Source organism: Vanacampus margaritifer, chromosome 11 (assembly GCF_051991255.1).
Source record: "Vanacampus margaritifer isolate UIUO_Vmar chromosome 11, RoL_Vmar_1.0, whole genome shotgun sequence".
Lineage (NCBI taxonomy): Eukaryota > Metazoa > Chordata > Actinopteri > Syngnathiformes > Syngnathidae > Vanacampus > Vanacampus margaritifer.
This window is the reverse complement of record NC_135442.1, coordinates 18,488,745-18,914,183: the sequence shown is the minus strand read 5'-3', so window position 1 is coordinate 18,914,183 and position 425,439 is coordinate 18,488,745. Positions and strand designations below refer to the sequence as shown.

The following is a 425,439-nucleotide window of genomic DNA, read 5'->3' as shown; positions in this document are numbered from 1 at the left end:
CAACTGTCTTTTATTAATCTATCTTTAAACATCAGCCCTTCTGTTGCTTGTACCTGCTTTTCAAAATTCCCCTCCACTTCCCTTACTTCAGAGTTCAGACCTGATTTTTATCTTCTTACCGACTGCCTTCCTTTGTTTCGTATCTTACCAATACTGCTTTATACTCAACTTTCTTTATTAACTTTATGAACAATGGTACCTATCAACAAAATAAATTAACATGCCTTATAATATATTGCCTGGTGGTGCTTCTTCATCTGTAAGCAAGACATTTCATAATTTGAGCAGTATTGGGGGAAGTTGTGAGCCATCCACAACTGATGTCAGAGGCAATCGGAAAATAAAATTGGTCATAACACTGAACAATTTGGTACACCACAGGCAAGAATAGAAATTGCTTAGCAGTAGTTGCCTATGGTGACTGCAGATGTTCACTCTAAAAAGATAAGAGTAACTTATCTCTGATTCCCACAGTGTTTAAGCCGAGCAATTAAAATGGTGAGTTCAATTGTATCGAAGGCAGCATTGAGAGCCAACAAAATGTGTACTGAGCCCTCCCCTTTATCAGCTGTTAAAAGCAGGTCATTTTATTTGTTGGAGACCCAAGGAGGGCTATCTCAGTGCCATGACTAGCTCTAAAGCCAGATTGTAATTTCTCAAAGAGGTTGTTAAAAGACATACAATTCAAAAGCTGGGTAGAAAGTCGCCTTTTCCTAAAACTTTGGATAAAAATAGAAGTTTTGAAATTGGTCCATAATTATTTAAATCAGAAGCATCAGGCATAGATTTCTTTAAAAGCGGTTGGATTACAGCGTGTTCAAAAGCAGAGGTGACTACATGCACTCTGAATTGGTGAGCTGTTAATAATAGATAAAATGGTGGCACCCATTAAAAACCTCTTTAAGAAAATTTGTGGGGATAGATTCTAGGCAGCATAAAGTTGGCTTCATATGAAGCAATGACTGATAAGAACCACATTGGGACACACTCAAAACTGTTAAAATGACTCTGGATATCCATACCGGCGAAAAGACAACAAAAAACTACTGCTACTACTACTACTACTAATACAATTTATTTATTTATTTATAGGAGGATGAGTGTAGGCCTGCGTCATGTACGTTAGCTGTCAAATTTCCTAGTTTGAAGAAGTTAGAAACTTGATTCCTAAAACGTTTTTGTCTTCATTTTATAGCCCAATTAAGTCTACAGGAGAAAAAAAAATTGTTTGAAAATCCGTCGAATGCAACACGGACATAGCAGGTAAGCTAGCTTGGGTGCCATAAATGTGGCTCAATAGCCATAAGTAAAAAAAAATAAAAAAAATATTCAGTGATAAACATTTATTTTCTTCATATAATAAACCTTTTTTCGAGGCTCTCAGCAATGGATTCATATAAACTTCAGACTCATTTAGAGATCGTGTTTGCATGAATAACTTTCACTTGATTGTATGCTGTAGTTTACACAATAGAATACTACGTTGATATCTTAACCGAAATTTTCTAAAACATTTAAACTGAAAGCAATCCAATACATCTGACCCACATATACTCGTAATACATAATAATACGCAAGTATTTAATCATTTGGATCTGTTTCCCCCCTTCAATTTTAGAGTAGCTCTCAGAGGTATACCCTCAGTCATACCAGCAGGGGGAGCCAAACATTAACAAGTGAGTTGCAGATAGGCGGTCAAATACCCGTACATCCAATCTTGTCAATCTAGCCATATAATGTGCATAAAAGGTAACTTTGCCCATTTAATAACGACTTTATTTTATCACATAATTTATGTTTCCTTATAATTTAATGTCAATAGAATTTTATAGAATAGTTTTAAACAGTAGGGCGGTGCTTGGCACGTCTGCTTCAGTTTTGAGGATCAGGGTTTGAATTTGGAGCACTTTGCATCCTCCGGGTAATACATGCTTATTTGGCTAGTAAAAAAGAAGAAGGTTAAATTGCTTTCAGTTGTGAATGACTGTTTTTCTATATTATGTGCCCTGTGATTGGCTGCCGTCTGGTCCCCAGTCCAGGGTATATCCCACCTCTTGCCTAAATCCACCTGGCAGAGGTTCCAAGTCACCTTTGACACGTAAACGACAAGTAATATAGAAAACACTGTATGTAGATCAGTTGTACTGCAATAAAGATTAATGTGCATTTTAAACAAATTAGTTGCTTCATCCTCTGGATGTTGACTTTTTGCTTTAATGTGATAAGTACTTTAATAGCGTCTGTGTTGCATTATAGAACACATGTAGGGAACATCTGTCAATAATGTATGTGAACACTTAACTTATATGGTGCAGTCGTCATACCATTAAATGAGAGCTTTCCCAGCACATATGTGTTAATGTGCTGAAGTATTGTCTCTTATGTGGTTGACGGGCGGTCAGATCCCCCCCAGGAGGTGTTGGGCAGCAGATGGGAAGTGATGGAACTGTGTGGTTAGCGTAGGTGTTGACATGACAGCCTGTCGGGTCCTAATGCAGGCGAACATCTGGAGGGGCCCGGGCCACGTTGCTTCCGGGTCCTGCGGCAGCGTCCTCTCGCCCCGGGCCAGATGCCACCACGAGTGAGGTACATCCACAGTTGAACTCAGCCCCTCGAGAAAGGATGCGGTAGCTGATCACTTCAGTGAAAGTTGAAGTCAAAACTTGTGTTGCTAGCCATATGACATGCATAGCAAAGAACTCATTAGTTTGCATTAATAAAGCTCGCTAGCTAGCTAGATAGATAGATAGATAGCCTTTAAAACGGAGCTAAATCCATGATGTTAAAACTTTATATACTATTTTTAATTGTGCATATCTTATTTATCTGCTGGTGTTAACTTAAATCTACAAAGCATTTATTCTAAAAACAACAACAACACATTAGCAGCATATCACACAGAGGTTTAACCAACCAGATCTAGATTTTAATGAAACATGCTGTACTTGTTGATAGTGATGGCGCAAAACTAAATCTAAAATTTTAGGTCAATCGGAGCAGTGGTTTGGGAGCTACAGCCCGCATAAATGTGAAATTTTCTGTAAAAAAGGGCGTGACCACCTTCCTTTCAATCCAGGAACTGCTGGGTAAATCTTGACAAAACAGGTATTTTTGGTAAGGGAATTCAACAAGGATTCCAAATCTGCAATCATTTAGAAAATTGGTGCATATTTTAGTAACCTTTTGTTTTAATTGACCTTGGAATTTATCTTGTGCATCACGTGACTAAACAATGTCTGTAAAACATATACAAATTTCAAAGAAGTAAATGTCCAAAGTTCAGCAGTCCTATCATTAGAGGCAAATGAATAAATAAATAAATAAACAAGAATTGTTTAGCAGCAAACAGGAGTAAAAGTTTTAGTAATTAGTCAGTTCAAGGGTCTATCCTGCTTTTCGCTCTACGAAAGCCAGTTTCAATGTTTCCTCACAAGTTTCTTACTGTTTAGGCCGGTCGTCTACATGATGGCACGGTTTCGGACATTGAAACCGATCACTTTTGAAACCGGGCTCCAGAGTAGAAAGATTTCAACACACGCCTCGTACGCTACGCATCCGTCTGGACACCATATGCAGGATACTCCTCCAGTAATGACGTAATGGTCACAGCTCAATGACGACGCATTGTCGCAGATTGATGACGTATGCGCCAATTCTCGCGTGACTGCACGCAAACCGTCAGTCTGTCAACAACAATTGCGAATAGCCGTGTCGTAGTCATTTTGCGCAGCCTCCTTAGCTTGCTTATGCTTTTGCAGCAAAATATTTGGCTTCATTCCCTCGTTCAACAAGCTGTATTGTGATACATGCAAACCCATGTTTGTTCTGTAGATTGCAATAAAGTTAGAAAAAAAAGTGTTTATCTTCTTCGTTGATTCTTCTTCTACGCTTTCCGTTAACTCCCTGTGGCTGCGCTACAGCGCCACTCCAGACTTGGCATATACATTACAGCCGTTAAACGTCCTCAGCGTCTTCTTTTGTAACGCTTCCGTGTGTACGAGATTTGTTTGGGGAACAAAGCCGGCTTTGCTTCCGTCTGGACGGGGCCGAAGTCAGATGGGATCGGCGCCGGCACACCTGCAACCTTGGTGAGGATAAGAGGGACAGAGAAATGGATGAATAGATGTTTAGCTCCACTTTTACTATAAAGGCAGCAAACGTCATAGAAGTTTAAAAAATAAGCATTTCAGACAGTCTAGGTAACATAAAAACAAGAGAAAAAAATCCCCTCACATCTCTGATGAAAGCGTAATGTGAAGTTGAGTAAGGGATTCATTTTCGTACAATACATTCAAAAAGAAAGTTAACTACTGTACTGCAAAACAAGGGAACAGTAAAGTTGAATAAGTGATGATGTGTGAAGTCTTATTGCTTACTGCCGGGATTTGGGGCCCAATAAAGATAATATTACTTTTGAACCCCCAATCTCAATACCGCAAATTGACAAATGTCATCTTCTTGTTCAGAGTCATCATGACTTTTCGACCCCATTCGGCACCCTTGTTTACACCTGAAGCCAATAAAAAGCAAAACCTGTTGATGCTCACTGAGCTTAATTCTCGACAGATATTTTGTGGTCATAATCATAACTGAAGTGAGGTGGTGAAGTTTTTGCCACTTTTAAAGCACGTTTTCCCGGAAATGTCGGTTCAATTGTATGATGTCAGAGGCATTTGACTTAAATTAGCTTGCACTGTATATGGATTAGATGTCATTTTTGTTAAATGCCCGTTTTAGTAGTAATGAAGTATAGGCCCTCTGGTTTGTTTCAATGTACCTGCTTGGGAAAAACACGCACGCACGCGCGCACACACGCACGCACGCACGCACGCAACCACCCACCCACCCACACACACACACACACACACACACACAAACACACACACACGCACACACACACGCACACACACACACACACACACACACACATGCAGCTCTATCAGGGCTCTTCACATTGTCCAGACGGCCCAATGTCAGGCAGCTAAATGAATGGCTGTTTATATTAGCAGGCTGCTTTAATGAATTAGAGCCAAGGCTCAGCTGTGTCACAACAGGCAGGCTCACACACCACAGACCCGCTCCACTTCTCACCAAGGTAAGAGGCGCGGCGGGGAGGGAGCTCGGGGGTCCTGATTGCGTCCGTCGGGACCAGGTGAGCCAGGCGGCCCGACGGCGCCCCTCCAAGGGCTCTCTGCTTATTTATAAAGGGCCTCTGGCGAAAAGGGCGCGCATAAACTCACCGCTCGTGTTGCCATCTCGGTGGTTGCGACGGGCGACGGCCTACTACCTGTTTGTATACACGTGTGGGAGGGCGGGCAGGATTACGGAAGCAACGCACACACAATTGAACAAATATGTATACAAGTTGAGGTTTGCCACCCAGCCGCACTCATACAAAGGCGACAGGCCTCCGGTGAGATGGCCTCTGGTTCTGCTCACTCTGGGCCGCATATGTCAAACTCAAGCCCCCCCCTGGGCCAAATCATAAAATTCTTTCAAAATACATATTTATGCGGCTGTAAAGAAAACAAAGGCTGTAAACTAGAATTCTCACAATGGATCTAGGTTTGATATCCAACTCTGAGTCACTTGCACTTTTTTACACTATCCATGAAAGCTACCATTTGCTTGTGTGTAAGGTACCGATGTGAATTGTGGCAGTTGAAGCCAACCCAGTCAATTTACTAAAGTCCGATTTTGGAAACAGCCACATCCAGCACAAATATTAACACCCAAGACTAACTGCCCATGGAGCAATTGTCAATGTGTACTGTGAAGCCCTGAATATTTGCAGTTCGGCATTTAATTGACATAAACGGCAAATTTTAGGAATAATCTGTCCTCTATTGAAAAGCTCTGCTCACTGTTTTTTGCTCAGATTGGAATCTAATCTGCGCACCCCCCTCCTGCCCAGTATCTGTGTGGCCAAATACAGTCAAACCAATCCTGTACATAGTACCGGTCCACAAGTTTAGGGTTGTTTTCTGGTTAGGGTTTTTGTGTGTTCTTGTTTACTTTTGGCTCCATTGTGGTCTGTTTTGTTGTGTTTTCCTTGTGTCTCGCTTTATCTTGTTATGTGTGATCTTGTCCACCTGTGCCTGTCTGCCCTCCCTCTTGTGTCAGCCAATCAATGCCCCCTGCCATGAGTGTCTTGCCCAGGTGTCTCTTGTTGTGTAATTAGTTAATGGGTAAAAGTCTTTTGTCCAGTCCTCGTCGGTCCATTGTGTGTGTCGATGTCATGCCTTGCTATATTCGGATTTGGAACTTGTTTTTGTTTTTACAGATGGTGCCTTGTTCACCACCTCCTTTTTGTTCAATAAAAATAGATTATTGGCCTTCACTTCTGCCTCCTCGCTTTACTTTCCTGCACTTGGGTCCTCAACCACACCAACGCATGACTGTTAGGGATGGCAGAAATGGAACATTGAAATGATCTAATCATTTGGAACAATTGAGTCAGAAAAATTATCGATCTTTTGTAGTGTTCGAAACATCTCTCCACAGCGACATCTAGTGCCCAATTCTAAAATATCACATTTAAACAGTAGATTAAAAAAGTATAACTATTGGCTGTCTGTCATCACCTAATTTACACAAATGGCAATCAGCATATCATGTAATTGTAATGTATGCAATAAGAGAGAGAAATAATATCATAGGAAAGAAAAACCTGAATAACCCCCAGCCCCTCAAAATTTGTATAAAACTACAAATGAGCTTTTTGCTGCTGATTCTTGGTTTGTTTTTTAATTTTGCCTTTGAAATAGTTCAACATTTCTCAACATAACTTAATGACTTAAATGCTTTGATGAGACCCCATTACTATCACATTTAATCAAAAACTTGTAGATACATTTCAAAGGCTGTTTTTGTTGTTGTTTCCGACAGGGCATCTTTTTTTTTTTTTTTTTTCTTTTTTTTCTTGGGAGATCTCAGTATTGATCATTTGACATGTCATCATCATTGTTCTCCCTTTTTTTTTTTTTTTGTATGTGTGTATGCGTGCGTGTGTGTATGCGTGCGTGTGTGTGTGTGTGTGCGTGCGTGCGTGCGTGCATGCGTGAGAAAGAAAAAAAAAAAAAAGAATTCCCATACCGTTCACCTAAACCGAACACTTCAAAATCCAGCCAGAGTCGTGGGGCCGCCAGGAGACCCGAAGGGGGACCAAAGAAAAGAAAGAAAAGCGAAGCCCAGCACCGACCAGACACCACCCACCGGGCCACTAACCTTCACCAACCCCAGAGACATCTAAACTCCAACAAATCAGGGAAACCTCAAGGGCCCAAAGGAGAAACTGAGGAAAGGTAGAAAGGACAGACGAAGCAGAGTGAGATCCACAGACACCAGCCTCCACCGAATCAATGACCTGAGGGAGAAACAAATTGTGTCTGAGTCTCGATAGATGCTGGTGTGGTGGATCTAGCATGCATGAAAATCTCCACCAAAGAGGGGAGCCGTCGACCCCCGCCAGGACAGAGCAAGCGCAACACCTCAGGGCCCCCCAGGCCGCGGCCGCGCCAAAGGACGACCCCCGGGCCCCGCAGGGGCCACCGGCCGGAGAGCAAACCCCGGAGCAGGAGCGCCCCCCACCCCAACGCGGCCCGCGCCCCCAACCCAACGCAGCAGGACGGGGCACTGCAGGCCCACCAGGCACCCCACCGGCCCACAACCCCCGCTCCCCTCACGACCCCCACGACCCCCCGCCCCCCACCACCGCCACCCACCCCAACCCAGCCCCAACCGCCCCCAGGTCCCCAAGGGAGGGGGGGTGCACACGGACAGGCGACCGCAGCACTGCTCCATACTGCGGTCTGCCCCAACCGATGCCCCCCCCCCCCCCCCAGTTGTGTTGTGCATTAAAATTTGGAGGGGAGCTGCAGGGCGGAGACGGTGTCTCCACCCCACCCCACTCCCCCCCAAAGTGTGTTATGTGCCCTAAAATGTATTGTGCAAAACTAGTGCAGTGAGTTAAGAGGAGCAACCAGCTGGGCCCCCCCCAACCGGGCGGTGGGGGGGAGGCGCACCCGCCCACCAAACCCCCACCCACCCCACCGAGACCCCGGCGGGGCTCGCCCCCCGGATACCGGGGCCCGCCCGAAGTGCCCGGAGCCCCACCGGAGCGGGGCGGGCACAACACCAATCCCGCCCACTCCCCCGGCCCCCGGAGCGCTGAGACCCGGGCCACGGATGTATATTTGTTCTAATACAATAAACAAAAAATCTAGGTTTTCATACTCTTGTTAACAAAAGTGGAAAAAAATGTTGAACTAATAGAAATAGTTAAAATGAATTTTTGACGTCTATAGCCGTCAATGGCAGTGAATGAGTTAATGGTCTCAACTCAGTACATAGCGCAGGTACGATACCACTGAACTAACCACAGCACACAAAAGACTTTTGATAGGCTATTTTATTATTTAGGGTGATGAATTAGCAGCCAGGGCAAATTTTAAGTATACTTAGGTTGGATATATTTTAGATTTAAGACATTTTCATATGGTGCAATGGTAGGATTTTATTTTATTTTAGAAAAAGGATAACATGTTTATTTGCTGAAACAATGGAAACATTTGGGGGTGTAATGGAACGCGATAGGCAACAGACATTTGACATTGTGATTCTGAGACAGATTTAGGAACGCAATTCGAATCACAAGTTCCGCCTGTGTTTTGGCAGCTTCGATTTTGCCATCACTACTGACTTTCCCTGTGTCCAAATTCACAAGGCTGGGTCCTCCGGAGGCCGAATTTGTCGGCTGTATGTAATGGGTAAGCGGTCAATGCGCTACAAGCAGCATTGACAATCCATTCATATGTAAGTCCGTCCGTGCTGTCGCGTCGCGTCGTGAGTGACGTCATACAGCCCACAAATTCGGCCTTCGGAAGACCAAGCCTTGTGAATTTGGACACAGGTCAGGAATATGTGCAGCAGTAAGAGTAAGTACATGATTGCTGGCATGATTGTTTGAACCTGATCATGTTAGAATTTTTTTTCTAGCATTTTATGACAAAACTTAAATACATAAAAACTACCCAATATTTTATTTATACATACTGTATACATAATGGCATAAACATGAATGATGCCTAAACATAGGATATGATCATTGGTAGTACTTAAAGACATTGTAAATGTTTATTCCCACAGGTGTTTTGAGCCGATCTCCTGCCACAGTGTTTTGCCAGTGACCTAAACAGGAAGTACCTGTAAGTGTTTCATCCTTTTTAGCCGAATGTGAATGTTTGTTGCACATTACTCCTATAACTAGTCTCTCAAAGCACTGACCCCCCCCCCCCCAATTTATATAAATAAATAAATAAATAATAAAAATACATTCCTAGAGGTGGCACATATATGAAATGGGTGGACCAACCAAAGGACCACCCATGCCTGTGCAAATGTTTAATTCCAACATTGAAGACATTGTAGCATTAACCACCCGGTTGAGATGAAAGCAAAGCTGAATCTGGTGTTGCACTTGCTCCATTTGCCTTGAAATACATGATCACTGCCTGACACATATAGTTTTTATAGCATGTAAATGTGTTTACATCAGTCCATTACCATTTTTTAATAATTGTGTACCAGTTGTACAATGCTTTATCTGCTACACATACTGTATTTTCCCTTAATTTTAATTTAGAATATTAATCTAGTAGTGTATTAATGTGTAGCTCATGTTACTAATATTTCTTATATACTGCATTAGCTATATTTATCTAATAATGAGTAAACATTTAAAGGGTTATATTTTCATTGACAGGTGCATGTGTGCTAGGTGTAAAAACTGGTGCATCTTCATTTTGGTGCCAGGGCAGCTCTAGATTACCATGTTTGAAAATTTGGCTGGTTGCCATGCTGGGCATTCTGGCGGGCCGAGGGTTTTTTCTTTTACATGCCCCCGGGCACCTGACAATTTGGTGACAGTAAGTAGATGCTAAGATAACAGCATGTCTAATTTGTGGCGCAGATGGGATGAACATAGTTTTAGTGGATTTGATTGAGGTGCAGGCAGACAGATTCTGCGCTCTGCTGATATGTGTGGTGGATATCATCGGTTTTCAACCATACATTTTAGAAATAACTTTGTTGAACACACTAAAATTATTATCACCTTTATTAGAATTTTTAAAACACCCAATGGGCCACAGCACAGCTATTGGTGCCCACTTCATAGCACAAATTTTTGCGACGCTCTGACCAACAGTTCTTTATAAGCATACTTTGCATGCTTTGATCCTCTGCATGGACTCCAGCGAGTGTATTTCTGCTTCTACAATGTCAAAGACCGTGTGCCTCTCCAATGCTGAATTTAAAGGGAATGAGTGGAGCCACTTTCATTGGTCAGAAAAATAAGTTGTCAGTGTTCACTCCCACAGCTGCGCAAACGTCCCTTTCTACCTGCGCTCGTCTACGAAAGTACCAAAAGAAAAAACTACCCATGTGAACACTTTGCGCTAGACTTGCGTCAGTCACGAAAATAGGGCACATAGTCTAAACACACTAAGATGAAACTGACTGACTCCTCTGTGCTTGTGTGTAGAAAATGGTTGTCAGTTCATGTCATGATCACATCAGTTTGCTGCTCTGAGCCTCAGGATGCAAAAGAAAGAACAGATGGAGGCAAGGAGTGGGAAAAAGAGGGACAACAAGTTAATTCTCTTCTCTTGAGGAGTGTGAAACTCACTCAGAGAAGTTGCTAGTTTTAAAGCTTCTCTTGCATATATTTGAGTAAACATGGTCATGATTCCTCTTCTCCTTCTTCGTCATCTTCTTCACTTTATAGGTCGGCAATTATTTCCTGTGCTCATCTCCCCTCATTTTGTGTCGGTGCCTCCCTCTCTTTTGCACTGCGAAATTAGCCAGCATCTTGCAGCACGCGGTAGCTCCTCAAATTGCTTTTGTCCTTTTAGCGCTGCGTGGCTGGCAAGGATGCACGTGGCGTGTATTCACAGCGGCTAACAGCAGGGTGGAGGGTTAAGATTGCTGTAATCATGGAGGGCTACCTGTTCATTAAAAGGCCTGGTGGGAATTGGGGGAGGCGGGGTGCTATTTACAGCATTTAAGAACCAATTAAAGTGGCACAAGCTATTAACATGCACAACATTAGCCGGGAGATAGAAAAGAGCGAGACAAAACAATTCACGGTTGAGCTTTTTTTTTTTGGGGTGAGCAGCCGCTTCACTACTGAAAGTGACTAAAGTTTTGACTTGGAGCAGACTAACTGTTGGATAGAAAAACTGAAAAAAATAATTTGAACTTGTGAATGGCTGTAATTATCGTATAATGTGTCTGAAGATGGCGTGTGATTGCTCAGGTAGGGGGTCGGGACGCAAAGAGTTTGGCGAGGTGAAGCAGACACTCTCGTTAGTGTAATTGCCAGAACACGCCACTATTCACAATAGGCTGTGATTTGATGCACATAAGATGAACAAGATTCCTTTTATATATATATATATATATAAAGATGAGATTGTGATGTGACTTGATTTGTTTTTAGTTTTTTTCTGAACTTGTTTGAATGGACATTCACATTTCGTCATCCCCATAATATTACTGGACAATAAAAAAACTTTTGTCAACTGACAACTTTTTGCATGGCTAGCACATTTTTAAAATTGACAAATTATGGACAATGACTGGGCCTAAAATGCTTTCCTGAGGAACTCCTCTCAATTTTTAATGTTGTAGACTAAGAAGAGGAGACTGTAACTGTAATTGAATATGTCGAAGTCAGCCACTAGGTGGCAGCGATGTTTTTTCACCTATTAAGACAATTAGAGCAGAAGTGTGCATGTATCGAGTGGAGTTTGGATTGATGGAGGGATTCTCAACCAGTGTGCCATCTCAATGCCTCTGAATCATTGTACAACTCAATTCATTGAACGAGTCATCATTATCATAAAAATATTTTAATAATGCCCCTCTGATTGCGGCGTAAATATGAGTGGTGGGGCTTGTCAAACACAGACACATCACCCACAAGTGCCAAGTTCTTGCATCAATGTGCCATGTTGACCTCACGGCTCTCTCTGCCCTGAATTTAAAGGGGATGAGGGGAGCTGCTTCAACTGGCCGGTAGTCGGCTGCATTCCCTCTCACAATGGCACAAACGGCCACTTTTATCTGTGCTGCGCTATGCTACAGGACTTGCATGAAAAAGCAACGAGCAGAATAGTGCGTCCTTCAAGTAGCGTTAACGTTCTGTTTCATGCAAGTAACTCCAAGAGTGTGAGTTGGAAGTCATCCCTCTTTAACATTTGCAATGGATCCGGTTGTCATTAAAGGCTATAAGACAAAAGACCAATTTGCATCAAACAGGTAAATTGCTAGATGTAAAAACAAAAAAAGATCAAACTTTTCCATCAAGGCATCATCCTGCCATCAGCTAGATGTCTCATCTAAGAGAAGAGCAGATGATTCATCGAGCATAGAAAACATGTGGCGCCATTGTGCCACAATCTTTTGTTAGTTATTTAAAAGGGTGGTAAGGAAGATGGAATTCAGACTCTTTTAAAAAGGCATCTGTAATGGCGGTGAAATTACTTCTGGGTGAGGGCTGTCATTAAAACAGGACAGGCGCTGGCTTTTTGGACGCTGAATGGTTAATGGAGGCACAGAGGCTCCACGCCGATAACGGTTTGAACCAACCCCGCTGAGCGACCTTGTCTAAATGTGGACTGTGTGTGTCCAATTAGGCTTGGACAAAGATGGAACTTTGATAAATACACTGAGGAAGACTATTTGTTGTGCGGATACTTCAAACTGTCTCTTTGCTTTTTCTTGGTCTTATTTTGTGGCACTTATTTCAAAAGAACGAACATCATGACCTATTTGTTGTTGTAAGTGAGGGTAGTTTTATTACATTTACATTGTACAGTGTTTAACTGCTTTTTTCACACGTATGAATGAGGTTTTATGCTGATGACAGTTCTGCTCTGGAGCTGATTATTTCTATCCATTATTTCCGAAAATAAACTTGTTTTGTTGATTAGTGTTCCAGAACGGCTTTTGTTGGACAGTGGAGTGTTGTGAGACAGCAATGTTTAGACCAGAAGACAAAATAAAAAAATGCGTTGAACTGCCACGCTTTTGATTTGTTGCCGTCTTGCATAAAGTGATATGACTGCATATATGTGTCTTTTTAAAAAACAAATCTGCAGCCGACAAGTGGAAGCTTGTTTCCAAGTTTGCCATTTTTTGCTCATAACAGTCTCACCGCAGAGCAGACCAAGATCAAAACAGAGCTAGACTGTTATTGTGCGTCCACAGGGGATCACATTGGGGAAAGCAAAATGAAGACTGATGGCGAACACAAAAGTGCTGTCTGCAAATTCAGATTTAAGACTTAATTTCATCACAGTAGACAGACGAATGATATAATAAAATAGCACAGTAAATTCAAAATGTAACTTGTTGACAAACAGTAAAGATAGCATCACATCGCAGATGGATGTTAAAACTATCCTTTTTGTGTACATAAAAACAACAAGGAGGTGCCAAGATTAAAGTTTTATTTCTCACCACAGTTCCATCCACAAAAAAGCACACTTACAAATCCGAATGGGTGAAGACCCCCGCCAGTGCAAACACTCAGCTCCATTTCTTCCTTTGTGATTTTACCTCTAAACTGTCTCTCTTTGTTAAAAGACAAGCCAACACTTGAAAAGATCCACATTATGCAGCCATTGATCAATGGTACATTATTACATTATTAGTTTTCCGTGTAAAATGAAATCTTGAAAATTTCTGAACACATTATACATATTAGAAGGTTACTGAAAAACGTGCCGAGAGCTGTGGAATACCAAATTGTGGAGCAACAGTATTAAATAGTTTTTTGCACCTTTATTTTTTTCCCTGGTGGGCTGAAAAGTTCAAAGGCTGATTAAGAAGGAGTTACGCTACATTAATAAAACATGGCGTTCATGAAGTTCAACATTTACTCATGCTAAGTGCATGTTTTCCTTCCGGATAAACCCACATAGAGGATACAGTAATGAGGTCTCGGAAATTTGTCACAAGAGACATTTTGTGAAAATGAATCAAATTAGCCACAGTGGTATTATCAGTTACAGAATGCCTTATTGCATTTGCATGTTGAAGTTCATATTCTTCATATTGTACAATACAACCCAAGCTGGGCATTTCCAACACTTATCGTAGATGAGAAGAAGGGGAAGACTACGGTACTCAGTTTGGGTCCTGAATACATTAAGGAAATGCTGATAGGGCCCTGAATTTAAACCAGTGCTCAAAGTAAACATGGTGAAGCTGTATTCAGCTGTTATGCTGCCTATAATGTTATAATCTGCCAATGGAAGTGAAATCAGCCTCGAGTGTAAATGCTATTAAAACCTGGTTAAAAACTTTGTTTTCCCCCCTATACCTTTGATTAACGGTATTCTAAAAAAAATTCAATTCGATTTTTTCTTGTAATAATTTTTTGAAAACGACCCTTGTGCGGAATAAGCGTTTAAGAAAATGGATGGATGGATGGAGTCTTATTTCTTTCCTTTATTCTTAAAGGGAAACTTGACCCATTTAGCTATTTTCAGTTAGAGGATAACATCGTGCGTGCTTAGGAAAACGGTAACGATCAATCATGGCTGAGTTTACTAAAATACGTTTTCAAAGGTATTCATTGTACATGAAAAATAATAAAGTTATCACATTAATGATAGACAAAATATTATCTTATTTTTGCTGAAAATAATTAAATTAGTCAAGTATCCCTTTAAATGTATATATTTTTTTAAAAACGTTTTCTGTTAATAAGATTTAACGTTGTTGATGTATGTTTTTTGTTGTTGTAATTTTTAAAAGTTACTTTCGTTTTCTCTGCTTTGCTAACTGTTGTGTTTGTTGATGCTTGTAGGTGTTTGCCTTTGCTTGTGTATGAAACTGCCCTGTAAACCCCCCCCCTCTAAAAAAAAGGAAAATAGAATAAAAAAAAAAAAGAATAACAAAAATGACTAGAAGCCACTGCGATTGGCTGGCAACCAGTTCAGAGTGTACCCCGCCTAATGCCCGAAGCCAGCTGGGTTAGGCTCCAGCGCCCCCGTGACCCTTGTGAAAACAAGCGGTTAAGAAAATGGATGGATGGATGGACTCGAAGCCATTGGCAACTGACCAGCAGGTTGATGCACTCGCTGACTCTCGATGTGGAATGTTGGCTATCATTGGATTGCAACTGCACACACAAGCGGGCACTAATGCACGCACGCAAGCACGCACACACGCACACACATGCACACACACACAGAGCAAGGAATCTGTGACCACTAATTGTGTCTGGCCTGTGCCGTCGCTCGCAGGCCGGGTCATGGGAGTGCTGCGGTGCAGGACAGGGTAGCCATTGTGGTAGCCTCAAACATAGCTTAGGCTCAAGCCTGTTATTACCCTGAGAAACTATCATCGCTTCTTTCTTTCTTTCTTTTTTTCCCTTTTTTTTTAATATTACTCCACCCTCGTCCTACCCAGTGTATTTAATAAGGCTGTGAAAAAAAATCAGCTTGTTGCATTATTCTGTTGGGAGAACTGCAGCAGTTTTTCTAATGATCATTTTTATTATTATATTTTATTATTATCCTGCAACAAAGTATCTTAACCACATGTTCATCAAACCTTTTGTATTTACGTTTCCTTCTAGAGTGGAAAGGTCCACTCTAGAATATAAACGGCACCTCATCACCTCATAATCATTATTCATAGGGTTCTGACATCATTCAAATGTAGTAGAATGTAGCTTGCTAACTTAAATGGAGAATTCTTCACACGAAGAAGAAGAAGAATCATCTTAATTGTCATGACATTCAAGCACATATTGTACATAGATACAGATTTACAAACGGTGTCCTCTCTTAATGCCCTCAATATCGTCCATTTTTCACTGACCAACTCATTTCATGTATTTTTTGAACAGGAAAATGAAACTGGAATCGACATCAGTCTTTTTTGGAGCAATTTGTAAATAATGAATTGCCCCTGGAACCATTCATCGACAAAATTGATACGCCTAATCAACATTGCTTATAATGTCCAAAATCAATCTTCACCAACATTTATCTGAACATCTATATTTATGCCCACTTGAACCTCTGAAAATAAAATACAATGACGTTCTCCGTAGGCACTCATTATAAGATGATGAAGAAATGAGTGCCGATACCTGCCTCATTTTAAGTTACTCAGGTCACAGGTGTGCTGGAGCCTATCCCAGTTGCCATTGGGCAAGAAGCAGGTTACACCCTGAACTGGTCGACAGCCAATCGCAAGGCTAATTACTCTTCTATATAAGAAAAACAAAACAAGGCTTTCTGTTATAATGGGGTGTTTCACGCAAAACCAATGCAACAGTGGTATATTATCTGAGTTTATTGACCACTTAGCATAGCAGCTAAGATAGCTAGATAGTTTTGCTAAAATGAAATTAGTATTCAATTAAAATGTAACTTTCTTTTGTCATGATTTGAATTTGTATTGATTGGTTTTAGTTGTATCATGTTTTCCCTGTGTCCATTCTCATGTCAAATCAGTCTCATTAGGTTTTTGTGTCTACCTGTTCTCATTAGCCCGCTTGCGTTGATCAATCAGCTCACTCAGCTCACTCAGCCACTTGTGTCTTTTACAGTTTTGCTTCCTATTGTTTCTTTCTTACTTTTGGTTTTGATTTTTATTATGTTGATTTTGTATTTCAGTTTTACCCCAGGACCCTAGCTATTGTTTTTGGTAATGAATAATTTTATCTAGTCCACCCTGCACTCCTGCCTTGCTTCACCTGTTTCTCTGCATTTGGATCCTCAACCAAAGCCTATCCACGGCATCTTTATTAATATCTCAAAATAGATTAATTCAGCAATATTTTGGAAGTACCTCAGAAAACTTGGTGGACTCGGGAAAATATTAGGGTGTGGACAACTAACGACATGTCGACTTGACAGGGGTGGTTAGAGCGAACACGCAACTTTGAGGCAGGGAGTGTGTTGCTTAGCCTGGTGGGGGCCTAGAAAAGCCTGCCAGCCTGCCAGGCCAATAAAGCACTGGGGGAAACCCTGGTTACCTTTACTGTATACCAGAGGAGTAAATATCAATGGTGCACCGGGACAATGACGGGACTGCGGGCCCATGAAGGAAGTGGAACAAAAACAGAAATGTTCCGAAATGTTGGTGCCCAAATAAACGCTATAGAAAATGGACGAATGGATTATTTGTATACATTTGTGAATTATATATTAGACCACTAGATTCTCTTGTCCGGTTGTCCTGTTGGACTCAATTTCCTGTCTCACTTTCAGGTACGGTACCAATAGTTTAGAAAATGTAGACAGCCTAGCTTTTAACTTCTTTTTTCAAGGACTCTCCTTCAACTGTTGACTTGAATTAGCCTCTCGCCGCCTTTATTAGCAGCAGCGGTGGAATCAGAGAAGGCCGTCTACTTGGAGGAAGGAAGGGGAGGGAGGCAGCGAGGGGATGTCAGGGGGGTGGGGGGGTTGTCTCGACCGCTAAGTGCTTCACTTGTGATCTCTGATGGCGGTCACGGGGTCGCCGCTCAGCCTCAGCCTGATGACTTGTGACACGGCGTGAGCAACCGAAACCACTTGTGAGAGCGCGCTTGCTCTTCACATTGAGCCACATCCTTGACGTTATTAAGTAGAACGCCAACACTCGTGCACATGTGCCGCATAAACATCTTCAAGATGCGACCCTTGTGTCCTTAATTCGTCTTCTGATGCTCTCATGGTCAGCTTGGTGCCAGAATATGAAGTGATAAGCTATTTTGGACCAGCATGCAATTAATGGGTCAGAATCAGTCCTCGGGTTTGTGTTTACGGGACGCCCGCTCTCTAATCATATCACCAAATTAGATGTAATTTGAGGTTTTAAAGGGGACTGTTCTCCTTTTACCCACCAGTTTAGTCTAAATGTACCGGCGTCAGACATGCTGTAATTAAAAATGAAATGTAATCATGTACAACACATACTTGAACCATGACGGCAGACTTTGGGAAACGTGTGAGGCTCGCTGGGAAAATGTATGGCAAATGCGCCAGCTGCAGTGGGCCAGTGCCAAAATGCATAGACTGCTCATCCCTGTGAAAAAGTTGAACTCTGTTTTAGAGCCTGCCCGATCATAAAGTATAGTGCTGCATACATTTACAGTGGTACCTCGGAGTTTGAACACAATTCGTTCCTGAGAAGTGTTCAAAGTCCGAATTGTTCAACCTCCCAAATTTTTCCCCCGTAAGAAATAATCTAAATAAAAAAACAAACAAACATTTTATTCTTTAAAAAGGAGAAATGATGATTACATGTCAAATCGGTAAAATTACCGAATGAACAATACTGAGCTCTCAAGAAAAATAAAAAAATAAAAATATTATAATAAAAAAAAGAGGAAATAATGTTTTAGTTCAGTGCTGAGTTAGTGTATTTTACATTGGGCATATTGTTAGACTACCAAGGGGTCCTTGTGCGCTGTTTAGCATCAGGCCGTTGTTGAACAGCTAAGGGGGGGTCCTTGTGCCAGTATTTACAGAAGTAGTTACAACGGCGAGATAATCTCCTTCCTAAATCCACTATGGTTCACTGCACTGTACGTTTTTCTTTTCTGCCAATGCCACTGGCACTGCTGTCTTCTCTTTGGGCCCATGTCAAAGAAAATTTCCCCTAGAACCATTCATTGACAAAATTGATATGCCTCATCAACATTGCTTATAATGTCCGAAATCAATCTTCACCAACATTTATCTATATTTATGCCCACTTGAACCTCTGATAATAAAATACAATAACACTCTCCGTAGGCACTCATTATAAGATGATGAAGAAACAAGTGGCTTACCTTCATTTTGTTTCACGCTAGCTCAGTTTACTGTAATGATCATAGGGATATCATGTATTGGTATCGGTGCCGATACCTGCCTCATTTTACGATACTCAGGTTACGGGTGTGCTGGAGCCTATCCCAGCTGCCACTGGGCAAGAAGCAGGTTACACATGAGTCGTGATTGGTCGTTACCTGAACCCTGAGCAACTATGATGTCATTTTTAGTGGTAAAAATGGCCACCACCTGAGAAGGATAAAAACAGGCGGATTTTGCTGCTTAATTTATATTCTACTAACAGAATATTAATCAAAATACCTTGTTTAAGCTAGTGGGGCACATACAACATATTATTGTCAAGAACATTTTTGGATTGACTATCCCCTTAAAGCAGGCATGGCAAACTGCGGTCCTCGAGGGCCGGAGTCCTGCAGGTTTTAGAGGTTTCCTTACTCGAACTGCAGCTGATTCCAATTAACAGGATCGTTATCACGCTTATGCAGAGCTTGCTGATGAGCTGATCATGAATCAGCTGTGTTGAAAAAGGGAAATATCCAAGACCTGCAGGACTCCGGCCATCGAGGACTGGATCGCGCCAGCCCTGCCTCAAAGCAACTTTTTGCTTTCTGCTTTAATTGACAGAAATTGGAAGAAGTTTGCAATCAATTATTAAAAAATATATATATATTAAAACAATATGACATTTTGTTTGTTGTGCTGCTAATATTATGACATGACAACACAAGGATTGCCAAGGTGTGTTTTGCATAAATTTAGCATTGATGATTAAAACAGTTCTGTTCACCTCTTATTAATCCACTTTAAGTATTCCCATCTTTGCATCTCACTCCTACGTGGAACAAAGTATAGGATCAGATCAAATCTCTTCTCTCTTTTCCCACCTCTCGCTGGCCCGCTCCATCCCTCCCCCTCCTCCTCCTCCACCTCCATCCTCAAGCGCCCAGACTGTCTCCTGTGTGTTTATCTTCTCATCAGGCCTCTTTATTGGTAAATAAGGCTAGCCTGCGCCCCCTTCCTCCTCTCTTTTTTCACTCCTTACGCTCATATCCATCCCAGTCTCAGTGCTACTTTGTGTGTAACTAGAGGGCAGTGTTTAGGCTATTAGAGCCGTCTATTTGCAATCTGGAGTTTCCTATTGATTATGTCTGCATTCTCTGTGTGTTTACATGGGAAAATAAATAACATATGTGGCCAGCTCACTCTGACTCAACATGGTCTTTCCATTTATTTTCTTGTTCTTTGATTAGAATGCGCTCATGCCTTTGTCTCGAAACTATGGTGGCAGGAAACTCAAATACATACGTACGTAGAGACGCAAAGGAGCTAAATGAGTAAAAAATCTCCAGAAGCTACATGATGATCAAAAATGGTGACTGAAAATTTGATGACGGTTTATGTTCCTTTCATCATGTACTACACTTCAATTTTTGTGTTTCCAACGTGACAATTTAAGCCACAAACTCATGTGCCTATATTACTTTTTGGCATTATTCCCTTGGGGTACCAAGTACAGTGGTAGGTTACTTAAAGGGGGCGGTATTAGACATGGTTGACTGGTTGACACAAAACCCTCACTTGCAGAAAAGGAAAGACAAGAAAATCTGACACTTGTATGAAACTTGTGAAACTTGTAAGTCGAGGCACTCGTAAGTCAGGTAAACCCCTGCATGACAATACCACAAAGGTTCTTTAGGTGTCAGTCATCATTATTGCAAGTTGTTTACCAACTACAAGTCATCATTTTAACTAAATTCATCACCTTAATTCTGCTGTAAAGTGTACACGTTTGTTTTTTTAGGTTTATTTATTTATTTATTTTTACATAACAGTGACTTTGGACTATGGACTGAGTTAAAATTGATTGGCTAGGACTTCCTTTCAGCAATGGACGTAGAATATATTTCATACAACTATTATACAATACTGTTCTCAAATTATTTACATGTAACTTTTTTTTAATAATGCAACATTTAGGTAAATTATCTTTTTGTGTTTTATGGAAAATCAAAATGTCAGATTTATTGTTTCGATATGTTATTAATATATTTTTTTGGGTAATAATATGACATTTAGGAAAGTTAGCTTTTTTGTGTTTTGTGGTAAATCAAAATGTCTGATTTATGTGTTTCAATATGTTATTAGTATCAATCTTTTTTAATAATATGAAATTTATGAAAGTTATTTTTTTTGTGTTTTGTGGTAAATTAAAATATCTGATTTGTTTGCTTCTATCAACATTTTTTTTTCAATAATATGAAATTTAGATAAATTATCTTTTTTTGTGTTTTGTGGAAAATCAAAATGTCAGAGTCATTTGCTTCTATATGTTATTAATATCTGACTGGGAGTATGTGGTTTGGTAAAAGTGGGTAGTGTTTAAAAAAAATGATACCCTACAGAGCATAATTGTGCCTGAGAACTTAACTTGTGTTACTTGGGCATTTTTTTTGTGCTGTCTGTCTTGTGCACTTCACCATTACCACAGTCTGAAATGAGGAGATGAATGCAAAGTCAGCTGCATGTTTGCTTGAAAATTGTGGCGGGGAGCAACCAAGTTAGATGGCGTTTAATTTGGAATCCTACACTGAAAAAAAAAACTGAACAAAAACAAAAGAGCCTTCCAGACCGTAGGAATATAACTGTAAGATGGGATGTTTTCTCTGTGACCATCAGAGGGCAGTAGAGTTTTGATTAAACCAATGGGCCTTTCTCATCTTTAGTCCTTGACTTAGTACAGAGGTGGGCATTCTCGGTCTTCGAGGGCCGGAGTCCCGCAGGTTATGGAGGTTTCTCACTTCCAACACAAGCTGATTCCAATCAACAGGATCGTTGTCAGGCTTATGCAGAGCTTGCTGATGAGTTGATCATATATCAGCAGTGTTGGATAAGGACTTCGGCCCTCGATGCCCACCTCTGACTTAGTTCCTATTGGTCACTAGGTCTGCCCATGTAAGAAGGCGCCAATCAGGAAGAGTCATTTGCCATTAACATCCTTCAGTTTTGTGTGATTTTTCTGCTTTTTCCTCCTTGCTGTTGTTGTTTTGCTGCGTTGCTCTGTGGCCTTGTGGCAGCTGCAGACATGCCTCCAGATGACAGTCTAATCAGAATGCATGTCCAAGTGAAACGCCACCAGTCATTACTTTACTAAATATAGGACAGCCGCTGCCCTCCGCCAAATGTTTTATGATAGCCACGCTGTGTTCAAATATGTGAGAACTTCTCTGCAGAGAGTTGAGCGTGAGGAGATGTCATGGTGGCTTGGCACGCAGGCCTTTCAAGAAAAGAAAATTGCCATCATTCCAACATCATAGCCTACTACTGTAGAGTGGCACTATGCTGAGCTTCTCTAAGGCTGAAAATAATGGCTAATGCATGCTAGATAGATTCCTCCCTCCTAGCTTTAGTAGCTAGCAAGAGGAGAAGATGGCCAAGCAAAAAAATCGACCAGGAGAATTGTAAAACTTGTAAGTTGAGGCACTCAAAAGTCGCGGTTATACCACTGCATGAGAATACAACAAAGACTCCATAGGTGTCACTAATCATTATTATGTTTGCCAACTACACACACACAGGTGGACAATTACGCTATAGTCATATGAAATATCGCTATTTAAAAAATGATGACAGGTAATGGGGATCCAAATAAATAAACTATAAACAATTTGGATATGTCACATCGTTAGACCTGCCTCTCAAAGTGAACATTGTCAGAAATCAAACGTGTTGCTTTCTTACCACAATACAAATGACCATGAAACTGACAGAGAGCTAGCTAGCTAGCTAGCTTCGAGGCCTTGTAGAGTAGGCCTATCTTCTATATTGATATTTGTGAACTCATGTACAAATAATTTGCAGTAAATAGCACCTGTAAGACTAACCTTAGGCATTTTTAATAGTCAGACAGGTTTGAGATGGTTCTGTTTTCAAGTGCCTACAGGAGTGGTGTTGAAACTTTTTCATCTGAGGTCCGCATATGGAAAAATGGAAGGATGCAAGGGCCACTTCTTTTTCTTTAGTTTATTAAACACACTAAAATCAAGCAAGCAAACAATTAAGTACAGTTTATATTTTGTAATTATATTCTAAAACTGCTACAGAACAGCATTCTGTTTAAGGTGCTAAGGCAAATAGTTTTTGGGGGTGGCCGATGGCCCTGTATACATACTAGACTAGATCCACCCCTGCACTGAACAGCCACCAAATCCCATCTCCACATTCACAACCAAAACAAGAGCAAACTTGTGAGTTTGACTTTTTTTTTTTTAAACTCAACTCGAGGATCATTAATGTTCAGAAATTGGACCTTGACACAAAAGTGGAAAAATTTCCCCCCTCTTTTTATTACCAAATCATTTAAGTCATATATGGTTTATTTGTATCTGTACATATTTGAACTTTATTTCAAACATGCAGTCATAAAAAAACTAACAGGAAAAAACACAAAATAAAAATCCATATAAATATTCCAAGTGAAAACATGAACTGCTTGTCTGAAAAGGAGTAGGAAGAAGTCAGACTTATCAGAACCATATCTAGAAACACTCTACGGCATATAAACCAATTTATAGTAGTGGCATCTTTGTTTTCAACACCCTCCCTTCTCACTCTGGCCACCACCACCCTTGTTTTTTGTTGTTTTAAAGCTTTTTAAGCCTTGAGGGTCATGTCAAATGTCATTTTTAGTGTATACTGTGAGTCACTGAAAAATGGATCGCCTTAGAGCCGTACTTTGGACACCCCTGCTCTACTGTATTCACTCATATTCATTTTGGAGCATCACAGTTGTGGTTTAGTTCACTTTTTTGAAGCTTTATTGTTCCACACTGTTTTCACTCAATCAAAAGTCATCCCACTCCAGTCATGACTTGTGTCAATCCAGCAGGTTTTTATTACACAAAGTCGCACCATGTCCTGCGGCTAAGGCCATGCTGGAATGGGTACAGCTTTGAGGCTTTTGGTCAGGAACCCGAGCTGACCCACAGAGGCGCCTTCACTCGTGCCAACAGAGGACTTTTTCTTTGGTGTTGACGAAATGCTAAATGCTGCTGGGATTCTGCTCAAAGCTCACTCAGACGCACATAAACTGATAGAAAGTAGCAACCAAATCATGCTATGACTGTTAAGACCCAAAAAAGAATTAGAAACATTTTTGTAGCAATTGAACTTTTGGTGCAGTTTGCTGCATCTACTGTACTTTATCCTGGTTGTTAGTAATCCACTTGAGTCCGTTCATGTCTTTAAGATTGATTTAATTACTAAAAAAACTAACTGACAACAAACATACAATGAGAAACGGTAAGAAAACCGTGTGTCTGTGGTTGAAATCAATGTGTTAGTATGATGTTTTTAAAGTATCTCATGTCCGGTGAACTCCGGGTGGGCTGTTTTGCTGGGGGCATTGTGGTACCGCCCTTCAAGATAGTATAGGAATGTTGTAAGTCCTCTGAAATCTTCACACTAGTGAGAGGCTCCAGCCATTGTCTGGATCTCATTTGTATCCGGAATATTCTATAGAAATAAAAGCTTCGAAGTAACTGTTCATCGATCTCCAGCCTGCATTCGGATAACCAACATTCTCACTACCCGAATGAAAACGAACATGCGGAAGAAAAAGATTATTTTCTTCAACAATTTCCAGAAAAGATCTGCCATGTATTGAACCTGCTTCAATCTTCTCTGAGCATAGAGATCATCGATGCTGAAAAGCCCCACAAGTAGAGATGGCTTTGTTTTCAGCAGCAGAAGCAGGTGATTCGGAGTGAGTGCCTCAAGATCGTTTGGATCTTTGGAATAGCCTCGCATATAAAGGTTTGAAGACCTTCTTCATCCAGACGTTGTGTATGCAAAGTAGCATTAATGACTTTCCTGATGGATCAAATCTGCAAAGCTGGAGTGTTAAACACCCACTTAAGCGCCTTCGATCTTGGCCATGTTTCATTCTTGCATAGCTTTCTTGAGTTTTCGCTCTGCTCCAACAAAGTTTGTCCCATTGTCTGAACGTAGCTGCTCGACCTGGCCTCTCCTCGTGATGAATCGATGCAAGGCATTGATAAAATAATCCGTGTCCAAAGAAGCTGCCACTTCCAAATGTACAGCACGAATGGCCAAGCAAGTGAAGATGATGTTGTTGATGTTTTATCAAGAACTGCATAATATCAGTTATTTTGTCGCTTGACTCTTTCCCTGTTACTGCTGTCCTACACTTCTTCACAGGCGTCAAAACGTGCAGTAGACTTGCTTGGATCACCCTTGACACTTGCCTGGTCATATTGTGGCATAATTGAAACTCTGTACTTTTCATGATCTAATTTACTGTCCTGGGTTTTTAAGCTTCTCCATTGCTACCTTTTTGGCAATCTTATTTTCCCATTCCATTGCTGTTGCTTTAGGTGGCTGTGCTCTGTTCTCCCATTTCTCCATTATTTTAAGCTTCCTGTTCCATTGCTGCAATCTGAGACAAAGATTCTAGTGCTACAGTTTTGGTGTCTTGTTCAATTGCTGCAATTTTAGCCTTCATTAATCTAAATTATTAGTTACCTTTGAGCTTTTATGTGAAGAACGATGATAACTTTTCATAGACCCTTTACGACTTCTAGACGATGTCATTGATACAATGTCACAAGGATTAACAGTTTCATTGACTTCTTTGGATTCCATCATACGTTTTTGTGCACGTTCTATCCAACTATTCACATGAACAATATAGCGTTTGAACGTAACCATCTTTGTATTGAATACTCTTGATCATCCTCTGTCTTTGTCTGACTTGACTTCTTTCAACAAGTCTTTAACAGATGTATTCAGCTCACGAAATTGTCGTATGTGCGCTGCAAATTCACCCAACTTTCTTTCAACCAAATTCACATTATAGTCTTTATCCATCCAAACGGTCATTTCGTTTATCAATTCATACAGCCTGTCTGACTTAACCTCCCTCTGTTGCATCTTCTTTTCTAGGAAGACTTCGTCCAGTTGAAGTTCATTTAATTCTATTACGTTAGAAGGTTGTGCCTTTGGAGGTTTCATTACAGATGTATCCATGGTATCCTCTTTAGGTTCCACTTGTTGTCACCACCGACCTGAAAAAAACAAAAAAAACAACTCTCTCTCTCTCTCTCTCTCTCTCTCTCTCTCTCTCTCTCTCTATATATATATATATATATATATACAGTATATATATAAATAAAAAGATGACCTCTCATAAAATGTCCATAAAATATCTCATGTCTATCATTACCCATTGCTCGAAAACAATAATGCTTGTAAAACACTTTTTATTTTTAGTGTAGTTGTAAAAAACTACCTGCTCAACATGTATTTCATTTTAATGGAGATGCTGCTTTTATGGTGGCCGGTCATATGAGCGCTATCAATAAGGACGAGGCGAGAGTTCACTTAATGCATGTGCAAACAGACGCAATACGGCTCAACAGGTCCGCTTTGCCTTGTGTGGCTACTTAACCTGCAGCAATTAGCATACAGGAAAGGGTCTGCTTACTGGAAATGCAATCAGGGAATTAGCCGCGCGCTAACCTGGCACACGTCTATTAAGTCCACGTTATGGACGTAGCATTTGTTCACATGAGAGCCCAAGATGGCAGATAATTGGGCGACGCTAATCTGGTAATGCTTACAAATGGTCAATTTACAACCAGCAGTGCTGATTAAGGCGCCAGGTCGGACATTATGGCGATCCACGTGGCTCGTATGCTAGCACAAGTTAGCGCCTGTGTGATTCCATCAAGGGTCAGTGTGTATGTTGGGTCGCTCGTAAAAAACAGCGCTGCCATTAAGTACGGCGTCGTTAACTAGCACATCACACACAGCTGCCATAAAAAAATATGCCATGGCTGCTTATTATGCACTTTACACCTTGACCCTCCTATAAACAGATGAAATTACTAAACAATGATTCGGCAAATAGTTTATGAGGAATTTTTCGTGCAATGTTCACTAATAAAATAGATAAGCTGTCCTCCTGTGCGAACCTGCTTCAAATATGACAATTATATTGTCTATATTGTTGCATACACATCCTTTGTCAGACTGCATACACATGGATTTGATAAAAAGATGAAAAGGCTTAATCAAAATGTTCACTGCAGCACAGCAATCTAATCAAACATACCGTTTAATTTACGAGCAACTATGAAATGTTGCATGCACATGACCTCATGGCTACCTATTTAACCTAATAGAACCAATATGAGCCCCATATATCACTTATTACTGATATGGAATCGATATGAACTCAATTAGCTAATGATACCGTGTGGGACTTCCTGGATTCATTCAGACAACAGAGCTTTTATTGGGGGAAGCACCTTTGGATTTGAATGCATTTATTTTAATAGATTAGATTTGTTTGCCTTTATTTTAGTCTTCCCTTACATGGTTGACTCTCTTGGCTCTTCATAAACACTTTACCTGAAAGAAGGACGTCATTGCGAGTAAAGTCCATTTCATTATTCCTCAACCAAAAAAAGGATACTTCTGGTCGGGAATTGGGAAAGTTAAAACGTCCATCTTCCACTCCTTTTGGGTGGCCTGTAAATCAATATTAGTGCACATGCCATGAAATGAGACCAAATCTTGCTTGGAAGTCCTCCCAACCACCCACTCAGCACATTTAGTGCACCAGCAACAAAAAAGGCTTGATTGGGTTTTGTCAGGCGCACTCAGCAGTAAAAGGGCATCTTCCCCAAACTTGATTTTTGACCTGCCTGCTTAGCAGCTTTTGTTCATCTGCTACAAAATAATAACATGACTAAGCCCTTTTCACACGATCAATTAATTTTGGGGGATTGGTGATTGGCCAATCCCTTAAAACAAACCGATCTTTTCCACCAATCTCATCTCCCTCCTCAGAGGTCTGAAAAAGTCATCCACTGTCTCATTCTCCGTTTCATTTTTAGTTCAGAGAACTTCAATTGAACAAAAAGAATATTTTTCAATGTTTCACAATAAAACAATATTGGAACAGAAACATCAGGTCAGACTTGTTAAAACACCGGGGATCGGTGATTGACCGGAAATTTTATTAATTCATTTGTAAACTGGACTACTTTTTTGGGGGGATTGTGCAATTCCAGTCAAACGTTTGTTTGTCTTTGTCTACATACCAATCCAATCCTACCATACAAAATATTATACCAAAGACACAGACAGACACAAAGTAGTACACAGACTTTGCTTGACTTTTACTTTTCAACACGCAAAATACAGTAGAACCTGGAAAATGGACCACAATCCCTTACGGGAAGTTAGTTGACCTTCAGTTTGTCCAGTTTTTCTCATAGGAAACAAGGACAGTAGAAATAATCAATTCCACAGCCAAACTAGTGTTTCACCATACTTAACTGTTATATGGCATAAAAATAAGCTTACAGTAGTTGATAGTGATTTAAAAATGAAATGTGTATGTACCGTTTAACACCGCAAGGACATGCCAGTGGGCACAGCATTGTTCCAACGTCATGATTATAGTGAACTTTAACTATTTCAACTACTTTTACTACTTAAGCAGCCAAGGTAGAGAACCCATAAAGTCACCAGAATTATAAATCTTCATTTTCAGTTTTATTCAAAGTCTTTATCAAATATAATAAATAAATATAGAACAAAACACATCTTTGGAAATAATCTTAGACACTCACAAATGTTTCATCACGAGAGATTAGCTAATGTGTGATATCATGAACATCAGATGAACAAAGCTTCCATCCTTGACTATTATCAATACATTTTGAAGGGTATCATTGTAAGAACAATACTGTATTTCAAACATGTTACACTATACTTGTGTTTCATAGCCCAAGATATTGTTCTTTGAAAAAATTATATCTTTATATGTCATTAAAGTGTTTAATTTTGGTGACCATTACATTATAGAGGCGGTTTAGCAGACGTAGCTTCACACGAGGTCACAACAGGTCCACTTGGCCTTTTGTACTGTTCAGGCATGAGCCTTACAGGCGGCCGCTGGAAGGTTTTCATTTGATTTTGGCCAAAAGTCTGGATATGATCAGGTGGCCTACGTGCTCTGTAAACAGAGTGGGCATTCAATAAATTAGTGGTTGCATCGATTTTGAACCTTTCCTTTTCGTAAACCATGTTGCTAACTTCCGCTCTCCTCATTTTTTTGTTTACTCCCAATGTCAATCATTTTTTTCTTTTTTTCAGTCCTGTATGTGCTAAACATACACGTAGTTTAAAAGACACGGCATGGGCATTAATGTTTTTCTCCGACATTAACATAACCATTCATCAAATTTGCACACAACAAATAATGCAAGTGTGCTTGAATTCTTCAACTAAATAACTACACTTTATGCAACTACACTTTATTGGGACATCTCTCGCTAGTCATTCCACCAAAAAGATGTGAAAAGTGAAGAAAATGTGTCATTGTTGCCATCAGCTTTTTTTTTACAAGAGTTTGAAATGTGTCTGTGGGAACTTTTGTCCATTCATCCAGAAGAATATTTTTTTAGGTCACTGACATTGATGCCGGACTCATCTGTTTGCTTGGTATAAGGAGACGGAGGAGGCTTTAACCTTAAAGAAAATAAATGGCCTGCAAACATTTCCCTGAGGAATTCCACTCATGTTCAAGCCTGTTATTTCAGATGGATGTTGGTGAGTCTCATTGTGCAACACCCTGAACAGGTATCTGACATACTGTACATAAATTCTCTGTTAAAGGTCAACTTAAAGTCCACCCCCCCCCCCCCCCCCCCCGCTATTGCTGTTCAAAAGTATGGTTGCCACTAAATAGTTTTCCAAAATAAAGACCTTGTGTATCAAAATGTCATGTAACACTTAAATCTGCAGTTATAATATCAGAATATGCCATGTAATTAATTGTCCAATTGCATCAAAGTAAAATAAATATGTTCATGTTTTTATTTTTATTGTAGATGAACTTGACATGCCGTATTGTGTGCATTTGTTTTTGTGTTTGGTTTATTGACCAAAACCCCCTCCCAGCTCCACCCGACTTTACCTTTTGGAAAGAGCCATGTAAATTCAAACAAAGACCATGACAGACTGCATGTGTGTTTATTTATTCATGTATTACTTTCAAGGCGTGTATATTTATTGTTTGTGTGTGCCATTTATCTGCACGTGAGGCACCTTTCAGCTTATGTGACAATTTAAGTGCCCACATCCTCATGCACTCGCCAATAGACGTTTGTGTGCACGGGCAGCGGTTTCGGGGAAGGGGGGCAGGGAGGGTCCGGTGGTTGTCCTGTCGCCTTGGCTCTGGTCTGATCAGTACCAGCAGACCCTGTGAGCGCTAAGCTGAGAGTGCAAAAGCATGTCAAGCAGTACACAGCTGTTTACACACCAGGCCACAAACACCCCGCATCGACACGCCTCGCCTCCTGATAAATAATACACACACGCACCCGACAGACGGCCATATTGCTGCCTGCATCAATGTGTGTTCGTCATGGCAGCCTCGACAGCAAATAGGAACTACTAGACGTCATGCCTTATTTATCACTTGGTCTATTTATCATCTATTTGTGGAAATGTGTAATTTTGTGTATGGAATTTGATGTTATTTAAAGGTATTGAGATTCAGCAGAGTAGAATAAAAATACTGTGTAATGTTTTTTTTTAAGCCATCAAAACATCACATTTCCAGCAAACACTGTCAGTGTTAAGGGTATTTTTCCCGGCCGGGAAAAATGGGCCAGTACTAGTTTGAACCAGATGAATTAATCAGAACTGGACCACTTGGTTGAAAAGTGTTTTTCACAAAAGGGATTGTTCATAACAAGTCATGGTTGATAGAATAAGTTAATCAAAATATCCTCCAAAATATAATGCAATATTCAGAATAAAAATAGATCTGCACCTTCCATCCAAAACATTTAATAAAATATTCTTTCTCTATTTACTATGGTACCTTTTACTTACGAGTGCCACAAGTTACGAGTTTTTTTTAGTTACAAGCCATTGCTTGGTTGAATTATTGCTGTGTGTGGTGAGACAAATTTCAAGTTGTGGACCATCTTAAAGGGGAAGTCAACCCCTCCCAAAATTCTTGAAAATAATATGTTCTATGCAGCCCCACTAGTCTAAATACGGTATTCTGGTTAATATTGTGTTAGTGGAATATGAGTTACAAGGTAAAATCCAGCCGTTTTTATCAATATCTCAAGGTGGCCATTTTGCTACTTGCAGTCGAGTGAAAATAACTTCACAGTTGCTCAGGTCTCAGGTAACAACCAGACGCAGCTCAGCTTCAGAAAACAGGTGAGCTGTAATTGGTCATTACCTGAGCCCTGAGCAACTGTGATGTCATCTTCAGTCGACAGCAAGTGGCAAAATGGCCGCCTCCTGAGATGGATAAAAACGGCTTGATTTTGCTGCATAACTCATATTCCACAAATGTAATATTAATTACCGTTAGAATGTCATGTTAAGACTAGTGAGGCCACATATATTATTGTCAAGAAATGTTTAAGATTGACTTGTCCTTTAAGATACCTCGCTGCTGCTGTTAGTGAAAAAGAAAGAGCCAAAGTCACCGCACTTTAAAGTCCACTGCACAAAGATGAATTGGACAAGAGCAAACAGGGACCGTGTGGCAGGTTTTGCAGCTCCACACACAGTGTTTTGTACTGTAAATGACTTTTACTAAACCATACAAACATAGGGCGATGGTTTTATGTTGCCACCAAAAGAGGAAGTGGGTGAGAATAAAGGAGAGGGAGTGGGCATTTTCACGTTTTTCTCAGTTACTTTGGTACACTTCTCAGATCAAAACTATTTTCAGGATGGATGGATAGATAAATAGTCTTGGTTTATGAATTTAAGCATGTCACTGTTAGTGAGTGATGTAGGTTAGAATAGAGAGAGAGAGAGAGAGAGAGAGAGAGAGAGAGAGAGAGAGAGAGAGAGAGAGAGAGAGAGACAGAGAAAGAGAGATCCCGACCGTGAGCGCGACTGCATTATGGGGTGTAATTCCCATGACAACGATACACGTGCAGCAATTAGGTCTCTACAGCAGGAGAGTTGCTGGCACTTGACAAAAAATGGCAAATCAGAGAAAGATGGACACTGACAATCGGCAATTTAATGACGAATGTACCGAGAAATATGTTTATCTTACCTTCTTCAAGCATAACGCCAATGTGTCTTTTGTACGAAAAAGCACGGTGGCTCTGATAAAAAAAAGTGAAGACAAAAAGCCCAAATGAGAAGCGCCACCACGAGATAGACCCCCTTCCCAAATCAGAGCTACGGACAGATAACATAAAAAAAGATTAAAAAGTCATATGAGGCTTCTCGCACGAAAATGACCTCGTGAATGAAAGCAAAACTACTCAAAGTGGTCTGAAACATTGGTAAGCGCAAGAAACATTTCCATAATGCATGATAATTTTGGTAAAAGGGAAACTACACTTTGTTTGACTCTTGAGACGTATGTGAAGATTTGAACTCCCATGACACTTGATTCACCTTTAGTGAAAGTTGATTATTTTTTATTTTATTGGGTAATAAATACTAAGCAAGAGAGAGTCAATGTGATACTGAAAATAAATATTTTTGTGCCTTCCAGTAACTCCTGATTATTAAGTACACCCAGCCCCAAACTACATAAAAACAGTATAGGGGGGGAAAGGCCAACATTTTTCACTAGACACGCAATGTGGACCTATGACTTGCTAAAAAAACAAAAAAAAAACAACAACAAAAAAACTTCAAATTGAGATCCCCTGCAATACACAGTATTAAAAACAAACAATGTTTTCCTCAATCATACTCCACTTGTAATGAAGGCTCATGAGTCGGGTGGCCACCCAGACAAGGAAGGGCTTAAATACACAGAAGGGAAAAGAAGAGGGAGGGGAAAGGGGGAAACATCTCTGATCTCCTTTATTGAGTTTAATTAAATTTTCAGTTCTAATTGCAATTAAGGCACTTAGTATGTATAATAATGTTTGCATCACAGAGCAGCACAGATGCAGTCCATCAAAGCAATTAAATATTAAAATGGTTGGTGCTTGTATTAATAGCAATGCAGCTTGCCCATCAGTGTGTGTGTGCGTGTGTATGTGTGTGTAAACACAAGCATCCACTGCAGAGAGTGGGGTCTCCCTTGGTACTGGTGCCATTGCCAGGAGACTTTACAACGCTATCCTTCGCGCCCAGTGCTGATATGACCTATTTTCACCGCAGCACTTAAACACACCAAGGTAGAGAGAAGATGGGGGGAAAAAATCCCCACGAGTGTTTGAATATCCTTCTTGCGCCTACCGAATCACTGTACTGTAAGTCTAATGCAGAATTAGTGTTTTGCTGCAAAATAATTCATGAGTGCACATAATGAGTGCATTTTTAAGTCAAAATGATGATTTGCTTGATTCACCTCTGCTCTCGCGCCTCCCTTCGAGACGTCTTTCCCTTTTCATGTGATACCTTCCATTTGCCACACATATTTGCAAATGTGGGAATGCACAGACACAGGCCTAGAACGTAATGTACACTTGAACATCAAAGATCTAAAACCAAATTTCTGTCTTTACAAAGATATTGTATTTATGAATACACAGTTTTGATTGACATTGTTAGACCTAAATCTTAATTTTCTTGCTGACTTATTACTACTAGTCCTACTACTTCTACTACTACTACTGTTAAAACTACAATACAGAATAGTATACGCAAAAATATGAAATTACAGTAGTTGGGTTTCCATCCAGCAATTTGTATTCATATTTTGAAGAAATGTGAAAATAAAACTGAATGGAAACGCCAGAAATTTAAAAAAGGGCCCAAAATTCGCTGGATTTTGAGGCGTTCCGAAAAAAGGAAAATGCAAATTTTGGCTATGGAAACACTACCGAAACATGTTATGCAAATAACCGCTGGCAAGACCGGATACACGTTGCACGTTTTGACTGGACATTAAGTCTCACGAACGTTTGTAGTCCCAAAGCAATGGCGGATGATAAAGTAAGGTTTGTATGGGGGGACGACGAAACAGAAATCTTTTTGGAATTAATTAAAGAAGCGAATATTAATGCAAATTTTAGATGGAAAACAGCAAAGAAACGCTACGGTTTATCAAGAATTACGAAAGCAAACTCATACGACGTCATCGCACGGCACAGTCACTTCCTGGTCTTCTTCTTCTTCTTTTAAATTACTGGTGGATTACATCTCTTTATGATCTACAGAGGCAGAGTCCCCTCTCAATATTTGCAAAAGAAGAACAGATGGACACGTGCATAAATTGCATGTCCGTTTTGCGCATTTTCTGTAAATTTGCTTAAAACATTTGAATCTCAATTGTTATCGTTGTCTTTGTTGCTGACTTCCTCAGTTTGATCATTTGCCTCCTCAATTTTAGTTGTAAAACATATTCTTAGCACCACGCAGTCGGCACAATTTCTGCTTTATACTCCCCAATTTTTTTGGGGCGATTCACTTGTTTTGTTTTTTTGTCGCCTTGCACAGTTGAGTAATGTGGCAGCATTTTGGCATATTTGCAGTCAAACCTACTTTTATAATTCCTAAAAGCAAGCAGCATAACTTGTACTCATCATCAAGTGTAGTACTGCAAACGTCCTTTCATCTTGGTTGCCAGGATTTAGATTTAGGATTTAGAAACTGTCTATCATCTTCTTTCACTGTTACATTTGCTGCTTGCTGCCTTTTGACCATATAATGCCATGTTTGTTGGCACTTTCTGGGTAAAATAAACACAAAGGGCTCTATTTTCGTCGACAGGCACTCATGCACTCAGGGCAAGTCTAGTTTAGCGTGTGTAGAAATTTGGTAGAGCGCACTATGCCTTGATAGGCTTTCCGGCACATTTGGTGATTTGGTGTCGATTTTAGACTACCGGTAACTAAAACCAGGTCTAACTTGTGGTGCAGGTGGTGCAACACAATTATGGTGCAATAAACAAGGTGCAGGCAGACAGAATCTCCATTAAGCATTTGACCTTGACCTGAGCTTTTGCACATCTCTGTTGTGCCTGTATTACTATATTCATCACCATTCACAGTAGTAGGGTGCATACTATGTACTGATTGTTACTATTTTAGTTTAACACTGCATACTTTCATCTTCTTTCACTTTTGTTGTGATTGTCAGAGCCTACCAGTTCGATTACTTAGCATCAAGTTAGCGAGTTGTTCTCAGTTTTTGGCATGTTTTGGGTTCAAATCAATCCTGATTAAAGAAAAAAAACCAAGCCTGAGACAAAAAGGATTTTTGGCCGTGTCAAATTATAGAAGCCTCAATTTAAATTGTCATACTTAACAGTTTTAAAAGTGATGTACAATACTAGGGCCGTTTTAACCAAATAATTGCTTGACTTATACAAAATTGTGCAAATAGAATGAAGTCTGCTAATGTGAGGACATTAGCGTTGTTCGTCAAGATGGCTGGAATGTGTGGCAGGGGGAAAACATCAGCAGTAAAGTTAAGCGACGTCCGGCCTCGGCGAGGCATGCGCGGTCAAATATAGCCGCCGCTGAGACTGTCTAAGTACAAGGCTCCACGGAGCTCTAATGGATGGGTGTCGCTAACCTGTGGTGCAATCGCACCAGATTCCACAACGACATTTCTGCACAGTGGCAAACAAACAAAGCAAAAAAAACAAAAGCGCGGCGAGGGCCACGCTAATCACGAGGCACGGCAGGGCGTCTGTGGCCTCGCTGGCGGACATGTTGTGTGTGCCTGTGTATGCGCCGCAGCGCGCCAGTGATTGTGAGAACCACTGCTTTTGACCGTGGGACCTTTTCAACAATAGAACATAAAAGCAGTCCGCCAGTCAGTATGATTACTTGGCTGGAACTCGACTTTTCAACAGATCATACCAATTCAAATCACTCTAAGAAAGTACAGCTAAGAAACCCGGGATAAGTGGAACGCACCAATAGTGTTCAGACTAACTTTTTGAACTTGGGAGTTATGGGATCAAACCATCTTCAGGCATGACGTCATCAACTGTTGTGAGATTTCACTCAGTCACCATCGGCTTGGTCAATTCATTTTCCAATGGGGCCACGTGAGAAACTGGAAGGGATGTTGAGGACCACGGCAACATGCTAACCTCACTTGTGTTTTCTACACAAAGCAGTACATTATATTGTATTAACATTATTTTTATACCCATACAGTTTGACATATCACTATTTAATCAACATTAACAGAACCATGCCAACAGTGTGCATCATTTTATTATACAGTGGTGCCTTGAGATACAACTTTAATTCATACTGTGATTACACTCGTAACTCAAATTACTCTTATCTCAACTCATATTTTGTCACAATGTGGTCACGGAGCGGCGTGCGGCGTGATGTTTGTCGGCGTGTGAGGTGGAGGACCCAAAATGCAGGGAGGCAGGAGAACCACAGCAGGAGTGCAGGCGAGACTGGCGATGTTCTGGCGGCGCTCGTGTAGCGCCCGTTGCCAGTGTTTCCGGCGGCGCTGATGGCAACGCCCGTTGCCGATGTTCTGGCGGCGCTCGCTTAGCGCACGTTGCCAGTGTTTCCGGCGGCGCTAGTTGAGCGCCCGTTGCCAGTTCTGGCGGCCCCAGTACAGCGCCCGCTTCCAGTTCCGGCGGCGCACGTCCTGCGGCAGCAGCCCCTGGCATCATCGCCTGTGCCGCTGCAGCCCCTGGCATCATCGCCGGAGCCTTCATCCGGGTCCCGCTAACGACGTTGACTGTTGTTTGGGACGTCTGGGATCCGTCCCTTAAGGGGGGGGGGGGGTTACTGTCATGTCTGGGAAGATCTGGCTTTGGTTGAGGGCCCTGAGTGGGTTCCCGCCCTTCCGCGGGTTGACCAATCCGGGCCCTCAGCCACTTGTGCCTGGCCCCAGGTGTGGCTAGTTACCCAATTAGTGTGGGTGTATTTAGTTCCCGGGTGGTGATCAGTCCGTGTGGGATCATTGCCGCTTGTCACGGTCACCCCCGGAGTCCTGGCTGTCATTTTGATTTTGTACCTTTTCAGTTCCTTGTTTATTTTATGCTAACCAGTTCCTCGGTTAGTGTTTTCTGTAAAATAAAGCACGCCAGTCTCGCCTGCACTCCTGCTGTGGTTCTCCTGCCTCCCTGCATTTTGGGTCCTCCACCTCACACGCCGACAGACGTCACGCCGCTCCGTGTCCACACCGTGACATATTTCCCTATAAGATGAATTGAAATGCCATTTATCCATTCAATTCTCCCCCAAAACAACAAAACATTAATTCTATAATATTTGACTTTATAAAAATATAGTAATGACATAATTAAATGGAGTTTTGTCAAACTTTGCACAAATTGAATGGCCATATGTATGTTATATTGTATTACTATTATTATTGTATAATTATTATTATTTGGAATCCATTTTGTCCCTGAAAGTGTTGGAAGTGAATTTCAAAGTGGCCATGTGCCAAGTAATTATTACTATCAGAAGCAGCCTGTCAGCGTTTGCGTAGGATGTTTTGTTTTAAGCCACAAGGGATTGTATTATACAGCCTCTTGTTGTTTCATATATCGTCACACTCTTAAAATAATTGGCTAAGTCATTTTTTTGCAAAAAAATATTTGTTTTGCCTAAATCATCTCCTCGTGATTCAAATGGTTCAATTTTTTGTTTTCTAAAAAATATGAAAAAATGGCTTTTAAGAAAGTGTTGATATCCAATGGCGTAGATTTAAATTAAATCTGGATCAACTCATTAGCAAGTTCCCCATTTAAATTATCAGAATTAAAATTAGATAACACAGGCCAACATTTTTTATTCATTTTCTATTTCATGAGTATTTTTTAACTTATTAATTGCTATTTTGGGTTGCTGATTTCAAATCCACAATGACCCATTAAGTGCCCAATTCTGATGTTTTTGTCAATTTTTAAAAAATGAAATAACCTATTATTACTTAGAGCGCCATCTCAACATTGGCTAAATTATGGTGTGTGTGTGTGTGTGTGTGTGTGTGTGTGTGTGTGTGTGTGTGTGTGTGTGTGTGTGTGTGTGTGTGTGCGCGCGTGCGTGTAGTTCATGGATACATTACGATTTATGAGCCAGGATTGTTGTGAGGACACTTGGCGAGTCCAAAGGTGGCTTGTCTTTTTCTACTGCTGCCCATCATTAACCAGCATTTAACTGCAGCCTTGTGAGTACAATTTAACAACCCCTGTATAGAAGTGACACAGCGCACACACACACACGGACACTCACACAGACACAACCCACCTCGTACTGTCATCTCCCTCCAATATCCGGACTGTTACAGCTCTATTTATTAACCAATGAAATGGTCCTGTGATACTTGAAGTGCACTTGGTCACCTTTGTCCAAGTGTCCTTTCAATCTGTACACATCTGCAAACACATAAACTGGTACACACCAACTCCAATATAAAGCTCAAAAGATTTGGAGTACAACCAATATCTATCTATCTATCTATCTATCTATCTATCTATCTATCTATCTATCTATCTATCTATCTATCTATCTATCTATCTATCTATCTATCTATCTATCTATCTATCTATCGCCAGCACAATGAGAAACTTCATGACTGTTTATATTTCCTTTCATGAGGAACGGTGCCCATAAAATGCCCCATTAAAAGTCAAAAGTCCATTTCTCACTTTATCTCTCTATATATCTCTGTATCTATCTTTTGATCTGTTTGTCCCTCCCATTGCCATGCCTATCACAGTTTTTCTCCATAGTTTTGGCACATTTCTTGAAACTGAGATGACATTTTCAAACCTGCAAGCTCATTTGGCCAAACAGACTTACATTTGTGCACAACCATCCAGTTCATTGGCAAAATCACATATCTATTATATGCTTCACTCCAAGTTCATTTTCCAACTGCAAAGATCCTTCTCAATTGCTTTTGCTCACCTGCATTCACTTAGTTATTTTGCCAAAAAGAACTTGGATTATTTTGCACAACTCTTTGGATCATCTGCAAAAGCTCATAACTCTCCCAAAACAACTTACTTATGTTTCAAAATCAAATTTCTGTGTCATACAAGTAGTCAGTGCCCCCAAAATGGCGTTCTGTGAGCACCCCAAGTCAAAATCTTTAAATGTTTTCTCACAACAGCTAACAAAATACAATTATATATAAAACTGAGAAGGGGGATTTTACAAGAGCAGTTTTCAAATTTTGCGGTTTGACATACTCCACTCACAGTCAAGGAAATTGCAACACTTTTTATTGACATAAAGTTACTGACACATTAGAGTGCAACAAAAGAAAGTGTAAGCCGAAATCTGTATATTCATGAAAAACTAATAACTAAAATTATACCTAGAGCACAGCGTCAATAAAGAACCAACTACTGTAACACTTTCACTACACAGTAAATTTTGTCGAGTAAATTTGAACCTATTTAGAGTGGGACCAAATGGGCTCAGTTTTAGAGTAATATTTACACTTGGAAGAGTGTAAAATATAGAAGTGAAAAATAAATAAGTAAAAGTCACTGGAGGGTTGAGGAACGAACTCAGGACCTTCAGCTTGGGAGACAACCAATCGACGCCCTGAGCAACAGAGCTCCTGCTGTGTTTGACTGTAGTAAGTATATCGCTCGTGTCAGCGGGAATCTTCATAACTCCGAGACCAAAAACATCTTGGAGCTAAGCAAACAGTACAAGTGGCGTAGCTCAGGTGGTACTGCGGTCATCACCCAACCTGAAGGTTCCTCAACCCTTCAGTGACTTTTATTTTGTCAATTCTTTTTTTTACTCCCGTCCAAGTGTAATATTACTCTAAAATTATGTCTATTTGGTCCCACTCAAAATAGAGTCAAATTGACTACATAATTTACTGTGTAGTCACTATCGTCACCTTCCCCTTCTTGGCCATCCATACGCTGCTCTTTGGTTGGCCAAAGGTCTTCATCCCCGTCGCAGCCGATATTTTCCCTTGCAATGCTGCGAGGAAAAAAAACGGTGTGAATGTCTCAATCATCCTCTACTCTGATCCCCTGTGATATGCTTGACTAATTGTGACAATTGAACAGATGATTTTGCATATTATGACACACTGAAATCCTGCTCATATGTTTTGGAGAGGATAGCCATTAGACTGAAAAACAACTAATCCAGTTCGACCAGCAAGATCTGTCCATTTGGAAAATGTGCTAAATGTGGGCACATTGTGCTAACTGTAGGATGAATGTACACAACCATTTGCACAGATCCACTGAGGGAATTGAGACATGTACTAAGACATTGGCAATTTGATGAAAGCAATGAGAAATGCCATTCAGTTGGCACCAATTGTAAGGTCGTTTTGGGATTTGTCCAGTTTCAAGAAATGTGCCAAACCTATAAAGAAAAACTGTATTATATCCATTCATCACTCCATTTCATACATGTTTGTGTTTTATGACATTCATTTTTTTTTTTTTTTGTTTTGTCAGTCATTTGGAATCATTTCAGCTTTTCAACTTCAGACTGTGAGCAACAAACAGTCCACTGGAAGGTATGTTTAGAGGATGTTGAAAACAAATTAAGTCAGTGAGGTGAAAAAGGGGAAACAATTATTTTTAAAAAGGTAGAAAGCTGAATGCTTCCCATTTGACTACCACTTGTGCAACAGTTTTGCATGTGCAGACTTAAATGACGCAAATATTTTTGGGGGCGAGATGAACAAACAATTTGGAGAAATAGACTGGCTTATGCAGGGGATCCATAATGTTTTGCTATGTGTATGAATTGTTTTGAGAAATGCACCTTCTGTTTTGCAAAATTCAAGGATGACTGAAAAAAACTGTAATACAGAGCATCGGTTCATTAGTGTGTGTCTGACCCAACAGCCTCTTGTCATTTTTCTTCATTACAACAAATGACAAACTCATTGAAAACGCGACTTAACCCGGTAAATAGACTAATTCTATAATAATGTGTCTGTTATAACCCCCCCCTCTCCTTTTTTTTTTATAGCACTTGTTCAGGTCACGGGTGAGCTGGAGCATATCCCAGTTGACTTTGGTCGTTTACGCTTACATTCATACCAATGAAAAGCTTAAGTCTTCAACAATCCTAACACGCATGCACATTTGTAATCCAAGCAATGCCTCTGGATTTCAATTTTCATTTGTTTCATTTTGCTTTGTTATGCAACGAATGAATGCACATATGTTAAAACATTGCCGGCACACTTAATAATGGGTTTTACTACGGTGATCGTTTGACCCTCCATTTTACAGAATTGTTTTCTGTTGTTTTTTTGTTCCACTTTGAAGACTTCACTGTACTGTAGTTTTCCTGGTATGCAGCCTGCTTTTAAGTGGTTGGTGTGCCACCAATTAAAATAAAATAAAAAAAAAAGGCCTCTGACTTGAATTTGTCACGACAGGTTTAATTTCACTTGAACAAAGCAGAGGTCACTGGCAGGACACGCGAAGGCCACACAAGCTGACTCCTGCGTGGTAGAAAAACAAAGAAGGGACAATGTCAGTAACAATAAGTTTGAGAAAACAAGTATGCTTTTCATAAGAGACGCGCGACTTAAAGTTGGAATGCGGCCACGGGTGCATATGATGGCTAAAAAGAAGAAAACCCAAATGACTTAAGCACGTTTGGCGCACTGCTAACATTTCTTGGGAGGAGGCCTTTTCCCACAGTGGACATTTTTGTCACAGCTGCAAAACCACAGGTGTAAGCCATAAAGTGGACAGTGGCTGCATTCCATTTTGCTTTATTCTCTTTCAGGGTGCCGCTCGCGCCTTCTCTCTGTCCCGGCATGAACCGCGGCGGGCTAACAAGGACGCGACTAGAATGGCTGTGCGGTGTCAAATTAGTCACATAGAAAGAATCCAACTTTAATATCGACTTTTGCAACACATAATTTCTGTATAAATATAGAGAAGACTCCCTGTTTACACCATTCAATCAAGACATTGAAAACCACTGGCCATTTTCACAGTTCTATATTAGAAGCACCACCATTTTTTTCCAACAACAATACCATACACAAAATACAGTGGAACCTCAAAACTTGGTTGCCTCTGTGGGCGTACAATTTGCTGCGATTTTGGGGAAACATTAAAACTGGAATGGTGACCTTTGAAGAGGAAATGCAACTCATTGCGACTTAGCTTTAGCATAGCGACAAAAGTGGGACAGGTGTCACTTTTCTGGCTGTTCAGTGACAATAAGTTAGCATATAGCAAATTCAGCTGTGTTCATTCTCTGTCAATCGATTAGCATCCTGGAACAAAGTTTTAGGGTTACACCTTAACAGCAACGCCAAGTACTGTTTAGCACAAAAAACTTAAAAAGAGCAAATTGCCATTGTTCTACATTATGCTGTTGATTCTCAGATGACAGATGATCATTTCTGCACACCTCACTGACCTTTAAACTCTATAACTCCTTCAGCAATAAAGGCCTCGTAAAAGCTAAGTGATAAATGTAAATATACAGGAATATACACCCCACTCATTTAATGATATCAGCTTGTCTTTCTTCCTTCATCACCTTTGGCTTTTAAAGTGGAAGTCAACACTCTAAAAACAGTTGGGTCAAAAAATAACCCAACTATGGGTCAAAAATGGTCTGATCCTCTACTTGGTTCAGTTTGACACAACTGTGAGTCAAGAAATGGGTCTTCTAGTGTAAAACAATTCATAAATATTGGTCAGATCCTTTACTTGGGTCAAAAAATTGGCTCATTTTGTATAAATTAACCCAGAAAGTTGGGTCGAATTGACCCATAAAGCTGATCGGTCCATTTTTGATCCATAATTGGGTTACTTTTGACCCAACTGTTTTTAGAGTGAACCATAATTATTTCTTGACAATATTGTCTTTTAAGTGACCTCACTAGTCTAAACATGAAATTCTGAGTAATATTAAATTTCTTGTATATGAGTTATGCAGCAAAATCTAGCCATTTTTATCCATCTCAAAGGGCGGCCATTTTGCCACTTGCCGTCGCCTGAAGATGACATCAATGTTACTCAGGTCTCACGTAACAACCAATCACAGCTCAGCTTCAGAAAACTGGTGAGCTGTGAATGGCCGTTGCCTGAGTTCTGAGCAACTGTGATGTCATCTTCAGGCGACAGAAATCAGCAAAATGGCCGCCCCCTGAGACACAATATCAACCAGAACAGCATATTTAGACTAGTGGGGCTGCATAGACAATATTTTTGCCTTTTTTTTTTTAGAGGGCGGGTGTGACTTCCCCTTTGAAGGACTTTCCCCCTTTTCAAGTACAAGTACAAGTACTTCCCCTAATGGAATTCGTTCCTCTTATTGGTTTGGTTTATGGTTTTATTGAACATATAAACATAAAGAAAACACAAAACACATTACAAGTATAAAATATCAGTTTAAGTAAAATAAAAATGGGATTTGTTCCTCTTTTTCTCTTGGTTTATGTCCTTCACTTCTGCCTAATCTATCTCGCCACCCTTCGCGTCTATTCCCTCGTTTCTTGATGATGAGAGAGGACCAGATGCCAGGCCAAGGGAGCCAAAAATTCCCCCATGCCGCACACAGACGGTAACATGTTGGTTCATAATTAATGACATTAGCTGCCTTAGGAGTCTGTCTGTGGCTGAGTGTCAAGCGACGCATAGGTGGCATGAGCAAAAAGGAGGCCAGAAATTTCTGGGAGGACACAAGTGATTAAGAGGAGTGGCAGGAACGAGCAGGGGGAGTTGACAATAAACGTGTGTATCAGTATCACCTTTGTAAAGAAAATTGTTTTTATGAGCCATAAATCAGAAAATAGGACAGTGTAGCCTTTAGCACCTTTACATTTTCCTTTTTTTTACAGCACTGACACAAAATAAGGTGACAAAGTCAGCTCTGCAATTTTCTACATTTGAAGGTACTATCAGGTGTGCTGTACAACTAGGAATAGGGGTATTGAAGTCCTTTTACTAATGCTCCAAGTAAGAGAAAGAAGTTTCTACTATTTGCAACATTGGTACTTCTGAGAATGTCTTCCAAATAAAAGTAAAATTGGTACTGCATGAAATCCTTAACTGAAAATCAATGTGAATCGAATCCAATCGAGCCCTTCTGAGTCGAATCAAATTTTGGAAATCTGAACCGATACCCAGCCCTACGTTTGACCGCAGCTGTCTACGAATATAGAGCCCTGCCTGTCAAAGCTGGCATTTCCCATGCAGTTCTCCTGTTTAAGGCAACCCTGTAATTTCCCAGCTTCTGAGGCAGTATCAGAGCCCGTGTGTAAACTAATTGCATAATGTCGACACACCAGTGTGAATGCTTGCATTAAGATCCTGCTTTTCACTTTCCTTTCTTTTCTTTGGTCCTTCCTCGGTTCTCCTGACGGCCTCACGACTCTGGCTGGAAGTGTTCGGTTTAGGTGAACGGTATGGGATTTTTTAATAGGTTTTAGGTGAACTAATGAATACACACCCACACGCACGCACACACGCACACGCACATGCACATGCACATTCTCACCCACATACAAAAAAAAATAAAAAAATAAAAAATAAAATAAAAAGAGAGAGCAATGATGATGACATGTAAAATCGGTAAAATTACGGAATGAACAATACTGAGCTCTCCAGAATTTAAAAAAAAAAAAAAGGGGATCCTGCTTTGCTGGCTCCTGTACATAAAGTCTTGCGTTATGGCAATGATGCTGTAATATTACGGGATGTCTGTTGTGGTGTCAGCTTTTTTTTTACAGAGCCCTTCAAAGTATACTTTGTATAAGTATAAGTATACTTATACTTTTAATTAGTTTGTTCCCTGTGTTGCTCTTCTGTGTGAAAGGTACTGAGAGGGAATGGGTGTTGGCACAAAGGCAAGTTTTCTGCATTTGGAATCTGAATCACGTTTTACGCTGGCCATCAAAGCAGCCTTTTCCCTCTGCTTGTTCTGTGAGGAAAGTATTAACATGGAATCAATGGTGAAGGCATTGTCAATTTCCTATTATTAGAGGCGGAACAGAGGCGGGCCGACGCCTGAGTTGATGGTGGGATGCTGTGTTGGCTTTGTAAAATCACATGCAGGGGCAGCTTTTGTTAAATTCTGTGTAAAAAACACATTTTGCTGGATTTCGGAGGCTCAGTTTTTTTCCTGCTTATTTCATTATTATTATTGTCCCTCTTCTATGTGAATGTATTCTACACGGCACTGACAGTGTTGTACCTGAACAAGTTCAATGAACGAATTGAACTGGTTCCTATATCGGGAGAACATGAACGGAATGCAGTGTATTTCTGCCAGATGAACATTTTTGAGAACACGCTCACTGTGATGTCCGAGTGCGATTTCGGAATGAGAGATCATTTATGTTCAAGAATGTCAGGTTTTGTTATGCTTCCAGGAGAAAACCCAGTTAAACACACAGTAAACAAGCCACATGTAGGTGGATAAAGACCTTATTTGGCAACGCAAACCCGAGACTCACGGACACATTTTTTTCTTCTAAAAACTGGTAGCCCTATACTGTAAAATCTCGTGAGTAATACGCTTTTTATAATTCACAAATATATGATCCCAAATCGAGGGGAGTGTTATACACGGGAGTTCATTTGAAATGAAATGTTTTCACTTTGTAACTTTAGACCAGGGGTCCTCGAGAGCCCCTATCCAGCCTGTTTTTCATGTTTCTCTCCACTAACACACCTGATTCATGATCAGGATTGTTATCAGGCTTCTGCAAAGCTTTCTGATTAGCTGATCATTAGATTCAGCTGTGCTGCAGGAGGGAAACATGGAAAACAGGCTGGATAGGGGCTCTCGAGGACCGAACTTTAGCACCCCTGCTTTAGACATTTACCAGTGCCTGGGCAGGATCTAGGGGTTGGCAAAAAAAAAAGGTGTATTTTCATTCCAACATGTTATTTAATGTCTGTGTTACAAATTTACATACAATGCAATACTGCATACTGCAATACTAATGGAGCTATGTTTTTACTAGGCCAAAAAAGATGATTCTGATTCTAATAAGATTATTCTCGCTACTCACCGTAAATCAAAGAGCATCCTGTATTAACACGTTACTCTATTGTAGCGATGTCCTTAAAAAGATCACTGGGATGAATCGGGCGAATTCCATTTATTAACAATTAGGGAAACAAAATACAACCGTAATTTATTTCTCTAGAGCTTGCTTTGCCTTGACACGAAAGATGTTCTTCTTCTGCCGCTATAGCAGTAACAAGTACAAAATAGGAGGCCCATAAGTTGAAACTATGGGCGTGTTTGCGTCAGTTAATTACAAGCACTGAAAATTCCCAATCATTGACAAGCAATTGTCCGTGGTCTCAGGAGCTATTAGAGAAAGCAGGGTTGCCAGATATTGGATTAACCCTCCATTAGAGTGGACACTACTTGCCCCCAGAGGAGCCTTTGTTATGACAGTTGATGCTTGACCATCCCAAATTGGAACTCAGCCAAAGTCTTCCAGTTAGCTTGATATTTACTTTTCAGAACTTTTTGTAAACGAGGAAGCCGATTAGATCTTTAATTGTCAGTAGGTGGCATTAATTCTCTTTTTAAACGGATGTATATTTACGTCAACTACTGTGGTAGCGCTCCTCTGGGACTCTTTGGTTAGCCTGCATGCTTCCTGTCCCACCCTGCCGGCCATCAGAACACATTTCAAATGTAGTTTATACATGCTGAGTAAACCCTATTCATTCTTGAGGTATTTATCAACCACAGCTTCCGTAATGGAACTGATTAATGACCGTTAATTTAGTACAGCCGCGGGGGCTTGCCGTTATTTTAGCGTGCCGTAGTCGATATATAATTGCCTATTTTAGAAGAGCCTGTGATTATGCGCCATTAGGCGGCACGCAAAGTCGGGCTACGGACGACTTCAATGGCGTCAAACATAAACGCAAGCATGTCCCCAGAGTTCCCCCTCCCACATCACTCAGCCTGACTCGTCTGTCCGAAGGCCTGCTGGTAAACTACAAGGATGAGGATTCTCAAGGGAGCAAGATTTATCTGAGTTTTGTAAAAAAAAAACAAAAAAAAAAAACTATCATCCTATCTTGTCAGGATGGGAAGTCCGCTGGGAAAGCAGGCTGCCACTAATGTGAATTAATGTGCGCTTGTGTGCAGTATGTCCATATGTACATGTTGATGTGAGGGAACTGCAACACCAGACCCTAGACAGTGCCTGCAATTAACAGCTAACATGCTAATCTCCAAAGTGCTAATGCCTTATACTTAGCTATCATGGTTAGTTGAAGTAGAAACAGGCTAGGTAACAAAGAAAAATTGTACCCATTGTAAAATTCTTAATTGAAATAATGGCTAAAAAACAAATCACACATAATGACACTTATATTTGTCTGCAATGCCAATGCCAATCACCGTAAAAACCTTTTGACATTTGTGTATGAAGAATCATTTATGAACAACAAATTTACGTAAATACAAATGACTATGTAAAATGTGCATGAAATTTACATATTAAATAACACAATTAGGATTTTCCTGTAGTGCAAGTAGCATAAAATATGTTTTTCTTTACATTTAGCTTGACTCAGGCAAGAGCAAATGCCTTTTATTGTTTTTCTGCAGATGTAGATGTTAATATTTCATTATTGGGACTGTACCCAACAATTAACTGTCACATCACAGCAAGCTACTATTGTTTGTTTTTGATAAAACACTTTGTTGTTTTTTCTTTTCTTTTTTTTTTTTGGTTCTTCATTGTCAACCTGATTTCTGGACACACTGCTACCTGTTTCTTATTAGGACCTTACTCTGACTGCAAACCCCCCAAAATGAGCTGTTGGTTAAAAATAAAAACAAAGATCATGTAGCAATTTCCTCAAATATTTTGAAGTATATTTCAATTCAGCTGCCTATCATTGAGTATATGCTCCAAGTTGGAGTTTTCAGGAAGAGTTATCTAAAATTCTGAGCGAGAGTTACAAATTCTGACATTCTGTGTACCATAAATGCATCAGTAGTTAGAGCGGAAGCTGTACTACAAAATCACCATGCCAGTCCCAAAGGAAGCGGAACGTTAGTTTTACCGGAGATTTTTGCCACAGCAAAAGTAGATGGGAAGGATCGTGGTCTTTATGAAACTGAGGGGGACGTCTTCCCTACGTCCTCAAAGCCAACTGCGCCCAAATGTCAGACTTCATCGTAGTTGCGAGGCTGATCACAACTTGTGTCACAACATTTCAATTGAACCTAGGCTAGCACGTAGCATGCTCTGTGATCATGGCTACAAAATCTCTTAGATATTTTTTTTTAATAAAATAAATAAATAATTAAATAAATGGACAAAGGAGCACTTTGGGCATCAGTGCCAAAAGGGTCTGTGCCCCGGCACCCATAGCCCCCACCCCCATCCCTGCACGTGCCTGTAGTCACACATATTCATTAAATATTAGGGGTGTGCCAAAAAAACGATTCTCATAAGAATCGCGATTCTCATTTAGTACGATTCAGAATCGATTTTAAATGTCCCAAAACCGATTTTATTTAAATAATTTTATACTGTCTCACCTTTGTTTGTGTGTGCCTTTGTTGGAAGCGCTGTTTATGTTGTACACGATTTGGCCACTTAGGGGCAGTGTGGTTCCACGCGGTCTGATACACTGTTAAGTTGTAGCCTCATTAGAGAGTAGAAGGAAAAAGTCACGATCAAGTTATTCAATTAAAAGTTATTTTTCTTGCAGCATGGAGCCGTTCTTTTCAGTGATAAAAGTGCCGCAAGTAGAGCACTAATTAGCATTCAGACTGGAGTAGATCATTACGGTCCCTTGAACATTTATAAATTGAAGCAAAAATCATTGTTGATCAAATCATTTTGAATCAAAAAGCATTCTCAATTGAAAATCGATTCTGAATCGAATCACACACCCGAAAATCGGAATCTAATCGAATCGTGAGACATTCAAAGATTCCCACCCCTATTAAATATCATCGCTGTCCTGTGAAAAACACTTACATACATTTGTTGTCATTTTTTTACTTTTATGGGATGAAACTGAATGCAGATATCACAAAGACGTAAAAGAAAAGAAAAGAAAGAAAAAAGGACATATGCCCAAGTGTTTTTCACAGGACAGCGACAATATATTAGACAGACTCTTGAATGTCAGCATGTGTATAGGACATATGTGATAAAACACATATGTTGGCGTTATAAAGACAAACAGCAATGTGTGAGGCCTGTGTCGGCAATTGTAGTGTGCATAGCCGCTAAAGGCACTAAAAGTACAATGTATCTATTTCCTTCTCGGAACAGGGAATAGCTTACACAATTTCTGTATAGTATAGTAATTTTAATGATGAAATCATTGACATTATTGGATTGAAAAAGAAACAATGTAAAGCACTTCCCAGATAACTTCTTTTTTTTTTTTTTTAACTGTTAACCTGCAGGAGAGGGGACAGGGAGGCACTGTGTCACCTGCCTACCCAGACCGCATGTCACTGCTTGAATGAATCCCAAAACTCTATATTGATTTCAAAACTTATAATGGTAGCGTCCTAATCCGACTGGTGTCATTTGAGAAAGCGAGGCCTTAGAATGCAACTCTGCCGGAAATTTAGTGAGAATGCATTCTTCCACTGTTTGCCTCACAGTGCATTTGTCTTCCTGACCAGGAAGACTCTTCATCCTCTGTGTTTGCACTGCCCATAATCTCCCTCCCTCCTATGCTATCCCGCCCTCCATCTCTCTTCAGGCCCTGATGTCCTCGGCGGCTCCTCTGGGGACGGCAGTAATAATTATTATGTAAATAAATACGCCTGCTGTAATCACATTCGTGCCACTGATCCAATTAGAAAGCTGATAGCAGCCGGCTGATTGCGCGGCCTGGCGGCTGGTGGTCAGGGCCCGTGTGTTGAGTGTGTGCGTGCGTGATCATGTGTGTGTGTTGTGTGACTGGCCGGCCCAGCTCAGCCACATTAGCGGGCTGCTGTAATGAGAGCCGTTTGGTGCCACGCTGCATGCAGTCATGCACTGGAAATAATGCTCTTTGACCGGGATCCTGCATGTCTGCCAGCCCTTGTGGTCTGTCTCTCTGGCTGGTCTGTCACTCAAGCGCACACTGAGCAAGTGTATGTGTTGCTGTATGCGTGTGTTTGTGCTATCATGATCCCTGGCTCTGGATCACTTTCACCGTGCGTTGTCTTATCGCCAATTACGGCCTTGTTGTGATTCCCATCAGCTTTAATGATGCTCCACTGAGGCCATCAGCGTCAGGAGTCCCTCTTCCATCCACGCTGACCTCATTCTGCTCTTCTCTTTAGTTCTTCTTTCAGTACATGTGTTTAACCATCTTTTCTTAACTTGCTTTGCTTTATTATGCTGGTAGTGTTTGTTAGGGTTTGCTTTTAAAAGCAGTTGCGTCCGCTTTAGTGTCTTTATTCTTTGCAGGTTGCATTTGAAGGCAGATTTGGTCAACCTTTTTTCCCTGTGGTACATCACTACCCTCCTTCATGACTAAACATACTTGCATGTGCACTGAAATAAATTGAAATTGTCATTTATCCACCAAAATACCACCATTTTATGACAATATGTTTTTAACTCATTCACTGCCATTGATGGCTATAGACGGCAAAAATTCATTTAAACTACTTCTATTAGTTTAACATTTTTTTCCACTTTTGCTAACAAGAGGATGAAAACCTAGAAAAAAAATATTGTAAATTTAGAACAGATATAAAATTTGTGATTAATCGTTAGTCATGTGATTAATTACAATTAAAAAAAATTATCGCCTGACGGGCCTAAAAAATTAATAAAAATAAGGGCCGTTCAATCATAATTAATCGCATAATAATTTTATATCTGTTGTAAATATACAATAAAAAAAATTATAGGTTTTCCTAAAAAAATTAATGAAATGAAAAAAATGTTAAACCAATAGAAATAGTTCACATGAATATTTTACGTCTATAGTCGTCAATGGCAGTGAATGAGTTAATAAAACCAAACTGTAATGCGAAATATGTAAAAACGCAATGACGAGGATGTAAAGAAAAAAACTGTTTTTATGAAATATAATTAATGTGAGAGTCACATACACGAATAGTAATATGTTCGCGTTTAATCTTGAGGGAGGGGCCGTGGCTTTGTGACTGCTATCAGGATTCAACCTGGATTCAGTCCTGTTGGCGAATACCTTGCGCTTTAGTCTTGATGTCTTCTCTACAACAAAGTGACCACAGAGCTCACCCTTAGACAAATTTGGCAAAAGTGCAAGAAATGATCTAGAGATCATTAAAAAAATAACAATAGGCAGGGGTTTAAAGCTGCCTTATAGAGGAATTTGCCCCAAATATATTTACATTAGACTTTTTATTTGACCATTTATGACTCAAACATCTTTTAATTAGCAGATTCACACCTCAGCTGTTCACAATGTGTACTCCTGCAGCCACCTGGCCAATAGTTTTTAGACAGGATTTGGGTTTGAATTTTCCATCCTTTGTCTCTAGATGTGACATCATGTTTGCATTGTGTTCGTGAGGAGGGAGTTCAAAAGGGAATAGGCCCTATCTAGTCCTAGCTCTTGTTCCTTGCATATTTTAGTTTATTTCCTATTAATACAATTAGTTATTCATATAGTTTGTCGCAACAACGACAAACTCAACATATAAACTTACACAGATATAGAACTGCACTTACACATGTGTGTACATGCATATGCCAAAAGCATATGTACATGCACTTACACACTGTATGCACACCCCCAAGCAGATGTTTGACTTGTCTTCACATTTATATATGATTTATTATTATTATAGAGTTTTCGTATACCTCATGTGCCACAAAAATTAATTGATGACAGGCAGCAAATGGCTGCCGGGCTATAAATTTTGACCTTTGCAGCCAAAAATAACGTTCTTTTTGGTTTTGTTTTGTTATTGTTGCACTGTTTTTAGATTTTCTTTACATTCTTAGAGAATAATGCACAAATAATCAAGCACAAGGATGAGGTGTTTCAGGAGGTTCACAATTGGTGCTGGTCCAAATTAGGATTGTTTGGCTTTGGCAAAGACCCCCCACTGCCGTTGATGTTCCAATATGTTTTGCATTTGTGTGTTTTGGCAAAAGGTGCTAATAGAAAACGAAATATTATTTTTCTTGCTGTTTCGTCCTTTGGTGGGGGCGATTCACTTGTAACCTCAACGTTTGTCCGCGGGGGCCGCTCTCTCCAAATGCCATGTGTCGCCTGAGCAGACGCCTCTTAATGTTGGGAAGTAATGTATGGGTCCCAGCGCTAAGTCCCTGCCTTTTACATCTCAATCAGGTCACTCTAGTTTATTTATATATTGTCAGGAGGACGTGGGTGGAGGTGTGGGAGGGGGGAAGGTGGGGGGGTCCAAGAGATGAATGTGGCAGCCCCCCCCCCCCCCACCCCTCTCTATTTAGTTAGCAAAAAGCTTTTATAATGAATTTGAAAGGCGGCGCAGATCCAAGCTTTTGAAATTCCCAGAGCACCGCTAAGTGAAATGAGGAGGGAGGGAGGGAGGGAGTAAGCGGGGGGAAGTAGAGTCCAAAAACTGAAAGCATTAACTAACAAAATGTGGGCTGGATATAAAAAAAAAAAAATCAAAATGATTTTTTCCATGATTTCAAAAAGCTAGCCTTTCTGATTGTGTCCTGCTTTACATGTCGCCGTGTGCCACACGCTGGCATGCCATATTATACAAGCGCTCCTAATATTTTGAGCTGGCTGGCAGTTTGAATTTCATCTCGCCGACGCATCTTGTTTCTCTCAAGCTCTGACTGTTTTGACATGCGGCCGATTAAATTATAAACAAGCAGGCCTCCTGATGGTGATGCTGGAGCCACTAATTTCCCTAATTGTTTGCAGTTGTCTGGGAGGCCCGGGCCTGAGACCCCCCGCCCTCCCCCTGACTGGCACGGCCTTCATTGAAGGAAAGAGGCGGGGGGGGGGGGGGGGGGAGCGGGCAGTTGCAGCGGATGTATGAAGCCTTGCCGAGAAACAGCAGGTAAAGTCAAATTTTTGTGTGGATATTTTCATTATTTTAAATAATAACAATTGTACAATTTGAATCACCCCCAAAGTCCGAAAATATGAGTTTTTTTTTTTTACTGTGGCTGAAAAAGTCACACACAAACAGTGTTGGGAAAGTAAATTAAGTATCTAGTAACTAAAAGTAATAATATTACTACCCCCTCCCCAGTAATAAGTAGTGTAATGAGTTACTTTCAAATTTAGAGTAATAATATTACATTTACTTTTTTTCCCCAAAAGTAATTGTTACTATTTTCATTCTGACCAGATACAGAAACCATTAATTTTTATCAGTTTATTTTTCCCCCCGGAACAGATTCATACTTGTATGTTTTTTTTTAAGGTAGATGGCGTAAACTCTATCCATTTCGTTAAGTCTGAATGAATTTGACACTTTACCGGAAGTTGAACGTCCCAGCGGTTACGTATTTCTGGAACTGCGCACAGTAAATTGTCATGATCAGTTTGAGCCCAGATGTGGTTCCTTTTAATCAGCAATTTATGAATTCATACAAAGTAAAAGTCGTAGTGTTCATTTAACTCCAATGAGGCTACAAGTTGACTCAGATGGACTCATTATGTCACGTGTACAGGTACACTTTTTTGAGTTAAATCGACAATGAGAATGACAATTTGCAATGTAGGCAGTAGAAAAGAGGAGGAAAAAAACAACTGCTTATGTTGGACATGCAAAATAAGACTTATGGGGAAAAAGGATGCAATTATTTAGGGCGAAAAGAAAAAAAGTAGCTTAAAGTAATAAGTAACTAGTTACTTTTGGCAGGGAGTAATGAGTAAAACGTAAAAGTAATCCCCTAAAACGATCAGTATCAGTAAGGATTTGGGCCTTGGAACCAGAGTGTCACAGGTCAAGTCCTGAAAAAATAAAAAGGGAAGTAGTTGTTGGAGAGATGTTGTTCTGCTTTCTGAGTTTTGTTGAGGTGCCTTTGAGCAAGGCACAGATGCACTCGGCCCCCAGGCCCCAACTCAAGAGGTACAGCATTGTTTGTGCACTCATTTAATTTGAAATCTCTCTTGCATGCCTGCATGTGTGTGTTCTGTTCCTCTGTGTGTTGTGCAGCACAAACTATACATAATTTAGTGATGAACGAATTAAAAAAAAATCTAATTTCGACTTTCCCCCCCAATATTGTGATTGTGATTTCATATGTGATTTTTTTTTTTCAAGGTCCTCAGCAATTCACTTTTGGACATTTACTGAACAGCACAAACAGTCAAACTATATAAAATGAAAACCCTCACATTGAACTAACCACATGCAAAAAAAACTTGATTGACTGCACCTATCTTGGTGAATTTGTGATACATTAATTGCATGCATAAAAATGTATATATGTCATTTATGTCTTAATAGGGAAGTCAGCCCCCCATCCCCCCAAAAACAAAAAAATCTTGACAATAATATGTTCTATGCAGCCCCACTAGTTTAAATACGGTATTGTGGTTGATATTGCGTTAGTGGAATATGAGTTAAGCAGCAAAATCCAGCCGTTTTGATCCATCTCGGGGCGGCCATTTTGCTACTTGCTGTCAAGTGAAAATGACATCACAGTTGATTGCACGAACAATCACAGCTCACCTGTTTTCTAAAGCTGAGCTGTGATTGGTTGTTAGCTGAAACCTGAACAACTGTGATGCCATTTTCACTCGACAGCAAGTGGCAAAATGGCCGCCTCGAGATGGATGAAAACGGCTGGATTTTGCTTCTTAACTCAGTGAGGTCACATATAACATATTATTGTCAAGAAATGTTTAAGGTTGACTTCCTCTTTTTTACCTTTAAATATTAGCATTTTTTATTTTGTAATTGTATTTTCTAACTATGTGAAGCACATTGCGTTACCTTGTGTAAAAAATGTGCTATATAAATAACTTGAAAAAATTAAGAATTCAACTTGCAAATCATGGTACCACTGTATTTGACATTTTCTCTATATTTCCCATCACTATAATCCCTGCAATTTGCTCCTATGTCGATCATTCCAGCAAAATGACATGAAAGTTGGAAGAGGTTTTGTGTTGTATGAACGTGTTTGCATCCTGCCAGTGTAGTGCGAAGGGAGTGGTTAAAAATGGAGCTGTGAATGTTATCCGCGGTGGCATCAACAGACAGACGGGCGCAGTCGTATCGCCGTTGTTATCGCTTCTAGCGTCTCTGTGTGCACGTCGTGTGTGTTTTTGTACGTGTGCGTGCTCATTGAAGGCTAATTTAGCGTGACACTGCAGATTGTAGGGGAGCAGGTGAGCTAATACACCTTTCTTAGGCCGATTCCAGACCTGACCTGCAACACGTATACCCAAGTCTTACACATAACAATGAAGCAACAAGCATACTGATTATGTGCAGAATATACGTACTGAGGCCATCATTATATTCATATTTTGCATTACGTGAGACAATAAAAGGTTCCTTTTTTTTTTTTTCAATAAAAGTTTCCTGATTGCCTTCCTCAAATAGTGGCTATCTCATCCAAATAGTATTAGTTACTTTGCAATATGTGGAGATGGCATCTTAGTGATGATTGCAGTGACATTTCCTCACTCCACAATGTTGTGTCAGGCCAAGTACTGTATTTACTAGTTTGGCCCAATCCAATAGTTCTTTTTTATTTTGTTTGTGTCCGTTATGTATGGTTAATATTGTTTGTATTTTTTGTTCAAATAAAGGCCTTCCTCTCTTACATGTTAGGCCACTGCAAAAAGGATAGTAGAAAGTTTAAGAAAAAAATATATAGTAAAATAAGAAAATTATTACTTCAAATAAGAAAATTATCTGCCAACAAAACAAGAAAATTTTACTTAGATTTACCTGTAAGATTTTTAAAAAATAAGAACATAATAATAGGTCCATAACAACCACAGCAGTCTTAAAAATAGTATTTTTTAGACTAAAAACAAGTAGTATTGACTTTTTTTCAAGCTGTAATAAATAGAACTATTTTCTTAAGTATTTATTAACACTTGACCAATTTAGCCTGAATGTCTATGGTGTGACCCAGCCAGGGATTGAACCCACAACCTTCCAGCCTCCCAGTCTGAGAGTAGACATTCTACCACTAGACCCACTGAGCTGGTAATGGAAAGAGGAAAAATTTGTTCAGTAAATATAACGAAATTAACCACTTGAAGGGCTATATTGCACTTCGGCCTGATTGTTTTCATACTTAAATATTTTTTTCCCCCATTTAGATTATGCAAACCCCAATTCAGGGCCTTTGATGTTGGTTAGTAGTCATCTTAAAATGTTGAAAATGTTTGTTTTAAGGCTCACAGTAACAGTAAAACTAGCTGTTAACACTCAATGCCAAGACTCCATGATCAAATAAGATAATTAAGTAATAAGTATCTTAAAATAAATAGAATGATCTTGTCTGGCAATTTCATTTTAAGTAGAAATAACTTTTAAATTTAGGTTAAATTTAAGAAATTATATCTTACTTAAGATTTCTGATACTGTATCAGTGGTGAATGGTCAAGACCAACAGAGAAGGTCTTGTCATCAGAAGCCCTGACGTACATTTACAACATACAGTACATTGGAATATTTTGGTTTCATTTTATTTTATTACCACTCTTCATTGCATCGCGTTTCTCTTGGCTTCAGTACTTCGGGTACATGTGGATGCTAGAGTTTTTTTTTTTTTTTTTTGGTTTGTCTAATCACGTTAATTTCGTCAACAAAAACTATCCATCCGTCCATCCATTTTCTTAACCGCTTGTCCTCACAAGGGTCGTGCGGGGCACTGGAGCCTATCCCAGCTGGCTTCGGGCAGTAGGCGGGGTACTGGTTGCCAGCCAATCGCAGGGCACACAGAGACTAATAACCCTCCACACTCACAATCACACCTATGAACAATTTGGAGTGTTCAATTAACCTGCCATGCATATCTTTGGAATGTGGGAGGAAACCGGAGTACCCGGAGAAAACCCACGCAAGCACGGGGACAACATGCAAACTCCACCTGGACTCGATCTTCAACAAAAACTAAACAAAGATATTTTTTTCAATGCACATTTTTCACCGATGTAAGACTAGACTAGAGTAAAACCCTCATTAATAAAAAATAACTGGGACTGAATCAGTATTTATTTTTGTCGACTAATGAAGACAAGACGAAAATGTACTTCACTTAATAAAAACTGTACTACAACCTATGGACATTTTTGTTAATAAACAAAAACAAGATGAAAATTATATGATTTTGTAAAATCTTATTTTTGATAATCTGTCACTGTGACACTGTCATATAACACACAGTGACACACAGTGACACACCCCTTTCAAATCTGCAGCTAGCGAGTGCAACATGCACAAACACATGGGACAGACAGGAGGTGGATTACGGTGAACGGTTAAAAAAAAGAAGTAAATTATGGATATAACGTAACATTAATCCAATGGTTATAACGTTCCAACAATAATGTTAATCCAACCGCTAACTAATGCTGGGTAATTTATTAGCTCATAGCATGGAGCCATAGAAGCCACTTGTTGATATATTGTAATTGTGTGTCAAGTTGTTTTTCATCAAAAAAATTTGATGTGAAATAGTTTTAGATTCGAAATGTTCAACAAAATCTGCTGACCAAAAAAATATACAGGGGTAAAATGATTGTCCTGACTAAAACTAAACTAAAACGACAGTTTTTGTTGACTAAAAATAGAATTATGTTTTCTTGGACTAAAATAAAGACTAAAATTGACTACCGTACATAAAAACGGGATGAGGTAGACTGACTATGAAACTGGACTAAAACTGAGACAAAAAAAAATAAAAAATGGCTGATAAAATAACACATAGGTGTAAAGTGGCTGTTCTGATTAATGTAGTGGTGCTTGTAAATGGCAAATTGAAATAGATTATGTCACATGTAAACAGCATTCTCATTCCTTTGTTAATCCGGTTTCATTCTAATCAGAATACAAGGCTCCATATTGTAAACCATGACCAATATGAAGATTCAGTATGAGCATGATCTCCTGTATTCCAGAAATGACGGTAGATTTGGTTGTAATGGAGCCAAAGAGGATAACATAAGCTTATAAAGGCAACATTTACAGTTAGCAGTAGTAGGCTAACACCCCTCCTAATCCCCGTCATACTCACATACTTGCACACACACTGTAATTATGATACCATAATGATGACAGTATGTGACGTCAACCGCGAAAAAAGGAGGTGACAAGTTTAGACGTTTTTTATTGTTAATATGTTATTTAAATAGTAAATCTGTGGGTGATTTATGACGGGACGTTTACGTTAGTTAGCGGTACAGTGGGCTCCAAGATAGCTCCACCCTACCGGTCCAGATGACTCTGATAGATCAAGCTAACTCTTTGCAAATGTTATTTAAGATAAGATACATCAGTCCTTCAGTGAGTATGTACGTTCCAAAAGGTGAATAATTGGAGGGCACAATATGTAATGGAATACAGTTAAATCCTGATTACGTAACGGCATTACATGTATTGTTACTCCCCAAGCCTGGGCCTCTCTATTGATTCAATCAAATGTCGTCTGGAAGTTAGCAAAATTAATTGTAAACTTTTTTAAAAATAATTTCCCCTATGATGCGGTGATCGTTTTTGAGAAATTGTTGATCGACCATTTCTGCAGCCATTTTGGTTGTTGTGCCACTGGCTGGCTCTAGAAGGATCTTGTTTTACATGTTTTAGCACAAATTGGCCTAAGAGAGATGCCTTGATTATGTGTAATGTCTTCTTACCTGTATCTTCTCTTTTTTTTTTTTTTTTTAAATGTTTATGTCATTTTTCACTGTTGCGATGAGCGTGCGTGTGTGTGCGTGTCACTTGTGCACTGTCAGCTCTTTAACTATTTCAGCAGAGGGAGCCCATTATGTGACAGCTTGTGCTGATGAATATTGAATACACTGCGCGCCAATGTTAATGTGCGCGTACGTGTGCTGGATCTGCACAACATGCGATAATGTCTGAATAATGACAATTTCCTCTCGGTGAGAAATGCATGCGATGTAGCTTCATCTCGGTTTTAGTTGATTAACGCACGCACACACACAAATGATGGAGGACTTATGTCGACATGGGACACAGTGGCCCGCACTCATGACTTATTTTCATGGTAGTAAATATTTGAATCAGTCTTGTTTGTCTTTGCCCTGAATGAGTGGCTTAGGAAACGGAGGCAGCGCAAGGCTGATGTCCTGCCGAACTGCGGAATGATCGTTTGGATGTATTAAGATAAACACATGCAGGACAATAAGTGACCGGTGGCCATTCAAGCGGCACACCCGACTCAATAGGCTCCTGATGTGGTTAATGCCTGATGAGAGTTCATCGCAAACGTTCGTAAATGCTAGTTACTCATCCACCGCTTGTCTTGTTTTGAGGCTTTTAATATAAGGTCATAGGCAGCACTGTGAAGTAGTGGATAGTACGACTTGCTCACGTCCGAGACGGGTCACGGGTTATAGCTTGTAGGACTGGGTTTTAAAAAATCCAATGATCAATTACAAATCAAATTTCCCTTTTGAGCCTAATATAGATTAATAAGAACAAGAATCGATTTTAATATCTCTTTTCCCCATAAATTAAAAAAATATATATAGAATTTTAAAGGCCACATTTTTTTGTATCTTACTGTTGTCTTGAAATTGAATATTCACACGATTTTCTTACATTTATGAAGGACCTGACTTATTGCATTTTAAAATAATTCTGAATCTTTTTAATTTATATTTACAATTATTGAATTCGAGTTATGAAAATATTTTAATCTCATCCTTTCTGATGTCGGTGTTTGTGTAACACTTAAACCCGTGGGCAGTATTTTATTTTGAAATGGCTTGGTCAGAACCAACAAAAAGCCCAAAAATGGTCACAATAACGCCTAGGGGTTAGTGATTATAACACGTGTTACTTTCATTCATAAAGTAAATCATTTTAGCAGTTACTGCCGCCACAAAATTTTATTTGGAATTTAATATTTGTGGAGTTTTTGTCATGTCCTTGACATTTAAGAAAAATGCATGTTCCATAATTAATCAATATTGGATTGAATTGAAGTGAATCAGATCGGGGGAATCTAACTGATTTCTTGTGAATCGAAATCGAATCGATCGAGGAAATTAGAATCGATACCCAACCCTTATATCTCGGCTTAGACCCACCTGTGAAGAGTTTGCTAATATTACTCACAAAACCTCCATTATCAGTTCAATGGTTGACATCACATTTTCTCTTTGTCAGCTGTCACTCGTACCCCTTTTTGGTGGAGGGATCACAAAACATTCCAATGATCTATTTTCTCCCAAAAGAGTTTGGTCCATGCTTGACTTCAAGGGTGATTTCACTGCTTTAGTTGTTCTAGTTGTACTGTCGCCCTGTCCTGGCCGTGTTATCCAAGCAGCTTGTCTGTCACGAAGCATCAGCGCTGAGTTAGGTGGAGGCTGTCACCGAGGGACGGCCCCAGGCGGCAGCGGCCTGCGCACACCTGCCGCCTGCTCGCCTGAGGGAAACGTGCCCGAGCCTCCGGCAACCTGAGCTTAAGATGCTATCAGTCTATTAAATCAACAGCTTTTACTGCTAATATTTTATATGTTGAGAAATGTATGTGAACAAGAAAAGCCACATCCATCAATGCATCGTCATAATTGGCTGTGGCTTTGGATTGAGTAATGGGACCAATGAATTATGTAAACACGTATACTGTTACAAACGTATGTGTTCATCAATTATCTCATATTTGACTATTGTTGACTTTGTTACTATATAACACTAAAGGCTTGTTTATGCTCTCAATGCATATGAATGAATGAATGAATGATGATGGTGTTAATAATGTTCTTCTGAGGAAGGCTGAGGTTCTTATAAACATCAGTGCATGTGCATGGTGATTTTTCTTTGCTATGCATCACTCTGGAATAATTCACATCCAATCTCCACACCTCAAGCTTCAAGTAACTGGACAGAAATATGCTTAAATGATGGAAATGATGGGCTGCCAGTGAAATGAATCAGCCAGTGTGATTTAGCTAGCATCAAATGTAACTTGTGATTTGTTTAAAGAAGCGCATTCATGCCAGTTATGACCCAGGTGAATGTTTAAACTGATTTGATCTCCATTGTTTTCTCATTGTTTGCACAGTGCAGCCTTCTTGGTTGAATCTTTTGATAGGGGCAATCATTACATTTTCCCTCATGCATCTTTCATGTCCCAGTCCAGATTAGTTATTCCAGGGTTTAGAGAAATGCTGAGTGTGATTTATTTTTAATCACAGCAGCTGTTTGCCTTCTCATATTGAAGATCTAGGTTGACAAAGAGCGAGATTGGAGGAGACGCATGTGACCTGCTGCAACACGGGACATTGTTTATTCACACCGCATTCAACTTTTTACATGTAAAATTGTTGGTTTTCTTTCTTGGCTGTTTGTAATGACCCTCAGTAGAGGGCAGAACTTTTATCTAAATGAATCGGTTCTTTCATACCCAATCCAAAGCAAAGGACTAGTGTTTTCACATGCATGTTTGCATCACATTTCTTAAGGTGGGGGTTTAAATCAAGTATTTTATTGACGCAATGTCGTCAATAAAATACTTGTTGCCGTCTGGGAAGACACTTACAGAAAGAAAACATCGGGTAGGACATTTATTTGATGCACAGTGTTGTCATATTTATAAATGAATGAAATGAGATGTCATGTACCACAGACAGAGCTCAGAAGAAGTGAAGAACGCGGATAAACAGTACTGATGGATAGCCTGGACCATTTTTTCCCCCGCTCATTTTGCGCATCGTCACCCTGCTGTACCCTCCGCATTTGAACGTACAATGTCTGTCTGGATAGAAGATTGGGAGATGACTTTGTCTCTTTGCTTCTTGGGAAGACATCGTGAGAAAAAAAAGTAACCGGTATGCATTATTTACGTATTTAAATCCCGTCCCCGTAGAGAGGTTTACGGTTGCCTTTAGGAATAACGGCTACTGCCGCTGATGGTATGGAGGGGCATTACTTCTCACGCATGTGCTGAAGGTACGTAATAGTCGAGGTTGGTGCAGTGTGTATTTAAGTCATTTTTCTGCGCGACGTGCCGACGTCTGGGCTGACGCTACAGGGTGTGGGCGTTGGTCACATTTGGCCGACGTCGGATTGGTGTATCTAGGCTTTAAGGCGCCACAAGACTGCTAAAGTGCCTCCCTGTAGTTCAAATAGTGCCAGCAGGTATCGATTGTTTAAGGCTGATGAGGGAGGAAATGATGTGCCAATTTGAGGGAGGCATTTATTTATGGGTTATTTATGGGTCCACATTACTGAAATGCTCTCATTCACACTACTGAAACATCCTCAGACACTATGAGAAATAATAATAAAATAATAATATAAATAATAAAAATAAATTAATAATAAAAATAATGCTCTCATAAACACTACTGAAACACTTATTTCAGTATATTTCAGTTTGATATGTAAGAGGATTTCAGTGTCACTGTTTCATTTGTGAGTGTGAGAGAAAAAAATCCAATAATGCATGTGAGAGCATTTGAGTAGTGTGTGATAACATTTCAGTCGTGTATATGATGGCCTTTATCTGTATTTGTGTAACTAAGCTTTACCTTAATGAAGCAGAAGTGCTCACTTGCGTCTCCCGTGGCCACAGCAGGAGGCCACAGGTGTGTGAGCACCGTCCGTATCGGGCCTCCCCTCTGGTGCTGCATTGTGGGTAATAATAGCAACAGCAGATGTGCCTCCTCCCTCCCCCTCTTATTCACCCCTAATGTTCTCTAATCATCCCGCTTTCAAGTCTAATAGTCCACAGTGGTGCCCTCACAGCTGCCTTGGGAGCCCTGGGTATCCGCACACCTGTCAATCTCGCGCACACAAAAAAGACGCACAAACGAGCTAATTGGAAGCGACTTTGAACATCAGTGTCACTTGTCCTTTGTGTTGATCCAACCTGGTGGTAGCAGCCATTGCCACATTGCTCATGCTTATATATATATATATATATATATATATATTTTATTTTATTTTATATTTATTATTATTATTATTATTTTTTTTTTTTTTGCAAAGACAAATATGTTTAGGTCACAAATATTCCTTCAGGTACTCTACCACTGTGCTTGGTGCCTCAACGGAAGCAAACCAAAAAGTGTTACAGATCATTTAATTTGGGACCATTCATAAGCTTTGCCAGTAGAAATCCAAATAATTGTGTAAGTGCTTGTGTAAACAGATCTGAAGTGTCATATCTGGTTTGTTTTGAATTTGCCTTTGATCTGCTGACCTCCGTCATCACAACCGGGAAGCGCATAGAGGATGTGATCACTTGAGCCTTAAAGCTTAATGTGCCTCCTCTCAACGCGAGGTCAAATTCATTCCCCTTGGAGACTTCCCAGAAGGCTCCGGCAGGGCAGATGCTGCACACACATCAGCACGCTGACGACCGCAACAGCCTCTGGGTGGTCTTGTGGTGTGACAGTACTGTCTGTCTTTCTATCTGTCGAAGCCCACTCCCATCAAACCTGCTGTTTAACACTGAGAGCCTGATATGTGTTTAACTGCTGCGACACCCTGCTGCTGCGCACCCACTTATTCACAGTGTGTGTGTGTGTGCGTCTGTGTGTGCGCGCAGGCGGTCACAGATTCAGTCTGCTAATGACTACCAGCTTGTACAGGACCTGAGGCAAGAGAAGGAGGGGTTTGAAGCCCACCAATTGAGCGAATAATAACTTGAATCGGGAGATTTAGGGATGAGGTGTAAGTAGGAGGAGAAGAAGGGTTGCTTTGGAGCGGAATGAAAACCAGAGGTGCTGGTTGTCACCGCCGCAGTGGGCCCGGGGATTCAAGTCTAATGACGGAGGCTGCGGCGTGAACACAGCGCAAAACATGCCGATTTCCCGGAATGTTCTTACAAGCACATTTCCAATACTGTTGTTTTGAAGATCCCACAGCAGTCATTTTGACAGACAGTAAATACAACTCTACTTCCTGTGGAATACTGTAAAGATTAAGTCTTGTTTGCAGAAATATTTGGTAGGATATAGGATATTTAAAAAGCAAAACACCATGCAGTAATTAGCAATATTGATCTATTTGTGCTGTGTTTGAAAAAACTTTGGTCCTCTCTTTGACCTGAATTGCCATGATTTCTATACTGCATATAGTTTTTAAAAATACCAAATGTCATCAAGTGTAAAGTCGATGCCACAGCTGCCTTTCATGAACAGCATTTGTGATGACCCAAATCATTTGTTTCTGTAATGTGCTAAAATATCATTACTGTTATTATCCTCAAATTTCCAAATGTATTGTATTGTATTACGATTATATTATAATTGTTTACTTGTATTCCTGAACAGAAATATATATTTCATTGGTTGAATGTTTTGCTTTTATTTTTCTATCTGACTACAGTGTACCCCGTCATTCGCATCACCACTATATTGTGGATTTAATGCAATTACAGGAAATTGTGAGTCTCCAGTGTAGTGGAATGTAAGATGACTGTTAATATCTGTAAGACTGTCTATCGCATTTCACATATGTTAACATAAGCTTAGCACATTTTCATTTGATGAAATTGTATGGTTTAGTTGAACATTTTGATGTTGAGATATGAAATCTTTAATTGTCTTTTTTTTTTTTTACTTCAACTTTCAACTGGTAGTGACAAACACGTTCACGCTTATTTTGAGAACAGTGCTAGCTATACTGAGAACCAAGATTAGTCATTGAAACAAACAAAATAATTACAACTAGGAAAAACATTTAATTAAAAACGAATGAAAACGAGAGTATGACCGTAACTAACTACATTTTGCATTTACAAAACTATCTAAAACTAACTATAATTATAGTGAAAATGTCCTTTGTTTCCGTCTCCGTCAATTAAATTTGTAAATGAGCGTTTGGGGTTGGTTTCAAATTAATTATAATTTTACATACATTTACATCAGGCAACACTCTAATTTGGTTCATGAATAAACCATTTTTATCTATCTATCTATCTATCTATCTATCTATCTATCTATCTATCTATCTATCTATCTATCTATCTATCTATCTATCTATCTATCTATCTATCTATCTATCTATCTATCTATCTATCTATCTATCTATCTATCCATCCAGCTATCCAGCGAGCTCGCTAGCTAGCTAGCAAACTTAACATAAAATCAAAGTGTCTTATGAATGATTTTACTGTATGTTGTGATACATCTAATCTAACGTTCGAGCCAGTATTATCTATTACACTTACTGCACTTTAAAGTCTGCAGTCTGTACATTAGTACCTGTATTTGACTTGTCGATGGTTGTTCATCTGCTTGTTTTTATTACCCTATGCTTACTGTGATCTTGTTCAATTTTCGTAAACAGGAGACATATAAAGTGAAGCTAACAAAATATATATATATATTATATATAAGTTTTTTATAAAAACTTATATATAAAAAAAAACTACTACTACACTTGCTCTAAAAACTAATTACAGTGTAACTAAATTTGAAAAACAAAAGTCAAACCATAATAAAAAATAACCATGGTGAAAATGTATTGTATCATTATGACCCTAGCAAGAGCAGGCACCCTCGCCATTTGCTTTAGTTCTTGTTCTACAGGTTTTGGGTTAGCTGGAGCCTGTTCCAGCTGACCTGAAGCGAGAGGGGGGGTTACACCCTGGACCGGTCACCAGTCAAATACAGGCCACATATAGACAAACAATTGTTCACACTCAAATGTTCACAATTTAGCCTTCAATGAACTTAACATGCATTTTTTGGGTAATGTGGGGGGAAAGTACTTGGCTCATCTTACAGAAAGGCAGAACCAAGATTGGATCCACAAAGAAACACTAACCACTACTCCACTATTCTGCCCAAATTTATTTTAGTGAATAAGATGGTTTGCATTGGAGCGGCTGTGCATTCATTACAGTCATGAGAAGCACCCTAGACAATAGTGACATTTCCATTTCATCGCTTTTCATGCTATTTTACATAATATTTATGACTGGTTGACGTTTTATGCTGTATGCTGATGGGAAAATAAGGAGTGTGACTGTTTTGATGAAGTTTGTTATTTAATTTCCTGAAGCATTGACAGAGAGGCCATGTGGTAATTCGCTTTTGTTTTTCAGAACAAAAGAGATCGTGCAAATCATTTGCAGTTATATTGGGGTTTTGGCCACTTATTAGCCTCTTCTTGCATAATGTTGTCCCTTTCAAGTGGATTAGTTTCGGTATTTCAAATAACTGGAAAGCATTGTTGTTTTATGCTGGCTAGATTGTACCTTTGCAGTTATGTTCTGGAACATCTATTGAGTTAAGACACATGCTTTTTTTAGTGTATAAACACAAGAAGCTGCATTGTCATCTACGATTTCCAGTAAATTTAGCCCCAAAAAACATCTCGGGTGTATTTTTCATTTCTGGTTTGCTCTGATTGCATGCATGTACAAATGAAGCAACATTTGGTTCCTGCGGCCGCGGCGTTGTCTCCCTTGCTCGTTTTCCTCGCTCGTCTCCAGTTTGCTCTACCGCTTTTTACACAATGCACATTATTGTTCACGACACAAAACGGATAAACATGCTCTGTTAAATATATGAAAAAAAATTATGACTGGTTTGCCAAGCTAATAAAAATACCAACGGCACTAGTGAAAATATAAAGTTGTTATCGTGTCATCCTCTGGAAGTACTTTAGAAAATCAAGTTTCCACAAAAAAATTCCCTACTCGACAAATTTGGGGAAAGGTAGTCAATAGACAAAAATCTTTCACCTCGTTACAATTATTTCTTTATTACTTACAGACAGCCATACAAATCACACAAATGCAAAATGTTAATTCAGCAATACTTCATTGTGAACTTCTGTTTTGATTTTTTAAAAAGATTAAATGAAACCTCAGTTCAGTGAGCATCAAGGTGCTGTGCATTTTGCTTTTTCTTTGACTTTTCTGCATTACAAAAGATAAAGGGTGGCAGTGTCTCATTCGTAAGGAATTGGACTCGGGAACTGCAGAATTTGAATTTGAGTCCACTGCGGACAAATGTTAAATGTTAAAATGGCGACTTCCTGTTGGAGAGATGCTAGTTTTTCCACAAATGACTCAAAAAATAAACAGTAAAATACAAACACAAGGAACAATCACGAATATTTATTTGTGTGTTTTGTTGAACTATTTTAGGAGCAGCAACATAATTGATTGTGTATGACTTGAGCGGTTGCACACTGTACATTATTTTTTATTTCTTTTAATGACCACTTCCTGTAAGAATAATCCTTTTGTCGATTGAATTCTTGTAATCTCACTGGAGTGGGAAAAGGTGCTGTAATTTTATCGAAGCTATGCAGGGGGTCCGTCGAGACAGGCCAATTTCTTGGGAAGTACGGGGCTATGCAGTGATTTAAGGCACTTCTCTGCGGGTTTAAATCATCCCATTGTGTCAAAATCGCAGCATGGGCTGATTGTCGTACCTCTTGATGTTTACAGATCATCAGCAACACTTAGGGGCTATTGTTTGTATCTTCAAAGATTTCCTTTCCCCGCCGCGCTGAAACTCATCTGAGGAGGCATTTAGATGATTTCTCACAATAAAAGTCAACTTTTTATGCCTGCCAAATGGCCCTTGATTGACACATCCAACTGGGATACACTCTGCCTGTCCTACAGTGTGAACCACAAGCCATCTTGAGTCAGTTTAGCTAAGGTAGTTTCGCCCAATTCAGAGAAACCTCCGTGACCCATCAATTTTCAACCACAAAACCACAGACTCCGCTCGGAGCCAAATTGACTCTGTCTTGACGACGCGAGCGAGGCAATAACTAAGTTGGAAAGTTCAAATGATGCCTGTTTAGCCTCGATATTATTCGCTAAACTGTCGCTGTTAAGGCTGTGCTGTTAAATAAGGAACATGTCGAAAAGTACGAGCCAGCAGGAGTTACCTATCTTTTCTGTGTCTTTCTTTTTTCACGGATCATCATTCATTCCATTCACTTATCCCGCTAATGTAAAAACTGCAGGGTGTCCCCCCCGGGCAGGCCAAACAAACCTCTCAACATGGAGGCTCCCATGAGGAGTCAAACTTAAAAAGACTACAGGGCAATAAACCAGGATTTATTTGTGCTGGCGTTTAACACGAGCTGGCCTGGACACTTGCATTTTATTGCTTTCAAGGTCTATTTTTTTTGGTACTATTTCTGTTTTAATTTCTAGTTTTTAATAGTCTTTTTTTTTTTACTGCATTTTAAATGTATGCTAGCTGAGCATGGATATATCTTTTTTATTGTTTTAATTTGTATTATTTCTTCCCTATTGTTTTGATTCATAGTGTTTTTAATATGTGCAGCACTTTGGGCAGTGTTATAGTATTATAAATGTGCTATATAAATAAACCTTGACCTTGATAAAAACTGAAGGAAAGTAGTCTATACAATAAAATTGTGCAAAAATAAATAAATAAATAAATAAATAGGCCTACATGAATATTAGTAGGTAAATTAATGTCTAAATAATAATGAAATCATTTAAAAGCTAAATAAATAAACACAACAGGTGAGTCTTGAGCCTCCGTTAAAAGCATCAACAGTCTTGCATTCCTGATTCCCTCTGGCTGGTTGTTCCTGAAATAGTGGCTGAAGGCAGCCTCTCTGTATGTTTTTGTTGCATGTCTAGGAACAATTCAAGTGCAAGTTCCAGAGGACCTCGGGACCCACGAGGGTTGATATGACAAAAGCATATCATAGACATAATGTCCGGTCTTCGTTAGTATATGAGGAGCTGATCTTTACACATTGTGGGAGTTTAAAATGTTGTAGTTTTGGAAACTGTTTCTCTCTCTTGCCTTCCTAACCAATAACTAAAACTTCTGTGTTATCCAGATTGAGCTGTAGGGGATTTACTGTCATCCACAACTTCATATCTAAAATACAGATAAGAAGTGAATCAATTGGGCCCTGTGCCATCAGGAGACTGTGGAAGCTGATGTCATGTCTGCTGATGATGTCCCAGACGGAAATAGAAAGCATGTCAAATTAAAAAAGATTTGGACCTAAAATTGACCCTTGGGGCACCCCATACTCATTTTCATGTGTTCCGGAGGAACATATTTTCATACATAAAAATAATCTTAGATATGTGAGATAAGAGTGAACCAGTACCAGAGATGCCAACCAAGTTTTGTAGTCTGTTTAATAAAATGTGGTGATCTACTATATCAAAGGTGGTGGTGCTGAGATCTAGTAGAACCAAGACAGTGAGTGATTGTGAATCTGTATACCTGATATCATTTTAAATCTTTCAAACGGCTGTCTCGGAACTGTGGCTCAACTCTAATCCAGATTGATAAACTATTTAAAAAAGTAATTTTCTCCATCTAATAAGCAATTTAAAAAACAAAACAGTTTTTTTCTATATCTTACTTGCAGTGGGTTGGATGTAGGTCTGTAACTATTTAAAATGTTGGGTCTAGCTAACTTTTGATTAAATTTGATGTAACCAAGAAGATAATGAACTGCCCACAGCAAACATCCACTTTCACACCTGAGTGAAAATTTGCTCATCAGAGCCCTAACAGGAGACCCACCATTTAACTGCCTTTTATACTAAAGCAGGCAAAATGTTATTGCTGCAACTCAAAGCGCCTTCAACTGACATGGCAATCCCGCAATCAGAAAATTTGATGCAGGACAGGCGTTGACATGTAAAATACTTGGACATCAACACAACAGGGCAGATGAAGTGAGTGTTAAACTTCACAGCTTGGATCTGGCATTGTAGAGCTCCCTTGCACGTCTTTTTAATGGCAATGATTCTACTTCCCGTCGCAAAAAACTGCAAGGTCAACTTCATCGCACATGTTCTGTGTCGATGCTGTGAAACAGGAATTGTGAACTTGCATGTGGAAATTGCTTCATATTTTGTTCACAACATTGTCCACATTGGCTCTTTTTTTTCACTTAGTCTTTGTGACATATGGTACTCTGGTATTCAAACCAATTTCCGTGTGTGGATTTATGTATGTTTTGAGACTATGAGTATTTTGTTTCAACAATAAAAGCAGCAGCTCAGACTTTTTGTCTGCTCTTGAAATCCCACTATTTCAATTATAAAATTCCCTTTGAGATTACTCAATTTGGTTGTGTTTGGTTAGGCTGTTTAGAGGTTTAAAAAAGAAGAAGAATGTGCTGCCAAGTGAAACTGACTAATATTCAGTACCATGAATATGTTTAGACAAACACACGCTAACAAAATTGAGTGTTTTCAGTGTTTATTTTTTATTTTTTTCCTTGTCTTTTCAGTGTTTAGAAAGCAATCATAACACAATCGTTGGTTTATGTTTCTTTTATGCTTATTCATTTGAACAGTTTTGTCCCGTTTCAGTTATAGTTTTAGGACCTTCATTGAAAATGATAAATTTTGCAGTCTTCTATTCATTCTTTTGGTTTACCCAAACCACAACGTTTCACTATCAAATGAAATTGGAATAAATAAGGATTCCGACAGAAAAGACACTTCTTTTAAATTCACACATTTTATTCACTTCAACACTGAATGAACATTTTGAAATGATCTCATCGGAACTGTTTTTAACCCTGATTCCTGTCTTACAGAAAAGCACAACAATATCTGATCCGTTGTGACGTGATAATTAGAAGGCAGGTTGTACGGTCATGAGAGAAACGATTCATCCTCATAATGTTTTCAACATATGTGTACACCACTGCACCAGACGTTAAACACTAAACACTTTTCACGTCTTCTTAAATACTCTTTAAAAAAAAAAAAAAACAAGATCGGATTTGGCTGGCACAATGCAACAAACTGATTTCACTGAGTTGACACAAAAAAAATGAGAAATACTCTCCCCTGCCGCTCCATACTGGCTCAAACACTTAAAAGTTGCTCTGAAAAATGAAAAACAGACATACACTGATAACAATTTATCCCACTTTGGGCATTTACAGACATTACAGAATAGAAATAGATTTGCCACATTTCTGTCGTGGTTTAAAAAAAGTAGATTGTCATCAACTGCAGCAAAGTAATTCACAATTTCCCCTTTTTTTAATTTAAGTTTCTCTTCTGAACATTGTCGCTACAACAAACAAAATAACACCACGACAGATTTATTTTCCAGCAAATATCACTCAGTAACTGCTTCTTTTTAAAAACCCTCCCTCCATTTTCCATCCTTCGTGCGTCTTGTTATCAAAATAACTGCCCTTATTTTAAAGCCAGAGACATAAAAAATTAGAAATAGCACTTAGCAATAATAACCATGATAACAACAATAATAACAATAATGATAATAATAATCATAGATAAAGATAGCAATAAATAGGGTTGGTGAGGATTAAGTGCGGGAAGGTGTGGTTAGACACAAGACCGTGGGCATCAATTAGAGGGGGGGGGGGGGGGTCAGTGGATGTGATGGAAGGGATAGACTACCGCTCGTAAAGTGACTGATTGCTTGGCTGTTGAATCTTCGCACGAGTACCAGAGTTTTTTGTTGTTGTTTTTGGCTTATTCTTGCCACACGTGAATGGCGCCGGGAAAGGTTCAAGGCATGAAGCTGAGAGTCTCTTTGCGCCACATCCTCCTTGGCTTTGGTGCCCTTGCAAAACAGTCCATCTTGTGGTTTCTTTATTAAGCTCACAGTTTGGTGAGATTTGACAGCATATGGTAAAGTGGGTTAGAGGGTGAGGCTAGGCAAGGGTACATCACATCCACAAAATACTCATAAGTGCTAGATAGGACTAGTAGTGATTTTCAAGGGCTATGTGGAATGATTGGTTGGTCTTCTCAGGCAAGGAACAGCAATAAACACAAGTGTGCGTCCTGAGGTTTGACGAGAGGTCTCAAGGCCCAAGTCTGTGAGAGTCGCGCCTCGACTCCGAGGGTCCAGCTTGACTGTGCTGCTCAGACTCAAGAGATGAATGTCTTTGGCTCGAGCTGATCCTACCGTGCCAACCCATTTCCAGGAGCTCTTGACTTTCATTTTTCTGACCACATGAGCAGCTTTACTTGAGCTATTGAGATGTTCACATTTACACGGGGCCCACTAATCGTTTCTCAGGGCCAAAGTAAAAAGCTAGTCCAAGATTGTCATCATGAAATGTTTCTGGCCAGTGGTTTATGATTCCTGTGCCTACTTAAGCTGTACATTTATATCATATTCCATTGATCAATACATTAATCAGTTTCATTGTCCTACTTTTGTCCCCTCGCTGTTTCTTTGTTGTGTTCGCCCATCTCTACCTCTGATAGTCGGGCTGCTCTCTGGGACTAGATGAGGAGCTTCCAGGAGCCAGGTGACCACCTGGTCGAGGGTGACTCTTGTCCTTGCCCTCCTCCTGGGCCAAGCTGTTCCCGGAGGACCCATGACTAGAGTTGGAGGAAGCTTGAGGCTGGTTCAGTCCTCCTGTGCTTCCAGCAGCACTCCCCTCAGACTGGTAGATTTCCTCCGCCCCGTCCTCACTGGACTCGGGATCCTCTGAGCCTGAGAGCAATTCCTCCTCTCGATATTCGCTGACATCCACGCCTCCGCTGGCGGTAGCCCCCTCGCTAAGTTCCTTGAGGCGGCCGTGATGCTTGACGTGATAGCGCTGGTTCTGGAAAAACTTGATGATGGTGTGCTTGGGCAGGTCCAGCTGTGCCGACAAGGTGTGGATGGCCTCTTGGTCTGGATACAGGCCGACGTCCTGGATGAAGCTCTGCAGGATGCCCAATGCCTCCAAAGAGATCTATAATGCGTGGATTGGGAGAGAATGTTTAGTCCAGCCGCAGTAGCAATAACTTTTTAGCGCAACAAGGTTTTTCCATGCCAAATCACCCAGTGAGTTTAACCCAGCAGATTTTGATTTGAATGAAACTTGGTGTGTTGGTTGATAGTGATTTGACAAGATTATATCGCAAATTTTAGGTCAATCAGAGCAGGCGTTTGCGAGCTACTGCCTGCCAAATCTTGACATTGTCAGTAAAAAGGGGCAAGGCTGCCTTCCTTTGAACCCTTAAATCTCAGAAACTGGGTCAAACTTCACAAAATTGGTTTGTTTTTGAAAAGGAATTCATCAAGAATTCCAAATCTGCAACCATTTTAGAAGATTGGTGCATATTTTAATTACCTTTTGTTTTACTTGAAACTTACTTTGTTGATTACGTGACTTTAACAATATTATATTATATTATATTATATTATATTATGTTATATTATATTATATTATATTATATTATATTATATTATATTATATTATATTATATTATATTATTAAGTGTTATCTAAAACAAAAAGTTTCAGAGAGGTCAAATGTTTTGTTTATCAACAATAAGGAGTCAAAGATTCCAAACTCTTAGATACTCATTGAAAGTACAACTTTTAAGTACTTGACCAAGTTTGCATGAACATGTTTCTTGTTTTAGGCGTACGGAGTCGAGAGTGGGGTGCGCCAACACACCTGCCTTCAGGAAGTTGGCAGAGTATGTGGCTTGGCAAGACTATACCTTAGCACTCACGGCTTAGGTGTGTTGGTCAGAGCGGATGTACCAAATCAATCAGGATGCAGAAATGGGTGTAGTTGAGAAAGGACTGAACTAGACCGCAGATTTCCTAACAGAGTTGCAAAAGTGCCCTTCGGGGGTGCGCAGGATCCGAAGTGTAAAAACAATGACCCTTTGACCTTGCTTTTCCCTATCGAGTTTTTTAAGGTACCTTTGTGCGCAATCTTGGCTTCTTGCTGCTGCCAGAGCTGCTAGTGGTGTTTTGTGCACATCCTGGGGTCGTTACCACAGTCTGTGTGCCCTCCTCGTTAACAGGGGCCGATAACAGCTCCTCTCGCATAGGAGACAAGCGGTGCTCCTTCATCTGTGTCGGGGGTGGTCTGTGGAGCGCCTGCCGAGAAAAGCAAAAGAGCTAATTAATGGGGCGCAATGACCCCTGATCAAGACTACAGCTTGGAGAAAATCGCAGAAATGAGACCCATAAGAACGTTTTTTTTTTTTAACACCAGACTGTATTGTTAACATGTTGTTTGAGCACACAGTAGCTCTCAAGTTGAACGAGGGCGTTCACAGTCCGCAGCATGTCACGCACTATTAACCAGCTAGACGAATGGACAGTCTAACTACCATGTATCCATTATACCTTTGACCTAATGTGATGAAGGGCGGCAGTTCTAGTGAAACACCAACTTGACACGTCTCTCAGTTATTAATTTTTTTTCAACTCGTTCAAAGTGACATGGTGTATCTTCCACTCAGGATTACATGACATCCATAAAAAAAGCATTGCATCTGAGAGATGAATTGGATGGATTTGTTGGTAATTTGGTACATTTTAAATTATTAAGAGAGGATAGTGTTCTGAAATTTTTTTCCACATGGATACACAGCCACTTTGTTTTTGTTATTGGAACAAATTTGTCATAGCTACTAAAGGATGCCCGGCGGGATGTTCTGTGGTCATGTAAAACTTTTAATTACTAATTATATTCATTTTTAGTACATCAAGTGAGTAGTGTTCCTCATGTTCTTTTTTTTCCCAAGGGTACTTTGCAGGATGGCTATTTGACAGAAGAAGTCAAAGGCTCGATCCTTGAGGTACTCCACTTTTCAGTTTTGATAACAAGAGGACTCCACAAAATAGAAACTATCATTGAGGAATGTATCTCCAAAAATGAGAATTAAAAAGTACAAAGTTGAAGGGGAAAAAAAAGAAAAAAATGAGTTGCATGTCATTGTTCTCAGGATGATCAAAATGGATTAATAACCATTTGCAAAATAGCTCTTCAGTTGTATCATCCAATTTTGACGTTATGTGAAATGCTCCTCTCCAACCATAATAATCATGACATTGCCAACTATCCGTCCAGGGTGAGGTACTAACATAAAGTCCTATCACATGGTCCTATATTTTACCATAAGTTCATCCAGTGAGGTCCGAGGTTCGCGGGGAAAAAATGAGCACCAAGCAACAACCTCTGGTTGTCTCGTTCTTTGGACTATGAAATGTAAAGATTCCAAAACCAAAGATGGCATTCTTACCACCCCACCACAAAAATAGGCCAAATATTTTCTGTATTGTGAATGTAATATACTTTAAACAGCTTTGAAGAATTTGTTTTCAGCTTATGATAATTGCATGTAAAGAAAATTGTTCTAAGGAGACGAGTGGCATTGTGAATATGTTTGCCGCCGACAGCTCCGTGATCAAGTGTTGCGAGACTTGGCTTGTTTGTCAGAAGGTGGCGGCGTGTTGTGGCCATGTCACTTTAAGAGCAGGGCGGGGCCCTTCACCACTGGAATGTCCAGCTATAAATCTGCGGCACATTAAAATTAAAGGAGTCACGCAAAGATAATAGTCATTCTCTCTTAAATAATGACAGGGTATTACTTCAATAATGGCAAGGGCAGGCTCCAGTTTCAATCGGGGGGTGCATGAATGGTCAGCCTACAGGAATTTGGTATGTTTATATTTTCCCTCCCTGGCCCATGCTCGCCTTCTTTAACGGAAAGTGACATATTTAGAAGTTGAGAAATTCCTTGAAAAACTTTCCCCCGTCCCTCCTCCATCACAGTTCACATCTAATGCATCATGAATGATTAGTTGAAGAAGGTCTCTGTCAAGCTCAGCCAACTCAAGCTGGATGATGCCAGGAACTCTGCATTACCGCCTCCGCCTATTTTACTCCCACTTTTAACACCTCTAGTTCCAAAAATAAGAACAAAATCTATTAATTTGGAAAAACAAAATCCATGAATCAGTTTGTCAGAAGTAAAGTTCTTACATGCATGTTTTTTTTATATTTAAACATTACAAAATACAAGGTAAAATACTGATTATAATGATTGACAATAACATGTTCTATGCAGTCCCACTAGTCTAAATACAGTATTTTGGTTAATATTGTCTTAGTGGAATATGAGTTTAAGCAGCAAAATCCAGCCATTTTTAACAATATCAGTCGACAGCAAGCGGCCATTTTGCCACTTGCTGCCGAGTGAAAATGTCATCACAGTGTCTAAGGTCTCAGGTAACAACCAATCACAGCTCAGCTTCAGAAAACAGGTGAGCTGTGATTGGTCAATCCCCATTTTCAGTTGACAGCAATGGGCAAAATGGCCGCCCCTTAGATGAATAAAAACGGCTGGATTTTGCTTCATAACTCATATTCCACAAATGTAATATTAAACATATTTTTGTCACGAAATGTTTATGGTTGACTTCCTCTTTAATGGACATGAAATCAATTTGAAATGTTTGTAGAAATGCCATGTCGGGTGAAACAATTCAATGAGACATCTTTAAACGGAGACTTTAAAAGATTTCATAACTTTTAAGGATAATGGCAATTAAACAAACAGAAACCACCAGGTGCACTCCTAAATGCCACACCTGTCACTATGGATGGGCTTTTTTTCTTGTGATAGAAATCCATAGCAACTCTTCTCATAGCGTGATACTCTCAAAGTATTTCTTTCCTGAACATCAAACTATTTTCCCGCTCTACTGTGCCTGCTTTTCTCTTTTAATGCACAGCTTTAAAAATCAAGTTTCCTGTAAATTGAGGCAAATTACAGCGCAGAAGAATAAAAGAATTATAAAACATCAAATATTCATCCTCTCCTTAATGAGCCCTCGCCTTGTGAGGGGGGCTGGGAGGTGCACACGTGCGATCACCAGAGACGCCATTAACACAGCGATAAATTTGTAATGAAGAAGAGAAAAAAAAGTTTTCTGTTAGTTTTGTGCTTGACTTAAGACATCCTGTTATCAGTGAGCGTGTTTTTTTGTTTGCTTACTTTTGTGTGTTTTTGTGTGTGCGTGTCTGCGAGGAATGGATGAGTCTCAGCACTTTCGTCTGTTATTGTGAAATGATTCTTTAGACGAAAAGTGCACACAAGCTGGTGTTGGCGCTGAGTGCATGTGCTCCCTCTCTTTTGCTTTAATTCAAAGCATTTGTGTGTGCGTGCGTGTGGTATTCATTCGATTTATCTGCAATTAAATGGTTGCGTTAATTGTGGCTTGCCCCAAAAAAAAAGGAGGTTCCGCCCTGCTGTAGGCACCAAGAGGCCACCAGAAAGTTGTGATCAACTTGTTTAACGTTCGTATAAGGCTTTGAACTTTGTGGGAAAAGAGTTCATATTGTTGTCATTGTCCATTAAATCACAACACAACTGTAATATGTTAGTGATGCACTGCATTTAATGTCCAGGGTTTAAATTTGGAATCATCACATTTGTTCATTTTATTTGATCATATATTGCGTATCTAAAGCTAGCTTCTTTCTAATCTCCAGAGATAACTCTCACCTTTGCCTCTTACCTGTGATCCATGTTTAGTGTGTTTTACATCATGCCACCAAACATGTGCGCAGTGGCTACTTGTCACCCTTTAAATGGGCTGACTGACTGCTTACTATTTTGAAGACACATGTGACGCCAATTAGAGGACACTCTTTGGTTGAGCATGTCCCAATAGTCAAATAGTTTTCAATCTTTTCACGGGATACCATCATTTTTGTGCAGACCTGTTTGTTTCATAATAAAAAATAAATAAATTCTGTTGAATCGCAAATCAAAAGCAAAGTCGGATTTTGTTGTTGTTGTTATTATTCTTATTATTATTATTATTTCATCAGCAGAAGGGTACCAACAATTTTGTCCATGTGTGTAATCCACCTTTCAAGATGATGATATAAATTCTTAAGTACAGAATTCATCATATTGTACAAAAACGCAATAGTGAGCAATTGTGCCACGTTCATCATCTGGAGCAGAATCAGTATTTATCTAATAACATGCAAACAAACAAAAAGAGGGACGGAAGAGCGAGATAGAGAGAGAGAGAGAGAGAGAGAGAGAGAGAGAGAGAGAGAGAGACAGAGAGAGAGAGAGAGAGGCCAATTTGCCATTTTTTCTGTTAAACTCAGACATACAGAGGGGACCATGTGCCCGGGAATTGTCTCTTCTTGTTCTAGTCTTAGACTCCTGGGGTCCGAGCTGCCTCTACACACACGCAATCACGCACACACACACACAGGCGTGCAGCAGAAATCAATTTAGCAAAAACAATAAAGAAATTATTTATAAGGGCAAGCTGTGCCAAATTAGCTGTGGGACGCACTTAACTGCAAACACCATATGAATAAAAGCTGTACAGCGAGCACGGGGCTGTGTCACTCATGAAGAAATGTGAGGCTGCTGGGGTGGGGGGGGCACTTACAAACACACACAGACACCACAAACACCTATACACAAACTCACCTGCCCACCTAATAGACACTCAATCCCAAAGCCCCTCAGACATGAAGCAAAAAGCTAAAGTAACAACATGTATGTATGTGCATCTCCACTGTACATCCATTTTTAATTTTGCATTGTTTGCTCACCACCCCCATTGTCCGAAGACAAAAGGAGCACACACAACTATCTGTGTGTGCGACACATGGGACACACGTGTAGTGTGTTTGTGGTCACCTCCCATGAAGACATACTTACATGTCCTATATATATTTAGATGTATTAAATATACACTGGCACACACCTCATTTGCCATTAATAAGTCGCCAGCCCTTCACCACATGTGGCCACGGGTGGTGAGAATTAGGGGTCTCTAAAAGGGCCAACAGTATTTTAAGAGTGCGAGAGAAGCGGAGGAATGTCATCATGGTGCCACCGCAGCTTCCTTCCTGTCCCACCATTAGTCTTTAATAGAAAGCTCGCCATTTGCACGCTGAGTCATGACATGTGGTGTACTGTGAGGGCCAAACAATTTTATTCAGGCAACATGACGGCAACCACTATCAGCCTTTTTGGAGGGTTAACATCAATGGGAGAATAACAAAGTACAAATACTTTGTTACTGTTAAATGCTAATCTCACAATTTATTACTTTTGCTTCCTACGTTTTAAACAAACAACCTATAGTTTCTACTTCTTACATTCTCAAAATAGGCTTATGTTTTTCTTACTCAGTTCATAACGTTTGCAAAGTTGTTCTGAAAGCATAAGGGTTGAGCTAGCTAGCTCTTAACACTAGCTATCTCTTTAACAATGCTAGCTAGCTCTTAAATAACAGAACGCAACAACATTTTTTTTCTCATTATGAGCACTGTGTCGAAAACACAAAAAGGTTATCCATTTGGTCATCATTAGGCTTGCGGGTGAGCTGGAGCCTATCATGGCTGACTTTGGAAGAGAGGCAGGGTTCACCCAGGTCGCCAGTCAAAAAATTATTCGCACTCATATTCACACCTATCGACAATATAGAGTCTTCAATGAACCTAACATGCATGTGTTGGGAATGTTAGTGAAAGCCTGAGTATCCGGCACAGGTAGACCATGCTAACTACAGGAGACCATGCTGCCCCATACAACTTCACTAAAGGTTTACTGTTTTATCTTAAAAGTTACAGTGGAGCCTCCAAGTTAAATTCCCAGACATTAGTTTTATTATGATTCTATTATTCAGGGTCAAGTTGTCTCTTCAAGCAATGTTTTGAGTAACATTTAACAGCATTCAAGTTAACAGCTGTTAATATTAAAACAAACAACAAAAGTCTTATCTTTGCCCCTTCACCATTTATGTAGTGAGTTGCCTCAAGCATCTCACTTGTTTTCAATATCCAACAGTCACCTACAGTAAGTACAAAAGTAAATTAAACATTGCTAAGTGTTAAAAAAAAACATTGAAAATGTTGATAACATAACGTGACACTTGTGGTGATGTTAATCTTACTGCTGTAAATTCCTGTCTGTCTTCTTCGCTTAACCGCTTGAATGAAGCTTCAGCATCTTTTGGAATAAGCGTCACAAAAAGCAAAATGCAAAGAAGTTAATCCTTTGCAGCTCTGTGAACTGAGTGGTCAAATTCCAAATTTTACTACCTGAAGGGTGTTTGACTTAAAAGCTTCCACCGTAATTTATTTCTTAAACGAGGGAAAGCCACTTTAATCTTCTATGTAATTAACTGCTTGCTTTCTTATTGTTTGGTTTTCCCATTTTTTTAGTGTGCATTGATTTATTCATTGACATTCTTCTATTTGGCAGAACATATTTATTAATTTAAAAAAACAACAACAACAACAACACAATTCATCCATAAAGCTAATTGTCTTGCCTTGAGTTTAATTTCCCTAAAAAGCATTTTTAGAGAAGTTAGAGCCAAGGGTCACAATTAAATTAGTTAAGAGGTTCTAAAAAGCTCTCCATATCTTTAACTTGCAACTAACTAATCTTGGTGTTTGAAGTCACAACTCAAGAGTAAACACGTACACATTCTCTCCCTCTTTAAGCCAGCCTCCTCAAAATCTAATGTGGCATTTCCTGTTGTGCCACCCAACAACCATGTTTACGCTTCACTCTGCTGGGACAAAAACTAATGAGAAAGTAACAATAGCCACATTTCCACCCAAAGTTATATTTCGTGATTTCGCAGAAACTGCTGGAACTACAAGATTCCAATCATGTCCAACACGACCCCCAAAGGATTCTGTACCTCTCGAAAGTTTTATCCCCTGATATTGTAAGTTACTCCCAAGTTTTGAGGACACATTTGAAGGCACTGTGTGTTTTTGTACATGAGTATCCCTTGTCCATGTTAAGTGCTGGGACAAAAGATAATGAGCATGAAAGAAAATCTTGCAGGTGTTCCATAATGTTGAATTGCACCAAACTCACATGGCGACACATTTTAAAGGAAGCTTTTGTACATGAGTGTTTTGAGCAATGTTTACTGCTCTGACAAAAGACAATGGCAACACACAAAAAATAACTCAACTATGGGTCAAAAATGGACTGATCTACTTGAATCAATTTGACCCAACTTTGAGTCAAGAAATGTCTTTGGTGTAAAACAATAGATACATATTAGTCAGATCCTTTACCTGGTTCAAAAAATTGGGTCATTTTGTATAAGAAAACCCAGAAAGTTGGGTCAAATTAACCCAGAAAGTGGATCGGTCCATTTTTGATCCATAATTGGGTTACTTTCGACCCAACTTTTTTTAGAGTGTAAATTGAAAGGTTTTGGGATGAATAAGTTCACAATTTTGCAAAACAAAATGATAACAAATTTGTTGATAGCATCTGGCTTTGTACTTTGTACTGGGATAAGGTTTATTGTAATGTGTAAATAAGAAAGAGTGAAAAGTCTCAAAGATGGACTTGTTGAATAATTGCACGCTCTAAAACCAGTGGGGTCAAAAATAATCCAACTATGGGTCAAAAATGGACCAATCCTCTATTTGGGTCGATTTGACCCAACTATGAGTCAAGAAATGGGTCTTTCAGCGTAAAACAACTCATAAATATCGGTCAGATCCTTTACTAGGGTCAAAAAATTGGGTCATTTTGTATGAATCAACCCAGAAAATTGGGTCTAATTGACCCATAAAGTGGATCGGTCTATTTTTGATCCATAATTGGATTGACCCAACTATTTCTAAAGTGCACAGATTTCAAATGAACATGAAATTTGAAAGCAGTGTTTACTGCTGGAATACAAACAAATGAGCAATTAACTCTGATTAAGAAGTCTCAAAGAAGCATTTCGTAAGGACTTATTGAAGTCATTGCGCCGCAGGCAAATTAAATTTTTTTGAAGATAGTTTTTGTACCTGTGTGTCCTGCGGCAGGTGGAGGACAGTGTGTAGCCTCTCGTTGTGATGGTGCCGCGACTCCTCCTCGTACGCCAAATCCCTGTCGCTCTGCGGAAGCGCAAGGAACCTCCGGATAGTGCACAGGTTCTCCCACAGGGTACGATTCTCTGGGCTGGGGTTTTCCTTCCAGCGGAGCAGCTCGCACAGCCAACCCTGTGATGACCGACACAGGCGGACCAAATGTAATGTTAGTTTCAAACATCATGCCAAATAATAAACAACAACAAAAAAAAAAAATCTCAGAACAAAAATGGCCAACGTGAGAGCAGCTCTTGAGGACATATATAGCTTTAGGCTAGCAGATCTATTTCATTTTCAAGCTTTTCAAATGTAGGGAGTAAAACTAAAAAGTCATCAGAAACATGATGAATGCTCAAATGGAATACAGAAAAATCTACTTACTGTAATATAGAAGAAAATTTGAACTGCAATGAGGGTAAATTGGCTTAAAAAGTGTGCAAGGTGTGTAAGCTAGGTATACATCCAGAAGTGGAGATGGAGAAGATTCAATTATGTCTGCTAGACTGGCTCTGTTTGTGACACCAGCTGTTGTGTTCAAGCCGCCACCTCAGGCAGCGTGCGACGCTAATAGCCTGATCATCTCTTGCTGCTGCTCGCGCTGTCCTGGTGGCCAGCTGCAGCAGATGGGTGCACTGAACTGTGACCCCCTCAACCCCCACGCCCACCAACTCCCACCCCGACCCGGGGGACCTTGCTAACCATGCACGCAAACACACACACAAGCACAAGTGTGCAAGTACTGTATAGAAAGTGCGTCTCAGACCTTCACGGTCTGATAGCGGCTACACGCTACTGTCCTACTGGTTGAATAGCTGAATTCCTTACTGAATTCCTAAAAATGTTGAGTCAGGTCAGGTCTCTCATATACATTTTGGGCACAGGACAATTTATATTCATATTCAGTGAAAGTATGACTGAGTGTGAATGTTCAGTGACTTGCTAGCGACCAGTCCAGGGTGAAGCCAGCTCGCTAGCCCTACTTTTGGCTAGCAGCCATATACTTGTCACATGTACTTAAACAGCAGTGTTTTACATGTGTGTGTTATGTTTATAAAACTCACCCAAATGTGTAAATTTCCTTCATATCACTAAATATGGCGCCTCTTTTTTCTTTTTTTTGCGGTGGTGGTGTTCTGTGTTCCCTCACCTGACTCTTGTTGGCAGCCACCTTGGCAAAGAGCGCTTGGGACACCTTGGCTCGCTTCATCTCCTGCTGGATTTCCTCATAGATTCCCGACGTGATGTTGACTAGCGATTCCAGCTTGATTGGTAGGTCAGGCACCGGACCTGTTGGCTTTGGCTGGACAGGGGACATATGACGGTAAAACAGTGAGTGTGGTTTGAAGGACATTTGAATTGCTAATACAGGATAGCGTAGCCTAATTGCAGTTGCTGTATCCCACTTGAAATGTGTAGTAGCACAAAACATACAGTAGGTCACAGTTTGTTTTTTGTTCAACCTAGGCAAAAAGTGGTAGCCTACACAGTCAATTTCATAGAGTAAATTTTACTCTAAAAAAAAGTCTATGCTCAGTCCCAGTTCAAACAGAGTAAACTTTAAACTTGGAAGAGAGTAAAATTTTTTTAAAAAATCACTCAAAGGTTGAGGAACAATCGTAAAACTTTCAGATTGGAAAACAGCCAATCTACCTACCTACCCTACTGTGTGTCAGTATATCGCTTGTGTCAGGTAAAATACTCATACCGCCATTATTGGTCTCCTTTTGGACACGCCAGCAATATGTTAACAAACAGAAGGCATGGCAGAGCCCAAGTGGTAGAGTGGCCACCTCTATGCTGAACGATGTGGGATTGTTCCCCAACCTCTCAGTGTTTTTGTTTTTTTTTATATAATATTTTACTCTTCCAGGTGTAAAGTTTACTCAGTTTGGACTGTGACTGAATATAGTCTTTTTTTAGAGTAAAATTTACTGTACGAAATTTACTACGTCAATTTTAACAAATTACGACACGTTTTCTCAGAGATTCATTAATTTGCTTGTTTTGTTGAGCAACTTTATGTGCCAAATGCTTTTTAACATTAGAGGATATAATAATGTATAACCTTCACCAATGTTATATTTTTTCATTATTTGTGTTACTCCTTATGCTAACTATGTTAAATTTATTTTCTTTCACATTACACCCTCTAAAAAAATAAAATACAATAAAATAAACTGGAATATTCCACAAGTCACACATAGTCCACCGGATGTTGCATCATTTAGATCTGTGCAAGACTGGTTGAAGGCCAAAAGGAGATCTTGAATCCAAATCTTGTACAGTATAGAGATTATTGTAGGTAGGGAGAAAACCTTTTCCGTAGAAGGTCAAAATGCTGTTTCGGAATGTTGTTTCAATGTAAGTGCTATGCTAACTGTACATGAGACAGTATCTCTTTCTTCAATTATGAAGAAGCTATGAGTGTTTTCCCTTTTATATTCAGTGTCTAAAGAGCAGGTAGATTGTTTTATTCAATGACTGTTTTTAAACAACTTTTAAATACACATACCATATTACCCCTGGGCGTTATTTTATTTTGAAATGGCTTGGTCAGAACCAACAAAAAGCCCAAAAATGGTCAAATAGCGCCCAGGGGTTAAACATCCCAGCATGTCAACAGTTTACATACTGCATCAAACTCATTTAGCTTTTGCTCTTGTGTTATGCCGTTTGCTTGTTTCCGAGTGCATCGAGCTCTCAGACCACTCGCCTTGTTTTGAAGTCATCTACAAAGACGTGCACAGACGAGGCGATCTTACATTCCAGATACTGAGATAATTTGGCATAGACATAATAAATAATAGCCCACACGGCATCAGAGTTAAAAGGTTTTATCGCTGAAAATGTTCTATTACATCCTTTATGTTTACAATAAGCTCCTATCTTTGAAGTTGTTGTTCCATTATACGTGGAATTTGTTTTAAAGGAGATATTATTCACATTATTTACATGATATGCAAGATTACAGAGAACTCACAGAGTTGGTTATCTTATTCTTGTTCTTCCAAATGGAGGCCCAGGTATCAGGCGTTATCTGCTCATCCAGGCTCCTCTCCCACACTTTCTAAACACACGCACACACACAGGACACACAACATGTAAAGATGGAGTGTGTACGACGCCATCAAATCCTCATTCAATTTATGCGTCTATGCGTCTTGTACCTGCGAGAGGCGTGGAGTGCCGGGGTTGGACGAGTTGGAGGGAGGAAGGCCTACGGTGGGGTTCATGGTGCGCTCCCGCTCCTCCTGGTAGATGCGGTCGCGCTCGCCCTCGGGCAGGTTGAGGAAGTTCTGCATGGCCTTCAGGTTGACCAGCAGCGACTGTGAGGCCGTGCGAGGGTCCTCCTCTTTTCTCAGGATCTCTGACAGCAAACCCTGAGTTGAAAAGTGTGATTTGTTACTTTGGTGCAGCTGTTATGTATACTGACCGGTGCTAACAGCTTGGCTTGCAGTTCCCACTCATTAATGGTGCGATTTGTTGGAATGTATTTTTGGAATAAAAGCAAAAAGTCATCATTAAATAAATACGCGAGTAACATGTGGACACCTGAAAAATCGAAACACAGTATTTATATGCCAGTACATGGGCTTGTGGGGAAAAAAAACTTGGGTAAGTGGATCACAAAAATTGGTTGACATAAAAATGTCTACCTTGGAACTATAATTCATCATCAGCAGTACACGAAGATGCCCAAGATGCCCAAGGACAAAAACAAAGTTTATGTACTGTATGCACAGCGGAGTTGGGGTCGCATGGACATGAGAACACTGGAACATTCACACATTTTTGTTTTTTACTTTACCGATTACCAGAGTAATCAATGGAATCATCATGGAATCATAATCAATGAAATAATGGATAGGATAATCAATTCTAAAGAGATTTGTTAGTGACAGCCGTATAGTCTTTCCTTCCCACCAATGTTCCACTGTACTTAGCCTGTGTTTGGCTAGAGACCAGTTCATGGGCAGATTTGTTGTACTTAAGTATAACAAATAAGAAAATATCAGAAAGATTAGTAAAATAAGAAAATTACTACTCCAAATAAGCAAAATTATCTGGCAACAGAACAAGAAAAAATTTACTTAAATTTACCTGCAAGATTTGGAAAAATATATATAATAATACTAGGCCCATATTATACCACAGCATTCTTGAAAATAATATTTATTATATTGACTTTTTTCAAGCTGTAATATATAGAACTATTTTCTTAAAATTCATACATAACAATATATGTTTGGCCAACAGACAGAGTGTCAAGCAAGGAGATAACAGGTGCCATTTTGATTGGATTTGGTATGAGTCAGCCAGGGATTGAACCCACAACCTCCCAGTCTGAGGTTAGACACTCTGCCACTAGACCACTGAACTGGTACTACATTCACTGGAAAGAAGAAAAATTAGCTTAGTAAATATGATGAAAACAAAAATAAATGCTTACAATTGTTTGATTGTTTTCACAGTATTTTTTTCTATTGATCTTATTACAAGATTATGCAAAATCTTAACATAAGAAAATTCTACTTTTGAAACCCCTGTTCAGGCCTTTAATGTTGGTTAGTCATCTTAAAATGTGGAAAATGTTTATTTTAAGCCTCCCAGTTGGAACATGCTCCTTAGCTTCCTCGGGCCCATGTTTGGTATGGTACACAGCAGGTCACCAAACAGCACAGTGACCGCTTGTCACCCTTTAAATCAGCCAAGTGACTGATTAAAAGTTTGAAGGCACCTGTGATGCCAATTAAAGGACACACCTTGGTCGTACATGTCACTTTTCTAGGAAAAACAATCATTTTGGTCCAGCCCTGGTTCATTAGTTTGTTTATTTAATTAATTCTCATGAACTACAATTCAAAAGCAATATCTGCTTTTCATCAGTTCATTTTCACTTATTTTTTTTATTTTTTATAATTCACTTCAATCAAGTTATTTGTGTGACCACTGGGTTTTTCTTTTATTAACAGAGGTGTACCAACAATTTTGTCAGTGTGTATGCTCTTCATTGTTTACACGTTCAGTTTGTTTCTTCAAATTGTCAACATTAGATGCAATTGATTGTGCCTTGAAAGTACCGTTCACACCTTTTCTTGAGTAAATGATATGAGCCATCATTACATTGATCTAGTGGGGCGTATTGTAAACGGTTTAGCGTCGCCTTGGATGCATCAGGTGCTTGTGCCCCTGTGGTGGAAGAAAAGAGGGCTAATGAGCCGGCAAGCTACCCCGCCATGCTTCTGCTTTTACTGCTGAAAATACCTCCAAAGTGGGTGTCCGCAAATGAGGCCAACACTGCGTGAAGAATTAGAGTGGATCTTGATCATGTATATATTTCTCTCTTCTCACTGTGATCTTTGGTCTGATTGGAATCAATGACAAAATTCACTTTCCCGCCCTTCTAACTTGCCGTCCCGCTTCCTGTTCCCTTACCTGTGTGCGGTTGAAGGCCACCCGGGCGAACACAGCCTGGGAGACGCTTGCTCTTTTCAACTCGTCTCGAACCTGCTGGTAGATTTCAGAAGAAACCTCAGAGGCCGAGGGGTTGTTCCCCGGATGGTCACCGCCAATTTTGGAGGAGCCTCGCGGGATGGGCGGATGGTTGAGGAACTGTTGGTTGATGGCCTGCGGGTGCTGGTGGGCCAACAGCCGACTGACGGCGATCTGCTGGTTGATGAGGTGGGCCATGGCGAGTTGCTGGCGCACCAGCTGTGGGGAGAGTTGAGGCGAGAGCAGCCCACCTGGGCCCAGCAGTGGCTGGAGGGCGCCGGGCGGATGGGGTGGCGGCGGTGCGGGCACCTGTCCCGTGTGGAGAGGGGGGCTGTGGTGCAGGGGGCCGTGCGGCGAGGGCTGTTGCTGCGGGAGGGGAGGCTGCTGGGGAGGCTGCGAATCTCCGGATCCCGCCTTGAGGTGGGGGCCGCCGGCCAGGTGACCAAGCTGCGCCAAGCCAGCCAAGTGAGGAGGGGGTCTCTGGCCCAGCATGCAGAAGTCGGCCATGTTGTCTCGCTCGACTGTTGAGCAGACCAAACTGTCAGTTGTTTACTCAAACATTTTTTTGGATGTCAAAAAGAAGATTGCTTACTTTTGATGTCAGCAGGATCTCGCCCTGACCACATCTTCTCCAAATAATCCACTGCTCAAAGCAAACGTAAAGAAGAAATATAAAGCTTCATTTCATGGTAAAGTAACCAATCTGCAGCCATATCTGCTACATTGTATTATATTCAATAATAGACCTAAAATATTATGGAAAATATCTAAAACTCTAGTCTCTCTCTAATTCTGTATGCATTGTTTTTGTATTTTATGTGACTTTAAGGTATGCAGTTAGTTTTATTGTAAAGTATTAATGATTACTCTAAGGAAGCCACGTTGACACTTTAATAAAATCTAGGCTTTGCTTGGCCTATTAGTTAAGAAAAGCTGATCTGTCCAAATAACTTGAAAGGAACCCCGACTGTCATGACAAGTTTGCTCTAAAATATTTATTTGGTTGTTATTAGCATAGGCCTAACTGTGAGATTCATTCAATACATTTTGTAGAAACTTTATTTGGACATTGTTATTTACGTCGCAACTCATTCAGTGCGTAGTGTCATAAAATGGCGGCAGGCACTCTGCAGAGCAATGTGAAACGCCTATAAAGAAAGCCTAGTAGCGTTCCTAAAGGGACGATCAAAACTCTTGAATGCGTCTTGTGAATGACGAGAGCACGGCGTGGGGGAGGGTGACTCTGCCGATCGCGTGTTGTTTCTTTAGGAACGCTACGAGGCTTAGTTTGCTTTCTTTATAGACATTTCACATTGCTCTGCAGAGAGCCAGCCGCCATTCTACGTCACTACGCATGGAATGCGTTGCGACGTAAAGAACAATGGCGGCGTAGGCCTACGTCCAAATCAAGTTTCTACAAAATGTAATTAAACTGGAAATGCTTTTTTTGGCATATTAAGGCTTTATTAAGTGCTTATAAGATGAATTGTAATCTATTTGTGAACCCATATCAATGAGGCCAACGTTGTAAAGTGATAAGTTATTTTGTGACATTTGACGGTGTCTATATATAATACCGTATTGATACAGTGCTGTGTAATGCACACTTTAAAGTACCACTTCTTTTTGCACTTAGATGACAATCAATTCTCTATTTTAAAAAAAACTGCCAGTAGAATGAATTGATTTTATTTACATTAATTCTTAAAGAAATTTAAACTGAGCAAAATTGAAGGTCAAACTGATTATGTTGGAGTCGTGAGGTTCCACTGACTTCATTGCCAGTCAAATTCACATTGCGGCTCTTGAGCGTACCTTTGATTTTCTTGTACTTCTTGTACCAGCGACCAAACTCTTGGCATTTAGCAGTGGAGACGTTGGCATAGTAGGAGCTGTTCACGATGGACGAGATCATACTCTGAAAGCCCGAAAAGACACGGACAGAGATAATTAATAGCCGGCGTGATACCAAATGTTTACAGTCACGCAAAAAAGGCCATGAGACACACACACAATTGAAACAGACAGTCAGTAATCATGACTGGAAGCCACCCGTGGAAACTTGAACTAGTAGAGAGCAGTGAGAGAATCTCTAATGCGCGCACACACACACACACTCACACACACACACACACACACACACACACACACACACACATATGCTTGCAATTGATCTGCTCGCTGCCATCAACACACACCCACCAGAGCTCCATTTAAGCCTGTAAATCTCCCGCAGCAGCCATTATGATGCGGCGAGAGCGCTCAACATGCAGCTGGGGAATTAAAACACGCCAGAGTTTGATTAAAATGTAGCAATAGTTATTAATCATTTTTATTTTCTAGCTTTCTAATTGTGTGTGACGTTAAGACAGACAACTTGCACCAGCATCTACTGAAACTCAAACAGAATTTGCTTCTCCCATTTGTCACTGAATCAGTGGAGGCTGGTGTTTGTGGATTTTACTCTGCTTCATCTATCCTTCCTTCCTTTAGTCTTTCCTCTGGTCTCTTGAGGTCTCCCTAACCGGTTGGAATTTAGATTTTTCTGGGTTATTGTAAGATTCTGGTTTTGTAACTCTGTGGGTGGTAGGTGGTGTCTGGTTAGTGCTGGATTTCACTTGTTTTCATCTTTATTTACTTTTATCCTTCCTCTGGTCTCCTGACAACTTCACGACTCTGACGGGACTCTAAAGTATACGGTTAAGGGTCTGGGACTTATAACAGGTTTCAGGTGAATTAAAGAGCACAAACTCACACACACGCACACTCACACACGCAAAATAAAATACAATAAAAGAGAGCGATGATGATGATATGTTGACTCGCGAAGGCTACCAAATGAATAAAACTGATCTCTCAAAAAAAAAAAAATAACACAGACAACTTGTCACGACTGACAGGGTGATATTTTCTTGCTTCTTTTCTAACCTGCGACAGAGGACACTCTTTGGCCAGAGTGCTTTGATTCATTTCCTTGAGGAGCTCCTTGAGAGCGTTTCGGACGGTCGCGTGGTTCCATTGCTCACAGGGAAGGTCCTCAAGCTTGGAAAAACTACAACAAAGAAATAGTCAAGTCACGGACAGATGCCTGAAAAGTTTCAGCAAATAATATACTTTGACAGCGACTACTGCTTTCAACACACAAGAGCGGCAGGAGAGAGTGTCAGGTGTTACTCCTAAAGGATTGTAGCACTTTGCAGCAATTTCATGATGTAATTACACCTGAAAATATAATAAAATCTGCATTTGATCAAACCCACTGATGTCATAATTTCACAAATAATGTAATAAAACATCCTGACTTATACACTCTAAAAACAGTTGGGTCAAAAATAATCCATCTATGGTTCAAAAATGGACTAATCCCATTTTTGACTGAATAAATGGGTCTTTTAATGTAAAACAACTGATTAATATTGGTCAGATTATTTTACTTGGGTCAAAAAAATTGCATTATTTGGTATAAAACAACCCAGAAATTTGGGTTGAATTAACCCACATGTGAATCAGTCCATTTTTTGACCCATAACTGGGTTAGTTTTGACCCAACTGTTTTTAAAGTGTATAAGTGTAATGATATTTTTACCGATAATCACCTTTACATTACATTATTATCATGCATATTATTCATATTATATCATATCCCAGAAATATTTGGGACAGTTTTAATCAAGCGGGTGGATTTAACTCTCTGCAGAGTTGGTTTAGCACTAAATAAATCAACTCTTTAAAATAACTCCAACACTGACCATCATTTAAATCAGACAGTGTTAATAATACACTTTGGTGGTTGAAATCATCTCATCATCATTTAACACTCCATTTTTTTTGCTGTGAGTGTTTGTAACAGTCTTTGATTCTCAAAACACAAAATGTAGAACTTATGCTACATTATCTGTCAAGTTTTACATTATCAGTTTTGAGGGGTGAAAAGGTTTATTGTAATAAATTCCCAGTATTGTAATAAAGTATTTTTTTTTAATCACATTGTTAGTGAAATTATTACAATATTGGTTTTTATTACATTTTTGATTGAGCTAAGTGCAAATTTTATTACAGTTTCAGGCATTTTTAACTTGTCAGGAAATTATTACATTATTGACCGGCTTCTGTCATGTGATTCTCCTTCTGATTACACCATTTAATAAATCATTAAAAAATAAGACTTTTTTTTTCTTACGCTTTTTATGACAGTTAAACCATTTCCTGTACAGTTAAAGATATTCACCTCGGACTCAACGCTTCATCTTTGTTGCCTTCCCAGCCATACTTTTACTTCAAATAAATAAACCCAGCGTCATGCGCGTTACGGAAACGCGCATCAACATGTCAACAAATCCCGGCTGGTATGTGCCAAGACAATACCAACAAAAATGCCTCTCATCTGTACTTTATCGAGTTTTATCTGTCCATCAGGGCAATGGCTCCACTCTTTTCCCAGGAGTCTAATGATAGATCATTGTTGATTAGCTTTGCTAATCAATTCTCGATGTGCAATCAGCTGTGGTGACATCAACGCTGGAGTGTGACCATAAAAGCTAAACGTAATTAAATTAAACAAACAACAAAAAAATTCTGACCTTTGTAGTTGGATACGTAGAGTGACCATGTGGTAAACCTCCATGAGCATGTCGGCCACAGTCGCCTCTGGAGCATCTGTCAGGAAGTGGATGGGCAGAGGGTTCCACCTCCCCACCTTGATTATACCTGGACCAACCAAAGCAGATTTTGATTTAATATGAATAGACTTTAATTGCTCAACTCCAAATGCTATTTGGCCTTTTTTTTTTTTTTTGCATTGTTCATTATATTAAACAATATTACTGGTATATTACAATATACTGTATGTTGTATGAGTGAAAGTGATGTTTATAACAAACTACACAAAGTGCAATTTCGGCATTTCCTGATAGTCAGTTGGTATCGAACCATCGAATTTACTAAAATGTGGTCCAAGCGGGGTTTGAACCCAGGTTCTCCATGATAGGAGGAAATTGCTCTAAGCATTGAGTTAACTTGACTTGTTGAAATTCATGGCAAATGGCGTTTTTATTTTTGAAAAGTGTCATCTGATGCTGAAAGCTAACATGCATTTAATCATTTCAGTGAAATTATAATAAATTTCCTGATTTCATAGTCAGTTGGTATACATGTATATCCCTTAGCAGAACAGGATATATTTGCCATGTACAGTCGGAGGTGTGATTCAAACCTGTGACCTCCTGCTTACCGGACAATGCACTTTAGCAACTGCGCTAGTGAGCAGTATCACACCGGCGGAAATTATGATAAGTTGTATGTATGGAAGTGGGCATGGAAAGTGGCACTTAGAAAAAGTGCAGCGTCAATCCCATTTAAAATGAATGGGGAAAAGTTTATATTTAACGTTAAATTGTGCCAATACTGTAAGTAATGTGAAATCAGACGATATATACCCCGGGAGGCGTGAATTTTGTAAGCAAGTTGAAGTTTGAATGTTGTAAATCGGAACTAATATGTGGGAATTGTTACAGGGCAAAAATGTGTGGAGAATAAAAATCACAATAACAAGCATTCCCACAAATAAAAATATTATCATGGAGAACTATTGAGAAACAGCAGAACTGCAAGCATGGTGAAGCAATCACTGTATTTAATATTCTGCGTTAACTTATTTACAACATGCAAGAAGCTGCTTCCATGTGTCAGTCAGTTGATGCTGCTTATTTGGCTAGCAACAGAATTCTAATGAGCTGAGCAGCTTCACACAATATCCATGCGTTACTGAACAAAGACCCTATCACTTCTTTTCTGCATTTCCTGACAAAAACGTATCGTCCCACCTCTGCTACTACCTCCAAAAGTGGAAAATGTCCACTTCAAATTTCGTCCTATGTAAAAAAAATAAAAAAGGCAATCCAACATTAACTTAATTTTTTATGGCTGGATCTTCATCAGTTAGACTGCGGTCGGGTTTGAGTTTTGGATGAATGAGTTGTTTCTTGTCTCTGGGGTTGTGACATGATGTCAATATGAACCTCTTGATTCAAACAACATGCTCAACATCTGAATTAGGATGATAAAAATAATGCGCGTACATGAGAGAATACATACAAATGAATATATAGACACGTGCGTACACACACACTAAGTCAGTCACGCACGCTGGCTGGAGCTGTAAAAACTAAACAAAGCTAATCACATTAGTGTCCTCTAAATGAGATCCAGACCAGTCTGAGAAAAATGTCTTTCTCTTCCCCAACCCCCTTTGCATGCCCCTCTACTTCGCATTTCTTCGGATTTGTTTCTTCCCGTTAATCCCTCAGTGGTCCTTTCACTGTGTTATGGTCAAAACATTAGGCACTGTTTGCACAAATATTACATCGACCGGTTAAGCGGTATAAAAGATAAATGGATGGACATGGCTCCCAGGTGTGCCACCAGGAATTTGTGAAAAAAAATAACTTTCACTTATTTTCACTTACTTTCACCTCTATTATCTATTTTCTGAAACCCATGTCAGTCGCTTATGGTGCCCCTGCACGAGACCACCAAGACAGCATCCATGTGGAACACTTAACTTAATTATGAAGATGTAAATTGTAGATTATCAAGCCAACATAAATGTTGATTTATGCACTTTATATATTATATATATATTTTAATTAACTGTGGCTGGAAAATGCCAAACATCTACTACACATTTTTTGTGGATTTTTGTTTCATCTACAACCATAGTTTTTGTTTGTTTGTTTGTTTGTTTGTTTGTTTTAAACAGTAAGTCATTATTGATTATTGTAGTTGTAGTTGGTTCAGCCACCAACATTTGGAAATATTTTAATATTGTCGTTGAGCACTCTAAACTGTCCATGGGTGTTGTGAGTGTGAATAGTGAGGATAAGTGGGAGGAAGGAAGGATGGAGGAAGGAAGAAAGGAAGGAAGGAAGGAAGTCAGGAAGGAAATAAATTTAAAAAACTTTAACTTAAAATGTTGAGTTTTTAAAATGTATTATTTGTTAATATAGCTATAAATGTATATGTTTTTAATGGACCACAATATTATTCATAATATTTGTCAGACAGCAGCACGGTGGCTGACTGGTTAGCACGTCCGCCTCCCAGTGCAGAGGACGTGAGATCGAGTCCGGGCTTCGGCCTTCCTGGGTGGAGTTTGCATGTTCTCCCCGTGCTTGCGTGGGTTTTCACCGGGTACTCCGGTTTCCTCCCACATTCCAAAAACATGCATGGCAGGTTAATTGAACACTCCAAATTGTCCCTAGGTGTGAATGTGAGTGTGGTTGTTCGTCTCTGTGTGCCCTGCGATTGGCTGGCAACCAGTTCAGGGTGTACCCCGCCTACTGCCCGAAGCCAGCTGGGATAGGCTCCAGCACCCCCGCGACCCTAGTGAGGAAAAGCGGCCAAGAAAATGGATGGATGGATTTGTCAGACATGAAACATAAAAAAAAAACATGTAAGCAATTAAATGTAAACAATTCAAACACAAAATACAGAATTGGATCCTCAATGGGGAAACAAGTCATTTTACCCACCAAGCCAATAATGCAAAATATAATATATACTCATATGTTATGACATTTCTGTGGAAAGCAAGTTGTATGTAAATGTAAATTTCTCATCTCTGAATCCATCTGTCTGTATCACTTTGTGTGGTTGTTGTCGTCTGCGCTCAGCACGCCTGATAATCGGCCGTCTGAATCAAATGCACGAATAAGCAGACAAACACAAAAACTCACTGTGGACGTGTCCATGCAGCTTCTGGCATGCAACTATGCACGCACACACACACGAAACACACATGCATACTGCCAGTGTGATGGCAAGTACGTTAATAATTGATTCATCATTTCTGGTCAGCATGGAGGCTCTCCGCTTGTTGTCCACATTTCAAAGCTGAAATTCTTGTTTCCCGCATTAAACATTCCAAGTGCCATCTGTGCTCCAGCATGGATGCCCACGCGCACGCTCCCAATCCTGGTGTACTCATGTCACAAGTCATGCGTGCAGTCACTCTCTTCAGTCTTAAGGGGAAAGTCAAGCCCCCCAAAAATTATTGACAACAATAATTTATATGCAGCCCCACTAGTCTAAATACAATATTCTGGTTAAAATTGCGTTTGTAGTAGCAGCAAAATCAGCAGGCGGCCATTTTGCCACTTGCAGTCAACTGAAGACGACATCACAATTGCTCAGGTCTAAGCTAACAACCAATCACGGCTCAACTTCAGAAATCAGGTGAGCTGTGATTGGTTGTTGCCTAAGCCCCGAGCAACTGTGATGTCATCTTCAGGCGACAGCAAGTGGCAAAACGTCTGCCCCATGAGGTGGATATAAACGGCTGGATTTTGCTACTTAAATCATATTCCACAAATGTAATATTAGTCAGAATGTCATGTTTAGACTAGTGAGGTTACTTATAACATATTATTGTCAAGAAATGTTTAAGGTTGACTTCCCCTTTAATGCAATTATATAATACACTGTGTTGCATATTGTTGCAGTGTGCCATCTTCTCACTGTAACAATACTGTGCAGTATATTAAACCATCTAAAAATGCAGTGTCAGAAGTGTTCAGGAGTGTGTGCTTGTCTGATTTCCAATACGCCACATGCAATGTAACTGAGTTCACAAATGGTTGATACACTTGGTTAAAATATGAATGAGTAATAACTAGTTACACAGTAAAGTGTGTCTTGATAATCTATAATAAAGTAGTAGCCAAAAGAGTAAACAGTTCAACTAAAATATATATATTTTTAAATATCCCAAAGAGTGGAATGTCCAGTGTGTTGGTGCCGCACGGACCCGTCAGACGTGGCACTGCAACAATGCTGACCACTGTTCACTGTTCACCGACGTCAAGCCCTAAAGTACACGTCTGCGCCCATCCGTGCTATAAAAGCCTTCAGCCCCTTATAATTGAAATAAACAATATCTCCGCTTAATTACCGGCCTGGGCTAATTAAAGAATGGCCGTGGTCCTCGGCCGGGCCTTTAAATACACCAGTGGGACGCAAGAATGCAAGACACAATTCAAACAGGCAGAAAATAGCCGGGACTCTGTGTAATTTTGGTCGTGGACCGCAGAGGGAAAAATGTATAATTTAAGCCAGAAATTATTCAGTTAACATAAATGGTTGTTTTAAAAAACAAAAAGTATTCATTAGAGAGAAGCCGGAGGGAGGCGCGTCTATTTTGTCTGTGAGGCTGCATGACTACACACTCTTGCATTTACTGTGTATGCGTGTTTTTGATTTTGCCTAGGTTAAATCAAGTTGATGTCTGTGTGTGTGTGGGGGGGGGGGGGGGGGGTGCATGTGTGTGTGTTGATACACACTGGCCGTAAGTGACTCTTGCTGCACTCACATTGTTTTTGCATTCTGTCTGTGGCGTGTGGAACAGTACACCTTCATATCCAGTAGGTGTCATTTTGATTTGGAAAAAAAAACAACACACAAACCCTGCCATGACAGTCTTTAAAAGTTGGGAGTCAATTTAAAAAATAATGTTGATTAATATTCTTGTTTCATCGTTATAATAATATTTTGAAGTCATTTACAATGCCTTCTGACTTTGATAGTGTTCCTTAATATCTCTCTCTGTCCTTTCGCCTGCTTTTATACACTAGAACCCCATTTGCCTAGCAACCAAAACTAGATAGTAAAGTGGTAGGTTTACTCCGTCGCATTTTCTTTAAAACTTTGCGAATGAATTGTACTTGTCAGATTGAATTGAATGCAACACTTTTAACTTTTACATTACATTACATTTTCTATTAATGCTTTTACTTTTTTTTGGTTCGACAGAAAGACTTCTGCCTGTCACATGACCCTGTTTCACAAATCCAATGGAAGCACTACTGATTTTTGACTCCATTTCACCAATCCCCCTAAAAAACCCAGGCAGTCACATGACCACACACACACACACACACACACACACACACACACACACACACACACACGCACACGCACACACACACACACACGCACACACACACACAGTCTCCACAGTACCACAGAGAGGCAAAGTTTTTTAAGTGACTAATTTACGTGGTATGGCAGAAACAACAGAGGAAGCAACGGCGTGCCACTCAGAGTCAGAAGGTTAGAACAACTTACAGACTATGCCAGGCCTTCTCAAATAGCGGGATGGGCCTCGCAGGGGGGGTTGCAAAGACTAGCGGGGGCATGTGTGATCCCAGGGAACTTTTTTCTTCTTTTTTTTGGGCTGTACTACATTAAGGAGGAATTGCACATCCACTACAGTAGGTGGCAATAGAGCTTTATTTGTCAGAGATTGTACCGAAAATATTAGCTCCTCTGCAGAAGTGAACCTACAACAATTTTAAAGATGAATGACACTTTTAGTCATGGCAGAGAGTTTGCGAGGTGGGGATGAGGTTAATGCGGGGAATGGCCAAATAAAATATTTGAGAAGCACTGCATGGGCTATGAAAAATAACAATTATGTCATGCACTTTTATCAGTGTCTGCCTATTGCCTATTAATGTCTACATTTCAGCCTACAAAAACGCGTCTTGAGAAAAGATTTTTTTATGGTTTTCTGTTTAATATCTACTTGTTGAGTCAATTCACAAATGTAGACCAAGAAATTCAATTTAAGACCACTTCTTGCAGCGCAATTCAGCGGTATTATATTAAATATTTTATATTATATATTTATTATATTTTATTGTATTTAAGCTTTTTTTTTGTCTGTTCATGCTCTAATTTAAAAAATAAATATATAATAATAATGAATTAGTTAACTAAATATTTAATTAAATATTTTTATCTTATATATTTATTATATTATATATTTATTTGATATATTATTTTTTTTGCCCATTCATGCACAAATTAAATAAATAAATACATAAATACATATATAATTAATAAATAATTAAATAAATCTGAAATGACAGAGCAATTACTCAATTATTGAGTACATAATAAAAAACAAAAACAAATCTTACTTGAGTATAATTTACTTGAGTATAATTTTAGGCTACGTTAGCCACCTCTCTTCTAGCATACAAGTGGCCATGCGAATGTAACCAGGAAAACGAATGAGCAGTTGCTTGTTAGCTTGAACATTTATTTTGTGATTTGTTTTTTATAAATAAATCACCTAAAAAAAAATTATTGTCGACGAAAAAGTTTTTTGTTTTTTTGTTCATATACGGTAAAAATGCAACTTGTTGGAGAGTTCAAAGTGGCTGTTTATATGTAGCTCCCAGAGAAAAAAAAAATTCACAATGTTTTTAAACATTTCTACTACTCCTCGTGAAAATTGTTTCACAGGCAACCACATGAAAAATATTCAGAGAGTATCGCTCTGATGTAAAAGTACCTTAAAACTAAAAGTGGTTAGTGACTTGTAAGTTGCATCCAGTGCATGTTAGCCTTCACAAGGCTTTGCCAGGCGAGTTGCAGGCCTGATAAGAAGCACTGGCCTTGAGGCCGTAAAAGAGGATTTATCTTCACCAGTTTGTTTACAAGTCAGGAAGAAAACGACAAACTCGATCACATTGAAGCAGCATGTTCATGTGTATTTACGCATCCGCTAAATTGAACCGGACCAGCAGCTGATGACACATGAAAACAGTTCAGTTAAGATTTCGAACAGATGGAAGTGTCTTGGCAATAACTGTGTCGCTTGGTTTTTTTTCATATCAGTGCAGTGTTGTGCATGCAGGAGATCAGGAGTGAGTGTTACTGTCGTGTTGCAGATGACTTCCATACGTGCAACACTGTTCTACTTCATATGCATTCTTTGCACGTACTTAACACACACACACATTCACATCCAACATTTTGTTGTTGACTCTGTCTTGTGTTTTCGAAACATATTAGTGCCACTGTAACATTTACTGGTAAAACGTTCCAAATACAGTGACCAACGACTTTAACAAAATGTCTGATCATGGTAAAAAGACAGTGGTTGTCTTAAACTCACTAGCAGTTCAGTGTTTGCCTTAAAAGGAACTCTGACTGTCATGACAAGTTTGGTCTATATAATTTATTTGGTGTTTACTAACATAACTTTGAGATTCATTTTTCAAAAATAATTTCCAGTTTAATACGTTTTGTAAAAACTTTATTATTAGGCCTATAAAGATAGCAAGTTAAGTCTCGTAGCGTTCCTAAAGAAACAACATGCGAAGAGTTTTGATCGTCCCTTTAGGAACGCTATGGAGGCTTACCTTGCTTTCTTTATAGGCGTTTCACATTGCTCGGCAGAGAGCCAGCCGCCATTCTACGTCACTACGCACGGAATGCGTTGCCACGTAAATAACAATGCCTGCGTACGTCCCAATAAAGTTTCTACAAAATGTATTAAACTGAAAATTATTTCTCAAAAATTTAACTCCTAGTTATGTTAGTAACAACCAAACAAATAATATGGAGCAAACTTGACATAAAGACAATACAACCATTCAGTATCTCTGTATAAACACTATGATTCGATGTAAACGCAACAGTACAGTGCTCATCATCACTGTAACAGTACTGCTCTTGCGTGTTCGTAAAAATACAGTAGCTGCTATTTGAAACACACGTAACAACAACAAGGCTCTCTCTAATGGTACAGTGTGCATGAGCTCAACCTTTGGTGAGCCAAAGTCAGCTAGCTAGCAATATGCTTGTGGCGGTAGGCTATGTCAAACTCAGGCTACATGTATTTTCAGGGGCACATTTTAAACAAACTGAGTACACAGCATGTACAGTACCGTGTTGTTGCTGTTCCTGTGCACTGTATTTGCTTACGGAATAGCTAGTGACTAGGCCCAAGTGAGTAACTTGTTACTTAAATGCTTTCCCAATATTATATCTTCTGTGTGGGAATTTGGTACAACTCAGTAACTGTTGTGAAAAAATCTGATTACAAATATGTGTTGTTTTTTTTACTAACCCAAAATGGGTCCGGTTGAGAATCACTGCTTTAGAGTGTGCTTGCTATTACGATACAGTTTCTACTGTAAACACTTACAGTAGCGCATGTGTACTCACTGGAGCACAACAGTTTTATTATAAACACTGTTGGGTAGGTTTCCATCCACCCATTTGTATTCAAATTTTCAAGAAATTCGAAAATAAAACCGACTGGAAACGCTAGAAATTCGAAAAAGGGCCCAAAATTCGCAAAAAAACATTTTTGCGCTTGGACGGAGTGGATGTCGAAGCGTATTAAAAAAAAAAGGAAAACGCGAATTTTGGCTATGGAAACAGGTTTTGCGAATAAACGTTGATAAGACCAGATACAATGTGAAACGCCTACGGAGCGTTCCTAAAAAGGGCCGATCAAAACTCTTGAATGCGTCTGGTGAATGAGAGCACGGCGTGGGGGAGGGTGACTCTACCGATTGCATTTTGTTTCTTTAGGAACGCTACGAGACTTAACTTGCTTTCTTTATAGGAGTTTCACATTGTTCGGCAGAGAGCCAGTCGCCATTCTATGTCACTACGCACCGAATGCTTTGCGACGTAAATAATAATGGCGTTGTATGTCCAAATAAAGTTTCTACAAAATGTATTAAACTGGAAATGATTTTTGAAAAATGAATCTCATAGTTATGTTAGTAACAACCAAATAAATAATATGGAGCAAACTTGTCATGACAATCAGGGTTCCTTTTAACTGACACCGATGAGCAATGACAAAGCGAGCAGATTGAAGAGCTTTCAGGGACAATTGTGGATATTTGTAGAGGGGAAAAAAGGTAAATGCACTCAGTCTATGTCTTTGTTTGACAACCACTTCCAACTGCTGCTCATACAGAATTTAACCACAATTCCCCTTATATCATAAAAGTCATGACACTGACCGTGGGCTTGCGCAGCCGAGCTGTGCGAGTAGCCGAGGGCCAGCAGTGCCGTCTCCACTAGCTGCGAGAAGAGAATGTCCTTTCGCACCAGAACAAATTCCGCGTGCTCCTCCCTTCCGTCACAGACGTCGGCCTGGATCCCTCCATCCGTCTGCTCCACCACACAGAAGACGGGAATCATCAGACCTAGCGGAGGAAGAAGAAAAAACTTCTATTAGACTTTTAGTGTCTTTCTAGTGGAAATGTGACCTATCTGAATTGGAAATACAAATGTCAAAAGAAAAAGGATGTAAGGGATGCATCAATGACAACTGAGATGGCATTGCAAAATATCCAAATGTTTTTGGACTTATGGACCACATTCTGAAGTAATGTGAATTTTGTTTTTGAATTTTTGGGGAATTTGCCAAGAAAAAAAATCATCTGGGTGTTAGAGGGATACTTGACTCATTGAGCCATTTTCAGCAGTAAAAAGTTAATATTTTGTCCAGAATTAATTTGACAGCTTCATTATTTTTCATGTACAATTATTACGTTTAAAAACTAAATTTTCTACTTGCTGTCGGCTGAAGATGACATCACCTGTGCTAGGTAACCACCAATCATGGCTAACCAAACCCAGAACACAGGTGAACCGTGATTGGTTGTCACCTATTTTTTAAAACTGGAAAAAGTATTAACTTTTTACTGGTGAAAATGAATCAATGAGTCAAGTATCCCTTTAACTTGCTGATTTGGGTACTGATTTTTTTTTGTACTCCAGTTAAAATATAGCCTTAAACCTTATACTGTCTAGTTCACTAATGTGGTACAGCTTGGATCAACAAACCTTGAAAAGGCTTCCATTTTGACTTGGACATCAAACCATACTCGCTCCGCAGCATGCAATTGGCCAGTTTGAGAAAACAAACAACTCATGTCAAGTGGAAAGTGAAGGTGAGCACTTCTCTGTCAGCCATTCATCAGCTGGCGGCGTGTCTAGCTCCGCCCTCCAAAAAGCATCGCACAGTTCCCTCTGCATCCTGTACTCACATAATGAAAATGTGCACCATTTGGCACTGTCTCGAACGGAAACTAAATACGTAACAAAACTGAAAAGGTTTACCAAGAAAATGAACTTGTTCTTGTCTGCTTCCGTAAAAGTCTTTCAGAACCCTGATGAACTTTTTTTTTTCTATACGTGAAAGCCTTTTGTTGTGGAGCCACCTGTCAGCTGGCACTCGATGAAAGCTGCGTGTGTTGACGTGATGGACTTGAGAGCGTTAGGCAGCGTCCCAGCACTAATAATGCAGCGGAACATTAGCCTCCCTCGCAACCCCCCAACACTTTAGCTCCATCCAGCTCATTGTTTTAATCAGTCAATTCCGATATTTCTATTTCCTTCTCATTAATCACTCCATTCGCGGGCCCTCCAGGCGCTCATGGAGTGAATTACACACCGGAGCGCTGTGCCAATTGGAGTAAGTGAATTTTTCCCCAACAGGGAAATATAACTGTCAACACTCTCTCTCTCTCTCTCTCTCTCTCTCTCTCTCTCTCTCTCTCTCTCTCTCTCTCTCTCTCTCTCTCTCTCTCTCTCTCTCTCTCTCTCTCTCTCTCTCTCTCTCTCTCTCTCTCTCTCTCTCTCTCTCTCTCTCTCTCTCTCTCTGCTCGCCACTGGATGCTCTGGTTTGGATGATGCGACGTGGCCTCAAACCTCTAATCCCTCTAATATGTATGAGGGGGGTTTAAAATAAGACGTGTGTGTGTATGTGTGTGTGTGCGGCTGCGAGGTTTTGGCCAAGACACGTTGAGTTTCCTGACTTCAAGGAAAAGGCTGTCATTATTCCAGCATCGGGAAACCCCTTCCCCGTCACCTTGTTCCTGCTCCTCCTCGCCGTCCCATCTCAGCTCCTCCTTGCTTTGACAACCTCTTCAACTCGTGCTGAAAACCGCTCCGTCTCCGCAAAACCACTCAATTTTACGTTTGTCATTCCAGCAAAAGAACCCCAGGAATGTTTTATGATAAATATTGGGGAGGAGCGCCCAAATGTATAAATGTCCTTCTAATTTTAGTGTGTGTCAAAGGGAAATGGACTCTTTGGGATGAAACTTGGGGCAAACATATGGCAGCAGGATGCACATGTGCAGAAATAAGAATGAAGCTGTCCATGTGAACACTGGATCAATAATCCACAGTAGTCAGTGTAAATCTGGTTTATATGTCGCAGTCATCTTTATTTGCTAAACCCTTTCCTATTCCTACTCGCCTTTTTGTGTTCAAGTGACACTGCCTTTCTAACAGAGGCTCTTGAGTTCAAAAGTCAAATACAGTTCACAGTACAGTCGAACCTCAAAGGCAGGAACATGAGCATCACATTTCAAGAACGCCTTCATCTCAAAGGAAAAAAAGTCTAAATATGAGAAACTCTTTATTGACTGTACCGTGAGGTACTTTTCGCATTATAGTAATAGAAATACTGACATTGTACGACTTAAGAGGCATCATTTTCTGAATTCTGAATTTCATGGCCTAAGTGGTATTTCACCTGAGATTCCACTCTACAAACTTTTAAAGGGTAAAGCCTTCATTATTGTGTCACACTCTCAACAGGGAAGGAAAGGTCAACTGGTGGAGGCCCGCAATCAAACTCTAAGTGGCCCCTCGATTAAGAAAAAAAAAGTGTGGGTGGGTGGGGGGGTTTGATATTAACCCCTTATCGTTCCTCTACCCCCAAATATATGCAGCTCCACAACCAAAAATTCACATATTTTCACATCTTTTCCCCCCAATTTTTTCCACATCTATTTTTTTGGGGGGCTTTTATTTATGTATTTATTTATTTTATTTTATTTATTTATTTATTGTTTTATTTATTTTGGTGGGGCGGGATGGGATGTTGTGGAAAATGTACATTGTAAATTAATTAATTAGTTAAATCATTAAAAATCACAGGCTTGTCCCAATTGCCCTCCCATAGCCTGGTTCTACTGTATAGTTTTAAGTTGTAATATCAACAATCACCACTAGATGGCAGACATTGCTTATTTACACTTACACCGGGTCTTGTAATAATTTTTTTTATGGATTTAAAATGACATGCAGGACAAACATAGTACCTCAATGATATTTAAATTTAGAGTGAATTGAATTGTTGGACTCAATGTTGATTTGCTGTTTAGTGATTTTGTGCTGTCCTTGGATCGAATTTTTCTCAACTGAAGGCAATAGCGCTTTCATAACAGCTGTAGGTGCAACAAAGCACTTTACAGATTTTTTTTTATGTAGAGAGGCCTTTGCACTGAAAAAAACACCACTGACAATCACACCGAGGGACAATACCTCCAAGGGGTCTGAGAGGTGCTCCGTTTTGCCGTAGGCGGGGCCCCGTGGGGCTGCCGTTGAGTTCCATGCGGCCCTTCTTGCCCGGTGGGGGAAGGCTGCCGAGGTCCGGGCTGCCCCCTCTGCGCTCTGGACTGTCCTGCGTAACGGGACTCTCCCCTCCTCTCTCCATCCTCTTCCAGACCCCCAGTGGAGCTCCAGCCAGCGAGAAAGAGGCTAAGGAGAAACACAAAGTTGCATATGTAATATTGCAATGTATCATTTTCATAGCATCACAAGCAACAAATATCACTATTATACATGTCTAATATCCAAGTAATTTATGACAATGGTTATTATTAAACCTAATTTGGCAATCTTTGTATCTAAAAAGACCCATAAAAACATGTTTTACAATGTTCTGTGTTTATCCATTTAAAGATTATAAAACATTTAATGTACAACATACTGGGAGAGTTGGGGGAGTATGATATTTTCATATGCAACAGATTTTTACTCTTGTCTTGCTAAATGTTTTCTTCAGTAACACAGACTTTTTTTTAAATCTCTTGTAGATGGTTTTCTTCTGATATTTTGACTGTCACACAATTGTCATATAATTATAGTCTAGTATAGTTATTGGTATCATTGGCAAACATAGCGCAAAAATATTCTATTGTGAGTTACACTCATCAAAATCCAACCTAATATATACATTATATATTGATAAACAAACATCAAATATATATAATTTTGTGACTGTCTGACAAGTTTTCACTAAGTATCTAAGTGAATATGGTCATGCTTAAATATTATAAAACATTGCATGAACATACTGTGATGGAAAAAAAACATTTCTGGTACTGCCTAAATCTATCCAATAACTATCATTTGTGTCTTGGGTACAAAACATATTCTCAGTATCAGTATCTCATATTCTCCAAACATGTCAATTATTGTGGTCAGGTCCACTTGAACAACTGACTTTTTTATGCTTAGTTACTTTTTTGTAGATCACTGAAAAATTGCTTTTTCCAAATTTTGAGAGTGAGAGGGTTATTTTCATCCAACATGGCGTAATCATCGATTGGCTACAACATTGTCAATTAGAAGCTATAGCGCCACCTGCTTCTTTGACGTGCTGTTTTTGTTGTTGTTGTTTTTTTAACAGACCGCAAATGTGTTTCCATTTCAGACGGATGTTAATTTTAACAACATGAGGATAGGCAAAGATTTTTTTTTGCCTCCATTTAAATATGTTTATACTCTTTGTTTGTGTGAACATAGTCATAGAAATGTAAGAATTGGGGCAGAGACTTAACAGAACATCAGTAGAAATAAACAGTCAAGCTTGTGTGTATGTGCGTGTGTCTAATACAGGCTAATGCATTAGAAGCTGTGCCAGGCCCAGCGCAGCTTGCTTAGGGCCAAATTGACGTCTTTTATTTTCACTGGTGGCCCCTGGACAATATCTGCTGGCATGTGTGGTTAAGGAGAAAGGGCGAGCAAGACTAGAAGCCATGAGTGAGCAGCGACAGAGAGAGAGAGCACTATTAGAGGGTGGAAATGGAGATTTGAGAGGGTGACAACACGGGCGTCTGTGCTGACAGACTTTTTCCATCGATTCGTCAGAGCAAATGAGAATGCATGCTTATTGTTTGAACTGACATTCATGAACGTTTGATGAGAAAGTGCTCCACTCACACTTTTTAGTCCCTCTGCACTTTTTCATGCACCAGCTGTCCAAACCCTGCATGGAAAAACAATTGGCTCAGCCAATTTTAATCAGCCAATTTGTTTAATTAAAAAAATTCCATTTATAAATATATTTAATGTATAATAAGGTTTATAAATATTCATTTATTTCTTCTGATTAAATGTTGCAGAGATTTAGCGGTCTGATTTCACATTGAGACAAATATACCAATTTATAAATGCTATGTAGGCTTTGCTCAAAATAGCCACTAATACAAACTGTGCACATATGCTAATTAGCTGAGCTTGTACTCTGAATTGTAAACGTATCAGCATTTTTTTAAATACATTTTTTAAAATCATTTTGCTAGTCAATATCCATCTATGTTCACATTTTTTTTAAAATTAAATGTCATTGAAATGGCATTTCATGTTAAGGTTTGTTTGCAAAGTGTGCTAACTACCCCAAGCTAACAGCTAACATCATCAATCGACACAGAAAGCTATATTATTCACTATTCAGGCTGCCTGAATGCTATTTTACTTAATCTGATGAAACAAAATCCAAGATAGCTAAATTATTTTTTGGGTAATATTGATTTTGTGTCCTGAATAGCGGCCGGCTCTCTAGCAAGCTAATCATATTGTTCGCAAGAATAAGCAAAGCGGTTATTGCTGATGCATTTGCAAAAGCTTAGCTAATTCATATAACTGCAAATACTCTAAAGGTGTTTGACATTTTGGGGCTAACTTTACACATAATTTATATATTTATTACATTGCTTATTTTGTATTCTCAAAGTTGGCTAGCTGACTTAATGCTAGCCAAAAAATAACTTTACACAAAGAACATAGTTGTTTACATATTTGAGACCATTTAAGTGCATTATTATAATTTTAACTTACGCTTTAAAGACAACTGTGGGACCAAATGAATGCAAATGAACAACTTCTTAAGTATAGATAAAGTTGTCAAAGTAAGATGACATACAGACCCAGAATAGATTCTCCCTGCCCAGGTGAAGTGAGACTTGTTATTCCAAAAGTAATAACTTGAAGATTGCATCTATGTCATCTGTAACGGGCCCTGACCTGTTGTAGAATCATGGCGATGCCTATCAAGAGCTAGCTAGCTGACTGTTGCCGACATCTCGCCATCTAACCTGTACACAACATCAGCATCAGCATCCAGCATCGGGGTCTCTAATCTCCCAACAATGACATCACCTTTTGGTGTTAGGCCCAGCAGATAAAGACTGTTGTGATTTCAAAAGAAAAAACGTTCAGTCTGATTCTCTTGCTTTTAAACCAAACCAAACTACCTGTGCTTGTAGGTTTGCTGGCAAAACAAAAAAGCTTTAGTGATGTTATGATACCAAAACAAGTGCCACTGAGGCTCGTTCGCAAACATCCATGATGGCATTAATTAAACTATATTCCAGAAAATGTTGAAAATGCTGACTCAAAGGTGTCCGAAAAAGTGTCTACATGATGGGGATATGGGCCTGCAAAACTTAGCCACATTTTTTCAAAACTAGCCATAAAAATTAAAATAACCAAATTCACGGGAAATTATGATGGGGCGATGATCATACTCCCACTTAATAAATAAAGATCAGGAAGTGTAACTGACAAGGATGAAAGTAAATTTGACACCCTTGCACCAATTTGACTAAGCGTTAACTCTACCCTGCCGATTAGCAAATGCCCGTAAAAGATTATCCTGATTGACTAGCTTGTGGTGTTGCGTATGTTAAGAGTTCTTTTTCATCCCCAATCTTGTCGGGAAACGGTTGGGTCGAGAACTGCAATCATTAAACAGTCAGTCATCCAGCACAGTAGATTGACGAGCAGAAGAGTTTGTAACCACAAAAATATTAAAAATAAATCAGATTCGATTGCTCTTCAATGTACTTACAGGCTAAGCTAATAGTTAACCTAGCTTTTTCTAGTTGTACCATTACAACAACAAAAATAACAACAATGCTTTCTTCTTTTAATTTTCAGACAGTCTGGATGCCTTATGGCACTATACTGCCTCTCACAGGTTAGTATTGGTACTACAACAGACACTTGGTTGACTCCACTGAAAATTACAAGAGCAGTATGCACACGCTCATGTTTGTTTTGAGTGAATTGAGACGTTTTGAATGAACAATACATTTGAATAGGGAATGTCCCTCAAACCACATGATTCGCATGACAATAATAGTTGCATTTTGTCCAAATTCAAAGTATGTTGACACATTAAGAGTCATTATTCCTGTAAAATTGTTGTGTCACTGTGGACGTTCGCCCGTGCCGAGATGTTACGACATGACCTGTTTCGATGGAAATAATAATGTTAATTTATCTGCGCGATATTACCCAAACATCCAGCGTCTGATAAAAGCAATAATCTGTACTTTATGTGCCGTGTTGAGTAACTCCTTTCGTACTGTTTTTTTTACGACTTGATAAGTGAATAATGGCGTGTACGGTGCATCAACGAGGAAATCAAGCAAGCTTTTCACAGTGTTATCGCCCCCTGGGCGCATCCCCGGAACCAGTCGTCAAATAGGGCATGTGATCGTTAAAGCTGTTAATAAAGCAGCGATAAGAGGCACTCTTACGTATCTGCTGTGAGACATATAATGCCTTTTTGATAAGCATGAGTTCAGGACACATTTTCCACTTTATTGCTGCAAGGGAAATACTCTGCTTCTTTTTCCTAAAAAAAATAAGTTCTTTACAGTAAGAGCTAACTGACACAATGTTGTTTTGATGCTAGACGGCTATCAATGATCAAACAAATGTTTATTATTGTATCTAATGAGCAATTGTGGGTTGAAAGCTTTTCATTATAATTCCTCTAAGGTTTTATTATGGGCCGAGCATGTGGTGCAAAGCTTTGTCTCTTATGGTTATGGTTATAATTTGTACGCCAAATAAATCACCATTTTAAAGGCTTTTCTATACTCAAACGCTGAACAAATTTTGCTGACGCATTCATCCTGCTCGAAACTCGCATTTGGTAAATGAGTCGACCCACAAAAATACAATTCAACAACTTGTGCCTGAAAAGTCATAGCAAGTCTGACACTTTAAGGTCATTTGGAACATTTCCAAGAGTCCTTCAGAAACAAACTCCTGCTAGAAAATTCATCCAATTTCAACCAGATTTGAACTTGGTATTGAGTCATGTTGCCCATCCCATGTTGTAGACATAATAGATAGACAAGGGATGTTGACACGCTTGGAGAATGACAAACCACAATAACAACACACACCTATTTTTCAAAGCCAGTCTAAACTTTCTGATTGGTTACCACAATCCACTGCTCAAAGACGTATCATTCGTCTCACTTAAAAGCTCGTGTCAAGTCAAGAAATATTGCTGACTCTATACCTAAAAGTAGACAAACAATAACCCTGCAGGTTTGACATAATGAAGCAAAGAGTAAAAAGTTATATAATAGGACAAAAGCTGCCTCCGAAGATATTAAACAAGTACAGAGTTGCATCATCTCTTTTGTACGAGAACAGCAATTGAAGCTTATCAATTATTAGCACAGATAGCCGAGATAAACGCAAGCCTCTTCCCTCAACGAGATGCACTTTTATGGCATTATGGAGCTATTGGTTAATACTTGCCTCTGCTGATAAAATAAGGTGCATGGACGAGACAGGAAGATGGCCAGAAACAAAATGTGTAAAGCAACTTAGGAGGAAGAAGAAAACCAAACAAAACAAAGAAAAAGTTTCAATTTCACACACAAAAGGTCACCGTATTGCGTGTGTTTATGTTGTTCTTACATAAGGGGATGCTAATATGTTGATGTTGCAGCATTTGTGGGTGAAATGTTTATTCGCAGTTCTTCTGAGGTGTTACAAAATTGTCTGTAGAATTTGTCAATTATCAATTAGCATGAAACGTTCACATTTGGTTTGACCACCAATGTCTTAGACACACACACACACACACACACACACGCACGCACACACTGCTAACATTTCTCAAGGACCTCACACATAACCTCAGTGGCACACATATGTGGACAATGCACACATGTACTGTACAAGATGTGGCAGTCAAATAGTATACAAAGAAAGGCAACATATGTTTAAGCAAGTGAATACAACTTATTGTGAATAATGAGATATGTGACTTTACAAAGGTCCTAATGTCCAGTTTGTGATTAATTGAGCAATTTGTTCATTTTAGTGCTTGCCGTTTGCAGTGGTGCACATTTATCTCCTCTTTGAAAGCGATTGACAAAATATTAGGAACAACTTTCATGTTCACTTTTGCTTACTGCAAGCATATTAGATGTAATGTTAATTAAATACCTCCCTCGATGACACTATTAAGAAGGGAGCATTTTTATCTTTGTAAAGGCAATTTTTTAAAATATATTCTATTAGATTGTAGCAATGTGCTAATGAATGTTCCAAATAAGTAACGTTCATATCTGGTGTGTTAATGTACAATAATGACATTAAATAAGATGAGGTCCTGAAGCAAAAACTTCATGCAATTTACTGCACACGATGGGAAATACAAGTGAGGTTGTTTTGATAACGTTGTTTGCGTTTCACAAATTCACTCCAGAGATACATTAAATCAGAATTTTATCTTTTTGTTTCACACTGAAGTTGTAACAAAAATCATCTTTTAATTTTTAAAAACTATTATTTTTGATGGTTTGGTTGTGCTTGGCTAAAATAACTGTGATATATCACCAATACTGGTTATTATTATTATTATTATTATTATTATTATTATTATTATTATTATTATTATTGTTATTATTATTAATGCTGCTTCATGTAACGTGACGGAGAGGCTTGATTTTACGGGTTTACATTTGTTTATGAGGAGAAACGTGAAAGTGCTCCGAAAAATACAAACAATAATTCGTGTGAAACGGAAGAGTCCGTTTTACGTCATTTACACATTTTCCTGGTCCCATGCACGTTAAAAATTCATCTTTGAAAAGTTTGCTTTGAACTGGATGTTGCTCCGTTGTCCTTTATTTTTGCTTGAGCGATTAGTGATTTAATTTGGAGCTTCAATTCGCACATGGAGGCCTTTTGCGGTCATCTCTCATTCAGCGTAGTGAAACTTTTCATTTTGAATTTAACCACCCCTTGACATCAGAATATAATTATTTTTCTATAAATGGATGTTGCAACGCTTTTGCGCAAAATTTAAACTCAAACGCTGAATGTGCGTAAAACCTTTGCGCGTGTTAACGCAATGTGATTAAGAGGAAATTTAATTTAATATTAACTGGATTGTAATTACACTAACACAAAAGGCCTAATTACCTATTGTGCATTAAATATAAAATTGAAAGACTAATTGGGTTACACAGCAATGTTACAGTATGAATTATAACACTTTTCTGTAACGCTCTCATTTTTATTTAAATGCAAATGAAATGTAATAATGAGAACTATTAACGATTATTTGGATACTGATAATAATAATAATAATAACGTATAGGCTTTTTTTTTTTTTTTTAGTGGCTAGAGTCTATTTGATATTTTTCATGGTTGACTTTTGAACGTGCACCAGGCAATTTCCTGAGTTGTTGTCATGTGTGTCAGCACCGGCCCTATTGGTTCCCCTTTTGGGTTGCGTGGTGCAGGTGATCGTGCATGCGGGCTGCGGCTATCCGCCTCCATACTCACGGTTCACGGCGTGTGTGTATCGCTGCTGGCCGCCGAGGAGGTTCTGTCCATTGATCAGCAGTAGTGAATCCAGGGTTGGGCTTGGTTCGGTTTGGCGCCCGGACGGATCACACTCTGGTCGGGAATCCAAAAAGTCTCACGTGCAGGTGAGGATGCGCGTCTTTTCTTCTTCCTGAACCGGAACCAAAGGACTTTCTTCTCTTTCTTCTTTCTTCTCCACAATGTTTTTCTTCTTCTTCTTCTTCTTCTTTTGAGGTGTTCAGAGTTGCGCAACGGAGTTCGGCATGCCTGCTCCGTGGGTGTGAGCTCTGACGCGAAGCGGAGCGCGGAAACGCTTTGGATCAGCTTTGTAATCAGAGTCACTTTCAATGAGTGCCTGCATGCGCGCACTCACTCGCTGAGTGAGTGACCGAAGGAGGGAGGGACAGGAGGGAGGGAGGAACGGAGAGACACAAAGAGGGAGGGAGGGAGATATGGAAGGGGCGTCGCTTCTAATGCCATCCATTAAAGCAGTGAGTGGGCTGGATCTCATTTCTTTCTTTCTACTTTTTCATTGTTTCTGTCCCCAAAACACATTTTGCACATACATCTCTGCACATAATTGACATTTTTTATACTCGTTATATCCCTCTATAGTTGCTCTTTGTAACTATAGACTCTTAGATCCGCTTCTTCTGTTATAAAAAAAATAATCTGAAATTGATTTCCTCATCGTTATGGAGTTGTGATACCTTTTCCCACCTCATGGAGTTCATTTCTTGTCATTCTTCTCAAATTGTACGCACTCTTTAAATATTTTTTTCACTTCTAAAATTGTTCTGCTTATTTTTCTATAAAGTTTTTCATTCGTTTTTAAAGTTACTAGAACTGTTCTAATGACCTTTTGCACTCTCCTGTAAATTTTCTTCTCACTACATTCTTATCTTATATCCTATACGCACTCATTACAGTAGGCTATTTCTATTTCTTTTTCAGTTCTTGCAGTGTGTGTGTGTGTGGGTGTGTGTATCACCGCAAAATATATAATAATAATAATAATAATGTTTATTATTATTATTATTATTAATACAATACTACTACTACTAATAATAATAATTATTAATAATACAAATAATAATAATAATAATAATAATAATAATAATAATAATAATAATAATAATTCACCTTGGTGTGTCACCAAGCAAGTGAAATCCATGGCCACTCCCACTACTCACGAAGCTACTATTTGATGGACAGGTGTCAGCGCACATGAGTCTGTGCTCTATTGTAAAAGGGCCGGAAATTGCATCAGAACCACTTGACGCATTGAATGATGGATTCCAATTCTTCCACACTACACAAATGCATGTGAGATGATGATGATGATGATGATGATGAAGGCTCAACTAGAACATCGTTGTTGTTTTTTTTATTGTGTCCCCATGGATGCTGCATGCATTGCGTTTACAAATCTATCAATAGCCTACTGATAACCCCAATATTTTTTAAGTAGGCCTTTAGCCTTGTTTTTGATTGTTTTAGTTTAGGTTTTTTTTTTTACCACAATAAAAAAAAAATCACTGTTCGAACTCTGTTGTAAAATGTTTCACCTCCATCATAAATTATTTCCCCCCAAAGTTAACTGTTCATTGTGGTTTGCCATATTTTCCATGCATGCATTGTTTTAATGTTCCTTTTCACCCTGCTGTAGACCGTTATTTGTTTTGTTTTATTTTGTTTTATTTGTTCATTTTTCCTTTCGGACATACCCGAAAAGAAAAAGAACTGACGGGTTGAAGCCGAAGCTTATTAATTCCCGTTCCCAGCACATTTCTTGTTCCTTCACTTCTAAAGTAGCCTCCTTTTAAAGTAAATTAAAATATTTTTAATGTGAAGTACTTCCGATTGTTTGGAGGTGCCCCCCTCCGTCTTCTTTGATAGCAATATTTCAACTAACATTAAATTTTAGTCTCGAGGCCCTAAAAGTCATTAAACGAGATCATGAAGTAGATCAGAACCAGATTTATCCTCATCGACAGTGGCTATATTCTCACTAAACACTGTCTGCAACTTTTATTACCAAGGGGATTTCGTCGTCATCGTTTTCTTTTCTTTTCACAGCCTTCATGAAACTGCTTAATGTTGCAGGAGAAAATTTAGAGTTGCAGGTGGTTTACTTGTGAGTGGCAGTGACAATCATCGAAAATCACGTTCACCATGGCCTTCTACATAATGCAAATTGACATTACATTTCAAAACGCACTAAAAGCAACCTCACTAAACATTTGTTTACATCTTTGACTTGCCACATTTTATGTGATGTTGCCATGCAAATTGCTTATCTCTTGCGAATACTTATTTTTATTAATAGATGCACAACCAGGTTTCCTTTTCATATTTTTGTAGAAGCGTTTTATCATCTATTCATCATCATTTAAATGTGGGTTATTGGTCATGCTGAGTTCGGAGCATGTCTTTAGTTAAAAAAAACATTTAATTCTGCGCGTCTGAATAATTAAAAGCCACCTGCACCGGGGATGTTTCTTCTCGTCTTTGTCTAGTTTGCACTTCTTGGGGATGAAGAGCGACCCCACGTAGGCGGGCAAACTAGCGTGAACAATAAAATATTGATTTAAAAAAAATAACCCGCGTGGACTGGGATGATTAATTATGTATGTCATTCACGTCGCCGTGGGTGGCCTCCGTGCGCGCGTATGCCATAAACAAAAGAAAATAAATAACGTCTTAGATGTTAAAAGTTAAAAGCAGAAAAATGAAAAGGGGAATTTGTCAGCTCTTAAAACAAGAATTATAGATAAACATTTGCAATATAGCCTATTGTGTTACTCTAACTGTTCTCAATAAGACACCGTGAAGTACACATAATAGCCTATTAATAAATGGAGACCTATAGAGTATATGCGTCTTTTCTGTTTTTGCTGATGCGTTCGTGTTCCATGGGCGATAAAGCAGACGGAACTTTTGCGCCAAATTGAGCAAAAGCAGAATTAAAGCGAGGCTGAATAAGCTGATGATGATGACGATGGAGCCTCCTTGTTTGTGAATGAACATGGTTCACCGTTGCGTTGCATCTCTTATTCATACGCATACCAATTCTCTGGAGGCACGCGCCCGCGCACAAACACACGACCACGCGCGCGCTTATATGCATCGCGATGGCCTTTAAACAAAATAATTAATAATACATGCAAATACATGTGGTATAATTTTTATTAGTTGTAACATTAAACGAGGTAACAAATCTTGTTCTCTGTATTGTAATAATAATAATAATAATAATAATAATAATAATAATAATAATAATAATTAGAAGAAGTATAATTGCAAGGGTGGCAGCTATACCACTGTTTTTATTTGAATTTTCCTTCTTCTTTTTTGCCCTCTTGAACGCGTCATGTTTCCAATCAGCTTTAATTAAAAACGAAAGTAACGAACAACAGACACGCAACAGACAATTACGCGGGGGGGTTAATGAGCACAAGTAGGCTAAAGGAACATTTTTTGCATGGCACCACAATCATGTTCTTATATTTTTTTTCGTTCTTACGCTATAGTGGGAATTGGGGCAAACTATGCAAAACATGTAAACATGTTTAAATTAACTCGTAATCATTCATTTTACTCTTTTTAATGATTCCTAAAAATACGTTTGTGTACGAATTTGTCAGTCACATTAAAGTGTACATACACACGTAAACTGGACTGTCTCGTTTTTGTCAACCATTAATTTGTCTTTATGTTCGTTTACTTTACGTCAAATATATCGATATCTATATCCATATATATATATATATATATATATATATATATATATATATATATATATATATATATATATATATATATAAAAATAAGCATTGCTTCCATGCTTGCACAGGTCACGTCCGCATTAATGTTTTTCTTTTCACCTCTCAGACGGTTTCATTTTGTTCAGTTTAAACTAAATTCCCTCTTGTGGAAGCATTGCATTATTATTATTAATAATAATATTAGGGTAAGTACTTTGAACCCTAAATATCCATCACTCAAAAATAATGATTGATTGGCTGTCAGTCATCCTTTGACCACATGAAGAGAAGCTTCAGAACATCTAAAATGAAATTAAAACATTATATGTGACACCACTAACATAATTTTTCAATTAAAGCCAAACATTACAACTTACGTTCTATGAATACAATAAAAATGAATATAATATGTTCTATTATAATTTTAATTATAACCAAACAGTAAATCTAAGTTCTTCAATCATTCATTTTCCATAGTGAGGAGAATGCTAAAATCATTTGATTAAAAAAAAAATAAAAAAATCATTTTCAATGTGAATGTGGAAAATCTGCAATAACTTAATATATAGTTCAATTTTGAGTAATAATTTCAACGGGGGGGGGGGGGGGGGTGGGGTCTTTCATTGGGCCCCAAATGGTTACTGATATCTAAAAAAAAAATAAATAAAAAAAAATGACAAGTTGACCTTGAAGGTCTCCAAAGTAATTCTCACGAGTCTTATTTTCAGGGCGAATTGCCTCTCTCGTGTGTCTCTTTGGAACTCAGGCGATTATTTTTCTCCTTCTTTCTGCTAAATGGTTCCCGGCACCCGCCCCTACCCCCCCTGCAGCAGACCCCCACCACCACCACCCCTCCCGTCTCCAATATGACTCCCTACCTGAAATAAAATCAGGCCCAGCTAACGAGGAGCTTGTGAGTGTCGGCACTCTGCACTTTGTCACGGGGCCGCAACTATTTGACAGTTGGAATTATCTGTAAATACTTCATTTCAAGTAAGAGTTCCACCCAATGTTCCCTCTAGTGCTGCCCGGCCCTCTCATTGCACTCTTTACACATGATAACATAAACACTGAAAAAAAAAAATCTCATTGGTAACAGCTTGCGAGAAGTCTGAACTGGCCAAAAATACAACAAAGTCAAAATCTTTCTGTGACTTGATATGAAGTGCAGGGCGACACATTTTGGGCCCATGAGCCGCAGTTTGTGAACCCCCCAGAAAATAGCCTAATGAGGCTTTGGAACGTGTGCAGTGTTTTTCTGCCAGCTTGCTATGTTATTAACTCAAAATGTGGAAAATAATACGGCACTCAGGTTCAGGCCCTCTAAACTTGGCCCCTAATAGTCAGCCTTAATCAAATTAAAGCAGAATCCTTTCCCTTCTTGTTAGATATGTTTATACCATTAAGTCTTTCCTTGATGACGTCCTGTTCAGGCTTTTGAAAGAAAACACTAAATTCACTGGAGAGCGCGGAGCATTTTAAGCACAATAAAGTCACAACATGTCCATCCTAATAAGTGCCAAAGCGGGCTCTCGTTAGCTCTCAAGGCCCATGTTTGGACGGGATGGAAAATGATACAGGGGAGTGTGTTATTAAAGAGGAAGGAAGGTAAAGCAGGGGCAGGCTGAGGTGCTGTTCCCAGATCAGCTAAGAATAGCGCACTTGATTTTCATCCTACCATTAAGCAGCTCGGCCTTCCAGCAGGTCGTCCTCGCTTCCTGAAATATCCCAAAGCCTTCTGGGTAAAGAGAGGTGCCGGATCTGACTTTGCAGGACGGGGGCGGGACCAGTGAGAGAGCTGTCAATCATTTACCGTCAGACATCAATGATGAGGCGCTTGTCCGCTCTGTGATTTGTCTAAAAAGAGTCAATGATTGAAAACATGCACAGGGGCGGACGCCTATTAGCCATTCATGGTGTGGTTAAATGTGTGTGTGTGTGTAAGTGTGATAGTGATCTGGCGGCCTGCGCCGATGGTGCGAGGTCAGAGGTCAACCCGCCGCTGTGATCCTGTGTTTGTTATTGCTATGCTGCCCTTGGACGGGTTAACATAGCACACGAGTGCGTCAGCTGGCATGTGAACTTCCTTTAACACACACACACACACACATGCGCACAAACACACACAAAGGGTCACTTCCATGTGTGCTGATGGGCCCTGAGTGACTTTATCTAAACTGTCAAAAAGTGTTATCCAGAACAATGTTTGCCAATTTAAGTGGGTGTTGAAAATTGACCCCCACACACCTAACTTTTGGTATCATAATTACTCAACTAAAGATTTTTTTTATTATTATTATTGTTAAGTATTCAAACGGGTTGTGTTAAAGTGTGAAAAGGCCCAAGTACAGTGCTTTTCTTTTCTTTTTTAGTCTGGCATTCTCAGCCATATACAAGACATGACCAAAAATCCATTCTTTTTTCTCTTGCAAATATTAGTCGGCATTCACATTTGATTAAAACTTGACATAGAACAATACTTCCTTAAAAGAGGAGTTTGTTATAAATAAATACATAAATAAATAAATACATAAACTGTCAGCATGGCCTGGCAGTAGCACATTACTAAAATTATCTGTGGGGTTAATAAAAAAAAAAAAAAAACAGCCTTCTGTGGCCCCATCTTGTAGGCCTACCTCTAATTAGATTTATAAGAAACAAGCATGCACATACAAAAAAAAGGGTATATATATATATATATACATATATATATATATATATATATATATATATATGTGTGTATATGTGTATATATATATATGTATATGTATTTAAAAAAAAACAAAAAAAAAAACATTTATTACATTTTTTTAATTGATTTGTTGGATTTTTTTTTTTAAAAAAAAAAGGAGAGCAATGATGATGTCAAATCGAATGAACAATACTGAGCTCTCCTGTAAAAAAAAAAAAGAAAAAAGAAAAAAAAAAGAAACAAGCATGCAAAATAAATAAAAGTCCAACTTGGTAGAGGGATTTAATTTTATCTGTTTGCCATGACTACAATAACTTACTTTTCTTGTATGTACTGTTTTTTCCTTCTTTTTTATGTATATATTTTTGTTATAAACTACAAAATATGACTTGTTGTTCTTGCTGCTGTTGTTTTTGTTGTTTCTTTTCTTTTACTTTTTTTTTTTAAGGTGCAAAGGTTGGGTTTGGATTGGGTCAGATGTTTATATGTTAAATTGTTGTAATGTCTGTTTAGTGTTAACTATTCTTTGTAGTTATTGTATATCTCACTGTTGGTAGGTATTGTTGATTAAAAAAAAAGAAAGAAAAGAAAATACAAATAAAATATTTGATCACAAAAAAAAAGAAACAAGCACGCCTAAGGAAAAACAATCACTCAGAGACAGAACACATGATGAGGTGTCAATATTTTCGGTAGACCCTTAAAACTGCTGGGTAAAAAACAACAACACAATTTTGGTTAAAAATAAATAAATAAATCGGATCAGCTGCTATATCTGGGTAAATTTGACCCAGCTTTTGGTTAATTGTATCAAATTTTGTGCAACACAACCCAGAGAGTTGGGTCAAATTGACCCAAGTAGGAGGTCAGTCCAATTTTTGACCAAAATTGGGTTATTTTTTAAGAGTACAGTAGGCACACCTGACCTGTTGTTATCTTGGGCTTCAGGAGCTTTGCTGAAACTATTTTGGAATATGCACCAAAAATGCCCATTATTTCTGCTCAACAATCACATTCTTTTGGCTTTATTTGATTTTATATTCCCAAAAAATAAAACAAGGGAAATATTTTAATAAATGTAATGCTCTCTGGCAAAAGGGTTCACACACTCTAAAAACAGTTGGGTTCTGACCCAACTTTGAGTCAAGAAATTGGTCTTTCAGCTTAAAACAATTCATAATTATTATATTGGTCAGATCCTTTACTAGGATAAAAAAAATGGGGTAGTTTTGCATAAAACAACCCAGAAAGTTTGGTCAAATTGACCCATGAAGTGTATGGGTCCATTTTTTAATCCATAAAGGGGTTACTTTTGACCCAACTGTTTTTAGAGTGCATGTCGCAGAGATTAGTACTATTGCAGTAGTCAAGTCTGGGGGTGATGACAGCATGAATGAGTATCTCAGTTGTGGTCTGAGAGAGGAAGGGATGGAGGCGTGCAATGTTACAGAGGTGGGAAAAGGATGTTTTAGGGATGTGTTTGTTACATGCTATGGGATGGTGGAGTTCATTGAGATGGGGAAGGGTGGGACTTTGTGAAAATTTATGATGCGGGAAAAGCTCTGTAAAGAGGGAATGAAAAATTCATCATCATTATCAAGAGCAAAAGGGGGCTGTTGCTGACAAACACATCCGTAACATTATTGAATTTTATGTCGACTGTATTAAAAAACAAGAGGATTCCTGCTCTGTCATTCAGCATCAGTTAGGTTCTCCAGACATAAATATATTCTTTAAAATGGATGGATGGATGGATTCTTAGCCTGACACGAACTGCCATTGAAATTCAGTAGTTCTTGCACTGACGATGAAGTCTTTTTCAATATAAATTGGGTTAGAAAAAATTTCACCCACTTGTATGCCAAATCAGTTAGATTCATTTACTTTCACATTCAAAATCTTACACTGGCGTAGAATAACAAACCCTGAATGTTTAAAGGTGGTATGTACATAACTGCAACCTCCATTTTGCAGTGATTCTGAGAATGAATAGTAGCGATGCTCAAAGTAATCATTTATCTCATGTTGTTGCAGTATTTGGCTATATTGAATGTTCCTCATGCATCTTAGCCAATGTGTTTTAGATTGGCTAAGTGTCTTAGCAGCGAGCTGAGGTATGCTAACAGAGTTAGAGGATAGTTTTGTGTGCGTCACACGTGCGGACCACCCTACTCCTCCACTTTCATCCTTCAAACATGGCACACACACACATACACTAATTGGGAACATATTGGAGGGAAGGAGCGGAGTTCTGAGGGAAGAATACCCTCCTAATTGTTATTGTCCTACCACTGGAGGTTTAAAATCATCTTAGGGCTTTGTAACCTCTCTTCAAATAAACACAACATGGTACGTCCATCCTCCCTTGAAATTACACTTTAAAGACAAAATTATTAGGAAGCACCCTTAAACATTTATGTAAGGTGTGGAAGAGAAAGCCCATGAATGGTCTTTGTGGAATAACAATTACTTTGCAAAACAATGCTGCAACATCCCGCAAAAGTAATGATCAGTCGTTCCTCAGGGAAATGTCTGCGGTCCATTCATTTTCATTAAGGGCAAACACTTCATAACGGGGAGACCAACTCTGTATTTGGCTCACTTTTTCCATTTTCTGTATGTTGATTATATGTTTTAATACTTTCACTCATTTATAAGTATATGTCACATTCTGACACAATTACACTCCAAAGTAATTAACAACTTCGCTGATGATGCAGTGGTACATTTGCCTGACTTCGGTGCAGACAGCATGGATTCAGTTCCCACTCAGTGATGGTGTGAATATTAGTGCCAATGGTTGTCCATCTCTATATGTGCCCTGCAACTGACTAGCGACCAGTTCAGGGTGTACCGTTGTTTGCCCAAAGTCAGCAGGGATAGGCTGCAGCAGCCCACATGCCTGAAAAGGATAAGTGACATTGAAAAAGGATGGATGGATGGAAGGAGTAACAATCAATCATAAACAATTGTGAGTGGAATTCCTGAGGGAAGTGCTTGCAGGCCATTCATTTTTCCATCAAGATAAATGAATGCTTTGCAAAAAAGGAGAACAAGTCCACATCTTCTTCAGTTCTTATTTTCTGTATGTGAAATATTTCCTGGTTTCTTTGTCTTGGTTTCTTTGTCTATGTAGTGCACATCACATATTGTACATGATTTTGCACAATGACACACAATTTTGTGGTGTTTCTCAGGGAAAAGGTTTGTGATGCTTTAATTTTGTTTAAAGATGGATGTAAATAATGACTCCACATTTTCTTTTCATTTCCTGTTAGTGAAATGTGCCCAATACTTTTGTAGTAGTACTTTTTTGAGTAGTTGACTAATTGATTTGTCAAATTTAATATTCCACAATGAGTCAACTATTACCTTTTTTTTTTTCACTAATCACAGGAAGCAGAGCTATGTGGAGCAACAGATGCGTGCGCTGAATGAAATTTGTCCATCACATTTACTGATTGAAATTTGCTTCTATTTCTCTATGCACCACTTTGGTAAGTGAGACAGAATCAGTAAAGGAGGGGGAAAAAAGCCTGGCTCAAGATTATTTGATGATGAATACTATTTTTATTTTTATTTTTATTTTTATTTTTATTTTTATTTTTATTTTTATTTTTATTTTTATTTTTATTTTTATTTTTATTTTTTACTGGCTCTCCCAGTGGCAAGTATGCTAAACGAGAGGATTTTTTTCCCTCTTGCCTGAACTACCATCACACGTTAATGGGCCTGTACATGATGTTGCACAGCGATGTTCCAAAACAACAATCAGTCACACACAATTTATGCTGGAGTTCTTCAGGGAAATGTTTTAGGTCGATGAATTTTCTTCGAAGAAACTGAGACAGTACTACTTTGCAAAAGAATAGAAAACTTTGCATTTTCTTTACTTTTCACTTTTTCTTGGCCAAATTTGTCCTGAAACCTTTGCCCATGTAGTGGTGTATATCACAAACGGAAAATGGTTTTGCACAATGATGAGCGCAGTAACAATCAATCAAAGAGTTGAGTTATTCAGGGATTTTCTAGGTTGTCTTTTTCTATGAGGGTTAACAATACACAAAAGAGAAGAACAACATGACCAAAATATTTGACCAAATAAGGGGCTTTTCAATTTACCTTAGTGAAATTCAGTTTGCACGTTTTTCCACCAACAACAATTTCCAGGGTAATTAAATTCCCCAGGGGGCATTCAAGTACAATCTCAGACTCTCAGTAGCAGGATCTTGCTGAGCCAGGCTGGAACTTTGAGGGGGCAGGCTGTACTGACCAAGGCTGATTGGTTGGTCAAATATTTTTGGGGGTCGGGGGGGTTATTTTTACATCGGCTCAAACTCATTTGAATTAATTACAGAGAACTCAAAGGCGCTGTGGAAACACAAATGATAAATTTCCTGCGGAACTTTTACAACTAATAACTCCCTTTACCCAAAACTCAAAGATCCTGGGCTTGATGGTGGAAAAGCAGCTATTTTGTCTGTTATTGGGATTTTACATTATTTTTCACGGTAACAAACCACTATCCATACCAAACGATCAGTCCAATTTGGAGAGGTGTTCCTCAGGGAAATGACTGCGGTCCACTCTTTTTCTAAAAAACACAACAAAGATCGCAATACTTAATTCATACAGCACTTCCCCAATACTTTTTGTCCGTGTGTTAATGCGCGGTGCACGTGCGTGTGTGGGGTATGAAATAATGCAATAACACACCAGCACATGCTGGTGGAAACGATGAGTGATGGGAGGTAACGGAGGCATTAGCGTGCATGCAGACGGCTCTGCTTAGGCTGTTTATGTAAGTGGTGCTAATAGAAGAATGGCAGATGACATTGCCAGAAACCGCCATGTGTCACTGATTAACCGACCAGAGTTGCAGTGATTTCGTTGACAAAGCATCTGCATTAGTGACCCCTGTGTGTATGTGTGTGTGTGTGTATAGATTAATGACCCAGTGAAAGGCCACATTAGTGTTGACACAGTCTACGGTGCCAGACTGATATCGCAGACATTGCTTTATTTCTCACGGCTCCTTTGTTTGTAATTACTTTTACGTTATTGGCTATGACGCCAGAAGTACCCCAAACCCACGGTGAAGCATGGTGGTGGGGAAATCATGCTTTGGACTGCAATTGGAGCTTTAATGAAGCACAATACCATAGACTTACTGTGCAGTGTAATTGTACATTAATATAGTCAGATCCGTCCCAGTGGGCGAGCCATAGGGTGTCCATGTCCGCCCACCAACATACTGGCTAGCAAGAGCCCCGCACGTTTTTTGTGTCACATTGTGTAATGTGGCATAACATGTCTGTAAAATATGGACGTATCTGTAAATAATGAGAGCTGGCTGAGGACACTGTGCTAAACTGGCACATGGGGGAGTATAATAAAACTCAACATAAGCATTAAAAAAAAAATGACGACGCTTAATATGTCAGAAAACTGCACTCATCAAACTGAACTCTACTTATGTACACATAAACCTCTAAAAATATCAACAATCGCCACAATATTTTCTTTTTTTTAAGGACTAACCGTTTTCCTTATCAAGCAACATAAGCTTCGATGGAGAGGAAAGGCTACAGCCATAAAATGTTGTTTTTAACCTTTATAAAAAAAAATGTGAGAACTAATTCTAATTTACAAACATGACCTGTATATGTGACCTATATAGTGATAATATTTGGACGATTGTTGTAATATTTTCAGAGGTTCATGTGCGCATTAGTGCAGATATTAACATAAATGTTGGTGATGATTGATTACAGTTTTGGGACACTCGGCGATTTTTAGTCTTTGTACGTTACGCGCTTAAACTGTCCCTGGCACAATCACAGTACGGCAAGTGAGGAGGGACATACTGTATTAGATTAGGGTCGCCATTTATTTATCTAAAATGAAGATTGATTTTCTTTTCCCGGTGATAGCCCATTCAAAGATCAGTCAACGCATCCGCCATATTGGATGTGGCCATCATATTAGCAGGAAAATCACTTGCGTTAGAATGACATAGTACAATCAAAAGCTATGATTTGGTATGAATCCAATGAGTACTGGCTTGATGATACATCTCCAAAGATTAAGTAAGCTACGCATCCTCACAAATCACTTCACTTAGCCAGATCCGATACGGCTGTGGCGTCGACGTACTCAAGATAGCGTCAATTAATTTATGCCGTAAATGTTGTCTATAAGGCAGCACGGTGGCTGACTGGTTAACACGTCCACCTCCCAGTGCAGAGGACTTGAGATCGAGTCCGGGCTTCGGCCTTCCTGGGTGGAGTTTGCATGTTCTCCCCGTGCTTGCGTGGGCTTTCTCCGGGTACTCCGGTTTCCTCCCACATTCCAAAAACATGCATGGCAGGTTAATTGAACACCCCAAATTGTCCCTAGGTGTGAATGTGAGTGTGGTTGTTTGTCTCTGTGTGCCCTGCGATTGGCTGGCAACCAGTTCAGGGTGTACCCCGCCTACTGCCCGAAGCCAGCTGGGATAGGCTCCAGCACCCGACCCTTGTGAGGAAAAGCGGCCAAGAAAATGGATGGATGGATGGATGTTGTCTATAGTAATACTTGCTCGCAGTTCTCGCAAAGGCCGCCATTCAAGACTATTGACTGTGAGCGACATTGCTGCGTGAATGGAGTACGGTAGTATAAAATATATCACTGGAATTGGGCTGAAATCTCATATGTCACAATTTGGTCATTTCCTTTGTTGTTGTTGTGTTTTTTTTTACATATATATACTATTGGTCATGCCATATGTGAGGGTATTATTTTTTATAAATTATTGGCCATCTTAAGTGTTGAAAATGACTTGCTCTCTTTGATGATGTAATGTTAATGGTTGAACAAACATGTCGTTTTTTGGGTGTTTCCAGAAAAGTGACTATTTTGGAAGTCCAAGGTTTCAGCGAATTATGTAGCAAAGTACTGTAAGTACTCTTTGTAGGTTATTACAGGGACGGTGTGTAAGTTTTAGCGCCATCTAGTGGTGAACTAATAATTCATTCTTAAAAAAATTCAATGATATGCAAAAAAATATGTTCTATTTTTTAATTGTTTTTTAAATATAATCGTAGGTCTAGTAATCACTAATTATTTTATATATATATATGTATCGACGCCATCTTGCTGCTACGGATACCCGAAGGACAACATTGCAAACATAGTTAGCTTGTAGCTAGTGTCGGACCCAATGGGTCGACCACCTCATACCTTACACAGCTGGGGCCTGCAGGTCGTCGTTGAGTCCCATAATTCGCGCTCCCGCCGCTTGTCCCCCTCTGCTTTGCTCACGCAAACTTTTACTAGCTTCTTCCGCTGGCCCTTCTTGTGAGCCACTTCAGTTTATGGCTCCGGCTAACTCCCGTTAGCCACTCTTGTTAGCTGCTCCAGCTAACTCTGGCTCACTCAGTCTTTCGGCATCGCTTGCCGGGGTCTTCGCCAGCTGCCAAGTTGCAGTCACTCACCGGGATGCTCGCTCGCTCACGCCAAATAATAATTGGTTGGTGCTAGGCTTTGAGAATTGTGGTCTACGAGTCACCGAAGTGCACATGCTTCAAAATGCACACGTTTTGGCTGCATTCTATTATTTAGGGACATAAAGGGGTCAACTTTTACATAGTATAGTTTAAAACCCCTTCAGACCCATAGATGGTCCCACTTAGGGGTGGGAATCTTTGACTGTCTCACGATTCGATTCGATACAGATTTTTGGGTCTGCGATTCGATTCAGAATTGAAAATCGATTCTGAACGATTTCACTGACAATGACTCCTGCTTTAATTTATTGACGTGCAAAGAATCGTCATTATCTTCTCCAGTCTGACTCGCTAATGCTAATTAGCGCACTACTCGCTGTACTTTTATCACTCAAAAGAACAGCTATTCATACAAAACACTTCAGGAATGTATACAGCGAAGCATCTTAACATTACTCACCGACATATATTCTTCCTATGCTGCAAAAAAAAAAACTTTTATTGGAATAACTTCCATCCATCCATTTTCTTAACCGCTAAGTCCTCACAAGGGTCGCGGGGGGCACTGGAGCCTATCCCAGCTGGCTTCGGCAGTAGGCGGGGTACACCCTGAACTGGTGGCCAGCCAATCACAGGGCACACAGAGACAAACAATCATCCACATTCACAATCACACCCAGGGACAATTTAGAGTTTTCAATTAACCTGACATGCATGTCTTTGGAATGTGGGAGGAAACCGGAGTACCCGGTGAAAACCCACGCACGGGAAGAACATGCAAACTCCACCCAGGATGTGCTAACCAGTCATCCACCATGCCGCCCACGGAATAATTTGATTGTGACTTTTTCCTTCTACTCTCTAATGTGGCTACAACTTAACAGTGTATCAGAATGCGCAGAACCACACTGCCCCTAAGTGGCCAAATCGTGTACAACATGAACAGCGCTCCCAATAAAGGCACACACAAGGGAAAGACAGTATAAAATAATCTAAATAAAATCGACTTTGGGACATTTAAAATCGATTCTGAATCGTACTAAATGAGAATCGCTATTCTTATCCGAATCAATTTTTTGGCACACCCCTAGTCCCAGTGGTCTTGACATATTTGCGTGTCCAAACCAATAAAACGCATAATTTGGATGATGTCAACACTTCTGGTTCATGATTGGATGTTACATAACCAATCACAATCCAAAGTTGATTTCCATGATGTTCATGTTAAAGATGTTGCATATAAGCATATGAGTTTATAACCCAATACAGCCATATTATCCTGGCGCCCATTATAACAACTAAAAACATGAGATAACCCCCCAAAAAGATTTCCAAGTTGTTCTTAAATGGGAAAAGAGTTAAAATCAACACAAATTGATGGGGGCTACAACTCTATCAATTTATTACACATATGCAATATATTACACAAACCTTTCTGTATTCATTGTAGAGGATGGACCTTCATTAAGTGCCGTGGGCCATGATGTCTGTTGATGTATCAGGGTAGCATGATACAGGCCAGGTGGGCACTGATCGTGGTGTGGTGGAACAGCCAACACTTTGGTTAACCTGAGGCCAGAGCTGTTTTATCTCAGTATAGAGTAGCTAAGGAAGGCCAAGAGGTCTTTGCAGGGACAAGGCCAGGCTCACTATTGTGTGGTTGGGAGCTGCGGAATAGGAGGGGGTGGGGGGTGGGGTTAAGATGAGGCTGCCGTTGACCTGTGGGGGAGGCGGCGGGGGTTCTGTCTGTCTGTCTGTCTCCGTCTGCATGCTGAGGAAGTCTAACTGATTCTGCTATAATTTGAGAGGTGTTGGCCCCCCTTTTTTTCACCCGCCACCCATGGGAGGCTGGCCTGGGTGCAATAAGAGCTTCTTACACACACACACATGCACACGTGCTTATGAAATGATGGATAAGCAGCGGTTGGGGATTGAGAACAGGAAGTGATGATTTAAACAGAGACGGCGTGCAGCCACAGAGACTTTCAGTTAGCTAACCTCACCGTATTGGTGGGCTCCATTCCAGCTTCATGTTACCAATGCCGTGCACTCATTTACTTGACAGACAAGCCCACGTCAACATGCCAATGCATCATGCCTTACTGTATGTGCAAGTCTCATACATCTAGTGTGCAACCAACCATTTTCATTCACTGTTTGTTTCAGTGGCTAGCAAGATAAGATATTATAGAGATGGATAGATTTTTTTTTTTAAATACTGTTATCCTCTTAAAATAATGGAATGAGTCATATTTTGACCCCAAAAATATTATCTCTGCCTTCTCAGGATACTGGCCATCTTTGCTAAAATCGGTTATAACCAGATCATTAAATTTTACTCCTGAAATTAAATTATTAATACATATAAAATAACAATTATTTTGCTCAGTTTTCATGTTTTCTGAGGAAAAAATAACTGGGGAAAAAAGATTTAGGACGGTGTTACAATGATATGTTTACTAGGGGTGCACCGATCGATCGGCCGATATTCTTAGTTTCGGGGGATCGGTGATCGGCCGATCCCTTAAATATAAACCGATCTTTTCCACCGATCTCATCTCCTTCCTCAGAGGTCTGAAAAAGTCAGCCACTGTCCTCTTCTGCTGAGATGACTAATAAGCTTTTCATTTTTATTTCAGAGAACTACTTCGTTTGCAGTTAAAACAACCCTTTGTATTATTTCACAGATATTGTTCAATGTTTTCCAATAAGATAAGATTGGAACTCTGCAGGTGTAGACTGCTTGTTATTAAAAAAAAAATCGAGAACGGAAAGATCGGGATTGGCAGGTCAGACTTTTTAAAAGATCGGAGATCGGCCAGAAAATTGTATTCGGTGCATCTTTAATGTTTACAAATTATGAACCACGTTGTACGCTAAGTACGCTGCAGTGTGAACGCAGCAGGAGAGAGTGCTTGGAAGGGAGACTACTGACACGTCTGTGAATACAGACGCTCCCCAACTTACGAACGAGTTACGTTCCGAGCGATCGTTCGTAAGGTGAATTTGTTCGTAAATTGCTTCAGTGCTATATTTTGTATTATAATTTATGTTTAAAGAGAATACGTACAGTACTGTACTACGTATGTTAGAGAGAGGGAGCGAGAGACACACACAGTATGTACATGTACGTAATAAGTTAAATAAAATGAAGTTTAACTTACTTTTGGAAGATGTACTCGATGCTTAAGGATTTGATGGAGGAGGAGGAGGAAGAGGAGGATTTTATATCATGAGAGGTTCTTCGTCGTCGCTGGAATGGGCTTCAAAAGTTACTTCCTCCTCCGTAACTTCAATGTAGGAAGAAGTTGAGGGTCGCGGAGAAGAAGATGAGGGTTGATGAGTATCTTCCTTGGAGGATTTACTAGAAACTGGCCGAAAGAAGCGATCTAACTACAATTGCACAGTTTTCTTCTTTTTTCATCATAAATGATGTGGTAGCACTGTATGGCATCATTCAATTGATTTGCAACCTTTGTGCAACGTTCAATATTTGGGTCTTGCTGCTCGAAGAGTGCGATGGCTTTATCTATGAGCGACAGGCGTTTCTTCTTCTTCCTCCTCCTCGACACGTTGCTGAGCCTCCAATGCTGGGTGAGCTCTCACAGCGCCAAGCGTCGGTATTAGCGGCGGAAAGAAGCACTACAGTACTCGGAAATAGGTGCGCAATAAAAAATCTAATTTACAGCATCTCTTTCCGAACATTTTTTGACATGCGCGCATGCGCGCAGACATGTTCGTATGTACCGTTGTTCGTAACTCGAATGTTCGTAAGTAGGGGAGCGTCTGTATATACAAAGCTGTTTTGAGTAACAGTGTTAAAAAAAAATGTATTTAATTTAATCACACCTGAAACATGAAGCATAAAGTTGTCATGTGTGGCGATAGTAGAGATTCAGCCCTGTAGACCGTTCATCACTAGCGGCAATAACGCGACGTTATCTTCGGTGGACTTCTCAATGAAATGAGGAAGGAGTGTCCCCTCATTTCCCCCAAATGTTTATTTAACCTCTTCCAACCTCGCTACTCTGGCTACATGAGATGAAAAAAAAAATCAGATGGATTTCTGTTGGCGTTTATAAACAGCTGGTTCAAAACTGACGCAGAAGGAAGGCGAGGATAGCAGCCAACCAGGAGCGCGGGTGTTTGCACAGCAATATTTGCATAATGTGTGCAGACAAGACAGATGAATCGAACTCCTAACACGTCCGCAAAACGAGTCCACCACTTCACCACTCTGTAGCGTGCGTTGGCACAGTCAAATTTGCATATGACACTCATAAAAGTCGCTTGCCTCGCCAGTTTGGCTGATGGTGAAATGCCTCAAGTCATGTTACTCCCGTGAACACTGCAACGTCACGTTGTTTTGGGTGTACGTCACTCAACGTGTGCTCTTTGCGCATGCGAGTCGCATCACGGGCGTGTTACGTTCACATTAGCTGTCGCATTTGTTTTTGTATTGTAAGGTGAACGGTACCTAAAATGATCAGATTTACAAAAAATCCGAATTGGGCATCACGCCCTGTAGTGTGAACGTAGCCTTATACCTTGAATTAACTGACTTGGTGAGGCAGCTTGGGGGAAAAGATGTAATAAACTTACAATTAAGCTTATATTTGCCTCTGATTTGTCTGTTATTATTCATATTGAAATGTACTTAATGCTTTCTAACTTTTGATCATCGCTTTATATTTAGTTTTTCCCTAGATTTTAATCACTTCTTTAATTATTGTTTTCTTTTTATGAATAGCCGTTTTCTTTGATTGATTGATTGATTGATTGATTGATTGATTGATTTGGTTGATTGATTGATTGATGAAAAAACTGAATAATAGAGAAATGAAAAAAGGCACTGTATGATGAAGCAATAATAACTTTAAGATCCATAAAATCATAAATGATTACAGTGAAACTCTCATTGTAAACACACTAACTAAAACCAATACTTAGGAAAAATATAACTAAAGTTGTAAAGATAGTAATAGTAAATGTTAGTTGCATTTCAAGCCTCAAAGCCTGACATGAGTTCTGCCAACATTTGCCTTTGCGTATATGCAATTACTCAATGGGATCATATCACATAATACATCTGTAAATGACATTGTTTAATGTTTTATATTTGTTTTATTGTATCCTTGTTCAGATAAAGTCCTGACAGGTTAAAAAAAAGTCTACATTTGATTAAATGTACGGATACCTATAAGCCTTATGAAGCATACTTCATATGTTGTATACCTTGTGTATGGTTCAACAGTCCACTAAATTGTACTGTTAATTACAATTAGTCAATCACAATCAGACTTTTACATTTATGACAGTATTCATTGTAGCACTGCGGACGTTTGCTTGACTTATAATGCCAAATGTAGTTTCACAGGAAGGATAGGAGGATAGGAGATGCTATGTTTTAAGTGATATCATGAAAAGCCACCAAAGAATTCCAGCAAGAAAGAGGTACTTTTTTGATGGGGCTAATACATGCTAACGTAGCTGTGTGGCTAATTATTTCCTTTACGCAAGTGATAACACCTTGCAGCTAGCAGCGTGTATTAATGACATGTGGCTCCCTGCAAATGACATAAAAGCTGATGTTTATCCAGCCAACACAGCTCGCCACGAAAACACAGGCCTGCTTTGTCAACCCAAATATAGGCCCCTTCCTCGTCCTCCTCGCGTTGTTTGGCCATTGCCATGACGCCGTGCGGGTCTCCACTGTCAACAAGCGCTCGGCAATCTCCCATTAGATCAGACGCTATTAGGGAAGCGAGGAGACGCTGAGCAAACAGCGTGGCTGGCTTTTAAAGGCGGGTTATCTAATCTAGATGACAGGGATGAGCTGGACTTTGGAGATCACTGACAGACGCAGAGCAAGAGTTGTTTGGCGTGGGCATAAAACGCACTCGAAGGTCAGACGCAGTCGCCATTGGTCCCGCTCCCCCCTTGTCCCGGGAACTTCATTAGGAGTATTAGTTTTATGAGTGCAGATAAGAGCCTCTTTGTTGAAGGTTAGCACCAATCGGGACATCAGACTGAGCTTTGCAGTTCGACTGCATGCATATTTGCCCTTAGCAGATCTTTTTGAAGTTAGCGCTCTAAACTTTTCGACAAAAGCATTTATTTAGCATAGATCACGTTGGTCTTTTTACAGAACTGCACAAAGATAACATTTGGAGACATCTGAATTAAGACCGTGTTTTTGTTTATCTATAAGAAATACATTTTTTAAATTAGTTTTTTGTTGCAAGCATGGATACTTGAACATCCTTTGAAAATCATCCATGTTAGGTTCATAGAAGACTCTAAAATGTCCATGGGTTTGAATGTGAGTATGAATTTTACACTATACAGGGTGACCAGATTTTCAAAACTAAAAACTGGGACACTACAATTAAAATGAAAATCAAACAATAAATTCTCACCAGGAACTATTTATAACAACTCCCTGAGCAATGCAGCTCCTGCTACGTGTTAGTGAATCGTTTGTGTCAGCTAGAATCTTCGTAACTCTAAGACCTTTTGGTCTCCTCTTCTGTTGGATATAAACAAACAGTAGGAGTGGCATAGCTCAAGTGGTAGAGAGGCAGTCTCCCAAGCAGAAGCTCGTGAGTTCGTTCCTCAACCCTTGAGTGACTTTTAGTTTTTCCCCAATTCTTTATTTTACTCTCATCCAAGTGCAAATTTTACTCAAAAACTGAGCCTATTTGGCCCTACTCTAAATAGAGTCAAATTTAGTCTACTAAATTTACTGTGATAGACACTGAGGCAGAAAGTAGTTCTAGTTGCGGTATGACGAAAACACGCCGTTAGTGATTTGCCGTATGAATCGCCATGACAACTGTACAACATACACATGGCCGAAACAATTGGCTTGCTGACTAGACAAAAAAAAAAAAACGGGACGCCAGGACGGGACCTGGGTAAAAGCGGGACAAAACATTGAGGCTGGCTAATCTATTTGTGGTCACCCTATCTATACAGTATGTGTCCTGTGATTGGCTGGCGACAAGTTGAGGGTGTAACTCACCTCTTGCCCAAAGTCACCTGGGATTCACTTAATGAGCGTAAGTAAATTAATGGGTGGATGTAGTGCTATAAAATTTGACTTCCCTTTTCCCAAATCCGCCTTTCAAAAAATGACTGACTGGCTGAAATTGACTTTCAATTAGGAGTTATAGTGCACACCTGTTGCTTCGCCATATGGCTGACTACTGTATAGTAAATGCATTTTTGAGGGTTATATTAGCTTCTTAAAAAAATATATGCTAATGTATGGACATATTTTCACTGCTCATACTTGACAGTGTTGACATAACTGTTATACTACTTTTACTTATATAAACACTTCCAGCAACGCTGCTTTTTACCTCCCATCAGGCCGCCCACAGAGCGTTCAAAGCATCCATAGCCTGAATGTTTTTCTGTTTGTTTTGTCTCATGTTCATCTCCATCCTTTCAAGCGTCTTTATCAGCCTAATGCTCCTGATTGCTGGGTCCGGGCTCGGGGGCCAGAGGCGGCGGTGTATGCCGACCCGGCGTGGGCCCCGCCTGCCCAGCGTCACCCTTAAGTGCCTCTGACAGCCTGACGCTGTGTTATTAACTATGATCAGCCACCAGCGGGGGAGCCTTCACCGCAGGAGACACAAAGCCGGCTTTCACCTCGCGTCGCCCCCTCTTGACCCCCAGCCTCGCCTAATACATATTTACATGTCTTCATACAGTGCGTGTTCAGTTTTTGTAATATAGAGCCATTCATGGGCCTGTTAGCAGGCTTCTCTGGACCGCATCCCAGGCCTCCAGGCTGATGAGTAGAATTTTTTTTCTTTTTTGAAGATCAACTTGGAAGGTAGTCTCGCTATGAGGGATTAGTGCCACGCGTAAACAGAGCGCTGTATCGTGTAGAGGCGCGTGGCTTTCATCCGTATAGGTGGTCCACGCCGCTTTTTGTCCTCCCAGCCGGGATGTGGGAGAGCCATCAGCCACTTGAAGCAACAACACGGCACGGCTCATTAGATGACAAAATTGGGGCAGAAATAAATAAATGTGAACAGTGAAGAAGAAGTGTAATGACAGTTGACTATGTTTAGCCTGCAGAAAAGCATCGGGATAAACAGCAGCATGAGAACCCCCAAAAGCCACTTTTTCCCTCCCACGCGGGCTATAATGAGAGCCCCGCCATTCAATTGTTGAATAGTTGAGGCTTTTTGCCTTTGAGCTGACTGGCTTTAATATAGCAGCAGCGCACAGACAGCGGGCCCGCGGACCATGTCCTCCCCACCAGCGTTCAAAGCTGTGGCGTGCTCGCGACACGGCTGACATGCATTATTCCTCACAAGCGCTGCCCTTTTGTTTGCTTTCTGTTCGCATCCCTCAAATTGTAGGCTTTGTCTCTCGACGCTCCTTAGTTCAGCAAGAAGCAGACCCCCCTTTTTTGTTTTGTTTTGCTTTTTTCTGTCCTACTCGTGCCCTCGCTGGCCTTTGCGCTGTGACAACCCACACGCAACACTTAATGGGCCCTATTTTTGTAGACAGGCGCATTTTCATTCTCGTTCCCGGGCTAGTCTAGTTCAGCATGTTTGTGAATTTGGTAGACAGTGCTACTAATATGGTGCACGGAGCTGCCGTGCCCCTGGGGTAATTTGGTGACAAAATGTTGGTTAGATTTTAGACTTGCAAAAAGCAGGTCTAAGTGGTGGAGCAGGTACTGTAATTGGTAGATTTGATTGAGGCGCTAGCTTCTGCGCATCGCATTTCATTCATAAATATGACAACAGCATAGGACAATTCCTCTGAATCATAGAAATGAATTCATTGAATGAATTATCTGAAAAATATGTGATCATACATTTTAATAATCCAGCGGCATGTAGATTGGATAGCAGACTGACACAAAGAGCACACAAGGTGCATAGTGGCTTATCCGTGAAGCACAAGTAAGTTACAGTTTTTCTCCATAGGTTAGGCATTTTCAAACCTGCAAGCTCATTTGGCCAAACACACTTACATTTGTGCACAATCGTTCAGTTCATTGGCAAAAGCACATATCTATTATATGCTTCACTTTCCCAAATAAAAGGGTCGGTACTGTCACAACTGCAAAGATCCTTCTCAATTGCTTTGGCTCATCTGCATTCATTTTGTGCTTTTGCCAAAAATAACTTGGATGATTTTGCACAACACCAAGGATCATCTGAAAAAGCTCATATCTCTTTCCCCCAAAATTCCAATGTCTATTTCATACAAGTAGTCAGTGCCCCCAAAATGCATTGTCCCTTTGGCATTCTGTGAGCACTGCAAGCCAAAATCATTGATGTTTTGTCACAACAGCTGAGGTGCCAATTATATATGAAACAGAGGGGGGTAATTTACAAGAACAGTTTTCAAAGTTAGCGGTTTGACGTACTCCACTCACAGTCGAGGAAATTGCAAAACTTTTGCAAAGTTACTTAGCCTACACATTAGAGTACAACAAAAGAAAGTGTGAGCCGAATTATGTATATTTATGAAAAACTAATAACTAAAATTATATCTAGCGCACAGCGTAAATAAAGAAACAACTACTGTAACACTTTCACTACAAAGTAAATTCTGTAGAGCAAATTTGACTCAGCGTAGGACCAAATAGACTCAATTTAAAGTAATATTTACACTTGGAAAAGAGTAAAATAAAGAATTGGAAAAATAAATTAACAAAAGTCACTCAAGTTTGAGGAACAAACTCACGACCTTCACCTTGCGAGACAGCCGATCGACTCCCTGAGCAACAGGATTTGGGATTTGTCCATGGTATTTTGAAAATGTCATCTCAGTTTCATGAAATGTTCCAAACCTATACTGTAGAGAAAAACATTAATGCAACAATTATATATTGACAGGTAGGGCCAAAATTAATTTGTGGTGGCCTGCCACAGCTAAATGTATAATGCTGGAAACACTGCGACTGTAATGTCTTATTTTGCAGAGCAGATCCATGTCTCGATGACAATATCAGCTGATCCTAAATAGTGGAAAGTCAAGTCAAACTGCACTGTGGCTTGTGATAAAATTAATGTTGACAGGGCTGATAAAGTGGTGTGTTGTAAATTCATTCATTCATTTTCAATAAGGGTTTAACATCCCTTGCAAATATTCCTACATACACTTGTAGAATATCTGCTGAGAAGTATGGAAGCTGCTGCAAAGGGGCAAATTCCATCTGGAATCATGACTATATCATGTCTCAATACTTTTGTCAATACATATACCCGTGTACATAGGAAATTATTATGATGTCATGGACATACCTGTATTGTGCATCAATGTGCACAATTAAATGCCAAAATCCATCCAGTCCCCATCAGTCAGGCACAATTTTGAGTGGTGTTCCTCATGGAAACGTTTGAGGTCCATTCATTTTCTACAAAGGTTCAAGCCTCATTGTTGCCCTTGTAGCCTTGTCCAAATACACAGTCAATTCTGTAGAGTAAATCTGAGTCTATTTAGAGTAAATTTAACTCTATTTAGAGCAGGACCAAAGACTCAGTTTTAGAGTCATATTTACACTTAAAATAAAGAATTGAAAATAAAGTCACTTAAGGGTTGAGGAATGAACTCACAACCTTCAGCTTGGGAGACTGCCACCTGAGCTATGCCCCTCCCACTGTTTGCGTATATCCAAGAGGAGATGGTCTCTTGGAGTGACGAAGATTCCAGATGACACGAGCGATATACTAACACATAGCAGGAGCTGCGTGGCTCAGAGTGTAGATCGGTTGTCTCCCAAGATGAAGGTTGTGAGTTTGTTCCTCAACTCTTGAGAGGCTTATGTTTATTTATTTTTTCAATCCTTTATTTTGCTCTCTTCCAAGTGTAGATAATACTCTAAAACTGAGTTTAATTTAATCCCACTCTAAATAGAGTCAAATTTACTCTACATAATTTACTGTGTACTTACTAATATACTTGTGTAATATAACTGGGCATATGTTTGTTCTTGGGGTCAGCCTTATAGTACTGAGAGCTATTTCCAACTCTGGTTACCTCTTTTTTTCCCATCTTTAGGAGAGGCTTGAAATATTCAGAACAGTACTATCAGATGTACAGTATACAATTATATAAAATGACAGCAGCCAGTTTTAGTGTTATGTTGTATGTTGCGCGACAATGTCGTTTTGGGGATTTTGTTCTGCGTGCCACATTATTAGAGCTGGTCTAAACTCCCGTTGGCACTGCAATACACACACACACACACACATGCACTCTCTCACGGTTTGCCCACTTAGTTGTCCCTTTGCTTGTGCCTCACTTAAGCCTGCAGCTACGCTTAGCAGTTATTACACTCAGGGTCAAGTGTGATCCCGCTACTTATCTGCTTCAACAACTGGAAAGTGCACACACACACACACACACACACACACACACACTGAGTGACTAATAATAAAGTGATTTAGGCAGGAGATGTGAGTGCAATGCTGCCCTCGTGTGCCCCACAAATTGTAATTACAAGTGGTTTGGACATGTTATTGATCATAATTAAGACCATGCACATCCCATAAAGAAGCCTATAAACACACATACCACACACACACACGGTTCCTTCCTTCCTTGTGGCAGGCACAACATTGGCTAGGTTTTCATGGACACATTTATCATTCCGATCAAGATTTTATTTTAAACGAGAGGGGTGGTTTATGTCGATGGATAATCCGATCAACATGCATGAAAACAGTTTAATCGTAATGGCGTGGCTGCGTCCAGTATGCGTCCGGTATGCGCATGCACTGTCTTGACGTTGTGATGTCATTGTTTCCGGCCATTAAAATGGCGGCGTTTTGACAAGAGTTTGCTTGTGAGGCGAGAACTTTTTTTTTTTTTTGTATATCAAGATCTTGCTTCAATAAAAGTGTTAAAACTATCACAACTACTACAATTGACAGTTGAGTGATTTCAGTGCATTCAGCATACATGCCCCCAGTGTTCCGGAGTGGAGAGAATGGCCTGATGTTTCATGATTATTAAGCCTTTTTTTTAATAGAGATGGGCTAGTACCGATACAGGTTGATACCCGGTGTTATCTCAAGGTATCGGTACTCACGATGGCTGCCGATACCAGTATTCAGTGACTGCCAATGGCTGCCCTCTTGTGGCCGTTTTACGTTGAGGAACTAGAAATTCTAAATGGGAAGAATAGAAAATGCAATGTTAAGGGGAAATGCTATACAGTATTGGGATATATAGGAAATTATCTGTCATTGGGGTTCTTTTTTTTTGGGGGGGGGGGGGCTTTATGTATCAAAAGTATAGGTGGTACCAGTATTGGTGACTGCTTAAGAGTTGAGTTCTCATACTCGTATCCGTCTGAACAAACGTATCAACATCCATAGTTTGTTTTGTTTTTTTAATCATATATCAGGGTTGTTATGTCATGTTAATGACACTCTCCTCTGTGGTGTGTTAAATGTAGCGGATAGTTGTATCACGGGTAAACTGTCACATTGAAATATTATTTTTCACCAGAGGGCGCAACAACAAAGTGGAATACTAGTTTTCTTTATATAAATGGTCAGGGGTTGTGTACTGTCTGAGAAGAGAATAGCACATTTTGAGCTGACATGGGTGCCAGTTATCTGTTTTGCACAACCCAAAGTAAAAATTTTCAACTTCATATATTTTGAAACAGGCGTCGCACATAGACAAGTTCTAGCAGCAAATCATGTGGACTTGTTAGAGGAGAGATTCAGACATCTTGTCATGCCTAAACTAAACTAGAGCAAGTAGCCTATTAGCCAACATGGTAGTTTGGGGCAACTTGTCTCAGTCATTTTGGGGTTTGTTGTCACATATGCAAACAATGAGCCAATGAAAAACGCACCTCTGGCAACTCTGTTTACATATGCCAGAATTGTTCTTAAGATGATGAGTCTGAAGAGTGAGGAAATGAGTTTGCCAGGTTTTGTTTCATTGTTTAAAAATTGATTTTCCAGTTGTTGGAACTACAGTATGTGAACATGTCAGTACTGGTTTAAGTTTCATGATGAACCATCCATCATCCATTAACCGAAATGCTTTTTTTTTATTAAATAAATTTAATCTCTAATTTCCAGTTTAAGGGAAGCAAAACAGGCATTTGAGGCTGAGAGCTATGACCTATATGCCAGCTGTTCTTAAGGACTTTAATCCATTTCGTAATATTTTATGTTAAAGCTTGCTCAATGACTATGGTAAAATTTTAAGATCAATGATAAACAATTGATCTGGCTTTAAAAACAAACAAACGAACAAACAAAAACAGGAAAACAAGAATAATGTTGTCCTTGTTTTATTAGTTGCAAAATCCATTGTGAAATCTTACTCCATATAGTGTGACAACTTACCCATTGGTGGGGCAACATGTCATATTTTCACTCCCTCTTTTTTACAACTCCGCACTGACACAAGGTATGAACATAACAACAAAAATGGGACCCATTGCCGCCATGCTTGACACTCAGCATTGAGGGTTAGAATTGGGGGGTTAGATCACCAAATGATTCCCGAGCGCGGCCCCTGCTGCTGCTCACCACTCCCTTAGGGGATGGGTCAAATGCAAAGAAAGAATTTTGCCCTTCAACTACCTCTTACATGTAATTGTGAAGAGAATAACAAGTGCATCCTGTAATTGTAGTATAAATGCAAGTTTAATGAGGCAATAAATCAGCGGTCTTGCCATGCACGAAAAGTAAAGTTTTAGCATTCTCTCTTATTCTTTAGTTGACCTTACTGTAAGTCTACTAATAACACATTAGAACAAAGTACAGTGAAGAAGGATGACAAAAAGTTCTATGTTTGAAGAGACAACTCCCTGCACCGCAGCCCTGTTATCTCCGTGGGAGTTCATTACTCACATACGCACACACACAGACACACAAATGTCCGGCCACACACACATACATGTAAAAGTCAAAACAGATAGTCATTCATTAGCATTGTGTTGCATGCAGATGTGCACATCAGTGGGCAGGCTATAAATTATGACAACAGGGTTGGTGTGGCCCGCCCATGCAGACAGACCCCCAACGATCGTGGGTGTGCATGGTGGGCTACAGATAAAGAACCGCTGATCTCCGTGACAATAAATATCGCACATGGGGGGGTTCACACATGTCAGTACAACTGCTGTCAGTCATTATAACCTTTTTCACGCCACGGGCGATGTTTTTTTTTTAACAATGAACATTCCTAACTGTCACAACTTAGTGTGAGTGGATGGTGGGGGAAAAGCTTGTAATATTTGTTTGTTTGAAAGGTTATTGTTAAATGTTTTGTTTTTTTTGCGCAAATGCCAGTGTAACCTGAATTTAGTACTTGTGCATGGCTGGCAGTGTGTGTTGGCCGATTTGGTAGACTAGTCTCTGCCAAGCTGGGCTTTCCGGTACAGTGAGTGTGTCTCCTTGAGATGCGCCCAGCGGAGTAACAATTTGCTTGGCAGGAAGTTTGAGCTGGCTGGTCTGTTGCGAGTTTGGTGGACAAATGTAGTGGATATGATACATACAGGTATATCGCAATCATAAATAGGTGAGCAGTGGTCATCGAACCATCTGAATTGTTGCATAGATATGCAGAGTAGGTTGGAAAGCACTCTAGTTTTAAATGGGATAAAAGGGGCTGCTTTGATTGGCTTTCATTGAAGTTGGTTGACCACTCCCACAACGGCACAGTCCCCCGCCCCCTTGCAGATCCACCGGTCCGCGAATTACCTGACATGCTTCCGATCGATACACCTTACACCGTGCCAGATTTATGCTGGTCATGAAAACAGAGCCCATACTGTAGTGTTCCAGAATATTTTGGCTGGTTGGTTCCATTTTGTATTGTAAAGAGAAAAAACAGAGAAATCCAGTGGCTCCAGACTTCCTTTGTGGAATCTGCATGTTCTCTTTGTGTCTGTGTGGTTTTCTCCAAGTACTCAGGATTCCTCCCACATTCCAAACACATGCATGCAGGTTCATTGAAGACTCTAAATCAAGGGTGTCTCAACTCATTTTCACTGAGGGACACATCTGCTCATGGCCGCCCTCAGAGGGCCAGATGTTACTCTAAGACCATACAAATAACTATATAATATAAGGGAGACCATGCAGGTTAATTGTATCACTTTTTATACTTTCATATATTTCTTAGAATCAATACATCATATATAAACAAAATGTACACCAGATGAAAGACCAAAGTCTTAGGTATATTTTTTGTATTCATGTAATTTTCATATTTTGTGTCAGTGCAGTTATAAGCCATCGAATAGAGGGAGTGAACATGTGACATGTTGCCCCACCAATGGGTAAGATATCACAATGGATTTTGCAACTAATAAAACAAAGACACAATTATCCTTGTTCTCCGATTGTTGTTGTTTTTTGCTTGTTTGTATTTACAGCCAGAAAATGTGTTTATCATTGATCTTGAAAATTTACCATAGCCATTGAGCAAACTTAAATGTAAAATATTATGAAATAAATTAAAGTCCTTTTTGTTTGTTCAATTCTGCATCGTCACACACACGTTTGTTTTACTATCTTTGTGGGGCCATCTCATTGACATAATGCATTTCCTAGCCCCTAACCCTAACGCCAAATTTAAAAAATGATTGCCTACCCCTATCCCTTACCCTAACCTCAACCATAACCCAGTTCAAGCCTAAACTTGAAAACCAAGTCTTTACCCTCAAAAAGAGGTCTAAACTTGTGGGGCCCAGCAAAATGGCCCCACAAGGATGGGTGAAATCCCAGAATGTTGGCCCCGCTATGTAACAAACACACACACACACACACACACCTCTACTCATAATAACTTCAACCTCTGAAAATATCAAAACAATTGCCACAGTACTTTGGATTTTATTGGCATTAAGCTTTTGACTCACTATACAATGCTCATAAGTCTACATACCTAAAGTTAAAGTATGTAAACTTTCAAGCACAACTGTAAACATCAATCTAGTGGCGGGATGCCTTCACTTTGAGGCTCCCATAACTGGTATGCACTGTGGGAAATGTAGTTAGTCAACGCATACTTGAGATTTAAAATCATGTCTCTCACAAACCACATTTGGCCCGTGAGCCTTGAGTTTATTATTAAAAGCAGAGAAAGTGTGAATGGTTGTCTATATTTTTTTCTGTTTGTGAGCTTTGTTAATGTTCAAACTGTGTATCATGTTGGCGTGGTAATTTTTAGGTGGTACTTGGTGTAAAAAAAAAAAGAACGGTGTAAAAAAAAAAAGAAAAATTTAACCATGACCCGTTACTGAGCCCCTAAATGGCCAAAATATGAATGCACACTGAACCCGTTTTCTATTATTTTATAGAATACTGTAGGTGCTATAATATTGTATAATTTTCATGTTAATACGCAAGTCTGTAACCACCCTTTTATAACACTGTACTGTAGGTTTATATGTCATTTTACTTATACCTGTATTTATAATGCAATGAATTTACTGTGTGTATTAAAGTACATTTGAAGTAGAGGTGTTTCCTGAAAAACGGATCAGCTCATAAGTAGAACTCTATCGCTATCTACTGGTGAACTCCGGTAATTGCATTCTCATGACAACCGGTATAAATCTTTATTCATAGTCCCCCAAAAAAATCAGTAAACCCCACTCATATTTAAAACCAAAATGAAAACAAAATACTAATTAATTCACAGTTGGAGGCAGTGTTGCACTTTTGTAAAGCACAAAAGAAAAACCCTTTAACATTAAACCATGCCGAAAAAATTTGAAGTATTTGTAAAGTTCCTCCAGTGAGGAAGCGGAATCTCATTGTTCAAATAAAAAACATATTAAGTGCAAAACACTTTACGAATTATTGTTTTACAGTTTTCCACTGTATATTTCCTATGATGTTCACATGTCAGTGTGTTGATTCTTCAGCAGTGAACAATATGTGATTGGAACAAATAAAGACCAAGAGGACGGAGCATTTGAGGCCTGACGTAGAAACCAATTAGAACCTCCACTAGCTGCAAACACGCTGTCAATTTCTATTAATGTCTCTGAGCAAATGTCCCTGGATTTGTTTGATTTATTGCAAAACCAAACTAACACCAGCGCCCACTTCTTTTATACAGCTTATAACCTTTACTTAACCTGATATTGAGGTTTGATTTTTTTTTTTTTTTAAGGAGGGAGGTACGAAAAATAATGTTGAAATGTAAAAACAAATTTGAGACATCCTGAATTGGGAAAACAAAACAAACATAAATAACTGCGGCCAGAAGAGTACTGCAGGTCACATTTGTCCTGCTGCTGCTGCAGTTTTTGTCATTTGTCATGTACGTCAGTCCTAGCAGCATGAAGAAGCACATGCTAGTAGCCTTGTAGTCCATTGTACACCTTCTGTATGGAGCCTTGCTTCAACAAGTTACGAACACCTGCAGAAGAATTGACATCGTTTATAGTGGTCATTCAAGCATCGTTTCAATTTCAAAGGACAAATCCAATCCCCACCCACCATTTTTCTGCTTTTCATCCAGTTGCGTCTGAGGGAACTCCACATCAAAGGTGATGACGAGGGACCCGCGAATGTTGATATTGTCGAAGTTGGGCAGGCCCTCGCCTTTCTTCCACATCCTGGCGCCAGGCTTGGTTACCTTGTCCCGCACGATGTGCACCTAACAGACAGCAAGAACACACATGAAGTGCTTCGACAGCACCTTAAAAAGATGGCGAGTGTGATAGAAGACGAGGTACCCTGTGTCCGTCCAAATGTACGACGTCCATCTCAAAGCCAACCAGCGCCTCCACCAGGGAGATGGTGACGTTAGTGTACAGGTCGTCCCCCCTGCGCTCGAACACGCGATGTCTACGAAAGGCAAACGTTTCCTTAAGGTCAAATTCTTCAGCATCATTTCACCTAAATGTCAACTTTAGTTATATAGTTGGCTCATACTTTAACACTTTGATGCGGAAACGCAGATCTCCGGGTTCTCCGTCGATGTGAGGCTCCCCTTTTAATTAAACAAAGAAATCATTACATCTACCTCACATGTTCAATAATGTATCTAATGTCATCTAAAACAGACAACAATTTTTTTTTCTTAAGTTTTTTTCCCCCTTTTATCCAAAACACAAGACGTCATATAGTATGTTTCTTTTCGACTACAAAAAAAGAAACAACATTTTGGAGAGGCATGCTCTTCAATGACTGTATCATAAAGTGACAACAGTACGATACTGGTGGTCTTGAAGCTCACCTTCCCCGATGAAAGGGTACTCCATTTCATCTCTCACCCCTTGTTCAATTTCCACCTCGAGTGTTCTCTCCTCATTTACCAGCCTAACGCAACCAAACAAGTGACAGAAAAAGCCTCAGTTGAGAGCACATCGAAGGGTCGCCACAAATAAAAACTGAAAAAGAAAAAGGGGACTCACTTGACGTTTGGACATTCATCGCACACCATCTCTTGCGTCATCTGGAAGCGGCCGGGGCCGAGCTGCGTAGTCCTCATCTCGGGTCGACAGTTGCACTTCCTCTTCCCGGGCGCCTCTTTGGCTATGGGTTTGTTACGCACAATCTGGCCGCAAAAATAAAGAATTTTTTTAGCAAAACGGGAAAGCTTCTTACATAACATTTTTAAAGCATGTTTATGATTTACAGTATTTTCAACCGTGCTGTCTCCCTTGAAGTCTACTTGGGCTCAAACAATGACAGATGCTGCGATCTGACACTGACCTTGGAGTTCACTAAGCTGATTGGAGATGGACTTATAGTCTTTACCTTTACCTGTGACAATTCTCTCCTTCGCTTCCCGTGGCCCATGTTTAGTGTGGTACGCGTTGCCAAACGGCACTTGTCACTAGGGGTGTAACGGTTCACAGAAGTCACGGTTCACAGAAGTCACGGTTCGGTACGTGCTTCGGTTTTGGTTCATGGTTCGGTACATCAGGTAAAACAAAAAGTCCAAAAAGCTGAAATTCTCTTTTTTTTTTTTTTTTTCATTTATATTTGGCAGGCAGTATTGAAGGTAATAGTTTGTGCAACATAGCGTATTTAGTACTTTTATTACTACCAAACAACTTGGCATAAGATGCAAATGCACATAAAAGTACTCTAGCTTTATTTTCAAATTTTTCTTTAAAAAAAAATAAAAATAAAGAAAAAGCTTGTCTTTATTGTCAGAGATAGCTGGTATGGGAGGTTCATCTATCTCAGTGTTTCCCACACCATGTTAATACTTGGGCTGACCACCACCCAAGTAGATTTCAAGAAAATTTTATAAATATATATATATATATATAAAAACATGTCGCGACCAGATATACCGCATGTAACATTAGTTCGCCGTCACTTGTGGATCATGAAGTTAGAGGATGTACTTCAGGCTTCTGCAATCTGTTTCATGTTTGAACAGCATTAAAATCAAATTTTAAGGCTTAATGTTCCATTAATAAAACATTCTTCCATGCTTCAAGCGTGAACCTTAACCCTAATTAAGATATTTTGTTGAATATTTCCATCAACAATGATCTTTAAAAATCAATTTGGGTGCATATTAAATCGATACGAGAATTGTGCGCTGTAATATCGCAATATATTGCCGATTTTTTTTTTAAACACCCCTAGTAACTGGGCTCAACAAAGGTTGTTTTCTAAGTGATCTAATCAATCCTCTCCAAAAAGAAAAAAAACATTGAATAGGTCTTATATGATGCACGAGCTGTAAGCTTCGTCACTGTGGCTGCACGAGAGATCTCGAGAGACTCCGTACGCTGGTCTCGCTCTGAACTGGTATCTCATGCCGGTCGTCAGTCTATTTAAGCTGCTGGCCATACCGATAGCACAAAGACACCCACCCATTTATCCAAAAGCACTGAAATAGTACAAAAAGAGCGCCGTAGAGATATCTGTTTGCCGACTAGCTCCACAGAGTCCACTCTTAGTCTGTGTGTGCGCGCGAGCGCTGCTGCCCTTGTGAGTGCCGACTCCAAATTATTTAACAGACAGGAGAGGCAAAAAAACAGCGTGAGTGAATATTACTGACACCTGTAAACAAATGCGCTTGGTGTGTGTGTGTGGGGGGGGGGGACTATCATGTCCGTTTGTTGTCATGGAGACAAAAACTGCTTTTTTTCTTCAGTGTTTTTTTTTTTTTTTTTTTTACTGTCGGCATTGCCACCTGATTTGGAGTGCGGATACTGCAATGAACTTGCGTATTCGTCGTCTGAGTGTATGCCCCGAACCGTGACGTCCAAACCAAAATGGTTCGGGACAAATAAAAAAAACGTTACACCCCTACTTGTCACCCTTTAAATAGGCCACCTGGCTGCTTACAAGTTTGAAGACAATATATATATATATATAGAATTTTGTTCAACCATAATTCAAAAGCAATGTCAGATTTCCATTACTTAATTTTCAGAAAATGTATATGTATTATTACTTTTGTCAGATTCAGTGACTTATTTCAGTCTGCACGTGGGTCCATGTCCATTTGATCAGTACTGTTGGCCAATGTAGTTGTACCTTAGAGTACATTAGCAATGGAGACCATTACTTTAATCAATCAGATTTCAAATTCATCCTTGCAAGGCAAACAAGCCTTGGCTGAAAGAATTTTTTCCTTCTCTGATTGGGTGGACAGAGCCAACTGGGAACATTTTCGCATCTTTCACACAATATGTTTAATAATAAGCATCTCTGGTGTGTACAATGGATTGTATTTAGATGTGTACATTTTTTGTCATGTTATAATAGTGATTCCGAACCGCTGCAGATGATTTATGTGGTGCAGCTGCGCACTGTGCACTTTTGTTTAGATTTAAAGGATTCTATAATTGTGATGCAATTGCGGTGGTATTAGGTGGTTGATTAAGTCTGGTAAGTCACCAATCAAGACATATGTACCAAATGCACTGCCCAACATAAAACCAACCATTCACATTCAGGAATGAATTATTGTCTTCAATGAACCGAATATGCAAACCGTACTTGTCAAAATTGGTGGAAGCTTCTCACCTCTACAAAGTTCCCAGAGTAGACCTCTTCAAGCGTAACCTCCAAGTCAAGTATAATGTCATTTCCTCTGGGGATGTTTCGGTCTTGCTGCTGTCGGTTGCCTCCAAACATGAAACCAAAGTCACCAAAGAAACTACACAAAGAGAACAATTGTAAGCCAACACCCTAATATCATCAGTTAGTCCATTTGAAATTTAACAACGTTTTAGGGAAATTAGGTCATATGAGGAGTGGCTTTTCTTTGTGTTTGTTTTTAACAGGGATCTGCGAGGTTTTTTTATGATAACCATAGAACCCGAAAGTAAAATGTTCCAACAGTTTAATGTTCAAAATTGTATTAATTTTTTAGGGAATACTATGTCTGTAGCCACACAAAGGCCATTTCTTTTTCCTTTGTCTTTCTATGTGGTTTTTATCATACAACCAAAGAAGGGTACTAGACATAACACAGAGAAAAAGTGTGATTAAAAAACGTTTTGACAATCCCTGGAGCGGATTATTTTGTCCATTATTCGTTTTGCAACATATCTTAAGTCAAACTAGCCTGGCAAGCCACACCCACTTTCTTCCAAAGGAAAGTGGGTCTGGACAGGCATCCATAAACAGCGATTCGGCACCAGCCGAAAGCAGGCCAGCCAATCAAATTTGTCTATTTGCGTGACATTGTCTTCGTGAGGCAACGTCGCTCTTCACTCTTCAAGTTTTTCCCGCAACAACGACATTCAACAACGACGTCATTCCCTAATGTCTCTCTTTGGCTAGTAGCCATGTTGGATTTCTACTCTGTCTCCGCAGAAAGAAAATACTTCAACGAGTCGCTTTTCTGACGTCACGTCCGGCAAAGCCGCGAGTGAGTTTGGATTTCCAGGCTAAAGTCAAACACCGTTGGAGAACAAATCATGTTTGAAATTAAGCATGGTAAACACGTACCAAATTTGAGCACTCTACATCTTACCAATCAAAGTCAGCAAACTATTTATGGATGTCTTGGAAAGATTATCTGGTTGATCATCTCAAAATCACGTTTAAAAATGTTAAGATGCCTAAAATCGCTGTGGGTTCCACGGTTAATTAAATAATTAATTACTATTGTCTTGTTGCATAACATGACCAACCTGGAGAAGATATCATTGTGTGAACTGTGGTGGCCTTCTTTAAGTCCATCTTCTCCATACGCATCATACTGTTTCCTTTTCTCTTCATCTGACAGAACCTAGAAATTAAAATAATACAGTCATACCGTTGCAAAACAAAACCACAACATTAAAGACATTGTTAAATGAAAACACCACGGGCAGTGGGCATCATTATACCATAATACAAGTGTAGTTGTACCTAATGTTGTTGCTGGAAGTTCTACATTGGTAATGTTAGAAAATCTTTAAAAACTCGAAATCACTTTTAAGGCACTGAAATACGAATCTAATGTTACAAGGAAGCACCTGCATTTTAAGCCAACTACCTTTTATTTTGGTGATATAATATCAGCCAATCAGATGCAGCCACACAGTAGCGTTGACCAATCACAGTGAGCCTAGTGTTTCCAACGGCAACCGACCAGCTAAGAGCACAAAATCCGTGTACTCTTCCGGCTTACATTTTACGCCAAAAATATTTACGCTTTGCATGAATAGTCACTTCTGATGCTTATTGGAATAATAATTTAGTGTGTCCCATACCTCGTAGGCTGCGCCCAAGTCGGCGAATTTATCCTGAGCTTTGGGGTCCTCTTGGTTCCTGTCGGGGTGTAACTGGAGAGCTAGCTTCCTGTAGGCTTTCTTGATGTCCCTGATTGATGCAGTCTTACTCACCCCTAAGATCTTGTAAAAATCTCGCCTACGGGAGAAAAACACAATCGTCAAAACAATCACAAACGTGCCTACTCCATACTCACAGTAATCGTCTTGCTGCTTTAAAAGGGCGAGTAAACATGCTAGTTTGACAAAAGCCTAATTTTTCACATTTACATAAGTAGCTAGCTCCATTGAATGACACAATTACATCAATACGGAACAAAAAAGGTAAGAACAAGAGTAGTTCAGCTTCTTGTTCGCTCCACTGATTGAACCAATCACAGTGGAACATGTGTACCAGCTGGCGATGCTGCGTGAGCGACCGATCCAGCGTAAAACCGTTTACGTACCCGGCAAACACTGTAGTGATAATCCAGAAAATCAAATAGCACACAGTGCACAGGTTCATCCCTTTGGTCGCCATATATAAACCCCTAAATATATATATTTAACGAAATCTTGAAAAGAAGAGCCGGCTTCTTTTGAAGGTTGGATTCAGCTGCCAGTTACAGGAAAGCCTTTTTCCGGCTTGTCACGGAAGTCCCGCCTACCAGCAACCGTCTTAAAATCCCGCCCACATTTAAAGAGATACAAGAAAACAATTGCTTATTTGAATGGTGGATTTTAAAAAAAAAAGTTTGTCATGATAAAGATGCAAAGAGAGGACTTGATGGATAAAGCGTGCCCCGGGAGCGGAGGTCATGACTGTGTGATCGTCCCATACAGCGGCATTGATGAACTGAGATTCCATCCATACCGTCATTGTCAAGGGAACCGGTTTGACTGTTTTGAGAATAGCTTACGTTATTTGGGGCGAATTCCTCTCTGAAGCAAAATAATCTTGAACAGATTGTTTGGACATACAAGACTGATTGTAATAAATATTGTTGCTCTCCCAAATATAAAATAATATAATAAACATGGTGTCTATTTTGATACAACTCTTGTCAAGGATTCCATGATATTAACATGACAAATGTACCGAATGAAAATTTGAATGAAATGGCAACTGAATTGACCGGTTGACGCATGCGCAGCAGGGTACGCAGCGAAGTAGAGTGCAGACAGTGGAAGAGGGCGCCAAATAGGAAGTAGAGCAGAAATGTTCAGCTCGGCTTCATCTCTCAACAAACCTTCGAACATTTAACACGTGAATGATTCGGACCTGTCTACGAGGTGTTCTCCCCCCGAGATGGAACAAGCCAACGTTTGGCCGTCAGTGGCGGGTGAAGGTAGGAGTTGCGTTTGTTAGCCTCGCTTGGCCTAATTCCTCACTTTAGGCTAAGTTGGCGGCGAAGAAACAAATGTCCTGTTTGAGAGTTAAACGCGTCCCTCGTCTCTTAAGACAAGGCAATCGGTTTTGACGACAAATTGAAACGTTTGTTTTAGCGGTGGTTGTGCTACAAAGACCAACGTGATGAGTCAGGTGAATGTGGCAGCAGTCTGGTTGTCATGGCAGCATATTATGTCATCACTATGTCGATTAAACAGGGTTTTAATTAACTAATCAATTAATCTAAAATAAGGAGTTCAAATGTCTTGAATAAGTCTTAAAAAATGTTGAAAAGTATGATGGTAAATACAGCAGTCTGAAATCTCAAAATAAGTTTACATTAAAAAAAAATCTGAATGACTCCTTTGTCAGTAAAGATTATTTCTAATAGGTCAGTTTTAGCAAACAGTTAACGGTACTTTTCTTGACAGTTAAGAATGTTCACATGTTCATTAAAATCTTGCAGGTGAATCTTACACATTTTGCATCGTTTAGTCATCTTGAGACCACACTAATTATTAGTACATTGCTAAACTGTATACCTGTGTTTCCTCAGACATCGATCCAGACAAGGTGAGCATATGGCCGCGTATGGAGCCCTTCCTCCTGGGCTCTCTTCAGGTATGCCTACACCATCAAACACGTTGTCCAGTGTACAGTAGCAAAATAACTCAGGAGGGATTCTTCATATTAGGTGGCCCCCTCCTCCAAGCTCGGCCTGCACTACCTTCGCAAGATGGCCACCTACGTGCGCACCCGCGATGGCTGCTTCCCCTCCTTGACCTGGGCAATGTGGAGGCACATCGCATGTGGGAAGCTGCAGCTAGCAGAAGACCTGGCGTGGCTCTACTTTGAGACTTTTGACCTCTTTACTGGCCATTCGCCCGGGGACAGACTGGAATGGGCAGAGTGTCTTTCGCAGTGTTCAAGCAAAAGTGAGCTTGACCATCAGAGGAACGAGGTAACAAAAAATTTTTGGGGGTAGAATTTTAAAATGTATAATTGTTACATAGTAATCCTGTGCTACATCGTGGTTCAGACTTTGTGGCCCCATGATTTCTAAATGGAACACATCTATTTTTAGTCACCGACTCCCCAGCTATATCGCGGCATCCACAGCCAATCGTGTATTGTTTTATTGATTTTTTTCTGAAGAGCAGTAAATGCTCTACTTTGCTTTGCAATATAAAAGGAAAACGCAGCAGTGTGTGAAACGCAACTCCAACACATCCCTCCCATTATTGTTTATTTATTTAGTTACTTACAATTTGTATGCCACTAAAAATGGTAGCAAAAAAAAGGAATAATTTCTTCTTCTTAAACTATATGACTACTTTTTTTTTGGGGGGGGGGGGGGTCTAGCGTCCAATGTAAAAGACAGTATGGTAATTAAAATGATAATACTGTACTATCGTAAATAACTGCTTCAGTGAGTGAAACAAAAAATGGAAGATTCATCATACTCTAATGCTGCTGCATGTGAGCAAAGAGAACCACAGGAAAAACACATGGGACAGTCGAACACACATACACAATGAGAACACTCACATTGAACCATGACTGGCCAGGCCAACTCCAGCTCCTGATGTCACTCACTAGGCCATGCACCTTGTAGTTTGGGTGGTGGGGTAGGGTAGAGACATCGTCTTCGCCCAACAACTCCCCTCCAATTTTAATGCACCCCACAACTGGCGGGGGCGGGTGTGTCAGGGTGGGGTGCCATCGATTGGGGTAGACCGCAGTATTAAGCAGTGCTGCGGTCCCCCATCCGTATCCCCGCCGCGCCACCACGCCCCCCTATTTTTTTTTTAATGCACCACATACACTCACTGACACGTCTGGGAGGCAGGTGAATCAGAGCGGGGGGATATAATTTCCCTCTGCTCCATCTCACCTGCTCCTAGTTTTAATGCACCACACACACACACACACACACACACACACACACACACACACACACTTGTACAGTATATACACTGGGTCGGGTCACATCCACGGTGTTAGGGTAGAGTTTTCCAGTTGGCGAGCTGGCGAACTCAGTAACAGGGTTAGCTTTCACGACCGGGGCCTTTCCCCGTCTTCCGGTGCTCCCATCACCCCTTTCGCCCCCAGTGTTCCGTCCCACCACGCGGCTGGAGGTGGGGTGGGCGCGGGTGCCCTCGCCGCTACGCTGTCCGCCCCTCTCCGGCACCGATGCCTGGGTGCGTGGGGTCCCCGGGGTTTAGGGGGCTGGCGATTGGTGGGGTCGGGGCGCTTGTTTGGGGCTGGGGGGGGGGGGGGGGGTCCGGGGTTTTTTGGGGGCGGCTGGGGCTGGCGATTGGTGGGGTCGGGGGGCTGGGGGGGGTCCGGGGTTTTTTGGGGGCGGCTGGGGCTGGCTTGCGGGTGTGAGTGGGGGGCAGGGGGAGCAGGGGCTGTGGGCCGGTTGGGTGCCTGGCGGACCTGCTGTGCCCCGTTCTGCTGCGTTCCGCTGGGGGCGCGGGCCGTGTTGGGGTGGAGGGCGATCCTGGCTCCTGGGTTTGCTCTCCGGCCGGTGGCCCCTGCGGGGCCCGGGGGTTATGCCTTGGCCTGGGGGGCCCTGGGGGGTTGTGCTTGCTCTGTCCTAGCCGGGGTCGACGGCTCCCCTCTTTGGTGGAGGTTTTCATGCATGCCAGATCCACCACACCAGCATCTATCGCAATTCAAACACAATCTGCTTCTTCCTCTGGTCGTTGAATCGGTGGAGGCTGGTGTCTGTGGATCTCACTCTGCTTCATCTATCCTTCCTTCCTTTCCTCAGTCTCTCCTTTGGTCTCTTGAGGTCTCCCTAATTTGTTGGAATTTAGATGTTTCTGGGGTTGTAGGTGATGGCTGGTCGGTGCTGTATTTCACTTTCCTTTCTTTTCTTTGATCCTTCCTCGGGTCTCCTGACAACCTCACGACTAGCTGGATTCTGAAGTATTCGGTTTAGGTGAATGGTATGGGATTTTTAATAGGTTTTAGGTGAATTAATGAGTACGCACACACACACACCCGCACATACTTAAACACATACAAAATAAACAATTTTAAAAAAGAGAGAGAGCAACGATGATGACATGTCGGATCGGTAAAATTACCGAATGAACAATACTGAGCTAGTGAGCTCTCAAGAAAAAAAAGAAGAAAAAATTTAGTAGTTTCTTTGCTCCCTAGAGGTCTGTGGACACGCTGCAGTTCCTCCTCTTCCTCCACATTCAACAGCTGAACCGCGTGTCTCTGCGTAAATCGCTCATTGGTGAGGAGTGGCCCAGCCATCGCACACGCTCGCCATCTCCATCGGAACGCGAGGCCAAGACCAGCTCCCAGAACAAGGTCAACCTCATGTACTTTAACACACTCACTTAGAACATTGAACAATATCCAACAAGACACAGACTTCTTCTCAGACACACAATAAGAACAAAAGTGGTCAAAACAGAATGCATTATTTATTTGGTGGTTGTTCAGTAGAACTGGGACGACCAGGCCCACCTGTCCTATATGCAGAGCCACCTTGAGGAGCTTTTGGATCTGCTGGTGGAGCCGGACCAACTGTCAGAGTCTGGTATGGTCCCGCGTGACTGTCAGGTGTGTGGACTACCTGCTCGTGATGGCTCACAGCAAGTTAGCGACAACTGACCCGTGCCTTGTCTGCTCCCAGATCTCCCTTGAGGCCGTGCGCAGCCTGGGCCTGCTCCTTGAGGGTTGGGTGCACCCGGGAAGGACTGTCCAACCCGTTCATAAGTTGCTGACTAAATGTCCACTCCAAATGCAGGCGGGCTACTCTGCGCTCAGCCATTCCTTCCCTCGGCACCAGCTCATCTCCTGTCTTCAACATAACCTCACCCTCAATCCCTTTGGGATAACGTCCTGCCTACGCTCCAAGAAGAAGCTAGCCTGGGCCCAACAAGGTACCTTCTTAAAAATACCCAAATCTCCTCCTTTGAAGCTTTCTCCTAACTTTTTACTTTACCTTTCTTGTTGTATCTAGTGGAGGGGACTCTGAAGTCTGCCATGATTGTCCGAAACACCCACATGGCCCCAGCAGGTAGCAAGATGGTGCTCATGTCTAAAGTCTGTAAACAGACCCTGGCTAAGACCTCTGACAAGATGACGGGAGCCAACATTAAGATCCACCGATGCTCTAATGCCTTCATCTACCTTCTTTCTCCTCTCAGGTGAACTAACATCCATTCGCAACTCCCATGACACAAGTCAGATGCTTGAAAGGCTGGACATTGAAAAAGAAAATGTTCAATGAGTGGAGTGAAAATTTCACAACCACTTTCATACTGCTCCTTTTGTTTGTAAATTGAGAAAAAAATATATCCATGCACTACATAAACATGGTAACCTAATGTACAAAATAGTTACACAATGAATATACAGTAATGTAGTCAGTCAGTTTTGTCTTCTACAGCAATACAGTATTGTATACAGCCAATATATATCACTTGCTGTCAGACGGGAATCCCCGTACCTCCAAAATCATCAGGAGACCACAAAACCATTGACATTTTGATGTCAAAAACAGCAAATCATATTCAATGCTTTAGATTGTTCACTAGTAATAATAATGGATTTGTGAAAGAATATGATGCCAAATTGTGACATTGGAGGTTTTGGCCCGATGCCAGCGATGGATGGATGCATGTCAGTAGAACCATTTTCACAGATTTTTTTTTTTTTATGCAAGTATATTTTTTTTAAGTATTGAGTGTATCTTGAAAATTTGTTTTCTATTATGGACACACTCTTTTAGCCAATTTTGGTGAAAATCCTTATCTTGGTGAAATAACAAATTTAAAAAGTATTTATTTTTTTTAAATATAATACAGTAAAAACCATGTATTTGATTTATATATATATATTTTTTATAATAGTTAAAAAAATATATATATATATATATATATATATATATATATATATATATATATAAAATTATGGAATATAAGGCAACAAAATCCACCCATTTTTATCAATCTCAGGAGGCGGCCATTTTATTGCATGCTGTTTACCGAAAACGACATCACAGTTGGTCTGGGCTCAGATAACAATCAATCACAACTCGGCTTCAGAAAAAAGGTGAGCCATGATTTGTCATTACCTGAGACCCCTGAGCAATTCAGATGTCATATTTTCAGTCGACAGCAATTGTCAAAATGGCCGCCCCTGAGATGAATGAGTTTGGGTGGATTTTGCTGCTTTACTCTTATTCCACAAATGCAATATTAATCAGCTTTTGACTAGTGGGGCTGCATAGAACATAAAGAAACTTTTGGGGTTGACTTCCCCTTTAAACCATGCACATTTTCTCAGACAAATCTCATTCAATCTGTGTTGAAACATTTTTATGTTTATGCGATCAGTAGATAATCCGAACCTGATCCGGATTTTACATTTGGCAGCAATTTCTTGTTGTTGTGTAAAATCCAATTTCAAACATACTTATTATTCTCAAGTCTTATTCAGTGTGAGTAAAAATGTGTTTACAGTCAGAAGATACAATGTTGCCTTTAATCCAGATCTGATTCCTATTTACTAGGGGTGTGAATTGCCTAGTACCTGGCGATTCGATTCGTATCACGATTCATAGGTCACGATTCGATTCGATTAATCCCGATGCAAATCTATAAATTGATTATTGCGATATTTTTTTTTTAACTCGAATTTAGAAAATACTAATCAGTAAAATTGTACATGTACACTGTACGATTTGAATGAAAATGTATTAATTTATCTGAAAATTCAGGCTTATAACTGAGCCACTGCATTTAACAAACAGGCTGCAGTCTGTTTCATGTTTGAACAGCACTGAAATAAAATATTACGGCTTAATGTTCCATTTATATAACATTCTTCCTCGCTTAATGTGTTAATCCTAACCCTAAGTAAGACATTTTGTTGAATATTCCCATAAAAAATTGATGTTTAAAAATCGATTCGGCCGCATATCGAATCGATTTGAGAATTGCGCGCTGTAATATCGCAATATATTGCAGAATCTATTTTTTTCCTAACACTCCTTCTATTTACCATTTTGGTCTTTCCCCAGGTCGGTCAGTGTGGACAAGTGCAGAGATTGCACAGTGGTTCTGGGTCCAGTGGAGACCAGTGTGCATATGCACTGCTGCCACAACGTACGTGTGGTGTGCGCAGCGGGCAGGATGGTCATCGGGGCCTCGTCCCACTGCACACTCCACGCCATGACGCCCACACGCCCTGTGCTTCTGCCCGGCAACGCTGACATCACTCTGGGCCCCTTCCATACCTTTTACCCCTCCCTAGAGGACCACATGGCCAGCGTAGGGCTGGCGGTGGTCCCCAACTTGTGGGACCAGCCCCTCTTGCTAGGGACTGACCCTGTAAAGCCTTCCGCAAACCCGGACCCGGCTTGCTACCGCCTCCTGCCCCCAGAGGAGTTCCACATGCTGGTGGTGCCTTTCCATATGAAAGGGGACACGTGCGAGGTGCCTGGGGGGTTGGAGCCCCGCTATCAGGCGGCACTCGATGCCAAGCAGAAGAGGATACAAAGATGGCAGAAGACTGTCATGGATGCCCAGCTGAACAAGTAAGTGGCATGTATTATTATTATTATTATTAACCAACCATGGGAGAAATTACATTCATTCATTAAATAATAAAACATTATTTATTTATATTTTCAATAATCTGCCTTTGGCTGACAACCAGTCCAGGCTAGCGTCTATCATGCCTCTTACCTAAAGTAAAGCTGCCTAATGCAGATTTTGTAACGGCTCATGTACATTAAATCCTAAACAAATAACGTTAGCATACACCAACTGTGTAGTAGCTAGTTGTATTTTTCCATTGCCTGACTGTAGTGTTTGGATGGACAATTGAAGCCAGCAGTCAATAACAAGGTTAGCTAATGCGAATGGTAACAGTAGTGTGTCACTATTGCTCGAGGGACTCTGAACTCACCATGACCCAGACTGGACAGAGTAATAATACAATGTTTGACTTATATACACACGACGACACTGGCCACAACCTACACTTCTCCACTTCAACTAAAGTAGTTATTACGTGAGATATTTGCATGAAAACCACTTCAACAAATGAAAGCAGATATAGTGGTTCTGGTAACTGAGTGTGTCTTCCTGTGTCGCATGACGATGTACTTTACGCAAATTAGCTCATCACGTGTTGTTCGTGAGAGTGAACTGCCGTATGTCGGACGTCATGATCCCTGGACCCCCTTTTAAATAAAACTTGACAGAGAGCATCAATTGACTCACCCCACTCATTTCTTATTGGTGCTATCTGCACAGAAAAGCGATCCGCAAAAAAAAGGCAAAAAGTCAACTTTTAAAGGCAGTTATGTGCGTTTCCACTCCAGTCCTGTAGGTGGCAGTGGGTGCATACTCCCAACACCTATCTTGCATTTGGTGGGGCCAATGCAAGCCAGTTCTACCGGCAAAAATAAAAGTGAAAACAAATAACTCTCCTATATAAGAAAAAGTGATTGGTCTCTATAGTGTGGCTTTTCAACTATTGTGAGTAATATATGAAACGAGCTTGCTTCTTTTGTTCACTTCTAAAATGTGTTGTTTCTTTCTGTAGGGAGCAGAGTTCCAAGTTCCAGGAACTGGTGGAGGCGAAGTTCCACGAGTGGCTTATGGAGACGGGACACAGGCAAGAACTGGATAGCCTGATCCCGCCTCCTGTGCCCTCCATGCAGGTCTCCAACGGCGAGCCGGCGAAAAACGACACATACATGAAGACAGGAGAAGCGGCGGGACAGTCGCCTATGGCTTGTTGAGTTGTTTTTCTTGCACTTTAGTGGTATTAATTTAAAAGAAAAAGTAATCATAGACATTTGTGTCCTAAATATGTAGAAATTAAACTTGAATCCAAGGTGCCGTTGTTGTTTCAATGTGTTCGTGACTGGTCACTTGTGTAGACTACATTCTGTTTTCTGCATTCAAACTAATTACGGGTAATCCAGTAAATTCAGCAGTTTTGATGAATTTTATAAATGCAAGACTAGTACTGAGAGCGCAGACCTCCACCAAAATCTAAAATAAAACATTAGATCCACAAATGCTCATAATACCAAGAATTTTCAAACATTTTTAAGTTATTGTAGCCTTCAGAGGACTTAAAAAGCTAAAATGGCTGATAGGAAAATGGTTTCCCACCCTTGACTTTGCATGTCTGAATTTTATTATTAGGAATAAAGGGATCATACAGTTGGGATGGCCCATTTTTCACTCAAACTCTCATTTTGTTTTTTAATCAGGAAAATAATATTAGCATGCATTTTCAATATCAATTTGTTTCGGCTGAATCAGTAATAAACTCAAATTTACCCCGTCAGAATTCCAATATAGTCCAAATTTTTCAAACACCATCCACCTATACATTTTATGCACCACGTATCCACACTGCCGACACACGTGGGTGTGCTTGATTTTTCAAGTCTAACTTTGGCCGTGCAACCTCCAGGGGGTTGTCGTGCAGCTTGCTAGCCGACAGTCGACGCTCTTGAAGCGGCCACAGAGAGCGCTTCCATCTACTTCTGGCCGGACAGAAGCCAGCGTTTGCTCCGGCGGCCAGTATAGCTGCATGAATGTGACAAAACAAGCCAGGAAACATTATGATGCATGCCTCCTTCTGTTGTTGATGTTGGCCGTGCCCAAAAAGTGGGTGGGACAAAAGATGTGAAATGTAATACAGCAATAGAAATCGCATTAAATCACTGTTGAAATTTTCGTGGGGGGAGATTTTTAATGTTGACATATTTACCTACAGACCTAGTACATACATACATACATATTATAACATATAATGTTCATCCCCATCAAATGTCCCTTTAAATGTGACTTTGCAGATCCTAATATTGACTTTGTGAATATGAAAGTGTTGATTCAGTCACTCGTGCCAACCAACCTCATGTGCTTCAAAGTATATTTTTCTAACAGTCACTAGAATTACCATGTGTATTACATTTGTATATTTTCATTCATCTTAAAGGCCTCCTTGTTTAAAATGTTAGTTTCTTGTGTACATAGTGAGCCACTATAAAACAACCTGTCATGTTATTGCACTGGAGATGATTGTTGTAAAACAATGAATGAATGCTGCTGTCTGACTCTTCTATGCAGCTTTTAAACATTATGTTTGCTCATGAAAACAATAAAGATGCTCATTTCGTGTATGCGTCTTGTGCAATATTCAAATTTGGAATAATACACATCAGTTTGAGTGATATTTAAAGAAGTATGCCGTAAATAACTGGTGTCACAGGGCAGTGTCTGGATGTATCCACAAGGCAGAAATAAGTCCTGAGTTGGCAGCTCCTCCCTTGCCAGGTGGGGGCAACCCGGCGTAGCTGGCACGTGTGAGTGATATGGTGAGGGGAGGGCAGGCGCTGGACGCAGCCAGTGCACAAGTGGGGTCATTGGACGCTTACCATGCCCGGGCATTCATTATGCCGTAATCCTTCCTCGCTTTTCTGGAAAAACTGAATAGCGCTAGAATCACTGACTCAATTTTTGGATCTCCTTTTCATGACAAAGCGATTGTTCCCCTGTTTGCCTCCCACTGTTGGCGCTTCCCAACATGGCGAGGCAGGGCTATAAAAGGGAGCGCTTGAGGTCTCAGTGCAACATCGAGACCTCAGGGCAAACACCGAAAACCGCCACCATCACAGGCTACGCCGCAACATTTTATCCAAGATGGGCAGGGTGAGTTGAGGCAAAGCTACACAAAAAATGGCATTTAAATCTGTATTCCCGACTGGGTCTTGGGATTAAAAACCTATTTGGACAGGCAATTTGCCATTCTTGGAGATGCCACTCATAGTGTAGTGGTTACCATAGCTGGCTTGGGATCCATTTACATTAGAGTGGGACTGGTGATTCCTTTTGACTTGAGTCAGCTCAGATGGAGAACTCCATTGGCAACATTTTCGAATTTTACTGTAGGAAATGTTAAACATTGTCTGATCCCGCAGATCGTCTTCTACGAGGACAAGAACTTCCAGGGTCGCCGGTATGAGTGTGACAGCGACTGCTCTGACTTCCACACCTACTTGAGTCGCTGCAACTCCATCCGCGTGGAAAGTGGCGCCTGGGTGGTATACGAGCGGCCCAACTATCTGGGCTACCAATACGTCCTGACCCGGGGCGAGTACCCGGAGTACCAGCGCTGGATGGGCCTCAACGACCGCCTCAGCTCCTGCAAGATGATCCACTTTGTGAGTGCCAGCACAATTGTTGTACCCGCTTTCACATGTAGGACTTGAAAGAAGTTATTATGCAAATGCAGTGATGGAAGTAAGTATAAAATCTTGTTTTGTACAATTGACTGTACCTCTATTTATGTACAGCTAGTGAATACTTTTGTCCAGCTAACCTAACGCCTGCAGCTACATTCAGGGTCACCACCAGTCAAACAGGCCAAAAATCAATCAACTTTGATAAGGCCCACCATATACGATTGATTGCGTATCTCCGGCCAATCTAAGCCTCCCTTTCCCGCTGTCATTCCAGACAAGCGGGGGTCTCTACAAGATGCAGCTTTACGAGAAGGCCGACTTTGGGGGCAAGGCTTTCGAGGCCACGGAGGACTGCCCCTCTCTCCTGGAGAAGTTCCGCTGGAGGGAGGTGAACTCGTGCAAGGTCTTCGACGGCTGGTGGGTGTTCTACGAGCACCCAAACTACCGCGGCCGCCAGTACTTCCTGGAGAAGGGCGAGTACCGCAAGCCCGGCGACTGGGGCGCGGCCAGTGCTGCGGTCCAATCCTTCAGGCGCTTCACTGAATGAGTCCACCTACCTTAACTGCTCACCCCCTCCCTAACCCACGCCACGCAATCAACATCATGCTACACTATGAACCATGACAGGAAATGAGAAGATTTTGAACTGAGGTCAACAAAATAAAAGCCTGTCCAGAAAGCAGACACATTTGTCCTGGATTTTGAAGTTTGTCCGTCTAGTTTTGCAAACATTCAACAGTTTGGTTCATGTACTGTATATCCTTCCATTCATATTCAAAGTGAATGGAAACCAGTCTAACCCTGGCTTTATTAAACCCCAGTTTGAACCTGAAATCTTAATCCTGGAATGAAACCATAACCTTAACCCTAAATTGAAACCCAGACTTTAGCTTGAAAGCTTACTTTAAAAACCTTAACCCTGTCTTGAAACCCTAACCATGTTTTGAAACTACTAATTGAAATGCTAACCCCTTGCTTGATACCATAACAAAGCTCAAACCCCTACATTTAAAACAGTAATCCAACCTTAAATTTATCTTGACATGCCAATTTGAAGCCCTACTTTGATGAAATTTTAACTGTAGTTTGAAACCCCAATTTAAAACCCTAACTCAAAACTCAAATCCAGCCTTCAAAAAAATGAACCTTAGCTTCAAATTGCAATTTAAAATCTCTGACTTGAAACCCAAATCCTATTTTGAACCCTACTTTGAAAATTTAACCTGTGACAAACCCTCCTATGTAAACATAATCTTTGTTTTAAACCGTAACCCAGGCTCAAAACCCTAACCCTGGCTTGATGATAAGGCTTTGATCCAAGGCAGGAAGTAACAAGTTTGGAACTGAGATTGATCAAATAAAAGGCTACCCAGATACTCTGATTGTCTGTGTATTTTTGCAAACATTCAAGTTAGATAACAAACTCTTGCTTGGTCGAATCGGAACACCTTGAAGTTTGATCAGTTGCTGTCAGTGCCGGGCCGAGGTCCACGGTGACAAGTTGAGGGTTGAAATGGGTCCCAAAGGAGAAACAGTTCCCTCCTCCGCCAATCAGGATCAGCTGTGCGTCCTTTTGGATCAACTCGCAGCAGAAGGAATGCAACATCAGAGGCCACGGCACTGAGGTCTGAAGGCAGGACAAGCACCAGTGAGATTCCAGACAAATCCATAATGTGAAATCAGGTTTGAAGCACTTTGAACTCACCGTGACCAGACTAAACTCGACGCTGCATCGCCTGGAAAGGTTGATCACGGCCACTCCCGGCACGCCATCCGAATGCAGCCAAACTCCGCCCACTACAATCAGGTGATCGCCAATCACATGGGCACCATGCGAATATCTACAGGACAGTTCAGTGAGTTCAGAATGTTTTATCCGTTTTATCCCAGCCGACTTGACTGCTTGGCCAATATTATTATGTATGACTTTCCCTCCTTAGCATTGGCCATAAATAACTGACCCGTTGCTGACCCGTGATCTAGGCCATTATTTGTAGAGGACGACAATATGCAACTGTGAGGAACCCACCTTGGACAAGGAGGGGGCTGAACATCTACCCTCTCCCAGCAGAAGCCTCTTTTATTTGGCTTCATCACCACGATGTCGCCCAGGGGCTCCCCTCGTCTTCCGTGCCCTCCGAACAGCACCAGCCCTCCCTGGTAGGAACAGGCTGAATGGGAATGGCGGGCCTCTGGAGCAGCACCATCTACTGTCACCTAAAAGAATTGCATTGCATATTGAAAATAATCTAAGGCAGGGTGTCTTATTAAAAACTGTATTAAAATTACTCACTTATTATGATGCATGGATTTAAATCTTACAAGTCAAATGCAGTGATAGAGCATGACAAGTTGTTTCTCATAGAAGGTGCACTGCATATTAAGACTAGACAAATTCTCGCGGAAATTTTGAATGGGACTGCTGACTTGTAAATGAGCTGAACAGTTTAAAATTTAAACGACTGGAATCGGTCAAGAAATGTGGAAGTTAACGATAATCAACATCAACTAAAAGTATCTCACTGTCCCTTAAAGAAAAATGCACTTTTCACGCACACACATTTGACTTGGAGACGTCACGCACCCACATTCCATTGATATTGTATGAGAGACGCACACCTCGAACAAAAGCCTCTCACGACTTAACGGTTCAAGATGCAGATTCAAGAAATGGCTCGTTAGAACGGCAAGGGTTTGGGGAACGCGAGCATGTTCTCACTTTTTTAATCGGATGAAAAATGACCAAATGAGAGCAGGTTGAAAACTTATGATTTATCCAAAATGAAGAGGAAAAAGGAGGCGAATTTAACATGGAAAAGATAGGCGAGTTAGTCCGACTTCTCCTCGCTTAAAGTGAAAATAAAGGTACTAAATGACACCTTAGCCAAATAAAAGTTAGTTTGTCTGAAAGAAGAGACTTGTCACTACAAAATGTGAGAATTTGATGTCTAGTGAGCAAAGATTGTGGCCATGGTGACGAGTTGAAGTGAAACTTTTGACTTTTGGAAATATATTTTTTGGGTTCCCGCCACTCAAAGCCTAATTGCTCCACAGAGTGTAATAGAAGGCTATTTCACTCACTGTCTTTGAACCCGCACAGGGGGGAGAGCTTTCATTCCTTAAAATAAATTTCGACACTGAGCTAAAGATGGGAAAAATTGATACAAAATGAGCTAAAATTCATATCGGTCGGACAACGTATGCGCGCAGCGTGTCTTGGAAAAAGGTGCATGATCTGTAATTTGTCCCCCCTTTCTCCATTCATTTCCTATGGGAGTTTTTTGGGAATTGCTTCGCCATGGTAACTCGGAATTCCTAGAAAAGTAATGCCGCACCGAGTCAGATCGAGCCGCATCGTTTGATACCTCATTTGTCCCGGTGCGATCTACGGTACGGGCCGCATTTTTGCGGAAAAATCTGGGGATTTTCTAGGGTGGAGAGTAATATGTGCTGCTTTCAGCAGTCCCATAATAATATTAATTTGCAAGGTCAAAAGTAATTGCATTGCCACCATGACTACTATTTACAGTAACTTGGATATTTAGTTGCTTTACCACACATTATTATCCGATCACATGCATGAGATTATTCTGGTAAATCTTGATGAAAATTATGTTTATTAACACAACAATCACTACCTCAGTCCAGTGTTGCTGATCCAGATCCAGGAAATAGCCGTCACCCAAAACTGTTTCAGACTCATTTTTTCCGCCAAAGACAAACAAGAAGTCTTTTCCTATATACAAACAAACAAGTTCGCTTTTGGTATCATTTAAAAAAGGAAAATACATAAAAACCTCTCCAAGGTTATACCTTCATGAGAGACCAGAGTGGCAGAGTGTCTCCATCTGAGTGGTGGATGAGCACCTGTACACTCCATCCGCTCCTCACGAAGGTTAACTACATCCTCAGGACCAGGTGAACCTTCAAGATGGAGGGTGACTTTGAGAAGGCCTCTGATTGGCTTGACGGGAGACGACCGTCCTCCGTATATCACAGCGGCTCCCCCAGAAATAGAAGTAACACTGTGGTAAAGACGAACACCTGGTGGAAAGGTTTTAGTTTAGCCAATGAACCTTAATGAGCCAAAACTTCCGATGTACTCACTGGAATGGGCTGACGGTTTGGCACGGACAGATTTCCAGCCTTCAAGGCCTTGACGCACAACTCGACTCGGAGCCCCTCGGCCAGTCCTGCAGGAGCCACCAGTGAGCAGGACGTGTCCTCCGCCCAACAACGTGGAGGCCATCCCAAAGCCCTCCACACAAACTGGCTCTGTTTTCACGACGAGGCCGGTGGAGCCCCACGATGGGCACTGGAGTGGCGCTGAAAGGTAGAACAAAAGCACAACTGCAGTAGCAGATTTCAGATAAAACAGGTAAGAGGATGAAGTAAAAGCAATGAACACCTTCAGGATGGACTAGCAGAGCTTGTGCTGTGAGAGAACCTCGAGATGCTGTGAGGATGAAGTAGTGCGAGCATTTCTGGTGCCACTCCTGACAAATAGACGAGATATCACTGCAAGTCAAAGTGTTTTGTAAATTAACAATTAAAATTAAGATAGATAAATAAACTCTCATGTTAATTCAGGGTTCATTTCGCTTTATTTTAGAAGCTTGAAAAAAAAAGATTGCTGTTTAAAACGCAATAACAGTATTGGGGGAGGGAGGATTGCAATAAGATTATTTTTCAAAAATGTTCGGTCAAAGTTTTTTTTTTTTATCTCATCACTAAAACTGACCTCATACTCATCAAAAGGCTCCAAACGTTCCACTCGGCGTCTCTCGTCATCAGGAATCAACCTGAGGAAGAACTCGTTCATATCCAAACACACACATTGTTCCCATCCCTGAATACAACAAAAACAGCACACACACAAACTCATTAAATCAACACTAATGGAGGTAAATAAATAAAATAATTGTATTTCCCCAAATAGTGGTTGCCACTCCAACTGCACAATCCAATTAAGGTGTCTCATTCAACAGTAACATTGATTGCAGTATCTCTGTTTGCAAAATACGTCCATAAAAGTATTAACTCGTCATTTGAACGATATTGCTAACCAAAGCAGCAGCACCTAGCAAAGCACATAATGTTTCCTGGTGCAGTATTAAAAATGATCTTGAATGAACTGATGAACATTTGCGTATTTTTCAAGGATATCTGGCAAAGTAATTCTGCAAATACCGGCCTTGTCAAGGAACCTCTGCCTTTGTGCATCAGTGTCGGGATATTGTCGGATTGCGTGCAGAGTGGAATTCAGTTTCAGGAAATGCTCCTGCATGATGCGACCAAACGGATCTTGTGGATGGATCTGCTCGTACATCACAAAGAGAGACTGGTGCAATAGCTTCGCTGCCCAACTGATGATGTCGTCTGACCTGGAGGAAAATAATGTTCATGAATTATGACTGCGATAGCCATAATTGGACTCATCAAAAGTATGAGACACTATCTCAAACATCACAGATCTTTAGCCGGACTGGGACTTTTTAGTTCTAGGAACCAAAAACAAAAATTTCCTGCAACTTCAGTTGGAAATGCAGTTAGCAGATGGCCAAAAGTTCCTAGTTATTGAGGTAAAATCCCCAAAATAAAAAAGCACTATTTGTGATGTTACTGTTGTGTTTCCATGTAGGTGAGCACCACTTCGGAAAGAATCAGAGTGGGGGCAGTTGGATCCAGTCCTGCCTTTAGTAGAGCTTCTTCTACATGGGCATCATGTCGCAGATCCACCCCTAGCAGGAAGTACTGACTGCTCGACACGTACACAGGTCCTACAGACACACATGATTAGCTATGTAGCAAAACCTGTAAAATGTCACTGGAGTATTTCACCTGTTGAAGAAAGTACATGGTGAGAGTCCAGCATTCCCGACAACGACACGTTGGACTGGATCAGAGCCGCCTTACGCCGAGTCACGTCTGGGAAATCGACTTCAAACACGACGGCCTTGCTGAGTGCTGCATCTCCATACAGGCGGAAATAAAGAGAGTCGAAACCTGCACCCAGAGACAGAATCTACAAAAGACAGAAAAATATGTCATATTATCATTATTATGCGTGGCTGTAAAAAAAAAAAAGTGCTAGATTTAAGTAACAGTTAACTTGCTTGTCTCTTGGCACAATGTTGTGTGACTTGCAGGAAAGTCCGCATACAGTACTCCACTGCTCTCCAGCGAACATAGTAGCCCCTACATAGTATGTAACATAACATTGTATGTTTTACTGAAAGGTGCATACATTTTAATAACAACTTTACTGATAACATTAATAATAAAATAACAATAATAAATGCTGTTATATAACTACAGTGATTTAAAGGCGAAGTGACGTCAATCTGATGTCAAGTCTATTCGCCCCACTACTCTAAAAACGGCATTCTGAGTGTATCATTATGCGTTTGAGGTACATGAATTAAGCCCACCAGTTTTTATCAATCACATGAATGGCAAAAGGTGATACACGGGTTATAAATTGTACCTAACTAGTCAAAGAGCATTTAATTCTTAATTCAAAGAGTATTTAATTATTCTAAGTGTGAATATATGTCGCTGGTACATAAATGAACAAAGATACATTGCTTGTAGTGGAGAAATCCTAATTTTCGTGGATGAAATATCAGAAAGCAAGTAAAATACCGGACACCGATATTCCATCGCAGAGTTGTACGGAACAACAAACCCTCAATTCGTAGGGCTAGTGGCGCAATGGATAACGCGTCTGACTACGGATCAGAAGATTCTAGGTTCGACTCCTGGCTAGCTCGATCATCTTTTTATTCTAAATATACTGCACTCGATGATGTAAGTGCGCAGCGGAATCGTTCCACAATGCGTTCGTTATCAAGCAACTTATTGTAAAACTCTTCAAGTGCCTTACCGTGTACATTTCGCATACTATTCTAAGCATTTGACATCGAGACATCACATGTCACTGCAGGCAGGACATTAATTTGTTACGGCAATCGTGTCCGAGCATACATGAATGTGTTGTGTGTTGACCGACAAGAAGGGCAGCATTGTTAACCTGTTAATGAGTGGAGATCTCCTCGCCACTTTGCGCACGAAGTGCTGCTGGAAGCAATCTTGGAAGTAGCCATGAGCTGCAGCAGACACTTTACTCACCACGCTGTTGTCATTGGTCCCTTGCACCTGAAGAGCCCAAGAAGAACTTCACAAGACATCACAAATCCTACATTCAAGTCTGTTTAAGTCCAGTCAGTGTAAAGAACCTCACCGCGGTGTCTGAACCCTTCTGCTTCTTTCTGTTAGTCATGTCTCCTGTTAGCTCTCACGTTGCTTTAAAATACTATGACGTACACATTTTACACATTTCTCTATGGATGTGTGGAAAACAGTTCAAATCAGTCACTCGGGCTCGCCGTTGACCGCTTCTGTGCCATCCATGCAGCGCCCTCGTGAGGCATGGAGGACCATCTCAAGCAGCTTTGCCGCATGAATAATAAACTGGTCATTATTTAATTACTGCGTGTGCATGGGTTCATTACATTTGGATTCCCCCTCCAGCTCAGTTTACCCTAAAAAAAAACTCCTACTGTATGACAATTAATCATTTATTTGTTGTGACCATAAATGCATTTCGTCATGCATCTCTAGCTTGCTTGACAATGCGGCAGACAGGCCGTGCGCATGCGCGTTTTCCCCAACAGGAAGCGTTTGGCTTCAACCAGCTGATGTTGCTACATTGAAGTCAACAGACAGGGGAAGCGACACTATTTAGGGTAAGTGTCTTTGTGTCCTCTCACAGTCTTGATCGTAAGATTCAAGCAGGAAAGCTGTCATTATGTTATGAAATCGCTGTCGAATATTTGAGCTCTTTAGCCATGTGGCCTCTTTCTGACGTCCAAGCTGAAGTGAACATACATAGCGGTGTCATGCTAGCGACCAAATAAACGATAACATCTGATGGCGTCATCACGGGAATAAACAAAGAAGCTAATGAAACGTTGGCCTCCAGGGTGTATTGTTCTACGTGACAAGGCTGCGGTGAAATCTGTTTGGCATTGTTCGCTAAAGCAGGAGAAACGGCATCTCTAATAATCTGTTCGCATTGTTTGGAAATGTCAGTTTGTTAAATGGTCATTTCAGACGTCTGTCAAATAAACTTCACCCACACAGTTAAGCAAAGTGATATATTTGCATTGTAAATGCTGTCATGTGGCAAACAATGGTGCTCAGTCATGATGCAATTTATTGTAGATTTTTCGACAATAAAGAGATAAATGCATTTACGTATTATAATAAAAATACATTTAGATAAATGTAACTGGTAAAGAGTTCAGGTCAAATCTGCTTTCAGATTGCTTTTTCAATGTAATTTATTTGTCCAGAGCCTTCAAATTCAGTAATGCTGGTTGTTGCAACTTAAATTATATTGGCAATGGGTCTTTTTTCCCCCCTGAAATGAAATTTCTTACAAGGTCAGCTAGCTGTCAGAGTAAGTCCCCACTGCAGTCCCAAGTACCTAATACATGGCTTGCCATTATAACATCATAATATCAATATTTTTCACACAGCCCTATTGGAAGTCCGAATAAATGGATGGGAATCATGTTTGTTGTCATTAATTCACATATTCTGCCATTTTTACAACAAAATAGAATACACCTTTTTTAGTCCAGCCTCATGGTTAGCAAGTCTGCCTCACAGTTCTTAGGACATGCATTTCAATCTCATATCCAGCCTAAAAGGCAAATGGACCTTGAATTAATATGAAAGACAGTTTATCTAGTTCAATTAGAGTTGTTAATTTAGCGATGTTAATTGTTCAAGACTCCGCAATGACCCTCGTCTAATCTGTCAAAGACCAGTCAGGATATCATCAGCGAGGCTCGAGCGCACAGGTCGGAGGCAGAGCGACAAGCGTCCTTCCCCCGACGGCACCCTCACACGGGTCGCTATGAGCTCCAGAGGGAGTGGCGGCCGCTCCAACGGCGCGCTGCCGCAGACCAAGATCTGCCAGTTCAAGCTGGTGCTGCTGGGCGATATGGCGGTGGGCAAGTCCAGCCTGGTGCTGCGCTTCGTCAAGGGACAGTTTGACGAGTTTCAGGAGACCACCATAGGAGGTGAGCGCTGCAAGCAATGGGATAAAAAAAAATTGTCTGTGTGTCATTCACATTTGAAAAAATAAATATTTGTATTTCGCAGCTGCATTCCTGGCCCAGTCAGTGTGCTTAGATGACACCACTGTCAAGTTTGAGATCTGGGACACAGCAGGACAGGAGCGATACCACAGCCTGGCACCCATGTACTACAGAGGAGCTCAGGCTGCCATTGTGGTTTTTGACATCACCAAGCCGGTATGCAACACACACATGGATTCCATTGCTACGGGAACTTAATAAATTAATCTTATACAGGAACAAACGTTCAACTTTATAAAAACTCAAAATAGTTTAACATTTAGTAACTTTCAGACAAGTATAAAAACAAAAAAAACAGTGAAACAATCACCATTAACAATGAATAATAAAGGTATAACACAAAAGTCATTTTCTTCACTGTCTTACAAGTGTAGAGATGCCAAGTCTTCTAGTTTGGCCATTCTTAGTCAAAAGATAAAGCACAAAATAATGCCTACTCACCTTATTGCAGCGAGATACTGCTGTGCGTTTTGGCTACAAGAGTAGATGTGCAACTAATAAAGTGGTGAATGAGTCCACTGTATATATTAAATTAAATAGCGCCTTGTGCTATGTCATCATCCAGCGCGCGTGTGTGTGTTTTGTTGGCGTGCACAGGAAACCTTTGAGAGGGCCAAGGCCTGGGTGAAGGAGCTGCAGAGGCAGGCCAGTCCCAACATTGTCATTGCTTTGGCGGGCAACAAGGCAGACCTGGCAGATAAGAGGCTAGTAGAGTATGAGGTAAGCAACCCCCCCAAATGCAAATATTGATGATATAGTTCTCATAGCAGCACGGTGGTGACTGGTTAGCACATCCGCCTCCCGCTGCAGAGGACGCGAGATCGAGTCCGGGCTTCGGCCTTCCTGGGTGGAGTTTGCATTTTCTCCCCGTGCTTGCCTGGGTTTCCTCCGGGTACTCCGGTTTCCTCCCACATTCCAAAGATATGCATGGTTAATTGAACACTCAAAATTGTCCCTAGGTGTGATTGTGAGTGTGGATGGTTGTTCGTCTCTGTGTGCCCTGTGATCTGCTGGCAACCAGTTCAGGATGTACCCCGCCTACTGCCCGAAGCCAGCTGGGATAGGCTCCAGCGCCCCCTGCGACTCTTGTGAGGACAAGCGGTTAAGAAAATGGATGGATGGATAGTTCTCGTATTGAATTTCATTAATTGTGGATGAATATCCTGCTACAGATTTAGACCAGTAGGAGGCACTGTAGTCTGTAATACCATTCAAACTATTACTTCAGTAACTATATTCTAACTGTAACTTGTGACAGTGACAAAAATAAATATATAACAAAATTATGTCGATATCTGCATTGAAATATACAGTGAAACCTCAAAATTGAAACATACATTCCTTAATTCCTAAAATGTTCTAATTTCAAAACAACCTTCACCATAGGAAATAATATAAATTTGTATGTTCCGAGATGAAGTAGTCACCATCATAAGACTTTCATTATACATAACATACCATGTTTCAAGTTTTGGCATTATTTTCATGTGTACAAACAAGTTATCCACTGTGACAGGCAACTAAAATGAAGGAAAACTATGGTACTCCTCCTTTGACAATGCCAAACAGATGTGAAATGGAGAGGGAAAAGTGATTCTTGATTGTTGGAATGAATTAGATTTTGTTAGTAATTGAAATGAAATGAATTGTATTTCCTGTACTGCAATGAGCAAATTAACAGTTTCCTATATTGCAATAAGTACCATTTCTGATTCAGTGGTACCATTACTGGTACCCTATGGAGGACCAAAACTGCCAAAATTAAAAATATATAAATAAATAAATAAATTTAAGTGAAAATAAAAAGGGGTATAAAAAATATAATTAAAAAATTAAATACAGAAAAAATACTATAAATGGGAAAAATATATATATATGTATGTATGTATGTATGTGTATATGTATGTATGTATGTATGTATGTGTATATATACATACATACACACACGTAAGTAAATAAAAGAAAAAATGAGATTCAAAAACAAAAATAAATATAAACATAAATGTGGAAATAAATATCAATGAATAAAAACGCTCAACCCCCTCACTCGACCATTGAAAGGCAGTTTGCAATGGTGTCCAAACCAAGACACGCTTCGGACCGCCCCCTCATTTGAGTAACCTTTTGTGCTGAAATAAATGTGGGAACAAAGTGTTTTTATTTATTGATCGATATTTAATTGTATTTATATATTTATTTTCATATTTATTTCCACGTTTATTTTTTTTATCTTGTTTTTAAAATTTGATATTTATTTTTACTATATATATATATATATATATATATATATATATATATAGTTGTTTTTATTGCCATATATGTATTTTTTTTAATCAAATTTTGGAATTATATTTTTATATCCTTTTTTTATTTTCACTTTTATTTATATATATATATATATATATATATTTTTTTTTTTATTATTATTTTATTTTTTTTTTCATTTTAAATTTGGGCAGTTTTGGTCCCCCATAGTACTATGCTGTGGTGGCATTAAAAAAAAAAAAGCAAAAGGCTGAGCTCCAAATTGTTGAACTTGATGTTTGTTGCCTAATGTTTGTTTTCGGCGGCGAAGGAAGCGCAGACGTACGCAGACGACACGGGCCTGCTCTTCATGGAAACCTCGGCCAAGACGGCCATGAACGTCAACGAGCTTTTCCTGGCCATCGGTGAGTTGCTCTTTATCTCTTGCAATCTCCTCTGCAGTCTACGAAATTCAATAGTACACATTATTATAGTTACTCCAATTTAAAAGTCATTACTTTTAAATCCCGGTACAAGTTTAACAGGATGCCATTACAACTGATTGCCGTGATCTGTCTGTTAATAATTGTGTTCCTGCAGCCAAAAAGATGCCAAAAACAGACACCCAAAACCCAACACACGCTGCACGACATCGAGGGGTCAACCTTCAGGACCCTGACGCCCACTCCACCAGAGCTTGCTGCGGCGGGAACTAGATCACGCACACCCCCTTCATGTCCGACCACTACAAACCCACCCCAAAAGTACCCCTTCTCCCTCAGCCAACCATCTCCAATGATCATCCTCATCAGTGAATCAAGCCAGCTGGGAAAAGGGAATGCAACAGCAAAATGGAGGACACAAATTGTGTATATTCTGCCTTGTTTCATTTCAGCTTGACTCCTGTCCGATAACTTACAATTGTACAAAGCCAACAAGCAAAGAAGAAAGCAATATGATGAGGTAAAATAAATGAGGCTACATGTGCTTGACATGCTTCATCTGTCTGGTCCTGTGGGTCCGAAAACTAACCAACACAGTTTCTGTGTTTTCGTATTTATGTCAAGAGTCCATACATGTCCTAAGGTACAAAGCAAAATACATGCTTATTGCTCTCACACATAGCAACAATAAAGGCATGAGCCACAATGTGTATGCTAACATAAAAAGCCGTATTTGCCAATGATTACATGTGCGTAGCAGAGAGCACAGGAAGTGCTGATTCCTGATGGAAGAAGTTTTCAGTTTTGTCAAAGGATGGAATGAAAACAGGAAATGATAGAATTTAGTGTTGAGGGGATTGGAGTAGGTGTATGTGTGTATCTAATGGTTGATGAAAATGAAAGCAAATGTAATAAAATTCTACATAAACACAACCTGATGACATTGATAAAAAATGTGTATAAATGTATTGAATTAGGTTATCTGTGATAAATGAAAATTGCTGTCAAATCTGAATCAGATGTGGCGTCAATGTGGTTTAACACTACAGACGCAAACAGCAAAATGTAAGAATTAAGATTTTTTTTTTTTAGGTTTTTGCCTATTACAAATAAGCATTTCTAAAATAATGTTGTATACCTGTGGCTTCTCATCAAAACTCAAATGTGAGCATTCTTGAAAGAATAACCTACAAAAATGAATTCATATTGATAAATTGTAACCAGGAATGTGTTCATTTGAACTCACTGTGTTTCAATTTGGACTTAAATTGTGTTTGCACTGTTGGAAACCCATTCAAATACTGTAATTAAAAATGGTATGAATATGTAAATGCATTGGGAATTAATGAGGAATGAAAGACGATATTGACGCTTCCTGTTGAGAGATTGTACAAAAAGGATATTTTAATCTTAATTACAACAAATGAGAATTTGTCCTGTCTCAAAATCACATTTACAAAAAAGATCACGAGTGTTTCAAACTATTTAAAAAAAATTAAAATATATATTTTTTAAAAAGTAAAACATGATTTTCCTTGTATTTTCTCTCCATTAAAAGACAGGAAATGAATAATAAAACTTATTTTTTCAGCTATTCATCACACTCGTCCTCCACTGTGGCATAGATTAATTGGTTCCTGCGTTTGATACGTGGTGTGGTAATCTGGCTTCCCGCATCACCTGCTTCGTCGCTGGTCCGTTTGAGGAGGCGCTCACCCTCTGCCTCCACGTTGCTTGGAGGAAGAAGACGAGGGACAGCTGGTGTGGAGTGTTGTGGGGGAGGCAGGTCCATGAGTGGGGACATGGGAATGGGCAACACTTGAGATTTGGGCGGGGGCAGGACCATGCCTGTGGCTGTGTGAGGCTCCCCCCCTGGTGGTTTTAGATTAGTGCGGTTTTTGGGCTCTTCCTCACCCTCCTCTTCCTCCCACTCATCCTCTATGGTGATCTCATCGGGATTGAAGGAGTTTGATGCGCCCGAAATGTCAGTTGGGTACTCGCTGGGCTCGTCGCCGCTCTGAGTGTCGTCTTCCTCCTCGGCGCCGCCGTCTTGAGCACCGCTCGTGTTGCCTGCCTGGCCCGCTTGGGTGTAGAGCTCCGTGAGGCCCAGGGTGGCGCACAGCTCTGTGGTCTGGGGGTTGGCGTGGTAGCTGGGGGCAGCGTGGTACTGAGGGTTGCTTGGGTCGTAGGGCGGCACGGTGCGACTGAAGTTGTCTGGGATGGCGAGCTCGCCGCTGAGCTGCTCCACCACCTTCATCAGCGCATCTTCAGAAACCGTGAAGTCCCACCTAATGGATGATGACAATAGTTATCTTCAGGACTACAGAAATCAGATCATTACTGTTGAGAAGCTGAAATGAGAGGATTTTGACAATTGTAAGTTAAATAGCTCTGAATGATTCCTTGGTTGTTAAAATAATTCCAATAGAGTGCACCTCCATTCAAATCTAAAGAGTCTGCATCAAAACATTTTATGATGCGGGTTACATTTTTCGAGCTATATTTCTTAATTATGACATATTTATGACAAGCAGTTTAATAAATCTGTTAAAGGGGAAGTTAACCATAAACCTTTCTTGACAATAATATGTTATAGAGGTGTGAATTGCCTAGTACCTTGCGATTTGATACCGATTAATCTTGATACAAATCGATAAGTCAATTATTGCGTTTTTTTAAACAAAAATTTAGAAAATACTAATCAGTAAACTTGTGTAATCTTGCACACTGTAAGATTTGTATGAAAATGTACTTCAGGCTTATAACTGTGAGCCACTGTATTTAACAAACAGGTTGGAATCTGTTTCATGTTTGAACAGCATTGAAATAAAATATCATGGCTTAATGTTCCATTAATAAAACATTCTTCCATGCTTAAAGTGTGAAACCTAGTCGGAAGTAAGAAATTTTGTTGAATATTTCCATCAAAAATTGATCTTTAAAAATCAATTCGGCTGCATATGAATCGATACGAGAATTGTGTGCTGTAATGTTGCGATATATTGCTGAATCGATTTTTTAATATAAACACGACAATCTGATTAATATTACATTTGTGGAATATGGGTTATGAAGCAAAATCCAGCCGCTTTTATCGATCTCAGGCGGCGGCCAATTTGCTGATTGCTGTCGACTGAAGATGACATCATACTTGCCCAGGGCTCACAGGTAACAACTTCAACTTCAGAAAACAAGTGAGCTGTGATTGGTTGTTGCCTGAGCCCTGAGCAACTATGATGTAATCTTCAGTCAACAGCAAGTGGCAAAATGGCCACCTTCTGATATTGATAAAAACTGCCGGATTTTGCTACTTAACTCATATTCCACTAACATAATATTAACCAGAATACCATATTTAGACTAGTGGGACTGCATAGAACATATTGTTGTCAAGAAAATTTTGGGGGGTTGACTTCCCCTTTAATAAATGTACAGTAAATAATACAGTGAAGCCCATTCATAGAGTACCGTTCGTGCAGTCCATTATTCTCTGGAGGGTTCCAGGGATGAGGGGTGATCCTCTGCAGATCGTCGGTGGCCTTCAGGATGGCGAGCCACTCGGGGTCATATTCAAGATCGTCGGATGAACCAGCCCTTTCTGGTACGTCCAGGATCTATGACAAAGGCGTGCGTGTCAATTTAGAGCGACCGTCTTTTGACTGACATGTGACACGACGCTCCCTTACCTGCAAGAATTCCCGATAGGGCAGACATTTATCCAGCGACAGGAACTTGGTGACTCGCGGGGCAGCGTTGGGTTCAGGCTTTAACCGTGAAGGAAATACATCTCATGAAAAATAATGTGAACAAGAATTTAAGCAGTCTCAGGTTAGCGGTCAGTCTTACTGGATGTTTCTTCAGAGCTGCAAATTTGACGTGAAGATGCGCCGAGAACCAGTAGGTAGGCTGAAGGTGCTCCAGGAGCTCGGCGGCGGCGGGACTCCCAAGAGAGTTGGACTCGACGTCCTGCCGCAGGAACTTCTTCTTACGCAGCAGCTCTTCTGTGGGCCCGTGATGACAGATACCGCGAGGCCAGTCGTGGCTCAGGAAAATGTCGACGGGCATGCGAATCTTGATTGGAATTTGGGAATGGAAATTATAGTTGGTATTCATTCTTTTGATTGACAAGTGTGTATTTGAAAACAAAAGCTTCTCAGAGTGGAGCAACTTGTCTGCATCTTCCCCTTCAGTTTTAGAAAAATCATGGCATCCATTTTCAATGGCAAATAACACTCAAGTAATGTTTTTATTACATAATCAAACAAACAACTCCACTTCCATCAAATTAAAGGCCTCTGATGACCTGTTTGATGATTACCTGCTTTAGTTTGAACACCTCAATATTCCGCACGTGATAGACGCTTCTCAGGGTTTCGGGGTTGTACGGCGGGAATTCGTGATGACCTGCAACAGGCCAACATACCTGATGAACACACTGCTTTGCGGTGTGTAGTATAGTGTCTAGTTTGACAGTGAACTCACCTCTTCTGTAGTCATGTGACTTGAAGATGCCCGAAATGCCGCCAATTCGGACCCCTCTGTAGCGGATGACCCCAGCGTAACCTGCAGATGAGGTCGGAGCGTTGCAGATACAACAGGATGTTAAAGAATGATTACTTATGAACTTCAGATTATGGTGCTTTTTTTTGTCATGTTGACATGACACTGTGTATTGTCAGACGGTCCCTACCCAAATAATATATATTGGGAGCCACCCAGCCTCCATAAGAAAGCTCCTGCAGGTGATTGGAGGCCTCGTGGTTACCGCCGACGAAGATGGTAAGAATTGGAGCCTTCTTTTCTCCAGAATAGTACCTGTAACAAATGTTTTGTTGCAAAATAGGCCTGCAAGTTGTGATACTAAAAAACAAAAGATGAAGAAATGCAAAGAGGCACTGACTTGTAAAAAGTTTGCATGGTTCGGTACTTGGCAGGCACCGCCATGCACTTGAGGTCGCCTTCGTTGCGCACAGCCTGGAAATCACCGCAGCAAAGCAGCAGGTCCACTTTGACGCCTTCCTTCTTTTCCAGGTAGGCGATGGTATCGTAGATCTTGTCCAGCTCGCCATGGCAACAGCCCTCCACTGCAATCTTCATGGCTGCAACCAGCAGAGGCGCTCTAGATTCGATCTCAACTCCTTTGCTGCCTAAAGAAAGACGACATGGTCAGCTTGGGAAGTTGAGCTAAACATACAAATTGGTGAACTGGCACCGCATTCCATTCGTCCATTCTGTATGATTTGGAATTTTAGAAAAAGCTTAATTCCCCAGATAATCAAACTTCACTCGTTTCTGCTCTACACAACGCCTGCATTGAAACAACAGTTCGGATCAATCAGAGAGTAAATACATTATACAAATTCAGTAAATAATATATGTTTTGTTTTATGTATATACAACATTAATATAATCCAATACGTTGCTAATAACCTTTGGCTTTACTTTGCTCCAAAAATGTCCAACATCAGCCCAATGTTTGTTTGTTTTGGTGAATCATTTCGAGTCGATATCGCCATTCATGAGCACAGTAGCACACTGGCGACGAACACACGCTATTTAAATTATTGTTCTTTTAAGCATTTTTTTAAAATCACTACTTACGGAGAGGTGCGAGTGGCTAAAGAGGACGCCTGGTAACTTTTACACGCCGTAGGCCCCCCAAATCGTGACGAACAAGTACATGTTTTGCTGTAAAACTAGACAAATGTGCAACGAAATTTCCCACCCTGCGTTCACATGCCAGTACGCATGCGCAGGTCAAAAACAGGCACATAGCCACATACTATTTTGTTCGTCAGGGCAGATTCAACACAAAATTATTAGAAGCCATTTTGGATTTAAAAATATATATATATATTATTTATGCGTATATATTATTTGGATGCACGTTCATGCGTGTTTTTATAGTCTCTCTGTTTTCTGTTCTGTTGTGCAGTTTAATGTGACGAATTTACTTCATAAGAACCATCTTACGTCACGCTTATGTTTACTTGACTGACAAATCCACTGACTGCCTGTCAGACAGCACGCCAAGTTAGCGGTGTTACTTTGAAGCCCAGATTTGTGCCGCTGGGCGATACACCTCACATTTAAAACAATTAAAAGTACAAACTAAGACTTGATTCATTTAACTGCATTTCTTTTAAAGAGGCCGCCTAAAGCTGCTCTGGGGGGCGGAGTGTCTGCAAAGTGTTGCGCCGATTGGGGCGCTCGATCGGGGGACGTGAGATGGCGTGCTTGTTGGAGGCCCCTCTCCGCGTCAGTGTGCTGTCTGTGAGTGTCATTCTTATCAATTCAAATGGTAGTTTTTATTGCCACTGTGCCCCTTTCTGTTGTAATTTATGAAGATCAACTAGTTGGCATAAATACGTTGTTGTTAAACTAGAACGACTGTATGCCCCTTGTTAGCACAAAGGCTAAGTCAATGGCTCTGCAACATGTAGCGATGTTAGCGGTCCGCCTATTGTGGCGTTTACCAGAAAGTGAGCACTCGTTTCAAACATTTTGCTCGCACGGACAGGCGGGAACGATGAGAACACGTGAAGTTAAAACTGCGATCAACTATGTCTTCACGCCCGGTTGACTAATGTGAAGCGGAACGAGCATTTGACGAGCTGTCAGTGTCGCCCGGAATGAGTTAGCGGCTAACCTGCTACGAGTTAGTAACAACTGTTTCTATTAACTAAAACATATTGAACATTTGGTTACCCATTGCACGGATAAGCTATGTATCCCTTCAACTACCCGCCGTTGCACCCCACTTTATACCGAAACCAGCTAACGATCCATGATAATGAAACGTATTGTGCAATAAATAAATAAATACAAGTAATATATATTACCAGGTGACAGGTGCTCCTTTCTACGCTAACCATTTGCAAGCCTAGCAATAGGTTAGTTGCCACCAACCAAAATCTCATAATAACCCTTGTTATGAATGATTATGCAAGGGAGCTGGTATCAGTGATTGTAACGCTGCACTTGGCGCTGTGACGACGTCGCGTGGATCGTTCTGGCAGTCACTGACAAAAACTACATTTTGAGAGTCACATGCAGTTGCTGGGTGCACAACTACTAGAGCTGTTAAATAAGGGGTTGGCAGCTTTAGGGCTGTGGTTCATGTACAAAAAAGTAATACTGTATTTAAAAGTACTAAAAAAAAAGTACACAAAGCCTTGCTTAGACTGTAGTTGTGACACAAAATTTTGGAAAAAAAATATGGAGCTGGCTTGGTACTATTCATTTGTGTGTTTTCTTGTTCCATTGTAGGAAGTCACTGCCACGAGTCGCCATTATGTGGACCGACTGTTCGACCCCGACCCACAGAATGTGCTGCAGGGAGTCATGTATGTTCAATTCCTGTCAACAAATGTGGAGTTTTAATTCAAACTACTGGTTGCATGACTTGATTAAGTCAATACTAATATTATGAAAGTCGAGATGATTTGACTAGTCGCTTTTAATGTCATTAAGTAGTAAGCCTACAGTAAATACAACAAAATCTAATGGTTTGTAGAACATTTGCATGTTGGGAAATGCCGTGTTTGCAAATAATCACTAACCTCTTCGCGTGCGATTGCTCCAGCTACCACTCTTTGCGAGTGTGGCTGAAAATATTTTTTGAAAATCCTGCTTAAGCCTGGCGTTCTCAGTCTCTTTTGGGTTTACCTCACTTACCAAAGCAGAGCTTTTATAAATTCAAAAGACAAATTAAATTACTGCGATTGGCTGGGAACCAGGTCAAGGTGTACCTCGCCTGCCCCCCAAAGATAGCTGGGATAGGCTCCAGCATGCCCATGATCCTAGTGGGTATAAGTGGTTTGGAAAATGAATTAATTTAAATCAATTAAGGTGACAAACCAATTTCATCCACATTCTTCTCTGCGTCCTTCTCAAGCAAAAATACACGATTAGCGACTATTCGACATCATGTTCGAAAAGCCCTTAAAGTAGAATTCAAAGATTAATTAAGTTGCTATTTTTCTTGCTTTTGGAACCTCCAATAATGTTGTGTTTCAGAACTAAATTTCTCAGTGTGAATTTGCTTTCCGTTTTTATTTTTAACCTCTGAAGAGAAGAGACTGGCTCTGGTTACACCCTCCAGTCATCTGTACTTTTCCACCAGCCTCCTGCCATTTGATAATGTTTGGCCCGCTTGCAGAACACAGGAAACGTATTAATGATCATACTCATGCAACAAAAACACGTTGCACAATTGCATAGCGTACATGTGTTTTTACATTTTGCTTGTGTCTTTTCCTGTCCATCAAAACAAGTCTAACCAACGTAAAATCTCAATTAACACTGTTGTCATGCGCTCATCTCCTTGTACATTGTGTTTGGCTCCACAGTGACATGAAGAATGCCGTAATTGGCAACAATAAGCAGAAAGCCAATTTGATCGTCCTGGGAGCAGTGCCAAGGTACGCGCCCCTCTTTTCACCTTTTAATTTTATTCCTCCTCTTCTGTTCTTGTACCATTCTTATTAAAAAGCAAAACATAACATCTGAAAGACCAAGCACTAACATAAGCCAATTACTGTTGAACCTCGATTTAATGGATTTTAGATTTAACGGACAAAACATAGTGTCCAGCGGTTGTCAAAGTCTGTTAGTTCCAGAATTGGCCGCTGTTGTGTAGTGGCACTCTGGCGCTATCAACAGGCAGAAACTGGTGCTCATATTTCCGTGTTGTGCCTTTGCTATCACAGATTTACACTTAAGTCTAGCTCTGGCTAACAAACGTACACATAGAGATAAATAACCACTAGAGGGAGCCTTGGCTGGTTGAGGAGTGCAGAACTCCCACCATCTTGAACCGGGGGTCTCCGGCCAACTCTTCCATTCACTTGTGTTGAGGTGACTGTATTTGGCTCCAATAAATTAATCAGAACTCGTTGAAGTCTTTACAGATTTTGACACAGATTGGTTTATTACAAACATAATACTGACAACCACCATTTGCATTGTTGTCATTAGTCATGTCCACATTTCTGAAAATATTGAGTATTAAGTCAAACAGAAGCCTTTAAAGTATATTTGTGTGTGTGCCTAGGTTACTGTACCTTCTGCAGCAGAGCTCCTCAAGCCTGGAGCTGAGGACAGAATGTGCGGTGGTGCTGGGCAGCCTAGCCATGGGCACAGAGAACAATATCAAGTCCCTGGTGGACTGCCACATCATCCCCGCCCTTCTTCAAGGTTAGGGCACAAGTGCCCTCCGATGTAGAGGAATGTCGTCGTCATCATCGTCAGTGGTGAACGTCTTTTTTGTCGCTTGCAGGTCTCTTGTGTCCTGACCTGATTTTCATCGAGGCTTGTCTTCGTTGTCTCAGAACGGTCTTCATCAGTCCCGTCACTCCAGTACAGCTGCTATACACTGTAGGATTACTTACTACTTTTTGAGCCAAAACGTTAACCCCCACACCCAAAACAACCCAAAACTTTTTTTTTTTTATTACCTGCAGGATCCCACTGTGATCCCCCATTTAATGTCTCTGCTGAGCCACTCACATAGGACGCAGGAGTACACGACGCAGATCTTCTCCCACTGTTGTAAGGTATTTGTTGGTATTGGCTCACAGGGGATCTGAAGACTCAAGGAAACAGCCAAGACAAGACATTTTTGATTGATGTGTTGGTGGTTTGTGTTCAGACTCCAGAGCACCAAACAGTTCTGTTTAACCACGGCGCCATTCAGAGCATCGCCCCTTTGCTAATATCGCCCTCTTTTAAGGTAAGTTTGTTTTGTTTATGGTTTCCTTTTGAATTTACTACATCCATAATTAAGTAATAAACGAAAGGTCCTTCCTTAAAATTATTGTTCATTGGTTTATTAGAAATTCCCTCTATCATAAGTGCTAGTGGTATTGGTTACTTGGTATCGGTGAGCACTTATGAGTTGAGTACTGATATCAATCTGAAAAAAAGTAGTATCAGACATGACTATTATATAACATTTTTAGGGGTGTAACAAAAAAAACGATTTGAACCAGAAATCCGGTTTTGATTTAAACGATGCGAGTGCACCGGCAGACGAACTAATGAATTGGTCTAAAAATAGCTTGAACCGGCTGATGGCCCGGTCAAGACGTTATAAATCGGTTTTACGTCGCTGATACAGCTGCTAAAAAGAAACAAAACAGTCCAGTTGGCGCAGCCAAAATAAAAGCCTTCCAACTAATACTTTGACATCAATCTAATTGACTTGTTGCTTGCAGTTTGAAATCTTCACAGCACGTGGTGGGCGTCGCAGCTCAAGGAAATAGCTTGACTCGTCCTCTTCGACTACTACTCAATACAACGCCATCCCGGAATCATATTTAACTGCTAAATAAGGACGCTAAGAAACTGCGAGTTAATTAGTATGTAGTATGATACGGCACAATTCTCCGGCATTAGCAATTAGCCACTAACTGGAGCGTAAACGATGACAGTGTTCGAAGAGCCATTAGGGTGCGTTCAAATGCACTTGGACATTTCAAACTTAGAAAAAAAGTCCATCAATGCATTAAATGTTAATAATTGCAAATATCTAAATAATGTAGGTTTTATATAAATCGATAAAAGCTGACATACATTAAGAATGATTGGTGTGAAATCACTTTTTTTCTCTCTTTTTTTTTTTTTTACTTACAGTAATTTCTGTACTACAAGCCACTACTTTTTTAACTTGCATTCGACCCTGCGGCTAATACAAAGGTGCATCTTATCCATCAGATCACAAGGGGGCACACACTAAAGGAAGCGCAAGAGCGTCAGGCAGAGCAAAACAAACCAAGTGAGCCCAAATCCAATAGGAGAGAGAACAAGAGCGAAACAATTTGCGGCCTCATTATGGAAAAGAAAGTAGCGGGAACCCGGTGTGGTTACATTAAAAACACCTGCGGCTTATATGTGTAACAAACTCTGTTTACAATACTAATCAACTACTAGCCTTCCATCCTTCATTCTAGTTGTTGGTATGTCAATGAATCAAAAAATAAAGAATAAACCTGCCTTTTTTATATATAATTCTTATCACATTTACCACCAAAAATTGGAGCGCCTTTTCAGTAGTCCCCTTTAAACAGGCATTAAACAAAACACTGATCAAGAATAATACTAAAAGTGATAGTATTGCAGTTAAGTTTTATTTTCATCAGTCACCTGAGTTTTTTATTTACCCCCTCCAATTTGCACACATACCCCTGGTTGGGAAACACTGCATCGGACGACCTAATCCATAGTAGTGTTGAAGGGCCAGACTGACTGATCATGATGCATGGTGATGATAACTAAAACAAGAAGTTTACATTTAGTAAGATGGCTCTTTGAAAAAGATATTCAGTAGTAGTTATGACTTACGAGTGGAGTATTTTATTAGGCAGATGCATGTTAAAACAGCATTTTAAAAGTTACTAATTTGTTCTGTAACATGTCAGAACATTACATATGTGAACATGTTGATCACTGTTTTACAAAACAAAAGCAAGTTGTTTGCAAATGTGCAAATTACGAGATTTAGATCAATTTAAAATAAACTATATTCAAATGATTAATGTAGTATCAAAATAATTGTAAATTAATTTGACTAATTGTTGAGTAATCAAATAATCATTGCAGCGCTACACCGAATTGAACCAATCGAATTGTAATCCTACCGAACTGAATCGTTCCATTTTAAAATCGAACCGTTCTTGTATCGGATCGCACCTTATGTATCAAGATGCGTATCGAATCGTCTTGCTTGGAGATATTTACACCCCTAAAATTTTAAATTTCAACATGACTGATTTCAATAGGGTCATTAAAACCACCTATGAACGTTAGCTTGAATATCACGCTGACCAAATACAGAAGTTAACTTCCATATTGTCCTTCCAGGTGCGTATGCAGGCATTAAAATGTTTCTCAGTGCTGGCCTATGAGAACAGTCAGGTGTCCATGATGTTGGTGAATGGTGAGTGTTTTAGTCTGTAGTACTCGTTAAGTGGGGTACACACATATAGACACAATCAAGTCAAATGTAAATGTAGACTATTTTTTTCTTTTCTTTTTACTCGCATTTAAAAAAAAAATTACTATGTAAAAAAAAAATAAAAAATCAGCCTGCTTGTGTACCCAGCTTTTACCAGAAATCGTCACCTTGAAAAAACATGTGTGTGCTTGCAGTGCTGGTGGAAGGTGAGCTGCTCTCTCAGGTATTTGTCCGAATGATGCAAAGGGATCAGTCCATTGAAATGCAGCTAACGGCAGCCAAATGGTGAGCGGATTGTGGCTTTGTAAAATTTTGCTGTCATCATTTTTGACATGCGCTCTTTCTGCTGCAGTCTCACGTACATGTGTCGTGCAGGCGCCATCAGGACGGATGACAGCTGCATTGTCCTAAAGGTGCTGTTTTAATTTTTGTTCGTTGATACGTTTTGAAGTATACGTGTATGACTTTGTGCCTTTGCTGCTGGTGCAGACACTGCCGTGCCTGGTGCGCATGTGCAGCAAGGACCACCTGCTGGAGGAGCGGGTGGAGGGAGCCGAGACGCTGGCCTTCCTCATGGAGCCCGATGTGGAGTTGCAACGGATCGCCAGCACCACAGACCACCTGGTGGCCATGTTGGCCGACTACTTCAAGTACCCCAGCTCCGTGTCGGCCATCGCCGACATCAAGAGGGTTGGTCGCTATAGTTGGGACTTTTACCCACGTTTGACATGATGTTAGTATTTGACTATTTGCTGTCTGTGCAGTTGGACCACGACCTTAAGCACGCACATGAGCTGAGGCAAGCGGCTTTCAAACTGTATGCCTCGCTGGGCTCCAATGACGAGGACATCCGCAAGAAGGTTTTCCATTCATGCTGTTTCTAAATACAATCGGCCGCCACACATGCTTCAGCATTCACAAATACTCTCATTTGTTTTCCAAAGTATGACTACATTACCTGACTACATACCAAATTGGTGGTAAGGAGCTATAATGTAGTAGATTGAGGATCTTAATTTGGATAAAACCACCATTTTGTGGTATCTTTGTGCCAACAAACTATGTTGAGTTTAATTTAGACAAAATTAGTTCCTTTCAGCATGCTTGTGGTATCTATAAAAAAAGGCCGCTGTTAAAAATAAAAAATAAAAATAGATTATGTGCAGATTTTTTATATTTGCGGCAGGGTGCAGTCCCTACCCATAAGCTTTAATTGAATATTTGTATGCGTGTGTATTAATTCTTTACCCTTGTGTGTCTTTGTCAAGATCACAGAGACAGAGAACATGATGGACAGGATAGTCAGCGGCCTGTCAGAGTCCAGCATTAAAGTTCGCTTGGCGGCTGTCAGGTGAGGACATATTTGAACATGTATAATTGTTGGACTGCGAAGTTGTTTGATCCATCCTCATTTGGGTGGCAGGTAGGTAGAACCTGTAGATCTCCAGAGGTGATATTCAAGATTAAAAATTTGAAGTGGAAATCAACCCAAAACTTTACAATATGTTGTATGCACCCCCACTAGTATAAACATGGCATTCTGATTAATATTGTGTTTGTGGAATATGAGTTAAGTAGCAAAATCCACCCATTTTTATACATCTCAGTGGGCGGCCATTTTTCCACTTATTGTCCACTGAAATTGACATCACAGTTGCTCAGGAAATTTTTTTGGGGACTTGACTTTCCCCTTAATTTTTACTCTTGAATATATCATCTGTGGAGATCATTAAAGCATACAGGCATAACGTTTTTTGTAACTGTTATACAAGGGTTCAAATACATAAATAACTGTTCTAAAGGTAAAAAATATTCTGAAAATATTGCTTGCATTCTGAATTGCATCCCTTTATGGGTCGTTCGATGTAGGAAATGCCCCTCTAATGTCTCCAGTGAATGTGTGTGTGTGTGTGTGTGTGTGTGTGTGTGTGGTTTTTGGGGGGTTTTCCCTGATGGTGATCTGGCGGGAGGCCCCGGGGACGACCCAGGACACGCTGGAGAGACTATGTCTCCCGGCTTGCCTGGGAACGCCTTGGGATCCCGTCGGAAGAGCTGGTCTAAGTGGCTGGAGAGAGCTTCCCTCCAAAAGCTGCTGCCCCCGTAACCTGACCCCGGATGGATGGATGGTGATCTGATGCCACTGTAAACAGAACAAATGAAGTCTGGACTTTTAAATTGTACTTGACAACGTGGGAATAAATCCTGTTCTCTTGATAATGACAAAATGAATGTTGGAATTATGACAGGAAAAGGTAGAAAGCTGGTTGACATGATGCAGAGGAGGAAGGTGGAGTTATTGTGGAGGAGTTTGTTAGAAACGTCCTGGAGGTAAAAAGAGTGTCAGATAGAGCGATGAGCCTGAAGCTAGGAATCGAAGGTGTGATGATCAATGTTAGTAGTGGGTATGCGCCACAGGTAGAATGTGAGCTGGGGAAGGAAAACTTTTGGTTGGACCATGATGAAATGATGCAGAGCATCCCTAGAAGTGAGAGAGTTGTCATTGGTGCAGACTTCAATGGACACATTGGTGCAGGAAACGGGTGATGAGGAGGTGATGGGCAAGTTTGGTATCCAGGAGAGGAACGCAGAAGGACAGATGGTGGTTGACTTTGCAAAAAGAATGGAAATGGCTATCGTGAATACTTTCTTCTAGAAGAGGCAGGAACATAGGGTGACCAACAAGAGTGGAGATAGGAGTACACAGGTAGTTTACATCTTGTGTAGACGGTGTCATCTGAAGGAGATCAGCGACTGAAAAGTAGTGGTAGGTGAGAGTGTACCCAGACAGCATAGGATGGTAGTGTGCAGGATGACTGGTGGTGAGGAAAACAAAGACGGCAAAGGCAGAGCAGAGGACAAAATGGTGGAAGCTGAAAAAGGAAGGGTGTTGTATGACTTTCAGGAAGGAGTTGAGAAGGATGTGCTTCCAGATGACTGGACAACTACAGCAAATGTGATCAGGGAGACGGGTAGGACAGTCCTTGATGTGTTATCTGGAAGGAAAGGAGATAAGTAGACTTGGTGGTGGAATGAGGAGATGCAGAAGTGGATCCAGAGAAAGTGGTTAGCTAAGAAGAAATGGGACACTGAGAGGACTGAAGAAAGTAGACAGGATTACAGGGAAATGCAGCGTAGGGTGAAAGTAGAAGTGGCAAAGGCCAAACAATGATGACTTGTATGCTAGGTTGGACAGTAAGGAGGGAGAGACTGATCTATACAGGTTGGCAAGGGAAAGAGACAGAGATGGGAAGGACGTGCAGCAGGTTAGGGTAATAAAAGATAAGATGGAAGTGTGTTGACAGATGCCAGTAGTGTGATGGGAAGATGACAAGAGTACTTTGAAGAGTTGATGATTGAGGAAAATGAGAGAGAACGAAGAGTAGAAGAGGTGACTGTTGTGGACCAGGAAGTAGCAAAGATTAGTAAGGATGAAGTGAGAAGGGCATTGAAAAGGATGAAGTGTGGAAAGGCACTTGGCCCTGATGATATACCTGTGGAGGTATGGGAGTGTTTAGGAGAGGTAGCAGTAGAATTTCTGACTGGGATGTTCAACAGGATCTTAGATAGTGAAAAGATGCTTGAGGAATGGAGGAGAAGTGTGCTGGTGCCCATTTTTAAGAACAAGGGAGACATGCAGAGTTGTGGCAACGACAGACGAATAAAGCTGATGAGCCACACTAAAGCTATGGGAAAGAGTAGTTGAAGCTAGACTGAGGGCAGAGGTGAACATTTGTGAGCAACACTATGGTTTCATGCCAAAAAGAGTATCACAGATGCAGTATTTGCTTTGAGGATGTTGATAGAGAAGTACAGAGATGGTCAGAATGAGCTTCATTATGTCTTTGTAGATCTGGAGAAAGCTTATGACAGGGTGCCCAGAGAGGAACTGTGGTTTTGTATGAGGAAGTCTGGAGTAGCAGAGAAGTATGTTGAAGTGGTGCAGGATATGTATGAAGACTGTAAGACATTGGTGAGGTGTGTTGTAGGTGTGACGGAGGAGTTCAAAGTGGAGGTGGGATAACATCAGGGATCAGCTCTGAGCCCCTTCTTGTTCGCTATGGTAATGGACAGGATGACAGACGAGGTTAGACAGGAATCTCCATGGACTATGATGTTTGCAGATGACATTGTGATCTGGAGTGAGAGCAGGGAACAGGTGGAGGAGAAGCTAGATGCGTGGAGGTTTGCCCTGGAAAGGAGGGGAATGAAGGTTAGTCATAAAAAGACGGAGTATCTGTGTGTGAATGGGAGGGACCCAAGTGGAAGAGTGAGGTTACAGGGAGAAGAGACCACAAAGGTGGAGGAGTTTAAGTATTTAGGGTAAACAGTCCAGAGCAATGGAGAGTGTGGAAAAGAAGTGAAGAAGCCTGTGCAGGCAGGCTGGAACGGTGGAGAAAAGTGTCAGGTGTGATGTGTGATAGAAGAGTTTCAGCTAAAATGAAAGGAAAGGTTTATAAAACTGTGGTGAGAACAGTGATGTCTGGAGACAGTGCCACTGAGGAAAAGACAGGAGGCAGAGATGGAGGTGGCAGAGATGAAGATGCTGAGGTACATCATGAGTACATCAGAGGGACAGCACATGTTAGAGGCTGTGGAGATAAAGTCAGAGAGGCCAGAATGAGATGGTTTGGACATGTCCAGAGGAGAGATGTTGAGTATATTGTCAGAAGGATGCTGAGTTTCCAAATGCCAGGCAGAAGGTCTAGAGGAAGACCAAAGAGGAAGTTTATGAATGGAGTTAAAGAGGACATAAAGGTTGGTGTGAGAGAAGAGGATGCAGAGGACAGGGTTAGGTGGAGGCAACTGATTTGCTGTGGCGAAAGGAAAAGAAGAAGAAGAAATTATAATTCTCTTTTCTGTATTAATTAATAACTGCGTACTGTATCATGTTCTTGTTCCAGATGTCTACATAGTCTCTCTCGGTCGGTGCAGCAACTGAGGACAAGCTTCCACGATCACGCTGTGTGGAAACCCCTCATGAAGGTTAATGGAAGCAATTATTGAATTTGAATCCATAAGAAAATGTCATATAATTTGGCTCCATTTGGAGGAATTGCAGCAATTCAACAAATGATTTTTATTTATAACTTGATACTTTTTCTATCTGCTGGTTGTCCTTATTTAAATGCAGCTGTTGCAAAACGCACCTGATGAAGTCTTGGTCATGGCGTCTTCCACACTATGCAACCTACTGCTGGAGTTCTCACCCAGTAAAGAGGTAAACACACACCTTGTACTTTTCAAAACGCTCTTCAGGGTCTTACGATAAGCCTTATATTATTACTATTTGGGTGGTGGCACTTTTGGGTCATGATATAATGCGATACGTTTTCCTTATTTAGCTTATTCTGCTGCATTATTTAAACCTGTAAGAAAATATTGCAACTTTTTCACTTTTTTTCTTTTGTTTAAAAAAAACAATGATGACTGAGTTATATCATTGGATATAACTTAAAATATTGACTATTAAAAATTCAAGATCATATGGGTTTTTCTCGTATTCCTGTATGAAATTTGTACTGGCCCGCTTCAGTGAACTTCAGGTGGCCCAACAATAGCTGCGTTTGCATTGCAGTTTTTCAGAAAAATAAAAGCAATATTGTACTATTTCGATAAAGTACAATTTCGACTTGCCGGTGTTTCCATTGAAGAACGTTTCGCTTCTGAGGCGCAATCTTCGTAATGTCCCGTCTCGCGGGATCTCGCAGTTTTGTAGGAGGTGCTCATGATGTTTACGGAAGACAGACGCCCGGAGTCGTTAATATTACTTTAAAAATATCTCCCTCCCCTCATCGGGCGGGTTCGGCTAAATTTGTGTGTGTGTGTGTGTGTGTGTGTGTGTGTGTGTGTGTGTGTGTGTGTGTGTGTGTGTGTGTGCGTGTGTGTGTGTGTGTGTGTGTGTGTGTGTGTGTGTGTGTGTGTGTGTGTGTGTGTGTGTGCGTGCAGTTATAACTTGTGTTATGGAGCAGACGGATGGATTTCAACGACGACGTACGCCGTATGTCGCTCGTTTGCTTGTTGCCAGGGGCAACGGCCATTTCTCATGCAACGATATGGGACGAGCGTAGAACGCATTGGCTCCATAACTGAATCGCTTTGTTCTTAAAAAGACATGTTCTGACACGAAAGCGAGTGGTTCCGTACTTCCTACTTCCTTTCCTCCGTGCTGGGCGGGGGTCACATGACTACAGGGAATGCGCAAAAAGTGTTTCCATTACACTTTTGCGAAATACTTTTATTTCGACACGTCTCAAAAACCACCTCATGAGAGCGTAATTTTTTTTTGCAATATTTGAGTGTTTTTTTTCTACAATCACGTGTTTCCATTACCAGCTTGCTTTTGCTCAACTTGCCTTTTGCACAAAACTCAGGGTAATGGAAACGCACTTATAGTCACATAGTGCTCGGGCCACTGTTTATTTTAGAACCCAAGAAAAATGGACAGAGAGGTGGCTTGCCTGTATTGTTTATAGCAGGAGTTCATTCCAAAGATAGGGACCAGCGACGAAAATGCTCGATCCCCTTTGAGACGCCGCTTAGTCCTGCGATCCAGTAGTGTCTGATCTACTGACCTGAGGCACCTGGCAGGTGCGCAGGCGTGGAGGAGCATTAACTTCTTAACTTAACATTAACTTCTGCCATGCTGTTTGGTTGTTATTTTGAAGGACGTTTAGAATTGATTGAATGTGTGCACCGAACACTCCACTGAGTGAAATTGTAGTCAAATATCCATGTGTTGTGTTTGCATATGTGCAGCCCATCCTCGAATCAGGCGTCATAGAACTACTATGCAGTCTGACCCAGAGTGAGAGTCCTGCACTTCGTGTCAACGGGATCTGGGCCCTAATGGTGAGAAACGTCTCCTCGGAACACACTCCAAGCTCAAATCACTGGAGACAGTTGAATTAACAGTTGACCCTGTACGTGTGTGTCCGTGCCCGTGTACACAGAACATGGCGTTCCAGGCAGACCAGAAGGTGAAGGTGGAGATCGTTCAATGTTTGGGTACAGAGCAACTTTTTCGCCTACTGTCCGATCCTGACGGCAATGTGCTGATGAAGACGCTCGGTTTGCTGCGGAATCTCCTGTCAACGCGCCCTGTGAGAGCACACAAATCACTCAGACGGCACTCATCTTTTTTGACCCATCGTTAAGCCTGTCACGATAACACATTTTTAATAGCAGCAAACGATTTTTGTATTTCCTAATGATCATATCAAAGTCAGCATGTTGCATCATCAGCATGTTTCTTCGCTATCAGCACATCGACCAGATCATGAGTTCTCATGGAAAGCAGATCATGCAGGCCGTCACGCTCATCCTGGAGGCTGAGCACAACGTGGAGGTCAAAGAGCAGGTGAGAGGAGCCTGAAAGTTTCTTGATGTTTACGGGATGTACTGTTTTTGTGACTGATGTGTATTTCATCCATTTCATTGACCAGACACTGTGCATTCTGGCTAACATCGCTGATGGCAACACGGCCAAGGAACTCATCATGACCAATGATGACACGCTGCAGAAAATCAAATACTACATGGTAGGCCTAATTCTATGCATCATGGTAAATGACGCTGCGGGCAGTAGGGAGGTGCATTCAGGGTGGGACTTTCATCATAACATTTGGTCTAGCTTTGACCTATTGAAGTTTTGTATTTCATGAAACACAAGAAATATGACCCACATTTTATGCAAAGTAGTGTAGCCCACCTGTCTTGTATACAAGGTTCAAATTTGGGAGTAATAGACAAAATCTCTTGGGCAAGTTTGTTTTTACAGGATGCCTGGAAACAGCAGATGTAGTCCTAAAATGATACTTTGTGATTTTCAGGAATGAGGTTTTAAGACCATGTTTTTGAGTCTACTCATTATAAACATGGCTAGCCAGAGGTGTGGACTTGAGTCATGTGACTTGGACTTGATCGAGTCAGACTCGAGTCATGAATTTGACGACTTTAGACTCGACTTGGCAAAATGTTAAAAGACTTGCAACTCGACTTGGACTTTAACAACAATGACTGGTGACTTCACTTGGACTTGAGCCCTTTAACTTGAAAAGACTTGCTTATTCCACCAAAACAAAACAATTTAAATGTATGTTAATGATTAAGTTCCGTCTCGGTATTTGTGCGAGCTGGGCTGGCACAACAGCACTGTCACTCAGACATGTCAGGGAAGCTGCAAACACACGCCGCCTACGCTAAGGCTAACTTCAAAATAAAGCTGACCAAATAATACATTGACACCAATGCAACAGCCTTGGCGGATTTTAATTTGAAGTCTGCCTGCATGGTGGCATGAACGCCTAGTTGATTTCCTTTTGACATTTTGGCTTGCATTTTTGAATGTTTTATTGAAATTACATATTTTCTACTACAATTATCATAAGTATATTAAATAGTTAATTTAGGACGCGAAGAAACCGCAAGTTAATTACGCCGTCATTTTATGATACGGTACAAGTCTCCGGCGTTTGTTGCTAGTGGCTGGCTGTTAGCGTTAGCATGGGGTGCATGGCTAGCAACAGTAGTTTGACAGCTATTGTTTGGCTCGCTTGCTTTTCTTATTATTTTCAATATTGTGGACCTATGCTACTTTGTAATTCACTCTCCATATTTAAACAAAGGGAATGTGCCTTAAATTGCACTTGGATGTGTTTTTAATTATTTGAAAAAATAAATAAATAGAACTTTGCCTTAATTTATAATTATTTTATAAAATACTAGCTTTAAAAAAAATAATAAAAACATTCAAAATGTCCAATATGGCCATTTGGATTTTAAGAACACAACGTCAAGGGCATTACAAGTGCAATATAACGTAAGGGAGGATACCTTGTTTTTTTATACATGGACCATGTATAAAATAATTGTATCTTGTCTTATATTGCATTTAAAGTTTGTGTTCCTAAATTTTATTGGCCATATTAGACATTTTGAGTTTATATATATTTTTTAAAATTTAATGGTAAAAGTATTTTATAAAATAAATTCTGATTTCATGTTATTTATTTTTTTGAAAAACAATCTGATCCGTGACTTTTGTGATCCGTTGCATCACTAGGTGTTTGGGTACAAAAACTATGAGGTGGTCAATAAAAAATGAATTGCAGTATGTCTAAGATTAGATCACTGACAGAGAGGCAACAACTTCAAACTTCGTTCAACATCTGAAGTTGCACAAAGAACGGTAAGTAAGCGTTATAACGTCAGTTGTTTATTGGCTAATTATTGTTACTAGCTGCATAGGTAATGAGACTGTAAACTCACTGGTAGCACATTGCAAACACGGCAATTGGTTGCACCACTCTGGGTTCACTCCCTGAGTCCCTCACTCCTAATTCGATGCTCACTTGAAATAAAATAATCGACAATATTGTTAAAATGACTCCAAAGGACTTGAAACTCAAAGTGTAGGACTTATGAATCGCTTGAGACTTGTCAATCTTGACTTGGGACTTGAGGGAAAAGACTTGAGACTTGTGACTTGCAAAACAATGACTTACTCCCATTTCTGTTGTGTACCTTTTGTAAAAGTGGTTCTTTTAATGAGATTCATTTGGCTCAAGAATAATACAGACAAAAAGAACTTAATTCCTTTGCACCTCGTGCGCAGGCCTTAACGGTAAGTGATTGTCTGGCTCAGTTGCAAATTTTGAAGTGTTTGACTTATTTGTAACCCTTAGGGTCACTCTAATGTGAGACTGCAGCTCGCCGCCACCTTCTGCATTTCTAATCTCATTTGGAACGAGGAAGATGGTAAAACAGCACACGCCACAAGGGTCCTATTGGGATCAATCAATAATGAGTGCTTACAAATTTTGATGACTTTGCAAAAAATGTAGTTCTGTAAAATATTAGAAGAAGCACACCCACCCTCATGCTACTTTGTTGCAATAGGTTCTCAGGAGCGCCAGGACAAGCTGAGGGAGTTGGGCTTTGTTGACATGTTGCATAAACTCTCACAAGCCTGTGACGCCAACCTCAGCGACAGGTGAGAACCTCAGCTCACCTCCAGCTAGCGTCAACACAATAAAACAACACATGATGTCCCAACAGGGCAAAGACAGCCATGCAGCAGTACCTGGCATGACCACCGGAGGGCTTCACAAGCATTACTCGGGGAGGACGCCTGCTGTTTTTGTTTGGTTGAATGGCGGAAGCTTTTTGAGTTGCACAAAGGCACCTTTTCAAGAAACGATTTTCTTCTAAAGACATGACTTCCCTTGACTGTTTGGAGACGATTTTTTGTGAAGCTTGGAGCTTTTTGGTGTGACATTTTGCTTGTCATGGACTCGACTTATTGAGAAAACTGGATGACAAGTTTTTTTCTGTTATTTTTACATTTGTAATTGAAGAGAGCGCTTTTCCTTCTTTTTCTCCTCAAATCAACGGACACCTTTAGAGGGAAAGGAAACAGCTATTTTGAAATGTGGATGTTTTCATTCTTGTGTATACTTACCTCGTAAATATATATATATATAAATATGAGCATAAGAATATCTATTTTTGGAATGTTTTTTTTTTCCTCCCCCATTTTGCCCTCTGTGTTTTCAGTCATGTTTAGAAATGAATATTTCATGTTTGTCTTCAGTGTGCCTGTTGAAGGTATGGTTCTATCACACACTCAACCCTGTGGCATACTCACTCCTTTTTCTTATTTATGTTAAACTTAGACGTACTTTTGTGCGTCTTACAAGAAAATGATCCAATTGAGACTCGTTCCTCCTTGTGGACACTAAAGAGCAGCCAAGTATGAGCATTATGTGTGATACATATTTGCCGTCATGTTTTAAGTTCTTCTTCCTTTAGCCACCCCTTCTTCCCCTGGAGTGTTCACTGACATTTCACACCTCACTGATGCTCTGGTGGGATGAATGTGCTCACTGAAAATATATGCAGTCCCCACAAAAGAGCTCATTTGTGCTGCTTCTTTATTCTTCTGATAAGTTCATGTCTGAAATAAAACAACCAACGTGATTAAAGTGTAGATTTTCAGCTTTGATTTAAAGGGACTACACCATGGTATTTTAATGTAATTTCTTATGAAATATGAGTTATTTCGGTGGCTATTTTTCTTACCCGGAAGTCAAACGCTCGGTTCAGTAAAACCCCGCCTCACCCCCTGTGGCTGCCGCGCCCCTGTCATGACGTCGTCCGAGTCGGCGGCTTCGCGCAACGCCCACAAAACATACAGACAGGTTTTAAGCCGATTTTTAAAATGGACTCTAAATTTCACGGGCTGTTAGATCTCTGCGTTTGGTCACGCAAGCAAGCAATTCTTAAATAAACATTTGAAACAAAACGGGTCTTTGCCGCAAGAAATTGGGGAAGAGGTGGGGAGCAGAGAGGTTAAAGGAAAAAAGGAGGGAAAAAAAAAGGCACCACAGCAGTTCGTTAACCCGCACTCTATTGCTTACGGGGCGAGCGCACTATCCACTACACCATCCCTTCATTTAAATTCATTAGCGCAAATGTTTTACTTGTAGTTTACACCAGTTTCAGTTAATGGATTTGAAGGCAGCCAATTGTCATCTGATTAAACTTTGGCATTGCAAATGTGAAGAATAATTGATTGCTTTGAATTAATTTGGACAATGCTTATTGATAAAGGCTACTTTTGTCATTATCCAATGGAGGGAGGTCTCAGAGAAAGTGGGCGTGCGTCCACAGAGGCGGTGCGGGGGTGGAGCAGCACGCAATGACATCAAACCGTGCCAACAGCTCGTTCTCTCAGGTTGGGAGGGGCTGGTGCTTGGAGGGCAGAATAACGTAGAATTTCTCATTCAAGAGGGGAATGGAGGAAACCACAACTTTGGTCATGTTTTTGGTGAGGAATTAGCATTTTAACATGGCTAAAAGCTCCAAAAAGTTGATTTCTCATGTTGCAGTTCCTTTGAAGAAGTTTCTTCAAAACAGCGTATACTTTTGGGTACTAATGCGAATATGTGCTCATATTTCCTTTATATTCTTATTTATCAATGTAATGACTGATCATGTTAGTGATTTCTCAATGAAATATTTATCTAAACTAATTCTGCTTTAAACTTCTCCACAACTTTATCCCAGACATGTCTGGTGTGTTCATTGGCTCATGATGCCGTTCACAGAGCAGGTGCATTTAGACTTACTGGATTACATACAGGTAGACTCCGTTTATCATAATTATTCATTTACGTCAACATGGAATAATTCAGAAACCAACAGGGAACTGTTGGCTGTACTAAGAGAAAAGGGGGTTAATCATTTTGCATACCCTACTTGTCAGTTATTTGAAAGATAAATAAAGTTAAAAATATCGTATAAATTTCATTCCACCTCGAAAAAAAAATCCAATGTTTTATCTTTATGTTTGAAGCATAATTGCAAAAGGTCAAAAAGTTCAAGGGGACTAATAAGTTTACAAGACACTGTATACTAAGAAAGCAAGTCAATTCTAATTAAAGGCCTAGAAATGGAATATTCCTTATTGCATGCATGCCTTTTCACTCACTGAAGATGCAAGTGAAGGCAACGAGACACACAAATTAACAATATTTGAAATTTAGATCAAGCTCAATTTTCTGCTTTAAGATTGTCTTTCTGTGATGGTTTTTTTCTCTGTATACAAATACCTCATAAGACTCAGAAAGTGTCCAGTCAGCATAGCAGTGCTTCCCACAAACATCACAAGAGTCCATCATTATTATTACAAAACAATGCTTCTTTATTGTCGGAACCCCTGCTCGAGTATGTGTAACAGAGGTCATTTTTCTTCTTTATTTTTTATAATAAAATACATGTTAGACCTCCCACAGGGTTTTTTGTCTACACACAGCCACCCATGTGCAGCTCCAAAGCAGGCACATTCCTCATGCAACAAAAGCTGTGACATGCATTGGATTTACAATGTTATTTTCTTCAATTAAAATAAAAAAACATTTCATCCTAACCCAAAGTGAGTTCCTTCTTGTCATGTTATTGCGGACAATAAAAAACAGAATGATATTTTACAAGTAACATGGTGCGATGTCACCAAATAAAACTTTTTCTTTTTTGTTTTTTACAGTAGTGCTGTGCCCCCCTCTCTCACTCCATTTCCAGGGATGCATCAAGGGTAGTGTAGTTTTCTACGCTGGTGTTTCGCACCAGCTTTGGCAAGTAGGATTTTAAGATGAACACGTGTGTGCGCGTGTGTGTGTGTGTGTGTGTGTGTGTGTGTGTGTGTGTGTGTGTGTGTGTGTGTGTGTGTGTGTGTGTGCTACATTAGAGCTCCTCAACAAAAATAGTCCCTCCACATATGACAAAATATGTTTTGGGATCAAGGTGCAAGGTTTCATCAGATGGCTTTTATTTTTGTTGTTTGTTCCAAATGCCTGCTCAGGATGTCAGGAGTGTTGACATGGTGGAGAAGGCACCAATGGTTGGATGGCTAAAGCTCAGGAGTGATGTGAAGGTTGTAAACAGTCTGGATGAACTGTCACGATACTAAAGGATAGTCTCACCATCATCACGTTTGTATTTCCTAGCAAGGACAATTTTGTCTTTGGCACACACCATGAGACCCTTTTCAAACTTCACCAAACGGGGAGGAAAACTTTTTTTCTCTCTCTGTTCGAACCCTGTTTGCTTTAGTTTAATGATGGGCGAGCAAACACATGATATTAGATTTAGGCACATGGGTCACAAGTCCTTAAAAATCAATAGGCTTGAAAACTATTTTGGACATATTTGACTTCAGCCTTTGCTGAATGTGTCATTCAAAGTCATCAGGGTTCTTCCTACAGTACAGTAGAACCCTCTTCCCTGAAAGTGTGACGATGGGCAATCAAAAATTAATCAAATATCCTTTAAAATCAATAGTTTTACTGCAGGGACATTGGATGGTAATCCCTGAACATTGTGCTGCCTCAACTTTCATCCAAAACCCCCAAGGTTTTTTTCTCTTAGCTCTTGGATCAAATACCCTTGAAATCAGTCATCTTCTTCTTGTGATGAGGTGCCTTACACTTTGAAGATGTTTGGTTGAAAAAAATGGCTGGTATTTCAATGAAAAGGATAATGTATTTAGTGGATCTTCTTGTGTCAGACCCATTTCCCATCAATATTGAGACAATCCCTGAAAGCTTGAAGGTCAAACAACCGGACCTACAACAGTAATAAAAGCTACGTGGGCTATCATGGGCCAAATGTTCTCTCAAATCAAGTTTCTTTCATTCTTGTTGTTGGCTACCACTTGTGTCAGATGAATTCAAAAATTAACAGGATTCTCTCTTACAGTAGAATTATAATCCCTGAATGTTTGAAGATAGGCAATCAAACAATTGCAACCTGACATTTCATCGTAGCTGCCTAGGTTATGTCGGGTCAATTATATAAGAATATCCAATACCATTACGCTATTGTTGAGAAATGAGATGGTAATGAAAGTTGGGCAACGTCACCTGGCGTCAGATCTCATTCCAAAATCAACAGGGTTCTTCCTTATCGCTAGTATCCGGCACCAGACATTCGCTACCGGGGATATCTAAGGTCACAGTTAGGGTGAGCAGATTTTCAAAATGAAAAACCAGGATATGACAATTTCGCTGAAAATCAAATACACAATAAATTATTTCCAGGAATTATATATAACAAATTTAATCACTAGTCAATCTGGTGACTGGTAGTTATGTTATTGCTTTTAGCTAATACTAAATGCTATCTTGGTTGACAGTTCAACAGCGCTAAACAAGATAATGAATGCAGTCACCATTATCCAACTTTTTTTGCTGTGTCTCGGCAGCTATTGGAAGCTGCCTGTGCCGTTTATCTCGCACTGGTCCAGCTTTGGATAACATTGGAACTAAACCGGCAGAAAAGCTCAGCATGCGTTGGATCTGACCGACGGACGACCGCAGCATTAGGCTAGTCGGACTTCATTTCCCATGATTCCTAGACATGGAAGCAGGAAGTAGTTCTGGTCCGGGATGACGAAAAGACGCCTGTTAGTGATTACATATGGATGAGAATGAGAACGCAAACGTGAATGCGAAAGTAAATAGAAAGGAATTCAAGTTAAATTCCTTTTTAATTGGTTTATCGTTTGAATTGCTATGACAACTTTGTGATTGACTTACTCATGGCCCAAAACCATGGAATCGGATATCCTTGGATTGGAATCAGGCCTCTTTCTAATGTGGACAAAAATCCAACATGTATCAGGTATACTGTGTAGACTTCACATTGAGTTTTGTGTAAATTCAACCGTTGATATCCTGCCCTGAATGTTTCAAGCTCGTTTACCAGCAATCTGACCTTTGATATTAGCTATCTTGGATCAAATGTCATTAAAAGTCAATATCGTTTGCACCTCTTGTATAGAAAACTGCAATCCCTGCAAATCGGTGTGTCGAAAGGGATGTGTCGGCTACTCATTAAAGTGAATTTCGACACAAGCTAACTCAGCTACCGAGGGTCGGATAACTTTTCAATGAAATGTGCTAAATCCTTAAGTTCATAGTAAAAGGTTGTGGCTATTATTAGTTCTTATAAAGAGTGTGCAAAAGTATGATTTTGTTGTTACCAGAGGGAGTTGAGCCATTTTGTGCCGGCTCACATACAAAATCAACAAGGTTCTTCTTTTAATACGCAACAAAAACTTCTGAAATTTGAAGAGTACTTTCATCTTGGGGGGCACTAACTGGAAAAAACGCTATTGAGGGGCGCACAACAGGGGCAATTACGGTCCTGTTGCTTTTTAAGTGCAGGGGCGGGGAAAGAGCAAAAACCATCCCATTGATGAAGGTAACCCAAGGAAAGCAAATGTAGTGCTTTTGGAAAGGTCCATGCTGGGTCTAAAATGAAACAAAAGTCTCACATAAATGGCCCGGGTTCATTCGGAGCTCAGCAAAATGAGAATTGGTACTCGGGGGAACCTCCACAAGGAGGTTCTGCTACAGTAGCTGCAGGGATTGACCGCCAACCGCTGAGATACTGTAAGACAGGGATGTCCAAACTTTTTCTGCCAAGGGCCACATATAGAAACATGCAAGGGACACTTTGACATTCTCCACAATTTATGTAGGTAAAAATATGCAAAGTGTTTAAACATTTTATAAATATTGTACGTTATTAGAGATATATATTATTTTTTAAAAACAGCCTGATGATAAAGGAAAAATATTCAAGGATTTTTCAGGGTTTTTGGATGTGTCCAAATGATTCCCATCAATTGTGAACTTTAGTATTTGTCGTGGGCTGAAAAAAATGACAGCAGACCGCAAAGGGGCCCTTGGGCCGTAGTTTGGACACCACTTAAGACAATGTGTGCTGTTGTAGCTCCATCGCTTGAATGCTGACGCCATGTTTCCCTGATCTTGTCTCCTCTGATCCCGTTTTATTCTGTCCTGCTACCCCTCATCTTCATCGATGAAGCTGATGTGCTCCGAGGAAACCCTCCCCTCTCTCGCCTCGGCCCGCCGTTCCTGCATCTCCATCTCCTGGGGGGCACTGTCCCCCGGCCCGGTCTGTTGGCGAAGGTTTGAGTTAGAAGCCCGAGCAAGGTGGAGTTCTCCGGAGTTTCTCCTCGGTGAGTCCAGAGACGAAGGTAGCGAGGAGAGGGAAGGGAGAGTGGCGACAACGGAGGACACCAGCGGGACGGACAGGGACGGTCTCAAACAATGGTCTCCGGGTGAGGATGTGAGAGACGGCGGTGCAGAGAAGTGTGGTGGCCATGGCGGAGGAGGCGTATCCTTTGAGGGGGGCGGGGGTAGCAGGCTTCTGTGGCTGATGCAACTGGCCTGTCGGGATGGGTGGCAGGAGGAGAGGGACGAAGTGGAGGAGAGGGACATGGAGAAGGAAAGCGACGGTGATGGAGTCCCGGACGCCAGTGGGGGGCGGTCCTGCGGGGAACACATGAACATAGTGGAGGAGGCCAAGATTGGGGATCCCTCAAAAAGTCCTTCCTTTGGTGAGGGGAGATTGTTGCATGGGGGTGGCGAGGAGTTAGGCCTTTGTGGTGAATGAGGAGTCGGGAGAAGGCATTGCGGCAAGTCCACACCCTCCACGTCCCCGCCGTCCAATAGGGAATGTGTGTCCGGTCTCAGGAGGGAGCACGGCGTGACGGGAGCCGGCGCCGTTAAGCCAGCGCTCGCTGACAGCCGGCTGACGCTGCTGCTGGGAGGCGGGGTTAAATTTGATTCGGTGGCCACCAAGAGGGGCTGTGGCGCTCGCTGGAGAAGGGGCTTGAGCAGGTGTGTCATTTCCTGAAGCTCCTGGCTGAGCTTGGACACTTGTCTGGAGAGGTTGTTCATCTGGTTGGTGAATGATTGGAGAAATATGAAACTCATGCATGCTAATCATTACTACTGTTGCATGTAACAAATTAGACAGTGATACCTTCACTTCATTTGTTTTTATATATATGTGTGTGTGTGTTTGAAATTGAGATGATGATGAATTTGAATATGAATTTTACATATTTATTTAATTTTTTTAAATAAATAATTAAGTATTAAAAAAAATGTCAGAGTCCAAATTTTTAAGTTGACCAACAGACAATTACGATAAAATTAAATTCCCCAAAATGTCAGAGACTTGAATTAAAAAGTCAGAAAATAAAATGTTACCATAAAATGTCCAAAAACAAAAGAAGGCAGAAAATAACCATGAAATGTATTTGGAATTGCAAAAAAAAAGTCAGAAAATTGATTAAAAAAATAAATAAATAAAAAACTATAACAGAAGAAATCCCCAAAATTACCATAATTTTCATGTCCATAAAAAAAAGAAGTGTCTAAAAAAGAAAGAGTCTAAAAATGTATGAAAAAGGAAGTATGTAAAATTGCAAAAAAGTAGAAAAAAAAATGAATTGGATGCAGCATATTTTTGTATTGTGGTGCAGCTCTAATTAGCTCTTGGGCGCTCAGTACGTTATTACTAACACATGGTTTCATTCATCGCAATGTTCAAATGTTTTGCTGCTTCAGACGGATTTTTTTGTGTGTTATTTATTTGGCCTAAATGGCTATTGTAACAGTGAAGGTTGCTGACCCCCTCATTAACCTCATTTCAACCCCCAATTTTCTGACACTAGGGTATTTTACTTTGTAAAAACATACGTAGTAATAATAGAACTGAGCACAAATTGGTGGTGACTCGAATTGAGTTGCGAATTGGCCGTAACAAATTAAAGCCAAGACAGAATTTTGGGATTCGAGTCAGAACGAGTCATAGAGTATTGCGCATATTGACACACGTCGCAGTGTGACGTATATACGTCAGGGTTGCACAAGTTTGCGTGGAAGAATTCTATGTTCATTTGTGTTTGTATGGGAATATTTGGCGGCCTAATGAGCATTAAATTCAACCGTTGTAGTCAGTCAATAAAACCCAGCTAGGCAGTATATCAATGTTTTTGTTACTTCACTGATGGCCTCTCACGCCATCACAGCAGCATTCAAAGGGAGATTGGACACTTGGACCAGAGACGACATGTTAGCTTAGTGCTAGGCTGCTAGCTAGCTTGTATGACAATGCAAATGGATTGACTTGACTAAAGCAAAAATAAAAACTAACACCCTACTGTTGGCCAGGATACCTTGAGGGCTCATGGAAGTTGAAGTCAGCTATTAAAAAGGAAAAGGAAAACTTTTCCGTAGGCTTTCTAGACTTTTCTATGTTATCAATGGATGGTCCATTTTCTGAATGATTTTTGCTTTTCCATAGAGAGCACAATTCATGAATATATACTCATTGATGATTAAATCATAAGACTTCTTCGAGTTGCGTCATTCATCTGAAATGTTTTGGCCGAGTTGCTAGATGATGAAATGCATACTGAAGCAGCTAAGGTTGTTTTGAAGGACTACAAATAATGCATATGGCTACTCTGTACTCATATAGTTACTTGGAGCTTTCTAAGGGCCTAATGGTGAACTGCTGTAATATTGTGGTATGTGATATATTAAAATAGAATCTGCTAATAGACCACCGACGTAAACATGCATCAAAGCAGTAACAACTCACCTCCTCTGTCAACTTGTACACACTCTGCTTGATCTCAGACGACTCTCGATTGCCTGCACAAAAACACGCATACGCACACATTGATACACGTGCACACTGTTAAGAATGTGAAACCTCACTTGGGGGTGACTTAGGTGCACGTTACCTGTATAAGGGGATGGCGAGGCTGCAGGTGACATGCTGGGACTGAACTCAAACTTCTGGGACGACATGGAATTGTTTTCCGTCTCGATGCCGTCCACAAACCTATGCAAAAAGTGCACGCTAGGGTTTTATGATTCTGCAGAGGCACATTGACATCGCAGCAGCAGCTGAGTGACCCCAATTTGAAGTCGCTGATGTTGGTTTTGTAAGGCCTGATTACATCTCTGCTGGTCCAGCTCGCTGTGAATGAGCTCCTGATGCAAGACGCCTGATTACTGGCCGGAATTTTAATCTTGCTCAATCAGTCAGGCCCTTTCTCTTTCTCTGGCTGTTTAACTGCTGACACCCAACGGGGAGGTATTCAGAATTCGGCATCAATAGTGCTGCCTGGCAGAGAAAGTGAGGACATCACATTGTAGCCCAACATGATAACAGACTGATGAATAAATTATTTTAAAACCAAGATTGATGTGGTTGGTTTGGACCTGGCTGATTTGTCAAGGCGGTGGTACCGAGCACCTCCTCTACCTAACAGCTCTCCATATAATCGTGCTTACCTGGGGCTGAGCTCTGCAGGCGCGCCTGCAAAGCTGACCACAGGTATCTGCAGGGTGATGGGGCGGGACTGCTCGGCGGGGGCGTGGAAGAGCCTGGGGGTCAGCAAAGGGGAACGCAGTGGCGAGTTGAGCCCTCGGCTGAGGCGCAGAGGCGAGCGGGGCGCGCGGGACACCAAGTTCTGCTCCTCGTCGCCACCTTCCTCGTCCTCTCGGATGGAGGGCAGCTTCTTCACCAGGCCACCGTTACTCTCCCAGTCAGACTGACACACGCACGCACACACACAGACACGGTTAGTAGTTTGATTAAAAAAGCGACAAGTCTATACTCTTCGATAACAAATACAAGGGAAAAAAAGACAAGAGCCCTTTTTAACATGATTTTCATGTTTTTACATGATAAGTTTTATGTTTTAACATGATAAATATTATGTTAAAACATTAGACTTTTCATGTAAAAACGTGAAAATTATCATGTAAAATTATCATTGAAAGGCTTTAGTTTGCCATACGAGTTGACATGCCACATAAAATCAGGCCCAAGGTTAAATCAGGCGATTTCTCCGCCTTTGCTTAACACCACAAGGGTCTAAAAACTTCAACAGATGTCTCACAGTACTTTGGGTCACAACATAACCGGCTTGGATGCAGTATATGTAGTGGAGCTCGTAGCCGTGGAGCTGTCCGTGCCCCTCCAGCTGATCCAGGATAAATGACGCTACCTCCAGCGGGTCCGAATGATTCTTCCTCCTGTACAGTCCCATGCACTTTAAATTCCATCTGAGAGTACGCATACTTATTACAACGCCATCAACTGTGCTTAGCAATTGTAAAATCTCGCCATGTCTTAAACCAAGCATGAAATAGAACTTAATCAAATCGTTTAAATTAACTGCGGTATCCATTTTGCAGACGCGCGGTTCCTCTGCTACTACTGCTTCAAAGCAATTTTTCATGTTTTTACATAATTTTCACGTTTTTACATGATAAGTTTCACGTTTTTACATGATCATTTTCACGTTTTTTATATTATAAGTTTAACATTTTTACATGATAATTTTCCCATTTTTACATGACAAGTTTCATGTTTTAACATAATATATGTCATGTTAAAACGTGATATAGTTCTTTATTTTTTCTTGGTGTGGCAGCAATACGCTTCCGTACATTGGCCCATGTTTACACTGCTAACACTATTATGCTTAATGACATCACCATTTTCCCTTCCTCTGATTGGTTGATCACAGAAAATGGCGGAAGAAAACACGCTTTGTGTTGTACCTACTTTTGTTCTTTTGTTGCATTGTTTAATTTTTATGGCCTAAAAGTGTTTTTCATACAAATATTTACAATATTTACCGCCATACCTCCATATTCTGGAACGAAACTGCCGTGACCTCTCAACTCTGGCTGGTAAACAACATGTAAGTACAGTACCTTCTTTTACCAGGAGGTGAAGCACAAGATCTGCCTTACCTTTTGTTCTGACGTGGATATTCGACTCGTTTACACTCGTCAGCCGCATTATTAGGTACACTTGCACAATGCTACCTTTACAACGATAATATTTATCGTGCTTTTAACTTTTACAATAATGCTTTTATTGTAGTGTCTAACTGAATTGCACCATACTAGGCTTTTAAGGTAAATGAATGGACCGATTATCTGTTTTTAGCTGAACTTCTGCAAATTATAACCCTCAATAATAACCATATTCTTTAACAATCATAATTGAGGATGATCACCCCCCCCAAAAAAAATACATTTATTATTAAAAAAAAGAAAGAAAAACAGATCTAATTAGATTTCGCAGGTTTGTTAATAAATACAATTAAAAAAAATAGAAAATAATAAAATATACAAATAGTTTACAAAAAAATGGGGCAGAGATTTAATTTCTAATAAGCACATTTAATATTTTTGCTAGCCACTATTCGGTATATTTTGCACATTACCATTGTGCTTAAATATAAATAAAATTGTACTTTCATAATGATCAAAATAAACTATTGCACATGAAGGTCAAATAGTAATGTACCTAATTTTTTTAAATCAAACATTTCGAAATGATTAAAGGCAAATGTATTGTTTATGAAAGTGATACTTAACAAATGTACTATACTGGATTTGAAACAAGTTGAAGCCACTATAACATTACGCATAGTTTGAACATTTACTAGTGTTTCTTACACATACCACTAAAGGGAGCCCGCGGACCACCAGTGGTTCTACACTTATTGGATGCCCCCTAGTGGCCAGAGGGCCCCAAGCGGCTGCTTAGTTGGTTTAGTTCACTTATGCTCTGGGCATGTTCAGATTACATGCTTCAGATATGAGAGAAAATAATTTAAATTCAATTTTAAATCCTATGAAAGCACCAATTCCAACCCCTAACCTCAAACAGCAGTAGCGAGCCAGTGATGTTAGAAGGGCTAGTTAAGTAGACCCTCACCCATTCCCCTTGTTCTCCTCAATGATCTCATTCTTTCAGTCAGTACTTAAAAGCTGCTGGGTGGCGGAGTGAATGCCAACTGGGAAATGAAGAGTTTCACCCCCAGGCTCACGCTAGGCTAATTAGCGTAACTCAATTGACTTCTCTCTTTGTCTTTTTTTTGGTTTTTGTTTTGTTTTGTTAGATGCCTCATTAAACATGACAGATGTGGCCCGGGAATGAGTGTATGTTGTGTGTCATTTGAGGTTAATAGCCGCCACACTTTTATGTTATTTAAAGCAAAATACTATTATTTCCAGCTTTCCCTTGCAATACATATAACAATTGTGTGTGTAAAATTAACGAAGAAAATGTAAATGAATCAAGAGATATATATAGTATATATATTTCTAGTCACATTAAAACCTTGCAAAACACAAAATACAAAATACCACAAATAATAATATATATATAAAAAATAAAGACATCAACAGTTAAATTAAATAGTGACAAATGCAGTACTAGTATTGAGAGGGACACAAATATTTGTACTTGTCTGTTCAGGTGGCCATTGTATTGCTAAGAAAAATCTATGTTCAAAGCGTTACTACAGTGCAGGATTAATTATTCATTCACAATGAAAGGACGAGATCTCTTAAAGTATAAAAACATAAGCAATGACTAATAATAATGACTTGGTTTCATGTCTCATTGTGCAGACAGATTTCCAATTTGCATCTTTCTCCCTCTTCATCCCACATCTTTGCTTGCTCAGCATCCTCTTGTTCAACGCCCCCTGCCTCCCTCTCATCTTCCTCGGGTGGCAGTGTTATTTATTTTTAGCTCCTGCTGTTCTATTCTTAGCTGGCGGCTCCAGAGGCATCCAAAGAGACCCCGCATGTGCGATGTGGGGGCGTGATCATCAAGTGCCCAAGTTTGCCGCGCCACTCGTGTCTGTGTGTGTGATTGTAGCAGGAATGCGTGCTCCGAAATGGAAGTGCACGTGCCTCTGCATATACAGCACTTATCAATACAAGTGCTCGCCCTTGACTTCCCTAGTGAGAGCAGGCGTACGCCACGTGATGCGAGGTCGGTGTTAATCAGTCATGTAGTATGCATGACATGTTCTCAACAACACACAAGTCTACATTCGGCCTCCTATTCATAACTACACTCGCTGGCCACAATATTTGCTACTGTACACCTGTATAATATAATGACATCCAATACAAACAAATATGGTGTTGAGCAGTCTGTTTATCAGTCCGTCTACCCAAAAATTTATCCATTAATTCGTTGATTAATGTATCTATCTTTCCATATGACAATTGATTGATTCATCCATCCACCCACCTGTTTATCAATTCATCATGCCTAAATATCCATCAACTGATCCATCTGCCCATTCGTCCTCATCCACCCATGTAACGACCCACACATCCATCCATTCCTTCGCCTATATAAATATCCAGCCAACCTAAACACTCATCCATTCATCCATCCATCATCCATGCATCCACCTATACACTCACCCATCCATCTATTAATCCATCTATCATCCATCCACCCATCCATCATTCATCTAAATATCCACCCAACATCAATCATCCTAAACACTCATCATTCATCCATCCACCCATTCATCCATCCATTCATCCACCTATATGCTCACCCTTTCATCTATTAATCCATCCATCACTCATCTAAATATCCATCCAACATCAATCATCCTAAACACTCATCATTCATCCATCCATCCGCCTATACACTCACACATCCATCCATCCGTCCATCACTCATCTAAACATTCATCCAACATCAATCATCCTAAACACTCATCATTGATACATCCATCCATCCATCCATCCACTCACTTATCCATCTATTAATCCATCCATCCATCCATTCACTCACTCACCCATCCATCCATCTGCCCATACAGTCACCCATCTACTTATCCATCCATCCAATCACTCCCCTAAATATCCATCCAACATCAATTATCTTAAACACTCATCATTGATCCATCCATCCATTCATCCATACACTCACTTATCCATCTATTAATCCATCCATCCATCTGCCTATATACTCACCCATCCATCTAAATATCCATCCAACATCAATCATCCTAAACACTCATCATTGATCCATCCATCCAGCTTCCATCTATCCATAATCTCACCCATCCATTTATTCATCCATCCATCCATCTATCTATTCATCCATTCATCCATCCATCCATAAATCCACTCGTCTAAGTATGGATCCATCATTCATCCATTAAACGTAACTGTCACTCAGCCCACATCAATCCATCTATGACCATCCATGACCCCATCTATCCATTCATCCATCCATCCATCCATCCATCCATACATACATACATCCATACATCCCCTCAAATTCCCATCCATTCCTCCACTCGTCTAAGTACGGATCCATCATTCATCCATTAAACGTAACTGTCACTCAGCCCACATCCATCCATCCATGACCATCCATGACCTCATCTATCCATTCATCCATTAACCTATTCAATCATTTTTCATGCACCCATGCATCCATCCATCTGAAGGTATACCAATAGTGTGGCTAGTAGCGCATGTTTGCCGTTCTGCTATTTGTTGCTGTTGTATTAATAGCCAGATTTGCTCTACCACCATGAACAAGCAACATGGAGGCTTGTTACCCAAACACATGCTCCTCAAGCGTCCTCCTCGTGCATAAAACTTTTCTTATGTCAGCACACTTGCACACTTGGACTCTGCGGTAAAAAAAAAAATACTGCAGTGGGAGAGGAAGAGGCGAAGCCAGCCATAGTCATCCTCCTCCCCCTCCTTGACTGGCTGGGTTATTTTTATCCGGCCTGATCCAATCTTAGCAGCAGCTGCAGGGGACACAGCCAGTCAGGGAGAACCCGTGCTTCCCCCCTTCATCTCCCTGCGCTATTTTTAGCAGCAGAACGGCTTCAAACAGCAGCACTGAGCTATTCTGGGCTCCCACTGCTGCTGCAGCACCCGCCACTGCACTGTTAGTGTTTGTATGAGTGCACACTGTGGTGTAAACATCCCAGTGCATGTGTACTAAATTCACATTAGCCAGGTCATGCATAGCCTTCATGCGTGAGAGCTGCTCTAAAGGTAAGCATCCCCTCAGGCTTTCATTTTGCACATGAAGGTATGTGAACACATCCATATGCATTACACACAGAATGCTGTGAAGGCATATTTTTGCTCACCATCCGACCTGATGTATATTTGAGTTAGTACTACGAAATGCAAATCAGCTTGATGTAAGCTACATCCATCCATTTTCTATATTTTCACTTGCATCCCATGTGAGCTGGAGCCTATCCCAGCTCGCTTTGGCACACACAGAAGCCAACCATTCACACTCGCACTAACAACTATGCACAGGCTAAAAAACCTTCAATGAATTTAACGCATATATTTTTGGCATGTAAGAGTAAGCTGGTCTAATCAGAGAAACATTTGGTTATCAGGAAAGAAGGATGTAATTATATCAATGTATAGATACACAGTAATACATCTTGTCGAGTGTGCTCATTACGATGCAATGAAAAGTTCATGCAGATGCGTGGCATTAAAAAATGACAACTCACATCTGAGCCATGGCCCTCACGCAAGTTGTAGGTGAGGTCATGTTGGATCTCGCTGATGAACTTCTGGGCATACTCTGGGTACAGTCGCAACACTTCTCGGAGGCCCTTCAGGCTGATGTACTGCAGGTCGCAATAGGTCAGCGCCTTGACGTTGGCGTTGGTCTTGATCACTTGCTCCTTGGTGAGTGAGTCGGATCCAATCAGATCTCCTTTACCTGCATAAACACACCCAAGTTTTATTCTAACATCATTACGTTTACGAAATACGGTACTCATATTTATCTTAAGATAGATGTACAATCATTGAGAACGAGCAAAAACGTTTGGATATAGGTGACTGCAGTAACTTTCAACCAAAACAGATTTTAGCATTAGCTAAAGTAATAATACCACCACCGGTCATCAGATTGACTAGTGATTACATTTGTTAGAAATACATCCTGGTGAGAAATGATTGTATATTTGATTTCAGTGAATTTGTAGTGTTCCGGTTTTTAATTTTGAAAATCTGGTCACCCTATATTGTCATTAAAGAGTATGAATGGATGAGTGGCTGGATGGCTTATGGGGATAAATGGAAGGAATGGATAGATTGTTGGCAAATGCTCAGCGACAGATGGAAGGATGGATGGAAGATGGCGAAAGAGGGTGGATGGAAAAGTCTGAAGATGGATGCTAAATAGGACAAATGGATCAATTAATCGATGGCAGATGGCTAAAGAAGAATGATGGATGGAAAATGCTGAAGATATTTGATAGGTGGACTGAAGATGGCTAGAGGATAATAAAGACATCTGAATGGAAGCTGTCTAAAGAGAATGGATGGATGGAGGAAAGGATGGATGATGGAGATGGATGGATGGATTGATGGTTAAAAGACTGATTGATGAATGCACGTATGGAAGATGGATAAAGAGGGGAGATGTATGATAGATGCTAAAGAGAATAGTGCACTTTTAAAACTGCTGGGCTAAAAATAACCCAATATGGGTTATTTAAAAAAAAAAACATGATTGGATGGATGATGGTCAGGCAGAGAGATGGATGGTAGAACGAATAGATGCAATTTGACTAAATGGATGGATGGATGAACAGATGAGCAGCAGGTAATAAAAGAGGAGGGACGAATTTATGGATGAACAGACGGACAACAGATGCAAAAGAGGATCGATGGATGTAAGGAGGTTGACTAGAGAGGATTTTTGAGTGAATGGATGGATGGATGGATGGATGGGTGACGAGCAGATAGCTAAAGAGGATGGATGGTTGGATAAACAGCAGATGGCTAATGAGGATGGATAAATGGATGGATGATGATGGATGGATGAACAGATGAACAAAGGATGGCTAAAGAGGATGGATGGAAGGATGGATGGATGGCGAGCTTGGCAGTATGTATTTTAAGATTGGTCGATGATGGATGGAAGGAAGGTATGTGGCTTGTGGAAGAAAAGATGGCGAATGGATGGATGGAAAGTAACATTGGTGCAATGGAAATAAAGATAACACTAATAGTCATCATCCATTCGTGTATATTACTCTATGTGTGCATAGAATCAGAATTGCTACTGCAGAGAAGAGGATCGTGGCAGGAATAAAAAAAAAGAAAAGAAGGGAGATGGCATGTGGAGAAGAAGAAGCAGGGTGGGGGTGAAAGAAAGTTAGGTGAGGGGGAGGAAATGGAGGTAGGGATGGTGCCAGATTGACATGAGGGCATTGGAGGGAGGGAGGAAGGGAAGGAGGGATGAAGAGGGTTGAGAAGTAGAGAAGAAATCAAACCATGGCACAAACATCTTGTACATGCCCTTCTCCCCATCTGTGTTTGTGCCTCCCCCTTTCCTCCCCTCGAACGCTCCGTGCAGCACAGATGATGAGCGGCGGCCCAGTTGACAACGACCGCCAGCAGCTTTGGGGAAATCTGCCGTTAATAATTTCTGCAAAACGTTCAACTGAGCCGCAGACGGAGCTCCCAAAGTGACACTTTGCAGACTCGATGTGTCTTTTTATGTATGTGTGTGTGTAATGCATAATATATTTTGTGAATTACAACCTCTTCATGTAATGTATTACTTTTGTACTGAAATTGCATTGTGTTCTCCAAATTGTGCTTTTGTCATGATCCTGTTAACTGTGTGTTGCTGAGTTGCGTTGTGTTGTATTTCCCCTGTCGCCTGGGAGAGTGTGGATGGGAGGAGCTTCTTGCACACAGTTGATACGATGACAATCAACCGGGTTTTTAAGCCACCATTTGCTAGTTGTTTGCTTGTTGTTTGCTTATGTGCTTAGTCACTTATGTTTTCCGACCTTCCTGTTTTACACCCATCAATGTATGTCATTCTGTTTTCGTAACTTGTGTATTTAAGATTCTGTTCGGCTGTGGCTACATCAATCTTCATTGGTTAATTTCCTGCTGTTTATTGATTATTTGCATTAACCATTTGTCGTTACTTTTCATCATTTTTTTCTCTTTTTCTTTCTTCTTTGTTTATAAAACACTCTGTAAATTGCTCAATATTGGTAGTCTGCTTTGGGGTTCAGGATTTGGCCATTAACCCTCATTACAGGTGTCCCTTCGAGCCATTAATCAACTAATCAACAATGAACCCGTTAATTGCAGGGGGTACATTCTAGGCCCACTCAAGATTAAAAAGCCATGATATTACAACTAAATGAAAATAAAAAAATAAAAAAAGACTTACCCCTCTACATGTTTAAACATATGTATTTAAACTTGTTAAATACCAAAAATACACACATTTCATAGAATCTGTGTACACTTATGGGGTGGTGTGTGATGTCGGCGAGTCTGCATGTGAGTGTCTGTGTGAGAGCTATTTAGAAAGTCATTCCCCAAAAAGACACAAATACAATGAGTGAAACAAATGAGGAATCAGAGGTGTGGACTGAATCAGAAAAAGACACACAAATATCACATCTGAACATAAACACCCAAAAAATAAGATTATTATTTTTTTTTTTACAAATAATAAATACAAATGCGATAAATGGCCACATTAGAGATATCTAGTGTTGTTATACAAAGGACACAGGCTTGAGAAATGAAGTCAAATGTATTTTGTGTGTGAATGGACAGCCAAAATTATACAATTTCAAACATACTGTACGCACATCAATTTATTTATTATTTCATGTATGAAACTTGAGCTTGATGAGAAATGGCCACAATTTTTGTTTAAAAAAAATCAGACCAAGGCATTTATTTCACTGCCTTCTTGTTGTAATTGTCAACGCATTGCACTGATTTACTCCCATGTTGTTAGTTACGGTGGACAGCTAGCTGTAAAAGGTTACATAATTGATCTTCACTCTTTCTCCAATTCAGGCATGTGTGTGCGTGTACGCGTGTCAGTGAAGTTAATGGAAAGGTCAAGATATGAGAAAGGGAGAAAAAGAGAACAACAGATGTTGTCCTGCTTACTAGGGAGCATTTCACTACTGAACACATATAATAATTACAAACACACTCAGGAGCACAAAGACCAAACAGTCCTAATTCATATGAGCACCACATTGTACGCCTTCATAAGCACAAAACTATACTGTGTTAGGACATAATTATCTGTAATTATAGTTATTACAATGAATTAAATTAACTTATTAATCATAAAGCATCTTACAATGTTACAACAGTATTGCAATGAAATGTTTTTTTAATTTGAGTTATTTTGTTAGTTTTCGTGAACTAAAATAACTTTGCTGTCTTGTTGTAGATGAGTTGTATAAAGCTTCTTTGCATCAGGGTTTTTCATTCAGTGAGGCACTTTGTTAGTGTGGAGGAGGCTACTGTTGTAACAGATTTGGTGGCAATCAGGACAGCATAACAGGAAATTCAGACCACGCCAGCAAATGATGTTACCAAATGTCAATCTTGAGTGTGTAAAAAAGAGGACCGAGCATTGAACCCTGAGGGACACCTTTGGAAAGAGAGTCGGTGAAGCATGTGCGCTTGTTGATCTGAATTAATTGCTGTCTGTTAATACTGCAAGATCGGAAGCCTGAGAAGCCAGTGATGTGCAAGCAAGTTTCCATATGGAAGAGAATAATGCAATGTTTGATTGTGTTCTTGCTGACTAACAAACCATCAGTGAGAAAATATAAAATCCTTGGTGGAGATAAATGTGTAGCTTTCTTCTTGCGGCATACACTAAATTATTGATGAACTGGATGCTAATGGAAGCAAGTAAACTGATCAGTGTTTATGGTAAAGGACTTAAAATGATCATTACAAACGGTTTTATTTTTTATTTTTTAGTAAGGGTAAGGTATGATGGTTCCAAGCAGATTTGTGTGTACACTTTCCAGCATTAATAATCCAGAGATATTAATAATGTAGTATTCCATTCATTTTTAATAGCAGCGCAGCCCCATGCTGCATCGATTGATGTGTGCTTGTGTGTCCCGATCAAGAGCAAATACGGGCCCTTTGGCATTTGGATATCAATCCACTTCACCTTGCATGTATGCGCACGCACACAAACCAACAAATGCATGGACACGCCATGAGTTCAAAACATCTTGACCTTTTCAGGAAGTGATGTTAGAGGCGTGCACAGATGTCCTCACTAACATAGACACACATGCACACACACGTGAAAAAGGCTTGGTAGGTTTCAACTTCCACACAAAAACATAAATGCGCTTTGCCTGAATACACAAGCTGTGAAACATCCTGAGGTAATTAATTTGAAGATAAATACACACAAACATTAACTACATAAAAATGTGTTTTAATTGTTATTATTTTTTTAAATTCTTATCTTACTCCAGTTGTTTCATCAACCGGTATGTCATGGTGAAATACAGAAAAAAAAGAGGAAAATAACTGAAATCAAAGTGTCAGAACCACTACTAACATAAAAACAGTGAAGCAAAAAAAAAAGGACAACTTAATTTTGAGAAAAGAACATGCATGACACTTGAGTTGAAAGTGTTCCTTCTCATAATTGACGCAGGGCAAGCTACTGTCCTCATGCATGACAACAGTTCGAACTGTTCTTATGCAAATTAAATGGAGACATACAAACATACCTCGACTTAAGAATGCCCCCAATTTAGCAGTTTTTTGGAGTTACGAGCCATATCTTTTTTTTTTTTTTTGCTTTGTTGTGAGCCGAATTGTGAATAAGGACGGGCTTCAGACACATGACTGCTCAAGTAAAGTGAGCAAGAGAAAAAAAGATCTACATTCACTGATACACTTTTTGTCGTTTATTGGATGGGACTTGTGTGCTAAAAATGAAACCATGCAAAACCAGGTTATTTCTTTACATTCTTTTAGTATGTTATAATATGTTTTTATATTTTACAACCTTGTTATTTTTGTTTATTTAAAGCAGTGCTTCTCAATTCTTTTTTGTTGCACCCCCAAGGAAGGAGAATACATTTCCCTGCCCCCTAATCTCCCCTCGCAATTATAAATAATATAATTTGTCTATGAAATTGTTATAAGTACACCTCTGCATTGCACATTCTTATTAACATTAATGAAAACAATAAAAGAAAGAAATATAGATCAACTTTCAACAAAAATCCCTTTATTAACATATTTTTTTTTAGTCTGTCACAAAATAAAGAGGAATAAATAAATGAGAGCACACTGCCACCTACTGTAGTGGCTGTGCAATTACACTTAATTCTTTCACAGCTAAGCAAAAAATAATAATCTTTCACAGATCCTTAATGTCTATTTTATTGACATTGTAAGAATGCGGCTTTTTTTCGTGGGCTCTGGGCTACTGTGTATGTTTTTATTTGCCAGCATTCCACCAGTTGCATTCCTCACTGCACACTAACATTTTTTGTCAACAGTACTATTGATTTTTATACTAACATTGCTACATATACTAGGCTCACTTACCCGGGCATACCCATGCATTGACAAATGTGTACCTAGTAAGATTTAGAATGAACCCACCAGCTCTTAATGAAAATGCTGAAGTCAGAGCGAGCGTACTCACCCAGTATGGCGAGCACAGTGTTGTCTTTTAGGACTTCCATGGAACCCGAGCACACAAAGTAGATGGCCTGCAAGGCGTCGCCTTGCCTGATGAGGAACTCGCCGGGCGCGCAGAACGATGTCTTGATGATGAGTGAGAGTGAGCGCAGGCACCCCCTGCTGGCCGACTCAAACAGCGGGAGCTGGAGCAGCTCCTTGTTCAGATGCATGGCGATGTCAGCCCGTAGTTCATCCGGGAAGTCCTTTAGGAGCTAAGAAGAGAGGCAGAGTTTAGTGAATTATCCAACTAGCCTTTATATGCAGTCAGGACGCGGACGGACTGAAGCATCAAAGGCAAAAGGTAAGCAGAGCTGCGTTGGCTTTTGTTGGATGCATAAATTAGTGTTAGCCACCAGCGCTGTGTGTTTGATGACGTTCCCACTGTGTCACTTACGCAGGTTCTCACAGAATCGACTCACCTCACTGACGTCGATGCCGTTGTTGACCGACCAGGTTGTCTGGAAACACTCCAGCATGCGTTGCTCTAAGGCCTTGGGCAACCGGTGCACCCTGATGAAGTCCTTCAGGTCTTTGGTGCGCGTGTGGTAGAGCGAGCGGCGCGAGTACATCCTCTGGATGATGGCGGTCACGTTGCCAAACACCACGGCATGCATCAGCGCTGAGAAAAGAGCAGTTAAGTAATGCTACCATAATACACAATACGCCAATAGCTAAATAATTTATAGCATATTGTCGTTTGTACAGTAGTAGTCGTAGTGTCACAGGAATGACTGAATGGCAACACGTGTGACGTAATACGTATGTGGGGAGTGCACAGCCCGCGTGCTCTTCAAGCGCTGACACCCGGATGTGTTTGTGTGTGTACGAGAATGTTTAGCCGGCTGATGGGTATTATAACAAACTGACGCAATCAGTCAATAAAGCCCATCAAGGCAGTGTATCAATGGCAAAGCCTTTGTTGTTTCTTTGCTGTTGGCCTCTGATGCCATCCTAGCATGAAGGGAGTCAGCAAACTCGGACACGGGACAGGAGAGGCGAACCCTCAAAGGGGTTAGCTTAGCGCCTGCTAGCTGCTATGAGATTACACTATAGATTTAAAACTTAACTTAAAAAAACAAAAGCAAAAAACACTCTGTGTTCTGCTGTTGGCCAGCGTACAACAAGGGATCCTGGAGGTTAAAGTATGTTAAACTAAATATGAACAGTTTTCCTTGGGTTGACGCTGCTGATATGTTTTCAAAGAAGTGTAAACAAAATGCTATATTAAATACAAACAACTTTCCATATGAGCAAATTTGATTTGTCATTTGTTGGACTTAGAAATGTTTTGTTGTTGTTTTTTGTGTCAAAAGTACAATCAGTAACCCATTCGAATGGATTTGGGATTCAAGGGTTAAATGGTAAACAAATAGGTGAATGAGTCCAGGCACGACTATTTACATATTATTTACATACACTACTGGAACCTTTGCAGCCAAGTGAAATGTGACGAAACAAGGGAAATAGATTGTTGGAAATAAATCAATTTCTAGGGGCAAATATTAGAATTTAGGTCTGTGCTTCTGATAGTGGTAAAGCCAGCAGAGAAGAGCTTGGCCCTGACCACTCACAACTGTGCAGAGTTGAGCACAAAAAGTGCCCGGAATTTTTCTGCTTAGCAGGAAGGTTCTGAGTTGTGGCCAAAAAGTGAAATCTCAGCAGGATTATTGCCATTAGATATTAAGGACATAGGTTAACACAATAATGTTTTCATTACCCTACAGCATAATGAGCCTGGACACATTGCAATAAAAGAAACATGTTTTGTTTTGTTTTTAATTTAAGTGATAAATTAAACAGCAGTATGTGAACATTGTTTTGAGGGCAATGCAGAGCGACCACATGGAGCTCACTGCGACGATAACATTCCGTAGGATTAATTAAGAGGTCGCCTCCCCCGGCTTCCTTTCCTTCCTTTCACTTTCCAGTTCTCACCTCTCAGCAGGAGTAAGCTCGTTAAAAAACAATGTGATCCTTTTTTTTGCGCTTGAGCTAATTGAAAGATGGGAAGATTTATTAATTTAAATGAATGATGGAAACGGAATGCCAAGAGCTGGCGTTGCACGTATACATTTCTGACATTCGATCAAGCACTGACCTCATGTGTTTAGTATATGTGGCTCAAATTTGGTAGTAATTGGACAACATCTGTAAAAGTAATCTGTTTTTGAAGGACCCATTAGATACAGTATGTGTACTTGAAATTTTATTTGCCCGCTCACTCGACCACTGAAAGGCAGTTTGCAACGCCGGAGTCCAACCCAAGACACGCATAGGACCGCCCCTTCATTTGAATAACATTTCATGATTGGATTTCATGCTGGCAGCGTCTGTAGCATGCAATAAAAAAAATATGAGAGCGGAACCTATTTTATTTATTGATTGACATTTAATTGTATTTGTATAATTTGTATTTATTTATTTCCACATTTATTTTTAGATTTATTTTTATTTTTTGAATCTTGTTTTTTATTTTTGTATTTAGGTTTCACTTTTATTTATTTATTTACATTTTTGTTGTTTTTATTTCCATTTATAATTTTTTTGTGCTTAATTTTTGAATTATATATTTTATATAAATTTTTAGGATCACTTTTATTCATTAATTAATTAATTTATTTATGTATGTATGTATTTATGTATTCATTTATTTATTTTCAGTTTGGCAGTTTTGGTCCTCCTCCATATTAAAAGGCTAAAAGCATCACTCAAGCTCCGTTTTTGTTGTTGTTTTTTTCCCCAATCACGCCTTAGTCAATAACATGAAGTGTTTCAGAAAAAAACTATTCCGGAGAATTTTTATATTGTGAATAAACTGCATAATATGTCTCCTTGAAATTTGCATAATGCTAGGGATGCTACAGCAGCAAAAGATCATCTGACTCAAAAGAAACTGCACGTACAGGAGTGAGAAAAAGTAGCATTCACTCACCACCAATAAGCATGGTGCAGATCGAGAAGATCTTCTCTGAATCCGTGTTGGCCGACACGTTCCCGAAGCCAACGCTGGTCAGGCTGCTCAGGGCGAAGTACAGCGACGTCACGTAGCTGCTACGCATGGACGGGCCTCCGCCCAGAACTCCCGATCCTCCCGCTGACGCACCCTCGCCGGCCGACGTATTTCCTCCATAATGGCTGGAGTTCCAGGGACCTTGACCTGGCAGCTCTGGGCCCGATTCGTTCCAATGGCTGCTGTTGGCCGGGAGCATGCCAGAGGAGGTGGGGAAGAGTGCCGCCAGAGGTGACAGGAAGTAAGGTGTCCCCAAACGCTTGGCCAACTCATGCAGCCAACCTAATAATGGAGATAAAGGAGCAAAGGGAGAGGGACCATAATTATACGTACAGAACTTATCTTTCTGGCTTTCTGTGGGCACATCATCATGACATTATTGCTTTAATGAGAATGAGGGAAAAAATCGAATATTTTGTGTTTTTTTGGATTGAAAAAAGGTCTTTGATGAAGCCACTGAAAAACAGTGACACTATCACTTAGCATTAAAACGTTCCATCCAAAATTCACACACTAGCCACCCATCAACAAATCCCAATAGATTGACAACAAGTAATCTAATGCCAACGAGGAGACATTTCAAAGTGAAGGCGGGAAGACAGCAGCGAAGGCGTGCGGATGAATAATTGAGAGCGTGCTTGAGAATGAATGTATGTGACGTGATGAAGGCCTGCTGAGCTTCTGACGGCACTTGGGAGAGAGAGGAATCATACAATATAGATGACGTCCATTCATCTAGGCCCACTAATACTATCTATCCCCACAGTATGTCCATCCATCTTTCCTACCTACCTAACCAAGCCCAACACCAACAATGTATATCTTAAACACTTTTTTTTCAGTACAAATTAGCATTTCTTTCTTTGTTGATTGGCTGTGAGAAATTAGACCTCATAATTAGGTCCACTTGAATATGATCCTGTGCCAGATAAAGGGCCCTCTTAACTAATGGAGGTACAGTTCATTCAAGTGATAATAACATTTCCTCTTGTAAGAAGGAGGCAGGAAATCAAATCGTCATGAGCCTCCTTATCATCTTATAACAGTAAATCTTTATGTCTCATTCTTTGCAGCAGAAAGTGTACACTGTGTCCTGTGTGGGTTTTTGTCAGACATCTTGATCCTTTTCAAAAGGAAGTAAAGATCTGTGGGCGACAATTTAGACTCACTCCAAGCTGGTCTAAGGTTTAGTTTACTCGTTTGTATTATACAGAGTGCTATACTCAAATGTTACCTACTTTTTGTACCTCTATGTAGCTCTATTTTATAATATTTTGTGCTACATTTTCAGACTGTTGTTTTGGAAAACGTCCAAAAGCAATTTCCGACTTCAAGTAAATGTATTTAATTTTGTGTTTAACTGACTGAGTAAATTAACCATTGGTGATACCAGAACAGCAAAATAAAATAAATTTAAAAAAGTATCAAAAGCCGTAGTAGTTTTAGTAATGGGTATCGGTTATTACTGAAAAGTAAGTACTCATACTGGCAGTGGTCTGGATAAAGTGATATTGAACAATCCTAAAAGGAAGTGAACACACCAAGAACTGTCCATGGTACTGAACTACTGAACCATATTGTCCTAGAGACTGGAGCTTTACCGTAATCAAGAGAGTACTGAAGTGTGAAAGAAGTAGTTGGACGGGTCTATTTTGAGAACAAAGATCAAGATGAATGCATGTTCTGATGAATAGAGCTCATTGCTGCCCCAAGGCTCAAATAACAGCTACCGGGCGGGGGATGGTGCTTTAGGCTGCTAGTTCATACCAGGTGCTGTGTATTAGCATGTAAAAAAACCCGAACCCAATACCTCTTTAAAGTGACCCTGATGTCACGTCGCATTGAACATGTATGAAATGACGTGCTAAGTAACAACAAAGGAGGACAATCAGTATCTCCTGCATTCACCTCTTGTCTACTGTAGGGAGAACAAATTCAAGACACTAAAGATCTCTAGCTAGCGTGCTTTAATTCTCTATTATTATTCCTGGGGTCCATTTCACAAAACAGGTTTAGTGAGAACCCTGAGTCAATAAACCCTGAAATGTGGGAAACTCTGCGTTTTCTGTTTTGGAAAGGGAGGTAACCGAAACTAGAGGAAAAGAGGTAACTCTAACCTGTTTCATAAAAAGAGGTTATTTAAGTTCTCAGAGTCCATGAACCTAACCTGGTCGGTAGCAGGTTTTTGCAATGAACCTCAAGATTTTCTCTGTCCCCGCCTCCTCTCAACCACACAGGACATTTCATTTCCTCATTCATAAAGTCTGCTGCGGCGAGTTTTGGCGTAAATACACCCATAGTCTAGAGCGTAAAGTCCACGAACATGGCACGTCCTTGTGACAATGACCCAATTGATGAAGGTGCCGTTATATCACGCAGGGAATTATAGATATATTGACATTCCGGACAGTTATCTTTTTGAAACGGTTCCGTTTCACATTACAGTCTATCATCTACATACTATTTGCAACATTACCAGCCGTAGTCATTCGCTCACATCCCAACAAATAGTGTGTGTTGCACTCCGTTTTCTTCTTATACCCGTTTGAATAATGTTTTTATATTTCATCTTAAGTTTTTTTCATCTTAAATCAAGTGTGCTTCTTTCTCTCAGGATTGCACCTAAATGAAATAAATTAATGAGCTACCATTCAAGCAGGTTTCCCCTGTAATTTTATTATGATTGCAAAGGACTATATTTAAATTTAGGCATTGACCCAAGCAGCAACGTTCTCCCACGCCACCTCCCTCTATGGGGAGCTGCTGCGCTGTTGCACTTTTTTTTCCTAAAGACATGTTAAAATTCGCCACATGATCGCATTATGATTTAATGTTCGAAAGGGGTAATAAAAAAAAAAAAAACGTGGAGGCTTCTGCGCTGCCATGGTGACTCAGCCATTTTTACTGTGGTGGTAACTCCAAGTGAAACTACTCTGTGTTGATAAAACTAGCTCAAATCAGCTGTCCTGGAACCAAAAACGCAGCATTTCATATCTGAGGGTATGTCAACTCGCTGTTCAGGGTAAGTCTCAGTGTTTGTTGAACATGCTTTGTAAAATGGACCCCCTGACAAATGTCAGACTGTTTATTTATATATTTATTTATTTTTATTATGGCACTTGGTAGCTGTTTTCCCCTGTGGGTGGTATTTTATTTTGAAATAGCCTGGTCAGAACCACCAAAAAGCCAAAAACGGGTCGAAATACCACCCAAGGGTTGACCCTTAATCACACAAGAGTCTCAAAGGGCTTCACTTGCCCACAGTTGACAAATATCAACGACATCTAATCGAATCACAAGAGGGCAAGGAGAAAAAAAAAAAAACATCAGGCGAAAAATGAGAAACCTTGAGAAGGGACTGCAAATGTGGTAATCCCCTTCCAGGATGATTTGGAGACTAACCATGATTAGACTTACAACAGACTGAAATGTGGTCAATTGTCAATTGTGTTCCGTGGAGCTGCACAATTGATTTGCTTGATTTGTTAGCTGATTTGTGAGTTTAATAAGCTACAGTAATAATAATAATAAAAAGGTTACATACAGATACAGTATGTGATGAGAAACCTCCTGACTGTAAAATTATGAGCCAATGCAAATTCCCCATACTTTTGTGACCAGATCATCTGGCGAGACTCTCGTTGAATGATCTCCAATGCTCTGCAAAGCTCTTGTATTTGACATGTTCATCTTCTTAATACAAAATGGAACTAATTCCCAGCCTTATGATTGACTCCTTCCACAAATGTATCAACAAAAGAACCAGAAAAACACTGAATGTCAAGTACTTTTGTGCTGATTTCCAGGCTTATGAAGGCAAAATGAACTCAGCCTACTACAGCGTACCGTGCCGGAGGATTACTGACCAATGTCCCAGGATCCCGGACTCTCGATCTCCCTGCGTCCGATGAAGTACCATACGCAAGCCATCCAGTGGGCCAATAAGGCGAACATAGACATGAGCAGGGTGAGGACCACGGCGCTGTACTGCGAGTAACGCTCCAACTTCTGCAGCAGCCGCAGCAATCGAAGCAGACGCACAGTCTTCAACAGGTGCACCCCAAAGTACTGCAGGCGATAGATATGGTGCAATTAATTCCTCCATTTTGAAAAACATCATCAGAAAAAATTATAGTCACTCAGCCCATTTGAACTCTGTTGGAAACCAAAACATCAGCACCTAAACAATCTCTCAGATGATTGTCTTGTTCAAGTTCTGAGGTCAGGAATGATATCAGAGACACGGCTCACCACGCTGACGTTGAAGGCGTAGAGGAGGTCAAAGGGTAGGGCAGCGATGAGGTCCACAAAGAGCCAGGTGGTGACATAGTGAACGCAGATGGAACGGGCGTCATACACCACCTGACCCGACGTGCTCACGAAGGTCGTTCGGAAGTTCAGAACAATGTCTACAAGAACAGTTGAAAACAGATTTAAGTTACATACAAACAATATCGGTAAATAGAATCCACCTCTTTAACATAAAACAAAAATGTCAATCTTGTACTGACACCATTCATTGTATTATTCATTTCATAAATCAAACCAAAACAACATCCGGATTGTACATTTCAGTTTACAGCATTCAAATTTTTGTTCAAATGTTTGGTAATTTTTTTTAAGAGCATTTCTCATAAAAAACTAAAATTTGCCACATAAATTAATGTGTGATTACTGTATGTGGAATAATATATAAACAAAAACTAATATAGGCCTAATACAAACACACTAAGTTGTGCAAAGCAAACAAACCTATGGTTGTAGAAATTTGAAAAAAAAAAAATCAATCTGTCCAAAGTTTTGTTGTTGTTGTGCATTTTAAGACTGTTAAAAAAGACTAAACAAATCACATTATCACATTTGATTTTTGTGAAAAAAAATAAAAAGAATGTAAAAAAAAATAATTCTGAAATCACAAAGGCAACAGCAAACCATACCGAGTCAGTCTAGTAGTATTACAATGAATTTTAGTAAACATGCAGTATCTTACAAAAGTTAATACATCCCTCAAATTCCTATGATATTTAATTATATCTTTTCATGGGACAACAGTGAAGAAATATCATGAGATGCCACGTTGAACTTTCAGTGACCAGTATGCGAGAGTGTGGGATATTTAATACCACATTTAACACACCTGCTCCCTATTCACACCTGAGACATTGTAACATTAGCAAATCACATGACACTGGGGAGGGAAAAGGACTAACTGTGCTCAATTTGGACATTTTCACTTAGTGACATGCTCACTTTTGTTGCCAGGGGGTATATTTATTAATGGCTGTATTTTCCATTATTGTGAGAGAGCAATACATTTACACTGTTTTGTAAACTGTACTGTGTCAAAGTGTCATTTATTCAGTGTTGTTCCATGAAAAGACATATCCACAGAAATAGGAGGGTTGGATCCTTACTTTCGTGAGATACTGTATCTTCAGAATTGCAGCAATCAAGGAGGTGTGAAACTTGAAATCTTTTTCAAGCTTACTCGAAGGAGTTGTGCTGCAGTGCCAGACAATTCTTTGTATGTCATTCACGGTAACTTTGGGGGTAATTCCAGCAGACATTGCCGACTACAAGTTCAAATGCAATTAGAGAACGCATCGAGCACATTTAGCTCTGGCAGCAGGAAGCATACACCTTACATTTTCTATCTCTCGTACTGAGCATGCAAAGTAAAACGTTTAGCAAGAGTTTATGGGTAAATGTTGTTGCGGCCAAGCAGGACACACGTCATCAAATCAGACAAGACAACACAGTGGAACAAATTCCACAAAGTGGACCTCTTTTAGCCAGGCACCTATGATTCTGCATAAGTACATATCTTAGAAAAAGAAAATCCGATTTGGTGGTGGGGCTTGGCAAAGCGCAAGGAAGAAATGTCTCTAAGAAAACTAGAACAAAGCAGACGGGAATTTATTGAAAATGTTACATAAATAAAGAACACGTACAAAATAAGCACATTTCTCATTACATTGTCAAAAATATATTGATACTCAACTTTGGCCAGTAAGTTCCAACAAATGTCTTATGGACTGACAGGGGTCTGAGATTTCACAGCTGTGGGTGGCAAGTGTAATTTGATTGCGAGCTGGCGTACCCTCTTTTTGCATTAAGAGCAATTGTCCGCCCATGGGCGATGGTTCACATTTCCCTCACTTAGACGGGGGACATACAGGCTGGTTATTTTCTAGGAAATGACTTTGGCCATCAGACATAATGTGCAGTAGCAAATGGCTCATATCCTTCGCCTCTGCTGCAAATCACTCATTAAAAACTTTTCTTTATACCCAGAAACATTAAGGGTGACTAATGATGGGCCTCTTGAGGTGTGCAGGTTCTTTGAATCTACCACAGAGGAAGAGATTAACAGCTAATGTGGTTGGTCAGTTTAGAAGTGTAATACGTATGTAAAACGAGGTGCTGTGGTGAACTAGTGCTCTCCATTTGTTGTTACAAGAATGATTAAGTTGTTACAAAGTGTCTTATTTGCTACAGTAGTTGGATGTCATGTGGTGTAATGCTTAATGAAGAGAAATAATAATATTATTATTATATTATAATATAAAAATCACAATAGAAATGTAATAATAGAGTGAAGGGAAAATAACCATGGTTTGATATATCCTCATGTAACCTCTTATATAAGGATATGTTATTGTCCTGAACTGTTGTACAAATCCAGGTGCCCAACAATTTGTGAATAAAGGGCGGAATCAACCTGGGAACTCTTCTTTGTTTATACTATAGTCCTTGCTGCTTCGGAAACATGTTTTCGAGGGTGCCTGGGAGTGAATGCCTTGTTAATACTACAGTCCTCCCTGCTTCGGAAACATGTTTTCGAGGGTGCCTGGGAGAGGGCTTGGCCAGCCCGGTTTCTCACGCTCACAACTTTTTGTTTAAGAAAAAAAGACGGAGCGGCACACGGTGTGGGTAGAGTCAGCTGTGGGATACGTACGATCGCCCAGCCGTTTTGCAGCTCGTTCTACCCGGACCGTCGGCTCTCCGGTCTAGTGTCAAGGTAAGCGCTGATGATGATCATATTATGCTGCTTAGCGTTGAAGTGTGTTGATTGCTGTTTGCGGGGAATAAAAGGCACATTTGTTCTAGCACAGTATATCAGTCTCTGTGTATTCATTGTTACAGCCGATCACTCACAATCCTGCATAAAAAATATAAAAGTGAAGTAGTGTTTTCCATAAAACATAGAGTGAGGTGCCCCGGCAAAGTGAGTGTGTCAATATAAATATTAAGTAATAGGCTGCCACGTTTACATTCATAACAAGAATCAGCCAGGTATCACTTTATTCATTTTGCCTTCATTTTAGTCCTGCCAGGCTCGGACAGTGATGGTGGCTTGTGGAAAGTCCGTCACTGTGTTGGGCCACCACCTACCTTCAGACGGTGGCCCAAAGCCAAACGAACCACTAAGAAAATCACTCAAAATTAGCTGCCGAAAATGGCCCAAAAGTGCATTTACGGTTTTGAATGGAAAGCATTTTATCTCTGAAACAACCTAGGATATTGTGATGGTACAAGAAAAAAAGAAAAGAAAAAAAGAAAAGACAACCAGTGTACGCTTACAAGAATCATGAAACGGGGTTAGCCTCAAATTGCTAGCTTTGGTTAGCCAGAACACCTCCAGCCTTAATAGTCATACAAGCAGCAGCAGGACCAAGGAATAGGACAACATTGGCAGCAATGCTTCATAAAACAAAACAAAAACATTTTATATTGTAAGTGCTCCATAAATATTTTAGCAATTAAGTACGGTAATTGAGTAGTTCTTTTATCCGACAATAGGAGGCGGCTGCCATGCAAGGCACTGCGAGGTCCACTTGGAGCAAATTTGGGTTCAGTGTCTTGCTCAAGGACACTTCGACATGGTCAAGGTTGAGGATCAAACCCACAATTTTTGGGTTGGGAGACTACCATACTACCACTGAGCCACTCTTTGAAGCATTATTATTATTATTTTGTTGTTGTTGTACAATTCAAATAATTGTTGTAGATTTTCATTGTGGGGAATTTTTTTTAAATTACTTAGATTTCTTCTTATTATTTTGTTGGTTGCAATTTTAAATGGATAAACATTTTTATAATCGTAAACAACTAATACAGTCCTGCTCACTGTCATTGTCAACCATTCATTTTTTGCATGATCTCTACAATATCTTCGGAAATAAATGGAAATGTACCAAATTTACATCATCAGGATCTTTTAATTGCATGTTCAAAGTAATTCAACAAAGGAAATTGTTTTTCAACTTAGATAATTCCAAAGAAAAAATAGAAAACACTGCATGTGCAGCAATAATGGCACCCCTCTTTGATATTTGGTTGCACACCCCACTCGTCCTTAGCAAATTGTTCAATCTCTTTAATGTTTGCAGGTTTCTTTTCCCAATAGCACATTTCAGCTCATATCAAAGATTTTAGGATTATCCGATTGAGATCAGGAGTCATTGCTGGCCATTTTAAAACAGTATTTTATTTTATTTTTTTTGCTTTTTAACCATTCCTGTGTGCTTTTAGATGTGAGCTTTGGGTTTTTGTCTTGCTGGAAGACCCATGACCTTCAACTCAAACCAAGTTGTCTAACACTTGGTAGGACATGTCCGCCTAGAATCTCTTGATAATTCTCTGGTTTCATGATTCCTGTGATAGGATTAAGGCCTCCAGTACCAGATGTAGCAAAGCAGCCCCACAAAATGATGGCTCCTCCATCATGCTTAACTGGTGTTCTTTCCCTTCGAAGCTTCATTGTGTTGTCTGTAAACAAACTATTGGCGCGCATTGCCGAAAAGCTCTATTTTTGTTTAATCCGTCCACAGAACATTTTCCCAAAAGAATTGTGGTTTGTCCAGTTACTCCTTGACAAAGGTTAGACATTTTTATTTTTTATTTATTTTTTTATGTCTGTCTCAGGAATTGTCTTCAATGAAGCCCTGTTTTTGGTTCAGTGTGTGGCGTATGGTACTTCTTGAAACCATGATCCCAGACTGTTCCAGGTTGGCTTTCAGGTCTTTTTGGATGTTTAACGTGGTGTTTTTTCCACCATTGACTTCTATCATTATTTTTTCTGAGTCCCAACGTCCATGGAGGTTCTTGACAGTTCCACGCCCGTCAAACTTCGTAACAACATTACGCATTGCTGAAACAGGGCTACCAAAATCTTTGGAGATGGCGCTATACCCTTTGGCGGTCTTGTGTTTGTGAATAATTGCACTGCACTTCAGACAGCTCCTTTGTTTTCAAGATTTTGATAAAGGAAAAGGAGATGATAACAGGTGGCTTTTTAAAACATCAAAGCCATCATTTATTGGTTAATTTATGTCAATTGGGGACAGACAATTTAGAACAGGGAATTCTCATTTGTGATTTACCAAAGGTGAGTCACAATGCATTTCAATACTGATTTACAGGAAAGAGTGCCAATACCAGTGACAGAGGACGTTTTAGGTTTTCTATTTTTTACGCCCATTGTTTATTGTTTTAAATTGTTTTTTAATCATTTGGTTCTCTATAAAGAATAAAATGTTTTAGTTAACAATTTTTTTTCCAGAAGATATTCCACATTATGTACTTTACCTTCATGGGTGCCAATAATGGTGAGCAGGACTGTAACTTAAAAAAAAAAAGTAGAAATAATAGAATGCACAAAATGCACACAAATGCAACTCAACAACTTTAACATTATATCATTACACTCCAATACTGAAAACTATGAGCCCCAAACAGTCAAGGTGACATCATTCGGGTTGGCACATGAAGACATCTCCAGCATTTGGGCAATTATAGTGACCTGATAACTGATAAACTGCCTGTCAAATACCTGTACAGTATTTTTCCTGTGTTGTGTAAGAAGAGTCTCACCTAGCATGAACAAGATCTCCACCAGGATGTCGCTGACGCTGGGGGGGCTTCTGGGGGCGCTGCCTTCGTCTCGCCCACTCACCACAGTGAAGCACACGTTATAGGGCACAGTGACGGCCACATAGAAGGTGGCCAGTAGGATCAGCCAGTCCCAGCCAGCCTTGAAGGTGCCGTAGTGCAGCAGGATGAAGCGCGACTTCTGGATGGCAGCTACCTTGTACTCTGGGATTGGAGGTTTATCCCCGAACATGTTCTGCAGAGGATGATAGGGAAGGGAATTGAGGTGTCTATTATACATGATACCGTATGTATGGACTGACAGGACATGTAGTCAGGTGCACCTATTGGAAGAGCTGTACCAAAGTTTCAGTCTTATTAATTAAAAGTGAATCCCACCAGGGATCTTGCTTCTTTTTTTTTTTTAAATACTGCATTCCTACAGGTTTATGTAAGCCATTATTAAGGCTATTCAATTCAATTTAAGACCTCCCGGCTCCCAACCGCTAAATATGGCCCTTAGAAATAAGTGTGAAGATACCAGATTAATTTAAAGTTGTAAGGCATGGCAAAATTATTTTTGAAACACCCTTTTTGACCTCTGCCGACTTTCACAACAAAATATCAGTGGTTCGTTCAGATCATCTCCAATGAATAATAACAAAAAAAGGCAATCAAATTTGATAGTAACAAAAACTGCGGAACAATTTTTTATTGTTTATTGTTTAGTATGTCTGTGACATTTTTTTTTTTAGACTTTTCAACATAGGGTTAATTGATTAGGTATAATTTTAAGAATAATTAAAATAACCAAAATAGCAGCGTCAAATCAAAATGTTAGACTTCCTTTGTCATTTTGTACAGTTTTTTTTTGTGGGTCCGCACAAGAATGACAACCCTGTCATATTTCATATTGCTGAAAAAGGCTTTGTTGCTGAATTAGCAAAATAAAAAATAAAAAAAATTGTGCTACACATCTTCGAAATTCTGTGAGTTTTATTTATTTATTTATTAGTTGTTACATGCAAGACCAGCACAAACCATGTTGACATGTCCAGTACAGTTACAAACACACCAAATTTGAACGGGGTCCATATAAAACTCTGACCTGTTTTCTGTGCGAATATCTCAGCAAATACGACATGCAACGTTATTGTGGCCTATTGCATCATACTGAGAGCTGTTCTTGTTTTGAGTGTTTTATCTTTATAAATGTACAATTTTTGATATAGCTCTTGTATTGGATCTCATTAGCTTGAGCGAGCGTTCCCTAAAGTGTGACAGTGAGAAATAATAGACTTGTGGTTGTCTTGACAACTGACTTCGAACTGGTCCTAGCACTGAGGCTAAAAAAGCCACGCGCGGTCACTAGCTTGTGTCGCAGCACATCTCTTCAGGTATGTAGCTTCTGGCTAACATTACTGACCCTGCTGCCAGGATTCAAAGCAGTGATACTCCATTAACCTGCAGCAGAAGTCAAGGTGACCTTTATGCCATGAGTACTGTACGTACTGTATTTCAGTGGTGACCGGTCATGACTAGCAAGGCCTACTTTGCTGGCCTAAACACTATCAGAAGCACTGACCCACATTTACAACCTAAAATGTAATAATTTAGTTTGTTTGTTGTATTTGTTAGCGTTTGTTTGGGCTGCAGTGCTTCTACACTGCAAAAACTGAAACCTTAAGTAAGATATAATTTCTTAAATTCAACCTAAATTTGCTCATTTTGATTTGACAAGTTATTTTTTACTTAAAATGAAATTGTCAGGCAAAATCATTGTGCTTATTTTAAGATACTTATTACTTAATTATCTTGTTTGATCAAGTAGTCTTGGCATTGAGTGTTACAAGCCTGTTTTAATCCTCACAGTACTTAAAACAGGCTCGTAACACTTAATGTTGTTTTAAGTACTGTGAGGATTAAAACAAGCATTTCCCACATTTTAAGATGATGACTAAACAACACCAAAGGCCCTGAACTGGGGTTTCATAAGTATTCTTATTTTAAGATTTTTCATAATCTAGTAATAAGATAAATGGAAAAAATATATAAGTATAAAAACAGACGAGTGAAATATGGTTTATTTCATTATGTTTACTAAGCTAATATTTCCTTGTTTCAGTACCAGCTCAGTGGTCTAGTGGTAGAGTGCTTACCCTCAGACTTGAGGGTTGTGGGTTCAATTTCTGGCTGGGTTATGACAAATGAGACCTGTTACCTCCCTGCTTGACACTCAAGGTAAGTTATCCAAGCATAAAAAACAATACTTATCTGTTTTAAGACAATAGTTCTATTTATTATAGACAAACTTGTTACTTGTTTTTAATCTGAAAATACTATTTTCAAGACCACAGTGGTGGATATGGGCCTAGTATGTTTTTCTTATTTTTCAAAATCTTACTGGTAAATTTAAGTTTAAAATTTTCTTGTTCTGATAGCAGATAAATTTTTTTAATATATACAGTATATATTTATTACTATATTTTTTTCTATAATTTTCTATAGTCCTTTTTGCAGTGCACTATGTAGTAGCCACATATACCGGTATATGGATGTTGGATTTTTTTGTCCAATCAGATTTAATCCTTTTTGTTGCCATGTCAATCTAATCGGCCGAGACCTAAAGCTTCAGAATTAGTAGTGATGGTCAATGTAATTCAACTATGTTAGCAATGGGACTGTTTCTTTAACTATCAGATTTCAAATTTGTCCTCAGCAAGATGGCCTTCGATGTTGTCACCAATTTTCTGTTCAATGGTTGGTCAGAGCAAAAGTGGGACAGTAAACTTAGACATTTCTTGTTTCCGTTTGTGGTGAGTTTATTCCTGGTTTTGGTTTCCTATTTTGAAACTCGTTTTGTTGGATTTAATTGAGTTTTTTTTTTTTTTTTGTTCCATGCACCTTTTCACATTTGGAGATTTTTGCACTTCCGCCTTGCCTCCGTGCTTCACTGCGTTTGGCTCCATTTTTTTTGCCACACAAAACCCCTCAATCATGACTGACAGAGATGCCATTTCCGGTGGTGAGTGTGAATAGATAGATAAATAAATAAATAAATAGTTGGGTTTTCCACACCAAATCAGGCTGGTCTTTCCTAACAAACCCTTTTTGCATGAACTGAACTTCTCAGATGAGAGGTAAAACGTCTTCTGACAAAAAGGCACATATTTGATATGGCAAGGCACATATTTTATATTAGAATTTTTTTTTTATGACACAATACAAAACAAATTGGATTAAGTACCTGCTGTAATTTTGTATATATATATTTTTTAAAGCATTTTACCAGTTTGGCCTGTCAATATATGTTGCTGGCATAGATCAACAAAGTAAATACTTTTTGGATTGATTAAATGAAATTGGATAATTTCCCATGGCACACCTCATTTCTCAAATTTCAAAGCCCTGGAATTCGCCCAAAAGTCCGTTATAAAGTTTAGATATAAAAACGTTCCAAAGAATATCAAAATCCATTTTTTTGTCCATCATATTTTGGACTCACATTGTTAAGCTTGAGTTTGCTTTTGTCTTGCTTCTGCAGGTGTCCTGAAAGATGGTAGAGGACAGCTCGGCTGCGACGGCGGTTGGCGTTAAAGCCGGGGGGCCGAGTCACTTGATGCACCTCCAGACCCGTCTCCTCATCTGTAGACCACAAACAGGCTCAACCAAACAATCGTTGGCAAAACCTTTGAATTGTTGACCAGATGAAATGTGGGTGGCCTTGAATATCTTTTAATCAATGTGCCACCGTGGCTTCTCACTTTTCCTTTTCAGATTGTGAACGGTTGCTAAAGTTATGTACAGTATAACTATAAATTCATACGTATGAATACAATTAATTCATAAATAAAATTGATTAAAATCCCCAAAAGTGAAGGGTGATTAGCCTCCTCGACCAAAGAGTCCACTGTATAATGATACCACAGAAAAAATGTTGGCCAACGTAAGCATGTTAATGTCTCTTAGGTGGACTTTTTCGGCGAATCTCCTAATAAATGATGAGCCAATGTAAAAAACAGTAAGAAAGTTTGAGCTTTTGTTTAGCCTCAGCTACTTGGCTCTTGCAAAAAAAGTATTGAGTTGTGCTCCTTGTGTGCTGCCTAGAACTACAAGATGTTATATTTTTGCTGTACTGGTCTCCATGCAATCTAGAACACACACATTTCCAGATTTTTTTTAGAAGTTGAATGCAGTTCAAGTCCAATGAATAGCTTGAAATGGTACAAACTACAACAAGTGGTGAACAGGTAAGATTATTCAAACCTGCATAGATAATGTACATTTCAGAATTACACAAACAGGCCGCAGTCTACAGACTTAAACCCCATTGAGTTGGTTATGGATGAACGTGACAAAAAGGTAAGCAACATATAAGCGCTTTACATTTTTGAGAAAAGTTTTGGGAGGAACTTTCGTGTAAAGAGGGTTTGAGAGAGTCTGTCAATTATCTTTGCAACGTTTTGCAACACTGAAGGAAGTCAAGCTTGTGCCCCTTGGTAAGATACAGGCTTTAGGTTTTTGTTTATAGATTGATTCTATGGTTTCTTTTGTAACTTTTATTGTTTATTTGTTCTGTGCTTTTGTTACAGAGTACAATGAAACGATGGACTGTATGAATTTAAATAAATACTAAAAAGGAAATACTGGAATGTTCCAAATCTACATTCACAACATTTATTATTGATTTTAGTAATACTGTAATAGTAATAGAAGTAATGTTTCAATAAAAGCTTATTCCATCCCAATAACCAAACTCCTTCTATCAACTTCCTCTCATCCACCCTGGCTGCTTCAGTAAAATGGCCGCTACAATAGAATTTTTTATGAATCAGATCAGAAAACAGCATTCAACAAAAAAACATGTCATGCCTTAAGGCAAAATAAAAATTTCTGTAAAAACAGGGAATTGCTTACTGGTCTCAGTGGATCTCACACTCACAGAATATGTAGTGCTTTTGGTCATGACATACAGATAAATAATAGCATTAGGGTGACTTTACAAGGCTGGTTTGTGGTCAGTACAAGGCCGTTGTTCATCAAAAATCCACTTTGGAATGCAAGGAGGATAACATGTAAATAAAAGTGGAGGCCTCGGGTAGGAGTTGAGCTTGCGCCTTCATTTTCACAATATCCACTGCATTCTCAGGAGAGGCGAGGGAAGGCTGAACATACATTTTAAATTATTAAGGCAGTGATTTATTGCAATCCGTGCTATGCCATGTGTACGGACAAGCTGGAACTCGTTTCGTTGCCTCTTTCACAGAGTTATACGACAGAAAAGTCCGAGCTATTTGGCATTTCTTCACCCTCCATCAAAGACGGGATATTGCCGCAACCGTATGCACTTTCACACAGCAATGCAACATCTGCCAACAGATAATCAAATGATGGCGACGCCAACATATGGTGTGCATAAAATTGTTGTTGTACTGCAACTAGCTTTCACAAAAGTGTGGGACGAGTATGGGTTATAGGATACACACGTGTGCCATCCCATGTCTCTGACGCTGCAGTCTGAGTCTGAAAATTGCCTGCTTGATTTTGTCCCGCCATTCTGCGGGGTTGCTGTTTTTTCGTAAGCGCAGTGCAGAAGAAAGGCAGAAAATTAATAGCTTTTACGGTCAGTGTGAACGAGGCTTTTCATTGCTTCATGACGGGAAATTTTAGATTATGCATTTTATGAAGTAAGAAACGTCAGCGTATAGAATATGAACATTCAAGCTACCAGATCTTAATATTTTCAAAAGTTTCTCAATACATATGGTCCCAATTAAAGTGAATGAATTGCCGAGACCAGATTTTGAACCCAGGTCACTCACCTGTGTCAGGTCCTTGTTCCGAATCCTGGTCCTTCTTTTTGTCAGTGATGTCTTTATGAGACACCAGGAAGAGGACCACCTCACCCTTCTCATTCTTGATGGGCACAATGTCAAGAAGACACCAAAAATGTGTGCCTGCACACAAAAACAAGCATCATAAAAATACTGTCCACTCCACATACCATATGGGCATATACATATACACACATTATATCAAACCATACACAGTTTCAGTGCTTTTTGCACAACTTGCCAGACATCAAAATACACAGGTGTTTGATCCATGAATCAACCAAAACTTTGTTTTCAAAAGTTAATTAGAACAGTCCTCTTTATCAAGCTACTTTACATTTTGACATCATGAGACAAGGACGTCACCTAGCAGCTGATCAACAATACCTCACCATTGTGAGGCTTCCAACAGGAGGTTCTCAAAGGGAAGTGACCACTGAGCATAATCTCAACAGCGGGTTGCAACAGATACACAGAGACGGGAAGAGTCACAGAAAGGCATAGAATTAAATGTATACTTGAAAATGTATTGGTTGATGGATCACACTTGTGAATATTTCCAGATATCTCAGTGTTAGAGAAGCGCAAATTGTGCATCAAGCACTGAAACATTAAACAGCTGGACAAATGTATTCAAACGTTTAGAGAAGGTCAATTAAGTCCACCTGTAAAGAATGTACACAGTAAAATTCTGTAAATTAGACTCTATTTAAAGTGGGACTAAATAGACTCTGTTTTAGAGTAATATTTATACTTGGAAGAGAATAAAATAAAGAATTGAAAAAAAGTCACTCAAGGGTTGAGGAATGAACTCACGACCTTCAGCTTGGGAGACAGACGATCCACTCCCTTAGCCACGCAACTCCTGCTGTGTTAGTATATAGCTCATGCCAGTTAGAATCTTCCAAACTCCAAGACCAAAAGTATGTTTTTGGTCTTCTCTTGGATATAAGTAAACAGTAGGAAGGGCATAGCTCAGGTGGTAGTGTGGCAGTCTCACAAGCTGAAGGTCGTGTGTTCATTTTTCAACCCTTGAGTGACTTAAAAAAAATTCAATTCCTTATTTTACTTTCTTCCAAGTGTAAGAAAGTGTAAACCCCCTCCGTGAGTCATCACCTTATCGTGGTGGAGGGGTTTGCGTGTCCCAATGAGCCTGGGAGCTATGTTGTCCGGGGCTTCATGCCCCTGGTAGGGCCACCCAAGGCAAACAGGTCCTAGGTGAGGAACCAGACAAAGCATGGCTCAAACGACCCCAATGATGAATACAAACCTTGGATCTTCGTTTCCCTTGCCCGGACGCGGGTCACCGGGGCCCCCCTCTGGAGCTAGGCCTGGAGGTGGGGCTCGAAGGCGAGCGTCTGGTGGCCGGGCCTATACCCATGGGGACCGGCCGGGCACAGCCCAAAAAGGCAACGTGGGTCCCCCTTCCCATGGGCTCACCACCGGTGGAAGGGGCCAAAGGGGTCGGGTGCGCAGTGAGTTGGGTGGCAGCCAAAGGCGGGGGCCTTGGCGGTCTGACCCCCGGCTACTGAAGCTAGCTCTGGGGACATGGAATGTCACCTTTCTGACAGGGAAGGAGCTTGAGCTGGTGTGCGAGGCTGAGAAGTTCCGACTAGATATAGTCGGACTCACCTCCACACACGGCTTGGGTTCTGGTACCAATCCTCTCGAGAGGGGCTGGACCCTCTTCCACTCTGGAGTTGCCCACGGTGAGAGGCGCAGAGCAGGTGTGGGCATACTCATTGCCCCCCAGCTAGCCGCCTGTACGTTGGGGTTTACCCCGGTGAATGAGAGGGTAGCCTCCCTCCGCCTTCGGGTGGGGGGACGGGTCATGACTGTTGTTTGTGCTTATGCACCGAACAGCAGCTCAGAGTACCCACCCTTTCTGGAGTCTTTGGAGGGTGTGCTGGAGAGCGAACCCCCTGGGGACTCCCTCGTTCTACTGGGGGACTTCAACGCTCACGTGGGTAATGGCAGTGAGACCTGGAGGGGCGTGATTGGGAGGAATGGCCCCCCTGATCGAAACCCGAGTGGTGTTTTGTTATTGGACTTCTGTGCTCGCCACGGACTGTCCATAACGAACACCATGTTCAAGCACAAGAGTGTCCATATGTGCACCTGGCACCAGGACACCCTAGGCCGTAGTTCGATGATCGACTTTGTAGTCGTGTCATTGGACTTGCGGCCGTATGTGTTGGACACTCGGGTTAAGAGAGGGGCGGAGCTGTCAACTGATCACCACCTGGTGGTGTGTTGGCTCCGATGGCGGGGTAAGATGCCGGTCCGACCAGGCAGGCCCAAACGTACTGTGAGGGTCTGCTGGGAACGTCTGGCAGAACCCCCTGTCAGAAAGAGTTTCAACGCCCATCTCCGGCAGAGCTTCTCCATTGTCCCGGGGGAGGCGGGGGACATTGAGTCCGAGTGGACCATGTTCCGCGCTTCAATTGTTGAGGCGGCCGATCGGAGCTGTGGCCATAAGGTGGTTGGTGCCTGTCGTGGCGGCAATCCTCGAACCCGCTGGTGGACACCAGCGGTAAGGGATGCCGTCAAACTGAAGAAGGAGTCCTATCGGGCCTTTTTGGCCTGTGGGACTCCGGAGGCTGCTGACGGGTACCGGCTGGCCAAGCGGAATGCGGCTTTGGCGGTCGCTGAGGCAAAAACTCAGACATGGGAGGAGTTCGGTGAGGCCATGGAAAACGACTTCCGGACGGCTTCGAGGAAATTCTGGTCCACCATCCAGCGTCTCAGGAGAGGAAAGCAGTGCACCGTTAACACTGTGTATAGTGGAGACGGGGTGCTGTTGACCTCGACTCGGGACGTCGTGAACCGGTGGGGAGAGTACTTCGAAGACCTCCTCAATTCCACCAACACGCCTTCCTTTGAGGAAGCAGGGAGGTCGAATCTCGGATCCAGGAGGAGCAGTGTGGTTTTCGTCCCGGCCGTGGAACAGTGGACCAGCTCTACACCCTCAGCAGGGTCCTCGAGGGTGCGTGGGAATTCGCCCAACCAGTCCACATGTGCTTTATGGACTTGGAGAAGGCGTTTGACCGTGTCCCTCGGGGAGTTCTGTGGGGAGTGCTTCGGGAGTATGGGTTACCGAGCCCCCTGATACGGGCTATTCGGTCCCTGTACGACCGATGTAAGAGTCTGGTCCGCATTGCCGGCAGTAAGTCCAATTTGTTTCCTGTGAGGGTTGGACTCCGCCAAGGTTGCCCTTTGTCACCGATTCTGTTCATAACTTTTATGGACAGAATTTCTAGGCGTTGAGGGGGTCCGGTTTGGTGGCCTCATCTGCTTTTTGCAGATGATGTGGTGCTGTTGGTTTCTTCAAGCCGTGACCTCTAGCTCTCACTGGAGCGGTTCGCAGCCGAGTGTGAAGCGGTTGGGATGAGGATCAGCACCTCCAAATCCGAGACCATGGTCCTCAGTTGGAAAAGGGTGGAGTGTCCTCTCCGGGTCGGGGAGGAGGTCCTGCCCCAAGTGGAGGAGTTCAAGTATCTTGGGGTCTTGTTCACGAGTGAGGGTAGGTTAGAGCGGGAGATCGACAGGCGGATCGGTGCAGCGTCTGCAGTGATGCGGATGTATCGGTCCGTTGTGGTGAAGAAGGAGCTGAGCCGAAAGGCAAAGCTCTCGATTTACCGGTCGATCTACGTTCCTGCCCTCACCTATGGTCACGAGCTGTGAGTCGTGACCGAAAGAACAAGATCCCGGCTACAAGCGGCCGAAATGAGTTTCCTCCGCAGGGTAGCCGGGCTCTCCCTTAGAGATAGGGTGAGAAGCTCGGTCATCCGAGAGGGACTCAGCGTCGAGTCGCTGCTCCTCCACGTTGAGAGGAACCAGTTGAGGTGGCTCGGGCATCTGTTTCGGATGCCTCCTGGACGCCTCCCTGGGGAGGTGTTCCGGGCATGTACTACCGGCAGGAGGCCCCGGGGACGACCCAGGACATGCTGGAAAGACTATGTCTCTTGGCTGTCCTGGGAACGCCTTGGGGTCCCGTTGGATGAGCTGGCTGAAGTGGCTGGGGAGAGGGAAGTCTGGGCTTCCCTGCTAAAGCTGCTGCCCCCGCAACCCAACCCCGGATAAGCGGAAGAAGACGGACGGACGGACCAAGTGTAAATTTACTCTAAAACTAGTTAGTCTATTTGGTCCCACTCTAAATAGTCAAATTTACTCTAAATAGAGTCAAATTTACACTACAGAATTTACTGTGTAGTGCATTTTAGAGTCATCCTGAAATTTCACCAGGAAGCCGAAAATCGCTAATCTTCTGTGAGTAGTGTAGTCTACATATCATCAAGGTTATTTGTAGTTAACGAAAAACTAATGAAAAAAAATGTTTACTATTTAAAAACAAACAAACAACTGAGCTGGAAGATGGAAGGTCGGCCAGTCTACTGGGAGTTGTAGTTATTTTACTGAGTGCCACGTAGAAGTATTATTTACTGCATTTTTTTGTAATTCAAAGTCTGGGGACTGTATATGTGTCTGATTTGTTTTTAAAATAATATTTTTGGTGAATTTTTACAACACAATACTTATAGTACTGTGTTTTTTTTAATCTCGCATACAATAAATACTCACCATTTAAAAAATACTAATACTAAAACTAATAAAACAAAAGCATTTAAAAAAGCTAATAAAAAATACAAAAAACCCTGAAAACATATTAAAACTATTTATAGTACTGTATTTTTTAATCTTGCATACAAGAAATACTCAACATATAAAAAAATCTAATACTAAAACTAATAAAAATGAAGCACAAACTAATACAACTTTTTTTTTAAACTCTCTGAAAACTAATTAAAACTAACTAACTCATATATATATACAGTATATATATATATATATATATATATATATATATATATATATATATATATAACTTAAAACAAAATAAAAATGTAAAAAATTAATTCCAAAACTATTCTAACCCTGCTGCATACACAAAGAGTTATATAAATAGCCTGTTTCATACGAATAATTAAACTGGAAATAACACGTCAGTAAAACCCAATCTGAACAAGAGAGAAAGAGTTGACACAACGCTAGTTGGCATTTGTGGTAGCTTTCTAGCTTTAGCTCTGCTTGTGCTGTAGTAGCCTATGTTTTGTATTCTACAAGCCCGACAACAGATAACCCACTAGGTGCTGGCTTTGCTGCTGAAAAACAAATCTCCTTCTTGCCAAGAGTGCTGCTGCTTAAGCACTGACTAGAGCAAGGAAAGCTCATATTTCGTCTCTACTAGCTTCACCATATTTACTTGTTGTAAAATCTATCATTCAACAGCCATTGCAGAAAAACTAGCTCATGTACTCATAATATCTAGGTACAGCTTATGGTCATGTTCTGTTGCCAGGCTATTGCCAGATCTCCCCGTGCTCCATAGTGCTGACAAAAACGAGCAGAGATCACATATTTTCCTGTATTAGCTTCAAGTCACTTAAGTTCGGCATGTGACGACAACTTGGAGCAAGTGCGATCATTTTGTCCATGTTTACTTTGCAATTATTGAAGCAATCTTAGATAATATGATCAGACTAAGCCGTTACCATGCCCGTTCGGACAGACTATTCATGCACTGGTGATGCTTTTGTTATGGTTTCTTGTTACTCATCCCTAATCCCTCAGGAGATGATGCGTGGCAGTTATGGATACTGTTTCCTGCACAGTCTTACTAACTCAGAGTAGCTCAGGCGTGTGAATAATGCAGGAGGACGGATAGCCTGAATAAAATCATTAGACATATTGACCTTGTTTGTCAGATACAAAAGGGTAAACAGTAGCAACGTGTTTCAGCGTCTGTTTTAGTTCAATAAATATTTGCCAGAGACCAAATGATGGATTATGCCGATCAGACACAATAGTTGGCTAAATATTTAGTGAAGGATTGTAGTGAATGTGTTTAGTGAGTAAAAATGGAATAGGCAGATCACCTGTAACCATGGTGAGCATAAGTGGATTTTTAACATCAAATAATGATATTTAAAATGGTAAAATATGATAATTACACTGCTTACTGACATAGCCTAAATTTACTTTGTGCAATTATTTTTAGACTGCAGGATTTCATTATAGTCTATGACAAGTACCCACTGGTGTTATGAAAAGGCAGTGATTTGACAGAAATAATTAAAAGTATGACATTCCTCCACCCAGTGTGAACTAAAATATGACATTCTTAAAAAAACTAATAAAAAAAACTCGCCTAACCGATTGAATCAAATGTCTATGTACTTATTTATTTTTGTTACTTAGTGTCACTATACAAACAGACCTTTTATTTATTTATTTATTTTTAAATCTCAAATAGCTTTTTTTGTGAATACATTATAGTATTGATGGTCAAGTGGTTATTAACAAAAGTCAGCTTCACAGTTTTAATTTTGGGGGTTACAAGAAGAACACGAATAATAACAATAATAATAATAATAATAATAATAATAATAATAATAATAATAATAATAATAATAATGAATAAGAAAGAGAAGGACAATAAGACAAACAACTATGCAAAAAAAAGTAACTGAGACTTAGCATTGTTTTTTTTACAGTATACATCACTGTATTATTAATTAATTAATTAATTAAGCCGCAAAAACATTGTCAAGAAAGGAGTGGATTGCCACAAAGAGAGGAAAAGCATGGAAATAAAGGGGAAAGTGAGAATATTTTTTAAAAGGTTTGGCAATAATTTACAACCAGAACAACCAGATGTTGACAGTTAAATTAAAACTAGTTTCCACACTCTGTACACGATGTGACAGTTCAGTTGGTGCCGGCGGCCTTTGGTTCAATAGAGATCCGGATGTCAAGTGACTATTTCTCTGAACACGCCCCCCTGCGCCAGGAAAGTAGCGGCGCTGCGCTAATGGACTCCAACGGCGAGGAGGGCTAACACTAGCGTTTATCCGTCAACTTTCCGCCCAAGAGCATTGACAGTAATTTTGATGAAAAGGGCATGATATACATGCGGACAGGTTTGTGAACAGGTTGGATTGCCGATAAAGAGTGTTTTTTTTTCAACTCGGCTGCTACGTGGAATTACCTGCTCTCTTGCCACTAGTGAGTGCTTTCAAATCTGATCATATAAAGGCTTTACAAGTTTGTACAATCTTGATTTATTTCTCCTTTATATGTGGTCAAAATGCTATCGAAGTTAGAAATTTTACACAAGTCTTGGCAGTGTTATCGAGGTACGTTAGCAACTTAGCAGCTGCTAATTAGGCTGCGGCCGCCGTCATTTGGGGCCATAAAAAGTCTTGTTTATGGTGTTGGTTAGTTATTAAATTCAATTGTGTAATATCTATTAAACCGTAGCAGCACAAATTAATGAAACAGATTATTTCCCCCATATTTTGCTTGTGGTATCAGTTAGCATCTGCTGATTTAGCCACCATGTAAAAAGTGCTCCATTGGCTACACATTGGTTCCTCTTTTAGTAACCTCGAGAATGCGCAATCCTTTTTTTTACCTCTTCTCGTTGTGGCAGCTGGTCCACAACAGCTGTCATTCATTGTTAAAGTGTGCCGTTTGCTGTTCACTCAAAGTGGCAGTTTTCTATGCTGCCAAAATGGCTTTGCTAACGCCCATTTTGGGACGCATGACATCAACGGTCTATATGAAGATTCAAACTCACTGATTTGACTCACTGAGCTATCTCTTGGGTATTAATTAATGCGAAGGGCTACCAGTCTGATATACACTTCTGAAATGTACTCAAATAACTTTTTATTATTATTAATTGTAATGACATTTATTTGTATAAAAACTAATCATCTTTATAATTAAAAAATATATATATCAACAATGATATAATAAAGGAGCAAAAATTAATACCAATTTGCAATACCTTATTTTTATAAATATTTGTAAGTATTTATCTCAAATGGTCACTTCTACAATATTCCTCGGAAACTACAAAGCTATTTATAGAAGGGGCCTTTCATATGGCCCCCTGGAGCGACCTGCAGCCTGTGTGGACTTTGTTGTTTGTTGGTGATCTCTGCTCTAAATTGCCTTTCGGTATGACCGTGACTGTGAATGGTCATTTATCTATGTTATGCCCTGTTTTCTGGTTAGTAGTCCAAGGTGCACGTCGCCTTTCGACCAAAGTCAATGGAGAGACTCCAGCTCGCAGGTGACCCTAATGAGGATAAGCTCCATAACAAAGGAATGGGCGGAGCTAAAATATGACACACCTTCTTTCTTGTAGAAGACCAGTTCGGTCTTGAACTCGCGCCGGTCGTCCAAGGCTCCTTGGATCTGCGCCGTGAAGCGGTCGCTGGTCTCGGGGCCGTACAGGAAGTGGCAGGCGCAACTCTTCTGCATGAGCTCGGCACGAGCGTAACCCGTGAGCTCGCAGAAGCCATCCGAGCAGTACACGATGGGGTAGAGCGACTGCACCTGCGCGTTTCCCAGCACAAAGTTGCTGTCTGAGACACAAGACAAGAGAGACCACATCAAAATGTATGCCATTGTCAAATGCAGTTTTTTTAAGGATGATCGTCCAATATCCAAGCAAGAAGCTGTTTTTTTTTTATTGTATTACAGAGGACACTCTATGGCCAAGGCATACTTTACAAAGTAGTTTTGTTGTCACTTTTCGGTGGCTTAAACAAAGATTAACAAGAAACGAGACAAAGAAACAACGAATATTTGCAGATGTTTCTGCTCCCAGGAGCTCATCAAAAGCATATTTTACTGTTCATGGATTTTTGGACAAGCTCCATCCATGTTCAAGTGTTAAATGCTCACCTTTTTAAATCAAATCTGCACACATTCGGATATGCTCTGCTCAAGCACACTTCCTCAACGTCAAGAACTTGACATATTGTTTTTGGTATGCATACTTTATACACATACACACTTGAGGTGTGCCCCAAAAAATCAATTCTCATAAGAATCGTGATTCTCATTTAGTACGATTCAGGATCGATTTTAAATGTCCCAAAATCGATTTTATTAAAAAAAAATTAATACGGTCTTCCCTTTGTTTGTGTGTACCTTTATTGGGAGTGCTGTTCATGTTGTACCCGATTTGGTCACTTAGGGGCAGTGTGGTTCCACGCGGTCTGAAACACTGTTAAGTTGTAGCCACATTAGCGAGTAGAAGGAAAAAGTCACGATCAAGTTATTTCAATAAAAGTTTTTTTTTTCAGCGTGGAGCCGTTCTTTTGAGTGATAAAATTGCCGTGAGTAGAGCACTAATTAGCATTAGCGAGTCAGACTGGAGTAGATCATTACGATTCCTTGAACATCTATAAATTGAAGCAAAAATCATTGTCAATCAAATCATTTTGAATCAAAAATCGTTCTTAATCGAAAACCGATTCTGAATCGAATCGCTCACCCAAAAATTGGAATTGAATCGAATCGTGAGACATTCAAAGGTTCCCAACCCCTAATACACACCCAAGGAATTTGCCCAGGTAGTTGTAGTTTGTATAATTTTATTGCAAATAAAGGGGAAAAAAATCCATAAATCAACATTTTATATATAAACTGCATTTTTTTAAATACACTATAATGTACTGTATAAAAAAACAGACATATTTAAAAGTTTAATTTATGTACAGTATCGACTGTATATTGTATGTATATACGGCCTAATTTATATAATTAGATTTTATTTAATTAATTTAATACTTTGTATATATTTATTTTTACATTTTTATCAAATTTAATTTAAAAATAAAATTGTATGTTTCTTGGCTTACAAACAATTTGACTTAGGGCCTCTGGGAACCTACTACTATATGCATATATTGTATGCCTATATGTTTTGTTTTGTTTTGTTCTATTCATTTTTTCCTTTCGGACACATTATTACAGGTTACATCGATCACATAATATCATTTGCAACATTGACATCCGAAAGTAGGGCTGACGAGTAGAAGCCATGGCTTATTAGTAACCCGTCCCCATTGATTCTTACTATACGCATAAGTCATATACATCGATTATGATAGTCATTGATCCATATCATTATCAATCCCAGACTTAAGTCTGCACACTCCTCGCTCAGTTCATCTTAAGTAATTAATGTCTGAGTGTAAGTTGCAGCTAGTACCAATCATTTGGAATTGGTAAATCCTTCACCAGTAGCGTCTTCGCTGACCTTGGATCAGCTTTCACACATGTTGTGGCTTCCAGAAGAGTAGATCGACTTGCATTCTGCCCCATTGCGTCCACAGCAATGTTCACTGCCACCACTGTTGCCAGCATCCGATGATGCTTAGATCTTGATACTCCTGAGCGCTCACCAAGGCCAGTCCACCCGGCGGAGTAGCCCCCGCTAGCCGCATCTCGGAACCATGTTCACAACCCCATTGTAACTATTTACAGCAGATACATTGCAGCCACAAAACAACCTTATCATGACAGCTTTACATTTTGCAACAAATGTCCAAACAGCTCCAGTTTTGGGTTTATTTGTAATATATTACAATAATTTTATTCTGGTAAAACATAATCCACAATTTAAAGATGTGAGTTACTGATAGCAGTTTCTGTCTCTCAAACTCCGCCAATTCTTCCACTTTTTTCACGATCCGTATATTCTTCTGAGAAGATGAGTCTTCTTTTGATTGAATGAAGATCCGACAGTCGTCCATGTGTTCTCGATAAATCTATTCTTGCTCAAATGTCAGTATTTCGTTTTGTGAGATTTTCATTGATGTAGACATGTTTACCTTTAAGGTTGTAGCTATCTCTCAAAATAGCAATCTTTTTCTTCCTGTCAACAAACCTGATCGGAATTGCCGGTGGTCGTGTCCCCCCAGTTGGAAGCCAAAAGCACATCTGAATGTGCGCTGAATCCACAATTAATCCCAAATCTCTGAGTTGAGTTGTTACTTGCTGTTCGACAGTCTGGTTTGCTGAAGCTTGGTCAGAATCAACTGCACTTGTGCTGGCCGCAGCTCTCGCCCGAGGGCTTTATTAAATTTCCTTTAAGGTTACACTTTTGACTTTGGCAATCAGCGCAGGATGCTTGTTAATGCGTTTGTGTGTAATTCTGCCTGAATAACCTTCAGGCACATAAATAAATTGGCACGTTGAAACTGACTGACTTTGCATATTGATCCGTTAACACAGAGACCTCATCATCTTACATTCTGTCTGTGTGTACCTGTGTGTGAATGCGACAGCAGTCAATTCCAACAAAGGACCAATCATTACTGCTAACCTCTGACCTGCTCCATACCTTTGTGATTTGGTGCAATAAAAATAACATTGAATGGACTGGAACACAACCCTGTGAGTGAAACCATGACTGAAATGTGTCCTGTCACTTACACCCCTGGGGCACAGCATATACCTCTATGTTTGTGAATGGCATAAATGCTGCGTGGAGGCGGGTTTGACCTGGTTTTGGTTATTTCACGGAAGAGTGCAGGCCAACGGACCTGAGAAGAAGTAAAGCTGCGCCGCTGTGGGAGTGGTCACAGCCAACTTCAATCATGGCCGCACATTCAGATCAACGTTCTGCCATCAAGTTGTCACTCCTTATGCCCAGTTTGGTGGCTGCCAAATAGGCAAACATGCACCTTGCGTTTTTACGAAAATCAGGCTCCGGTATTTACGCCCCACTGCAGATACGCTGTCTACAAAAATAGAGCCCAATGTGTGATTTTGTGTGACATATTGTTTTCCTCGTTCCAAATACTACAGAGAACATAAAATCAACAATGCACCGCTGTTGCCGAACCATAGCCTAAACCATGGGGTCAGCAATCTTTACTCTCAAAAGAACCGTTTTAGGCCAAATAAATAACCAAAAATCTGTCTGGAACCGCAAAACATTTAAACATTGTGATGAACAAAACAGTGTGTTAGTGTTAGTCTAATGTACTGAGAGCTAATTAGAGCTCCAACATAACCAAAAATATGCAGGATCCAATTCATTTTCATCTTTTGTCTTGCATTTTGAGATTTTTTTTTGTGTGGGTAATTTTTCATGCTTCATTTTTCATACAATTTTAGACTTTTCTGCCTTTCTGTCAAGTTTCTGCCAATTGTATCCCTCCTTTCTTCCTTTTTTGGACATTGTAGGGATATTTTTTTGACTTTTTGTTATCAATTTTCTTACCTTTTTGGCAATTTTGTAGACATTTTATGATTATTTTTGGGATTTCTTCTTTTTGGACCTTTTATAGTTACTTCTTGAATGTTTTCTTTTCTGCCTTTTTTAAATCAATTTTCTGAGTTCTTTGACAATTCCAAAGACATTTTGTGGTAATTTTCTGCCTTTCTTCTTTTGTTTTTGGACATTTTATGTTATTAATGACATTTTACGTTTTGAGTGTCTTCTTTTCTGGCTTAAAAAAATAATAAAAAATTAAATTAAATTCTCTGACATTTTTGTAATTTTCTGCTTTCCCTCTTCCTTTTTGGACATTTTATGGTCACTTTGTGGACATTTTAAGGATTAAAAAAAAAACGGTTTCATTTACCTTTCATCTCTCCTTTTCTGGCCTCTATCTAAAAAAATAAAAATTAAATAATAATAATATATATATATATATTTTATATATCCACCAGGAGCCGCGGGAGAGGGACTAAAGAGCAACATGTGGCTCCAGAGCTGCAGGTTGCAGACCCCTTGCCTAAACTAAACATCAAGTCAGATTGCTATGTTGTTCACAGCCACTTGGGGTCTTTGGGTGATCCCCTAATCCACAAGCTGCATTAAACATTCAGGTAGATAAAGAACAAAGGAAACAAACATACAGTAATCCAACAGGTTTTCCAGCGCCGACGGCTGATAACCGGGAGTGCGGCTAGTTTCTTGTTGCCACGGAAACCGCTCTCGTGTTCATTCCTCCTTTCAACACATTTGCTGAGCGGCGGTCCAAATGTTCTTGTCACTTGCCTTCCATTCTTTACCTCTGCGACTTGAAAGTGGCATACTTGGTTTTAATGACCGTCTTGTCTGCTCGGCACGTCTCTGCCAGGAAGGTCAAAGTGTTTGTAAATGGAATGGCAAATGAGCAGAACTAGACTAACCTTGAGAGAAATGTATATTTATACTTGAGAGCAAAAGTCCTTGCAGATTGTGTCTCCGGAGCTCATGTCAGTGTCTGCTGCCTTTGCAAATGTGGGAATTATTCATGGTGTCGGGCCTAAAGCCCTCTTGGAAAAACCTGTACTTTGCTGCTGGTGCCAGTGCCGCAAACACCTAATCAGTCAAGGGGAAAAGATGACAATTCCTGTTTTTTCCAGCTGTAGTCGAGGTATGCAGTAATCATTTTCTTCAAGAGCTGTTTCAGGACATGTGCTCGGAATGAGAATAGGGTGGGACAAACCTCGTGTAGGGGACAGGTGTTAAAGTCAAGATCCGGGCCTGTCTAAAAATGTCTACCTCGGTTCTTCGTAAATGGCAAACGGCTAAATGGTCATTCATTTGTCCAACAAGTCCACACTACTTGTGTATTGTACCATATTTGGTTGGCATGATTTTTCATGACTTCTGATGTCAAATCCTGTTCATTAAAAAAAATCTCTACAACCACACACACACACACCATGACAATCAAATTTAGGGCCTATAATGGATGTGCAATATGATGGGATTATACATTTACTGTATATGATTTTCATATACATACAGACGCTCCCCTACTTACGAACATTCGAGTTACGAACAACGGTACATACGAACATGTCTGCGCGCATGCGCGCATGTCAAAAAATGTTCGGAAAGAGATGCTGTAAGTTAGATTTTTTATTGTGCACCTTTTTCAGAGTACTGTAGTGCTTCTTTCCGCCGCTAATACCGACGCTTGGCGCTGTGAGAGCTCACCCAGCATTGGAGGCTCAGCAACGTGTCGAGGAGGAGGAAGAAGAAGAAACGCCTGTCGCTCATAGATAAAGCCATCGCACTCTTCGAGCAGCAAAACCCAAATATTGAACGTTGCACAAAGGTTGCAAATCAATTGAATGATGCCATACAGTGCTACCACATCATTTATGATGAAAAAAGAAGAAAACTGTGCAATCGTCGTTAGATCGCTTCTTTCGGCCAGTTTCTAGTAAATCCTCCAAGGAAGATACTCATCAACCCTCATCTTCTTCTCCGCGACCCTCAACTTCTTCCTACATTGAAGTTACGGAGGAGGAAGTAACTTTTGAAGCCCATTCCAGCGACGACGAAGAACCTCTCATGATATAAAATCCTCCTTTTCCTCCTCCTCCATCAAATCCTTAAGCATCGAGTACATCTTCCAAAAGTAAGTTAAACTTCATTTTATTTATCTTATTACGTACATGTACATACTGTGTGTGTCTCTCTCTCTCTAACATACGTAGTACAGTACTGTACGTATTCTCTTTAAACATAAATTATAATACAAAATATAGCACTGAAGCAACTTACGAACAAATTCACCTTATGAACGATCGCTCGGAACGTAACTCATTCGTAAGTTGGGGAGCGTCTGTAACTGCCCTCAGAGGTAAACTGAAGTATTAGCTAAAAAATTGCTTGTAACCCTTAGTGTGGAGTTAAACTGGATACAAACATGTTGATTTTTAACTCATTTGCTTCCAAAAATGTATAAATATGTTATATTTTAAATGTTATAAGTGTCCCAAAGCCGTATTTATACGTTTCTTATGGGTTTATTACGTACGCATACAGAAAGCTTTGATGCAGCCTCTCAACTGCAAAGAACGGTTTAAGAAATGGTAGTTATTACACAAACGGCCAGGTGGAAGCAGAGCAAAAGAGATCAAAGAGGGCCAAGTTGAAAAAAAAACTTAATTACTCACAATTCTAAATAGATTTGTGAATAATGATTAAACTTAGCTATATTCTAATGCTAATTGCTGCAAAACAAAAACAGATAGAAATATACTTTTTTTCCCATGTTTTTATAGCAATAGAACACAATATTTTGTGGGCCTTGCGAAATCTGTCAAAATCCACTAAAACTGCCGGGAGTGAAGAGGATTGCTTCTGCATGTCTAAACCAACAAAAACACATAATTTGGATGACGTCAACACTTGTGTTTCATGATTTGATCTCAGCTCACCAATTACAATCACAAGTTGGTTTGCACGATGCTCATGTCAAAAATGTTACATATAAGCTTGGTAAGTTTACAACACATTACACCCATACTATCCTGGCATCCGCTATAACAAATAAAAAAAACCATGTTGTTCTTATGTGGGAAAAGAGTCAAAATCTTTTCTTTTTTTCCCCTAGCAGAAAATATGTGGGTCTGAAGGGGCTAAGGTATCGTTCATGCAACCGGACGCTCTCTTGTGGCTGTTTTACGATCAGCAACTAGAAATGAAAAATTTAAAGAATAGAAAATTTCCATCAATTTCGAATGCTATACAGGTATTGGAATATAATTTATGTATCAAAATTATTAGTGGTATCGGTACATGGTATTGGTGACCTCTCAAGAGTTGAGTACTCGCACTGGTATCGGTCTGGAAAAAAGTAGTATCAAATATCCTTAATTTTGAACATGTTAACTTTTAAAATGTAAGAGACCCCACACGACAAATAAACAAAATCGGCATGGATGCTATTTTTGTTTTATTATAGTTGAAATGACAAAAAAAGAAAACAAATTTATATCTCCAACCAACTCGTCCCAGATCTAAGTCATAGTACCAATACTGACCAGCGAGAGATATTTTGTTGCCTCAGGAATGCAGAATGCCAAAGAAGAAGAAATGAGTAGTAGCAAAAACAGAAATTAAAAAAGCTACATTTAATGGTTAACTCTTGTCCTTATCATTTCAATGTTGCTCTGTGATTTGTGTGGAGCAACGGAAAATGAGAATGATTCTGTTTTCACTCAACAATTACTGCATCCTGCCTCTTGTGTGGATAAAGAGTCACCATATACACATTTAATGATTAATGATCCATTATCATGGTTGACTACTTTGTCTTATTTTATGATCATATTTGCATGGTTAAACCTAACTATAAAGGGCTTTGTCTTGATTTCTTTGCAAGTGGGTGGCTTTGTGGCAATAATAAAATGCTGGCAAATGGAATTTACGTTGATTGTTTAAAACATTTGCTTCTTGAGTAAGCATGAAATAGCAACTATGAACACACGCGGGTCTATCGTGGAAAACATGCCCGAGGACAGAGCAGCTGTACAGCCGTGATGAATAATCCAACCCAACGGCAACAACTTCAGACGATTGGAAAGTGTGTACCGTGTACGTGTGTGTGAGCATATGTGTGTGTCCGCGTGTTTGTGAATGAGATTCTGTTATCGGGTAATAAACAAATGTCTTGATACTTTATGTATGCCCCTCTCTGCCTCGCCTGCCAGCAGTCGCACAATTCAAAGTTCAATCCACTACTCATATTCAGTCAGGCGGTTCGTAATCTGATGGATGTCTCAGAAATGCTTTGGTCAAAATACCTCAAGAATTGAACTTTAAACAGAGTAAACTTTTATAATTTCAAGAGAGTAAAATACTAAAAAAACAACAACACACAAACAAAAAAGCAACAACAACAATAACATGCTCTCAAGGGTTGAGTAACGATCACACAACCTTCAGTATGGAAGACAGCCACTCTACCACTTGAGCTATGCAAGCTAACGTATTGCAGACGTGTCCCAAAGGAGACCAAAAATGGAGGAACACTACGAGGATTCCACCTGACACTTGCGATATATTTTTGTATGTTTTTATTTGTGTGTCAAATAATCAAAACTGGCATAGTATATAACCGTCAATAATAATAATAATAATAATAATAATAATAATAATAATAATAATAATAATAATAATAATAATAATAATAATAATAATAATAATAATAATAATAATAATAATATCGAGTCCGGGCTTCGGCCTTCCTGGGTGGAGTTTGCATGTTCTCCCCGTGCTTGCGTGGGTTTTCACCGGGTACTCCGGTTTCCTCCCACATTCCAAAAACATGCATGGCAGGTTAATTGAACACTCCAAATTGTCCCTAGGTGTGAATGTGAGTGTGGTTGTTCGTCTCTGTGTGCCCTGCGATTGGCTGGCAACCAGTTCAGGGTGTACCCCGCCTACTGCCCGAAGCCAGCTGGGATAGGCTCCAGCACCCCCGCGACCCTTGTGAGGAAAAAGCGGCCAAGAAAATGGATGGATGGATAATAATAATAATAATAATAATAATGGTAATGTTTCAGTTCTGTCAGGTGTTGGGGTGGAGGTTGTGGACTTAAATGCAGGGAAGCAAGGTAAGGATAAAGTAAAAAAAGGCATTTAATCAAACAAAAAGGCAAAACACTGAGTGTCCAGGAACAAAATCAAAAATTTCAAAAAACAAGTCAAGGGTACAACTAAATCAGGAACAAGACGAGCCAACTAACAGGACGTAGCACGGACGTGACAACAGCAATGCACCCACGCTGACTAAACAAAAACAGCAGACTAAGTCCCCGTCAACACGAAAGCCCGTTTCAATGTATCCGCACAAGTTTCTTACCGTTTAGGCCGCAAGTTTCTTACCGTTTAGGCCGTTCGTCCACACAACAGCGCAGTTTCGGAGCTTGAAACCGATCACTTTTGAAACCGGGCTTCAGAGTGGAAAGAATTCAAAACCTGCCCCGTACGCTTCCGTCTGGACAACATATGCAGGATACTCCTCCAATGATGACGTAGTGGCGGCAGCTCGATGACGACGCATTGTCGTAGTGAACCGCCAGTCTGTCAACAACAATGGCGGATAGCCGTGCCGTAGGCGTTTTGCGCAACCACCTAAGCTTGCAAAGTATTTTGCTTCTTTAATTTAAAATTTTATTTAATTGTCTCCTCTCCTGTGTTTGTCTTCATGTTGTTTCGATACATGCAAAGCCATGTTTGTTCTTTAAATTGCAATGAAGTAAAAAGAAAAAAAAGTGTATGTGTTCTTCACTGATTATTCTTGTGCACTTTTCGTTAACTCCCTGCAGCTGCGTTTGAGCGCCACTCCAGACAGTACAGAGTGTAGGTATCTTTGCCACTTCTGGTGTAGAATGTATATTTTATGTGAATTTCCCATGATTTCATGGCTGTTCAGGCTGACACTCTTACTGGAAGGTGAAGAGAAGCTACTCAGCTATTCGTTGTAACATAATGATGTAAGAGCTTCAACATTGTACTTTGAAGTACAACATTGTTGGAATGTGTGTATTCCACATGCAGAAATGTTGTCAAATGGTGACCTCGGGTCACTTTAAATGGACCGCTGTTGGAGAGTGCTGACCGCTGCTACAAAGGGGGCATGCTGATGGAAGTGCACATCCAGCATGAGACAACACTTTGACTTGATCTTTTAGTTTTTTTCCAGATGTACCTCTCCACACAAAAAAATTGTTACCTCACCGATAATATGTGGCGGGTCACAGTAGAGCTCATGTTCAGAGCTCACTATTATGTCAGCTTGCTGAAGTACTTTTGGACATACTGGTGAAAATCGCACTCATGAACCCCAAAAATAGGTTTGGTAGTGCAACCCTGTATTTATGTATTTATTTTTTAATTCAGCCCCAAAACCAATTTCATTGCTTACCATGAATAAGTCTAAAATCTTAGGCCCAATCTGTACTCCCCTTGCTTTTTTTCCCTCCCTCCTTTCTCATGTCTTAATTTTTCCATTTAAGAAACTCGGGGCACTAGCTAGTGGACCGTCAGGCTTCACGTTCTGTCTCCTTCTGTTGGTCATTGTTATTTTTTTTTGTGTTTCACAGACGGGTGGGTGACTGTAGAGAAAAATTCCAGGTGTGCTTAAAAAACAACAAAACTTTGGGCTAACTTGCATTTCATTGGGCAGTGATGTGGTATGAATGTTTTTAAATTGTGGAGAAACTCCTAATTAGACTTCCCCTCCTTTTAACTATATTGCTGACACATGGTAATTGGTACTTCATTTATTTAGCGCTTCTCCACCTTACAAGGTCCTCAAAGCGCTTTACATTCAACTACCTATTCACCTACTGATGACAGCATCAGGAGCAACTGGGGGTTGAGTATCTTGCTCAAGGTTACTTTGACATGGTGACAATGGCTTGGGATCGGACCCACAACCTCTGGATTGGGAGACGACAACCACAACCATACCGCTGAGCCACGCCGCCCCATTGTTGTTCATCTACATGTGTTAAGGCAATCATATGTTTAGTGTATTGATCTGGTGGATATTGGTTCTAGATTACCGGTAGATGTGAATTTAGAGGAGTCCTTCAAAGTGGCTTTGAAGGTACCAGCTTGAAAAAGCAGACATGGTGTGTTTGTGTGTGTCTGCAATGCCCTTTAGACCAGTGATTCCTAACCAGGGTGCTGTGAAAGATCATTAGTCTTGCTGCGAGAAATTATACAATTTTACTTAATTTGTCCAAAAACAATTTACTGTATTCATTACAGTGATGTTGTGTGTCAGACACAACAATTAATTGCTTTTCCAATATATGGCAGAAGGGGCTGTACAATAAACCTGAGTATCTACTTGTTGCTATTCATACAACAGAACAAATCATGGCTTCCCACGCGTACATCAGCTTTGTGTTCAAATAAATAGGCCAAGATTCCACATTGTGTGTGTCACTTTTTGAGAGAATATTAACCTGCCTCTTACATTTTGTTTGGTGTTGATTTTCTTTTGTAGAATGGGGTGCTTTAGCTCAATAAAGGTTGAGAAACTGCTGTAGACACTTGATCATCATTACTAGCGCAAATAATTAAGAGGACATCTCAAAGCTGCCATGTCTTTAAATAGTCAACTTGGTTTATGAAGCCAAGAGAGACTGATGACTGGTTGTTTACACTTAAATCGACAGATTGAAGGCTCTCGTGTGGGATCAATGCTGGATTATCGACACATGGGTACCCATTATGAATTTAATAGACAAAAATAATTTAAGAGACATGTTGGGCCTTAGGGAAATTAAATAGATCTAAAAAAAAAAAAAAAAAAAAGAGGACACCATCATCAAAATCATACATATATTTATTATTATTACAATTCTAGTATAATTTGATGTTATTCTTTTAATTTTTGCACCATTATTCTTATAAAATATTGTTTTTTTCCTTGAAATATTAAGACTTTATTCTTGAGCGGTGACCTCCCGCAGGATTTTTTTTTTTCTTGTTGCCTTTGCCATCTGTGAAAACCAACAAGAAAAAGCGCACGATTCAGTACATTAGATTAAAGTAAAACGAAGTACAGTTTTAGATCCTGCCTACGTATGTCCATGTGAAAAAATATTCATACACAAGCTCAATACAAGCATAGCAAATGTAATACATGTAGGCCTATAATTAATCCAAATAATTTAGATCAGGGTTCTGGGGGTCACCAAACATTTTGAAATGGAGAACAAATTCTGTTTAATGCATCAGTTTGATACACACGTCTAAAAAAACAATTTTGCTTAAATGATTTTTAACATCCAAATCAGTATTAAAATAATCTATTTTGTTAAAATATGTAAAACACACAAGCAATTTGTCTTCACAGTTACAAACCCGTCTAAGAAACATAAAAACAATGACCAATGGGGAGACAGAATGGGAAGCCTGGCGAGTCGCTAGATAGTGCCCCAATTTTCTTGGATGAAAAAGCACAAATCAAAGCACAAGGAACATGGTGGGCAAAAAAAACAAAACAAGGCTCGACCTCTGCTCTTTGAAAGGTGGAGCAAAGCGTGAACCTGGAAAAAACCCGGCACATTGAGCAACTTAACATTACAACAGCACAACTTTTGCGCAATTATTAATAAAGAATGATATTTACGTGCAAATATACTGACCATGTGAACGATTCTCAATAAATACACATCAGTAATAATTGAACAAAGATAGGAAACCTAAAAATAAATCACAATGTCCCATTTTCACTTGCCACTAACACTAAGCACTAGCTATTTTTAGAGCAGCAACTCATGTGGTTATTGGGGGTGATCTGATGCCTGTGGGCAGCATGTTGGTGACCCCTGTTCTAGCTCAGAATAGAAAATATGTTTGAATGATGAAAAAAACCCTAGGAAAAACACATTTCCAATACTTATCAAACCAGCACTATTAGGAAAATCTGTAGGCCAAGTAATGTGAGCTAGTGAGGCTGTGGAATTGACCAAAACAACAAACAAGGACGAATGCATCAATGACTTGATGGGATCTCATTAATTGTGTTTTCTCCTGCTTCTTCCTGAACAGGAAAAGCATCTGTTAGTGAAGCAAAGGGTCCTTGAGGTTCCTGTGGGAGACATTTTGTTTGCTCGATGTCATCCACACTTCAAGTGTCAGCCACAAGTGCTCAAATGACTCAACCGCAACAGCAAACAAAACGAGAATGACATTAACCTTTCAAGTTATCAGCAAGAAGCAAAAATTACTTAAGCCAATTAGTGGAAGGACGGGGTGGGAATAGTAGACGCCAAGGTCTTTTCCCTCTGAGGGATGTGCTCCCACTAAATGTGTATATAATATACTGTATGTATGGTCATATAGATGTTTGATGCGGCAAACATAATGTGGTCAGATCAAAATTTGCCAATTTGGCAGACTACTGCTGGGCGTTCCAGCTTTTTAGAGATTTTAGACCAGCTCAAAGCAGGTCTAAGTTGCGGTGCAGGTGGCATAACATGATTTGGGGGAATCTGATCAAGGTGCAGGCACACAAATTTTGTGCTGATATTTGGTTCTGATGTCATCATATTTATTCATAAATTTGATAAAGCGTGAATAGAACCCACAAAATCATTGTAAAAATATTTTCATATTACGCATTAGTAAATGATAAGTTTCCTCTTTAATTTATTTTTAAAAGCATCCCCAAGTGCCCACTTCACAGAAGATCTTGTTGCAGTTCCTTAGAAACATACTTTTTGTCCTTCATGGACTCCAGCGAAAGGGGAAGAGAGGAATGAAGTGAGGCTACATTCAGATTATGCTAGCAGTTTGAAAAACTGCAAACTCCCCTTCTAATGTCTATATCTTTTTCCTCATGAAAATGAAATCTTCTTCATCTAATATTTTAAACATATTCTCATATAACTGTATTTTTTCTGTTAACTTATGACTTTTCTCTCATAAAATAAAATAAAATATATAATTTAGTTTTCATGAAATGTGGCTTTAGTTTTCGCATTCCGACTTTCTTGTCAGTGCGCCCCCAATACTCCTTCAGGCTTCAGTTGTAGGATTGCTGGTTGGCTAAACAGTAATAAGAATATAAAGTAGCTGCAAATGTGCTGTACCGCTGCTTCACTCAGCCACGTGATGGTCGTCCTCTTTTGTGTGCTTGTTGGCTCATGCAAGTCTTGACTGTATGGGAGGCTTTGGCGGTAATGGCGTTCAGTCTCCGGGGACACACATGATAGCTGCCACACTGATGAACTCTTTAGCCTGCAGCTGAACCCTCCCCTTGGCGCGCACACTTCACCACTCTGGGGATTGCTGACGTGACTTTTTATCACCTCTCTCATTATGACCCGCATTTTAATGCACTTCAATATGTCAGTGTGACGAGTGGCAGGGGGAGTCACTTTTACAACTTGACAGTAGCTTTCCTAAATGCACATAATTTATGACAATAATAATAATAATTTTCCATTAAAAAGTTTTCCATGAAAAGTGCAAAAATTAGGTTGCAATTCTTGTACAATTTTGAGTTTTTTTCTTGCCTCAACATTTTGAGTGTATCCTACCAATTTTATAACTTTATGTTTTTTTTTAATACAATTTCATCATTCATTATTTGGTTTCCATGAATTGTTGCATTTGTCTTTATCATGTTAGCGTGACATATGGGAGGCAGTCCTGCTTTTTCAGCTTGAGAGAAGCTTTCCTAAATGCATCAAATTTATGACAATAAAATTGGGTTTAGTGTAAAAAAATAAGTCAATTAACAGCTGAATTTTACAGAAATAACGTCACTTTTAGAAATTGTTTTTACCGTAATTTCACAAGAAAAGAATTATTAATAATTCCGGATGGCTAAATACCAATAACAATACCAGGTATCGGAATGGGGCCAATATTGCCTGCCCTCTTGTGGTCATTTGACGATCAGGAACTAGAAATTAGAAATAGAAAAAGAGAAAATTGCCATTAATTTCATGCAATTTTAAGGGAATTGCTATATTGGGATATATAGGTCTTTCTTTAAAATGATTTGTAATTGTTTTACGGGGAAACTTCACTTACTAGTGGTATCGGTATTTGATATCGGTATCAGTGACTACTCAAGAGTTGAGTACTTATACCGGTATCAATCTGGAAAAAAAAGTGATATCGAACTTCCCTACTTGTAATATATATATTTTTTCAGTGTTGCACTAAAAGGTAATTAATTAATGTCATATATTTTTTTGATGTTACATTTTGATTTTATCATACTTAAACATTAGGGGTGTAACAAAAAATATTTGAATTGGAAAATTGCATCGAGTCAAATCAAATTCAAAGCATTCATTCCACTTTAAAATTAAACCATCCTTGAGTTGTATTGCATCCCCTGCATCAAAATACATCAACTAGTTTTTCATTTTGAGATGCACACCCCTATTATGCAATTTACTTCATTAAAATGAACTGAGAAAAAAAACCTGATTCATACAGTGCTGCCAATCAAAAATGCAGTTTAAACAATCAATAAAGACGTTTTTTGAGCATGAGATTGATACACAAGCGCCCCCCCACCCCCACACACACACACACACACACCACACACATGATCACACCAGCAACCAATAATAATCATGATTTATCTCTATAATAATATAATAAACAACCTGAACTCAGTTACATTGGAGTTAATCGTCCCAAATGAGAATGGTATCAGATGCAGTGACAGCACATTGCTAAATGACCTGGCCACAGGCTCCGTTTGTAGGCTCATTCAAGTGGCTGATTCACGTGTGTGTGTGTGTGTGTGTGTGTGCGTGCATGCGTGCTTGCGTGTCGATTAGCTCATGTTCCTGTTCAACTAGCCCGACAGCAAGCTACGGCTGGGCTGAGTGATCTAATTAGCTGCATCCATGTCCACAAACTAAAAAAAAAAACATGGTCAACAGTCACTCTGCTCTTTGCAAAGCATACACACATTAGAAGCGTTTTCTGCCCTGTTGGCAGAAAGAGAACATTGATTTCTTTCTATGCCTCTACTGCAATTTCAATGTCAGCACTCAATCAAATAGTGAGTGAGGAGAGGTAGCTACTTCTTTTTGATCAGCACCAAATTGAAGACTTTCATAGACGGTAACAAACACACTTTGTAGTATTGGCAGAATATTGTTATTAAGATTCCCCAAAAAAAAAAAAAAAGATTCACACAAAGACAAATTTACCTTACAAGCTGAGCAAAAGTTGGACAAAAAATGGCCCATACTTCCTGGATCAAAGCAATAACAATCAACAAAGCTTTGCCAAAATGTGTGTCGGGGGGGACTCACTTTTCTATCCATCCTTTCTCTATTGTGCTAAAGCTTATCCCAGGTGATGAACAACATTCACACATTTGGACAAATTTAGAGCATGGATGAGAAACTTGAATGAGGCCGCAATTTTTAATCAGCAATGCTGTGGCGGGGTGGCAGGGTGGCGGGGTCTTGTTAGAACCACGCAATTCCTAACCATAGGTATGACAGAATTTGCACACATAGACAAAATGTGTGCATATTAGTGGTGTAACGATTAACAAAATACACGGTTCGGTTTGATTTGATACTTTAGTGTCATTGTTCAATATTTTTTCGATTTTTTTTTTTTAATTGCAAACTTTTAATGATTTTAATATTAAATACAGTATAATTGCTATCAAGTTTTTAACAGATACTGTGCCTCTATTTCTCACCATGTTAAAAGTACGGTTTGGCATCATTTCCTCTTTGCTCAAAGCTCTGCCTGGCACAACATACCCGTCCGTCTCTTCATCCTCAACTCACAAGGGCAAAGTCCATGCCCATTTTTTTTAGACAATAGAAGAAACACACTGAGATTCAGAAATGCAAACAAAAAAAGGTAAAAAATATATTTTTTATAAAAACATAGCATGGCTGCCTTTTTTGAAAAACTGCTACAGAACAGCTTTGTGTTTAAGGTAATAAGGCAAGTAGTTTGGTGTGTGTATCCCACTAGACTAGATCCAGCCCTGCAATGAACAGCAACGGGATCCCATTTCCTCATTCAGAACCACCACAAGAAGAAACTGAAGTAAAATGACCATTTTTAAAACAGTTACGTGATAATCATTGTTATGAAACAGCTTCTAAAGTTGAATTATTTTTATTCACCACATTAATATTATTTTCATTATTTTAATTTGCATCTTTAAATATCCAGAAAAAAAACTTACTTTAAACAATTTATAAAGCAATTTATTAGTAGCAGTGGCATTTTTTATCACCCTTATTTCTCACTATTATTTTCCAACTAGCCTTGTGGGCCGTGTCAAATGTCATTTTATGTACGCGCGATGGGTCGCTGAGAATTTGAAGTGGCCCCCGGGCCCTAGTTTGGCCACCCTTGGTCTTTATGGTCCGGCTCACAATTAAGCAAGAGCAGTCCGTTGCACCATTATTGATTTGAAGTACTCGTAGATTGTAAATTGAGCCAACCACTATCCCCAGTGGCAAAATTACTTATTAGCCAGAGGTGGGCAGGAAATACATCTGAAATCTCTCTTTCAAATTGATTGCAATCAATGCCTTTCAAAACCAAACTTTCACATCAGGTTCAACATATAACGTCCATTGTTAGTCATACCATCCATCCACTGTCATGGTTTCATAAAATTAAAAACAAATATGATCCATATTCTTGCGCAACACATTCACAATACAAGCGGGAACAAACTTAAGAAAAACGCACTGTTAAGAATTGTGAGAGTTTTTTGTGTGTTTCTTAAATATGATTTGAATTAATCGGCCAGGAGCAAAATGGTCACTCTGATTGGCTGTTAGTAAGCACTAACTACCACATGCGGCCCACGGACCGCCAGTTGCACATCCCTAATTTAGAGTCTTCCACTGACTTCCACCGGAGCATAGACCATTAAAAAGAAAATTTGATTAATGTTTACAGAAAATAAAGAGCAAATGAATAAATAAAAAGCAACAATTTGAACATAAAGTGGGCATATTGTACAGAATTATGCTCCTATGGACGGTACCATTCTGTGTGTCATGCTACATTATCTCACTGTGTAAACACAGATGTAGAGTGTGTGTTTAATTGTGTGTGCGCGTGCGTGCGTGTGTGCACGTGTGTGTGTGTGGGTGTATGCTAGATAGTGTCGATAAGAAACACACGCACACGCATCGAACCTGTGTATGTGCATGTGTTCTCCTCAGCAAGCAGCTTTGTCTCCCAAAGACACCAGCGAATGTTGCCTGGTGACAGGTATCAATTGTGGTGCGTTTCCTTGGAGACAGTCGAGAGGGAGTGGCTTGGCTGAGGAAAACACAGTGCCTCTTCCCCCCTCGCCCCAAACCCAAACACTCGAGGAAGAAAATGCATTGGAAAAAATAATAGAAAAGTTCACTAGAAGTTGCAGATTTGAAATGTGTTGTGGTGAGACCTCTTTCAAGGACTTTAACTTCCCTCTTGTCTCACCACTCGAACATCAATCAGAGCACTCAAGATCGGACGTTAGCAAAATGTTTTTGCTCGTTATATTGCTGCAAAGCGAAAGATGGATGCCCTGCACTGCAGCTTGGGCAATAAATGCCACTCTGCATTAGCATAGACAGTCGCTTTCAAGACTTTCTTTCTAGTTGAAGTGCAGACACTCGATTGGCTCTTGGAAGTGGAAGCACCAATTGTGCTGTGCAAAACTACAATAATAATAATAATAATCATCATCATCATAGTCATAATCATCATCATCATAATGATTATAAAACATGCCTAAGCACAAAAATGGCACCAAATGCAAAACAAAAATTATTATTTTTTTTAAATCTCATCAACATTGGTTCAATCTATTAAGTAAAATGTTAACATTCTAAATGGTTAAAATTTAACACCTGCTTATTATTATTAAAACATAAAAACTTTAAAATGACTTTTCAACAATTAGAATTGTCAAAAAAGTGTCAAATTAAGTTAATAAGAAGAAATGCCACTTTTTTTCAGACCGATACCAGTACAAGTACTCAACTTTACAGTAGTCACGATACCTATTCTAAGCACTGATACCAATAGTACACAAACACACACACACACACACACACAAATGCATATTTGTCTAGCTATCTTCATGAGCACATAATGGGTCCATGCACACACACACACCCCCCACCCCCCACTTCCAAATATCCATCTCAATAAAGCATGGAGCCCAGCCCGCAAATCAATCCCAACCCAATTCCAAGATGGAGCAGAAAGAGCATTTAGAAAATCCCTAAGAGCCCTGACAAGTGGCTGTGGTTTTGAATTCAAAGTGCTCATAGCACAAAAATCATAAAATAAATAATCAACTGAACATAAGTGTACCTTTTTTCATTAACACATTCACTGCCATGGACGGCTATAGGCGTCAAAGATTCACTGCCAGGAATGCAAAAGCATACATGAGATGGTTTTGACTTTTGATTAACTTCTGACTTTGTAGAGCTGAGTGATTATAATTGAGCGATTTATGGCTGATTTATGGATTTATTCACATTTTGCAAATCAAAAGTTTTGCTAATTAGCACCGTTGTTCAAATTGACAACAATAAGATAAAATTTCTAGGATGAGTTATTCTTGGCAGGATTCCTGAAAACAGTTTCCACTGTACCACATTCAAATAGAAATTCTCTACTGTAATATCCTGCCATGTAGTTTATATTCAAAACTTACATGGAGAAGAAACATTCCAGAAGTTAACTATTTTTTTTTTTTTACACTTTTCAGCAATGAATAATGCAAAAAAAGAAGCTAATTACAACTGTTAATAGAATACACAAATGATGCCATTTGGACCCTGGAACAGGTTGTTTCCATTTACTGTAGTTTTTGGACAATAAATCAGTCTGGAGTAGGTCACAGCAGTCCAAAAATGCATCATGAAGAAGAAAAAAATATATGTATAAGTCACTTCAGATTACGAGTCACATTTTGGGCGGACTGTATTTTACAAAAACACCAATGCAGTAAATAGTAAATCATTGTCGTTGTGGAAGTCACATGCTAAAGTAGCAATAAGTCACACATTTGCTCCCGTGACTTCTTCTTCTACTAGTTTATTTTGGCAATTGACAAATGTCAACATGATCTGACCATGAACGGTCTCTATAAAGACTCGATTTCCATCGTCACATTGAAGAGCCGTTCAAAAGACTCGATTTGTACGTGAACGTCACATCACTAGACTGTCTGCGGGAATGCTCCCACACAGTCAGTCAAACCGAGCGCTAGCGTGAAAATACGATAAATCAAATTCATGAATGGGGCGGCGGGTAATGACTCGAGTGTGTAGTAAAAGTAGCGTTACTTCTTCACACATTTATTCAAGTAAAAGCAAAAAGTATTGTGTGGTAAAACTACTATTAGAAGTATTTTTTTTCCAAAAGGTTACTCAAGTATAAAACATAAAACGGAGTAAATGTAACTCGTTACTATACCCACCTCTGCACCTGAGTACAAGTTGCAGGACAAGCCAAGCTATGAAAAGAAGTGTGAGTTTAACACAGAAATAGTGGTAATTTTATCCGCCATTTTAAAATGTAGTCTCAGTTTTAGTCCAGTTTCAATCAGACATTTTTATCATAGTTAGTCAACCTCATCCTGTTTTTATTTAGTCCATTTTTAGTTGACTATAAATCTACCATTATAGTCTAAGAATCTTAATAATAATTTTATTCATATAGATTTACTGTCAACGTTTTAGTGTAGTTTTAGTTGGGACAATCATTTTACCCCTGTATTATTTTTGTCAGCAGATAATGTTAAACATTTCGGATCTAAAACTAGTTCACATCAAATTTTCTCTTATCTTTTTGATGAAAAACTTGACACACAATTACAGTACAACAAGTGGCTACAATGGCTCCATGCTATGAGCTAGTAAGTTAGCCAGCATTAGTTAGTGGTCGGTTTAACATTATTGTTAGAACGTTTTAGCTGTTGGATTGATGCTACAAATAACTATAATTTACTTCCTTTTTTTTAACCTTTTACCGTGAATCCACTTGCTGTCTGTCCCATGTGTTTGTGCATGTTGCACTGGCTAGCTGCAGATTTGAAAGGGGGCGTGTCACTGTGTGTCACATGACAGTATCACAGTGACGGATTAGCAGATTCTTTTTTACAAAATCATTTAATTTCCATCTCGTTTTTGTTTATGAACTAAAACGTCCATAGATTTTAACTCAGTTTTTATTTGTCGTCGTCTTCTTTAGTCGACAAAAATGCATACTGATTTAGTCCCATTTTTGTTTATTAATTAGGGTTTTAGTTTAGTCTAGTCTAGTCAAGTGAAAAATTTGCATTGACAGAATTATTTTTGTTGAGGAAATTAACACTAGTCAGAAAAATACGGTACATTTACTGTATATTTCAATTCAAATTTAAAATTCCTGCCAAGTTATGATTAGAAGGGAAGTGTAAAATGCTCACGTTTATTCAACAATTATGTTGAATAGGCACACACACGCACAATTTGCACACACAGTAATTAACAGGTCTTGATTGACTTGTGCAATCAGCACACTTCCAATTGAGCGATAAATCAGGCCCTCCATTCGCACAACCTGAGACGCCAGCTATTAGTCACTGCGACGAAGTTATTTACACAATTATAGACTCTCGCAAAATTGAGACGTCACCATCAATTGTCGTGAGCGGAAGAAGTTTGCAAAACTTTAGTAGAAAGTTTTGGCTTTGCCGGACCGGCATCCACGTAATCCCCACCCACTTGCAGTCTTTTATCGGAACAAAGCCGCATCATAATGGAAGTATTGTTCTCTGCATACCTTGGCTTGGCCCCAGTCGTAGCATTTACCGCTCATTCGGAAGTGCTCGAGCATCAACACACACACATATACATACTGTACACACACCTGCTTTCACCATGGCAGTACATCGTTTGATGGCAAAGGCTACGCGCCAATCTCATATCTGAAATAGTCAATGTATTTAGAAGAATGTTTCCTAGAAGAAGCAATAAAAGCTTGTAATGTGACCTAATGGCTTACACATACACACACGCACAAGCACACGCACACACATTTTCCAAGCTATCTTCACAAGGACATAATGCATTCACTCCCTCTTTCAAATATCTAGCTCAATAAAACATGAAGGCCAGCTTGCGAATGAAGCCCAAACCAATTACAAGATGTGGCAGGAAAAAAAGCATTTAGGAAACCTCACATTGCCCAGATGACCGGCAGTGGTTCTGAATCCAAAGTGCTCATTGCACATAAAACGGTACCTTTTTTTAAATTCGGGGTTTAGCATTGTTCACTGCTAGAAATTCAAAAGTGAAATCAAATGAAAGATATGAGCAGCAATGAACGGACCAGACAGAACATTAAATGAGAGTACAGCGTATAAATCATTGTCATGAGTGGAGTTATTTCATCTATACTTGCCATCACAAATAGGGAGAGACTAACTTAACTTTTTATAAGCATGTTATAAGTCAACGTCAACCCCTTCTTTTTGGTTAACGTGTTTGTTGTCGTAAATGACAAGGAGTCTTTTCTGACTACTCTAAAAAATAAATTAAAACATAACTTTAAGGTACCGAATAGATAGAACCCAATGAAGTTTGTGGGAAGGTCCCATATTATAGTGTTTCAGTGGTTTGTTGGATGTTGCCCCTTTTTTTCCATGAAGTTCCAAATAACGTATTTATTTGACCAAGTTTTCAATTTACCACTTCATAAAATGTAAACTATAGCTGCCAAGTCCTGCCAGATAAAATACATTATTTCAGGTAACACGTACATAAATCACGAGCCGATCGTGTTCCGCTAATTATGATCTGTATTGAAGTGACCAATGAGTGTATTTTATACGTTACCCTCAAACAACAACCGATAAGTTGCAACTAGAATCACTCAACCCCCTTTTCATGGCAGGTTCCAGAATGGCCTGGCCCCGTGCTGCCTTGGCCTGGCCCCCATTGCTTGTCCATTCCAAAACAGGCACCAATCAAATGAGGCATGATCGGCCATCGGGAGTTCCCCGAATGGCCGGTCCAATGGGTTGCCATCGTCAACGAGCCCTCCAGCCGCCTCCCCAACCAGGGAATGCATTGCACCTCTGTGAAACTGAAAGTAATCACAAATTGGGTTTACTGGGGGGTCAAACGGACTGTACTTCAGGGGCCGCATACAGTCTAGTTTGGTGTCAAGTGGGCTGGACCAGTAAATCCACACAGGGGTGAAGAAGAGTTTTTGGAGCTGGGGGTATGCGGTGAATCGGGACCAAGCTTATAAAAATGGACTGTCTAATCGTACCGACATTCCACTCAAACAAAAATGGTGCTGTTGCAAAAAAAACAGATGCTATTTTACAACGAAAACCCCCCCACTACACACGACATACAATAAATAAACAATGGTGGGCAAGTACAAAAGAGAGAAAAATTAGCCGACCTCCTATACAAGGTTATTTTAGTTAACGAAAACTAATGGAAAAACCTAAAATTCAAAAAAACAATTTCGCTAATTAAATAAAAATAAAAATCATTTTTTAAAAACTAAATGAAAATATATTTTATGTTTACAAAACTAACAAAAACTAATTATAATTATAGCTAAAATGTCATGACATTTTAGTCTTTGATACTTAACCTTTGTTAATTAATTTCTAAAAATGTATTTAATACATGAGTATTTTTTTAAATTTTTATACATTGGTGAAAGTGTGAATGTGTCAATTTTAAGTGCGCCTCACCGTGTCCCGCTCCAAATAGCCTACAAATGCGTCATCCGCACATATCCGTGCCCGCTGGTGCGAAGTACTGTACATTGACTATAAAGTACAATTGCACCGCCAGAAAATGCTCAGTTGCTCACTCCGCGTTTTGTGTTCAATGTACTATTTGCCAACATGTCTCTGATGTCTGGTGTGGACTCATTTCAATTTATATTGTGCTTTGTTAAAATGCCTGTGTTAAATAGGCCTAAATATTTTTATAATTATAATTTTAATTAATCATAATAAATGCAATGATAAAAAAAATTGGCATAATTTTTTTCCGCCGTTTTAGTTTTCGGTTTTCAGCCAAGCATTTCTCATTTTCGGTTTTCGGCCAAGCATTTCTCATTTTCGGTTTTCCGTTTCAGCCCAAAAATTTCATTCCGGTGGATCACTATTAATAACCCTGATCCTATAACAGGCTTGACTCTGAACCCGTAATAGTATCAGTAATAATAGCATAACTGACAACCAAGATAGCATTTAGCTTTAGGTAATTAGCTGAGTAATACCGTTGACATAACTAGCTGTGTAGGCTAGCAAGTTGATTATTACTGATCCGCGTTGTTGCTGGAGCGCACTTTATCCCTCTACACGTACGCACTCAGTGTGGTACATGGACTTCAGAGCATATTTAGAAATCGCTGCAAAAACACGTTTGTTTGTATTTGACATTGCTATTACATTGACCTTTTAGTGAGATAGACCTTTTATCTTTAACATGTACAAAGCAGGAATCATCAAATATGTTGGTGTTGATTTGTCCTTGTGACAGAGTGAAAAGCACGCGTTGCAGACAAACAACAGAACAATTGTTGCTTTTCATGTTCTTTGGCAGGATAAAAATGCACCTGGGGTCAGCAATGATGAAATTTTGCTTTGTTGGGATTGAGTCTGTGTTGGCGGATGCTCAAAGAAAGGTCACAGTATGGCAACAAAAAATGTGACCTTTCAAGTCATTTTGGCGGACGGTTGTAGAGAAGAAGCTCAGTCCATCACAATGTAACGGACACGACAATAGTTAAATCTCATGCATTTACATTACCAAGCTTGAGAGTGACTTATTTCGACCAATCTGCATCTTTTAAAGTGATAGCGACAGTATAAATGTGTGGCTTTGCTGTCTTCAAGGCAAAACTGCCAGCTTGCATAAAAAGGAGGCCAACGAAGAGATACTTTCCGAACAACCACTTTATTCAGGAAAGGAAAATATATATTCTAGAAGGAAATCATGTTTTCACTATTCATTAAAAAAGTTTTGACACCACGTGTGCCAAATCCTATATGATCTGCTCACCCTGAAATGTTCTAAACCCAATCCTGAAGTGAGTCCATATAACCCCTGGGCCATGCTCATATCCAGTTGAGATGAGGTTGTTTGGATGGATGGAGTGCTCCCGCATGCAGACTTATAGGTATGACGTCCATTGATGAGAAGCACGCTTCACTCCGCAGGAAATCAAATTGCAAACCCAGTGCCAAGATAGCGAGCTGGTTGATCTGGTTTTATGTGGAGATCAAAATGCAATAAAACAAACAAATAATTTGAAATAAAGCTGTAAGATTCCTTCACAAGGCTTTTTAATGGGGAATCTTTGAAATGGTTGCATTGGGGGGGGGCTTTGCAATTTCGTGTTGCTTGTCTATCTAGGACACGTGGTTAAAATCATTCCCTGTCATGATACCGGAATTCCCCTAAAATGTCTTTCTCAAACCTAAAATTGGCTGACTTTCATGTTTTCCTTTGACAATACCATGTCCACTTTATTTCTCATCAATCGATGGTGCTCATGTTTTTAAACTTTCCTGGCCTTGCTACTTAGTGAGCGTTAGGGATAGAGATTGCGACTGGGGCCCTTAAGATACATAGAAATAAATTGTCACCAGCACTTGCAAAATGTGTGAACTAGGGCTGGGCCAAAATTTGGCCCAAAATTCACATCACAGTATCAATTGCATCCCTTCAAGGTAACAGTATGTATCATTAGAGAAACTAAATTGAGAAAATAAATAATGATGGAACAAATTAGGATAATGTCTATTATGCAAATCTCAAATCAGAATTCAAAGTTAGCACTTCATGTTGCAAAATAGTGCAGAGTGTCACACTGAGCAGCGCACACGGAAGGACGTCAAGATCAACATGCATTACCACGGTTGGATGGTATGGTCCAAATCTCTTGGTCCAAATTGATATCTTATATTGAATATACCATCTCTACCGCACATCCCTAGTCTGATCTTTTTGTACTTGTTAACACCTCTCAGAATCAGATTTATTTATCAAAAGAAGAAGAATACGTTCAGACCAGGAGTCTGGTGTTGTCGGTTGAGCTGTCCTCGTCACTTTTTGTTTTTATGTCTTGGCACCTGCTGAAATTCCACTAAATTGGATGGAGTCAAAAGAGGAGACTTTCTGGCTTCCCACTGTTTTTGCCTGCCTTCTTCCCTGACCTTTCTTGGCACTTTTCTGAGTTTAATTTCTCCATCCACTTTTTACAGTTTCCACTACGCTCAACGACAATATCACAATCTGCTATGTGACGCGGGTTGAACTTCAGAGTGGTCAACCTTGAAAAGCAAATTTCACATTCAAATCTATTTCATTTTGAATTTGTTCCAGAGTTCAAACTGTCACATCAAAATATCTTCATGAAATATGCAGGCAATGTTTTAACATTGTTAACCATCACAGGAAAATGAGCTGAAGTTAACAAGTGTAATTATAATTAGTCTTTCAGAAACAATAAAAACAAATTACACTAATACATCCTCTTAAAAAACTAATGATGATTTATGGGGTCGTTAATGCTTAATAAATGGTAATAAAAACAACTTCAACTACAATCTTGTCCACTGTCACCTCGACCCCGCTCACTTGACCATTAAAAGGCAGTTTGCAACGGCGGAGTCCGACCTAAGGCACGGTTAGGACCGTCCCCTCATTTGAATAATATTTTGACCTGGGACTATGGACCAAAAATGCAAATAAATAAATGACAGAATAAATACATAAATAAATACATAAATAAATAAATGACTTAAAGTGAAAATAAAAACGGATTTACTATATATATATATGTATATATATATATATATATATATATATATATATATATATATATATATATATATATATATATATATATATATATATATATATATATAGTTGTTTTTATTTCCATTTATATTTATTTTTGGGGATTTAATTTTCGAATTATATTTTTATATCCGTTTTTATTTTCACTTTGTCATTTATTTTTTTAGTCAGTCATTCAGTCCATTTAGCAGCTAGCTAGTTTAATTATTATCTGTGTTTTATTAGTGGTTAATTTCATTTTATACTTCTGTGACAGTTCAAGTTTAAAAAATAACCTCCATGAGGAGCATTAACGACCCCAGTAGGCTGTCGGCGATTTATGGCTATCTGTAGCTAGAGCTTGCCATGGCAATATTCAGATGACAAATTGATAAAAGACAAAGTGAAGTGAAAGGTTTAGGCTGGGTTTAGAGTTTCATGCAAGTGAGCAGCGAGGCGCTTGATCAATACGCGGTGACTAATTAAATTAGGATGCTAAAAAGGAGGGAGACTTGCGAGCAGGAGGGTTCAGACAAGGAAATGAAAGAGGGGAAGCAGAATGTGAAGAGAATCGGCATGAGATGAGATTATTTTGCAGCACTGGTAGAATCCCTTTGAAAACATCAATGAAAGACACTAAAAAGAGAAAGGTTGAGAAGTAATGAGGGAAATGGTTTCGGATGTGCAAGAAAATTACTGAAATGGAAGTCAAAATTATGACCTCATACAAAATAGGCCTAAGGAATCTTTTTTGAACCAAGGTCTTCCATTCAGAAACATAACACACACTCTACAGACATGGTAGAAAACATTGTTTTTCTTCTCTTACGACAATAGTCACATTTTCAAGAAAAAAAGTAGTTTTTTTTGTTTTTGTTTTTTTACGAGAATGAAGTCAGAATGTAGCAAGACTAAAGCTGGATTTTGTTCGGGTAAAAAGAAGAACTGGGGAGAATAAAATCATATGAGGAAAATTCTTGTCACACTTGAAAAAGTTGTAGCTTTAGAAGGATAATTTCATACAAGACGTTTGAATTTTTTTGGGGGGAAAAAAATTGACTTGTTAAACTCATTCCTAATGCCATTATTCCCAATTAAAGTTGGAAAAACTATATACTGTACTTTAACACAAAGTTATAACATCACAATATAAAATCAAAATAAACAACAAAAAGCCAATTTTTACTCTCTGCTGGTCTGTCTCAGTGGCTCATTTTCTGATTGTGTCCGGGGAAATAATATACAATGTAACAAAAAATATACCAATACAATTTAGAAACTATTGTACTTTTCTGAAAATAAAAACATAAATTACATAAAACTTACAAAAACAGATAAAAACTATATAATACATAATAAATAATAAAAAATAATAAGAAATAAAAATAATAAATAAAATTACATTTTTGTGTTGTTAAATGGGAGGCTTGTGGGGAAAAATATTGTTTTATGAAAAAAACGGCTGCTTCCATCGACTTGCATATGAAAATTCTGAAGATTTCTGCTGGTATGCCTCATTGGTCTTTTCACAGTTGTCAGTCTTTTTAAAGACATTAGTTATAGATTACAGGAGATGCAAGCCATGATAGCGCGACTACAGTATGACATATGCTCCATTCATCAGAGTGAGGCCACGTTCAGCAAATAGCAACACTAATCACGCGGTCAAAGCCCGACTCACGAAGAGAATAATGCGCAGCCTCGTTGGGCCAACATGATGGATCCTCTGTGAATAATGAGCGGGGTCTTTTCCATAATGTCTGCAATGCACTTGATTTATTACCCACCATCGAGCACACGTACCCTAGCTTGACAAGTTGCATGTTCCATTAACATGCTATCACCGCTTCCCTTTTGACTAGCTGAAGAGAGAGTGGCTCAGTCTACAAAGTTGGATGAATGACAGTGTTGAGTGTAAATAGAGATTGCAGCGTTGCAACCTTCTTTAAAAGGAACGCATGCTTGATGACACACTTACACATTGCCATGATGATTTAGTTACTTTGGCAGATTAGCAATAATATGTGCTGATTAAAAGTCAACAAACCAGAAAATCAGCCAACATTGATTTAGAAACGCTATGAGCACTTCGCTCAAAAGGATGAGTAAAAAATGAATAAATAAAATCTTATTTTTACAGTTGTTTGGCAGTTAAAATGTGACTTCATTCACTGCCAGCCCAGTAAAAATGGAACTTTGATGTCTATAGCTGTCAATGGCAGTGAATGAGTTTTAAGGAGACGATTCCAGCTGACATTGAAAAAGATTTGGAATACAAGCTTGGCTGGTCGCCAGTCAACGGCATGGCACATATACTACACAAACAAACACACACATTCACACCTATGGATGCTTTGAAATTTCAACTTTGCATGCATGTTTTTGAAAATGGAAGGAAGTGATATTAGTATCTAGAGAAAACGTACAGGGAGAATACGGCACACAGGAAGGCTTGAGCAGATTCAACACCCAAACATCAGAATTGTGCGGCAGATGTCCTAACCAAGAAGTCAATGGGGGGTTATAATAGGTTTTTTTTGGGCGAGTACCAGGGCTGGACTGGCACAAAAAAATCGGCCCTGGTAAATGGATTAATGGACTAGCCCATCTAAATTGTGCGCCAGTCTCCTGAGGTAAAAATGGTGGAAAATAATCATTAAAAAGCACTGAGAGGCCGGCCCACCGAGCATCTGCCATGTATGCCAGATGGCCAGTTCAGCGAGTTCTGATATCAGGTATCTGTATCAGTGCAGATACCAGACTTATTTTAAGGTATCGGTACTTGTAGCAGTCGTCGATACCAGTATCGGCCGCCGTCTTGTGGCCATTTTATGCTTAGGAACTAGAAATGAGAAATTAGAAAAATAGAAAATTGCCATTAATTCCATGCAATTTTAAGGAAATATGATATATTGGGATATATAGAGCTTTCTTTAAAATTACCCTCCATTGTTGTTGGGTTTTTTCTTTAGGGGGGGGGGGGGGGGGTTATGTACTAGGGGTATCGATTTTTTGGTATCACTATCGGTAACTACTCAAGAGCTGAGTGCTGGCACAGGTCTGGAAAAAAAGTAGTATCGAACAGTTTTAATAAATTTTTGAGTTGGTTTGTTCGTTTTTGTTTTTTTTAATGCTCGTTTTAGTTCATTATTTTTTGTTTTAATTTTATATATTGTCACCCCTGTAAATAATTGCTTAAGTCATTTTTTTTTGCAAAAAATATTATTATCATCTTATGATGCAAAATGGTAAAAATGTTTGTGTTTCCTGAAAAAAAAAAGAAAAAATTACATACATTACAAAAATTAAATAGGCGATTACTTTAAAGGCACTGTCCGGAGTTTTGACCATTTCTGCTTGTAATCAAAAAATTCTAAAGAGACACCTCCCATGGTTCAACCCATACGAGTGACGAGGTATCTTGCAAATGGTCACATTGCTGACCCGAGGCTGTGCACCGGCGATCACTGACAGGGATAATAGTTCAAAACGACATTCGCCTTGTAACAATGGTGAAATAATCAGGACAAGTGTGGAGCTCACAACCGTTTTCAAGAACAGAACAGCAGGCTCAACTACCACAACACAACAGACAATTGCGCGCATAGCTTCCCAAAAATGTCAATGTGACTGAGGACAAAATCATCATCACACATTGACAGAAGCCCAGAGGTTTAGATTAAGAAGGATTTCATGTTTAAACATCCTGTATTTAAGAAGTGTTTATTTCCAGGGGTGAAAGTAGGCCGGAATGGTCCGGAACAAAAATTCGGGACCGGAACGACCCGGTCCGAAAATATGATGGCAACTGTCAAAACCCCATGTTAAATAACCTGTCAGGCTGCCACCCAAGAAGAAAAAAATAACTAACGTCACATTTACATATACAACAAGTCACCAAAAGCGGGGGGAGCGTGAGCGTTTGGAGACACGGTGCGGTGCGGCGAAAATTCGCATATTCGCCAAAATTGAATAAAGTAAACTTTTGTCGCCTTTCGCCTGATAGGCTGAAATATGTGCCACATCGACTTCGGGGAGGGACTACGTCATACACAGCGTCCTGTCTGTTGTCACCTGCATGCAACAACACGGGCAGCCACTTAATACCCCCGTAAACAAAATGTATCCCCTCCTGCGGGTACAATGCATGTTTTTCAATAAATACATAAAAACACATGTGGGCTTTGTTTTGAAACAAGAAAAAAAGTACTTATTGCAGAGAAGCAAATATAGATACAGATATACATAGAAAAAGCTACAGACAACTGAATGTTACTGTTTTTCTGTTTTGTTGCAGATGTTGGAAGTTTAAATATCTGTTTACAAGGAACCTTTTCAAAGCATCTCCACTTTTCTATGGTAAAAGTTTCAATTTCTGTACGGGGGTAAATACTTTTGGCACAACAGCAGAACGCTTCCCCCTATTTTGGTGTGAACATAGCATAAAGTGCTTCTGAATTGTTCCAGTGTCTTTGTGTAGCGTAATCTGTTTCCAACGATATCTATTATTTATTTATCCCACGGAGTTCTGTCCACCAGCTCTGTTCTCTGTGTATCTGACGAGTCACGTCGATGTGTGCATGTCGGTGTTTTTGTTATCTGCTATTTTGCACATCATTAAAAATAATATATATATATATATAATTATATTCTGGCTGCGCAGCGACCTTTATGTCAGGGAGTTCGGGCAAGAAATTCTAGCCACTTTCACCCCTGTTTATTTCTGAGTCAAAACGTTGGACAGTGCCTTTAAGAAGGCATCGATTATGGTGTAATTTTAGAGTGCAAGAAAATAATAATAATTTTAAAAAAATGTAAAAAAGTTAAGTAAACCACAATTCCCAAACAACTGTTTGACCTTCCTTTTCTGGTGGCTGAAAAGTAATACCAAAATTAAAAATGCATTTCTAAAAGTAAATAAATAAACATGAAAGGTTCATGTATGAAATTAAATGATTTGGACGAAAACAAACATTATTTTTGCTGTATATATAGTTAGTTAGTTTTATTAGTTTAGCGTGTAGTCTCAGTTAATTTTTTTTAAAGCACTCTCATTTTTATTTCATTAACAATATATTTTTTAAGTTAGTTATTCATTATTAAGTTTTTTCATTAGTTTTTGTTAAACAAAACAAAGTTGACGTGCTGCTCTCATCCAGAAACAGTTTAATCAAGTTTCCATTACCCACTCCCCCACCCCCACCCCCACCCAAATAAAAAATGGTTCAAAATCTTACCAGCATCCCAAAAAAAATGATTTTGGATCCACTTGCAATCGGGCATGAATCTTCCAAAAGAAGTGGAAGCAATCGGTGTATCGAGTTCCCTGAGCCATTTAAGGGTTCAACCAGGCGTGCAAGGGAATCATTTGTGTCAGTACGCAACCTTTTAACTAAACGGCCCTTTTTCAAGACGCCAAAGGAGTTAATCTGTATGCCTGCTGGTGCTTTCACGCTTTTATTAAAGTACCGGTATGTTCACACGTGAAAACGGTGAGCCATTTACCAAGCCGATAGCTTTCAGACAGAATTTGCCGGAACAAATTACGTACGCAGACGTAGCCTTTCATAAGCATATTTCAACGTACATCGTTATTATGTCACAGATATCTGATGAGCGTTGCAAAACCAGTGCATTTAACGGGAGGTGGAAACACTTCTCAGACTTTGTCAGCATTTTCCCAACGTTGATTAATATTAAGAAAAAAAAAGGGGGGAAAACGATGACGATGCATCCGTTTTTATGCCGAGCACATAGGCACCTGTGTACAAAAAAAGAGCCCAATATGTTTTTTTATTATGATTATTTTCAAAGTGAATTAAGTACATTTAATCAAATGCCTATGCTCTACTGTGTAAGCGCACCTGTTTACAATTAGGCTCCATGTGAATGTCTGTTTAGTCATAATGGATAAAAGAAGTGAACACGGTGATGAATGATGATCAACGGTAGCCACTGAATGCATATAGGCATCTAAATGTTAATTTGGATTTTAATTTAGGACTGTTGCAGATGAATGGTGCCAGGAGTGGGGGTAGAAGAGGGGCAAAATTATGGTTGACAGCAGAAAATAAAGCAATCACTGAGGCAGAGAAAGATTAAATTTAAAAAAGGGAGGGCAGGGGGTGTTATATGGGGAGAAAAATGCAAATTGGTTGGATTTGAATGAGAAAAATGACAATTGTATGATGTTGTTTGCCAGATAATAATGCTTGTCAAAGTGGACTTGGCGAATTCAAACATCATCACTTGAGCTTGTGAAATAACAATGACAGGATTTTTGCACTGAGAACAGCTGGCACCATGTTTGACTAAAACACTGTTTTCTGCACTGTGTCCTGCATGGCCCCAATTAAAGCCGAATAGAACCATCACAAGCATGTTGATTGGCCAGTCTATATTTTGGGGTGTGACTTCACTAAAGATCAATAAAGTCCCTGCAACCTGCTATATGATGCAATTTAGGGGTAACTCTCATAAGGTGTCTCAGTCTTCAGTCAGTGAGTTGATGAAGCGCAGTATGATCAATTGTCTTCATATTGAAGCAAACATAGAGCTGTGAACTCCGCAGCTGTACTGTATGTACCACCATCATTACAGCTCCTTAACTCATTTTGCCCATTCCCGCCACCTTCAGGGGATGATGATACATCCCAACGCTGTTGTGTTTCTCACAGTAATATCTGGGAAATGGAGCATTTTTCAATCTTGTGCTCTCCCTTGGTGCTTTTTGGATCCAATTTGTGTGCTCCTTTGTGAAGAATCCTTATAAATAATTCTAGTCCAGTCCAGTACTCGAGTCAGCCATTTTATTCTTTGACCAAGCTCATCATCCTTTCCCACGAGATGAGAGAGAGAGAGCGAGAGAGAGAGAGACAGAGAGACAGAGACAGAGAGACAGACACCTTGACAGAATTTTGGGTTGAGAAAACAGTCTCGCCATTTGGGTGCATTTCAGTTTCAGAATGAAGTGAACAGTGATGGCAAGGCCTTTGTTTGGGCACCATGCCCAGGCACCAGCTTGACAGCAGTCAATACAATAGGCAGAAGGGAAAACAAATTGTAATATGCAGCTATAAAGATGCAAGCTATTTGTACATGAAGTTACATCACCATATACACGATGTATTTCATTTTTGTTAGCTTGTTAGGATGAAATGAAGCAAGGGAGTGTTGCTATCCATGCACTGTACATTTATTAATACTGTGCAATGATGAACAAGTGTAGGACTCAATATCAGTTTGGGACAGACTAAAACGTATCCTTACACTTAAAACTACTACTTGCTCAAGATTAGTAACATGTTGTTACATAATTAACCTAGCACACACTGTACAAAACAGTTGTACAGTAGTAGCCTACTGTATAACAAAATTTGACTGTTTATTTTACAGATTTGTTTCTGTATTTTTAAAATATAATGACTGCAATTTTACATATTAAATGTAAAATAACGAATAATGAAATCACTGCAACTGTGAAAACAATATTTATGTTCTTTACAATTAAAAAAAAAACATTAGAAATACATATACGTTCACAAAGGAATCTTAAATTCTTAATTTCGTAATTTTTATTTAAGGAAATAAACTGTATAATGCAACTTTAAAACAAAAAAAGTGTGTGTGTGTGTGGGGGGGGGGGGGGGGGGATTTTTACAATAAATGATTTGTTATTCCACCAATGTTTTTAATGAAAATAACTAAAGGACATGTAAAGAGACAGGGAAAGGGGAAAGCTTGAGAGGGTGAATAATATGCAAAGCAAAGAATTGGACTTGAGTTTAGGGATGCTGCTTCACTTATGGGGCATCAGCACTACCAACTAAATATACACTCTAAAAACTGTTGGGTCAAAAGTAACCCAATTATAGATCAAAAATGGATAGATCCACTTTATGAGTCAATTTGACCCAACTTTCTAAGTAAAGGATCTGACCAATATTTATGAGTAGTTTTACACTGAAAGACCAATTTCTTGACTGAAAGTTGGGTCAATCGACCCAAGTAGAGAATTGGTCTACTGTACCTAAGTTTTTTTTTTTTACACGTTTTGAAATATTAATCACATTTTGTGTGTGTATCATATACTGTTATATTGCATCATACACAAATTATTATACATCTTTATGTAAAGTAATGTCATTAAAAACAACTAATAACAGCACATTTCTGTAATTTTAAGCATTACTATTCGGAATACGTTTACTTATTATATTTCTAGGTAAATAAAAAAATAAATAAATGTGAAAATCTTTCTTAGTTAAACATTAAAAACAACCTGACAACAAACTGTATTTTAATGATGGGGAAGGAAACTGTATTTTTATGCCAAGTAATTTTCTGTTATTTCACTGTATTTTTTCGCAACCCAGCTGCTGGAAAATGACAATTTTTTAATTATTATTATTTAAAAAATGTTTACAGTGCAACATACTTTTTTAAATGATATACACTGCAACCCAAATAACATTCTCAAATTTTCTCTCTTGCCACTAAATGAAAACAAAATAAATACCGTACCTCTGAATGGAGCATGTTTTAATTGGGGGAGGAATTTTAAAAAAATAGCTTTTTTAAAAATGCAGTCATGGAACACTGTTGAAGAATTATTGGTGCAGTATATTACAATTTATATCAAGTGAAACTGGGCTATTATGGGGAAGTGCAAAGAAATTGCGAGAACCACGTCAGACTTGGTTGAACTAATACGACACTATTATGACCACACGTCTCAGTCTTGTAGAACGTTAATCAGCGTTAAAGATGCCTGTCTCCACATAACATCAAATCATCTTTAATACTGTGCTGGAAACTTGTTTACAACATGCAGTAAGACTCCACACTTTATTTAATCAGATTTTTTTTATTTTTATGCTTAACTCCTTAATGTCCGTGTGTGAATGGTAGAGTTTATGATCTGATGATCTGTAATTACAGTTACTATGTGTTTTCCTGATGTAACCAACAAAGAACATTGATCTAATTTTTTCCCCCTTGATCATCAAAACCACCAAAAACATGCAAACGTCGGAATGTTAAGTGTGTGCGTAGTTACATGTCGTGCCATTTCCAGTGACCTGTGTTGCAACTTGCCCCCACATCCTCGCAGATCAATAGTCATTTCTTTTACCACCTTTTCAAGTATGACCCAATATCCTCTGTAATGCCCTCAAGGAAAGCCATCTTATTGTTGCGTGGATGGCCTCCCTTTTATTCTTGTGTCAGGATTCCACTGGGATTATGCGTTCCCACAGTGATGGAAGAGGCTAAAATGGAAAGGATGTAAGAAGCCATTACCCTTTTAACACGACCCCAACAAACATACATGCTCTCACACTGTATGTGCAGAACGGTGAAAAAATTGCAGACTATGCAGACTGATTTGCACACAGATTCTGTCAGCATCGTCGGAAAAACAAATTTGCAGTGAAAATCATAGACCTCTGCACAGTGGTGTGGAGATGTGAACTCAGCATCTGGTTCTGTCAAGGGTCGTCACATCCTTGGAAAAAGACTCAACGGGTAAAAAAAAAAAAAAAAAGAGGTCAACAGTAAATGTTGGTCTATTTAGGTTATTCAAGATAAGCACATTACAGTCAAGCAGCCAATAATGTCGGCAGTACATCGATAAAAATCAAACCATGACTCCTCAGGGATTGAATGAGCCACAGGCAAAGCGTTGACTTTAATTATCTTTACAAAGAATCCCGAGGGCTGCTGTTATTCCCTAAGGCAGTACAGAGAATCTGTGCATGGCAAAAACTGTACGTGAAATCAATAAAGATTCAAAATCACAAAGAACTGTTTAATGAGTACACTGAAACTAAAAATAGAAACAAAACATCCAGCAATGTTTTCTAGTCAGCCGGTTCACTACTAGTCAAGACTATTAGCTTGCTAGCTTGACTTAACATGAGTATAAACAAGTGTACAGAAACACCATATTAAAGATGAGTGCATGATTATCAAATTCTGTAGAAAATCAAACAAATTCAGCACTAAACCTACAATTCTTTAACCTTTGTGTGTGTTTGTTGTTGATAGGGGGAGGGGGGAACACCTGCTGCTGAATGATGGCTCTCACTTTATTCAGCTCTCTTTTTTTTGTTCAATATTAGATTTGATCAGCCTGGCGCTGTTAGACAACTGAAGCCATCGCCAATGGCGGTCAGTTGGGACTTACTTAATCCCTTGTCGACTTTGTTTTACTCTGCTGCCTGCAGCCAGGTCATCCTTGTAAATGAGAATCTGTTCTTAGTTGCCTTAGCTGGATAAACACGAGTTACATAAAATAAAAACAATAAAAATCCACCGCTTAATACAACCACTGTCATGTTGCAACTATAGAAACCATCAATGTTATAGAAGCACAGAATATAACAGCATGCTGTGCTGTCCTACATCATCTGGATCAGCTTTGAGTCAATATTTATTTAATAACAGGACAAACACATAAAAAAATGTATTAATAAATAAAAATACCCACTTTTTTTATGTATTAATGTGTGCAGATCACTACGTACATGTTTTACTAACTATACCAAGTTTTGCTCTAACCAATCAATCAGAGCACAGAAAAATGCTGGTCCTGTGAGGATTAATTAGATTAATTGTTTGCAAATTTTATAGGCCACACTACACCAATCTTGATGATGTGTTGGACCGAGGGTGTATTCTATGAAATGCCCCAGGTGCACCTCCACCCTGAATTTGGTGGCAAAAAATAGGCTTTGCTTTAGAACAGATTAAACCAGGTCTAAGTTGTGGTGTAGGTGGCGTAACGTCATTTTGGTGGATTTAATCAAGGTGCAGACAGACAGATTCTGCACTGTGTGGTGGCTGTCATCGTATTTCATTCATTAAATGACAAGAGCATGCCCGGCGAACCCTCTGAATCCGTGTGGAAATCAATAAATTGATTGCACTCTCTCAAGACATATGACATATCAGTACGTCATAAGCTTTTTTATGCAAGAGTGTACAGGAGGGTCTGGCGCAGCTTCTGACTGAAGGATTAGGCTTGACTGCAATGTAATTTAGAAGAAAAGGCCAGCAGGGGGGCAGCAAGCATAAGATCAGCCAGTATCACACAAGGATCTTGTAGAAGAAAATAAGCAGGAAGTGTAAACTGGGACAGGGGAGCAGCGGAGAAAAATAGAAAATAAGCGATCGGCAGAACAACCGTCGAGCAACCGTCGAGCAACCGTCGAGCAACCGTCGAGCGATGATCCGCGGGGTTAACGGCTCGTTTTGCTGGTCAAGTCGACCCCTGGACGACTGGATGCTATGGCAGAGCTGCACTTTAGACAAGTTAATTGTTTATTTTTATGTGCAACAAACTGTTGTTGTTTTATTGCACAAAAAACATTATTTAGATCTTCGAACTGTCACAAAAGGAAAAATAGTAGTGTTAAAGTTCACGTTGTGCTTGAAATGTTTGTTTTACAAAAAGCTCTTTGTCTACATTTTTTTCTGAGGAATTGCAATTTCGACAAAAGTTGGCTATCTTCTAACGCTGATAACTAAAGAACGGAAAAAGATAGAAATACACTTTTTTTCTGATGAAAGAAGAGAGTCTAATCTTTCTTTTGGTATGTTCCATGTTTATATAGCAATAGAACACAATATTCTGTGGGCCTTGCAAGATCAGTCAAAATCCAGTAAAACGGCTGGTATTGAAGGGGCTCCAATGAAAATGGCTGGTATTCAATGAGTTGATATCATCATCTTTAAATTACAAATATTGGCATATAATCGGTCTGGCTGCGTTCCATCCCACAATTGTGTAAATGTAGGGGAACCTGTGTCTCTCTACCAGAGTACAAAAAAAGAAAACTCCACCAATGCACACAGTCAAACTGCACTTGACGCTAGACTTGCGCTGAGCACAAAAATAGGGTCCTTTATGTTCTATCAGCTATGCAGATACAGTCAAACATCACAAAATGAAGAGAATAGACCTTTATAAATAATACAATGTGTAACGAATATTGCCCGTCACCCTCAATTTTTCCATTTTATGTGCCTTTTTTAAACATTTCCCCCAGGGGAATGTGTCTGTGTGTGTCTTAACTCTGTGTTTTCAGTACAAAAGGACTCTTTGAGTTTCCCCCCAGCAGGGACTGGACTTCGTTTTATAACCCCCAAGAAACGCATATCACAGCTCCGACAGACCTGAAATCCTGTCTGATAAGCAGTCCCCAGACCATCTTTTATGGTCTGGCCTATCCACAGGAATTAGCCATGTGTTGTTGGTTTTTTTGGAAACAATGCCCCTGGGAAGTTATATGGTACAACATTGCCCTCCAGCGGTCACTATCGGTTATCCTCAAGAATCCTGCCGCTCCTAATTAATCTGAAGTCTACATAATTCAGGACATACACGGACTCTATGTACTTGACTGACATTAAGTAACTCCTGTTGTTTATCCTTGTACACAACCTGTATGTCTATCTCAAATGAATGATGTGTGTAATTTCTGTAGCCACCTAAGTTTAGCTAATTAGTAAGCTTAGCGGATTCAATAACTTTATGATCGCGGTAATGTTTGAAATGTGTTCAGAATGATAAATGAAGCATTTGGCTTGTCAATTCTGATCCAAAATGATCAAATACTATCCCAAAAGCTTGGTCTCACTCGACCAAGTCTGCTTCATGCGCACGGAAGGGGCGGAGCTACGCCCCCCACCCCCTTTTTGTTTAGTTTTAAAAGCAGCGCGCGAAGGAACTTCCCTCTCTTTTCCTCACGCTCTTTTCCTCAAACTCTTTTCCTGAACTCTCATCCCCATTAACTTTTCCTGAACTCCCGGTCCTGCAACTCCTCCACCCTCTCTCCACCTCACGTCTGGCCCCATGAACTTTTCCTGATCATCACGAGAAACATGGTCGATGAGGGTGACCACGTGGCTTCTTCCTTTAAGCCCCGGACTTGAGTCACAACGCGCGTCCCACAGCACGCATCAAGCAAGGACTCGCAAACACACTGCACATCCTCAAAACGCGCGTGTTTGTTCCAGCCGTGAGTCCAAGGCATCCCTCAGCGCTCACACCGCAACAGTTTATTCAAACATAAAATAATTGACAGGTCAAACGTTTCCATCTTTATCCCCCATCTATCTTTTTCATCTACCCTTTTTATTTTAGTTAGTTAGGTTGCAAGTTTTCTTTTTATCTTTGATTCACATTTTTATTCTGTTTCATTAATAGGTTAGGCTATGACTGATATATGTGTGTTTACTAAATAAATTTGTTGTCTAGAAATTCCATTTCTGCCTAATCATTTGTGTTTACTGAGTGGATTAGTAATTCTCTTATAAAAGCAAAGAACTCCATGATTAAGTAAAGTAGCAACTTCAGATTATGAATACTTGATAATAGGATTTTTATCGTTTATTTTGCTCCTACAAACAACCAAAGTCAACGTGGTGCCCCAGAGGTTGCTGAGGAAATTACAACTCCCTCAGTACCGTCTAAATTTCTCATTAAGCTATTACGGCAACCCAAATAATCGCTACAAATGTAATAGAACACATATTAGAATTTAGGTTGGCAATGTTGATCAGTGCGTCATATTTCCACCAAATTGGCAGTCAAGTGTTGAACTTCAGGTTACGAGTGCCAAACCGTACTTCAGAAATCAGTACCACCAGGTTGGATACAATCTGTCGGATATTTCAGGATCATTTGCAAATGACAATTTTTTTTTGCTGATGAATGGTAGAAATAGGGCATAAGAGCAAAACTTCCTTAGAAACGTTCTGATGGCTGAAATCTGCTGTACGTTTTACACAGATGAAAACTGGTTGAACATACAAACAGGTGACAAACACAATCATTAGCAATATTCACATCAGGTGCACAGGGAGTAATGCAAGCAGATATTTCTCAAAAGGGAACTCCACAAAATTTAACAGGAGCACTTGAATGGGCAGATTAGAAACGAAAAAAAAATCCCGACACACTGAACCAAAAACATAAAACAACAAAATTGTTCAAGTCTTTCATCCAAATGTATTTGGCAGACACACGTTAAACTAGCACATCAATTATCTTATACTTTGGCCACAGTGTTGATCATCTGGCCTAAATTGAACCTTTTCCTACCCATACATTTCTCATTCTTGATTTTATGTCTCAAAGGTCCAGCCATGAAACGGGCTGTGGTTCAGATGAGACGTCAGGCAAAATGCCTCAAAGTGATCTTACCCTGCATCCTCCTCAATCAAATCTCAATCTCTAAAGAAGGCAAACACATAAAAGCCCTTTGGCATCCATGCAGACAATGACCTATTTAGGATTGCTTAGTCCAGTGTGCACTCTTATGTTTTCAATAATGAATCAATAGATAGGTTGATTGATTTTGAAAGCCATTACATCATGCGTGAAGAGGGGGGGATATTACTTACATTGTCTCAAGTTGACAAAGGTAATCAGGTTGTTTTAACTGCTTTAAAAGATCTGCTTCTAAACAGATTGATAAAGTTCTAGTAACACTTTTTCTATGTTTGTTTCTGTATAAATATGAAATAAATTAAATAGTATTAAATAATCTACTGCTTTGAATGTTTATTCATATCAACTGCTGTCGTCATAGTTGTTTGTTTATCCCATAATCATCCTAATAAACTCAAAATTATTCTCAAGGTGGCAAGACCAGCAAGCCAGAGTAATTTCAAAATTGCAAACAAGGTATGGGATGAATCAAAAAATGAAATTAACAAAGTCTTGAAACAACGTTCAAAGTAACAAAGAAACGGAATAAACTGACACTAAAAGAAAACTGGATTACCAGGACTCACAACAGCAACAGTGACATAAAACAATTAAAACAATGAACCAATAAGACAGAAATAAACCAGGAAACTACAACTACAAGCAAACTGATGACACAAAATTAAACACCTTTAAAAGATGATTGAGCCGATTAGTTGACACAAGGGACCGGGCTGACAAGACAAGGGGCAGCATGATATGAAAAAAGGCCCACAAGGAAAAACACAACAAAACAAAACTTAGGCCTCGTCCAGACGGGAGCAAAGCCGGCTTCGTTCCTCAAACAAATCTCGTACACAGAACCGTATCAAGACATGCGTCGGGTGTCCAAAAGAAGACGCTGAGGACGTTGAACAGCTGTAATGTATATGCCAAGTCTGGAGTGGCGCTGTAACGCAGCCACAGGGAGTTAACAGATGGCGTAGAAGAAGAATCAGCAAAAAAATACACACTTTTTTTCTTCTAACTTTATCGAAACAACATGAAAAGACGAAAACAGGAGATTCAAATACAACACCGCTTGTTGAACGTGGGAATAAATAAGCAAAATATTTTGCTGCATAGGCAAAAACAAGCTAAGGAGGCTGCGCAAAACGACTACGACACGGCTATCCGCCATTGTTGTTGACAAATTGACGGTTCGCATGCAGTTATGCGAGAATTGGTGCCTACGTCATCAAACTGCGACAATGCGTCGTCCTCGAGCACGGGATACGGCGTTGCACACGGTATGTTTTTATTTTGATACTTTATTGCTTTAAAAGAAAAAATCAGGGAATAAGATGCCAGAGATATTTGCACTTTTATTCTTTATACACAATGCCTAATCCATTACTGGAAAATTAGTTATTAGTGGTGAGTTCTTTTAAAGGTATAGTCTGACAGATTTGTTTTGGCCTGTCCAGGACGTTTCTGGGTGGAGGCTCAACGTTTTCCCTCCAGCCAAGCTGCGGAGGAAAGCGACTAGCGATGGCATATGCAAATAGTGCTGTGCGAACGCCTTCTCCTGATTGGTGGACTGGTTTTGCGCTCATTCCTGGTTGGCCTCTGTCCTCTGATTCCTCGAGCATCAGTTTTGAATGCTGTGTTTACAAATACCCAGAAAATGTAAATTGTAAAATAACTAATCAAGCAACCTAGTCCTGTCAAATGTCTCGATGTGTATGTCATTTAAATGCACAGCAAAACGGATAAAAACTCACAATAACTTGGTTGTTGATCTCACACAAAGTGATCAGCTTTTGTTATCCCACTGCTTTTATTGGAGATCATCTCCAAACAAGGTCACTTGGAGGCTTCGGAAAAATACATCCAGATGCAAGACCACAAAGCGATGGCAAAAAACGACATAAGAAAAAAAATCCAATATACGTGCTAATGCTTTCCTCTCGCTCATTGCGACACCATCCACCCACTGCAATCTGTAACGGAACACGGAGACAAAGAGCAGAAGAGAGCCCAAGAAGCGCTTGACCACAAGTAACCGTCAGGTTGAAATGAGCACAAACCTACAGTAAATAAATACATTGATTTAGGGGTGAGTTTGCAATTCCTAAAAAGATCTTATTAGTCAGATTAGTTAAAATCTTTGAAAAAGTTTTTGGTTGAGTTCAAATAAAATTAGAGGCATGGTGAGTTCTTGCAAATCAAAACCCGAGACGACTATTTTTTAGTGGGTATTAGTTTGAACAAATATGATAAGTGAATATTGGGAAAAAAATACTTTTAAATCCCATGTGAGTGATGGGACTCAATATTTTTCTTCATCTGACTTTTCCCTTGTAAAGCTGATGTGTGGGCGCACGAGCTCCGTGGGCGAAAGGAGCAACCAAAGCCCCACCTGCAGTGTTCCCATGACACTCAGTTGACACATAGAGCGGCGCACCACAAACCGTATGGTTGTCGGGTGGTTACTGTCAGCATTGCACAATATACACACACATACGTAGACGCACACAAGACCCATCTTCACTTTGGATCAGCATCAAAGGACTTCCACAATCCTCCTGTTGCCGTAAGTGACAATAGACACATCATTCTTAACATTCCCCAACATGCTTACATCATCCCGACTTGGTCTGCTTTTGTTCTTCTGATTTAAATGAAAGCTCAACCTGCTGCTGCTCTGGCGCCATGGCAACGTGGCCATCTCTACCAGATATGATTCGGTTGAGAACTGAAGGAAAGCAACTTTTTGTTTTTGGTGCCACAGACAGCAAAAGACAATCCTCCGATTAAGGCTCGAAGAGAGGTCGTTTAGTCCTTTGTGTTTCAGTGCACTGATCACAACCCATGAACATTGTGTTCTATGATCATTTTTACATAGAATCTTCCTGATATAACATATGCTTCTTTCACCAGAAAAACGTTTTTTATTCTACCTTTTTCTGTTTCCTAGTAATCAGGAGTAAGACATAGGTAAGTTTTAAGAACTTCAGCTGCTTTGCCAAAAATCACTGTGACTTTAATGCCAATATTTTGTTTTTTTTGTGACACCCCTAACATCGGAATTGTGGGTTCCTTCTATAAAGCCGTTAATTCAACATTTAGGAATGAGTTTTGCAAAATAATCATCTATGAAGTGAAATACAACTTGCAAGATCGTTGCATACTTTTGCTAACTTCCCTGTTCAAATGTAAGCTTCAGAAAAGCCAACTAAAAGCCTTTTGCCTGTCGTGCACCACCAGGATAATAAAGTACCCTTTTCAAACAGTCCATATAAGATTGAGCACTGCTACCTCTGCTGGTGGTTTGCCTCAATACCACTTCTCAAAGTGTCTGCACTTTAAAGGGCCAGTGCATCAAAACACCTTCCAATGAGTTAAGGGTTCATTCACACATATAGTTGACTTTTTCTGGTGCGAATAGGTTGGGTTGGTAAATTGGACCGCTTTCCCTGTTGGTTTGGTTCCTATAAATCTTGGATGTCCAGACATTTTTCTCTAATGACCACATACAGAAAAATTAAAAGCTACAAGGGCCACTTTAAAGCTTTTTGACTTTAACTGATGAAGCACACAAATATATATATATATATATATATATATATATTACTACTACTACTGTTCAGGCAGCAGCTTTCTTTTAGGCAAATAGTTTAGGATTTTACAAGATTTTGGGGTGGTCGAGAGTCAATGCCCTGTATGATGTTTTTACAATTTGGACCTCGATGCAGAACAGAATGTGGATGAAACCATTATTGCTGGTAAAAATGGTATTTATTCACCATAGTGTTATGAAAAGAAATGCTGTTACTTGTTTAATTGTAGGGATGTAACGATACTGGCAATATCGTGATATCGTGTTATTAAAACTGCCACAATATCGTCGTTGTCATGTCACGATATTAAAAGCAAATCTGTTAAAGAAGTCAGGTTGTTTTCCATTTGTGCAGTTCTAGCACCCCCTGATGTCTAGTTTTTTAGTGCATTTGAATTTTCACAAGGCATGTTTTGGCCCTTCTATGTTTAAAATCCATGCTAATGGCCAGATGAAGGGGAACATAATATGTTTATGAAACAAGTCAATATGTGGATAAACTCAATGTGTGCGTGGATTAGCAAGTAAGTGCCTCAATATTAAGTGTTATTACAGTAAAGATTGTATTTTGTTTATATGCATTGCTGTTATATACAAAAGCACAATATTGTGTTGTTGTTTTTTTAGTACGAGCAATTTTTTTTTACAATATTGTGGCCTTTTTTTTATTTTGCCAACCTCCCCACTATATCGTGATAATATTGTATTGTGATGTTTGGATATCGTTACATCCCTATTAAATTATAAGTGATTAATTTGCATATTTAAAAAAGCTCTACAGTATGTAAATCAAATTCATTACTGACCAATCATTTTTAGTATATGCTGTGGGCCACCTAAAAATGGATGATGGGCCACAAATGTCCCCCAGGCCATAGTTTGGACACCACTGCTTTAATTAAGTGAACTATAATATGTGGTAATAAAAAGTGACAATGCTCTAGTCTCATTAACTGCAAGAATGTGAACACCAACATGGACAAATAGGAGAAGCATGCAATGGAGAAAAACAGCATATTTGCTTGCTTCAAATTAACAAATGTCTACCAGGCTGTAGTACATCAGCCGTTTTTGATAAGAACCAAACTGAGGGATTTCAGCACAATGGGGGAAATGCATCCTACAACATTTTAATTTTCAAAATTAAGGCCTTAATTGTCCTTAAAATGACAGAAAGTTGTCATAACTTCCATTGAAATGTTTTGAAAAATGCCACAAACACAACAACACTATCATTGCAATATTCTGTTAGAGTTTTAATTAAAACTGTACTCTCGTTTTTTATTCCTTCCACAAAATTCTCCCAGTATCTCAAAAAAGCACTTCAGGCGCAAACAATTGAGTGCACAAAATAATCAGATTTCAACACTCAATAAGTAGTGAAGATTTTTATGCTTAATTCTCCTCGTCCTTTTGTTTCTCATGAAAAGATTATTAATTTGGTGAGAGGTTTTCATCTCCCTGTCTGCCTTGTTCGTGAGTTGTCTTTGCATTTATGGAAAGCTGAATGGCTCCAAAATGCTTGTCACTATTATATTTTCATGTCAGCCAATGAAAAGGTATTTTTATTATAAACCAGTCACTCCAAAATGCAACTGTGCATGCATCAGTACAGAGATTAAAAAAAAAGAGGCAATAAATCCTAAATGCCGACCGGTTTGCCTTCATGTATTAAACCTGTGGCTCCCCGGCCGCTTGTCTCCTGAAGTATTGTGGACCTCATTAAAACGCAAACTATTGACAAGCCTCCTTTTGTTGAGCTGACCTGGATGTTCCTGAAGGAATTCACATCAACTTGGATCTAAAGGCCATGAAGAAAAGCAGTTTTTCAGGATAAACAGTGCTGAGATACACTCCATTTTGGCATGTTTCTAATGCAATGATATCAATCTTCAGAATATGACATTGCTTTCACCATTCAGTGACATTTTTTTAGGGGTGTCAAAATTAGTGCGGTAATTTTGTATTAATTTTAAGTTCCTTTAACGCCATTAATCTTTTTTAAATGCACAATTAATGACCGCCCTTTATTTGGAAAGCCTGTAGTGGAGGAATTCCAGTCCCAACGCAACAGACACGTCCGCAAACTTTAACAGTAATAAATGTAATAATAATGCATATATTTGTGGAGCCTGAGATCAAGTTGTAATTTACAATTTTAAAAATGTGCAGAATTTCAAAAGTTACTTCATGATTAGATAGCTCCAGGTGAAAAGAAAAGCGCACTGCGCTGTCACCGTCTTACAAATGCAATTATGCCATCTCGTGGCAGAAAAAAATTCCTCAACACAAATCAATATCACATGCGTTTTTACAGTACAGTACATCTTTTAATTTTAACTAAATTTTATGAATTATTATGAAATTACTGTTTCAATAACTAAAAGATATTGCCATATTTATTACTTTAACATTTTTTCCATCTGTTAATAAAATTATAAAAAAATGGTTGTACGTCTTATTGTACATTTAGAACAGATATCAAATTTGCGATTAATCGTGAACTAACTATTGAAGTCATGCGATTAATTACGATTAAAAATGTAATTGCCTGACTAATATTTGTGTTTGGCAAAAGTGAAGAGGTGACAATCCAACTCATATTTAGCTCAATGAAAACTGACCTAACTGACAAAAAGCCAGAGAAAAATGCAAACACATGCCTTAAGTTTTAATACTTTGATGCATACCAAGTATATCACATGATGGCCTGATATCTCTGTATGATGGTGGCTTGAACTCCAAAGTTGTGTTCCACTTCATGTATTTTGTGGATTGTGACAATTTTACCACATTCCAGCTAACAAGCTAATTTTCTAAGTGTTTTCTTTTCTCTTTTTTTTTTGCCCTACCCACAAACTTTGCTTTAACTGAAAACTGATTCTTTCCACAAAATTAAACATGCAAAAATAAAAACTGTCCGAAGTTGCAGCATCACAGATGAAATGGCTCATCAAGAATGGCATCTGGTTATCCTTCACAACAAAAATGGCGTTTGCGGGTAAGAAAGATCCAGCCAGTCACCGCCAAGCCACTACAGTATGTGTTTTACATAATTTATTTATTTATTATTACTTATTTATGATTTCTTTCATATAAGCTTTATTTAACCAGGTTGTTCTCGTTGTGATTGTTCGAGACCTGGCCAAGACAAGCAGCAGCAAAAATACAAAGTTACAGATATAGAAAGCGAGACAAAGTGCAATTGATAAAGCACAGCATTTTGGATTAAACCATCTCATCATTTGAACAGCCAAGCTTCATAAAGCATTTACATTCTTTGGAAGTTGCTTCCAAGTCTTTCAAGTTAGGTTTAAAAACATCCATTTAAAATTAAAAACATTTTTTAAGGACACAAGTTCCTTGAGCTTAAATTGTTCTGCAGAAGATTCAAGGCTGAGGGTACAGAGTACCTAAAAGCCTATCTCACAATTTCTGTCCTGGTGTTTGGAACAGAGAGCATAAAAGAGGTCCTGAGAACACAATGAATACTGCCAGGTACTTCTCTGCCCGAAAAAAAAATGCAAAGCTAGAAGGGAAGCAGACCAGCTTTGGGTAGGTACGTGATGGGGAGTCACCGACTGTAATTAGTTCACAATTTTCAGTTCAGTCGTTTTTGGTCATGTCTCTAGGCCCTTTCACAGCCAAACACTGGGCACATAAATGTAACCAAAAAAAAACATTTACATTTCTATGTAATTAAGTTTTCAATGATCCATACCTGCAATCTCTTGACTGTGAGACAGACGTGCTAACCACTAGGCACTATGTTGCCCTAATTTAATTACTACGCTGCATTAAACATAAAATCGAAAAAGTGCCTCAACCTGGTATATGTATTTTTGGTTGTACGAGTTGTGACTCTGAACTTGTTCCCTTGGCACCTGTTCTTTTTGTTCCTGTTCTTGTATCGTGGCCAGTTGGAGGGCATGGAGCTGTCATTTGCCAGAAATGGGCACATTCGTATAAAGATATTTGTATTCTTACCAAGAACAGTCAACATCATAGCTTTGCCTGATAATAATTCATTCCGGACTGGGGAAAGCAAAAACTAGATTGGCCTTTTTTTTTTAACAGGATTTTATTACTTGAATGTGCTTCAAAGTTAACGTTTGTTCTGAGTAGCACAATGTAGCTTGATGTATTGTTTCATTCCAGTGTCTCTTCATAGTTGTTTTATCGGCTTATTGACATGGATGGATGTGGGTATGTATGTGGGAGTCATTCAAAAAATCCTTTTCGCTTTTTTTTTTTTTTTTTTTTTTAACTCAAATCAAATCAAACATGGCTTGCTGGCATGAAATCAAGAATACAAATATGTCTCTTCATCCAGTCACTATACTCCCGGGACTATGCAGGGACATCAATTTGGTCTGCGTTCTTAATCATTCATATCCAAGCAGTGCGGTATTGTGGGGGAAATCATAGCACGCAACACAAATCAAACGAATGTCTATGTTCATGTATGCAACTGAAGTATGTTATGCATCAGTTGTGCATTGCCAGAGTGACTCTGAATGTGATTTATATTGACCCAGTAGATTGTTAAGTGTCCATAAGGATTGATTTAAAACAGATTGGTAAGACTAAATTACACCTGCAAAGCACAAAATAACAAAGAATGCAGGTACAGCACAATAAATTCATAAAATAAAATGTAGAAAAATTTAAGATCTTTCAAAAAGTGAATTTCACATCCCATATCGATTCACTACGCAGTACACAAAGTCAAATGTTTTTTGTTTCATATTTACATGTATATACTGTACAGTAAATTTTATGATTATAGCATATCTCAATAAACAAGGAGATACATCAGAAATATTTTTTTTAAAATCATTTAATTTATAATTTAGGTAGTAATTCAGAAAAGTAGTTTTCCATTTATTTATTGACTATCTAGTATATGAGCTTCAATTTTGGAATGGAACTGTTGAAATCAATTTATATTTATTTATTTTGTAATTTGCTGAATTGCACCTGTTTACAGTGCACTGTTAAATGGTTGACACTCTCATGACATCTGACATCAAGTGCAACCCCATCTTTATTTGAATCTCAGGTTTACTATGACAACCTTTTACTGGGTACGGAACACTGGAACGTCCAAGGTGGAACACAATTTGTTCTAATTAATAAAAGATTGCTTTAATTCCTTAACAGCATCAAAAGATCCAAAAAGAAAGATTTCAAAGTGAATGTATTCCTTTCAAGCTGAACTAAAACCAGTAAATACACACACTCGCACACACGCACGCACGCACATACACATACTCACCCACATACAAAAAATATATATATATATAAAAATATATATATATATAAAAAAGGAGAACAATGATGATGACATGTCAAATCGGTAAAATTATCGAATGAACAATACGGAGCTCTCCCCAAAAAATAAAAAGAAAAGAAAAAGAAAAAAAAAGAAAGAAAAAAATCCCAGTAAATAACTGTAAAAGCAGTGTTTTAAATAACATTTGTCAGTGGTCCTACAAGCATAAAGAGAAGTGTACAGTGTGTAACAAAACTAAAGGAAAACCTTTCAAAGATGTGAAGCAGGGAAGTTAATATAGCTTATACTGTACCTGTCTTTGTGGGTTTTATATTGATGAAGTAAGATGTCGTGCTTTTGTACCTCGTTCCTTTGAGTTGCAAACCTTGCATGTTGGCATTCTCTTTCTGGATTTTATCAAAAGCATAACCAGGAATTTAAATGTAATCTTGCAGGCCACAGAGGTGGCCTCTGCACTCCGAATCATGTTGTTGTTTTTCCCCCCTCATTGCCACCTTTTACTGGAGTCACACAGGCGTAAAACAAAAATAAATAAAATAAAAAAGAAAGAACAAAGGTTAACTCCAGTTTTCCACGTTGTTTCCTTACATCTATCCTCTCGGTATCCCGACCTTTCCCAAGTGAAAAAAAAACTCCATCCACGGGCCGACTTGATAAATGAACATATTCGGGTCTAATTTTATTTTGGTCATTACACGACAGCCTTTATTCTGTTGAATTCTCCTGCACAGGTTCACCACTTTATCCCATGTGAGGTAATACAATCACTTATGGCAGGGTACTCATTCATTTTTTATACATTTCATGCTGAGATTTATGGCACTTAATAGAGTCCCTGCCTACCTAGCAATTTGTCCACCCGCCGCTCAGGAGGAAGTTAAAGCAGCTAATGACTTTTCAATGCTTCAAAATTGTCGGGCTTTACTAATACATGAGGATTTGTCTAGTCTGTAGCCTCTTTTACACAGAGAGTCTGCAAAATACCTGGATCAAAGCCATATCAGGAATCATTAACAAAGTGCCTTTTTTACAGCAGCAGCAACGGATTGCTATTACACATTTATCATGTTTTTTGTCTTTCTTTCTTTTTTTGTGTGTTCTTTAATGTATGAGAAATCAAGTAACTGTTAGGGTTGAACTGTGTTTTCATTCATTTTTGAAGACACCATGAAGGTGTAAGGTACCACACCTTGACATGATGCAAGATTCAATTAGGTCAGTTCTCAATGCTTGGCAGAATGTTGTAGATTTGATTTTCATGCAAGATTGGGGCCCTCCACATTTCGCTAATGCCATTTGTGAATGGCTGAATGCCCATTTCCCCGGGAGATGGATGGGTGGCGGTGGCGCTGAGCCACATGAGCGGCCAGCCAGGTGTCCCGAATTAACACCCTATGACTGTTTTCTTTGCGGTTGGTTAAAGGAGAAAGTCAACTGTACCAAACCAATTACTTTAGAAGAGCTTGAAGGACAAATTTGAGAAGTTGTGTTTTCTATCCCACAAGACCTCGTGGTGAATCCGTTTACATGAGTCCTTGTCTGTTGAAGAAGCTGAGAGCCAATTTTGGTTCCCACATTAGATTTGGAGTTAACCTCATAATAAACATTTTCCTCTCATATCAATTTCTTGTTACAATTTGTGCGTTGAAGAACAAAAAATTATATCCTGTATATACTAAATCAATCAATCAATCGATCCGTCGATCGATCAATCAATCACCCTGATTCCACGTCTAAATCATTTACACCAGGCGTGCCTAAGTTCGGTCCTTGAGAATCCCTATCCAGCCTATTTTCCATGTTTCTCTCCACCAACACACCTGATTCATGATCATGCCATCAGGCATCTGTAAAACTTGCTGATGAGCCGATCATTGGATTCAGATCTGTTGGAGGAGGGAGACATGGAAACATGGAGACATGGAAACACTCCTTCCAAGATTTGAGCAATAATTATTATTTTTTTTTACTCTTGGTCGAAATAAATCCAATATCGGAAACTGAATATCTTAATTCCATGCATTTTTTTTCTGTATTAATGCTATCATCATACTTACAAATTGTGCCACTTGAGCCATGCAGTGACAATGGAGCCAAACAGTCCTGCAGAAGCCAATCACTTGTATCTTTTTCAGAAGTTTTGAAATGTTAAAAAGTCATACTGTCATGAAATCAAATAACTCCAGAAAAACTATATAGGGCTCATTATCACATGCACTCGGCCTAAAAAACTGGTCCATCTTCATTTTCATGCCGGATCAAGTCTAGTGTACCGTGTTTGAGAATTTGGTCGATCGCGCTACACCTCGTTTGCCATTAAACTCCCCCCGGCACACCTGACAATTTGGCAACACAAAGTAGACTCGATCTTAGACCAGCTAAAAGCAGGTCTAAATTGTGGTGCAGGTGGCGTAACACAATTTGGGTGGATTTGATTGAATCGCAGACAGACAGATTGTGTGCTCTGCTGATCCATTCATAAATATGACAACAGTGTGCATGGAACACTGAATTATTAAAGAAACAAATAAATTATTATTGTTATCAAGTTTGTTATATTTTATATATTTATATTTTTTGGGGCCATTATAGAATAAGGTGTAATTGCACATCCACTACAGTAGGTGTCAGTTGGGCTCTCATTATCAGAGTGTACAAGTAGTATTAGCGGTGCACTGACAACAAATTTATAGACAAATGATGCTAGTCGTGGCGGAGAGTTGGAAGGCGCAAAATATTTTGTTCTTCCTCGGGGAGTGTAACAAAAAACAATGGGGTACCGCACGAATGCTATTTTCAGACTGTAAGGTCATGTGACTTCAGCAGCTTGAACCGGAAGGAGGTCAAAAATGAAGCTGGCTCGTTGACAGCCTATGCTAGTAGTACTTGTTTTATTCTCGTTGATCTGACGTCTATCTGAGTAAACACAGCTGTTATGGAACTTGCTGAAACGACTCCAGACACTACGGCCGTCCACATATGAAGAATGTATTCTTTATTTGTTTCCCGAAGCCAAAACTTCAGAGGGATAAATGTGAAGGGGGATCAACTTTTGCAGACGTCCAAAAAAACAGTTGAACGCCAGCGAAGTGAGCCTTTCACCTTCATATGTAGTAAACATTTTGTTGGGGGCCATGTATGCATGCTCCTACCATGACAATCCTGCTCTTGCCAGCCACTGCCGGCCCGAAGAGGTAAGCTGTTGTCTTTATTTTTATTTTTATTTTTATTTTTATTTTTATTTTTATTTTTATTTTTATTTTTATTTTTATTTTTATTTTTATTTTTATTTTTATTTTTATTTTTATTTTTATTTTTATTTTTATTTTTATTTTTATTTTTATTTTTATTTTTATTTTTATTTTGGGGCGTTTGGCACTACCCCGACTGCGGGACGACAATAATGAATGCCGAGGAAAAATGCTAAAATGGCGTTGCCACTGTTTTTCAGACCTGTTTTGCTTACCGCCTGATTTTTTTGTTTTTTTGCCTTTCGTGCAGCTGTGAAATGTATGAAAATTTATCTGTAGGGCCTTTTCTGAATTGAGGAAACAGGTTTATAAGCGGGAAGGATATAAAAATCGAAAGAATAAGCGAGTTTTGTTGGTTGTGCCCAAGAATTTTCAAGTAGAAATTGTGACAGCTTCACACACAAAAAAGCAATACAAATGTACCCTCCAACAACTATCAAAGACGTAAGACAACCAGATATGACAGACAGGGTATATGGTGCTAAAGGAAGGATAGCTTGTTGAAACTGGAGAATGTCAGTGTCAGTTGCGTAGGATGATATTTTGAGGGGGAGAAAAAAAAACTGGATCAGGTCGGGTCTTTTCCCGTCTTTTTCAGCCATCGAACACTTAAGCCATCTCCTTAATTAACCAATTGTATGTTCTTCGACGTCTATACCAGTGAATTTGGCACCAGGGATATCATTCTTGGACAGAATTAGTAGATTTAGCACAAGTAGACATCTCGCTAGTAGACGTCTAGTATGACTGGCCGGCCGAGTTTCACCCCCTTGTTACACTCATGAATATTAATTAAGTGTGGTGAGGTATATTTTGTGGTACCCCATTGAGAAGCACTTCCTTAGGTGTGAATGTGAGTGGAAATGACTGTTTAATAATTAGCTGGGATAGACCCAGCTATCACACCCACAACCCTAATGAGTTATTTTCCTTTGTATGAACCTCTGCAATTGCAAAAGATTCAATCAAAGCGGTGCATTGCCAGTGACAGCCACACATATTATGTGCAGGCAGATGGACAGACAGGTGGACAAACAGAGCGGCGGTTTGGATGGACAAGCTGACAGATGAAGTGATAAACAGATGGACAGACAGAAAGGCGAGTCAAACTCATAACATCAGAGGGAGAGAGGATGGACAGACAGACAGACTTATAAATAGACTACAAAGCGACATTTGTGAGCGACTGCTATCTGATGCTCATTTTACACCCGATGGTTTGCTTGACGCACGCTCAAGTTGACACAGCAAAACACCCCGGCGGGCGGACACATACATGAGGCCAACATGTGCATGCTCAAGGGCCAGTGAAGAATTTTCCCATGTGGCTTACTGTTACTACAGGAAATACAGTGTGACAATGCGTTCATCAGTTGCTATACTAATCTAATTACACACACACCGAGGTTTTCTCATTTTAACATGTGAAGTTGAGCAATTTTAAATGTGCCCAAATTATACTGTGAAATATATCATTAAAAAATTTGAAAAGTTCATAAATTTGAACTGATGTCACACATATCACATGAGACAAATTTCACAATTCTCAAGTTCATGAACTTTAAAGAAGTAATTGTTCATGCTTGTTTTGCTTTGTTTTTGGCTTTAGGTGTGTGCGTGTGTTTCGGGAACAGTAGCAGTCTCAATGGGAGAAGTACAACATAAGAAGAGACTTTAACAAAATTAAATAAAATAAAAAACAGTGAATGAATTATTTTTACTCTTAAATGTTTTTGAAAAATGGGACACATTTGAGATGCGAATGACCTTCAAATTAAACCTTCGCCATTTAAATCTGAGTCTTCCTGCGGCAGTTTTTCACTCTTGTATGACAGAATGTCCAAAGTTAAAACATTTCGGTTTTAAGATGGTGACAGTTTGACTCTAGAACTGTTTTTGATCAAAGTTCATTTCTACTTCTTTTTCCACTTATTTCACAGGTTTTAATAGTTAGAATGTGTGACAACTGTTTTCCTACCTCAGAATGTACTTGTGCATGCACATTAAAGTTAGATTTACAGTTAATTCACAGCAACATATTTAGGGGAAAAAACAGAATTAGCAAATTTTTGGAACGTTGAACTTAGTTCTAAGTTTTGAACGATCAATTATGAACTGAAGTTTGTTTTAAATATTGTTAGAAGAACATGGAAATAATTTGTGTAGAAAATGAACTTTGGCAACACTGCTTCTGACTGTGCTTTACATTCATTCCGAAGAGCTATTGCCACTCGTCTGGCAGGTAAGACGTGTAAGAAAAAGGACTAAACAGCTTAATGTACCAGCGGACCCTGCTTGGTGACAATATTAATGAATGCAAATGAAAACAGTCAAGAAACCTACCCACTGTCTACTGTCTTCTCCTCCTCCTCCATTAGGGCCTGATGAATATTCCATGTTCCCTTCGTCTCCTCTTTATCTGTCAGCTCCTTGCATTCATTAGTATCGGTGATCTATCTGCTCTGTAAAGACTAGTAATGTCTGGCCCAACCATTACTACTTCAGAATTTAAACTAGTTGTTATTCTTATTATTATTTCGTCCTAAAAATGTACCCTTGCTGGCACATTTCCAAGGCTCCCACAGTGCATAAAATAAGCATGCAAACCCTGCAGCAAAGAAATATGGGTACTACACACCCACAACATCTCCAGCTGTCAGTTTAAACATTGCTTGTTAAGAACATCCTCATTTATTTATTTTTTTGTTGTGTTTCATATGAAGCAACTTCCACACAGAGAAATACATTTTAGCAGTCTTTTGCGGTCAAATTAACAGTAAGAGTAACAATTTTAATATTAGACAACATCAAAATAGTTCATTTTGGAGCTCACAATTTACGGAATACGACAAGTGATGTGTTGCTGATTGCTGCGTAAACAGTTTTGTTGTGGAGAGTTATGAGACATGACGATAGTGCCATCACCTCTTAAAGAAAAAATACTGGGGACAGTGAATTAATAATTTTAGCCTGTTAAGTTTCATGCTGGAGACTTACATCAGCAATACTTGGGAAAGATGGAGTCAAATCAAATTCAGCGCTGTATTTTCCTATGTTGAAAATGATGGAACTTTTTATTTCCCTTTCCCACAAAGATTAAGGAAAGTTGGGAAAATCTTTTGAGATTTGACTTTCCGAGGAGGCCCAAAGATTAAAAATTAGCATGCCAAAGATGGGAAACTCAGCAGTATATTTCTTCTGCTCATCTAAAAATAGATACACAGTACATATATTTCAGAAAGGTTTTATTTGATTATTCCTTTTTTTATTTTAATGTTTGTATTATTCAGAATAATGTGATGACAACAACAAGTGGTGGGGAGACGCCTTAGCGCCCTCTATTGTCCATCCATGTAATCTTTACATTGACAAACAGGGATAAGACTTTGTTCCTGGTTTCCACAAATGTACTACCAATTGACAGATCTCATCGTCTTTCAAATAAAAAGAGTATTTCAAGCCCAAACCACACAAAAGGTATCTTAATCTCGCAAAGTTGTAAAGTGGCATAACTGAGCCAGCACAAAAAAAAGTGTTGGTACACACAGCCCGAGAAGAGTGTGCGATCATGTGCTCTTTGTTCATGATTTCTATTAATAAGCACACAAGAGTAACAAACCAGCTGAAAAGTCAACATTGTTGCTGCGCGTCTTTCAGCACCACAGAGGTGTGGAAAGCATCAAGGAGAGAGAGAGAGAGAGAGAGAGAGAGAGAGAGAGAGAGAGAGAGAGAGAGAGAGAGAGAGAGAGAGAGAGAGAGATGCTGTCTATTTCAGCACTATTTATCCGCTAGGGAGAAATGCAGTGATAGGAAGTGACAAAGTACAAATAGGCCTACATTGTTAATGTATTTTTAAGGTATTAGTGAATTTAGCATTTTTTTTGTCTGTCAATCACATCTAACTTCGTGTATGTATTCTTCTTCTATTAGCACCCCTTGTTGAGGCGCCAACGTGTTTTAGAATAAGTGTCACCAAAGGACACAATAATTGATAAAGAACTTTAAAAAAAAAGAAGAAGAAGCTGTAAACACTAGTGTTGTTCCGATACTGGTATCGGGAGAGGCCCCTATACTGCATTAAAACAGTGGTAATGGCATCGGCAAGTAGGTACTAACATGTAACATGTCGATACCATTATTTCCAACGCTAATATAGGACTTTGGATGCAGCATCTTGTGTCTTGCTCGTGCATGACATTCACTGATGTGTGACATGTTCACTGCATGCCGAACCAAGATATCGGCCCTTGAATGCTCTGAACCAATTGCAAGACAGCTTTTTCATGTTGAGAAAAAGAATTAGGTATCGGTACGGTATCGGAATAGGACGATACTGCAAAACTGGGTCTCGGAAAACTAACCTGGCAATAGCCAGATTGATATTGTGATTCACTCAAGGGAGTTCTCCACAATATTATCCTGGGACTGCTCCACAGTGATTTGCTCCGGAAAGGCGGGACATTCTGTTTAATACTTTGAGCTGATTGGATGATGCGGCATCCTTGAAATGAAATGATGATGAATATGAAAATGTCGTCTCCGGTCTCGTCGAAGGAGGAAAAAGAAAAAAGGACAAGCATCTTTACTAAATAAAAATGCACAAAGCATCGCTGTTCAACATTCAACCAGGAAATGATGAGTAATTCTGCGAGAATAGACTTAATTTCAGCATTTATTCGTCCATATTAGGTTAATTTGTTTCCCATTTGTGTCGCCGCTTCCTGGTATTTGTCACAGCTGCACATCCCGCGACCCGCCCCCAAACACAATGTCGCTCTGTGATTGGTGGAAATCAACAGGCTCGGTACAAGTTGTCTTCTCGGGAGTTTGGGAACTCATAAATACTGTGAGAATTCAGCTTGCAAAGCAAGGTTAACAAAAAACGGTATCGGAACAACACTAGTAAGCACCATTAATTCTCCTTTAAACTTACAAAAGACAACTCTACTCGAAAGTTCTCCCAAATTGTTTATCGTTGCACATATTTGACAAAAAAAAACCCGAATAAAATTAACCACTTTTCATAGCATAACATAACAGTATAGCATAAGAGCAATAAAACAGCTTACTTCAAGTAACTTCCTAGTGTATTTGATTAACACCTGTTGTTCAGGCAGCTCCTTTTTTGTTCTGTATTGCCAAAACACAAGACACATACACACAGAAAAGTCCAAGACAAAGGAAAACACAGACATCCAGCCGTTTTTTGTTTTTGTTTGTTTGATTTCTTCACTTGGATCATGGGTTAGTTAGAGCTTATCCCAGCGACATTTGTGCAGGGTATGCCCTGAATTGGTTGCCAGACAAATGCAAGCCACAAACAACCTTTTATACTCACATTCACACCTTTGGACACTTGCATGACAACCGTTTGATAGCTGATGTTTTGTGCAACTTTTGGTTAAAAAAGTTCCATCTTCTAGTGGCAAGGTTCCACTGCTACATTTAGCACTTCCCCTGCTGCAGACACAATATCAATCGCCTTCATACACTGCCACCTGTTTCATTTTGATTTTCTCATATTGCACGTATGTAACTTAGTGTTCTCACATTGCAGGGACAGAACACAGCTGCCTACGCCAGCAGCTGTGACTGATGCAACAGACCTTTTTCTTTCTTCTTTTTAGGGTCAAAAAGGTTAATCATTTTTCACAAATAGGGCATTTTTCATTCTTATTCTTTGTCAGATGCAAACAGTGTTCTTCAAATGCCAGCATCTAAATAAATTAGGAGCATGTACAGTATATGTACACATCATCAATCTGACACATAATTGCCATAATTAATTACATAATCGTATGACTCTGATAGGCTATAAAAAGAGATGAGATGTGGCGCTAACACGTGGCGGAAGCTTGAAGTCACAGTTGTATAGCATGAAAGAGATATACACACATGCGCACACACATTATGGGCCCACACCAGGTTGGATTCACACATGCAGCCAATTAATTTGAAATTGGAGAGCTGCAGATCTAGTCAGTCAGTTTTTTTCTCCAAGGGGAATAAGAATAAGCTTGAAAAAAATGTGTTGTGCTCAGGGTTTAATTGTGAAAGCCAGCATTCCCAGGTGTATTCCATAAGGACAAAAGTATTGGGACAACCACAGGAAGTGAAATGTCAAGAAAATGAGCCATTTCTGTTCAGCTTTTGTGTATTTTGACTTGATGTTCTTGTTTTGTTTTTTGTTCAAACTCATGTACCTGTACACTCCAAATCATTGTGCACATGGGATTTAAATAAAATAACCATCTGAACGTTTTTATTTTTCTTGGGAGGTCTAAAGCTAAATGATTACAAATCAACTTCAGTAAATTGAACTTAAGTCCAAGACGTTTTTTTTTTTAAGATTAAATCACAGTTTCACCAAGTCCCCCCACCCTCACCAACTTAGCACTATTTTCCGAGACTTCTGATTTGAGTGCCAATTGTGTTTTTGTAACAATATGATGAGGTGATTACACACATTTATGAGTTTCACAGTCATAACAGCCCTCTGAGAGAAACCATAACTATTATGCAGCCCATCACAAAAATGACTTTGACACCAGTGCCTAATACTTTGAAAGATACTGTCATGAGCCCTTACAGAAGCAAAGCTTATTGTCCAATTGCATACGTAAGCCAAGCCAACATTAAATCAACATAGAGCAGCAGTGCATAATACATGACAACAAAAGCCTTTTGTCGGTCTTGCAGTAGCTTGAACTTTTTCCATAACCCGCAAAGCACATAAACAACAGGTTTAAATTTGCGCTGTAAGGCCGCGTAAAGCTTACAGTTTGTGTGGTATACATTAACAGGTGCACGCAGTGTTTTAACATTGCTCGGTCACCATGCTGAATAAGTCAATATTTGCAGCAATTAAACAAAAGCAGGAAGAGATTAGAAAGTGGAGAGTCATGCTACAGTTAATGACATCATAAAAGGCTTATCTGCTATTCCCAAAACAAATACATGTACATGCAAAGATGTACACCCCCTTCATTGAATATCATCAAACGAACTCTCGGGCAAGTCGCCACACTGCGGTGTTTCGACCGTCTTCAAATGGTGCTCATCCCTTGGGTCTGGCTGCCACTTCCCGTTTGGGTCACTTGGCTCTGACTTAGTTCAACTGGCAGTCTGTTTGAGGGAAGTGACTCCAAGCGCCTGGCAAGCAACCTTCAACTCTCTTCACAGTCACATAAACGAGAAGGACAGAAGGAGTGTGGTAAAATTGAGATTTTTCAATTCTACGCCATTAATATTTATAGACACGGGAGAATATATTTTTATGAGCTGAGTCCTCAAGGTGAAGCATACCAAGGTGTATTACGTCCACACTGAAAGGGAAAAAAGTACTACAAGAATAAAGACTGCATCAAAGTCAAGATTTTTTCCATCCAACTTTTCTCTTTATAAATTATGAGAATAAAATAACACTGGCTCAAAAAAAGAAGAGTGCCAAAGATATTTTAATGACTTCTGCCCAAAGTTTAGTAAAAAATTCTGGTCATTTATATTTTACACTTTTTTAAAAAAGTGAAAAAACACAGGTAGTAAACTAAAGTATCCGCATGGTTAAAAAAAATATATATATATCTTCTTATTTTTTTAATTATATGATTGATTAACTCTTACTATCAAACATTATCCAGAAAATAACCCCGATAGTGCCAGCCAATTTCAAGCATTTTCACTCATCTTTTAGGGCAAACAGAATACTGTGTGCTATGACTATGATGGATACATATGAAAGATTGTATTCCATTATTTTATTTTAAAAAGTATGTTTCTACCTTTTTACGTTCTTTAGTAATCACCATTTGAAAATAGGTAATTTGAGTGACATCAAACGAAAATAGAAAACAAGGAGAAAACAAGCTTTTTGTGAAACGATAAATTTTCTGTACAACAGTGACTGACATTAATATTTTTTGTTTAGTGACGCGCTGTGAATTAGATTTAATGTGACAAAAGCTTTGATCATTCACGTCATCGTTGAAAACATTCTATTTCCTAAGATCTGCCATGTTTTCATGTGATTTGATACCCGGGAGCCCATTGAAAATAGAAACAATGCTGCCATCTTCTGGCCATAGTTAGTGGGTGTTATTAGATTTTCCCACCCCATTCACAAACCAGCTCCTGCCCATTGAGAAAAAAATAAACATAGTTTAACGTCATTAAACGTTTGGTGGCATTCATTGGGTTTTTAGTATACGTTATTTAACGTTTTTGGCGGTAAAAGAGCTACTGTGCGCTGACAGTTTACGAAATGGAATTTGATCGTTACTAAAAGCAGCGTTTATACTTTGATGTCACCTGTTTTTGCATTACAAAAGTCTGTTTACTGCTAATATTTCCTAATTTTCTTTCTTCTACTTCTTGATTTTCACATGAAGCATGATTTGCATGAAAAAGCTCTCTGCCACATTGATTGCCGTCTTTCACGATATCACATCAAAAACTAAGGAATGATATATGGACATGTTTGATAAGAAAACACAGAATAAGCCTAATCAAAGTTGTAGCATAAAAAGAATATCAATGTCAAAATTGTTGTATTTTTAGCACTTTTTTTGTAAACAAAATATGGAAGATTTCACAAACTAGAGGCAAAACCCATTGTCATTTTCGGAGTCAGCGACATCAAAATACCCTAAACTGTTGAATGTGTGTTGACCAATGGAATTTTGGCATCCATAAAGGTACAACTTTAATCTGTTAATTTTCCCCTCAAAGTAACTTAATTCTGGCAAGGTTAAAAAAAAAAATCTTGTGATATTTTTCCTCATGCATTTACTATATTTTCTTTTATTGAAAGTTGCACTGTTTTAAATTTTGTAGTTTGACTGGTCCTGCAACTCTTACTCAGGTGAAAGTTGTTTAAATTAAAATACGAGCTTGGACTGACACCCAAAACTGATGCACTGACTGTGCTCCGGCACTCTTTGCTGCTAAATATAATGGGTCCCACCCCCTACCTAGTGATCGCCAATCATGCCGGGCATCATCGTTTGCACGTGATTCGTCAACACTCCGTTATGTTAATAAGAAGATCTACATGCACATCTCTACAAAATTCTGCCGGTTAAATTTTACTCTAAACAGAAAGTCGATTTGGTCCCACTCTAAAGTAAAATTTTCACTTGGAAGAGAGTTTAAAAAAAAGTCACTCAAGGGTTGAGGAACAAACCTACAACTTCATGTTGGGAGTCAATCTACTTCCTGAGCAATGCAGCTCCTACTGTGTGTTAGTATATCACTCATTTCAGCTGGAATCTTCGTAAATCTGAGACCAAAACGCAATGTTTTTGGTCATCCACATCCAAAAGACCAAAAACATCATTTTTGGTCTAATTTGGAAAGGAGTGGCATAGCTCAGGTGGTAGGGTGGCAGGCTCCCAAATTAAAGGTTGTGAATTTGTTCCTCAACCACTGTGTAACTTTTTTTGGAATTGTTTTTTTTTTTTTTCATGGGATGGACAAATTCTCTCGTACACACTAAAAATACTTAGAATCAAATTTACTCTGAATATTTTACTCTCTTCCAAGTGTAAATTTTACTCTGGGACCAAATATACTGTTTAGAGTGACATTTACTCTACAGAATTTATACCTACATCAACCTCTGATAATATATATTTTTAAATGATCTCACCAATAATTTGTATTTTATGGGGCATTAAAAGAATGAATGAATGAATTACGTCGCATTTGTCTCCGGTCACTACAGCTTAATGGCACTTAATGAGCAAAATGCTTTTCGATAAATAGTTTTCTCTTTCTGACAGTCCCACATTGACAACTGCTTGGTCCAAGTTCGCTTTCTGATCATTTCATCTTTCTCTCAACTGCTATTATTCTGCCATTGTGTTCTTGGCCGAAATCCAGCATTGTCATGTGTGGTAAATCAGGTGCAAATTGCACTCAACTACGAAACTTTGTGGATGTGTTTGTGTCGGTATATAAATAGAGCAATATGCTTATTAAACATGTTCTCCCCGTGCTTGCGTGGGTTTTCACCGGGTACTCCGGTTTCCTCCCACATTCCAAAGACATGCATGGCAGGTTAATTGAACACTCCAAATTGTCCATAGGTGTGATTGTGAGTATGGTTGTTCGTCTCTGTGTGCCCTGCGATTGGCTGGCAACCAGTTCAGGGTGTACCCCGCCTACTGCCCGAAGCCAGCTGGGATAGGCTCCAGCACCCCCGTGACCCTAGTGAGGAAAAGCGGTCAAGAAAATGGATGGATGGATGGATGCTTATTAAATAGGACATTAAGAGGGAGCAAACTGTGGATGCAAATGAAGAGCAATTTATGGCGCAATCAGCCGACGCAGTGTATTCTATGTGGATTTGGACCTGAGTAATGTTCGGAGTGAAGCAGTGAGCGAATGGAGAATATTTCTGAATGCATCCATGATTAGGGAATGGAGATTTTGGGTATGAGTCTGAGCTTTGTTGTTCTTGGTTTCAGTTTATGTAAAATAACTTAGTGTTCTCTCCATCAAACATAAACAATATAAACTTTTTTAAAGCTGCATTTTATGATACCGTTGTGCTGATCTCATGCAGTATGATGAGAACATATAATTTTGAGCACTTCATGAAATTTCACTTTGCATTTTTCATTTTATTTATTTATTTATTTTATTTGTTGCACAGGGATGTCACGTGTCATGCCTCTATTTTCATATTTTAAGCCTATGGCTACAGTATGTAAAAGTAGGCTTTACATCCATATGTGTACTATACAGTATGGCCATGTTGTAAAGCTCAACAACACCCTTGGGGGGCATCAAATACTCCATCTGGCCAATTCAGGCTGCAATACATCCTGCATTATAACATAAATCACGTAAATCCTGTTTGCACAGACATTATCACTGCAGTGCATACTGAAGATATTTATGCCATGATTTACTAATCCCCATCGCGGAGGTTACATTCCAGACAAACACCACAATAAGGGAAATCCGTGATACATAAATATCCTCCCTAGGCATGTTTTTTTTAACAGCATTTATGGCACTTTTTTTAAAAAAAGTATTTAGTCTTAAGTCTTAAGTCTTTAAACATAAATAATGCACACACATTCAAACAAGAATAATATATTGACAGCAAGAGATGAATAACACAATGTATTGTGCAAACTGTAAAAGAGTCTGTATGTGTTTAGGTAAACAAATCCCGTTTTTTTCCAAACTAACAAACTTAAAGGGAGACTCAACAAGTCAAGAAATGTCTTTACAATAATATGTTCTATGCGAGTCTAAACACGGCCTTCTTATTAATATTACGTTTGTGTAATGTGAAATAAGCAGCAAAGCCATCTATTTTATCCATCTCAGGGGTCCGCCATTTTGCCACTTGCTGTTGCCTGAAAATTACATCACAGTGCCTATGGGTTGAGCTTGCGCACGACCACACCCAGAAAACAGGTGAGCCGTGACGGTCCGTGTTTGCCCCTGAGAAGTATCAATTTCTTGTGTATCAATTAAAATGTTTATAGGCTTCATCTTCAAAACATCTAAACATCCTCATTGCCAGGAAATGAGACATAAATTCATGGGTTCCAATTGCACTTTGCTGTACAATTTGTTTACATGCCAGTAATTGTGTTGACCAGCACAACATGATTAGACAAATGCGAATAGCAGACTTTACTAATGTAAAGTCAAATTTACTGGCTGCTCTATTAAGTTGTAAGCTAAGCATCAAGTCCAATGCTTAATAGAATCATCTCTGCTGTGTATCAGAGTGTATTAGCATTAGTGACAAAAAATATCCACGGTTGCTTTGACTTCATTTCCTTTATTTTCTGCCATTCCAGCAAGCTCTTCTTCCTGCTTGGAGAGCCTGTCAACACACACGGACAGCTAGGTTCTATTTATATATTGTTGGCCAAATACATTATATTGTGCATTTTCACATTTTAAAACAATTGCCAAGTCTCTTTATTAAACTTTGCACCAGTCAGATCGGCTATATCAGATCAATTATGCATTTTATGCACATTTTATAGCCGGCAGTAATGTCTTAATTCACCGATCTGATTAATGATGTCACCGACCGGGTCCATGAAATAAGATGACCCGCCACAAATGAATTGTGATCCTTGCGTCTGTCTTCTAATCGCCATTTGTCGCTTTCCTTTCTGATATGATATTTTACACAGTGTCTCAAATGACTGAAGTGTCAAAAGTATTATTATATAAGTTTGAGAATCAATCTTAGTGGTAAGCATGAGGCCCCGCGCCACTGCAGCAGATGTAATGGCCCTCTCGTCACTGTCACAGCACACTCTGTGCTGTTTTATTTGTCTGTATACGTATTTTGAATTGGAAGCACCACTACACGTTGGGCAAAGAACGTGTAGTCGTCAGGATATTCTAGGTTTTGGATTATGCAAAAAAAAAAAAAAAACTATCACGAAAGCAAACTAGCCACCAACATGATGATTGATTTTTTTTTCTCCCCACGCATATTTCAGAGCGTGAAATAAAATGAAGACATATATGCAACTACAATGTGACAACCTCGCTTCATAATGCTCTCACTGCCTTCAAAGATATGCACTACTGTATTTGCAAAAGTCCCAGGTCAGTATAAGACTACAATACAACACCAGGGAATCCACAAATTGTTCTTCCTTAAAATAATTTTCAAAATGTTTTAACTTAAGTTTTTTTTCTACTGCATGTTTTGAAAGCAGCTACAATAATAAAAATCATGTTATGTTTTTTATTCTAATCACACTACTTGTTTGTCCTTGGGGAAATTGGAAAGACTGCTAAACATAGACAAAATGCATGAGAATATATACGCTGATGCCTAGTAAACAGTACACAAGTAAGTAAACAAACAAGTTATAGATAAATATATTGCTCCATCTTGTGATCGGATCTATAATCGGTTATTAGTTTAGTTAAATTTGCCCCAAAAATCCTTTATAATATGTCTGTGACATGTTTTTGTCAAAATAAACCAAGGATCGAGAATTAAGTAGACTTTACACAGCCTATTTCATGTTTTGCTGAAATTAGCCCATTCAAGAGGGTGAGCCAACCCAATGCAAGTGAGCAAACGAACTAACGCTTATAGCAAATGCTAATTTGTGCAGCCAACAAAACTCAATGCAGATCTGCTTACCTTGTGGCTTTGACATGATGGCAGGGCTGTCACATCCATTGGGGATGTGGGTGTTTCTGTATGAAAGGGTTTCAGATTATGTAGTAAATTGGTTGAAAAAAGCTCTGGTCATTTCATATGCAGTGAAACTTGGTGTGGGCTACCCTGTATAAGATATTATTATTATTGTTATTATTATTATTATTATTATTATCATTACTCCCCCCCCATCACCTTTGTATGTCCCATTTAATGTTGCAGTAACGCAAAGCTGTGGTTCTTTTCTGTAATGAACTGTTCAAGTTGGACTGGATGACTATAAATTCACACTAACTCCTTCACACCTTATATCAGCATCCTACTTACACCTCTCCCTTTAGAAAAGAAAATGTATCACTGTCATAACTGGTCTGCAATGAACACTTGACCTGAGAGGCTGAGTGCATTTTCACCTCAAATGACTTTATGCAAGTCCATTACATTTGGCAGAATTTGAAAAAAGTGTCCTAATGCTCTCACAAAACGATTGAAGACATACAGTACTTGACTCAAGAAGCATTAGGCAGGGTTTGAATGTGAGACTTTAATAACCCACAAAGGCTCCCTAGCTGACTCCCAATTGCAAGGCTACTTAAGTAAAAATTTTATTTTTATAAAAAAAATTGTGACATGTATCTGAATGGCAGTGCATTTGGAGTCCATGTGTGAGGGGATTTCTCAATTAATTGATTAAGTGTTTACTTAGTTTTATTATTTTTAATAGCATAGGAGAATCTCTTTCACAATCTCTGTTTAAAAATCCTGCCAGGGTTGCGTTCAGCACAATAATGGACGATGATAATAGCATGAATTTAGCACAACTTACCATAGTTTACATGATCTTTTTATTGTTTTTGTTGTTCCAACATTAATGTCAGTCAAAAGTGCTTCTGCTGGTTGCAACCAGGTAGAGCTTTCTATTTTGCATCAGTAGTTTCAAGACATGATTAATTAATAAATTATAATTTTTTAGATTTTTGTTTTTTATTAAGCCAATCTCCAATTACACTATTATTACATATTTTGATTTAAAAAAATAATAATAATTTTGTGTGTTTTCTATAAAAATTGACATTTATATGTTCTAATGACTGCATGAAGGGTGATTGAAAAAATCTGGTCATTGACGGTGTCATCAGACCGTGCAGAAAGGAGGGACAGAAACACAAATCCTAGCAGAATAAAACAATGCATGCTAAATTGCTAACTGTGGTAGCAAAATCCCCGATGTGTTTTAAAATCCTAACTGGGCACCCAGCCCCAGCCCCAAAAGTGATGAGCTGTTGCAGGCAGTCACTGTCAATAATGGATGATTGACATCAGCATGACTGCAAACAGAATGAGTACTAGTTACTGTATGTGCGTTAGTGTGAAACTTATACCAAATGCGAGTAGCATCTACACTGATTCTTGGTAATTAGCTCCCTCTTAATTCATTTGCCAAGAAAAGTGTAGTGATTATTATAGTAATCATTTTCATTATCTCTCTCTAACTGTAAAAGGGAAATTGTTGGATTTAAAATTATAATAACGACACTCTCAAGATTGCTTCATGGAGTATTTTCTTGATTATAGAAGCACTTAAGAGCTTGGCTAATGAATGTGTTGTTGTCCTTTTCAATCACAGGGCACAAATAACTGCACCGAGGACACAGTCAGCACGGTGTGAAATTGGCAAGTGCATTTAGCACAAATGAGTGTGTCAGTGTGTGGAAAGTCGCAGGTAGGTGGTTCATGCTGAAAAATGTCAAAATTATTTTGGAAAAAGGCAGTGGCATGGCGTGGTGGACTTGTGGTTATCACGTCTGCTTACCCGACAGAATAATATTAATAAATTATATTCATTTTATTAAATAATTTTGCAAAAATCATCCCTTTCTGGACAGGCGCATCTTATGGCTCACATCTTATTTTAAATTATTAGTTTTTTAAATGTGTCATGGCAGAATTGTTAACCAGAAGTAAATAACACTCAGGAACAAACACACTTTTGCTGAGTTACATTGTATGTCTGGCTGCTGTTTTAACTCTTCTTTGGGTGCAAAATCCAAAACTGAGCTTAGTTTTTTTTTCACGTCGAGTTTTTGAGCTATAGGATTCCCGTTTAAAAAATTAAAAAAAAATCATAAATGTGTACAGTATGTATGTAAATAAAACGCTAAGATGAAATAGTTACAAGCTTTGAAAACTAACAACACAGCATAAAACAAAATAGAACTTTAGAATTGCATGTCCATGGTTACAAAGTTAAAAGAAATGCCAGCACTAATCCTTTTAATTCTTACTATGCAAGCTTTTTGGGCTATTGGGAGCCGCACACACCTTTCGCCGCACTGTCTCAATTGTGGCTGCAAAAACAAATTGCCAGGTAGATGTAGATGAGTCCATTCATAATCAGCTCTTCTTACTACAGTCTTGCTACAGCTAATCAGTGGGATTTTGCTTATCTGGAGTGTAAGATGTTTAGAAAAAAAACTTGACATGCTAGAAAAAATTATTACAATTTTGGAATCAGAATTGAATAAAAAAATAAAAATAAAAATAAAAATAAAAATAAAAATAAAAATAAAAATAAAAATAAAAATAAAAATAAAAATAAAAATAAAAATAAAAATAAAAATATTTAAAAACAATAAAATAATAATAATAATAATAATTTGATGGTTGTTTATTTGAGTATGGCTTGTAAGTGCAATGATACATAACAGAATATACAGGAGGTTTAATGGCCACCATTTGCTCTGTCATTTGGTTGCAAATTATGAAGTGGAGGTCACTGTTACGGTCTCAGTTGGGAAATGAATTATTCACCCGTGACAGACACCAGCAGGTTTAGGATTAATCTTCATTTCCTAAATGACACCATTTTAAGTGGGCTTGCCATGAATTCTAATCAGTTGAATGTCACGTTCTGTACCAATTAGCAGTGCAGAGGTCATCGTATTATGTTGAACAACATCCATATTGCGGACCATTCTAACTCTTTTATGATTTTGGACATAACAAGTGTCATTTACCAAACAGCTTAACCATTACCATTAGCAGGCTTATCATTACATCTGCTTGAGCCATAAGCTTTAAGCACACACGGGTCACGGGGGAAAGATTCACCTGAGACTTGATGCTGCTTCAAGACTAACCTGCACTGTCTAACGTACATGAGGAAATATGCACACACAAACAAGGCGATGGAAGTCTTGCTGCCTCGAGCACACACAAGTATAGAAGGCGATGCCAGGGACGAGGGCTGTTTGTTTGGCATTTTCTTATTAGCTGGAGACCCCGTAAAGACCCCGTAAATTGAACTCATATATTTGTTTCTAAATATATCTACATATTTGAAAGTAACTGCTTAAAACATGTTTAAAGACCAAAAACTATGTAGAACTGAATTGTGAAGCTATTAGCATGAAACAGTTTTTTCCATTTCAGTTTCCATGATTTTTTTTTAGGGGGGGCTTTCTAAAACGCTAACAATTTACAGAAAAGCTTGGTGATGTTATTGAAATTCTCATACGTGGAAGTGATATCACAGACAAACCCTGCACCTGTTTGCTGGCCACTGATCTGAATGTATGACTGGATAGCCGATAGCTCGTACATGCAAGCCATTAAAGCGACAGGGCGGCCATCTTGCTCCTCCCATCTCGCAGGCAGTATAAACCAGTGTTTTATGTGAGCCAGAACCCACCGGTACGGAGCTCCTGCACTTCTAAAAAAAATCTCCTTTGAGCGTTCAGGTACTTCTCAATGTGCAAAGAACGAACTATCAGCGTTCTGGTACGCTTGACAATTCATGTTTTGATCCCCAAAAGCTGTTCCGGCAAGTGCCGCTCATCCACAGACTTACATGTAGTATGGAAGTCCTGCGCTCATCACATCACCATGCGCAATCTTAATCCAGAATTCCTATATATCTGTGCTTCGCGAGAGAAGCGCGCATATGTCATTCAAGTCGCCCGCTAGCCCGATGCTAGCCGACCGAACACGTGTAGTTCTTGAGTTAAGAAAATAAAATGAAAACGCTACCATGCTGTCCTGGCTCAAAACTTCAAAAAAGGCCACGGTCAGACTCTGTGGTGGATTCGCAGGATGATACAGCACGTAAAAATAACCTGGGCTGCTCATGCTGTAGCGAGAAGTAAAGCCGGTGGCGGCCATTTTGTGTTGCCACACCTCCAGTAAGTTGAACACAAATTGACTTGTGCGTACTTTTCACCTTATTTTCTTTCTCTACAGTGAAAATACCACAGTGTTTGGCATACGGTTGTACCAATAAGTATAAAATAAGTGTGAGAGAAGCTCTAAGGGTATTTTTCAAAGTGCTACACAAAGATTGGTCTGCATCATCAGAACCACTTATCAGAAACATCAACAATGAAATAAAAACAAAGCACATAAAAAAAAACAATTGCTGTGAAAGGTAAACCTTACTTCTGAAAGTCACGATTCACGATACTAAGATAATTCTTTGAATGGTTGATGCAAACAATAAAGTTCATTCTTTGCTAGGCTCTCATTATCCCATACAGGGGTCCTGGCGTTTGCTCAAGTTTAATGGCTTTGTTTAGCATATTGTAAAACACCACAAAATGTCATTAGCTCAATTGCCAAAGGAAAATTTAGTAGGAACTCGTACAAAAAGTTTAACACTAAATCATATTCAAACTTTAAACACACTCTTAAAACCATTAGATATCACCTGTCAGTCTGTTGTTCAAAGTTTTTTTTAGTTTTCACTCACTCACACAAACACACACACACACATATGGTCTTCCGAGCGGGGAAGCAAACCCACGCCGCCTGCACCAAAACCAAGCTACGGCACCACTCCGCCACCCGGAGGCTCAAAGGTTTTAAATGGTGCACTAATGTCCAATTGTGAAGGAGGAAGTAGCAATTTATTTTTTCACATTCTGTGAAAACGGTTCATATTGAATGCTGGGGAAATATTGACTCCATATAAATGACTTCATTGTGGTTCACTGGGACAACGACCTTTGAATTTTATGATGTCAAAGGTGTTCAACTTTAGCGGTTCCACTGTACAGAACTGTACATCCATCCATTTTGATACTTTATGTACACAGTCCTACTACATTTTTATGAAAATAAGCTCAATCAGTTGGTAAAGCCAATTAATTCACAGTATTTTTAATGAAAGATGCAAAATTATTAGTGCAAACAAACAAGTGTTCTGCGTGTATTTCAGTCAAGTCTTGTATATGAGGTAGAAACTGCAGCTTGTGGCTCTGTCCATGACAGCATGATGTGCAGAGCACTCGGGCTCTAACTTGATTAAGCACCAAGTCGAGGCCCACTCAATTAATCGGACCAATTGACTGTTGCAGTCCCACACAGCCGCGGCTGCCCATGGAAGGAGTGCAGCAGCAGTGAAGGCAAATGAACATTGATTAAGGCATGTGCATGGCGTTTCCGGGAAAAACTTTTCCATGCTCTCACTTCCCCAAAAAAGTCAGTCTCACGTGTTCTCACATCCAAAAAGATGGGCATGAGGATCCATGTGAATCTACTAATAGCGTCAATATGCTAAGTACATGCAGTGAGCCATTACCCATTTACACGTTTTTTATTTGCACGACTGCATTTTGTGCTAAAACATAACAATCAGTGACATTGTACTAGCAAGTGGCGTATTAGGAAAACTGTGTCAGTTACTGTATATTACTCCTACTCAGCACTCGGCTTATTCGTGCTGAAATATTTGTGCGCACCTGGCCCAAATGCACTCACTGACTGCCAAATGGCTGTGTCCCTATGTGTCCCTACTACATTACAACGAAAATATGTTCTTCACCTGTGACTCTGTGAGGAACATTTCCACATGCTAATGGGATTTGGAGTTGAAGCATTGATCACAAACAACAGCGTCATATAATAGGCCATGATTTTGTAGATTTTTTTGTGTTGCTTGGTAACCTGGTCAACACTCAATTTGTCTCCTGAATGATCAATTATGAACACCACTATGCTGTGAGGTTCATGACTGGTGATGCACTGAGTCTCCTAAAGTTCTACATAAAAATATGAACATAAAGTAGAAAATTAGCCTATATTTTGACAAATTGAAATCAATTCCACACTTTTCACCAATGTGATAGCAAGGAAAACAAAAGAATATATCAGGTCAGGATCTGCCAAGCACCCGAAAAACCACTAGGTGGCCCTGAAGAGCACTTAACGGTCAAGAAACAGAGCCTGAAGAAGATTTATTTTGTTTTGCTTTGTGTTTTAATGTAGGTGGGTAGTATTGAATGATAGTAGAATAACACACACAAAAAAGTTTGTTTGGTAAGTTTGTTTTTTATTTATCTTTTACTGAAGCTTTTGCTCATTTTTTTCACGATTTTAAAATCTAATTATTCAAATATCTATTTTTATCTATTCTAAACTACTTTGCAACCTTTTTCAGGTCATATTGTTTAGTTTGTCATAATTTTATATGATGTATTTTTTTATATTATTGTGGAGAAGTTCAGCTGCTGTATTTCCTGAAAGTTGCATTGTGGAATTTGTCACTTTTTTTACTCGCAACTGCCACCTCTGGCCTAAAGCCTAACTGCAGCCTCTGTGTCAAGCTTGTGCAATAATGTAGTCAAGTGCTTAACGCGTGTCACATCACACACACAACCGCTAATCTGGCAGGTAGTGGCTCCATTTACAAAAGAAACATGGCTAATTGTAAGGTGTTGGGTTGTTTATTTTAAACCACAAAGACGTATGGCTGCCCTCTGGATTTACTAGCAGGAGTAAGAAAACCCCTAACTTTGAAGCCTCAAAATTGTTCATAGGTGTAAATATGAGTGTGATGTGGACACTAGTTACCTAACTCCTTGTGCATTTTAAACAAACTGGCAACGCAGGGGAAAAAATTAAATAAAATTAGGTTGTTTGTATACTTTTTACATTGTGGACTTTTGAGAGGCCTAATCTAAACATCGAGTGTGACCAAGGGCCGCATGCTGGCTGCCAGTTGCCCATCCCTGGGTTAATTGGAGATGCTAGATCACAGGTGTCAAACTCAAGGCCTGGGGGCCAGATCTGGCTCACCACATCATTTTATGTGGCCTCTGAAAGCACATCAGCATGTCCATGATGTTAGCTAAAATCTGTGCCAAAATTTCAAACTGTCATATGTAATAAATAATGGTAGTGAGATATTTCAAGCATTTCCCTACCAAACACCTTCGAACAAACCATTATTCTTGACTAGTTATCTAATACCAATTAGTTGTGCACTGTGTAAGTAACAATGAGAGGAGGCGGTTAAACATTTAAATTGTTTTACAGTGTCATGTTTTGGTTCTGTGGGGTTGGGTTTTTGTAAAATTTGGGGTTTTCTTGTTCTTTGTTTGTGTGATCTGTGTTTTGTTGTCCCTATGTCCTTCCCTTGTCTCGCCAAGCTTTATGTGGTCCACCAGTGTTTGCCTGCCCCAAGCTACTTGCGTCTTGCCCAGGTATGTCATCATGTCAATTTTTTGTGTTGGTGTATATATGTTCTGTCCTTGTCAGTCCATTGTTTGTTGCTGTTTGTTGCTGTCGCTCTGTCATGCCTTTTGATCCTCTATGTCTTGCCTTGCCTTGTTTTTTGTTTTGTTTTTACCTTTGTTGTTTTTATTTCTTTGGACTTGGCCTTGTTTGCCTCCTTGTTTTTGTTTAATTAAAAGAAACCCTTTTTTTGGACTTAACCTCTGCCTCCTCCTCTGCTTCGCTGGATTTGGGTCCTCAACTACGCCACCTTCCTAACACACAGTCATAACGGCCCTCCAAAGGAAACCGTAACTACAATTTGGCCCATGACAAAAATTAGTTGAACACCCCTGCTCTAAATTGTCTCTACGTGTGCGCGTGAATGGTTGTTTGACAAAAAAGATCAGATCTGGTGAGGCACCACTTTGCCCCCTGGCCTTCAAATAAGGTTGCTACTACTATTCCACATACCCACTCCAGTGTTTCTCATTTGGATGCAGAGCTTCAATCAAACACACACGTGGATTTCACCTTACCACCAAACAGGCTCTTCTTCAGGAAGTAATGTCACATCGTTTACAACCACATAACCATAACGGAACAGCCCCTCCTCCCCTTAGCATGGCTAGTGCAGCAAGCCCCCTGCCCCCAACAATCACCACTACCAACACCACCGCCCTCCTATATCCCGCACCCCCTCCCCGTCTGACAGCCAAGAATGGGCCACAATGGATTCTTGACATCTGTGCAGTTAATTACAATGACTGTACACGGTGCTGCTAGAGATGTGTAATTATTAGCACGCTGGCGGGAGGGCCACTATAAGAGAGCTGAGCCACATCTTGACGTGACGGGGGCTACACAGCCAGCGCTTGAGACACAAAGACATGCCCCCCCCCCTTTCCCCCCACCGCCACCATCCTCTACCACTACTGTTTAGTTCTTGACAGTGTGTGTGTGTGTGTGTGTGTGTGTGTGTGTGTGTGTGTGTGTGCGTGTGTGTGTGTGTGTGTCTGTGTGTGTGATGCAGGCAGTGGGCGGATGCATTTGTGCCCTGTTGTCTTTTTATTCCCATGCAGACGACACCATTATATTGGAGACAACAAGATGAAGAAGTCTTTATCGTTCAACAATTAACTGTGAAGTGATGAGCGTCTCCACAAAGATAAACGTATCTTGCTGTCATAAAATGCAACTGTGCAAGAAGGACAAAAGTACTGACACACACAAGGCCTCCCACAGGAAGTGACAATGGAGGAAAATGTCAAGTCTGCTTTGCGAAATAGTTCAATCTTTTTCAAAAAGGGACCTCAAATATTTTCTCTCATGAACATGGCATACAACATGCCCATGTCTGGACAAAAGTATTGGGACATTCGGCACAGCTTCTTGGCATTCTTCTTACAAGGACAAGGGCTGGGCTTATAACCGTTGTGGAAAATGGATTTAAAACACTTCCCTGAGGAACTCCACTCACAATAGTGTCTAGCAATCATGCAAGCACACCATATGTGACACTGTTCTCTATATTCATAAGTTAAATAGTATCGGAACATTACACCTGCTTGTAGTAAAAAAAATATATGAAAAAAGTGTATTTATTCAGTCGATTTTTTCTGTTGGGTTTAACCCGTGGGCAGTATTTTATTTTAAAACGGCTTGGTCAGAACCAACAAAAAGCCAAAAAATGGTCACAATAATGCCTAGGGGTTAAGACAGCTCTGATCTCCATCCCAAATTTGTTTGATGGTCTTCTTCTACTCCAAATTCATCCAAGCATGCCTCTATGTGGGCCTTGCGTTATGCATTGCGGAACAGAAAAAAAGGTCATCCACAAACTGTTTCCAAAAAGTTGAGACTTGAGCATACAAATGTTCCAACTAAGTTGTCTATTTTCGATCCTTGATGTATTTATTCAAATAGACATGGGGAAAAAAAGACGAGCTGGCCATTCTCTTTGCAGCATTCGCACAAACGCCACAAATATTCAGTGTGAAAGGACAGAAGAAAAGAGCCCAAATGCAATATAAGCATCTCGCACCCGCCCACCTGCCCAGCATGGGCCTGAACACACAGGGAATGCTCATTGCATCTGTTCTCAAACCACTCTTGCCAAAGGCTAAATAAAATCCCCACTAAAACTGCAAGTAAAACGCCCCTGCAAACACCAGCTTTATTTACATCACAACCTAAGAACAGAACATTGAATTGCATGCTTCATTGTCAAAATACCACTGCAGTCTTTCAATAATTCTGCCAACCACTCATGAATGAATGGACCAGGCAGTGTGCATTCAGAATCTTTAAGGCACTGTGCCTTTGTTTATGTATGGAGAAAGGAAAGAAAATACAACTAAACAACTTAAATTTAACATCAGGACTCACGGGTGCCATCGAATCGCGTGGCGATGGTGTCCAGGAAGGTATTCTGAGGGGCCAGCAGCCCTCTCATCACCGGCATCCTGCTCCGGGTCGACTGGGTCCTTCTGACTCGGCGCCCCGGGGCGCCGCTGGACTCTTCCTCCCGCTGCTCAGACCCAAAGCTCGGCAGGAAGCGGGAGGTGCCCGGTGCGCATCCCAGCCCCTGGAGGAGCGCACCGATCCGAGAAACGCGTGGCGGCTCCACCTTGACACCGCGGGGGCTGTGACCATAATCGAGCCCAAGACAGAAAGCGAGCTTGAGGTTAAGCGTGAGGGGTTAGTTAATGCACACTTTCCAGCTGAGCGGTGCGCAAAAGGTGAGCGTGTTTTTACGCGCAAAAGCAAAGAAAGAGAGACGCAGTAAACAATATATGGATGGATGGACTACTGTGACTTTGTGGTGCTGATGGTGTGTGAGTGAATCTTATAGCGACAAGCTCCTCCTCATCCCTCTCTCTCGTTCTCTCTCTCCCCCTCTCAGTCTCCCTTCTTCTTTCTCCGTTGGTTATCTGGAGAGAGCAGATGCCGAGTCACATGACGCCTGTAAGGTCCTGATGATGTGGTCCTCTTTCAAAGTGGAGGTGGGAGACAACAAACAGCTGACACTTAATTTGCTCATCTTGGTTGCGGAGTGTAAAAAAGAAAAAGAAAAAAAGGGATAGGCAGGTGCGTAATTGAGCGCGCAATTGCTGTTCTGGAACAAGCGAACGCGCATTTAGGACAGTCTGATGTGCATGCGTGGTGTGGGGAAAAAACGATCATGTCCACACACTGGGCTCTACACGATTTAATAACACTTTGTATTTTACGTACAGGCCTAATCATCGAGCACGCTTGAGGTTTCCACGTGTATACTGTCACGGACACTGTCTTTGTTGAATATTGTGTTTAAAATAGTAGAAAACACTAATAAAAAGTGACGTTTGGTTAAATAATCGTGGGTTGTAATTGTAAACTGACTCGAGACACCTGCCGCTTTCTTGCCTCTCAGGTCCACATGGACGCATGAAAGCTAGAACAAGGGCAATCAAATGCACGGTGAGCTACTGACATCTAGTGGTTGAAAACATAAATGGAGGCACATCTTTTGATTATTTATGAAGTTAGTCATTCATGTACGTGGCATATCTACATTTTTGGGGGGTAACTTTTTTTGCAACGTAAAATTTTGTTTAGGCAAATGAAAACATGGATTCCAATTAGTCACAGTATTTTATGTCACTGTATTTATTATTTTACTCTATATAATTAAATTAATAAAAATATATATTAAATGAAAATGAAACAAAATTTAAATAGTTGTGTTTTGTGTGTGCTTTTATTCATGTATCTCATCTTCCTCTATCTCCAGGTAGAGTAGCAGCTACATTCACCTAAATACTAGCTTGCAAGCGCGGACAGGACGACACGCCCACTAAGTCATATGGTCATGTATGATTGGTTCTTAGCGTTTGTTCTATTACCTAATTGGTTGATGTCTTGTCAAACTAGCTCGAATGAGGAAACCGGTGGCCTGCCTGCCTGCTTGCCTGTGTCTCTCCCTCCTCCAAAGTGTCGTCGCAAGCACTCCCAGCTCAGGAAAACTGTGAATTACACCGCATTTTTCATCATTTTTTACCTGCAAAATAAGGTAAGCATATGCAGTATTTTCTGTTCCGTCACCGTGGCAGACTGTCAAGTAGCAGGAAGGACGGCATCGTCACTTCCATTGTTCGCGTCTTCGAGCGCTCAGCAAACTGGAGCTATTTAATAATTGCGCAATGATGTACCGTACAAGACAATATAATGACAAAATTATGTGTCTATATTGACACATCGTGTGAGGCATAGTTCTTGTGTTTTGATGCATTGACGGTTATTTTCTCAAGCTATCAGACTGCTCGTCCTTTTCTGATTGTATTTGTACTTCCTGTTTGGTGGTTCTTCTATCAGATCATGCACGGAACTTGTGTAACTTTAACAAATGAAGCAGTCCATCCATTTAAAAACTTATACTACTGAGGAAACGTCTAATGAACAGAGTTCGACAATTCTCATTTAAATAAGACATTGGAGTATTAGTTTGAAAACTCAGAAGTCTGGAGGAAGTTTAATTAATTATTCGGCAGTTTGTTTTAAGTCTTAATTATCAAAGCCAGAATTTAATGCTGAGTCATTCGAGTGGCCACTCCTGTATACAATATGTGAATGAGACCATTCACTGAGGTACGACATCCACTGTCTCGCCCCTCCCATTGTCACTTGCGCCTAGTTCAGGGGCGGAGCTACGTGGTGGCCATGGCCACCCCCATGTTATTCGTTGGCCACCCCCACATCTTGGGAAAGATTTTGGTACCTGCATGTGGCTTTTCTACCGATTTCACATAGAAGCAGTGCACTTGGAACCCTTGATACTCTTCCACTATTTCATTTATAGTGGCTTCATATGCAATGAAAATCTTACATTTGAAGTGAAACTGTAAAAGACTATGTTTGTAGTAAAGAACATTTGAATCAGTGAGTCAATCAAAATCATCATCAATCAAACAACACGACTGAAAAGTCACAGTCACGGTTTCATGAAATATAGTGTTGCACACAATACCAACACACTCAAGCAAAAACAAACCTATGCAAAACATGTTTGGAATTGTGAAGAATTAAAATATTTCGTTTTGCTCTACTTTTTAGATCACGGTATGCAAAATGACACTGGTCTGACTGGCTGTTCACTAGCAAATCAGTGCAGAAGATCGAAATAGACAATAGTTGGGTTTCCATGCACCTATTTTTATTTACAAAGAAATGTAAAAATAAAACCAAACGGAAACACTAGAAATTCTATAAAGGGCCCAAAATTCGCAAAGAAGTTTTTAGACTTGGAGGGGGCGGATTTTGAAGCATATCGAAAAAAGGAAAATGCAAATTTTGGCTGTGGAAACATGTTTTGCAAATAACCGCTGGCAAGACCGGCTGTACGTCACACGTTTTGACCGGATATTACGTCACACATACGTTTGTAGTCCCAAAGCAATGTCGGACGATAAAGTAAGGTATGTTTGGGAGGACAACGAAACATAAATTTTGTGGGAATTAATTAAAGAAGTGAATATTATTGCTATTTTAGATGGAAAACAGCAAAGAAACGCTACGGTTTATCAAGAATTACAAAATAAAACTCATACGTCATCACACGGTGCAGTCGCTTACTGGTCTTCTTCTTTTAAATTACTGGTGGATCATATCCACCAGCTACCCACTAGGGGTGGGAATCTTTGACTGTCTCATGATTCGATGTGATTCCGATTTTTGGGTCTGTGATTCGATTCAGAATAGATTTTCTATTCAGAATGTTTTTTTATTCAAAATGATTTGATGGACAATGATTTCTGCTTTAATTTATAGATGTGCAAATAATCGTCATGATCTACTCCAGTCTGAGTCGCTAATGCTAATTAGCGCACTACTAGCGGCACTTTTATCACTCAAAAGAATGGCTATTCATACAAAACGCCTCAGGAATGTATACATAGAACCATATTAACATTGCTCACTGGCATGTGCTCTTCCTACGCTGCAACAAAACAACTTTTATTGGAATAACTTCATTGTGACTTTTTCCTTTTAGTCTCTAATGTGGTTTCAAATTTAACAGTGTATCAGAACACGCAGAACCACACTGCCCCTAAGTGGCCAAATCGTGTATAGCATGAACAGCAATCCCAATGAAGGCACACACAAACAAGAGCAAGACAGTATAAAATAATGTAAATAAAATTTATTTTGGGAAATTTTAAATCAATTCTGAATCATACTAAATGAGAATCACGATTCTTATGAGAATAGATTTTTTGGGCACAACCCTACTACCCACCACCTACAGCGTCAGAGTCCCCTCTCAATATTAGCAAAAGAAGAACAGATGAAAACGGGCATAAGTCACATGTCCGTTTTGCACATTTTCAGTAAATTCGGTTTAAAAAATCTTGAAACAATTGGATGGAAAAAGCAAAATCATCAACAAAAGTGACATGTAGTAAATTAAGCTCAGCAAAATGTTGCTATTTTCTTAAACTTGGTTCTGTTTATGATGTCTGTGTTGGGCAATGATATGTGTGAATTTTCTTTCATGAAACCCTACTGTGGACGTGCATGGTAAACAATGACTTCTTTGATACAAAGGGGGTTAGAAGAATGTGAACTTATGGTCACTTCTCAGTGAGGAGCTTTGTCACCATGGCTACCTCACTGACAAACCTCTATGCCTCTGGTTCCAAACACTCGTGTTCCATGTGCATTTGCAGATAAACAATGATTGCCAAAATCAAGGCTGGTTCTGTGGTGGAGATGCAGGGTGACGAAATGACTCGGGTCATTTGGGAACTCATCAAGCAGAAGCTCATCTTCCCCTACCTGGAACTGGACTTGCACAGGTAATAACAGACTAGAGAGGTGTTACTGGTACGTGAGCCTGTTTGTAACCTGAAACGTTCGTATCTTGAGGTAATGTTTCCAATCAGTTCCAAAACCAAGTTATACTTCCTTTGTTTTTGTTTTTTCAACCAGTGTGTGGTTAAAATAAATAATGCAATATAGAAATAAGTGAAAACACACTATTTTAAAGAACTAGAACACTTTAAAACAGTATAACAACAGTATTTATTGCTAATTAACTTTAACTAAGGAGGGAAAAGAGGAGGAGGACGTCAGCTCCTCCTTTGAAAAAGTCTTCTTCCACAATAACAAGGGGAAATTCTGATACAAATGTTTTTTTAATTATGGGACTGCTGAGCGTAGCAAGCAAGCAGCAGCGAGCAAGCAGCACATATTACTATCCTAGAAAATGGGTTTCTTGTTGCGTAAATTATTATTATATCATCTTCCACGATTTTTCCGCTAGAATGCGGCCCATACCGTAGATCGCACCGGGACAAATGAGGTATCAAACGATGCGTCTCGATCGGACTCGGTGCGCCATTATTTTTCTAGGAATTCCGACTTACCATGGCGACGCAATACCCCAAAAAGTGCCATAGGAATGAATGGGAAATGGAAAGACAAAATCACACACCTAAAGCACCTTTTTCCAAGACACGCTGCACGCGCATACGTTATCTGACCGATACGAATTTTAGCTCATTTTGTAGGAATTTTTCCCATCTTTAGCTCAGTGTCAAAATCTTTTTTAAGGAATGAAAGCTCTCCCCCCTGTGCGGGTTCAAAGACAGTGAGTGAATTAGGCTTCTACCACACTCTGTTGACCAATTAACTTTAGAGTGGCGGGAAAAAAGAAAAATCTACTTCTATTTGCAAAAGTTTCACTTCAACTCGTCAACATGGCCACAATCTTTGCTCACTAGACATCAAATTCTCAGATTTTGTAGTCACGAGTGTCTTCTTTCAGACAAACAAACTTTTATTTGGCTCAGTTGGCATTTAGTACCTTTATTTTCACTTTAAGCGAGGACAAGTCGGACGAACTCGCCTATCTCTTCCATGTTAAATTCAGGCGCCTTTCGCTCTTCATTTCTGATAAATCATAAGTTTTCAACCTGCTCTCATTTGGTCATTTTTCATCCGATTAAAAAAAATGAGAACATGCTCGTGTTCCCCAAACCCTTGCCGTTCTAACGAGCCATTTCTTGAATCTGTATCTTCAACCGTTAAGTCGTGAGAGGCTTTTGTTCAAGGGGTGCGTCTCTCATACAATCTCAATGGAATGTGGGGTGCGTAACGGCTCCAAGTCAAAAATGTCCGTGCGCTCTTAAAGGGACAGTGAGATATTTTTAGTTTCTGTTGATTATGGTTAACTTCCACATTTCTTGACCGATTTTTGTCGTTTAAATTTTAAACTCTTCAGCTCATTTACATTTTTTTAAATACATTTTCAGGGACAGTGAGATACTTTTAGTTGATGTTGATTATGGTTAACTTCCACATTTCTTGAGCGATTTCAGTCGTTTAAATTTTAAACTGTTCAGCTCATTTACAAAGTCAAATGTGTGTGCGTGAAAGTGCATTTTTCTTAAAGGGACAGTGAGATATTTTTTAGTTTCAGTTGATTATGGTTAACTTCCACATTTCTTGAGCTGTTCCAGTCGTTTAAATTTTAAACTGTTCAGCTCATTTACAAGAGTCAGCAGTCCCATTCAAAATTTCCGCGGGAATTTTTCTAGTTATTTATTATTATTTCTGTTTCTTTTCTAAATTCATTGGCTTATTTTTGGCTTTTTCCAATCCAGGGCAACTTGCCTACTGTCAGTTGATTGTTTTGTTCAACAGCTGTATTTTACAGGAGAACTAACCTCAAGGGTAAAACAACAACAACAACAAAAAACAAACAATTAGAAGTATCTTTGAATCTAAATTAGAGCTGTCAAACGATTACATTTTGTAATCAATTAGTCACATCTTAGAATTATAATTAATCACGATTAATCACTTAATTAAAAAGGCACACGCTCCTCCTCCTCCTTTTCTAATCAGTTAATTACTTGCATAATTAAAAATGGGGGGGAATTGACTCCAATATTTTGACATGAACAAATATTCTGAATGTCATACAGGAACATTTCTTAAATGCTTTACTTTAATGCATGTAGTTGTGTTTATTGCTCAAACACAACCTGTTCTACCTTTAACGTAGCCATCCGCTGTCAAGATAAAGGATCATCTGTGGTCAAAATTAATAGTGCAATTAATCTGCGTTAACACATGATTAAGGTGAATTTTTTTTGTGATTAATTAATTAGTTAATGCTTTAACTTTGACAACACTAATCTAAATACACTTCCATGATGTTATGGGACAGATAGAGAGACATGGAAGAACCTTATTTGAAGACTGGACTTTGGATGCCAATTTAGAGCAACACTAATCAATGTTTAGCTGAGTTTCCATAATCATTTCCCCCATGGTGTTGTAAAACTTTTTTTTTGTAAAACTTTGGAATCCATCTGGTATTAAAGAATGTTGAGGTGACGATGTGTCACGCATACCTTTGCAATCCATTGCAAAAAGAGAATTTACTTGTCAAACCTGATCTTGTTTGCTGAAATGTCCCCTCTGACTGCTCAAATCATGGGTGTCACGTCACAATGCTGTGGATCGGGATGGAGAATGTAGGTGAAAGGCCATGCTTGTTCTCAAATAAAACCTCAGGTTGGAGGTTAATGCATTTTCCTCATGCAACATGTGAGGTCTTGCATGACTTGCAATTAGCAGAGAAATTAGGTCAATTAAACTCCAGCAGAAATGTAGGTTGTTGCCCTCAACACCCTTTGGCTTAATGTTCTTAACTGACCTTCTTTTTTTAAATCCATCACAGGCGGTGATTGTGCATGTTTAAAAAAAATAATGTAATTCATTCATGAATGGCAGAACACAGGGCTTTTTTTTTGGGTGCCACTCAAAAAAATTACTTTCAGAATGTGTACATTAACTGTGATCAGAGGGGACAAACTCAAACATACGAAGATGAGGATCTGTAAAACCTTTGTCGAGAGTCCCCTCTCAATATTAGCAAAAGAAGAACAGATGAAAACAGGCATAAGTCGCATGTCCGTTTTGCACATTTTCAGTAAATTCGCTTAAAAATTTTGAAACAATTGGATGGAAACCTGGTATTAAAGAATGTTGAGGTGACAATGTGTCACGCATACCTTTGCAATCCATTGCAAAAAAAGAATTTACTTCTCAAACCTGATCTTGTTTGCTGAAATGTCCCCTCTGACTGCTCAAATCATAGGTGTCATTAACGTAACTGACCTTTTTTAAATCCATCACAGGCAGTGATTGTGCATGTTAAAAAAAAATGTCATTCACTCATGAATGGCAGAACACAGGGCTGTTTTTTGTGTGCCACCCAAAAAATTTTGTTTCAAAATGTGTACGTTAAATGTGACCAGAGGGGACAAACTCAAACATACGAAGATGAGGATCTGTAAAACCTTTGTCGTTGGTGCAAAGAACTTTTCAGAACGGCAAAGAAACAAAACCTGTCAATCTTACTCAATCATTCTAATGTCGTCCAGTTACGACCTCGGAATGGAGAACCGCGACGCTACGGATGATCGTGTGACGGTGGAGGCAGCCGAGGCGGTGCGGCGCTACAGCGTGGGCATCAAATGCGCCACCATTACCCCGGATGAAAAGCGTGTGGAGGAGTTCAAGCTGAAGCAGATGTGGCGCTCGCCCAACGGGACCATTCGGAACATACTGGGCGGTACCGTCTTCAGGGAAGCCATCATCTGCCGGAACATCCCACGCCTGGTGCCCGGCTGGGCCAAGCCCATCATCATCGGCAGGCACGCCCATGGAGATCAGGTCTGGTGGATAGTAGCATTGAGTTGGCTTGTTCATTCATTCATTTCCTTTATTTAACCAAGTTAAAAACTCATTGAGAATATAAAACATAACAATCATACACCATATACGCATACTACACAATATATACTGTATGCAAAATATCCATCAATGCAATATAAATTTAACCACAAATTTGCCAATCTAAAAAAAACGGTCATATTGTCCATTAGGCTGCGTTCACACTGCAGCTCAATTCCGATTTTTTTCACAAAAATCGTCTTTAATATGTGGATATAAATCGGATATGTATGCGATGCGTCTGCACTGTGAACGCTCATCTGCCCGCATCCGATTCATACATCATCAAAAGCCTGAAATGCGCCCTGCGCGGGCGCGAGAGAGTGCTTGGAAGGGAGACTACTGACATATCTGTGAATATGTACAAAGCTGTTTTGAGTAACAGTGTTAAATTTGTATTTGCCTTTAATTTAATCACACTTGAAACATGAAGCATAAAGTTGACGTGTGGCGATAGAGATTCAGCCCTGCAGGCGGTTCATCATTAACGGCGATGACACAACGTCATCTTTGTTAGAGGTCGAGGAGTGTCCCCTCATTACCCTCAAATATTTCTATTACTTCTTCCAACCTCGCTACTCTGGCGACATGAGATGGAAAAAAATAAGTCAGACGGATTTCTATTGCGGTTTATAAACAGCACATTCAAAACTGACGCACAAGGAAGCCGAGGATACTGCAACGTCACGTTGTTTTGGGTGTACGTCGCTCAACATGTGCTCTTTGCCCATGCGAATCGCATCATGGATGCGTTGCGTTCACATTAGATGTCGCATTTGGTTTTCTGAACGTTACATAAAAAGATCGGATTTAACAAACAATCCGAATTGGGCATCACGCCGTGCAGTGTGAACGTAGCCCTTAGTTTCATGTTCCTTTACAATAAATTTGAACTCTCCCAGAGAAATAAGTTCTGGCAAGCTCAGATCCTTTTGTGAGGTATTCTATGAAACGGTAGCAGCATGTTTGAATTCTGTCTTACCCAGCTCGGTCCTGAGTATGAGAGTCTGCACACATACAGAGATGGATACAATACTTAGCAACAGCATAAAGCATACAATGGTGAACATGATTTCCACAACCAATAATAAAATGCTGAGCACAATGGTAGACACAGTCCAGTTAGTTTCCTCAGGTGTTGTACTGATGCATTCATCAAAAGCAGATCACCATCATGCAATAAAGGTAAAAAAATAATTTTAAAAAAGTTGCAGCAATAAGATGAGTCATTGCTATAAAAGGAAAGATTTGTTTCTATTTAATTAAAAAGAAAACATTATCACTGTAAAAAGTTAAAAGCTTTTTCAATCGTAACAGAGGAACAATAAATGAACAGTCATTTGGCATAGATAATTGATATAGATGGAAAATAATAGTGGACTCAGAACAGATCCATGAGGGACCCCTTTTGGAAAATGAAGAAAAGAAAAATGTACTCATTGCATTCTCTCTGACAAACAATTAACGAACCAACAGCAGCATCAGAAAGACCAATTTCAGTGGATCTCCTGAGCAAGGTGGTATGACTGTCACAGTTGATTCAGTTTTTTATAACGTTATTAAACACTTAAGAGTCATTTTCATAGTTTAATTAATTCTTTTTTTTAAATTAATGGGCACAGGCATATTAAAACACACTTTTTAACGTATTCCCTAGCATTTGTTGACCGTCAAGAAACGGTCAACTATCATACTACATCACTTTGAGGAAAAGAAAAGAAGAAAAACTTAAATAATTAAGTAAAGTTAAAACATCTTAACCAGATACAAATGCACAAAACGCCTCTCGCTGTTCAAATTCAACAAGGAAACTGTGAGTAATTCTGCGAGAAAATCATTTATTGCTGCATCCATTTGTCTGTTAGGTTTGTTTGTTTCCCCCCGCCATCGGCGGTTATTGGTTTAGTCCTGCCTTAACACCGCCTGATCGGTCCGATCTAAAAAAAAAAAAAAAGAACAGCTGCAAACATATCAGCGGGAGCGGTACAAGATGCATTCTCCGGAGTTTGTGAACTCACAAATACCGCGAGAATTCATCTTGCTGGCCAAGGTTACGGAAAAGTGCAAGATTAGGACAAAAACAGTCCGAGTGTCTTTGTGTGTGCTTGGTCTAATGTAGAACTACTACTACTTCAAATTTGCCTGTCCTTGGTCCACTTGCATATTGGATTGTGCAAGAGCATCCAAGCCGGGTACCTTGTGGCCATCAACAAACCATTTCTAGTCTGTGGCTTATCTCAAATTAGTTGTCAGCAGAAAACTAACACTAATTTTGACCGATTTTAAATTCTTTTATATCGTATCTTCTGAGAAAATCTGAAAGATCAGGTGGTATACATTTTTGGTCCAGTATTTTTCTGGTCCAGTTTATTAATAGAATTAGAAAATAACTCAACAAACTTGTGGTGGAAAAAAAGCCTTCTCAGTTTCACTTAATGCATAACAAGCTGTTTACTGTCTCTCTCACCAATTTGTGGTTATCTCAGACTGTACTCTGTCGTCAGGAGATGTACAGCAAAAAGATCATATTTCATAAGCTGACCTTTGGACCATCATGTTCTGGCCCGTAGGCCAGAGTCAACAGCATCTGGCCCCAGAGCAAGAGCTCTTATCTAGGTGTAGTGTCATGCGGCGGAAAGTTGCGTAATGTATATGAAAAGCTCTCCAAACACCACAAAGCAAATTCATTGTTTGAGTCAAAACTACAAACACATTTTTGTTATTTCTCAAATTAAAAAAACAACTCACAAACTTTGGAGTTACATGTTTTGCATTGGACAGTGAAACTGTTTCTTTCTTTCTTTTTTTATTTAGACTTCATTTGAGTACAATGCAGTCAACTAACTCTTCCTGTTTGAAGTAATGAATATATTTCTAGTCCGAAGGCCTACTGCAGAAAATTTGGAGTTACATGTTTTGCATTGGACAGTGAAACAGTTTTTTTTCTTTTCTTCTTTTTTTTTTTTAAATGTTTACTTCATTTGAGTACAATGCAGTCAACTAATGTTTTGCATTGGACAATTAATTGTTTGAGTCATGTATTTTTAAAGCATTGAAAATGTTCCCACAGTACAAAGCAACCGACTTTGTGGTTCCTGGGCCAGGCAAAGTTGAGATGATCTACACACCTACATGTGGAGAGCAGGTCAAGTTTGTTGTCCACAATTTTGAAGGTATGCACTGGGTTTGCACATAGCCGCGTACCGTACACGCAAGCATCCAACAATACTCACACTCTCTGACTTTTTATATCCACTGTAGCTTCCCTTCATCTTCTTTTTTTAAGGGCTGCGTTGTATTATAGACTGTCTTGATTATGTTAACAGAAAATAAATACTTGAGTTAAATATACAGCACCTATTCTTTTATTAATTCTATGAATAATTTTGGTGATGGGTGCCCCTATTTTCTTTAACTTTTTTTACCGCCAAAAACGTTTAATGACGTTTACTAAAATTCAAATGAATGCTGCCAAAAACGTTAAATAACGTTCATTATGTTTTTTTTTTTCTCAATGGGCAGTGCAACGTCTTGTGCAGGACTCCTTTTTGTGAATGGGTGTAAAAACCCCAAAACAGCCACTAACTATAGCCAGCAGATGGCGGCATTGTATCTCTTTTCAATGTTCTGCCGGTGTATGCAATTGCAGTGAAACATGGCGGGTCTTAGGAAATAGAACATTTTCAAGGATGACGTGAATGATCAAAGCCTCTGTCACATTAAATCTAATTAACAAAGCATCACTAAACAAAAAATATTAGTGTCAAAGTCACTTTTGTGCACAAAATGTATCTTTTCACAAAAAGCTAATTTTCTCCTTTTCAATTTTCGCTCAGGGTCACTCAAATGACCTATTTTCAAATGGTGATTACTAAAGAACGGAATAAGGTAGAAACATAATTTTTTTCTAATGAAAGAATGGAACGTGATCTTTTATTTGGTAAACAGCATGTTTATGTGGTAAAAATACACAATATTCTGTTTGCCTGGAAAGATGAGTTAAAATGCTCGAAATCGGCTGGCACTGTCGGGGTTGTTTTTTTTTGATAACGTTTGGCAGTAAATGAGTTGAGCAAATGCCCCCCCCCCAAAAAAAAGTGTCTGCATGTGTCTGGATCTAATGTACATGTATACTTGTGTGTAGGCACCGGCGGCGTGGCGTTGGGGATGTACAATACGGATAAATCTATCAGGGACTTCGCTCACAGCTCTTTCCAAATGGCTCTGGTTAAATGCTGGCCTCTCTACCTCAGCACCAAGAACACCATCTTGAAGAAGTACGATGGGCGATTCAAAGACATTTTCCAGGAGATCTATGAGAAGTATGCACACGCATTCACTTTCTCACCCTCAAGTCTATTTTGCTGTTTACCACAGAAGTGTATCATTGATCCCAATGAGTGTAAAATATAGATGTCATGTTGATGGTGGATAATTGACTTTACTTTATTTCTTCTGGAGAAAATTATTTTAAAATACACATACACACTTTTGCGTATCCTTGCTCGACAGGGAATACCGTGCTCAGTTTGAAGCCAAAGGTATCTGGTACGAACACCGACTGATTGACGACATGGTGGCCCAGGCCATGAAGTCGGACGGGGGCTTCATTTGGGCCTGCAAAAACTACGATGGAGATGTGCAATCCGACTCTGTGGCTCAAGGTTGGTGCAGTTGACCACTGGTTTATTAAACAGCAAACCACTTAAATGCAGCAACAGGGCTTTTCCGTTTTTAGGTTACAACTCACTAGTTATGATGACCATTGTGTTGATTCAATCAATAGTATGTGATGTGACTCACTGGAAAATGTTTTTGACGTTGTACCCCACCCAAATGTTTCAATTCATTCGAAGTATTCAAACTTGCAGTGTTCAGAAAAATGTTATTTACATTCCAAAAATTCCCACTCATCAAACAATACAATGCTTTCCACACAACAGAAAAACATTCAAGTTTCATCTCAGTCAGTATTTTTCACATTCCCAAAATTTCCACATTTTTCATTTCAGAGTTAAGGTCGTAACCCTGCCGCGAATAACGAAAATCCTCGCGTCATTGCTCTCCCAACATTCCCCAAATAAAAAGAACCTTCCACATTTCTCGACCAATTCAAACCATTTCAACTTTCAACTAGTCAGCTCATTCAGGACTTTCACGGAGCTATTATAAATTTCCTCCAATCCTCACATTTTCACAACAAAATCCCCAAATAAGAATATATTTTACATATTATCTCCTTCTTTCTGAATTCTCCACAGATAAGCCATTCCAACTTGAAACTATTCAGCTCATTCAGGACACATATCATTGGCCGAATTACCAATACATTTTCTAAATGCTATATTGACCTATTTCCTATTCAAACTATTACAACTTCAAATCTCACATTCTACATTTTCAACAATTAATTAATTCCACAGCATTTCAGTTCCGCATGGCGATTATTACGCCAATCGTCAACAGTATGAGTTGTTAAAATAAGGCCTCCAAAGTCTTTAAAGCAATACACGACTCTTAATTTTTTCTGCCTTCAATGAGACAATGTGTATGAACATTAAAAATGCAAATATCAATGGCATCTGATTTCCTGAAAAAAGTTTTGAGATGATTAAGTATCAAAATGACGTTCCCTGTATGCTGCCATATTGGACATTTTTGTGCAGTCCAGATTTCTTATTCTATTCACATCGTAACGGTGACTCTCCCAGTTGCCTTCTAGACGCAAAATTACGTCACTTGATGTCCAAAAAAACAAGACTGATTGAAACCAGAATTTATTAATACACGTGTAGATATATGCTAATCGTAGACTGAAACTATTAGAACGAATATGCATCTGCATACTTGCTCTTCTGACGTTAATATAATCACAGCAATGATGTGGACTGAACAAAAATGTCCAATATGGCAGCATACAGGGTATGTTATCATTTTGATACTTAATCAAGGAGGCAAGGATTTGGATGCCATTGATATTTGCACTTTTAATGTTCATACACACTGCCTCGAATGAAGGATAAGGAATTTTGAGTTGTGTGTTGCTTTAAAAGCACAAACAAGCAGTACCAGGACTTTCCTACTTTTAGGGTACGGATCCCTCGGCATGATGACAAGTGTGCTGATCTGTCCCGACGGACGGACCGTCGAGTCTGAGGCGGCGCACGGCACTGTGACACGCCACTACAGGCAACACCAGCAGGGAAAAGAAACCTCCACGAACCCCATAGGTAGTGAAAACGAAACTGCTGATCTGTTTGTGCGACAGAATGATTGTAGCATCTTGTTCCTCGCAGCCTCCATCTTTGCGTGGACGCGGGGCCTCCTCCATCGGGCGAAGCTGGACAACAACGTGGAGCTGCGCGTCTTCTCGGAAGCGCTAGAGGCTGTTTGCGTCGAGACCATCGAGGCGGGCTTCATGACCAAGGATTTGGCGATCTGCATCAAGGGACTGCCAAAGTTAGTCTCGTTAAAGAGGAAGTCAACTTTAAACATTTCTTGACAATAATATATGTGACCTCACGAGATTAAACATGACAATCTGATTACATTTGTGGAATATTAGTTACGAAGCAAAATCCAACTGTTTTATCCATCTCAGGGGGCGGCCATTTTGCCACTTACTGTCAACTGAAGATGACATCAATGTTGCTCAGGGCTCAGCCAACGACCAATCACAGCTCACCTGTTTTCTGAAGCTGAACTGTGATTGGTTGTTACCTGAGACCTGAGCAATTGTGATGTCATTTTCAATCGATAGTGATGAAAATGGCCACCTTCTGATATTGCTAAAAACTGCTTGATTTTGCTGCTTAACTCATATTCCACTAATGCAATATTAACCACAATACCGTATTTAGACTAGTGGGCTGCATAGAACATAATATTGTCAAGAAATTTTTGGAGGGGGTGACTTCCCTTTAAAAAGTCACAATTTGGTTGTACTGACAATCCATGGATAGATAATTGATTATTCTGCTTTTGCAATGTCACATACTGTGTGTGCACCTCATTTCTACCTGTACGAGTCTACAAAATAGTGATGGGAATTCCGGCTCTTTTTAGGGAACCGGTTCTTTTGGTTGGGCTCACTAAAAATAGCCGGCTCTTTCGGCTCCCAAATGGCTCTTTAGATTTTTTGTCGCTTAAATAAATATATTACCAACAACAATTTAAAACTATGCACAATATGAATTACTAATGTGAAAAAATTGCACTATACCAAATGTTTGTTGTATAAAATACACTTTTATTTATAAACTCGACTATAAACTCAAAAAGAAAGTGCAAAACAAACATTTAACTATTTACAAATGAACTTAAATAAGGTTTAACAATTTCCAAGTGAAACAACAGACAAACAGAATCGCACAGCAAAATATAAATTAAAATGTGTAAAATAAAAATAAAAGAAAAAAATGCATCCAGAAAACAGTGTTCTTCAGTCTAGATTTACATTCAGAAATACCAAGTGCCTCAACTTTGAGGGGCTGATCCTATTTCTTCTTCTTCTCATGTGCCGCTGTAAATTGTTTGTACAGCCTCCCCGATATGAAATTTTAGTCTTGCAGACTTTACACTCTGTCTTAGTTTTGTCAGTTGTTGTATTGAAATGTGTCCATATATTGCTGCGTTTTCTCTTGTCACTCATTTTTTAACTGTTTTTTTTTACCTTTCCGTTTATACAAGCGCTCTCCTACTCTCTCTCGTCTCCTCCCTCCCGTTCGCGTTTGAGTGTGTGTGACTGCTTGCAGCGTGCTGTCGTGTGCCCTTCCCCCCCCTCTGCTGCTCAGCGCTGAGCGCAGACACAGAGACGTCACACACACATACTCACCAATCAAATGCGGCTTTAGAGAGAAAAAAAAAAGAGAGAGAGGGAAAAAAAGCGGCTCCCAGTCAGGAGCCGGCTCCCGTCGTTCACGTCAAAGATCCGTCTCTCAGAGCCGGTTCGTTCGCGACCAACACATCACTACTACAAAAAAACTAAAAGAAAGAAAAGTCCATCCATGCGCATAGTTAGGCTGCATTTTGTGTTAAACTAGCACTGGGCTTGAATGGCAAAGGTAATATTGATCAATTGTTCGGTGTTGTCTTGGTCTTATGTTAAAATATAGACATGATAAAGAGGGCTGTATAAATATCACTTCTACTTCAACCAGGAAATATATTTGGTCGATTCATGAGTCAAACACCTTTGGCTCCACTCTTGCTGGGTAATAATTTCAGTCTTCCTGATAAAAGGAATCACGATCCACAACTGAGTGACGGCGAACTATCGTTGCGTGCAGTATATCCTGTCGCAAAACTTTTTTTTTTCTTTTTAAATATATTTTTAATAAGTTTTCTTGAAAACTTCTTGGGTGGCCCGCCCAAGCATGAACATGGTGTGGGAAAAACTGGAATCTTATTTTTGATTATGATTTTTGGGCCTGCGATTTGATTCAGAATCAATTTTCGATTCAAAAGAATTGGATTGACAATGATTGCTTCTTCAATTTATAGATGTGCCAAGAATCATCATGATCTACTCCAGTCTTGACTCGCTAATGCTAATTAGCACGCTACTCGCGGCACTTTTATCACTCAAAAGAATGGCTATTCATACAAAATGCTTCAGCAATGTATACAGAGAAGCATCTTAACATTACTCACCAACATATGCTCTTCCTACGCTGCAAAAAAGCAACTTTTATTGGAATAACTTGATTTTGACTTTTCCCTTCTACTCTCTAATGTGACTACTTAACAGTGTATCAGAACGTGCAGAACCACACTGCCCCTAAGTGGCCAAATCGGGTACAACATGAACAGCGCTCCCAATAAGGGAACACACAAAGAAGGCAAGACATTATAAAATAATTTAAATAAAATTGATTTTGGGACATTTAAAATCGATTCTGAATCCTACCAAATGAAAATCGCGTTTCTTATAAAAATCGATTTTTTTTTGGCACACCCCTACTAAATAGGTATTAGCCCGGCAGCTTCTCCACTAAAAACCTGATCAATTTTTCCGCAAATCTTCCTCTGTTTACAGAGTGACGCGCGCTGACTACCTGAACACCTTCGAGTTCCTGGACAAGCTGGCAGAGAACCTGAAGACCAAGCTGGCCAAACAGCCCAAGCTGTGATGCACATCAACGCATACCAAGCCCACACCTGCTCACAATCATGCACAAGCACATGCTGCTGCTGCTGGAGGATTGCCAGCCACACAGAAGCAGGCAAGACGCCGCCCGCATCTGCAGTAGGCCTTCGGACTAGAAATATATTCATTACTTCAAACAGGAAGTGTTAGTTGACTGCATTGTACTCAAATGAAGTCTAAATAAAAAAAGAAAGAAAGAAACAGTTTCACTGTCCAATGCAAAACATGTAACTCTAAAGTTTGTGAGTTGTTTTTTAATTAGAGAAATAACAAAAATGTGTTTGTTGTTTTGACAAAAATAAAACAAAAATGTGGAGCTCCATACTTTTTATTGCACAGTGTCGACTAACATACTCAAAGTGACTTGACTATTAATAATTCTATTAAATAATTCTCTAAAATGTCATTCATTTTCACATTGAGAAAAGTATTTGTATTCATTTAAGTCTTGTCTTTGTCACAATATAATGCCATAGAACCTCATTAAAATGTCCATCTGATGTTTAGTTTTGTTTGATTTGTTGTTGTTGTTGTTGTTGTTGTTTTTTTGGGAGGGCGGGCGGGGGGTTCCGTGTAAGATTAGTTTAAATTTTAAGGTTTTCCTTCCAATGATTTGTTAATTTGCACCATTGTTTTCATTAAAACTACCCATACCAGAAACAGTTTTTGGCATTAAAATGAACCAAATGTAACTATATTTCAGATTTATTGGTATTTAAAACAACATACATTGTATTTGTGTGGACTTACTTCAAAATAATAATTAAAAAAAAAAAACTTTTTATCTCATTTTTCATTTTTATTTCATTGCTGCAGCTGCCAACTTTCATAAGAACACTTTAAAAAAAAAAAAAAAAAAACTTGTAGCTTCCGGTGTGGGCTCCACATCCACAGCTGTGGTGCCAGTTATTGCGTAGGAGCCAGGTCGCTTACAGTCCGAGTCTCTGACAGAAGATGAACCCGAATCGTCAAGTCGAAGCTTCCACAGATGGTCCTTCCAAATCAAATAATTCCACGAGGGATTCTTCTGAAAACGACGCGGTCACAAGGATGACATAGTAAGACACAGTTTTTGTTTTGGTACTGTCAAGTTATGTGACGGTAATTATGTTGCAATTGTACGATGGTAACATCCTTTCAGTGCTTATAAAGATATTTTAACCTGACCTTGTATTTCAAATGAGTTTAAGTTCAGATACAGTTGTTGTTGTTTTTTTGCTTCAGTTTCGATTTGAGAGAAACGTAATCGTCATGATGCATTCAGGGTCGTCAGAAACTCGAGTCTTTGCAGTTGCTTTTTTGAGCGACCACGAAACCATGGGTGTAAAGGATTTAAAACATTCTCTTGTACGCAATCGCAAACAAATAAAATATGTATGGAAATAAAAGATGAATATGGAAGACTAGTAGTGAAAACATGGATTTTACATTTAAACATATTCAGCACTATCACACATAGTGATAAATTTCATAAATCTCTACAACGCCGTATCAGGGCCACGTATAAATATAATATATATATATATATAGACAAATATCTGCAAAAGATAATAATGGCAGCCACAAAAAAAAAGGCAGTAACTAGGAGATGGCTGCAATCTGATCCTCCAACACAGACCGATTGGCTAAGTATTATGAACACAGTTGAAAGTATAGAGCAAATGACCTTTTCTTTAAACCAAAAAATGGAAAGAAAGAAAAGTGACTCTTGAACCATTGCTGTATAAAACACCTGTAATTACAGTTTTTTGTTTTTTTGTTTTCTGTAATATGAAATTTGGTATACTTGAAAAAGTTACACAAATAAAGTAAAAAACCATTTTTTTAAACTCAATGTATTGTAAAACGGTATGCATCAAAGGGACATCACAAGCAAACAAAACACACTTGTGTCATTAAACCTTGATATGTTGACTGATCTGAAGTCTCACGGAAGCTGTTCCTAATATTTCGGACCATTTCAGTTTAGGGGGAGTGACCAAGTTTTCTCCGATCGAGTCTCGCCGGAACGAGACACTTATGGGTAAGCCCGTCTTTCTAGATGTATTTTTATTATTATTTCACTTCTTTTACTGTGTCAATTTAAAAAAAACTCCTTTAGTTGCTCAAAAGGAAGAAGAGGAGCTTCAGAAATGGAAAGAGGCTCACAGACTCACACATGTGCACACCACTCCAGAGAGACTAGGTAAAAAAGTAGCACTCTTCCAGCATCCAAATCTGAATCATTATTATTGCTCACCTTCCGGGACCTTCACTGCCTCACTGTGTTCAACGTTTCAAGGTGGTGATGCAACGTTGGCTGAAGTCAGGGAGAGACAGTTCAGGGATTTGCGTTACTACAAGAAGGAGAAGAAGGTACACTTTTTTACATGTTGGGGATAAAGCCCTGGTGCAAATAGCATAAAAATGGTGAGTAATTAATGCCCTCACCCCAAACGTAGTCTGTCTGTTGTGCAAAGGAAGCTCCTCAATTCATTTAGGCATTATGTCCTTGGCACCAAGATGCCACAAGATGGCACCAATGTAATGCTTTGATTGCGTTGGCCTTTGTCCGTATATACTACAGTACAGTGAATTGGTGCATTTTCAGCAGCTAACAGAGAATAGGTCCCTAAAAACAAATCTGCGATTTCATTCAAGTTTCATTTGTGAACGCCAAACTGTGAAGGACTTAACGTTGCTTTAACATGACTTTTACCATTTAAAATAATTATCTTCCTTGTTTTATATGTTGTTGTATATTGTTTATGTACCACCATACACTAGTATTATACTTTTTTTTTTCATATTTTTTCTCACTTCTGTGATTGGTTGAGAGTACTAATCACACAGCTCCATTGCCTAATAGCAAGGTTTATAATGTCCATTTTGGCTGGTTTCCAAATATGGTTCCATGCCCTTGGTTCAGTCTGCATTCCACCTCTAAGCCCAAAATCAGCTGGGATAGGCTCCAGCTCACCCACAAACCTAATGAAGAAAAGCAATATAGAAAGTAGATTGATGTTCTTTTTTGGCTTCCATAATAATATGGTGTTCCCCCGCACATTAGTTGTTCGATATTCACAAATTCACCTACTCACTGATTTTTCTTTTGGAACCGCTCCACTTTTATATGATGAAAAATGAGGCATAATTGCCTTTTTATTAGCAGCCTGACATATAATATAATAAATAAATATAAATAAATGAAAAAGAAAAATTTAATTAAAAAGAAAAACTTTTGTGGAAATTTTGAGTCCAACCCGGAATTCATTCGCTACACACGATTAGGGAACAACAATTTTGGGTGCGAGCGCTACTGTTCTTGGTCTCAGGTTCTGTAAAATAAATGTCCCCAAAAATGGTACTTGTAGTCTGAAACATTCATGCATTCTCTGTACTACTTATCCTCAATTGAGTTGGGTGTGCTTGAAGCCTATCCCAGCTGGCTTTGGGCGAGAGGCGGGGGTACAACCTGGACTGGTTGCCAGCCAATCACAGTAAACATTAGGGGTGTGCCAAAAAATCGATTCTCATAAGAATCACGATTCTCATTTAGTACGATTCAGAATCGATTTTAAATGTCTCAAAATCGTTTTTATTTAAATTATTTTATGCTGTATTGCCTTTGTCTGTGTGTGCCTTTATTTGGAGCGCTGTTCATGTTGTACCCGGTTTGGCCACTGAGGGACAGTGTGGTTCCACATGGTCTAATACACTGTTAAGTTGTAGCCACATTAGAGAAAAGAAGGAAAAAGTCACAATCAAGTTATTCCAATAAAAGTTGTTTTTTTTGCAGCGTGGAGCCGTTCTTTTGAGTGATAAAAGTGCCGCGAGTAGCGCGCTAATTAGCATTAGCGAGTCAGACTGGACTAGATCATTACAATTCCTTGCACATCTATAGATTGAAGCAAAAATCATTGTCAATCAAATCATTTTGAATCAAAAAGAGTTCTTAATCGAAAATTGATTCTGAATCGAATCGCAGACCCAAAAATCGGAATCAAATCGTATAGTGAGACATTCAAAGATTCACACCCCTAGTAAACATACACTGTGTGCATAATTGCAAGGTGAGTGAGTAGTTTGACAATATCATCATTCGTATGCATCTTTTCCAACTCCAAGCTGTTATAAACATGAATGCTTATCGGATTTATAGTGCTGTTGTATTCCAGAAAAGCAACCTATCCAGAGTGCCGAGAAGTACAAAGTGTACAAGGTCTTCAGTGCTCAGAGACATGGCCAAGGGAAGGATGGCTCAAATCAGACCACATCTGGCTGGACCATATCATCGATGATTCTTTCATCTTCAAGGCATTTAATGGCTAGCCCTGCAGTGGAGTGCTTTAAGGAATGTGATGGAGCATTGTCCTGCATGAAAATCGTGATATTTTTGAAAGATGCAGACTTCTTCCTGTACCATTGCTTTGAAGAAATTGTCTTCTAAAAGCGGGCAGTATTTTTTAACCCAGTACTCCACCTGAACCTTTTGGCGTCACCTGCTCAAGCATCTGGTCCATCAAAAGTCACTCTTATCTCATCAGTCCATAAAACCTTTGAGAAATCTGTCTTAAGATATTTCCTGGCCCAGTCTTGACATTTCAGCTTACGAAATGAACCCTTGTTCAGAGGTTGTCGGCTTCCTTGGCCATGTCTCTGAGTTCTGAACACCTTGTACTTTTCTGCATTCTGGTCAGGTTACACTTCTGAAACGTCATTCACTGAGGGTCACTGTGGAAAAAAAAACAACCATATATATATATATATATATATATATATATATATATATATATATAAATATACTTAGGAAAAAAGCTAGTAATGTTTTTTTTTCGCTCACTTTTTTCACTCCTTGTGAAATTTAATTGGAATTTCTAACTGAAAAAAACTTTACAAAGTTTATTTCAAGTAAATATTACTATTATTGCTTCAGTTCCCATTCAGTGACGTTGTGATTGTGAGTGTGAATGGTCGTCCGTCTCCATATGCGCGCTGTGATTAACAGACGACTTATCCTGGGCGTTCTGCCTTTTGCCCAAAGTCAGCCGAGGCCCCAGCTTCCACTAACACTGAAGAATATATGTTTCAAAAATGGATGGATGGATGACATTTTTCTGTTTCTTCAGTCAAAACAGGACGATTTGGCCAATAGGAAGAAACAAGAAAAGGAGGATGAATTTCAGTGGAAGAAAGACCAACAAAGAAAAAAGGTAAAACAAAACAAATAAACAATACACAGTCTGTTAATCAAGCTATTTTTTTTAAATATATATAAAACTGGTGAGAATAAAGAAATCATGTTAACAAAGAATATATATTTTTTCCTTCTTTTTTGGGACTTCCTCACCTTACTGTGTGCTTTTCTGTGATTCTATTTCAGCACTTTGTGACAAAATCCAGAGTAACATGATACACCCCCCCCCCTTTAGTATAAACCCTTTTATCCACAAGTTCAAATTCATCACATCTCAACAACTTGTGTTGAAGGAGCAGTAACATTTTCAGACGCTAGATGACAGTAGAGGCAAGCATCAGTAAATGATGAAGGAACGCTGCCATGCTGAATGCGCTGCAGTCTGCACAATTAAGTAACATCCATCCATCCATCCATCCATTTTCTTGGCCGCTTTTCCTCACTAGGGTCGCGGGGGTGCTGGAGCCTATCCCAGCTGGCTTCGGGCAGTAGGCGGGGTACACCCTGAACTGGTTGCCAGCCAATCGCAGGGCACACAGAGACGAACAACCACACTCACATTCACACCTAGGGACAATTTGGAGAGTTCAATTAACCTGCCATGCATGTTTTTGGAATGTGGGAGGAAACCGGAGTACCCGGTGAAAACCCACGCAAGCACGGGGAGAACATGCAAACTCCACCCAGGAAGGCCGAAGCCCGGACTCGATCTCACGTCCTCTGCACTGGGAGGCGGACGTGCTAACCAGTCAGCCACCGTGCTGCCCCATTTAAGTAACAGTGTATGAAAATCCCTTTACCCAAATTCTACATTTTGTTGTTTGCCTTAAAAAATCTATTATGCATACATGTTGATCAAAATTCAACACAAAACAACCAGAATATGATGAAGTGAAAAAGCTCCATTTTTTTGTTGCAAATGTATTACGAATCAAACACTTTAATATCACGTGCATAAATACATATCAGTCTATTTGAATATCATGGAAAGCTTAATTTATTTCAGTAGTTCGGTTCAATCAGTGAAGCTTTGATACAGTATTACTGTACTGTAATGTACATTTACACCCCCAAAAATTTTCTTCACCTTTATTAACTCATTCACTGCCATTGACAGCTCTAAACATCAAAAATTAATTTGAACTATTTCTATAAGTTTAACATTTGTTTCCACTTTGTTAACAAGAGTATGAAAACCTAGAATTTTTTTTTATTGTATATTGAGAACATATATAAAATTGTGAGTTAACTAGTAAAGTCATGTGATCAATTTTAATCGCCTGACACAACCTCATTTTTAATAATCTTTTCTTTTTTTAATCTTTTTAAAAAATGAAAAAAATATTAAAAATTACGGGCGTCAGGTGATTTTTTAACTGTAATTAATCGCATGACTTTACTAGTTAACTGGATTAAAAAAAAACATTAAAAATTAGGGGCGTCAGGTGATAACTTTTTGTTTATTATTGTAATTAATCGCATGACTTTAGTAGTTAACTCGCAATTAATAACACATTTTATATCTGTTCTAAATGTGCAATAAACAATTCTAGGTTTTCATACTTTTGTTAACAAAAGTGGGGAAAACATTTTTAACTAATAGAAATAGTTAACATAATTTTTTGATGTCTATAGGCATCAATGGCAGTGAATGAGTTAAGTATTAAGTGCAAAAAAAAAAAGTCTGGCTTGTTTTTAAGACTTGAAACTTCCATCGAAAATGAATGGACTTAAAACATTTCCCTGAGGAACGTTGCTCCAAATTGTCTAACTGATACTTTGGTATGGTTGTTGGGAAATAACTTACTCAACGTATGTTACACTGACAAAAGTATTGGGACACCTTAATGTTCCATCTGTAGCAATTGACATAGAAAGTGAACTCATAGCCATTCTTTTGGATAGACTTTCTTTGGGAACGTTTGCAAAGTTATTCCAAAAAAAATGTGTGTGCGTCTCTGTGATGCTTTGCAGGCTGAGTGTCTGGAGCAACGGAATCGGGCAGAGGAGCAGAAAAGACAAGAAGAAATCCAGCAAGATCACACCCAGTGAGTCTGTCCTGTCTGTAATAAAAAAAAAAAATAGAAAGAGTACGCTGTACAACAGCTTAAAACTGATCCTTTTCATGAAACGTTAACTTCATAGTAGCAACAACATACTGTAGTTCGATGTTAACACTGCAGACAAGTGCAACAAACAGAAGCAGTTTGAACAGTGTATTATTAAGCCAAACCATGCATATGCGGCGGGGGGTGGGGGGGTCACTGTAATATCATAAAATGATTATGCTGTACGTTATGTTATTTTCGCAATGATAAAAGTAATCTAAGGGAAACAGCAACTTTGATGTGGCCTGCCATGAAAATGATTTGACCACTTCTGCATGAAATACACTGTAATGTCTGAGTGTCCCAATGCAGACAAAATTTGAGGTGGCGTTCTTCAAGGAAATGTTTTAGGTCCATTTAGTTTCCAGCCTTACTACAAAATAGAAACATACTGTACATTTTGGGGGCTTATTAATACCCCCATCCTACTCCAGAATATGTCATTTTAGCAGGGCTGGACTGGCACAAAGAAATAGTCCCTGCCATTTTGACTTAAGCCGCCAGCCCGGGCCGACTCCTGACCACCCCTGCCACTGATATTGACTGATGTTGGATCAGTTTGCTGTCTATATTCAAAATGGATTAATAGACTAGTCCCTCTAAATTGTGGGCCAGTCTTTTGTGGTAAAATGGAGGAAAAGAAAAATTTAAATGCACTGCAGGGCCGGCCCACCGGGCATCTGCCTTGTATGCCAGATGGCCAGTCAAGCCAGTGACAGCCGGTAACGTACTTAAGCTTCCCAGTCAATCACAAGAAAACCTGAAGACATATCTCCGTCTTTATTACTTTACGCCACATAGACTGCACAGACATAACTTTAGCAGCCCATTTGTTTGAGTGCGTTGACTGCTGCTGTAGTTGGCGGTACGCCACGAGCAGGAAACACATGTGAGTGCCACATAGACGCGGTGACTGATTGCATGCCAAAAGTTGCAAACTCAGCAACGCACCTTGTAAATCTGTCTGAGACTGAGGGGAGGTCATATGACACAGGAGGAATTAGACGACTGCGAGAACGAGGAAGTTTACGGTTTTGTGGCGGGTACAGGAAGACAGCAGGCTCACTTGCTGCTTTCCATGCTCTATTTAACTTCGTCCACCACCTTTGTCAAGACACATTCACACACACATGCGCACAAACACACACACATAAATAAAGATTTGGCCTACTTAATGTGGCTCTGACTTGGACCCTTGAATCTTTTCTTTCGGAGATGACTTTGTGTGTGTGGGTGTGCACGCAGCTCACACAGGGATGTTTTTATGACAGCTCAAGACTAACAACTTGATAATGACCTTGTAAAAACACATACACGCACATGTTTCGCAAGACTCCTCTTCAGTGAGAAACTTCACAAATGTGTTTTGTTAACGTCATATTACCAAACACAGAAAATAGGTGAGCCGGGATGGTCATTACCTAAGCCCTTATGCACCGTGATGCCATTTTTAGTTGACAGCAAGTGGCACGCACCATAAGGCAAAATGGCAGCCTGAGATGGATTTTTCTGCTCAACCCTATGATGACAAATGTATCATATTAAATACAAGACATTAAAACCCTGACGTCTATGATCTGGCACATGCATTGCACGGATAATCCATTAGAGGGCAGTATCGCTCAGCTGATGGCTTTTCCAGCAACTTTGCAAGATCGCCCCAATTGAAACCTGAAAACTTATTAATAGTGGGAAATGTTCTTTCTGATTTTTGGAATACTAATATGTTTGACATGTCTGTTTATTATGACATTTTTGACAGTTATAAATGTACAAATTTAAAGCATTGTGACTGCATGCATCAAATATGGCACAAATCAAAAGTCATATGTGGAAGTTCATTTTCAAAAAAAATTTGGGGGGGTTTGTTCAAAAGGACCAATAAATACTCTATTTACATAGAATCAGAATTTTCTCATATATTTCATGGTTCGGGCTCTAGAGGGTTAATTAATATTCCTCAATTGCAATATTAATCAGCATATTGTGTTTAGATTACTACACCTCTAACATATTGTAAAGACAAATGTTGACCTGACTTCTGCTTTAAGCCAGGTAAGTAGTATGGCAAAATAGTAGATGTACAGTGTTCCCACATATTGTCTGATTCACCTTTATGTGGATTATCTTTATTTATTTATTTTTACCTATGCTCTTTTATTCGCTGAAAACTCACCTATTTACATAGTGCCAAGGAACTATATATTTACTGTTATCTTCATCAAATCTGCACAGTCCAATTAAGTGTTTTTTTTTGTTTTGTTTTTTTCGTTTTCTTGACAGAGTGAACTCGGCCTTCCTGGAGAAGCTTGACCATGGCAGGAAAGGAAGTGAGGAAAAACCAATGAGAGAGGCTGGTGTCAGCCATTCGCCTTTCAGCGCCTGTGGACAAGAAACACCTGGACCCCATCCAGAGGAGAGCTGCTCTGACCAGGCAGAGGAGACCGGCGGTGAGCTAAACATCAGCCTAACCAAACAAAGCTTGATTGTCTGCCTATTGTGTGTTACATCACAGATCCCAAGTGATGCTGAAAGTTTTAAGTGAAGTTTTGAGTGATATCCAGCAAAATATCTACATGTAAGAGAAGTAAACACACACGGCCATTTTTTTTTCAAATATATGTAGAACAAGAACTATACAAGGGTCTGGTCGTCATGGAGCTATGCTAAAACAGCCTTCTACGTGCCAAGACAGAATTTTTCAATGTTGCTGTTCGGGACACAGAATAGTGAGACATCAACCTGTCAATATGCTACCTTTGGAACAGCCGTAACAGTCAAAATCAAGCAAAACTACAGACTACGACAGAACAGAAAATTACACTTTTTGCTGAAGCTGGGATTTTTGTCTTTTTCTATGTCACTATTTAGTATAAACAATACTGAGTGAAAAGTGATTGTTTTCTTATTTCCAGAGCAGGACCAGGACGAGTACCTAGAGCGGTATCGGTACCAGAACATGGAATGGGCCTTGATGAAACTGATGGTAAACTTTCCAGACCTTAGCAGAGTCTTCCTGGAGGACATTCTTGACCAGTGTGATGGCAACTTTCAGCAAGCTCACGCTTTACTCAAGGACACAATGACTTGAAGTGGAAATACTCTAAGGCAGTGCTGCTGGTCAGAATTTGTGAACTAAATGTTATACGTTGACTTACAGTAATAATTTTTGCATTGTTTTGCAATTGAGTTACACACTTCCAAAAACTTGTGGTGTTTTTTGGTGGCTGGAAATGATTGAAGCAATTCATTTAATTAGGGAGTATCCGCTTAATTGTATATTTAGAACGGGCCATATCAAATGCTCACACGGGCCAACTATTGGCCATCCATGATCTTTGTGTATTTGGTGTCTTGTCTGCATGAATGAGTCACGTTTTTGTTTGTTTTTTAACACGGATTTGGATTTTCGCAAAGGGTCAGCGGCATGACTCATCATCTTCGCCTCATATTTGTGGCCCTTAATTGAATCAGCATGTTTCAGATGGAAGTAGGACAGTTCCACCCAAATACGTAGATGATGTCCCCCTTTTTTGTTTTTATGCCAGTAATATTATAAAAAAAAACACTGGGAGTTGGACTTTTGAACACACTTTAATGACTTGTGCACAATCAAAATATTTACTAGATGTTGACAACTTCCTCATGTTGGGCCAACGGGTGCTTTTTGATGGAAACTGTTCGTTATCGTTTTGTCTTTTATTGTTTGTTCTCTTCCAAACCGCAAAGCTTTTTTTAATAAATGGGGAAGATGCTTTAAAGGAAATGTGAAGCTTTGTTTCAACTTCTTTCAAATTAAAACCGAGAAATTAAAAAGCCTCCTTGGGTATCACATTCACGTGAAAGCATATACTGTGGCGTAAATTTTACATGAAAAAAATTGAAGGGGATATGTTATGGAAAATGAGGAGAAAAAGTTGTGTCTCTGGACTATAGCCACTAATCAAGTTTGAAATCTTTTATCTGCTTATTATTGAAAATGTGTCCGTGAGTGGGCAGTTCTGCACTTCCACCAAATTGACAAATTTACATAATAAACCACCCCACATCGAGTTTCTCCATCTTTGACTTAACCAGCTAGGCTGTCTTGAGAATCCAGTGCCACTTTCAAGTGATCCAAGGTGGCATACACACTCCTTGTAGTGTCTGGACTGCTGTCATTGACTTTACAGGCACACTCATGAAAAACATCCCGCAAGTAGAAGCAAGCATCCAACTGAGACACGTACATTTGCCGGCAAGATCCTGCCCACCGTGAGGCATAAACTTGCCGGTGAGATGACAAGAGCAGCCTGAGAAGCCTCTCGTCACCTATCACTGCTGCCTGTGGAAGGTACCTTCTTGGCTCCACCATGCACTTTGAGTCACTTTTCTGGCTGATCAGAAAGACTAAATATGTCCCTTTTTTTACTCTTAACATGCAGGAAGGGCACAGGAAGTTTCTGCCTCCCCTGCCTGCTAACCAGACCACACATCCCTGGTAGCCAAGCTCCATGGATACAGCAGCAGGAGGAAAATTGATGATAAATTGTAAAGGCATATAATACAAATTATAGCAAAAGAGCCCCCAAAAAATCTCCAAAGAAATTAAAGGTGTGAACTCCAATAATTCACTGCCATTGACTGCTATAAATATAAAAAAAATATTTTACTATTTCTATTTGTTTAACTTTTTTTTCCACTTTTGTTAACAAGAGTATGAAAACCTAGAATTTTTTTATTGTACATTTAGAACAGATATGAAATTTGTGATTAATCACGAGATAACTAGTGAAGTCATGCGATTAATTACGATTAAAAACTTTAATCGCCTGACGCCCCGAATTTCTTTAATCTTTTTTTTATTCATTCACTGCCATTGACGGCTATAGATGTAAAAAAAAATCATTTTAACTATTTCTATGAGTTTAACTTTTTTTTTTCACACTTTTGTTAAGAGTATGAAAACCTATAATTTTTTTTATTGTATATTTAGAACCGATATAAAATTAGTGATTAATCGTGAGTTAACTAGTGAAATCATGCGATTAATTACAATTAAAAAAATGTAATCGTCTCTTGCTCCTAATTTTTAATATATATATATTTGTTGTTGTTGTGAATTTATGGCAGTGAATGAGTTAAAAATGGCCAAACTGCATGATGGCAGACGACCATTCCAGTGTTGTACAGAACAGGAAATGCTACTATAGTTGTGGTTGATGGTGTGCCTTTCGGAACCTTGAAACAGTCCATGTTGCTAACATTATAAACTGAGGACTCCTTGAATGTGTTTTACAATAAGAAAATGCTGTGCATACAATTTCTTGAAAAGTGCAAAACCAAAAACACTAACAAAGTTCATAATGTGTTGTTGCACCCGCTGACAGATGTTATTGATTCCAGCAATACCAAAAAGCACCACTGGTGAGAGCAGTTCACTTTTCTTTCTTTCTTTTTTTATTTGCATGACCATATTAGGAATGTTAAAATGGCATGTGCAGTTAATAAGGGTGTTATGATGGTAAATGTTTAAGTGAACTTAATAGAAAGAGCAAATTGGTGCTTATAAAACCAACAATGTTTATGATCTTTGTTGATGAAATCCTGTTGTGCTTCTCAGTCTGCAGTTTTTAAACAAACTAATATGTTGATGGGGTTTTTGTTGGCATGTGTTTTTGTGCCGCGCGACATGACCTTATTCTGACGGTGGCGACCCACCCTCTGGGAATCCCCTGACTCAAACAGTGCACAACATAAACCAACACACATTCATTGATGTTTGTTTGTGTGTCGTTTGTGTCGAAAATCGGCCCTCAAAGACTACCGCACTTCAGTGGTCCTGCCCTGTTTTACTACAACAAAGCTTTGTGCTTCCTGGCTTGTTCCTGTACTTTACCTGCCTCTTGTTCTCCGCCTATTCCCGTTGAACTGAACCAACCGCTCCCTCCCTTTTCTCCTCTCTCAGTATGGGACACATTCCAATACTTTGTGTATGTTTGGGATTAGAAACATGTGCTCTCAAGGCCAAAAAAGGTCATCTTGTCTGATATTTAGTGCCTTTACCAAAAGCCATCCGTTAATGCATGTTTTGACAAGTGGTGTTATTGTCATTGTGACACAAGACTACTAACCACACTTGATGAAACTACAACAAGTTTAAAAATAAAGCCAAAGCTATATAAAGGGAAAGTCATTTTGGGGGCTACCGGCTACAAAGCAATGTTAGCAATAGGAAAGTTTGTTTTTGTTTGCTTTATTTTAAACAGGCATAGCCTGTGTCATTTGATACTTGAGTTCACTGACTGCCCTCTGCCGGAACACAACAGTTAAGCTTAGTTAAGTGCTTAATGGCATTTGGTTGGATGTGTGCACTGTACTGGTGCCGAGGTAGCGCGAGTTCAGAAAAAGGAGTGCAAGGGGAGACACAAAACCGAGAAGCGACACAAGGACGTGAGGAAGAGATAGGTAGGACATTACTTAAGTGAGTAGTCGAGGCCAGACGACTTCTTTATTAGGGTAGTGAGTGATATAAAAAATATATATATTTTGTTGATGGTAGAAAAATAAGCGGAAAATCCAGAACCAATTGATTGCAGGTATGTTTATCGTCTGCTTTCTCAGCGTTAGCCTTGCTAGCTGCCTGCTACAACATGCTAGGCTTTGCTAGCTACTATACATCATGGTGTAAATACATCAAAAAATACCTCGCCACTTTAACAAAAGTAACTAGACAGACGTAACAGCCCAAAGGTAGGCTTAACACACAATGAAAATAGTGACTTTAATGTGTTTTATTTTCGTGAAAATTACTCACCAACACGATATTAGCACCAGTCACCTAGACCGAGTGGCAGCAACGATCATACAGTAAATCTTACCTTTCTACGAAAACTGCTTTCTTTCCGCCCACTTTGAGGTCTCTGCATGTCAACCATTGTTTAAGCTCTTCCAAAGTGTGTTGTCGATTGAACCATGTTGAAATTTCCCGCCTGGGACGTCGTTCTCTTCCAAAATGATGTGTACGCATGTGTCCTATGCTGTTATTTTGTCCGACTCATGCATATTAATGAGGAAAACGTGATGATCAACCCTATTGTGAAACACTTGTTCAGATGTGCCTCTGTCTGTAATATACTATATAAACCATGTGGCTAAGGTGTCCGGAAGGAGCAGCACAACATCGATTGAAGTTTTTTTTTTTTTTGGCAAAGATGGTTTAATTCTTTATCTTCCATTGCCCCAGCCTCACTTGACCCCTTATGCAAATTGACAGTAGCAGCAAAAAGTTTGAAATAAAAAGAATTATTGATTAGATTAAATGGTCCCTGTCCCACTTGCCCCCTAATGCGAGTGGACTGTAAGCCCTTAAAGTCCTTGTACTTAGGCGAGGTATTAAATAAGATTACTGCTTGGATTTCGATAAATCAATTGTAAAAGTTTGAAGTAAATCGTTGGAGAATTAGCGACCAGTAGATGATAGGTAACGAGACAGCCGTCCCGATGTGGCGCTGAGAAGCTAAATCCTTTGTGGTTACATCGGGGACAACGATCATGTTAATGAACTGTAGAGGTTATACTCAACATCACCGTCATCGAGCAAGGCATAATTAAATGCTATATACTATACATTGCATTTTAAGCATGTCTCCAGCGCTGATGTATTAGCTTGATCCCTTCTCCATGACAGTTTCCTTGGAATTGCTTTGGCTCTTGGATGCACCCGAGTCGCTCTGCCCACGTCTGTCGGTGCAGCGGCAACAAAAACCACAGAAATGTCCGCCAAGGAAAACACAGCCCGTCACAACCGTGTCAACTTGACTTTTTCGACATTTTGTGTTTATAGTGGCCTAATCCACTGCATTAGACCCTGTTAATGATACTGTGGCGGGGAAGTTTGGGTGAAAGGCAGAAACAGAAAATTGACATTTACGCTGATTATTTGGGAAGAACACTGGAACGCCCCACAAAGTCAAATAATTTGGAGTTCAACCAAAATCTTCTTTGCGGACGGAAGTTTGTCAAAGTTCATGTCCCCTCAGTCTCAGTCGGATTCTCCTTCAACATCCCTCCTTTTTTAATATTGGCAAATGCCATGCCTCTGAAACATTTTCGTCACTGTGGATGTGCCACTGCCTGTATACAGTTACTCAAAATGAGTAGTCTAAATATGCATTCTGTATACATTAGTTTAATTGCTCTCCAACACTGCTTACTCATAATAAGGATGACATACTGCACATAAGGTTTCAGATCATCTAATGTAAATGCAGGTCAGCCAATTTATGAGATGATGGAAAATGATGAGTGGGCTTCATCTTTAAGACCCCATGGGGCACGCTGAAATCAAACCAATGGACAGTGCACGGTCTGAAAGATAACGTAAACGTGTTCAGCAAAGGAAGTTCGTTCGTATGCAGCGGGAATCTGAGACTGCAGCCAAGCAGGTTGAAAAAGTTGGAGGCCATCATACAGGGTGAATTAAAAAAGAATATGCCAAAATCCTCATGCAGTATTTCAAAAACGAAAAACAATAGAAATCTCTAGTTTGGACACATATGTTGTGCATACCTTAAAGTTTTTATTTCATGTTTTAAAATTGCTAAATGTGACTACCACAGTCAGCACGGACAACATCAAACCGAATTCCTCCCATTCCCCTATTCCTCCCATATCGGCTTGATGTTGTCTGTGTTGCCAGTAGTGGCCACATTGAGCACTTTTAAAACATGAAATAAAAAACTTTGAAGGTATGTACAACACGTGTCCAAGCTAGAGTTTTTCATTTTTGAAATATCATGTGATGATCTTGGCGCATTCTTTTTTAATCACTTTGTATTCTGAATGAGCCTAAGCTGTCAGCCGATGTTGCTGTCCGGCAACAAATTAAAGACCAAATTGGTAAAGCACAGCATGCTGAACAGGGTAACGCTATCCGTGAATGTGACATGTGCACTTTCAAGAGTGCTGAAATAAAAATACTTTTTCATTGATCAATTTTTACTGAAGATGAACCTGTGTTGTTCCAACATTTTTATTAAATAATGCACCTGACTTTATGATATTCTGTTTAATGGTCTGGGAAATAGAGCAGATAACGATGAATTGCTTACAGAAAATTCAGTCAACTGTTTTATATAGTCGACGACGAATAGCCACAATTAGTAGGTTTGAGCTGGAGATCCACACAGCTTAAATGGCATACATGATTATATAATTTTCCTATACAGGTGCAGTGAGCAGAGGACGTTGCATGGCTGTCCCCCAGCATATAAGCAGTAACTGAAGCCATCCACCAATTCGTAGCTAAAATGGTTGATTCCCCCTCTGAAGGAGGACCAAAATAGTTTGTTCCTTCACAGCAAAAGTGTCGTAGTGGCGGTTTTCTCTGTTTGCTTGTTGGGCAGGGTGTTAATCTGCGATGTGGTTGCTTCTATATGTTGTTCTAAGTTGAGGTTTAGGAGAGCTGGGAGACGGCCAAGCAGGATGGGGGGAACGGGTCTGCCTGTATTCCAGTGGGAGTCGACTGGTTTCTCGTGGAGCCTCTACAAGTGGCGTATGCCAGAGTTTGTAAGCAAAGGTTCTCAGCATTAATGCAATGTTCTCTTTTTTTTGTATTGTAATATTTATCTTAAGTGTTTTATACTTATAGACATGACCATTTATGTTTTGATACGACAATATTTGGATGGGCACCAACCATTTACAGTAGAATACAACTTACCAGGAAAACGTTTTATTACCGTCTTCTGTTTTTAATTCCAGTTTTACATCCAATAGTAATGTGCTGAACCTCAAAAAACAACATTACACTGTTATTAATTTCAACACCTCACAACTAAAGACATAAAATAAGAAAGAAATAATGGAAAATAATCAGAAATACTTTAATATTCTTTAAGTAGTCAAGTAGCTTTAATTAATACAGAAACATGCAAGGGGTTTCTGTATGAGAAAAATGCAAAGTACAGTGAACCCTTGCTCATTTGAGATTCTGCATTTGCAGATTTCTTTTTTTGGGGGGGAACCTATCCTCTTTTATTCCCTGAAAAACTCACCTATACATTGTTTTACAATGTATATATGTACAAATTAATTGTTTGTACGGTATCACCAAACTTTTGCAGTTTTGTTTTATAAATCCTAAACAACAACAAAATAATGTTTAAAATAAAATTATTAAAGAATACATAAAATGTGGAGATACTTGGTTTTCTGTGGACAGGAGGAGCTATTTAAATATTGTCACTGTCTGGTAAAACTTATGTATGATATGTAGAAGTCTCAAGGTTTATTTTTATGCCATTTAAAATGTTCAACTTTTTTCAGGTGTTGGACTAAAATAAAAATGTTTAACTGAAATGCACATTTTCATATAAGTATGTTTATATATATATATATATATATATATTTATATCTAATAATTTATTTATTTTAATCCAAATAGCAACATATTGGAGGTGGGGGGTGTTGGGGGGTGAAGAATAAAAATGTGGCAAAACATGCTTTTCCTTGGACAGGTCACCACTGGAAAATGCTCGGTATTATATCACTTTAACACCAATAATACTATAGTCCAGTTAAGAAAACAACAAAAAGAGCCTCAATGCCCTGAAAGAAGAGAATCCTAAATCAGGATCCTTTTGACAGATTAATCCTCTGTGGGAAAACATTTTGCCCACTTTTGGACGTTAAGAGAAAAAAAGTAAGATTTATTACTGCTGGATAACATTAGCATGATTTGCGACATCGGCTCAATTCAAGGAGAAAGAAAGAATTACGCAAACAAGTGAACCCATAAACATGGGTCAGCTCCTTCCTCATAAACATTCCGGCAAACAAACTCATTGACTCAATGCAGACATTTTGCTTTCGGACCTTGGCCGGAATGACCCGAGTTCGACCCGAAACCTGCGGTTGGCTTAGCTCGCTTTGCGTTGGCTCGCCTGCAGCACTTCATCAAGTTCCTAATGCTTTCTCAGCACACTGCAGCAGGCTGCATTTGAGCAGGGGCCAACTCACCATCATTACGTTCTTTCTAGCTAAAAAAGAAAAAAAAAGAAAGAAAAGCAAAAAGAACAGGTCTCTTAAACCTCTCTTGTCAAGCGTCTTCCACTTGGAAATTTTAAAGCCCCATGGGATTGTACAATTTGAAATTTGGGCAAAAAAAATTTGAATATGCACAAACTTAAAAATGGTAAGTGCACAAATCCTCAGTTCAGAGCATCACAGAATTAACTCTTAAACTTTTTTGTTGTAATTTTTAGCGTACAGTAACACGGGATTGCTTTGATTTCAGGTAACTTCTTGTGTGACTTCCTTTCTTAAATCTACTGAACGTAGAATATTAAATTTTGAATCGCTACTGTCACCAGCTGACAAAAAAATGAAACTGCACATACCCTTCCGCTGAAAATTCGAACCCGAATCCAGTCTGAAAACTATTGGCCAGAGCCTTGCAGGAGTACCCATATGACAAGCTAATCTATTAATTGGGAGACATTTCAGTCATAAATGGCAAATAAAAAGGCAATGCAATAAACGTAGTGATATTTTTTGGGGAAAAAAATTCTATATTGCAGAGCCTTCTTGTTGAGTCAAAAGAGCCAAAGAAAAAGCAAGAATCATGCACTAAGTTGATCATTAAAGGGAGAGTTTGTGGTGTGAAAACTACTTGTAAAACCAAATGAAGCCTCACTCCAATAATCCCTCCCCCAAGAGTGTGTCACCATCGCATCGTTGTGGGCCGGACAAAGGTCACATATGTCAACAAAATAGCAAAACTAGCAGTACTAAGCTAGCATTAGCACAGAAATCAAACTGACGTTAGCCACAGCTGCTATAGCATGACTTATTCGTAATAATTGTTACAATAACACTAAGGGCTCATTTTTTGTAGATTGGTGCACATGCACCATGTATAAAACATGGCACACCTTATTTTTCGTGACCGGGCAAGTCTAGTTTACCGCGCTTGGGAATTTGGCGCACTGCGCTGTGCCATGCTGGGCATTTTCTTACACACGCCTCCGGTGGGTACCTGGCAATTTGGTGACAGACAGTAGACTCGACCTCAGACCAGCAAAAAGCAAGTCTAAGTTGTGGTGCAGGTGATATAACGTGATTTTGGTGGATCCGATCCAAGCACTGCAGGCAGAAAGGTTCTGAGCTCCACAACCTGTTGTGGATGTCATCGGATTTCCCTCATAAATATGACAACAGCATGCATCAAATGCTCTGACTCGTAGAAATAAATTAATTGAATGCATTATTATTATTATCATCATCTTTATTATTTGTTTAAAACACCCCTTGGGCCACGGCACAGCTATTGGCGGGGGGCTGGGGGGATTCATACACACACGAACATCATCCACTTTTGAAGGTCTTGGTTGCAGTTCCTTAAAAACGTACTTTGCACACTTCAATTGAACATCTTGCTTAGCAGAATTTAGAATTTCTTTTTGTTCAGGAAAAGTAAATGTATGAATACATAGTTGCACAAAATCTTCGGAGGTACTCCTGGAATTATGCATGGCATCACTCAAGACGTTAATATATCTCATAAGACCTCAAACCACTTTTTTTCCTTTACAGTCACCATCAAGTGTTTTGAATTTGCATGACTTCCTTTTCGTAATGAATGCAGACCTCTTGCTTGACTTTTCTTTTTTTGGAAGACATTTTTGTTTGGTGACTCTGGTCCCTTGCTGGAAAGCAGAATTCATGAAACGGAATTACTTTTCAGGAAAATGTAATGCCCCCAGGGTCAAACACTTTTTCCAAAATGCACAGCCACTTTACCTCAACAAGGACTGATGATTGATCACTGCCCTAATGCATCGGGGCCCTAAGGGTTTCTTAGAAAATATAGGAGTACACATGGGGACTCTCATCTATTCTCATGCATTCATGTTCCCATCCGTCTCCTGGCAGTTTACGAATACAGACAAGACGTTGAAGTACTTCCAGGAAACTGTGGGGGGCAGTGTTGAATTTCGAAGCGCATCATTTCCAGAAATGATGCATAACAATGTAAAAACATCACCATGGACAAGCTTTGACGTGTTTGACGTCACAGACTACCATTATTAATACCTCCTTTACCATCGCCTGAATGCAACTTTTCTTTGTATTTGTGGAAATGTTGGATTTGGACCAACGCCCTCTGCTGGATTCTTTGCTTTCAATTGCGGCACGTGAGCATCTATTTCTGGTTCTATTTTTAGTCCGACATGACAGTGGTTTTGGCCTCCGCATCTGGAAGAAATATCAATCAGAACATTAAGACGTGTGCAGAGGCGACGAAAGAGCTGCGGAAAAATCTAGACATAAAACCAGACGACGTGAGCAATCTGCATAAAGACACTATCGCAGCACTCTGAAGGGGAACAACACCCACGGGGCTGAGACGAGGATTATCAGTGACACCGCTGCACCCCGTTATTATTCTTATTATTTTGTTATGATTTGATCAAATGTCTGTGGGGTTTGTGAATCACACATGATGAGGTGTTGTGCCGACCACACCTTGGAAAAGGAGAGCTGTTGACCTTAGATGCTTTTATACCGCCTGGGTGAGGTTACGCACATTATGTGTGTATGCGCGTGTCTGTGTGTGTAAAGTATTAAATGAGTTGAATCCCACACACAAAAGCAAAGCGTGTGTGTGTGTGTCTATGTGAGAGAGAGCTTGCCTTTCCTGGCTCCTCAGAGCACGCACGTCGCTCCAAGTTCCACCAAGAGTGTCTGAGGTCGGAGACGCAACAGCGAGCATGACTCTGGCGTCACTTTCGAGCGTCGTCCGCCCCTTGTCGGCACCTCGGTGAAAAATAAGCCGTGACCGGAGAGGAGGAGGAGGGTGGACTGACTGAACCCATTTGATGACTTGATAGATTTAATTTCCAGAAAAAAGTGACACATGATACACACAGTAAAAGTCAGTTTCAAGTCAGCGAGAGGCCTCGATTTAGGGAGGACGACCTCCAATCATATAGATTGGTACCTTGTCTTACAAGTTCACACACACATACAGTATCTCACAAGTACACAGCCCTTTCTGCAGATATTGTATATTATATTTTAATTATAGAAATATATTTTCATTTGACAAAAATGAAGAAATTATACTTTTACCACATTGAGAAGTAGTCATGGGTACAGCTTGTATACTGATTTACTGGAACCGTGTCCTGTGGTGTGATGAGACCAAGATAAACTTGGTTAAGTTATGGTTCAGACGATGTCAACTAGGGATAGATATTTGTCTTTTTGACAAATATTGGCATCTGCCTTTTGACGAATCTGTAGGCCGATAAAGCTGGTATCTCACTGAGCGAGCGGTGAATGCTTGCAAAGGCAGAGAATTGACACTTTTCATCTGTTTGTAAGATGTTCACATACAGTTTTGACTTTTCAAAACTGACATTTCGAACATATTCAGACAATTTTTCATTTTTTTAAACCTTTTACGAACCCTGACGAAAACCACAAATTAGGTACATTCACATGCATTTGTCGCTCAGTGAAGTGCAGGGAACTTTTCATTTATGGATTTATTTAAATCCCCACTATAATAAAAATTATGCTGACATTGGGAACACCCTACACTTTTTTTCTTAAATTTTTGTTGAAATTTGGGAAAACTTTATTGACAGAAGAAAACTTAAGGGACCTATTTACTTGCTTAGTTTTTAATTTATCTTACCACTTGACCCTAGAAGCTCAATGCAATTTTTGCTATAATTTTTAAACAAAGCTTTCAATTCGTTATAGGTTAAAAAATATATATTTGGGGGGGAAATATTGACACCAACTATTTTACCTTTTACTGCAAATGAAAATTGGCTTGAAAAAGTGGTTATCCGTCTCCTTGACTACTAATAATCTGTATCGGCCTTAAAAAATAACATATCGGTCTATCACTAGTGTTAACCGTGTTTGGCGGCAACCAAGTGAGAGGTACAAAGACAAGTGTGTCTTGCCTACAGAGTCAAGCATGGTGGCATGAGTGTGATGTGTGAGTGAGTGCTGCCGGCATTTGGTGATTGATAGGCTACAGTTTATTGAAGGAATCATGAATCAAGCAGAGCAGGATCCACTTCCTACAGAGCCTGGGCCGCAGTGCAGTATTCCCACATGATAATGACCCCAAACCAAATGACCTCCAAGATGGCCACTACCTTGCTAAAAATGCTGAGGGTAAATGATCAAGCATGTCTTCAGACTTAAACCCTATTGAACATCTCTGTGGCATCCTCAAACGGAAGGTCTTGAATTTCCGCCAGATCCGTCATGTCATCATAGAGGTGTGGAAGAGGATTCCGAACTCCATGCCCAAGAGAGTTAAGGCAGTGCTGGAAAATAATAGTGGTAATTGTCATTTATTCATTTTGTTGTCCCATGATTTTTTATTTTTTTTTTAAATGTTTGCAGAAACGTGAGGTCTGTACTGACTTTTGGGAGATTCTGCACAGTAGTAAATTTGTTTGATTTGTGCCTTCATAGGGGTGTGGCCTAATGAGTGACATTAGGAGTTCTGACTCCAGTTGGCCATTCACCATGCGGTTAGGTTAGCGATAGTGTCTTGTCCATGCTCCTTACATGTGTTTTCATGTTGTATTTGTGTGTTTGACTGTGTTGTCCAACTAAATGTGTATCGATGCCTGTTGCTTTCCCTTTTTTGGCATTTCGCTTGAACGGCAGCTTATCTGAAGCTTGCTTGTAACTTAGCTAAAGATACTACAAAGCTTTCTCCGACAACAACAAAAAAATATATAAGTCACTTTCATACACAGATAAAATATATTTAGCCATCTCGGAATCGGAGACAGGCTTGTCTATAGCTGCGGAATCTGACTTTTGGATTCAAGTTTGTGATAACGCATTTAAAATGACAAAACACACAAATTTACAACTTATCCAATATTAAATTATTCATAGAACATATATTACGCAATATATGATGAAGAAAATGGGACTTTTAGACTCATAGACATTTGTCTCCAGTGTTTACAAAACACTACCGACACATATTTTCATGCTTTATGGTTATGCACTCCGGTTATGTATTTCTGGATTAAAGTCTTAGAAAAACTTTCCGCTATCTCCAAGCTTGTGTTTGCTAGGTGTCCTAACAGCAACTGATTTACCACGCAAAAATTTCAATCTACACTTGTAACCCTTGCTATTACCCCAAAAAATATTCTTGTTAACTGGAAAAATAAACTCTGAATATCGACTGTCTTCATAAATCACATTTTAATGGAAAAAATCTCTGCTTCGAATAAAAAACAATATCAAAATTTATACAAACATGGTCTACGTACATAGAATATGGCTATACCCCTCTGTTGGCTGCTGGGTGGCGGCTGCGTCTCGGCCGTTTCCTGGGCCTCTTGGGGGTGCTGCGTTGGGGTGCTCTCCCTGGTGTCCGGGGTGGCGCCGCCCCGACGCGGTACGTTGCTCGGTGCCCGGCCACGCAGTTCGGGGTGGGTGGGCCTCCGGAGTGCCCCGTGGTTCCCTCTCCCCTCCCTCCTTGTCCTCCTCCGCCTCCCGTTTCCTTCTTCCTCGTCACCGTTGCTCCTCCTCCTCCTCTTCCCCCCACATCCTGCTGCCCTGCTGCCCTGCTGCCGTCCCTTCCCCTTCTTGTCGTCTCCACCCCTCGTCCCGTCCCCCTCCCCTGTCCGCCTTCCTTCCCCTCCCCTGGGCCGGGGGCTCTACTGCTGGCCCGGGTTTCGTGGCTCAGGGTGGGCGGGTGTGGAAATTGCGTGGCCTTCCCCGCTCCAGTGAGTGTGGGTCGTGGGGGGGAGCAGGGGCTGTGGGCCTGTGGGGTGCCTGGTGGACTTGCCGTGCCCCGTTCTGCTGCGTTGGTCTGGGGGCGCAGGCCGTGTTGGGGTGGGAAGGCGCTCCGGGCTCCTGGGTTTGCTCTCCGGCCGGTGGCCCCCACGGGGCTCGGGGGCTGTGCCCTGACGCTGCCAAGGCCTGGGGAGCCCTGGGGGGTTGTGCTTTCCCTGTCCTGGCCGGGGTCGACGGCTCCACTCTTTGGTGGAGGTTTTTCATGCATTCCAGATCCACCACACCAGCATCTACCGAAATTCAAACACAATCTGCTTCTTCCTCTGGTCACTGAATCGGTGGAGGCTGATGTCTGTAGATCTCACTCTGCTCCATCTATCCTTCCTTCCTTTCTTTAGTCTCTTCTTTGGTCTCTTGAGGTCTCTCTAATTTGTTGGAATTTATATGCTTCTGGGGTTGGTGAAAGATTCTGGTTTGTAACCCTGTGTATATTGGTGGTGTCTGGTCGGTACTGGATTTCACTTAAATCTCTTTTCTTTGATCACTCCTCAGGTCTCTTCGGGATTCTAAAGTATTCGGTTTAGGTAAAGGGTATGGGATTTTTAATAGGTTTCAAGTTAATTAATGAGCACAAACTCACATGCACCCATATATGCAGAAAACTGCCCCCAGAAACATACAAGAACTTAAAGTGGCTGTAGTAAAGGCCTGTAAAATGATTTAAAAAGTCAATTGGTTGCAGGCTTGATATAATTATTGCAAGTGATATGCTAACAAATGTTATTCACTTTAAGTTTATTTAACAATGTCAGTTCCAATACTTTTGCTTACTTGAAAAGTAGGTGACTTCAAACAAAAGATGCTCTTTCCTGAATTGTTTAACACATCTAAATGTAAATACTATGAAATAAAACCTGGAATTCTGAATTTTTGTCTCATTTATCTTTTGATCCAAGAATCCAAAGTATTCATTCATTCACCTTTCCATTTCAATACTTTTGGAGGGGATTTATTTGTACATTGTGTATTACAACAGTGCCAACGTTTGGTATTAATAATAGATTATTATGATGACCGGCTCACTCCACATTATCGCTCAATGTTTATGTTACAGTGCATATGTTATAGTACATATTAACTTGTCGTAAATCGCCTATGCATTCTAAACTCTTCTACTCAACTTCAATTGTTTGTTTGAAAAAAATCTGTGCAAAGCTTTTTACCTCTTGTAGGCTGACAGTTTTCCCGTCTTTTTTTTTCATTCAAAAAATGCAATTCAAGAGTGATTTAAAAACAAATCCCCAGCCCCCCACAATACACCCAAATATAAAGAAAGAAATAAAAAAATCAAAACAGTTGATCCAAGGCACCTAAGGCTCAGCATTGACTGATTGACAGTCTGCATGGCAACTGGCCATGATGCCTTAAGGACAGCTCAGAAAAACGTGTTACGACATGTTAAAAAGGAATTTAAGTGTTATATCAGCTGTAAAATCTGGCGGCGACAGACGTTATTATCTGGATAGTGTTCCAAGTTTTTATTCCAAAATAATATTTCCCCAAAAGAAATAGCATAAATGCAGTAAAGGCTCAAATTGTTGTCATCATGAAACCATTATTTACTCAACGGGCAATGTTTTAGGTCATATATTAACATTCCCAACATGTCATACATAACCACTGTGTAATATAATAAAATTGAGAGGAAGCATCGTGATTAATATTTTCCATTTTCAGGGTGTAACAATTGTGATTTTGTTAGTTGGGAAGAATACAAATGAGTCATGATAAATATTCACAATGAAGGTTTTGGCTGTGAAATGTAATGCTTTGGCTTACTTTAATCAAACATTACTTCTGCAATAAACAAGTCAAAATTGTTTATGTCGAGAATTATGTCCCCTTATTGCAGTGAAAAGATCAGCCCTTGGAGGCCTTTTTCGACGTGGCACGAGTAAGTTACTTTTCCAGGGAACAAATGTACTCGTTTACCCATCATCTTCACCCCTCCACTTCCTCAGTTAAACCCCTTTGTGACTTTAAGCAGATGGAAACATTCACGTAGTGTCACTGCGGTGACAAACGAGAATTCCACAAGTGTTTAGGCGGTCTTTTGTGCTGCGCTCTTGCAACTGTCAGTAAACGCCAAAAAGGCTCTTTGCCGTGTCCTCACTGTGACTTGAGTGCAAACTGTATGTGTAGTGGTGCATGTCAATAATTCATCTGCATTGTTCCTCGTGAATAAACATCCTCACTCAATTTTGCTGCATTGTATACACTAAGCCTGTAATCCAGCGAGCAAACAAGCTCCGCAGACCTTCTCCTGTTTAAACAACAGAAAAGATCAACATCATGTCTCAAAATTGTACAATTTGGACTTTCACCCACATTTTCTGGGGAAAGAAAATGCCTTTAAGGTGATAGAAAATGTACTTTTTCGTGGCTTGTGCAGATTGTATAGATGAATCTCTGGAGTGCCTGCCCAACTATTAGATGTGAAATCAAACAACTAAGGAACCCTCTCTGACCCTCCACATCCTGGTCACCACCTCTTCCAGCTCCTCGCCTTAGGTAGGCACTACCCAACCATGTGCACTAAAAGGAGCAGACCTTCAAATAGTTTATTCCCTCTTGCCATCAATTCCCTAAACAGTTGACTGAAATTTTCATAGTGTTGGTCCCATCGTATAAAAATGCACTTTTAGTGGGGTTTTCTATCAATAATAGGCATCCCCGCGGGGCCTGTCTACAATCCAACCAGGTATGAAAAAAGTCAGTCCGTGACTTCTTTAGCTTTCTCCTCCTTTCTAAAATGTGTGCTTCAAACGGACAGGCAAAACTTCCGTGACTTAGAGACGTCAAAAAGACCCAGCGCCCTCGGGTTAGTGGCACCACCTCCGGTAAAGGTTTGTCACACCCACTGAAATTCGAGAAGCTGGCTGCTCTTTTCTCTTTTTTTCTCAATGATCAGGAAAATGTGGTTGCTTCCTTCGTCCCAAGTCTTTGAGAAGACAGCGGATTCATTTTTGAAGGATATGTACCGAGATTTCTCAAAGGACTGTTTTGTTAGTGAAAGCCTGTTAAGAGCTGGATTTGCAACACGTTTAAACAACAGTATGACACAACTGCAAACGGGAAAGATGTAAGTCTAATATTTTTGATGTAGCCTTCCTTCCTATCCTTTCTAATAAGAGATGTGCGCCTTCTACCATTTTACTGGTGTATTTGTAGTGCCTAAAGTGGTAACTACATTTGTCGTGTGGAGGTTGTTTGGTCACAAGAGGTCGGATATGATCAAGCAGACGGTGGTTGGATAATATGAAGCGGTTGCATATTATTTTGTCAATATACAATCCGCGGTGGTTAATCTGCCGTGACTGGCAACTCGCCACCTAGTTAACATGACTTTGTGATGCTAACCGGCCGCTAAGTGGTCTCGGCGAGACGGCTTGCACGTGGCCTAAATGTGCACATTTGTGTTATTCATAACCGCTTGTAAATGTCTACAAGCATTCCCGACAATTCGGAGACATTCACGGCAAAATAACGATCGCGGGAGATTTGCCGGTTACGGCAAAATAACCATTGCCTAAACAATCACAAACTAACGCTACTACATAGTCTCTGTAGTAACGTTATGCCACTTTTTCTTACGGTAAAACGTTATGCCACTTTTCCACATATGAAAATAGTTCTCAAATGTGTAAAAGACATGTCTGTATTTTTCTTTTCTTCTGCTCCCATGGCCAGTCGTTTCCATTCACAACATCAGCACGTGGCTACCATAACGGAAATCAGTGCCCGTTTGAGAGCGAAGGGTATGGCCTAGGCGTGGCCTGGTGAAGCTATTTACATAAAAGTGACACACCCCGAAAAAAGGCTGGTTTTGAACAAAGTGTTTTTTTGGCTGATTTAGGGACAGCAAAAATATTAGATCCAAAGTCAATTTTGACATATGCATGTCACAGACATGTCTTTTACACATTTGAGAACTATTTTAGTATGTTGAAAAGTTGAATAATATGAGACCTTTAAGGTGGGATGATTATCTGCATCATTTGCATAATTCTCATAGAACTGCACTCACCGCACTACTGGTCACTTTATCTTTCTCCGCATTGCTTGCACAGCTGTCATTGGATTGTACCAGAGCACAAATTACGCTTGTATTACGTTAAAGACTCTCTATGCTAACGTGTCATGTCTTTGTTTGCCATAGGCGTGTTAAAGCTACATGATAAGCAGAGCTGCATTGAAAATTGTTGGATGCAATTTGCTTTTACTAACAACGTAAGCTTCTTACAACAAGCATATACTGTACATGATTGTTGGATGAAGTTATTGTTGTGTATACAGTATGTGGTGATTTATACAAAATGTTTTTTATGATCTTTACAGGTGCACCCTTCCATACCCTTGCACCCCTCATACAGCAAAAATACATGAAAATGTGAGGATCGTTTAAGAACTGGTAAGTATCAAAGTTCTGACCAGAACGTTCTGTGTAACGTACCGAGGCCAATGACGCCATTGTTGCTTCGATTGATGGAAACAAGCATGGGAATAATAAATCCAAGCCGTATTGACATGTTGTGGCTTGTTGGGGGGCTTTTGCCTTCGGTGAAGTCACCCCGCAGGGCGCTGACGTCTGCAGCTACATTCCAGCTCAAGTGCCTCTTGAAATCTCACATGTTATTTGTTTGACTGAACGCAGCCTCTCGCTTGAAGAACAATAAAACGAGATGCCGTCGCGCTCCCACTGCCAGCGAGCTTTACAATAAACACTCGGCCAGTTCTGCTTAGCGTCACGAGACTTAAACATGACTTCTCGAGTCGCTAGTTCAGGGGATTTTTGTTCCAACCCTCTGCTTGTTCAAGTACATCAAGTTATTGTTATGGGGATAAATCAGAATGCTTTATTGATCCCTTGGGGAAAGTTACAATGACTCAGTGCGGGAAATTATAAACACACAATAGAAGGGTGGGAAAATAGATTGAGTTGAAAAATGTGTTTCATATAAGAAAAAATATCAAATTTGTAGGATTTGATTGGAAAACTTTCCCTTAGGAACAATTTGAAATAGAAATCAACTGTTCGAGTGCCATACTCAATTTATGTCGATGAATTCTCTGACTGTTTCTGACCTGGTGACCCACGCAGATAAAATAATAATCATGGATGACATTAATATTAACTCACCTTCTGAACATCTTAGCAGGGTGTTTCAGATAGCGTTTGATAATTTTCCTTCATGAACAGATCCATAATAATGGTAATTCTTTAGATTTTGTACTAATCAAATACTTCATGAATTCATGTCAGTCCGAGCATGGCCAATGCTATAGAAGCTATGCTAGCCTACTGTCTGAAAAATTACCCACAGCTAAGGCTTACTTTTGTTCTCTTTGTTTGTTATTTCTTTTGTTATTGCTTCTATTGATAATATCCCAAACAATTTTAACGTGGCTCTCTGTAGTAGCCACAGCAGTTTAGCGCTATGAAGAATAAAAACAGATACTAAAGATTTAGCTATGGATTTAATGCAATTGTTTTCCTGAAAAAGAATGAGCTTGTTAAAGAACAAATTAAAGTCACCTGTTGATTACACTCTCACACCTTGACCGATTACAACTAAAGTGCAAGTCTATCACAAGCGACAAATGATCCATTACCTCAAGCAATCTACAGTGGTACCTCGGAATTTGAACATAATTTGTTCCTGCAAAGTGTTCAAAGTCCGAATTGTTCAACCTCCGAAACATTTTTTCCCATAGGAAATAATGTAAATGCAATTAATCTGTTCCCAAGCTCCAAAAACAGAAAATTCCCATTTTAATTTCTATGTATGGTTTTTACATTTACAGTACAGTACAGTATTTAAACAATAAAAAAATACCTTACCTTTTTTGTTGTGGTGTGATGGCATCAGTGGATGATAAATCCTATGTTAATGCTAGCTTTAGTTCAGTGCTGAGTTTGTGTATTTTACATTGGGCATATTGTTAGACTACTAAGCGGTTGTTGTTGCGTTGTTTAACGTCAGGCACGTTGTCCACTGTGGTTCGTAGCACTGTATTTTTTTCTTTGCTGCCACTGGCACTGCTGTCTTTCTTTGGGTCCACGGCGATCAAAATTGTCATGGGTAAATCAAAATGCAAATGAAATGAGTTTGGAACACCTCCGGGAGTATTCACGATCTGACTAAAAATGAGCAGTGCATCGTCTCAACTACAGCAACGTGAGTATTCCGCATTGCTCGGCTTCGCTCGGCTTCACTCGGCTACCCGTTTTTAAGGTACGTTCGGCTTAGCTTCATTTGCTTGGGTGTTCAAACTCCGAGGCATTTTTTTACTCAGATTTTTTGGTTGAAGTCCGATTTGTACAAGTTCCAAGATGTTCAAACTCCGAGATTCCACTGTATTTTGAATTGTGGGCTCTTACAAAAGTGGTTAATGACCTTTTAAAAGCAATGGAAACCGACACCTCATAAATAGTATTGCTGCTTGACCTCAGCGCTGCCTTTGATACCGTCGATCATATTGCACTGCCAGATAATCTTGAAACAATGTATTGGTATTCGTACTTTCCTGGTAAGAAACACACTGTCTAATTCATGGCAATTTGAACTCCGAGTATTACAACTTTCTTTACCTGCGGAGTCCCGCAGGGATTGGCATTCATCCCTTAATAGTCCAGTCTTTACTTTCAGTCACTTGGAGATACATGGAAAAATGACACGAGCTTTCACTTATGCTGATGATACTGAACTATTCATACCTTTAGAACCAACTAACCCATTCAATTGCTGTAACCTAGAGGCATGTCCTTTTAAGATTAAACAAGGGATTTATTGTCATTTGTTGCCTCATAACTAGAGCTGCGCCAATAAATTAAATCTCAAGTTATTCAGTCATTCAGGACGATTTTAATAAAAACAATAATGTATACTATCTAAATCAGTTTTAACATAAACTTAACATTCATAATTTGTGCCTAATTGCCACATTTAACATGTCTTGTAAAACACCCATCCATCATTCTGCCACTTGTCCAAAATTACAACTCACAATAACTTCTGAAAGTACAGAACATAAGAACAACAGCTTTTAATAATCCAGAAGACAAAATTCGATTTCTCGATTCAGCAAATTTTCAACGATTCGATTTCCAAAATGACGATTAATCAAATTAATCAGATTTATTGCCCAGCCCTACTCATAGCCCTTGCGTCTTAAAGGGACTCTGTGGTCAAAATGGTCAATTTTTCACTGACAAGCTCTCTTCGTGTATTTTTTATTCAGCAAAATAAAATTGGCATTCCTTTTCAATATCACTAATGCATTTTGGAGCAGTCTGTAAATAATTATTTTCACCTGGAACACCCTTTTTCTGTCGGCAAATTCAAAACACCTTGCTGTGATGTCAGCGAAGTAACTGGAGAAAATTAGTAAATTCTAAAACACTTAACTTACACCACTTATAATGGCTGCAAATGCTGATCAATCGTCACCAAAGTTTATGTGGATTGTGTACATTTCTACACATGCCGTCTTCTAGCCTGGAAATCCAGACTCACCAGTGAGTCTGGTCAATCGCCCTATCAGTCACATTTCTGAGGCGGGGCAAACCTGAGCTAACAGACAGAGCAGACGTGATGTCAGAAGAGTGACTCGTTGGAAGTCTTTTTCTTTACTTTTTTCGGAGACAGAGTAAAACATGGCTACTAGCTGAAGAGAGACATTCGCGAATGACGTTGTTGTTGAATGTCGTCGTTGCTGGAAAAATTTGAAGACGTTGCTCACGAAGACGACGTCACGTAAATAGACACATTTTAAATCGCTGTCTATGGATGCCTGTCCAGACCCACTTTCTTTCTGAAAGTAGGTGTGGCTTGCCAGGCTAGCCGTCTTCAACCTGTTCAAATTTAAAATTGATCACCCCGTTATTTGGGATTTTATGGAGGTGATAAGCCTTTTCTTCATAGCAGCTCTCTGTGTAAAGGCTTAATAGTAATAAAATCTCACAACAGTTTTGAATTTGTCAAAAGTTGAAGTAGGTATGAGTAGAGATGTACACAGGAATTTTGGTGACGTTTGGTCATGATTTTTCAGCAATTAGACGACGTTAAGCTTTTTTACACCTGCACTGTTAGTGGTGACAGTCATCTACCTTATAAGTAAGTGCCCATGTTCCTGATAAAAGTGAGATGCAGGTTGTTATTTGAAGCGTGTCTGTCATCAATGTGGTAGTGTAGCTTTACTTCATTTAAAATGTATTATGTTTAGTGACTCCTTATACAATATAATAACGTTTTATGATGGTTTAAAAAGACAGCCAGGGTTGGGAGGGTTACTTTTAAAATGTAATCCATTACAGTTACCTGCTAAAAAATGTAGTTCGTAACGTAATCCAAGTACCATAATATTAAAGTAATGTAACTGGATTACTTTTGGATTACTGTATCACAATTACAATATTGAGTATGCTCATGAAGACAAAATAAAAATAAATATCACCACAATATATATTCTATACAATAATAGATAATAGCCCCTGCTATTTGCGGGGGTGATAGGGACTCGGGTAGCCTACAAATAGCAAAAATCCTTGTGTAATTAAAAATCATGTAGGCTATTGATTGATTGATTGATTGAACGCTGTTTTCGAACTCTCACTGAAAGCAACCACACCTCACAGTTTGATAGATAGATAGATAGATAGATAGATAGATAGATAGATAGATAGATAGATAGATAGATAGATAGATAGATAGATAGATAGATAGATAGATAGATAGATAGATAGATAGATAGATAGTCAATGAGGATGACGATGTGTGACATCAACTGCAAAATGAACTTTTATCCCAGTCACAAGTTTAGCAGTGTAAATGTTGTGTATGATGTTTAAATAGTGAATTGGTGGCAGGAAGATTTGTTTGGAAGGTGGAACTCACATTATGGTTGTAGGCTAGCGGGCTAGCTAGCAAGAAGCTACAGCGTGTAGCATGCCGCTGGACTCTTAGCTCAAACTTTTGCCCTGAGTAAGTTCCAGTGAATACCGGTCGCCATTTCCTCTTCCCGTCCCTACAGCTTTTTCAAACTGCCCGCGTGTGGAGGACACGACTAGTCAGTTCGTTCGTTCGTTCCCATCTCCCCGACATGTAGCAACGGTACCACTCGCGCAGGCGTGCACACGCTCTCTCTCACACTGTCCTTCTCTCTCTCTCTCTCGCTCTGTCCTTCACTCTCTCTCTCTTTCTCTCTCTCTTGCCCTCTTTCGCACTCTCTTTCATGTAGAAATTGTAATCCCTTGAAGTAATCCCCATTTTTAATACATGTACCTGTAATCTGATTACATGTTTTTTTCTTGTAACTGTAATGGAACACAGTTACTTTTTTTTTTTTTGCAATCTGACGGCGGTGCATGTATTCCGTAACTAATAACTCCGCAAACCTGAAAACAGCACACAATGAACTAATGAGGCCTGTTATTTTATTTTCCCTGGAGATTGACAGTTCCAGCTGCAAACTGTACCACCTTTGAGGCATTCACAGTTGGAGGTTCCAATACATTCTGAATTCCAAATGTGTGTGTAACCATGCAATTGGAGTGTGTGTGTATGGGGGGGATGGGGTAGGATGGCAGAGTCCTCTCCACAGTACTTCCACAGTGGAAAGAATGACGTGTTGTGTAAATTGTATTATTTACCAAGCCTGCACTAAGCAAGCATTGTGTGTGTGTGTTTCCGTGTGTGTATAATTGTATATAGATAGAAAGCACTTGAATGCATGCATGAATCACTTTTGCATACGCTTATTATTTGGGGAGTGTGCATGCATGCGCATCTATTTCTATCTTCTCTTGTGGTTCTTCAACTTGTATGTGTGTATAATTTCACATAGAGGAAGTTGTGTATTTACATGGAGGTGTGTATCCGTGTTAGCAGGCGGCACAGAGTTGGCAGGTGTGGACTGTTTTGCGTTTTACAAGTTTAGTTGAGTGAGTAAGCGAGTGTTTTGCGTGAGAGTCGATCTGCCTTTCGTGTGGTCACTCAATCTTTGCGTAATTGCTTTTACTGTAAAGCTACTGCCTACTTGCGAGTGGCCACGAAACAAACACTTACTGGATCACAATCCAAACTTGCACATTGTAGGATTTTAATGCATTTGGCCTGCAGCTGTAAGGAACACACAAACGATGGATATCAAAATACATTTTCATGTCTTGTTTGGCACCTCACGCAGTTATTAGTGTCTGCACTATTCCTAAACGTGCCTCCAAGGACAAAGCAAACCTAGCAAGACCGACCAAAAATATCTTTGACAAGTCTCAAAATACTGCACCTCTTTAAGGTTGTTTTTTATTTGTCAAAATACAGACAGTTTACCAGGGGTCAGAAGGGAAATAAAAGGTTGCTACTGTGACAACAATGATGAAGTTGGAAGGCTACTGGAGTAGTCGGAATCATGCGTGATATGCGGCTTAGAGCTTAAGGATAAATTTGCTTGACGGACAGTTGCAGGAAAATGTGTTGAAATATTCATACCAGTGCAGTATAATGCATTGTTGGAATAATCGGTGTATTTAATGTAAGCTGTTATTGCTGGGTTTTGTAAAATTTGAATTTAGCTTCTTGACGACTATTTAAAACACGTTGGGGAAAGTCACAACAGTGCAACTTGTGCTGCTTGACACCAAGATTTAGAAAATCAGAACATCATTGGTTAAAGTCCATTGGAGTGAAAGAAGTTGGAAAGGTCACAAAATAGTACGTATGGCACACTGCTTCGAAATGAACACTGATTTGCTCAATGACCTGTAACAGTAAAATTTTGGGGTTTCGTCAGAGCTCAGTGAGATACGGGCTTTAAATGTAATGGTGGAGTCATGAAAGTGCAAGAACTGCAGCTAGGAATTGAAAAATCAGGAGATTCACTTCATAGCAATTTGTAGTAAAACAGGTTTGTATATTTACGAATTTTGTAGAGTAAATTTTTGTCTGAAAAAGTCTATATTCGTCCACAGTCTATAGTGAACTTTATACTCGGAAGAGAGTAAAATACTTAAAAAACAAAAAAATCAACAGTTGAGGAACAATCACAGAACCTTCAGGTTGAGAGGCAGCCAACCTAACCACTGACCGATGACGCTCCTACTTGGTGTCAATATATCGCAGGTGTCAGGTGGAATCCTCGTAGCTCCATTTTTAGTTTCCTTTGGGACACATCAGCAATATGTTAGCTAACAATAAATATAGCATAGCTCAAGTGGTAGAGTAGCTGTCTTCCATGCTGAAGGTTGTGGGATCGTTCCTCAACCCTTGAGTGTGTTTTTTTTTTTAGTATTTTATTCTCTTCCAAGTGTAAAAGGTTACTCTGTTTAGAGTGGGACCGAATATACTCTTTTTAGAGTAAAATATACTCTAAGAAAATTTACTATGTATGTAAGAAAAATTGTAAAATAAGGATCAATTTCCTCATGCAAGGCATGTTGTAATAGTCATGAAAGTGCACGAGATGCCCCGGGAAGATTAGGATAGATTGATTTAACGTCATTTTGCTTAAAAATGTATGCGGAAACAGTCACAACTGCAAATTGTGCCGCTTCCAACTCGGAATGAGATCAAATCAGGATAGACTGGCATGGTGATCATTTGGAGAAATGGATCTGCAAAGATCTTTTGAAACCTTTTACATACCCTGACGAAAACCTCAAATTAGCTACATTCTCATGCATTTGTCGCTCAATGAGATACAGGGAACTTTTATTGATTTATTTAAATTTCCACTTTATAAAATAATGGTGCTGACACTGGGAACTTTATTTATAAAGAATAAGAAATTATGTTGAAATTTGAGAAAACTTTATTCACAAAAGAAAACTTTAGGGAACTACTGCGCTTAGTTTTTATTTAGCTTAACACATGCTGATGGCCCTGGAAGCTCCCTGCAATTTTTGTTATGATTTTTAAATAAAGCAGTCAAGGAAAAGTTTTTATTTTATTTTTTCCGCCTGATATTTTTTATTTTACTGCAAATGGTCTACTGGTCTTTAAGTGCTCTGGACAAGATCTTGTCAACAATGAGAACTGGACCTGGTCACCGCTCATGTCCGGGCGCAACTTTCATGTCTGGATTTGCAGAAGATAGCTGGGGAAGATGGCGGCCGCTGTGTCTAGCCTCACTCGAAGTTGAAGATGCCGGAGACATCTACTTGTTCATCACGCTGGTGGCTGGGATGCTTCGGCTAGCGATCGGAGCCCTCTGGCTGCATCGAATCCTCAGAAAAATGCAGGATGGGCAAAAAAAGGCGGTGGAAATGGCTACTGTGGCTCTGAGCGCCATCACAGGAGTGCAAGCCGTCCTGTCCAAGGACTGTGACGACATGTCACAGGTGAAGCGCGACCTAGCTGCATCCAACATGGCAATGAACTTGTCTACAAAGCTGAACAACCTGGAGATGATTGCTCGTCGGAATGCAGCGATGAACAGAAATCGAGACGAGGAAGAAACCGACTGCCATTTCCATCCATCCATCCATTTTCTTGACCACTTTTCCTCACAAGGGTCACAGGGTGCTGGAACCTATCCCAGCTGGCTTCGGGCAGTAGGCAGGGTACACCATGAACTGGTTACCAGCCAATTGCAGGGCACACAGAGGCAAACAACCGTTCACACTCACAATCACACCTATGGACAATTTGGAGTGTTCAATTAACCTGCCATGCATGTCTGTGTGATGTGCTAACCAGTCAGCCACCGTGCCGCCTCAAACTGCCATTTATCATTCGCTATCCAATGCGACTGGACCAAACTGATCAACGAGAACAAATCAATGATCAACAAAGACTATTGGGAAGACGAACTTTTGCATCAAGCAACAATTTGATAATCCACACAACTAGATATGTGACGAATTACCACTTTGATTATCTGTGTCCTATTTCATTCTGGGAACGGGAATTAATAAGCTTCGGCTTCATCCCGTCAGGCCTTTTTCTTTTCGGGTATAATTGTATGTGAAAAGTGAATGTTGTAAATTGTCTCTATGATTGTCCAACAGGAAAAATGAACAAATAAAAACAAACAAAACAAACAAATGAATATCGGCTTGAAATATTGGTTATCGGCCTCCTTGACTACTAATAGTCGATATTGTATCGGCTTTGAAAAAACACCGGTCTATCACTAGTGAAAAATCAATAAATAAATACAGTAGAAAGTGTTTGAATAATCAATATGCTGTCATTTGTATGATGGATTCTCCAGCAGCATCTTTGCTTGTGTTGACTTGCCAACGGAATGATTGATGTGGATCTACAGTCATTTGGAGCTCACAGTGTCAACATCAACAGTTCACATTCCATACGTGTACAATAAAATGTACAATTATATCAAAATGTACGATTATTGTGTGTATCCTGTGTTTTCCCACGTGCTCATGTGCCTCTGAATGTCACTGAGTTCATCACCGTGACTACATAATTTACAGCAGCTGTTTGTTTGTGTATGTGTGTAGGTGTGCGTGTGCATGTGCGTACATGCGTATGGTGCATGTTTGTGTGTGACGCTTTCTCTCAGACAGACAGATTTCCAGCAGCTCAGGGATGGCTGCGAGGAAATGGCTCAACATGGCGTGTTTGTTTCCAGTCATTGGCGGCAGGATTAACTAGGAGTAAATAAGGCTCTTCCTTCTCAGGTGATGCGTCCAGCTCATAAATGTGGTCTTACCGCTTGCTTGCGTCCAGGAATGAGCATGAGAGTTTGATCGTGGCCCAAAGTCGGTCGGGTTCTGGTAAAAGGATGTTTGGCAGAGGTGAAGAAACACTATTCAATTCAGCTTGGAGGTGGAAGTTTTTTACTTGCTTCAAGCATGTGCTCACCTAATGCGTGTATTTATTTCTTATGTCTCCCTCTTTTGTTCTTTGAGCAACTCTTTCAACAGGCTGTTTGTTTATTTTCACACAGGAATGGCAAATATATGCAAAAACAAGATGTTGTTCCTCAAGGCTTATTATTAGGACAACATATTTTCACTTTTTACAGGGCCCCTCATTGTTCAGGGGTCCATTTCACAAAGCAGGTTTAGTGAAAACCCTGACTCTGTAAACCCTGAAATACGGGAAACTGGGTTTTCCGTTTCAGAACGCGAGGTAACTGAAACCAGAGAAAGAGCGATAACTCTAGCCTGTTTCATAAAAAGAGGTAACTTAAACTCTTGGTTAGTTACCGTAGTAACAGAGTCTATGAACCTAACCTGGTCGGTAGCAGGTTTATCACAATGAACCTCGAGGTTCTCTCTGTCTCCGCCTCCTTTCAACTACACACGACATTTAATTTCCTCATTTAGTCAGCTGGCGAATTTTGGCGTAACATAGTTCTGCTGTCTGGTATAATTAAAAAAAAAAAAAAAGTCAATAGGCCTATATTAAAAGTCCAGTCTTTTTTTTAATGAACACCGTCATGTCCTTTTTTACAAATGATCCCGTTGATTAAGGTGCAGTCTAAAAAGAGAATTGAACTTAGTAAAATTGCGTCAGTTGGTAACAAGCGATTGAATTAAATTAATCCAAAGTGAATATATTAACTTTAATTAATTATTAATTAATTAAACTTAATACATTCATTTTGGATTAATTTTGGATTAATTTAACAAAACTTAACTTAATATGTTCCATGATCCCCCAAGATAGGTGCATTTCTACAAAATAGAGGGTGATTTTTTTTTTTTGGGGGGGGGGGGGGGGTGAACAATTGTGGTTCAGGTAATGGATGGATGGATGAATCTCCCATCCGTGAGGTTGTGGGTTCACCCCTGGCAGCGTCCTGCATGGCAGCAGCTGACCACTGGTGTGTGATTGGGTGAATGTACGGCATTGTAAAGCGCTTTGGGCACCATATGGTGTAACTTAAAGCGCTATATAAAAAGCAGTCCATTTACCATTTTCCAAACTTCTCAAGCAACTCACCCCTCTCAGCACCCCAATAGCACCGAACACACCCACTTCACCCACCTAAAAAAAAAAAAACATTTATTGCTATGTTTTTTGTCATAGGAAAACCCTTTTCCAAATTATTAAGCCACACACACCCTGGAAACTCCCCTAAATATGAAACACCCTGTCCACACCGAAACAACCTTCCAACAACTACCTATATATTTTGGTGTAATTTGTTATAGTAGTTAAAACAGCCTTCACAGCATGTCTTGCATGGTTTGCCTTTTGTGCAACCTCTCTGACGTGAGTGCAACCTTTGCGATGAGGCGGCCAGTTTGGCTCTGAAATGGCTGGCGTCAGTGAGCGTAGCCTTCAAAAAATGTGATCAAATAGGCTTAATAACTCTTGAATTCCGCACGTAAACTCCATCATCTACAAATCACCCCCGGAACGCACGACAGTGGATGTAATCAGATCGCTGGAGCAAAAATAAACACTCATAAGTCAACTCCCATCGTGTCAACAAGTGCGGCTTGTAGAGCAGCCTTCTGCAAATGGATGACAGACGCCGTGTGACAGGATGTTTCCCACATCCAGGAAGTCAATTGGGTTTCCTTTCGAGAGGCCTTCGCATGAACTGTCAAAGCCATCACTGGTGCAGATTTTTGTCCGCATTCAGTGCTGTAATTTACATTGCTTGTGCAGACAGTACGTGTGACAGGTTAGTCATGGGTTCATGACAGATCTAAATAAATGTTGTTATATAGCACAATTATGCAATGTCCCTACATAATTATTAAATTGGCAGGAGAATGCATAAATATTATTTCTAAATACAAAATTGCCAGTTCCCGTTCATATTCAAACACAACCCAAAACTATGCAGTGTTCTGTTTGAAGCTTTAAAGATGGTCCAACTCAGCAATGCAGTCATTTAATTGCATACAATCACTCAATTCAGTATCTCACAAAAGTTAGTATACTTCAGTGTTTCCCAGACCATGTTAATACTTGGGCAGACCACCCAAGTAAATTGGCCACCACTCAAAAAGTTTTCAATCAAATTTATTAACTCATTCACTGCCATTGACGGCTATAAACTTCAAAAATTCATTTTAACTATTTTTATTAGTTAAATTTTTTTCCACTTTTGTTGAAAATATAGATTTTTTTATTGTACATTTAGTTTTGTACATAAAATTTGTGATTATTCCCAAGTTGACTAGTGTGCTAAGTCATGCGATTAATTACGATTAAACACTTTAATCGCCTGACGGCCCGAATTTTTTATAATATTTTCTTTCTTCTTTTTTTTTCATTCATTCACTGCCGTTGACGGCTATGAACGTAAAAAAATCATTTGAACTATTTCTATTAGTTTAATTTTTTTCTCCGCTTTTGTTAACAAGAGTATGAAAACCTAGAATTTTTTTATTGTACATTTAGAACATATAGAATTTGTGATTAATCGTGAGTTAACTAGTGAAGTCATGTGATTAATTACAATTAAAAAAATGCAATCGCCTCTTGCCCCTAATTTTTAATAATCATTTTTTTTTATGAATTTATGGCAATGAATGAGTTAAAAATATATTTAAAAAGAAAAAAATACATGTCGCGACAGGATATACCGCATGTAATGTTAGTCACTCACTTGTGGATCGTGAGGCTAGAGGACTGAGACCCACCTCCGGTTCAACCCGCCTCCCATACCCATCGCTGGAGACCACCTACCCAAGTAGATTTCAAATCTGTGGGTAACACTGTACCCCCTCACATTTCTGCAGATATTTAATTATATCTTTTCATGTGACAACACTGAAGAAATGGCACACAACTAAAAGTAGTCAGTGTTCAGCTTATATAACAGTGTAAATGTAGTGTTCTCTCAAAATAACTCAAAGTACAGCCATTGATTGCTAAACCCCTGGCAACAAAAGTGAGTACACCCCTAAGAGAAAATGCCCAGTATCAATATTTTATGAGGCCACCATTATTTTCCAGCACTGCCTTATCTCTGGGTTTCCCCTGGAGGCCTCTTCCACTCCTCCATGACAGTACAATTAATTTAAATAATCGGAGAGCCTAGTTTACTTGCCTTAGTAGGTGCTGTTGTTTTTGTTAGCAACAGAGTTTAAATTGCCTTAGCAGTTAGACTTTAATGGTCTATTCTAAGCTGTCCCTGTAGTTCAGGAATAGACAGTTGCAACATAAACTCAAAATGGTGTCCCTCAGGGCTCTTGGCATGATAAACTGTACTGTATTTAATGTTTGAACTGTTATGCTGCTACTTTGTATGTTTCCAGATCTGCACACGTTGTGTGCACTGTGGTTTGTAAACCCGAAAGCACCTGCCCATTGTCATACTTTTTGCACCAAAAACGTGGAAAGTCTTTTCTCTAACCTTCAAAACAAGAAACGTGGGCTGCAGAAGCAGACTTAGTGGCCCGTGGACTATATCTACAGCTCCCTGGGCATTTTATAAGACCTACCATGGAAATAAAAACCGCAGAAAGCCCCCAAAACAAACAGTAGTGCAAAATCTATTTATATTGTGTGGATTATTTGTAGCGTAGTGTATATAGGAGGGCTAGCTAATAACGTTTGCATCACAATAATTATATGACACATACATGTGCCGCTTTTTTGACTTTCTATCATTTCTAATTTTTGTCTTTCTTTTGATGAGCATGATGGCTGTTTTCAGTACAGCATGGATTGCTTAGTGTGAGACCAAACTTGGTATGGTCTGATCTGATGGTAAATAAAACTTGATTTTGACTTTTCCACCTCAAAGTGTTTTACATTCGACTACTTATTCACCTACTGATGACACAGCTTCAGGAGCAACTTGGGGTTGAGTATCTTGCTCAAGGATACTTCGACATGGTCACGGCATGGGATTGAACCCACAACCTCTGGGTTGGGAGACGACCACTCGACCACTGAGCCACATGGCCAAACTCATCCAAGCATGCCATTATGAAACAGAAAGGAAATCTGTTTAGTCCAGTTCCTCCAGCTTTGAATCTGATATTCTAAAATATATTCCCAAATTATTTTCTCAGCCCCCCTTTGTATCGGTCAAGCCCCCTTTTAGCCCCGGGAGAGAAAAAAATCCTGGAGCCTTGCCTCGAAGGGGCCTTCCTCAAAGTGTTCCAACAACGTTTTGGGCATGTGGTTGTCCAAAACATCCTCCTAAGACGAGGAATTAAAATGATTGATTAATTAAGTGATTGACTATTCAGAGGTTTGGAAAACATAAAAATATGAATGAGGCTCACTAATATGGATGGATGCTGGGCGGAACAGTGCAAGCAGAGAAGAAATCAGGTCCAGATGAATGGCATTCCATCTTGTCCAAGTTCAGGGTGTGTGTGCGTGTGTGTGTGCGTGTGTGTGTTTCTGGTGGTTTGGGAAGTCTGGGTCTCATATGTTGACACTGTCCTGGCATGACCCCGGGATCTGACTCATCCCCCCAACTGCCCCACTAGGAAAAATAATTTATAAGTTAATCATGGTCGGCCTTCACTACGATTGTGTCATGTTTGTGATTGATCCGGTGCAGGTGTTAGGCCGTCCTAATGCAAATTTGAGACGAGTTATCCGGGGATTACGATATGCTGTTGCATTGTGTGCGATTAGTACGGGGATTCCCTCCACATGTGCCTCTGCGGTCCTGAGTTTGCTTTTTTTTTTTAATGAATGAATGAAAAACAGACAGTCGCCTCCAAATGGGAAAAATTGTGATTCTTCGCATTAGCGTTTCGATGAGTGACTATGCTTGTGTGTCTGTGTATGTGTGTGGTTAAATGGATGCATTCATCTCACTCTACACAATGTGTGCGTGTGTGTGTGTGTGTGTTAGCACTCTTCAACCACAATTTCTTTCCTGTTTTTACAATCCTCCTCTCCTCTGTGTTTTATTTCACATCCCCTCTGATTTACTGTGTGGGCTGCCCAAGTGATCAGAGCCCAAAACACTGCAGGGTTTTTGGGCGTTGTGGACAATAAAACATGAAATATAATATGACATAAAACTGGTTGAATCCCCATAAGGTAAATGAGGAATAACATTATTGTGGGAATGAAGCAACTAATGCACATCTCACTGTCTGATTTTGTTGCACATGCAGAAGTAAGACCGAAAAAATGTACGTTGCCTTTCCTAAGTCGTTCGGACCAGGTGAGCAGTCCAGAGTTAAATGAACCCTCCCTCAAATATTAATTCTCATAGGTGTACGGGCATCTTTAAAAAGTCTTAAATTCGATTTTTCAAATGTGAGAGGCCTTAACAGTCAGTAAACAGCCTCAAAATGGAAGTGAATCCTCAAACTTGATGCTGCTATATTCATTTGGCAAATTTTCAAACCACAAATGAGTTACTGTGGTTCAGTTGTGGGGGCGGGGGCAAAAAAAAGGCATATAAAATAGCATACTAAAACCAGAACGTTTACATTAATTTAAAGAAGCTGAGTAAAATATAGATTTTTATATTGACATACTGTCCCACGTCACTCAATCCATATGGTCACACTTAAGTGAACAAGAGGTCTTTGATCAAAGCTGTCTTTTTGGCTTTCTTCAACTTGGTCCATAGAAAATAATGGAAAATGGAATAAGCTACTCTAGGGTTTAACTGCGGCTATATATATATATATATATATATATATATATATATATATATATATATATATATATATATATATATATATATATATATATATATATATATATATATATATATATATATATATATATGTATATATATATATATATATATATGTATATATATATATATATATTTAAAAAAACATATTATTACTATTACTACTACTACTAGTAGTAGTGTTAATAATATACAGTGTGCAAGTCTTACATAGTATACAGTCCTTGTAAAGTGGTATATCTACCTAACCATAAAATGTACTGTGAGACAAATGTTCCCAAAGAGGAAAACTAAAAAAAATAAATAAAAAATCACTCAGTTCAGATCAATCTTGCCTCTGAGACTGGAAGGGATGGTGTTTTACCGCATAATCTCCCAAAGACTTTCAGGAATTCCTGGAGTTCTTGGGTTCTTGGGACACACTGGTGTAGTCACGCAGCTCATCAGAGAATCTTGTGAGAACAGAGCCAATAAATATTTTGTGGTTGGACTAGACCAATGCCTTTGGGACCCTATCACACAAACTGGTCAGCTTGATGTACAGGAGTCAGCAACCTTTCCTGTCCAAAGAGCAATTTTAGGCCTATTAATAACCAAAAATCTGAAGCTGCAAAACATTTGAAGGTTATGATGAAGGAAACTGTGATAGTCTAATGTACGGATGGCCCAAGAGCTAATTAGTCGCGCCACAACACAAAAATATGACAGCAGCATCCAATGCAAAGAGAAATTAATTTTCCTTTCGTCTTCCGTTTTTGGATTTATTTTTGGTAATTTTTCATATTTAATTTGATGCATTTTTTTCTGCCTCTTTTCTTAAATTTTTGGACATTTTATGGCTACTTTTTGTTGTCAATTTTCTGATATTTTTGGCAATTTTATGGCATTTTCTGGAATTTTTCTTTTGATTTGGGACACTATGGTTACTTTTTGAATGTTTCCTTTGCTGCCTTTTTAATTCAATTCCCCAACATTTTTGGCAATTTTATGTTTGTGCTCTCAGACTGTGTCCTTTGTGTTGCAACTACCTGATGTAATCTGCAGCCTATGAGAGTCATCCACAGACTATATAGGCAAAAGCGGAAGACACATTCATTCTGTTTGTCGTACGATTCATCTGCTTGCCTCCACAGCCCAATGAATGATTGTTAGCTATCTAGCTCCACGTCTCTTATGTCACGATACCTTCTCGCCGTTTCTGGTCTAGTTTTCACTGCCTCGTCTAGTCGTGAGTACGTTTCCCGCAAACCGCTTAGTTAATGACTTACTGGACATTCCACGTTTAGCACTTGGCCCTGGCTGATGCAAGAGCCTTTGTCTCTTTGTCATGTCACTGTTAGCCTAGATGATTGCATCACATTCAGTTTAAGCTTTGTTTTACAAATAAATGACAAAACTATTATTTGTGTCTGTGTTTTTGGGATCCAACTCCTGAACATAACCATTTTTTGCTTTTCCTCTTCCATTTTGGACATTTTGGTATCTTTTAAAAACTCTTTTTCTGACAACCTAGAGATTTGGACGCTGACATTAAAAAAAAAAAAAATCTACTAATTTTTGTTCTAGATCCACAGGTAGCCACAGAAGAGGGACTAAAGAGCCACATGTGGCTCCACAGCCGCAGGTTGCAGACCCCTGCCCTAGTAAGATCGAGGAGCTAATCCTTGATTGCAATAACGTTTTCAGGTTTGCAGGCAGGCTGACTTGGCATGGAAAAATAATAATAGGCTGCATCATTTCTGTTATTCTTTTTGCTCTTGGCATAAACATGGTTGCTATGTCCGTTGAAATGGAATGTAGAGGCCCCTTAACCAGGACCAGTATGCAGCAGCCCCTGATAAAATGGACAACTTTACCTTTACATCTGTCCCAAGGAGTCTTTGCATCATCTTGGACTACCACATAGCAACCACTCAAGAGCCTCAACTGATTATGGTCAAGAAGAGGAAAGCTATATAGTCCACAAGGAACGCCACAGAAAAAGCCACCAAGTTGGAGCTTAATCATCCTCAGTTGGGTCACTGGATGAGGATGTCTGGTGCTGAAGGAATTGCTTGAGGTAACTGGGATCTAAGATCAAAATAGAATCCTTCATTTTACTTCACTTTAGGGTTCAATTTTCTCCAGTGTTAAAATGTACAAACAGTTCTAATAAATACAGGCTCAGACTGAGAACAAGATGTCAAAATTTGGACTGATTTGTGAACCAAGAGTGTGGACATTCGTATATGGACACGGCAAGTTTTCAAAAAACAATTTAGCCATCCCTTCATTCAAGCCAGTGATGACAAATTTCTGAGAGGCTCACAAAACATGAGGAGAGATTAACATCGTAGTAGTGGTTGGAAAAACAATGTTTTAATAATATATTCAGAATTTGACAGATGACTGGGGAAGTTTTCTGTTCCATGTAGAGCATATTCGGATCTGAGCAACATCAAGTGTCCTAGCAAGCAAAGACCTGGTGGAATCTTGGATACTTGTTAGCCCTGCAGTCATTTGCTGTGCAGAAAGATTAAACGATTTGGTTGGCAAATCCAGGTGCTAAGGAGATAATCATCAGTTGCGCCTGAGCAGTGTTGTCAGCATGTCTCTGTCAACCAAAACCATTTTAAGCATTTTATTTTGTGTAGTGTGCGTTCTGCGGATAGTCTTATATCGTAAATTTGGGTTAGAAGTCATGGATAAAATATTTATATTGAATTGGTTACAAAATTCTGGGTCGGCGGTTAGATTGGAAGTGCTATGGAAGTGTCTGAAAGGCAAATGAGTTTGTAGAGTTTAGAGATGGGTTTTGACATCCTATTAGGGCTGGGCGAAATGGCCCAAAAATAAAATCTCGATTTTTACAGACAATTAAATTTTTGTGCAAAATGTTCAGACAACAATAATGTATACTGATTCTAAATTAGTTTTGACATAAACGTTCATAGTTTTTTCTTAAATGCCACAATTAAGTAGTTGGTAGCTACTGTGAACATGTCTTGTAAAGCACCCATCCAGCATTCTGCCTCAAAAACATTTGAATGTAACACAACATAAGAACAACATCTTTTAAAAATCCAAAAGACAACATTTTATTTCACGATTCAGAACATGTTCAACGATTCGATTCGATTTTTAAAATGACGATGTGTTGAATTAATTCGATTTATTGCCCAGCCCTACATCCTATTATTCACAATAGTTGCTAGTTATGTAAATGTTTGAATTTGAGATTTCAGCGGCTGGTGGTGAAGGAATCCTACCAACACCGTACAAACAGTTTATGGAGTTAAATGATGTCCTTCAGATGCAAGAACGCATATGGATGTTATGTAGTTCAATACAATTCAGGTTATGCCAGATTAATGATGCGTGTCTGTCTCCAAGGTAACAGAGTTGAGTTTGTAATATTTTCCATTTACCACCAAGCCATCACTGTTGATGGGATTATTTTATATATAGAAATTCAGTTTAATAATTAATTGTTGTAAAAATGTCAGATTAGCAAGGGTAGTGGATTTACACTTCATCTCTTCTCTTATAATTTTATACCAAAGTTACTATTTAAAATTGTCTAAATCTTCATTCTCAGAATTTCATTTTCTCAACAGCAAATATATATATATATATATATATATATATATATATATATATATATATATATATATATATATATGTCTGTAGTTCTCCATAAAAGCAGACTTATTATCTTCATGTTTAATCAAAATAAATCATTTACAGACATCTGCTTTTACTTTGGAAAACAATGATAAACGTTTTTGTTTATTTTCCGAAATATTTCAGATCAAACCAGTAAATGAATGTTAACACATTTGTTTTTTGTTTTTTGTTTTTTAAATCCATTCATTAATTGACAAAATAATCAACATATTATTTAAAATATATATATATATTTGTTACTAGTCCTATTTTTTGCAGTTGTTTTGACAGGAAATAATGGACTGGTGCTGTAAGAGATTTTCATTTGACAGGTGTTATGCCACCTTTACAGTGAGTGGAAAGTATGCCAGCGTTTTATTTGAAGTTACAGTATCTACTTTATCTTTAATAAAACTTTTGTGTGTTTGTACATTACCCAGATATTTACTTGATTTTGTTGAAGTGGTGGATGTTTTCATGGTTTAGCTCCTGGACAAGAAAATGTGTTTATCTTCAGAATTATAATTTCTAGTTCACTTTGAAGTTGGTTTAATTGTTTTACGCATTGTATTTGTTTTTCTAGTGGGGTTTGCTCTTCATGCTTTTTTTTTTGTAGGAAGACAAGGATATTATTATTCCTCACAAAACTAGTTTTCCAGTTTCCCAAAGAAGAGGTGGTGAGATTTCAGCAAATTTATTGTTCTCTAAAAATGGCAACCATTATTGATCCAGTGATGTGATATCAGGACATTCTAGCAATGAGGTGCCATTTCATGCATTTTAAATATTTTTTAGTGATAAGGGAACTGGAGCATATCGTTGATGACAATTGGGTAAATAATGTTTTCTTGTAAGCAGGCCCGGACTGGGCCATCTGGAGGACCGGGGCAATTCCCGGTGGGCCGTTTTGAAATCAGCCTGTAAATAAAAAGTATCCACCTGTCTCATTGTCAAGCAACTGTAACTACAATCCTCCTTACAGGCGATTATATTATATATAGCACTGACTGCCTGCCTTTGTTAATACAGGTGTCACTGAGTTACAATAATTTAATATAAAAAGTAGCAAAACTTTAATCCACAAATAGAAACAATAAACAATATAACTATATTAAACCTTGTCTGTACAAAAATAACACATAAAAGAGGCAAAACACAATCACAAGTGTTACAAACACCAGCAACAAAGCATGATGGGGAAGCCTCCTACGATTACTGTTGCTCTTCAAGTTAGCATCAGTCAGCTCAACATTTCAAAATAAGAGTACAGTGTTAGTACAGTGTCACATTGTCTAATTAATGGTGACTTTATTTAATATAAAAATTTCTTCTGGGTCAGTGGTATGTATATGACTAAATGGGAGAGAAAGTGGATGAAAAAATGTTGTCACTTTCTTTTATATACAAAATGTTCATGTTCTGAATTAGTAAATGTGAGATTTTGTTTTTGGTACTAGAAACACAATATCAGTCTTCAGTTCAAGTGGTTAATAATTTGGATTATTTTGGATGCATGCTATTATATCGTGCACATGCATGATCATGTGATGTTTTGTCTTTTTTTTTAGTAACATGGGATAGAGAGGAAGATGGTGCCTCAAGGCCTTTTCACACTGCACTTACAGTGTGGTCGACCAACCCGTTTATTATGTATGTGCTGCCATGGCGTAACAACACAATGAATGCCATGCCACAGCAGTTGGAGATTGCCGCCATGGCACTACCGTGAACGTACCTGTATTGAAAAATTCTGACATTTCTTTTGTCGTGGCGACAATTTTTCTCATTTAACTTGAAATTCTTGATTAGCTTCCTGCAGCATGATGACAGTTTGATGTACCAACTTCTAACTATTTTTTTGTTGGCAACTTCTTTGTGAACCCTCATTTGAAGATCTAGCTTTTTGTTAATTTTTGTAGCTCGCTAACCTTGGTTGGGAAGTTGGTTGTGTTGCTGCTGGAAGAAAGGATGTGGTGCGTTTTCCGTACGGCCGCCGCCAGGAATAGAAGGTTTCCACAAGCGTTCTATTTTTTTCCGGACAGGAAGTCAAGTGTCGGCATCAAGGTAGATCCTGTATAATTCAAAGTAAAACCGTTTGCAAACCCCAAGAAAAAATGGGGGGGGGGGGGGTACCTAGCTACATAGCATAACATAAGTCGGACATTTAAGACAAAAAAACAAGTTCAGAATAAATTAAACATGGCAAAATAACACAATTTAAACACCAAACGTACTTACCCATGGTAGAAGAGCTATGGTAGAAGTCACAGAAATGTCCAAAAGCATATTGATCATGTGACAACAGGCAAGTGTGGCTATTGTTTACCAATAGGACTCTAAATACACGGTTGTTATCGCGTGAACTCAACTCTCCAGCGTGAAACCCCGTGATCTTGTGGTCTGGCGGGTGCAGATCTGCGGACACGGACAGCTCACGCAACGCACGCGGTGTGAATTGCAGTCAATGCGGCAGCCGTACGGAAGACGCAGCGCGTCCGTTCCGCAGTCAGTGTGAATTGGGCGTTAGCGACTAAGCGCTGCCATGTAAGATCTCGCCTCACATAACCGGTTCTCTCAATACACAAGCACTTACACAAAAAATCCAAATGCTGATACTGTATATCAAACAGTACAAGTTCAGACTCACAAGTTTCTGAGTTTTTGAATGATACATGTAAATTCTAAACAAGACACAGCATTGTTGTTGTTGTTTTTATAACAAAACAGATTCATTCATCCCTGCCTTCTTCTGCTCAATGCCGTGTTAAGAGATTTGTTTGTGGCTCATAAAAGATGACAAGAGATTAACATTTGAGTAATGGGCTGTGATAACTGGAAAAATAATATGTGCCTTTAACACATTTTTTGGGCTTGATTGATGGCTGGGGAAGTCTGAGCATGGAACAGATCCGAACATCGTGCCATCACTTCCCAGCGGAATACACTGGAAATATTTCTATGTGGATTAAGTTTCAGCATAGAGCATCAATTTTGAGGTAATTTGAAATACTTAAATGACAGCCAAAGGATACGGTAAGGCCTGTTAACATCACTGACAACAAGATGATTTATTTTGTACAATGCACATAATCTAATATATTTTTTCATTTGTGTCTATGAAGTTTCTCAAGTATTTTCGGTGCTTGGACACATCTGTAATAAAACCTCAAAACATACATAATAGACAGATTGCCAGAATACATAGACATATAAATGCATCCTTAATAATAGCATACATGGTGGTTAGCCTTTCCTGTTAGCATTAGCATCTGTTAGCATCTTTGTACTAAAGTGATGAAGCGGCTGATGCCCTACAGCGCACACAATGATAAAATCTAGATCTAGGCTCCACTTGGCAGTAAGGCGCTATCCCCAAATGATTCCCACAAAGCTGGAAGTACTGAATTGTCCAAAATCTTTTGGTATGCTGAAGGCTTCAGAGATCCTTTCAGCGGAACTAATAGGCTAATATTTTGAACAATTCCTGGGAACAATTCATCCTGTTCTAACATGACCTTCCAAAGTAAGATCCATAAAGAAATGTATGAGAGAGTTTGCTGTTGATGAAATTGACTGACAAAATTCCTGACCTCAACAGATAGAAGACCTTTGGGACAAACTAGAGCGGACAATGAGAGCCAGACCTTCTCGTCCAACATCATTGTGTAACCTCACAAATCCGCTTCTAGAAGAGTGGTCCAAATTTCCATAAACACACTCCTAAGCTTTGTGGACTACCTTTCCAGAAGAATTGAAGCTGTTATAACTTTAAACATCATATTGTAGATTATGAAGAATATATGACTTGAGTTTGTATGCGAGTCAAGACAGATGAGAATACTTTGAGTAATATAGTGTAGCCAAGTGGAGGTACAAAATTCCTTTATAGAAACCTCCTCAGGGCCAGATAGCAGACATGGAAAATTGATTGATTGCATACATGATACAGTTAGCCTGTCCCGTTCTCAAATTACAGCAACATTTGCATCCTTAGGCATATCTGTGCTAAATTGCCGCCTTAAATCAATCTAACACGTTAGAACGGGGTAATAATAAACAGCTGTCGGCTATTTCTGCATTCGAGGATGGTTGGAAGTCAGATTTATCTCAGTTGGCTTTTCCCAGTTCCGACCTGGAAGTGTTCGAGCCAAACGTAAACAACCAAAATGGCGAATAGTGATAAATTGTTTATTTTGGTCCTCAAAACACATTTTGACCTCCAACAAACTTGCCTTCTCACAAATTTTGCTTAATTTATTGTATTTATCTTATTTCATAAGTTATGTTGAATATTTATGAATGAAGAAAGCTATAGTTTTATACTTGAGTAAATTGTGTTTTACCATTCACGGTCTGTCTTTCCAAAGGGGTCGCCATTGTAGAGTGACGTCACGTAGTCGGTCGGTGAAGTCTGGGACCCTCCCCCGACTTGCAAGAGGGATTTCCGAGTTCAAGTACACACTTTCTGGTTTGAAGTCGAAAAAGTCAGACTTCCCACTTTCCTCAAATGCAGCATATGCAAAGATGAATTGGCTAATAACTAGCAAGCAATAATTTGCGCATAGCAAACGATGACAATGACATGGCCTAATTACAGTAATAATCTTCTCTCACACGCCCATGAAAAAGCCTGTAATCTCACCCTGTTATTGTTTTAATTGTGTTAGCATTAGCCAAGCAGTTCAAGTGCCAGACATCAAACACTACATACCGTACATGTGCGCCAGTAATGGGGTGAAGGCCGACGGCTTGTGAAAATAGCCAACTCCGCTGACACAGCAGAGGAGTAGAATGGAATCTCAGCGGATATATGTGTTTTAGCCGCAAACGTATGCATTGATAGCACGCTAGCCAAATCCAAACATTTTGTAGCACTCTATTTCCTCAAAACCGCAAACCCTCATAAAGTCTCGGCAACCAGCGTTCCCTAATTGTTTAACTTTTGATGCTTTTTGTGCCGCTCTTTTTAGAGAAAAATACCCTGATCGGCTTTCCAGCACAATGTTTTTCTTGATAAACAGTTCCACCTCATCATTGAGTGTCAGTGAGGATGTTGAAGTCATGTCTAGAATCAAACATGCAAGGTTCTTTTACCGGCGGTGACTGGTCACATCTGAGTGCTGTTAAATGAACACCATTTCAATGTATCAAAGTCTATTCCCACTACTTTTCACTGCCACGAGCCCTGGTGTTTTTACATATGTGAGCAATAAAAAAATAAATATAAAAAAAGACCAGCGAGACTTTCAGTTGTGCCAAATGGGCCGGTTTTATGTAACAAGTGAAATTCCTTTGTGGATATGCTTTGCTTGGTGGGGGTGCACATGTTTAAATGCTTTGGCTCCCCAGAAACTGAGAAATCAATTTGCATGTTTTCTTTTGCCATAGACTTAGAGCTTTTTGTAATTAACATTACTGGGACTGGCTGGTGATAATTCCAGGGTGTACAATCAAAATTTAGCAGGGCATAAGTTGCCATTCACCTACAAATTTAATGAGGACAATTGCTGTAGAAAATGGTTGGCTGGATGATTGAGTAACATTAGGCTCTTTCACGCAGAGATGCCTCAAAATTGTCCTAACAAAAGTCCCTGCTGTATTGCATAGGCTGTATATATATATATATATATATATATATGCTATTTAAGTTTACATATACTGTATTTAAAGTGTAAAAACAACACTTTTGTTTTAGATAGTCCCTCTAAGTCACAGATTTTCACTTATTGCAGTTAGATCTGTGAGGTATCCCTTGAAATAAATAGGCGTTCACTATACAAATAATTTAGCAGTAACTCTCCACATAGATCAGTGCTAAACACATTCCATTCCTCACCCAAGTTTTTTGTTGTTTTTTGTTTCACACACCAGACTTGACACCAAAGTCATGGAATTGTTTAAACACTGTGTGAGGTCCACTCCCTCAGTACAAGCGTGGGAACCATGACCATTGTGTGCGGTGACCGCCCTGCCGGGCATTCAGAATGTCTTGCAGGTACAAATATGACACAAGGGAATTCTCATCACGACTCCGGTTCGATGAGGTCTGCTTCAGTTTTATTCTGCGATCCAAATTTCTGCTTTGGGTAAGCAGCAGCGTGGCAGCACTGGGAAGCTTCGTCATGGAGCTTCAAGAACCACAATGGGGGGCAGGTTGAAGAACAGGACAACTCTTTGGATCAGTGTGATGGAGGAAAATCCAAACCTATTTTAGATGTAATTCACAAAGTGTTTATGGTCCTTCAAATCTGCTATTGGATCCATGTTTGACTTCATAGCAGTATACGTTCCAACCTACTTAGACATTTGAATGTCTACCTACATCTCTTCCTCTGTCTCCTTAGATGCCGACCAACCATTTCTCTCTCTAGCCTCCTACCTTCCCAACGACATATCTATGTTGAACCTACCTACTTATATTTCTGCCAACAAGCTTAACCTACCTATTCATTTGTTGATTGACATAATGTCCAAAGTAACTGACTTACCTACCAGTCCGTCTGCCTACCCCTAAAAGAGGATGCACTTTGTAATCCATGGCAATGTGACCTCTGAATATTGTCACTTGCTGAGTACCGCAGGGATATGTAATCTGCCCCTTCAATTGGCAATATTATACTCAAATATAACATCAGTTTTATCACTATGATATCCAATTGCTTGCTCTAATCTGGAGGCGTGTTCGTTGAAATTAAACAATGATATACTGCAACTTTTTGTATTTTGATGAAAGTACCTTTTACCCAATGTGATTCAGCAAAAAATAATATTAATTTAAAAAAAAATCTGCATTATAGCCTATATGACTCAACTTGCTCCTTTCAAATGCACATAAAGAATATGGCCAGAACTGCTTTTTTTTTGCGTAGCATCCAATCCAATCCAACTTTATTTATCTCAATGCTATAGATATAAATAAACACAAGATATCTCATGGTTATCATGGAGTTGGCAGAGTCATAACTGGTCAGCCATTTTAGGACAATGGACTGCTCTGGTGGGCTGTGCTCTCGTGATTTATGCATTTAAATACTCGTTACTCGCTGAATTCTTGACAGATTTACAAATGGAGTGGTTTATTACAAACCTTATTAATGTGGCTATGATTCAGGCTGAATTTTGAAATTGCAGATGTTTTTTTTTTTCATGCGGCAAAGTTGTTTGTATCTAACAACAAAAATGACAATTTGGGAGTCTAAAGTTATTTTGACGTCCTCTGTGCCCCATTAACTGTAATGTTATGAATGATTGAGCAGGACTGTCCCAAGATGCAGCACGGTGGCTGACTGGTTAGCACGTCCGCCTCCCAGTGCAGAGGACGTGAGATCGAGTCCGGGCTTCGGCCTTCCTGGGTGGAGTTTGCATGTTCTCCCCGTGCTTGCGTGGGTTTTCACCGGGTACTCCGGTTTCCTCCCACATTCCAAAAAACATGCATGGCAGGTTAATTGAACACTCCAAATTGTCCCTAGGTGTGAATGTGAGTGTGGTTGTTCGTCTCTGTGTGCCCTGCGATTGACTGGCAACCAGTTCAGGGTGTACCCCGCCTACTGCCCGAAGCCAGCTGGGATAAGCTCCAGCACCCCCGCGACCCTTGTGAGGAAAAGCGGCCAAGAAAATGGATGGATGGATGGATGTCCCAAGATGGCTGGCCTGTGACGACGTTGCTTCACATTGGTGCGCATGAGGCATCTAGTATTATTATAGATATCTATGCTTAACACGATCACCTCTCAACTTATTTTTTGTTTTAGGCACAACCAGAAAACCCTGATCCCCCGACCTCATAGAACCAGGCGGGAGTAGGCCTGTGATGCCAAACCTTGAAGACATTTAAAAGCAACCGTAAGAATTTTAAAATCAATATGAAGGAGCACAGGGCGCCACTGAAGGGAACGGAAAAATGTACGTGATCTGGTTTAAAAGGCAAGCAGCGTTCTGGACTAATTGGAGCAGCGTAACAGACGTTTTGCTGAGTCCCAAAGTACAGTGCATTGTAGTAATCTAAACAAGTAGTGATGATGGCATGAATTAAAATTTCAGTCATGTTGGGATAAAACTGTTTTGACTTTGGCAAGTTGGCACAGCTTTTCTACATCATGCATGCTCCACCAATGCCCAGATGAGTACAAAGAGCCCTGGCTATCAGCTTGTATCTTCCCTTCCTTAGCACTATATTATGTGTTAAATGTCGCCCACTCGGCATCCATTGCAGCTTGGTCATCCTGGAAGGGGGATTCCCCCATCTGTGGTCTCTTCGAGGTTCTTTCTTCACCAAATGGGGTTTTGCGGTTTTCCTTGCCCGGTTGGGTGCGGGGTTAAATCAAGGGATGCTGCTAATATTATCTCTGGTCTTGTGAAGCCCTTTTAGACTCTTTTGTGATTAAGGCTACACAAATAAACTGGACGTGACGTTCTAAAAAACTTGGTATTACAGGCTATTGCACATAAGAAGATACTTACTTGCCCTGTGTGTGCCTTTTGTTCAGGGGGAAGATATTAAATTGACAAATGAGTATTTTGTGTGCATGTTTGAAGACAAACTAGCATTTTGTTCGCACATAGTATCGTGACATCGTGACCACAATAAAAAATCGAAAAAATGATGTCTGGGCTCTAAGGTTTCATATATGCTGGTAGATCTTTTGAGCTTTTCTATTATTTCCAATACAGTAGTACCTTGGAGTTTGAACATAATTCGTTCCTGCGAAGTGTTCAAAGTCCGAAAGATTTTTTTCCCATAGGAAATAATGTAAATGCAATTAATCCGTTCCCAAGCTCCAAAAAAACATAAACTTATTTTTTTAATTTCTATTTGTTTTTTAAATACCTTACCTTTTTTGTTTTGTGTGGTGGCATCAGCGGAAGATAATTGCTATGTTAATGCTAGATTTAGTTCAGCGCTGGGTTTGTGTATTTTACATTGGTCATATTGTTAGACTACTAAGCGGTCCTTGCGTACGTTGTTTAACGTCAGGCACGTTGTTTAACGTCAGGCACGTTGTTGAACAGCTAAGGGGGAGTGTGTGTCCTCGTGCCAGTATTTACAGAAGTAGTCACGGTAGATACAACTGCGTGATAATCTCCTTCCTAACTCCACTGTGGTTCGTAGCACTGTGTGTTTTTCTTTGCTGCCACTGGCATTGTTGTCTTTCTTTGGGCCCACGGCGAAGAAAATTGTCGTGGAAAAATCAAAATGCACTCGCGAGTATGGAGCACCTCCGGGAGTATTCACGATCTGAGTGGAAATGAGCAGTTTATAGTTTCAACTACCGCAAGATGAGCATTCGGCATTGCTCGGCTTCGCCCGGCTTCACTCGGCTACCTGTTTTCAAGGTACGTTCGGCTTTGCTTGTGTGCCCGAACTCCGAAAATGAGTTCAAACTCAGGTTTTTACTCAGATTTTTTGGTTGAAGTCCGAATTGTACGAGTTCCGAGACCTTCAAGGTTCCACTGTATTATGAAACACAATTGGGAATATCTCGTTACTCCACATTTTCTCCATCCTTGGCCTAGGATTGCTTCAGTTCTCGGCCCTTAATAGTTTTTGTTATCATGTAGATTTTTGGTTTCACTCAAAAGTGCTTGCAATAAAGAGCATGGTGAATGTAAAAGGACAGTTGTTATGTCTGAACTTGACAACATGGATTCCAATGGGAATCATGCCCACATCTCGCTTTAATAGACTGTGAAACTCAATTACAAAAGTAGTACTTTTTTATTTAAATGTACACAATCATAAATAAAAACAACTCATACTGACAAAAAAATATATCAGTTGAAATCAGGTATGCTACTATCTTGCGGAATAAACAATACATCTATATCGCTTTCAGCTAGGCAAGTGCACACACAATTGTCAAAACTGAGATACATAAATATGGAATTAGAGCTGAAGCCCCTGTGTTTTCATTAACAAAAAGCGTGCTACTATTTCCTAAGTGCTGAATAATGAATGTTGTAGACATAAAATAATATACATTACTTTTTTCTTTTTCTTTTTTTTACAGCTGAAAAGTCACTTTAACAATGACCCGCCTCTGTACTTCTATAATTAATAAATAAATAGTTAGTGCATATTCCCATTTACCTCACTGTAGAGCCAAATGAAAACCAAGGAAAAATAAGTTAAAGACAAACCAAAGTCAATTTGGTTCCTCCTTGTTAAAGAGTCTTTTCATGTCATTCAAGAACAGACAGTCCAGCTATCTGCATCGCTTGTTGATCGTCACACACAGAAAACTAACCATGTTGTTTGTCAAAATGCAGTCCAAAAAGTCAGAATGAGCATGATGATCAGAACACATGCTATATGTTGAACTGGCTAAGTAATTAAGAATAAACCAAGCCAGAGTCCACTTATCATCTAGACTAAATGACTCACTATGTTTACATGTCCTCAATGTTAAAATTCCAACCAGATGATGATAACACTGACACTGAAATACAAACATTAATCAGGATAAAGTGATAAGGAGAATTTGCCTCCTGTGGGGCATTTTAAGAAACTTTACTGTTTAATGATTTGTATACAAGTCTCCTCAGTGCCTGCACACCCATCAAGTGTGAAATCTTGTATGTGCCTCTTGCTGAAAATGTGTCTGAGAGTGTGCCGTTCTTTAATTTCACCCCATTGATAACTACATTAACGACCCCACACAGAGTTTCTCCAACCATGGTATGGACAGCTTGGTGAAGATCCAGAGATACTTTCAAGCTACACTGTTGCTTTTATGTTGGGCGGGCTGGCCATCGAGAATTTCTGGAGTTTACCAAACTGCCAGTCGCCTCCCCCATTAGGTTGATTGCATATTCTCAATTGTAAACCATAGGTGTAAAATAGCTGTGTGTCCAAATGTGCCTTGCGAATGACTGTAAGCAACTTTATCTTTTTATCTTTTTTTTTAACCCAGTAATCTTTGTTCCAATCATAGACCCCACTGCTCGCCAAGGTGACCAATGAATAATTTGAAAATGCTCTCGTAGCTCCACTCCCTACAGGGAAGTAATACTGCAGAGGATGGAGGATGGTCGAAAGTCTGACTTTTCCAGGAAGTGTGTACGGGAACGCCCACTTGAACTCAGAAATTCCACTTGCAAAGTCGGGAAAAAAAGGACCCCGACTTCACCGACGGACTACAAGTGACGTCACTCTGCGATGGCGACCCCTTTGGAAACACAGACTGTGAATGGTAGAACACAATTTACTCAAGTATAAAGCTAGATAGCTTTCTTCATTCATAAATATTCTACATTACTTAGACAGTATGACGCTATCGCCCTGCATGAAATTATATGGTGAACCTCTGAACTGGATAACTATGAAATGCTTAAGAAATAAGATAAAAACAATAAATGAAGCAAAATTGCGAGAAGGTACGTTTGTAGGAGGTCAAAATTGGTTTTGAGGACCAAAATAAAAAACAAGTTATCACTATCCGCCATTTCGGTTGTTTACTTTTGCCTCGAACGTTTTCAGGTTGGAACTGGGAAAAACCAACTCGGATATATCAGACTTCCGACCATACTCGAATGCAGCATAAGAACAGAGATTTTGCTGCTGGTTAGACCGCACTGCTGCAAAAGAAACCCCTGACTTTGCTCATTTTAAGGAGGAGGAGTGCGCCTTCACGCCACAGTACAAGTCCTTTTGCCACACCGCTCTGTGCCACCTAATACTCCATTCTGTTTTCCCCGCCCCTCACCACATACACAATAAATGGATGTGACGACGGCGCATGACTGAATGCAGTGTGAAAAGTAGTGATGGGAAAATGAAGCTTCATGAAAGCTTCATGAAGCACTTGTGATATTTTTTGACTCCTCTAGATGGCACTCTTGGTTGGAAGATGCAGTGGAAATGTAATCAATTTCCATTGCACTAGCCTTTACATTTAAACCAAGAGCACCATCTAGGTGAGTAAAAAAAATCCAAAGTGCTTCACGAAGCTTCATTTTGCCATCACTAGTGAAAAGGGCTTTAGAATGCCAGCGAAGGTTAAATTGACACTACAGGGTTGGCATGCGCCCTGAGGTACAGTATCTCCGTGTACCACATTTCTTGAGTTGGGTCACAAACGATGTCTGACAAGAAACGTCTGACGTGGGGACACTAGGCGCTGTGACAACGAAATGGAATACCTGCACTCAACTTTCATGGGGTCATTGATTTGCATGTAAACGTAGCCGCCGTGAAGGCACCTCATCTGGCCCACCTCGATCACACCAACAAAAATCTTTTTTCTTTCTTTCTGGAAAACACTGACAGCTGCGGCTGAGGAATATTTTGATCCCGCTGATGTTAAAATGCAAACAGATGCGTACATCAGCTTCAGTATTTCCATGATGACGCTGATCTTCTTTGCCAACAATTCCTCACCATTTGTTTGTCTCATCAGTGTGTAAAAACAAACAACAAAGTAAAATGTGATCATAGTGAATGACATGAGTTCAAAAAAAAAAAACACCTTTAGAGAGCCCAGCACTACATTGGACCGAGTCGAGTGTGTTTTTGTCTGTGTCAGGAAAAGGCTATGTGGTTTAAATGCACAATATCAGTGGTTCTTTAGGGTCACTTCAGTAGCATGGCGGCGTCCCAAATGTCAACATTTTCGGTTAACCCAACTTAATGGCCCCAAAGTACGTCCCCACTCCATCAGGGTCCAGCATCCACGCGTTGGACACAGTGACGTATAAGGCGTCCCCTTGCTGCAGCCAGACGCCTCGGCCCTGCTGGGCGCAGTACATGTTGTAGCTGGAGTTATCCCAGCGCATGGTGCTGCCCGTCTTCATCAACATGTCCGCTTTGCTGTTCTGCTTGATGTTCTCGCGGTAGACGTACTGGATGAGCTGCGTATTGCTCACGTCCATGGAGGGCCTGTCGCTTTGGCCTCCATCCTCGGGGTACTCGTAGTAGCGGAAGCAGGTTTTGGCGTAGACGTAGTAGAAGCCCGACTTGACGACCAGCAGTTTGCCCTTCTGGTAGTCCATCCTGTGACGGTACCCGTGCACCTCATCCCAGTCGATGGGGATTGCACTAGGTTCACCCACTGCAACAAAAGAGAGCGGTTTAGGCTAGCGTTACAATACAGTGTCCCCTGTTTTGTCGTGGTTCAACTCAACAACTCTACTTATGCGTAAATCAACCTCTGAAAATATTAAAACGATTGCTCCAATATTACCGATTTTATGGCTGTAGTGATTTGCTTTCCATAGACGTGCTTGCTTTATCTATGAAATACAAAATATCGGGATGATCGTAATATTTTAAAAGGTTGATGTGGGCATACGTAGAGATGTACACATGATTTGGTGAAGTGCCATTGTAGTTTTCTGACCAATATTTAGCGATGTAACCTTTTTTTTACGCTTATATTGAGTTTTTGACGGTACGGCATGCGCATTAATTGCCAATGCTAAATGCTATCTTGATTGACTAAGCGCTAAGCATGTCAATGCACTCACCATTATCCAATCTTTTTTTCCTGGGTCCTGACAGCTATTGCAAGCTTTGTTAAACCTGTTATGATTGCAAATTCTGACTGAGTTTGGCTGAGCCACGTACTCCATGATCATTACGTTAAATGAGAGCCAACTGGGTAGCAACTGGAAGCTTGCGTCGTAGCTAGACTTCACAAATGGAGATGGTGAGTTAGTTGTTCAGCGTTTGTCTCCCAAGTCATGTAACCATGTTAAAAATCAAAAGAGTTTGCAACTTCAATGCTTATGCTAGCAGTGAGTCTATAGCTTCTTCTCTTCTTCTTCTCCCACACACAATTACAACTGACATCGATGGTGTTTGGGAGAGGAGACCCGCGATTGAGGATATTGTTACGTATGTGGTGTGCTGCGTTGGTCGTCTCGCATACACCCCAGCAGACATGTATGCTGATTTTTTTTCCCTCATGTCTGAGGGAGTTTCACGCCAAGTTGTTAAAAATGGCTTTAGAAAGTGAAACACTCAAAGTCACCAATTGAAGACCACAGTGCTATTGTTGCGTTGTGCTTATAACGTTTCACTCAGAAAATGTATTAAATACTAAAGTCATCATTTACCTCACATATATGCCGACAAAGGCTATCATCTACTACTGGCTTGAAATAGCTACATTACAGTTGACAACCTTGTCGTCTGTACATGAAACTACAAAAACGCAGGTAGGTAGGTAAGAGCTACTTTGATAGTAAATGTTTTTTATTGCTTCTGCTGAATAAAGTTGTTTGGTTTTGTTAGTCGGCTTCAGTATGTGTATATAAACACTTCTGCTATTTGACTGTACTTTCACATTCTGTTTTCTCTCTCTTGTTTACGCAAGTTAGCTTGTTGAAGCGCAAATCGGAAAAACTATTTTATGGCTGCGAAATTAGCTTTTGCTAGTAATTGACACCATCTTAAAGTGTGCCTTCTTTTTACACCAAACACTAAAAACATCTGTTTTTAGGAAGAGTGAAAACACTCATGCACTTATAATTGGGTGAAGAGGACTCACACTTAGCCAACTGTTGATGCACCTTGATGGGAAGGTGGGCGGAGGGTGGGCTCTCCTTCTGGTTCTTGAAGCGTCGGCTCTTCTTGGTTGCTTTCAGTGCGTTTAGCACCGGCTCCGTCTGTACTTCCTACCACAAAGAGCGGACGAGACGAAAAATTGTGACAAAAGGGCAGGGAAAATGTAAAACGACAAACCAACCCCAAAACACCAGTAATAAACCCATTATATGTTTCACCACAGCTGTCATATGAAATAATTGTCAAGTCTTTAAGTGTGTGTACTTGACGGCCGTCGAGACAGAGTGCGCACACACTGTCTCATTCAGTCCAAACATGGTTTCCAAGCAAGTAAACAGTTACCGCCAACTCACAGCTGGCTTTAAACAACAATATTTACACCCTTTACATCAACATAACAACTTCAGGATCACCTTGTTGCTGTACTTCTGGCTGGTGATAAGGAGAAAAACAACCACGGCATCACCATTGCGCCACCAAATCACCAACAAGCATTTGATAAGAGTGCACAAGTCAGGAGGCATTTTTGTGCACAAATTAAATAAAGTAACATACGGATGAGGGCAAGAGGTGGTACATTTGTCACCAGCCAATCGTAGATCACATACACTTACTTACATTCACACCTATGAACAATTAAAAACCTCAATGAATCTAACATGTTTTTGGAATGTGGTGATGTAAATACGGCAATTATCTAGATCAACCGAGATATGTGGAACATTTCTTAACTTATACCACTCAATACCAACACCCGGTTATCGTCATGATTTCTCATTTTTACTGCATTTAATCGTAGCTTGCTTTTTAGTTGATGCCTAGGAGTTGGATAACTTTTTCTACTAGCTAGGAAACATTTCTGGTCATCAGAGACAGCACCACTTTTCTCTGTTTGAATTGGAATGAGAGTAGCTCGCTGTTGCATTACTTCTACAGCCAAGCTAACTGCCTGGATGTTTTATAAATCCAATCCAACCCACTCTACACGGCTGTGGTATCCTTGAGCAAGACACCGATACCCTGAACTGCTCCCCTAGTGCTTAAGTAACCCCCTATTCCAGTGTGTGCCAATGACAATGTGTTTTCGTGGGTGACCACTGAGATGGGTCAAATGCGGAGGTCAAGTTTCATGTATGTGTGTGCACATGACAAATACAGATGATGATTCTTCTTCCTCCTCTTTTGTTGTGAATCAATGATTAAATTACCTTTTATCAGATTGGACTTTCCCCAAAACTGATATGCTTGTGTTTCATAAACGTGGGAGACGAGTGTTCCTGACATGGGAAGCAGCGCGGGTGTACATCATCAGCACATCCTCTCAAAGGAAATTTGAAATAGATTCATTTGTTACAGAATCACGGCGTTGTTGTTTTTAATCGCAAACCACAAAAAAGAAACAAGCTGAGGCTGCAGTGGAAAAAAGAACCCTAAAATGTGCCTTTAGGTGGATATTCAGTATTTACTGTCTTGTCAGATAAAGCTACAGTAGAAAACTATAAAATTCAATACATACTTATAAATATACTCCCACCAAACACTCATCAGTTGCTATGAGCAGCACTCTCACACGAGGTGTTATGTTTTTGTCTTGATTTTTTACAGGATTATTAGCGAAACACTTTCCATGGATTTTTGTAGAAGGGTAGCGCATGAGCCAAGGTAACAATAAAACTATTGCATTTATGGATCCCGGATAGCACATCTGCCTCACAGTTGAGAGGTGGCTGGTTTGAATCTCCGCTTCTCTGTTATAAACAAGCTAGAAAAGTGTATAGCCATAGAGAACTTAAGACCATAGGTGTCAAACTCCGATTCTCGAGGGGCCGGAGTACTGCAGGTTTTGGATGTTTCCCTTCTCCAACTCAGCTGATATATGATCAGCTCTTCAGCGAGCTCTGCATAAGCCTGATAATGATCCTGATGATTGGAATCAGCTTGTGTTGGAAGAGGGAAACCTCCAACACCTGCAGGACTGCGGCCCTCGAGGACCGGAGTTTGACACCTATGATTTAGATGACAGCACCAGCTTGCCTGAAAAAAGGTTTATTCCACCCAATCCTTCCCATCTGAGCGTGCTACCTGCATAGGGGAATCCGATGCCTTCCATTGATATGCAGTCCATAGTAGAGTGTCCACCTGTCCAGTTTTCCCCATTATTGTTCTCTTTTTTTACCAGCTGTTCTGGGAAAATAAAAATCTCTCCCAGGACAAAATTTGTCCCGTTTTTTTTAAGAAGAGTGCCAAAAGATAATTTGATTTCCTTAATTCTGTAGTCTAAAAACGTCCCCTGCGCTACTGTGGAGCGCTTTTTACCGAGCGTGCCACCGGCGGCACTTTGGATTACCATAACTCTGGCACCATTTGTGTTATCTGAAAATTTCCAATGGTGTCTGAAAGCTAGGCCCTTGAGCTTTACAGAAAAAGTACAGTAATTACGGTAATTTCAGTCCTTCCCTCACGGAAGTCAGGGAAGTCGGTGAGTCACGACGAAAGAGTGTAGAGAAGAACAGTGGGATTTTCAGACATTTCTACATCAATTTGAACAAAAAATGTTAACAAGAATGTAGCCTATGTACTTTATATTGACACTTGTATCACATAGCGGCCTTTTATAGAACGGTACGTACGTAATTGTGGGTGAGGTTTTTCTAGAATAGTACAATACACGTTGCCAATGTCGTGTTTGTACCTTATTGTGTTTTAGAGTGTATGCCTTGTTTGTGTGTGTGTGACTAGCTGAATAATTAACTTTACACTAAGTTCAGACATACATTGCATTACTCTCTCTCTCTGTGGGAAAAAATCTCAACTTTTATATACATTTGAACAAAAAGTGGCACGTCCAAAATTATTCATACCTTTGTTCTCAAAAATCAATAGAAAAGCCTTTATTGGCCATTACAGCAAATAAAACGCTGATATTTTTTCCCATTCATCTTTAGCAATAAGCTCTTCTTGTCATCATCCTGATATTTAGTTCCCTCCACAGATTTCAACTGAATTCAAGTCTGGACTGTCTGGGCCACTGCAAAATGTTAATATTTTCGTCCAAAAAACATTTCTTAACCATTTTTTGCTGTGTGTTTTGGGATTTTGTCATGTCCACATATTCAAAATTTGCCGGGGGTATGAATAGTTTCAAGCTTGACTGTTAAGTGACCGATCTTGGTCAGGTGTCCCTTTTTTTCACAAATCCAAGGTGGCAACCCTAGTCCATGGTGGAAATACCAGGCTTTAACCGGGATATATAGCACATTTCTTCACCCACTCAATACCAACACACCAGTCCTCATTTTTGCTGCATTTAGTCATATGTAACTGTTTATATTGTTGCGAAGGACTTAGTTGATGTTTCTTTTGAGCTGCAAAACGATTCAGCTGGTCATAGAGTGCCAATGGCCTCTGTTTGAGAGAAGCTAGCTAGTTATGTTGCGCATGTGTTAATATTAAAGCCAAAGTATTTCTACATACAAGCTAACTTACTGGATGGCCATTAACATTCTAATTCCTACTAGAACACAGAGAGCAAAAATGTAAAAAAAAATAAAAATAAAAAACTTATCTGTATAATTAAACAATAGAATTGAAGTGAATGCAGTGAGCCAGAGCCGCAGACTTTACTGGAACTCCATTCGTCCTTGAAGATGCTGTTTCCACATTGAATACTTAAATTCAGCTGAGTGCTGCTGTTTTGGTTGGCAGCAGAGTTCAAACTGAATTGAAATTGGCTTATGGCGGTTCACTGATTCACATTAGTTCAAAGTTGTACTGCATGCATATGTGATCTCGTTTTTACACTGTATGTTACTGTTATGGATATCATAATCCATTTTTGTATATGTCATGTCATGAACATCTTTTTTTCAGCCACAGGCGGATTTTACAATAAAATCATGAGGTCTTTACACGCCAGCTACAAATCTGCAGATTGTATCAGGTTTTAGCGACATAACCACATCATTAAAGCTGTCATTCTGAACGGGTTTACCTGGTATGCTTTGAAATGTTGATTACCTCAGCCTCAGTTTCACTCAACAAGACACGGGGCACAAGTCAGTCATAGTATTGTATTGTGGTGGTTTGGCAGCAACAGCGAGCCACAACACCAGTGGTGTATTATGAGGCGGGACAATCCGCATGTGTGAGCCTCCTGTTGACAAGTTAGCAGCGATATATTCTTTGTGACTTGGGAAAATTACAATACATACTGTAGGTTGTACATTTAGATAGATTTAAAAGGACAGTGTGTAGATTTATTTTTTTTAATCTGTCCATGTTCATTCATTTCAAAAGTCCACTATGTTCTATTACTTTTCAAGTTTTGATGGGCTAAAACAGACTTTAGTTTTATAAAGCAATCTGTTGTTTTGGTATGTACTCTACAGCAATGAAATTGTCTGCCTTTACTTCCTGTTTCTGTGTCTTCATGTATATTTCGATTTCTTTCTCATTATTGTGCTTTATCCAGAAACTACTTTCTACAGCCTTCTGATCTGCTACTACTGAAACTTGACCTGGGTTTTTCAATGTTTTGGAATACATATTTAATTAGATTTTGTCATTAGATGGGACTTTTTTTTATATACCTAAAGACCTATTTACGCATTTCCATTTTGTGAAGGCATCTTTCATAGAGTTGTGCTTTTGATTTGCCTTACAGTTCAGGGTTGTACTGCCACCAATTGCTTTGACATGCACTAGACAGGCATTGGCTAGCATGCATTATCTTCTTTAAAAGGAGTGTTACACTCACCTCTATGGGCCGATGTGGAGCAGTGGTCAGATCTACCTGGAGATGGCAAAAGAGGGCAGAGGTCAGTGGATCATCGCACCATCTAAGTAAGCATGTTCTTGTCATTTGTTATTTTCCAGTTCCAAGTTCACTCAACATTCCCAAGTAGCAGGCTTAAGAGTCAAAAGTGATTTGGAGCTTGGTTTTTCTTACTCAATTGTGTCAACGAGGCTTTAGGGCATGCATACAACGAGGGAAGAAAAAAAAAAGTTGATGCGAGTGATCAGAGCAGCATTCCTGATCTCCGGGAAAGTCGTGCAGGTGTTGACGGCGGCTGATGGTCCAGTGCCAGACTGCGCCCCTCGCACTTTCCCTGACTCATGCAAGCGTACACTCTCTGTCATCGGCATGACAAAGCCAAAGATTCTCCTCGAGGAAGAGTCGAAGTCTGACTGCTATTCCAAGTCCGTTCCGAAGCTGTCAAATTAAACACAGTCACTCTTCTCTCTCTGCTGGCCTCCACCCAGCAACAAATAGCATGCTTATAAAAACAAAGTATCTTCAGTTGAAGTACGAATGCCAAGCGTATGTAATAAGTATACTCATATTTCTTTAATATGGATGTCAGATGTCTTCTCTCCACCAAGCAGTTCCAACTTCCATATTGTGGTTACCAGCAGGTCATGAACCTGCAGGCCTTTGCAGATTGAGCTACAGTATACTGCTGTTTCAAGGGTTTCGATTTCTCATGTTACTATAAACATGCAGGATGAGAGTATTCAAAATGATGGGGTTGAAGCGATTAGTTGACTAGTCACAATCCGGATCATAATCATCTTTATTGGCCAACTATGTTAAAACAAACAAGGAATTCTCTCTACTTATACTGTAAGTCCCTCCAACAATACGACCTTAGTTCTTGCAGCATGCAAGTCCTCAACAGTGGGTGGGGGGTGCCAGATCATCAAAGCAGTCCTGTTTGTTGCAGTCTAAGTTTGACCTTCCTGGAAGTAGCACCAAAGACAGAACCGACCCAGTGAGTGCTGTATAGAACTGGCTCAACAGCTGCTGCTGCTGTAGGTTATGCTAGCCGTCGAGGATGTTCAATTTGCCTGTCTGCCACCAGACTAGGTTTTCTATATACAGTCGCTTCCCTGTGATGTCACACACCGCAGTCATGCTAGAGGTCTACGCATTGTTTTGTTCTAGTGATCACTGGGTATTTGAACAGATCATTTGATTGTCAATGTAAAAAAATTAATAAATTACTGTGCGGTGTTTGGCTGCAACAATACAGGTGGCACCAATTTTGAAGACTGAATATTTGTCAAGTATAAGAAAAATACACATTCCGTACATCCATGCTAATTATGAACACTTCTTTGTAGGTAAGGTTCCACCCTTGGCAACTTTCTAAAATACATGATACAATTCATATCTCTAATTTCAATATTTACATTTATTTCAATACTTTTAAAGGACAGATTTATAAAACTACATATATTATGGTGAATATTATATTATATTTATTATGTTAAACGTTACTGTACAAATCAGAAATGTAAGATTGTTTTATTGCCAGAATGACACCTAACCCACACCACGCTAACCACTATCTAGCCTTGAGGCTAATGTTAGGCAAGGTTTGTTTTAGCAAAAGTTGCCAAGCTGACAACTATTCGAACTATTTAATTCCCACTCATCTTAACACACAGTTAGGTGTTGATGGATGTTTAACTGTGTTAATAGTTGTTTAAGACAGCTAATTTGTTAAGTTGCTTAAGTCCTAGCTTTGCGTGTGTTCCCGATCTGACTCTGCGACTGAAAACTATCTGTACCTCTGTGCGGTTCTCAGAGTCCAAAAATAAGGTTGTGGATAGCAAGCAGTGTCACTAGCTTTGGCTATACCGATAGTCGCTCACCCTAAAATATTCATACCAACGGGACTACCGGGCAGTAGATTGTCTGGGTTATAGGGGAAGTATCGTAAAAAAATAAAATAAATAAAAGAGTCCAATAGCGACAATAAGCTGTGTCAATAAATCTTGGACAAAACAAATGGTAAAAAAAAATTGGGGATTGGTCATTCGATAAAGGATTTCTTCTTTAATGAAACAAATAAAAATTGAAAATTTAAAAGGCAGTCTCAGCTGCTAAATGAGTGACTCCAAGTAATGTACAAGTACTATTAGACTCACTTCTTAGTCATACTTGCCAGCATAATCAGCCAAGCACTCTTGGGTTTAAGTAGCGGTTACGTATATGTAATTGGTCTAACTTCTCTCTGTGACTTTGACTTACACATATATTAAACCATATATACATAACCAATGCTTACAATGAGCCCTCGTTTATCTCAAGGGATGCGTTCCAGACAGATGAAAATCCAACCATATGGGAAAAAAAATACATCCTACACGATCTAAACCAGTGGTGTCCTAACTCAGACCTCGTCAAGCCGGAAGCAAAGCCGGCTTCGTTCCTCAAACAAATCTCGTACACACAGAAGCATCACAAGACTTGCGTGCTTCCAAAAGAAGATGCTGAGGACGTTTAACGGCTGTAATGTATATGCCAAGTCTGGACTGGCGCTGTAGAGCAGCCACAGTGAGTTAACGGAAAGCTAGAAGAAGAATCAGCAAAGAAGACAAACACTTTTTTTTCTTCTAACTTTATTGCAATCTACAGAACAAACATGGCTTTGCTCCGCTTGTTGAAAGTGTGAATAAAGAAGCAAAATATTTAGCTGCAAAAGCATAAGGAAGCTAAGGAGGCTGCGCAAAACGACTACGACACGGCTATTCGCCATTGTTGTTGACATACTGACGGTTTGCGTGCAGTCACGAGAGAATTGGCGCATACATCATCAATCTGCGACAATGCGTCGTCATTGAGCTGTGACCATTACGTCATCACTGGAGGAGTATCCTGCATATGGTGTCCGGACGGACGCGTACGGAGGCGCGTTTTGAAATCTTTCCACTCTGGAACCCGGTTTAAAAAATGATCGGTTTCAAGCTCCAAAACCGCACCATCGTGCAGACAAACAACCTAAACGGTAAGAAACTTGTGAGGAAACATTGAAACTGGCTTTCGTGTGGACCGGGCCTCAGTCCTGCAGGTTTTAGATGTTTCCCGGCTCCAACGCACCTGTTTCCAATGAACAGGACGAGGACCGAGTTTAGACATCACTGCTCTAAACAGTTTATCATTTTAAAACACACTTTCAAAGTCATCCTGTTCTTACTCTCTCTGTATAACATCACTTTGACGGGAACAGAAAGAAAAAGACCCTTGTGTGCAGTTGTCCAAATAAAGGGCATGTTTCAAGCTATTTATTTGTCACTCCCAGTTGACTGTAAATCTGACACATCAGGGACTTAAACTTTGTGTAGTTAAACACCATTTTAGACTTGCCTGTCCATCATACTTAACAGTAAGCCATATACATACACATCAGTAACATATATATAGTAGGCTTAATGCACATAACCTATCCTTTTACACTACTTATCTACAAATGTAGAACTGATGTCTGAAAACCTTAGAATGCTTAAATACAACATCTACCATGCTCACCAACTTTAGTGTACAATACGCATACTTGCACCACTTGAATGAGTTTTGTTTTTCTTCAAGGCACTCAAGCAAAGTGTTTATGCAGAAGACGAAGTGAAAGCATATCATTCCATAAACACAGTGAGAGTGAGAAGCCAGCAGAAAGTCATCCGGATGCTTTCCAGGTGAACCCGAAGCACCCTGACACAGCTCAAATGTGGTCTGCTCCTTTTTGGCTTGTCTCGACATGACCATCATCCAACTGCCCAAAAACCACAAGTTCTACAAAAAAGCCAATCGTGGCACAATGTAAATATTATTGTAAATGAAGAGAGGAGCTTTCATAATGACCTGACAAAAACAAATGAGGCATGCAGAGTTTTTTTTTCTTGTATTTTTTCTTGTAATCTTTTTTTGTTGTTGCACTTTGCATGTTGGAACATCTCAAGTGTTCTTGAACTTTTAGCAAACTGTTGTTTATACTGCAGTGCTTATCTTGCACATATTAATCACAAATAACAGCGGATGTGCACAGTCGAGTGGAAACATCTGCGTTGCGCAAGTAGATATGTTGGATATTTTTATTTCATTTTTAAGTTCCGTGGAAATGTTTCTCACTTCTCGCAGCAGAACAAAAGCACACTAGACGCGTCTTTGTGCACCCTTGACGCGCATCGACACGTCTTTGCGGACACTTTTAAACTAGTACAGATGACACTCAACTAGCTCGTTTCCTTTTGAACTTTGCAGCTTATATAAAATTGCGCAACCAAGCCGAACTTTGCTGCCAGAAACAAATGCCTAGAAAAAAAACAATGAAAAGAACGTTAAAAAAGCAGCAGCCTCTTACCTCCTGCAAATAGCCGGTCAGGTGCAGCAGGATGGCCACGCTGGATGCCACCTGGAGCAATCCCATGACCACCAGGGTGCCGAACAGGAGCGGTCGGTGCGAGTGCTCCGAGCCGGCCGCCGGCTGGAGGCGGTGGTGGCCGGCCTCCACGTCCACGGTAGTGCGCAGGTAGCCTCTGTACTCGCCATGGGCGGCTGCCATGCTCCCGTGCGTGCCTGCGTGCGTGCGGATGGGACTCAGTGGACGCGCCGAAGTGAAGCAGTGTGAGTGCGTGTGTGTGTGAGAGTGTCAGTGGAGAAGTGGGTGGGCCGAAGCGCAGAGAAGAGAGTATGAAGTGAAACTCCCCCTGCTCCTGTCCCACTGGTGAGGCGGTTGCTATTAGTCCAGATGGAGCTGAGTGAGTGAGCTGCAGGTGGTGCGCCAGTCCTTATCACAGGAACACGTGACCCACCCACTCCCTCCGTGCTTACCCCCACCACTTTTGCACGCCGATTTTGTAACTTGCTGGTTATGTGACGTCATGACAAAATCTGATTTCAATAGAGTTTTAATCATCAGTATTTTTGAATGAAAATGTATAACTATATCAGTAATCATTAATATTGGTAATGTAATTATAACCGGTTCGATTCGGTTCAAGTGACCGGTATGGGATTTTTAATAGATTTTAGGTGAATTAATGAGCGCACACTCACACGCACGCACATATGCACACACACACACCCGCACATGCACCTACTTACGCACATACAAAAAAAAAAGAACAAGAATTTAGAAATAAAAGAAGAGAGAGCAATGATGATGACATGTCGAATCGGTAAGATTACCAATGAACAATACTGAGCTCTCTCTCTCTCTAAAAAAAAAGGTAATGTAATGATAACCAAGCTTTTTATTTTAAGTCAAATTGTTTTTATTTAAAAAAATTAAAAAAAAAAGGTATGATGCGAAATTAGTCATTAAAAAAAGACAATTCTCTTTTTGAAAAAGTAGTACTCTTACAATAATATTGGCTTCTTTATTTTTTCAGAGAAAAATGTTGCGCACACACTGACAACACTGATTAGTCGTGGTTCGTCGATGGGGTAGTCGATCCAGTCAATTTTCTGGTTGGCCTACCACCCAACCCATACGGCCGCCATCGACGAATAATAATCGCTGGTGGCGCCATCTGTCAAGCCATTTTAGCCTTTTAAAGTCATTTTAGGAGAAAGCACAAAATCAACTCTCCTACAGTGCCACTCAGTAGTGTGAAGACCTCACCAAAGTCAAACAGCTGAATGGATCACTGTCATGTGTCGTATGTCCATCTAATATATATTAGAAATTGGTGTATTCCAATGACGTCAAGCTCAAGTTGACTGGCTATATCCGATCTCTGTGTTTGCGCTGTACTTGCAATGGAAGGTATCCAAAACATACCAGGTTTTATCCACATTTTAATTGATTTTGGGCAGAACAAATCCAACCCATCTGTGCTCTTTTTTCTATTTACATTGGGTAGACACATGTCCGAAATAAAAATCTGAATTGTGTCACTGAACCATGCAGTTCACACACAGTTCGGCTGTTCCTCCAAGTGTGAACTTGGGAGATGCTTTTACTGAGACAGTGACGTACGATGTTTTTTGAAATATCCACGTCAGTACGGACTTAAATCGGGTTTTCCAGGAACAAGTTATTTTAGGCAGCGCAACTTACGAAGCAAAGCAAGATTCCATCCAGACTCCCCCCACCTACATATAACTAACCAACAAACCTCAGGTCGCTGCGCTCATTTAATACTCCAGCTTCATCAAACCACACACATGATTTTGGTTATGTTCGCACAACCGCATTCCCCCTCACTTCACACTTACAGTATATAGACTTCCTGATTTTGGTGCTGCGAGACCTCCTGCGATTTGGCGAGACCCTGGTCCTGGCACCGGCGCTCTCGCACAGTCAAGGGGTCATTAATAACCTCGTGAGAACCCATGTTGTTTTGCATCGGGTTGCAACTATTTCCTGCCAAAGTCGGGATCTGTGTGCTGCGTCAGTGAAGAGCGGGTAGAGGGCGGCTTGTTACTGCTTGGGTCGGCGTTGATGTTTGAAACCTCAGGCTAGAAAATGGATGACAGGGATGCGGGAGTTATCACCTTCTTGGGACGACAGTGTTTGCGTTGATGATCTTTTGAATTAAGAGTGCACCTTGTCCACCAGGCCCTGATGTTAAAACCAGGAACCTTACAGTCACCACTGCACATTCGTGTCAGTGAAGTGACTGTAGACTCAAGTGACTTCGCCAGTGACATGTAAACGGTTTACCGAACAGGCTATTTTGATAGCTGATCCTGTGAGTAAAATTTGAAAACATAATTGGGTGAAGATTAAGAACCAGTCCCATTGCTCGCAGACTGTACTTAATTTAAGTTACATTACTAACAGTAGTGATTCTGAAGGCCCTGGGCACATTAGATGGACATGGCACCAGATTTTGTCTGATTGGACAAAAAAAAAATATATATATATATACTAATCACCATACTGTACATTGCTGTAATCAGTAAATGCTACAAACTGAAGAGAATAGACTGTTGGGAATGAATGAATGCAATTTCGTGGAACAACTATTAGATTTTTTTTAATTTAATACATTACACTGGAGGAGACTACTTACATGATTTCCAAATACAATTTAAAATGTGGACTCGTCAGACCACAGCACAATTTTCCATTTTATGGCGGATGATAAAATCCTTAAATTCCTTACAATTATATTGAGAAATGTTCAACTGTTCAACTATTTGCTCTAGCAGTTATTCCCAAAGTTGTGAACCATGTCCCATCCATTAATCTAATCATAATTTCAAACTAACCTGTTTGCCTGTGAAATGCTTCAAACGGGAGTTTTGAGCATTCCTCAACTTTCACAGTCTCTCGCCAAGCTTTTTTTGAAATATGTTGCTGTCATCAAATTCAAAATGAGAGGATATTTGTGCAAAACAAAACATAACAAAAACACACAAACCAATAATGTTCATAATAGGGGTGGGAATCTTTGAATGTCTCACGATTCAATTTGATTCAAATTTTTGGGTCTGCGATTCGATTCAGAATCGATTTTCGACTAAGAACTATTTTGATTCAAAATAATTTGATTGACAATGATTTTTGTTTCAATCTATAGATGTGATCTACTCCAGTCTGACGCGCTAATGCTAATTAGCCCGCTACTCGCGCACTTTTATCACTCAAAAGAACGGCTCCACGCTGGAAAAAAATAACTTTTATTGGAATAACTTGATCGTGACTTTTTCCTTCTACTCTCTAATGTGGCTACAACTTAACAGTGTATTAGACCGCATGGAACCACACTGCCCCTCAGTGGCCAAACTGGGTACAACATAAACTGCGCTCCAAATAAAGGCACACACAGACAAAGGCAAGACAGTATAAAATAATTGAAATAAAATTGATTTTGGGACATTATTTACTAAATAAATTTGAACATTAAATTTTGTCTCTCTAGTGCATTCAATAGACTTTAGGTTGAACAGGATTTGCCATGGATGGGTGTATTTTATTTTATTTATGTTTTTATTTGAATTGAGTTTTGTAAATGTAGGTCAGTGCTTCTCATTTAAAAAGAAAAAAAGAAAGAAAGAAAAAAAGAAGGCCTTGATGTGGTCTACAATTTGCCTCCATCCATCCATCGATTGCAAAAAGCAGAAACGTAATACTGAGGACACCAAATCAGTCCCCTTCAACTCATCGGCTGTGCCTAGAGATTCACTCCTTAAAGGGATACTTGACTCATTTTGACATTTTCAGCAGTAAAAAGTATTTTGTAATAGAATTAATTTGATAACGTCATTGTTTTTCATGCAACCTTTAAAAGCACATTTTGCCACTTACTGTCGACTGAAAATGACATTGTAGGTACTCAGTAAACAGGTGACGACCAATCACGGTTCACCTGCTTTCTGGGTTTGGTCATGTGACATTAGCAAATTGAGACATGAGTGGCCGTTAACTGTTTCCTGAGCACGCACAATGTCATCTTCAGTTGACAGCAAGTAGCAAAATGTGTTTTTAAAAGGTATTAATTGCACATAAAAATAATGAACTTTTACATGAATTATCGACAAATATTTAGATGTGATTGTGAGCGTGTGCATGTTCGTCCATGTGTGCCCTGCGATTGACTGGCAACCAGTTCAGGGTGTACACCGCCTACTGCCCAAAGACCGCTGTGATAGGCTCCAGCATGCCCGTCACCCTCGTGTGGATAAGCGTTTCAGATGATGGATGCATGGATATTATCTTCTTACTCCTGAAAATGAGCTAAGTACCCCTAAAAAGTTTATGAACAGAATTAGGTGAAAGGGCAGCCTTGGCGGAATGCAACCTTCACTGAAAACAAATCTGACTTACTGCCAGCAATGCAGACCAAACTCTGGCATCGGTCATACAGGGACCAAAAAGGCCTGTGCTCCCGGAGCATCCTCCAAAGGGAAATGGTCAAACACTTTTTGGGGGGGGTTAAGCTACAAATGGACTCTATGAATGGAATATGAAACCGAATAATAGTGATTCCATACAGTATGTAACCTAACTTTTAAAATCAGTTGAGAGAGTTTGTGTTTTAGATTAAGCTAATATGTGTTTCTGCAAACATCAAAGTATTCAGTCATTTGAAGGAACATACCAGGTTTTTTGTAGCGTGCCTGAAGAGTGTCATGGCACAGATCTCATGACCAGATGGTGATGAGCTGAGAAGTTACAAATGGTAACTTCTCCAGGAAAAAGGACAAACACATTTTAAAACAAGCCCCTATTTTTCCTTAATGCTGTGTTTTCATCTGATGGAGAGTCTACATTCAAGAAGCCATGGAGGGCAATAAATGTGTCTCATCCCTCACTCCCACATCCTCTGTGGCAACAGGCTCACTCCAAGTCTTCCATGCAAAACACAAAAACACTCACGAGGATCGTCTTTCTTCACGCTCGAAGCGACTGCCTCCATAGCAACCCCCTTGTACTGCCCCCTTGTTTACCCCCCAACATCACATGGACCTGTGGTTTAATCAAAAGTTTATATTTGAATCAATGTTCCACTCATTGGGAAGATTGGGTTACGGTTCATTTGCGTGGGCTGGCGAGAAAGAGAGTGAGCGAGTGTATGACTGACACTGACATGATAGGAGAAAGCATGCCTTTATTTCATATACTGCTAAAAAAAAAAAAAAAAAAAGGAACAAAGTATTCTCTTAATTATTTTGAGCAGTGTATCATTTACCTTCAGGTTACTACTTGACTTTATAATAAAGAAAGCCATCCCGAAGAAAGTGCAACTTATATTGTGGGGGATTTAGATTTCAAAGAGCTAGTCCTGAACCACATTGGGAAAAAAAATATTGTAATGTAGGTCTTTTCAAAACCGTGGAAGACATTTAAGAGTTTTTAAAACATGAAAACCAATTTCTAGTGTTCAATGAAACCAACATACTATCTATTTGTAAACACTGAAGACAATTCAGTTTTTACATTTAATGTACTTAACTTGAGCATTTTCCGTAATTCCCGACAATTTAGACCTAACATACTGTATATGTTTTGTCAAGTGCAAATACGTTGTACAGTCTTCAATAAACCACAACTGACTAAACTGTTACACTGTTTTTGGGGTTCCACAACTTATTTTTCCTGAGTAGCCGGCCGTTGGCCATTGATTTTGCTGTGATTAAAAATATAAATCATCAGTGAAGTGTCACAGCCAGTAAAAAATGCACATGAGCCCTATAAAGCCCGTATATAATTTGAATTTCTTGTATAAAAATAATAATAATATTAATAAATCTAAATCAAAATCATTTGATATTAAAAAAAAAATGAAAATAGTCGCTTTGCCTGGTAATGAGTTATTTATTATGAAATAATTCAATTACTTACTCAGTTACTTTTTTTAAGCAAGTAATGACTAACTATATCTAATTACTTTTTTAAAGTAACGCTCCCAACAATGCCCATGGATGCCAAAAAATGCTGGCAAAGCAAAAAAAATTTAAATAAATGAGGTGATAGAGTATCTACAGTAAATGAAGCTCCTCTCCTCACTTCGACAGGACCCAAGATGCTGCAAGATAGCAACCAGCGAGTTTGTCAGTCAATAAAGCAAATGTGGAACCGGGAAAATATCATTTTTTCATATATGTTAACGTTGATAGTCTTAATAAACTTAACACATGCCTAATGAAACACTGAAGACATTGTACAGGATTCAAAAAACCTTACATGGTGTTTTTGTTAATGTTAATATTTTTTAATACGTTTTGGAAAATCATCAAATACATTTTAATAGACTGTGTTTTTGTAAGGACCATTTAGATGTCAATGAACCTGCTAAACGTGACTTTGTAAACATTCAAGATATTTTATAATCTCAATGAACCTAAACATTGAAGATGTTACTTTACAATGTGCAATTTCTGGAGAAACTACACGTGAATGCTGAATGCTAATCAAAGCAGAATGCTAATATTTGAATGCATGTGGAATGCTTGTGAAATGCTTATGAAGAATATTGAAAGATAAATTGCGGGAAAATGACAAATTATCAATTGTAGTTGAATGCTAAAAATGAAAATAATAAAAAATAAGAATACTTGAACTGCAATCAGTCTAAACTAAGATTGGAGCCACATGCTTCTGTTCACTGGTCAATACTACGCTGCACTATCCACTAAGCTTTAAAAAAAAAAATAGACAATGATTATTATATGAAATCAAGTTGTACTAAAATGTGGTCCAAGCGTGAATCAAAGCCAGATCATCCACATGCTAGTCATGTGCATTAACCACTGTTCCATTGTGTGCTTGGATGTATCAGTGACACTGTATGTAATGAATAATGCAATTTAATACAAAGTTTGCATTGAATTAGAATTTTGAATATAGAACAGAATAATATGCAAAAAATAATAATAATGTAGAAATGGCATGAAATACAAATGGATTAACTATTATTGAAATTTGCACTTTGAGTAAATTCTGGTCCAACCAGGATTTGAAGCGGTGGCAGGCAAGCGCACTAACCACTGACCTAACTGTCATGTTGGAAGTCATGGCTCACTGCGTATTTATATTGAAAAGTATTAAATAATACAACAAAGCTGAACGGGGGTAAATGTGTTTAATCATTTAAGTGAAATTGTAATGCATTTCCCCATATTTTAGTCAGTTGGTATACATGTACTGTATGCCACTTAGCATAATAACCATGCATATGTTTGCAATGTAAATTCTGAGGTGGGATTCAAACCCACAACTTCCTGGTTGCTTACTGGACAATGCACTTAAGCATATGTGCCACCAAGCAGTATCAAACAGGAATGATAATAAATTGTATGTATGGAAGTGGACGTGGAAAGTGATGCTTGAATGTCTGTCCCATTGAAAATAAATGGAGAAAATTTGATATTAAACGTAAAATTGTGCGAAAACTGTAAATGATGTGGAATCAACAGACAATAAACTCTCAAGATGGCGTGACTTTTTGAAGTATGTATTATGTGGGAGGTATTGCACATAAGAAAAGGTGTGAGAATATAATATTAACATTAAAGATAATTTGGGTCTAACAAAATGTTGTTATGCTGGCTAATTGTACATGCTACTAAATCTCTCAGTCGGAAGATGACATACACATAAAAAGTAGCATAAATACTCAGATGACAACACAGTTGCAGAGAAAGTCAACTTTATGGCGGGTAGTGGGACACTGCCTATACGCAACACCTCCTCCCCTCCGCCACCTTCCGTCTCCCACATCCGTTCAGCCTTTGCTACTTCCTGTTTGCTCCCCAGCTTCCTCTCGTCTCTCACGTTACACACTTCTTCGCTACATTGTTCCTCGAATTCGCCTCAAGTGCTTAACTGCAGAGTGACTTCGGTGTTTGGTCATCATGAGTCGCCCGCATTAAAGGTGATCTGTTGCCATGAAAACAAACAGAATAGGAAGAGAAGAGAAACACACACACGCACGCACATACATAGCAGGGCAAGTCCAAGTCATGACATCAGCAGGATCTCCCGGACTTGACCCCCCACTTCCCCACTGTCATGGAGGAGGTGCGATGAGGTCATCAAAATAAAGGATTTGTCCAGATTTTTCACATTTGCAGAACAGACACAACAGAGACTTTTGTTTTGGTTTCTTCCTTTGTTGGGTGTCATGCTTTAATACGTTATTGATGATATTGGAGTCATGAGAAGATGTGTCAGCCCGCCCGGCGTCCACTCTCATCGGCTTCCATGATTCATCCCTTCCCTCCTGCAGGGGAACTCTTATCTCTCGCTTGCTATAGCGCTCTCCACCCCGCCGCTCCCACGCTGCTTGCTTTCATAGCGCCAGGGGTCATACACACACGTGTGCGCACACGCACACACGCACAACACACGCGCACACCCCAGTGGTGGAAAGTAACAAAAACGTTCTTATTGTACTTCAGTAGGCATTTTTAGATACAGTGGTGCCTTGAGATATGAGTTCAATTCTTTTCACGCTTGTAACTCAAAACACTCAAAGCCTTAAATAAATAATCAAATAATGTTTTCCCAGTCAAATGAATGGAAATGCCATTAATCCGTTCCAGCATTACGACAAAGCAACAACAACCCAAAAAAGTGTCATGTGTATTTTGATGAGGAAAATAGGACTCTAATATTTTATCGTAGTCATGACATAAAATAGAACTCAAAAGAATTCAATAGTTTTTGTCACGCTGCATCAGACAAGACAGACAGATACATTGTTCTTTGAGATGTCTCGGCTCCTCTCTGGATTATTTGTGTTCAATCCATCACTAGAAGCAGTGGTTTGGAACCTTTTTTGGCTTGTGTATCCCCAAACCTTTTCGTCATTCCATGAATACCTCATCACTCAAACATGTTGATGATACTCAAATATATATGAAATCAAAAATAACATACAGTGTTTCTTATAACATTTCCCACAAAAAAATGTGGCTCCTTTGAATAAGCCCCCTTAAACAAGCATTCAAACTTAAAATGTCAGGACAAATCACTTAACAAGAATGATATTCAGACCTACTATAGAATTTTTACTTTTTCATTGGGAATCTGAGTTTTAATGGCACAATTGAGCTGACGCACTGTTGTGACACAAATACCATTTTTTGTTTTTGAGGGGCTTATGAAATGACTGACAATATTCACTTATCATCTTGAAAATAAATTATCAAATGTTTCCACGTACACCCTGCAATATACCCCTGGTTAGGGAAACAATGGGTAAAAGGGTAAAAGCACAACATAGATGCTACTTAGCATTAGCATTAAGCTACTGGACTGAAAGGCTAAGCTATGGTTGTTTCAAGCACTCGATGTGTATTTGTCTTTGTTTTATGTTTATAGTATTGACAGTCTATTGGGAATGACAATATAGATCTTGAAGTCTATTTTTAAAGAAATGTTCACCAATTGTATCCAGCAAACCATTTTAGTGAGGCGAGGTGAGTCCCTGCCACCAGACAGCATTCGTATCTGCGATTGAAAGTCAAAGCAAAAGAGCCTTTTTTTTTTATATTGTTGGGTATAAGAATGATTTGCGGTAAATGCCTTTTCTTGTGCCTGCCTAACTACTGCTAGTTTCTGGCATTCAACAAAAATCTTCATCTAATCTGAAAAAACACATAGGCTACAGATAACGTGTATTTTTGGGGGGTTGTTATTTTTAGCTGATTTAGCAATATTTGGTATTTTGTTTAGTTCTGCTCATGCAGGACCAGTTGTCACTCCAGGCCTAATTCTAATCCTGTCAGAATTGATCTAGCAGGAAAACATTCCAGTACGCAAGTTAATTAAAGTGGGAAACTATTTTATGTGCAGAGAATTTATCAGTTGCAGTAAGTTCCATTAAGTTGGTACTTCTCTAACTATAGTCAATTAGTTGAAAACGTATTTCTACTTTCACCAGAGTATTTATTTAAATAAGTATCATTCTGAACTTGTCACCTCTGACATACACGTAATTAACACAGACGCACACGTTAACATTCAATAGGGTAAAGTAATAGGTGATAGGTGAAGTTGAAGAATTGTCTCAAAATATTTCCATACATTAAAAGTTTATTATCAACACCTCTGCTGATGGTGGCAGTTCTCGTTTTTACTATTGATTATTCCAAGCCAAGATATGCAGTTAAAGATCTACAATCGGCTGGTGACCAGTCCAGGGTGTACTGCGTGTAGTGTGTGCCATTTGGTACCACGCCATTTTCTCCCGGTACCCCAAAAAAATTCCACCATAAAAATAATTTCCATCAAACATCCAGTTTTTCATCTTTTGAATTACACCAAGAAGCCTGATGATCTTCTATGATGCACAATCCCCGATGTTTGCTGTAGTCAAGGAAGGCATTTTACAAAGACCTCACATTGGTAAAAGGTATGAAATACATAATATTCATGTAATCTGGACCCCCAGTTGACAAAATTGAACCCTCAATTTACTAACCTTCGGTTTAGCACATCAACAAAAGACAAAGAAGAACACACACGAAGATGTACAGGAAATGAAGTGAATAAAAAAAAATAGAAGACTGATTCTTAAGAATACAACACTGACCAATCCCGACTATTTGGAATAAGAATCTTAAACAGGTTCGAATGCTATGAAACTGTAACAATTCTTAGCGGTGATTGCTCACGCAGCCAAGCTAGCTTCTAATGCTAATGTGTAGTACAGCACTTTGTCTTTCGCCACTGATCAGCAAACTTGCACAGTATTCTGTTTAGCTTCTAAAATCATTTCAATAACGTAGTGTGAGGGATACTTTCAGGTTCTATTAAATACGTAAATAAGTCCCACCTCACCGCAAACTGTCCGCAACAAGTGTTCTTGCTGTGTTTCATGATCAATGAGCTTTGCAATAGACCATGGCGAATACACAAACAAACCTTATTTTTAAAGATCATAGGCATACTGTATTCACATTTTTCTTTCCGATGCGATGAATACATGACTGTGTTGCTCTTTCGGCTGCCATATTTTTTAATATATCAGCGCTCTGACGTGTGCAAAAAAAACGTCTTCAAACTGTTAGAGGTCATTATACTTTAGTCAATGGAAATATCTTAATTGATTAATTTCAAAGAAGGAAGGATTTTTAATCCAACCACCAATCTTCTCCTCCCACTTATATTAAGGTGTTAATATCTTTACTTCAAATCAAGCAGGCTATTGATTTTGAAGGATGCTTGTCAGTGTTGTGGGTTTAGTGTTTTAAGACTACCACAAAAGATACAATGTTATCAGTGAACATTCCTCATCACTAATGAGCGATAAAGACATTTTGTTGATGATGAAGATGAATGATTCCCATCCTGATTTCCCTCCCGGGATGAAATCTATCAGGGTGGCGGGAAGCTGAGGTCAATCCCAGCTGACTTTGGGCGGGAGCGGCAGATGTTTCAAAACACGCTTGAAGAAACATAGACCCGGGAATCCCCCGCACGATAAGTGTTGGGATTGAATGGAATGGGACGGAATGACGTGAGCGAGAGTTGCTTTGGTTCGGTGGACCTCCAGGAGGAGAAGAATATTCCTGCAGTCATGTAACAAATGCTGGAAGTGAGTCAACTATCAGAGATGATTGTTCCAGATGAAAGCAAGAGCCTTGTTGATTTTGAATGATATGCATTCCAAGATTTGTGAGGTAAATGGATGCAATTTGGCCATTAGAGAAAATGTCTAACATGCAAAATACTTTCCACACGACACCCTTAAACCTTCAGAGAGTCATGACCCAAGGTAATGCAAGAAAAGCCTATTTGATGTTGATCTGGAGGTATATTGCTATTGTTTTTTTAACATTGTAAAATCTCCATCTAGATGGATATTTTTTGTCGGCTTTCCTCAGAGGGCCTTTATGGCGCTGAAAACAAATAATTGTGTAATTGTGGGGTTTAATCATCTCAAAGTATTTTTTATTACATATCATCGTCCTGTGAAAAACACTTATTTCCATTTTAAAAAAGACGTTTTTTGAGATATCTGTATTCCGTTTCATCCCATAAATGTAAAAATGTAAAATAAATAAATTTAAAAAAGACAAAAATTATTACATATCATCGTCCTGTGAAAAACACTTATTTCCATTTAAAAAATATATGTTTTTGAGATGTCTGTATTCCGTTTCATCCCATAAATATAAAAATGTAAAAAAATAAAAAATAAATAAAGCGTGTTTTTCACAGGACATCGACTGTATCCCCAACAAATTGATGGACTCCAAGTTTTTAAATTAGATGTCAAGGATAATAATTTGTTCAAGTCCAAGTTACTGTAAGAGGGTAACAAAAATTCTTGGAAAATCAAAGCATTATCCTTCACATGACATTTTGGAACAGATTTTTGCAAGGACCGTGGAAGTTGACATGTGATTTGCTTTCAGTTTTTTTAGTTTGGCACCTGTGATCTAGATAGACCTTTATTGATTCTGAACATATATACAAAAAGCGTGTGGGGAATGCAACATTGTCTTGTTCTTCCAGTCTAAAATCCATTTTGAGGGCTATACAAATCAAGACTTTTGAGGTCCAGCGTGAGATTATCGGGGGCGGAGCCAGAACTTTTGGGGTGGTAATAAAACGACATGTAAAGAAATTCCCTAACAAAGTTGTGGGACATGCGAATGATTACCCAAGAGTGCCAAGTTATTTATCATATTATTTTAATTTGATTATGCACTCTAAAATGTTTGGGCTAAGTAGCGAAATCATCTTGGCCATGATCTAACCATTTTTCACCAAGATATCCTCAAACCTTGTGAGTCTAATGTCCTTTGTGAAAACAAGAAGGCTATTGATGTTGAATGAGATGAAAAAAATGGTGGAAATGAGTCAGCAGCAGGTCATCCTCCCTCTGCCCTCACTCCTTCCCTTCCGCCTTCACCAATTCATGAAGCTTCTCACCTATTAAGTGTGCGCTGTTAAAAGGCGGCGTACATGAAGCAAAACAATGGAGAGTTTCTTCCAGGCGAGGTAAACAAAAGGCCCAGCCGGGATGATGTAGCCGGTTTTCCCCTCCGACACAAAGCCCGGCTCACAGGAATCATGGATTCCACGGACTTGACTCAACTGACACCCCCCTCCTCCGCTCCTCCCCCCATCCAGTGGACTCTCCCAACAACCCAGCCGTTTGTTGCTGTTGGGTGGGAAGTGATGTCAGCAGGGGATGCACCACGCCAGGACCCTGCCTATCTGATGTCACTGCGTGCATACACGACAAGACACAACACTGTGGGGCCTCTCTGAATCGCTGACTGATGATTTTCTGCGACCGGCGGGCAAGACTTATGTGTGTGAATTTAGTGGAATGGCGTGATAACCTTATAGACTGAGCGACATTCCAGTGGTTTCCAACTCTTTCTGCGGTTTCGCGATTCCGACTGACGCAACGACAGAAGTAATAATGGTTACCGGCTAAACCACACCAACGGGATTTGTCTCGTAGAGTATCAAGGCTATGTATGCACTGATAACATAATGTGACCACATCTATTAGGGAATACAGCGCCATGCGAAGGAATATAGAGGAGTCTGACAGTGAATTAGACCTAAACCACCAACTATTATGCTCCCATACGACTAGACTGAAAAACATTCTTCTAGCCAATTATATTGATTGAAACACGTTTTAGGAGCGTCCAAGTCCTCAAAAACTGTCACCATCACTTACAATTTGTAGAGTAACAACAGAAAACATGCACTTGTTTAATCCCAGCCGAATCAGAAGTGTTTACCTTATTTTACTTTACCATATATATTCCTTAGTCCTTTGTCTTTATTTGGTGTAAACTATCACATTTCTGACTGCTGCTCCCATTTCGGATTCGGAATATCAAACTAAAGAACCTGAACTTTGCTGTCCTTCCATCTGTGTTGGACTCATTTCTGGGAGTCCTTGTGAGTATTTGAAGTAGGGGTGTCAAAATTAGTGCGTTAATTTTGAATTAATTTAAAGTTCCTCTAACGCCACTTCAAAATTTTTAACATGCGATTAATGACTGCTCTTTACTTGGAAAGCCTGTACTAGGGGAACGTCAGACACATCCACGTAATAAATTTAATAATAATGCATATATTTGTTTTTACAATTTCAAAAGTGTGCAGAATTTCACAAGTTACTCCATGTTAAAGATTAGATAGCTCTTAATATGAAAAGAAAAATGCACTGAGCTATCGCTGTCTTACAAATGCAATGATGCCGTCTCGTGGCAGAAAAATTACCTCAACACAAATCAATATCACATTTGTTTTTTTACAGTACAGTAGATATTTTTTAATTTTAACTCAATTTGATGAATTATTATGAAATGTCTGTATCAATGACTACAAGATGCAGCCATACTATTATTAGTTTAACATTTCCCCCCCACTTTTATACAAGAGTATGATGACGTAGAAATAAATATTTTATTGTACATTTAAAACAGATGTAAAAAATTGTGGTTGACCGCAAGTTAACTGTTGAAGTAATGCCATTAATTACGATTAAAAAAAATAATCGCCCCTCACCCCTAATTTTATGCTATGTAAATCCAAGGTTCCCTCAACTAAGTTTTCGTGCCAAAGCTAGTCTAGCCTGCCCTGTTGTGCTTCTCTAGGCTTTCCAGTGAACACAGCTGCCGAACCCCCAGCGCATCTGGTAAGTTGGTAACAGAAATTAGACCGCGCTCCGCCTAAAAACAGGCGCAACTTAATTTTTGTGCCAGGGCAAGTCTAGTCTAGCGTGTTTGTGAATATAGTTGGCAAACTACGCACCTCTGGGCGTTTCAGCGCACCATGCTGCCAAGCCCCCCGGTGCATCACCAATTTGGTCATAAAAAGCTGATGAGATTTAATTAGACTCGGTAAAACCAGGTGTAACCGGTAGCGCAGGTGGTGTAACACGATCTTGGATCTGACTGAAGTGTAGGTAGACAGATTTGGCGCTTTCGGACGTGTATGGTGAATTTATTTCCGAAATAAGATGAATCTTGGGACCGAAATCAATTCATTGAACAGATTGTTGTCATTACGTAGGGGGTGGGAGTGGAAAGCTGGGTGGGTGTTGGTCATGGGTGCTAGGCAGGGTCTAATTGCCCACTTTGCACAGACAGCCCAAAAAATCATTCACAAGGGGAAATCTTGCAGTTTATCTGCCAATGTCAAGCACAGACCCCAGCGAGTCTATTGCTGTTTCCGCAATGTTTTGCAATGTACTACCTGGACAATTCAAAACCAGAATAAATGAGAGTGGAAGATGCAACCACACCGAACAGAATTTCCAAAAGTCTTTGGATAACAGACTTCTGAGTTATCTTATTCATGTGACGTTCAAAATATATTGGGTTCAAAAAGCAAACAAAATGGCCAAAGAACACTGATAAGATACTTGACAGTAATCAAGAAAAACTATCAAAACAATGACAATGTTTCTCGAAAGACAAATTGGGTGAGGACGAGGGAAACGCCACGCCCTCTCGAAAAAGTAACCTTCACTGTCGTCGATGGGAAGCCGCCGGTTTCCCGCTGCAAAGTGTTTGAAAAACAGTCTTGGAATCATCGCTGGGAGCGGGGGATCAAACGGCGGTTTCCCACGGAAACACAGGCTGCTGTTTTGTTGACCCAGCTGTGCACTCTGGCGCTCTCCCAGGCGAAAAAACCTTCTCGCCAGATTGCAGCGTCATCCGATTCCCCCGCCAGTGCTCAGACAAAACTGACACTGGAAACTGGAGTCAGGTGTTGGGGAACCACCAGGACACTTCCAATGTACCTCAGTAGAGATTGTGTAACCTTATGGATAGAGGATGCTGGAATTTTACAACAGCAATTATACAGAACACCATTGCTGAAACAGTGTCTAAAATACCATGTATAGATTCACACAGAATACATGTACTAGTGTTACACAATCAGGTTACAAAAAAAGATAAATAATAATAAGTGTAATCTGTTAGAGTTAGAGAGAAAAAACACCCAAATCAGATTACAGTTATAGACTACATTTTCAAAAATGTGGATTATTTCGCAGGTTTATATTTTTAGAGAAGCCGCAGTCGAGTCCGCGCCTGCTCCCAAACTAGTCGACCAAACAAACTTTCCCGGAGTTAAGTGGATAACTGGTTACAGTATAGCTTAATGGACCGCTCATCCCACATAAGAGTTTTGTTGTAAACGACACAAGTTACTTGATATGTATTGGTCTTAAAGCGGGCGGTTTCACAAGAGACTCAAAGCGAATGGATAGTGACTAATCATTTGAAATAATATTGACAGAACTCCAGATGTTAGGCAAGTTACTTTGGATACAGGGAATCTCCAGCGTGTGCAAGGTACCATGAATTAAATTATCTATCAGGATATCTTGGGAGTGAATGTGATACATTTGGGAGACTAAGGAAATTCCGAAAGGACAACAATTCCAGTAGACCTTCAAATCTACCATTGCTTGGTTGCTGATGAAAGGCTGGAAGATTCTGAAGTGGCCACCGCCATCGCCCGACTTTAATAGAATAAGGCATCTCTGTTGGAATGTGAAGTTGCAGTTGCAGCACACAAGATCTATAATGTAAAATAACTTTTTTTTCATGAGGAACAGACAAAGGCACCTGTAGGTGGCTTCAAGAATCTAATGTCAAGTTATATTTCACACCTGAAAGATGTTATTGATCCCCAAAAGTATTCTACTACTTACTAAGTACGGATGTGTCATTTTATGAAAGAAAGAAAACTAGAAGCACTCTGGAAGGGAGGCCTGAGGGACACCACTTAGAATAATGTTGTACTGTTAAAAGTAGGCGTGTCAAAATTAGTGAGTTAATTTTTAGTTATTTTAAAGTTCTTTTAACGTCACAATTTTTTTAAACACGTGATTAATGACTGCCCCTTACTTGGAAAGCCTGTAGTAGGGGAATTCCAGTCGCAACGCAGCAGACACGTCCACGTCAAAAATCATTATTAATACATTTAATAATAATGCATATATTTGTGGAGACCGGTAAATTGTATTTTACTTTAGTCCATGTTAAAGATTAGATAGCTCTTAATATGAAAAGAAAAATGCACTGAGCTGTCACCAACGTCTTACAAATGCAATGATGCCATCTAGTGGCAGAAAAATTACCTCAACTCAAATCAATATCACACTAGTTTTTGTTACAGTACAGGACATCCTTTTAATTTTAACTCCATTTTATGAATTATTCTGAAATGATCATATCAATGACTAAAAGATGAAGCCATATTTCTATTAGTTTAACCTTTTTTCCACTTTTATGTTAACAAGAGTATGAAAACTTATTTTGATGTACATTGTATTATACATTTATAACAGATATAAAATGTGCGATTAACTATTCAAGTCATGCCATTAATTACGATAAAACATTTTAATCACCTGACACCCCTAGTTAAAAGGTTGTTTTTTTCAACAATTGTAGAACAGAAAATGTGTACTTTACTTTGGAAATGTGATATCAATTTACATTCTGGTCAGACAAAAGGGATTTTTAAAGAGAATGACGGTATATGGGTATATTAAACTACGCCTTACCCTGCCTTCACGTGCAATGGGAAAGATAGACCTTACTACTCGGAAATTCCTAAATACGACAAGTTCTGTTCATGTGATTTTGTTGTTATAGCAAAATTGTGTATGCTACGTAATTGTGTAGATTCTAAAACAACCTGCTGTGCTAGCAGGCGTTAACGTCCTTATAAGTGTTAATATTTCTTGCCATTCACAAATCCTTCGGCGCTCTCTGCCATGTTGAAACTTGAATAGTTCTCTCAACTTGGGTATCAAAATAAATTCCTATTTGTCCAGCAGAAAATACGACATTAGGGGGCGTTCACGTGCAATTTTCTACTCAACATGTGGTATTTACCATAATTTCGATACCACATGAAGGCAGCAAGCCACACTAGCCATTGCTATGTTTTAAATGGCTGACTTTCACATCGTATTTAACACTTGTAAATGGCCTTGTGAGTTTCTTATAAGCCAAGTGCGCATCTCGGCAGCGCGGTGCATTATGGGTAGGCCGGCTGGTAGCCTAATACCAATTTGAAACCAAATGGAGTCTAACGGGGGAAGCGCTGATTCAGACAATTTCAACCGTTGGAAAGTTGAAGTTTTTTATTGAATCTATTTTAAACATGAACAGTATGTCTTTACTGACTGCCCTCAGGGACACAACAGTTAAGCATATTAAAGTGCTTATTATTTGACTGAAACTGTGCACTTTACCGGGAGTTGGACGGGTATGAACTTTCTTCACTGAAGGGGTCAATTGGGGCTAGAAGCAGGTTCTTAAATGACTGTCACTCCATTAGTTTGGTTACACGTACGTCCGCTAGCAAGCAATAAATGTGTTTAAAATAAATCAATTTTAGCCTCTTAAACGTCCGTTTGGATTTTTCTTTTCTGTCTGGAAATTGGGAAAAGTGAACGGAGGTTTCATCTTCTCGAGATTTGCAATGGTGTTTTTTCCCATTAGGACAGTTA

The 425,439-nt window shown here is 39.6% G+C and overlaps 12 protein-coding genes, 1 long non-coding RNA gene and 1 other non-coding gene across 23 annotated transcripts; 7 read left to right on the top strand and 7 right to left on the bottom strand.

Annotated features, from left to right (window-relative positions):
• Positions 1 to 70,331: 70,331 nt before the first annotated feature.
• satb2 (SATB homeobox 2) lies at positions 70,332 to 111,842 on the bottom strand. Of its 4 annotated transcripts, none has more exons than XM_077580911.1 (14): positions 111,491 to 111,842; positions 104,141 to 104,356; positions 100,819 to 101,004; positions 91,570 to 91,696; positions 89,918 to 90,041; positions 88,805 to 88,907; positions 87,582 to 87,632; positions 86,933 to 87,510; positions 84,664 to 84,876; positions 84,477 to 84,563; positions 82,644 to 82,796; positions 81,434 to 81,628; positions 73,528 to 73,728; positions 70,332 to 72,562 (listed from the first exon to the last, which is right to left on the bottom strand). In XM_077580911.1, the coding sequence occupies exons 2-14, from the start codon at positions 104,310 to 104,312 to the stop codon at positions 72,074 to 72,076; spliced, it is 2,679 nt and encodes an 892-aa protein (XP_077437037.1). In that variant the 5' UTR covers positions 104,313 to 104,356; positions 111,491 to 111,842; the 3' UTR covers positions 70,332 to 72,073. The 4 variants fall into 4 exon arrangements, with proteins under 4 accessions (XP_077437037.1, XP_077437038.1, XP_077437035.1 ...); XM_077580912.1 differs by lacking the exon at positions 111,491 to 111,842 and adding an exon at positions 107,733 to 107,753; XM_077580909.1 differs by lacking the exon at positions 111,491 to 111,842 and adding an exon at positions 105,824 to 105,936.
• Positions 111,843 to 120,426: 8,584 nt separating this feature from the next.
• Positions 120,427 to 129,000, bottom strand: LOC144061033 (uncharacterized). The gene is made up of 3 exons (XR_013296065.1): positions 128,622 to 129,000; positions 122,503 to 122,564; positions 120,427 to 120,872 (listed from the first exon to the last, which is right to left on the bottom strand). It is a non-coding gene; the product is annotated as an uncharacterized LOC144061033 (long non-coding RNA).
• Positions 129,001 to 142,019: 13,019 nt separating this feature from the next.
• dnajb11 (DnaJ heat shock protein family (Hsp40) member B11) lies at positions 142,020 to 148,751 on the bottom strand. The gene is made up of 10 exons (XM_077580894.1): positions 148,570 to 148,751; positions 148,106 to 148,262; positions 147,542 to 147,639; positions 146,427 to 146,559; positions 143,843 to 143,985; positions 143,665 to 143,747; positions 143,361 to 143,418; positions 143,162 to 143,273; positions 142,923 to 143,082; positions 142,020 to 142,842 (listed from the first exon to the last, which is right to left on the bottom strand). The coding sequence occupies exons 1-10, from the start codon at positions 148,641 to 148,643 to the stop codon at positions 142,778 to 142,780; spliced, it is 1,083 nt and encodes a 360-aa protein (XP_077437020.1). The 5' UTR covers positions 148,644 to 148,751; the 3' UTR covers positions 142,020 to 142,777.
• Positions 148,752 to 149,268: 517 nt separating this feature from the next.
• Positions 149,269 to 158,673, top strand: tbccd1 (TBCC domain containing 1). The gene is made up of 9 exons (XM_077579715.1): positions 149,269 to 149,451; positions 150,049 to 150,113; positions 150,187 to 150,453; positions 152,664 to 152,822; positions 152,961 to 153,077; positions 153,151 to 153,400; positions 153,481 to 153,667; positions 155,545 to 156,060; positions 157,077 to 158,673. The coding sequence occupies exons 1-9, from the start codon at positions 149,412 to 149,414 to the stop codon at positions 157,273 to 157,275; spliced, it is 1,800 nt and encodes a 599-aa protein (XP_077435841.1). The 5' UTR covers positions 149,269 to 149,411; the 3' UTR covers positions 157,276 to 158,673.
• On the bottom strand, positions 158,224 to 167,125 carry lcmt2 (leucine carboxyl methyltransferase 2). Of its 3 annotated transcripts, none has more exons than XM_077579712.1 (14): positions 166,979 to 167,125; positions 166,769 to 166,893; positions 165,852 to 165,933; positions 165,577 to 165,760; positions 165,359 to 165,515; positions 164,930 to 165,119; positions 164,477 to 164,584; positions 164,144 to 164,231; positions 163,843 to 164,061; positions 163,549 to 163,779; positions 163,374 to 163,471; positions 161,765 to 161,952; positions 161,441 to 161,576; positions 158,224 to 161,362 (listed from the first exon to the last, which is right to left on the bottom strand). In XM_077579712.1, the coding sequence occupies exons 1-14, from the start codon at positions 167,015 to 167,017 to the stop codon at positions 161,147 to 161,149; spliced, it is 2,061 nt and encodes a 686-aa protein (XP_077435838.1). In that variant the 5' UTR covers positions 167,018 to 167,125; the 3' UTR covers positions 158,224 to 161,146. The 3 variants fall into 3 exon arrangements, with proteins under 3 accessions (XP_077435838.1, XP_077435839.1, XP_077435840.1); XM_077579713.1 differs by having other exon boundaries at positions 165,652 to 165,760; XM_077579714.1 differs by having other exon boundaries at positions 166,769 to 166,912; positions 166,979 to 167,119.
• On the top strand, positions 159,043 to 160,419 carry crygs2 (crystallin, gamma S2). Its single transcript, XM_077579716.1, has 3 exons — positions 159,043 to 159,202; positions 159,472 to 159,714; positions 160,010 to 160,419. Exons 1-3 carry the CDS (start codon positions 159,194 to 159,196, stop codon positions 160,280 to 160,282), a joined length of 525 nt encoding a protein of 174 aa, XP_077435842.1. The 5' UTR covers positions 159,043 to 159,193; the 3' UTR covers positions 160,283 to 160,419.
• Positions 166,436 to 166,508, top strand: trnar-acg (transfer RNA arginine (anticodon ACG)). The gene has a single exon. It is a non-coding gene; the product is annotated as a tRNA-Arg (tRNA).
• A 227-nt stretch (positions 167,126 to 167,352) lies between the features above and the next one.
• rab5b (RAB5B, member RAS oncogene family) lies at positions 167,353 to 172,525 on the top strand. Of its 2 annotated transcripts, none has more exons than XM_077580300.1 (6): positions 167,353 to 167,483; positions 168,568 to 168,827; positions 168,910 to 169,061; positions 169,503 to 169,625; positions 171,481 to 171,574; positions 171,750 to 172,525. In XM_077580300.1, the coding sequence occupies exons 2-6, from the start codon at positions 168,662 to 168,664 to the stop codon at positions 171,863 to 171,865; spliced, it is 651 nt and encodes a 216-aa protein (XP_077436426.1). In that variant the 5' UTR covers positions 167,353 to 167,483; positions 168,568 to 168,661; the 3' UTR covers positions 171,866 to 172,525. The 2 variants fall into 2 exon arrangements, with proteins under 2 accessions (XP_077436426.1, XP_077436427.1); XM_077580301.1 differs by having other exon boundaries at positions 167,372 to 167,483; positions 168,573 to 168,827.
• Positions 172,526 to 172,970: 445 nt separating this feature from the next.
• Positions 172,971 to 177,339, bottom strand: dbr1 (debranching RNA lariats 1). Its single transcript, XM_077580299.1, has 9 exons — positions 177,194 to 177,339; positions 176,493 to 176,739; positions 176,283 to 176,407; positions 176,075 to 176,155; positions 175,911 to 175,996; positions 175,439 to 175,663; positions 175,279 to 175,356; positions 175,061 to 175,206; positions 172,971 to 173,880 (listed from the first exon to the last, which is right to left on the bottom strand). Exons 2-9 carry the CDS (start codon positions 176,687 to 176,689, stop codon positions 173,184 to 173,186), a joined length of 1,635 nt encoding a protein of 544 aa, XP_077436425.1. The 5' UTR covers positions 176,690 to 176,739; positions 177,194 to 177,339; the 3' UTR covers positions 172,971 to 173,183.
• Positions 177,340 to 177,598: 259 nt separating this feature from the next.
• Positions 177,599 to 194,535, top strand: armc8 (armadillo repeat containing 8). Its single transcript, XM_077580333.1, has 22 exons — positions 177,599 to 177,865; positions 178,862 to 178,938; positions 179,944 to 180,015; positions 180,648 to 180,790; positions 180,873 to 180,970; positions 181,057 to 181,149; positions 181,245 to 181,325; positions 183,455 to 183,530; positions 183,743 to 183,833; positions 183,901 to 183,961; positions 184,038 to 184,238; positions 184,313 to 184,408; positions 184,817 to 184,899; positions 188,450 to 188,531; positions 188,680 to 188,766; positions 190,305 to 190,397; positions 190,499 to 190,648; positions 190,810 to 190,905; positions 190,991 to 191,086; positions 193,232 to 193,304; positions 193,446 to 193,539; positions 193,605 to 194,535. Exons 1-22 carry the CDS (start codon positions 177,821 to 177,823, stop codon positions 193,636 to 193,638), a joined length of 2,022 nt encoding a protein of 673 aa, XP_077436459.1. The 5' UTR covers positions 177,599 to 177,820; the 3' UTR covers positions 193,639 to 194,535.
• Positions 194,536 to 196,227: 1,692 nt separating this feature from the next.
• On the bottom strand, positions 196,228 to 318,818 carry kcnh3 (potassium voltage-gated channel, subfamily H (eag-related), member 3). 3 transcript variants are annotated; one of them, XM_077579540.1, is made up of 15 exons: positions 318,374 to 318,818; positions 242,221 to 242,454; positions 234,008 to 234,142; positions 231,691 to 231,830; positions 228,189 to 228,441; positions 222,564 to 222,721; positions 222,179 to 222,380; positions 218,235 to 218,594; positions 215,722 to 215,921; positions 215,265 to 215,514; positions 209,287 to 209,501; positions 203,234 to 203,493; positions 202,678 to 202,778; positions 202,533 to 202,585; positions 196,228 to 200,818 (listed from the first exon to the last, which is right to left on the bottom strand). In XM_077579540.1, the coding sequence occupies exons 1-15, from the start codon at positions 318,447 to 318,449 to the stop codon at positions 199,916 to 199,918; spliced, it is 3,540 nt and encodes a 1,179-aa protein (XP_077435666.1). In that variant the 5' UTR covers positions 318,450 to 318,818; the 3' UTR covers positions 196,228 to 199,915. The 3 variants fall into 3 exon arrangements, with proteins under 3 accessions (XP_077435666.1, XP_077435667.1, XP_077435668.1); XM_077579541.1 differs by lacking the exon at positions 318,374 to 318,818 and adding an exon at positions 243,026 to 243,115; XM_077579542.1 differs by lacking the exons at positions 196,228 to 200,818; positions 202,533 to 202,585; positions 202,678 to 202,778 and adding an exon at positions 202,816 to 203,063.
• A 1,064-nt stretch (positions 318,819 to 319,882) lies between these two features.
• idh1 (isocitrate dehydrogenase (NADP(+)) 1) lies at positions 319,883 to 336,421 on the top strand. Its single transcript, XM_077579543.1, has 9 exons — positions 319,883 to 320,039; positions 322,693 to 322,821; positions 326,422 to 326,713; positions 329,844 to 329,946; positions 330,918 to 331,095; positions 331,286 to 331,437; positions 332,863 to 333,003; positions 333,070 to 333,232; positions 335,811 to 336,421. Exons 2-9 carry the CDS (start codon positions 322,700 to 322,702, stop codon positions 335,902 to 335,904), a joined length of 1,245 nt encoding a protein of 414 aa, XP_077435669.1. The 5' UTR covers positions 319,883 to 320,039; positions 322,693 to 322,699; the 3' UTR covers positions 335,905 to 336,421.
• Positions 336,422 to 336,781: 360 nt separating this feature from the next.
• On the top strand, positions 336,782 to 346,971 carry epsti1 (epithelial stromal interaction 1). Of its 2 annotated transcripts, none has more exons than XM_077581035.1 (8): positions 336,782 to 336,979; positions 337,886 to 337,944; positions 338,023 to 338,106; positions 338,203 to 338,276; positions 341,030 to 341,113; positions 343,072 to 343,145; positions 345,489 to 345,655; positions 346,126 to 346,971. In XM_077581035.1, exons 1-8 carry the CDS (start codon positions 336,876 to 336,878, stop codon positions 346,209 to 346,211), a joined length of 732 nt encoding a protein of 243 aa, XP_077437161.1. In that variant the 5' UTR covers positions 336,782 to 336,875; the 3' UTR covers positions 346,212 to 346,971. The 2 variants fall into 2 exon arrangements, with proteins under 2 accessions (XP_077437161.1, XP_077437159.1); XM_077581033.1 differs by having other exon boundaries at positions 336,783 to 336,979; positions 346,121 to 346,971.
• A 48,242-nt stretch (positions 346,972 to 395,213) lies between these two features.
• tnfsf11 (TNF superfamily member 11) lies at positions 395,214 to 407,181 on the bottom strand. The gene is made up of 4 exons (XM_077580467.1): positions 406,884 to 407,181; positions 402,497 to 402,532; positions 397,724 to 397,850; positions 395,214 to 396,283 (listed from the first exon to the last, which is right to left on the bottom strand). The coding sequence occupies exons 1-4, from the start codon at positions 407,082 to 407,084 to the stop codon at positions 395,850 to 395,852; spliced, it is 798 nt and encodes a 265-aa protein (XP_077436593.1). The 5' UTR covers positions 407,085 to 407,181; the 3' UTR covers positions 395,214 to 395,849.
• Positions 407,182 to 425,439: the final 18,258 nt, after the last annotated feature.

Excerpts from the sequence above, each read along its gene's own strand:
- dnajb11 (XM_077580894.1), bottom strand. The coding sequence starts at position 148,643 with ATGGCGACCAAAGGGATGAACCTGTGCACTGTGTGCTATTTGATTTTC. Across the intron at positions 147,640-148,105 it reads ACTTGGGCGCAGCCTACGAG|GTTCTGTCAGATGAAGAGAA; the intron begins GTATGGGACACA and ends TTTAATTTCTAG. Across the intron at positions 143,419-143,664 it reads GTACCCTTTCATCGGGGAAG|GGGAGCCTCACATCGACGGA; the intron begins GTGAGCTTCAAG and ends TTTAATTAAAAG.
- tnfsf11 (XM_077580467.1), bottom strand. The coding sequence starts at position 407,084 with ATGGCAGCCGCCCATGGCGAGTACAGAGGCTACCTGCGCACTACCGTG. Across the intron at positions 397,851-402,496 it reads CTCCACATCGGCCCATAGAG|GAAGTACAGACGGAGCCGGT; the intron begins GTGAGTGTAACA and ends TCTTTGTGGTAG. Across the intron at positions 396,284-397,723 it reads GCATCAACAGTTGGCTAAGT|TGGGTGAACCTAGTGCAATC; the intron begins GTGAGTCCTCTT and ends CTTTTGTTGCAG.
- idh1 (XM_077579543.1), top strand. The coding sequence starts at position 322,700 with ATGATTGCCAAAATCAAGGCTGGTTCTGTGGTGGAGATGCAGGGTGAC. Across the intron at positions 322,822-326,421 it reads CTGGAACTGGACTTGCACAG|TTACGACCTCGGAATGGAGA; the intron begins GTAATAACAGAC and ends AATGTCGTCCAG. Across the intron at positions 329,947-330,917 it reads TGTTGTCCACAATTTTGAAG|GCACCGGCGGCGTGGCGTTG; the intron begins GTATGCACTGGG and ends ACTTGTGTGTAG.
- satb2 (XM_077580909.1), bottom strand. The coding sequence starts at position 105,875 with ATGCAGGGTTTGGACAGCTGGTGCATGAAAAAGTGCAGAGGGACTAAA. Across the intron at positions 101,005-104,140 it reads ACCTCTCAGACCCCTTGGAG|GTCTGATGATTCCCGTCTTC; the intron begins GTATTGTCCCTC and ends TTCCTCCGCTAG. Across the intron at positions 87,633-88,804 it reads GAAGTACAAGAAAATCAAAG|TGGATTATTTGGAGAAGATG; the intron begins GTACGCTCAAGA and ends TGCTTTGAGCAG.
- kcnh3 (XM_077579540.1), bottom strand. The coding sequence starts at position 318,449 with ATGCCGGTGATGAGAGGGCTGCTGGCCCCTCAGAATACCTTCCTGGAC. Across the intron at positions 228,442-231,690 it reads GCAAACTCAAGCTTAACAAT|AACATGTTCGGGGATAAACC; the intron begins GTGAGTCCAAAA and ends CATCCTCTGCAG. Across the intron at positions 222,381-222,563 it reads ACGCCTTCAACGTCAGCGTG|TACTTTGGGGTGCACCTGTT; the intron begins GTGAGCCGTGTC and ends TATCGCCTGCAG.
- armc8 (XM_077580333.1), top strand. The coding sequence starts at position 177,821 with ATGGCGTGCTTGTTGGAGGCCCCTCTCCGCGTCAGTGTGCTGTCT. Across the intron at positions 180,791-180,872 it reads CATCCCCGCCCTTCTTCAAG|GTCTCTTGTGTCCTGACCTG; the intron begins GTTAGGGCACAA and ends TGTCGCTTGCAG. Across the intron at positions 184,900-188,449 it reads GTTCGCTTGGCGGCTGTCAG|ATGTCTACATAGTCTCTCTC; the intron begins GTGAGGACATAT and ends TTCTTGTTCCAG.
- tbccd1 (XM_077579715.1), top strand. The coding sequence starts at position 149,412 with ATGGAACAAGCCAACGTTTGGCCGTCAGTGGCGGGTGAAG. Across the intron at positions 150,114-150,186 it reads TCCTCCTGGGCTCTCTTCAG|GTGGCCCCCTCCTCCAAGCT; the intron begins GTATGCCTACAC and ends TCTTCATATTAG. Across the intron at positions 152,823-152,960 it reads AGACCAGCTCCCAGAACAAG|AACTGGGACGACCAGGCCCA; the intron begins GTCAACCTCATG and ends GTTGTTCAGTAG.
- lcmt2 (XM_077579712.1), bottom strand. The coding sequence starts at position 167,017 with ATGACTAACAGAAAGAAGCAGAAGGGTTCAGACACCGCG. Across the intron at positions 165,120-165,358 it reads ACCTACATGGAAACACAACA|GTCAGACGACATCATCAGTT; the intron begins GTAACATCACAA and ends ATTTTCCTCCAG. Across the intron at positions 163,780-163,842 it reads CAAACCGTCAGCCCATTCCA|GTGTTCGTCTTTACCACAGT; the intron begins GTGAGTACATCG and ends CCTTTCCACCAG.
- epsti1 (XM_077581033.1), top strand. The coding sequence starts at position 336,876 with ATGAACCCGAATCGTCAAGTCGAAGCTTCCACAGATGGTCCTTCCAAA. Across the intron at positions 338,107-338,202 it reads CACCACTCCAGAGAGACTAG|GTGGTGATGCAACGTTGGCT; the intron begins GTAAAAAAGTAG and ends CAACGTTTCAAG. Across the intron at positions 345,656-346,120 it reads CCAGGCAGAGGAGACCGGCG|AGCAGGACCAGGACGAGTAC; the intron begins GTGAGCTAAACA and ends TCTTATTTCCAG.
- rab5b (XM_077580300.1), top strand. The coding sequence starts at position 168,662 with ATGAGCTCCAGAGGGAGTGGCGGCCGCTCCAACGGCGCGCTGCCGCAG. Across the intron at positions 169,062-169,502 it reads TTTTTGACATCACCAAGCCG|GAAACCTTTGAGAGGGCCAA; the intron begins GTATGCAACACA and ends TGGCGTGCACAG. Across the intron at positions 171,575-171,749 it reads CGAGCTTTTCCTGGCCATCG|CCAAAAAGATGCCAAAAACA; the intron begins GTGAGTTGCTCT and ends GTGTTCCTGCAG.
- crygs2 (XM_077579716.1), top strand. Across the intron at positions 159,715-160,009 it reads CCTGCAAGATGATCCACTTT|ACAAGCGGGGGTCTCTACAA; the intron begins GTGAGTGCCAGC and ends CTGTCATTCCAG.
- dbr1 (XM_077580299.1), bottom strand. The coding sequence starts at position 176,689 with ATGAAGATTGCAGTGGAGGGCTGTTGCCATGGCGAGCTGGACAAGATC. Across the intron at positions 176,156-176,282 it reads TCCCAATATATATTATTTGG|GTTACGCTGGGGTCATCCGC; the intron begins GTAGGGACCGTC and ends CCTCATCTGCAG. Across the intron at positions 175,664-175,910 it reads AGGTGTTCAAACTAAAGCAG|ATTCGCATGCCCGTCGACAT; the intron begins GTAATCATCAAA and ends ATTCCAATCAAG.